This window comes from Myotis yumanensis, unplaced genomic scaffold (assembly GCF_028538775.1).
Source record: "Myotis yumanensis isolate MYYU_CA2020_CCGP unplaced genomic scaffold, mMyoYum1.0.hap1 SCAF_11, whole genome shotgun sequence".
NCBI classification, from domain to species: domain Eukaryota; kingdom Metazoa; phylum Chordata; class Mammalia; order Chiroptera; family Vespertilionidae; genus Myotis; species Myotis yumanensis.
In genome coordinates, this window is record NW_027223762.1 from 17739504 (window position 1) to 18295986 (window position 556483).

The 556483-nt window shown below is 39.1% G+C and overlaps 11 protein-coding genes, 2 non-coding genes and 3 pseudogenes across 25 annotated transcripts; 5 read left to right on the forward strand and 11 right to left on the reverse strand.

Annotated features, from left to right (window-relative positions):
- Positions 1 to 2637: 2637 nt before the first annotated feature.
- On the reverse strand, positions 2638 to 93500 carry STRN (striatin). 2 transcript variants are annotated; one of them, XM_070429009.1, is made up of 19 exons: positions 93194 to 93500; positions 66518 to 66621; positions 59767 to 59840; positions 54303 to 54381; positions 51731 to 51898; positions 49481 to 49616; positions 46366 to 46501; positions 41880 to 41990; positions 39755 to 39841; positions 39147 to 39290; positions 36968 to 37104; positions 29775 to 29950; positions 28119 to 28166; positions 26988 to 27109; positions 23569 to 23736; positions 21811 to 21951; positions 20913 to 21020; positions 17502 to 17588; positions 2638 to 17405 (listed from the first exon to the last, which is right to left on the reverse strand). In XM_070429009.1, exons 1-19 carry the CDS (start codon positions 93419 to 93421, stop codon positions 17236 to 17238), a joined length of 2424 nt encoding a protein of 807 aa, XP_070285110.1. In that variant the 5' UTR covers positions 93422 to 93500; the 3' UTR covers positions 2638 to 17235. The 2 variants fall into 2 exon arrangements, with proteins under 2 accessions (XP_070285110.1, XP_070285112.1); XM_070429011.1 differs by lacking the exon at positions 39755 to 39841.
- Positions 78787 to 79445, reverse strand: LOC139019389 (small ribosomal subunit protein eS1-like; annotated as a pseudogene).
- Positions 79682 to 80082, forward strand: LOC139019390 (dolichyl-diphosphooligosaccharide--protein glycosyltransferase subunit 4-like). The gene has a single exon (XM_070428408.1). It carries the CDS (start codon positions 79711 to 79713, stop codon positions 79822 to 79824), a length of 114 nt encoding a protein of 37 aa, XP_070284509.1. The 5' UTR covers positions 79682 to 79710; the 3' UTR covers positions 79825 to 80082.
- An 11337-nt stretch (positions 93501 to 104837) lies between the features above and the next one.
- HEATR5B (HEAT repeat containing 5B) lies at positions 104838 to 177473 on the reverse strand. 3 transcript variants are annotated; one of them, XM_070429012.1, is made up of 36 exons: positions 177394 to 177473; positions 176465 to 176612; positions 172704 to 172915; positions 169766 to 169874; positions 167853 to 168002; positions 167448 to 167619; positions 165145 to 165302; positions 163959 to 164208; positions 161207 to 161362; positions 160476 to 160726; positions 158858 to 158969; positions 158485 to 158637; positions 157773 to 157872; positions 157330 to 157439; positions 155836 to 155999; positions 154917 to 155092; positions 149534 to 149639; positions 147822 to 148012; positions 146682 to 146841; positions 141952 to 142141; positions 140232 to 140401; positions 135883 to 136027; positions 134296 to 134535; positions 133326 to 133577; positions 128237 to 128418; positions 124727 to 124795; positions 120409 to 120588; positions 117839 to 118076; positions 116611 to 116865; positions 114295 to 114422; positions 112418 to 112562; positions 111410 to 111676; positions 109679 to 109903; positions 107764 to 107915; positions 106063 to 106276; positions 104838 to 105586 (listed from the first exon to the last, which is right to left on the reverse strand). In XM_070429012.1, exons 2-36 carry the CDS (start codon positions 176588 to 176590, stop codon positions 105282 to 105284), a joined length of 6213 nt encoding a protein of 2070 aa, XP_070285113.1. In that variant the 5' UTR covers positions 176591 to 176612; positions 177394 to 177473; the 3' UTR covers positions 104838 to 105281. The 3 variants fall into 3 exon arrangements, with proteins under 3 accessions (XP_070285113.1, XP_070285114.1, XP_070285115.1); XM_070429013.1 differs by lacking the exons at positions 104838 to 105586; positions 107764 to 107915 and having other exon boundaries at positions 106091 to 106276; XM_070429014.1 differs by lacking the exons at positions 104838 to 105586; positions 106063 to 106276; positions 107764 to 107915; positions 109679 to 109903; positions 111410 to 111676 and adding an exon at positions 112189 to 112284.
- Positions 124533 to 124640, reverse strand: LOC139020187 (U6 spliceosomal RNA). Its single transcript, XR_011473208.1, has one exon. It is a non-coding gene; the product is annotated as a U6 spliceosomal RNA (small nuclear RNA).
- Positions 177474 to 177554: 81 nt separating the features above from the next.
- On the forward strand, positions 177555 to 186586 carry GPATCH11 (G-patch domain containing 11). Of its 3 annotated transcripts, XM_070429026.1 has the most exons (10): positions 177555 to 177688; positions 179149 to 179229; positions 180355 to 180426; positions 181508 to 181734; positions 182447 to 182488; positions 183495 to 183615; positions 183942 to 184032; positions 185079 to 185195; positions 186069 to 186150; positions 186357 to 186586. In XM_070429026.1, the coding sequence occupies exons 3-10, from the start codon at positions 180368 to 180370 to the stop codon at positions 186410 to 186412; spliced, it is 795 nt and encodes a 264-aa protein (XP_070285127.1). In that variant the 5' UTR covers positions 177555 to 177688; positions 179149 to 179229; positions 180355 to 180367; the 3' UTR covers positions 186413 to 186586. The 3 variants fall into 3 exon arrangements, with proteins under 3 accessions (XP_070285127.1, XP_070285128.1, XP_070285129.1); XM_070429027.1 differs by lacking the exon at positions 180355 to 180426 and having other exon boundaries at positions 177556 to 177688; XM_070429028.1 differs by lacking the exons at positions 177555 to 177688; positions 179149 to 179229 and having other exon boundaries at positions 180376 to 180426.
- Positions 186587 to 192311: 5725 nt separating this feature from the next.
- Positions 192312 to 233555, reverse strand: EIF2AK2 (eukaryotic translation initiation factor 2 alpha kinase 2). 3 transcript variants are annotated; one of them, XM_070429020.1, is made up of 16 exons: positions 233475 to 233555; positions 227653 to 227787; positions 227183 to 227300; positions 224283 to 224434; positions 221536 to 221662; positions 221177 to 221250; positions 220938 to 221004; positions 218769 to 218803; positions 217640 to 217693; positions 215790 to 215912; positions 203968 to 204063; positions 201928 to 202108; positions 198292 to 198420; positions 195310 to 195411; positions 193442 to 193495; positions 192312 to 193361 (listed from the first exon to the last, which is right to left on the reverse strand). In XM_070429020.1, the coding sequence occupies exons 2-16, from the start codon at positions 227769 to 227771 to the stop codon at positions 193239 to 193241; spliced, it is 1554 nt and encodes a 517-aa protein (XP_070285121.1). In that variant the 5' UTR covers positions 227772 to 227787; positions 233475 to 233555; the 3' UTR covers positions 192312 to 193238. The 3 variants fall into 3 exon arrangements, with proteins under 3 accessions (XP_070285121.1, XP_070285119.1, XP_070285122.1); XM_070429018.1 differs by having other exon boundaries at positions 220911 to 221004; XM_070429021.1 differs by lacking the exon at positions 203968 to 204063 and having other exon boundaries at positions 220911 to 221004.
- Positions 233556 to 237444: 3889 nt separating this feature from the next.
- On the reverse strand, positions 237445 to 251360 carry SULT6B1 (sulfotransferase family 6B member 1). Its single transcript, XM_070429025.1, has 7 exons — positions 251162 to 251360; positions 250050 to 250162; positions 248550 to 248639; positions 245126 to 245252; positions 242968 to 243062; positions 240634 to 240790; positions 237445 to 237870 (listed from the first exon to the last, which is right to left on the reverse strand). The coding sequence occupies exons 1-7, from the start codon at positions 251358 to 251360 to the stop codon at positions 237740 to 237742; spliced, it is 912 nt and encodes a 303-aa protein (XP_070285126.1). The 3' UTR covers positions 237445 to 237739.
- A 4343-nt stretch (positions 251361 to 255703) lies between these two features.
- On the forward strand, positions 255704 to 276771 carry CEBPZOS (CEBPZ opposite strand). 4 transcript variants are annotated; one of them, XR_011473151.1, is made up of 7 exons: positions 255762 to 256381; positions 257229 to 257344; positions 258995 to 259039; positions 260384 to 260468; positions 261466 to 261622; positions 262077 to 262176; positions 276679 to 276771. XR_011473151.1 is itself a non-coding variant. In XM_070429030.1 (6 exons), exons 3-5 carry the CDS (start codon positions 257230 to 257232, stop codon positions 260464 to 260466), a joined length of 243 nt encoding a protein of 80 aa, XP_070285131.1. In that variant the 5' UTR covers positions 255704 to 255718; positions 256121 to 256381; position 257229; the 3' UTR covers positions 260467 to 260468; positions 261466 to 261846. The 4 variants fall into 4 exon arrangements, 3 of the variants coding, with proteins under 3 accessions (XP_070285131.1, XP_070285132.1, XP_070285130.1); XM_070429030.1 differs by lacking the exons at positions 262077 to 262176; positions 276679 to 276771 and adding an exon at positions 255704 to 255718 and having other exon boundaries at positions 256121 to 256381; positions 261466 to 261846; XM_070429031.1 differs by lacking the exons at positions 261466 to 261622; positions 262077 to 262176; positions 276679 to 276771 and adding an exon at positions 260607 to 261459 and having other exon boundaries at positions 255757 to 256381.
- Positions 260373 to 281709, reverse strand: CEBPZ (CCAAT enhancer binding protein zeta). The gene is made up of 16 exons (XM_070429015.1): positions 281538 to 281709; positions 278028 to 279526; positions 273736 to 273967; positions 272970 to 273153; positions 271494 to 271582; positions 270011 to 270064; positions 269187 to 269289; positions 269010 to 269078; positions 267527 to 267593; positions 266402 to 266502; positions 265657 to 265714; positions 265192 to 265385; positions 264812 to 264898; positions 261175 to 261236; positions 260999 to 261080; positions 260373 to 260647 (listed from the first exon to the last, which is right to left on the reverse strand). The coding sequence occupies exons 1-16, from the start codon at positions 281688 to 281690 to the stop codon at positions 260508 to 260510; spliced, it is 3174 nt and encodes a 1057-aa protein (XP_070285116.1). The 5' UTR covers positions 281691 to 281709; the 3' UTR covers positions 260373 to 260507.
- A 77-nt stretch (positions 281710 to 281786) lies between these two features.
- On the forward strand, positions 281787 to 298865 carry NDUFAF7 (NADH:ubiquinone oxidoreductase complex assembly factor 7). Its single transcript, XM_070429022.1, has 11 exons — positions 281787 to 281885; positions 282271 to 282434; positions 284104 to 284184; positions 285117 to 285227; positions 287095 to 287308; positions 287458 to 287516; positions 288239 to 288349; positions 290680 to 290823; positions 291867 to 292040; positions 292544 to 292835; positions 297525 to 298865. Exons 1-10 carry the CDS (start codon positions 281831 to 281833, stop codon positions 292757 to 292759), a joined length of 1329 nt encoding a protein of 442 aa, XP_070285123.1. The 5' UTR covers positions 281787 to 281830; the 3' UTR covers positions 292760 to 292835; positions 297525 to 298865.
- On the reverse strand, positions 295202 to 358593 carry PRKD3 (protein kinase D3). Of its 2 annotated transcripts, none has more exons than XM_070429016.1 (19): positions 358478 to 358593; positions 349944 to 350819; positions 338050 to 338188; positions 336328 to 336459; positions 334998 to 335155; positions 330877 to 331069; positions 327078 to 327155; positions 325398 to 325581; positions 323625 to 323748; positions 320856 to 320933; positions 319206 to 319482; positions 314362 to 314414; positions 313094 to 313166; positions 312112 to 312218; positions 307185 to 307346; positions 306544 to 306642; positions 303297 to 303564; positions 298650 to 298735; positions 295202 to 297786 (listed from the first exon to the last, which is right to left on the reverse strand). In XM_070429016.1, the coding sequence occupies exons 2-19, from the start codon at positions 350229 to 350231 to the stop codon at positions 297613 to 297615; spliced, it is 2673 nt and encodes an 890-aa protein (XP_070285117.1). In that variant the 5' UTR covers positions 350232 to 350819; positions 358478 to 358593; the 3' UTR covers positions 295202 to 297612. The 2 variants fall into 2 exon arrangements, with proteins under 2 accessions (XP_070285117.1, XP_070285118.1); XM_070429017.1 differs by lacking the exon at positions 358478 to 358593 and adding an exon at positions 353266 to 353338.
- Positions 358594 to 358915: 322 nt separating this feature from the next.
- QPCT (glutaminyl-peptide cyclotransferase) lies at positions 358916 to 397212 on the forward strand. Of its 2 annotated transcripts, none has more exons than XM_070429024.1 (7): positions 358916 to 359293; positions 383138 to 383284; positions 386582 to 386860; positions 390645 to 390821; positions 392886 to 392985; positions 395094 to 395210; positions 396683 to 397204. In XM_070429024.1, the coding sequence occupies exons 2-7, from the start codon at positions 383210 to 383212 to the stop codon at positions 396826 to 396828; spliced, it is 894 nt and encodes a 297-aa protein (XP_070285125.1). In that variant the 5' UTR covers positions 358916 to 359293; positions 383138 to 383209; the 3' UTR covers positions 396829 to 397204. The 2 variants fall into 2 exon arrangements, with proteins under 2 accessions (XP_070285125.1, XP_070285124.1); XM_070429023.1 differs by lacking the exon at positions 358916 to 359293 and adding an exon at positions 375661 to 375890 and having other exon boundaries at positions 396683 to 397212.
- A 72241-nt stretch (positions 397213 to 469453) lies between these two features.
- LOC139019620 (interferon-induced, double-stranded RNA-activated protein kinase pseudogene) lies at positions 469454 to 471842 on the reverse strand (annotated as a pseudogene).
- LOC139020287 (U6 spliceosomal RNA) lies at positions 470666 to 470772 on the reverse strand. Its single transcript, XR_011473279.1, has one exon. It is a non-coding gene; the product is annotated as a U6 spliceosomal RNA (small nuclear RNA).
- Positions 471843 to 530634: 58792 nt separating the features above from the next.
- Positions 530635 to 532374, reverse strand: LOC139019621 (lysine--tRNA ligase-like; annotated as a pseudogene).
- Positions 532375 to 556483: the final 24109 nt, after the last annotated feature.

Consider the following 556483-nt stretch of genomic DNA (forward strand, 5'->3'; position numbering starts at 1 on the left):
CATGGGCCATGAAGTTTCAATCGCACTGTACATGCGCGCCCACACGTGGTATTTTGTGTAAGAGCCACACTCAAGGGGCCAAAGAACCACATGTGGCTCGCGAGCTGCAGTTTGCCGACCACTGGCCTAGCCAGTCAAACAAAATACTTTTTCCTTTCTCATTTTCTTTTGATTCCTGGTTATTTAGAAGTGTTGTTTGGTTTGCAAATACTTGGAAATTTTCCAGACATCTTTTATTGGCTTCTAATTTAATTTCACTAGTCAACGAACATACTTTGTGTGATTTGAATCCTTACAAATTTATTGAGACTTGTTTTATGGCCCATAATATGGTCTATCTTGGTAAATGTTCTTGGCACTTGAAAGAAAAAAAATATTCTGCTGTTGTTGGGTGGAATGTTCTATAAATGTGAATTAGGTCAAGTTGGTTGATAATGTTACCTAAGTCTTCTATATCCTGATTTTCTGTCTACTTGTTCTATCAGTTATTGACAAGGAGTGTTGAAATTCCAGCTATCATTGTAGAGTTGCCTATTTCTCCCTTCATTCGATCCATTTATTTAAAGGTCTGTTATTAGGTGCATAAACTTTTAGGATTATTTTCTCTTGATTAATTGACTTCCATTATGAAATGAACCTCTTTGTTCCTAGTAATCTTTTCTCTGAAATCTATTTTTTCTGATATTAATAGTCACTGAAGCTTACTTTTGGTATGGCATACCTTTTCTATCCTTTTACTTTTAACGTATTTGAGTCTGTTCAAAATGGTTATTTTGTATGCAGCATTTCGTGTAAATAAGGTCTCATTATTTGTACCCTGATCTGTCAAACTTGCATTTTAGTTATGGTATTTAGACAATTTACACTTAATGTCATTACTTATATGGTTGGCATTAAATATACCATGTTGATATTTGTTTTCTATTTGCCATATCTGTTGTCTCCTTTCCCTTTTTGTTTTCTTTTGGATTAATTGGCTATTTTATTATTGTTCTATTTTGTATTCTTTGTTGGCTTATTAGCTATACTTTTAAAGAAGTGGCTTGTTTAGGTTTAATAGTATACATCTATAACTTATCACAGTCTATCTTTAAGTAATATTATACTACTTCATATATAGTATAAAAACTTAACAGCATACTTCTATTTACCCTCTTCCAGTCTTTGTGTTATTGTTGTCATATATTTTACTTATACATTTGTTTTATAACTCTCTGTATAATATTGACAGGTTTAAACTGTCAATTATCATTTAAGGTGATTTTTAAAGTCATTCTTTCAGTTATTAGCTGACATTGATTCCATCTGGTATCAATTTCTTATGCCTGGAGGATGTGCTTTAATATATCTAGTAGTCATGAATACTTTTGACTCTTGTATGTCTTTGCCTTTGTTTTTGAAGGATATTTCTGCTGGGTATAGAACTGCAAGTTGATGGGAATTTTCTTTTCAGTAAAGATGTTATTTCATTGTCATCTGAGATATCAATCCTATATAATAAAAGCATAATATACAAATTGTCTCCTCGACTAGGAGTTCGACCAGGGGGCACGGCCAGCTGGCCAACCTCGGGAAGGGAGGCCCTGGCCGGCAGCCAGCAGCTGCTAGGGACCCTACCCATGCACGATTTTCATGCACTGGGCCTCTAGTATAGTTATAAAACACATAAATGTCATTGTTTACTAAGTCCATCATATGTGTTAATTTTGGGTCATTTTCAATTTATTACAATTTCTTTTTTTTTTTTTTATTGGAAGAGTTTTTAAATTGGTGGGAAACTGTCTATTGACTACATCAGGAATCAAGCTAATTTGAAAACTTTCCAAATGACATGAAAAAGAGGTAAGTTTGGGTAAAGCACTGAGATCTGAGGAAAGGGGAGAAAATAATTGGTATCCTGACTTTCCAAAGGTAAAGGAAATGGAGGGACTGAGCAATACACCACCTCCGTGACTGATCCAGGAACCTTTAGGTGGGATTCTGAGCAAATTCTTGATCCACCTTGATTTTCTCCTCATGCCATGGAATTATGTGTGAAAAATGAGTATTTCTTTTGTTTAAACTGTTCACATTTATGATCATAGAGCATAGATTAGAGTTATTAAAGATTAGTTTTACCTGTTTAATCCTTTATTTAAAGGAAAGCACACAGTACTCTTTTATATCTGGCTTTTTAAGGCTCAACATAATGTTTCTGAGATTCATTCATATGTTGCATGTACTTATAATAGTTCATTGTATGAATACACAAAAATGTATTTATCTATTCAATCGTTGAGGGATACTTAGGTAGTTTCTGGTTTGAGGCTATTACTAATAGTGTTGCTATACATATTCCAAGACATATCTTTTGATGAACATATGTATGCATTTCATTGGATATATGCTTAGAAGCACAGTGACTAGATTCCATGTTATAAATATTTCACTTTGGCAGATCTTGCCAAATGGTTTTCCAACATGTCTGAAAAAATTTACGTTCTCACCAGGGGTGAGTGAAACTTGACTACTTCCACATTTTGCTGATCATAATTTCTTATACTTAATAAAATAGTCCACTAAGGAAAGCTATACAGTAATCTCTTATGAATATGCATGTTAAAATTCTAAATAAATGATTAACAACTGAAATACTGATTATAAGAAAAGAATAACAAATTATGACCAAGTAGGCTTTATTCCAAGGACACACAAGAGTGATTTAACGTCAGCAACTCCACATACAATCCAGCTAGTCAACAGATTAAAGGAGAGTAACACATGACCATGCCAAGAGATGCTGAAAGTCATTTGATAAAATTCAGCAGCTATTCCTAATGAAATCTCTTGGTAAAACAGGAAATAACTTATTTAAATAAAATAAGAGTCTTCACCATAGAGCATACAAATATCCTAAATAACTACTCAAACTCTCTCAACTAAAATCAGTAACAGAATGCCTACTATCACCATTATCACTCAACGCTATAATAGTGTTTTAGACAACAAAGATTCTAGAAAAGAAAAGGATCTGTCAAACACTGGGGGAAAAGTTAAATTATTTTTGTGAGAGTCATCATTATATTTCTAGGGAAAATTGCTGGAATTAATGATAAAACTTAGTAAGTATATATAATAAATTTGTTGTATTAAAGGTAAGTACACATAAAATAGGCTTTTTATTTATAAGAAGCTTTTAGAAATGGAAATGGATTTTAAAAATCCATTCACAATAATAACCCAAAGGGTAAGAAACAAGAATACATCTAATAAAAATGTTGCAGGATTTAATGAGAAAAACTCTCAAAACTTACCGAAAATATAGACAAGATCTGAGCAAATGGAAAAATGATACGATTTTTCTTAGTTCTTAGAAGACAATGTCAAATTTCCAAAATTAACCTGTAAATTTCATGCAATTTTAACCCCTAATTGGATAAAATGATCACAAAGTTTAAATACTTGAGAATAGCAAAGAAAGGAAGTAAAAATTTTTTTTAATTAAAAATAAACAAAACAAAAAAACAGCAGGCAGGAGTGTAGGGGGGAAAAAGCTCTACCTGGCCATTTTATTAAGTCACTGTATACAAACATGTTATCAGTCACTGTAATTGAATCCATATGATATTGCCATATGTAAAGAGAACTATAAGTGAAACAGAATCGTACATTGAGAAATCTCATTGTATATGAAAATTTAATATATGACAAAGATGGCATTTTAATTCATTGGGAAAAGATAATTTATTTACTAAAGGGTGCTGAAACAACTGGCAAACCATTAGAAGAAAGTGGGATTCGTAGCTGGTATTCAATACAAAAACAAATTCCAAATGGAGTAAAGACAAATGTAAAACCACTAACAACAAAACCAACAGTAAAATGCAGACGCCATTCTAGACTTGCCATCCAGGAATGAAGACCTTAATCAATATAGAATACTTTGAAATTTTTATATATTCACAAATGTATACATTTTATAAAATAATATACTTGAATACAATAAAGTTTTGAATGGAAAAAGGAATTATAAATATGATTAACAGACAAATTACAGATTTTGGAGAAAATTTGCAAATATGAGTTTATATACAATATACAAAGAGCACTTACAATTTTTTAAAAAGTGCAAATATGGACAAAATATTAATAAAATGAAAAATAAAATGAATGGGAAAAATAAAAATTTTAATTGTGGCCCGGCTGGCGTGACTCAGTGGTTGAGCATAAATCTATGAACCAGGAGGTCACAGTTTGATTCCCGATCAGGGGACATGTCTGGGTTGCGGGCTCGATCCCCAGTGTGAGGCATACAGGAGGCAGCCGATCAATGATTCTCTCTCATAATTGATGTTTCTTTCTCTCTCTCTCTCTCTCTCTCCTCTCTCTTTCTCTCTCTCCCCCCTCTCTGAAATCAATAAAAATATATATATTTTTAAAAATTTAAGTGTGAATTAAAATATAAATATGTAATTCACCCTAAGAGTAAAATATAAATGGCTAAGTTTTCTAGGGAAAAAGTATTTATTAATGTGGTCTATAGGCAACTTATAATAGTTGGAAAAAATACTTGCAACCAAGAGTAGAAAGTCTTAATATATGTAATATACAAAAAACGCCTACAAACTAGTTAAATAAAAAGCCAAACACAATAGGAATATGGACAAAAAATATGAATAAAATAAATGTAAAGGAAGAAGTAAAAATATAAATCTTTGTGATCGGAGGAATTCAAAAGAATGACCCCCAAGGTTTTTTGCCCCTGGTGTTACTCCCATGATGGTTACATTTACAGAGTAAAAAGATTCTGCAGATGTAATTAAGGTTACTAACCAGGTAACCTTAACATACCAAAATTATCTGGGTGGGCCTAACTTAGTCACATGAGCCCTTTAAAAGGAAGCAGAGAATTTTCTCTGGCTGGTAGCATAAGAGATTACAGAGACTTAAGCACAAAAAGGGTCTAATGAATCCTTGATTGCTTTGAAGATGGAGGTGACCATGTGCAAGCACTGCAGAGCAACCTCTAGGAGCCGAGGACAATGCCTGGCGAACAGCCAGCAAGGAAACAGAGACCTCCATCCTACTACCACCCTGCATCCGATAACTGCAAGGAAATGAATAAGCTTGGAAGTGAATTCTTCCCCCAGCCTTCAGTTAAAAGCCCTGCTGGCACACACCTTCGTGGCAGACTTATTTGGACACCAGAGAGCCCAATCAAGTGTGGTTGAAGTTCTAACCCATAAAACTATGAGATAATACATGGGTCCTGTTTTTAGCTGCTAAGTTTATGGTAATTTGTTATGCAGCAATAGAACACTAATGCATTAGGTAATTTAATTATAGGTGAGATCCAAATGACCAAAGAACAAATGAAAAATTGTCCTGCTTTCTAGTTGTTAGGAAAATGCAAACAAAATAACACTGGGAAATACCCACTGCCAGGCGTTTTTATTGTTGTTACTGTTTTTAATGATGCAATAGCTATTGCGAGTGGGTATAAAGGGTAAGACTATTTTTATACATATATAAATTGTTCCAGCCATTTTGTGAACCAATCTGCCAATGTGTATTAAAAATGGTTTAATTTATGTATCTCTCAATCCAGCAATTCTACTCCAGGGAATCTGTTCCATAGGCGTAAAACCATCATGGTTGTGAATATGTGCTCAGGCAAAATTACCATAATCATAAAAATCTGGTAACAAAGTAAATACCCACTGATTATGGAAGAAGCTTAATACGTCATCATCATAAAATATTACATAGCATTAAAAAAGAATGAAATAAGAGCTAAAGGTAGACTTGGAGGGATTTTCATCATATATTGTTGGATGAGAAAAGATGCAAATCCCACTTATCTAAAGCAAACTGACCCACCAGAAAAACCTCATTTTATGCATAACATTGCATATGTATATTAAGAAATTTAAAAGCTATATATGTAGACTTGTAAAATGCTCACAATACACATAAAAATTATAAGTTGTAGAGTAATGGGTAGAAGACAAAACCCTATATGTAATATGTGTATACATATTTGTATGAACAAGAAAAATACATATATCAGGCCATTATTGAGAAGTGGGGGTGAACTGGTATGGTGGGGTATTAGCTTTGCATTATGCACCTTATTTCATTTATTGCTTTTTTGTTTCTTTTAATTGTATTATAGTTCTCTTAATTTGCATAATTCTTATAATCTGAGAAACATAAAATCATCTCCCTTCCCTGCTTTGTTTTTCCTCAGCACTTACCACTAATATTCTATTTATCTTACTTGTATTATTTATTGTTTACCCCACTGGAATGTAAACTGCATCAGGTAAAGAATTTTGTTCACTGCTGAACACCACCACCTAGAACTATCTGGCATATCACAGGCACTCAAATATTGGTGAAAACAGTGTTTTATGTGTAACTTCTTTTTTAGGGCTACTCTTGATGTTCATCTAAACCTTACTGAAGAACCTGAGATTCTAGAAGCTATCAAAAGTGTGACACAATCACATGCCAAGAATGTGAATTCAGGGAATGAATAATAATTATTGGATGCTTATTATTGCCTGACATTTTATCAGGTGCTTTATGTCTATTATCTCAAAGCAATATAACGAGGTGGCTCTGGAAGCCCCATTTTATAGATGAGAACCAACTTGGAAGAGTCAGCTTGTCTACGATCTCACAGACAATTAATGTCCTCTGTCCAGGCCCAAATCCTGTTCTTTCCTCTGTGCTGTGTTGATCTTTAAAGAATCATATTTTAACAATTAAAAAAGAGAAAATTTTACATACTATAAAGGTTTCATATTATTTTGAGATTTACTTAGTTGAATATTTCATACTCTTGGAATTCACTCCTCTATTGATGATTCTATTAAGAATTTAAGTCATTTGATTGTTAAATAGATATATCTACTCACCCTTGTTGATTATTTTATTCCTGAAGCAATTAAGCTGTTCAGCTCAAGGCCACAAGCCCCGTGGGCCCTGCTGGCCTGCAGCAGCAAACCAAGACAACACAGAACTATTCCTAAGAGGGCTCATAGACATTGAGATAATTACTATCAAAACTTCCAGACAAAAAGCAGCCCTGAGAATATCCTGAGGGATTTGGTCCCAGATTCTTCAACTCCAAAGCAAGTTCCCAAGAGGAATGCCTTTCTTAACAAGCTTCACTGGAGGAATTTTCTACCTCCTTGGAGAAAAAGAAGGAATAGGAGGGCCACCTGAGGGTCCCAGGGAAAGAGTGGTGGATCTGGTCTGGGCCAACAGTCAAGGTAGGCTGAAGTTCCAGGCTAGAGGAGCTCCTGTTAATTAAGGGGTTCAAGGCCAACAGGTTGGTGTTGGGAAGGTTAGAGAAAGAAGGGACACCGTAACAAGGCTTGGAGACACCTCCTGGTCCCCCCAGGCTTTGCTCTGTTCCAGTGCAGACAGAAAGAGGGTGCTGCCTGGGCACTGGTGCCACCCTCCAGGTGAGGGCCCAACCCCTCCTCACCTTAAAATATTCAGCCAGACCTCAATCTTAGAATCAGCTCCACAGACCTAAATACATTTGATATCACCTAAGGACTGGAAGGCATGATGTTTTTGACTTTGATGACCGGTATAGAGTTTTAGAAATGTGCTGATTACTCAACCAACCAATATTTGAGTACCTTCTATATAGTAAGGCATCAGGAGAGGTGCTAAAGGTAATATAAGAAAAACAAACATTGTCCCTGCCTCAAGGAGCTTCTAGAGACAGAAGCAAACAAATAATCGTTAACTGTTTTTGTTGTTGTTGTTAGGTCACCAACAGTACTTAATATGTAAAATCTGAGTTGAGGATAGGGTAGAATCAAGGCATTCAGAATAAAACTCATCACACTATGGGTTACCCATGCCTCAAAAAAACCCACAAGCTTTTAAATATGTAAAATAAACATATCTTTCTTGCCAACTTTGTACTCCCTAAATAATTTCTAAAATAAAACTTGTGTCTATTTGTAGAGGCAAGCTGTATGTAACTTACATCCAGGGCACAGATCTGCCTGGATCTATCATCTCCCAAATTCAAAAATAAAATTTTTTCTGCCTCCAGAAAGCAATGTTTCTAAAGAGAAAAAAGTCTGCTTGCAAGCTTCATTTAAAAAAAAATTGGAATTAGATATGTATTTCTAAGTATTCTACAGCAGTGAGAAATAGGAGCTTATTGCCTTGCTTGTTCAAAAGGCAGATGAAAGGATAAGTGGAAGTCTGAATGTTTTCGTTGGGAGAAAGCCTGATTTCTCTGACTCTGAGATAGACAAGGGAATTATTTCACTGAAAAGCAAAGCTTTCACTCAAGTGAATTGAATGATAAATAGTATTTTGGTTAAACCTGCATATTTTTAAGATTTATTAATGGCAAACTGATTTTAACCTACCAGTCATTAGCTCTGAGGGGGGCACTACTATTAACATTATTTACATCACATATATGCTGTATCTAAACATTCCACTCATTTTAACATGTAGCAAAAGCATAAGGCTCCATGTTTATCTGCAAGCTATGTACAGTACTATTGCTTTCCCTGTCAGCAAAATGCTGAGACATTTACCAAATATAAAAGCATTCCCACATAGCAGTTGCGTATTGGGGGCGGAGAGTGGAGGGCATCAGGAATGTTATTCATCAATGACTTAGACCATTGAGATCTGTTTCTAAAATATACCTTGAATGAAATTATGCCATTAAAAGGCTATTCTGAAATATCTAGGCTCAAAAGTCTGTAGAAAAAGATGTAAATATATATTTTAAATACTTTCAAAACAGTCAAAATCATTAAAAACAGAACTGATTCTCCTGTCTTTTCATGAGATTATCACTTGGCCACATGAGGACATTTCTCACATGTCTAGTCCTCATTCAGACATGCACATGACACAGCATACCTGGGCCTGTTAATATAGCTTCTTAAAATAGAATAAAAGCTATGTTTGTCTGACACTTTAGGGGCGGGGGGGGGGGGGGGGGGGAGTTGGGGGAGGGGGAGGGAGGGAGGGCTCCGAGGCATTTCTTAAAAACCTTTAGATTACAAGGACCAATGACAAGTCAGAATTGGATTCATTCACTTTTAGAGGTCAAAGGACCTCAGAGGTCAGCTTTCCAGGCCATGTAAAGAGAAAGGGAGACAGTGAGGGATGGACTCTTCCTTCTTGGTGTGGTACTTCTTTCCCCACACCCTCACCCAACTTATCCAGCGCCCAAGTAAACTGTTTCTATGATATTTCTTTTGCTCTATGGTAAACTCATCTTTTTAATGAAATATTTCTGCCTTGGTGCCCCTCCCATAAAGAATTGAACGTTAGCATACTTCAACATTGCAGTACCTCTACATAGATAAAAGCCTAAGTGACCAACAGGAACGGTCGACCAAACGACCAGTCGCTAGGATGACATGCTGACCACCATGGGGCAGATGCTTAATGCAGGCGCTGCCTCCTCATGGTCACTGTGCTCCCACAGCCAACCTCCCAGGGTCAGAGGCCCGACTGGCCATGCTCGGGGCCGGCCAACGCACCCGGCCCAATCAGCCCAAACAGGACTGTGCGAGATGAGGCCTGATAGCTGGCCAGGCTGAGGGACCCCACCTGAGCTCTAATTTGTGCACCAGTCCTCTAGTCCTATACAAACCACAAGTATTTTTACAGCTCATGCTTAGCATTACATTTTGCTTTCCGTGCAGTTTTTAATTAAAGGAAGTTTTTCAGTTTGGGAATTCTCATTTATGGGTGATGGGTTTCCTTACCATTACCCTTAATATGATGTTGCTATTATATGAGGTAATTAAAATTCTTTGGTTTGAGGTCATAGATTGGAAACCTGGTACATACATTGGATCTTACGAGGGCATGAAGAACTTCGGCACATGAATTAATAAATACTAACTCTAGTACTCCAAGCGCTATTTAACAGATGTTTTACTGTGGGCTCCCCTTCACATCACTGGATTAATTGTCTCTTTAAAGAGGCACACAGGAAAAGTAAATGTGGTGCTAGCATCTGGACAGTCTTCATGTAAGGTGAGGTGCTAAATTACCAAGGACAAGAGAATTTTCTATGAAACAGCCCCTTCTTATTAGTAAGAATATGGCAGATTTTGTTCACCCAAATAGTCAGATCCATCTTCAAGTCTGACCATTACCTTTAGTCTAATAACAACTAGGAATAAGATAGGGGTTAGGATTTTGCAGGATCTAAGTGAAATCCAAAGTAAGTCATTTTTTCATTTGATAGATTTTGGATTCTGTTTGATTTTGAAAGTATACAAAATATACTAAGTATTTTGCATTCCAGAAAATACTGATTCAAATTTTCAGAGTTGTATGTGAGTGCTCCTCCATAGAATTGGAGTGTCCCAATCAATGTAAACAAAGTGTAACTGAGGAATAACAAGTGGAGGGATGCTTCATGGTTATAGTGATGGTGGAAAGCTTGCTGCCAGGCTTCCAGGTGTTCCTAGGGAATACCCCAAGTGCCATGACAACTCTGGGGCCCTGCAAAACCTCAGTGCTGGTCTTGGAAAACCCAATGCAAGTCAGAATATTACTCTGAACCTGGGCTGATCCCAGGGGTCCATCAGTCGGTGAAAAACTTGACCTTCTGAACTAGATCACTCGAAAATAACTCTAAGCAAATCATGTTCATTAAAAGAAATGAAAGGGCCCTAACCGGTTTGGCTCAGTAGATAGAGCACTGGCCTGTGAACTGAAAGATCCCAGGTTCGATTCCGGTCAAGGGCATGTACCTTGGTTGCAGGCACATCCCCAGTAGGGGTTGTGCAGGAGCAGCTGATCAATGTTTCTCTCTCATCAATGTTTCTCTCTCATCAATGTTTCTAACTCTCTATCCCTCTCCCTTCCTCTCTGTAAAAAAAATCAATAAAATATATTTTTTAAAAAAAAGGAACGAAAGGAAAAAAAAGGGGGGACATTTCTGACACTACTGAAAAAATGTGTACATACAAAAGGATTTAATACTCATTACTACAACTGCATAGAAACATCAAAAAACAGTGGATAGTTTCAAGGACATCAGAAGGATACAGTATCTCTTCCATATAGTATTGTGACTCCAGATTGGAACAAAGAGATTGTGAGTTCTGGACAGGCAAAGCCCTTGAAAAATACTGTTGATATGAAGGCACAAGAGGAAGGACAAGGCTAATGCTTGTGTGATAAGTAGCCAAACAAGGAAAAAATAAAAACACATGAAATTTATATATATTTATATGTATAATTTTTTAAAATTATGTAACTAAACACTTGAAAAGTGCGGCCCTGAAAAGTACCAATGATCCAATCTTATGGGGTATTTTAATTTTACTGGTTTTCCTAAGGTCCAAACTCTCTATAATAATAAACTTCTCCACCGTACTCACAATTAATAATTAAGGTTGGTTCATTATTTTGGATTCATGTCTACTTTGTCTAATAATCTTTTATTTCTCTGTACCCCTCATCTACCACCCCAAAATAACAAAATCAGGTTGTATTAAAGTATTTTAACTGCAAATCCATTATATTTCAAATCTGACAATTATTTCAATTCATGACACCTATAGCACATTATCTATATTTGTACACTTTATTTAAAAACAATAATACACTTAGAGCCACCAGAAAAGGATATCTCAATTAGCTTATCTATACCCTGAATTTACAAAAGAAACTTCTTGCACCACAAAAATTAGCATTTGGATTAATTTACATTAATTGATATTATAACTAATTTTTAAAATACCTGAAGATCAAACAATTTGTCCCAGGGCTCACCAGTTGAGGGGTGTAGGGTGTGGAGAAAAGGAGTGACTTAGGAATCTGAACTGATGATGCCCCGAGGTCAGCTCTAGTAAACTGTAGTTGAGGAAACATAAAATAACCAATAAACTTCAAGATTACAAAGTGGTTCCTCCTAAAAACAGATATTAGATCATATAGTTGGGATGGATGTAGGGGATAACTCTTAATCTGGATTGGAAAAAAGTGTGTGGAAAAGGTGTGTGTGTGTGTGTGTGTGTGTGTTGCGGGGGGGGGGGGGGGGGGGGGGGTATTAGTTTTTCACAAGAGGCAAACTTCGCCAAACAATGAGAAGAAAGTCGGGAGGGAGGTATGTGATACACTGAAGACTTTCTGATCGCTGATAACACCAAATTTAGCAGCTCTCTACAAGTCAACTAAAATACCGTTCTCTGAGACATTTTCAGAGAGGAGCTAACAACCAGGGGGAAAAAAACCATTCTACATAAACAAGGCACTCACTGGTTCGCAGCCTGTTAAAAACCCAGGCAGACATTACAGTTAATAAAGTCAACTTTCTAATTTGCATTAGAGGGATGACAAGCATGTGGTCAAATTAAATCAAGTCAAAGCTTGATTAGCAAAGATCCAGAAAATGCTGGCCCCTAAGCACTACCTTCAGTAATACTGCTAGGATAAGTAAATGGGGACTAGGGTTCTATGTTTGGCCTAATATTTGCATTTTTAAGTATTAAAAAAAGCGATGTAATTTGTTAAATACTTTGTCAATCTTCTGTCCCTTACACTGACATGGAGACCCAGTTGGATAATGAATATGGCCAATTAAAAAGCCTTCAGTGACAGAAGTGAAAATTACTAAAGTCATTTACCAATGACCTGTCTTCTGGTTTTAAACACAGCTGTTAAGTCTTTGGGACCTTCCCCTAAAACCAACTTTGGAAATTGATATATTTCACAAAATATACATATAATTTATGTCAGCAACTACTTTTGTACAACCTGAATCCCAGTGTCAAACACTAAAGATCTGCAATGATATAAATAATTAAATGAGTAACATGGTAATGGAGGCAACTGCTAAGTAAATAAAATTAATGATCATGTACTTAATAGCTTTGAAATATCTTTCAAAGAACAAAGAAAGCTGAAGAAAATTATACTTAGATATCTCTCTTTCTTTCTCTCGCGCACTCTCTCTCTCTCTCTCTCTCTCTCTCTCTCTCCAGTTTGGCTCTTGGTTGAAAACATCACAAAGACATACACACTAACCAGAGATTAGCTATCTAGACTCACTATCAACATTGATGATACAATTTAAGCAGTTCTTTCAAAAGAAAACCAAAATTAAAACCAAGTCTTTCAATCTGATTTGTGACATCTTAGTTCAGTATAACTTAAATGACAAAGCCTGAGAAAAGCACCAACACAGCTTTTTCAGTTGTACCCAGCCATCATTTCATATGTCATAAGGATTTGCTTTAGTTAAAATGGCAGCAATGACAGAGGTAGATATGACAGATGCCATCTAAATACTATTCTTAGGTGGAATTTTAACTAGTTCAAAGTGTTTAATCTAAAAATAATTTTTACTAGTTGAATCTCTTCATTACGTAAGAATTTCATGACATGCTCTTGTGTAAGGGGAAATACATGAAGTACTAAAAAAGGTGACCTTTAAAAATTACATTTACTTAGCCAACATTAATGAGATCCCATAATTTTGGTGAACCAGTAACTTATCCTTTTACCTGAACTTGACTATAATTAAATAAGAGTTATTTTCTTCTCTTCTGAAATTTTTAAGAATTCACATTCCAAATTCTTGGAAGGATAAATGGTACTCAGAAGAGCACAAAGACAGCACATGAAATGTCCCCTGAAGTCCTAGAAGTTGAGCAGATACATTAAAAAGACATTGATGGTCACAAATCAGGACCTTCACAGATTGGCTCACGCATGTGAGCGCGCGTGCACACACACACACACACACACACACACACTTTCTCTCTCACTCTTCCCCTTTCCCCCCAAAACTCAATCCTCATCCTCACTGTAAGGCTGCATTTGTATTTTTTTTTAAAGGCACCTCTCATTCTCTAGCTATTGCCTTCTTGATGATATCTGTTTTGTTAAAAATCCTGAATGTTCAATGGAAATAGTTCAGTACTGAGAATGGAATATTTTTCAATTCACATTTAAATAGCCAAGTTTTCTTACATTCAGATTTTAATAAACTAGAACAACAATCTTTAAAACAAGCATGCTAGCCTATAATGAATATAGTATTTACAGTAATTTAAACGTTTAGAACTATATATTATACTGCAAAAGCAAACAGCACAACACTCATCATTCTCATCATTACCTGCTGTGTACAGCACCTCCAAAAATGAAAATACAAAACAGTAAAATGCACCTATGGTTTTATATATATATATGTATATATATATATATAGTCTATATATATATTATATATATTCCCACAATATATATAATATATTTATAAAATATACATACATTTTAGACATTTTCAAATAAATCATCTCCAAAAAATGTGTAGCAAGAATACTGAAGGAATGAAAGTCAAATAAACAAAATTTCTCACAAAGTTCATTATCAACGATGCAGCTCAATTTCTCCCCCTTTAGTCATAACTAAAATGATTACAAAAGCTAAATACTTTGCATAACTAATTATCTGTTTAATGGCAAAATTGATAAACTTGTTCAATAGAAAAATACTGAAGGTCATTATATCACTCATGTTAAATATCTATCTATGGTTTGAGTAGCAAATGAGCTCCAAATGACAGCTGAGTTTAGAGAAGGGTGCTGCAAGCTCCCACAGATGTACCCACAGCATAGGAAAATAAGGCAGGAACCCACATCTTCTGATGATTTTCATACTATTCCAATACATTTCATCCAAAATATTTACAAACTAAGCCCTATGAAAGCATGTCAATGACTGTTTGAATTTGATTTTTTTCATTTTGTTCACCTTTCTGATGGGCTGAGGGGAAAATCAGACACATGAATATGCTTCTATCTGGCTGGAAGACACTTTGACTCAATTCTAGGCTCAATTACAGCGCTAGTAGAGAGGAATCTGTTTCTGTGTACACTCTCCAGTGGCACAGCATTGGCTTCCTAAGGAACTTTCAACAGTTCCATCACTTACACTACTGTTTACATTATCTCGTGGTTATTTTCCACTCACTATGAGAAAAAATTCAGCTGTGAGTTATAAAATGCAGGTGAAGAGAAAAGTCTTGGTTTTGAGAATTTCAGTGGCATAAGTAAAGAAGGTACTGAAGACCATGGAAGGTAATTAAAGCAATAACTGGCAGAACAATAGCTTTGTAGTTGTCCATCATAAATACAAGAAGGGTGGGCATCTGGCTAGAATTTTCCAGTATCTTTCTACAAATGTCAGGTTAGCAACAGCATTACTTTACTTTGTGAAGAACCAAAAGAGGAATTCAACAAACACAATGTGAAATTCCATATCTGCATGGAAATATAAACATTCACCTGGTATATAGCTCAGCTATGATGTGGTAGCTCATGTCCAGCTCAATTCATTTGATTATACAAGAGTCCCTTGAGCCCACTGTTAACCAAAGCTCAGATGAAATGACAAGGTAGCTGTGTCAAAATATTAAAGCATATTGTATATCAACCAAGCATTTAGTACAGGCCCTTAACTTTAAAGAAAATTTGCCTGTATATTGCAGATTTCTAGAAGCAGATAAGCAGTAATTTTAAAGAAAAAACAGTTAGTTATCCACTTTAACACCAGGATACTTCTTCAAGGAGAAATATCATTAGAAGTGCAAATGTTATGACAATGGAATATGTGGGGACAGGAATGTAGGAATTGTATAAAAGGTTAAGATATTTATGGATATGGATTTTGTAAAGTCTGAGAGCCTACGACATATACATTTTACTGAAAAGGTGGACATTAGTAATTTATTTCTAATTTCTAGCTTGGTCTCTGACATTCTGAATGAACAAGAGTGTGTGAGGAGAGGCAAGAGTTGCAGGGATGAGGTCTGAATTCCAGGTTCAGAGAGTGGGTCATGGGACTCCCAAGAGCTGAACACATGTTGGTCAAAGGCAAGGAGCTCAGGGACCCCTGGTCCTTTAATATATGGTTTCCTCCAGAAACAATATTGATTTACTGGCCATTAAACATGTTGTCTTTTAAATTAAACAATGGAGGAAGGGTAGGGAGAGGAAAAGAGAGGGAGAACTATTTACCCAACATTATACACTGAACCCTTCCATCCAGATTTTCAAGAGGTTCTTATTGGAGATGCTAATGGAGGACTTCTAAGGTAAAAAACATTTGCTTTATTTAGCATGTCTGCAAAAGCAGCTGAGATTAACCATACCCTTTGGACTGTTAAAACATAATTATGAAGTATTTTTTCGGTAAGTATCAGATAATTTGAATATGAGAGACAAAGAAGAAAGAGCAGAGATCATCTGAAGTGTGGTTATGTGGGTTTTGATAAATGAGTACTTGCAAATAACCACCATCTTTTCAACCACTGAAAAGTTAAGATTTTATCTATATGAAGTAATCACTCTGATACTATAAATACCATGTGAATAAAGTGAGTTTTAAAATTAATAGAAATTATTATATGCCCTGCTTGCCCTTAAAAATAAACAGAATTAAGTTAAATCCTTTAGTAAAAGCAGACTCTATCAACTACTCTTCACAATGGTAAGTATTTTTGACAACTAAGTTTTAGAATGGTACCAAATCCACTTTCAAAAATGTAATACAATACAGAAATGTGCTTACAAACTGAATATCTGTTTAGCATTTCTGAATAATAATATATTTGACATATTATTGCATTTCTTTTTTCCCCCCTAATAGGTAAAATGCTTTGCCAGGTGCTGTATGTGAACAGCTGAAAGGAGAGCTAGATTAAAAACTCATTTTAACACTGCCTGGTCATTATGCTCATAGGGATTAGTACAGCAGATATGGTATAGATTACTGTTTTGACTACCTAATGTGTTTAACAAGACTTCTCAGGGGAGAACTAGGTCTAAATTTCCGCTCTTCCTCTACTCATTCCCAGCCATGGAGCTTTTTGTTATCCTTTATAACGTGCCCTATTTACTCAATAGGGGACAAGCTAAACCTATGTTCGCTCAGGCCTGCCTAGCGAATTAGAACTACTCCAGAAATAAAAGTTCCTATTTTGGGGAAAATCTGAAACAAACAGTTTTCAGGCTCCAGATTCAGCTGAGCTTGCAGCAACCTGAACAAACCTTAGTTTTAGAAAACAGTATATACGAATTGTAAAACTATACTTTACAAATGTTCTCTGTGCTCCTTCAGCAGAACAAAAGGGCAGAATGCGTTGATTCTTTCCCTGGTCTTCTGTATCTCTTTTGTGCAGTTGGTTATTTATAAAGAGATAGAAGGTGAAGAAGATGCATTCTATCATACAAAGACTTTAGCCAGTGCGTCAGCCCCAGCACTAGCTATATAGCATTTGGACGGGTGGAAAGCTACATCATGAATTGATTCTTCAAACTTTTTCCGATGAGCTGTGAACTCTTGGATACATGTCTTACTTTCTAGGTTCCATAAACGTATTGAACAGTCATGACCTATAAAAAAAATAATTAATTAATTGATTAAAAAAAAAACTACATTAACATGAAAATGATAAGAATAAATAAATTATCCGTAGCTGATGTACTTACTGCCAGACATCAAGTACAGGCCATTAGGATCAACCGCTAAACTTGTAACGGCTTCTAGGTGGGCTACCATTGAGTGGATAAGTTTGCCTTTGGAAAAAGAGATTGTTATTCTTTATTAATAGCTTTCCACGAATATATGCCAGTTACTACGTTATACTGGTTTCTTCAGTCACCCCTCTCTGTGTACTTACTGCATCAATAGCTTTTTTTCATCACTTAGAACAGATCGCCCTCCCTACTCTGGCCATGCTACTGATGAGAAACAAAAGCTCAAATTCCAGATTATATTTTTGTCTTTCAAATCACAATATAAAAGTCAGTAATTTGTAAACAGATATCCCTTTAAGCCATGTGCATCAACTAGAACTCAGACATTAACCACCTACTTTGCATCCTTTAGCTACAAGCAAATTATATGGATTGTGGGAACAGAAGAGACTGATACTAAGATAAAGGAACAGGAGAAAACTGGCCATAATTTTGGTGGAGACAATATATTCTAGAGTTTGAGAACATTAAATTACTCATCACTCACAGCTAAGCAAAGTCAGCAAAAGTCAACGTATTTACAAACCCAATAGTGGACACTCAGGTAAATATGGCTGATAACACAGTGTTTTCTCCCAGCAGAGCTCTTCATGAATTTCCTTTAGACTAGTGAAATGTAATTCAATAAAAAATGGAAAAGGCCCAATTCAAATCAATGAGGACCAAATAGTCAGTATTATAATGCAGAAAAGATTAGTCCAACAAAAACTAACACCATTTCCCCTAAGAACAGGAACAAGACAGGGATGCCCACTCTCACCACTCCTGTTCAACATAGTACTGGAAGTATTAGCCATTGCAATTAGGCAAGAAGAAGAAATAAAAGGCATCCAAATTGGAAAAGAGTAAGTAAAACTGTCCTTATTTGCAGATGACATGATATTATACATACAAAACCCTAGAGACTCCATCAAAAAGCTACTAGACTTAATACATGAATTTGGCAATGTAGCAGGATACAAAATTAACCCCAAGAAATCTGAGGCATTTCTATACACCAATAGTGAACTTTCAGAAAGAGAGATTAGAAAAACAATCCCATTTACCATTGCACCAAAAAAATTAAGATACCTAGGAATAAACTTAACTAAAGAGGTTAAAGACCTCTACTCAGAAAACTACAGGACGTTGAAAAAAGAGATAGAGGAAGACATAAACAGATGGAAGAACATACCATGTTCTTGGATTGGTAGAATCAACATCATTAAAATGTCCATACTACCCAAAGCAATCTATAAATTCAACGCACTTCCCATTAAAATACCAATGGCCTTCTTCAAAGATCTAGAACGAACTCTCCAAAAATTCATCTGGAATAAAAAAAGAACCCGAATAGCTGCAACGATCCTGAGAAAGAACAAAGTAGGTGGGATCTCAATGCCAGATATCAAGCTGTATTACAAAGCCACTGTTCTCAAAACTGCCTGGTACTGGCACAAGAACAGACATATAGATCAGTGGAATAGAATAGAGAGTCCAGAAATTAGCCCGAACCAATATGCTCAATTAATTTTTGACAAAGGAGGCATGAACATACAATGGAGCCAAGATAGTCTCTTCAATAAATGGTGTTGGGAAAATTGGACAGATATATGCAAGAAAATGAAACTAGACCACCAACTTACACCATACACAAGAATAAACTCAAAATGGATAAAGGACTTAAATGTACGACAGGAAACCATAAAAATTCTAGAAGAATACAAAGGCAACAAAATCTCAGACATATGCCAAAACAATTTCTTCACTGATACAGCTCCTAGGGCAGCTGAAACTAAAGAGAAACTGAACAAATGGGACTACATCAAAATAAAAAGCTTCTGCACAGCAAAAGAAACCATCAACAAAACAACAAGAAAACCCACCTCGTGGGAAAACATATTTGCCAACGTCATATCTGATAAGGGCTTAATCTCTAAAATTTATAGGGAACTCATACAATTTAACAAAAAGAAGATAAACAATCCAATCAAAAAATGGGCAAAGGATCTAAATAGACACCTTTCAAAAGAGGACATTCAGAAAGCCAAGAGACATATGAAAACATGCTCAAAGTCACTAATCATCCGAGAGATGCAAATCAAAACAACAATGAGGTACCATCTCACACCTGTCAGAATGGCCATCATCAACAAATCAACAAACGACAAGTGCTGGAGAGGACGTGGAGAAAAAGGAACACTTGTGCACTGCTGGTGGGAATGCAGACTGGTGCAGCCACTATGGAAGGCAGTATGGAGGTTCCTCAAAAAATTGGAAATGGAACTCCCATTTGACCCTGTGATCCCACTTCTAGGAATATATCCCAAGAAACCAGAAACACCGATCAGAAAGGATATATGTACCCAGATGTTCATAGCAGCACAATTCACCATAGCTAAGATCTGGAAACAGCCTAAGTGCCCATCAGTAGATGAATGGATTAGAAAACTGTGGTACATCTACACGATGGAATACTATGCTGCTGTTAAAAAGAAGGAACTCTTACCATTTGCAACAGCATGGATGGAACTGGAGAGCATTATGCTAAGTGAAACAAGCCAGTCAATGAAGGAAAAATACCACATGATCTCACTCTTTCATGGATAATTAAGACCATTACAAACCTTTGAACAATAATAAATACAGTGGCAGAGCTGCCTCAAACTGATTGTCGGACTGCAGTGGGAAGGCCAGGGAGGGTTGGGGGACTGGAGGGAGGGGAGTAAGAGATCAACCGAAGGACTTGTATGCACCCATATAACCATAACTAATGGACATAAGACACTGGGGGGTAAGGGAGGGCAGGGGCTTGTCAAGGGCGGGGGGGAAAAAAGGACACTTATGTAATACCCTTTGTAATACTTTAAGCGAAAAATAAAAAATAAAAATAAAAAAACAAAGGGGCAGAGAAAAAAAAAAAAAGATTAGTCCATGTGAAAAATGAATAAAATATAACCAATGACTCAGGGATTTTCCATCTGAACACTAAGGCTATTCAAAAATGAATAATTTCAAACAAAATATAGTGATCATAGATACCTCTACTTATACTTTCTCTCAGTATATTCACAGTAAGACATCATTTTTATTGGTATTTGAATAAAATTTTCATTATGTTCCTACTGATAACTTTGACTCCAGGGCAAAAATATAGCATGTACTTAATATTAAATAAACTAAGATAATTCTATATGCTATCACAATAAGTAGTTCTCAGCAGATCTTAATGAAATGATCAGGAGTTGAGCTGGGAGAGTACCCATATTTCAGTGCCTATTCCCTGATGAGAAAGTCATGGACAGATACCAAAATCAGCCTACACAGAGTAAAGACTTTCTTTTTTTGGCTTTAATATATAATCAATTTTTAATACATTCTTACCTGTATTGTTATCATAGAATTTGATGTGCCTGTCTTCATGAGCAGTGATGCTGATGGGAAGAGTGGGGTGACTAATGACTCTATTTATTTGGCAGGAAGAGTTGGCTGCTAAAAAGAAAAAATTAAAAACAACACAAATTAGTCAAAGCTACTATTTCTTCACACAAAAGAGAACTGAATACTCTCCTAAGAGACTGAAAAAGTAAATGATGTCACTTTAGTGTTTTAGTTAGTTTATTCTGAAATTGTGTTCATAATTTTAATGTTAGGAAATGAGAGCTGCCAGAGCAATACTATTCTGATAAATCTAGAGGTACTACCTGCTACCTATGTTTAGCAACTTCAGCCTAAACTGCGATTGTCTGGATTAAGAATAAAGATGGGAAGCAATGTTTAAAAAGCCCCAAACAAAATAATTCTGTAACATATTCTTCACAACCTGAGAAATTATCTCCTGGCTTCCTGTATCCAATAAGAAGCTTCAGATTTGGGATTTTGAGAGGCACAACTTAATCTATCTTCTAATCAGTAAGGAGCAGTGTCAAATTATATCATTAATATAAAGTTAAGTTGGTTGAAAAAATACTATGAGAAATGAAAAATATTTTATATTCCAAATAAGTATTTTCTTCAAACAAAATTGAAAACTAATCATTTGGCATAAAATCAACTTGACTCCTTTTTGGAATAAATAGGTCAAATGCTATTTCAAATAGTATAGTTATAAATGTGCATAACCTTAACCCAAATACTTAAAATCAATTGTAAGTCATTATATCCTTCTAATTAAGCAACTATGTTCTGTGATTTAGCATGCTGAAGACTTTAGAATGACAAGCTTTTTTCAGAGTCAACTCTTTCACTGTGATGAAGACTACTTAAAGACTATTATACATACTCGTATCTAGATTGGATTCTAAAGTGAGAATCCGTTGTTGTGTTTCCATGTTAAAGATGCTTGTATATCCTTTGCTGAATGATGCTACCATAAGGCTCGGGTCACTGCTTACTAGATCCACAGAGGCAGGGATTCCAAATTCTAAAAAAGTCAGAACATATTCATAGAGAATGCTAATTAGAGGGTCTTCTTAACAATGTGCTTAAAATATAGCAAAACAAATAATAGCATGATTTCCTTGAGGAAAAATAAGGCTCGACATTAGGATAAGAATTTGCTCACTGCCATTCAATGGAGATTATTTCTTTTTTTTTCTTTTAGCCCTAGCCTATTTCGTTACTCTTACCTGTTCAGCACATCTTCTACCTATTACTCACCTAATACATAAATGGAATGCAAGCCTTTATTCAAAAAATAAATGAAAAACATGTATGGACTACAAGTTTTGCTGCTTCTACCTCAACCTGGAGCTTAGAGTGGCATCATTGGAAATTCTTCATTTTAAAAGCCCATCTCTTAGTAGGAATTCTAACTTATCAAAAACATGGAATTTAAGAAGTAAAGCTCCAAATTGTTACTGGTAATCATGCAAATATTAAATGCAGGCAACTCATCAAAACCTAAACACACATTATCACAGCTCAAGAATAAAGAAGGTATTTTTATTTATCATCTATAATAGGTAAAACTTGGTTAAAACTTGAAGCTTATTTATAAACATAAAAAATAGAATATGCATATATGAATATAACCTGATTTTTCCATTTGGTTCAAAATCTAAAGCAAACAGTTTAAAAATGTGTATATTACAGAAGATATATTAATGGCCAATAAGCACACAAATAAAGTGCTCAAAAGAATTAGCCACCAAAGAAATGCAAATTAAATCACAATGAAATACTGCTACACCAAATGTTAGTAACTAAGGATGTAGAACAACTGGAATTCTCATACATTGCTGTCAGTGGTGTAACATGGCATAACCACTCTGGGAGAAAGTCTGGCAATTTCACATAAGGTCAAACACACAATTCTACTCCAAGTCTTTACCCACCTATAATAAAAACATATGCATGTTCACAGCAGCTTGTTCAAAACAGTCAAAAACTGAAAACAATCCAAATGTCCATTAAGAAGTAAATGAATAAACACACTGTGCTTTAATAAAATACTACTAAACAATATAAATAAATTATTGATACTTACTACAACATGGATGAATCACAAAAATATTATCATGAGAGTAAAAGGCCAGACACAAAAAGAGTACACATGTTATGATTTCATTTATATGAAGTTTTAGAATAGACAAAACTAATCTATGATGAAAGAAATCACAACAGTGGGTACCTGTGGGTGGGAATGGGGAGAGGGGATGGACTGGGAAGATCATAAAAAAAGTTTATGGAGGTAAAGGAAATGTTCTATATCTTGATGCAAGAGTTATGCATTTGTCAAACTCATTAAAATGTATTCTTATAATTTATATACAGTAAAAACCAGATTATATCTCAACTAAAAATTTTTTAAAGATGTGTTCTTTCACCAAATACTACGTTTTTAAAACTTATACATAATATTAGTAAGTTGAAAATTCAAATATATATATTTTTACAACTTCAAAAACCCTTCAAATTAAGTTTAAACAGTAAGAGTTTATGGAATCATTTATTTATTTGCATGTTTGTTTTTATAATAAGACATAGATAATTTAGAATTTTATAAAAGATTCAGTGAAATAATTTTAAAAGTATGTACCTTGATTATCATTAAACACACTTAAGGCTGGAGCAACCTCCGTTGTGTTCCATAGACGAAGAGTGCCATCTGCTGAGCAGGACAGCAAACGCTGGTGAGCTGCACTGTAAGCCAGACCCCAGACGGCGTCGGTGTGGCCGAGCAGAGGGCCCCTTAGAACAGAAGGGTCTACAGAGAACATCAAGAAGGCAAAGTCAGGAGAAAGACAACTTACAAAGGTACTTAGAGTCCAGAGAAAACAAAAGGACATGATAACAGTATAAAATATGCTTCCTACTGTCTATAATTTTTTCTGAAATGCTGTAATTAAAAATAGGCTTGGAAATATGCAAATGTAGGGTTTAAAATTTAGAAATTAAAATTACAAAGTACACATTTTTCTATTTTAAAAAATTAGGCATTTCATTCTCCCTCCCTTTTTTCTTCCATGACTAGATATTTTAAAGAGCATGTTAACACAAACAAATCACCTGAATTTAACTACTTTAGAGAAAACACACTCACATTCCCTGAGAACATGAAGAGAGATCCCTCCCTCCTCCACCTCCTTGAGCACTATGGATACACTCCTTCAGGCCACTTCTCCCACAGTACCACGGTTATTCCTGGGAGCAACGGGCCTCTCACATAAAGGACATGAACTGAGACCTACAGAAACCCCCAAATTCTCAAACAGCAGTAACTGACATATGAATGATGTGCAGGGGGGAGAGGGAGGGAGGGAGGAGGCAGGGAGAGGGTCACTTAGCACTATTTCATGATGAAAGTAAATTTCAAACTATTAATCCTCACCTTCAAGATGGCTCACAGAGGTTAAGTTTAAAATGTTACTGTTGTTATCTGTCCCATATCCTCTCTCAGTTATATCCTAAAGTACTTATTAAAGTCATACTGGTGTTAGGCACTATGCTATATGCCAGGCCACACAGATGATTAAGACACAATATCATCTTTGTCCTCAAGACAGTATGACAAGTACAGTAATAGTGACAGAAACCAGTTACATGGACAGTAACTGGGATGAGCGAAAGCTTCTTAGGGAGAATGACACCTAGAGTGTACAGATGTCGGCAGGCAAATAGAAGAGTCGTTCCTGGTAAAAGAGGCAGTGCCTACAAAAATCACAGAAGGAACAATAGTGTGATATGTGAGGAGATAAGCAACTAAGAATTACCGGAGTATGAAGTTTGAGGCAGGAAGTAGATGAGATGAAGAGTGGCTAGTTTATAGTGAGACTTCTATGACATATTAAGGTACTTAGTTATCCTAAAAGCAGTAGGGAAGGGTTTCCCAGGGACAGCAGGGTAAAGTGCCTACTTAATAAGGTAATTGCAAAGAAAATAGACTAAACAAAATCAAGATGAAGGCAAGGGGACTGTTTCATTAGACAGAGTGATGATGAAGACCCAAGCCAGGGCAGTGGCAAAAAGGACAGAGCAGGAGTAAATTTTAAAAAATATGTAGGAATGACATCAAAAGACTAAGTAATAAGTAAGGTGTGGATAGTAAAACAGGAATCAAGGATAATCTGTAGGTTTCTAATTTGGGTAATTCTGTAGAGCCACCAACTAATAAATAATATATGGGAGAAGAAATACAGCACTTGAGAGGATTTATGGACAATGAGACAGCCACTTTAACATCTTCTAAAGGCAGTCTGAAGCTTAAAGAGGAGACTTATGAGCCAACAGCATATAAAATTGTGGCAGCTGCCGAAACCGGTTTGGCTCAGTGGATAGAGCGTCGGCCTGCGGACTGAAGGGTCCCAGGTTCGATTCCGGTCAAGGGCATGTACCTGGGTTGCGGGCACATCCCCAGTAGGAGATGTGCAAGAGGCAGCTGATCGATGTTTCTCTCTCATCGATGTTTCTAACTCTCTATCTCTCTCCCTTCCTCTCTGTAAAAAATCAATAAAATATATTTAAAAAAAAAATTGTGGCAGCTGATTCAATCTGAAAAAGAATATGTGAACAATGCAAAGAATGAGTTAGGGCCTAGACCTTGATAAATGCCAATATTTAAGATAAGAAAAAGAAAAGGAGTTTATGAAGGATAGGGAACAGAAATTGTCACAGAGTTACATGTCAAAAATGCCAATAGTGAAAAAAAAAAAAAAAAAAGCCAATAGTGGACAAATTTAAAAGAGGATGGAATGGTCCACAGTTTCAGAGAGCCAATACATCTAGTAAAATAAGGACTGTAAAATACCCTTTGGATCAGGACTGAAAATCTTGTTATACTTCAGTGGTGTCACCAGGAATACAAAGGGAGATGGTGCCCAGGGAAAGGACATGGAATTATTAACAAGTGACAGTGTTTTCCACCATCAAGGAGACAGAGATGGTGAAGGAAAGAGAGTCTAAACAGAAGCCAGGGAGGGAAATAAAGCCAGAAAAGGCTTCCCCTTGCTCAGGATGGGGTGATACCTTAATTTATTTATATGCTCAGGGGATGAGAAGAGAACAAAGAGATTAAAGATGAGAGCCAGAGAGACCTGGGGTGGAGAGTGGGGGAGGGTACCACGCAGCCTCAAAGGAAACAAGAGACAATGGGGTCAAGAGCAAAAGCAGAAGGGTTGGCTTGGGACAGAATGAGGACAACTGATCGATCCTCTGTTAGATAAAGAAGTAAGGAAAAGCATAAAACACATAAATGAGCAAGAGAACTGGGAAGAGAGAGGAGGCTCACCTCTCACAAAAATATATGTTAAATGCTTATTAAATAAATGTTGGAAAATTTTTTATTTATTGAATTTCTTATATTTACTTTGGTTTGGTGATAAAATTAATCTAAAGTGATAATGAAAATAAAATATGGTTTAATGGTAAATATGACACTTTGTACCATTCTAGAATTTAAGAAAACACCAAACAGTCAATTCCTAAACCAGTTTTTACAAGGAATTTTATGTAATAGCTAGTGACAGATTATAATAAGGATTTGTGCCTCCTGGAGCTTCTGAATTTATAAGACCTTTCAAATATTTTGGTGCCATGAACTTGAAAAGTTATTAGCCTCTATGCCATCCAATAATTGATCAAAAAGATGATGCCAACATGCATTTTCCTTCAAAGTTGTTTATTAGAATAGTGATGAAATATGATTACAGATTAGTAATAATGTATCAAGTACTGCTCAGATGCCTAAAATGAGGAAAACAACTGTCAATCAAGCCAGCAGCTCCCATCAATAAGACTTTGGGTGTTGGGAACTGTTTTCTCAGGAAGAACACATTTTTTCTTTTACATTATATATCAAATTGGTTCTTAAATATAGGAGGAGTTCTTTTGAACAAAATAAAGATATAGTTCTCTTTTATCAATTTATTTTTAAAAATATCTCATTTTCTCCTTTAATGCTATGTAAAATGTATAAAAAGAAAACATTTTATTCTTTCATATCTTTGGAGACTCACATACCATAGGAGTCATAGGGGTCGATGTTGGGGTTGGTCGTGTTCCAGCCCTGGATCAGTCCATCGGTACCACCACTGTAACACTGCTCACCGTTGCTGCTCATCACCACACAGAGCACTGGACCTCTGGGAGATAACAATCAATTTCTAGTCTCAAAAAGAATCTGATGATAAGACTTACTAAAATTAAGAATACTTAATTATTCAAATGGCTTTCTATTTTTTAGTTTTGTACAACGAATGATACTATCAAAGCATTGTTCATTTTTCTTCCTCTACTAAACCCAAAGTTGGTAGACTATGGCCTATGGGTCCAAACCAGCCAATGGTCTGCTTTTGAACAATCCTCAAACTAAGAGTGCAGCTTACATTTTTAAAAGGGTTATAGGTCCAAACTAAACTAAAGTGTGTGTGTGTGTGTGTGTGTGTGTGTGTGTGTGTGTGTGTCTTGCAAAGCCTACAAATATTTACTATCTAAACCTTTATATAAAAAATATTGTGGCCCTAGCCAGTTTGGCTCAGTGGATAGAGCGTCTGCCTGCAGACTGAAGGGTCCTGGGTTTGATTCCAGTTAAGAGCACATGCCCAAGTTGCAGGCACGATCCCAGTGGGGAATGTTCAGGAGGCAATTGATCAACGATTCTCTCTGATTATTGATGTTTCTATCTGTCTTTCCCTCCCCCTTCCTCTCTGAAATCAATAAAAATATATATATTTTTTAAAAGTATTGTGATCTCTGTGTTACAAAGCAAGTGACCATGGATATTCCTTAAGCTTAAAAGGAAAAGCAATATGTGATCACAATAACAAATTCTTGAATATTTTTATGTAGGTTATCTTTAAGGTGAAAAAAGTCAGGATTTCTAATATTTCAACCTAATTGCCTCAACTTTCTTTTAAGAAAGATATAAACATTATTTAAACATCATGCAAATAAAATATAATTTCAGCAAGGATCCCTATTTGGTAGTGATAAACTTATTTTTAACATTATGTGCCTGTTTCTTTTACAATTACAAAAAAAAAGATACTAAATACAAAAATACATAACACAAATACATAAGTGAAAGAAAATAAAATATTCTAATCTGGCTGATTTATAGTGATGTTGATTTTTTAAAAAGCACATACTTACTTATGAGCCCTGAATGTATAGATAGGCTCCACATCAAGAGATGTACTCCTAAATCAGAGAGAAAAGACAGCTTTTACCTCTCTAAGTTTCAGCAGTAAACAATATTACTGAATTACATCATAAATTCTGGATTCAATTTCCAGTGCTGTTAGGCAAATTATTTAATCTTCTGGAATTTCAGATTCCTTTATGTTTAAAATAAAACAAACAAAAAATAGGATGACACCAAATACAAGATTAAATGAGATTCTACAAGAAAAACAGTTTAGGACAGGACCATACACTTTCTGTAATTTCCTGGTATTTCCATGTGGGTTAATATGTCTGTCCTTAACACTTACAGAAACTGTCCAAGTCATCAGTTCATTCATTACTCAGAATACTCTACAGTGCCTAAACTGGCCATGACTATCAATGGAAACTGGATTTAAAGTCCAATACTGACCATATCCTACATTGTATGCACATTTTTATAGGCATATGGTCTCTCTCCTCAAGTCATTTCCAAAGTTTCAAGTTCAAAGATGAACAGGACACTGTTATTTACAAGTGAAGGTATTATTACTAAGTTATCACCAACAAGAAACGTGTTTCAATATTTTTCTTAAAATTTAGTCAAGAACATATGCTGACACATTCACATTCTCTAGTCTAATATGATGCCCACTGTGACCAAAGAACCAGAAAGACAAAGAGCACAATTTATAACCAGAAGTAATTTTTTTATCTAATCCAAGTGAGGATTCACTTGGTTTTAGCAAGATCTGGTGCAGCTGACAAATACTGATAAATCAAGTATTTATCTAGTCTATATATGACTCACAGAAGGACTGTCACTGATCTCTTTTAAATGGGCAACAGATATCCTCTACCAATAATAAAAATTCTGTAATCTCCTCCATTTGAAATTCATTTCTACTCTTCTAATAACAGAAATGCCTGACACTATAGAAGGGTCTTTGCTGGCAGATGCTGGGTTCTGGACCATATGACCCAAGGAAGAAAGGGGCTCCAATAAGGACCCCAACAAGTGAGATTAGGGCTAGCTTGGTGACTGATAAAAGGGTTTGCACCAACTCATGTCTGTCCATGTCTACAGAAAAACCAAGGGGGCCAAGACTAGCAGTTTTACGATGGCAACAACACTGCCTTTCAGTCTAGACATCTTGGTACAAATGGAAAGTATGAAAAGTACCTAAAGGGTCAAGGCAAAAAGACAAGGCCAAAGAGGGTCCCCCCTTCCCTCCCAGTTAACCTTCCCTCCCTTCCACTCCAAAAGTCCAAAGCTTGGAAACAATGGAACAGATTGGGGTGGAGTGTGATGATCATACATGCCTATACCTATTTACAGCAATAGGAGAACTTTCAGTACATTTAAAGGGCTCCCCAAATGTGACAAACATTTAAAATACTGTATAAGGATTGTAATTAGGATTCCTGCGGAACCAGATCACACCATTCCTCCCTAAGTGTCAGTTTTCTAACCTAGTATTAGACTGTGAGTATAAAGGGGAAAACACTCTAAATTATATGACATGGTGAAGAAAGAGCAGAAGAGATATATGAGAATTCAATAGTAAATAATAAGGTCAGTATTTTCTGCTGAAAATCTGTTAATTAAAATATTCAAATAAAGTTAAAGTAGAATATTCTCACTTTTTGGCTGGTGCTGTTTTCTGTAAATTCCACATTTTTAATGTGTGATCTTCTGATGCTGTTATCAAAACAGGCTCAATGGGGTGGAAAGCAAGGGCTCGAATACCATCAAAGTGACTTCTTAACGTAAATTTAGGGTTCCATGTCTTCCTCAGTGCATCTTTATTATTTGCTATCTATTAAAGAAACAAAAGAAAAATACCTATACACTTAGATCAGGATAGAGAAAAAACTATATTTCAACATTAATTCTTGCTGATTTATCATTAAACCATCACATTTTGCAACTTTCAAAACAATATAATTTTTAAATGTAAATAACCAAATCAATAAGCAAAATTAGTAATAGGTCAACAGTGGTTTTCTTTGAAGAAATATAAGCACTATAATAAGAAAACACGTTACTATCCAATACAGAAAGAGGATGAAATAATTTAATAAGGTAAAATAAATCTTCAGTAGGATGATTAAAAACAACAAGTAATTTCAACCTAAATTATTCATCCTAGTACAGAAACTAATTTTGGGTAAAAGTTGAAAAACCAAGTTATCTTTAAACATGTTAACATTATAGAATATTATCATACTTTTGAGATTTTCAATACTCTCTAATAACTAAATTTTTTCATCAAATTGGTAACAAAGTTTATAAACTGGAAACATAAAATGTTAAAATTAGAAGAGATAATCAAATGTTACAAAAATAGATTTTATTGATAAAACACACACATCATTGTGTTGTTTTTCTCCACATAAACTCCATCTCAACACTGAAAAAAAAAGCACAATGTTTTCATTTCAAGTAACAGGAAAGCTAACGAGGTTGGTCTATGACAGTGATGGCGAACCTTTTGAGCTCGGCGTGTCACCATTTTGAAAAACCCTAACTTAACTCTGGTGCCATGTCACATATAGAAATTTTTTGATATTTGCAACCATAGTAAAACAAAGATTTATATTTTTGATATTTATTTTATATATTTAAATGCCATTTAACAAAGAAAAATCAACCAAAAAAATGAGTTTGCGTGTTACCTCTGACACGCATGTCATAGGTTCGCCATCACTGGTCTATGACTTTACACTCGCACCATGTATGAACTCTTCACACTCCAGGCGCAGATCCAGGGGAAGACAGAGTCTAAGAAGGAGAGTCTGATATTCGGAGTTTTTCCCCAGACAGCGTTTACTGACACCAGAGTGGAAGGCTGAGAGGTGGAGCTGTGCTTCTGACTCCTCTGCAGTACAGGGGGATGCAAACTGGTGTCCAAAAACTGGGGCTCGGTGAACTACCTTGCTTTGGGTTTTGATTTCAAAGGGCTGCATCCTAGACATAAGAGTAAACTGGAAGAACACAAGCCTTTGCAGGGACTGCAGATGAGCTATATATAGATCATGTCCACACCTGAAAATGGAGTGAGGTGATATAGATTTCTAGTGGCTGCAAATTTCTAGGCAGTTGATAGAAGCAAATTAAAATATACTCTCTGGGGGAAGATACCATCCTAGGCTCAAAGTTATTCTACAGACAATTTTTCAAATATAGTTGTTTGGACATAATAAAAGATAACGGTGCCCATATGAGATAATCCTATCTAATAAATAGGGAATATGCTAATTGACTGCCCCACCCTCAAAGATGGTGGCAGCCACAGCCAATAAGAAGGGAATATGCTGACTGTCCCACCGTCAAAGATGGCGGTACCCACAGCCAATAAGAAGGGAATATGCTAACTGACTGCCCCACCCTCAATGATGGCGGTACCCACAGCCAATAAGGAGGGAATATGCTAATTGACTGCCCCTCCCTCAAAGATGGCGGCACCCAGTCCGCTCAGCCCTGCTGGGGCGGCAGGCTCGAGCAGCCACTCCAAATGCCTGCCTCCGGAGACCCCCAGCCCCTCAGCCTCGGATGGCGGCTGCCCAGCTGCCCAGGGCCGCCCAAGGTTCAGGTAACCAGGGCCGGCCGAGGCTTGCGCTGCCGGCAGTGGCAGCAGCAGAGGTGTGATGGGGCATTGCCTTCCCCTGATCATCGGGTTGCCTCCCGCCCGAGGGCTCCCAGACTGTGAGAGGGGGCAGGACAGGCTGAGGGACCCCCTCCAGTGCATGAATTTTCATGCACCAGGCCTCTAGTAAAACATAAATGAAAACAAGCAGAAACAACACATAATAGTAACAGAACTAGAGTTTCTGATTCAAATTTTAAAATAATCATGCTCTCTATGTCTAAGAAGATAAAAAAGCAAAAGTTACAATTTTGGAGGAAATCTGTAAACAATGAGGAATTCTAGAAGCAAAAATATAAGACCTCAATCAATTAGTTTAATTACAAATTTCACATAACTGAAGAGAAAAGTAGTGAACTGGAAGATGGGGGCCATAAAATAATCTAGATTGAAGTATGAAAAATAAAAGATGAAAAATACAGAAAAAGGAAATAGGAGACAGAGGTTATAGAAAGAAGATCTAACAATATAACTAGAGTTATATTATGGGGGGGACAGTGATAAATAGAGTAGTGCAACAGCAGTATTTGAAGATAAATGGCTGAGAACTTTACAAAGCTAATGATCTAAGAAGTTTAATAAAAAGAAAACTAAACCTTGGTTGACAATCAGGACCTAGGGAAATATCAGTCAGAGGAAAAAAATAATCAGACTACCATTGTATGAACAATAGAAATGACAGTTGATTTTAGCAGACTACAACAAAAAAGGACAATGAAATAATATATCTAGAGTGCTTAAAAAAAAAAACAACCCTTGGTAATTAGAATTCAATACTAGAGATAAGTTAACCCATTTAGGTGAAATAAAGAAAATTTAAAAAAACCAGAAACAGATTACTGGCCACCAGTAGATAGATCTTCACTAGAGAGAGGATCTTTCACTTCTTAGAATAAAGGGAAAGTGATCCCAGATGGAAAGTCAGACACACAGGGAAAATGGAAAAAAGCAAAATGAATAATGTAAATCAGTGGTTCCCAAACTTATTTGGCCTACCGCCCCCTTTCCAGAAAAAAATATTACTCAGCCCCTGGAAATTAATTTTTTTTAAAAATTTTAATAGCAGTTACTCATCGCCCCCAAATGCACCTGTGGCCATCACTGCCCCCCTGGATCGCTGCAGCGCCCAGAGGGGGGCGGTAGAGCCCACTTTGGGAATCACTAGTGTAAATGGATAATCCTAACTTAATATTGAGTGTACAAAGCAGTACCTTGTTGGAGATAAATGTATAGAGAAATAAAATATATAACAAGAATGACATTAAGCATTTGAGAATCGAAGATGGCGGCATAGGTAAACACCGGAGACTGCCGCCGTGGACAACCACTTCAAAAATACAACTAAAAGTCGGAGCGGACATCAACCAGAACCACGGGAAGGCTGGCTGAGGAGAGTCTCTTCAACTAGAAGCAAAAACAACAGCATTCCGACGCTCAGCGGAGGCGCAGTGTGGAAAATTTAAAGGTACGGCGGTGCCGCGGTGAGGGTGCGCGCGCAAAGCGGGCTGGCGGCTGAGGGCGCGAGTGTCGTTTTCAATCAGGAGCGAGTCTCAGACTCTGGGCTACAGATCCAGGCGAGTCTCTAGGGACCCAGACTCAAACGGGAGAAGCGGGACTGTCTGGCTACGGCCCCTCCGAGGTTTGCAGCGATTGCTGGGACAGAGAGGCAGAGCCCCTGGGGACGGACTGAGAGCGGCCATAGCTGCTCCCTCCCCCCCGCCCTGTTGAGCCCGCCCCGCCCAAACCCTGCGCACAGCCATTTGCCGATCGCCTCAGGCTAGGGCTGGATTAGCGCCTCCCCTGAGGACTGAAGTTTTCCCACAGCTGATTTCCACCGCCAGTCGGCCTGGAGGTCAAATCCCTCTAGTGTTAACTACAACAATTAAGGCTTGGCTAGAACAAGACTGCGCACAGAGACCACAAGGGGGTGCACCAAGAAAGCATAAAAGATGAGGAGACAAAAAAACATGACAGAAATGGAGGATATGGAGCTAAGAATCGCAATTTTGAGGGCTTGCCATAAATTTGTGCAGAGCCTCACGAAAACTAATGAGACCCTCGATGCTACGATAAAGAAATTAGAAAGTAAGCATACACGGACTGAAATAAAGAATATTATACCCAATAGCAGACCAGAGGAGTGCAAGAATCAAACCAAAGATTCGACAAAAAACACCCAATTGGAAAAGCATAATGAAAAAAGAATCCGAAAGTGTGAAGATAGTGTAAGGAGCCTCTGGGACAGCTTTAAGCGGACTAATATCAGAGTCATTGGAGTCCCAGAAGATGAGAGACAGCAAGATATTAAAAACCTATTTCAAGAAATAATGGCAGAAAACTTCCCCTACCTGGAGAAAGAAATGGACTTACAGGTCCAAGAAGCGCAGAGAACCCCAAACAAAAGGAATCCAAAGAGGACCACACCAAGACACATCATCATTAAAATGCCAAGAGCAAAAGACAAAGAGAAAATCTTAAAAGCAGCAAGAGAAAGAGGCTCAATTACCTACAAGGGAATACCCATACGACTGTCAGCTGATTTCTCAACAGAAACTTTGCAGGCCAGAAGGGAATGGCAAGAAATTTTCAAAGTGCTGAATACCAAGAACCTACAACCAAGATTACTTTATCCAGCAAAGCTATCATTCAGAATTGAAGGTCAGATAAAGAGCTTCACAGATAAGGAAAAGCTAAAGGAGTTCATCACCGCCAAACCAGTATTATATGAAATGCTGAAAGGTATCCTTTAAGAAGAGGAAGAAGAAGAAAAAGGTAAAGATACAAATTATGAACAACAAATATGCATCTATCAACAAATGAATCTAAGAATCAAGTGAATAAATAACCTGATGTACAGAATGAACTGGTGACTATAATGAATCAGGGACATAGAAAGGGAATGGACTGACTATTCTTGGGGGGTAAAGGGGAATGGGAGATTCGGGAAGAGACTGGACAAAAATCATGCACCTATGGATGAACTCAGTGGGTGGGGAGTGAGGGTGGAGGGTGGGGTGGGAGCTGGAAGGAGGGGAGTTATGGGGGGAAAAAAGAGGAACAAATGTAATAATCTGAACAATAAAGATTTAAAAAAAAAAAAAAAAAGAATGACATTATACACAGGGCATGAGTTTTGTTGTTTTTGTTAATCCTCACCTGAGAATATTTTTTCCATTGATTTTTTTGGAGAGAGTGGAAGGGAGGGGAAAAGGGGGAGAGAGAAAGAAATATCAATGTCAGAGATATTTGCCTCCTGCATGTACCCTGACCAGAGCTGGTGATCGAACCTGCAACCATGTGCCCCCTTGACCAGAAACTGAATCCTCGACTGGAATTTGCAACCCTTCGGTGTGCAGGTCAATGCTCTAACCACTGAAAACACTAGTCAGGGACAGGGTAGGAGTTCTAAAAATAGAGTTAAAAATGTTCAAAAGGTATGTGCATATAATATTTTTTAAAAATATTTTTATTGATTTCAGAGAGGAAGGGAGAGGGAGGGAGAGAAGCATCAATGATGAGAGAGAATCATTGATTGGCTGCCTCTTGCACGCCCCCCACTGGGGATCAAGCTCACAACCTGGGCATGTGCCCTTGACTGGAATCGAACCCGGGACCCTTCCATCCACAGGCTGATGTTCTATCCACTGAACCAAACCAGCCAGGGGTGTAATATTTTAATTGTAACCTCTAGGGTAATAATTAAAGGAGTAATCTATATACATAAGATCCTAATATGCAAACTGTCCCCGTGGGAGTTCAAGGAGATTGATCCCTTGCTATGATGTGCACTGACCCCCATGGGGCAGCATGGAACAAAGGAAGGCCCCGGCTGGCAGCCAGAAGGCCCTGATTGGTCCTGATCGCCAACCAGGCCTAGGAACCTACCCGTGCACGAATTTCATGCACTGGGCCTCTAGTGAGTGTATAAACTCCAAGGAATGGGGGAAGAGGAGAATAATAAAAAATAATCAATCCCAATATAGGCAAAAATAAGAGAAAAAACAAACACAGAACAGTGGCACAAAGAGATGACATGCTTAAATCCAAAGATATCAGTCACTACTTTAAAAAGAAATGGACTAAAAGCTCCAATTTAAAAGTTTGACAAAGGTTAGATAAAAAAAAAATAAGTCAACTAAATGGTGTTTTTAAAAGACAGATACAGAACACAAGGATACAAAAAAACTGAAAAACAATCTGTATCACATATGGGAAAAATGGAATGCAAGGAGTCAGTTTATATTAGGTTATTATAATGTATAACAAGAATGACATAGACATAGGGTGTGAGTTTTGTTGTTATTTTTGTTAATCATCACCTGAGGATATTTTTCCAGGTGAAGAAAAATGGACTAGGATGGGAGGTATAAAGAAATATGGATTTTAGCTGTTTTTGGAGGTAGAAAGCAAAACACCTACTAATGGACTTAGCACAGAGATTGTGAGTTTTGGATTTACAGGAAGCGGAGTGAGTGGTGAGGGTTCCTCCCTGGAGTACTTTCTTATCATAGTCATGGTTTGCTTAAGCATCTGGCCTACATCTTCCACGCATCAGAAGCTACACTGTATTCTCCAACAAAGATGATGAAGTAGTAGTCAGAGGATTTTAATGAAGAGGTAAAGATAGGTTGTAAATAGTTTATGAAATAAGCAACTGTTTTTCTGACAATTTATTATGATGAACAATTACAAATGCATTTATAAAACAACTGTGTTTTGATTGCATCAAGGTATGATAATTTCAATTTTGGTCCAAATCACTATGAGTCAGCCTTAAAACCTTCAGAGCACCCTATACACATCCCTACCTAATAACAGCTAAAATCACTTCTCAGCAGAATACTGATGTACTAAAGAAGCAAGACAAATGATATCTTTAGCCAGGCATGAATTTCAATTAATTACTGATGCTCTAAAACATAAAACAAAACTCAAACCTAGTAATGGAAAAGGGAAATCCTTCCTTTATCTAAAACCAATAAACAAGCTATACTAACGTACAGATTTAGGTAAAGCACGTAATTTTAATCCCTATATGATGTGGAAAATATTTTTATCTTTATAATATATCATGAATAAAATTCTATACTTGTGAAGTTTTGCTCCTTTATTAACATCTTTTTCTATAACATTAACTTTTTACTTTCAAGTATGAGTAAAGGCAACAAAAATAAAATGACCACTCACATCATATGTTAGTGAATCTGCTTCATTAGCCACAGTGAGGCCTGCCAATTCTCCAAGTCCCAGTTCATTTTCAAGGGCTTCATCTGCTCCCATGATGAATGACTTCCCAGAGGAAGGAGGAAATGTCAGTGCTTCCACTGAAAGAAGACAAAAGAACACAGAAACACCTCTATAGAGTCAATAATTAATCTTATAAGGGTATGTCTACATTTGATTATTTTAAAATGCTTTTAAACATAAAATTCAGTGAGCAGAAAATCCTGAAGAATTATTTGCTCTTTTTCATATCATAATCATAGCTAAAGGTGTCATCTAATTAGAAAAATAAAACATGAAACAAACCCATCGTTATTGTCCTTTCTTTTACACTACACAGAAAAATAATGTGTCTAAAGGAGAGTCAGTTTTCCTCACATGATAGTTCTTGCTAATTACCCAAATTATTTCTAGCAATTATTAAACATATATAGCAAGTAATTCTGAACACTGTTGGTCTCATTCAAATAAAATTGTTAATTCTATAACCTGGAGGAATGCAGAAAATTTCAAATAAAAATGGTACGACTGCCACGTGCTGATATGAGGCAAAACTATTACATAGCAACAGAAATCAGGATACCCTCTAAAGAGGAGAGAAGGGATAGTGATTAGAAGGACTTCTAGGGTCCTGGTCATGTCCTGCTCCTTGGCCTAGAGGCAGTGGTGACATGTTTGGGTTCCCTTTGTAATAATTCACTGAGCTACACTTTGGTGACTTCAGCAGTTTTCTGTAGGTATGTTATATTTCATTTAAGAATGCTTATTTTAAACAAAAATTCTTAAAATGTCCATTTAAACACTTTTCTTTAGTTTCCAACTGTGCTTCAAGATGTCATATTTATTTTGTGATAAATATAAATACCCTTACTTTATAGCACTGTACATATACCAATCCAATCCCTTTAGTCAACATCACAGAAGAACCAGTTAAAAGTAAAATGCTAAATTTATTATATAAAATAAAGATTTTATTTAATTTGACCAATAATAAAATGTCACTTTTTATAAATGCAAACTGTCAGAGGTGGTCACTGTAGTTTTCTATAGGTGGTTACTTCACTGATGACAAGCATTTATGAGCTCATTAGATGAATTTAGTAGTTTAAACTTTGGCTGTTAAAGAAATAAATTTTTTCTTAAAAGTAACAAATAGATTTATTAATTAGTATATGTAGAAAACTGAATTTACAAGGTGTTTTTCAGCAATAGACTCATTCCTATAATTTTTTATTCAGTCATAAATATTTGTCAAAGAAATGAAAGAACAGCTTTGTGCTTTTAAAAATAGTAGTGGCAGAAACTCTACTGAAAAAACTTTTAAGAACAAAGTGGAGTACAAACTAAGTTATTTTCAAACCACCATGCTTTAGTTATTATTAAAGCAGCAATAATACAAATGGGTTTTACCAAAACATACCATATGTCCTCTGAGGAAATTCAAAGAACCCTGAACATTTACTAATGATGAGGGGATTATTTAAATTAGAAAAGCAATTTTCATGCCAAAATTTCAACCACAAGATTCACGCAAGACTGAGACTAGGTCTTCAGCCAGGTGTTTTGTTTTCTATCATTTTCATATAACTTTATGCAGATGTTAAACAAAAATTACTCCTACAAAAAAAGACAGATTTGTGGGATTTGACCATACATATTATTTGGGCTAATTTGGCTAGTGCTCAAGAAATGGCCAAGAAAAGCCTGAAAACATATACCAGTGGCTAAACTAGCAGCCTTGAGGGTTGAAGAGAAAAAGCAACAATAGGCATAACCTTATTTAATTGCTAAGATTTCTTAGAACTTAAGACTATAATGCATCTTAAGTATGGTACTGCCTCCTCAATTAATAAAATAAAAATAAAGAAATGTATATAGCACACAAAGGCCATGGAAACTTTATCTGAAATGGCAAAGATGTTCTAAGCTAGAATTTAGAGTTGGTTTTTAAGTTTGTGTACCCCTTTTTAGGTCTTAAAGATTGAAGTTGGAATCAAACCCCAGTGAATATAAGATAATCTAGATTTGGGGAACGACAAGTATTAGTAGAATACAATTCTTCTTATAGAGAACATTTTCTAATAGGAATTTAGATATGTATATCCAAGTTCTTTTTGTGCTCCAGAGTGTCTTAAATACTCGCCTTCATCTGCTCTATTTATTTCATGTTCAGGAAGCCTGGAGCTGCTGGGTCTGGAAGGTGAACCCACAGATGGCTGCAATGAAGGAAGTTCATCAACATCTCTCAAATTAGCAAGCATATCTTGTAGTTTTGACCTATTGGGCCCTGGCCCAAAAAAGGGAGGGAGAGAACAAAAGAGAGGATATAGAATTATTCAACTGCATTGAAATGGTGCCATAAACTTTATACACAACTGCCAACATTCACCTTTAAAGCTACCCTACTATATTAAAAAGTAATTATTTTCCAAATTTTCAAATTATTGTAAAAGTTTATTTCTTGAAAAGGCATTTTACATATATTTTTAAAATTAAGTTAATGAAATATCATCACTATTTGTATGAAAAAATGTTCATGTGCAATTTCAACCATTAAAAATAATATTCTATCATTATTGCATATTGGTCTAAATTCAGACAGACACCACAGACTGTGAAGCTATTGCTGTATACCAAATTAAACAATAACATCACTTTTTGTTTGTTTGCTTAAATTAAGTTGCATTCTTTGCCTGACATCCTGAAGCTATGGTACCCGAAGTGAAGTCTCATGCCCTGCTGATTACTTACCTGAAACTTGATTCTTCATTCTCCCACATCCCTGTTTTGACTGTTTTATATAGGATAGAGGCTGAAACAGATCTTCGGTAGTTTTTCCTGTTATAAGTTTAATTAAGAATGGGAAATCTTACCCATAGTCTGTTATGTTTTTTTCCTATACCAGCATAAGCAATTTTAACTAATACCTAGAAATATATTTCAAGACAACATGACTGGAGTACACAATTTGACTGGAAATATATCTACTAGACCATATTAAAAGAATTCAATCTTTCCCAATGAGTAAATGGTTCAATTAATAAAATATTTATAGATTATAAATTAATGCTTCATTTATCGATTCAAAGTTTTGTTTCAGTTCTTTTTATCGTCTTGACTTGTTCCCAGACTACCATTTATCCAGATAACATGAACTGACAATGAAAACAAAATGTGCTGAACCTGTCTATAGCCTCTCCAGCTTCAAGAAAAGACATTAAAATTTTTCCCCAGAGAGTCATTTTTCCTCATCATACTAAAAAACTTTCTGCTTTATGCCTAAATACTGATCATAATCCCTACATTCAGGAAATAACTTCTATTAATAGGAATACTGTTCCAGTCAAATGGTGCAGTTTTAGATCTTAAAGTGCTAAATTTCAACTACAGCAATGCCTTGATATTTGACAAGAACTGAACAATCAATATAATAGTACGTGGGTTCTATGTAAGTCCTGATACCATTCCAATTTAAAGATCTTTTACATTTCAAGACATTATTGTAGCATAATGACTTAAAGAGATATATCAACTTTAAGTCAATCTGAAAATTAAAATCTTCTTTTTTTCATATATGATATACAAATTTTCCTCAAAATTTCAGTTTAAAGGGGTTGGTCATCAATTTATTTGGATAAAAGCTACAAAATATTCTTATTTTAATATTTATATTGATTTAATTTAGATTGAGAAGACATCAAATGACATCATCTCTCAGTTATGTAATGGTTGGCACAATGATAACATCAAAAATGGTCACTGACTTTTATCCATTCAAACTTACTCGTAAATTCTAAAATATTTTAAATAAACACTTAGATGTTTTCCAATAACTACCAGGTTGTAAAAGAATGTCCTAACAGAAGTGACTGGTCTTTGATAAGCTTTAGCATCACTACAAAAAAAATATATATATATATATATCCTTCCAGTCTTTTACAACTTTTAAATACATGTTTTACTAAACTGGATTTTAATCTCACTTTACACTACTTTAATATCCCAAAGGATGAAATTTCTATTGCCAAAAAAGGAAGACCCACATTCATACTGTCAATAAGAGGAAGCACAAGGAGATAGTTTCACCTTGTTCTCCTAAAAAGATGTTTAATGTTTTCAGGGATGTTTGAAAGCTTTTGTATTTCCACTTTACAGGCTTAACTAGAGCTGTTGCTAAACTTTATTAATAGTTTGCATAGTGAATTATATATATGATTCACAGGGCTAGAAATTTAATTTTAGCTTCTATTTTTCATGTGGCACACATTTTATTGAAAACAAAAAGCTAATTGGTAATGTTATAAATGGAATTGGCCAAAAGTTTTAAATTAATAAATACTTTTAGAAATTGTGTACTTGTGCCCTGTATAGCATATAATGGTGAAAGCAAATGAACTGTGTGTTATGAACACATAGAATATTCAGGGGTAGAAATTAACTTTCTCTCTGTCTCTTAATTCTAAAATTGTAAGCAATAATTTTGGTGGATTGCCAGAGGGTCAAACTAGATGAGATTTAAAATTGTCTAAAACTGTCAACAGTGAAAAATCATTATTGTAATTTAAGTACAAATATTTTTAAAAATCAAATTATCACTATGTTTGAATACCCTAGTCCCACACTCTCATGAGGCTCTGGATTTATTACTGAAATACGTTATGATTCCACAATAATATGCATAGTTTTTCTTTTTTCTTTTAAAGTTCATAATTGAATAGCTAACCATTTAATTTCAACCCCTGAGAGCAAGTGAAAAGGAAAAGGTCAGGAGTAGAAAAGAAAAAGAGTAAGTAGTTTTAGGAAAACATTGAAAAAAAATTGGGGGATATGAAAGAGGCAAGATTTATGATTTACAGATACAATGTTTTCCACTTACTCTTCACCCCCTTTTTCCCCTTTCTCTCCTTTTTGTATTGTTCCTTGAGTTTGGTAATTACTCCCTGGTCCACATTCCAAGCTTCAGGCATGAGACACTGGTCTTCCTTTTCTAAACAAAGTAAAACAAATGAAACAGCCTTTTTCAATGAAATATTAAACACTGTAAGTCAATAGTTATGAATGACATAACTATTTTCTCCTTAGTATCATTAACTTAAAAAAGACATTAGCTATATGTCACACAAAACACAGTATCTAAGAAATGGTGACCAATTCAATTTCCTAGGTAATATTAAATTTCTCTTGAAAGAGACATAGAAAAAAAGCACACACACCTGGAAGATGTGACTTTTATTAAATTAGGCCCCAAAATGCTATAATCAGGAACCCCTCATTTTCATCCCATTTTCAGAATTAAATTAGGATTGAATCACAAATATTTTAATTAATTTACATAATGAGAGATTATTATTAAGAGATTATACAAATAGACTTCAATGATCTTTTCATTTGGAAAATTTTATATTTTGGCATGTGTTCATCAACAAATGACCATTTTTATTTTATAGGACTTATAAGGAATACTTGAAAACTTAACCTACATCCAAAATTTATACAATTTAATCAATCTAATAAATTCCTTAAATGGAAACAAAGCTTCTAGGAAGAAAAAAATTACAATCACTAATTTTCACCATTTTGGGAGAAGAAAATTTAAAGAATAAACGTTATATATATTATACTTACTATAAAATAATTTATATACTATATAATGTCATGTGTTAGCTCAGAACTCTCGCTTGAACTCAAGACTCATATATCCAACTGCTCATTCTACATTTCCATTTGGAAGTCTAAATAGTATCTCAAACTAAACAAACAAAATCAAATTCCCAATCTTCCCCATCCAATCTGTTCTATCCACAGGATTCCCCATTTAATTTGCTGCAATAGTTGTCCTCTCTCCCCACCAAGTCTATTATCAAGACTGGGTTGCCGCCGAGACCGGTTTGGCTCAGTGGATAGAGCGTCGGCCTGCGGACTGAGGGGTCCCAGGTTCGATTCCGGTCAAGGGCATGTACCTGGGTTGCGGGCACATCCCCAGTGGGGAGTGTGCAGGAGGCAGCTGGTCGATGTTTCTCTCTCATCGATGTTTCTAACTCTCTGTCTCTCTCCCTTCCTCTCTGTAAAAAATCAATAAAATATATTTTAAAAAAAAAAAAAAAAGACTGGGTTGCCCTGGGTTCTTTATACAGCATCCAGAGTAATGCTTTAACATAAAAGTCAGATCCGGCCATCCTTGTGTTCAAAACCCTACATGATTTGGTCACTTCCTACTATATTCCCCTTAGAAACACTCTGCTCCAGCCACTCTAGCTTCCTTGAATTCCTCAAGCATATTACGGCTGCTGCTATCTTAGGGCATTTGCCCTGGCTTTCTTTTTCCCAAACACTTTCTCCAGATACCATATCCCTAACTTCCCTCATCAAGTCTTTTGCTCAAATGTTATCCTCTCATGGCACTTACCATGTACACCTTATTTTAAATTGTAATGACCCCACACCCACCACTCTCTATTCGCCTTATTCTGTTCTACATTTTCTATTTTCCATTGCATTTATCATCTTCTGACATACTATTCATGTACTGTGCTTAGTGCCTATATCCTCCTACTAGACTGCAGGGACAACAGGGATAGAGATCCTCACCTAGAACACTTGCCACACAGAAGGCATTTGATCAAAATTTGTTGAATGATTGGACTAAACCAAAATATGCCAGAATAAAACAGTAATCTATTGGGTGGCTTCTGGATCCTCAAATGCCTTCAGTTGTGTGATTTTAAATTAGTCTTAATTTTTTAAAAATAAAAACATTATCCTTATCATAATCTTAACTAGACTTATAATAACAATAACAATGAAAGGTCATAGAAGTTGTGTGGTACAATCTATTTACTTGGCAGAAACTAACAAGATTCTTAACCTAAGCATATTCACCTTTTTAGGGGTGTGAGGAGGGATAAAGGAAGCACTTAAAATGGTTTAAATGTCCATTCAACTACACAGGATTTGCCATTTAGTTCTGTTAATTGCTTAAAAGTGGAATGCTTTGATTTAGAAGTATAAAACACATAAGATCAAAATCCTGGTAAAGAAACCTTCAGTTGACTGAAAGATTCCATTCGCTCATATTCATAAACAAAAATACCCAGTACACTACTAAAGAGTGAGACAGCTCAGATGTGGGAACAGTGCCTCAGATTTTCACCAGTAACTTTGTAGCAGGCTAGGTTAAAATGTACACATGGGTATCATATAATACTAGAGGCCCGGTGCACAAAAATTTGTGCACTGGCGGGGGAGGGGGGGTGGGGGGGGGTGTCCCTCAGCCCCACTTGTGCCCTCTCACAGTCTGGGACCCGTCGGGAGATAACCACCTGCTGGCTTAGGCCCGCTCCCCGGATGGTAGATGGCAGGCCCAATCCCTCGGTGCCTGCCCCGCCTCCCCGGGTCGTGCACACGGCAGGGCTGATCTGGGGGTTGGGGTGCCGCCCCGGGTTGGGTCGCACACAGGACGCCTGGGCGGGCTGGCTGATCGCTGCTGCATCTCCCAGCCACCCCGGGTCAGGTCGCACACAGACGCCCGCCGCCCTGGGGTCGCAGATAGCAGGCCCGGATGGAGGCAGGGCAGGCGGGATGGCACTGTCCCGCTCCACCGCCCCGGGTCGCAAATAGCAGGCCCATATGACGGCAGGGCAGGTGGAATGGCGCTGTCCCGCCCTGCCTATAGTATGCAAATTAGCCGCCATCTTTGTTGGCGGTTAATTTGCATATCACACTGATTAGCCCATGGGAGGCGTAGCGAAGGTTCGGTCAATTACCACATTTGTCTATTATTATATAGGATGTGGGACCATAACTCATGCCTTAAAGCTAAGGAAGTTACATATGGAACAGTGCAGCTGTCTTTGAAGGAAAATGAATCCTAATCAACACTGCAATAAGAATGGCAATGAAAAGGGCCAACTATTATTATTCAGATGTATGACTCCTTAAAGAAAGACCTTTGTGTAGCACAGTGGATCTAGCTATATTGGTAGAATTGTTGCCTGAAATATCTGAATAACTTGATATATAAGCAAATTAGGGAATAAGACAGAAGAGAGACTCATTTCACTTTAACTTCCTCTGATTTCCAAATTTTGTTCTGGGGAAGGGGGAAAAGGTCAGTCACTAAAATAGCCACTATATTCGCCATATTGTGATTTTAAGTGATTATCCCAAATAATTCTTCAAATATTTGCCATGTAAAAGAAGTGGTATTAACATTATCAGATCCCTGAAGGAAAAGGGACAAGAAAATATTAGGCGCCAAAACCGGTTTGGCTCAGTGGATAGAGCGTCGGCCTGGGGACTGAAAGGTCCCAGGTTCGATTCCAGTCAAGGGCATGTACCTGGGTTGCGGGCACATCCCCAGTAGGAGATGTGCAGGAGGCGGCTGATCGATGTTTCTCTCCCATCGATGTTTCTAACTCTCTATCTCTCTCCCTTCCTCTCTGTAAAAAATCAATAAAATATATTTAAAAAAAAAAAAAGAAAATATTAGGACAGTTATTCATTCTCTAACCTTATCAGTCTTTAAAGTGCATAGACTGTAAACTAAGGGTGTTCTAAAATTCTTTAACCTCAAGAAAATTTTCTCTCATTCCAAAACACTTGTTTTAACTCCTGTTAGACATTTAAAATAGTAAACACACTTAGAACAATTCACACACAAAATCTGATGCCTTGTGCAAACTGACAAAACCTGACTGGAATGATAACTACAATTTTTAAACTTTATTTCTTTTTGTACAGAAGATGCCAGAGATGAGCTCTCTAAATCCTCTAAAGCAGCAATTTTCAACCTTTTTCATCTCATGACACACACAAACTAATTACTAACATACTGCAGCACACCAAAATGTGTATTTTTGCCAATCTGACAAAAAAAATAGGTATAATTTTGATTCATTCACACTGACGGCTTTTGCTGTGTTGGCTGATATCATTTTTTCTTTTATTTGACAATCTAAGAGAAAAGAGATCAGTGCCCCTGACTAAACAGTCAGGTATCGTATATTTTAAAAATTCTTGCAGCACATCGCTGCTCTAATACATTATCATATTCAATTTCCACAAAATCTAGATTTACAAGTTTTACTATCTAGGCAGAAAATAGAAAACATTCTGTATGTGAATTCAAATTATTTTCATACTGTATTCATTTTTTAAAATGAAATAATTACTTATACAATCTTCTTTAAACACATACAATACACACACACACACAAAAGGAGATGGTAATAAAAAGTTCATTGCATCAACATTTCAACTTATAAGAGATTTAAAGTGTTCTTTAAGATGTTTCCCTCCTAGAAAAAATACTTGTTTCTTTTCTTTACATAATGTCTCTGGTTGGATCCAGTACCCTTCCTTACCCCAGTCTGTTCCGTCACCTGCACTTCTAGATTCACTGTCGCCTTCCTCTGATGTAACCAAGAAATCAAACTGCTTTAGAGCTTCTTCTGTATCTCGATCGTCATTGCTCTGAGGTAATGCTTTTTTCCTAACAATCTATTGAGAAAACATGCCAAATTAAAATGTATTATGGAAGTAATTTAAATAAAGGAGAAGGTACCCCTTTACCATTGAGTGACAAAACCCAATTAATTGTTTCCTTCAGAAAGTGTATCTTTGTAATACCTATTCAACAGTGGAAAACAGATGTCTCTTTAAAAAGTATATAGATTATAATATTATACATTTTAAAGTAGTAATTTAAATTTTGTTCAATGATTTCTTACTGTAAATAAACTAATGGAGTCATATATTGAAAACACTGGAATATAAGACACCTATTTAAATTAGATAGATAAAAATATGTACTCTATTATAAGAAACACAACCAAATCTTGTATTTCTTGGATACAGTTTGTCCAAAGAAAGAAACACTTCATAAAACATTGCAAGAGCTTTCAGAATATAACCATGATCAATTTTAAGTGTAATATATCAATCCCTTATAAAATTTACAATCACAAAAACTACAAACTCAGTAATGCATGCCTTAGACATAGAAACTATTCTGTTTGTGGCCTGGGGGGGGGAAGGGGGAATAGGAAAGGAATTCCCATTATTATTTCTACTGTCCCAGCCTTGCATCAATTTTCTCCAATAACTCTATAATATTCAAGTTTTTTCCTAAAATATGGATGTTTCAGAGTGAGACTTGACTTAGATTTAATAGCAAATCTAGTAAGGGCTGTAATATCTCATTTTTATATATTTAGGAATCTCTGGAACCACAAATCCAGTTGGAAGATTAAAACTTAGCCTTAATGCACGCAGAGATGATTTTTTAAAACAACACATTTTTATTGATTTCAGAGAGAAAAGGAGAGGGAGACAGAAATATCAATGATGAGAATCATTGATCAGCTGCCTCCTGCACGCCCCCTACTGGGGATAAACCTGGGCTGTGCCCTGACTGAAAATCAAACCATGATCTCCTGGTTCAGAGGTCCATGCTCAACCACTGAGTCATACCAGCTGAGCCAAAGATGACTTTTGAGATCTGTATGCCAATACTTTTTATGAATTATCTCCTTTTTGGTCACCTCCACAACCAGAAGCCCAAACAAATTAGGACAACTGATTTGCAGCTTCTTTTGAAAAAATGGACTCAGTATCTCCACTTCTCCAGACCTCAGCTTCTTCACTTCATGTAAAATAGAAATAGCATGATCTGATCAACTTCATCACTGGACTATTTTGAGTAGTTTAAACATATAATGGTTCAACATACAGATCAATGGGTCAGACTAAAGACTCTAGAAGTAGACTCGAAGAGATAACGATTACCTGACTTGGATGGCCCTGCTCTCATGCTCATGACTGATACCACTTCTCAATCACAGCACTTTTAATCTAAGGCCAGATACAGCCTCAGGAATCCTTCTCAATGCACACTCCAGGAAGCTACTATCAATAGAAGAAAGCTGGCACAGTGGGTGAAACCTACTCTGCCTTTCCTGGTATATAGGAAAACTGAATAGGAGAAATCAAGGATTCTTAAATGATGCTAGAATAATTGGTTTGACTATTTAGAATATTTCCCTAAAATCAAGAAATGCTATAAAAATATCTGGAACCGTAAATTCAGAGTCTAAATGTATTTTCAACACTAGTTATTACTAAGTATGGTATTAAGTCACTCAACTAACTCTTTGGGGGGAAAAAACTGTTTCTAGGTCTCATCTCCTCTATATAACCTAACAAAGAAGGAAGATAAATGGCAAGATGAAAACCACTGTCTGTCAAGTATCCCATTTAAACAAATAAACAAAAACTCCTGTATTTTAAACGGCGAGACATAGAAAAAAAGTGAACTGTGGTTACCAATGGAGAGTAGATTAGTAAATGGGAATGGATGGAGTTTATTGTAATAAGCATGTATTACTTTTCTTCCTTATATCTAAGGTTCCACCCCATTCCTGCCCAGAGAAACAATAATCTGGAAATAATAATTTGACAGTCTCTGATGGAAGCAGAGGGCATAAAGAACAAAGAAGTCACACTTAGAAAATACTTATAGTTAAATATATCATTTTCATATAGTGTCTCATATTCTTCACAAAATCCTCTGGGGAGATGGGTGTGTATTATAATCCTCATTTTACAAACTAAAAAGTTTAGCCTGAAGGATTAATAAGCACAGATAATTAGTAACAGAATTGGGACTTAAACCCAAGGCTTTTGACTTCAGGTTCAGTCTGCTTTCTATTACCTTACATTCCTCCTCCCTCTTCTTAAATAAAAGTGGAAGAGGAAATGTGAATATTTTCCTAGTCAAAGCAAAGCATGCTTTCATCTCTTACTTTAAAAATAGGAGAAAGAAAAGGAGGTAGAAGGAAGAAGAGAAAGAAGGGAGTTGAAGAGGAAAAAGGAAAAAGAAGAGGGGGAAGGAGAGGATAGAAGGGGACAGAATAGAGAAGGGAAGAGAAGTGAGAAAAAGCAATTTAGAGACACCTCTTATTGTAAGAAACTACCAAGGGAGAGTCAATAAACTTACAAAGATGTAAGCAAAATTACAGAAAAACCCTAAACTAGCTTGAAGAAACCTAATGGAAGAGTTCTGAAAGTCTGTAGAACTTGTCTACCAAAGCAACCCTGACAAGAAGAAAACTGCATCAATTATCAATTAGAGTCGATGCCAGTCGCCATTAGGCACCATAAATGGGTCTGTCAGTTCTACTGTCTTATAGCAGCGAATAACACTGCATTGTTATAACACACAATGTTTACCATATTCACCAGCTTTATGGAAATGTTGAAATGTTTAATGAATTAACAAAAAGTCAAAAAATGAGGCCCTTAACAGAAAGCTGCTATACTAAAAATACTCCTGAGTGTGCAATAAATACTAAAAACTTTTATACTGCTTCAAATTCATGAAAAAAATAAAGTTACGGGTTTAGGTTGAAAGATATGTATTATTTTTACAGTATGCATACGAGTCCCTGAAAATAATTATATCTGAGTTATCCAACTCACTGTTGAAGTATCAATGACGCTTTTCTCTCGTCCATCAATGTCATCATCTTCGTCTTCATCACTGAAATCTGCAGCTGCACTTTCAGGGAATTTGAAATTGTCCAGCACAGAGGCAGAATCTGTTAACTCAGATTTCCTGGTTTAAAACATGTACACCTTGCTCAGTTAATTTTTTAAACTCAACATGAGAATTAATCTGTAATATGATGCACTACCTTCTGTTTATATTGTAACTACATTTCCTCAAATAACATTATGAATGACATTGATTCTTATCCATGAAAGTATAATATAGGAAGTGATTACTTTTTAACGTACTTTGCAACCCTATCTATTTAGATTAATGGTAATCTAATGTAAAGAACCCCTCCTAATTCAGATGTATTTTGATCCTAGGTTAACTTTCATGTATTTCTTCTTTAAAATATTTTTTCTCTCTGCCACAACTTTATTCTATTCTTTTCCTCTATGCTACTCTTCCTATAACACATAAGTTTCCATAATATGCCCTAGCCAGTTTGGCTCGGTGGACAGAGCGTCAGCCTGCGGACTCAGGGGTCCCAGGTTCGATTCCAGTCAGGGGCGTGTGCCTTGGTTGCAGGCACATCCCCAGTGGGGAGTGTGCAGGAGGCAGCTGATCAATGTTTCTCTCTCATCGATGTTTCTAGCTCTCTATTCCTCTCCCTTCCTCTCTGTAAAAAATCAATAAAATATTTTTTAAAAAAGTTTCCGTAACTAGAAAATATGTCATTTTTCTCTGATGCTATCTTATATTTCTGAACAGCTGACGAGCTGAAAAAAAGCAAATGTGCACATCACGTTACTAAATACAATATATTATTCAAATCAACATTTTTACAAAACTTCATCCTATTGGTGAGCATTAAACTTTTGGAAGTGATTTCAAATGTGTAAGATTTTAATTTAGTTCCCTAAAAATAAATCTAGTAAACAATTTCCCAATGACCAGAAAGGATAATTTCTCTCTAGTTCATTAAAAAATATTTTAGAAACGAAGGTATGTCTATGAAAAAATATAGCCACACCTATAGACAAAATTTTCAAGACAAATAATAAATTTCAAATCTGCTGGAAGCTACGTTTGAGGTTTTTCCACCCTATTCTTCATCTCTACATAATTAGACATTCAGAATAATAACCTTGTCAGCTTCAAAAGACAGGTCAGACCAAAACACAAGACAACTAAAGTGGTCTTTTCTGAGACCTTTATACTGACTTGTTAACCCTTTTCAGTGGTTCTCAACCTTCTGGCCCTTTAAATACAGTTCCTCATGTTGTGACCCAACCATAAAATTATTTTCCTTGCTACTTTGTAACTGTAATGTTGCTACTGTTATGAATCGTAATGTAAATATCTGATATGCAGGATGGTCTTAGGCGACCACTGTGAAAGGGTCGTTCGACCGCCAAAGGGGTCGCGACCCAGAGGTTGAGAACCGCTGCTTAGGTAACACTATAAGCAAGAATGCCTACATTGTCTATGTCTACACAGAGAAACAATCTACATCTCACATTTATAAAAACAATTTAATGTAGTTTTAATTATTAATGAATATATTTAAGAAGACTCTAATGACATCTGTTTACAAAAGTCTTATCTTTGAACCTTTACCTAAATCTCATAATTTTAGTTTATGGTCCAGAGAACAAAAACCATGTTCTCACTAGAACAGCAATTTTCAACCTTTCTCATGTCATGGCACACATAAACTACTAAAATTCTGTGACACCAAAAAATATATTTTTTGCCGACCAGACAAAAAAAAAGGGTATAATTTTTATTCATTCACACCCATGGCTATTGTTGTGTTGGCTGTTACCATTTTTTCATTTGACAATCTAAGGGAAAAGCCATCAGTGCCCCTGACTAAATAAACAAAAGTGGCTAAGATAAGGTTTACTTCTTAAAAATTTTAACTGAATTTCCAAAATAAGATCTTTTATGAAGTTCTAATAGTAAGTGACTAAGTTTTAGGATATTAAAATCTGTATTAAATCCCAAAAATTTCAAGCAAATATCTTAAATAAAAATATTCTTAAAATATCATAAACTCTAATCACTACATGTTATGTTCTAATAAATGAATTTTAAATTCCTATTAAACCTTATTATAATTATTTCTGTAGCAGTATCTAAAAGTGCAAGTACCATAAATATCACCCATAAAGCAAATATATTTAATAAAAACTAAAGTTATAGCTAAAACACTTTCCAGACAAAATACTTACCCAATCATTGCTGTATCTTTAACTTCACCTTCTGTGCCATTTATAAGTGAGTCCTGATTTTTGTCATCTTCTCTGTCCGTGACATCACTTGAAAAGCCCAACAAAGCTCGCACTCGTTTAGACTTCACATCTAGAATAGTATCTGTGTATCCCACCTCCTGTAGATACCTGTGTATAAAGATGATCCTTACAATTCAGCCATACTGGATCAGCATTCTATAACTTAATACATAAATAAAAGTATTTCTTTAAATGCAATGCCTGCATAGGATTTAACAGAATAGTACCATGCTAGTATGACTTGCTAATAAATAATCTTCCAGCTGCAGATGGAGCTGTCTCTTGCAGTACCAGTCTCTACCGTCACTGAGAAAAATCAAAGAACTATACAATACACCATTCATTATATTTATCATAAAAAGAAACTGTTTCTTAATATACCTAATAGCACATTCTTTCTTCTAGGCAGGGTTGGAGCAATCTCACTCTCAGATAAATTACTATTTTATGATAGCAGTTGTTATAGTCAGTAGTCTTTTTACATTTCTGATGTAAAGTGTCACTGTTTAAGATCTAAAGAGAATGTTTCTGGCATACTTTCCTCTATGACATACAATAAGACAGTATAATCTAAAGAGTCACTTCTACAGAAGGAACTCTTCTATCCTGGGACAACTGTAAAATGAAAAATGCAAACCACAATTCAATTGTGGAATGTGGAATGCCTGGGTACACAGGAAGAGGGGCAGCAGCACAGAATAAAAGAGAATAAGCTTTGTATTAGCCTAAATGGGTGTAAAGCCCATTTCTGCCATTTTCATTCTGTTACTTTTATTCTGCTGAACCTCAGCTTTCTTTCCCTTAAAAGAGACACACTTAGTACAGTGCCTGGTATATAAGAGGCACTCAATTTCTATTAAAAAAAAAAGATGACCAAAAAAAAAAAAAAAAAACCAAAAAGCGTAGTGGCAGGAACATTAAAAAGGTAAGTGTCACTAAAAGCACCATTAATAAAAGTGACTGACAAATGTCAGGCATTAACTTATAAGTAAGCATAAGTCTATGGGATGAGAGAGAAAATAAAGGTGGACAAGATAGGCAGTCTAAGGTCAATTTATTTCAAGACCTGGTATTAATAGTTATTATAGCTCAAAGAGATATCTCACAAAGATATGTGACTAAAATGGAATAAGTGCATCCTATCAAATTAAGACATTCATTTTTCAATCCTATTCAATATTTATAGAAAGGGTTTGATTAAAATTTGGAGAATAAATTTCTAACTTCCCTAAACTTAATCAGTTGTTCTTACAAACTAATACAAAGGTATTATGTTTTTCTATTTTTAACAAATAATATTTGATACATACTTCACATTGGCAGCAAAATCACATTACAAATAACTGTTTCGAAAACTGCACTTTCCATAAGTTGGCTTTACTAAATGATTACTTCCTCATTCACTAATAAAATGTCACCTTTCCTTTTATTTTTTTAAAATATATTTTATTGACTTTCTCATCATTGATGTTTCTATTTCTCTCTCCCTCTTCCTTCCTCTCTGAAATCAATAAAAATATTTTTAAAAAATAGTTTAAATACTAGTGAAATCTCACTTTCTTTTAACTTCAAGTAGATAAAAAAAAATAGATATATAAAGACATTTTATTATTCTCTTCCCATCACCAAAAGGAATGGCTGGCAGGCATCCACTTTGGAAATTATAGATTTAGAGTATTCACAAGCGATCTGAAAAGTCCAAAACAAGCAGCAAATTTCATTTTACTGAGGCATAAACCTGAATACCAATTTTAAATGTGATATGCAAGGACCAGGTACTGAGCTGGTGAGTAGGTCTCGCCCACCACCTGACATCTGAACCTCAACCCAGCTTTGCTCCCTCCTTATACTCAACTACCCATTTCATAGGAGAAAGTACATGTTAGTGCGATATTTGCAAAGAGAGGGAAATCAAAAAGTTCTTCAATCAATTAAAAACACAAATTTAGGGGGCTGGAGGGGGGGCGGAGTAAGAGATCAACCGAAGGACTTGTATGCATGCATATAAGCATAACCAATGGACATAAGACACTGGGGGGTAGGGGAGGCCAGGGGACTGTCAAGGGCGGGGGAAAAAAGGAGACATATGTAATACTCTTTGTAATACTTTAAGCAATAAATAATTTTAAAAAAACACAAATTTACATATAAGTACTAATTAAACCTATATTAAAACTTGTATATTCATGTATAAAAGATGCAAAGTATAAAATTCTTTAAACTATAAATTTAAGTGTATGTAAAATCTAGAAGCCTAAAATTATACTCTTTTTGATGAATCTAAAATAATGAAAAGTATTTATGCCTTATAATTCTTATTAATATTTAATAATTTATAAATTCCACTACCAGGGGAAAAAGTGTTTAATATGAAAAAGGAAAAGTAATTCAATTAAACTTTTCACAGCAGCAGCATAAAAATGAGAAAAATTATTGAGTTGAAAATACAAAACAAAAATAATCTCATGAAAATACATGATGCTTCTCTTTAATTTGACCAGGAGTTACTTACTGTCTGAGTAGTTGACGACCTTGTTTCCACATTAACTGGCTATTTTGTTGTGGCTGTACCTCTGTTTCATTACCTTCATCTAGAAAACATTAAATCATAATAAAACTGACTTGTCATATACATTAGAGGGTATCTCTATTCATTAAAAATATTTTTAAGATTAAGAATATGTAATACTGCACTGTAAGGTATGTTTCACGACCATGTACATTCTGTTTTTAAGTCAAATTTCCATTAAAAAAAGTCTGAATTCATTACTGCTACTGGATTTCCCTCAGAGTTGTAGAACTGAAATAAAAACATTTTCCAATTCCTTAGGCAGCCTGAGAATTTCCCTTTAAGACAAAGACCTATCCACATCAAGTCACACAATAAGAGTCCAATAAAAATATCTGAAGTGCCAGGTCAAAATTAGAACAAAATACCCAGGAATGATGGCTTTTAAAAAGCCAGTTTGGTTAAAGAGGAGGTAGGAAATAATCTCATTCCAAATCTATGTCTTTTACTAGTTATTAAATGAAAACTTCAAGCATTCTTTTTAAGACATTCTTTGAATGAAAATCTCATAGGCCTTGTAAAGCTTTAAATTCATCACTTGGTAGAAGCTTAATCCTTTCAAGAAGGTGGTAAACTAAAAGAGCCTTCTCTGTGTTAAGTCTAAACTAAAGAATTTCTAAACTATAGCATGGCTCTACTTTAAAAATACAAATAAGTTCACACTTTCCATCAGTCCCTGATTAAACTATAAGAAACGATTATCTCTATAGGGTTTTATTCAAGTGAAGATACAAGAAAGACTGGGTATGTTTGTTTTATGATATTTGATATTACACATTTACTGTGCTCCAGATGCTGTGTTAAAATGTCTACAATATCTGTTTTAATCTTTACAACTCAAAAGATAGGTGTTACTACTAGCCTTGTTTTAAAGAAGAGTTTTACATGTTAATTGAAAGGTTTCTAAGTTAGAAGTAGAGCTGTAAGTATTGACATCATGACTAACCCCAAAGCTCATGTATTTTCCTTCATATGCTATCACTACAACAATAAGAAATTAGAGAAATACATAAATTTAAAAAATTAGATCTTGTACTTTCATTTTTCTCCTAAAATAATGAGGCAAAGCTCTGTAATACACCATCTAGAAATATCAGTAGAGTAGACGGAGGGTAAAGTACAGTCAGGGGATTAAGTTAACTAAAAAAGGAAAACTACTTTGGGATAACTTCAGAGGGTATATTTTCTTTTCTTTTTTTCTTTTTTTTTAAAAAGGCAAAAACAAAGGTCTCAATAATAAAGGAAAATGACACTAACTCACAAATTCAGAAACTGTGGATATAATACAGTATGTTCCAATACATCCCCTTATTAAGTCAAGTGAATAAATTGTACTTACCATGTAAAAACATTTACATTAACATTTCAAAAAACTAAAATTTCAGATGTGAAAGAACTTTTGAGGTCATCTAATTTCCCTTAAGAACAGGCCTAAATCCTTTCTATACCATCCTCAGATATAACCAACTGCCTGTGCCTATTCTGGCAGCCAGTGATGTTACCAAAGTGTGGTATATCCATTCAATGGAATACTACTCAATAGGAACAAGGGATGAACTAATGACATACACCCATATGAATTTCAAATGCATTATGCCAAGTGAGAGAAGCTAGAATTAAAAGGCTACATATTGCCTTTCAGGAAAAGGCAAAACTACAGAAACAGAAAACAGATTAGTGGTTGCCAGGAGATGAGAGTATTAAGCAGAGGTGGGAAACATCTGGCCAGTGGGCCTTATACGGCCCGTGAAATCATCTGGTCTGGCCCTGCCAAGGCATTAGGGGTGAGCTAATTAAATGTTTGACCAAATACAGCAGGCTAATTTTTAAGTTGATGATTTTGTATGACCCGAGAACGATATTATAAATATCCAAATTGCCCTTGGCAGAAAAAAGGCTCCCCACCCATGTTAAACAATTAAACTGTTCGTGATCTCAGAATCCTAAAACTTCTGGTGGGCAGGTGTAAAATAGAAGTAGGTGGGCTAAGTTACTTCTCAAAGGGCTGAGAAGAACCTTTTTTACTTGTCTAAATCAATCCTCAATCAAGACTGAAAAAATTGTACAAAGGAAAGAACGAACACAGGGAAAAGCCGAGGGAGTACAGAAACTACCTGCTGACAAATTATGAGCAAGCTCGCAGGGCTCTGGCGCACTTCTGAAGAGAGATGTCCATTTGAAAGAGTCAAACTGAATGCATATTTAATCACATGGGCCCAGTATGTGACTGTGGCTGAGTACTGCAAAGATGAAAGGAAGAATATTCACTGGAACCCCATTTGAGTTTTTCTCAGCCCATCCCCTCATGTGAGAGATAGGATGTCGTGGAAGTCCTAACCTCCAGTACCTCTCAGATTGTGACTGCTTTGTGGGTGGGTTGTCAAAGAGAGAATTAAGTTAAAATGAAGTCTTGAGGGTGGGCCCTAATCCAAAGTGACTGATGCCCTTATAAAAGGAGACTAAGACAGCAGCTGAGTAGCTGCAAGAGCAAACATATGGCCTACAAAGCCTAAATATTGCTATCTGGCCTCAGAAAAAAACCGCTGACCTGCTCTAGATCATAATCTATCTCCTTATTCTTACCCATTTAGGCTCCTTTTGTCTTCACTTCCTTCCCTCTGGAGTTTTAGTTCGAAGTCTATCCCTTCAACCATTCTTTGGCCAATGTACTCAATTTTCTTATCCCCTTGTTTTCCATGAATTCAAGTATTAACCATTTTCATTCTGTTTAGCAAGTGTTCTGACCAGTGCTTCTTACTAAACTCACGGTCACACATGTCAACCAGACCCTTAGCTTTTCTCAATCCTACCATTTCTTAGTTTGTCTTCCTGTTCATTTGTTATAAATCTTCTCTACTTTTTGTAAACCTCTCACACACTCTTAGCAGATAATTTTGTCTCAAACATATAGCTATCATATTAAATACTTACCACCAAACTGAAACCCTAACCTACAAACCCATCACCTAACTTCCTATATTCTCTCTTGGTAACAGTAAAAGACTTGCTCCCCCTGTCATTCTCTGGCTGTGTTCAGAATCCAATCCCTATCATGTTTTCAGGTACCTTCCTCTTTTGTATATCTCTACTTTCTCATTTTCATTTGCTCCTCCTCAAAAAAATACATCCCCCCACACACACTTCCTTCACCCTTTGTGTCCTGTCAGCTGTTACCCTCTAATCCCACTCCCTCACCTTCACAACCCAAGCTTCCTGAAAGTTGACTATACCTAGTTTTCATTTTCCACTCATGTCTATGTTTCTCTCCTCGCCTCTCTTCTGAAACTGCTTGCAATAAATTCTCAGTGATCTGTTTGTCACTAAATTCTTCAATTCTCTAGACATTAATCAGTAATGATGAAGGGTCCTTACTTCTGAAAACCATTTCTCCTCTTTGTTTCCACTGGCTTCTCTCCTACCATTAGGACAACTTTTCTGAGTTTCCTTTTCAGGAGTCTATTTTTCTACCAGTTTTTTTAAATGTTGCCATTCCTCAGAGTTCCATTTTAAATCCTTTTCTCACTCTGCATAAAGTCCCTGTATGAGCCTTCACTCAAAAGTCTTGAGTGCCATCAGTACTATATGGTGCTGCCTCTCAATCTATATATCAAACATATACCACCAGCCTAAGCTCCAAATCCACACACCTGTCTACTAGCCACCTTCACTTGACTGCCTAACAAATAAATCCAGAAGTGAACCCTCCATCTTCTAAAACTGCTTCTAGTCTCGTTTTTTAAACTAAAACTGTGGGAGTCATCTTTGATTCTCCCTTTTTTTCCATCCCTTACATCCAAACAAGAACCAACTCCTGCAGATTTTAGGTCCTAAATATTTCCTGAATACACCTACTTCTCTTAAACTCCATTGTTAGAACCCTTGTCTGGGTAACCTTCCTCATGTAGCCAGGTGGCTGTGACAGTCCTCTAACTAGTCTCCCCAATTCCAGTTTTGCTACTCTCTAACCCAGGGGTGGGCAAACTTTTTGACTCGAGGGCCACAATGGGTTCTTAAACTGGACCGGAGGGCCGGAACAAAAGCATGGATGGAGTGTTTGTGTGAACTAATATAAATTCAAAGTAAACATCATTACATAAAAGGGTACGGTCTTTTTTTTTTTTTAGTTTTATTCATTTCAAACGGGCCGGATCCGGCCCGCGGGCCGTAGTTTGCTCACGGCTGCTCTAACCCATCTTCTAAACTGAAGAACAAATTTGACCACAAGAGTCCTAATTAAGTCCTTCAAGTGCCTTCTCATAACTCCTAGGATAAAGTGTAAACTCCTTAACATATTTTACAAGACCTTGTAACAAATTTTACCGTCTCTTCCCCCCTGGCTAACTCTCTAGTTGTAATCTACAAACATTAATTTCCTCCCTCCAAATACTAGCCAGTTATTTCATTTCTCAAATGTGGCATATTCTTATCTCAGAAACTTTACATGCAAGAGACCAACCTCCCCCTTCCCGCCTCCCTTCCACTCTCACTTAAAAAAAAAAAAAAAAATGGGAAAAATATATCCTCAGGTAAGGATTAACAAAAAAATAAATAGAATGAGAATAATATTATCTTTATAAAATAACTATTTTAAAAATTACAGTTAACATACATAAAGCCCCTAGTACAAGGCAGGTATTTCAGTAAGTGATATAAACAATAGTTGTTATCTTCAGATATGTGATCCCAGGAATTTAATCTGAAATTACGTCAAAAACAAACTCACCTTAAAACATGGCAATAACTTTTGAACAACTTTTCTTTCTTTTCCTTTACATCTACTAATAAGGAATATCTGATAGTTTCCAGGTACTAGTTTTGTATTGTTTGGTGGGGTGAAGAGAAAGGTAGGAGAAGGATAAAGAAGACATAATGCAAAATAATAATATGTTTCAGCTGTTAAAAGATGATTTAGTTATAGAATCTGCTGTGATGACAAAGTCCAAAACAATTTTGCACCTGAAACTGAAGAATTAGGCTCTTTGGACAAGGAATTCCCCTGTACTTAAAGAAGAAATCTTTTATCTCTATAGTTCCTACTCCTTCTCTCAGGATTTCAAGGGCATTCTGTACTTTGTACTGCACATCTGAAAGTTCCCATTAATACTGGGAAGACCCAGCAAGAATCAGTTATGTTGATGCATGTTTCCCCATGAATTCTGATCCTTTCAGTAAGTGTAGAACACAAGCAGAAAATGGGAAACTAAAAGTAAAGGGAAGGGGATAAAAGAAGGAAGCTGGTGGAAAATAATCTAAATGCCACTACATGATTAGTGTCAAAAGATAAGTAGGTCAGAAAAAATAACATGCAAATAACTAGAAATCAACTTGCAGTTATAAATATTGTAGCTACAAATACTCAATATTGACTTCTTTTTAATCACTTGAACTTCCTTTAAAATTAGCTTACCAGAATCATAGCTTGGAGGCTTCATATCTCCCTGATTCAATTCTGTCCCATATTTCAACTTGTGGTATTTGGCTCTAACAAAGAAATGAGAAAATACAAATCATCTTAAAACATATTTAAGTAAACTTTTATATATGCAATAGGAGTAGTCATCAGTTTGCAGTAGACCTAGGTAACTTTCAAAGGCCCAGAGCCTTCCAAGATGTCAAAGTCATAATACAAAAGCATTTGCCATTACTATTTTGTTGTTAGCCCATGAAATGCTATTATAACAAATAAAGGACTAACACTGGGAACCATACATCTTCTTTCTGTACTTACTAATGAACCATATTAACATGCTAGCTTTTGTTGTATTCAAATTTTCTTGATAACTGCCAGAGCATTTTATTATCAAAAGCAGCAGAAAAGTTTGGATTGTAAAATAAACTTGTAAAAGACTTTTCAAAATCGAGTTTTTTAAAAAGAAAAATCATCTATAATACGTTATATCTTGTCAGGCAATTATGATTTTCTAAGTATGCATTATATTGAACAATCCAAAGGACGGAGGGGGAACCAGCCCAAATCATGAATATTGAATAAGATATTCCAGCAGAAATAAATAATTTTTTTAATAGTCAAAGTATCCTTTGCCTTTCTTTGCAGGAAGAACTCAGGAAAAACTGTGAACAGGAATTCTTGTCTTCTCTTCTTTTAAAAGCTATATGAATGTTACTATTTCTGGTTCATCTGACTTAACCATCTCAGATTTAACCATCTGAAACCAGAAAAATAAACTAGATAAAGTAAAAAATTTTAAGATTAACTAAAAATGGCCATACTTACTTAATTTATTTGTATATTTTAATTTGTTTGCTTCCCTGAAATATTGAGGCCTTTTACAATAAATATTCAATATAATGAGACTGGAATAATAACAATTTGAAAAGCTAAGTAATAAAGAAGTAATGAAAGAGTAACATAGCGAGCCCTAGACAGTTTGGCTCAGTGGATATAGCATTGGCCCTCGGACTGAAAAGTCACAAGTTTGATTCTGGTCAAGGTCATATGCCTTGGTTGCAGGCTCCCTGGGCGCGTTCAGGAAGCAACCAATCGATGTGTCTCTCTCACGTCGATGTTTCTCTCTCTCTCTCTGTCTTCCTCCCTTACACTCTCTCTAAAAAATCAATGGAAAAATATCTTTGGGTGAGAATTAACAGCAACAAAACAAAAAAAGAGAGAGAGAGAGAGAGAAAAGAATAATGTAGCCACTCTGAAAGCTTTTTTTGAAAGTTATTTTTATCCTTATAAAAAACTAATTGAGCACTTACTATAAGCTTTTTATATTTCAAGGAAAGTATAAAGAAAATGAAATTTATTTGCTCAACTATATGAAGTACTGGAATTCATATTATTTTACAATGATTATTTTGCAGTTACAACAGAAAAGTCAATGTTTTATATAGATGGGAATCTAAAGAAAACTATAAAAATTATAGACAGCTGATGTTCTATTTCTTAGAGTAGGTGGTGGGTACATCATTATTTTTTATATTAGTCTTTATGTTCTGCATAGATAACGTTTTGTAATAATATCTATCCATTAAAAAGAAAAAAAATATTTGTTTGCTAATATGGATTGATCTCTAAGCTTAAGTAAAAAAGCAAAGTACAAAATACTATGTATTTATGTGGTTTATATGTATGTTATATATATTTCATATGCACTGAATATTTCTGGATACATGATACATAAAACATCAGTTAAAATGATTTCCTTTGGGAAGGGAAATCAGTGAACTGATGCAGAAGGGAAACTACTTTGTGTTATTTGGAGAATTAACCATATGTATATATGTCTTTTTAAATATTTTTAGTAAATATTTTGTCCCAAATAATTTAGAACATTTTTTCTCTACTCCCAATGCTTCTCTTTTTTTATTTTTTTTAAAATATATTTTATTGATTTTTTACAGAGAGGAAGGGAGAGAGATAGAGAGTCAGAAACATCGACCAGCTGCCTCCTGCACATCTCCTACTGGGGATGTGCCCGCAACCCAGGTACATGCCCTTGACCGGAATCGAACCTGGGACCTTTCAGTCCGCAGGCCAACGCTCTATCCACTGAGCCAAACCAGTTTCGGCCTCCCAATGCTTCTCTTAATCAAAGATTTCCTCACCATACTAAACATTTCCTAGTCTACCTCAATGTCTTTGTATTAATGTTATTATAAGAGGGTAAGATTTAGAGCCATTAAATTGACTCAAAGTAACAATACCTCCTAGAAGTCACAACACGAATTGAAAATAACTGGCTGAGGACTCAAAGAGTAGAAGTAGCAATAAAATTTTATGGAATTAATTTATATATTTTTGTTATATGCATATAAAGAAAAACATTTTCAAACACAAAATACTGCATTATAGTATTCTTAAGGAAAAACTGCAACAGAGCTACAAAAAATGAAACAAAATATTCTATGCAATATATACAACAAAAATAATAAAACACTATGAACTAACACTTCATAAAAAATTAGACAAAGACAAAATAAGTAAAGAAATGCTGTGTTTACAAGCTGGGTTCCCTTAAAAATAATTTCATTATATCCAATAAACGTACTGAATTCTTATAACACGCCAGGCACTGTATTGGCTGCTGGGAACAACCTGCAACTTGTAATCAATTATAAGGGTGGAGGCAAGAAGATGCCTAAGAGACAGAAATGTAAATAAATAACTATAGCATACTGTGGGGTAAGAGCTCAGAATTATATCAACTGTCAGAGGAATTCAGATAAGGAATTAGCTAATTCTGTCAAAGGTGGTATCAAGGAGACCTACCAAAAAGGAGATAACACATGAGATTTTAGCTAAAGTTCAAAATACCGTCAGTTTCCCCACCAAATAAACTGATAGAGGGCATTTCTGTCAGAAGAAACATCTAAAAGTTCCTCAATATGTGTGTGTATGTATGTGTGTGTGTGTGTGTGTGAAGTGAGTCAAAAAACAGCTGTGTGTATATGTGTGTGTGTGAATGTGTGTGATGTGTGCATGTATATGTATAGGACTAGCAAGGGGCCTGAATGTAAAAGATTTTACTAAGCAGAATTTTGAAATTAGCCAGATACTTTCAAGCAGGGATATAATATCTGTGTTTTAAAAAACTAGTCCAGGGGTCCTCAAACTTTTTAAACAGGGGGCCAGTTCACTGTCCCTCAGACCGTTGGAGGGCCAGACTAGTTTAAAAAAAAAACTATGAACAAATTCCTATGCACACTGCACATATCTTATTTTAAAGTAAAAAAACAAAACAGGAACAAATACAATATTTGTATTTGCATGTGGCCCGCGGGCCGTAGTTTGAGGACCCCTGAACTAGTCCAATGAACATGAAAATATCTAAGAGGTCTAATTCACAAAGAAATAATTTATTACACTTCAATAGTGCCATTATATCAGGAATAATCTCAGATGATTCCATGAACTTCAAAAGATACAAAATCAGGGACTCTTTTCCAGGAAAATCCCATTCGTTAAAAAAACACACACACACACACAAAAACAAAACAAACAACTTCCCTGGACCAGGCCAGTCTTTCTCTCTCCTATTCTCCAAAGTCAAACTACTTGAAAAATATGCGACTGTATCTGTTTCCACTTTATCTTTCCTACTCACCCCTCAGTCCCCTATGATCTGGTTTATGTTCCTGCTACCTCACTGAAGCTGTTCTGGCAAGGATACCAACAAGCTCTTAACTGGCAAATCCAAATGACTATTTTCAGTATACAATGTACTTGGAGTGTTTGGCACTTAAAATTGTCAAACTCCCCTTTCCTTGCTTCCAATATACTACTTTCTCCTTCCTTCTCCAACCATTGTTTTGTTGGCTTTTCTTTCTCTGCCTTTTCTTCAAACATTTCCATTTCTGTGACTACTGTAGGTTCTATTCTCTTCCCAAAATATTTGTTCTTGTCTCAACTACTCCTATAACTTTACCCACAATATTGATGTGTACATTTCTAATCATAAGTCCCTCCCATATTTGCTTTTAAACCCTTAATTCTTATCCTTTTTAAAATTCTTAATTGTTATCCTTAAATTCAATTGATAAGTTCCAAAACTCACACTTGCCAGAACCCTAGGAATCTTTCTTAAGTTATCTTCCTCATCTACTATACCCAATCGTCTTCCAAATTATATAGATTCTCTATTTAAAATGTTTCACAGCTGATGCCTCCTCTCTTCTGCAGCTACTATGCTATCGTGTCTCATCCTCAACTATTACAATCTTCCTGCCTATATTAACAGATTTTTCCAGTCCATCCCCCAAAATGAAATCAGAATGATCTTTCTAAAATCTATTTCACACTATTCCATGCTTAAACCTTTCAATTGCATGACAACTAACTGCAATATGTATTTCTAGACCAGAAAAAAAAAAAAAAAAACACCTATAAAGATCATATTAGAATATTTGGTTAAAAAAAATGCTATGAAGATCATCACTGGAACATATGAATATGGACTTTGTCCTTGCTCTTAGAAAATATATAGGAAGGAATTTAGGAGAGAAGGGATTTAATGTCTTTTACTCAGTAGGAAATGATTCAGGAAAAACAATGGTATAGTGTGCATGATGACAGTTAATATACAGAAATGTGGTCAAATTGATGAATCTGGGTAAATGGTATACAGGTCCTGCAACTTCTATTAGTTTGAGATTATTTTAGAAAGTTTTTGAAAATTTTCAATATTCCCTATTATATGTAAGATAAAAGTTTCAATTCCTTAGTTAGGCTTTCCATGATCACTTATCAAATCACAATTAATGTCCTTCCTTCCAATACACAGTAATTATAAATTTCTGAACACACCAAACTGCTTTATTCTGTGTAAAACATATCCCTCTCTACTTCCTGAACCTTGTCTATTATTTTTTATAGTGTTCAAACACATTATTTTTTATGATGGCAAACACATTATTTTTTATGATGTTCAAGCCTCACCTCTTCTAATTACACCTTCCTTTCTACTTCCACCTTCCAGACAGAAATATCCACTCCCTTCTTTGTGACCCTCTGTATCCCATACAGATTTCTCCCATAGCACCGATCAGACTGCATCGCACTTTGTGGCTTCCAAGTGTGTTTCCAGTTACTGTAAGCCAGTAAGGACAAGGACTATGACCTATGTTTAGACTCAGGTCCAGCACAAGTGCTTAAACTGGATGCACAGATTAATATGTTTAATGAGAAGGGACACGGACACACACACAATATTCTTGGTTATGTAATATCTGTGTATTTCAATACTTTCATCTTACAAATACTGTAATGTTCTGGTAAAGAGTACAGGCTTCATAAACAGACAGACCTAAGCAATCTGAAGCACAGTTCTACCTGACTGTAACTCTATCTAGTCACTTGGTTTTTAAGCCTCAGGGCCTGCAATATAGTAGTTAATAAACAATGTCCATTTTATTATTTCTCACTTCACTTATGCCTATAATTTAGATAGCATAAAGTCTCAATTATTCCAAAATTACTACCTTTAAAAGTCTGGGTGTTTTTTTCCATCTCCCCAATCCAGTTTTCAATCAACTTCTCAAGGAAAAGAACTGCCTATTTTTCACTAAGAAGTCAACCTGTTGTCAATCTCTTGTGCCATTTAAAGATGCCACATGAAACTGAACACAAATTCCAATAAAGTTTTATTTCTTTTTTTTAAAAAATATATTTTATTGATTTTTTACAGAGAGGAAGGGAGAGAGATAGAGAGTTAGAAACATCGATGAGAGAGAAACATCGATCAGCTGCCTCCCGCACATCTCCCACTGGGGATGTGCCCGCAAGCCAGGTACATGCCCCTGACCGGAATCGAACCCGGGACCCTTCAGTCCGCAGGCCGACGCTCTATCCACTGAGCCAAACCGGCTTCGGCAAGTTTTATTTCTTGATATTCATAAATATTATCTGCTAAATGTTATTTTATGGTAGTTTTGCAAACAGCCCATACATCAACTTCAAAATAATGAGAAAAGAATGTGATCACCAAAAATAAAGCAAAATAGAGAATTTCAATATATCCATCAAGTACTCAAAACAAAGAATGGTTTCACACCACTGATGCATGAGTTTCACACACACATCCAAAGACGATCATCCACTAAAGCAAATAAAGCTAATTTATATGAAAATTTCCAAAACTCTTATTTATGACGTATTATCCTTGACTTATGACCCAAGTTTTGTTATTTGAGTATCTCAGACACTAGCAAACTAAAAAGGTAAGGTTTGCTTATGGATAAATATCAATAGCTGACAGCAAAGGAACAAAATATCAAAAAAGTCTATAAAAAGATTCCTCTGCCAGAGCAATTTTTTCCAAAGAAAATACATCAAATTGAGTAATATTAGATGATAAGAAAATAGTTATAAGCATTATAGAATTTCCTTTACAACTAAAAACTATTTCAATTCCATAAAGAAATGGGTATTAAAAGTTCAATAAGTACATGTTTCTTAAGAAAGAAGAGGGTATGGGAAAATTGTTGCTAAAAATTTTTTAATCATATAAATCAGTTTATTGGTCATTATTAAATGTTAACAACAAAATAAAATTAACATATTACAACCATTATAAATATTTATTACAAATAACATTTCCTGAATTCAGAAGCATCAAATATTAAAATTTAGACTTAAGAACGGCAGGAAAATTATTCCAAATTTTAAGAGAAGACTATCTTGCATTTTACTGAATTACCTTTCCTGTTTAAGAGCATACTCCAGCATTTTGATCCTCCTCACAAGATCCTTCTTCAAATTTTCTTGGCCTTTCCTTTCACCCTGAAGAAATGCAATCTGGGCCTGAGTAGGGAAAAGAAAGATAAAACTCAGTTTAGAGCAAATAATTTTTTTAAAAAACTCAGTTGAGGAAAGAACCTTTGGAAGATAGGACAGTTAGATGAAAAAAACATTTCCTTTACATATTTGTCACAAAGTATGCAAGTATATAGGAAGGCATTGACTCCCAGAAAAAAAGGGGGCTTAATATATGATTCTGGACTAGATTTGGCTATAAAAGGAAGTCACTGGGACAACTGGCAAAACATGAATGGGGTCGCAGGATTGGAGATAGTTAATATGTCAATGTTCGTTTCCTGACTTTGATAGCTATATGTGGTTACATAGAACAGTACTTGTTTATAGGAAATAAACCCTAAAGTATTTTGTGGGAGGCTATGGACCATCAGGCTGGCTAGCAACTTGCCCTCACATGGTTCAGGACAAAAATAATTCTTTGTTTTGTCCTTGCAACTTTTCTGTCAATATAAGATTTAAAATCTTTTATTTTGAAACAAATACTATGCCAACTTCCTTGCTATGATAAGATACAAACAATACAATTTAATACCAGCATCATGAATAATTAAGAAACCCTAGAAGTACAGATAATCAGAAACAAAACAAGGATGTTCATTTTTCACCACAAATATTTTACCTTGTTCTGGAGGTGGGAGCCAGTGTCATTAGTTCAGAAACAAATAAGTTTAAAAATAGAGAAGAGCAAATTAAATTACTATTATTGCAAATGATATGAGTGGATACCTGGAAAATCCAATAAAATTAATTATAAACAATTATAAAAATAGAGGAATTTTAGTAATGTAGGTACATGTAGAAAATAATCAATTGAAACCCATGGGCTGCTATAAAAACTACTAGTAAGACGATATAATGAAAGGAAACAATCCCACTTATAATAACAAAAATGGTAAGATGATTAGAATAAAATAAGAGCTATGCAGAGAGTATTTTAAATAGTACACTAAAAAGTGCCTGAAACAAATGAGAAGCAAAGCCATGTTCTTAAAAAGAATTACAATGATTTTATTTCTCCCTAAATAAATCTTTAAAGATTATGCAAGCCCAATTAAAATACCAACAGTGTGTTTTTTAAAAGCATCATAGTCCCAGCTGGTTTGGTTCAGTGGATAGAACGTCCGCCTTCAGTCTGACGGGTCCTGGATTCAATTCCGGTCAAGGACACATGCCTGAGTTGTGGGCTCGATCCTCAGTAGGGGGCGTGCAGGAGGCAGCTGATCAAAGATTCTCTCTAATCATTGATGTTTCTATCTCTCCCTCTCCCTTCCTTTCTGAAATCAATAAAAATATATTTAAAAACATCATACACAATGATTCTAAAGTACATATTGTTAGGACTATAGAGCAACACAATCATTAAAGGCCATTTGTAAGCTTCCCCCCACAGGAGAAAGGCCAGGAAAAACTTGTTGGACACCAGGAATCAGACCATATAAGGAATTAAAACTGTCCTAAAGACACATGATTGCACAATTGCATTCCATGAGCATTCCAAGCTCACCAGCCCCCAGACCCACTGACAACAAGAGGTGCCCGCCAGTGACTGCATACAACAGTGGTTCCCAAACTTATTTGGCCTACTGCCCCCTTTCCAGAAAAAATATTACTCAGCGCCCCCAGAAATTAATTTTTTTTAAATTTTAATAGCAATTAAACAAAAAGATATATGTATTAATGTTTCTACCTTTTTCGTAAAATATAGTAAAGAAAGGTGTAAATTAGAAACATTGAAGTTTGAAATTATGAAACTATTGAACTCAGAATAGAAAGGTAATACAAAAAAAGTTAAGACAGCCGAAACCGGTTTGGCTCAGTGGATAGAGCATCGGCCTGTGGACTGAAAGGTCCCAGATTCGATTCCGGTCAAGGGCATGTACCTGGGTTGCGGGCACATCCCCGGTGGCGAGTGTGCAGGAGGCAGCTGATCGATGTTTCTCTCTCATCGATGTTTCTAACTCTCTATCCCTCTCCCTTCCTCTCTGTAAAAAATCAATAAAATATATTTTTTAAAAAAAACAACAAAAAAAAGTTAAGACAAATGCACCTGTGGCCATCACCACCCCCCTGGATCGCTGCAGCGCCCACCAGGGGGTGGTAGCGCCCACTTTGGGAATCACTGGCATACAAGGATGAAACTCTAGGTCTTGAGTGCTGCCATCATCATCCCAATGTCCCCTGTGCAGCCCCTTCCCTTTGGTTATTCCATCCGTCATCCTTTTCCTTAAATAAATTCAATTTTTTAATTTTTCTTAAGTACCATCTGAGATGGCTATTTAGCCCGTCTGCACGCATCACCCATGTTAACCTTTCACATATGGAAAAATGAAAAAGCAACAATAAACAAATTATTTAAAAGCCTTAAAATATTTTAAAACTTAAACTTTTATAAGTCACTTAAAAAGTGTAGTGATTTATAAATGGAGACACACATGGTACAATCCCAAAACAAAGCCAAGTATATACAGGAATTTAGTAAAAGCTAAAGGTGACACTATATGCACCTGATTGGGGAAAATGTGGATTATTCAATAAATGTTGATGGGAAGCCATCTGAAAATTATTTCCCACATCAAATCAAATGCCAAATGGGTCAAAAAATTTTAAAGGAGCCCTAAAGTGAGAAGAAAAGTTAGAGTTCGTTTTTGTTTTAATAATCTCAGGGTTAGGGATGCCTTTCTGAAAATAAGACAAAACTCAAAGCCATAAAAGACTAATAAACTTAAACTCAAAAAAATAAAACAGTTACATATGGCAATAAAAAATTGTTGAACAACTATCATAAAAAGTAAGAATTATTTTTAAGCAAATGTGCAAAAAATAGGAAAGCAGTCATCACAAATCACAAAAGTTTACTTTTTTAAATATATTAACAGTACCTACAAATCAATAAGGAAAAGGTCAGGAACTCAATAGGAAAACAAAGGACATGTTGATTGAAAGGAAATACAAAAAGCTCAAACATATGAAAAAGCACATGCAAGAGAAATGCCAATTAAAATTGCAATCAGTTAATACTGTTAAATGAATAAATGTGAACATTTGAAATTTGCAACTCCAAGCCTCATGTAATAGGAGACTCCCAGGTCTCATCTTAGCTTTTTTGTATACGTATGTGTTCTGCTCTTATACCCAAACTAGACTGGAAGTGCACTGTGAGAAAGAATTTGGTTTTGTCCTTCCTTTATTCTTCCTTATAGCAATTTGGACTGTGGCAGGTATTAAATATTCCCTCAAACACTCTATTGAACTGGATGAAAATGGCGGACTTTATTTTCTTATCAGGATACAGCTAAAAACACAATTATAAACAAGGATTCTGGGAGAGAATCAAAAAAGCTACTGTGTACTAGTCAGTCGGCTTGAGGGCCTATATAAGATTCATACCTCTGTGGGGTAAAGAGCTATGTTCCTTGCTCTTAACAGACCCTTTTGCTTTATTTCTGGCCACCTAATGTGTCACAATGGTGTAAGTCAGTGGTTCTCCAAGTGTTGTCCCAGAGTAGCAGCATTAGCACCACCTGGGTACTTGGTGGGAATGCAAATTTTCAGACCCCACTCCAGGCCTGTTGAATCAGAAACTGAGGGTGGGGCTGACAGATGAAAGCTGTGTTTTAACAGGTCCTCTAGGTGATTCTGAGCTTAGGTTTGATATCAAGTTTGGTGATGTTGTCTTTAGAAGAAAGGGCTAGCTAGAGGCAATGATTGCATGCCAGAGAAAACCAACTAGTAGTAGCCTGGAACACTCTTTCCTCAGATTTCATCTTCTCAGGCCAAATGGCACCTTATCAGTAGAGCCTTTCTTCCCCATTCTACCCTCCCAAGCATTCCATATCCCACTTATCACACTTTATCACAGCTCTTATTACCATCTAACATTTTAAGAATGCATTTATTTATTACTGTTGAGTTGAGCTTCATGTGGGTAGGATCTGTTATAATCATTGTTGTTTCTCAGTGCCTAGAACAGGACCTGGCATGAAGTAGGCATTTGAAAAACATCTATTGAATGAAAATATGAATCACTAATGCCAAAATCTAAATTTATAAACACTCTAGTACCAGTCTCCACACCAATGCCCTAAGCTGTTCAATCATAACACCTTTTTCAAAGGTCCGGCATTTCCAGGTTAATAGCATAGCCTCCCCTACTATGCATACACACATCAAAATCTAGGGACATTAGGGCTAAAGTAGTGACAAACGAATAAAACAGAGTTCACAGTCCAGTGAATGAAACATGTATGCTGAATAAAATATATGTGGATTGGTAGCCTATGTTGTGTGCTACTAGAGCCAGAAATTATAGGCAAAAGCAATGAATATATAAATAAAATACAGTGGGATGCCTATTTAACTCTAGAGCCAAGTAAAGAACTGATGTTTAACTCAAAAACTATATCTTATTCCGGTACTAACTCTATAGTTAACTTTATCTTTTAACAAACTAGTGACTTTCCTGAAATTTCCTTATAAAGTTTGTGTCATTTTTATTTATCTAACATTTCTTTCAATCATAAATTTTACTTATTTATTCAATCATTTTTAGAACATAAATGTCCAAAACATACATTCCCATACATCATATATTCTTACTCAAGAGACAACAATGCCATTAAGAGGACAAATTAAAAAGAAGACATGGGATTTGGGAAACAAGAGTTCTAACAATGGAGGGCAGCAAAAGAAAGTTTTGAATTAAGAACTGGCTCATAGGCCAAAATAGCAGGTAGCCTACATTAGAGCAAGGCAGAAAACTCTAGAAATAAGATCAATAGTTAAAAAAAGGGGATAAGGGGCCTAAAAAATTATTTGGTAATTTTCACCACATATAAATTTGTATATAAAGTCTACTGAAGTTTATGGAAACAAAAGTAGAACAATGCTCAAAGAAAATTAAGCCATGAAAAAAAGGAGGTAATCATTAACTGCAAGAAAACCAAAAGTTGCATAGGAAAAGAAACAATCATAGTATACTATTTGGCTGGCTCCTCAATGGGTATTATTTATGTATGTTTACATAAATATAAACAATAATTTTAAATATCTATATATATAAAAGGCTAATATGCTAAGTATCCAACCATCCGACTGGTCGCTATGACGAACTGACCCATCAGGGGACAGATGCTCAATGCAGGAGTTGCCATGATGTGCACAGAGAAATGGCACTGCAGACCTGGCGCCCACAAAGCAACATTCGGCTTTCCCCAACTGGGACAAAGGCCCTGCCCACCACATTGGAGCCAACACTGCTGAGACCCCATGGCGCAAAATGCGGCCCACAGCCCAGCCCAGAAATGGTCGCTGTGGGCACCAGGTAATGACGACACATAGCAACACCTGGCTGCTTCTCCCTAGTAATGACTAGCCTCCTTGCAATTTCTTCAGCCCAGAAACACGACTTGCTTTATAGCCAGGTGCAAACATTTCACACTTTAACAAAATGTCTGTGAAGCGTTTTCCCATGCCTCATCTCATTTGATCCTCAAGAAGTCCTGGAGTAGGTAGACAGGAGACTCGGTGAAATCCTATTTTCTTTTCATTAGCCAGAAAATGGAGATTTAGAAAGTTTAGAAACTTGACCTGACTAAAAAGTAAGAAATGGTGGACCTTGAAAATGACTTTGGGTTTTCTCACTGTGCAGAATATAGTCAAACACTGCTGCAGTTAAATATTTTACCCTTTGTTCTCCCTGCATGATCTACAATAATAATCTGCTTCATATTGATATTTACTGCTGTGTTGCTGACAATTACCTGAAAGAGAAGTTGAGGTGCTCACTGAGCTGGAAAAAGTTTAGCTACATCAGAAAGCAGATCTAATTAAGCAAGTTTATTTATATATATATATATATATATATATATATATATATATATGGCTAAACTGACTCACGCATGCGCAATACATTTAAGTTCTCACTGGCACCAATCGCATGCATGTGTTTCAATCTGTCATTGTCAATGGTGAATTTGGTTGACACTTCTATTACAGAGAAAGGGTGAATAGCGATATTAAAATATTTCTAATTAATTTCCTTTCAATGTGCACGAATTTGTGCACCAGGCCACTAGTTTTTATATAACTGGGGGATAGGAAGTAGAGCCAAGAAGGGACAAAATAGTTAAATCCTCATCTACCACACATAGAGTTAGTAGATATTCTTTAAAATAATTTTTACAATCTAACCAATATACTGCAATAAAATCCACCCATTCATTTACTGAGAGCTTACCATGTAACCAAACTGTGCTAAACACTCTCTCTCCTTCTCTCTCTCTCTCTCTCTCCCCCCCCCACCCCTTCCTTTCTCTAAAAATAAAAATAAAACAAAATAAATATTAACAATTGAAGTTGGGTGAAGATTTTTTAATACTCTTCTTGGAACTTTCCTGTAAGTTGGAATTTTTTTTTCAAGTTTTTAAAAAGGCAGCTCTGATGCATCATGCATAGCATACCTGTTAAAAATATAAAACAATGTTCACAGACAGATAAATTACAGATATATCTTTATATGGCTGGCAGCAATGCAAAATTTTTTTTGGCAAAAGGGGCCTGACAATGCTACACACATACCTTATAACCTGGTATGAAAACACCAGCCCCTTCCTCCACATCATCCAAAAAAAAGTAATATGCACAGATTTTCAGATACACTCTACTTTTGCTTCTATTTTTATCCTTTGAATTCTTTCCTTCTGATTTCCCTTTCAATCCATTTCTCTACATAGATAGAATTATGGTATAGAATTTTATAGTTTACATTTTGTTATGCAGTTTTTGTGTTATTACTGTTTTTATGACCATCATTTTCATTGGGTTTATTATAGATCTCCAAATAAATTTACCATAACTCTTACTTAATCATTGTGGCAGATTCTGTGTACTAGCTATTCAAAATACATATTCCCATCCCCCTTCCACCTTGTAACTTCCCACTATAGAATCTGGAAAGCCAAATGCTTGCTGTCTTGGGTTGTGTGTGTCCACACATAGCTATGTAACCAGTGAAATATAAGGTGAAATGTCGGAAGCTAATTCCAGCATGTCAGCAGGGTGAATCATCTGGAGATGGCTGAGGGCATTTCATCAAACCTGAAAAGGATGCATTAAATGATTGCTTGCTGCCAGACACTAAGGGCATCTTAATCTACGTTATTGCCTCCTAGTGGCCAAACACCTAAAGCTGTAGGCAGTTTTTCCCCAATCTGACAATGGATTCTGTAAACTATCTACCTTGCCTTAGGACAAATTGTGTTAATAAAGAGCAAGGGGTCCTGAGACAAAGAAGAACTTGGTGTCTTTAGCCAAGCTCCTCTGGCCCTCAAAAGCCTTTCAAAATTATGTTTCCTCTCTGGACTCTCGATTAATTTACACATAGCGCTTCTCCAGATTCCTGAACCCTTCTAGATGCTATTTCAAGACCACCGGCATTAGTGAAAGATTTATACAGTCTGAAGAGAAACCAGAGTACTAGTGAGATATATATGAATGCTGCGGGTGGGGAGAAGGTTACTTCTGGGAAAGTTTATCACTCACTGATAAAGAAGGCTCATCTGCTTTTACTGAGGTCTTAATGTCTGTAACTACAATAGCCTCCCTTTCTCCATGGTTTCGCTTTCAACAGTTTCAGTTACCTGAAGTCAACTGTTGTCCAAAAATATTAAATGAAAAATTCCAGAAATAAACAATTCTTAAGTTTTAAATTGCACAGCATTCTCAGTAGCATGATGAAATCTCACACTGTCCCACCCGAGACATGAATCATCTCTTTGTCTAGTGTATCCATACTGTATAAGCTCCTGCATGTTAGTCATTTAGCAGCCAACTTGGTTATCAGATCAACTGTGGGGTATCACAGTGCTTGTGTTCAAATAACCCTTATTTTACTTAATAATGACCCCAAAGTACAAGAGTAGTGATCCTGGCAATTCGAATATGTCAAAAAGAGGCTGTGAAGTATATGTATATATGGGAAAATATATATTATATATGGGGTTCAGTACTATCCAGTTTCTGGCATACACTGGAGGGGAAGGTTCTTGGAACACAATACTGTTTAGCAATCTTGTAATCACAATGTAACAAGAAGGAAGACAATAAGCCGCTACATTGGGGGTAAAGGATGGCAGAAAAGAAGAGAAAAAGCCTAGATTCTTTGTCTTCACTGAGCAACTGCAACAGCTAATGTCAGAGAAAAGGACTACCCACAAACAGAATGTGAGAAAAATTCTTTATGTTTTTATGTCACTGTTAAAAGGATTTACTTGTAGCCAAAAGCATTCCCAGTAATACTCACTTCACTACAGTTTGACATTTAGATTATAATTTTTCACCATCTATATATATAAAAGCCTAATATGCAAAGTGTCCTCTCGGGAGTTTGACCAACCGGGAGTTCTGTCGCTCACTATGACGTGCGCTGACCACCAGGGGGTGGTGCAGAACAAAGAAAGGCCCTGGCCGGCAGCCGGCAGCCGCTAGGGACCCAACCAGTGCACGAATTTCGTGCACTGGGCCTTTAGTTACAATACAAATTGCCAATGATGTTCTTCATGTATATTAGACTTTTAAGGCAATTTTTGTTTATTTCTCTGGGATAGACTGCAACAAGTAGGATCACTATATCAAAGTATAACTATGTTTCTTGATAGATACTGACCAATTGCCAATACCACTAATAAAGCATGAGAGTAAAATTTAACACTTCTCCCCTACCATTAGGTGTTTTCGTTGGTTTTTAAATATTTATAAATAGAAAAGGGTACCTCATTGCTTTAATGTATATGTTTTTTATAATTATTGACTATTTTGCTACATGTTAACTATTGTCCTCCTCTGAGCCCTCTGCTAAACAAGAACCAATCTTTGAACTTCCAGGTTCATCGTTGCCTAATTTAAGCAAGAATTTCACTAAGCCAGTCTAGCAAGAATCCCCCATTTTCATAATCTCATCACCCTCAATCTCTGATGAAATTCCTCATCACCCACCATCCTCCAGGTGATGTCTGATCACCCTGGCTTGCCTTCAGAAAGAATTTCTGTCAAGTAACTTCCTCTTGGTAACTTTCACCCACCAAACCTCACCCTCCTCCTAGGTGACAAATTCCCATTTTCCTTGTTATATTCAGAATTGAGCCCAATTATATGCTGAGGTCTTTTCCCCCTTTTATAACAGCTCCTGATTAAAATCTGTTTTTACCACTCTAACCACTGGTTTTCTTTCATACTTCTAAATGTAAAATTTAGAGTTTCTAAAAATAAAATCTAAGTTTAACTCAATTCTAAATAAGGACTAAAACTGGTGTGTGTATGTGTGTTTTGTAGAAAAATTGGTGGTGTCTAGTCAGTGATTCAGTTCTAAATCTCTTCTCGTTTTTAAGTTATAGCTAACTTACAAAAACATTTTTTAAATCACTATAGATTCCTTAACCAGGGAAGTCCAGTTTTATTAAAATAAGCTTTTATTAATAATTACCTAACTTTCAACCATCATAACACACTCATTTCCTGATAAAATATTAGGGCATGATGTCAAAGTAAGAACTTTTATTCAAACAGTCTAAAAAGAAAATAAAATAGAACATAATGTAGGGAAAATAGGAAAGACTTATTAGATACATATTAAAAATACTTATATGTGTTTTAGGTATTGATAGATATATATTAAATATAAGCCTTGATATATATTAAATCTTAAAGATCAAGAAATTCCTATCTTCATTTTTTAAAAAGCTAACATAACTTAATTTTTCTTGATAACTCAGGATCACAACTACATACATATCAACTATTGAACTGTATTGTACAAAAATTCAATGTTCTTTGATTGAGGAGTTGGGAAATTCCTACTCCTGGTTCTCTCACTAATCCATGTGATCTTATTCAAGTTACCCAACTTTTCTGAACTTCAGTCTCCTCAACTATACAATGAGAGTTTAACATTCTGTGATTACATGGAACTAAAAGATCACAGTGTGGAAAACACCAAAGTACTGATCCCAAAACAATGAATTGGTTGATTTTTTAAAATAAGATTTATATTTGCCCAGCCAGTGTCGCTCAGTGGTTGAGTGTCAACCTATGAACCAGGAACTCACGGTTCAATTCCCAGTCAGGGCAAATGACCGGGTTGCGGGCTTGATCCCCAGTGTGGGGTGTGCAGGAGGCAACTGATCAATGATTCTCTCTCATTATTGATGTTTTTATCCCTCTCTCCCTCTCCCTTCCCCTCTAAAATCAATATATATATATGTATTTTTTAAAGATTTATATTTGTTTGCATTCTATTTGCATCCTTCTCATAGATTAATGGTATACAGTTGAATTAACATCTTCCAAGGCAGTATTGCTTTGGCTAATTTTTAAATTTTTATTACTGAATACACAACAACAGCCACCTTCTAAAAGACATCCCCATCCCTACAGAATAATCATCCTCTTCTCTATAGTGGGTTTTTGTGGGGCGGGGGTGGGGTGGGGTGGGGGTGGGGTTTTGGCATTATTAGTTCAGGGGCTTCTTCTTGCAAATTTGAACACAATTTTAACATCATCATTATTAACACATGCTGTGATAGGTGCTAGAAATAAAATTTTTAAAAGATACAGAGGAAGCTGCTAAAGCCCCAAGAGACAGGGACCACCAATGGCATTCTATAGATTCTATGCTATTTATTGCTATACTCCCAGAAAAATCACTTGCATGTAGCAGATGCCCAATAAATATTTGTTAAATTAATTAAACAGTTTCATAAAAAGCAAGTAAACAGTATTAGGTAGCATAGCCTAAGTGCCAAATGATAAAGCAAGCACTAAAAAAAGAACAATCAATAAAACTAAGGGTATCCAAAAACTCTTCATGTTGGAAATAGAACTTAAGCTAAATTTGAATAAAGAACCCATAAACCTGAAAAAGAAACACAAACCACAATGTGATGAAAGAATATTTAAGAATGTCTTTTTTGAACAATATTTTTTAAAAAGTAGACATGGCTCATGTGCAATGCAAGATTGCACTATTTTGGTTTCCTATCCTAACAGGTAGAAAATATAAATAACCTAATAATGGAGAAATGTGAAATCTGCTATAGGCCAAAATAAAAAAGAATGCCTGAACAAATCAGTATTTTTAGAAGCTTTAGAGGAAGTACTGTGTAGAATACCTTGGCCAAGGGAGAGACCAGAGGTAAAAACTTAAGAAGGCCCCTACTGCAGTCATCCAGATATGAGGTGATGAGGATCTGGACCAGGGTAACAATAGCATTAGGAATTAAACTATTACAACTGGATTTAAAACATTACACAGAGTTTATAAAATCAGATACATAGCTGGGAGAGAGAGAACCAAAGAATGAAATTTTCAGTGAAAGATGATCTGTTTCTAGAAAAGATAAGAGGAGCTGGGTATGAGAAGATCAACTTGGTTTGGGAGATGAATTTTAGAAAGGATGATTGAGTTTCAAGTGATAGGTTATCCAGGTAAAGACATTAGTAAGAAATACTACAAATAGAATTATCATGTGGAAAAGCTAAAGACTAGCTAGACCTGTAATTTTATGAGGTATCTAAACAAAGGATTCAAGTAGAGTGGAAGGACTTAAAGAGTAGCTATTGAAAAAAACAAAACAATATAATCTGGGACTGAAAGCGAGAGCACAAGAGACTGAGAAATGAGTAACTCAAAAAAGAGAAAGAGAACAAAGAAAAAAAAAAGAGAAAGATGAGACTAGTAAAAAACTGAAGGTAGCTCTAGTTGGTTTGGCTCAGTGGACAGAGTGTCAGCCTGCAGACTGAAGGGTTCCAGGTTCATCCGGGTCAAGGGCACATGCCTAGGTTGTGGACTCCATCCCCAGTAGGGGGCGTGCAGGAGGCAGCTGATCAATGATTCTCATCATTGATGTTTCTATCTATCTCTACCCTCTCCCTTCCTCTCTGCAATCAATAAAAATATGTTTTTTTTAAAAACCTGAAGGTAGTAAATGTGGTCTGCACAGAGAAATAAAAGAGAATAAGGGACAGGATGACAGTACCAATAGATAGGAGCTGAAAAAGGAGTTTCTTTTGTTGTTACTTAATATGTGGTGATATTTTGTTATTGTTGTTCTAATCATAAACTGGATTTTTTATTTGTCACCATTAAATGTTTGAATTTTAAACAGACTCTTGAACTAGGGACTCATATCCATCAGCTTGTCCAACTTTAGCCCCCGTCTCATCGCCAGAACTGCTAACTTCACCATGAAGCTCCATGAGTTTTCCTGATTCAAACTTGAGTTTCTTCAGCATTTTTATTTTTCTAACAAAAACATCATGGAGCAGATAAACAGATTGGCAAGCATTTTCTATGTCTTTTCCAATGCCAAATGGAATCAGTTTACTGACCACTTCTTTCAAGTCATTTGTCTGCACCTCTTGGATCATGACTTCCATCACCTTCTCCGGATTTGGCAGACCTGTTGATGCTGAGCATAAGATGTCTTCCAAATTTGAGTGTTGCATATTTCAGTAAAACCAACACAGGATCAATGAAGCAAATAGTCTTGACATCAACATGAGCTTCAATCATGATCTGCCATTTTTTGACCATGGTATGATCCATGCCATTGGAATTTAGTCAGGTAGTTTTTGCCCTGAACATCCTCAGTAATTAGCTTGAATTTTCTAAACGCACCTTCATCATTCTGGAAATCAGCTAGGCTCACTTCAAAAACACAACCCTTGAAACCATGAGATGCGATTTTGGTTGCTTGAGTTCTTGTGATTAGTGTTTTTCCAATATTTCCTATGTTGAACATAGCTGGTGCTTTCACATCATATCAATCTTTCTCAAAAAATGGATCAACCACTTTCTTCTTGGCTCCCTTTTTGCTGCCTTTCATAAGTCGCCGGTTCTTGCCCACCGCTATGGTGCTGCTCAGAGAGTCAAAAGGGATGGTTGGTTGGTTTTTAAATGGGGAAAACTAAAATGGCATTGCCAAAGTGGATATTACCATTGGCATGATGGACTCAGCTCTACCTGAAGTTAAGAATCATTGCTTGGGCAGACCGCTGCGGAGCCGAGTGCAGCTGGTCAGGATGATCACCGAAGTGCAGCTCGCCATCTTCGCCAACATGCTGGGCGTGTCGCTCTTCCTGCTTGTCGTTCTCTATCACTACGTGGCCGTCAACAATCCCAAGAAGCAGGAATGAAAGTGGCGCTTTCTCCGCCCCAGGGCTCCAGGACAGAGTCTGAGGCAAGATGGAGGGTGAGAGGGGCCTTCACACTTCACTTCATCCCTTCTACCCATCACAGCATATAAAGCAACTACACCTGGATTTTTCCAAACAACTTTTATTTCCTCAAAGTCTTCCTTAACCCTATGGAACAAGAAGCTGCCACTGAGTAGGGCCCAGTATAGGGCTGCTTTCTTTTCTACTCCCTCCCCCCGATATAAAAATATAGATATTTTTGTGGTCCCAAAAAAAAAAAAAAAAAAAAAGAATCATTGCTTGATTACAATCTACATGTGAGGTAAAACCACACCTGCCTGCTTTTCACTGTATCTCCAGTGCCTAAAAGAATTCCAGGTACTCAGTAAGCAGCTAATGTTGCAACTAAAAGCCTTGCAAACAAAAGCATAATTTTAAAAAAATTCTCAATGATAAAATTTCTACGAGATTTTGGCAACTTTAACATTTTTAGCGCTTTTGTGCTTCTCACTTAGTTTGCTAGCTATAAGGATCTAAAATGCTAAACTTTAATTTTTGATGAAAAGAAGCAAGCTTAGTGATAAGGAAATCAGAATTTTCATTCTAAATTCTGAATAACAGAGGCATTTCCATGTTATTAAAGAAGTGGAGTTTTAAAAAGCTTTACAATCATAATATATTGGTAATGCATCTATAAATAATCAGAAATATAGAATGTAAAATATTTTATTTAAAATAAGATTTATCTTCATAGAAAAATATTCCATTTGCTTTCCATTTAAAAGGAATAGGAAATGTGTATAAAATTTGAAGATAGGGGCTTTAGAAAAGAAAAAAAATGTTACACATCCCTGCTGATTATAAAGATTTTTAGGACATGATGCCAAAGACATTTCCTGGCAGTCCTTATTTAACACACAAAGACAAAAGATAACAAACCTACATTCGCAACTACCAAAACCCAAGCACAATTTGCTGCAACTAACATCAAGCTGCAATTATGAAACCAGTGGCATCCCTGAAATGAGCTGTCAGAATGACTTGGCAGGGCCCAGGTGATGCTCTACACAACAGAACACAGACATTATTTGCTCTAAAAGATTCTTTCCAATGGAAGTCATGCAGTAGAACTAGCTAGAAGCAAGAGATATAGACAGGCTGTTTGTTCTCCATATAGCAACATATATTGTACATTTACTACGTTTACAACAAACATTTTAAATATCAAAGATGTCTGGGACATAAGACCTGCCCCTAAGGACACAATTTAGCTGGGAGACAGAACATACATATACAGGGGTATATTTAATAGTCAGTAACAACATAACCTAATATATTATTCATTCAAGAACCATCTATTAAGTAGCTACAATATGCCAGTCACTCTGCTGGACTTTAGGAAAATAAAAACGCCCTTAAGTGACTCACAGTCTAGTGAGGAAATAGCCACACTAAGTATGTGATAGGTGGTATAATTGAGATACAGTAGAAGTTCTCACCACTCCTCTTTTAACCAACCTTATGGATTAACCAGTATTCTCTAGTCCAGTGATGGCGAACCTTTTGAGCTCGGCGTGTCAGCATTTGGAAAAACCCCAACTTAACTCTGGGGCCGTGTCACATATAGAAATTTTTTGATATCTGCAACCATAGTAAAACAAAGATTTATATTTTTGATATTTATTTTATATATTTAAATGCCATTTAACAAAGAAAAATCAACCAAAAAAATGAGTTTGCGTGTCACCTCTGACACGCGTGTCATAGGTTCGCCATCACTGCTCTAGTCCCTTTACAAAACACTGCTCAAAGACCAGGACACATTGAATATTCACGCCTAGAGTATACTATTCTTTATAATTCACCCATACACTTCGGTTCCCACAGAAGTGTAGCATAAAAACACTAAAAGTCAACTGGTTTCCTCCCATATCTATTTATGTCAGTTGCACTTATTACTGATTAGATAATTCAATTAAATATTACATAAACCAATAAAACATGGGTATAAAGAAAAAACTAGGTTGAATGCTTTGGAAAGACAAGACAATAAAGAAGTTGTACTAAAAATATCACTGTCAAATTAAATGTGAGTGAAATAACTGTAAAAGATTGGGAGAAACGTCATAAAAATCTAGGATTTTGCACTCAGTGTGCTTTACTCAAGGAAAACCAAAACCAGAAGTCATAAACAATTACATTATGTATTATTATATGTATTACAAATGCACCGCAATTGTGGCTAATCCATGAATGTCAACACAGAACTGCAATTGGCATTCTTAAAAAAAAAAAAAAGTAAAGGGTCAGTGGGCTTGATCTTAGACTGGCAAATGATTATGAATTTACTGGTATATACATATATTTAACTTAAATTTAAAGTAGCATCTTGACCATCTTTTCTAATTCACTGCCCTACCACCAGTCTAGAAAACATCCCAGCCCTGTACACTGACTCAGAGCATTAGAGAACAAGAAAAAAGTTAAAATATTTCCTTCTAGCCCTAGCTGGTTTGGCTCAGTGGATAGAATGGCGGCCCTTGAACTGAAGGGTCACAAGTTCAATTACCAGTCAAGGGCACGTACCTCCGTACCTCTGCTGCAGGCTTGATCCCCGTGAGGGAGGCAACTGATCATGTGTCTCTCTCACATTTATGTTTCTCTCTCTCTGTCTCTCCCTCCCTTCCAGTCTCTCTAAAAATCAATGGAAAAATATCCTCGGGATTAACAACAACAAAAATATTTCCTTCTACTTGCCATGCCCAGGCCTATCACTGCAACTTTTCTTATGGCAAATTATTTAATTTCTTATCTATAAATTAGGGAATGATTATTAATACCTATAATAACAGTTTTACAAAGATTAAAATAGATTATATATGTAAAGTGTTTAGCACTGTACCTGGCAAATGGTAAGTGCCAATAAGTGAAACGACTATTGTTTTATGGTCAATTACTGGGACCACGGTACCATCCTACGCGACTGATTCTACTTTTTCAAGTTCAATGAAGTATGCTGACCCAGATCCATTGGCTCCTCCTTAGTCCCTCCTTTTAGCTTTATATGAATCCACATTCCTCAGAGCAGGTATTAGTTGTGCCTATAATTTAAGATCCTTTGCTGACTACTTAACCTTCTCATTTAGGAAGTATAAACAAAAAACTGAGAACAAGTCTGGGCTGTAATTTTCCACCAGGTGAAGTTGGTATCGCCCTTCTGGAATCTGACATCGTGTTTATTTCTCCTAACTAGATATGCTAGTATTGGATCCAATTTCTGTCTCATGTAAATGAGTGCTAATGGAAGCTGTGTGTAGAGTAATGAAACACTCCCCCTGGCCCTTTCCTTGGATCTCTACAGCGCAGTAATGCCAAGAACCTATTCACCACACCCAAAATACCTATTCAACCCAACCTTATGCAATGCTTCCCAAAGATCGCCTTAATTCCAGGGCGCCAACTACCTTATTTTTCTCCCCATGTTGTCTCCACAACAAAATACCTACTCATTTTTCCTTGTGTCATACTGCTTCTAGCCAACTCTACAATATCAATATTTTCTAATATTCCATCATTCCATTCCATTTTCTAATATTCCATTGTTCAGATAAAGTACTTTTACAATAAAGGTTAACAGCATTTAGTCTGTCCCAAAAAAGTGACTTTATTTCCCCAAATAGCATACTGCATTAGAGCAAAGATATGGTTAACATATTATTTTGTTCAAATATAGCATATGTATTAAGAGATGGGCTAAGAATAACCTAATAACTAAAATACTACACAAACACTAACTATACACACACATACAGAACTTAATTGGCTACTCTCAAACAAGCTGAAAAAGATCCAAATTTGCAGACGTTTTTTAAAAAGAAATAGGCATTATATTTTAGTATTCCTTACACAAAAATAAATAAAATTAATAAAATAGAGTGATATTGTTAAACAACTTTGAGGAATACAAATCGTTAAAGACTTTCCTGAGCCCCTTAAAGAATTACTCTACTTGAAGAAAAGTATTCTACTTGAAAACTTGAAATAAGTGGTAAGAATTTACAGCTATACAAAACATACTTAATCATCTAAATGTTATAATTCATTTGTCTACTTGAGATCAGAAGCAGCTTCCCAAGACCAATTAAAGGAGATGATGTACTATGATGAACAATGCTCTGGCTGGGGCACTAAGACACCTGGGTTCTAAACTAAATCAATACCAACTCACACAGTGATCTAAGACAAATTATTTTATCTCGGTGGCCCTAAGTACTAAAACAAAGGATGAGATTATTCAAATTCTAAGGTCCCTCAGGAGGTAAAATATTCTTAGTTCAAAGTAGGGGATAGAAAATTGAGAGTAGAGATAGGGAGGGAGGGAGGGAGGAAGGGAGTGTGTGTGTGTGTGTGTGTTGCTATCCCAGTCAGTCCTACAAGTGCTATAATGAAGACTACAGATAATATACATCCTTTAGAAATTAAGAATGTTAATATGTGCAGTGCAGTTTCTCCCTGTCTCTGCTTCTCCCACCTCTCTGCTCCTCTGTCTCTTCTTTTCTTCTAACCCTTCCCCAACTTCTCTCTCTTGCCTCAGGATTCTCTCCCAAACTCCAAATTTTCCTCTATTACTACTTGTAGGCTTCAATGCTTACAAACTATTATCACCTCTGGCCTGCCTCTGACTCCCAATACAGTCAGTTTATTGTCCTTAAACTACTACTAATAGGGCAAAGAGAATGTAAATAGCTACTACATGAAATGGACCACTGAAACCAATTCTTCTAAAATTTGATTTAAATAAATAATACAATCAAATGCATTCTGTCCATAGGAATTTCAACCAACAAGAGCAAACAACTTGCTGGACACCTATTATGGGAAATAAACTTTACATATTTTATCTTTTTTAAAACCTTACAACTACTCTGCTTAGTGGGTATATTATCTTCCACAATTTACAAGTAAAAACAAATCCTAGAAAATTTTTAAATCAACAGTGATTAAGCTGAATGACTCTATTGCTATCATCATAACAGAAAAGGTGCAAAGGGAAGGCCAGACATTATAACCATGGACATCTGGAAGGCTTCGCCAAGAAGCTACAACTTAACACTCCCCAGGAAACCACAGTCCATCCCCTGCAAATCGCTGGGGGAAAGGGTCCAACAAAGGGGAAAATGGGTGCATGTGTAGTGAAGTAGGGAAGTAGGGAAGGTGCTTGCCTGTCAGTCTAGCCTGGGGAACCATGGATTGGCTAAGGGGGTTGGAACCATTGCAAGCACATGGAATCCTGAAGGATTCATTGGTTATGCTCCTAGTTAAAAAATCCCCAAACAAAGAAACTTTCTCTCTCTTGTTCCTCTTGCTTCACTCCTGCTTCCTTGCACTGGCTTGTTCCATGACCTGCACTGGCCTGCCATGTGACCCTGGGCCATGAGGACCCCACATGCAATGAACTGTGGCTGGAAACACAACCGAGCCAGATGCTGGACTGGTCTTTAATATGGAGCAAAGACTCTGGGCAGTGGCTTTAACTCTAGCTCTGTTGACAATGAAATAGTACTTTTTCCATGGCAGGACCAAGGGAGATGGGACCTTGGAAGGAAACCCCTTAATCTTTCATCATCGATAAAGCTTTCCACTATACCTCATCCTCTCATGGGGACCTCAGGAAATTCTTATTCCCAGGGCAGCCCAAGAAGCTCACTTTCACCAGTAACAAGTAGGGGACATGGAGAACACCCACACTTTCCACAGGCAAATTATATCAATAAGTTGTTTTGTCCAAATGGCCACCAAAGCAAGAAATTCCAAATATCCCAGAGGCAATTTTCTTTCTAATGGCCTAGAATTGAAACCAGAATAACAGTAGTAACATTCATAAATCAGAAAGTGTACCCGACATCAAGCAGATAGTAGGCTGAAAAAGGGAAACCAATCCAGATTATTTGGACTTAAAACACATTTCTAATCAAACATAGACTGATTAGTAAAGGGGTTTATGTTTGTTTTAAATTCCTCTTAAATTACCAAGATTTTGAAGAAAACTTGTAGGTCTGCCTCTCCCATTGAAATTCAAAGAGAAGTCGACTTAGGTACTACATAATGTTTACAGCTAAATAAGTATATCCCTTGATAAAGAATTTCTACTAGCAATATTTCTTCCCAGGTAATTACTAGGGCCATTCATATATGTCAGTTTTTGAAAGTAAGATAAGAGAAATCTGTTTCCAGTAATGGTGCCTTGAAATGACTCCCCTACTAAAAACAGATAAAAAAAATTCTGGATAAAATATTTTTACAATCATCTTAAAAAGAAAAGCTAATGAGACACTAAGGAATTATTTGGTTAAAACTAAAAAGAAATTGGAAACCCAGTCAGGTAAGGAAACAAAAGCCACTGTTACCCTTTGGGTGCTGGCCAATCAGAACAAACTTTAACTTTAGTTTGAATAGCCTTGTAGAACCCAAAAGGCAAAAATCAAAGACCAGTACCATAATAGGAGATATACCCAACATTTTTCTAAGACCCTAGAGGGCTTATACCCTCAAAGCAAAAGGGAAACAGACAATTGCCCCTCATATGTATTCACAACCAAAATATTCATCACCTGGGTGGTCCAAAACTTCAAGCAATAAATTTGCTTTAAAGTGCTTCAGTCCAGATACCTACCAGAAGCAAATGCAAAAACTTTCTGAAGTAAGCTAGCTGAAGAAGCTATCTTTCTTTGAGACCTCAAATTAAGCCTATACTTTTTCAAGGACAGTGAGCAGTACATAGTAACTATGCAGACCCCCCCCCAAAAAAGTCATCAAAGAAAGAATCAGAAGAAAACAATAGACCACAGAAAGAGACCTCCAAGACCTCACATATAAGAACAGAGACATCAACTATAAAATAACTATACTTACTAGGTTTAAAAAATAAAAGACAACTCTGAAAATATTTACAGGGAATAGGAAACTATTAAGAAAAGATAGAGCAGATTTTAAAAGGAACCAAACTGAACTTCAACAATAATCAAAATCACAGGATAGCTTTAAAAGATTAGATCCAACTGAAGAGAAAATTAATGGACTAGAAAATAAATCAGAATTACCCAGAATAAAGAATGTAGAAATTTTAAAAAATGCAAAATACAGCACAGATAAGGAAGGCCTAAGGTACATACAATCAGAGATCCAAAGAAAAAGAAAAGAGAACAAGATAGAAGAGAAATTCAAAGAGATGAGTGATTATTTTACAGAACTAATGAGATGCTAATCCACAGATTCAAGGAGCCTAACAAAGTCCCAAATTAAAAAAAAAAAGAAAAGACAAGAAAGAAATCTAAACTCTTACACATCATCGAAACTACAGGAGCACCAAAGTCAAAAGAAAATCTTAAATGTAGCTAATAAAATAAGCTAGAAAACAGTAGAACACTGTAAAATCTCCATGCCTACTGATTTAAATAAAAAGAAAAGTGAGCCCTGCCGGTGTGGCTCAGTTGGTTGGAACATTGTCCATTACACCAAAAGGTGATGGGTTAGATTCTCAGTCAGGTCAGGGCACATACCCAGGTTGCAGGTTCAATGCCAGGTCTGGGCAGAGGCAGGAGGCAGCTGATCATTGTTTCTCTCTCACATCGACTTATGCTTTTCTCTCTCTCTCTCTCTCTCTCTCTCCCCCTCCCTCCCTCCCTCCCTCTCCCCCTCCCTCTCCCTTGTTCTCTCCCCGTCACTTCCTCTCTCTGAAGTCAATCAATCAATAAATAATAGACAAACATGGTAATTGACCATACCTTCGCTACGCCTCCCATTGGCTAATCATCGAGATATGCAAATTAACCGCCAACAAAGATGGCGGTTAAGTTGCATACGTAGGCACGAAGCAGCAGAGTGAAGACTGAAGGCGGCTCCAGCCAGAGCGAAGGCCTGGGTCCTGGGTGCCGGAGGAAAACCGGTGCCGGCAGCCAGGGGGAGGGAAGGCCTATTGCACGAATCTTTTCGTGCAACAGGCCTCTAGTCAATCAATAAAAGTGATTAAATAAGCATTAGTGACTGGTTATCTCAGCAGGTTATAAGAATAGAGCAAGATAATGTACTTGAAAAGTTTTTTTAAAAACTGCAAAGGTATATGGAGATTTAAGTAACAGAGCTTTGACAAAATCTGTTTTCATTCTTGGTCATTTAATCTCTATTTGGGCCTCACTTTACTTGTAAAAAAAGGATTAATTCCAAAGTTCATTCCAGCTGAAAGATTAATATCTTTTTTATCTCTCAGTCTGAGGGAGGTGTATACATCTCATCTAATACTAATGCCAGGGGCCCTAATTGCTACATTTCTGATTTAAGTAGCCTGCTGCAGAGCTCAGGGAATTAATATATTTAAAAGTTTGCCCAAATTATTCTAAGATTACAGCTAAAGTTGAGAAACACTAAACTAAAGTAACATATATTAGGATATGTTTTTAAGAGTGAAACCTCTATAACCTTTCTAAAATATAATTATTATTTCTGAAATATAATTAAAAATTATCAAGGATGACTAGAATCCAAAAATAAACCTGTTTACAAAATTTCACCATACCACAATGGGGCTCACCAGTTCCAAGTTTAAAGGTCCAAATAAAACAAAAAATTACTTTTATAAAGTGGTTAGTAAATATATACAATTTGTTACCTAAGAAGTCATGCGTGGTTAAGATAGACACATTCTGAAATGTTTACAGAAAATTCAAAATAGAAGACACATAGTGAGTTATTAAGTAAATCAAGTACATGTGAAGTATATTATCAATGTTTGGGGGTGGAGGGGTTTAAGAGGATGAGCCAGCAGACCTGGCCTGGGAAAGGAGTCCTATTATCAAAATTTTGAGGCTGATTCCTATTTGAATGTCCCTTAGTGCCACTATCAGACCCAGAATATGAAACTGCATGGTTCCAGAATGGCACTTATACGCTCTCGCCTTAGAAGAGTTCATAACTGAAGATTGTGCTTTTCTGTGGGAACAAGGAGATATACAACTTTAACATCATGCACTTGATACTACTTATTTATTCGGCACTTACTTTGTGTTATGTACCAGGCCTCTGCTAGATATCTTAAAATATCTCATTTAATTCTCACAAGGTAGCCCTAGCTGGTTTGGCTCACTGGATAGAGTGTTGGCCTGTGGACCAAAGGGTCCCGGGTTCCATTCAGATCAAGGGCAATATGTCTGTTGTAGGCTCCTCCCCAAGCCAGGCCCTGGTCGGGAGTGTGCAGGAGGCAACCAATCAATGTGTTTCTCTCACATCAATATTTTTCTCTGCCTTTCTCCCCATCTTCCACTCCCCTTTGTCTCAAATCTCACATCCTGTCCTCTATCACATCTTGCTGATTCTACCTTCAAAAATGTATTCAAAATCCATTATATTTTGAACATGTTTCAAATTATATAATCCCAGATCTCATTACTGCCACTTTAGTTCATCTCTAGCCCGGATTATTCAAAGAGCCTCCTAACTAGACTCTGGTTCTTCTATCCTCATCGCCCCTCCAAGTCTATCCTGAATCCTTGGCAAAGGGTTCTGTTTAAAGATGCTGTCACTCTTTTGTTCAAAACATTTCAATAGTCCCCCACCTTGTTGAGGTAAAATCTAAAGTCTTACCATGGGCAAGACTCAATACTTCTGACATCATTTCTTCTAGTCTCCTCCTGTACTCCACCCACACTTGCCTCATTATTCCTCAAACATTCCAAGCGTGTTCCTTCCCTCTTCTGTTCCCTCTGTCTGGAATACTCTCCTTAGAATTCACCTTTTCAGGTCTCTGTTCAAAAGGCACCTTATCAGTAAAGCCTTTCTTCCCCATTCCATCCTCCTAAGCACTCCATATCCCACTTACACACTTTATCACAGCTCTTATTACCATCTAATGTTTTCAGGATGCATTTATTTAATACAGTCTGTCTTCCCACACAATTTAAGTTTCATGTGGGTAGGATCTGTTTTCATCATTGTTGTTTCTCAGTGCCTAGAACAGGACCTGGCAGGAAGTAGGCACTTGAAAAACATCTATTGAATGAAAATATGAATCATCAATGCCAAAATTTAAATTCATAAACACTCTAGTACCAGCAACCATATAACTAACGATAGCTTGACCTTTTTCTCAGTTCTAGCATTTCCAAGTAAACAGCACAGCCTCCCCAACTACACACACACAACTAAGGCAATAACTTTTATTTTTTTTATTTACATGTTTGTTTTCCCATAAGTCAGTAATTTTCGAAACTGAGCCTTAGGTTCTCATTACCTCATAAAGTTCTTTTTTCCTGCTATTCACTCCACTCACTGCTAAGCTCTTCTGTGCTATACTGAGAAAACTTAAATCCCTCAAGTGATAAACACTAATTTTTCTGCATTCTGATTGTTCTATCACTCCAACCAGACTGCAAGTTTCTTTGAGGTAATCAACCTGGTTCAATCTGTCTCACCCAGAAAATTGTTTCAAATGTTAGGTATCCCATTTTCAATTCCTTTCACAAATATTAAAGCTCAGTAATAATTTTGACCATTCTTTTCCCATGAATTACCTATTCTCATCTACATGGTGTGGTGAGGGGGATTACCAAAAGTAAAAGAGAATCATCTATTAACTAAAATGGGCAAGGGGGAGCAAAATGACAATACGTTTTTGGTACAATGTGGTTAGTCCCTTACTCTCAAGATCTGAAGGAGGGAGGAAGTGATGACGGCAGGCCAGGTAGATAGGTGGGAGCTTGGATTGCCTTTCACAATTCTGCCCTGGCAATTTGAAAGAGCAGGACTAACAGGTTCCTGAAGAGACACATTAGAGTTCATCTTAAAGGTATTTTTGTTGACTTTGGTGTTAAGGACTTGAGAAAAGATTTAAAAATTAAAAGGAAGACATCAAGTAATCCAAATTTCATCATCACTCAGTTCTTACTTCCTATTGTTTTTCTAGGAAAATTCCAACGGCAATAGAAAAATAAAGGGATATGCTCAAATTTAATGATTTGGCAAATGGGGGGGGGGGAAATCATTTGGCAAATTCAGGGGATGGGGAACATCTGTAATACTGTTAATAATAAAAATAAATGATTTTCAATAATGCTAATAAAGGGGCCAAAGACCACAGGTTCCTGCAAACTCTATCCCCCCAAAATACATAATACTTGCTCTGTTTGGAAAATATGACTTTTTTTAAGTTTCTCTGTGGATGCTTAATTTAATTTGAGAACAAACCAAAAGGTACTGTAAAAATGCAGTGCCCTTAATATAATGAGCACCAATGGGAAACCTACCTTAAGTTTAACATTTCCCATTAATAACCCAGGAAGTTGTGTGTGCAGATAAAACTGAAGAGTGGCTACAGTTTCAGGTAAAATTAAAAAGTTTAAACACAGTGAGGTGAGGGGAGACACAGGGAGTGAAGTGGGTTGAAAATTCCCAAAGTTCCGCAAGTAGTAAGAATTGTTTTCTTGTTTTTTTACCCAATTAGTGTGACTTATCTTACATTCCCTAAACTAGAAAAGATATTAAAATTTAAGTGGTTACATATAAAAATCACCCTCCACAACAGTACAACATGAAAGTTAAAGCCTTCCTTTAACACTTCCTTGGAGTCTGAAATCCACAAGCTCATTTATGGAATTCACTGTTAATCAAGGTGAATTACCAGTAAATTTGAGTGGAGCATCTAAGTCTGCTGTTTACTATACAGACATGGTCAGACGCATTACAAGAAAAATTAAAAATATCAAAAGACCAGATACTAAAGCAACAGAACAGTCAGAATGAAAAAGCCACCAAAGAATATAAACATAGAGACTCAGAAGGAATCAGAAACGATGGGTCACTTCCTCACTTCATTCAACTCCTCTGAGGCCTTCCCTAACCACTCCATCTAAAATAGCTGCCCCTATCACATTCTATTCCTGTACCCTGACTTATTCTTCTCAGAGCAGTTGCCTCTATGGGTCAGTACATTATAGAGATGCATTGACTCACTGCCTCCCACCTAAAACGTAAGCTCTATGAGGGTAGAGGCTGCGTCAGTTTTGTCAATCCCAGGACCTAGAGGCACACCGCTGGCACTCAATAAAGGTGCCAAATAAATATAAGTGACGAAACTGAAGTTCAGAGAGGTTAAAGGATTCCCTAAAGGTCACAGAGCCAGCAGCAAGCCCAGCCCCTACGTGTAACCGTCTGCTTGCTCTTCTCATTCCACGTGCACCACACCAAAGCAGGCTGTCCCAGCACAGACCCTGTTAAACAGACTTCTCCTTTTCTCTTTTTTTCTTTCAGGATCAAAGAAAATACATGTTACCAAAAACAGAGTGACACACTGGGTAGCATTTTAACTTCAAGTGTCTCAAACCAACCAAAACTACACTCCAATTTCACAAACATGCAGGAGCAGCCAGGAAAGCACAGCTCTTTAAGTTCCTTGTGAAATTGGTGTCTGGCTTGGAAGTTTTCAAGAAGAGCCACTTAACCGGCTCAGAATGGCCTGCAAAGTCTCAGCCTCACTTTCATTCTCCTAGGAGGCCACAACTGCTCCCCCCGGGATAGCCTCTATTTTGCAGATGATGCCGGAAATGTAACCAACTTTAAAGCCCCTTTCAGTCCCTTTGAGAGTCAAAGTCGATCCCACAAAACACTGAACATAACATTAATCCTCGGGGAAGTTTTAGATTCTGAGAACAGGAAACCATCTCTCAACGACCATCTGACTGCGATCCTCTCTACTAGCGGGTCCTGCCTTCACACAATCCGTGAATCTGAAATACCTAAAAGCAACGCGGGAGGGGGTGAGGGAGTGGGAGGAAGAGAAGACACATTTACATATGTAAGGAGTGGGCTGCCTATGCCTAGTAACACGCTCTCCCCCAACACCAGCTTCTCGCCGACAGCCCAGGCCGCACCGGTTCAACTTCTGTCGTCTCCTCCGCTCACCTTCCTCTCGGAGGAGCCTACTGCCCATCCCTACCGCGGGGACGTCTCTAGACCTAGGACAGAGGATGATTTGCCCGACGTCTTTCAAACTACTGTTGGCCCCGTTAGTGCACGAAAGGGAAGCCCTGCAACGAGCGACGGCCGGAGCGTGGAAAGGAGACAGAGTTCAGAGAAGGAAGGAGCAAACGCAGAGGAGCGGGAGGGTAAACAACGCATCCGGGCGGGAGTGGGAACCCGGGTCGAGGAAGTGGGGTCAGCCAGAGGCAAAGGTGAAGGGGGGAAGGGGACGGTGCCGGGTGGGAGGGTGGGAGCCGAGGGGAGGGGACCCGAGAGGGCCGGAGAGGGAGGGGGAAGGGTCCGGGGCGGGGCGAGAGGGAGCGAAGAGGCGGGATGAAGAGGGCCAGGCCGGGAGGGTCTTTACCTGCAGCTCCGCCCGCTCCACCTCCCACTGGGCTCTCTCCACCTCGAAGCGGGCCCACTCGTGCTGCAGGAAGTGCAGGATCCCCGGGAGGCTGTACTGGGCTCGGGCCGCCCCCGCCGCAGCCGCCCCGTCGCCGGCCGCCTCCGCCAGAGGCCCGAGACCCTTGGCACCGCTGGCGCCCGGGTGGTTGTTGCTGAAGAAGACGCCGGGACCCGCCTGCTCGTCCATGGCAGCCGCAGAAGCCCGGGGAGCTGCCAAGCGCCCAGCAGCGGAGGCAACGGCGGCGGCAGCAGCGCCTCCTCCTCCCTCCGCCGCTCCCCGCCCACACCCCAGTCAGCAGGGAGCAGCCGCCTCGGCGCGGGGGCCGGCCGAGCCCGGGACGGGCCGGGAAATGGGTCAACTACGGCGCGCGGGCGGCGCGCGGCATGCTGGGACATGTAGTCCAGGGGCGTGGCGACGGCGGGCTCGGCGGAGGCGGCCTGTGGGGCTGCGGCGCGCGCGCGCGGCCCCGCCCCTTTCCTGCCCCGGGCGGTGGGGCAGCTCCCCCGGGGTGCGCGGGTTTCCGAAGGGCGGGGCGGGCGCAGCCGTGAGGCGCGCCGGGCTCCCTCCCACGCGGAAGTGCGCGGGCGGCGCTCCCTGTTGCACACCCACACACACACACGGAAGTTCTCAAGCCAGTCTACCCGCCCGAGCTGCACTTCTCTTAGGGCTTCCTGGTAGTTCTGTTAGGAAACAAGCGCAGAGCGAGCTGCTCCGGCCCGGCTCCTGCACTGAGCCCTCTCCATCCGGCTCCGACTTGGGTGTTTCTCCGACCTGGACACTCGCTACTACCATCTGCCCCTCGCTGTCGCTTCTCCCCTGTTCACTCAGGGGTTCAAGCCTGTTGCGGGGTCTGTTTTCACTTCAAAGGAGCTCCGGTCGCCCCTCTCTCCTATGCTGCTTTGTTGACACCTCTTTGAAAAAGTGCTCCGCTGAAGTCGCTTGCCCTTTGTGGTTAATCTTGCAGTAAATCTTTAAAAGTTGCAGATATCCGAGGCTATGTTATGTCGGTCTCCTTTCCCCCACCTTATTCCCGCGCAGTTTTTACTCAATTCAACAACTGTTTGATTGCCAGTTATATCTGTCGCTGGGGCTATTGAGATAAATGACATTTCCTGTCTTCAAAGGGAAGTTGGCAAGTGTATCATCGACCTCCCGGAGCCTTCGAGCTACGCTGCCCGGGAAAACAGAGTCCCTTTCTGCTCCCTGGAACTGTCTCAGGTTCCCAGGCACGGCTCCCTTTTCACTTGTCCGGTCCCGTTTCTCCACGGTTCACCTGCAAACGGGCACCAGCACCAGCCTCCCAGAGGAGCCGGAGTTCCTGCAGCCGTTTCTGTGCAAATGTTACCCCTCCCCAAGCCCCTGAAATGTCACTGTACGTGCAGGCCACAACCATAATGAAAGGAACACATTTGGAAAAGTATATAACAATTGCAAATGAAATTAAGCACTTATTTGGTCTTCATCACAAGTTATTTGTAGTTTTTTTTTGTTCTGTGGGATGGACTTCTGAGATACAAGATCTGATGGCCATGAAAAAAATGTAAAGATATAGGCTGATGAGTGACATGTCAAGGAAGGACATCCTGTCCCTCTCCCCTGTCGCTTCCCTTCCCGTGGCTGCTTGTGGAAAGGGCAGGAAACACATGGTGTCTGCCAATAACAGTGGCAAGCTCTATTCTCCTGTAATATTGAATGTTTCTGTTTCATTAATTCACTCTTTATTATAATAAAAGTTTGATACCTGGGCGAATCCCCTGGGTCATAATTATTTTGGCGGTAAGTGTCCTTTGAGATACTGCCCAATCCTCTCATTTTACAGCTCAAGAAACTGAAGTTCAAAGAAGTTGAGACTTGTCCACAATGAGGTTTTTATTCGGTGGCACAGGCAAAACTAGAAACCAGTATTCCTGACTGCTAGTTCACTGGCCTTTTCACTAATGTTGCCTCCTCTCTTATCAGACCTACAACAGTTCCAAGGGGACAATAATGCAACAATAATCCTTTTTTTGAAGGATTTAAGTAATCTTAGAGATTTTTAATGTTAAAAGCTATTTTTTCTCTAATAAAAGACATCTGACAATTCATTTAAATAAATTCATAACACACTATTAAATATAATTAAACTAAATGGCAGCTTTTGAGGAACCCATAAATCATCTAGTTTCACACACAAAAAAAGAGAAAGTCAGAAATGAAAGAAGAGCTATTACAACTATTACCACAGAAATTCAAAAGATCATAAGAAACTACTATGAACAATTATCGGTCAAATTGGACAGCCTAGAAGAAATGGATAAACTTCTAGAATCATGCAACCTACCAAATCTGAATCATGAAGAAATAGAGAATCTGAGCAGAGTACTATAAGGAGATTGAATCAGTAATCAGAAAAGTCTAGAACCAGATGGCTTCACTGGTGAATTCGAACAAACATTCAACAAAAAATTAATACCAATCCTCAAACTCTTCCAAAACATAGGAAAGGAGGGAATGCTTCCAAACTCATTTTAGGAGGTCAGCATCACCCTGACACAACACTAGACAAGGACAACACAGGAAGAGAATATTAGAGGCCAATATCCCTGATGAAAATAGATGCCAAAACCCTCAACAAAATATTAAAGAAAATTAAACAATACATTAAAAAGATCAAACACTGATCAAGTGGGTTTTGTTCACAGATGCAAGGCAGTTCCACATCCACAAATCAGTCAATGTGATACACCACATTAAGAATCCTATTGATAAAAGCCTAACATGCAAATCGACCGAACAGCAGAACTACCGGTCGGCAGGAGGTGGGGCCAGCGAGCGGGTGGCACCAGGCCAGCCAAGGCAGGTGCCAATAGGCAGAGGGAGAGGGCGGCGGTGGAGGGGTGATGGGAGGCAGGGCTGACCACTCGTCCGGCGCTGTCCATCAATCAGCCCGCTGGTCGCAGAGGGAGGCCAGACTGTGGCTTAAGCCAACAGTCAGACATCCCCCGAGGGCTCCCAGACTGCCAGAGGGTGCAGGCCAGGCTGAGGGAACCCCCCGAGTGCATAAATTTTTGTGCACTGGGCCTCTAATGAAAGATAAAAATCATGATCATCTGAATAGATGCATAAGAAGCATTTGACAAAATTCAACATTTATTTATGATAGCAAAGCAGGTATAAGGGGACATACCTCAACATAATAAAGGCTATATATGACAAGCCCCAAAATAACATTCTACTTGATGGAGAAGAGCTGAAAGCTTTTCCTCTAAGCTCAGAAACAAGATAAGGGTGTCCATTGTTGCTATATTTATTCAATATGGTATTGGAAGTCCTAGCCAGAGCAATTAGGCAAGAAAAAGAAATAAAAGACTTCCAAATTGAAAAGAAAGAAGTAAAACTCACTATTTACAGATGACATAATAGTATACATATAAAACCCTGAATACTCCATCAAAAAACTTAGAACTAATAAATGAATTAAGGAATATTACTGGATACAAAATCAATAACAAAAATCTATTGCATTTCTGTACACTAATAATGCACTATCAAAAAGAGAAATTTAGAGAACTATCCCATTTACAATTGCATCAAAAAGAATAAAATATCCAGGGATAAATGTAACCAAGGAGAGACATATATATACTAAAAACTATAAGACATTAAGAAAAGAAATTGAAGAAGACACAAATAAATGGAAAAATATTCTGTGCTCATGGATTGGAAGAATTAATATTGTGAAAATGTCCACACTACCCAAAGCAATCTACAGATTCAATGCAATCTCTATCAAAACCCCAATGACATTTTTCACAGTAATAAAACCAACAATCCTAACATTTGTATGGGAACCACAAAAGACCCTTGAATTTATTTCCTCTTTGTACTTATCCATCTGTCACATTTGCTGTATTCAGCATGAATTACACTTCTTTAAGTAAACACTTTATAGCATATAACATATACAGAAAAGCACACAAGTGGTAAGTGAACACCTCACTGAAATATTCAATGTAACCACCACCCAGGTCATGAAGCAGAACGTTGCAGGTACCCCAGAAGACCCTTCTCAATGTATTCTCAGACACTACAGCAAAAATGTTTTTTATTTTGAAAAATATATTCTTAAAAAATTAATAACTACAAATGACATTTATAACAAGCTAAACCTACATTTTATTCCCCATTCTACAGTTTTCCAAATCTGGAAATTTTGGACAAGTGGTTTTACCTCTTTCTACAGCACTTCCTTCATTTTTAATATGGGAATAATATTTACCTTATAAAGTCACTGTGAAGATTAAATGAGAAGAAATGTGAATCCCGTAGCACAGTTTCTGACATACAGTATATACTGAATGATGGCTTTTATTGTAATAGTTTACTCATATGACTAGCTGAAATAACGTGTAAAATTTAAATCCTAGGGGCTCCATAGTTTTACTTTTTGCTTTCTCATTCCCTATTCAGAACTTTAATTCAGCTGAGCTAAAATAATCTTTTTAAAAATTAATGTCTATGCCCAACCATTAAACCTCAGACCTCAAGGTATTGCTGATTTCCTGATTGTTTCATTTTATAATTACTTAAGCCAGTGACACAAAAAAGTGTTTCTTTTCCAAGCGCAGAGAGCAGCTATCAAAATGTTGATTTATATATCAGTGTACCCAGTTTAAAGTGAAAAATTATGAAATACTAATATGTTATTTTGATAATTGGAGTGTTTGCTATTTTTTTTTATATGTGTGCTTTTTAGGGTGGGAACTATAGTTCTACAAAATGACAAATAATTTATCTGTGTTCTCTTTTTATTTTTTCATTAAAATGAGTGGCTATTTAAAAAAGAAAAAGAGCCCTGACGGGTTTGGCTCAGTGGATAGAGCGTTGGCCTGCGGACTAAAGGGTCCCAGGTTCCAGGTTCGATTCTGGTCAAGGGCATGTGCCTTGGTTGCAGGCACATCCCCGGTGGGGGGTGTGCAGGAGGCAGATGATCGATGTTTCTCTCTCATCGATGTTTCTGGCTCTCTATCCCTCTCCCTTCATCTCTGTAAAAAAAAAAAAAAAATCAATGGAATATGTTTTTAAAAAAAAAAGAAAATCTGCAAGTTGCATCTCTAAATTGTCAATTTGCATCCATTGGAAATCCTTTAAAAAAAAAGAAAAAGATTCCAGATGACCTATTATTTGGGTCTCTGACTCTTTAACTGCTCAAAGAAAAGGATTCAAATTGAATTGGATAGCTCTTTCAGAATTCTGCCAAGACAAAACTAAGAGTAGACAATTTGACTGGTGAGAAGCTAGGATGAATGGAACTTTGGGAAAGAGGAATGTTCAATAGCCCACTGTTTATCACCCTCCTTTACCATCTACCCACTTCCTAATTTCACCTCTCCTTTCTGCCTATGCTGCTTCATGGGGCCAGTCTTTGCTTCTCTGATTCCTCAACCTCCAAACTTACTCCCTAGATTTGAAGTCTGGTAATGACTGGGTTGGGGGAACAGCCAAACACAAGTTGGGAAGTGAAAGAATTGTATTTCTAAATTTTTTCTTGGAATTCAAGAATTAAATCTACATTACAGTCTTGTGAGAGGATGGGAAAATAGCCTCTATCATTTATTATTATTATTATTATTATTACTAATATTTCCTTTTGAAACGAGAGAGTTGCCTAGTTTTAATTTTAAAATTAAATTTTATTTTACTTAATGCTTTTTAATAAATTCAACTAAACAAAATTTTAATATTCTAGTGGCTAATATTTCAGGATAGCTTTAAAAACATTTAAAATGTTTTTATTGATTTTAAAGAGAGAGGAAAGGAAAGGGATAGAGAGATAGAAACATCAGTGAGAGAAACATCATGGATTGGCTGCTTCCTGCATCCCCCTACTGGGAATAGAGCCCGAAACCCGGGCATGTGCCCTAACTGGGAATGGAACCAGTCACCTCTTAGTTTGTGGGTTGACACTCAACCACTGAGCCACGCTGGCTGGGCAAAAAAATCAGGATAGCTTTAACAAATCTAAATCTCTAACACAGGGGGACACTAAAATGATAATAGAGCTCTGAAGCTTAGCGAGATTTCCCTTGGAATATTGATGGTGAGCAACTTAAGATTCTATTTCGTCTGTAAGCAAAGATAAACTGGTTTTGAACACAGTCCTTTCCTTTCTCCCTATCAACTCCACTCCTTGCTTCTTAACTTTCTCTTTCAAAATTTTAAGTGAATGAAAGCTCTACTCAACAGATTTTCTTATTCTTTTTTCTTAAAATAACCATGGTGCTCCCATTTCTGAGGCAGGAACTAAATTTCAAACAATTAATGTAATCTCCATTGCATAAAAATAACCGTGTGGTGGGGAGAAAGGGGAACATTTGTATAAGCTGGCTATTCCTGCCAACTATGCAACAGAGACACAGTCGTTTCCATGTGGAACCTTTTCTCAGCAGAAAACACCCAACCTTCTTTTAGGCTTGAACTGCCCAGAATAGCAACCCCCAACTCCTGTCTAATAGTTCTTTAACATAAATTCAGTTCTCAAAATAATTCAAATATGGTACTTTTTAAAATAAACATGGTGGTGGTGGTGGTGGGAAGGGGCGGGGTTGGAATCTGGGCTTTGTGCCAGAAAAGCAAGAAAAACGAATCAGGTTAAGGATGTCCAGCACATTTTTGTTTTAATTCTTGAAGACCTGTGTTTTCTTAACTTTTTCAAACAAGATTAACTTATTTTGCATGTACTACATTTCACTCCCTCTGCTCCGCAGGTCCTCAATATCCTACTCTTTGTTGTCCAATCCGTGTTAATTTTAGCACTTGCCGTTGTTCTCTGTAATGGAAAATTCTACCATTATCCATGTTATCTCCTTCCCCAGATTTCCCCCAGCTGCAGGACATGAAGTAACAAGAGAAGGAGTGGTTTGAACCAGCTCAGAGACACTTTCCCATGAACTCATAATGTGTAACATTATAACCAATGAGTATTTAAAGTTGAGCTAATACATACATTTTCATTTTAGGAGAAAACGATAATTTAAACAATATGGTTTTTAATATATGGCAATAATCAAATTAATGCTGCAACATTTTTATGAGAATGTAATCAGATTAACTGTGAAGCAAGAGTATAAATTAGCTGGAAGGTAGGATAGAGATTTTTAAGCAAAATTCAAACACCTTAGGAAGAAAAGTACACTGTGCATTTGATATCTTGAAAGAAGTCCAATACAGCTAACAATAAAGAACAAGAGGAAAGAACAATTATTTTAACAGCCCGTACTTTCTGAGCATTTACTCAATTAAAATAATGCATTTTAATAATGCATTTATGCCCTTACAACACCCCCACGAGATAAGTAGTAACATTACCTTCATTTGACATATAGGGACAGGACAAATGGCCATCGGTCCAAATGAAATAAAATGAGGAGGTAAATGAAATAGGCAGGTGCCAGATGATGCAGGGACTTGACGGTCACCTTAGGAATTAGTCTTTATGGTAAGGTACTTTACCAAAACTAAAGTTTTCAGTGAGGTATCAGATTTGAATTTATAAAGATCATTTCCATTTCTGTATGGGGAAATAGTTATAGTTAACACTTCTGAATTGTTTTCTAAAGGTCAGGCACCATGTTAAGGTCCTTTGCAAATATTAACTCATTTAATCCACAGCTACTCTGTAAGATAGGTATTATTATTGCTCCCATTTTACAGATGCAGAAACAGGCACAAAAGGACAAGTGACTTGCCCAAAGTTATGCAACTTGTAAGTGACAGAGCCAGATTCCAACCCAGGCAAACTGACCCTACCACCCAAACTGGCCACTTTGTTATACTGCAACCAAATGTGTTGATTTGGATTAGGATGGTTAAAATGGCTATAACGACACATGGAGGGATTTGATCAGGTATTTAGGAAACATGGTGATGCACTAGGATAGCGAAAGCATAAGTTGGAAAAGTCATAGATGAAGCTAGGGCTTACAGATGGCTACCCAAAATAAAGAGTTGCACTGTTTACTGGGAGATTATGAGTTTAGAAGGTGTTAGATAAGGAGGTGAAGAGTTCCATTGTAAATTAATTGAGTTTGTGGAGCTTCTGAGACAACTAATGGTGGGTAGTCACATATGCAAGTCTGAAGAGGAGAGAGGCCAGGACTCCAGACAACCCTAAGGAAGGAAGGAATGCCTGCTTATTACTTTCTATCATACCATATTTCATACTATTCCTTCATAGTTATGACAAAAAAATATGAAAGGATGAGATTTAAAGAGAGGATAATCAAAGTTAAAAGTTGGAAAACTTGCCGAACCGGTTTGGCTCAGTGGATAGAGCATCGGCCTGTGGACTCAGGGGTCCCGGGTTCGATTCCAGTCAAGGGCATGTGCCGTGGTTGTGGGCACATCCCCACTGGGGGGCGTGCAGGAGGCAGCTGATTGATCTCTCTCATCGATGTTTCTGGCTCTCTATCCCTCTCCCTTCTTCTCTGTAAAAAATCAATAAAATATATATTTTTTAAAAAGTTGGAAAACTTAGCCAGGTTGGTGTGGCTCAATGGCTGAGCATGGAGCTATGAACCAGGATGTCATGGTTCAATTCCCGGTCAGGGCACATGTGCAGGTTTCCAGTAGGGCTTGGTTCCTAGTAGGGAGCATGTAGGAGGCAGCCAGTCAATTATTCTCTCTCATCATTGATGTTTCTCTCTCTCCCCCTCTTCCTTCCTCTCTGAAATCAATTTAAAAATATATATTTTTCTAAAGTTGGAAAAGTTAAATAAGCTCACTTAAATTTTCATGGATTCTTTTGACTCACATTAAAAGTCGGGGGGAGGGGGAGGGGCAAACAGAAGTATATGTGTATGAGAAAAACAATGCCTGAAATGAAAACCCCCGAGTTCTAACAGCAAAAAGAGACAAATAACGTGGATAGGGAACCCAGGCTGTGAATATGGTCTCCTGGGGGAAAAGAAACAGTAGTTGGACTGGTCACTTGTGCATGCATGGGTCTCACCTTAGTTTACTGATAGCACCAAAAACTTAGCTCAGGATAATTTTTCTAAATTATGATTAAGAAATGCAGTTCCCATTTAGTTAAGTAAAATTTTGGGAACTCCATAAATAATAATTCCATAAGCCCTTAGAATTATAAGTGGGTTTGTAATGATTGGATTGGGTTTAAAAAAGAATCCATCTGATGGAAAGCATTAAGGCAAGATATTTATTTATAGCTGTACTCCAGCCATTTCTGGCTCCAACCTGAAAATTCCAATTAAGAATGAAGAAAATGTGAGGCATAGTAATCCATATGATTAAATGCGTTTTGAAAACTGGGCTAATTGTATCCATCTTTCCGCACTGTTTGAATGAAAAGAAACAAGGGATATCAACTTCAAGCACAGTGCCTGACACCCAACAGAAATGTCAGTTTTTCTTCAAAGTGATAATCTACAGTATTTTAACTTCTGTGAATTTATAGTGTCATAGCAATTTTATATACATGTAAAAACTATTTAGACTAAATAATATGGTGTGCTAATATTAAAGAATTGGCCACATTCTCATAACTTAAAAAAAAAAAAGGCAGGATACGTAGACGTATGTACTTTTCAGATGTACAAAAGATCATAAAATAACTAGGAAATGTTCCTCATTGTATAGATGGGGAAACTGAAGCCCCCAAAGGGTTAGGTTGTCCAAAGTTCTATCCCTGGCTGATGGCAGAACCTATGAGAACAGGAACACTTCATTTCCGAGATTCCTTCTTTCTAATTAAATTGAGAATTCAAATGTACTATATTGGTTAATAAGAATTTGGAAAGCAAATAGAGGGTACTTTATTTCTTATCATGTTAAAACTGCTCAGATTAATCTTCTGAAAGAATCTGTTGGCTAACATGATGCTTCTCCTCTTAGCTTCTTGATACTGGATATTCCTATTCAAGTAAATATGACTCAGGAAAATCTCACAGTTGAGTGATGAAACAAATTTTAAAATATAATTCTTCAAACAAATCTTTTCTGGAAATAATCTCAGGAAACCAGACGTTGTAAATGGTGCAGAAGAGTTTATAGAAAGTATAAAGATGTACTAGTACGGGAGAGGAGAGGAAGAGAAAGAATGAGGGGGGGAAAGAAAAATGAAACAATCATTGCTAATACATGATGCAGTCTACTGCAAAGCGGTAAATTATGGAAAAAGCCTGGGAAGTATAAAGAACAGCAGAAAATAGCCAAGGCAGAAACAAAAATACATTAAAGATAGGTGACTAAAAAGGGGTTATGTCTAGAAGAAACAATGAATGGGAAAACAGTCCAGCAGTTCCTTAAAATGTTGAACAATTACCATTCAGTAGGCAAATCCACTCCTAGGTATATACCTGAAAGAAATGAAAATATATGTCTATCCCAAAACTTTTAAACAATTGTTCACAGCAGCATTATTAATAAAAAGCAAATGGTGAAAACAACCCAAATGTTCATTAACTATTGAAAGGATAAAGAAACTGTGGCATTCACACAATGGAACATTATCCAGCCATAAAAAGGGATCAGGTACTGATGTAAGCTATCACATGGATGAACCTTAAAAATTAAGTTAAGTCAAAAAGCCAGTCACAATAGACCATATATTATATGATTCCATTTATATGAAATGTTCATAATAGGAGAATCAGTAGACAGATTAGTGTTAATGTAAGGTAAAGGAGAAATAGAAAGGTTGTGGGGCGATAGCTCAAGGAATGTAACACTGGTCAACTTGATGTTTAAAATTTTCTAAACTCTGTGGCAAACATTGATTTCCTCAATTATATGTTTGATATGGTAAAATCCCATTGCATTGGATACTAGCATAACTATAGTTATGACTAATTCATTTTTGTATGTTCTGCAGCACTATACACAATAGGCACTCGGTAAATATTTGATGAATGAAACTAGACATCATAGCCAGAACTTGAGGCTCTATAATTACGTAACATAACCGAAGCCAAATTTTAGCCATTAAAACAAAAGGCAGAATATTATTCCACATCTGAAATATTTTAATGGATCTTAAGTGAATGTTTTAATTTAGTTAACAACTAAAATATATACAAGCATAATTCCATAATCCTTTATAATAAAAGCCTAGGTGGCATCACACGCGATGCCTTCGTGTGACGTTGTCACAAGATGGCCGCCACAAGATGGCCACCGTAAGATGGCTGGCAGGGGAGGGCAGTTGGGGATGACCGGGCTGGTAGGGGAGGGAAGTTGGGGGCAACTGGGTCTGCAGGGGAGGGCAGTTGGGGGTGATCGGGCTGGCAAGGGAGGGAAGTTGGGGTGATCGGGCCAGCAGGGGAGCAGTTAGATGTCAATTAGGCCGGCAAGGGAGCGGTTGGGGCAATCAGGCAGGCAGGCAGACAAGTGGTTAGGAGCCAGCAGTCCCGGATTGTGAGAGGGATGTCTGACTGCTGGTTTAGGCTTGACAGTCGGACATCCCCCAAGGGGTTCCAGATTGGAGAGGGTGCAGGCTGGGCTGAGGGACACCCCCCTCCTGTGCACAAATTTCATGCACCGGGCCTCTAGTCTAATATGAAAATAAAGAGACATATCAGAAAGGTAAGGACATTTTGAGAAATGATAAGAAAATGCGACTTTATTCATAATATGTACACCACAAAACAGACATTTTACATTATTTTGCTAACTTCAAAATTTACATTCTGTTTTTCAATTAAATTTTTCATGACAGATGCTGAGTGCTTAACAATATTAATAGGTAGCCCAGCTACATGATACAATTGTTTTTAGCATTTAAATTTAAAAGACTGACTCAGTGTTTAAAAAATAAATTAAATAATAAAAGAGAAACACTATTAGGAGAAAAATGAAAGTACATTCACCACATTAAAAAAAAAAAAAAAAAAATCACTCCTTCAAAACCAGAAAACAACCTGAGCATTATTTCACTTAACTTACCTAGAAGCATGTAATACCAATGTACAAATAAAGTAAAACCTATAGCCTGGAATGATACAGTGGCTATCACTAATTAGCTCCTAGTTGAGATGAATGGAATAGAAAATTAAAAAAAACTTGTTTTTAGCTTAATTGTTGGTGCAGAATGTACGGCAGGGGCTGGCTGCCTGGTAGCTGCTTTAGCTTTGCTGGCTTGGCTTGCTCGAACAGCAGTTTCCAAACGTACTTTCAACTCAGGAGCCGCTCCCATTACTGTCTTGAAAGCATGTGGATACAGAGGTCCAATATGCATTAAATTCTGGAGTGCAAACTCATGCAGATCTTTGGAGGCTGTGTTTGCTGAAGCAAAAGCATTTTCATCCAGCAGGTAAGAAATCAAAGTGGGAACTAAAAGAGCAAGTAACTGGACTCCTGCAAATAATAAAGTTAGTCTTAAGATGATCACGAATCTGAAAATTACAGTAAACTTCATTTTTAAAACTAGGCACAGTAGTTTGAATTATAATAAAATATAAGTAAACATGCAAAACCTACTTTAGACCTCAATAATAACTCACACTTAATATTAATATTTACTAAATGCCCAAGTTATGCCAGGACTGGAAACCAGGCCTGTTAAGACTGTACATTTTACATATATAGTTACTTTTCACCTTTAGTTTATCTTTAGTAAACATTTACCATTTACCTTTGGGTTTTGCATAGCATTAGCCTTAGATTTAGTTTTACTGTTGCAATAATCTGTGTCTAATATCAAATAAGATTTATATATGTATATATATACATATATATACATATACATATATATACGTACACACACACACACACACACACACACACAGATGATCTTCATTTTAGACTAGTGGCTTTTATAAGAAAATACTTACTGTTCTGTTCTTCCCCAAGAGCAACCAATGTTTCAAGAACTTTGATTCCTTCTTGAACAGCTAAAAGTTCTGTGTTACTGGCTGGTCTGTTTCTTTCAACAGCTTTTAGCTTTTCAACTACTATTGGAGCTAATGAATGGATGTAGGGAGTTGAAAGGGCACGATTGGAATGTTGAAAGACTGAGAGGAGAAGCTGGTAACATTTGGCTTGAACCTATATAAGAAAATCATTGTATTACTTAACATGTGTGATAGTTCTTATTTACTGTACAATCACATTGCATCTTTTTTTTTTTTAATCCTCACCCGAGGACACTTTTTTTTTAGAGAAAGAGGGAAGAAGAGAGAAAGAGAGTGAAACATCAATGTGAGAGAGAAACATCGATTGGTTGCCTCTTGTACTTGCCCTGACCAGGGAATCAAACTCACAACCTTATGGTGTAGGGGATGATGCTCCAACCAACTGGGCCACCTGGCTAGGGCACGGCATCTTAATATATACTGAAAAGATGTGACAGTGCAGAATGAAAATAGAAATGCAGGACAAATTAATGCCATTTTTTACTTACAGAAATGAAGTAGAATAAAGAAACTTCTAATATGCTAACTAAATAAAAGTAACTGAAAATAAATTAATCAAATAAATATTACTTATAGTCTAATTGCCAAATTATCAAGCTTATATAATTTGTATATTTCCATAGTTTGGAAGAAGCTAGTAACCAGAAATTTTAATTTCTGCTTTTAATTCTTCTTTATTTTACAATTTTCCCTCCTACATTAACCTATTTAACAGGAAGGCTAATAACTGAATGACGTCAAACAAAGCTATAAAAATATATTGCTCAGACACCTCAAATCCATTTGAATTCCCTGGAAATGACTGCTTATGCCAATTTAAGTTTCTAGGCCTGGGAAGTAAGGTCTCAATGGCTCCATTTTAGATTAGAAAGACTTTAGATTAATTAAAAAAAAAAAAAAAGGAAGAAAGGAAGGTCCATTAACATCTGGGACAAACAGTAGAATCAAACTGTTTCAGCACTTTGCTAGAAGAGAAGTTGCCAAACCTTGCTGGAAATAAATACCCAGGGGATGTTTTAAAAATACAGATCTCTGATTCAGGAACATAGCAGTAAGTCTAGGATCATGTTACTAAACTGATTTTTTGGATGTGTAGCAGGTTTGAGAAACATTAGTTTAGACTTTAACATTGTGAAACAATAAAACTTATTTTCTGGAAAAACTAAAGTTTCCAATTGGTTCATTAAAACATGTAATAAAATAAATTTATCTTTTAATGCCCTTGGTATCATTAAGTAAACAGTGAAAAATATAATCATAGATTCATGTAGTTTTTACCAGTATAAGCCAGGGTTAACCAAATATTTTAAATATTGGAGAATTTTTGCATATGTAAATAAATATAAATATAAGTCCTCCTAGTGTCTGAACCTACTGATCTTTTTGAGTTTTTCTGTTTAAAAGCTATAGAGCAAATACTTAGGTTTTTCATTTGCTAGATCGTACATTTTCATGAATCAACCTGAACTTTTCCTGATGAAGTAGAAAATTTACCTCTATGCTTGTGTTTTTCTTAAATTTATTTTTATTGTTGAAAGTATTACAGATGTCCCCTTTTTTATTGTTTTTTATTCCCACTGACCCCTCCACCCCTCTGTGCTTGTTTTAAGTACAACTTACCCATGGGTCACATGAGTTTAACGCGTTTTTGAACCTGTTCATGCAGCCATTCTGTAATGACTGGACTCCTATTATTTCACTACTAGCAGACCACAGGAAGAGTGCTATTGCCGTGAGCATGCTTACTTCATCAGGCATAGGCATGGAATCCTCTGAAACAGATGAATAATGAAATATAGAAAAATATGAAAAGAAAGCAATGTGCTGTTTCTCAAATGTTTTGGAATTTCCATCTTGAACAATAACCTCTCTCCCCCCAACAACATTTATAGCAGTGTGTGCCTTAATTCTAATATAGTCCAGAAATAACTTTATGAGTACAACTCATCTATTATTGAGGAAATAGTGGATATTTTATTAGAAGTTCTATATTTAAGTCCTTTTTCCTTGTTTTTCTGGATGGTACAATAGTGATTGAAAAAAATTCAGGCATAAATCCTAAGAAGAACTCTAATAGGGAAAGCTTAGTTACATATGAAAGATAACATGAAAATATAAAATTATTTAAAAGTCATTTAACTTTTTTTGAGTTTAGATTAATCAAACATTTCCAAACCTCTCTCCTTCCGACAAAGTAAATGATTCTGATAAGATATTCTGAGTAATCTAAAAATCCAGAGTAGACTTTTCTTAGTGGTATCACCTTCCTATAAATTCTACACAACCATAAACAAAAAAATCTTGCACAATTTCCTAAAGACATTACTCTTAGAATTTTAAAGAATTTCTTACTATTTCAATAATTTATTCAGGAATAAATATAACTGAATAAAAATATAGTAAGTAATTAAAAATACAGGAAATATGTCTTGTTATTCTAAAGAACAACACTATTAAACATCCTATATAATAAAAGGGTAATATGCAATTTGACCCTAATGGTAGAATGACCCAAATGACTGCTGGACCAGTCACTAAGAGGCACACTGACCACCTCTTGGTTTCTTTCCCCGGCCGGCAGGCTTTGATTGCCTGATGGCCACCCATGGCGGGTGCAGGGCCGGCGAGCGGGCGGGAACAGCCAACCTCCTGGTCCCTTCTCCTGGCCGTCAGGCACTGATCACCTGATGGTGAACGGGGAACTGGGGGTGGATGGCGGCGGGCGGTGGATCTGGCTGCAGGCAGCTGGGGAAGATGGCCCTGATCACAGGCCAGGCCTAGGGACTGTACCTGTGCACGAATTTTGTGCGCTGGGCCTCTAGTATAAAATAAGAAGTGTAAACTATTTTGTTATCACCACTTCTTCCACAGCTGAACTTATCAACATTCTATATATGTGAATTTGGGTTAATTGGGCAACTGCTAATATGCAACCATAATTTTTGTCAGAATTATGAATGTATACATTTGACATGCTAACATTATTTCATAATGAGGGTACAATACAATAGTTGAGAAGTTCACTAACTTAATATAAAGAAAAAAAGGAATGTAAAATTCAAAGGATTCAGCCAATTTACAATAACCTTAGCAATAAATGTTAGGAACCTGAGAATTCTAGAGTTGGAATATTACTCTAGGTGAAATGAGAAAAATATATAACTCAGAGTTTGGAACACTGAAAGCAATTTTTTCTTTATCAGCAAAGTATCATTTTGTTTTTAAATTGTGACTAGAGTAACAGGGATAATACAAGATGAGCCTGCTATATTTTTGAGCCAGAAAGTAAGGAAATGCTTAGGAAATAATAAGGTCATGTCACACCTCCCAACATGGATTTAAGTTTTAAGACAAGGACATTTAGAGTCAATATCTAGAAAAGGGTACGAAAGTTCGTATCTGAAAGATGTGACTAAAACACCTCTCTGAGCTGATGCAGTGTTATACAGCACTTTTCTCACAAGCGCATTCAATTAATTAATTATAAGGAAACAGATAGGCTATAGATTAAAATTTTTAAGTCTGATTAGGTTACCTGGTTGCGAATATTCCAGAATGCATGCAAGAGTACTACGAATGAGGGCTGTCCACTGTTTTTGAGTATCCTCAGTTTTGGCCATTGAAAGTGTCACGATATTTTTAATCCCTTGAAGAGCTGCACTAACTGGTGGAGGAACCTGATTATCTGCAGACTTTATTGCTGTGTCTTTCAATATTCTTGCAATTAAAAACAGAATTGTGGGCAGGATTGTCATACATCCTGAAATGAAAATAATCAGGTTACTTTATCACTATTTCAGTTCCCATATTATAATTGTTTCAATTTTTTATACTTTTTACAATTGATTGTGGTTCAATATTACTTCTTTTCCTTGTTTTTATTCAAAATTTATTGCATTACTATTACTATAGTTCAATGTTTCAAACAAAAACAATAAAAGTAGGCGCTCTCCCTCCAAGGAGCACACCTGTGCCTTTCCCTGTCCCTTCCCCCTCCTACCCCCACCTCCCAGGCACCTTACCATTAGCTTTCTCACTCCCAAGCTCCAAGGGCCCTTCCTTTAACTCGGTATCTTGTTTCTTAAGCCCATTTCTTCTGGGAATTACTTCCTCTACCTCTGTAATTTACCCAATAAATGTTCTCTGATGTTATTAAAGAAAGGAAGGGAGGGAGGGAGGAAGGAGGGAGGAGGGAGGGAGGGAAGGAGGAAGGAAAGAGGCAAATTATTTCAAAGACAGAATTATATTTTCCTTCGTTTTCCAACTAGCCTTGTTTTTATTACTTCTAATATTGTATCTATATAGTATGCCATGCCCTTCATAATGAAAAGAGAAAGGAAGATAGGAAAACACTAACATATACATACTTTTAGAAATATTTGAGGAACTTGTTGAATCTTGTAGCAATTCTAAGATGTGTAATCAATTTTCAGTGTACTAAAGTCAGCCTAACCAAGCTAGGTAAATGATAAACAGACTATGTGGGTAAGCAAAGAAGAAATGACAGAATCCTGGAATTTGCAGCTGGAAGAGCTTCAAGGTCATGAATTCAACCTCCCACTTAGTGGAAGATTCTCGTCACCACTCTCCCATTCTGTCGTCTGCCTGCAAAGCCCTGCAAAGCTCTAATGATGGAGAAACCATTACTTTCACACCTGTGGGCTTTTGTTAAGCTGGAATTTACCTTTGTGCCTCCTGATACGATTTCTACTTTCTAAACACGGAAGTCTGCTTTTCCACTCAGCAGTTCTTTAGGTATCTGCAGATAGCTACTAACTTTTCAGCTACAGTTTCTTTAATTACTTCATAGACTTGATTGTCACTCTCCTCTTTTTCTCTTATATCGATGTTTTTCTCTTATATCGAAGTTTCTTTCTCTCTCTCTCTCTTCATTTCTAAAATCAATAACTGACATTCTTTAGTTTGTCAGTGTTGCTCAAGGGTGGCAACCAGATCAGAAACTAAAGGGGTCAGTAATTTCAATTTGCGTCTGTCTGCTAATATTCAATGTCTTCCCTCAAAGGGTGGTTCTATCTCTTTGTTGAAGTTTGTCTGAAATATATCTGAAAAGAGCATCTTGGGTTTTAGGTTTTTAAAAATCCTTATAGGCTCCTAAAGATAAACAAATCCTTAAAAAAAAAAACCCTTCTCCTTTTACACTTGAGATTTAAGAGGAAAATAAGTCATAATAGTGCTTAAAATCAAAAGCAAGCCATCTCTGTCTAGCGTAATTAGTGCATTTTTCAAATGGTGATCAATACTGTACCAGCAGGTGAACAAAGGGACGGTAAGTCAGAGAGTATGGTGACTATGGCTGCCACCAAACGCGCACTTTCTTCTGACAGTCGAGTCTTAGAGGCTATGTGACTTGGGGAGTCTGACATCTTGGTACTGAGATGTGGCATGTGCCGTACTAAAATGAACATCAGCAGCTCCATCGTTGCAAACACAAGAGATTTCCCAGGAATAAGACCACCGCTGTCACCTCCTTCTCCTAGCACAGGACAGGACTCTTTTTCCATGTCATCTTCATCTTGGGTGAAAGAAAATTTGGTGAAATTTCCAGCAAACACCCCACACAAAACAAATAGTAGCTGAAACAATGCAATAAATATATTTGAGAAATTCTTTCAAAAGAACTTATAACTGAATGTCTAACTGATATAACATGCTTTTCTCAGAATAATTCTTATTGGAATTCTGTTCATTGACATCTCCTTTTAAGTAAAGGACAATCCATTTTTTAGTTAGAAAAATTTTATTAGGTACTTTTATTAGAAATGTATTTCATAATACGAGTAACACATAATATAAATTCAACCCTATGAAGCTGACAATTTTGAAGGTGAAAAATAGTTAACAGAAATTTCATTTGGTTCTTTTTAATGAAAGCAAAGTCAATTGCAAAGCTCCTCAATGTCTGATTAACTTTTTTTATTAAAAAATCTTCCTGGCGCCCTGGTCGGGTGGCTCAGTTGGTTGGAGCACTGTCCCGTATACCAAAAGGTTGTGGGTTCGATTCCTGGTCAGGGCACATACCTAGGTTGTGGGTTCGATCCCCGGTCAGGGTGCATACATGAGGCAACTGAAGGATGTTTTTCTCTTATATCAAAGTTTCTTTCTCTCTCTCTCTCTTCATTTCTAAAATCAATAAAAATACACATCCTCGGGTGAGGATAAAAACAAAACAAAAACCCACAAAACTTCCTGGCATTAATGTTTTAAAAATTAAAGTGCAATCTACATCAAAGTTAGTGCAATTTCTAGTGCTTACTTAGACTGTTTCTTTTTTCTTGCAAGTAATCCTGAGCAGCTCTTACTATCTGTTGTACAACTCCAGTAACCAGCAGCTGGACTGATGGTGGATTGCAGGTCAGTAAGAGGCGGTGCAAAACACTCAGCAACTCAACACCAATCAGCTATTATAAATTAATACAGATACATTTAATTAATTTTAATTTCAAAGGATAAATTTATATTATTGAAATCTAAGAAAATATACATGTAAAAATAAAGAAATATGGTAGCTAAAATGAACATATAGGACGCTAATAAAAACACTATCACAATTTTGAGAAATGGTCACATTTTATGCCAACATATTTTCAGTCAATAAACTACTTTGTTATTTATATGTTTAAATAATTTTTATATTAAAAAATGATCACTCTCCCATTTCTTTCCTTGCTTGAACTAAGCAGTATTGCTTGAGTCCAGTGACTCTACAGTTTATGATTTTTAATCTAAACTGAGCCCCCAAGAGGTGTCTACCAGAGATTCCAGGCACTTCAGGTAGTTCCTCTCCATTTCATCTCAGCAGCTACAAATAATCACCACTCACTTTAAGCTCCTTACTCACACCTTCCACATCAAACCCATCCCATAACATGGATAAAGTCCTCTAAATGTTTCATAAACAAATTAGAAAAAGTCAATTATTGAACTGTTGAGATAAGTACTTGAACCAGTGCAAAAAATTTGCATTGAGAGATAAAACTTCCTCAAACATTTAAAAGTAGCATAATTCATTTAACAGTCTTATAAATTACTTCAGTCCTTTATCAGTAGAATCATAAACTGGGACTAAGGTCATTTCTTAAATTTCTAGTTTTATTTGTCTGTTGATGAACAAATCAAAGAAGGTATAGTGACTGTCTCTAGTCTAGTTGTGCCTGGTCCCCCCACATTCAGTATGAGATCTTAGATAAAGCCAAAGCCCAGAGTAATCTATATATATGTAAAAGGCTAAGTGACCGACCATCCATCCGTCCAGCCTGTACAGATGATGTGCATTGGCAATCCTATATAATAAAAGGCTAATATGTAAATTGTCCCCTTAGGAGTTTGACCAACTGGGAGTTCGACCACTAGCTATGATGTGTGCTGATCACCAGGGGGCGGCGTGGAATGAAGGAAGGCCTTGGCCAACAGCTGGCAGCCAGGGGAAGGAAAGGCCCGGCCGGCAGCCAGAAGCTGGGGGGGAAGAAAGGCCCCGTTCGACCCTGATCACTGGCCAGGCCTAGGGACCCTACCCGTGCATGAATTTCGTGCACTAGGCCTCTAGTTTAAAAATTAATGTGATACATATAAAGCTCTTGCTGGTGCCAATCTAGACAGAGTAGGAATATTCCTACCTGAACCCGTTTTCGGACATGGTCAGTTATATGTTGCTTTCTCTCCAGTTCAAAGAGCATGTGATGTTAAAGTTGTAAATACTTCATCACAAGGGAAATTAGTCAAGCACTCTGAAAGTGTTTTTACTCTTAATATAGTATACAGGGAGATATTAGAATAAGTTTAATCAATTTATCAGCCATTGTTTTTATCAATATTTTTTATATCATGTTTTTGTTTTTATATCATGTCTTTGTTATTGTTTTATCATGTATTGTTTATTTACTAATCAATTTATATATTATTTTCATATACATTTTACTAATTTTCTTTCATCTCTGACACTTCTATTATAGGGAAAGGGCAAATAGCGATATTAAAATATTTCTTCTAATTAATTTCCTTTCAATGTGCACAAATCCGTGCATGGAGACACTAGTTACTATATAATATTTCATATGTGAGAAAATTATCTTAAGATAAATATGGTGAAAACAAAGCATACAATTAATGATCTATTATAGAAATAGGCTGTACCTGATCTTCTGCAATATGGGTCCGGGCATAAGGAGAATCTAGCAAGGTATGTAAGGCCTGTAGACAAGCTGTAACATGTTCAGTAGGCTCCTCAGGTCTAGGGGAACAAAGGAACTGTATACTCACACCTGCAATGTACAAAATGAAAGCATTTGTCAATATAAAATACAATTACTTTGACACCAATTTTTTTTCTCTATATCTATTATTTTTACAAATTACTTTAAAATATATGTATTTTTTATTTAAGAGAGGAAGGGAGAGGGAGAGGGAGAGAGAGATAGAAACATTACTGATGATGCCCTAGCTGGTTTGGCTCAGTGGATACAGCATTTGCCTGTAAACTGAAGGGTCCTGGGCTTAATTCCAGTCAAGGGCACATGCCCAGGTTTGGGGCTCGATCCCTAGTAGGGGGCATGCAGGAGGCAGCCAATCAATGATTCTCTCTCATTACTAATGTTTCTAACTCTCTCTTCCTCTCTGAAATCAATTTAAAAAAACAAAAAACCTATATATAAAAAAAGAAAAACAATTAAAAAAAAGAGAAACGTTAATGATGAGTGAGAATCATTGATCGGCTGCCTCCTGCACACCCCACACTGGGGATCCAGCCTACAACCAAGGCATACGCCCTGACCAGGAATCAAACCATGACCTCCTTGTTCACAGGTTGATGCTCAACCACTGAGCCACACTGGTGGGCTTACAAATTACTTTTTAATATATATTTATTAATGCCTTAGAGTTCAAAATCATTTTCAAAATAAGCAACCAAACTAACAGATTGTAGCTTTGCCAAAATTAGGTTAATAATCAAATTGGAGGGGGGGAATTCGAACGTCATCAGATTGATTTAGAAAATATTCTCTTTTTTTTGTTTCTAGGGCATTTAAAAATAATACATTAAGAATAATTTTATGATAACTTATAAAATTACTTTTCATTAAATGGTTTCCAAAAATTTTTTTTAAATATATTTTATTGATTTTTTACAGAGAGGAAGGGAGAGAGATAGAGAGTTGAAACATCGATGAGAGAGAAACATCGATCAGCTGCCTCCTGTACATCTCCTACTGGGGATGTGCCCGCAACCCAGGTACATGCCCTTGACTGGAATCGAACCTGGGACCTTTCAGTCTGCAGGCCGACGCTCTATCCACTGAGCCAAACTTGTTTCGGCCAAAAATTTTTATACCTACCAAGTTTTTAAGAGGTACAATGGATATCATGGACAACTGCTCTTAATTTGATAAGGGCGAGGTCATTGTTTTGGAAGACTGTCATATTTTCATTTATAAGATCTACTGACAAATTCTATAATTTCACATTACCAACTGTGTTCCTTTTTCCCTCCTAGAAAAATATAAAATGGCTAAGAGCTTCAATAGAATGTATGACATCAATGAAACAATTCTAAATTAAGATTTATTCCAATTTACTTTAACTTTGCATTTTATTATTTCCTCAAGGAACAATTTGTTAAGTGCCAAGTGAAAAAAATATGTTATTGGAAAAAAAGTTTATTTTGCTTCTTGAAAATTATTCAATATTGCTCTGTTACTAAACAAGATGGCTAAAATTTTTAGAGTACTTTTTAACAATTAAATTTTTAGATTAAAAATTCAGCTAACAACTTAGAAAATGTGCTTAAAATCCTTCTTTCCTTCTCTGAACTGCTATGTAAAACTTTTCATAGCTTTAAAATGAAAGATATAAAGGATTCCAGAATATCCCTCACTAAAACAAGCCTCTTTGCCATATTAATTATTTTGAGCTGAAGGTACTTGAGAAATAGCAGGTGTAGAAAGAGCTCTCTGACCTCTTTGTACTCCAAAGCAGGTCATAGAAAGTCTACTGATAAAGGTGCCCTCCCTGTATCAGGAAAAGAACATTCTTATCAGCAGACAGTGGGAATCTATGTCAAAATAGACCCATGTAAGTAAACCTACTAAATCAACCCTTATATTCCATTAGTTTCTCCCATATGTCTCCTAGTCACTGTCCCACAGTTTACTGCCCCTGGCCCAAACCCCTTTAATTTGTCACAGCTCCACAATTTATTGCTCTTTGTGCAAAATGGTAGACAAGATTTTGGGCCTAACAGCTACTTCAGTTCTTCATTTTCATTCTAAAGACTTCTGTGTACATATAAAAATATTATATAACTTTGTATGCTTTCCTCCTGTTAACCTGTTTTATTGTGGGTTTAATTCTTGGACCAGCCACAGAACCTAAGAGGGTAGAAGGAAGTTTTTCCCCCTACAGATAAATTTTCAGAGTGATACATCTTGAAGTACATAAACATGATTCACCTACCTAAAATCAGATGCATCCTGTCTTTGTTAATTTCTGGTAAAGACTTAGCACTAGGCATTGCTCCTGATGCTTGGTTTAAATTGATGGACGCAGGACGTTTTTGTAAACCAGATACGGCAGCTGCTTCTGCTGACTCTGAACATGTAAATCCTGTGCTGTTTAACCAAAGGGCCACTGCATGGAGAATTGGGGCCCAGGAATTCCGGTAGTGAAGTCTAGCTGTATCAATGGTCTCGGGAGTATAAAATGCTCCACCTATGAAACAATCAAATCAATCAAAAACATTACTTGTATTCTAATTGTTCACTCACTTATGTACAACTAACTAAAAATACTCATTGCATACTGTCTTAGTCCATTCAGACGACTGTAACAAAATACCACAGATTGGGTGGTTTATATCAACAAAAGCTTATTTCTCATAGTTCTGGAGGCTCGAAGTCCGAGACCAGGGTGCCAGCATGGTTCACTGAGGGCCCTCTTCCTGATTCACCTTTTTGCTGGATTCTCACATGCTGGAAGGGGCTACGGAGCATTGGGGGGGGGGGGGCGGGGTCTCTTCCTTTGAGGGGGTCTCTTTATATGGACACTAATCCTATTGATGAGGGCTCCACTCTCACAACATAAGCACCACCTCCTAATACCCTTACAACGGAGGTAAGGTTTTAGCAAGGAATTCTGAGGAGACATAAACATTCAGACCACAGCACATACAAAAGAGCATCCCTACCCTGTGGCCACAGGCTTCCTCTTCATTGTTGCCAGAGACACATAAAACCCTTATCACCTTCTCTTTTTGTCATAGCCAGGGAACTATGTTGCTTCTTTCTTTTTTCCTTTCTTCTGCCATTCTTCCCTGTACCTGTTTTCAGTACCAAACTGAGGACTTCCTTGCCTGTCCTTGCACACGTACACTGACCAGCTCAGCAATATACTTCATCATGTTTTTGCATAATTACTTGTTATGCATAGTTATTTAGAATACCCTAACTCATAGTTAGCACTATGATAGTGAGAACATTTTTGCTTTGGCTAACAAGTAAGTTTAATGCTCTATATGAATTCACAAATTCAATATGGCGAACATGCTCTAAGTGAGAGAATGCCAAGCTGAAGTTCACAGAAATATAAGATGTTATTATAACTGTTGCTTAGCCTCCACCAATTCCATTTTGTTTAATTACTACTCAGAATTCCATAAAAGCATAACTCTGAATGCAGTACTTACCATCTGGGGGGAGCTGGCTGGCAAATTCAGCTGGTAAAGTCAGAAGTGCATAGTCTTTTAATGCTGCTAACCACAGGCGGCTGAGTGTGGGCAGTTCAGGTTGTACAAGTGTTATTAAACTATCTGGTGGTAGTTCATCTATGGTACCATAATCATCATCATCATCGTCAGTATTTTTAATTGCTCTTTTTGGTTTCGACTCTGCTTCCTTTTTAATATTCATAGCAACCACATATACCTAGTAAGATTGTATCAGGAGGAGAAACAAAGCATAATTTTTAAGAACTTTTGAAGTTGTTATGATTACATAGTTAAATCATAAAACATAATTGGATATAAATCCTACAGAGTATACAACCTGGTGATCTCCTGATAACCTCAAAAGAATAATTCTAGCTGCTTTGGATGCAATCTTTTTCATTGATCTGACTTCTTTCTAGTATTCCACTCACAGCATATTCCTTAGTAGAATCCTCTGAATTTTTTCTAGCTTCTCTTGTTCTACTTTACAAAGCCCCCTTTTATGTGTTTTTTTTCTTTTACCATACGGCACAATTTCCTGTTTACTGCCTCCACTTTCACAGACTTATTAGATACAATCCAGCATTCAAAGAAAATGGCTGAGGGGAGAAGAGGTCAGAGAAGGGATTTCCATAAATATCCTTCTAACCCCCTTCTTACATATCCTTAAGTGATATTTAGCAATCCAGTCTTTACAACAGATAGCTAAGCCAAGAATATAATTTACTAGTGACATATATTATCTGTATCCTTTCTCTCCACTTTTTAAAACCAAAAAGATGTATACTTGCAACTTCCTGAAACATAACTTTAAAGATTCCTCTTTGTTGAAGTTACTTTTGTTTTCTTTGTCTTTGTACATACATTTAGGCTTTGGCAACTGACACATAACAAAGCTGAATCACACATCAACGAAAAAAGAAAAAAGGGGGAGGGGAGCAAGAGTATAGAGTAAGAAAGAAAATTGTACCAGGTAAAAATCTTGAGAAAATTGATTTCCCCTACATGGTGATATCTTCGTTGTACTCAATGAGGAAGTCTATGTATGTGTGTATACACTGTAAGCTTCTTGATGGATGGCAGGGTCTTATCTCTATTCCTACAATGAACACAGAGCTACGGTGCAGTCATTCTAAGTTCTAGACAATAATTACAGGAAACAATGAATCTTCATTTTTGAGAAAAAGCATTCTTTAACACTGCAATGATCTGTAATAGTTACAGTCAGTCAGAAATACTAACCCTGAATATTTAGAATCAGAAGCCAATTAATTTTTGATGTAAGGACTTTGGATCTCAAGCTATAAATGTATCACATTCATATTTTCTAGTGGTTTTAAATTGCTTACCCCATATTTATTATTATATAGACATTTTACGAAAACCTCTCATAAGCACTGCAGTATATTTACTCATTCACTCATCAAATCCTTACCAGGTACTTATTTTTGCCTCGTATTTGCTATTGTGGTAGGACCTGAGGCAACAAAGACAAATAGTAGTACATGGTTTTAGCCTTCCATGAAGTCGCAGACTAATATAATGATAGGGGAGTGAAAAAAGGGCTAAAAGAAGGAATGTTTTTAAAACTTGTTTTTAATGATCTATCTTCCCCACTTTACTATACTCAGTGCCTAGGCACAGTACCTGGCAACTAACAAACACTAGATGATTTGTGTAATGAATGAATGAAACTCAGAGGTAGAATTGAGTCTGCTTTTTTATTTTACTTATACTTCTAATTTTTGTATTTTTCTTGTGTAATATCTAACTAGAAAAATAAGCCCCCCAAAATGTTTCTATTTACTTAATACCATCATCTCTGACCAGGTCACATGTTCCCAGAGACAACGAGCTATTAAAAAACAAAATGGAGGGGGGGGGAGCAATGAGGGTAAAAAGGGGACATATGTAATACTTTCAACAATAAAGAGTTATAAAAAAACAAAAGAAAAACACACAAATATCCCCTGCAACCTGCAGCCTGGGTACCAATGAGTGGTGGCAAGTCTCCTGAAATTTGATCAAACAAAAAACTCTTGGCCTAAATTATTTTCTATTATTTGTATTTGTATGTTTTCCCTGCCTAATGCCCCCATAGTAAGTACAGAGAGCCCTTCCTCAATATAAAAGTTTTTACAAAACTCATTAAAAATATAATACTCAAAAGATTTATGAGAGTTCTTTTGAGATATGAAAGAACAAATATATTTGATATAAAGGTCAGTTTTAAAAAATAAAAAAACCAGCCCATCCTGCATGGCTCAGTGGTTGAGCATCAATCTATGAACCAGGAAGTCACAGTTTGATTCCCGGTCAGGGAACATGTCCGGGTTGCAAGCTCGATCCCCAGTGTGGGGCGTGCAGGAGGCAGCTGATCAATGATTCTCTCTCATTGATGTTTCTATCTCTCTCCCACTCTTCCTTCCTCTCTGAAATCAATAAAAATATATTAAAAAAATGAAAATAGATTTTTTTTTTAACCTATAAGAAAAGAGACACGTTTTCTCATACATGGAGAAACAGTTCAAAACAACAGGCACAGTTACCTCTGCCCAAGCTTTAAGAACAGCCAGTTTCTCCATGGTCGTGGCACTCTCTCGGTACAGCTGGCTGGAAGATCCTTTTCCAGCCTGAACTTTGTCCAGAGAAGAAACCAGCAGATTGTGTACTCGACGAAGATCATTGAGGTCACTGACAACTCCACTTCCAATCCATGTACTACACACCTAGCCAAAGAAAATTTTAAAATTGTTGTATAAAAATATTGACATTTAATATAAAATATATTTTTTTCCTTGAGGGAAGAAACACAAAACAAAACCAATAAACAAAACAACAAAAAACCGCAAAGCTATGCTTTAATATTAGTTTTAATAACTAAACAGCAAGTATGGAATTTATTGTACAATGATGTGGAAAATAAAACAATATTTACTTGTCATGTGTCCATTGTCTAATTGGACAAAAATTTTACCAGAAAAGATTTTCCATCTAAATCAGGTCAGTTGTGAACAATTCTTCAATTCAACAACATTTCTGTTTACTATAAGCAAAGGGTTATTCTGGGTACTATGAGATTTTTTTTTTTAAGTAAAGGGGAAAAAATCTAGTCCCTGTCCTCAAGAAAGAAAACAGATTGAATGAACCCATGAGAACATTTACGACTACAATACTACAGTTAAAAAAGGAGGGAGAGATTAATTCTGGCAGGAAAAATGGGAATGTTTAGATATCAGGAAGGTTTGTGTGGATAGATATAGGGGAGTTATTACATGGGGGAAGAACTAAGAGTAGGAAAGTTAACTGAGATCAGATTGTAGCACAATTTAAATTCCATTAGAACTGAATGCAGACTTGTTCTGTAGGTAATCATGAGTTTCCAGGGCTTCTGAGCAGGGGGATATTATTAGAACTGTGCTCCAGTAGAAAGCCTGCTCCAGGACTGATGCATAGAATGAATGTGTATAGATAGTAAGCAATGTGTTCAGTTAAGTGACTATTACAATACTATGAAACAGAGATGACAGTGATCAAACTGGGAATGGAACAAAAAGGGAGAGGCATCAGGGAAAGACTTGGAAGTAGAAATCACAAGGTTTGGAAACCCATTAAATATTTTTAGGGGGTGGGGCACAAAGCTATGCAAAAAGGGCGAGGAATCAAAAATTGCCAAATTTTGATTGCCAAAGCTGTTAATGGAAGGAAGGTGATACTGCTTAAGAGAGATAACATAAGAAAATAGAAAAGTTTGGTGATGAGAAGTTAGCATGATCTTGGTGGTGAACATTTTGACATGCTGAGTTCAAAGTACCGGTTAGAGACCCGGGAAAGACATTCAGCAGGTGACTAGAAACTTGGGTCTGGATTTCAGGAGCAAGGACAAAGGTAACTCTGTAGACCTGGGAATGCTCCACACAAAGGTTATAACTAAAGCAATGTTACTAAGTGAATTTGTTCAAGAACTGATGTGCTTAAAAAAAGGCCTTGCCCTGGACGGGTAGCTCAGTTGATTGGAACGTCATCCCATATACCACAAGGTTGCAGGTTTGATTCCCGGCCAGCACTTACCTAGGTTTCAGGTTCAATTCCTAGTCAGAGCACATACGGGGGAGGCAACCAATCTATGTAACTCTCTCACACTGATGTTTCTTTCTCACTTTCTTTCTCTCTCTCTCTCTCTCTCTCTCAAAAATCAATCCTCAGGTGAGGATTTAAAAAAAGTCTTAAGGGCAGACACAGGGAAAATAGTTCTACTTAAGGGACAAATGGAGTAAGAATAAGCAATGAAAGAAATTAAAGACTAGAAATGCAGAAGGAAAACCAGGTAAGTGTGGTGATAACTGGAGCCAAGTGAAGAATGTCAAGAGGAAGGGTGGTCTGGTAGTGCCAGCTTTATTCAACAATTACAAGTCCTCACTTTCTTACCTGAAATCCTTGGGCCAAGACATGTTTTACAGTTCACAACATTTTGGTAAAAGGTAACAAGGGACATGGACCTCATTAAGAAAGACAACAAGCAAGATGTGTGGGAGCACCTCATAATTAACACGGATATTTCGCGAGTGAAAGATAGTACGAGTCACACTGAAAGAGATTAACCAATACTCCAGTCTCACTCAGCTTCATGTCAGGGCCAAATGAGTACAGTCAGCTCAGGTTTTGCTATAAAACAAATTATGCAAAAGCTTTTGGCTTTCAGAGCATTTGGATATTGAATCATGGTTAATGGACTGTGTGCCTATATTTAAAACTTTTTAAAAGTTGAGAATAAATATTTATGTAACTATTATATTCTTATAATCTTATTCTCAAAGGATTCAAACTAAATTGAATAAAAATTAATAAGGATATTTTAATATTATCAATCATAAACATACTGATGGCAAAATAAAATGCCAGTCAAAACAATGTTGAAAACATGACATTTAAAGTGAAAAAGATTAACTATAAATATGAGAATAAAGAGTTGTTATTCTAAGGAAACAAAACATACTGGAGAGAGCTGATAAATGTTTCTGCAAAATTTGGTAGAAATATAACTAAAAGTTGGGGAAAATTGTAAAGATTGAGACTTGGCACTAAGTTTACATTGCAAAAACCTAAGTACATTTTCCACTTTAAAGAACATGAAATTAGAAATTGCAGATACTGCAATAGGGCTTGGTTTACCCAGAAAGACAAAGCAGCACTGAATCAGCAAAATCATAACCAGAGAAAAGATCTTGGACTTGCAGCAAAAGAGTGGTGAATAAGTGCACATTTATAAGTTCTAAGTTGAAGTCAATATTTAAAGTATGTAATATGTTATGATTTCTACTCTGCTTGAAGTAATGTTTGATTAATCCACTGATTAGTCCCCAATTGCGTTACATTTGAAGGTCTTCCTATAATATCGAAGAATTACCCTGATTTCCAGGTTTAATGTTACATTTATCTAGTAAACAAGCTCGGATGCCATGTCTCATGATCTGCCTGAAGCCAAGTCCTTACTAGCCCTTAAGGAAACACCTCTTCAGGTGTTTCAAAACCAGGGTTTCTTCCAGAAACAGAAGGATAGGAGGTCAAAAATGTATGCCTGACACTAGAGAAAAAGAAACTGCTTATTGGAAAAGCAGCTAGAGCCACATAAGAAATAAGATGCTTAAGGCAAATTCACTAACAGGAAATTTTCATACTACTCACTCACAAAATAAAATTCTAATAGCCTTTGCTTTTCTAATGATCAGGAACTTTGTAGCAGGCTTTCTCTAATTAAATACTCTGCTCTGAAACAGCACTATGATATATTTATTTATACATGACTATGATTTCTGTATGCCATAGCAAATGACGTACTCTAACTCCAGGGTTTATACTATGATCCCCAGACCTCTTTCTTAAACAAGGCTCCCTCTTCTCTCTCTGGTCTGCTATTGGTGAGAGGAGTTCATTTCTCTGAAGGCCACCATTAAGACAGCTCGCTTCAGAAAAATAAGACTTACCAATGGAAGGAAGAGGTAAATCCATTCAGTCACTGAGAGAACAAAGTCAGAATTTCCAATCATCATTGCAAAGAGAACATTCTCTGAGGATATATGTAGCTTTTTTGTGGATTCTAAGCAATAATGACAGACCATAGTTTTGTACTCCTGAAAACTTGGAGAGAGTTGTTTCTATTCTATCCTTAAATAGATGAAGAATCTGATTTTCTGAAAGATTAGAGCTTAATGCATGAATCCTTTTTCAGGATGAGGCATAATAAAAAAGAGGAACTTACTAAAGGTATATCTCTTCAGATACAATAATGTAAGAAAATCCCCGGAGATTAATTTTGCAATGAAATATCCATACTGTGAAATTCTCTTTTGGATAATTTAATACCCAGAAATTTGTAGAATTATTGCAGCCTATAGTCAAAGAAATCTTTTGTTATCTAATTGTCATTATTATACATTCTTTAATTATTCTACATTTTGAGATCTTACATTTATTTTAGTCCCTCTTATGACTGTCATATTTCTGTTCACTTCTGGGTTATATAAAAGCTATGCATCCCAAAGTCATGTCCTCAGCTATGATAAAAAAAAAGGGGGGGGGGGATGTGATTAACAGTTTATATATCATCATTTGATACAAAATAAAAAAGGAAACTGTTACTGCTATATTACCAAGATAAAAATAAATGTTATTTAATTTTTCTATCTTTTTTTTTTTTTTTGCGTGTCATCCTTGCCCAAGTGCCATGCTAATCTTCTCTGTATCGTTCCAATTTTAGTATATGTGCTGCCGAAGCGAGCACTCTATCTTCTTTTTTGGAAGTGAAATTCTAAGATATCTATGAACTTATAGACCAAAGCCATACAAAAACCCTATTTTTCTTCTTACCTGGCAAGCTTTTGCTATTATGTCTGATGGGGTATCTTGTGAAAAAGCTGGTCTTAGAGCAGCTCCCACCTAGAAAAATAGAATTTATTTTTAAAGTTAAGTAGTAAACAGTAAGCCTCTTTTTTTTCTTTGGAGATGAATACACACAAAACACAATTTTGTTCCTTTCTTTTTATTATCTCTCTTTCTCTCTCTCTCTTTTTAATTCTCACCTGAGGATATGTTTTTATTGACTTGACAGAGAGAGGAAGGAAGAGAAAGAAACATTGGTGTGAGAGAGAAAAATCGATGGGTTGCCTCCCATATGTGCTCCGACTGGGGATTGAACTAGAAACTTAGGTATGTGCCCTGACCTAGACTGGAACCCACATCCTTTTGATGCATGGGACAACACTCCAAACAACTGAGCCACCCAGCCAGGGCTATTATATCTCTCTTTCTTTCCAGTTATGATAAACTCAACTATACCATTTTTTTTGCTTTCCAGGAGGTTATTATTATTAAGTCTATATGAATACTATACCAAATAGGCAATGAATTTTGTTTATTTTTCCTTTGTTTTTGTTTAAGTGTAAATAGGATTTTCTGACAAAGTCAGATGTTCCCAGAGATAACAAAAAATTGCTATCCTTTTTTTTGCTTATATTTTCCTAAACATATTTCTAACAATATTTACTTCATGGGTGAATTTTATATAACTGGATCAATTCCTTTAAATAATTACTAAACATTTGTAGTCACTAAAAAAAAACTTAAGAGATTATTTCACCTCAAAAAGAGATGCTTTGCAGCCTGACCAATGTTGCTCAATGGTTGAGCATTGACCTACGAACCAGGAGGTCACGGTTCGATTCCAGGTCAGAGCACATGCCCAGGTTGCAGGCTCAATCCCCAGTGGCTTGTAGGAGGCAGCCAATCAATGATTCTCTCTCATCATTGATGTTTCTATCTCTCTCTCCCTCTTCTTTCCTCTCTCTGAAATCAACACAAATTTTTTTTTTAAAAAAAGGAAGAAAGAGAGATGCTTTACCCTGGCTGGTGTGACTCAGTTGGGTGGGCATCCTCCCATGCATTGGGAGGTCACCAGTTCCATTCCTGGGAAAGAGCACATACCCCCGGTTGCAGGCTCAATCCCCAGGTGGGGGGCATGCAGGAGGCATGTTGCACTCTTGCACTGATGTTTCTCTCTCCCTTCCTCTCTCTAAAAATCAATAAACTATTTTTTTAAGAGGGATGCTTTAAAAAAAAGGTTGTTCAAGAAATATTATTTCATATACTCTTGTTATAGGAATAAGTGAAGGGATTTTAGCTTTAGTTTTAATAAGCCAACGTCAATCACAGATTCTTAGCTACATTAGATTTAATACGTATGAACTAAATAAAAAATTAAATGTAGTCAGCCCCTAGTTTGAGATTTCTTCCCTTTCACTAGAGATTCACTTGCTAAGGCATATCAACAGCACTTTGGAAATGAATAAAGAGCCCTCTCTGTGACTAAAGACACATGGCAATTAACTGCAGTATTTGCATTGCAATAATCAAATAATCGCAGAGCTGGTAAGTGGGTCCTGTACTGAAGGAGAATACTATAAAAGAGATTATTGGGCCAAAACCGGTTTGGCTCAGTGGATACAGCGTCGGCCTGCAGACTGAAGGGACCCAGGTTCGATTCCGGTCAAGGGCATGTACCTGGGTTGTGGGCACATCCCCAGTGGGAGGTGTGCAGGAGGCAGCTGATCGATGTTTCTCTCTCATCGATGTTTCAACTCTCTCTCTCTCTCCCTTCCTCTCTGTAAAAAAACAATAAAATATATTTAATAAAAAAAAGAGATTATTGGGTCAACTAATAAAAGTGGAATATGACAGATTATATAAAAGTAGTATAGCAATGTTAAATTTGCTGAAATTGATAACTGTTCTGTGATTATGTAAGATAATATTCTTACCCGCTGGAAATATAGACTGAAGTGTTTAAGGTAAAGGTACATGGTTTAAATCATTTACTTTTCAATGATTCAGAAATAAGAGAGAGAGAGAGAGAGAGAGAGAGAGTGTGTGTGTGTGTGTGTGTGTAGAGAGAGAGAGAGAGGAGAGACAGACACTATCAATGTTAAAGCAAATGAGGCAAAATTAACAATTGGCAGTTATAAGTAAAAGATATGACTTTTTTTTTACTATTCTTGCAACTTTTCTGTTTGAAATTATTTATAAACTAGAGGCCCGATGCACAAAATTCATGCAAGAGTAGGCCTTCCTTCCCTCGGCTACCGGCACCAGCTTCCCTCTGGCACCTGGGACCTGGGCTTCCCTCCAGCCACTGGCAGGCACCCGGGACCAGGCTTCCCTACCAGCCCCGGCTTCATCCAGAAAATCGTCTGGTCTAATTAGCATATTATGCTTTTATTATTATAGATAAAAAGTTTAAAAAACACACAAAAGGACTGTATTCTAATAGGCTGAGTATTTGAGAGTAAACAATTGTATAAAGATTTTTGGTAGCCAGCTGGGCTCAAGTCTATAACTTCCTCACCTATACTTATGATGGGAAAACAATGGATTATACATATTCCCACTTTGTTTAGGTTTGAGCATAGCTTTTAGATAAGGTGTGGTATAGACAGAACCAAGATTTTGGTATAACGCCGAAACCGGTTTGGCTCAGTGGATAGAGCGTCGGCTTGCGGACTGAAAGGTCCCAGGTTCGATTCCGGTTAAGGGCATGTACCTGGGTTGCGGGCACATCCCCAGTAGGAGATGTGCAGGAGGCAGCTGATCGATGTTTCTCTCTCATCGATGTTTCTGACTCTCTATCTCTCTCCCTTCCTCTCTGTAAAAAATCAATAAAATATATTTTAAAAAAAAAGATTTTGGTATAACCACATTAAAAAGAAAAAGTTTATTCTTTCCTTGCTAGCATAAGTTCTTTGCTTTTACATAACCTACTATTTTTTGGAATACATCTATTGTGCCTCATCTGAATAACTAATAAAGGGATAAATCTCATGAAAAAATGCATCCTTTTTAGAATTAAATAAAAAAATCTTTTGCAAGTATCTAATTCTTTCAGTAATATTTTAGCTAATGTTATTAAAAGTTAATTTATCCTTCAGCATACAGGGCACAATTGCTTTTCATTTTTAAAAATGCTTATAAAGTCTTGATATGTAAAAATAATGGCAAGAAATCCACAATACTCTTTGAATGTTCTTTTTATCTTTTAAGTGGTATGCTAAATATGTAAACACAAGACAGCAAAGCCAAGCTAGAATTTCTATTCTAGTTTTATCACTAACATGCTATCGTGACTTAAAAATAGTGACAAGTTTTATACTATTGTTTCTGCAACTGTGGGTTGATTCAAACTATGTAACAGACAATGGCAGTAGAAATATGCCTTCTACCTGAATAAATAGGGTGCAGTTCCAAATACATTTTTCCAGGGAATCTTCACTCCTTTAATGATCACTCAAAAGATCAATTTTAAAATTTTAAATAAATAGAGTATCTCACATTAGCTTGATACTGCTCCAGAATCACATGACCTGGAAATTCTGGCTCCGGTACAGATGCAAACTTCTTGATAATGTCTTCAAGTGCTTGGAGCCCAGCCATCCGCAGCTGGTTACTGTGATCAGTTGCAGCCATGAATGCCATACGGATCAGGTCAGAAAGATGAAGTACCAAGAGGTCATCTAAAAATAAAAATAGAAGGCAAAAGGAAAACTTTCCCAAGAATAAATATAATAACATAAAAACATGAAATGAGCCTTAACCGGTTTGGCTCAGTGGATAGAGCGTCAGCCTGTGGACTCAAGGGTTCCAGGTTCGATTCCGGTCAAGGGCATGTACCTTGGTGCGGGCACATCCCCAGTGGGGAGTGTACGGGAGGCAGCTGATCGATGTTTCTCTCTCATTGTTGTTTCTAACTCTCTATCCCTCTCCCTTCCACTCTGTAAAAAATCAATAAAATATATTTTTTTAAAAAGAGAGAGAAAGCAGTGATACCACTTCCATTTAAAAAAAAAATGAAATAAATTTGTTATAAAGCATTTGTGATTTACATATTTCAGCGTGTTTAAAAATAACAGAGGCACACTTTCAAGAAAGCTTCCATATCATAATAGCTCAACAACACTGGTAAATTAATTACCATTACTTTCCCCAAAGGAGTCTGTGATTCTCTGAGAATAGGATTGGCAAACATTTTCTGTAGAGAACCAGATAGTAAATATTTTGGCTTGGCCAACCATATAATTTCTATAGCAACTGCTCGACTCTGTTATTATAGTATGAAACTAACTACTCACAGTATGTATACAGATGGGTATGTGGTGCAACAACAAAACTATATTTACAAAAACAGACTGTGGGCTAGATTTGGACTGCAGCCAAATCTAGTAGTTTGCCAACCCCTTTCTGGAAGACTTTTATAAGAATGAGATGTAGAAAAAAGATATATATTTTCCTTTTAGCCTTAAAGTAAAGACTGCCCTAACTGTGCCCTAAAAAAAAAAACCCTTGAAATCAGGTCTCAAGAGAATTCAAAAGGTATCAAGTAACTTAACTACAACCCAGAATGAAGTCCAACACTATTTAAAGAAATACAACAAAATATGGTACTAATTGCAAAAAATTTGCAATGTATAGCACCTAATAAAAAATTACCAGGGGTGCAAATAAGCAGAAAAATATACCTCATAACAAGGAAAGGAAAGAAAAACACACACCAATGAATAGAAACAGGTCCAGAAATGAGAGAGATGACAAATTAGCAGACAAGAACCTCTATTATAAATATGTTGCCTATATTCAAGAAGGAAGAGAAAAACATAAATATAATAAAGAGAGAAATAAAAGACAGAGAAAACCACCAATGGGACTTCTAGAGATAAAGAAATATCTGAAATGAAAAATATGCTGGATAAGATTAATAGTGATTAGATACTGAAGAAGAAAATATCACTGAACTTAAAGACAGGCAACAGAAGTTATATGAAAAATTTATTGAGCTCGGGGACTTTATAAAATTCTTCAGGAGGCTACAAGAGTTGCACAGTCTTTTTGAAGCAGAGGCAAATCTGTGTGACTCAGCCTGATCCCCATTCAGCTACTATTTAAACAGGTTTTTCTTGTTAATGTTCTTGTGAAGGTTTTAAGACAAGCATCTTCCAGTTTTTTTCATGTGTCCACCCAAAATGCCAATTTTAGAATCTTAAATTAAAAAAAAAAAAAATCAATTGGTTTGGGGAAGGGAAGCAAAAAGAATTGAGGGGGGAAAAAACATTTGGCTACAAGACCCCAAATGCTTTCTCATCTAAAGGAGGCAAAAACACACCATCAATAAAAACTAGTTATAATAAACTATTTCCAGAACTTGAGAGAAAATTTCCACGACAGAAGAAACTGAATTAAAATGGGCATATTAATATTATGCCAGCCCAAAAGTAAATAAAAGGACCCATTATTCCTTCTGCACTCTGTCACTTAATTTATAAGTTCCAGAACTATATCAATCTACCAACCAAAATTGTTCCTAAAATTAAAGTGCTGTTGTTTCTCTACATAATCTCTACCTCCAACCTTTCTCAAATCAGTACCTTTATGTTTTTTCCAAATTCAAGGAAATGAACTCCTAAAGAGGCATAGTGGGAATAGGGACTGGGCAGAAACTCCAAAATGGGAAGAGAATTAGCAGGCTGTTAGAAGTTTATTACATCTGGAGTAGTAATTCCCTACAACTAAAACACAGTAGATCAAAAGGGAGATAGGGATAATACAGGAAGAGTCTAGATAGGACTCACATTGAGTCTATAGTTTCTCACACCCCATCCCATGACTGTTCAGAATGGCACAGTGGATGCTGGAAAGGATCCTGTTTCAATTTAAGCAGAACAAAGCATGTTAGATAGTGAAGTCTAGGTTGTGGAGCTGTTATACCAGCTTACTATCCAGCTACCAATGTGAAGTGCCCAGGAAGCAAAGAAAACATGGGCAATTTGGCCACCCACACCATCCACACTGTGAGCAATCCTATATAATAAAAGGGTAATATGCAAATTGACCCTAACAGCAGAATGATCCGTGGCTATGATGTGCACTGACCACCAGGGGATAGACGCTCAACACAGGAGCTGCCCCCTGGTGGTCAGTGTGCTTCCACAGGGGCAGCACTGCTCAGCCAGAAACTGGCTCATGACTGGCCAGTGCAGCGGTGGTGACAGGAGCCTCTTCCGCCTCCACAGCAGCGCTAAGGATGTCCCCCGAGGGTTCCCGGGATGCCAGAGTGATGTCTGACTGCTAACTTAGGCCCGATCTCCTGGGGAGCAGGCCTAAGCTGGCAGGTGGACATCCCCCGAGGGGTCCCAGACTGCAAGAGGGCACAGGCCAGGCTGAGGGACACACACACACACACACACACACACACCGCCCCAGTGCACGAATTTTTGTGCACCAGGCCTCTAATGATATATAAGCAAACAAACCTATGGAAAAAACACTCAGGGAAAAGGAAATTAGAAAAATTTTTGTCAAATTTTTAGAAAATCATTTGTCAGTTCAATAGGATGTAAAAAATACCCATGGCTGTTATTTTTCTGGAATAAGAAAGGAAAACCATAAAGAGTGAAAATAATTTGAAATAACTGCGGTGGAAAAAATATAGAAGAATTAAAGGAAAACTAAAAACACAAAAAAAAGGCTTCAGATCCACTATGGAAGGAGAAAAGAGTAAAACATGATCAATGATATAAAGGAAACACTTGTGAGGATCTCTGAGAATGCAGGCAAAAACACAACAAGTTATAATAGTGAGCCAAAACAATTAAGAAATACAAAGTAAGAAAGACTATTTAAGGATATTTGCCATTCCTTAAATATAGCATGAATACTTATCCTTCCATGCTTTTACAAATTCTAACCTCCTATGCTTATAATAAATCAGTGTAGTAGGCAGAATAATGGTGTCCAAATACTTACATGTCCTAATCCCTATAACGTGAATATGTTACCTTCCATGGCAAAAGGGACTTTGCAGAAGTGATTAAGGTTATGGATCCCCAAATGGGAACATTATCCTAAATTGTCCATGTGGGCCAACTTAATCACATGAGTCCTTAAAAGCAGAGTACCTTAACTAGCTGCAATCAGAGAGAAAAAGATGTGATGACTGAAGAAGGATCACAGAGATTCAATCTTGCTGGGAATGAAGACGGAAAGGGGCCACAAGCCAAGGAATGCAGGTGGCCTATAGAAACCAGGGGTTGGGGGTGAGGCAGGAGGGGAGAGGAGAGGAGAAAATGGCCTCCAGAAAAGAAAGCAGCCCTGCCAACACCTTGATTTTAGCCCAGTGAGTTTCATGCTGAACTTTCTGACCTAAGAACTATAAGTCAGTCAATAAATTTGTGTTGTTTTAAGCTACTAAGTTTGTGGACATTTGTTATATAGCAGCAAGAGACAACAAATACAACCAGCCTCTTCTACCTGGAAAACCCTTTCTCTGCCTCTAAAACCTAGTTTCAAAATTACAGAATCTGTGAGGTATTCCCTGGCTCTTCAGGATACGAATGCTACTCTTTTATGTTCACAAAGCACTCTATCATACCACATTTGGGACATATAATTATGTGACAAGTCTGTCTCTCTGTCTCTACACTAAAAGCTCTTCAAGGGTATGGCCTATGTTCTCTTTTCTTCTGTGTATCCCCAGTATGAAGCAAAGAACAGGATTCAGTAAATATTTGATGAATGATGACAAGAGAAAGACAGTGTTTATGACATTTCATGCTTTGCTGGTACCCTATATTCAGATTCACATTTTATACACGGGGCATGATGTTTTACTTTTTGTTTTTTAATCCATTTGTAAGCTCTGCTGATCCTTAAACACAACACAGTAAACTGAAAGGCATTATGTATAGACTTCAATATTGTTGATATATAAAATTTGTCTCCAGATATTTTAAAAATGACTGGGTGCTGAAGAGACAACAGGATAAGATATGGAGTTTGTTACTGCACAGCTCTCAGCTTGTCTGGGTCTCCAAATTTGTAAAATGAAGATATTAGACCTCATAATCTCTTTGTAAATTCCTCATTAATATCTAATCCAGGAGATATATGGTACAAAAAGCTTATAAAACATTAAAAACCCATGAGGGGTTTCAGTAATAAACAATTTTCACCTTTTCAAAAATACCTAATAGCATTTCTGAAATCTAAGAGTTTGAAATTCACCAACTCAGTCCAAAAGTCTGACATTCTCCATGCTGAGGACTACAGAACTCAGGTTATACATCTTAAAGATTTGTCATTTCTGTAAAATACAGTGCTAATCTGAAAATTTTAACATTGAAGTGTTAAAACTAGGACAATGTACTAAGGAAACATAAGTTACTGCCATCGTTATCCTTAGGACAAATGAGATCAATAGATGAGAGAGAGGGAGAGAGGGAGAGAGGGAGAGAGAGAGGTGGGAGAAAGAGAGAGAAAGGAAGGGAAAGAAAGGAAGAGAAAATAAAAAAGAAAGCTACAGCCTAAAGCAGTAAAATACTGTAAACCTATAAAAATACTTTGGGAAAAGAAGTACTGATTTTAAATTTACTTGTAGGGTTTCGTAGTTTAGCAGAACGTGCCATGGCAAGATCAAAGTGAGCCTGGTCTGCATTTTCACACAGATTGATGATTCGACACAGGCAATCAGCAGCAAACACCCGAGTGGCCCACCGAGGTGCCACAAAAGGCTTTGATTTATCTTCTTCGCCTAGTGTGGTAAACATGATATCATCGTCCATCTCATCTTTCTTTTCAGATTCTTCATCTTTTCCACTACCTAATGGAGTTGCAGTGCTCATATCTGTAACAAAAATAAAAGCATATTATAACAACCTTAGAGCAAAAATGATACTTTACAAAAAACATTGTTAGAAGATTTCTAATTCTTTAAAAAAGTTCTCAATCCTTTTAGAACAGTAGAATTGGCAAGCTTTCTTTTTTAAACAATTAAGCAAAAATCAAGAAAAAGATAACATAAAAGTATCTCACATATTTCACTAGCTTAACATACTGTGCTACCCACAGAATAACCTGGGATTTTTATATATGAAAATTTAGTTTGAACATAGTCATTTTTCAAGAAATAAAGAAGTTCATTAGTTTGTAATATAATCTTCAACATTTTTATAGATCAGCGGTTCTCAACCTGTGGGTCGCGACCCCTTTGGGGGTCGAACGACCCTTTCACAGGGGTCGTCTAAATACATCCTACGTATCAGATATTTACATTATGATTCAGAACAGTAGCAAAATCACAGTTATGAAGTAGCAACGAAAATAATTTTATGGTTGGGGGTCACCACAACATGAGGAACTGTATTAAAGGGTCGTGGCATTAGGAAGGTTGAGAACCACTGTTACAGATATTTAGATTAAAATTATAAGTATTTTAAAATGTAAGCTTAAGGTAAAACCCTAATCTTTTAAGACTGATATATTGAGGTATTTTAAAATGTATATATCAGAAGTAAAATAATTTTCATTATTTTGATAACATATTTTATATATTAAATACATACCACTAGAAGCTGCCAGGACATCTTTACAAAGCATTAGCCAGTGGGAAAGTTTTTCTACAGCCAGTGATGAAAGCATATGTCCCAAAGTATCATGAATATCAGAACACAATTTTCTATCTGTCTCCCGGTCTAGCATTCCAAAAAGAAGTCCCTCCAGACCCGTTTCTGTTATATTAACACCTTGGTGCCGGCAGTGAATATCACTCTGAGAACTTACTCCAGGTGCAAAAGAACTGACATCTGAAAAGCAAGTTTTACAGATGAACTTGTATAAGATTTTGCTGTATATTGTAGGTAATTATGATAAGAAGTAAGGCTTAAATGTAAATTCACAATAGCAACAAAACCAGCTATATATACAATTTATCTGTGGTCTCCTGTTTATATATCTTCAGGATCAGAATTTAATCTGACAATTCAAGGTAAAACCCTAATCTTTAGGACTGATATTCTGAGGTATTTTAAACAAATCTCACAAAATGCTCAATGAAAATATTTTATTCTAACAAGGGTGGGAAAGAGAGATTTTCTAAATAGATTTAATTTAATGGACTGAAAAAGTGTCCACTATATTTGTTGGAAAAACAAGTTGAAACTTACTTGGTCTTATTGTCCAGAATTTAAAAAGTCTATAAATCAGAACACAAATTATAAATGGATTACATCCTAAAAGTTCATTTAATATTTGGAAAATCCTTTCCAAGAAACATACAATGAAAAAAATAATACAGTTATAGAATAGTAATAAAGTTCTTGCTTTTTCTAAAAATACTTTTATTCTCATACACAGCAGAAATAATAAAACTGGTAGCCCTAAGAATGAATACATTATGCTTGTTAATGGAACTCTCATTATACTATGCTAAAATTGAAGTTATTCTGGTGTCTGATTAATCCCCAAGCAACTTCTATGCATTAGAAAGTCTTACAAGCAAAAATTTTCTCTCACAACAAGGGAAATATCTCTGTCAATTAAGGTCTGAAAAAGTTGCCAAGCCACTGATCCCTAGAGAGTGGAAGATGAGCTATGAATTCGAGCTATGAATTCGAGCTATGAATTCAAGCTATACTAAAACTAAACCCTCCCATAAAGCAGAAAGACCTGAAGAAGGCAAAGATTTACCTTTTACTATCAGAGCATCTACCAACAATTCATAGATTATTGGTTACTTTGGCCTTATCTCTCAAAGGAAAAGTTGGATCATAAAAAGTTAACTATTGTCAAAGACTGGAGTCTTTCAAAATAGGTAATTTCTCTTTTCAGAAGTCTATTAGTGACACCAAGCAATATCCCCAGAGTTAGGCACCCTTTATACAGTGAAATAATTTTCAAAGGATGGCAGTATTCAGATAGTAAATGGTATTTTTCTAAGCTACGAAATCTTTTAAAAGGTAAAAATGTAAAATTACCAAAAAAACTACATTGGAATTTTTAAAGGTGATAATGATTTTATTTTATTTAAAAGAATAAGAAAATTGATCATATTTTTTGATCAAATAACAAAAAAATGTTATTTAATAAGTAATACCCATTTGAAATGTTCGAATATTTAAAGGAAAAAAATACTGACTGGTAAAATTACTTACTAGCACCGCTGCTCTCTTTGTCCCCTGCACTTTTGGCTAGGCTCATGGCATATTCACAGACTTCAGCTGCTTCTCTTTGTGCAAGCTGCCGGAGACAAGCCACTGCTGCTCGTCGAAGTAACAAATGGGAACTACATAAGTGAACCTAGAAGCCATAATAATTGTAGACATTTTTTTTTAAAAGCTGTAATTGTACTTGCCTCATGAAGGTATATAAACACCTAACTTGTGAAGAGGCTCTCCATTTAACAGCCTCAGCTGTTTAAATAACATCTTTATATAATAAAGATGTAATATGCAAATGGTCATTAAGCCATGAAGCGTAATGTCTGACTGCGTAATGACCGGATCACGGATCAGCAGGAGGGTGGGGTAGTGAGCTACAAGCAGGCAGCTGAGAGCTACAGGATGGGGCAGGGCAGCAAGCTATGAAGGGGCAATGTGGTGGAGGGAGCTACAGGAGGGCGGGGCAGCGGGAGGAGAGCTACAGGAGGGCAGCAGCAAGCTACTGGTGCACGGATTTGTGCACAGGGCTACTAGTAGTCAAATAATGGACTTTTAGAAAAATAATAATACCAATAAAATATATAAAGAACATTTCAGTAGCTAAAGTAACTGTCCCAAGACCTGAGCACTAAATATCATACAAGTATACCTAATAAAATTCTAGAAGGATCTTTTGCATATCTTATTTTACACATGGCCCTACTAAACTTTGTCTTCTAAACTTTTTAAGTGTATAGAGATTAAATATAGTGAATGAAAATTTAGGGGGCAGAATGCACAGTAAAAACTGAAAGCAAAGGAGGGTATTAATTAAAATTCTAAAAAAAAAAAAAAAAAAAAAAAAATCAACCAAACAAACATCTGAAAAGAACTGGAAAATGTAGCCATTTGGTATGGAATTTTTTTTAACTTCAAAAGTTCCTGAAAGAATCAATATCGTATACTTAATACATAAAGTATGATTAAGAGCTCAGGCTCTGGTTGCCAGATTGGATTTGAATCCTGGCTCTGTCACTTATTCCTGAGTGACCTTAGATAAGTTACTTATCCTCTCTGTGCCTTGTTTGCCCATATATAATGTGGGGATAGTAATTCTTCACAGTGTGACATGAACATTCCTGTTCATGTCTTTTGGCATACATGTGCATGCATTTCTGTCAGGTATTTACTTAACAGTGGACCTGCTGGGTAATAGTGCAGCACATATTCAACTTCTATAGATTATGCCTAATTATTCTCCAATAAAGCTTCTTTTCCCCTCCTTACATTTCACAAAACTCAGGAACAGGAACATTGCTTGCTCCTACATCAGACCTCCACCTTCCAATAAAAATCCCTATTATTTTACACTTTATGTCATCTTGCTATCTCTTCTTGTATCTACCATCCTCAACAAGTGGACACCCTGCTCTGTCACTGACAACTTGGGCATTCAGCTCAAGTCTTTCACTGACATCTCCTTCAATTACTTATAGATATCAATGCCTATGTGCAGAATAGTCTGTCAGGACATGGTACAACGAGCAATTAATAATTCAATAGAAAGGAGCATGAAGTTTATAAAAATCTAAATTGATTCCACGAATACAGATGAACCTATGTGTAGATTATTTTTCAGAGAGTGTCAAAAGATCTGGTAATGGAAGGGACTTCTATCAATATGGAAATTGGACAGCCACTTGAATGGCCCTTTTTCTCATCTTATCCTACCACGCCATCTCCTTCCCACCAGCTGCCTGTAATCTCACTACTTACTTTTTAAAAGAGTTTCAGGAAAGAGTTCCAACATGCCTTGTAATAAAACCCTTGAGGTTCTACTAAGGAAATAGGTTTGGAGACATAATGCTGTGTTAACACAAAGGAAGTTCATTGCATTCCCTGTGGCTTACGGATAACTGCCACGGAGATAAAGAAAGTCATGTTATTACTTTCCCAGGTCCTCTTAAATGTGTTCTAGCACATAAGGTCAACCCCACAGTATAATTACCTTTAAGGAGAAAAAAAAAGGGGAGAGGAACCAGATAATTTGTGGAGTGTGTGTCTGCATCTCCATCATATTTGTCAGTTGCCTACCTAAGCTTCAATCCTGTAACCAGTTCACCTCACTCATGTGGTGCCATCTATGGCCTCAGAGCTTGGGCATTAGACCATGGCTTTTGCCAGGATGTTTCATATCATGTTGAAGAATTAAATTTAGTGCACAATCCAGTTAACTATTTTCTTTGCATATGCTCTTTGTAAACATTGTACATTAGGTTTCTGCTCTGTGGCACACTCAAACTCCTTGATAATCTGGAACTAATTCAGTTCCCAGGGGTGAAACAGGAGCAAACTTGGTGGAGTAAAGCTAAATATACCACATGAGATCTAATATCATGGCCTTCCAGTTCCTTCACCACATTGTGGATAACCTTCTCTTCCCTTTTCTCAGCAATATCTTCCCATGGTTGCATCTATTATACCTTTCCTTCTCCCTATATATCAGCCTCCTCCTGTCATTGTCTTTCTCCCTTATCCAAATGAAATTTCATAATCCATTGTTAACTTCCTCACTTCCTTCATCCTGCTGTCATTTAATGAATCAACTTGGCCAAAGCCCAGCTATGAATGTATCAAAGTATCTGGCTGCTCAAAGCCTGCACCCAAGTTGTTTACAGGTGCTGAACAAATTCTCACAACAAGGTGAACTGGTACCATCATAAATCACACAATGGAGCCAAAGAGGCCACACTGATCTTGTATTTCTCCATATACTCCCAACTCCCACGTCCCATTCTCCTCAAACTTCTGGCCCTCCTCCCAACCTATACCTACACTCATCCTCTCCTCCTTTCTTTACGTTGCACTGGAAGAGCTATCTACTTATGCCCTGGAAACTCTATCCCATTAGAAACCTTGAAAAAAAAAAAATATATATATTTCCATGCTGTCAGCAGGTGCGACTGGGTCTGGTGCCGTCAGTGCATAAGAGTAGCAGCGGTGGGAGCGAGGCTCCCAGCAGACAGGGGCCTGCGGGTGCAGCAGGAGGGGCCGGGAGGGGGCACAGCAGGAGGGGCCGGGAGGGGGCGCAGAGGATGGTCTGAGACTTGCTCCTGTGTCCACCACAGCCTCACAGCCCACAGTTCAAGGTGCACGAATTCATGCACTGGGCCCCTAGTATTAAATATTCCTTCTAGGCCTTATATCAGTGGTTCTCAACCTCCCTAATGCCGTGACCCTTTAATACAGTTCCTCATGTTGTGGTGACCCCCAACCATAAAATTATTTTCGTTACTACTTCATAACTGTAATTTTGCTATTGTTATGAATTGTAACGTAAATATCTGATATGCAGGATATATTTAGGCGACCCCTGTGAAAGGGTCATTCGACCCCCAAAGGGGTCGTGACCCACAGGTTGAGAACCGCTGCCTTATACCATTAATTCTCCCACTCTATAGCCTCCATCTCATCAGCATTTAAACATGCTCATTTCTCTCTACTGTAAGAGAAAAAGAATCTCTCCTGACTCCATCACCCCCTTGCCCTACTGTCCTCTCCTTACAGTCAAACTTCTAGAAAGAAGTTTCTGTTTACAGTCCATCTTTAACCCAAAGTATCTGGGCTTCTATTTGTGCTACTCTACCAGATGACTAAACAGTTCCTTACATGCATCACACTCTTTCCTGTCTTGGGGCATTTTACTTATTTTCTCTCTTCCTAAAAATAAATGCTGTCCATTCCAATAAAGTGCTCTTCCTCAAACTAACTCCTATTTATCCTGAAAATCACACCTTAAATAGCATTTTTTTCCACGGGAATCTTTTCTGAATGCCTGGATTATGATAGGTTTCCCTGTCAAATGCTCTCCTATAGTCTTTACTAGCACCTATTTCATTTGTAAATAATCACTGTTAAGCATGTTCCCTTGAAACCATAATTTTCATTATGACAGAGGCTTTATCTTATCTCATCCACAAATGTATCCCCATACTTTGTATGGTGTCTGGCATATAGCGGGCTCTCACTAAATATTTATTGAGTGAATAAACTAACGACTGTGAGGATAGGAACAGATTCTAAGAAGTTATCAAACTTCAAGAAATAAAATTCTGAGTGGGAAACTCTAAAAATATTAAGGACTATTAGCTAATAAATAGTTTACCAAAACACATCTTAAGATGGGGGGGAGGGGGGGATCGGTAAATAAAATAAATAGTCAGAAAGTGACTACTGAAGCCAAAACCCTAGAATCCATCATCTAGGAAACCTACTTTTTTGTTTATTTTGGTCTAGTTTGAGCTTTTGGGAAACAAATTTGGAGCTCTCTAAATAAATCAGTAAAAAAAGAGCTTTATACTCACACAAAGGCTAGGAACGAGACTAGATAGGTTGACATGTCGTGGTGCAAACATGTGAAGCTGCTGAAGGCAAGATATGGCAGCTGCCTGAACGAGAGAATCTGAATGGTCCTGGGTAATTGCACAGCCCACCAAACAAGAAGAACGAATTGTGGAAATAGTTGCTCCATTTCCTAGTAGTAAAAGAAAAATAAATGCACAAAACAACTACTTTATTATTATCACCAAAAAGACTCCTAGAAAACAATTATCTTCTAAAAACCCTCCTTCTGATTACTATTTAGGTTGTTTCTAAACAAAACGTCTGCAAAGTCCATGGAAATCATTTCAAAACACAATGGTATATATGACAATGATGCACCTCTGTTAGATTTAGCTAGGTTTGTATTTATTTCCTGAAAAATGATATTGTCTTTTAAACCTGTCAGTTTTATGTAAAAGGGCCAAAAGATTCATCATGTCTGGTTCTCTGTTCAACTAACATTATCACCTCTATCATACAGTAACTTGAAATCCCATTTTCCAAATAAGATTAAGAGTAACTTTTACAGTAATAGTTAGGAAAAATAAATTATAGTATTATATGCTGTGTATAAAAATGTCTTAATTGCCAAATATAAGTGATTTAAAAATTTTGCCAATGTAAAACAAAATAATTTTAGATACAAATAAAGACTAAGCAAGGAAATCAGAGTCACATAAGAGTCACATTCTAATTTGAAATATGCATCGCCTCATCGTCATCATATCCAAAAGCACTTGGTAAATACATAATCAAAGGCACATATTGATTCTCTCCATATCCTTCTGGTATTCACTGAAAATAGAATTATCAACTTTCTCAAAGAGGACACTGAGTCCAAAAAAGAGACATGTCTAAATTACACATTTTTTTTTCAATTCCTAGCATTTTTTCTTAAGATCTTATTTCTACTTCTTTCTTTTTAAAAATATCTGTCCATAGTAGTTAAAAATGCAAGCAGAGGAAATGGATCTGGGCTTCATCTCTGACTCCAACTACTCACTGTATACTTGGAAAAGCTTTTAATCTCTCTCAGCCTCAGTATTTCATCAGTAAAATAGAGAGATATATCTATGTCAGGATTATTGTCAGAATTAAGTGAAATAATGTTTAAGAAGCTTTACCCATTGAAAGGACTTAATAAATGCTGAAATATTCAGGATAAATGCTGATGTGTTTAATTTAGCCATTAGTTGAATTATTTCAGTGGAATTGAAAGGTAACAACATAGACCTTAGAGTCATAAATCTGCTACTCTGTTCAGTAATTCTAGGCAAGTTACTTATCATCTCTAGGCTTGCTTCCTCAGGGAAAAATTAGATAATATTATCTACTTTATGGCAGTGGTTTTTTCAAAACTATGCTCCTGATACTTAGAGTTCAAAAAAATAGTGAAACTAAAGTCCATGAAGAAAAGTGAATGGTTCTCCAGGCCAAAGGAATCCACTTTTATCTTTATCTTCATTTAGAAACGTCTTCTCTGTTTAAAACTTCAAAAAACACTGAGAGTCAGGTTTGTTGTAGAGAATTAATAAAATAATAAGTAAAAAGCAGAGTTCCAGGCCTTCCGTAAGTTGCAAGCATTTAATACACAGTAATGATTATTATTACAACATTTCTTTAAGCAACATCATGATGACATTCAGGAAACTGAAAGATAGCAATTATCTGCCTAGTTCCTCTAATTTAAGATGAACTTACCTTGTAGTTCAGGGCCAACAGTAGTGATTATAGCACCCAAGCATCTACCCAAACATTGATGAACTTCCATATGTGAGGGTGGAACTGTCAACAGCAAGGTAAGAACTAGAGACAATGTTGGTTCCACATACCCACGGTACATGGGGCCACTAGAATCCACTATCAAAGCCAGTGAATGAAGAGACCAAGTCTGGAATAAAATATATTAATTTTATATTAAATTTTAGTAAATACTATCATCTTAATTTTTAATCAACGATCTAGAAACACTTAAAAATATATTCCTTAAGAAATAAAACGTAGCACATAAGTTACCGATCACCAAGAACCAAAGCAACTGATATCTTTAAAGGTTCTCTGTAGCGTGGCTTTGAATGTCAGAAATAAAATGTCAATGGTCAACTAATTTTTCTTCTACTATAATGTATATATATTTTACCCTGTCAAAGATAATGACTTAGGTAATAAGTGTTCGATTCCGTGGATGCTTATGGACAGTATCTTTATTGTATGTACTACTGGAGTTTTGCTAAAAAACTCGCCTGAAATGAAACAATGATCGTGACAATGTTCTGTACTCAGACATATTTCTGGAGCCATCACACACACACAACAGCTCTTCAAGTGCCATGGAATCAGTTCAGGCTCCTGTTTATGTTTACTAAGTACAAAGTAATCTTACTGGCTAATAGCATTTACAAAACTAACTCCAGAACATTATATGGTTATCAGCACAGGCCTGAGTAAATATAAAGTGCTTCAAACTGCCCACACCAGCATAGAGCTCATCTTTTATTTCTACTGTTAGCAGCTCTAAAGGAGAGCTGGACCAGTTAGCTGAGGACAGAGGTTTCCCAACATGCCAGCTTAGCAGAAAAAAATCCATACCTTAACTTCTACTACCTGTCAGTCTACAATCTACACCAACCCTAGAGAACTTAGCAACCTGACTTGGACAGGTTGTGTACAGAAACGACACCTACGGACAGAGTTAGCAAAAGTAGTAAGAAAACAGTACTTTGATGGAGTAAGACCAGAGCACACGCACACATTTTAGAGAAACAAATTAATGGAAGTAACAAAACTATAATAAGGATTTCTAAAGACAATATAATTAAAGCACAAAGGAGTTTCTAGAAATGTTAAAAAAAAAACAAAAAACCAACAACCCAGAATTTATATTAAAAATTCAGGAGAAAAGATTTTCGAACAAGACCCAACGATTTTGCCTCGGTTGGCTCCGGCATGAGTGCAATTTCTTTTTGTTTCTAGCACCGCCCCCCCCCCCCCCCCGCCCCGCCCCAGGAAGGCTGGAACCAGATTGCAAGGATGGGGCAACCCCCACAATAAAGCAAGCCTCAACCAATGGCAACTCAGGTTTTAATTATCCATTTCCCCCAGAATGTGGCTTTTAGAAAAATATGCAAAACAGCGAAAAAGTGTGTGTGTGTGTGTGGGGGAGTGGTTAAAAAAAATTTTTTTTCAGTAGAAAACTGGGGGGGGGGGGAGAAGGGAGGAGTTCTTGCTGAAACCCAAAATCAGTATCTTGAAGATAAAATGGAGGAACTATCATATAACAGAGTAAAAATACAAAAAAAAAAAAAAAAAGAGGAAAAACACAATAGACTTAAATGAATTCTTTTATGAATAATAATAATTCTAATAAAATAAAAAGATACACTTATACAGAATTTGATGACATTTCTAAGCTTCAAGGACAGAAAGAAAAATTCTTACACACTGTCAAGCCAAAACATAAGGTTATAGACATAAAAAATATATTTCAGATATGTTTTTTGGCAAAAGCAATGAAAAAATGGAGGAAAAAAATAGTTATGCCCACAAGCAACCATTAATTTAGCATTTTATTAACATAGTAAGCCGTTGTTTTTTTTTGGAAGTGGGAAATATATGCATAGTATAAAAGAAGGTAAACCTGGATGCTCAAAGAAACACTGCAGAGAAACTTTAAATAGTATTTGCACATCAGTTTTTTAGTTTTGGGCTTCTGTTACTTTTAATTTTCTAAAGAACTTATTTGGAAGCTTTTATAGATCACTGACTAAAAACTGAGATGTTAATACTTACTAAAACCTAATGTTTTAAAAATCAAGCTACTATTAGCCTCCAATGTACCACATTAGAAGACAGAAGATACTGAGACATTTATGGATAATCAAAGAAAGGGACTGTGTGCCAGGAATGGTATAACCAACTAAAATCTCATCCACATGTGAAAGCAGAGGAAGTTACGTTTAAGATATGCATACCACTCAAGACCCTTCCTAAAATAACTATTGCTAGAGGAAGTTCTCCTAAGAATAAGGATATCAAGAAAGGAGTTGAGGCCCTAACCAGTTTGGCTCAGTGGATAGAGCGTCGGCCTGCGGACTCAAGGGTCCCGGGTTCGATTCCGGTCAAGGACATGTACCTTGGTTGCGGGCACATCCCCAGTGGGGAGTGTGCAGGAGGCAGCTGATCGATGTTTCTCATCGATGTTTCTAACTCTCTATCCCTCTCCCTTCCTCTCTGTAAAAAAATCCATAAAATATATAAAAAGAAAAAGAAAAGAAAGGAGTTGAGGATACAAAAAAGAAAACATTATTGAACAGTAAGTCTCCAGTAACTATAGTTAAATACATGTAGACAACTGTGAAACATGATTTTTGAGTTAGGATTCTCAAAACAGAAGAAACAGGGAAGAACACTTAAGACTAAGTTTTGTACTATTCTGTGAAGATATAACTAAAATATTAGCTTTGAGGGAATGTAATTGATCCAAAGTATAGTAAAACTAGAGGCCTGGTGCATGAAATTCTTGCACTCCATGGAGGGGGGAGGGGGGTTCCCCCAGCCTGGCCTGTACTCTCTCACAGTGCGGGAGCCCTGCAATCGATCACCCCAAAGAGATAGGCCCCACCCACCCATCCAGGGCTCCTCGATGGTTGCCCCAAAGAGATAGGCTGGAACGGCAGGAACCGCCTCCACGCCACGTGGAGCCGTGGGACCCCCAGCCTCACTGTGCGGAGCCGCGTGACCCTCCTCTGTGCCACACAGAGCCGCCGGGACCCGCCTCCATGCCGCATGAAGCCGCGGGACCTCCAACGTCAAGTCCCTACCCACCCACGTGTGTCCACTGTGCACGCAGCCTCCTGGTGATTGCTCGTTAAGGCGTGAGGGCGTCATGGCATGAGGGAATCACGGTGTGATGACCATTAGCATATTAGCTCTTTATTACATAGTATGTCTTGTCATAAAAAGCCATGAAGGGCAGTCATTTAGAGGAGTTTGGTTTCAAAAAATTAAAGCAAAAGAGGGCTGAGAAAATGGTGAAGATAAAAGAAGAAAGATAACTAGTACCTATTCTCTCTTTTTTTAAAAAAATTTTTTTTTAAATATATTTTATTGATTTTTTACACAGAAGGGAGAGGGATAGAGAGTTAGAAACATCGATCAGCTGCCTCCTGCACACCCCTACTGGGAATATGCCCGCAATCAAGGTACATGCCCTTGACCGGAATCGAACCTGGGACCCTTCAGTCCTCAGGCTAATGGTCCATCCACTGAGTGAAATCGGTTAGGCTATTCTCTCTTTTTTAAATCCTTAACCACAGATATGTTTTTATTGATTTTAGAGAGGAGGGGGAGAAAGAGAGAGAGAAAAAAACATCTCCATGTGAGAGAGAAACATCGACTGGTTGCCTTACAAATGTGCCTGCAATCTAGGTATGTGCCCTGACCAGGAATTAAACTCACAACCTTTTGGTATACTGGACGATGCTCCAACCAACTGAGCCACCCAGCCAGGGCAGTAGCACCTACTGTTTGACATAAATGAATCAAGCAGCAACCGCCTGGGTAAAATAATTTTTCTTCCAAACTAGTATAAAACAGCATTAAAAAAGTAGTGTGGCACCTCTTAAGGAACAAGATTACTTGATTTTTATTTTTAACATTTCTGGGAATTTTGTGCTTTACATAGCCAGAAACCTTTACCAAGAAGTCTAAGGCAAACTAAACCTATAGACTAGTTTAAATTTAATAACTCGTTTGGGAGGAGTGGATTTAGAGTCTTTTATCTAATCCTAAAGGAACTCATTCATCATCTCAACAAACTAATGGCAAGTAGTAATAAAAATTGAACTTGTGAGTCCCAATATGAAGCTGGCAAGTTGGATGATAATGCATTTATATATTATTAATATTTTCAGGTGCTTCAATGTGAAGTGGTAAATCAAGAATGCAGTACATCTTTGCATACAGAAGTTCTTGACTCTCAATGTAGTTAATTCTATTTGTATTTGTAAACAAACCAAAAATTTACAGTACACTTGAAAATTCAACCAATGACCCTGGGCCTGGGTTGGGGTATTAGAAAAGGGGAGAGAGAGAAGGCTGGATATTTAAAAAAAAAAAAAAAAAAAAAAATCTAATAAAGGTAAGAAAATGCAAAAAAGAGAAAACAAGTACAATGGATGATAAATAATAACAAGAAAATACGTTTAAAGGAATGTATGTGGAATGGGTTCAATTCCCAAAATAAGACAGTTTTAAGATTAGGTTAAAAAACAAACTCCTGTTATATGCTGTTACATAAAACAAAATGACAAAAAAAGATCCTAATACATTTTTTCTACCAACCTATTAGAATGATTACAATTTTATACAGCAAATAATTTTCCTAACACTATTATTCAAACATTTTATAATGAATAAAATCAATATTATACCTGGACTTCAGAGGATGTTCCATCTTGTGCTAGAGCCAATAAAATGCTAACACTGGTCTTCAGATGTTGTCCTGAGCCAATACCACCAACGTAACGATGCAAACAGCCCAGAGCCAATGAATGCCCAGTTCTGGATACAACATCTCGAGCCGATTTCAACCTGGGAAAAAAAGTATACTTCAGGGATTGGTTTTCTATTTCCCTGTGGCAATAACAAGCTTATAGCCACACAATAAAAAGGATTTATTATGGAAATCATGAAAGACTACAATCATGATTATTTCTCTCTCCACTCCCAAACAAGTTACTCAATTTAAAGTAGTTGGTTAAAGTGATATATTTCACTGAATAGAAAATGTGAAGAGGAACTACAGCTTTTCAGAACTATTGCTCACAACCACTGCTTCCACACCTCCCTCTCTCACTAATGATTATGACATAGTTTGGTATAATTAGTACTTAAAATACAGTAATAGCTAAGAATGATTAATTTATATAACTCAAATATTGATTCTTGACCACTACTGATTTTCAACTTCTCTACTTAAGTACTTGATTAACAACCAACAGTCAATAATAACTGCACGTTATCATTTTAATCATATTTATTTGGAACTCTGAGGTAAATGTTTTTAATTAATATTAAAAGAAATCCTTAAAACCTAATGGTAATTTTCTCCTCTGTTTCAGGGATAATTTCAGAGATACACTTAGCAGCAGTTAGAAAAAGAATGACTCATTTTTAAAAGTGGGTAATTAATAGAAAAAATAATAGCAGGGGGAGAGGAGAGCAGTGGCAAAGAGAAAAGGACTTCAGAGCACCTCCTCAGAGCAGAGTAGACATAACTCAGAGACATCCTATTAGCATTCTTCTTGATTCCATTACGTAACATTCAAGAGTTGAAACTGAAGTCCTCACCACACTGAAAGCACTTAGCATATTATAATCTAGCTGGATTCTAGACTTTAATCAATTATTGAAATAAAAATGAAGGCCATTATGAGAAAAATCACAAAATATTGTCACGTGCTATACCATTTGGAAAACATATAGCCCAGGTAATAATTACTTATTAGACATCTAAAAAGACATCTTTGCCTATGCAAGAAACTTACTTGTTGGTAAAGAGACTCACTTACTTGTCAAAGCTATATTGGGCCATTCTAGCAATAAAAGTTGCTTCTCCAACCACCTGAGCCATTCTTCCAAGAGCTTCCCCTGCTGCACATCGTAAGATGGGGTTGGGGTTGTCAAGAGCGCCCATAACCAGTGTCAGAGCGGATTTACGTACTTCCTCGGGTCCTAAAGTACTTTTATTCTCAGCCAGGCCCTATGGTTAATTTTTTTTTAAAGGCAAGTCATAATTCACATTAAATAAAATTTTTAAATGTGCATAATCTTTGAAAATATACATGTATCTTCAGACATTATTTTCTTCAGTCATCTTTCCAGTGCATATAACATATAGAGTCAATAGCTGTTAAATTAGTGGTAACCACTTTTCTAAACATGATTCAAAACATGATACAGATACACAACATAGTTACAGTTCATGGGCCCTAAAACCAACAATCCCTGGAAGTTGCTTTTATATATAAAAACACTGTATTATTAAATTAACTGTTATCCAACTGGTTGAAATTTATCATCATAACTTTAAGGAAGGCCTAATGAGTAGGAAACTTTGATTCATTTATATAAAAATTCCAGAGAAGATAATTATGTCACAAAGAGTACCTCCAATTATATATCTAAAGGATAAATGAGGTAATAACCAGTAACTGAATGTTGAGATAGCTTGTTCATCATTCCAAATGTTAATACTTCTGTTCTAGCTATACCTCCTGTCCTGGAACTTAATTTACTCATTGAGACCAAAAATCCAAGTTATGGTACCTGGGGAAAATGTTACTACAGCAAAGGCTTTAGCGAGCATATCTATATAGAAAAGAATACTGTACAGAAGTATTACAGTTGGTTCACTAGTTTTCCAACCACTGAGGAAGACCATGACCACCCCACTTGTGTTTTAAAAAACTCAGATGTTAGTATTAGTTGACGATCTTTAAGAATGGCATATACTAACAGTTATGTAAATGGCACAAACCTATATTTCTACCAATGCCTGTATCCCCTTTCCCTGATGTTTATGAAACATGATTTACTTCATGCCTATTTAAATAGTTGTACTTGTTGCTATTTTACTTTAAAATAGTAATACCTTATAGTTAACTCAGTGCTAAATAATATAATAAGTTTTCAAATAAGTAACTCAGTGCTAAATAATATAAGAAGTTTTCAATTACATCATGAGAGGCTGCAGGCTGCAAAATACAGTAACAAACTCTGAGAGACAAAGCAATAGTCATTTCACTTTATACGTGTAGAAATTGATGTTAAAAGAAGATGAAATAAATTACACAAAGACATAAACCAAGTATTATGCAAAACCAGAACACAACCTCTAAATGCAGAATTTTTTCAACTATATAACACAACCTCTCCTGATTTATGGTCTAAACCACAAATCAAATTTACGTTTCATCTTGTTAACTTTCAGCAGAATATTAGATTTCATTAGCCAGACATTTTTGAAAATTCTGACTGTCTGAACTACTGGCATTTGTAAAGTCTCAGGGGTCAAGCTGAAAGAGTAACATTACTAAAATATAGAATAGTCATTAATTACAATGAGCCTAATATAAAGTTTCTAGTACTTTAACTCAATTAATATAAAACATAGTTATGGGATATACTTTTAAACATCACAATAATCTAGATATGCCTGCCTTGTTAAAGGCATTAATTAAAATTGTAGTTCAGAATATTTATTATGTTTTAAAGTAAATACCTTTAGTGCACTAAGAACAGCAGTAAAAATATTAAGCTGCACAGCCTGCTGGCGGACACCTTTGGCTTGTTTAACACATTCAGCAAAGTGATCCAACATCTGCAGTCTATAATAGAATAAGAGCAAATTAACAACACTTTTTACTCAAATATGGCTCAAGAAATCAGAGATAAGAAGAGTATGAGCTAATTGTTTAACAAATGATGGCTCAAGATATCTCCTTTCTATCTCATTCCCACAGCTGGTCCAAATCAGATCTCTTCCCTCTGAATTAGTCTATGGACAGATGGCTATCAATTGAAACAAGAAAAGAGACTGAATATTAAGTATCAATCAGGAAAATAAGGTCATAATTTCAATGGCTTTTAACATGAACACCAGTATCCAAAAAAGTGTATGGCATATAGTAGGTGCTCAGGTTTTCTTGAATAGAATAACAATAATTGATTATGCATCTGTGTGGAAGATTTTTAAGCTGGAAATAAAAAATTGTGGCATAGTTTTAAAAAATATTCTAGAAGAAAATAGTACCTCATGCCCTATCCTTAGAAACTAATAGGGAGATTTTTTAACAAAGATTTAGCTTTGGTAAATTTTTTTAATGTAAAAAAACAGAAGTTAGATTTTTATTCTTTCCAACATTTTTAAATGAGACAGCTAACAAAAATAAATCAATCACAGTCATTTGAGACTATTCTGATAAAAGAGAATGAGATCATTTCAGATTCTTCTAAAAAGAAATTGGGTTGGGCAAAGGAATCTAGAGAAAATGGATTTAGTTCTAAGGTAACTATGACCTAAAGTAGGAAATCAAAATCTCCCTAAGGACACTATAAGGATTTAAGCTCAATTTACAATAGGACATGGATCTTGGGTCAAAGCACCCTTCAAAAATCACAGAATTCCTGCCTCCTATGGGAACTCCAGTGAGAACTACTGGGGACTAACACTGACTACTTCCACACTTGCTCTGACACAGATTCCCATTCTATCAATGAGTGAAAAGGCAGGGCATTACTCACATTGCTTTAAGGTCACACATAAGAAGACACACATGGTCTCCAACATTACTGTTAAGCATCATTTTCCTATACCTGACCTCAAATGCTTAACTTTTTTAAAAAGCGTATTTAAAAAATATCTTTCTTTATAAAATATTCATTTAATTTAATTTGAAAACTATTAACAAAAACTACCCAGAAATAACCAGTTACCCCTGGGTACATTCATTTTCTTTTAGGTCTTTTTCTTATGTAAATACACGTACATTTTTATGTATTTTAAAATGCCAAACTGAGATTACTTCTTGCCCTTTATTTTACTTTTTTTTCATTCACATTGCATAATATTTTCTGATATCTGTAAAAAGTATTCCAGTCTGTCATTATTTATTCCTCAATCACTGAATATTTGTTATTTATTATACTTTAAAAGAATTTATCTATTTATACAAAACCTTGTTCCACAAAAGTGACTGGCTATAATTAAAATATTTCTGGGTTCTAGCTCCCATAACTAGTTGGATTACTTTAGAGAAATCATAAAGTCTTAGAGCTGGATTTCCTTAGATTAAAACAAGGACACTAAAGTAGATACTTTATAAAATTCCTTTACATTTAAAGTTCTTTAACATTTTTATGGCAACCAATTGTTCTTAAAGATCATCTGGGTAAAGTAAAATTTCATATTTAAAAATTTCCACTCATTTTAAAAAGCAATTAACCAAGTAACCAACATTTTTTAAAAGATAACATCTGTGTTATCTTTTACATATACATATAATATTTTTTTAAATTATTTTTTAAAAATATATTTTGTTGGTTTTTTACAGAGAGGAAGGGGAGGGATAGAGAGTTAGAAACATCAATGAGAGAGAAACATCGATCAGCTGCCTCCTGCACAACCCCCACTGGGGATGTGCCCGCAACCAAGGTACATGCCTTTGACCAGAATCAAACCTGGGACCCTTCAGTCTGCAGGCTGACGCTCTATCCACTGAGCCAGACCAGTTAGGGCATATAATAATAATTTTTTTAAATTGAAATTTATTGGATCAGATCCTCATCAGATCCTCATCAGCTCCTAACCAGAACTCCGACCAGAACTTTGGCTGGAGATCCTGGCTAGAGGTCCTGACTAGGCTGCTGATCAACTGAAGGCTGTCTCCGTGTCATTCCTTCTTCGCCGACTCCGTCCACACCTTTGGGGACCCCTGGACCTGCTGGGGCAGGACCGCAGCAATATATGGCCTTTATCATGTTGAGATATGCTCCCTTTATTTACACTTTGCTGAGAGTTTTTATAAAAAACGTGTGCTGTGTTTTGTTGACTGCTTTTTCTGCATCTATTGATATGATCATGTGTTTTTTGTCTTTCAATTTGTTTACGTGATGTGTCACATATATTGATTTGCAAATATTGTACCAGCCTTGGATCCTTGGAATAAATCTCACTTTGTCATGGTGTAAAAAAAAAAAAAAAAAAAAAAATTGAAATTTATTGTTCAGATTATTACAGTTGTTCCTCTTTTTTCCCCCCATAGCTCCCCTCCACCTGGTTCCCACCCCACCCTCTGCCCTTACCCACCCCCACACTGTCCTCATCCATATGTGTATGATTTTTGTCCAGTCTCTTCCCGCACCCCCCCACCTCTTCCCCCCTGAGAATTGTCAGTCCACTCCCTTTCTATGCCCCTGATTCTATTATATTCACCAGTTTATTCTGTTCATCAAATTATTTATTCACTTGATTTTTAGATTCACCTGTTGATAGATATGTATTTGTTGTTCATAATTTTTATCTTTATCTTTTTCTTCTTCTTCCTCTTAAAGGATACCTTTCAGCATTTCATATAATACTGGTTTGGCAGTGATGAACTCCTTTAGATTTTTCTTATCTGTGAAGCTCTTTATCTGACCTTCAATTCTGAATAATAGCTTTGCTGGATAAAGTAATCTTGGTTGTAGGTTCTTGGCATTCATCACTTTGAATATTTCTTGCCACTCCCTTCTGGCCTGCAAAGTTTCTGTTGAGAAATCAGCTGACAGTCGTATGGGTACTCCCTTGTAGGTAACTAACTGTTTTACTCTTGCTGCTTTTAAGATTCTCTCTTTGTCTTTTGCTCTTAGCATTTTAATGATGATGTGTCTTGGTGTGGTCCTCTTTGGATTCCTTTTGTTTGGGGTTCTCTGCGCTTCCTGGACTTGTAAGTCTATTTCTTTCACCAGGTAGGGGAAGTTTTCTGTCATTATTTCTTCAAATAGGTTTTCAATATCTTGCTCTCTCTCTTCTGGCACCCCTATAATTCAGATGTTGGTACTTATGAAGTTGTCCCAGAGGCTCCTTACACTATCTTCATATTTTTGGATTCTTTTTTCTTTTTGTTTTTCCGGTTGGGCGTTTTTTGCTTCTTCGTATTTCAAATCTTTGACTTGATTCTTGCGATCCTCTGGTCTGCTGTTGGGAGTCTGTATAATATTTTTTATTTCAGTCAGTGTATGCTTAATTTCTAGTTGGTCCTTTTTCATATCCTCGAGGGTCTCACTAGATTTATGGAGGATCTCACTAAATTTATTGGCGGTTTCTAGAAAATTCTTGAAAAACCTTATAAGTGTGGTTTTGAACTCTATATCCAGTAGTTTGCTGTCCTCCATTTCTGTCATTTGTGACCTGTTTCTTTGTCTCCACATTTTGGCTGCTTCCCTGAATTGGTAGAGTGGCTTTGTGTGCTAGGTGTCCTATAGGGCCCAGTGGCTCAGCCTCCCCAATTACGTGAGGTGGATACTCTTGGTGCAGCCCTTTGTGGGCTGTGTGCACAGTCTTGTTGTAGTTAAGCCTTGACTGTAGATGGTATCACTGGGAGGAATTGACCTCCAGGCCAATTGGCTGTGAGAATCAGCTGTGTCTATGGTGGAAGAACTTCTATGCTGGAGACACCCTTATGGGGCAAGACTTGCTTCAGTGGGGCTTTGGTGCTCACTGAGTCTGCCCCCTGAGTGTGTCCCTTATGGATCTGAGGAGTTGTAATCTGGATGGTCCACTCTGACCACTGGGTACACTGGCTCTTGGATCTCTAAGGAGGTGCTAATTTAGACTCTGCCTGAGGCCACCCAGCAGGAGCTACGGAGAGATCTGCAGATTCCTCTTCTTTTTTTGGAGTTTGGAGGTGCCCAGATGAGGCCCAGCTGTGAAGCAATGCAAGCTGCTGTGGAACATTCTTTTGGATGTTCTGGGTCTCTCTGACCCAGCTGCAGTTAGTTAGGTAATTTTATATTGCAAAGGGCCAGGGCATTCATATGCAAAAGCCTCTGTGCACAGCATGGGTGGGGCAGGGTCTCAGGGAATCAACAGGGAGGAGCAAGCAGCTATGGCTGATCCTCAGCCCTGCCCTAAGAGGCCCAGGGTCTCACTGTTCTGCGGTAATCATTGCAAGCACCTCTGAGAGAAAGCCGCCCTCAAGTTCTGCCCAATGCCAGACAGTCCAGTTTCTCCCCGTATGAGTCTGGGTCCCCAGAGACTCGCCGGGAACTGGTGTTCAGAGCAGTCGGGAGCTTGTGTCTCCCTCCCGAATGAAAAAGACAGCCGTGTCCTCAGTTGCCAGCCTTTTCCGCATGCGCCTCATACCTCTGCACTTCATTTCCACACCTTCTCTGAGTCTCAGTGTGCTTTTCTCTTTCCTTCTAGTTGTAGAATTTCCACTAGGCCAGCCTTCCTGTGGTTCTGGATGATGTCCATTTTGTCTTTTAGTTGTATTTTTGAAGTGGTTGTGCGAGGCAGCAATTTCCAGTGTTTACCTATGCTGCCATCTTGGTTTCCACAATAATATTTTTAAGGCATATTTGTAAAGTAAATTATCTGTGAAAGTTTTGCATTAATTCATTTTCTGTCTTCCTTTTGGGAAAATGACCATAAATATATTTCGAATGCCTACTAAATTTAGGAATGGCGAATGAGGACATAGAATATAGCAAACCAAAAGGTCCTATTAGAAAAAGAACCACCTTAGTTTCCCAAGTTCTAGACTTGGATCATCAAACAGACAAATGTTATTGGGGACTATTTCTTCAGTAACAAAAACAAAAGACTTACCAAACTGATGTCCTTAATTAAAGATATAATCAAAACCTACTTATAAAATGGTGAACAAACTATTATAATGGATACCAGATGCTAGTACACAGAGCCAAATCTTAAAAACAGTTTCAAATTATGTGGAATATTTTTGCATGCAATTTTTAAAATCATGTATGCATTCCTTATGTTATTAAATGTGTAAGCTTAATGTTTTAACAGTATTACACCCTACTGCAGAGTTAACTGGGATAGGAAAATCTATAGTTTGGATATAATTTACATAAAATGACCTGATTGACTTTATACTAACCGGTGTTTATAAGAAACATGAGGAAACACTACACCAAAAAGAGCCACGGAAGCATCAATGACTGAAACTCCAAGAGGAAGAGGACCAGGCACAGCTTCTCCAGCAGGTATTCGTAAATAAATGGAGGATGGGTCATGCTCCAGAGCCCCACTTCCGGATGCACTGTTTGGCTGGAGCTGCAAAAGAATGACATGAAAATCATTCAAAAATCTACTTTAGGAAATTCACTTACTAAGAACTGGGCATGAAAAACAGAACAGGTGAGGAAGAAGAAAACATAATAAACAAAAAAGAACAGAATGATTGAGTTTGAAAAATTTTAAATAGGTAAAAATATAATTTGGCCTTTTAAAAAAGCCATCAGTAACACCTTTTATAAATTTAAGAAAAAGATTGTTCATTCTAAAACATGTTTATGCTACCCACCTTAAATTGTGCAAAGCAAAGCAAAGCAAAAGCACTTAAACCCACAAAAATTTCTTTAAAAGAGGCTTTAGTAACTCCTTTTAAAAGTACATACGAGGTAATGTATTCAATGAGCAAAACAGTTCTAAATGCTCAACCTACTAACTCCCATTCCTCTCCAACCTGTCAGAAAAGAAACTAAAACAAAACAAAACACCAATAATAAAAAATCCAGCTAAAACTGGTCTTGGCCATAGACACCACAGGGTATCTAAATATGAAGAATATTGAATAAAGAGAATTCACCAAATTCTAACTATTGCTGTTTACCTGTTTTCACTATTTGTTCACCACCAGGAAGCCATCTTTACATGTCTAAAAAAGCTCAATGAAAATTAAACCTTAGTCTACAATATTTTCTTTTTAAGTGACAATGTGTAATAATAAAATGGTGTAAGTGAAAACCACCATGTTCAATTAAGAAAGTGTTTTAGTTCCCTGTATGGTTTACTACCTGGTCTTCAATTGATTTATGATCAGTTTCTTGCAGCCAGGAGCCAAGAAGAACACTATCATCATAGTGACAGAGGGATCTGAGGAGTGAAGTAGTTGTGTTGGCTGAATTGTCAGTCAAAGTGAATTCTGCCACCAGTTCTCTAAGAAGTGCATTGAAAGACCCTAAAACACAGAACTTCAGATCAGATTAAGAAGAATTTTAAAGAAAATCACAATCATTGCCCACAAAGAACAGCAACATATTCAACAGAAATAAATAATAAAGTTCCTATTTCCTATTAAAAATATATGCATTAACTATTTCAATGCTGTTTTTAATATACAATAATGGTATTTCCTTTTTTACTATTGTATTGTGCCTTTTAGCCCTAATTATTTAAAGTAACCAAAAAAAACTCAAATAGAGAAAAGGCTGTTCATTTTAAGTATATTAAATATGATATGATTATTATTTTATTAATTACCCAATGATATACAAACACTAAACCAGAGCATGTAAAAATTCTTGGGCATGGTTGAACTAGAAACAAATCAATGACTTATTTTAGCATTAACGTTTTATATTATATTTAATTTCTGTCAAGTTCATTATTAGTTTACCTCCAGATTCCTACATTATTGGCAATTTTGTAATATATATAAGGTAGATTAGGATAGTTATTAAAAGCATAGACTTCGCCCTAACTGGTTTGGCTCAGTGGATAGAGTGTCGGCCTGCAGACTCAAGGGTCCCAGGTTCGATTCCAGTCAAGGGCATGTACCTTGGTTGCGGACACATCCCCAGTGGGGAGTGTGCAGGAGGCAGCTGATCGATGTTTCTCTCTCATCGATGTTTCTGACTCTCTATCCCTCTTCCTTCCTCTCTGTAAAAAATCAATAAAATATATTAAAAAAAAAAAAAAAAAAAGCATAGACTTCAAAGATGAACCAGCTGGGTTTGAATCCAACCTCTGCCACTTACTAGCTCTCAGATTTGGGCAAGTTATATTACCTATATGTACCTAAGATTCTTCATTTTATAAAATAGAGTTAATCACCTCATAAAGTTGAGGTTAGAGTCAAAGATGTTAATACCTGTAAAGGGCTCAGAAAGGGGCCAGAAGCACAGTAAATGCTGTGTTCATAGTCTATATGAAGAAAAAGAAAATGGTTGTCTGCCTCTGCAGAGTAAGTCAGTGGAAGAGCCGTGGTCAGAACTCTAAGAACCAGAAAGGGACATTAAAAAACTTTTATTAGCCCAGTCAGTGTGGCTAAGTGTTTGAGCATCGACCTATGAACCAGGAGGTCCGGGTTTGATCCCAGTCAGGGCACATGCCTGAGTTGCAGGCTTGGTCCCCAGTAGGGGACGTGCAGGAGTCAGCTGGTCAATCATTCTCTCTCCTCATTGATGTTTTTATCTATCCCTCTCCCTTCCTCTCTGAAGTAAAAAAAAAAGAAATATTTTTTAAAAAAGAAAGAAAAACTTTTATTAGCTACCGCAAATCGTATTTACCTTCATAAGTTTTTGGAGGTAATAAAGCCAAGATATCATACAGTCTTAAACGGACCATCGCAGCACTAGCTTTCAGATGAGCTCCATGAGCTTTAATTACAGATGGAATACTAAAATATCAAAAGTATGGTTAGTATCATCTTATTAGAATAAGTATTACTTATAACCATTTTTTTCAGCAATGTATCAGTGTACTGACAAATTTACAGTACTTCAGTAAGTATTAAGTTTTCATTCAGTTTATTTTGTCGCCTTTACTGTTAGTAACAGAAACATTATAAAGTACAATTTTATTTCAATATATATCATTACTGCAATTTTAAAAGTTATTTTATAAAAATAAAGTTTTATATGTTTCCTATATGATACTAGAGAGAAGTAAATACAAAACATGACTATGTATCAATATGTGAAATTGGAAATTGTCATGATTGTTTACTTACTGTGACATCATAGTCATGGCACATTCAATAGGGGTCATCAATTTTCTAATCACATCTTCAGTTAGGAGTTCAGGACAATGTGCAACAAAACTCCTCATTGCTAGATAAAATTTTCAAAAGGACAGATTTGGAGCAGTTTTTGTGAGGATAAATAAATTTATAAAATTATATAAAGGTACCTACAATTCTTATTATAAAATATAAAGTTCTAAAACCAGGTAAAATCAAAAGAAGAACCAATTGCAAAACTATAGAGAAAAATCATTAGAAAAGGCTAGAAGGGTGGGCAGCAGAAACGAAGTGAGGGAAGTTAACTTTTAGGGAGATTTCTGTGAGTAGGAATTCAGAAATCTATAACCCAACATGAATCTAGATGACTACAAAGAAAGAAGTTTCCAGACAGAACCAAGAGTGGACACGGTGTACTGACAAATTTACAGTACTTCAATACAGTTCCTTTCAAGGTGCATGAATTTATGCACTGGGCCGCTAGTTATTTCATAATTAGCAAACTGGTGTACATTATTTACAAAATTTCTTTCTAAATCTAAAGGTCTATAAACTTTAGATTATATAGTAAACTTACATATAAGTTTATATTACAAATTTACTACATATTAAAATAAAAATTTGAAGTAGTTCTTTTCCTTCACTTCACAAATATTTTAGTAATAAAAAAATATTCTGAAAGTGCATCCTTTTCAGTTCTTACCACATAAAGCTCCAGCACGGCCTTCCAATGTTACCTGCCAGGTAAAAGAATCGCCTCGGGCCTTCTCAGCCTCCAGTTCCTTTAAAGAACGAGGGAAAACATTTCGCCACAGTAACAACATCTTCGGTAGATGATAACGAACGACAGATGGTCCTAACCAAGAAAAGGAGAATCCAAAATCATACATATATATATACATATATGACATACTTTACAATAAAAAATTTTTAAAAAGAGCCCCACACAAGCTTTAATAATAGCTAGCATTTCACTCTATCTTTATCTTTAACATTAATACCTTAAATTAAATTTTCTTTATTGTTTACTGACAGTTATAGAATAAGACAAAAATCCTACTTCAATATCATTATACCTAAAGTCATAAGTGCTCCAAGTAAAAGCCATCCAGCTTGGGTGCGCTGTAAAGACAGCCTGCTGTTTTGGGTAGCAGTTCGTAAGAGATCTTCAGCAATACTAACTACCATCTGCAAAAAAAAGTTAAAGAAATCAAATAAGAAAATACATAGCTAATATACTTTATTAAGACAAAAGTTGTCCCCTTTTGTTGTTGCTGCTAACATGTTTTTAAAGAGGCAATTTTGAGACCTACTCAAACCCAACTGCACTGATGACTCTGGGGAGACCCAGAACAGCGTAGTGGTTAAGAGTGAGTTGTGGAGCCAGTCTGCCTGTTGTTTCTTGCTTCCTGACCTGGGACAAATTAACCTCCCTCTCTCAGGTCCCTCACTGGCAAAACAGGAGTAAGAGAAGTGCCTACTTCACTCTTTTGAGGATTAAATAAGTTCATACAGCAAAGCACTCAGAACAGTGCTGGTCCATGTAACCACATAACTACTATTATTGGTACCATTATCCTATATTCAAAGGTTTGTTGAAGTCCTATTATGTAAATACCATTAAGCTAACCTTACAGTGCTTAGAGTGTTAAAGAGAGAAGACAAAGGAAAAATGGGAAGTAACAAGTAGCACATAATTAAATGACAAATAGTACAAAGGTGGTAGTGGTCAGAAAAGCTACAAAAGACTGAATAGTTTTGAAGAGATTTCATGAAAGAGATGAACATGTTGGGTCTCTAAACAAATAGATAAGTTTGGTACAGGTGAATGAACAAGAAAGGGGAGAAATCCTATAGTAAGAGATTAGCATGAGCAAAGGCATGGAAACTGAAGAAAGCAAGATGACTAATCTGACTTAAGAGCAGTGAGAAATTAGAATGAATGGGTAGAGTTCGCCAGAGTCTGAGTACTAGGTAGACCCTAAGGGACTCTGAACAAATGTGAAATATGAAAGTGTGTGGAAGAGATAGGAGAAAAAGATACCAAGGATAATCAGCCACGACACAATTGTATGACAAAGGGAGGAGGAAGCCTAGATTCAAATAGTAACTATGAAACTCACAGGAATGAACTCACAGGTCATGGGCCTAATAACCCAGAAAGAAAAAAAAGAAGTTAAAATCTAGCCCAAATCTGCCTATATAAAGTTGCAAATATTTATAAAAATATTCCTGAGAAGAAAATCATGATGGTAGTAGGAGGTTAGTAGAAAGGAAAAGAAAGAAAAGTAACTGATTTAAAAAAAACCATTCAACTCTATTATTTAATGCTTAATAATGGCAATAGCATATTCTCCTGACATCTTTTAATACAGCAGTGTGAATTTTTATTTCTAAAAGCTGAAAGAAAAGCTCTGATTTCTAAATTATATTAATTACTTATGGTTTTTCTCTAAAATAAATTATAAAATGATACTATAACCAAACAAAAGCTACTTATTATTCCTGTGTCATAATTAAATATCAAATTTTATAGTCTGTCAATTCCATTTTAGCAGAACACTTATTTTATAATATCATAGTAAAACTGTTGTCTGTCTTTTGATCACCTCGTTCAACAGTAAACACAGAAGGTGTTCCAACAGGCTGAAGCCCAGATGACGAACACTTGCAAGTCTAGGATTTCTGTCCTACCTTTCCCTTGGCATGAGGAATGCCCAATGGACACTGATGAACTCCACCTAACAGGGCAGCCATTGCAAAACTGTATCCACTAACGGCTTCTGGTGATGTTTTCAGGTTGTTGAGCCGCTCTGCACACCTGTCTAGAAATGGTGTCAACTGGAAAGGTAATGCCACAGCCACACAGCGCAAGCACCAAGCAGCAGCGAGCCGAGCAGCCATACTTGGATGAAGAAGCACAGAAGTCACAGTCTCCAAAAGTCCTAACAAAGAAAATACTCAAAAAATTACTCTTTAATGAAGTCAAATAATTTCATGAACAAAAGACTATGTACAATAATTAAAATCATAATTATTATGGCTTCAAACATACTTTCCGAAGTTTGCCAAAAACACATACATTACCTAATAAATAGCAGAATACTTTAAAGGAACATTTTCTACGAAGAACATAGCATAATTACATTCAATAAAATATAAATGTGGATGTAAAATTAAAGTATTCAACAAATTTTAGTCAAAAACTACCATGACTTTTTTTATTTGTTACTCCAAACTTTATTTCACCATTTAATTCAATACTGACTATCACAGTGAATTTTAAGTTAAATAAAACTCTACTTTTACCAAGTGATCTAAACTGCTAATTTGATGACAAGCAACTAACCAGGAGCTAAATATCGATTATACTATGATTTTAAAAATGGTAAAAGAATATTTCTGCAGGTAAGTGGATATCATACCTATAGACGCTTCCTGAATTAGAGGGGAGGCAGTGGCGTTGAGGCTCTGCACCAGGCTCCCCAGCTCCTGGAGGGCGCAGACCATCACATGCTGGCTGGCTGCGATGTCTGCTGCTCCAGACTTGTTTTCACTGCTAGTGTCATTCACTACTGCTTCTGGAAACACAACAGCATGTCCTCAATGAGCGTGAATTAAATATCATTTTCTGGATCTACATAATTATATTCTTAAATCATCCTACTTGATGCCCGAGTGTTAGAATTCTGTATGCTGTTATTTCTCAGCAGAAAATTTGTGTAAATAATAGTGAAGTAACCTAAAAACATTATTTAATGGCTTCACGGCAATGCTTTAATACATATATACTGAGATATTTTGTCTGCTTCTAAGACCTTACTTTAGTAAGCAGCAGCAAACTACAGTGTACAAAAGCACAGGCTCTAGAGAAAGAAGACTTGGGTTCAAACCCCAGTTTCCCCAGTCATATTAGCTATCTGGCACTGGGCAAGATACTCAGCCTACCTAGGTCAAGTTCCTCTTCTGCTGAAAGGGTTAAGTGCCTATCTTGAAGAGTACTGTTACAATCAGTCAGTACATATAAAGAATTTAACACAGTGCTGCCCTCAATACATATTTAATAAATTTTAGTGGCTATTATTGTTACTTGCTATTATTACTGCTATTTTCAAGTGCTGCTATATATTGGTAGTATCATCAAATTACTGACCAGAAAGTGGATATGTAAGGAAAGAGGCTTTAGAACTTCTTAGTGGAATGTTCCTCAAAGTCCCCATTCACTTTGCTGCCCCCTCCCATCACCTTTTAATGTCCACTAGACTTGGAATGTATTTAACATAGAACAGCTGTAAATCCCTTGTGAATTTACTAATTGAGAATACATTCTGGCCCATAAATTCCAGATATATAGCATTATATTTAAGCTTCTAGGATTTTTAAATCAAATGACTACTATGGCCTTAAGATTAATAACTCCTAAATGACAGTAAAACTTTCTTACTCTTTTTGCATTCACTATGAATTACTAGACTATAAAATATAGAATATAGAATACAATAAATTAAAACATTATGGACTCTAATTAAATAGCTCTTTTCTTCTTAGCAATTTCTGGACTTAGAAATGCATGAATTCTTCCTTTGATTACTAAACTAGAAGCTGCCTGAACAGGTAGTTCTCTGTATCTGGTTCACTATTTTCCTCCCACGATTTGGTAGTATTTCTGGCACTCAAACATTTCTTCAATGAATCAATGTACAAAGATTTTTCAAGTTGTACACCTAGAATATATTGCTATTTTAACATATCTAAAGACCTACTAGTATACCTCATTAACTTAAGCACCCTTTAATTCATAATTTATAATTTTTCAGTTAGCCCTGTACATTTAAAAAATGGTTTGCAAAGATATAAACAACAAAAACTATAACTAAACTGTGTGTACTTGTAAAACTTATAAAATTATTTTCTCTAAATATAAATTACTGATTATTATCTTTCATTAAATTCTTATTTCTAAGGACCTCTATTAGGCAATATAATGTGCCTGATTAAAGTTAATGTATATTACCAAGAGTGATAAAACTAAACCGTCTTATAGAATTTACATTTACCTTGCTTTGATTTCCTAATCGAATTGTAAGCTCCATAAAGGCAGGAACTTTATCTCACTCACTAGAGGCCCAATGCACAAAATGTGCAAGGGGCTTGGCCGCTGCCGCAGTAGCGGCTGCCTCTGCCTCAGTGCAGCGGCCGGGGGCTGCCTCTGCCTTGGCCCCCACCACCACAGCTTCGTCCAGAAGGTTGCCTGGTCTAATTAGCATATTATGCTTTTATTATTATAGATTATTCAAACCTTAAAGTACTGCTTTGGAATTTCAGACTATTTATTAAACTAAAAAAATTATAAACTTGCTACTTCTTAGAAAAGGATTTCTTTTAATTATGAATTACTGGGGTTTCACAATATATCCTATAATGTGCTAAAGCCACCTGTAATTCTTCTCAAGTCTTCATATTAAGTCTAGTAAGGGAGGGGAAAAACCAACATGTGTATATAAAATAAAAGGCTCCAAACACAAAAATCACATTGATTATTCCTTAAAGAGAGCAAAGTAATACTGCTGTGTACCAGGAGAGCTATAAAATCAGTATAGGAACTTGAAATAAGACAAAAACCCTAATTTTATAAACATGCTACCAAAATCTTTAAAAACTATTTCACTAAAATTATGTGTTGCTTTAATATCAAGTAAGAGTACTCAATAAAATGACTGTTAAAACACAACCCAGAAAAATATATAAATTAATCAGATGTTGGTATCTATATATATAAAAGCCTAATATGCTAAGTGTCCAACCAACGTGCACTGACCACCAGGGGGCAGATGCTCCGACCGGTAGGTTAGCTTGCTGCTGGGGTCCACCCAATTGGGCCTGGGTAACACGGGCGGGACACACCCTGGAGCCCTCACGCAGTACCTCCGCAGCCAGCCAACCTCTCATAGTCCCTCCCCAGCCAGCCAGCCCCAATCAGCCCCGGTAGGGACTGGGCAAGATGGGCCCGACACACCCTGGAGCCAACCTACCGCATTCCCTCCCCAGCCTCTAAAATACTTCTTCTAATTAATTTCCTTTCAATGTGCACAAATTCATGCACCAGGCCTCTAATTTATTAATAATAAAAAAGAACTAAATGACTAAGGCAATCAATAATATTACATCAATCCTTACCTACTACTTTCATCTGTTTTCCAATAGCTTGGCATATTTCTTTGGCAGCTGCAATCTGGGCTTTTTCACCTAGCAAACTGCCCACGGTAGCTCTCAGGATAAAGGAGACACATCGTCTTGAGTACACAGCCTCTACATGTGTTTGCGTTGCCCGAGGATGAGAAACCAGATCAAGTACATGGGATAAGAATGTAGCAAAGCTACGCTCCAACCATTGACCACCCAATGTTGTTACAAAAACAACATATGCCTATAAACAGATTAAAACACAACTTCAAATACATGTTTATAAATGAACTGAAATTACAGATAAAGCAACCACAGAAATAACTGACAACAGCATGCAAATAAATTATATTTGAGATTAAAATACAGAGAATTTAAAACATGAGACGTTTTTAGTACTTCTAGTATAGGAATTCTCTTTGATTAACATAGTTAAGACAATAGCTTTGTGAAGAACACAGTGAGTGGTAAAGGATGAAAGGAAAGCTGAATTTATCCTGGTTATGAAGAAGGTAATAGGTTAAAGGAATAAGAAAACCCTAACACACTAAATAAATACAGATCTAGAGCTACAAATCACTTGCTTTTGACTTTAAGATAAAAAATGGTTACTTCTATTTACACTTGTTTCAGGAAAAAGAAATAGTTGAAGTGATTTTGACTAAAATCACAATGAAATATTTCATCTTATTAGGCATTATTATTAGATCATTAACCATAACATCTTACTTGGTGTTATTATTTTAAAATTATAATTCTAAGTCAGGTTTAATTTCAGAATTACGTTGGTTATTAACAATTTATGAAAATCCAAAGTATTAACCAATATTTTTAGCTACAGGGTCAGTGATCAAAATTAAAATCTAAATGTCTCAAGCTACCTAAATAACATTTAAATTACAACAGAATTATTTCACATCTGATTTTCTAAAAAGTAAAATTTTCTTAAATATTTATATAAATAGTAGACATAGGCTTATTTATACATCATTAAATATCTAACCTTGCCATATAAGCATGCAATTTGGAGTTTAAGTGTAATTCATTCATTTCGTAAAAGAAATGTTTTGAAAGAAACCAGACAATATTAAAAATCTGTGTGTGTACTATACTTAGTAAGAGTCTTCCATGAATTTTCACAATGATATGAACAGAACTCTTTTATACATGTATTACAAACCTGTGTGACTCCAACTCTCACTTCACGATTAACAGACCCTCCAACTTTTAACATTTCTCCACCACTCTTTAAGAAACCTGACCCTCCGCGCAGAAATCCTGTGGCCATGAGTTCTAAGACTTCATCAAATGTCGCTCGCTTCACATTCTGGCGCATTACTTTCAGGATGAAAAGTAAAATTATAAACAAAATATTTTGCAATAAGTTAAATAAAACTTTCTAATAATCTAGCTTGAAAATTCAAGTAATTATTTTTAAGCATACCTAAGTTACCACAAAGGAGATAAGGCCATTGAGTTTTCCTATTTTCTTAAAATTGACAATGTACTTGTAAAAATAAATTCAATTTGAAGCAAAAATGCTAAGAAGAATAGAAAGAACTAAAAATCAAAATCAATTCAATAAATCTATGACAGAATAGCCTAATAATGATGTAACCTCAATATGTGTAACACAACAAGGACAAAGCATATACCCACAGCAGATACTGCTAACTGATCACAGACAGCTTCCTTCCCAAAACTGAGATGGACACAAAGAAACTTCGTCAAACAGTTACCAATGCATTACAATGTCACTGGAGCCCCAGCCGGTTTTCTCAGGGGTTAGAGCAGTGGTCGGCAAACTCATTAGTCAACAGAGACAAATATCAACAATACAATTGAAATTTCTTTTGAGAGCCAAATTTTTAAACTTAAATTATATAGGTGGGTACATTGTTATTAACTTAATTAGGGTACTCCTAAGGCTTAGGAAGAGCCACACTCAAGGGGCCAAAGAGCCGCATGTGGCTGGTGAGCTGCAGTTTGCCGACCACGGGGTTAGAGCATTGGCCTGCGGACCAAAGGGTCTCTGGTTCGATTCCTGGTCAAGGCACGTACCTTGGTTGCAGATTCGATCCCAGAATCAGTCACGGCTCATGCGGGGGCAACCAATCAATGTGTCTCTCTCACACCAATGTTTCTCTCCCCACTCCCCTCCTCCTTACCTACCACTCTGTCTGAAAAATCAAAGGAAAAAATGTATCTCGGGTGAGGATTAAAAAAAAAGTCACTGGATTACAGTTGTCTTGCCATCTTTGGTATACAGGTTCATATTTTATGAAGTCCTTTCACATATAGTAGCGAATATAATCCTCACAAAAATTCTGAAGAGACATAGAGCTCATGATTAAGAATGTAGGCTTTAGAATGTAAATGCCTGAATTTTAAATTTCAGCTCTGACACTTAACACAACACTTAGTCGAACAGAAATTATGTGATCTCTCTAAACTTCAAATATCTTGTTTATAAAATGGTAATAACAACAGTACTTACAATTCACAGGTCTTTTGTGAAGATTAAATAAACAATTCTGTTGTATGCTTAATTCAATGCCTGGCACAGAGCACTTAAAAAAATGTTACCTGTCATCGTCATCATCTAATTCACAGACTGACATAATTATTATTATTATTTTTTAAAATATATATTTTATTGATTTTTTACAGAGAGGAAGAGAGAGGGACAGAGTTAGAAACATCAATGAGAGAGAAACATCGATCAGCTGCCTCCTGCACACCCCCTACTGGGGATGTGCCCGCAACCAAGGTACATGCCCTTGATCGGAATCGAACCCGGGATCCCTCAGTCCGCAGGCTGACACTCTATCCACTGAGCCAAACCGGTTAGGGCGACATAATTATTATTAAAGATGAAGAGAACAAAGCTCAAGGGGTTTCACAACTAATAAACATAGGAGCTAGGACTTGACTCTATAACATCTGACTCTCCTTCTCTATAGATACAGAGTAGGGGTGGGGACACAGCACAGCTGGCTCTGCTCAGCTCTACACACCACTGTCCCTAAAGCATCTCCATGAAATTGGGAGCCACAGGAGATGTCACATGAAAAGCCAATGCTGCCTCCGATTCTGTTCACAATGATGGCCAAGAAAAAATGAACAATAATACTATGTTACAAATGGGGATCTAGTCATCAAAGATTTAAAATAAAAAAGGGTATCAAGTGTCTGATTTAAAGCCCTTGAATATCATACAAAATCACTGCATAAATCTTACTTATGTGTTCAACATGCTTGCTGTAATATTACCTTGTACATTATCATCATAAAAAATTTCTTGATGATACCAAGAAAAAATGCCATGTGGGTACTTTAATGTTATGAAAAGTAGAGAAATACCTAATGATTGAAATCCTTTAAAGTGACTTGCCTATGAGTAATAACTCATTTAGAAGGAAGCATTCCATGTACCTTCAAGTGTCTGCTACAGTCTAGGTCAGGGGTTGGAAACAATGGTACCTGTTGCTTGCTTTGGCATTAGTGCTGTCGCCATGACTGTTCCTAAGAGTTTAGACACTGCCACTCGCACTCCATAATTTGAGTTTTCCAAAGCCTTAAAGCAGAGAGTGGCTATATTTTCCAGTTCAGCGGTCCACATGAACACAGCTTCATTCTGTAGTTCTAGTAGACACTGTCATTAAAAAACACAAAAAAAAACTAAATTACACCCTAAAACTTCCACTTCCAGAGATGACATAACAAGAACCAGATTTACTCTCCAGAAATAACCAAAATGTTGGGCAAAAAATATAAAACAACAGTTTTCAAGACACTGGACATCAGGAGATAAAGGACAGTGATCCTTAAGAAATGGAAAACAAGCCAGGTGAACCCTACGGCATTATAAATTGGTCTAGTACTAACCTTGGCAACTGCACATCGAACAGCCATGGACCTGTCAGTCAAGAGGGACCTGGCATTCTTGTAAATATCACGATGAGAAGAGGCTGCTGCACCACCCAACCCATTCAGAACTTTCTGTAGACTCATTAAGATTTCACTTCGCCCTTGAGACTACACTCAAACATAAAGAAAAGTTAAAACTAGATTGCAAAACAAATTCCACATTTAAACAAGAACATACCAAAACACAAAAATTCTGTAGCCTTAATGGCCTTACCTCTAAATTGTAAATAGTAATAAAAAATAAAATTAAATATTCTAGAAAGTACCTGAAAGGTAAAAACAATTACTAACTTTTTAAAAAAATATATTTTATTGATTTTTTACAGAGAAGAAGGGAGAGGGATAGAGTTAGAAACATCGATGAGAGAGATCGATCAGCTGCCTCCTGCACGCCCGCCAGTGGGGATGTGCCTGCAACCAAGGTACATGCCCTTGACCGGAATCGAACCTGGGACCCTTCAGTCGGCAGGCGGACTCTCTATCCACTGAGCCAAACCGGTTCGGCAACAATTACTAACTTCAATTAAATTGTATCTTTCTGAGAAATTAGGTTACAGCAAGTAAACACATTCCCATGTTTCCATGACCTGTTGAAGTGCAATATAATGAGACTATGAAGACAAACTCAAAAGCTTTAGTATCATATCTTAAGGACCCACACTTTCAGAAAGTGAAAGGTTGAGTAAAAAAGTAGCTAAAAAATAATATAAGCCATCTAAGAGAAAGAAGACATCCAACACATTTTAAAAACTTGTCAGTTATGCTAAATCCTCATTTTCTTGTGATGAATTCAAACTCTTGTTTTCATATACTTATAGTGCTTGATTCATGTTTCTAATAGCATATTTTATTCAAATACAGATATCGCTCACCAGACTATAAGCTTTTTGATGTCAGGCACCCTGTCTTATTCATCTTTATATGCTCAGTACCTGACATGTCCTCAATTCTTATTTAATAAATAAATAGACAAATAGTTCCCAGAAGACACTGTGCAAATCTTTAGCTTTCCTAAATAAGGAAATTAGACTATGAGAGTCCAGGGCTTAGGCTATTTTTAGTTAACTTCAAGTTGACAAGCATTATTAAATTGACATGACAAAACAGAACTATTTTTACTTGACAAGAGCTGCTGTGAATAGACTAATATCCCCCTACCCAAAAGATTAGTTCACATCGTAAGTGCTGTTACCTGTTGACATGACTTTATTTGGAAATAAGGTCTTTGCAGGTGAAATCAAGTAAAGAGGAGGTCATACTGGACTAGAAGGTGAGCCCTAATACCATGACTGGTGCCCTTACAAGAGAAGACTTTAGACACAGAACACAGATGAATAGGGCAAACACCATGTGACAAGGAGGCAAAGTTTGGAGAGAGGCATCTACAAACCAAGGAATACCAAGGAATGCCAAGAGTTGCCAGTAACCTACTAGACGCTAGAAGGCAAGGAAGGTTTCTTCCCAGGAGGCTTCAGAGGAAGCATGGTCCTGCTGCCACCTTGATGTCAGGCTTCTAGCCGCCAGAACAGTGACACAACACATTTCTGTTGTTTTAAGCTACCCAGTCTGTGCTAATTTATTCCATTTAGAACTTTCTGTAATGGCAAAAATATCCATAAGGCTAAATAAAAAATGAGACGTAAACCTATTCTTTCTCAAAGAAAAGCATTCGTTCCCTTCTCCCTGAAACATGAGGTAATTACATTTAAAAAAAGAGCAAGTAATTTTTTTGCAAGTCATAACTTTAAATTACCTTCCTGCTAAACAGTATGAATACCACAGTGACAGAAAAAAAACACACATATATTTTTAAATGACATTAACTCCTGCCACTAGCAAAACATTTAAATAATATTTGTTGTAAAACTTACCTCTGCACTTTTCAGAGATTTCAAAAGATTATTTACTGTTTCTGGAAATGTACTGCCTAGCATTCTCCCCATTTTTTCATAAAATGCTCCAACACAAGTCACTGCAGCCCTATGAGAGGTGGTATTTTCTTTAGTCATTGTTCAGGTTAATAACATAATTTTATCAAACTTTTCTCATTTTCAGAAAACAATTTATATTTGGGCAGGGCACTTTTGACTACAAATCTTTAATTTTCAACTTTAAAAAACACCTTGTTTATTCTTTATAATTACAAGAAATACTATGGTTTATCAACTTTCATTCTTGTTAGGAAAACAAGAGAATAAATATATATTTATGTAACAAATCATACCCATCCTTTGGAAAGAAACTCAAACTTTCCTTTCATGAAGACTTCTCAAATTATATCATTCCACAAAGATCCCTCTCTTCTCTCATATATAATACTGTCAACCACTCATTTTGACAAAATTATATTGTTAACTGTGTTGTGACTTGATCATTCTATTTGGTTATATCTTGTCCTTCCAAAGGAAATGTCAACTCTGGAAACAGGAAACCTCTTAGTATACAAATAATAGTAAACAATTACTTGCAAAATTTAATCTAAATGGCTTTAATAAAACACTTGGCTACAGAAATGTAACAGCAGCCTATTTCTTCAGGAGGGAGGAAACCACCCAACCATCACTCATATAAACAGTAAATAAGTGAATAGCTATGAGAGACCGGAGTAGGGCACAGAGATGAAGAACATATATGTGGGAGTCTGGCAGATGTGTGCCTAAATCCCAGAACCTGATACCTAATAGCTATGTGTCCTGAGCAAGTTACTCTGAGGCTGAGAAAGGGTACATAAATTTAGCTCACTATCATACATGTAGTAAATAGTACAATCAGGGAATCGACCTTCACCTCTTTGACTCCAAATCCCATGCTTTTTTCAATACTCTCTGGGCTGATAACAATGACTGAGGTCACCTACCAGAATATTTTAGGAAATCCCTAAACAGAAACCATGAATCCACTGGAATTACATATAAATAACATGCAATATGTAATAAATTCTACTTAAGCAGAACTATAAAATCATGTGTGGCGGAGAACTAAATCTTCAAATCATTAACATAGCTTCAAACTCCAAAATAAAGTGGAAAGCACTAACGCTCCCTAATCTCTTCTAAAGCTTTTGAGATCTGTATCTATCCCAAACACAAAATTTAATCACAACTTATCTATGCGGTTGAAAGCAGACCAAAGAATCAGTGTTCAGATTGATTTCCTCATTTTCTCTGTAAGCCATTACACTGGCTCTGGCATCCTGAATGTTGGTGTTCTAGAGTTGTATCCTTGGCACCTTCTCTCCTCACTCTTCCTAGGTGACTTTATCCCTACCAAAGGGTTCAGCCTACTCCCAAAACTCCGTTCTCTACTCACCAAAACTACATTCTCAACTCGGATCTCTAAAACCCAGACCAGGATTACCACCTGCCAATTACATACTGTCCATTGGCTATTCCTAAAATTAAACTCATCATCTTCCCCTCACAACTTGTTTTCTCTACTAGTTTGTATCTTTCGGTAAAAGCACTGTAAATAAGGTATAAATAAGCCATTTCTATTTCCAATTAGAAGTTTCCTTTGCCTAGAAAACAGGTTGGCAAACTACAGCCTGCAGGCCAAATCTTACCCATCATCTAGCTTGCCACCTGCTTTTTAAATCCTCCTATATAATAAAACCCTAATATGCAAATCAACTGATCAGCGGAATGACAGGCAGTATGACCCACAGGGGGAGCACCAATCAGCCAGAAGCTGGGCTCATGGCTGGTGAGTGCAGCAGGAGTGGTGGGAGCCTCTCCTGCCTCTGTGGCAGCGCTAAGGAGCAGCGAGCATTAGGGCAGTAAGGAGCGAGGGGTCCCGGACATCCCCTGAGGGGTGCTGGACTGCGAGAGGGTCCAGGCTGGGCTGAGAACACTCCGCCTCAGTGCACAAATTTTGTGCACCGGGCCTCTAGTAGTTTTATAAGAACACAGCCATACTATTTATTTATATATTGTCTGTGGCAGAGGTAAGTAGTTGTCCACAGAGCCAAAAATGTTTATTATCTGGCCCTTTTCATAGTTTGTCTATCCCCAGCTTATCACATCCATCTTTTCTTCCCATCTTAACCTCTTACTTGACTAATTTCCATGTTCCTTCCTTAGTGATTGCTCTTTAGCTGATGCTTCTTTGAGAAGCCTTCTTTGACACTGCTCTCCTGCACACCACAGCTAAGCTTATTTAGGTGTAATTTTCCCTCTCATAGCACTCCTCATGGTACCGTAACTGCTATGCTTTCACAGCATGGGTCCCTATACTCATTATCTGCAAGACCTGCTTCAAAAATGCCTGCCCTGGATCCACACCACAGAATGGGCTAGGAGTTGGGTTAAGGTCTTAAGCTTGGGGTCAGAAAGCTTGCAAGCAAAATGGTCTCTGTCACAGGTACTCAACTCTGTCATTACAACATGAAAGCAGCTACTCCTCAATGCATAGACATGTCTGCATCCCAACAAAACAGGCATCAGGCTGGATTTGGCCTATGGGCTACAGTTTGCCTATTCTTGCCTCAATCCCATCACCTAGAAATTCTTTATGTTTCTTTCCATCCCTGCCAAGAATATTATCTCCATCCAAACTTACTAAAAGACCCCTGTGCAAATTGCTGACATTATATCAATCCTCTGTAGTTTGCTGAAAGTCCTGGTGACAATGGGAAAATGTTGAAATAGAATCCCTTCCCCAGACCTACTGAGGGAGCTTTTATTGTCAGCAGCATGCCTCGAGCTCCATCTATCTGGAGGTCTTTATAATCAGCAGCCCCTTATTAAGACAAGTTACTCTTTAAAAAAAACCTAAAAAGATGCAAGGGTCGATCTCAAAGTAAGTACTTACAATTTTGTTGGTAAATAGGCTGCAGTGTCATCTTTACTTCTGATAATGTCATTACATTTTTCAAGTGTTTGAAAAACAGTGAAAGTGTCCCCAATGCTATAGAGGGCTGCGAGATTTTTAGCTAACAATTTTCGTGTCGGTGGTCCAGGTGAACTACTTATTAATCCGGTTAATTGTTCAACAAGTTTTTTCTGTTTTTCCTTAACATCAGTCTGTTATAAAAAAAATAAAGAACATCAACAGTTTTTTAAATATGTACTTTTATTGCCTTTGAGTAAAAATAAAAAATACTTAACAGTTAAGGCATTCTAATAATTAGGATATATATTACATCGGGCATAAAACAATAAATGAGAATTTTCAAGATGAGTTCAGTAGGAAATTCATCATTCTTTACTAAATAGCTCCCTTTGTTCCCCTCCAAAAGTTTCCATGCCAACTTACTAAGAAATAAACCAATAGTCCCAGGATGTATAACATTGGGCATATGGACAACTGATGTCTTTAGAACTCAGATAACTCCTTTTTAAAAGCAAACTCAGTAGTCCAAAAAGTTATAGGTCAGTGAAGGAAATCAAAAGAAATTTTGAAGGAGCCTTAAGCAACAGGAAAAACACTCAGATCTACCCATACTCAATACTAAAAATTCATTCATTCATTCATTCATTCAAGAAATATGTATTGTGCACTTATTATATGCTATGCACTATTTTAAGGCATGACTATTCTAGGCAACAGTGCTCTAGAATTTACATTCTAGAGGGGAGACACAGAATTTACCAAGTAAACAACTGAATAGTGTGAGTTATTACTATTTTACATAGATTAGTGAGGAAAGGCCTCCCTGAAAAGAAGTGAAGGTGTAAGATATGCAGATATCTGGGAAAGTAACATTCCAGGCAGAGAAAACTGTGTAAAGGCCTGGAGGAGGGTGTATGCTTAGCATGCTTGAGGACAGTGAGAAGGCCAGTATGGCTGGAGCAGAGTAAGAGACAGGAAATAGTAGGAGATGAAATCAGAAAGATAGAAGGGACCACGCTGTGTCGTGCCTTATACATCACTGTAAGAACTTTGTGTTTTATTCTGAGAGTGTGAAGCAGAGGAAGGACATGATCTAAACGTTTTAACAGGTTCATTCTGACGGCTGAGCTAAGAATACAAGGTACATGTTGGAAGCAGTGAGCACTTAGAAAGTTTTTTGCAATAATCCAGATGAGAGATGGGGCTGATAACAATTGAGAAGATGAAAAGCAATTTAATTCTGGATATATTTAGTGGATAGATCCAATTGGAGTTGCTGATGATTATGATGTGAAATTTGAAAAAAAAAAAAAAAAGTAAAAAATGCCTCTAAGGTTTATGACCTGACCAATTGGAAGAATGAAATATTCATTTCCTGAGATGAAGAGCACTGGAGAAAAGACAGGTTTGGAAAGGGGGAATCAAGAATTTGTTTTTGAATATGTTAATTTTGAATATTCTGTTTAGATAGCCAAGATAAAGAGGTAGAGTGTCTCATTGGCTATCTGGGAGTCATTACTGTATAGATCAGCGGTTCTCAACTTGTGGGTCGTGACCCCTTTGGGGGTCGAACGACTCTTTCACAGGGGTTGCCTAAGACCATCGGGAAACACATATATAATTACATATTGTTTTTGTGATTAATTACTATGCTTTAATTATGTTCAATTTGTAACAATGAAAATACATCCTGCATATCAGATATTTACATTACGATTCGTAACAGTAGCAAAATTATAGTTATGAAGTAGCAACAAAAATAACTTTATGGTTGGGGGTCACCACAACATAAGGAACTGTATTAAAGGGTCGAAGCATTAGGAAGGTTGAGAACCACTGGTATAGATAGTAGTAAAAATCTGAAAATAAATGGTATCACTGTAAGAATAAGTATAGACAGATTTTTTAAAAAAGAAGGCTACCCAGAACTGAGAAAGAACCAAGAGAAGGAAATGAGGAGTAACTAGTGCAGAAGAGAACTAAAAGCAAATGGTGTCTTGGCGGCTACGAATAGGAGGACTTCAGGCAGTGTGCATCCACAGTAACGACAACAATCTATTGTTTAACTTGAATGGAGGTTTACAGATGTCCATATTATTATGCTCCATTAGATAACTTCGTATACTCTTTCGTATTTTTCAATTTCAGAACTAAAAAATACTTAAGTCTTTCAGGTAGAAGTTCAGCTATGTCAATTAATACAGAATACTGATCCATTGATTTGGGCAATTTGAGATCACTAATGATTGAACAAGAGCTGTTTCAGTGGAGTAGAGGCAACAAATATTCAGCTGGAGGGGGTTTAAGAGAAAATAGAAACCTCTGTTAAAGAAACCTTACTAAAACTATACTAAAGGGCAACCCCCCCAAAACCACAAATCCACAAGGGTAAAGAAAACAGGAAATGAATCAATGCAAAAGATGGAAGCCAGGTATCTCCAGTAGGGAGAGCTGAGAAGAGACCCAACTTACAAGAAATCCCCTAAAGGCTCATGCTGTTTATTCGTGTTGTTTTGAGGCTCCAGGAGTTTATGGAGAAGTAAGGTTCTGTCTAGAAATGGAGGGAATGATTGAGAATCTACGACGCCCATATCCTTCTCCTCTATTCTGGACTTACGGGGCCCGTGCACAGCTGTGGGCTGAGAAAATGGCACTGAAAACTGGGTGGCTAAGTGAAAGTTTACATAATGAATGCTGAAGTTCCCGGCCTTCTCCCTCAATTCCTACAACCAGGCAAGTAGTCGTACACCCTACAACACGAGAGCAGAAAAGTCTCTTCTGGGGAACAACTAGCCAAGAGAAACCTATGATACTACCGGCAAGGGTGTCTCAAAGAACTGGACTAGTCAACGGGTGAAGTACAATGAACAAACTTCACCCTGCCCAGAAAAACGTTTCACGGCTCACGCTCAAATTTGAGCAGACATCCAAAGATCATCAGATTTTGAGCAAAGTGTCTAATTTTCAAGATAGAAAAGCAGCACACGGATAATGAGATAGACCAGTGATTCCCAAAGTGGGCGTTACCGCCCCCTGGTGGGCGCTGCAGCGATCTAGGGGGGGGGGCGGTGATGGCCACAGGTGCATTTGTTTTAACTTTTTTTGTATTACCTTTCTACTCTGAGTTCAATAAATAGTTTCATAATTTCAAACTTCAATATTTCTAATTTACACCTTTCTTTACTATATTTTACGAAAAAGGTAGAAACATTAATACATATATCTTTCTGTTTAATTGCTATTAAAATTTAAAAAAAATTAATTTCCAGGGGGCGCTGAGTAATATTTTTTCTGGAAAGGGGGTGGTAGGCCAAATAAGTTTGGGAACCACTGAGATAGACTATACGCAGGCCGAAAGAAATGGCAGGAAAGCCTATTAGTAACTCCTCAGAGGTACAAATGAAGATACTGGGGTGGCTAGGCAGCACGGAGGGACCACCTGCAGTGAGAGACGATGAATTCAAAGTGACACCGGTCATATAGCCGTGTTCTTCCCCTGTCACATGCAGCTATCCAGGTGGAGGCATGAAATGGGCAACAAGGGGGGGGGGGGGTTTAAAGGAGGTTTGGGGTCTGCCACACAACAGAAAAAGTACAGACAATACATCCCTATGACAGTGTAATTTTCTCAAGTGCCATGAGAGACCTACAACCTTTAAAAAATGTTTTCTCACAAATCATGAACACATAAGATTCTTGATTATGTTAACCCAACTGGGGGGGAAAAAGCAGTATCATACCTTGTTGGCAGCCACCAAGACTTTATCAAGAAATCGCAACCATTCAAAGATAAAAACTGGCCTCTTTGCTTCCGTGATTTGAGCCAAAGCTTCCTCATTTAGCAACAAACTGTGGGCTAACTCCATTACTGAAGCTTTCAATTGACACCTTAAAGTAACAAATTAAAAAAAAACACAACTTGTTAAAAGTCCAGCTTCGTGATTGTAACCACTAAGAAATGAAAAGTCAGGCTTTCCCTCTCGTTTCTTTTGAAAGAAACTTACCTAACTTCTTTGTGGCAAAACCTGAGAACTACATTTTAAAGGACAAGGGTACCAAAAAAAATCAAAGAAAGTAATCATTAGTTGGGGGGGGGGGGGGGGGAGAAATCGGGTAAAATAACTGAAATAGTTGCAAATGAGGCATTTTTCCAGAAAAAAAAAATGCCTACAAAAACCACAGGTCATTAACCCATTCCATGAACCGGAAGACGGAAAAGCGCCGAGACCAAACCCCTGCCGGGCCCGCCAGCCTGGCCTTTTCTCGTCCACCGCTGGCTGCACCGCACCCTCCCCTCCCGGCTGCACCGGGCCCAGCAGCCTATCCAATCGCCCCAACAAGAAGGCCCCGCACTGGACGTCCCCCTGCGTCTTCCTACAGGAACGGGGCGGGCGGCCAGGCCCCCCGAGGCTGCCGCTTCGGTGACATCCCCGGGCGGAGGCGGCGCGCTCAGAGGGGCGGGTCACCGCGGCGCCTCCGAGCCCCTTAGCGCAGCGCCGGGCTGGGGACATGGCAGAGGCCGCCGCAGGCCCAGGAAGCCACTCCGGCTGTCAACCCCAGGTGGCGCGGGCGTGACGACCTCGAACCCAGGCCTCTGAAAATGCGCGGGGGCCAGGGGCGTGTAGGCGCGCCCGTGTGCTGGCTTTGGCGACGGACGCGGCGGCCTCACCTCCTAGTCTAGCCGGGGCCGGTCCGCTAGGCTCCGCGGTTAGAGGCAGCTGCCGAGGGACCCGGATGCCCCGCCTCCCGCGGCCCAACCAGCAGGAAGCGAGGAGAACGCGCGTGCGCAGAAGGTTGGCCTTGCGCAAGCGCACTTCCCGCGCCCTCCCGGCCCCGCCCGCCCGCCCCAGGTTTCCCACGGATTCTGCACCCGGAAACTCAGGTGTGCGCGGAGGCCCCGAGTCCTCCGCAGGTTGGTGAGCGTGCGCTGTCGTGCGCTGGCCCCGGGCAAGTAGAACTGCCAGGTAAGAGGCTGAGGCCCCGGATGGAATGACAGAGGGCAGTGATCTGTGTGCTGGCTGTGACCAGCCCATCACACCGCCACCCGCGTTCCCACCCGTGTGGTCGCTGGTCGCAGCTGGGGGACGCTCGCAGCCGGGAGGGACCTGAGCGGGTGGGGATCGGTGGTCGCTGAAGGGAGAGTTTGAGACTGAGGCGTACTTTTGAGTTAATCCTTGACTTCGTTTCCAATCCCTCGGCAAATCTTGTTAGCTCTGCCTTCAAAATACACCCACTCCCACGGCGGGCACCATGGTCCAAGCCACCCCCATGTCTGTCTGGATGATCGCCTTGACACCTTTTGTTGTAAGTCCAACCCCTTATCCCATCTCTCCACCGGGATGTGTAGTGGGGCTCTCGGGGTGTCTGAAGCAGCACTCTTGCTGCCACCTCCCTGCCCCCTCTCTGCCAAAACGAAACAAAATAAAGTCTGCTACAGCCGAACCCCATTCCTCCCGGTATTCAGCCCAAAAGCCTTGAGGTAATCCTTGACATCGTTTCCAATCCTTTGGCAAATCTTGCTAGCTCTACCTTCAAAACACACCCACTCGCACTGCTGTCACTGTGGTCCAAGCCACCCCCATCCTGTCTGGATTGTCGCCTTGTGCGGTGTATGCTTATGCTTGATGGGAATGGAGGATGCTCACGTATACTGTGCCCTTTAGCAAGTGCCTGTAACCCATTCGGATCTGCCTAGCACTTGAGTGCTTAGCGGGTCCCTTAAAAATAGTCTAATCCCATGTGCAGTATCAAGAGCCCCGAGACCTGGTTTCCTTGTGGTGTTTACAAGACATTGAGCCATGCGGAGCCTTAATTTCTCCAACTAGTAAGCAGGACTAACTATAGTCTTAGCTTGTAGAGATTTAATGATGGTTAAATTGGCTAAAAAAAATGTGTGATACGCTGGGTAAGTGCTAATCATTATGTGTAAGAATGCTGTTATTACAAACGAAGAATCTGGTGGGTGGATTACAACAAATGCTGAATATAATCTTCCGCATTTTAAACTTATTATACTAAAAAGGAAAATAGGCAAATCTAAACTGTAATGTTTAAGGATGCACACGTGGATGATGCAACTATAAAGAAAAGGAGGTGCCTAGAAGGAGTGTGAGTGACTGGAGGACAAAGAGGGCTCCTGAGGTGGCCAGCGAGGTTCTAGCTTCTGATATGAGTGATGGTTTGCGTTATCTTTCACTGTATAAAATTATCCCGACATTTATCAGCTTGAATAACTATAATCATTTATTCTATCACAGTTTCTGTGGATCAGGAATTTCTTACTGGCTTAGCTTAGCATGGACTTCCTTAAGAAGTTATGGTGAAGATGCCAGCCCAGGCTGAGTCATTTGAAGGCTGGACTGGCACTGGAGGATCCATTTCCAAGGTAGCTCACTCATGTTGCTTTCAAATTTGTTGTCCACAGGAAGCCTCTGTTCCTCCCGTGTGGACCTCTCCATTGAGCTGCGTGAGTGTCCTCACTACATGACAGCTGACGTCCTTCAGAGTGAGTAATCTAACTTCTGAGTCAGAGTGATCTAACTAAGAGCTGTAGTGTCGTTTATGACCAAGCCGTCATACTCCTGCATTTCCACAATATCCTTGTGGTTATGCAGGTCAATCATTTTTACTGTGGAAAGAGACTACACAGGGATGTTGAAAACCGAGACGCAAGAATCATTGGGGGCCATCTTGGAGGCTACCACCTAGTTATAAGAGTGTTTGCCTCATGATAATTCATTAGGCTATACATTTGTTTTATGTGGCTTTCTGTATTGATGATATATTTACATCAAGTTTTTTAAAAAAATAAGACATGACACTGTAGGGAAAATGCATTTATTATCACAAAATTACAAATATCATTAAAGACCCTTTTTCTCATCATTGCTGAACATTAAGAATTTATGATGTTTGGGACACAATGGTGTAGGCATTGGCATACAGGAGATTTGTCTTTGTGGTTTACAACTCTGTTGGCAAGATAGACATTAAAAATATGTAAAACTAGTACAGTAATATTTTTTTTCATCCAATAATCAGACTCTTGGTTGCAGTTGACAGAATTCCTACTCCAGCAAGTTTAAGGAATGAGGACACTTATTAGCCTGTGTAGCTGGGAAGAATGCTAGGTCACAGAGTCAAAGAAAGAACTACAGAAATCATGGTCTTGGAAACTAGGGTTGGACACCCATTGCTTTTAGGCCTACCTTTGTCCGTTTTCTCTGTCTGGGTTCATTCTGCAGAACAGGATCTCTTCATATGGCCAAGAAGATGGCCATCTGCAGCCCAGCTTCACGTCCTTCCAGTTCAGAAACCCCAATGAAGAGTTTCTTTCCCCACAACCCACATATTCATACCATGTAAGGAAAGAGGGTCTTCTTTGCCCTGGTTAAGTCATCCCCTCCCCTGTTGCAGGGACATAAAGTACTACAGTTGGCCATCTTGTGCCTAAGAGAGTATAGGAATTGTCACCTTCCTCTAGAACCACGTGGAGGCCAAAGGGCTGGGCTCCCAAAGGAAAGCATGAACATCACCTGGGCACCTTTTAGAAATGCATAATCTCAAGCCCCAGCTCAGAATCAGACTCTTAAAAATTAATAACTGTTACCCTATCCTATTTGATTTGCAGATACTTCTGTTATATGAAGTTGAACATGGAGGAAGAAGAGGACTATATGTCTGATTCCTTCATTAATGTCCAGTAAGTCAATGTGTACACCTCATGGAATGTTGGGGTCCAGCCCCAGCAGGTCCAGGGGTCCCCAAAGGTGTGGACGGAGTCAGCAAAGAATGAAGGACACAGGGGCAGTGTTCAGGTGATCAGCAACCTAGCCAGGATCTCTAGCCAGGATCTCCAGCCAAGTTCTGTCTTTTATTGTCTTGTTACATCTGTATTTATACCAGTTGATTTTAATCCTGTCCATTTCTATTGGAAAGGTTAGGGAGTTTCTTATCTCCATTCCAGGGAGTAAAGATTATGTAGCTTAAGGGTGATTGTTCGTAGTTAAAGTGATTAACTACCCACCTGGCATTTAGTTAAGGGGTTTTATTCCCTCCCTAACTTCAGGGAAAAATCCCTACCTGGGGAAACAACCTTTCTTGGAGTGGTGACCTTGGTAAAAACACATAGCACCAAGAAGGTAAGCAAACATATTAAGAACAGTATGCCATATACGCCAGGTCCCTTGAAACATATGCTGTGCAGATGTTTCTTCCCTGCAGCGACTGTGTCAAGCAGCAAGGATGGACCGGCTTCCGGCAATGGAATGCTGTGTATAAGACATTAATGTAAACTCTTAAGCAATGACATTAACTTTAAATGTGAGGTTGGAAAGTTAGTTTTATTGCTTTATTGGAACACCATCTACATATCCATACAGTGCTACAAGGAGCCTCTGAGTGTTACGCATATTACTCTGCCTTTGATTCTTTTTATTCCCCTCTTCCTAGGAAATTTGCTCCTTTCCTTTATTTCATCTTTTTGTTTCTCCTAGCTACTATTCAGCTTGGCTCGTTATTGTTGCCAGCCACCTAGAAAAATTAATGAAAACTTACTTTTTAAACTGTAAACTTTCTTTAGTTTTCCATAATCTGGCAACAACCATCATCATTTTTATTAAAATAGCCATTCTCAGGTCACTGATTACATTCTAATATTTATGATAACAAAGATGGTCAGAGAGGTAGCACTGAAATATGAAGTAGTGTCTGGTGAGTAAGTTTCAAAGTCATGAGAAAACTTCATGTACTCATCTAAAACAGCCTTTTCCCTTATTCTTCAGAGAAGATATCAGACCAGGATTGCCAATGCTGAGGCAAGTTCGAGAAGCCCGTCGAAAAGAAGAAAAGCAACAAGAAGCTAATTTGAAAAATAGGCAGAAGAGTTTAAAAGAAGAAGAACAAGAAAGACGTGACATTGGGTTGAAGAATGCACTAGGCTGTGAAAACAAAGGGTTTGCTTTGCTCCAGAAGATGGGATATAAAAGTGGTCAGGCCCTTGGCAAGAGTGGTAAGTCACATGCAGAAATGAAAAAGTGTTTCTAACCACGAAATGGTGGTTCACCCATGGGTACCAGAGATGACTGTTTGATCTTATTCATCTACACAGAAATCCAAACAACTTAAGCGTCTTAGTCTCTTATGTGCTAACAAGTATTATGGAGAACTTTCATCTTCCCACATCCACTTTATAACCATGGGCCACCAAGAGCTGCTTATCAGCCCAGCTCAGCCTTGAAGTCACTAACAATGGGGATGGCAAAGCTTACAATGGAGACAACAGCCAACAATGGCCAAAGGAAAATGAAACCACATGAGGACTATGCCAGGACTCTACCCTGTTTGCTCTGTACCTGTAGCAGCTGCCTAAGTTGGAGAGGCTCCATTCTCACTTCTCTTTGTAGGAAGTGAAACCGTTTAATAAAATATAGAGGCCATATATTTAAAGTAGCTTCTGTCATCCTCTTGGATGTTTAATATAAGTCTTTCACTTCTTAAAACACTACCTTTAGGTGACCCAGGAGGCTGTGGGTCTGCCTTATTGAGGACTATGTATTCAAAATGAGGTAATTGATTTACAGTATTGATGTTCAGATTGCAGTTTGAATATCACTGAAACAGGAGAGGATTTCTGTGGAACGTTGTAAAGTTGCATACTCTGCTTGTCGATAGTTTGAGGAAGAATTTCTAAAGTAATTTGTGTTTTGTTCTCTTTTTTTTAGGAGATGGTATTGTTGAACCAATTCCTCTCAATGTCAAAACAGGTATGTAATTATTTTTAGGGACATTTACCAGTAATAATAACTTATGCTTATATCTAGCACATACCTTTGCTTAATAAGTACTTTTTTATGGTGGTACTGTTACAGTTTTTATCATATGAAGTCCTCAGGAAAATTTTTCTTAGTTAAATTTCTAAACCTTTTAAAATAAAAATAAGTTTTAGTGAGTATAAAATTTTAAATAATAAAAAATCTGGGGGGAAATTGTTGTAGCCTTTAAAAATGCAAAGGTATTTTTATCAATTGAAATGTTCTGAAAGTATTCTGAGACAGATTTATCCATTAAAAGTTTTCCTTAAATATCAGATCACTTCGTAAAGTATATGATTGTCTAACTAGTATGCTAGACACCTAAAACGAATACAAAATAATGTTGAATGTAAACTGCATTTGCAAAATAAAATTTAAAAATAAATGTTTTTCTTAATACTTTGAATGAATTATATTTGAAAAATATATGTTTTATTTGTTCATCATATTTATATGAAAGTGTAACTGTTGGAGTTGTTCTCCCAATTTAAAAAAATGGTATAGTATTACTGTCATATTAGGTCAAACTAATAATGGTCTTTGTAAAAACTCAAATGGTGTGTTTAGGGTTGTTGTTTTTTTTTTTTTAATATATTTTATTGATTTTCTTACAGAGAGGAAGGGAGAGAGATAGAGAGTTAGAAATATTGATGAGAGAGAAACATCGATCAGCTGCCTCCTGCACACCTCCCACTGGGAATGTGCCCGCAACCCAGGTACATGCCCTTGACCGGAATCGAACCTGGGACCTTTCAGTCCGCAGGCCGACGCTCCATCCACTGAGCCAAACCGGTTCTGGCAAGGGTTGTTGTTTTTTTAATCTGTTTTCTCCTGTCATTCTGATCAAATGATTTTGAGTGATTGTACTCAAGTTACAACTGCATTTAATTTGTAAATATGAAATTGTCATGTTTTGAAATGTAAATTTAATAAGCTTCTCACAGAGTTGTCTGAACAGGAAAAAGTGGCATTGGTCATGAGACTTTATTAAAACGGAAAGCAGAGGAAAAATTAGAAAGCTACAGAAGAAAGATTCACATGAAAAACAAAGCTGAAGAAAACGCTGCAGAGCAGTTCCGGTAAAAATTTGTATTTGAGCTGCTTTTCATCTTGTCTCAGTGTGTTTTTGTTTTTAATAGATTTCAGAGAGGAGGGGAGAGGGATAGAGGGATAGAAACATTAATGATGAGAGAATCATTGATCGGCTGCCTCCTTCATGCCACACACTGGGGTTAGAGCCCTCAATCTAGACAAGTATGACTGGGAATCGAACTGTGACCTCTTGGTTCATAGGTTGACCCTCAACCACTGAGCCCACTGACCAGGTAGTTTTTTAGTACTTGGGCATAGAAAATGGATAAAGCAAGTACAGACCTGTAATGTGCTATTTTTTTTCTTTAATTAGAATGCGACTTAAAAGTAAGCAAGATGAAATGAAGCTGGAAGGAGATCTTAGAAGAAGCCAGCGAGCCTGTCAACAATTGGATACTCAGAAGGCAAGCCTTTTACCTGCTTTCAGTTTGGTAGTGAAGTGTTTTGGCACCCAATGTGCTTTGCCATGAATTTACGTTTAAAAACAACAAACCAACAAAACATTCCAATTCTGGCATACCTCGTCTTCTGCGGAGTAAAGCAGCAATTTTCAACCTCTATCATCTAATGGCACATCTAATAAACTAATTACTAAAAATCTGTGACACACCAAAAAATGTATTTTTTGCCCATCTGACAAAAAAAATAGATATAATTTTTATTGATTTCTCTCTCTCAAAATCAGTTTTAAAAATATAGTTTTTAAAGTCTCAAAATGTAAAAATTTCTATTATCTTGAAATATATTGCTAGGAGCAACCTCATTTTTATATATTTCCCTAGCACTTTATTTTGAATGTATGTCTTGACTCTGAAGATTTTCTAGCTTTTATGTATTATTTTATATATTTTTCTTTATTGGTTAAAGCATTACATATGTGTCCTTATAGGTATTATTTTATATTCATTAAGCTATTTATGTCCATAGCTTATTTTCACTACTAGACTGACAGCAACTTGGAGACAATACAATATTCTAATTGGGCCGTAGCTAGGTAGCTCAGTTGGTTAGAGGTTTGTCTCATGCACAAAAGGTGGCAGGTTTGATTCCTGGTCAGGGTACATACCTAGGTTTCAGGTTCAATTCCCATTTGGGGTGTGTAGGCCCTGTACAGGAAGGCTACTGATTGATGCTTCTCTCTCACATTGATGTTTTCCCCTCTGTCTGTCTCTCCCACCATCTCCCTCTAAAATTCAATAAGCATGTCCTGGGATGAGGATTTAATATCTATCTATATATATATATATATATATATATATATATATATATATATATATTTTTTTTTTTTAAATTGGGTTTTGCATCCCCAGAGTTTACAGTGCAGTGCTTTACTCTTGAAGCAGCACTCAGTAAATATTTAATCAAAAGGATGAATTCATGTTGACATGAACATACTGGTGATAGACTCATGTTTAGCTATGTTTAATTGGGAACAATTCTACATTTTCAGAATATACAGGTTCCCAGGGAGGCCTGGTACTGGCTGAGGCTCGAAGAGGAGACTGAAGAAGAGGAAGAGGAAGAAAACGAACAAGATGAAGATGAATATGAGAGTGACGATTTAAGTGTATGTTTTGGGACCATTTCCTTGAGCAGGGTGTCTCAGCATTGGCACTATTGACATTTTGAGCCGGGTAGTGGTTTGTTCTGGGGTGCTGTTCTGTGTATTGTAAGATGCCTGTTGCACTTGTGACAACCGAAAATATCTCCAGACATTGTGAAATGTCCTCTGAGGGGAAATCACCCCTAGTTGAGAACTACTGCCTTATAGGTTTGTTAACCCCAGATCAAAACTTTATCATGTTTTCCTTTAGCTTCAGTTTACCCTCTCATCTCCGCTCTAGTGTGGTTGATGGATTAGCTGCAAATGTAAATTATTTTCATTTTTACCTTGTTTCCTGTTAAACTTGTGGAATTGATTCTCATAAGTACCCTTCTTCCCCACCCACAAACAAGACAAAGCAAACCTCAATTCAAAGGAAGAGGACATTATTCAAGAAATCACTACACATTTCTATGGTTACATGTGCATAAGACTTTGGTAGGAAACATTAAAAATTTGAAAACCCTATGTTCCACTTAAATGGGAAACCACTGATGAGAACTGTAATGGCACAGGGAGCAGTGTTCTCCCTCAACCCACTGGGGAAGGTAGATTCTCTGAAAGTAGAAGTGGTCTTTAAACAATCCTCATCCTAATAGAGCCAGCCAAATTCTATTTCTGAATGTTAACATGTAGTCTTTATTCTGTCTGGAAAACTTGTGAAAATAATCAGGGTAGCTGGTAGAATGGGCCACATGCTAAAACATTCTGCCTTTGACTGGTAGAGAGTGTAGCGGAAGATTTATGGCCTTGGGCTAGTTCAGCATGATCCCAGAGACCAGAAAACCAAGATCCCGGTCAATGTGAACCATTCATGTGCTTGTGTCCTATATCTAGGTACTGGACAAATTACAGATATTGACGAGTTATTTAAGAGAAGAACATCTGTATTGTATTTGGTGTGGAACAGCCTATGAAGGTAAGAAAAGGCTTTAAACTTTTAAAAAATATTGAATACAAATGCTCTTTGAACTTGAGAGAAGAATTTTTGGTTATTGTTGTTTTTACGAGTAACTTTTCCTGGTTTAACAATCAGGAGCAAACAAAGCTACAAAATGCATGTTATGTTGAAATAATTTTCTAGAATAGTTTACAAGTCTTCTATTTTCTTCATGTAAATTACAGATAAAGAAGACCTGTCTTCAAATTGCCCAGGACCAACTTCTGCAGATCATGACTAAGATTCTCAATAAAGTAGAAACTTGGAAAATGCTGTTGTTTCCTAGACAGTTAAGCCGTTAGAATTCCCAATAATTTGTATGGTTTTTTTTTTTCTACTTTAGAGGTACTTTGTACTTTAAAATATAAAAGTTCATAGACTCCAAAAATAAAATAATGGAATGCTTTTTAGAACACCAGATGGGCCATTACAAGTTATGGCTCTATTGTGATGCTTATGGAATTTAAGGACACCAACAGGTAACTCTCTTATTCCCCTCTTCACTTCGGAACAAGTTAAAAAATAAGATGTGGAAGTCAGATATCACAATATCAGCTTTATTGTCCGTGAAGCTGAAACAGAGAGCAAGGCTGACCTGTCTCCAGTCAGGCTCCCTAATAAATCTGCCTGATTGGCGACAACGGCAGGCCTCTCTCTGCCTTGCAGGGACAGAGCCCAACTTTGCATTTTGAGACCAGTTAGCTTTCTAGGTGAGAGGATCCACCAGACACTGAGCCTCACATGCTAAGTTCCGTCTCCCAAAATCACTCATCAGATAAGACATCGCTGCCCTGGCCAGTTTGGCTCAATGAATAGAGAGTCAGCATGCCCACTGAAGGGTCCTGGATTCAAATCCCGTCAAGGGTTCTCTCTCACATTGATGTTTCCTCCTTTCCACTCTCTCTAAAAATCAATGGAAAAATATCCTCAGGTGAGGATTAACAAACAAACCAAAAGACACCCCTCTATTGAGAGGGAATGAATGAGGGTTCACAGAGCTTGTTCCCACACTTCTCAGAGCTCACTGCCTTAAAACAAACCATTCCATTGCTGGGAAGGTCTAAGCAATTTCAAAGTTATTTTTCTGTCTTAAGCTGAAATCTGCTTCCCTATCATTTAACTGAATACAGCTGAAGACCTACTGTGGCACACCTCTGCAGAGCTCCATCCAAGGTTGGGCATCAAAACCGTGAACTTTTTTTTAAAGTGATTTTGATCAGCTCATCTAGGATAATTCCTTAAAGTCCTAAGAATGAGTCTCATAAGCCCCTGTGGGTGAAAACTAATGCTCTAGGTTAAATATAGGGCACTGCTGCTCTTGGGATAGCACTGTGACCACCCCTGTACAGCTTTACCTCTCATCTTTCAGTAGTGAAGAGCAAGAGGTCTTTAGCCTCCGACCTAACGTGACCTAGTTCGTAGGTCCTCAAGTTGAACATGGGGAGCTTTAAAAAAGAATATGAGGGTCCCACCCCCAGAGATTCTGATGTCATTGGTCACTGGGGCCTTGGCAGCACTGCCCTTGACTCTAAGATGCAGCAGAGCTTGAGAACCACTAACCTGGTTAACTTCTGGGCCTCAGTTCTTCATACAGAGCATGAATCATTTTTATGAATATAAGTACATATATAAAATATGTGGGACATCTGTAATACTGTCAACAATAAAAATAAAATACTCCCTCCCACAGCAAACTCCCTCCCGCTGCATATTCCCTAAAATAAATAAATAAATAAATACATAATAAAGTTAAAAATAAATTGTCATTGCCTTAACTGGTTTGGCTCAGTGGATAGAGCGCTGGCCTGCGGACTGTAGGGTCCCAGGTTTGATTCCAGTCAAGGGCATGTGCCTTGGTTGCAGGCACATCCCCAGTAGGGGGTGTGCAGGAGGCAGCTGATCAGTGATTTTCTCGCATCGATGTTTCTAACTCTCTATCCCTCTCCTTCCTCTCTGTAAAAAATCAATAAAATATATTTAAAAATATATATTATCCTTTATATAGTTAAATAATGCTGTTGAATATTTACTTACTTCATTTAAAAATAATAAAACTATGTTAATAACTAAAAGGAGTACATCTTTCCCTCAGATTTACAGTCAAATCCTTTCCTGTCATTTCAGCCACCATGCCTGTATTCTTTCAGTCAGTCCCAAAGCCTTGTGGATTGTTTCACATGGGAATCAGGAACTGGCTTCCTTGTCCCCTCTTAGTGACTGTGGGGACAGCCCACCACCTGCCCAGTGGCCTAGAATATTCTGAGTATGTTCATGAACAATTCTGCTGAGAATGGGAATGACCTTGGTGGACCCCATGACTCCACCAGAGGGTGATCTGCATTTCCAAGCCCAGGGGTCTACCTTGGAGAGTGGGAGACAGACATCCCGCCATTCTTATCCTTCAGTGGTTCCAAATGAAGGCTTTGGATGTGAGTAAAAGTGTTTTATTCATATAGGCCTTTTATGAGTTCATAACTAGACAATAATGAAGACCAAGGGAAGCAAAACATTGAATATAATTTTTCAATTACCTTTAGAACATCTATGTGACATTTGAAACATCAAGTAAATTTCAATGTTATTTACTTTTGTTTATATTGTGCTGTTTATTTTCAAAATCCTATCTATAATTTCTAAAATATTTCATTTTTCTAATTTCAAATCCTACATACTGGAGCTTCTGAAATTCAAAACAAGTTGATTTCAGTGTAGCAAACTGATTTACCTTACAGACCTTTAAGTGTTATTTGCCAAACATTTCATAGTTAACATTTTAAAGTGGACATTTAGTATTAGATATATTTTATAAGTTTGATCACGTAAAATTAACACTCTCCACCCATCAAAAGCACATAATAGAGTTCCTGCTGTATGCAGGGCAGTGTACTCGATGTCTTGGCTATACAAAAAGCAGCGTGCCTATCCCTGCTTTCCAGCAATTCACAGTATGAGCTGAACAGCCATGTGGGAATATCTGAGCTCTGAGGCCGACTGGAAAGCACAATATAGAGGGACTACACAATGGGAGTACTAGGGAGAAGTTTCATTCTGAGAGGGAGATGGTGGAACACTATGGAAGTAGCACTGGATATGGGTTCTGAACATAACTTTGATATGCAAAGTAATGAGGAAGGAGTTACAATGTGACCCAGCAGTTTCACTCTTAGGTACATGCCCAAGAGAACATGTCCACATAAAACCTGAACATGAACATTCATAGTAGCCTTCTTCATAATAGCAGGAAAATGGGAACAACCCAAATGTCCATCAATTAATGAGTAAATAAAATGAAGTATCCAATAAAAAGAACGGATCCATGCTACAACCTGAATAAACCTTAAAAAATTACACGAAGTGAATAAGACCACGTATTGTATGATTCCATTTAAATGAAATGTCCAGAATGGGGAAATCCAGAGATAGCAGATTCTAGTAGATCAGTGATTGCCTAGAATTAATCTGGGGGAAATGAGGAATGACTGCTAATGAGCATGGGATTTCTTTGGAGGCTGACAAAATAATCTCCACTAATAAAAGAGAAACATGCAAATTGATGTCACTCCGCTATGACCACCAGCCAATCAGATGAGAATGAAAATTAACCCAACAAAGATGGTGGTTAATTTGCATATGCAGGCACCAAGCGAAGACTGAAGACAACATAGAAGGAAGCCAAGAGCTGCAGAAGGGAGCGAAGCTGCAGAGAAGCAAGCCGGGTGGCGAAGGCGGGAGGGAAGCCGGCCTCGGCGGGTTTTGCTCCCTTTTCTGCTTCACTCCGGCCGCAAGAAGCCCTATTCTTGCAGGAATATTCCTGCAATGGGCCTCTAGTGTTAAATATTTATCCCATCTTTCCCATTCAGCCTTAGAGATCGTTCTTTATAGAAAAATCATAGATGATACATGCAAGAGGTTTGATAGAATCCAAAAATCACTATTTAGTAACCCCTAATGAATTAATGGATCCAGACAACATTCATCAATGGTTGCTAAAACCATTAGGTGGAAGATTGAAAGGAAGCCTTGTGATGGATGACAGCACCACGAGCCACCAATCAATCTGAAAATCACCCAAAGTGGAACCACCAGACATTGTAACCAGATAGGATACAATATCATCTCTGCAGTATTCTTGGGGGGGGGGGGGGGGGGGGGGGAGTATCGAATCAGAATCAAATCAAGTTTCTATAACTAACTAGACACCAGGGGGATACCATCAGCCAAATCCGGAATGGAGTAAATTCTATGATAAATATTCCAGTTCCTTCCTCAAATACATAGCAAGAAGAAAGAAACTGAAAACAAGGGTAAATGTTAGAGAGTAAAAGACACACCAACTAAATGCAATGTTGAATTCTGATTGAAACAACCTGTAGAAAAGATACTTTTGAGACAGGAAAACTAAATGCATGCTGAATTATGACATAGTAGTAATTAAAAACATCTTATTAATTTTGTTGAGTGATAACGATATTGCAGTTTTGTTAACATTAAAAAGATCTTATCTCTTAGCGATAAAGATAATTTTAAGTATTTACAAGTGAGATGACATAATTCCTTAAATTTGTTTTAAAATACTCCAGCAAAAGAAATTTTTTAAAAAGATGAATGCATTATCTATATATACCATATATAGATATATCTTTCAAAATTTCCATGTGTGCTTTATAATTTGCAAATAAGGTCTCTGGATTTTGCCCCTCTCCTCCTCTGATTAAGAGGAAACATTTTATTCATTATAATTTTGAGGCTGAGAAAATATATACTCACAAATAAAAACTTCCAAGAGATAACATAAATATTAAAATGAGAAAGTAAAAATAAGGCTGCCTTCTTTTTATTACAGCCTTACTCATTATATCTAGATAATACTGGTTTTTTAAAAAGATTTCTCCCTTCCCAGAACTATTTCAAACCTACAGAAAAGTTCAAAGAATATGACAAAAAACACTTCTATACCCTCAACCTAGATTTATCAATAGGTCAACTGTTAACATTTGCTTTCTTTCTCTCTCATCATATACACATTGATTTTTGCTAAACATTTGAAGTGGGAGGGAAACCCACTTCACCCCTATATACTCCTTCATGCATTGACTAAGAATAAGACATTTTCCTGCATGACCACAATATCATTATCACACCTAAGAAAATGAATACTGCCCGGCCAGCGTGGCTCAATGGTTGAGCATCGACCCATGAACCAGGAGGTCACGGTTGGATTCCTGGTTAGGGCACATGCCCAGGTTGCAGGCTCGATCCCCACTGTGGGGTGTGTAGGAGGCAGCTAATCAATGATTTTCTTTCATCACTGATGTTTCTATCTCTCTCACCCTCTCCTTTTCTCACTGAAATCAATAAAAATATTTTTAAAAGAAAATGCATAATTATTCTATGTCATCTAATATGCCAAGCCCCTTGCCCAGACTGCCATTGGGTCTCCTCTCTCCTCATCCAAATCTCCAGCTGGAGTATTACTTGTAAACCCTGTGCAGATAAACTATTTTCTATGCTTAGCTATTGCCTTACGGCAGACTTATCATCTCTTTAAAGCAGCAGTCGCCAACCATTAGGACCTCAAGGCCACCAGTGGTCCATGGACCACCGGTTGGAACCACTGCTTTAAAGTGTTTGTGAGAATAGATACAAAATGTATTTAAGGTAAATAATTGTAAACACTAGTGAACTCAACATCCAGTTTAAGAAAAAAAAGTTAGCAGTACCTTCGAAATCCGCTTCCCCAGTCACATCACTACCATCCTTCCCCAGAGATAACCATTATCAGAATTTAATATTTCTCAACATTTCCTTCCCTTTGTTATTATTTACATTTGTTTAGATTCCTACACAGATGTATCATTTAGCATGTTCTGGAATTTTATATAAATGGGATCAGTCCGTATACATTTTCTGTAACATGCCTTGTGGCTTACATTGTTCCTGAGGGTGAATCATGTTGTTACATTTAGCTGTCATGTGTCCATTTCCACTGCTCTGTAGTGTTCCAATGTGAAGATAATACAATGTATGTATCCACTTTTCTCTTGATGGACAGTAGTGTTGTTTTCTGTTCCTTTGACTTTTACAAACAAGGTTTCTATGAACATTCTTGTAGGCATGTATGTAGGAATGGAATTGATGGCTTTCTGGCATATAAACATTTATCTTTATTAGAGGATAAACTGTTTTCCAAAGTGATTGCATATAATTTACCTTTTTATGGTTACAATTTTTCTCCAACTGGCTTGTTAGCTATTTAAAATAGGGAACAAGCTTATTTCTTTTTGGCTAGAAACAAGCTTTTAAAAAAATTATTAATTCATTAATTTATATAAAAATTGAGAGATTTTTCCCCCAGTCTTCATAATAAGGAGCTGAGCTAGAGGAAAGTCAAATGCAAAAATGTTTTTGAAGTTAAAAAGCATAGCCCTGGCCAGTGTGGATCAGCTGGTTGGAGCACTGTCCCATACACCAAAAGGTGGCAGGTTCGATTCCCAGTCAGGGTACATACCCAGGATGAGGGTTCGACCCCTGGTCGGGGCACATGCGGGAGGCAACTGATCAATATTTCTCTCTCTCAATAATGTTTCTCTCTCTCTCTCTCTCTATCTCTCTCTCTCTTCTTTCTTCTAAAAATCATTTTTTTTTTAGAAATATGGAGGTTTCTGCTGAGCAGCATTTGCCTTCTTCTTTTTAAAATATATTTTTATTGGTTTCAGAGAGGAAGAGAGAGGGAGAGAGAGAAACATCAATGATGAGAGAGAATCATTAATTGGCTGCCTCCTGCACGCCCCGCACTGGGGATTGAGCCCACATCCTGGGCATGTGCCCTGACCTAGAAACGAACTGTGACCTCCTGGTTCATAGGTCAACGCTCAACCCCTGAGCGACACTGGCCGGGCTCTAAAAATCAATTTTTTAAATAAAAGTGTAAACCTTTCTGCTAATGTATTAAAAAAATTAAGGGAAAAATTAAAATAACAGGTAAATATCATCAATATTCCCTAGCAGATTTTAGACAATTACAGGAAAATCAAACATCAGAAGCAGACTACTTTTTTAGAAAGGCACTAACACGTGTTTCGCATTTTTTTCTCTGGAACATTATTCCACTCCTTCAAAGTCTTCAGTATTTCAGATGTTTTAGGTCGCATCTTGGGGTCAGTCGCAACTAATTTCTGTAGGAGAATTTTCTGTAATGATAGAAAGACTCATTATGAAAAAAAATAAAACATTGAAAAAAATAAAATTCTGATTACTTTCAAGTGCTTACTTCTTTGTCATCAAATATATCCGAGACATGGCCCTTCCTTAGATCTTCGAATATCTGAAAATAAGACATATGTATATATATATATATTCATTAGGAAATCTCTCACTTGGTAGGAAAAACAAACTTAGGAAGCACCGAAGCCTGGAGATGCCTTAAATCTGAGACATTTCCAGATCTTTGGCAAGTTTCTTCAGCCAAGAAGCAAGCAGGACTCCCCGCCCCTCTCAGCGCCCCCCCCCCCCCCCCCCCCCCCCCCCGCCCCACCGCCTCATCTAATAGGCACCTCTGACATCACAACATACTGCAGTGTTAAGAGCATCACATGCCTTATCTCCCTTCATCCTCCTGGAGCGCTGTGCGACAGCTAGTTGTTTCGTTACCGTTTTACAGAGGAGAAGGCTGTTGACTCCAGGTGCGTCCCTTTTCCTGAGCTACGGCCTAGGATGTCCAGTCGCCTGATGCATGTAGTGGTTCCCCATCGCCTTCTCAACAAGCCCACATTCCTGCCTTAATTTACCCCAACATGTCTTTCCAACCCCATCAACCGCCACTTCCTTGTGACTTATCTACCCCAATAAAAATATCAGACGCTGCCTAATAACCCCACACACACCCTGCACGTTCCTGTCTCCATGCTGGAATCACCTCCTTTCTATTCTGTACTATGAGAAGCCAACCCAATCCTTCAGAGCCCAGCTTCAATGCCTCCATAAATCTCAATCCCGACAGCTGGGAATGATCCCCTTCTAGCTGCTTCCCAAAGAGTCCCTGCCTTCTCCCAAAACATGTACAGCCCTCTCTCACAGTAGCTTCCCGAGAACAAGGCTTATTCATTTTTATAATCCTCGTAGCACGTAGCACAGTGTCTTATGCCAAGCAGGCATTCAAAATGTTACTGATTGATTCAAATAGGAATAAAGAGCGATGGTTTAATAAGATGCACACACCTTTCAAAAAAACCAAAGTTTTTGGTCTTTAACAAAAAGGGTGTGTTGTTTGTTTCTTTCTTTCTTTCTTTTAATTTTTCAATTACATATGACATTCAATATTCAGTCTCAGCACAGCTTTTCCTTTATATCTTTAGTTAGAGAAGTTCTGTTACGCTAGTCCTCAGGGGTGGCTGTTCTGTAATTTAGTTGTAATTTTGATGTAGTGGTGGCAGGAGGTGAGCACAACGTCTACCTACTCCACCATCTTGACCAGAACTTCTAACAAAAAGTTTTGGATGCCCAAACATGAAGGAAAGAAAAGCCATATTTCATTTGCAGCCAATGTTAATATGTTCAGGCCCATCATTACATGAGGCAATAAACTGTCTACAGCAGCACTTCGAAGATGATGGGCAATAATTTTTTTTTAATCCTCACCCCAGGATATTTTTTCCATTGTTTTTCAGAGATAGTGAAAAGGAGGGAGGGAGGGGAAGAGAGGTAGAGGAGAGAGAGACATCGATTGGTTGCCTCCTGCATGCGCCCTGACCAGGGCTCGGGATCAAACCTGCAACACAGGTTCATGCCCTGGACTGGGAATTGAACCCACGACTCTCCGGTGCACAGGATAATGCTCTAAATACTGAGGAACACTGGCCAGGGCCATGGCCAATAATTTTTGTTGCTAAAATTCTTTCTGTGAGCCCAGCTGGTGTGGCTCAGTGGATTGAGTGTCGACCTATGCACCAAGAGGCCATCAGTCCGATTCCAGGTCAGGACACATGCCTGGGTGCCGGGCTTGATCCCCAGTAAGGGGGTGTGCAGGAGGCAGTCGATCAATGTTCCTTTCACATTGATGTTTCTATCTCTCCCTTTCTCTCTCTCTAAAATCAATAAAAACATACCAAATAAATAAATAATTTCTGTGAGATTAATTACCTTAAATGTTTCCTGACGACTGAGAGGTATATAAAGAAGCTCTGAAAGAATTAGCCCTAAGGCAAAGATGTCCACTTCATTTCCGTATTCTACTGAAGCGAGCTAAAGAGATCAAAATATATTTACATTTGTTATTCACCTGATAGAAACACCTGTGCCTTCTGAAGCCAAAAAAATAATAATTTGACTAAAACATCCTGTATAATAAAGAGCTAATATGCTAATTAGACCAGACTGTGAAACAACCTTCTGGAACAACCTGCCGGAACAACCAGTGGCAGGGAGTGGGGCCGTGAGGCAGCCAGGACTGCGAGGGTCAACCCCTTCCATGCATTTCGTGCATCGGGCCTCTAGTATTATATAACAGTACTTTTTTGTTAGCAAGATCTGTGGAGTCTGACTGCCCAAGTTCAAATCTTTGTCACTAAGTAGCTGAATCACCTGTATAAATTAACCATCAACATGGGAACAATCTCAACCACAAAATGGAATAACAATAGTTTCAACCTCAGAGTTTGATTGTGGGGTTAAATGAGATGGGGCAGCTGAAACAGTTAAAATAGTTCCTAGCAAGCAACTTGCATGCAAATGTTCATAGAAGATTTATTCATAATATTCCATAACTGGAAGCAATCCAAATGCCCATCAACAGGAGGATGGATAAACAGATTATGGTATACAGGCATACCTTATTTTATTGTATTTCACTTTATCGCATTTTTAAAAACTAGATCAGAAATCCATTCAGAAACACTTTGTTGTGATGTGGGATAGCAAATGATATTGTTTTCCCAAAAGGCTAATAAATTCAAATTTATTTGCAAAATTCTGTCTTCTGATTTCTTTTCTCTTCCCTATTATTGCCTCACCAAGTACTAGAACATTACATGAACTTACTGAATAAAGCAGTGGCAGAATTTGAGAGAACTGACTCCAATTTTGAAAGTTGTTCTACTCTAAGTAAGATGCTATCAAACAGCATCACATGCTACAGAGAAATCATTCGTGAAAGGAAAAGTTAATCAATGCGGCAAATTCCACTGTTGTCTTATTTTAAGAAATTGTCACAGCCACTTCAACCTTCAGCAAACACCACACTGATCAGTCAGCAGCCATCAACATGAGGCAAGACCCTCCACTAGCAAAAATATTACAATTCACTGAGGGCTCAGATGATGGTTAGCAGTTGTAGCAACAAAGTATTCTTTAATTAAGGTGATATGTTGTTGTTGTTTAGACACAATGCTATTACACCCTGGACAAGCCACAAGATAGTGTAAATAACTTTTATAGGCACTGGGAAACCAAAAACTTCATGTGACTTGCTTTACTGCAATACTCCCTTTATCGCAGTGATTGGAACTGAACCTGCAATATTTCTGGGGCATGCCTGTATTCATACTAGGGGATAGTATTGCTAGTACAGCAACAATTAGAGGTTCTCCAATAGACATCACTTTGGGTGAAACAATCAAATGGAAAAGAATACATACTGTATGGTCCCATTCATATGAAGCTTAAGAACAGGGAGAACTAATCAATGGTGATAAAAATCAGAGCACTGGCTGCCTCTGGACGGTGAGGAGGACTGATGGGAAAAGAGCGTGAGGAAAATATTCTACTCCTTCACAAGCTTGTGGGCTTCACAGGTATATGCTTTTGTCAAAACTAAAGAAATGTATACTTAGGATCTGTGCATTTTGCCCTACCTGGTTTGGCTCTGTGGATAGAGCATAGGCCTGCGGACTGAAGGGTCCCAGGTTTGATTCTGGTCAAGGGCACATGCCAGTAGGGGATGTGCAGGAGGCAGCCAGTTAATGATTCTCTCTCCTCATTAATGTTTCTATCTCCCCCTTTCCCTCTCTGTAATCAATAATAATAATAAAAAAATCTGTGCATTTTATGCTATGTAAATTATTCCTCAATAAAATCTTTTTTAAATTTAAAAATCACTAAGAAAACCAAAAGCACAATAATGAGTGATTTAAAAAAATATTCTGAGGGTGACATTGTAGGATGCAGGAGATCTATACATATAAAAGCCAAGCAACTGTAAGGACAGAATGACCAGTCACTATGAGGCGCACTGCGGCAGCCAACCAGCCCGATCGGGGCCCCAATTATCCCCCAAGAACCTCCCACAGTGCCCCCGTTGGCCCCATCCCGAATCAGCCCTCCATCCTCCTGCATCTACCCCTCGCCACCCGTCCCAGCCCGGTCCGATTGGCCCCAAATTCATGCACCGGGCCTCTAATATTCCATAAACAGGGAGTTAAAAGGGAGCCATTAGCTTCTTAATTATCTTCTACTTTCATACTCCACAAAAAACTTAAATGACATTTTTATGTCATATGGAAAAATTATGATACATTATTGAGTGAAAAAAATCAAGTCACAAGAGAACATTGTAGTATTCCAGTAAAAGTGTAGGTATGTACATTTTCATGTAAAAAAGTCTGTGTAAATATACATTTGTGTTTATATATTTTTATAACTCCCAGAAAATGATCTAAAAGGATAGACAACAAACTGAGAGCGTTGGCCTGCAGACCAAAGGGTTCCGGTTTGATTCCGGTCAAGGGCACGTACCTGGGTTACAGGCTCCTCCCCGGCCCAAGCCCTGGTTGGGCTCGGGCATGAGGCAACCAATCAATTTGTTTCTCTCACATTAATATTTCTGTCTTTTCCTCTCTCTTCCACTCTCTCTAAAAATCAATGGGGGTAAAAAACCAATGGAAAAATAACCTCAGGTGAGGATTAAAAAATAATGATAATAAATAGATTTAAAAAAATAAAAGGATAGACAACAAACTGTTGTTAGCAAAGTAACAGTAAAAAGGAAGGTTCAGGGGAATTTCCCATTTTTATTCTATACAATTCTGTACTGTTTTAATTTTATCAGTGGTGTCTATTATTTTTATAATTTCTTTAAAATGAAAGAAATAATAAAAAAAATAGAGAAAGAAAGGAAAGGGATCAAACCTGTTCTGGGCTCATGTAGAGTGGAGTTCCCTGGTCTTCCGTCCGCTTTTTATCATGTTTCTGGAAGGTTACAAGTCCAAAGTCTCCAATCTTTATTTGTTTTGTATCTACTAAAAATATGTTACTTGGCTACAGTAAAAGAAAACACAATATTTAATTCATAAGTACCACTCTGACAGACTGGCATCACATATCCAAATCATATTTAGCAACGGCTATTGTTTAGAAGTACTTACAGGGGTGGGCAAAAGGAGGGTTACAGTTGTTCACATGGAAAATAATACAATAATTAGTAAGTAATAGTACAAGAATAAACAGTTTTGTGTACTCACAACTGTACACCTACTTGTGCCCGCCCGTGTGTAAAGGCATTTAAACTTACACAGGTAGCCCAAAATAGAAAAATTAATATCACAGGTCTTTAAAATGCCAGCTGAGGAAGCTGGGACTTCTCTGTCAGCAAAGAAAGCTTGGGCAGAGCTGCCTCCAAATATCTGAAGAGCTGTTAAGTGGAAGATGGATTCACCGTATGGCCCCATGAATAAATCCAGGGCTAGAGGGTGGAAACGGCCAAAAGATTTGCTTTAGTGTAACCTAAATATACTAATAGTGGGGTTCAAAGAATGCGAGTCCAAGAGTTCCCTATCCTAGGAAGTATTCAAGACAGAACTGGACATCCACTTGGTGGAAATGTTGCAAATATGAGACCAGGATTCTATGGGGATCGAAGTAGGTGCCCTTAAGATCCCTTCCAATGTTGAGATTCTCAGACTGGGTCTCTACCCAGTAATGCTGCAGGATATCCTGTGCACAACTTCTCATGGGGACTTGTTGGATGTCAATTTCTCTAGGCCTCTGTCACCTTCTTCAAAAACATTCCCCCTTGTCCTAGCTGGTTTGGCTCAATGGATAGAGGGTCGGCCTGAGGACTGAGGGGTCCCAGGTTCTATTCCAGTCAAGGGCATGTGCCTTGGTTGCGGCCACATCCCCAGTAGGGGTGTGCAAGAGGCAGCTGATCGATATTTCTCACTCATCCATGTTTCTAACTCTCTATCCCTCTCCCTTCCTCTCTGTAAAAAAATCAATAAAATATATTTTTAAAAAAACACACACATTCCCCCTCTATCCTTGAAGGCATACCAAGTTAACTGGAAGCTGATAACGAGCACTGAAGTATTTTTCCCATGTGACTCTGCACAGATAGGGGAGGGGTGTTCATCCTATTCCACAAATTTATAGAAGGTATTGATCAAATTTCTAAAGACCATGAAAAGAAATGGTTATTGAGGAGGAAATTAATATTTTTCTATTGTTGAAAAAGCCAGACTTTCAATACAATGATGGGCTGTATATTCACACACAGACCTCATGAGCTAACACGTATGAGAGGGCCTAGTAAAGGCACTGAGAGGGAAGAGACATCAGCCCAGGGCAGCTGAAAGAGGAGCTTCTAAGAAGCCTGCCAGAAAAGGTCCACATACAAATTAGCAGTTGGATTGGAACAAGCAACAGTGAGACTGGAACCTAGCACCAAGAATACAGATGGAAAGCTGTGCATGTGTGTGCGGTGGGTGTGGAGAAAAAAATGTGCCAATGCTAATTCAAGTTCCAGTGCAGGAATATGCTGGGTCTGCAAGCGCAGCTGCTAGTCCCACACAAGGCTCTCTATCACCTGATTCTGAGAAACCGGAGGTTACATTTACGGTGCTATATAAGCTGGCTAGGACTGTGTAGTAAAATATCAGATTGCTTATTTACTGTTCATTAAAAAGAAAAAGAAAAACAATAATGAACCATTGGTTTAATCAATAATAATAACTAAGCAAAATGTTGGGTTGTAGAACATAAAAAAGAGTGCCAATTCTATACAGGAGGTACAGGAATCAGGTCTGAGGCTCAGAGGATGACCAAAGAGCCTGGGCCTAAGGGGACTGAACCTCCAAGATCCATAAGCCCTCATTCCAGAAACGTCTATGTCCCTCCCTCAGTGCCTTTGATCTAGTTCTTAGGATTCCAACAGAAAGTGGTGAACACTGGCAGGTCTCACCTAAGAGGAGCTTTACTGGATAAAGACCATTCTCAGGCAAAGCCACCTGCAGCTGGTATTTTGCTAGATGTCACTAAGAAACTTGTATGCCTTCGTTTGCACCATATTTCGGATGAGAGACAGCAGACAGTGTAGCAGTGAAGCTAGAACAGTTGGAGAAGATGAAAGAAGGCTCAGTAGTATTAAAGCCTGATCTTCGAGCCACTGTAGTGATAGAGCAAACAATCTATAAACAGACACAAGAAAAGATCAGTCCACAACCTGGGACAGGGGCAGTGCGGGATACGGAGAGGTGCAGGAGAAGGCAGACTCCAGTCCACACCCATCAGAATTGCACTAATCCACCCTCAGGAGGGTATGGGAGTTAATACCCATACTTCTGTATATTCTTAAAAATTACTGCACAAATAGATCATTGTGCTTGGTTTCTAATGTAACACTATGAATTATTTATTCCAAAGTGAAGATACAGCTATTCTACATGTATCTTTTTGAAGATAGTCCTTATTATGTTCCAACTTCAAAGAACACCTTCAGATATTGTTAAAGAGAGATATTGGAACCAGGTGGACTCCAACATGAAGGCATCAGACATTCAGCCACTGGGAAGACCAAGGATGCATATCATTTAAGCGCCCAACAAACTGCTATCTACATAAGTGCTCATTTCACTCAAGGAAACGCTTGCTTCATTCCTCATTCCCGGGCGTTTCAGATAGGTGGGCTAGCAGATAGCACCATGCGTATGGACGAGGTGCTTCTGCCTGATGCGGAGTGATCTGGAAAGGCTTCACAAAGGAGCTGGGGTAAAGGGGACAGGCAGAAGAGAGCCCCATGCAAGAAGGTGAGCAGAGACGACGACAGGATTCCGCATGACTTGTCTGAGATGAGAGTGGGTACATCACAGGGCACAGAGTATGGGGGAGAGACTGAAAAGCTGTTCTGTCTCTCTTCCCTCATTGTGATGAGATGCAAAAATGGGAAAACTGCTCTTCTAGACCACGTAGGATGCTAGAAAGACAGAAAGAAATGAAAATACAAAAGTTTGCTACAGGTTCCAAGGTTTGGATTACTGCAATTTTCCAATCATGGGGCAGCGGTGTCCAAATGCCAAGGAAATTCTAGCGTCTAGACTCTGGACCTAGCAGCTGTGACTGCCCTCAGAGTAAAGGCTGAGAGAGAGAACCCAATTCCCAAAGTCACAGTCATCAGAGTCCTTCTGCCTCTCAGACAAGCCCGAGTAGCAGGAGGCGCAGAGACAGAGCAGCCAGCGGGCTGTGCCAGCCATAATCATTATGTGCACGGGACGTTCAGCACATTAAAGCTACGAGTGTTTGCAACTGGAGTGACTATCAGCCAGACAGCACCAGAAGTGAGTGGGCTTCTTCCTGCAGGGCTCGGGTTCTTGACAAGCTCACTCACCCTGGAGATCTTCTGAGTGGATCTGGGGAATGAAATGTGTGACAAGTTCTAGATACATTTGCACTTTAGAGGATCAGAGATATTTCTTCATGACTGTCAACCAATTCTAAAATTTGAAGAGATGGGTTTTTCAATTATTAAATTACGTTGATCAATTTTTCACTTACCTTAAGGTCTCTATGAATTAACCCTTCTGAATGTATATAATCCACTCCAGTTACTATTTGCTTAAATAATCCCAAAGACAAATCTTTGTTTGGATTCATCCTTCTTCTGCTCTCAATCCAGTCTTCCAATGTCCCTTTATCACAGAATTCCATTTGGATGAAAAGGCACTTCGTCAATGATCTGGAAATAAAATTCAAAGAGAAGTAACAATAAAAATGACTATAGAAAATACATTTCTTTCTCAAAATTATACCTTCTCTTCTTTTTTATCCTCACCCGAGGATGTATCCTTATTGATATCAGAGAGAGAAGAAGGGAGAGAGAGAAAAACATTGACCACATACACCAATGATTGAACCCACAACCTGCGTATGTGCCCTGACTTGAAATCGAACCAGCAATCTTTCGGTGTGTGGGATGACGCTCCAGCTAATTGAGCACAAAACATGTCTCAAAACAGAAATCTAAATAAATAAATTTGAATCACAATATAATAAACCATTTTTTATTTAAACCTAAGTTCCCAGATGTCCAGGGCGTTTATTGGTTTAGCTAATTCATAAAGTATAAGCCTGTCCATCCTTTAATGCTGAAGGTCCTTAATCACTTTTCTAAAAGGTAGGAAAGGGAACATTAATACAATGGAATTGCAGAAAACCAAATCTCATTATTATATAAAGTAATTTTTAAATATTGCAATTCACCCTCAATATAACGAGCATCATTTTGTGAATAGGCACCTAGAGATGAGGAAATGAGTTAGGCACTATCCTTACTGTCATGGGATGACAGCTGAATAGGAGAGAGGTAAAGGAAAAACAAACCTAAAACAATAGCACAAGGATAGTACTCTAAAAGAAGTGCCAGCAAATTGCTATGAGATATAACTGGGAGGACTGATTTTGCTGACCATGTTTTCTTTTTCAGCAATACGTGGGCCTCAATATTAACTTATATTCTTTGAACATATGCTGGCTAGAAGACAGAAACAGGTAGACAAGAATTTGCTAAAAGCTAAAGTCCCAAGTGCTGCCAGTCAAGAACTCCTGAAACTGATGATAAAGTTCTCAGTACACTGACTGGGCTGGTGGCAGGAGATGATGAATGAACAAGCCCACAATGGCCTCGGGATTGCAGCGAGAGGACCATCCACAAGAAACACTGGGTGACTTCCAAAGAGGGATGCCAGCCCTAGCTGGCTTGGCTCAGTGGATAGAGCGTTAGCCTGCGGACTGAGGAGTCCCAGGTTCGATTCCAGGCAAGGGCACATGCCTGGGTTGAGGGCTAGATCCCCAGTGGGGGGCGGGCAGGGGGGGGTAGATCCCCAGTGGCGGGTGTGCAGGAGGCAGCCAATCAGTGATTCTCATCATTGATGTTTCTATCTCATTCTCCCTTCCTCTTTCAAATCAATAAAGAATTTTTTTTTTTTTAAAAAAAAGAGGGATGCCCGCTCTTTTGAATCCTCCAGCCCTTTGGCACTGGTTTAGTTGAGACAAAACGTAAGTATACAAAGTGAGGTGTCCCTACAACCTTAAGCTCTGGGTCTTAAAATTATTTTCACTGCTCTCCACCCCAGCAGGAGTGATGTTGTGGCATTTGAAAGAGACTCCTTGATTGCATCTGGGGGGCCTGAGAGAGGGAAAGACAAGTGCTGGCAGCTGAGGAGGGACGCTCCAGTTGCAGCATCTACATGTTCAAACTTCCTTCTCAAGACTCTCTCTCCAGCCTCGACTGAAGTCGGGGCAGGTACACAACTCTATCTATGAAACAAAAAAGTCAGGAAAGCTAAACCCGAGATTCTGAAAGCAGCTGAGGACAGAAAAAATGGTTTGAAAACAAGTTGAGAGCAAGGAGAGGAGGAAGGGAAAGATTATTCTTTGACTCCTTACCTGCAGAATGGAGATAAACAGTGTCTCAAACAGTGTCTGCTTATCCTTTCTCATCCTTGTTGTGATTATTAAATGTATTAATGGCCCACATATAGCCAATGACAGTTTCCTCCATCTTATTATGTCTATGAGAATTTCTTTGTTAGTTACCTTTTGTTGTAATCATCTCCATCCCAACAATTATAGTAGCGAACAATATTTGGATGACTAAGCGTTGCCAAAACTTTTACTTCACGCTTTACCTTCCTAGTTAAAAGAAACAGGGAATAGAAGGGGTCAGTATACATCCCTGATAACAATAACAAAACACCTCCTTTATCTGAACAGTTGCCATGATTCCCACACCCAGAGTTTTAGAATGAAGGTCAGGAGCCCTGAAAAGGAAAAAGTGAACATACAGAAAAAACATAGCTGTTTTCACTCTCAACACAGAAGAAAAAGTGGTGACAAATCATTCCAAACATCAGACAACTTAAAAGTCATTGGCAGTACAGTAGGTCCTGGGGTTACGTCGGAGATCCGATCCTATGGCGGGACATAATGCGATTTTCGCCGTAAGTCGGAACCCCCCTACATAAGCCCCTATGTCAGTGGTCCGCAAACTGTGGCTCGGCGAGCCACATGCGGCTCTTTGGCCCCTTCAGTGTGGCTCTTCCACAAAATACCGACTTCTGCACATGGGCCACGAAGTTTCAATCGCACTGTACGTGCGTGCCCGCACGTGGTATTTTGTGGAACAGCCACACTGAAGGGGCCAAAGAGCCACATGTGGCTTGCGAGCCGCAGTTTGCCGACCACAGACCTATGTCAGTCACATGGAGCACATACACAGCAGTGATGAAACAGTAAAAAACATTTAAAAGAAAGATAAGGGCGGTTGGAAGATGGCGGCGATATAGGCAGACGCGTCCCAGGTCTTGTCCCGGAGCAAACGGAGTAAGCAGCTGAAACTAATAACACCCACCCCGAATTGGCAAATTTACTCAGCTGGTGAGACGGCTTGCAGCCTGGAAGGGCAGACCTCCCCTGGAAAGGTTAAAAACCAGGGATCTGGGCAGGAAAGTTTGCCAGACCTGAGCCCAGAGGGTCGGAGGGAGACCGCATGGCAGACAGCCGCGTCTCTTGGGACAGACACAGACCCTGACCAGGGTAAGGAGTTCCGCGGGTTTGCTGGCGCCAGGAGATTTGAGATTTGGATTTTGTGATTGCGGAGAACTGAGACTAAAGGGGGCATCCTGAGGAACTGATCAGACCATGCAGTGCCCATAAGAGAGGAGCGTTTCCCAGACCGGTAAGAGGGGAGCGTTTCCGCGGCCGGCTGGCGTTTGTCTGTTTCTTTGTTTTCACTGAACCCTGCTCATAGGACAGTTCGGATACAGACACTCACCTGTGCTGAAGAGAGGGTGAAGGTGCAGACGAGGGGAATCTGGGGAGAGGCTGAGGAAAGAGGGGGAGCCGGAGGAGGTGGCAGCGAATTGAGTGCTGAGACCCCCCCTGGGCCCAGGACTGGGGCAGCCATTCCTCCAGAGGGTGGAATTCCTCCCCCTAGCCCCCCAGGCAAGGAGCACAGCCACTCCCAGATTCCACCCTGTATGAGATAAAGGACTAAAACAAGCTGATTAGCCCCTGGGAGTTACCAGGGTCTGGCCTATAGAGGGATTTTCAGTCCCACCAACAACACAGAGCAGGGTAAGGATTAAAAAAGGATAGAGAAGCTGTATAGCCTCAGAGGCCAACCCAAAAACACTGCCACCCAGAGGCTGAGCCACAAACTGACTCTTAGGGGAATACAAATTAAGGCAGACTGGATCACAAATACGGCCTGCTTTAAAATCAGGACTGTGATTTACAACACGGAGGAAGAGTGTAATGCAGGCAAATTCAACACTCTCCTAAATACCTGGCAGGACTAAGGCGAACCAGGCTGAAGAGTAGAAGAACCGAAAGACCATCACTACTGCAAATTTTTTCTTTTTCTTTTTCTTTTTAATTTTTTCACCTTTTTACCAAGAAACCAAATTTTTTTTTTCTCTTTTTCTTCTTTTTCCATCACCTGATTTTACCCTTTCAATTACCACATTTTTATTTTTAATCAGTATTATTACTGCTACCATTTTACCATTTTTTAAAGTGCCATTTCATTTTCTCTTTATTTTCTTTTGGGATTAGTGTTCTCCATTCTATTTTCATCGTTCCTTTAGCATTAATTTTCCCTATCTCAATTCCACCTCTTTGCTAAAACCCTCTTCCTTACTTTTCCCCTTTTGGTGTCCTGTTTCTCTTACCCTATTCCTGCTCCAGACTTTCCCAATTCCCTCTTTTTACCCCCTGTCTAATTCCACCCTACTTATATATCCTATTTCCAATCTACTGCTCTAAATCCTTATACACCTATTCTTTATCCTTCTTCACTTTCCAAACATTTTTTTCTCTCTTATCTTTATTGTTTTCTTGATTGTTGAATTTATTGGGCTTTTTTTTTTTTTTTTAATTTGTTTGTTTGTTTTGTGTTGTGTTTTTTCTTCTTTTTTAGAACTGGTTGTGAGGTTGTTTTTCTTTTTCTTTTTCTTTTTTTTCTGCTGGTTTTTCCCTTCCCTCCTCCACCCCACCCCAGTTATTTTTGTGCTTCTGTTTTCCCTTACCCCTCTGGATATTATTGGTGGTTTGTAGTTTGCATTCATCTCCAGGGATCTGTTGCTGGAATTTGTTGAGATTAGTGGCAGTTCTATTGGAGTTTGCTCCTCATACGGGGAGTCTCTTCCACGCTTCTACTTCATTCTCTTTTTTCGCTCTCTTTTTTTCCCCCCTCTTTTTTCCCAATTCTATTTTTTCACTCCTTTTTTGTTTGTTTTTTTCTTATTTTTCTTTTCTGTTCTCTCTTTTATCTTCTTCTCTTCTTTCTCCCTTATCCCCTAATTCTCTCAATTCGGGTGGTCACCTTTATTTGGGGTTATTAATATTGTGAATATACTTGTGTTCAGTGCCTGGTACGTTGTGCCTTGCTCTGTTGTATTTTGTGCCTTTAAATCAACCCAGCAGATCCAAGCAACAGCAGCCCCCTGAGCACCGCAGCCTCCTGATCACCACAGCCTCCTGATCACCACACCCTCTGTCTGTGGAACAGCAACTGTACTTGAAGCCTCCCCCTACCAGCCAGAAGAGCCAACACAGCTGTGAACAACACCCACCAGAGGAGCTGCTGCCAACTGGAAAGCAGCTGCTACCGCAACCATCTGAGCAGCAACCACAACCCAAGGAGCCCCTGCCACCCAGGGAGCAGCCACTGAACATCTCAACATCTACATATGTCAGCGAGATCAAACATGGGTAGGCAAAGAAACCCCCAAAGGAAAGAAAAGGAGGACTCCCCAGAAAAGCAGCTAAGTGAGACAGAGATATGCAACATGACGGAAAAAGAATTCAGAATAAGGTTCCTAGAGTACATGCACCACATGTTCAAGAAGCAAGAAGAAACAGATGAAAAACTCAACTACTTATGCAAGAAGCTAGAAGAAACAGATGAAAAAATCAACAACTTAAGTAAGTCCCAAGAAGAAATGAAGAGTGACATAGCTTCAATAAAAAACTCCATTGAAAGTATCAACAGTAGACTGGGAGAAGCGGAGGACCGAATTAGTGAATTAGAAGACAAGGAAGCAAAACACACTCAAACTGTACGGCAAATGGAGAAAAAAATTAAAAGACAGGAGGAGAGCCTAAGGGAGCTTTGGGACAACATGAAACGAAACAACATACGAATAATAGGGGTGCCAGAGCAACAGAAAGACGAACATGGATTAGAAAACCTATTCGAAGAAATAATATCAGAAAACTTCCCTGAGGTGGGGAAGAAAAAAGTCACACAAGCCCAGAGAGTTCCAAACAAGGTGAACCCGAAAAGACCCACACCAAGACACATCATAATTACCATGGCAAATGTTCAGGATAAAGAGAGAATCTTACAGGCTGCAAGAGAGAGACGGAAAGTAACATACAAGGGATCTCCCATTAGATTATCAAATGATTTCTCAACAGAAACACATCAGGCCAGAAAAGAATGGACGGAAATCTACAAAGTGATGCAAAGCAAAGGACTGAATCCAAGAATACTCTATCCAGCAAGGCTATCATTCAAAATTGAAGGGGAAATAAGAAGCTTCACAGACAAAAAAGGGCTAAGGGAGTTTATCACCACCAAGCCAGCCATGCAAGAAATGCTAAAGGGACTGGTGTAAAAAGAAGAAATATCAAGCTCAGAAAGAAAACAGCCACATACACACACACAAAAAAGAAATGGCTACAAACAAATACCTTTCAATAATAACTTTAAATGTAAATGGACTAAATGCTCCAACCAAAAGACATCGAGTGGCTGAATGGATAAAAAAACATGACCCATACATCTGCTGTCTACAAGAGACCCACCTCATTAGAAGGGACTCACACAGACTGAAAGTGAAGGGATGGAAAAATATCTTTCACGCAAATGGAAAGGAAAAGAAAGCTGGGGTAGCAATACTTATATCTGACAAAATACATCTCAAAGTGAAGGCCATAACCAGAGATAAGGAAGGCCACTTCATAATACTAAAGGGATCAATACAACAAGAAGATATAACCCTGGTAAACATATATGCACCCAATGCAGGAGCACCCACATACATAAGAAAACTTCTGGAAGATATCAGGGGAGAGATCGACAACAATACAATCATAGTAGGGGACTTTAATACACCACTGACATCACTGGATAAATCCACTAGACAAAAACTCAGCAAAGAAACAGCAATCCTAAATGACTCACTAGATCAGATGGACTTAATTGACATCTTCAGAACACTTCACCCCACAGCTGCGGAATATACATTCCTCTCAGGTGCTCATGGGACATATTCAAAAATAGACCACATATTGGGTCACAAGCAAAGTCTCCACAAATTCAAGAAGATTGAAATCATAAAAAGCTTCTTCTCAGACCACGATGGCATAATGTTAGAAATAAACTACAATAAAACCAACCCAAAATACTCAAACACTTGGAAGCTGAATAGCATGTTATTAAATATTGATTGGGTTACCGATGACATCAAAGAAGAAATTAAAAACATCCTGGACACTAATGACAATGAAAACACAACAATCCAAAACCTCTGGGACACAATGAAAGCAGTCCTGAGAGGAAAGTTTATAGCTCTACAGGCCTATCTCAAAAAACAAGAAAAAATGGTAGTCAATCATCTAACTCTACAACTCAAAGAATTAGAAAGAGAGCAACAAGAAAACCCCAGAGTGAGCAGAAGGAAGGAGATAATAAAGATTAGAGCAGAAATCAATGAAATAGAGACCAAAAAAACAATACAGAAAATCAATGAAACCAAGAGCTGGTTCTTTGAAAGGATAAACAAGATTGACAAACCCCTAGCCAGGCTCACCAAGAAGCAAAGAGAGAGGTCCCAAATAAACCAAATCAGAAATGATAGAGGCGAAATAACAACAGACCCCACAGAAATACAAATGATTGTTAAACAATACTACGAGCAACTCTACTCCAACAAACTGGACAACCTGGAGGAAATGGACAAATTCCTAGAAAAATACAACATTCCAAAACTCAATCAGGAAGAATCTAAAAACCTCAATAGGCCAATAACTATGGAAGAAATTGAAGCAGTCATCAGAAAGCTTCCAGCAAACAAAAGCCCAGGGCCAGACGGCTTCACAGGGGAGTTCTACCAAACATTCAAGGAAGAACTAAAACCTACCCTCCTCAGACTACTACAAAAAATTCAAGAGGAAGGAACGCTTCCAAGCTCATTCTATGAAGCCAGCATCACCCTAATACCAAAACCAGGTAAAGACATCACAATGAAAGAGAATTACAGGCCAATATCCCTCATGAACATAGATGCCAAAATCCTCAACAAAATCTTAGCAAATCGGATCCAGCAGTACATCAGAAGGATCATACACCATGACCAAGTAGGATTCATCCCAGAGATGCAAGGATGGTACAACATCCGTAAATCAATAAATGTGATACATCACATAAACAAATTGAAAGAAAAAAACCACATGGTCATATCAATTGATGCAGAAAAAGCATTCGACAAAATCCAACACCCATTTTTGATAAAAACTCTCAGAAAGGTGGGAATAGAAGGATCATACCTCAACATAATAAAAGCCATATATGACAGGCCCACAGCCAACACCATACTCAATGGACAAAAACTAACACCATTTCCCCTAAGAACAGGAACAAGACAGGGATGCCCACTCTCACCACTCCTGTTCAACATAGTACTGGAAGTATTAGCCATTGCAATTCGGCAAGAAGAAGGAATAAAAGGCATCCAAATTGGAAAAGAGGAAGTAAAACTGTCCTTATTTGCAGATGACATGATATTATACATACAAAACCCTAGAGACTCCATCAAAAAGCTACTAGACTTAATACATGAATTTGGCAATGTAGCAGGATACAAAATTAACCCCAAGAAATCTGAGGCATTTCTATACACCAATAGTGAACTTTCAGAAAGGGAGATCAGAAAAACAATCCCATTTACCATCGCATCAAAAAAATTAAGATACCTAGGAATAAACTTAACTAAAGAGGTTAAAAACCTCTACTCAGAAAACTACAGGACGTTGAAAAAAGAGATAGAGGAAGACATAAACAGATGGAAGAACATACCATGTTCTTGGATTGGTAGAATCAACATCATTAAAATGTCCATACTACCCAAAGCAATCTATACATTCAACGCACTTCCCATTAAAATACCAATGGCCTTCTTCACAGATCTAGAACGAACTCTCCAAAAATTCATCTGGAATAAAAAAAGACCCAGAATAGCTGCAACGATCCTGAGAAAGAACAAAGTAGGTGGGATCTCAATGCCAGATATCAAGCTGTATTACAAAGCCACTGTTCTCAAAACTGCCTGGTACTGGCACAAGAACAGGCATATAGATCAGTGGAATAGAATAGAGAGTCCAGAAATTAGCCCGAACCAATATGCTCAATTAATTTTTGACAAAGGAGGCATGAACATACAATGGAGCCAAGATAGTCTCTTCAATAAATGGTGTTGGGAAAATTGGACAGACATATGCAAGAAAATGAAACTAGACCACCAACTTACACCATACACAAGAATAAACTCAAAATGGATAAAGGACTTAAATGTACGACAGGAAACCATAAAAATTCTAGAAGAATACAAAGGCAGCAAAATCTCAGACATATGCCAAAACAATTTCTTCACTGATACAGCTCCTAGGGCAGTTGAAACTAAAGAGAAACTGAACAAATGGGACTACATCAAAATAAAAAGCTTCTGCACAGCAAAAGAAACCATCAACAAAACAACAAGAAAACCCACCTCGTGGGAAAACATATTTGCCAACGTCATATCTGATAAGGGCTTAATCTCCAAAATTTATAGGGAACTCATACAACTTAACAAAAAGAAGATAAACAATCCAATCAAAAAATGGGCAAAGGATCTAAATAGACACCTTTCAAAAGAGGACATTCAGAAAGCCAAGAGACATATGAAAACATGCTCAAAGTCACTAATCATCCGAGAGATGCAAATCAAAACAACAATGAGGTACCATCTCACACCTGTCAGAATGGCCATCATCAACAAATCAACAAACGACAAGTGCTGGAGAGGATGTGGAGAAAAAGGAACACTTGTGCACTGCTGGTGGGAATGCAGACTGGTGCAGCCACTATGGAAGGCAGTATGGAGGTTCCTCAAAAAATTGGAAATGGAACTCCCATTTGACCCTGTGATCCCACTCCTAGGAATATATCCCAAGAAACCAGAAACACCAATCAGAAAGGATATATGCACCCAGATGTTCATAGCAGCACAATTCACCATAGCTAAGATCTGGAAACAGCCTAAGTGCCCATCAGTAGATGAATGGATTAGAAAGCTGTGGTACATCTACACGATGGAATACTATGCTGCTGTTAAAAAGAAGGAACTCCTACCATTTGCAACATCATGGATGGAACTGGAGAGCATTATGCTAAGTGAAACAAGCCAGTCAATGAAGGAAAAATACCACATGATCTCACTCATTCATGGATAATAAAGACCATTACAAACTTTTGAACAATAATAGATACAGAGGCAGAGCTGCCTCAAACTGATTGTCAAACTGCAGTGGGAAGGCCAGAGAGAGTTGGGGGACAGGAGGGAGGGGAGTAAGAGATCAACCGAAGGACTTGTATGCATGCATATAAGCATAACTAATGGACATAAGACACTGGGGGGTAAGGGAGGGTAGGGGTTTGTCAAGGGGGGGGGGGAAAGGATACTTATGTAATACCCTTTGTAATACTTTAAGCGAAAAATTAAAAAAAAAAAAAAAAAAAATAAAAAAAAAAAAAAAAAAAAAAAGAAAGATAACTCCTGACCTTTACTTGTGGTAAATGAATAATAGAAAACATATGTACATACATCGAAATGATGAAACCTTTTTTTTAAATAAATAAATGGGAGATGGCGACGTAACCACGAAATGACTTACGCCGAGTCTGAAGTCTTTGAAATGCCAATGATATAATTATGGTAGCTAATTCACACATTATGTCTTATTTAGACTTGTGCTAAAGTCACTTTGAGTTTCAAAACAAGCCCCATTTGGACAGCATGGGTAGATAACCCAGGCAGTAAGAAGGGTCTAATTCGGAATTTCCAGTGTGTGGCAAAGAAACGCAAAGGAGAGGATCCAGAAAGCAAAATGGAAACTTTGCTGTTCATGTGGGAGCTTTACAGGGGTGTGCAGTCAGAAGTGGAGACAATTCTATGCTCAATGGAATAAACGAATCTGAAATCTCAAGTATGAGAAAGGATAAGCAGACATTGTACAATTTCAGTCTTTATTTTGAAAAATTATTTATATGACATACAAGTTGTAAAAATAAAGAGAAGTTACTCATTATTGACAATCCTAACACAATCAGGTATTACTTGGAGTTATTTTTTATCATTTGTCTTTATATTTTTATATATTTGTAATTTTAGTGTACTAGAGGCCCGATGCATGAAATTGGTGCAAGAGTAGGCCTTCGCAGCCCAGCAGCTGCCTCGATCCCACAGCTGCAGCCCCAGCTTCATCCAGGTTTGTCCGGAAGGATGCCCTGAAGGATGTCTGGTCTAATTAGCATATTACGCTTCTATTATCCTATATAATAAAGATGTAATATGCAAATGGTCATTATGCCATGAAGCGTTAACCACCGAATGCATAACGACCAGATCACGGATCAGCAGGAGGGTGGGGTAGCAAGCTACAAGCGGGCTGTGGAGAGCTACAGGAGGGGGCAGGACAGCGAGCTATGAGGGAGGCCGGGTGGGAGAGGCGATGGGGGAGCTACAGGAGGGCCGGGCAGTGGGAGAGAGCTACTGGAGGGCAGCAGTGAGCTACTGGCGAGCTACTGGCACATGGATTCGTGCACAAGGCTACTAGTTATAGATAATATTTATTCTCATGTTATCTTTACAATTTTCCTTATTGTTTTACAGTCTGCATAACTAGCATGTATAAACTTTTTAATTTTTAGTTTTAGTTAATCCTCACCTGAAGATATTTTTCTATTGATTTTTAGAGGGAGTGGAAGGGATGGTGAGAGACAAGGAGAGAAACATGTGAGAGAGACACATCAAGTGGTTGCCTCCCACACGGCCCCAACCAGGACATAGGATTGAGCCTGCAACCAAGGTATAGGCCCTTGACCAGAATCGAACCCAGGACCCTTCAGTCTGAGGGCTGATACTCCATCCACTGAGCCAAACCAGCTAGGGCATAAAAACTTTTTAATGTAATATTTCAAAAGTATATTTTTAAAAAAGAGTAAATAGTGTAACAAACCCTTACCTAGCCATCCCCAGATGAAACAGTTGTTAATTTCATATGTACCCTTACCCACTTCCTCATCTTCCCCTGTATTATTCTGAAGCTACTTTCAGTATTGTATGATTTCATGTGTAAATATTTTCAGCATATAACCCTCATTTTTAATGACTGTAAAATAGCCACTGATCAGGGGAAAGAAAACAAAACATCCTTAATCATTCCTTTATTGTTAGATATTTTGTTTTTTCTAATTCTTCACTATTATAAACAACACTGTATTTATATCCCCTTACATAGTTATTTTTCCCTTAATTTGGGCACTATCCTCAGAATAGGTTCCCAGACAGAAAATCCTTAAGTCAACATGTACAAACATTATTATGGCTCTGGACTATTATTTCCAAGTATATTTTAACTGTGTCCTACCAATTTATGAAGCCACTACTAATGTCCCCTAATATTGCACCATGTTCATCGTTAAGTATTTCCACTAAAAAATTGCTACTGAATGGAAGGAACAACAATATTTCATTCTTGTTAAGCAAAACAGTGAAGAAGGAAAAAGCTTGTTTTGATGCCAAGAAGGCATAAAGGTGTTTCCAAAGCCAAGCAAGGTATTGTCCTTGGACAGGAAGTAGGTGTGATTGGGATGAAGAGCACCTAGGACTCTTTGACTGTTTCTCCTTTGCTCAGCCCACTCTCCCTATCTCTTTTCCACCTTTTCCGCCCTTCTCTAGTCTTTGAAGGATCAGTCTGGCCAACTTAGACGAAGTAACAATTGCTGGAAAACGAGTCAAGAGATGAAACTAGAAAATCTCAAAGGTCACCTTGAGCTAAATGACTCTATAACTTGCGTTTTCATCAAGACAGCCTTAACAGAATTGTGGTAGGAAGTTAGACCTGAGCAGAGCAAGGACTATGGGCCAGGTACAGAAGGTCACTAAAGGGAAAAGCCTTGGGTGCCTAGAAAAGGACAATTGTAGGGTGACACCTTGCCCCCAGGGTGACCTTTCCTCCTCCTAGCATATTGCTGGTCATGTAGTTTGGAATCCCTAACCTTTCCTCCCTAGAGATAACATCTAGGCCTCAGTTGTATTTCAGCTCCAGGCCCAGAAAAGCAGCAAAACCAAGTAAGTGATCTCATGGCTGACCTCAGGACCAGCGGCATTGGCACTGACGAATCAGTGTAGACCTTGACCTTGAAAGGACACACCTGGAAAGCTGCTGAATATTCTATTAAATCTTCCCCTGGGACCTTCCCTAAAATCTCCACCCTTAAACCCTTAGGACTGCCCTGACTGGTTTGGCTCAGTGGATAGAGCGTCAGCTTGTGGATTGAAGGGTCCCAGGTTCGATTCTGGTCAAGGGCATGTACTTTAAAAACAAACAAACAAAAAACAAACAAACAAACAAACAAAAAACCCTTAGGACTGAGGACTCCGTGAGCTCTCCCTCCCAGGAGCAGGCCTGCATCTTCCCCTCTCCCTCCCCATTCCCATTCCCCCAGAGTGTTACCATTACCTTCCTAATTTCCAAACTTCAAGGACCCTTCCTTTGCCTCTATCACTTGTTTCCTAATCCCATTTCTTCTACGCATTACTTCTTCCACCTCTGTGATTTTCTCTCATAAATGGAGTCTTGGCTTTTTTAGCCAGACTTCAAGTACCGAGGTTGCTGAACCCAGGTCCAGTCTGACCCCACTGGACTAACACCTCATGCTCTGAGTAAGACAAGCTCCTGATGATAGATTAACATTTTTAAAAAATATATTTTTTTTATTGATTTCAGAGAGGAAAGGAGAGGGAAAGAGACATAGAAACATCAATGACTGGCTGCCTCTGGCACACCCCCTACTGGGGATCTAGCCCGCAACCTGGGCATGTGCCCTGATCGGAAATCAAACTGTGACCTCCTGGTTCATAGGTGGACTCGCAACTGAGCCATGCCAGCTGGCCTAGAGTAACATTTTTAAGGAAGACTGGGAAAAAGTAAATAATATACTCATGAAGAAGACAGATGCATAAAAAAGAATAGTACAATTCAACATATCTTCTTATTTAAAATAATGAAACAAAACATTGGCTACTTACTCGTTATTGTATTTAACACGTTTAATAACGTAAGTTGTCCCATCAATTCTGTGTTTTGCTTTGAAAACACTGCCATATGCACCAGAGCCAATTGGTGCTATTTCTTCAAAATCCTTGATAAACCTTAAAGGATAAACGCCACTGTTATTCTAAGATTCAACGCTAGCTGGCCCCCACCCCTTCCACTCTCCCTTAAGGCCACTGATGAGATGGACTATATAACAAACTTGCCTCCCCACTTCTGAATAAGGGCCCACTCCACACACAAAGGATCGTTCCTCCCCCACCTCCTCTCAACACAACAGATCATCCCTGGGAGACACAGGCAACTCCTGGCTGTGCAACTGCCATGAGAAAGAATCTTCTCACAAGCATAAAATTTTAGAAAAAAGCACCATATTGTGTTCCACGGCTACCATCAAGCTATTATAAGAGAAATGAGCAGGTGCTCAGTGCCAGCCTGGCTCGAAGACTTCTAATTCCATCATGAGGACCTGCCAATTCTACTTCTAAAACGTATCACTGGTATCGGCCCACTTTTCCCGTCTGACATCTTCACCCCAGTAAAAGCTTCCACCAGGCTGCTGCAGGACCTTGCTAACCAGACTCTCCACTTTCCCTCCTCCTCCCATTCAATCATAATCCACGCAGCAACCAGTGCAATCATGCCTCTCTATTGCCTAACTGCCAATAGCCTAGCTTTGCATTCAGCAAAAAATGGAAAGTCGTTAAATGGCCTCCATGGGGCCTTGTGATGGGGCCTCTGCTCCCTCTCCAGCTTGTCCCCCGGCACAGTGCCCATTTTCACTGCATTCCAAGCACACAACCTTCTCTCTGCTCCTTGAACCCTCACGTCTCCTGTCCCATCTTCATTTCCCACCTCCCTGTGCCGCCTCATCTTTCAGGCCTCTGACCATAGTTTGTAATTACAGAGTTTTTCAGGTAATTTTCAACCCCACAAAACTCTATGAGGGCAAGAGCTGTTCTATTTGTTCCTACTATAAACCCACTGCCAATGCCCAGCACAGTGCCAGCTATATATTAGGCAGTTATTTGATAGATGTGGATTCTTTATTGGTTTTTTGTTTGTTTTAGTACTGAATTTACTTTTTAAATTTTTTAAAATCCTCACCGGAGGATTTTTTCCATTGATTTGTAGAGAGAGTGGAAGAGAGAGGGAAAGACAGAGAGAAATATTGATGTGGGAGAAACACATTGACTGGTTGCCTCCTGCACGCACCCTGACTAGGTCCGGGGCTGGGGAGGAGCCTGCAACCAAGGTATGTGCCCTTGACCAGAATCAACCCAGGGACTCTTCGTTCTGCAGGCTGATGCTATATCTGCTGAGCCAAACCAGCTAGGGCTCTTTATTGTTATTTTTAAACTTATTTTCAATGTTCTTTTGTTGCAAACAGGCCTCTTTTATTTGAACCCAAACAAATGATCTACTACAAGAGACATCCTTTTTCAAAGTGAAAACTGGAAAATGAAAAACAGATTCAAGTGGTACTATTCTGATTATGGCAAGAGTACTTTTTTTGGGGGGGGGGGGGGAGAATCACTGGTTTATAGGAATATTTGCTTTCAATATTAAAAACTTCCATAGATCTCAGAGAAACCCACATAAGCATCACATAGATCTACATCACCACATTCCATTTAGATTTGTCGAAACTTTACTTTGAGATACAATGATCTGCTGTGGGCCTGACTGTACCAAAATAATTTAACTGTTCAGGTGGAAATACTAGTATATACGGCCTGTCTGATGTACAACAGTTCCTTATGAAACTTTTGTGGAATAAACAAACATATCTCTAAGCAAATTCTGTTTTACAGTTCTTTCTTACCTCTCATCCACAGTATGCTCATTTACAGGAGAGTCAAACTTAGGCGCCAAATTTCTAAAAATTAGAGAAGAATGTAAAATTCAAATAAAATTGAAATCAAATGTAACTTGCTTAGAGTGGTTTTATGCCATGCACTATGCTTTTTTTTAACTTTGCTTCACTTAGCATAATAATCTCCAGGTCCATCCATGCTGCTGCAAAAGGTAAGAGCTCCTTCTTTTTCATAGCTGTGTAGTATTCCACTGCATAAATGCACCACCGCTTTTTCATCCACTCAGCTACTGATGGGCACTTGGCCTGTTTCCAGAGCTTATTACTAGATTTTTTATATTTTGAATCAATATTTGATAGCATTTGATCTTTTTATTTCTTACCTGAGTTTACACCATTTCTACTCTACCTGTTTATCTGCAGAATAATGCACTTCTCTTAAAAATCTCTCGCCAAGCCCACTTTCCTTAACCAATTGCTCTAGCAAGATCCCTGTAGGCCTTTATGTCTACCATGTACAGTGTGCGTACAACAATTTCTCTGCATATTTAAAATTATTTGTTTGTACATTCAAGCTTTTTGTGATCTTTAACCATGCTCTCTACTTTTTAAAAATATGTCTTTATCAATTTGAGAGTATGAGGAGGGAGGGGGAGAGAAACATTCATGTGAGAGAAAATCAATCAGCTGCCTCCTGCACCCACCAAGGACTGAATGAGCAACCTGGGAATGTGTCCTGAATGGGAATCTAACCAGTTACCTTTGAGTGCATGGGAAAACACTCAACCAGCTGAGCCATACTGGCCAGGGCAATGCTTTCTACTTTTAACCCTTTGCGCTCCAATTTTATTTTTGGAATTCAAACAGTCTGGTCCAAATTGGAAGTCCTTCCTCTCTTGGTTGCAGTAGTTCCCTGGCAGAAATTGCCAATTAGCTCAATCACCAACTCGACGTTGCACCTGCTACTAGCGCCTGGTCTGTCGAGTCAGCCTCGACGTTGGAGCGCAAAAGGTTAAAACCCTACTCAAATATGGATGTACAACACTCTACAAATACTCGAGTTAATAAATAAGGTTGACAGACTAAGTCTGAAAGAAAACTTCATTTCAAACTAAATTCAATGCATAATGATACTCACATTTTCACGTTCTTCAAACCTTTTCTGAGACTACTCTATAACAAAAGAAAACAAAAAGTTGTTTCAAATGATTAAATCAATTCTAATGCTTTTATCCTTTTTTTTTTTTAATTTTCACCTGAGGATATGTTTTTTTGTTTGGTTTGTTTTCTAAAGAGAGAGAAAGGAAGAGAAAGAGAGAGAGAGAGAGAGAGAGAGAGAGAGAGAGAGAAAAATCAGTGTGAGAGAGAAACATTGATTGGTTGTGCTCCAACTGGAGATCAAACCCACAACCTAGGTATGTGCCCTGACCAGGAATCAACCCTCCACCTTTTGGTGTATGGGATGACACTACAACCAACTGAGCCACCTGGCCAGGGCTCTATTGCTTTTTCTTGCTCTCTCTCCTCCTTTACTTCTAGCAGGTTTTGTAACCACAGTTCTTTGTCCATAAGCTCATCAATCTTTGTACTCTTATCAAACCCTGCTACCCAGTTTACTTGCTTATATCAATGTTCTCATCTATTATAGCAACCAGACAGTTATGGCCATTGTAGGGCATGTTCTGAAGAAGCACTGATTCTCCTGGTACAGAATATGGCTTCCCTGCTGATCCTCTGGCCAGCAGAGCTCAGCAAGAAGGCGGGCATCCCATCAGTCACAGCGCTAATCACGACACAGATGGAGCCCAGGGATCTAGTTTAAAACAGTTTCCCCAAGGGTTTCTGATCTGATCACCAGTTAAAAAGTGCAATGCTGATATTTCATTTTTAGTACAAATTAATTTCTATATTTAGCAAAAAGCTGGAATCTTCAATATATTTCTCAAAAATTAATGCCACATAACTACTTTCATTCATATTCACTATTATTCTGGTAGATTTTGTGGATTTCTTTTTCAACCTAAATATAGTGACACAGAGTGGGAAGCATCAGACTAAGTTTCTTGTGCTCATATCACCCGCCAGCCTCAGTATTGCATGATGACTACACTACAGAGTAATTTAGCCATTTTGTTCATGAGCAAGATTTTTTTCTAATTTCTTCCCATTACATCCAATGTTGCACAGAATATTCTTACACCTGTTTCTCTGTGCACACATGCATGTGTTTCTCTAGGAAATATCCCCAGGAAGGGAACTCCTTGGCATTATAGCATGTACACCCTCAACTTTACTACATGTTGACAAATTGTTCTCCAAAATGGTTGTACTCATTTCTACTTGCACCAGCAGCATATAATAGTTACTAGAGGCCCAGTGCACAACATTTGTGCACTGGAAGGAGTCCCTCAGCCCAGCCTGTGCCTCCTCGAAGTCCAGGACCCCTTGGGGGATGTATGACAGCCGGCTTAGGCCCGCGCCTCGGCTGCGCTCGCCAGCCGAGCCAGGCTTCTGACTGAGCAGCACTCCCCCTGTGGGAGCACACTGACCACCAGGGGGCAGCTCCTGCATTGAGCATCTGCCCCCTGGTGGTCAGTGAGAGTCGTAGCAACTGGTCATTCTGCCATTCAGTTGATTTGCATATTAGGGTTTTATTATATAGGATAAGGGAACATAGCTGTGTCAATACTTACTATTGCCAGACTCAAATTTTACCAACTTGATGAGTTTAAAATAGCATCTAACTGTTCTTTTGAATTGTATATCATTTCATATGTTATTTGACCATCTGGGTATCTCTTCTCTGAATTTTCTGTGCAGATTGTTTGCATATTTTTCTACTGAGTTGTCTTTTTCTTATTGATTTGTAGTTCCTTACAAATAGAATAACTTTTGTAACACTAATCATTACCGCAAAATTTATCTTATTTATTTAGTTTTTATTTAAGTTTAGTTCTGATTTTTTAAAAACAGAAGCAGAGCTATATGAATGAGTCTTTTAATTACTGCTCAGCTGGTATAAGATAAAAAGCAAGATCACAGGAATATTTGAAAATATGAAGGCCAGTAGGGAGAGAAAGATGGATGTGACAAGTGGGAGAATTCTACACGTGAGGGATGTGGGTTCATAAAGAAAGAAGAGAGTCTAAAGCCCCAAATATTATTAGGTAGTGAGAGCACAGGAGATAAAAATAGAAAAATTATGTTGAAGGTCATTTTTACGTGAGGAAGCACAAAGGGGATTCAGACTAACTAGGAAGTTTGGAGACGAATACTGTACCACAGAAGATGAAAGAGCATTACTAACTCTGTCACTGTTATAATTTCTCTCTGATCCATTTCCCGAAAAGCCACTTTCAGAGGATGATTCAGAACTGCAAAGAAGAAAAGAAAGGAACTATTAGTTTATGAATTCTGTCTATTTTTGTTGGTAAGTAACTTATTTCCCTAAATTCTTTTTAAACAATAAACATTTTTCATAAAAATGTGCTCTTTCAGGCAGCAATTTGAATTTCTTAAATATCACAGCTGTCTGTACACACTTACGGTGTCATCGAGAAGCTGCTCCCACAGTCACTGGACCCAGCCAGGGGAGTGTCAGCGGATCCCGAATCACCTTTCTGGAAGAAAGAGAGCCCCTCAGGGGGTGTAACTACAGCTAAATGCTTCTCCACAGTGGCTCGGTCTCCGTGTGCTAACTGCCACATCCATTTCTCCACATTTACCAAATCCACAGCCACACACAATTAGGAGATTAACGCATGGGACACAGGTGGGACACAGAATCAAGGAATCTTTTTGCTATGTGATTGGTTGTCTTGACATCATGCAAGCACAGTCAAGTCTCAAAGCAATTTCAGAGAAAATTATAAAGTAGAAGAAAGACATCCAAAGGCAGTACGTACCGTTGAGCTTTTTTCTAATTGTATCTGTTCATATGCAAGTTTAGCAGCCAACTGTTTTGCCTTCTGTTTAGTAGAACCTACAGCACCAGGATATTCTTTCTGTCCAATTTTGCATTTACAAAAAAAACTAGGAAAAATGATGGACATTATTTACTGAAATACCAAAAAATAGTAAATCTAACTTATGATTTGAAAACACACACACACACACACACATCAATAAAGGCCTTAAAGCACACTAAGGTAGCTTTGTATTTCATGTCTTTGTGTAATTTAAATCTTCAATAAGCTGACCAATTTGTCAGAATAACCAGGATTGGCTGACATTTCAGGTTGCATTTTCCAGGCAACTTCTAACTTTTTGTTGCTTCCTTCAAAGATCTGGCACAAAGGCACTAAGTGGTGATTTTTAAAAAATTCCTTAAAGGTCGCCCTAGCCGGCTTGGCTCAGTGGATAGAGCATCAGCCTGCGGACTGAAGGGTCCCAGGTTCGATTCCGGTCAAGGGCACACGCCTGGGTTGCGGGCTTGATTCCCCAGTAGGGGGTGTGCAGGAGGCAACCGATCAATGATTCTCTCTCATCATTGATGTTTCTCTCTCTCCCTCTCCCTTCCTCTCTGAAATCAATCAATAAATATTTTTTTTTTAAAAATTCCCTAAAGGTCAAAACATATGAAGGCAGAAATGGAAAGATGATCGGTGAATTTCTCAGAGATGTTCAAATAGGGAAGAAAAAGCCAGTAAAGGAAATGGGCTTCTACAGGAGAAACAATGAGGTTACGCTGTTTGTGGGGAATGAGCAAAGCAAGAATTCTGCTCTAACCCCAGCATTTCCTGCCCCCACTATCTGCACAAAATCCTAAGAAAAATCCCCAAAGTGCAAAACCCCCGGGGCTGAAGCCCACTCCTCCTCACATGAATGTAAGTACATTTGTGGTTAGGCCAGGACACTTGGACAATTATATAATAATTATTACTTTTTAAAATATAGTTTTATTGATTTCAGAGAGGGAGAGAGAGATAGAAACACCACTGATGAGCGAGAATCATTGATCGGCTGCCTCGTGCATGCCCCATATCGGGGTTCAAGCCCACAACCTGGGCATGTGCCCTGACCAAGAATCCAACCGTGGCCTCCTCCTTCATACATCGATGCTCAACCACTGAGTCATGCTGGCCGGGCATAAGAATTATTTTTAAGGTGGCAAAGCAATGCACATGGTCAGTACCATGGAGTTACTATAGATTACCACAAAATTGTTCCAATATTATTTACTAGAGAGAGAAATACAGCTACCCAGTGTGAGACTTCTCCTCTAGGTCCTAAAGGGAGAATGAATTGGGGGTTAAGCTAAGTGACTTCATCGCTTCTATAGTTCCTATTTTTCCCAGGCACCTCCTAAGAAGACTTCTGTCTTTTAGGAATCTAATGTTAGAGTACCTAATTCATAGCAAACAAACAGCTAAGCTAAGGAAAAGTAAAATAATTTATGAGCCTGACCCACAGAATTCACTTTTGACTATTTCATACCATCACATTTTTCTCTTCCTCGTCTGGCCTAAAAGCCATGGGAGTAAAAAGTCAAACATGAATAGCTCCATCAATTCAGAGAACAGTATCTTAAAGTGATTGTTTGGGCTATTTGCATTTAGATTTTTTTCTCTTATTTAATTGACTGGTTGTAGCTGAGAAACAATCTCCCTTATGCTCATTGGTTTGTTTTTCTCAGTTCCAGTCCATTTATATACATATTTAATTGATTTCAGAGAGGAAGGGAGAGGGAGAGAGAGATAGAGAACCATAGATTGGCTGCCTCTTGTATGCCCCCTACTGGGGATCGAGCCTGCAACCCAGCCGCGTGCTCTTCAGTGCCCTTGACTGGAATCAAACCTCGGACCCTTCAGTCCACAGGCTTACGCTCTATCCACTGAGCCAACCAGCTAGGGCCCAGTCCATTCTTTATCCTCACTTAAGTCTTAGCTTACTGGTGACATTTTCAGTACCTGAAACTCTTAATCTGTCCCCCTCATCATATTCCTCAAATCCTGGTCTCCTCATAGTCTAGCACAGCCGTGGGCAAACTATGGCCCGCGGGCCGGATCCGGCCCATTTGAAATGAATAAAACTAAAAAAAAAAAAGACCGTACCCTTTTATGTAATGGTGTTTACTTTGAATTTATATTAGTTCACACAAACACTCCATCCATGCTTTTGTTCCGGCCCTCCGGTCCAGTTTAAGAACCCATTGTGGCCCTCGAGTCAAAAAGTTTGCCCACCCCTGGTCTAGGACGAAATACTATTCCTCCTAATACATGGTATCAATCTTCAGAGGGACACCATTTAAACAAATATGAAAGATGAGCACTTGGACAGACAGAGCTCTCATCGTGTGGCAGGGCCGTCCTCAAGCAGCCACTCCCATTTATGATCTCAGGGCTGGAGAGATCTCTGCATCCTTCATACAGGACACTCCTAGGGGTCCTGCAGATTAAACCATCCAGATAGGCCTCAGAAATAAAGGATTGCCCAGATTTGATCAATTATGCTAGATGGGTTCCAAGCTTTCAGCATTCAAGTATTTTAACATTTTAATTACAAAGCTGTCCAATAGTTTATAAGTCCCGTAAAACCTTCCATGCAAAATGTACAAAAAGGACAAACATTTCCATAAAATTAGACATGGAAATAAGCTCATTCTATTGCTTAGATTCAATGAAACAGAAGGAAAAACCCGACTTCATCTCACCTTCCGGCCCCACTGGGGCTCAATTCACTTCTTTGTTCATAATTTACAGAGAGTCTTTCCTTTTGGGCAATCCTGTCAAGACGACCTATAAAATTCTCACTGGACAAATCATCTGAAGTATCTGTTGTCGGCAGGGATAAAGGATTAGATTCCTGCAAAGAATAAAAAAATCTTGTTTAATGCAGATGACAACAAAGATTTAACTCTGTATTTTCTTTTTCTTTTTTGTTGTTGTTAATTCTCTCCCGAGGGCATTTTTTCCATTGCTTTTCAGGGTGAGTGGAAAGGAGGGAGTTGGGACGGCGAGAAAGAGAGAACAAGAGAGGAGGAGAAAGAAAAATATCCTTATGAGAAGGGCACATCCACTGGGTTGCCTCCTGCACGTCTCCCCAAACCCAAATCCCAGGTATGTGCCCTTTACCTGGAATCAAACCCTAGACGCTTTAGTGCTCGGCTGACACTCTAACCACTAATAGCCAGGACTCTGTATTTTATTTTTCTAATAAAATTACTAAATGTGTCATTTGATAAACAACTTAGATTTTATATACTCCCCTACTATTCTATTACTTTGAGTCAAAGTAGAAACATATACTTTCCTCTACCAGAAAATTCCCACAAGAATTTTAACAATAGAAAAAGAATCACCCCATTTTCCTTTTATAGTTTCACTTAGAGGCCCGGTGCACAAAATTCATGAACTCAGGGTGGGCGGGGGGGGGGGGGGGGGGGGGGGGGTCCCTCAGCCCAGCCTGTGCCCTCTCACAGTCCAGGAGCCCTTAGGCCCAGGTCTAAGCGGTCAGTAGGATATCCTTAGCACTGACACGGAGACTCCCCTGTGGGAGTGCAATGACCACAGGGGGCAGCTCCTGCATTAAGCGTCTGCCCCTAGTGGTCAGTGCGCATCATAGCAACCAGTCACTCCACCATTTGGTTGATTTACATATTATCCTTCTATAATAAAAAGCTAATATGCAAATCGACTGAATGGCAGAACGACCAAAATGCCTACGGGCCCCTCACCCTGGCCAGCCCTGCCCATGGCCCCTCACCCCAGCCGCCCACCGCTAATGGCCCCCATCAGGGCAGGCTGGCTGGACCCCACCAGTGCACAAATCTGTGTACTGGGCCTCTAGTATAGGATAAGGAAAAACAAGAGTCAATTTTCTGTTTTTCCATGCAAAATCCTGTAACACTTTCTAGCTTACTGTACCCTCAAAAAACAAAATAACAAATATTGAACTAAAGTTATATCCTTGATGATAACTTAATGGAAAAGGTAAATATAACAGCATCAATCCTTCCATTGCTATCTGCATCTTCTTTTGATCCTAATCTAACAAAATTGTGTCTAAAGTTTTGCTACTTTATTAATCTTGTTTAAACAACTGACTTTGGGTTTTATTGATCTTCTTTGTTTTCTTTTAGATTACTTTCTGCCCTTTGTTATTTTCTTTCTTCTGCTTTTTTTGGGGAAAATAAAATAGTTAAATTTTTGTTCTTTTTCTAACTTCTTGACTTGGTTTTCTAGCTCATTAACAATTTAGGAGTGTGATTTTGCCAAATTTATTTTTTCAATTGAGGTTAGAAGGAAACATCTTCAAGTAAGATTTTGCAGGAAAGTATCTTGAAAGCTAAATTTTCCAAAAGTTTCAGTATCTGAGAATGACTATCTTTTGTGCCACCTATAAATGATTTCTTGTCTCATTTTAAAGCTGCTGCTCCCTTATATCCTGGTTTTTAATGTTGCTTTTTTTTTTCATTTTTACATTTTACGTAATTTCTTTCTTCTGCCTAGATGCTTGAGGATTCTTTCTTCATCACTAGAACTCAGTACTTTCACAATGACTGAAGTTGCAATTACTCACCTGTTTTTCTTTAAGTATTTCAAGAGTTAATTTGGTTCTGTATTTTCCTATATCTGTTATTTTAATCTTCACCCAGTTATTTCTCTCTTTCAGAAATATTTCCTAGCCCTAGCTGGTTAGGCTCAGTGGATAGAGCGTCAGACTGCAGACTGAAAGGTCCCAAGTTCAATTATGATCAAGGGCACATGCCTGGATTGCAGGCTTGGTCTCCAGTACGGGGCGTGCAGGAGGCAGCCGATCAATGATTCTCATCACTGATGTTTCTATCTCTTTCTCCCCTTCCTCTAAAAATGTATTTAAAAAAATATTTTTTTCTATTGAAATCTTTCCAGGTAGCGTTTTCTGTACTGGTCACTCTGTTCTCTTCTTCAGGGCTGCCAATTATGTGTATGTTGGTTCTCCATTACCTGCCCTCCACATACATCCCTCTCCACACAATCCCCTTCATCTCTTTGTCCTTTTCTACGGATTCCCTCAATTAAGTGGAGGGACTTCCACCAGCACCTGTCAGCTCATTTCTCCCTGTTTCCTTTCCACATCTGTTCAGCTTTAGAGGATGTCACTACTATGGGCACTCTAAACAGGTATTATCCAGCTTTGACCACTATTTCCTAGGTGTACCTTTCTTCCTTTTTTTAAAATATATTTTTATTGGTTTCAGATAGGAAGGGAGAGGGAGAGAGAGAGAGAAACATCAATGATGAGAGAGAATCATTGATAGGCTGCCTCCTGCACAACCCCTACTGGGGATCGAGCCCGCAACTGGGCATGTGCCCTTGACTGGAATCCATCCCGGGACCCTTCAGTCCACAGGCCAATGCTCTATCCACTGAGCCAAACCAGCTGGGGCCTAGGTGTACCTTTCTTTCAGGTTCTACAGAAATGGAGACAGGGAAAACACTAAACTGAACTTGTGAATGTAAGGGAACTTGCCAATGGGGTTTTTTTTTCATGTCGGTATTTTCTCACAGAGAAAAATATAAACTATATTGTGAGTCCCTTTTCACTAGAGGGAAAAAGGCAATTACTCACCCGTTCTTCTTTAAGTTTTTCAAGAGTTAATTTGGCTGCAGCATTTTTTGCTTCCTTCTTTGATCTGCCTTTAACTCCTGGAAATTCTCTCCCATCTAATATAACTTGAATTGTAAACCTGATTACAAAGAAAATATTCACAAAACATTATGAAACTCATGCATTATCGAGACACAAGTATTCCAACCACCAGTGCCTCTTATGTCTACCTTTGAAGGTTTTGACGTATGTTCAATATTTAAGCAGTGACCTCCAAAAGCATAATAGCATATCATCTTGAAGCATGGGAAAGCTTATACCCTCTTTTTTTCTCCAGAGTCCTCCAAAGTTACAATTTCATACCAAGAGGACTCTCTCACAGAAGTCTGTGGCAATTTTACTCTAAGTATCGACCTCAAAATTATGCCAGAGTTTCATTCCCCTAGTTTATATTTTATAGGTATATATCCTTTTTCTAAATAGAATCTTACCTTAAGTCATGTGGAGGTCCTGTCTTAGACACTTCACGATAATTAACATCTATGTAGTTCTTCTGACAGTATTTATTAAGTTCTCCTATGTAGAAACCTACTGAAAGATCATCGGCCATTTCTTCTTCCAGTGACCTACAATACAAGTAATGTTTGAAAGAAGTGATACCCACAGAACATATGTAATCGGATTTTCCCAATCCTGTTTAGAAAACAAAATGGAGTAAGAATTTACTATATATGATTCATCTCAGTTATACATAAATCCAGAGAAAACTTTCTTTAAAAATCTTTTATTCTCTCTCAGGGACTGCAAAATCAAGTGAATTTCTCCAAAATTTTCTACTTTCAAAACTCAACTGGCCAATAAAAGGAAGGGGCCTGTCTCTTTAACGCTGCTCTCTGCTTCCATTGAGTGTCAAGCACAAATTCACCTACCTGCTTGAGAAGGTAAAAAGGCTGTAGAAGTGCAATTAGAATTCTTAATGTTAGAAGAAAAAGGTTGAGGTGTCATATATACATACGTATATACATTGTTTGATTTGTTGTTGTTTTAGAGGTGTTATATATATAAAGTGATGTTTATTGCCCAGCTGGTGTGGCTCAGTGGTTGAGCATCAAACTGTGAACCAGGAGGTCACAGGTTCGATTCCAGTCGGGGCGCATGCCCGGTTTGCAGGCTCAATCCCCAGGGTGGGGCATGCAGGAGGCAGCCAAACAATGATTCGCTCTCATCATTGGTTTTATCTCTCTCTCCCTCTCCTCCCTCTCTGAAATCAATAAAAATGTATTTAAAAAATAAAGATAAAGTGATGTTTATTGAACCATAAAGGATTTAGCTATATGGAAATAGATGCTCCTATGATATCCCACAAATTCTCCCTTTGAAATTTGCAGAAATCAATGTGAGGGCAATTTACCTAGGTAAATTATGACCCCAGTTTATGGGCTACACTGAACTAATTCAGTAGCAATGATTTAAATAATGAACAAAATCAAAAGGATGTAGAACCTAAGTATAAGAGCCAAAACTATAAAATTCTTAGAAGAAAACATAGGGTAAATCTTCCTAACCTTGGATTTGTCAATGGAATCTTTGTGGTGATTAAAAAAAAAAAAAAAGCACAAGCAACAAAAGAAAACCAGGTAAATTAGGCTTCCTCAAAACTAAAAAAAAAAAATTGTGTCCTGAAGGATACTATAAAAAAAATAAAAAGACAATCTACAGAATGGGATATTTATAAATCATATATATGATATGGGTCTATTACCCAGAATATAAAGAACTCATAACTTAACAAAATGACAACCCAATCAAAAAGTAAGCACAGGACTGGAAGAGACATTTCTCTAAAGAAGATTTATAGATGCCAACAAGCACATAAAAAGATGCTCAACATCATTACTCATTGGAGAAATGCAAATCAAAACACAACTGGGTTCCACTTCATACTTACCAGAATGACAATACTAGTAATAATGATACAGAAAATAAAAGTGTTGATGAGGATGTAGAGAAATCAGAACCTTCCTATATTGCTGATGGGAGTGCAAAACCGTGCAGCTTCTATGGAAAAGAATTGCTATTTCCTCAAAAAGTTAAGCTTAGACCCAGCAATTTCACTCCTAGGCCTATACCCAAAGAACTGAAAAACAGGTTTTCAAACAAATACTCATACAGGAATGTTCACAGTAGCACTGCTCATGATAGCCAAAAAGTGGAAACAAACCAAATATCTACCAATGTGGCATATTCACACATGGAAACTTATTCAATCATAAAAAGAAACGAAGTGTGGAAACATGCTACAACATGGATAAACCTTGAAGACACGATAAATAAAAATACTTGACACAAAAGGCCACCTATTGTATGACTTCATTTATGTGAAACATCCAGAATAGGCAAATCGACAGAGACAGGAAGCTGACCTTGTGGATCTCTCATTTCTTGTTGGAAAGCTCTTTTGATTTTTCTTCTTCAATGGTCAAGCTTTCTTCCTAACACTTATTGATCTTCTCGGGCTCTATAGGCTGGCGTTCCCCCAAGGCTTGGTCCAAAGACCCTATTCTCTTTACTCTCTACTTTCTCCTCAAGGTGATTTCTTTCATGTCCATGATTTCCATGATAATCTGTTTGTCATTAACTCTAAAATTTACATATCACTTATAAACCTTTCTCCGAGTTTCATATCTCTCTAGCCAACATCTCCACTTGAATGAAAGAATTTTAAACGAAAAGATCCCAAACTGCACATATGATCTTCCCTTAAGCTGGTCTGGAATTTCCTGTCTCAAAAAATGACTCCACTATGTCTGAAAGCCATGAATCTGGGAGGCATCGCTGACATTTCGTTTCCCTACTTTCTTATCCATAACAAAGTCCTGACTCACAAATCCTACTTCTTGATGATATCATAGCCACTGTTCTGGTTCAAGCCACCATCTTACTCCTGGACTGCTGCCAGGACCTCAGAACCAGTTCCTCATAGCCACTGAAATTCCTTCTCTACCCTGCACGCCACTGTGCTTTTTTTTTTAACTTTTTCCCCTCATTGTGGTAAAATACACATAACAAGAAATTTACCCTTTTAACCATTTTTAAGTGTACTATTCTCGGGTATTAAGCACATTCCTGGTCAGGGCACATGCCTGGGGGACATGCAGGAGGCAGTTGGCCCATCTTTCTCTCACATTGATGTTTCTCCCTCTCCCTCTTCCTTTCTCTAACATCAATAAAAACATAAAAAATTTAAAAACTTCACTTTAATCCTCCTCATCTTCTTCCTTTTCTTCACCAGCTATTTCCTGGCATCCTTTCTTCATTCATTCAGTAAACACTTATCAAATGTCAAGCACTGTGCTGACACTGAGTGCACAGGCATGAAGAAGAGAGAGCAAGTCCCCACCTGCATTCCACTGAAGGAAATGACCACGTGCAGAAACAAATAACAGGAGTGGATATCATGATGACTAGATGGCCGGAAGTGCTGTGATAGAATTAATGAGGGCTACAGAATAGAGGGTGAATTGGTAGGTGGGGGAAGAAATGTGAGGGAGGTGGTTTTAGATACAGTAGTCAGGAAAGACAATAGTCAAATCAAGTCTGAATGATGAGAAAGATACCAAGATATGGGGGAGGAAACTCTGAGCATGAACCAGCACAAACTGGAGGGACAACAAAAAGGCCAAGAGGACTGCTGCACAGTGAACGAGGGAAGAAATGAGGGAGAGGTGGGCAGGCGCCACAGCACACAGCCCTTGTAGGCCAGGTCAGGCTGTGGGTGTTGTTGCGATGGTAATAGGAAGCTCTGGGAGGGTTCTAAGCAGAGAGGTGATGTGATTGGATTTGTGTTTTAAATGAGCACTTTGATGCTACGTAGAGAACAGAGTATGGGGGCTGGGTTTGGAAAGGGGAGAGGAGCATGAGTAGAAGTCGGGAGATCCAGTAGAGGCCGCTGTGTTGATACAGGTGAGCTATGGTGCCGGCTGGAAGCAGGGTGCTGGAAGTTCCTAGATCTGAGCAAAGGCAACGCCTTCACATTACTTAGTGCGGTGGAGTCAGGCTTCAGAGGCACCGAGATCTTGGCTAGACACCTCTGAACCTCTGCGTCATGGCCTGGAAACCCCGGATTTACAGATGCTCCGAAGAGTAATTCAGATGAAAAGCATCGGCAGAGTCCCCCACACCTGTGGTCCCCTATAGATGGTGCTTCTGGTCTGCAATTCCACCGCGCCCTCCTCCCCCAAAAATGAAATGAAAACTGAGAATTATTTTGTCTTCATTTGTTTTATTGTTGGTATATTTGTAGCCCTCGGTCTAGACCTAAACTGACACGAGCTATTTAGTCTTTATCACACTTTGTTGCCTATTTATCATTTGACTGCAGAAATATGCTGTATTATAAGTGCTAACCCCAAATCCTGCTGAGAGCATTACAAAACAGACAGGGTTTATGCGGCACCGCCTTTCTAAAACCTGCAATCTCTGAATACCATAAACACCTGGCCCAATGTTTCAGGATAAGAATCTGCAGATGTACCATTATTTTCAGGAACCCAAGTGTCATTTAGTTTAGTCACAACCATGAGACCACACCTCAAGTTGGAGGGGGTCAGAGGTCTCAGAACAGCAGTATGGAAGAGTCTTTATCAACTACTTAACCCAAAGTCCTTACAAATGCTTTAAATCCTCAGTACTTTTAACTCAAAGTAACTGCTCCTCATCAGAATGACAAGTCAGTTTGAATTTAAGTGAAATCTACGCACAAACTTATAGGCTGCTGAACTGACACGTTTGAAAAAGTACTTACAAGTTGGGGGGGGGGGGGGGTAGCCCCAGCAGGTTTCTTTTTAACTATTTTTAATGAATCTTGTTTTAATACTCTGTGACCATTTTCCTAAGAGATCGCTAACAAGTGTTACATGCCCATCTTCCTCATACCCAGAGCAGCTTTGGCTGTGCCTGGTCTTAGGGCAGACGGTGAGCGCCTGGGGGCCAGCCCCCTCCAGGGCCTGCACAATGGTTGCCTGCCGCACGCACCCAAGGAGTATGTGTGAATTAAATGAACACCCTACAGGCCGGGTGTTAGGGATCTCCAGGTTCACGTAAGCAAACTGGAGAAAGTAGCACAGTCAGCTCAAGATTTTAAGTTTCTCAGCGACAGAGAGTGTGTACCTTTTAGCTTCTATCTGGCAAGGCATTTTTAGTACTAAAGGAATCACAGGCAATAGGAAATCTCATTATTGTGGGATTCAAAAGACAATTTATAAATAACCATTCATTAAACAACTATTTTATGAGCACCTATTATGTAGTAAGTGCTGGGGTTATACCAGCGAACAAAACCCTGCTCCGGTGGGCTCACTAGTGGAGGAACACAGACAAATCCACAAAAAAGGTCGCAGGGTGGTAAGGCCTATGTTGAAAACTGAAGCAGAGTAACAGCAAAGGGAGGGTGGGGTCCCTTTTACACGCAGGTTGCTCAGGGAGGCTGCTCTGACACAGCAGCATTCAACAAATGGGGAAGGAGAGGCACTGGCCTGGGCTGGTATGGAGGGGGGCGGGATGGCGCTTTCCGGAAGACACAGAAGTGCAAAGACCAGCAGTGTGGTCATCCTGGAGGGGGCCAGGGCCCACATGCAGGGTTGAGAAGAGAGGGCAGAGGGGCTATAGGGTGGGAGGTGGGGATGCAGTTGGGGGTGGGGGGGCCTAAGGCCGGGCCATTGGGAACCAATTGTAACAGAGATTGTGGGCCAGGGATGACTGAACCACTGTATGGGCCCTGCAGCCCCGTACTGCCTGCCCATCGCTCAGTCAAATCTAAGACTTACCGGCTTCCACTAGCTGCCCCGCCTCCCCCACCCCCCCACCCCCGGCCTGGGCTGTGCCTCACTTGCTCTAATAAAAAGTTCACCAGCAGAAACTACTTCCGGTTTCCAGCACGCTGCACGGGTCCCGGATCCCGGAGGGGTCCCGCACCCCGACTGCGGGCCTGGGTCAGGGCCCAGGGCCTCCGGGAAAGGCGGGGTCAGGGCTGCAGGGCCGCTCACCTGCCTCACCACCGGGCTGGGGACGCGGGCTGCGCGCGCCTGGGCACCTCCCGCGCTCCGAGCCCTTCGCCGCCTGGGCGCCCCCTCCCCCCCGCATCTGCCGCCCGCGCTCTGAACCCTTCGCCGCCTGGGCGCCCCCGCATCTGCCGCCCCGCGCTCTGAGCCCTTCGCCTCCTGGGCGCCCCCTCCCCCCCGCATCTGCCGCCCCGCGCTCCGGACCCTCCGCCGCTCCTGGGCGCCCCCCGCCCCGCGCCGACCGCCCCGCTCACCAGGCGCCGCCGCTGTCCGCGAAGCCCGGCCGGGTCTGGGCTGCTTCCTCTCAGTTTCGTTTTCCCCGCGGACTCCGCCTCCCGCCCGCCCGCTCCCGCACAGGTCATCTGCGGCTCCGGGGCCGCGGGAAACGCGCCTGGGACGCGAGCCCGCGCGGAAGGCCCCGCGGAGCGGCCGGCGCTCAGCCGCCACTTTTGCGCCTGGGCGTGTCCGGTCCCGGCGGCCGCACCCCGGCCCCTGGGCGAGTCCAGGACCCCGTGCAGGTCAGAATCCGCGGGACGTGGGCAGCTCGCCGCCGTCTCCGGGCGCCCAGGCTTAAACCATCTCCGTTCCTCTTCCAGGGTGGGCTCGGGGTGGGGGTGGAAGTTATCGGCTCCATTTACAGGAGAAGAAACAGCGAATTGACTCGCCCAGAGTGTTGGGGCTGGTAAGTGGCCCCAGGCTGCACTCAGTCCTAGAACAGGCCCTACACCAAAGCACCCCTTCCCTTTCCACAGTTACAAGGCCATTTACGGGGGAGGCCGGGAGGACGAGGCCTGGGGGCGTCATCTTACGTTTGCACCCGTCCATCTATCCGTTCGTTCAACAGGTGCTTCACGCCAGCCACTGTGCCCAGCACCAGCCCGTTCAGCAGTTAGGAGAGCCACCGCTCCCCGCGGGACCTCGTGGAGTGTATCACCAAAGCCCTTACCGCTAATCCTCACTTTATAAGAACTCCTACTCACCTAATAGACTATGACACACTCCCAGAGGGATACTAAGGCCGGGCCATTGGGAACCAATTGGAACTGTCCATGGACACGTGGATTGAAGAATGCTGAGGACTTACCCCACAACAATAGGGCAAGGTAGGTGCCATTACTATCACCATTTAACAGATGAGAAAACTGAGGTTTGAGACAGAAGTTATGTCACCACAGCTGGTAGGCAAGGGAGCTAGAATTAGAATCAGGAGTCTGCCATCGACATCTCCGCCAGGGGAAAGGAGAGAAGTGGTCCCAAGATGGACCTCAAGTGCACGTTAAATATTGGGCATCGGCTCCAGGAGGCCTTTCCCACTTCTCTTCTACATCCCCCCTTATGACAGGGTATCAATGGCTATAAATTATATTTTCCCGGTAGCTCTGGGCACAGGGTTCAAACATACCGTGTTCCCTTGTGAATGTTCACCACAGGCGCCCACTCCTGAGGAGGCTTTTGAGAAGCAGGTGGGCGAGAAGACTTCTGTAGAAGTCAGCCAGCTCCCGCCAAGTGCTTGTTCAGAATGAATGAAGAGGATGTGCAGCAGGAATGGATGATTCTGTCAGCACCATCATTGTTGGACATTCTGAATACCTTGTTTACCATCGTGGTATCTCTCACTGAGGAACCCATTCTGCAGAATAAGAAGTGAGGCAGTACACTGACTACCATAGGATTCAATGGTTTTATTATGAACCTCGTTGCCCAAAAGCTGGCCTTATGGGACAGTGGGCTGGAGCAGTGAAGACTCAGTTACAGCCCCAGGTAGGAGACAACACTCAGCAAGCTGCGTGTACTGTCCTTCAAGTGCAGTAAATGCTCCAAACCAAGTTGCATGAAACCAGGAAACAGTAGAAGGGAAACTGAAAGTGTTGTCTCCCACGCGTAAGCCTTACCACACATTTTCGAAATCAGTGCTTCCTGCTCCTATGACATCATCGGCTCTGTTCCCACTGGAGGACATATCATTCCTCAAACAGGAACTTGAAACTGCATCTGGATATTGCAGGTACATGATGCCATCAAGTCATCAAGAAAATAAGGGAAGTCCTGACAGGTTTGGCTCAGTGGATAGAGTGGCGGCCTGAGGACTGAAGAATCCTGGGTTCTAATAGTTTGGGGGGTTTTTTTGGTGGAGTCTTTTGGAAAAAAATTTTTTAAAGATACTTTTTTTTTTTAAATTTCAGAAAGGAAGGGAGAGGGAGAGAGTGACAGAAACATCAATGATGAGAGAGAATCATTGACTGGCTGCCTCCAGCACGTCCCCCATTAGGGACCAAGCCCACAACCTGGACATGTGCCCTGATTGGGAATTGAACTGTGACTTCCTGATTTCATAGGGCGACATTCAACTATTGAGCTAAGCCGGCCAGGCTTTTGGTGGAGTCTTTAGGGTTTTCTATACATAAGATCATGTTATCTGCAAACTTCTTCCTTTCTGATTTGGATGCCTTTGATTTCTATTTCTTGCCTAATTGCTCTTGCTAGGACTTCCAGTACTATGTTGAGTAAAAGCATCAAGAGTAGGCACCCTTGTCTTTTTCCTGATGCTAGAGGAAAACCTCTTCCCTTTTATTAAGTATGATGTTAGATGTGGGCTTGACATATATGTCTTTTATTATGTTGAGGTACATTCCTTTATACATACTATTTGTTTAGAGATTTATCATGAATGTTGAATTTTGTCAAAGGCTCTTTTACATCTATTGAGATTATCATATGTTTCTTTTATCTTCACCTGAGGATATGTTTTTGTTTATTTTAAAAGGAGAGAGAGAGACAGAGAGAGAGAGAGAGAGAGAAAGAGGGAGACAGACAGACAGACAGACATTGATCAGTTGCCTCCCATACATGCCCCGACTGGGGATCAAACCCACAATCTTCTGGTGTACAGGACAACGCTCCAACCAACTGGGTCCCCAGCCAGGGCTCATATGGTTTTTATCCTTCATTTTGTTACCATGCTGTATCACACTTATTCATTTGCATATGTTGAGCCATCCTTGCATTCCTTAAATGAACCCCACTTGATTGTGGTGTATGATCCTTTCAATATATTGTTGAATTCGGTTTGCTAATATTTCATTGAGGATTTTGCATCTATGTTCAGTAGGGATCATTTTCTTTTCTTGTAGTGTCCTGTCTGGCTTTGGTATCAGGGTAATGTTGGCCTCGTAAAATTAGTTTGGAAGAGTTCTCTCCTCTTCTATCTTTGGAAAGATTTTGAGAAGGATTAGTGTTAATGTCTTAAGTGTTTGGCAGAATTCATGAGTAAAGCCACCTGGTCCTGGACTTTCTGTTGTTGGGAAGTTTTTGATTACTGATTCAATGTCTTTACTAGTAATTGGTCTGTTTAGATTTCCTTTTCCTTCATCATTCAGTATTGGTAGGTTGTATGTTTCTAGGAATTTTTTCATTTCTCCTAGGTTCTCTAATTTGTTGTATAATTGTTCTTAATTTCTTATGATGCTTAGTATTTCTTTGTTATCAGTTCTAATGTCTCCTCTTTGATTTGGATTTTGGTTTTTTTGTTTGGTTGTTTTTTTGCCTCTCAGTTTAGTCTGTAAATTTCTCCGTATGTGCAAACCATACCGCAATAAAGATTTTCCTTTTACAGTATATCTGTTTGCAAATGTGGGAGTTTCTCCAGAATTTATGCCTAGGTGTATAATTGCTGGATTGTAAGATATATGGCCATATAATTTACCAGATTGCTTTCCAAAATGTAAAAGGGTATACTTCTGTTCCTCCTCTCCCATCTTTTGTGCCATTGCTGTCATATATTTTCTTTTACATATATTATAAACTACAAAGTACATTTTTACTACTTTTGCTTTGAATAGATAATTATCTTTTAAAGAGCTTTTAAAGTGAGGAAAATAGCTCATATATATACTCACATATGTACCATTTCTGGTGCTCTTTATTCCTTGTGTAGATTGAAATTTCCAACTGGTATTGTGTTCCTTTTACCTATACCACTTTGTCGAATATTCCTTGTAGTGCACATGTTAGGGACTATTTTTCTCAGTTTTTAATATATAAAAGGTCTTTATTTTATCTTCATGTTAGATACATTTAAAAAAATGTTTTTATTGATTTCAGAGGGGAAGGGAGAAGGAGAGAGAGAGAGAGATAGAAACACCAATGAGAGAGACACATTGATTGGCTGTCTTCTGCACGTCAGAGGATCGAGCCTGCAACCCAGGCATGTGCCCTGGCCGGGAATCAAACCTCTTGGTCCACGGGACAATGCTCAATCTACTAAGCCACACCAGCCAGGCATATTAAATACATTTATTTAATATCCCTCTTTTAGCTAATTGGCCTTTTCTCAAAAAGTGAATAAACTTAAGTTTTTGCTGAAAAGCTTCAGCTGTTTTCATTATTGTTAACTTTGTGTTGTTTATCTCTACATGTTATTTGTAATTATTTGATTATTGGATCAATTTATTATGTAATTATTTAAATTCGGTTATTATTAAAGAAAATAAAACACTCAGGCTGGATGAACTGACCAGAATCAAGCTTGGCAATATGATTCATACTTCAACTTTGCTCCTAGGACAGTGCCTGCTAAGCACTCTTGGAATTTTTCATCCATTTCCTGGTTCTGAGTTGCATTGAACAGATTTTTCCAATCACCAACTTCACCTACAGCACACACAAAAAAAAGTAGACACAGACACCTGTTAGAATATTTTTTATTTTACCATTTTTCATTGTAGTGTTTCACTCTGAAATGTGAAAATGAACACATGAAAAAAATTAGACAGTCTTCAAAACAAATGTAGCCCTAGCTGGTTTGGCTCATTGGATAGAGTGTCAGCCTGTGGACTGGAAGGTCTCAGGTTCAATTCCAGTCAAGGGCACATGCTTGGGTTGTAGGCTCAATTCCCAGTGGGGGGTGTGCAGGAGGCAGCCAATCAATGACTCTCTCATTATTGATGTTTTTATCATTCTCCCTCTCCCTCTCCCTCCTTTCTCTCTGAAATCAATAAAATGTATATACTAGAGGCCCGGTGCACGAAATTCATGCACTGAGAGGAGGTCCCTCAGCCTGGCCTGCGCCCTCTCACAGTCTGGGACCCCTCGCTCCTTACCACTTGGCTCGCTGCTCCTTAGCGCTGCCGCAGAGGTGGGAGAGGCTCCAGCCACCACCACTGCACTTGCCACCTATGAGCCCAGCTTCAGGCTGAGCGGCTCTCCCCCTGTGGGAGTGCACTAACCACCAGGGGACAGCTCCTGTGTTGAGCATCTTCCCCCTGGTGGTCAATGCACATCATAGCAACCAGTTGTTTTGGTCGTTCCACCATAATGGTTGCATAGGCTTTCATTATATAGATTTTAAAAAACAAAACAAAATAAATGTAATTCCTTTTGTAAAATTAACAGTATACATTGGGACTTCTCCATCTGTGGTATAGTAGGTGACATACTCTTTTTTTAAAATCTTCACCTGAGGCTATTTTTTCCATTGCTTTTAGATAGAGTGAAAGAGTGGAAGTGGTGGGGAGGAGAGGGAAAGTTGAGGGGGTGGGAGAGAGAGAGAAACATCAATGTAAGAGAGACATCTCGATTGGTTGTCTCCTGCAGGCCCCCCAACTAGAGTCTGGAATGAACCTGCAACCCAGGTATGTGCCCTTGATTAGAAATCAAACCTGAAACCCTTCCCTGTATGGCCGACACTTTAACCACTGAGCAACACCAGCCAGGGCGGTGACTTGCTTTCTTGGCCTCAGTGATCTCCCATCTCCATCTCTCTCCCAACACTCGGAACCTAAAATTCTAGTTTCTTGAGAGCCAGTTTTTTCCTCTCTAAAGTATTTTAAATAGCTTAAATATCTTTGAGAAGTTAACATTTTACATCAAGTTTTGGTTAAGACCTCAGATACTGAAAATTTTGCAGAGAGTGATTATTTGCCTGGGATTAGGATATGTTTTTCTTATTTGCTTTTAAAAGTAAAGGAAGTTGCCCTGACCAGTTTGGTTCCATTGTTTGATCAGCAGCAGTTTGATCCCTGCAGGAGGCAGCCAATCATTGTTTCTCTCCCTCTCCCTTCCTTTCTCCCTAAACATCAATAAAAATAAGCAAAAAGTTTATATATATATATATATATATATATATATGAAGTTACTTCTTCCTTTAAAATCTTTTGATAATTTGGGTTGAAGTTAAAAGTTCCATGTTGCATAAGCCATTGAAATTTGTGCTCATAAAGAGGGTTTAAAGACGTAAGGGAATGCTTAGATATATGAAGGGAATAAAATAAAACACAAAACTGTTTACAAATGTCATCCACTATATAAACATCACAGAATAAAGTGGGAGAAATATGCCAAAATGTTAAACCTTCCTGGTGAGAGAAATAGGGATACTTTTTAATGCTTTTTCACATATTTCAGTGCTTTCTGAATTTTCTAAAAGAAATATTATTAAAAATCTTGGTATTGTGTTATTTGTTTTAGGATTTTTCTATTCTGAATGCTATTTGATTAACATGTATAGAAAGGTTGTATTTCCCCCCTCCTTAAAGCTAATAAGACTGAGCATAATAAAAATCAGGGCTATGGTCAGGAATGAAACTGAAATCAGTTTTACAATCAATGTTCCATTCACAGTGGATTTTAAAAATAGGCCTTCACTTGAAAAAGTGTAGTTGAGTTAAGCAGACCTAAGTTCAAATCCTGACTCCATCATGTATTAGTTTTTGTGACAATGACAAATTACTATCTCTGCACATGGTGCCCACATTGTAAAATTAAGGATGAATTTTTTTTTTTTTTTGCTATGAAATTTAGGCCCAGCAAGGTTCTAACGCATGATAGATGCCCAATAATTGATAGCTGTTGTGGTTATATGGGCTGCCTCTAAATCACATCACTCTCAATACATATGCAATAAAGTAAAACTGGCAATCCTTAAGCTATCCTATCATAAATTTCCACAAGCAATTAGAATACTATCATGAAATTCAGTAAAATCATCGGTGCCAGAGACAACGAGTTGCCTATCCAATACTCATTTTCTTCTTCTTCCTTATTAACAAGACCCTCATTTTAATTGGGTAATCGTGTGCCCACCTTAAAAATAAAATCACATTTCCCAGCCAACAAGTATAAGAAGTCACCGAGTGAGGCCTTTCCCTTTTCATTTTAATAAAATAATCCTTTAATTTTAATGTAATGGCGGAGCTCTCGTTGCTCCCTTGTCATCACACAAGGTGACGGGCAGAAAGGCGGAAGGAACTCAGTATCTAAGAGATACTGCGGTGCCGCCGGTCCCAGCTCTGAACTGCATCCAGCCTTCTTGTTGACGGGGAGGAAAAGAAAAACCTGTCTCATTTAAGATCAAGTCACAGGGATCCCCTGTTACGTACAAATGGACGGATGTCCTAGAAACCAATGCCACTTTACCTTTGCGGAACAGGAACGGGCCAACAGCCCCGTGCGTTTGCTGGGCCTTTGCTCGCATTGCCTGGAAGGTACTCTGAGCGGAGATAGTTTGAATCTGCTCCCCAGTGAGAGAGAATCCAAAGAACTCGGCAATTTGTTTTATTCCAGCGGCCAGATTCTAAAAAACAAAAATGTAAAAGATAACCTCCTTTCTATGGGAATCGTGCTGTGAGCAAAGACAGGTTTCTTAGACAGAATGGATTCATTAAGCCTGTTTAACTCAACTGTCTATCTCTCTACTTAGATTTGATACCTCTGTATAAATAGTCGAGATATCCTTAGAAGATATTCTGTATTGGTTTTACTTTATGGTTTTAATTTAGAATTCTTATTCCACTATTTAGGATATAAATAATGATAGTAAGTATTAATTAATATGTTAGAATTTTATCTATGATCATAGTCTTTTTTTTAATTTTGTTGTTAATCCTCACCCAAGGATATTTTTCCATTGATTTTTAGGGAGAATGGAAAAGAGAGGGAAATACAGAGAGAAACATCAGTGTGAGAGAAACACATCGATTGGCTGCCTCCTGCCAATCGTCCAACCAGGGCTTTGGTCAGGAAGGAGCCTGCAACCGAGGTACATGCCCTTGACCGGAATGGAACCTAGGACCCTTCAGTCTGCAAACTGATGCTCTATCCACTGAGCTATACCGGCCAGGGCTGATTCTTCTCTTCGTATAAACCTAGAAATAAACCGCTTCTCATCATCTCCACTGCTGCTTCTGGCCTGAGCCACCATCTTCCCGTGGCTGGACTCCTTCCTGCAGGAGCCGCCTCCTAGTTTTCCCTGTACTTTGCTCCTCTCCAGTCTGTTCTCACACACCAGCCAGAGTGATCCTATTAAAAACATGTCAACTTCGCCCTGACTGGTTTGGCTCAGTGGATAGAGTGTCGGCCTGCGGACGCAAGGGTCCCAGGTTCGATTCCGGTCAAGGGCATATACCTTGGTTGCGGGCACATCCCCAGTAAGGGGTGTGCAGGAGGCAGCTGATCCATGTTTCTCTCTCATCGATGTTTCTAACTCTCTATCCCTCTCCCTTCCTTTCTGTAAAAAATCAATAAAATAAATACAAAAAACAACAACAACATGTCAACTTCTACCACATATCTGCTGGATTCCTACAGTGGCTTTCTATTTCACGCAGAGTGAAAGCCGAAGTCATTTCAATGAACTGCCACGCCATTCCTCACACTCCACCCCACATGGGTGGTGTTCTCACTGGTTAGTGCCCCCTTGTTCACCTCTACTGACCCAGGCACATCTGCTTGCTTCCTGTCCCTTTATCAAACAGGAGCTCCTACCTCAGGGCCTTTGCTCCAGTCGATTCTCTCTGCCTGGGAAGCTCTGGCACCCAGTTACCCACATGGCTCACTCCTTCACTTTCTTCAGATCTTTGCTTAAATCCCATCCTTTCCATGAGGTTTCCCCCTGACCATCCTATTTTATCCTGGGATTTGTCTAGCGTCCCCATCTCCTATCCTCAGGCATTTCCAGTGTTTTCTTAGTCAGCTATGCCATTTCCTTTTTCTCACATATTTTACACATTTTTGTTTTTATTGTTTATTATTTATCACTCTGTCTTCTTGACTTCTCCAGGGAGAATGTCAGCTTCTCCAGGGCAGGGAAATTTGTCTGGTCTGCTCACTGATGTATCCCAAGGGCCTAGAACAGCCGTGGGCAAACTACGGCCCGCCGGCCGGATCCGGCCCGTTTGAAATGAATAAAACTAAAAAAAAAAAAAAAAAAGACTGTACCCTTTTACGTAATGATGTTTACTTTGAATTTATATTAGTTCACACAAACACTCCATCCATGCTTTTGTTCCGGCCCTCCGGTCCAGTTTAAGAACCCATTGTGGCCCTCGAGTCAAAAAGTTTGCCCACCCCTGGCCTAGAACCATGCTGAGCAATCACTCACTGTTTGTGAATAAACAATTAAAAATTACATGGAAAACATAAATCCAAAGTCGAATGCATGTACAATTAAATCTCAGTTAAGACCTACCTATTGTTTTTCTCATTCCTAATTTGAACCATCTATCATAAAAGGAAAATAAAGCAGCAACTGTTAGTTATAAATTGCTAAGCATTATTTTATTTATATTAAATAGTCAACCTAAGCACTTATGCGTTGTTTGTTTTCCCTAACAGTATACACATATCTGAAAATTCTTCTTTCTTTTTTATTGAATACAATATGTGTTCATACATCCAGACATTATATATAAGTGTTCCATGTTGTAGTTTATAATAAATCTTGCTTTAGAATATCAATAATCATAATCTCACCTCTTTCAGGTCCTCATATAATATGAACTTAACACTTTCATTATCAAGATGTTTGTTCCAATTAATTGCAAAGTCAAAATAGCTTCCCCAAGAAACTAAAAACACAAGAAAAAGAATATTTAAGGAATTTAAAATTATGGAGGTTAAAATATAAACTATCTATATTTGATTGAGCTCAAAGAAGATGTTTATAAGTTATATTAAATCCCTGTTCCAAAAGAACTGGCATAGCCAGTTCTTATTAGATATTTGTTCACTTTATCTTCATAAATAACAACACAATTAAGCAAGTTGTAAAATGGTTTGATAAAAACTGCAAGACATTCATGAATATTTAGGTGAATAAAATAATTCAGAAATAGTGATTGATACATGAAAACTGACAGAGATAATGCCAGAAAGAAATGATGCGACAGATATTATCTAGATCAGTATTGTCCAAAATTTAAATACACCTGTAATTTAAATTTTTCTAGTAGCCACATTAAAAAAAAAAGGAATAGGTGGAATTAATTTTAATATTTCATTTTATTTAACCCAGTATACGACAAAATAGTATTACTTCATCATGTAATGGACATAAACATTATTAATGAAACATTACATACTATTTTTGTATTTTAAGTCTTAGAAGCCAGAATACTAAGTTTTTATCAGAATCGCTTGATGTGTGTTTAGACTTCATAAAACATACAGTTGGAAAACTGAGCCACTACTAAAAGAAGCCATTAATTAATCTGCTACTTAATAGCTGTGTGACCTTTCTATGTCTCTATTTCTTTCTTCATTAAATGGTGATGATAATAGTATAATCCATAGAGGGGTCTTATGAGAATTAGAGTTAAATAACGTGTGTTAATGATAGCATGTAGTGCCTGGCAAGTAGTCACTGCTAAGTAAGTGGTAGCTATTTTATCTAATATTAATCACTAATATATAATAAGAGGTGGTGAATCCTAATCCAGGCCTTCTCATTACAAATCATACACATTTTCCAGTGTATTGAGCTGCCTCCATTAAGCTGAATTTTTAAGTTCACTAGGCAGAAACTCCCTCCAAGTTATTGCCACCATATCTCATCATAGTCCATCAAATAATTAGGCCAAAAGGATGGATAGGGCAACAAAAATCCCTAAAATAGAGTTCTCATGGTTGAATGCTCTCTTGTATTATTAATGGGGTAATGTTTCGGACTTGCCTTCACTACCTCCATCCAGTCTTAGTGAGTAGATACCAGACAAACCAAAGCTTTCTTAATGGTGCCTCATAAACATCTCCTGTGCACTTTCTGTTTCTGCAACATCCCAATCCCAATGTTTGATCTTTACTAAGGAGCCAGTGCTGTATCCAGTGTCCATGCATGTGGGATGGCATGGTATTGCTGGGCTGATCACCTTTAAAAGCAATCTTCTTAGAGGGACCTGGCAATGATTTCTCCTCAAGGCTCACCTGGCATTAGTTCTTCCTTCTACACTATGAAAACTCAACAGAGCCGCTACTAAAAGAAGACAGTAGTTAACCTGTGGAAGCAGAGTCACTGCCACTTACAAGCAGGAGGGCCAGTGGCAAGTGATTTAACTTTTTTGATTAGTTTCCTCATTCGTGCAATGGGACCAATACTGCCTTACTTATAGGTTGTTATGGTCTGAAATGAAATCCTGGATTTATAACATCTAGTTTAATACCTGGAGCATTAGTAGACACTTCTACAATTGTAGTTATCAATAACCAGAGTAAAACATCAACATGGTCTAACAAAAAATTCATTTCCTCTCTGGTAAACAAATACGTAAGTTGTGGTTACTCGGTGTCACGATTTTATCTATTTTTGCTTGTTATCATGTTAGACAGAAACTTAAGGGAAAGGAACTAGAAACACTTTTCTACATGACTCTGTTTTAAGCCTCTTTGTCCCATGTCTATATGGCCACTCAATACTCATAGTCAACATATAAATCGTCTACATTATTTTTAAGAACAGTAATGTACTGTTTGATACATAGAACTAGTGGGGCTATAAAATTTCATTTAAAAGTTATTTTTGGTTCCTGGATCCGCCTTAATCTCCTTTCTTTCTTTACCCTAAAACACATTTGAATTTTCGTATTTATGTGATCATCTGTCAAAGTAAGGAGAATTATTTTACCATCCGTCATACCTTGTCCTTTCATGAATTGTCTGAAGAATTCATCCCAAGAGCCATAGCTTGGAATATCAGGGACATCATTGTGGAAATGGAAAAAAGATACTGCAGTATCTTTAGGATTTCGAAATATCACCAGTATCTAGGGAGATAAAATTAAGTTAATTGGTTTAGGTCTATGTTTTGAACTTTGGAAAAGTGAAAGGGTGGGCAAAATCATGTGTCCTTTGTATGCTACATACTTTTGTTAATATGTAGAGAAAGAATAATAGTAAAAAATTGAGGACTTGGAGATGACAGATGGGGAAGTCTTGGGAGAGGGGAGAAAAGAAGAAAAAGAACATTGTTGTTGTAGGACAGTGATTCCCAAAGTGGGCGCTACCGCCCCCTGGTGGGCGCTGCAGCGATCCAGGGGGGCGGTGATGGCCACAGGTGCATTTGTTTTAACTTTTTTTGTATTACTTTCTATTCTGAGTTCAACAAATAGTTTCATAATTTCAAACTTCAATGTTTCTAATTTACACCTTTCTTTACTATATTTTACGGAAAAGGTAGAAACATTAATACATATATCTTTCTAATTGCTATTAAAATTTTAAAAAAATTAATTTCCAGGGGGCGCTGAGTAATATTTTTTCTGGAAAGGGGGCGGTAGGCCAAATAAGTTTGGGAACCACTGTTGTAGGAGAAGATTTTTGCTAATGAGTTAGACAGTAAAGAGGCATACACAGAAGATATAAAAAAGGAATAAAGAGCAAGCTCACAAGCACATGAGCTAAGAGGTTGAACCCTTAAGCAAAGTAAATATTAAGGAGAATGTTTAGAGTTTGGTGTCAGAAGATCAAAGAATGGCAGGCCCATTCTCCAGGGCCCAAGGTGTGATGAGTGATGTAGATGCAGCAGAACCTCTGACTTCCCATGTTATGCCTGTCTTCTCTGATGAGGAGTGAATTTGTTCTTTTGAATGAAAAGTGTGAAATGAACATTGTGAAGAGCACATTGAAACCCAAGAGAACCAAATGATTGCAGGAGAATATCTGGCTGCTCTGAGTGAATTTAGTTGGGCTTTCTGGCCTAACGAATTCCATTTCAAGAACTGAGGAAATTGAAGAATACAGCATTGAGCACTGTTAATGGCCACTGAGGAATCTGAGACAACACACAAAAGCTTCCGAGGACTAGAAATTGGAAGAAATCATTCCAGGTTCAGAAAGGAGGCAGGCATGGATTGGCAAACTGCAGATTTGTGAACCTGACTTCCGTCAGGAGGAATTTTTCCAGAATTGACTAAATAGATGATTTGAGATCACATACAAGAAGTAGACCACCAGGGGGCACCATGTGTTCTCACAAGTCCTTGTTGACGAACACCAAGCTTTCCTTAGACAGTTCTAAATTAGTAATTTGTTGCTAATTACTTCTTCTACAAAATGGAAGATTTTAAGCTGAAAGCAGAAGCCATTAAGTATATAGAACTCCTGTGAAAGGAGGCTAAATAATTAAGGTAAACATGCCTGGAGAGGTTTTGAGGCATTTCTCCTGTCCTGAACAGGCCATCATTTTAATGGTTGATTTAGGTAAAGATATAGAAGCTATACTTATCAGATTTGTAGATGACATGAAACTGAAGGGAATCAGGATCTCAAAACACCTTGTCAGTCTAAAGCAAGCATGTCAAATTCATGGCCTGTGGGCCACATGCCTCTTTTATTTGGCTCATGTTAGCTTTTGAGTTTGACATGCTTGGTCTAAAGAAATACAGGAGCCCTAACCGGTTTGGCTCAGTGGATAGAGCGTCAGCCTGCGGACTGAAGGGTCCCAGGTTCAATTCCGGTCAAGGGCATGTACCTTGGTTGCGGGCACATCCCCAGAAGGGAGCGTGTGGGAGGCAGCTGATTGATGTTTCTCTCTCATTGATGTTTCTAACTCTCTATCTCTCCCCCTTCCTCTGTGTAAAAAATCAATAAAATATATTTTAAAAAATAAAGAAATACAGGATACAATTGAATAGAGATAAATAAGCTGGGGTCTATATATTTCACCTACCCTTGCCCCCAATCCAAAGACAGCCAATTTTTGTCACTTGAGGGTGTTATATTTGGGGCTTTGGCTAACATTTATTAGTTTCCCTGGCTTGTAGCACTTTATAATTTTACAAAGCCATAAATTTGAACAGTGAAGGCCAGCTGGATGTGGACAAATCCCCAGCATCAACCACTTCCCTTGGCTCTTTCTTTTCTTTTCCCTTGGCCACTTCCCTTGTATTCCTGTGACAGTGAAGCTGTTTCTCTCCAAATCCAAATGTTTTATAAATCAGAATCCAGACAGCCACTTACTGGAATTCAAACACCTCGTGATGATTGGAGTAGATGACCTTTTTTGTGTGTTTGTTTTCTAAATATATTTTTATTGATTTCAGAGAGGAAGGGAGAAGAAGAGAGAGCTAGAAACATCAACAATGAGAGAGAATCATTGATCAGCTGCCTCCTGCATGCCCCCTACTGTGGATCGAGCCCACAACCCGGCCATGTGCCCTCAACCAGAATCGAACCTGAGACCCGTCAGTCCCCAAGCCAATGCTCTATCCACTGAGCAAAACTGGCTAGGGCGGAGTAGATGACCTTTAAGGTATTTTCCAATTCTAAGTTCCTAGGATCCTGTACCCTGGCTACAAGGCACTAATTTTAAGCCTGCACTTCCCTAGTGATTTCTTTCCTCCTCCATTATTTCCCCTCTTTCCTGTTACCATTGCAGTTATCTTAGCTGTTTCCCTCCTCCCACTTTCTTTGCTATTATTGCCCTATCCTCTCATTCCTATTTGTGGCATTCAAGAGTTTGAATCCTTATTTTGATTAATTCTCATCTTTGCTCCTGAGACAGAGAAAAGAGGCACCCAGAAATAAGGAATTGGGGAGAGTCAGGTGAAAACAAAAAAGGATTGGATAAAAACTAATAATTATGAGAATAGATCAATACTGTTTAATAAAACAAGTTTTTTTAAAAACAAAAAAGAGTAGCTAAAACACCTATAGTAATTTATGTATGACATGAAGTTTGCTATTCCACGTGAAATTCAGAAATAAAATCGTTTCAGACTTCAGGTAACTCACCAGATAGAACTAAAGGAACACTTTTTGCTTATTTTCTTAGGTTGTATTCTTTTGTTAAACACTAATTATCCTAGTGGGGTTCTGAAATCTCTTCACTATAAAACGGGTTTTAAAATATGTTTTATATCCTAGCAGAAAATTCCTTTGATTTATGCAACTACAACAGATATATCTGAGGAAAGAAACAACAAAAGAAATGCCCAAATCTTACATGTCATTTATTAAAAGTCTATGATGAGTAACAAATTCATCATATGGCTCAGAAAGCCAATAGCTATGCTATACATTAAAAACTTCACACTGAAATACCAGTCGGAAAGGACACTCACCTTGACTTTATTCTTGAAGATGGACCCAGGTAGTTTGTCATAATGGAGATGAGTTGCCAAAATCCTTGGCGATGGAAACTGTTTCATTCTCTTAAAAATATACACAACAAGGTGAAAGCGTGTGTGTGTGCATGTGTGTGTGTGTTTATGTGTATAGTGAATCACTCCTAAACTTAGTGAGTGTCTGATAGTAGTTTTAAGCATCACTATTGTGGTGTCTTCTCTTCCTCCTCTCTTTTTTTTTTTTTTTAACATGTCTATTTCCTTTGTGCGGATGAGGAGTGGAGAATCATAAATGAATAAATAGTTAAAATCCTCCTTTTGAACTTCCTTGTTGGATACTGCCTATCATTTTTTTAAACATTTACCTTTTCTCACAATCATACCAAATATTTTGTTCAAAAATGCTCATAATCCGCAATCCACTCTTTGCCTGAATTTGTATCTCTTCTACATTCAATGGTGCGGGTCCACGTGGTGACTGGGAGTCATAATACTTGATTTATAAAAATTGCACTTTTTAGTCTTAGATGTACTCTTAGGTTCATTTACAATAATCCTCTCAGGTAGATATTGTAACCCTCATTTTAGATATTAACCACAGGCTTTGAGGTTTTGAAGAATCACACAGGTGGTAATTTTCAGATTAAGTGAAAGAGTCCTTTTTCCACCATAAAGACATGTGAGAAATGGTAAAGTTCCTAAAAGGATTAGAAAAATATCCAAGGGGCAAATGGGAGGTAATTCTAACAAAACTAGATAAACATATAATAATATGTTCATGAAAATGTGATATAACCAAACAGTAAGCAATGTAAAAACTACATATAACTACGTCTCATTTCAGAAAATATATTTTAGAAAAGTTTTCTGTAAAGTGAATATCTTTTATGTGGAGTTCTATGCAAGTTGCAAAGAAAAATATTTTTGTTCTTACATATGATAAAATTACAAAAATACAAAAATGTTTTTAAAATTACCTGGAGGAAAAAAAAAACCACATTTCTGATAAGTTACAGATATTCAAAACCCAAATACCATACAGAGTTAAGACATTTTCCAGAAACCCTGGAGCTACAGCCATGTGTCTCACTCACCTTATAGAACATTTTTCATGTTAATTCAGATGCTCTGAAAAGACTCCCTTTTTACAGGGGAAGCTTTCCCTCTTTTTTTTTTTTTTTAATAAGCTGGCTATACTGTATAGACTAGGTTAACAACTCAAATCAGAAAACTTGGGTTCAAATCTTAGCCCTGCCATTTATTACCTCCTTGACCTTAAGCAAGTCTCTACAGTGTTCTCCTTTGTAATATGGTGATAAGGTTATTCTGTGATAAAATGAGATGATCCCTGAAAAGTGCTGGGGATATGGTAAGCACACAATAAGTTACAATAATTCTAAGTATTGTACATTCTGAACTCAAAACTAAAAGATCCCCCAACAGAAGAAATCTTTCTTTAATAATTTGCTATAAGTGTAAAGGCTGTTTTATACTAACCTGATATTTTTCTGGGTCCCCACATTCAAGAATTGGGAATTCTGGATATTCATACTTTTTTTTAGAATCAGCAAATATTAATTCACCAATGATGTGAAGAATCCAATTTGAACCTGAAAGAAAAATCAGACAATCAAAGTTCACTAAAGAGGCTTGATATAGTAAAGGCATGTTACGTCAGCATATCCATCATAAAAAGTAAGATCAACCACCATTCCCCGATGTGTACAGTTGGTTCTTCTGTGTTTAAAATAACCTGGGCTGTGGCAAGAAACAAAGGTTTGTGGAAAACAGTATTTACTTACATTAATATAAAATTCAACTTTTTTTCTCTACATTAATATCAAATTCAACCTATTACTCAGATTTCTCCTTTAACATGAGACAGTATTTCTTTTCTAATTATAACATGTTCATTATAGCAAAATTGTATGCTGTGGCAATGATTGCTTTTATAATCATATGTTATTTTATCTTACATTAATGAATATTTTCAATAGGAGTATATAACTTTGATTTTATAAAATCCCAGCATCAGTTAAGAGAAAGAAAAATGTTAAATGAGTGACGTTGGCTTTAATAAACAGAGATAAAATTATGGTTAAAAGAATCAAAAGTAGGTGGTGTAAAATAAGATAATTTGGATTCTTAATGTCTTATTGTCCACCGATGGACAACCATTATAAAGCTGGTTTGAGGAACTGGAGGATTGATGCTTGGTCCTGAAAAAGAACCATTACATGGAAATCATTACCTAAATTATGGACACGGCCATGGTTTTTCTTCAGTCAAAAATCAGGATGAAAATCTCTACTACAGTCAGTGCTCCATGGCAACCAGACTTTCCTGCGTTCGTGTTTCTGTTTCCGGCCCCTCTGTGCATCTCTCTCCTTCTACACCCACCAGCCATCACGTCCATTTCACACACACACCTCCCTCCTCAGATCCTGTGGTTTCCAAATCTAGCAGTTTTAGTTACTGACTTGGCAACCTGTGCTCTGACCCCTCTTGGTCCTCACTGATTTCTGGCTGGCTTCCTCCCCACCTTTGCCTTGCACCCTGCCCTACCCACGCACTATGTCATGACAAAGTGAACACGAGCTGCTATTTACCACACTTTGGATAAGATGCTAGCAGGATGTCATCCCTTCTGGCTTCAAAGGTGTCCAAGGCTTGGAAGGTTTCTGAGGTGCACATGGTGACGGGGTAAGGAATCCCCTGATGGGTGAAAAACAAGCGAGAAAGTGCAGTTTCTTTAGATTTTTCCAAAGCTTCATCAATGTAGTCAATAAATTTTGACTTATCGGCCATGCTGGGTCCCTATGAATGAACCTGCGCTATAGGGGCAGTGATAGCTTTTAATGGAGCTGCTCCGGAGGCGGAATAAACGGCTCCTCCCATTCACATGAGAAGGAAGTCATTTAATTCTCATCCAACACCCCTCCCCCAGCCTTTTGAATACCCACCTCTGACAAAAGGCAAACCCCAGGTGCAAAATAGCTGAGGATCAGAGAATATTAGACCAAGGGTTGATTATATTACCATTATAGGCAACTTCCACAATGAAGGTAAGAATGGAATCTGTTAATAGACAATAATATATATTAAATATCTAACAAGTAATTATTTAATTGAATCAGGTATACAGTTTTCTTATTAGCAAAAAGCAATTCGTGGAATGAAACCTGTCTTCCTCTCCCCATCCTCTTCCTCTCCTGAACCTGAGACCCATCAGTCTGCAGGCCAATGCTCTATTCACTGAGCCAAACCAATCAAGGCTCTTCTCCTCTCTTCTTTTCACAGGGGATAAGGCAGAGAGTTTTGAATCCGTACCAAAAGGAGGGATAAAGAACTCTACTTAGAAACAGAGCAGTCCAAGAAAGACCCCAGAGGCTTGAAATAGTGTACAAGTTGGGGAATTATGATGTGTTCCAACCATAAAGTCAGAGAAAGGATGGAAGGAGATGAAGTTGGAGAAAGGGCTCCCAGGCTGTCCTCAGATGGAAGTCATTACAAAGCCTCTCTTTCCCACACTCCCTCTTCACTCTTTCTCCCTTTCACCAGGTTCACCTATTTGCTTTAAAATAACCCATCAATTGAAAATTGAAAACAATTCAGGCCTTACTCAGGATTTTCACCTTTATCCTGAGAACAATAGGAAACCATTTGGCAGACTTAATTAAATGAGTGGTCAGAGCAGGTTTTCTTTTTAAGTTTATTCTCGTTGCTGCATTGAGAATGGTCTGAGAAGGAATGGACAAGCAAGATTTGGACAGAGCAGTCAGGTGGTGATAGGTAAGAGAGATCATGGTGAACTGAAGTGGTGGTAGCAATAAGATAGGAGTATTGGACAGGTGTGGAAAGTATTTCTAAGGTAGAATGGATAGGTCTTGCTGATGGGTTGAATGATCTTTTACCCTCTCTGCATCCACCCCCTTGGGCATTTAACTTTGAAGTGTCCTCTGCCTCTGTCTCTGGACTTGACCATGTGCCTGGCTTTGGGTAATAGAATGAAGCAGAAGTGCAAGTATGGTGGTGCTTCTAAGTCTACAACTCGAGAGGCCATGCTCTTTCTTGTGTTTCTGTCATCTCCATGAGGACACTCCTGATGTAGCCTACTGGCATGGAACAGATGCGTGGCAGAGACTTGAAGTGCCCAGTCAGCCCAGTTGAGACTCGTCTAGATCAGTGGTCGGCAAACTCATTAGTCAACAGAGCCAAATATCAACAGTACAACGATTAAAATTTCTTTTGAGAGCCAAATTTTTTAAAGTTAAACTATATAGGTAGGTACATTGTTATTAACTTAATTAGGGTGCTCCTAAGGCTTAGGAAGAGCCACACTCAAGGGGCCAAAGAGCTGCATGTGGTTCGTGAGCTGCAGTTTGCCGACCACGGCTCTAAACTAATGCTAAAACTTAAGTTAACACCTAGCTATGTATATGCAGCTGCTGCAGTCACTCATTTATCGGTTATTACAGTGGTTCTCAACCTTCCTAATGCCGCGACCCTTTAATACAGTTCCTCATGTTGTGGTGACCCCAAATTTCATTGTTAAAAATTGAACATAATTAAAGCATAGTGATTAATCACAAAAACAATATGTAATTATATGTGTGTTTTCTGATGGTCTTAGGCGACCCCTGTGAAAGGGTGGTTCGACCCCCAAAGGGGTCGCGACCCACAGGTTGAGAACCGCTGGGTTAAAATAATAGCTAGCATCATTTAATAATGGCTAACAAAAATTGATCATTTGTGTGTACCAGGCATGCTGCCAAGTAATAGATGATTTAATGTACCTTCATATTCATAACAGCCCTATGAAATCAGTGTTACTATTGTTACCATTTCCAAGGTAGGTTAATTGAAGTTTTATGGAGCTAAATAGAGTCAGGAGTTTGAGGAGCTGGAACTGGAATGCAGGCTGAGTTTCTTGGCAGAGAGGCAATTGCAGCGAGATCTTTCTTAGAGGCCCCAGGTTTAGTTAGCGCCACTGCATTCTTGGTGCTTCTTCATGTGCTACAAGACACAAGGCCATGGGACTTTTCACTGAAACAAACAAACAAACAAACCCCAAACTCTTACCGCCTGAGGAGAGATATTTTTATGACCACAAGGGTTCTAGAAGACTTCATTTAATAACAGCATTTTGGGAAATCACTGTGTCAAATGTACACAGCAATTGTGAGATGCCTCCAATTTCAGAAATGTAAGCCTGTAGGAACACATGCATCATAGAATGGTGGAAACTTTATGTCAACAGAAAGTATCTGACTGAGGCAGTGGTGGAGGTGGGAGGGCAACTTTTAATCTCCATTTCTTAAAAAAATTATTTTATTGTTGAGAGTATTATAAACATGCCCATTTCTCCCCTTTTGCTCCCCTCCACCCATCTCCCCATCCCACCCCAGGCCTTCACCGGTCTATTGTCTGTATCCAATGCATGTATGCTTATAAATTCTTTAGCTAACCTCTTTTAATCTCCATTTTGAGAGGACAGAACTGAACAAAGAGAGTGCCTAGTTAGGAATAGGTGTCTGGGTTTTGTTATAGTTGTGATTAATTTTTTTGAAGTTTGTAAAAAGGTAAAATTAGAATATGTGAATGTTTTGCTATGTTTTTAATTTCCAAACAGCACTCCCCCTTGAAGGTCTTATTACCTTACATAATAAGAGGATGCTATTCACTGAAGGTGGGAAGGTTGTGTGTTTCAGAACTTCCTCCCTGAAAGGAAAAGGGGTAAGACTGGACTCCCTGCCAAGCTGCTTATGGGATTGTCCCCTCCATTGTACAGAGCCTTGTTTCCCTGGGGAAGATAGACTTTAAGATATTAATTCAAACGTTGTTATTGCCCTTTGCTTGCATCTTAGTGAGTAAAACATTGAAAAAGACAATACGGCTGGATCCTGTTCTGACCTCAATGCCTGTAGTTATAGGAGGATTCAGGGCTGTTTTGATTTGGTAATAGGAGCTCTGATTCTTGTTAGTCTCCCTAGGCTCAGGGCAACCTGTCAACCTTACGATTCTCCACTCTAGTTGTACGGTATGCATGAGGGGAGGAAACAGTGGCAGGAACGATGGCAACATAACCTAGGCTACGTGATGCATTCGCACTGGCGTGCCTTTGAGTTCAGGGTGCCCGCAGGTCCTGTGAGATCCCAGCTTGCAGTTCGGCTCCCGGGTCCACTCAGGCCCAGGGTAAGTGGGGGTGGACTTCTCAGACAGTGCTTCCTGACTTGGTTCCTGGCCCTGGTGGCAGTAGCATAGGTTTATTTAAAGCTCCTTACTTGAGATTAAAGAGAACGTTCCTACTTACCTACTTTTCTTTTAATTAATTTGTGTGTTTTTTTAGTCAGAGAGAGAGAGAGAGAGAGAGAACAGGTGACAAAAAGTCGTTATCAGGTGTCCCTTCCCCACAATATTCCCTCCTCTCATTTTGATAATGTGATCACCCTGTGGGACAAAAAGATGAAAACTTTACTATTCTTACCTAAAAGAAACGAAACAGAGGAAGTTTAAAAAAACAAGAAGAAAGAGAAGAAATTATAACATCAGGCAGGTGAGTGGGTAGGGAGAGTTGTTTTGCTGTTCACTACAATACTGTACATTACTGATAGGAAAACAGTCCAGGCTTTGCGTTGCACCTGGTACCTCAGTAGACCTTTATATCCCATTTCTTTACCCATCCCCTCTCATCCTCCTACAGGGTATTATGGGCTATACTTCTCAAATTTTAATTTGCAATAGAATTGTCTAGGGATCTGGCTAAAAAGCAGATTTTGAGCCGGTGGATCTGCTTTTCTAACAAGCTCCCAGGGGAAAGCCAGTACTGCTGATTCTCGGAGACCATCACACTTTGGGCTGAAGGGTGCGGAAGAAGGAGCACAGGCTTTGGAGTTAGCGGCCTTGGTTCAAATCCGAGTCCTGTCTTTATAGGCTGTGTGCTTGTGGGCGGGGTAAGCCTTTCCCCTTCCCTGTAAAATGAGATCGTCACAGCATGGGGTTGTTTTGAGGATTACATAAACTGAGGTATGTAGGCCACAGTCCAGATAGGCTCCTAGCAAGAGGACAATAAATGCTAATTACGCCCTGGGGGCGGGGTCATCGCCGGGAGGGGCGGGGCTCTGTCAACTCTTGCGCACGCGCAGCCCCTAGTGCACGCGACTCAGGTAAGGCAGCGGGGCGGGCACTAATTCGGAGCTAGATTTGTGCTACCCAGAGCGGGAGTTCGGCCAGTCTGGGGGCGCCTTCGTTATGCTGAGGACACTGGGGTCATGCTGAGGACACTCGGGGCCCTGTCTCCCCGCTCACGCCGCCGGACTGACCGAGTGTTTCCGGGTTGCTCGGCGACCTTGGCCCCAGGGCCGGGGCGGTGCAGGCCGGGCTGGAGTGCCCTGGGATCCGGGGGGCAGCTGGGCAGACGGTGGGAGCAGGGGCTCCGGTGGTGCGAGGCGGCGAGGAGCTGAGGATCGTGGGTAGCCAGCCTGAGGTCGCGCGCAGGCTGCTCGGCTTTTGCGGGTGGGAACCTGGAGAGACGTAGCTGAGAAATCTTGTTCAATATCTTATTCTAGATTCTGAGTCCTTGCTGCGGGACAGGGTGTTGCCTGGAGATACCGAGCCTGCAGATCTCCCGCTGTGGTGCACAGATGACGGGTCTTCGGATGCCACGTTGAGCCTTGTCTTAAGCTTGTGTGCACTGAGCCCCGTGCGATGTTAACCCCATGATCACAGCGCTGCTTTTCTCTGAGCCCATTAGAGGACCGATTTATTTGAAACGTCCCCCAACTTCCAACCTTCTCAAAAGCTTGTCTGCTCTTGTTTCTCCCCTGCAGGTTAGTAGCCTAACTCTTGTGCACAGTATGCCTTCGGTGGTCATTATCTCACGGGCTTTATCGGTCGTTACAACCTGAAGCTGAGGGACTTGCAATGTAAAACGTGTGTGTTTGTACATATGTATACATTTTTAAGAAAGGTGCATGGTTTATTATACAGTGTTATTTGGACTTTATTGTTTGAACCCTTAACCTCTCTCCCTTCAACAAAACGAAATGGCATTTTACTGGGATTCCTTATACTGTACGTCTGGCTACAGGCGGCTGTTTTGTTCTTTTCACCCCTTGAACATTAAAAATAACCCCGAGAGCTCCCTGTACTGATGAGGGCTTATTTCCTGTCAGTAATGTACAGCATTGTAGTCAAGAGCAAAACAACTCTTCCCACCCACTCACCTGCCTGATGGTTATAAGTCCTTTTTTTTTTCTTTCACTTCCCCTGCTTCTTTTGGGTAAGAATAGTAAAGTTTTAATCTTTTAGTCCCCAGGGATCACATTATCAAAATGAGAGAAGGAAATATTTGGGGGGGGGGAGGAGACACCTGATAATGATTTTAGTAGGATACTACAAAGGTAGGGTATTTAATTACCTCCCCACCCTCAGGTGTTGTGAAAAGGAGTCAGGAGTGAATGGAGAAAAGGCGTGACAGTGAGCTGAGCTGGGACTGCAGAGTGTTAGAGAACATACCACCTGCACAAAGGGCAGAACAGTGTGACAGAGAGCATGCTCAGGACAGTACCAACATACTGAGATAATCAAACTGTGGGGATGGAGTTATTTTTATAGAAGTGACATTACGTTTTAATAGGCTCATTTAGGTTCACATATATTTGTTGTTAAACTTAGGATGGTCCGCACTTTGGAACCACTGGCAAAGAAGATCTTTAAAGGAGTTTTAGTAGCTGAATTTCTGGGCGTTGCTGGAGCATATGTTTTGTTTAATAAGATGGACACAAGCCAAGGTAATGATAATTCAGAAGTGAATGGTTTTATGGAGGGGTATACAGTTTGCTAATGCATTTTAGGTGCTAAATGGCATTATTAGAGAAACTGCTTCTTTAGACTCAGCGTCATTAGGCATTTTTACTATGGTACAAGGGGAAACTAGGTGTTAATTATTATAAATGATTCTTAGCTTCCTCCTAAAAAATTGTTTGCAGCCTAGCCGGTTTGGTTCAGTGGATAGAGCGTTGGTCTATGGACTGAAGGGTCCCAGGTTTGATTCTGGTCACGGGCACATGCCTGGGTTGCAGGCTCAATCCCCAGTAGGGGTGTGTAGGAGGCAGCCGATCAATGATTCTCTCCCATCATTGATGTTTCTCTCTCTCTCCCTCCTTCTCTAAAATCAATAAAAATATATTTAAAAAATTGTTTGCAGACTAGGGGATATGTTTCACACTTCCCTGGGTTTTCCTAGTGCAGGGGTGGGTAATAGCGCTAGTGTCCTTAGTCTGGCTTAGTTTGGGAGCACAGATGTAGCAAATGCACCTCACTATTTGGTAGACTGAGAGTAGCATAGCCAAACTGTCAAAGTAACCAGTTTCTTAGGCTTGCAGAGTTCTGCATCCATACTAGGCACTGAAACCCTTTCCCATGCCCTGGCTATTACTGAAAGTGCTTTGACCTATTGTGAGGTGAAATTTTATCTGAGAGCTAACAAACTTTTTTTCCCCCAAGTATGTTTTTATTTTTTCAAACCGTGACCTCCTGGTTCATGGGTCGACACTCAAACACTGAGCCACATCGGCCGGGCTGACAAACTTTCAAAGTAGGAAGTGCTGCTTTCTCTTTCACTAAAGCAGGGAATAGCAATCCCCAGTGGTGGCCATCTTTGAAACCTGTCATTTGTTTTCTTAAAAAGTACTTCACCGGGACAGTTCCACGATGCTACTGGATATTCAGTCTCTATGCTTTTGTTGTTGTTAATCCTTACTCGATATTTTTTCCATTAATTTTTAGAGAGTGGAAGGGAGAGGGAGGGGCAGAGAGAGAAACATCGATGTGAGAGAGACACATTGGTTGCCTTCCACACTGGCCCCCATTGGGGCCCAGGGATTGAGCCTACAGCCAAGGTATATGCCCTTGACCAGAATCAAACCAAGACTCTGCAGTCTCTGGGCCGATGCCCAAACCTGAGCAAAACTGGCTAGGGCAGCCTCTATGCTTTTAAACTATAAGTAAGGGTATATGAAAAAAAATCCAAATAGTACTTAAAAGCAAATTAAAGTTTAAGATCAACTTAAAAAACTGGGTATTGTAGTCTTATTTCTAATTCCAAAACAAGGTAAAATTGCATCCATAAAAATAATTTATAAAGTTACATAAGAGAATTACACATTAACATTGAAAATTTGCTTTTAAATACCACTTCTAAGTAAATTACATCATATATATAGGTCAAAAATGTTAAAACTCCAAAATAACTATGGAAGGCTATATGCAAGTGCAGTTTAGACCCAAAAGGATATAGTTTCTGGATTACCAGGACCTTAACAAAAATTTCTAATCTGTGGTATCCCTACTTTATACGCCCTAAGGTTAAAATATGGCTGCATATTTTAATATAATGAATCTCTAATCATGTCTAATTTTAAGATTTTTTTTCCCATCAGATTTTAGGCAAACAATGAGCAAGAAATTTCCCTTCATCTTGGAAGGTATGTTTCAGGTATCCTGTTCATCTTATAGGTATTTATCTATAACTTTTGTCTTAATTAAAAATAAAACTACAAAAAGATGTTTTCAGGTAACCTATATAAACTAAATAGTAATTTCTTTATGACCAATTAAGGGCAAAATAACTATTTTGTGACATTGATTAAAAAAAATATTATTCATCCCTATTTTGGCTCCTTCTGAGAATAGAGAAAATTCTCACCTAGAGTTATCTAGATGAGAGCAGTTAGTTCATGGGCTGGATTCTTAATTCTTCCAGTAGTTAAGAATGTAGATTATGGAATGAGACATACCCGAGGTGGTGATGGAATCAAACCCAGCTTACAATTTAAAACCAATTTCAGGTTTGTTAACATCTTGGAGCTATTTCTTTCTCTGTCAAGTAGAGATGATCATACCACTTCACAAATTGTTATAAGGATCAAATGAGGTAACATTATGTAATTAGCACAGTATTTGCCTAATAGTGCTCATTATAATTATTAGTACAGGTATTAGAGCTTCTACATGAAATACTAGCAAGAAGGGAAAGTTTATTTCTCAACTAGTAGCCCTGTGCACGAATCCATGTGCCACTAGGTCGCTGCTGCCCTCCTGTAGCTCCCCCCACCCCCCTTCCCCCTATAGCTTGCTGCCCTGCCCCCTCCTGTAGCTCTCCACAGTCCGCTTGTACCTCACTGGCCCACCCTCCTGCTGATCCGTGATGGAGTCTTGATGCACTTCGTTGTTACGCCTCAGGGCGTAATGGCTAATTAGCATGTTCCTCTTATTATATAGAACTGGAGGCCCAGTACACGATATTCGTGCGGGGGGTGGGGGGGGGTGGGGGTGGGGGTGGGGGTGGGCAGGTCCCCTCAGCCCAGCCTGCACCCTCTCCAATCTGGGACACCTTGGGGGATGTCCATCTGCCGGTTTAGGCCTGATCCTGAGGACATCCCTCAGGATTGGGACATCCCTCTCACAATCCAGGACCGCTGGCTCCTAACTGCTCACCTGCCTGCCTGCTTGATCGCCCCTAGTGGCCCCCCTGCCAGCCTGATCACCCCTAACCACCTCTGCCTGCCAGCTTGGTCGCCCCCAACTGCCCCCCCTGCTGGCCTGGTCACCCCCAACTGACCCCCATGCTGGCCTGGTTGCCCCACACAGCTTGCTGTTCGATCATTTGGTCGTCCCTCACTAACCCCCTGCCAGCCTGGTCACCCCACTCAGCCTGTTTGGTCATCCATTCGGTTGCAATGGCCCCTGGCTCTTTATATATATAGATAGCGTTTAATTTTAACATTTTTACATGATTTTATAAATGACAACTATTTTTTAATTTACAGTTTATTACAAATCCATTGAATGTTCTGGAATGTATGGAGTGAGACAGCAAGATCAAGAAAAATGGTTGAACAACAAAAGTTAGGAGTAAGTACAATCTGAATTTATAATTTATTTAGAAAACACTCATTTTCTTTGCTTTTTAATTTTTTGAGGTGTTTTTGGCCTCTTCTTTTTGAAATTTTTCTTTTTCCTGATGATACTTTTCACGTCTCTGTTGTGTAGCCAGTCATCACGTTCCGCCTCCCACCTAAGCTGTTTGAGACCTTTGGGGGAGAAGAAAGATGAGCATACCACACTGTAGACTTTTGGAGGCCCCACAGAACATCCTACTGAGTAACAGGAGCTTCTGGTCTGCCAGCGTCTACAGTTGTTTCCCAACCACAATGCAAATCCCCTGCTTATTTGTTACTTTCCTTCTATATTTAATGTCAAAGATTACCATTTTATTTATAAAAGACCAGTTCAGGGAAGGAATAAATGCTCTCAAGATTTTATTTCCCTGAACCCCTTTTACTGGCAAAAAACAGAAGCCAGTAACTATGAATATCAGAAAAAATTAAAACGTCTAAAAACCATTTATAAAGTCACTTAGCAGAAAAATTCAAGTTACTTACTTGCATTATCTTTGTTAGCCATGGCATTCATGCCAATGTTGTCAAACTTGGATCCCATATTTTCATCCAGTAGGTGGCCGAACTTAAAAAAAAGAAAGGGTAGGGGAATACATTTATCAGAAAACTTAAAACAATGTTGAATAGCTAACTTCTCAAAGTAGTACATTACCCTTTACCTCTTCAGCAGATACAAATAGGTTGGAGTCACTGAGATTTCTTTTCTTTTTTTTCCTGGGTCCTAAAAGAAGTATAAACCTAGATTATTAAATTGTAAATTCCAATGATTTTGGAAAAATAGAAATCTTTCAACACGACTTTGTTAAAAAAAATTTATATTGGGGATAAAGTACAAAATTTGCAATTATTTTCTAACACCATTAGGTAGCTGGTACTTAGACAGAAATGTATTTAAGAAAAAGTATCCTAATAGAATTGTTCAGATGATTTTATGTCTTCTTGCCTTTCAGATTTGGCCACTGATCACAGTTTATCCTATTTCATTGTATCAGGCACGATTAAATTTCCAAAGTTGACATGGATAGATTTTGGAATATTTAAGGCAAAATGTAAATTCTAATTAAGCCAGAGGTTTTATTCTTTGGACTGTGAAGAAATTTATGGAAGGTATGTTTATTATGTTATAAAGTTTTGTTTACACCACTCAAAATAAAGTGCTTCTCCTTTAAAAAAACAAACCTATAATTCTGGATATGTAAACTTTTCAAAATAGATAAAAAAGTAAAACATCTATTTTTAATACTACAATTTGCATCTCTGACAGCAATGTCTCTGGCACTACTAGAGTCACTTTTTAAAAAAAGCTGTACTAAGGAATAAAATTTGTCATAAAATTCAGCTGTTGTAAGTGTATTAATTCAATACTTTTCAATTAATTTACAGAGTTGTTCAGCTGTTATCACAATGCAATTTTAGAATATTCCCATCAACTCCAAAAGATCCCTAGTGTCCATTTGTAGTAACATGATCCCTCCCATGAAGGCTTTGCCTTTTCTGGATCTATTGATCTATCTATCTATCTATCTATCTATCTATCTATCCATCCCTAATATGGAAATAGACCGAATGGTGGAACAACCCATCGCTATGACGTGTGCTGACCACCAGGGGGCGCATGTGGACCATGGCAGGCATCCGCAGCAGGTGGGATGGTGGAGCAGGTGAGTGGGAGTGCCAGATCAAGGTGGGGCGCCGGTTGCTGTCATCAGGGCAAGCCTCTGGTGGTTACTGAAAATTCTTTGCTCCCATGCGCTGCGGTCCTGCCAGGCACTTGCACCCACTGCCAGTGCCGGAGCTGCTGCTCTCATACACTGCTAGTACGCACTCTGCTCTTACCTGCTGCTGGCCCTGATCATGCCTGAGGGCTTCTCCACTGTGCCTTGCTCCTGAGGGGTGATTGGGGCAGTAGCCGCCGCTCGTACCTGCTGCTGGCGCCGGCCCCAATCGCTCCGTGCTGTCAGCAGGTGTGAGTGCGGCGGGCACTGTCAGCACGTGGGAGTGGCAGGAATGGGGCTGCCGGCAGAGGGGCCGGGGGCTGAGGTGGGAGAGGCCAGGCGGGGGCATGGAGGATGGGCAGAGAACCAGCCCTGTGCCCACCACAGCCTCGTGGCCCACAACTGTGGCGCATGAGTTCATACATTGGGCCCCTAGTTTTATGTAAGTGGTTTTCTGTATCTGGCTTCTTTTAGCATAACAATTTTGAAGCTCATCCATATTACAGCATGTACCACCACTCCATTCCATTTTACTGCTGAATAATATTCCATTACATGGCTATACCATATTTTACTATCTAATCATTAGTCAACAGACATTGGGCTGTTTCCACTTTTTGGCTATTATGAATAATGCCACTATGAACAATTGTGTACAAGTCTTTATGTGAATATACCAGAGCCACTTTTGATAAAATAGTTTCTAGAGCATTTCATCTTAATTTTTATCAAAGTGAAATGTATGTTATATTATTTAAGAATTGTTCACAATACTATTATTGAATATTTTATCTTAGACTAAAATGCTCATTAGCATAGGATTAGGAAAGTTTTGTTTTTCATTCATCTTATAGGTACAGAGCTATAACTTCAATTATGCTGCAAGGTTTGATTATCCTTAAGAATATCCAACGTTTGTAAATTAAGGTAGAGCCCTCAGGATCAATTAATAAGTCTGAAATTTCTTTGCTTCTTGTTTTGTTTTAATCAATTCTACTAGGTACACTTTAATCGGCATCCAAAACCATTAAGATTTTAGACTGTCTCAGACTATTGTCTTCTGAAAACAGTACTGATCATTAAAAAAATAAGGTTAATGAGCTCTGATCAGTTTGGCTCAGTGGATAGAGCGTTGGCTTGCAGACTGAAGGGCCCCAGGTTCGATTCTGGTCAAGGGCATGTACCTTGGTTTCGGGCACATCCCCAGTAGGGGTTGTGCAGGAGGCAACTGATCGATGTTTCTCTCTCATCGATGTTTCTAACTCTAACCCTCTCCCTTCCTCTCTGTAAAAAATCAATAAAATATATTTAAAAAATATAAATAAGGTTACTGAGAGAGTATTTTTTTAATGACAGGCTCAGCAGGACTTGTTTTAAAGCAACATTTATTTCCTGTGAGATGATTTTGAGGAAAACTTTGCCTTATATTTGAGCATTTGCTACTATTAACATGTGACCTTACAGCACTCAGTTGAAAACAAAGTGTGGAAGATATTAAAATTTAAATATGTACCAGGTAAATCAAGCTAATTAACAGGACTGATTGTTAGCAGTATTTGAAAGAGCTGATAGAAATTTTGTAGGCATAAAAAATCTGAGACTACTACCAATATATAGTTTTTACTACTTTTTATATTTATTGTCAAAATATTTAATGTCAAAGTTTTAAGTATTTCTTAATTTTAATGAAATATTGTCAAGTGTTTTTAACTTTGCAAATCTATTTCTATTCATCAGTACTAGTAAGCAAAAGCTAGAGAGGCAAAGCATGAAAAAACGCACAAGTCTGTGTTTTCTTAAGATTTTTAGTTGACTTTTAGAGCGAGAGGAAGTGAAAGGGAGAGAAATATGGATGTGAGAGTAAAACATCAATCAGCTGCCTCCTGCATGCCTCCTACCAGGCATCGAGCCGGCCCTGACCAGAAATCAAGATGGCGACCTTTTGGTACAACCAACTGAGCCACACCAGCCAGGGCACTTGTGTACTTAGCCAAGAATTATGGGATAAAATATTTATTGTATGATTGCTGTCTATATTTTTAATCAAAAACTTAAGGCTGTCACCAGATAATAGTACTTTTTTCTTTTATTAGTACCTTATAAGTGCTACTTTAAAATAACATTATGATATACTTGAAAGAATTCCTCTGTTTTATATAAGATATTTGTGAGGTTAGAATTATTTTGACATGGCAGCAAGGTGGCAGATCTCAAAAAAGGAAAATAAAATTAATAAAGAGCATGGATTTTCAGAAGGGTCAAATGGCAAAGAATAAGATTTAGTTGAGAAAAAGCAAAAGGTATCTATGAAAAACCAGGGCTTACATATAATTGAATGGTTTAAACAGAAATGATCTAGAGATATTTAGATGTAAGAGGAAAGAATTCAGGAAGAAAAAAATAATTAAAGCTGTATGTGGGAAATAACAATTTTCACATAAAACTGTTATTATCCATTATAAAAACAAACTAATTGTACTAACTAGCAATTTAGAAAAGTTAATTTCCCAAAAGAATAATGAATAATAACTTTCATTTGCACACTGCTTAGGTTTCAAAGGGACTAAATGCATTTTCTTACCTTGAAATGATTCAGCAAAGTCAAAATCATTTGCACTTTTCCTCTTGCTTTTATTAGAATTGACTTTGGAGCTGACTTCATTAAGGTCTGTTACCAAAAAAGGTGCCATTAAGTAATTTAAAAGCAATAAGACTGCTATAGGGTTATGCTAAATGATAAATATTTGTTAACTTTTAGAAAACACTAATTACTAGGTATTTTAACATTAAAAAGAGCAACTGGTGATGGGGGGTGGGGAGGTGGAAGAGGGATAAATGTTGTTGGAAAAAATAAAATTTTAAAAAGGAAGCAACACAACAGCTCAACAGGTGTATCACAGATATGCTGAGGAAGAAAGGAAGATCTAGTTTGTTTCTGTCTTTAATTTTTAAAATGCTTACCTTGAATGCCCTCACTCTCATCATCCAACACATCCATGAATGTTCCTCCATCTTCATCAATTTCAGTAAATTCTTCATTCATACTTCCTAAAGAAACTTCATCATCATCTAAGTTATCAAAGTCATCATCACTATCTTCTGAATCTTCATCTTCTGGCTCACCCTTCGCTCCTTTTGTTTTCTTTTTCATGTTGCTGAAGAAAAACAACAACTTGTAATGTAAAAGAGGATGATTTTCTAAAACATGGCTTGGTGCCTACCAGAGGTATTAGGCTATTAACAGGCTTAAAGGAGAATTACAGAAGGCTCGGAGCCTTTATTTAATATATTAATATGCATTATAAAAGGTCCAGAATGAAAGCACTGGATCCATTTCCCAAATTTATTAATACCTCTACTGTTCTGAGGGACCACTGGGAAATGCTGAGAAAACAGTTAAAAAAATATTGAAGAAATGTATTTTACCCAGCAAAATCAAGATCATCCTTTCCAGAGGTGAAACAGTTATCATCTTCAAATGTATCTGCCAGATAACAACATATAAAGTGTGAGATATAACAAAGAACAACAAAGTTGACATGTCTTATTTCTGAATCAATTAACAGTCATGATTTTTCTGTTTATGACAAAAACCAAAATAAACCTGTGAATATTCTGGCCTTACTTAAATTCCTCAACTAAAATGGGTTCCAGTTAATTTCAGCTTCTTTCTACAGTTTTATAAGAAGGTAAATATCAAATAAATATTTAGTAACTACTGTCCTTTTTACTCTATTAGAACTATTTAAGTGAACTCAATGTAAACCCTTCTAATTTCCCATGTTTCCTGTTTCGGTCTAAATTTTAATTAAAATTTTCTAGCTCCCTGGAGTATAAAGATAAAATAGACTAAGTAGCAGACTGTTGCTACCAATAATGCAAGGAGGTTAACAACAGTAAAAATGGTTTCTCTTCTATGGATTTGGCCTTAAGAATGAATAGGCTCAGGTAAATATAATTTTTTTTCCTCCACAAATTGTCAAAGAACAATCACATATTTTTCTGCAGCAAATGTGGGTGAATTACCATATCTCCCCAAAATATGTTTTAATCCTCCATTGTGATTTGCATGGTATTCTTAGTTAAATAAAATTTTTAAACTAAGGTCACTTCTACAACTAATACTCTATGGTAATATAAGTAAATAGTAATAAATTATTTTACAAATTACCAATCATCTTTTCAAATTCCTCATCATCCACATCTTCTATACTTTCTTCATCTGCATCCCGTTTTTGTTTCTCTTTAACAACAGCAACTTTTTTATAATACCTAAAATAAAATTAATGTTACATCTTTAATAATTTTACTAAAGGGCCCACTTTATTATAATCAAAGCACCCATTGGCCAGTCACCAAAACAAGTGTAAAGGCTGTTAACTCAGTTGGATATAAATGACTAAAATTTGTATTTATTATAGAAGTTTTGAATTTTACAAAAACAATTGGAAACCTCCAAAATGTGAAGTATAAATTACAAATATTTAGATTAAGTTCTTCATAGAAACACCTCAACTCATCTTAATTGAATGGCATATGTAAAAAGTTGTTTCAGGGTCAACCCTAATGATAAAAGTATTAGAATATTATAATAAATGTGGCTGACCTCTATTCACAATATTTTATCAGTTAGACCTATTGTCATCATGAAGTGCAGCAAAACTTAGCATTTTGCAGATGGGGTCATATGCTCAAAATTCTTTACATAAAATGTTTTTAAAAAGCAAATCAAATCAAGCTGAATTAACCAACCAGATAATAGTTCCTTTACTACTGCAAGGCGCGCATGTATGTGTGTATGTAAAAGCCTAAGCAACTGTTAGGACCGGTTGCTATGATGCGAACTGACCACCAGGGGGCAAACACTCAACACAGGAGCTGCCCCTGGTGGTCAGTGCGCTCCCACAGTACTGCTCAGCCAGAAGCCGGGCTCAGGGCTGGCCAACACAGCTGCAGCAGTGGAAACCTCTCCAGCCTCTGCAGCAGTGCTACTGAGCAGTGGCAGTGGCAGGCGCAGTGGGGCCAGGATGAACAGCAGTGGTGCAGCACCCAGCCCTGGCTCGGGATCCTCCTTGACCGCCTGCCGCTTCGAGCACTGATACATCCCCCAAGGAGTCTCTGATTGCGAGAGGGCCCATGCCAGGCTGAGGGACCCCACAAATCCATGTGCCGGGCCTCTAGTATGCATATAATGACCTTCGATATTTCCAAGGTTGGCCTATGTTAACAAAGCATTTTACGAAATCTAAACATTTAAATTTAAGTTCCCCAAATGAAACTATATTAAGTATATTACCTATAAAAAAACACTTCATCCACTGGTATTTGGCTTTCTTCTTTTGCAAGGAACTCCTTACTGTTCACTAGAAAAATTCAGTTAAAAATTTTAATTTATTAAAGTAATCCTCTTTTTGTTATTTAAGCTCTTAAGACTAAATACAGCAGACCCACAATCATAATGTCTCAAAATGTTAAGGAAGGTGGGCAAAAGGGATCCTAGAGTGCAAAAAACAATCTCTGGAAAAGTCTGTGTGGAGGAGACCCAACATTTGAAACTGATGACCAGCTAGAATGAAAAGTTGGCAGTACTTAGCCCATAGTACATCACTGTGAAAGGACAGGGTCTCTCACTGTCCCCTAATTGCATCCCAGGTCTGAATTTCAAGAGACAAAAACTCAGAGTTCTTTTAATAATCTCTTTAAACTTGCCATTTTCATCTCAGAAAAATGACAATGCCTGCCATTCCAGGAATAGGAAGCAAAGACAAACATAGAATTCTCCATGATTTTACTTAACACTGAGGAAAACTGAAAAACAAGATTAAGGAACTACAGGATGTTAATTTTCCCTCTTCAGAATAAAAATTTATGACTCCTCTTGAATTAGAGGAAATTAGGCTTCTAATTCTAATCCTATGAAGTTTGGGCAAGTCTTTTCATACCTCTGGACCTCTGAGATAAGTCAGTTGGAAATGATTTATTACAGAGGTCCTCAAACTATTTAAACAGGGGGCCAGTTCACTATCCCTCAGACATTCCACACGTGCGCACTGCGGGCCCGGGACGAGTCGGCTGCTAAGCAGGACAGGCAGCGGCGGCAAAAACACCCGGCGGGCCGGATGAATGTTTTTGGTGGGCCGCATGTGGCCCGCGGGCCGCAGTTTGAGGACCCCTGATTTATTAGGTGTATTTTCACCTTAGCCTTTGGACAAAAAGGAGTTGTGATCTGGTATGCAAACAAATGACAACTCTGAATAGAAAAACAAAGAATCAGATCCTAAGATGGATCCACTAAGTTAACATGATGCTCTATGACAGAACTCTGTGGGGTTTTCTGCTAGCCCATATTAGAGACTTAAGGTGATCTGAACTATAAAAGATAATAATTACATATATATATATATATATATATATATATATATATATATATCACTGATAAAGGTACAGATGATACCAAAATGTAAAAATATTGATAACTGTTAAAGATGGATGATGGTCTTTGGGGGCTGGGGAGTTGATCATATTAATTTATTTACTTTGGATATGTTTGAAATTTTGTGTAATAAAGTTAAAAAATAAAAGGCCAAGACACAGTAGACTTAAGAATGCCTATACCTCCTTGGAACAGAAGATGGATAATGTCTCTGGTGCTTAGGTTTTATTCTGATAAAGTGGAGCAAAGAATAACACAATTTATTCGTTATTGACTTGTACTATCATACAAGTTTCAACTGTTCAGGCTTTTATAAATTATTAAAAAGTATTTTATAAATACTTACCAGCAAGACTACGAATATCCTTTATAAAATGTTTTCTTCTTGGTTGCATCACAACACTATCTGTGTTTTCTGAAATGTAAAATCAAGATGGTATAACGTAAAACCTAGGTAGTTATGTGCTCATATTTATTAAATATCAAAAGTAAAAACTGAATAATTCATCAAATAGAAGCATACCTTTGCCTTTATGTGGCTTTGGATTTCGGTATACAAATCGATCCAAGAATCTCATTAGTGTGAAATCCTGCAGTGGGTCCCCTGAATACTGAATATAATTTCCCTGAAAGGTGGGGGGAATTTCAGAACTTAATTTACATTTTATATTTATATATATACATATATACCCAGATAACAAAAAAGAGGAAAATATAAGCATCTATTACAATATGTAGAAGGCACAAATCTGCAATAAATGATTTCAAATGTTTCTCTCATGCACATTTTTTTTGTTTTCTTAATCCTCACCTGAGGATGTTTTCACTGATTTTGAGAGACGGAGAAACATCAATATGAGAAACATTTATCAGTTGCCTCCTGTACTTGCCCTGACTGGAATCGAACCCACAACCTTTCAGTGTATGAGACAATGTTCCAACCAACTGAACCACCTGGCCAGGGAACATGCAAATTAAACACAGACTTATACAATTTCTATGATGCATTGCTGATTATATGAATAGGTAAGTCATATTAATACTGCAGGTCATCTAACCATTAACCAGAAACCTAACCCTTAAGTGACAAATAGGAAAGGAGAGGGCAATCTTTCTCGTCTAGAATGTAATAAATGACTGTGGTTTTCTAAAATCCTGTATTTCCATTCATCTTAGAGTAGGAAGACTTAACTACTGTTCTGTATTAAGTCATTGCTCCTTTACAACAGCAGACAAATGTGTTTGAATTTATCTGGTGGAGAAAATATTGCATGGCCAACTTATTATCTAAAACTAGATTACTTATTTTTTTCCTTATATCATGTCTTTTGAATATTTTAGACTTACCTGAAGGATAGTTTTTGCAAATAGAGCCACAGAGGGATGAAAATGTTCAGATAACTAAAAAGAAAAATGTGAATGAGGTCAACTCTTACTACAATTATAGATTATTTAAGAAAACCCAAAGAAGTAAAAAACGTAATACATTAGAGGAGTGGTTCTCAAAATTTTGCTCTCAGGGCTGCTTAATATACTTAAAAATCAAATACCTCAAGAGCTTCCTTAATGTAAGTGGGATATACCTATTGTTATTTACCTTACTAGAAATTACAACAGAAACATTTTAAACATTTATTTATAGTTTAAAGTAAAAATAAACCTATTACATAATAATGTATCTTATGAAAATTATTTTTAAGAATAAATCTTAGTGAGAAGGGTAGCATTATTTTACAGTTTTACAAACTAGCTAATACAATGGATTCTCACATCTACTTCCATATTTCATGTTACTGTAGTTGAGGTATATGAAGAAAATCTCACCTCAGACAGATATATAGTTGGGAAAAGGAGGATTTATTAATAGGCTTTTACATAATTGTGGATTTTCTTGATGCTTAAGACAAAGTCTCCCAAATACCCAGACTCTTGTCCTTGGGAGATGAGACAAGTTTCATACTTAGGTATGAACACAGAACATTAAAAACAAATGAACTGTAGGGTCAAGATAATAAAATCAACATTTTTCCTTGCTTTGTCATTCTTACATGATACTGGCTTTTTAAAAACGTGCAGGTATGTGGCAGTAAAGAATATAATAGATGTGAGTGTAGCTTCATGCTACTGTCTTTATTGTGTTAAGTAACCAACAGTTTTAGCCATCATTTCTTTTACACCATCAGTGCCACTGTCAACATAGTGACAAAGGTAAAAATGTCCTGGTATCAGTATGAAAATAGTTGTGACCTTGCAGACTTGCTTGAAAAGGGATTAGGGACCCACCGGAGTCTGTGCCCACATTTTCAGAATCACTATACAGGAAGACACTTATTTGCTTTACACGAGAAATCACAGATTATTAAAAATATGAGGTACTCTTACACATTTAAAAAGTAACTTTATTTGCAAAAAGTACTTTCATCACAAAACTTTTCAGGGGTATCTAATGCAAAAAGCAAAATTTAACTATTTAGAGAGCTGTTACATGCAATAATCTACTTACAAAAAAGCAAAACTTATTTATAGCCAGGTACCACATCCTTATTTTGCATGCACATTATTTAAGATTTTCTATATGTGAATGCAGAGGGTGTAAATATGGAAAATTAATGTTTATCAGAGATAAAAGAACTATGTATTAAAAAGCATTACAGCTGTGTGACATACTTTAGATTGCTTTAGATTACTTCCTTATGACAATTAACTCATGTCTAAATAACAACTCCTATATTTATTATTTGCAAGAAAAATGGAAACTTCCAAGGTGTTAAATCCATGAGAACAAATATATAGCACAAGTGACTTGAAAGACAAATTGAAATTATTTTACCTTTTTGAGTTCCCAAAAACTTGTATTTTCAGCTCCACAGAACAAAGGGTTTCTACTGAATGGATCATATGTGTTTACTTGTTTGCCACCTGAGAACAAAAAAAGAGTATTTCTCAAATGCTTTATTCCTAGCCTAAGATATTTAAAGCCACCATCATTAATGTGTTCCAACATTCTTAATTAGCCAGGCATCCTACTTATATTAAAAACTCAAAGACCCTTCAAGAATCTATCTTGGTACTCAAGCTAGCATTTGCTATTGCATAAATCAGGCAGCATGTTTATCCCAACTACTAAAACGTGCCGTCCAAAACTTCTCCCTTTTTCAAATAAAAACAAAAGGTGCCTATTCTGGGTCAACTAGGTCATAAGTGTCAAGGTGGCAAGTACCTGAAGATGAAATAAGGTTAAAGTCTTTTTGAACTTTACAGTGGTCTAAATATTTGTAATTTAATTATGCCCAGAAATAATTCTTACTTGGAACAGGTTTTACATTTTCTTCATGTTTTCAGAAACTCAGGATTAAACAATTTAAAAAAGGATTTTCAGAACACACTATGAACTAACTGCCTACTTCACAATGTACATGCTCATCATCCTTCTAAAGAGTTATTCTCAGTTTAGCCCTAAGACAACTGATGGATTTCTTTTAAAAACTTTCCTGATGGCTACCAAACTTTTTATACTTCACAGGCAAACTGAAATTTGGAGAGAAAATAATTTGACCACAAGTTCTACAACAAGTTTGAAGAAATAGGTCTGGCACATTTCTTGATCCTCAAGGCTAGAATTCACAGCCTCAAATGAAGAGACTACATTTCTAAGATTTCTTTTGGCCCTAGTATTCTATTAATACACTTACTTTAGCTTGTGTATGTATATGGAAAACCTAAGTTTCTGTCTCACAGTTTTTATTCCTAAAAGACTACTTTAAGAAACTGAAGAGGGTGAATATGATGCTCAAACAAAAGAACCAAAACTGTCACATAATTCACAATATCTAACCAAACACTTGTTTATAAATCAAACTTTCATATACACATATTTGATATCTTCATAAATGTTCTATGTTTAAGGCTAAAAAACTTTACATATACAGATAAAGATTAAGAAACTAAAACTGGTTCAAAGGTATAAACTCTGACATTAACAGCTAAAGAAAATGAGATATACTGTGCACCTAACATGTCACAGTTTTCCCACTAAATCTTCATAGCTCCAAAAGGTACTTGCTTTAATTTCTACGATTTCAATTACTTTAAAATGTGTATGTACTATCTGTAGTATTATTAATAAATTATCCACTATATTAAAAATGTACTTCTAAGGTCTTATAAGGTTACAAGAGTTCCCATTTTTAAGAAAGCAATACTGAGGACTTCTAAAATTGTATATTAATTTCTAGTAAGATCAAAGGGGAAACCAATTTCCTCATTTAAAAATTCAAGGGAATAATTTAATATTTAAAAAACTCACCTTTCAAATTATCAAAGTGTACCCAAGATGCAGAATCTGATTTTTTGGTTTCCATATGATTTTTAGACACAGTTTCTTCTGTCTCAGCTTTTTTCACTGTACCTGTTTCTTTATCTGCATCAGTGAATGTTTCTATGTCTTCATCATCTTTTATGTCAATAAAATTTTCTTCATCATCAGATTCCTGAAAAAGTGGTTTAGTGAATCTGAGTCAATCAACTGGAAGTCTGCATTCAATTTTTTTGGTGCGATAGTTTTGAAGAAGAGTCGCTTATTGCAATTCTGGTGAAACATTAATGTTCCACCAGTGAAATTTAGATGCGGGGAGAACCTATCCTTATTTATTAATTTAACAGACTTAAGTTTTGAGCCAACAATCCCTGAGACTCTGGGACTTTATTACATAAAAACATTTGAGCCTTCAAACAAATTTCTGACATCTTTTAAATAACCCTATCAGGTATATGTTATGTTCATTTCACAACAGAGGAAACAGGTTAAAGAGATCTGCTAGCTCTATAACCATCTATAATTATATCCTATTAATGCAGTTTAGTGTAGTGTGGTTTATTAGGAGTAAAGGAGTCAAGCGATATGCCCACTTAATAAACTGTATACTTGAACTTGAGTTCAGGTCTGTCCCAACTGCTGCTCACACTCTGATATGCTCCAGACAACTAAGAAAGTTACTGTCATTGAAGCAAAGAAGAAAAACACCAATCTATCTCAGAACCCACTCAATTTAAAAAGCAGTTGTAAAATATACCAGATGATCAGTTAGTTGACTCCTTAAACCTGGTTTTGCTTTAAGGATCTCAGACACAAGATATAAAGCTCCACATATGAATGGTGGCATCTGTTCACAAGTAACTTGAAGTAACCTCTTCACAAAAGCCTTCACCCTACGCAACACGATGTCAGCTTTCAGAGATTTGTAGACAAGGTTAAGAAACATGGCTTGCTTTGAACATGTGATTAACCCTGGATCCAACATCTTCCTGTAAAACAAAAACAAGATTAACTGTTTATTCATAAAACATTTCTATAACCAGCAGCAACATATTAGAGGAAACTACTAACCTCATCATAGTTAGGGATAACTTTCCTACTTATTTTAGAACAAGAGATCACTTCTGCCAAGAGGTAAAATGTAAGTCAATGCCAGGACAGAAAGAACCAGGATGGTAGGGGTGAGAGGGATCCCAGGACAAGAGAGACATTTTTTCTCCTTTTCCAAGTGGTTCTCCATACTCTAGACTTAACAGTATAATTTTCCATAGATACAGAACCATCCATGAAAAGCCAATCCAAGACCAAACAATGAAAACTGACCTATGAAAGCAGTGGACTAAATCTGGGTTCTTATCCTTGTATCTATTAGCTGGGTGACCAAAAGCAGCCTCCTCCACATGGTTCTAGTGAAGACCATTACATGTATAGAAAATTAAATTGTGAGGACTTCAGAGAATCTTTCGTCCAATATACTAATTGTGTAACATCCTTCCATACATGCTATTCTCTTTGCCCAGAATGTTCTTCCCCAACTGTCTGCATGTCCATAATATCGAAATCAGGTTCCTCTATTATTTTCTTTATCGGTCCCATGTTTATCTTCTTCATAGCTTAACACAGTTACCATTTTCTCCTTTTCCCTCCAAAGTCCAATGGAACAGGAAGTGGGCCTTGTTATTCATTGTTGTAACCTCAGTGCCTGGCACTTACAATAAGCGCTTGATATTTATTGAATGAATAAATGGTTCATTCCATAGCAAATGGCTATGAAATATATCTAGTAATTGTGGATTATTTACTTTCTCACTAGGAACCCAATCTAATTTTGGACAAAATTTTACCAGAAAAATCTCTTCTTTACCTATAGCTGAAATCCACTCCTGTATAATTTCCAACCATTATTTTACTATTGCCATCTGAAGTAACACATAATAATCTAACCACAAGCAACAAAAGCAAAGTAAGTGGAACTAAAGGAAACAATCAACAAAATAAAAAGGCAACCTATGGAATGGGATAAAATATTTGTAAACCATTAACCTAATAAAGGGTTAATATAAAAAATACATAAGGAGCCTCATAGAATTCAATAGCAAAAAACCCCCAAAAAACACAACCAAAAAACCCCCACAAAAAACTTGATAGTGGGCAAAGGACCTGAATAAGCATTTTTCCAAAGACAAATGGCCAACATGTATGTGAAAAGTTGCTCAACATAACTAATCACTAGGGAAATACAAATCAAAACCACCTCACACCTGTTATGATGGCTATTATAAAAAAGAGAAGAGATAACACACCTTGGTGAGGACATGGAGAAAAGGGAACCTTCGTACACTGTTGGTAGGAATACAAATTGGGACAGTCATTATGGAAAATCCTCAAAAAATTAAAAATAGAGCTACCACATGACCCAGCAACCCCATTTCTGGGTATATAGCCTAAGAAAATGAAATCAGTATCTTGAAGAGATATCTGCGCTCCCATGTTCATGGCATTTTTCACAATAGCCAAAGTATGGAAGCAACCTAAATGTCTGTCAACAGATGAATGGATAAAGATGTGATATTACAATGGAATATTATTCAGCCATGAGAAAAAAAGAAATCTTGCTATTTGCATCATGGGTGAACCTGGAGGATATTAAGCTAAGTGAAGAAAAACAGAGAAAAACAGCTACTGTAGACTTCACTTACATGTGAAACCTAAAAAATAAAAATAAAAAATCGAACTTAGAAGCAGAGAACACTGGTGGTTCCCAGGGACAGAGGATGGGTAGAAATGGAGGAATGGTTGTCAAAGGGCATAAACGTTCAGTTATAAGTTCTGAAGATCTACTGTACAGCATGGTGACTATCTATAATAATAAAAGCATAATTGCTAATTAGATCGGATGTCCTTCCGGGGCTGCTGCTGTGAGGGCTACAGTGGCGGCTGGGACTGCCGCCTTGGCCCTCGAAGCCCCTTGCATGAATTTCGTGCATCAGGCCTCTAGTCTATATATATAAAAGCCAAAGTGACCAAATGACCAGTCACTATGATGTGCACCGACCACCAGGGGGCAGATGCTCACTGACCACAGCAGGAACTCTGCTCCATGAGCTTATCGAGCAGTGGTGGCAGGTGCAGTGGGGCCGGGATGAGTGGAGCATGGGCTCCTCCCTGGCCATCTGCTGCTTTGTGCACTACATCTCTCCGGGGATGTCGGACTCCACAGAGATGGGGCCAAAACCAGCAGTCCAACATTCCCCCTAGGGGTCCCAGACTGTGAGAGGCACAGGCCAGCCTGAGAGACCCCACCAGTGCACAAATTCGTGCACCGAGCCTTTAGTAGATAATAATACTGTATTATACACTTGAAACTTGCTGAGAGTAGGTCTTAAGCATTCTCATCTACTCTCATCAAGTTTCTATGTGAGGTGATGGATGTGTTAACTTGATTAATCATTACAATGTATATGAAATTATCACATTTTACACTTTATACATATATGTACAATTCTATTTGTTAATCAAACCTCTATCAAGTGGGCAAAAAAACCCTCCACAACAAAATAATCTAATTATACTTCAAATGACAGCCTTTCAAATACTTGACTCTGTAAAGCTATTACATGTCTTCTCTCCCCAAAGTCTCTCTTCTATAGGATTCTCAACTATCATCTCATATAAGTTTTAAATTCTCTCTTTATTCTAGTTGCTGAACCCTAGAGATGTTCCAACTGATCTAAACCTCCAGCCATAGGACCCAGAATTAACACAGTCCTCCAGATATGCTTGTGTGAAACCATTACTTCTTGTTCTAGTACTTCTGTTAACTTTCCCCTACTAGTAACAGAAATAAAAACTTACTAGATGTCTGGCTCTGTTAAGTGCTTAACATATACACATGAAGATTACATGGGATAACATACATTAACTCACTAATCTTACCAAACTCCCAGTTTTGTCATTTTCTAGCTGTGTAACCTTGGGAAAGGTTCATAATCTTCATAACAATGCTATGAGGTAGGTTTCTCGCAGCATTTTATAGACAAACTGTGGCACAGTAAAATGGGACCATTTGTACCGATCATGTTTATCAATAGGGTTATAATGAGGATAAAATAATCTGTCCAAAGCTACACAGCAAACTAATGACTGGAACTCAAATCCAGACAGTGTGGCTTATGTCCAAGAGTTAACCACTACATTTCATTTCTCACAAGATCTACGATTGTGAAATTATAAAAATGAATTAGAAGGAAATGCAAAACTTTCTGGTATACTCAAACAGTTGCAAAGTGTTTCCACACTGTTTAAAAGATCATCCCTTAATGGGTGCATTGCAGGTCAATTGCAAAGTCTGGTAAACAAAATCTTAATCCGACTATTAAAAAAAATTCCAAACTGTAACCACCAACCCTCCCCCTACTTAACAAATTTTCTTGTTTACCACCTGACTTCCCCAATATAAATGTAAGCATCTCTAGTGGTGGGAATTTTGTTCACTATGCTGTATCCTAAGCACCTGGAACAGTACCCAGCAAATAGTTGGCACTAAATTCTTGTTGAATGCTATATCCTAAGCACCTGGAACAGTACCCAGTAAATAGTTGGCACTAAATTCTTGTTGAATGAATTACTAAATGGCTGACAGATAAGGAAATACAGGACATAAGCCACACTGAAGGTCAGGTGGGGGACTCAGGGAGGGAAACTTGCATCTGTAGTTCTATCTCTTTAATATCCCAAAAGATTTAAAACAAATACAGCAAAATGTGAAATTTGAAATATTAGCTGGTATGTATTAGATGCTTTGTGTATTTTTCTGTATTTTAACAACTTTTCAAAATAAAAAATAATAAACAATGTTTTCAAGCATGTAACATAGTTGTCCAACAGGAAAACAAAGATGAACTTACTCCCAAGTTAGTGAGTAGAGAGTTGCTGAGGGGGCCCTAAAATCCAGTTCTGTAAGTCTTTCTCTTGCCCCAAGAGGGGCACTTCGTGTACTCTGAGATTACCTATTCCTCACATTCATAGATTTGCAGGGTATGTATTTACCTGTATAATGCTGCATAATATCGATTCGATATTGTCTGCTGAGAATTCATTACTTGGAAAAGCAACATTAAAGCTTGCACACTGGTATTAAAATTCACAACGTGTAACACTTTAAACAGCGTATCAACCTGCTCCCTCACTTTGTCATCACCAGTTTGGGCATAAGGGTAGGCCCTGTTCACTCCTGTTAAAAGGGCACTAAGCATTTTTGATTCAATATCTTTTTTCTTGATACAAGACCGAAAAAAACAAAAATAAAGAGTTATTAATTTGTTAGCCAGTTCACTTTCTTCATGGGAGAGGACCATTTGATTTAAAAAGCAAATTGCATAATATTGTGCTTTGGAGCTGATATTTGAGCGGAAGAGCAGCCTTTCAACTTCACCACACACAACGCCTTTCATATTGGGGTGTTTACAAAGCAATGTCTCTAACAGATGGGAGGCTTTTGTGGCTATTCTGTTCTGAGGATCTCCCAGTTTGTTTACCACTTGCACAAGAAGAGCTTTTTCTTCCTCAGGTTTGTTACAAAGAAGCTCATGAGCCACCGAAAGGGCTCGAGTTTTGGTGGCTACTAAGGAATCATGACTTAAAGTTTCTAAGACCTGCACAAATTCAGCCACTAAGTGTTTCAGCTGGTGTTCAAAATACCATAAGATCAGCCTTCGGTCTCTTGAGTCCTTGTTGCCACTGGACAACTGTTCCAGTTTGTTGAAAGGATGCTGGCTGAAAATCCGCAGTTTCCGACTGTCTGGCAAGAGGTCTGTAATGAGTAATTCTTTGAAAGTATCCAAAGCCATGAGGCACTGCTGTTTGCTGCCCTTCTTTTTCACAAGGTTTACCAGAGTTTCTACAAACTGGAGTGTGTGAACAGCATCATCCTGAATAAGAAGAATCATAGCTGCCATCCTGTCTCCTAGGGTCCCTGATGACACAATTGCCTTCATCCAGGTAGAAGAGGCACCCTTTTGATTATTTGTCTTATTTTTGAATAAATTAATTTCATGCTCATACAACTTCTGAGCCAAAGTTTTGTACTTAGACACAACATCCCGAGGCTGGGGTTCCAAAGAATATTCATTGCTATACTCCAGATCATACCATTTGCCTCCAGGCTTCAGTAACAATGCCGGTCTCTCAACAAATTCAAAGATGTCCTGTTGTTTATCTTTCTTTATTTTTGGTACAGGACTATTGTTCTCATCAGAATGTTGTTCTGGTCTCTTCTTATTTTTCACCTTACTGACTGATGTCCTTTCATTTTCTGCTGCATTTTGCTTTTTATTATCTAATTTAGACACGCTTGCTTTTTTGTTGGCATCTTCTTTGTTGGGTGGTTCATCTTCTGCAATTATGAAAGATTTTGCATACTTGGCCAAGCTCAGATTTTGAATAAATGCTTCCAATTCACCTTGCTGAAGGTCATCAATTGCTCCTTTTTTGCCTCCATCCACAATTTCCTCATTCTCATCCAAAGCAGCCAGCATAAGGTAATCTTGCTGCATAAAAACATAAAGTTAAAAATAAATTACAAATCCAACAGTTTAGTTAAAACTTCAAAAGTTAATGTGAACCTGTGTCTTTGAAATCAAAGTGTCATGGTATTGCCTGGGCTCTCAACCCACACCAAAGTAAATACTTGACAGATCAAAGATTTAAATGTAAAAAATAGAAACAAAAAATAATAGGAAAAAAACACAACATAATTTTAAAAAATTTCCAGAGTAGGGAAAACCTTTTCAAATTTGACATTAGGGCCCACAAAGAAACGAATGGGTAAATTTATCATTCTCTCATACACAAAAGACAAATAATAAACTGGATAAAACACTGGCAACTCGTATCACAGCAACTGGGCTTAATGATTAATATAAAAGTTGCTGCACATCAGTTATGAAAGTAACAAATAACCCAATAGAAATACGTGCAAAGGATATAAACAAACATTTCATGGGGGATGAGGAGAGTGGTTTTTTTAAAATGTAAAAAGATGCTCAACCTCACTAACATTTAGAGAAATTCAAAATTAAAACCACAATAATGCATCCACTTTTTAACCTGTCAGAGCAAAGATAAAATCATGGCAGGTGTTGTTAGGGAAAGGGGGGAGGGGTCACTTTCCTACAAGGCTGATGAGAGTGTAAACTGGCACAACCTCTAAGGGCAATTTGCCACCTTCAATCAAAATACATAGAAGCACACATCCTTTGCCCCAGCAGTTCTGTTTCCACAAATTTTGATTACACGTACACTTAGAAATATGGAAATAGGTATTCATGGTTACATACTGAAGCATTAAAATAGCAAAATATTGACAATGTAAGTATCCACAAAAACTGACAGAAAATTAAAACAGACACAATAATTTATGCAGGCATTAAAGCAATGACACAGAACTTTACATTCTGATATGGAAGGATCTCATAGGTAGTAAGAAAAAACGGATGCAACATGTTACATATAGATATAATACAGTGTCTCTTATGTAAAAAATAATGTACATGCATATCTATTTCCTTGGAAGATAGAAAAAAGAATTACAAAAATATTGCTTCCTGGAAGGTAAATTGCATGACTGGAGCTAGAAGTGGGAAAAGAGACTCCACCATGAATCCCTTCCTTAAAAAACAGAACAAACTAACCCTTTTGTAGCACGTGCATCTATTACACACTTAAAAACCAAATACAACTCGAGCACAGAGCAGAGCACAGAGCAAAGGGTGAGTCTGCTCCTGTAAGGTGCCTTTCTCCTCCTCTATTCCACCCCCTCACCCCAATTCTAGTCTCGAAACAACATTTAACAAAAAATAAGCCAAGCTGTCCAATGGTTTCGTCAAGCTCCCCACCCTCTTACCTCTCTGACCTCATTTCTTGCCCCTCTCCCCATTTCTTACTGCGCTCTGCCTCAGCCACACTGACATTTTCGTTATTCATGAAACGTGGCTCAGTTCTTTCTTCCTTTCAGGTTTTTGCTCGTGCATCGCAGTGATGGGTTGCCCGACGCCCTCTCTCACTGTGCATGTCCTCCTTCCCTGTCTTACTGTTCTCCGTAGCACTTTTCTCCATACTGTGTATTCAAAAGCTTGGGGACTGTCCCTTTCCCAGAGTCAGGATGTGAATTCCTAGAAGGCGCAGAGCTCCTGAGTGCGCAGTGAGCCTGTGCCCGGACTCGGTGAGGACCTGAAACTCCACCACCACGGGAGCTCACAACACGGAGGCCGCGAGGTCAGGACCAGAAAGTCCGCCTCCCGACCCGACGGAGCGCCGTTATATTTCGTCAATAAAGTGAGAGGATCGCCTGCTAGTACATTCTGAGGCGACGGCATAAAAACGCTCAATTCGCGTTTATCTTGTAAAGAGCAGCGGAAAAGAAGTGGTGCCGAGCGCACAGAGCACTTTCCGAAGCTGGGAACCGGGTCCGGGACGCCCTCCTGCCCCGCAGCTCCGGGGCCACGCGCGGGACCACTCCCCGCGCCCAGATCCCCTCCTCCGGGGGTTCCAGGCCATTACCTTGGTGCCTCCAAGCCGTAACACCTCCTCCATGGAGAACCCATTCTCGGCTTCATTATCCTCCTCGTCGTCCTCGTCCGAATCTTCTATCCTCCCGTCAGGAACCCAGGGCCGCTGGGCATGGAACTCCAAAGGTTTCTTGGCGGCCGCCATGGTGCGCAAAGCACGCGCGACCCGGGAGCAGGTTCCTTCCGGTTGGCCCGGTGACGCACTTCCGGCAGGGCCGAGTTCGCTCCCGGAAAGGACCGTGATCCCTACCCCGGGGCGGCTCGCGGCTGCTGGGCAGGTTCGGCATGATACTCCTCGCAAACGCCGGCGCCAGGCCGTTGCGCGCTGCGGCGCGAGCCGGTGAGTGTTCGCTCCGCGCGAGCCCCGGTTGCCTTGGGAACCGTGTGGGGTGCTCTGCTCAGTTGCGGACGCCGGGGGCGCTCCGGGCGGGACGGGGAGTCCAGCCTCCGACCGGGGGGTCGCGGGCAGTGTGTGTGCCTGCGCCTGGTGTGCGTGCAGCGGACAGGAGTCCTCTTTTCTCAGCTTCGGGCGAGGTTACGGGTTAACGAAGCCACTTTGAAAGCGTTCAGGCTGCCGTGCACGTGTAAATACTAAGATTTTTAATGGGGCTCAGGCTGCCGTGCACGTGTAAATACTAAGATTTTTAATGGGGCTCAGGCTGCCGTGCACGTGTAAATACTAAGATTTTTTTAATGGGTCCCGCTTAATGATGTGTTTTTCGCAGTCGGTCCCTGCCTTTGGGGAGGAAAATACTTCAGCTCCGGGAAAGAGCCGGTGGAAAACAGCCCGGCGACTCCGATGCTGCAGCATCTTGTGTACAAAATCAAGTCGACGGGCCCCATCACTGTGGCCGAGTACATGAAGGAGGTCTTGACCAACCCGGTTAAGGTATGCGGGTCGGGGAGCCCGAGGACCAGGCCCGCGCTGGCAGATTTGCGAGGTGTGAGTCGGGAGGGGCGCGCACAGACCGGAGCCCGAGCGTCTTCAGCCCCGACCGCCGGGGTTCCTTCCCGGGGAAGCGCCGCCCCACGGGACCCGAGGACCATCCAGGAATGCTAGTCGGTCAGGGCTGGATCGAGTCAGCGGCAGTGCCGTTGCACAGGTGACAGACCCAGAGGTGCAGGGGAGACAGTGTAAGCGATTGGATGGATGAGATGAGGGATGGATGACTCCTCTGTCTGCGCTGATGGTAGATGGTGGAGTCATTTCTCTGGGGAAAGGGAATGTAGAAGGGGAGGGAAAGATAAGAGTTCAGTCCGATGTGTGAAGTTTACAGGCGACTGGAAATAGAGCATATTCTGGATTTTTCTCTTTTTTATTAAATATATTTTATTGATTTTTTTACGGAGAGGAAGGGAGAGGGAGAGGGATAGTTAGAAACATCGATGAGAGAGAAACCAAGGTACATGCCCTTGACCAGAATCGAACCCGGGACTCTTTTAGTCCGCAGGCCGATGCTCTATCCACTGAGCCAGACCAGTTAGGGCTGGATTTTTTTTTCTTGAGAATGGAAGGTCTGGGGCTTTACTGTTCTAGGATGAAACATTGTCACAGCTTTCTGGCTGTATATTTCTTTGTTTGCTCCACTAAGCCAGTTGGTGAAAGCCAGTAGCCCTTTTATTTTAGAGTGATTCCACCTTCTGCTGAGTTGAAATACGAGATCTGTGGAATTCTGGGGTTGGTTTGGCCTGTTGTTGGATGTGGAGTGGCCCATTGTCCAGAGGTTTAGGCAAGGCAGTGATTTGAATTAACGTCTAACTGAAATTTAGCATTTTCTAACTATGAGCATAGGCAACATCCAGTAGCATCAGTAATGCCTGTGACTTTAATTAGCATCAGTGCAAATTACTGATACTGTCACATCACAACAGAGTGATCTCAAAATATTTGCTCACCTGTGCTTCAGAACTTCACTTATTAGCCCTTTGGCTCGATATTGTTTTTTTAATACATTTATCAAGAAGCACATGAAACATATATTACTGTATCACACATTTATTTTTAAATATGTGTTAAGTCTTTTTCATTTGCTTTCTTCGGTAACCCTATGTGTTTTATGTCCTGTGCATTAAAAAACATTCTCTGAAGGGGTCCACCAGCTTCTTTATACTACCTAGGGGTTCATAACACACGCAAAAATACACCTGCAGTGCTTACTTATGAAGGAAGGAATGATGAATGTTCCCAAAATGAACACTCCATGGAACCAGCACCCAGGTCAAGAAACACCATGGCCAACAGGCAGGGTTACTTTGAAGCAGAAAGTGTGAGAATTTGGGGGGCGGAGGGGAGGCTGGAGGGATAGGCAGGGTTTTAGGAGCAGGGAGAGAGAAGGAGGGTGGAGTGTCCTGCTTTTCTACCAGTTCTGCAAAATGACTGTCACTTTCTAAAATTTAGGTAAAGATACTGTGATTATCTTGATTACTTAGAAGAGAGAACTTTCTTACTATGTAATTGTTTATTTCATTGTATACATTATGTATGATTTTGGAGGGGTGTCTTAAAAATAGCCTTATTTGAAAATTAATTGTTTTTTCCATTTTCTCTTTTTATTTAGGGATATTATGTGCACCGTGACATGTTAGGAGAAAAAGGAGATTTCATTACTTCACCTGAAATAAGTCAGATCTTCGGAGAGGTAATATCAGTCTAAACTATAAAAGAAACTAATATCACAAACATTTGAAAGCAGATCAAGGTGCCTTATTTTATATAATAGTGTTTTACTGCTTTGTTTTTGTGATTCCTCAAAAGTTTTAGTTTTTTAGTAGTAAATATTGAGGGAATAGAAAGGTAACAGGAAAGGAAATGGCATAATGGGCAATAAAAAGTTTATACTTTACTATAGAAAAGGGAATGTAGAGATAAGGGGGACAAAAGTAAAGAGAAGGAAAAGAGATGGAGGAAAAGAAGTGAATCAGATGAAATATGAGAATGGGAGAAGGAAGAGAGACAAAAGCAAGGGTGAGGAAAGAGGTAGTCTGTACCCCAGAAAGAATTACTGGAATCAAAATGAGCTCTAAAGCCCCCAACTATAATTTAGCCATAGTTACAGTAGAAGTCTTCCTTTAAGAAACTTTGGATTCTTTTCAGGAACTCTATTTATTTCCATATAATAATCTTTCATCAATTTAGAACTAAGATATTGTACACAAGGGGATGTAGAATTCAGGTACTAAAAATTATATTGCTTATGTGTAAGAGCCATGTAATTATTGAAATGATATGAAGAACTGGCATAGTTACATACATAATTATATTTCATATGTCTATTTGCTTTCAAATACTAGTACCGTTCTATGATATTCTTATCTGTATCATGGGACTTTTTGTAGTGGAGGGTAACTTTTAACTATTTTCTGCAGTTATTAAAGCTTCCTAACTAGTATGTGTTGTAACATAGTCCCAGTGAATATTCCTGTGTGTGCAACTATGTGGACATATTAAACACATATGGTTGTTTGCAAACACTTTGCTTTCTGGCATAAAGTATGTATTTGCATGGAGTTTTATGTTGTGGTATACTTTGATACTTTATAATACTTTAATGTAAGTTTTTTCTTGTCACAGCTGCTAGGGATATGGTTTATTAGCGAATGGATGGCCAGTGGGAAAAGTGCAACTTTCCAGCTGGTGGAACTGGGTCCAGGTCGGGGTACCCTTGCAGGAGATATTTTGAGGGTAGGTATAAAAGCGTGTCTTAAAGTCTCATGTATGTAATTCTTATTACTTTTGACTGAGTTTGCAAACTTTGTTGATTTTCTTGGCTTTCAGTCCTCCTATTTCCTTAATCTCATATTTCTTAACTAAAATATGTCAGAATAATACAGTGAATGATTAGTTATTGTCTGTTTTATGGTTAAAATATGGGGGTAGAGGCGAAAGTGAAAGCTACAAGTATAAAACATTTAGAAGACATGGGAGATCATATTTGTCTTCTGAGTAGGGAAAAAGTTTTTAAATTATATATAAAGCAGAACCCATAAAGGAAAATGTTAATAATTTCCACTACATTAAACTTAAGAACTTTTTGTTCTTTAAAGAAACTAGAAAGTTTTTGTTCTTCAAAGACACCATAGAGTGGTGAGACAAACCATAAGTTAGAGAAGTTATTTGCAACACACATAACCAACAAAGAACTATTAGTCTTCTAAGCCAATAAGGTGAAAGATAACTCACTAGAAAAACCGGGCGGAATATGTGAATAGGCCCATCGTGAAACAAAACCCAAATGGCCAATACTAACAGAAAGGTGCTCAGACTCATTGGTAGTCAGGAAAACGAGTTTAAATTGATGAGACAGTCCTGGTTGGTGTGGCTCATTTGGTTGGAGCTTTGTTCCATACACCAAAAGGTCATGGGTTCGATTCCCAGTTAGGACACCTGCCTACGTTTCAGGTTCAATCCCAGTTGGGGTGTACAGGAGGCACCAATTGATGTTTCTCTCTCAAATCAATGTCTGTCTGTCTCTCTCCCTCTCCTCCCCTCGTCTCTCTAAAATCAATAAGCATATCCTTGGGTGAGGATAAAAAATATATGTATGATACCACTATATCCTCAGAAAAAGTAAGTCTGACAACACCAAGTGTTGGTGAAGATGGGGAAATCTTTTATTTTTATTTGTTAATCACAATTCTAAATTTTATCATTAGGGAACCAAATTCTATACCAGTGGTTCTCAACCTTCCTCATGCCTCGACCCTTTAATACAGTTCCTCATGTTGTGGTGACCCCCAACCATAAAATTATTTTCGTTACTACTTCATAACTGTAATTTTGCTACTGTTATGAATCGTAATGTAAATATCTGATATGCAGGATGTATTTTCATTGTTACAAATTGAACATAATTAAAGCATAGTGATTAATCACAAAAACAATATATAATTATATATGTGTTTTCCGATGGTCTTAGGCCACCCCTGTGAAAGGGTTATTCGACCCACAAGTTGGCCACCCACAGGTTGAGAACCGCTGTTCTATACTGTTCTTTTTTTTTTTAAATATATTTTTTATTGATTTTTTTACAGAGAGGCAGGGGGAGGGATAGAGAGTTAGAAACATCCATGAGAGAGAAACATCAATCAGCTACCTCCTGCACACTCTCTACTGAGGATGTGCCTGCAACCAAGGTACATGCCCTTGACCAGAATCAAACCTGGGACCCTTCAGTCCATAGGCCGATGGTCTATCCACTGAGCCAAACCAGTTCGGGCTGTTCCTTTTTTATATACGCTGTCTATAATAATAAAAGCATAATATCCTAATTAGACCGGACAGCCGAACAGCTTTCCGGATGTCCTTCCTGATGACCTTCCAGCGGAAGCTGGGGCTGTGAGGGCCAAGCCTGTTGCACAAATTTCATGCATCGGCCCTCTAGTGTTTAATAACTCTAATATGTTATGATTCTTAGAGACTGCTGGAGAGTGGCTGTGTAAGGAACAAATTTTTCTGGAACCAATTATTACTTATACTATGACGAGCAAATTATTGAGGTCAGTGGTTAGAAAAACGAAACTCAGCCAATTTTTCTTCTTTTTTTATTTAGGTGTTTAGTCAGCTTGGATCTGTGCTGAAAAAGTGTGACATTTCAATACATCTAGTAGAGGTGAGCCAAAAATTAAGTGAGATTCAAGCATTAACTCTGACCGAAGAGAAGGTCCCATTAGAGCGAGATGCTGGATCCCCAGTATACATGAAAGGTGTTACTAAGTCTGGGATTCCAATTTCCTGGTACCGAGATCTGCAGGATGTTCCAAAAGGTAATGATTTTCCATAGACTAATGAGAGAATTTGATCACAACCCCTCACAGTAGTGAAAGAATTAGGCATTTTTTGTTAATGTTCAGAAGAACCAACTTATTATCTTAAATATGCTTAAACATTTTTTTCTTCTTCCACTTTTAAATAGAGCACAGCTTTTATGTTGCACATGAATTTTTTGACGTCCTTCCTGTGCATAAGTTTCAGGTATGATGGAAAACAGGACATGTTTATAATTGAATAACAAAGGACCTTGTGTTGTAAGAATAAATATTTGCGGTAGTTATTCAGTATATAAACATTACTTGTTGAAGTTAGCAATATTTGGAATTTCTTATGAATATAAATAATTGAAAAGCAAAAATGAAATATTAAGTAGAATTCTTAATTCTCGTAGGATAATTATTAAAGAATTCTCAATTCTCCTGAGATAAAGATGCATGAGAGTATAAGATGCTAAATGGCTATAGTACAGTAAAAAATACTTTTTAGCAAATATTTTTAAATTTCAAAGATTAGAATTTATTTTTATTCTTCCTATGAGAAGATTTAAGATTTGGTAGTAATATATGTGTACTGATAACTTCTAAGGCTAAGAGTCTGTATTATATAGCAATTTATTAGCAAAAGCTTCTGATTGGTGTTCCTAAGTCTGTTTTCCATTTTGGGGCACTTTCCAGGGTGCTTATTTCATCTTCTACAGCTCTACCTCTTATCTAAACAACATTAATGGTTTGTGTCTATCAGTCTACTCATTATTTAGAAGAAATGAAGTAAAGCCTTGAAATAATTTTAAGTGGTAAAAGTGGTCTGTAAATATTATCTATGTTATACATGGTAAGAGGAGAAAACCAATAGTACTTTTTGCTGGTGACAGTTTTGAGAACAGACTTGCAAAAATTTGTCTTTATGCGTTATTTTGTGTTTAGAAAACCCCACAAGGATGGCGAGAAGTACTCATTGATATTGATCCACAAGTTTCTGATAAACTGAGGTTTGTTTTGGCGCCATGTGCCACCCCAGCAGAAGCCTTCATACAAGTAGGAATAAGTTTATTTTTCTTCTGAGTTTATTACCAATCAAGTCTTATTTTCTGAGTTTCTATTTTAGAGTTCCTTTTTAGGGGGAAGTAGTTGCTTGCAACACGTGAGGTGCTTTTTATTAACAGTGAACAGTGCAGAGGCTGTAGTCGGGAGAATGGGTTAAAATCATTTCTTAGCTATGTGACCTTTACTGTTATACAATTATAGATAAAGTTAATAAGCACTTGTCTCGTATCTTCTCCGTTTTACCTGTCAAATGTGGACAATATTGTCTCTTGATGGAAGGGTTCAATGCCTGTGTAAACAAATGTAATACAGTGTAAAGTAACAATGACAGTATTTATTGAGTACTTTGTATGTATTACTCTATATTATCTCACTTAACTCTCAAACAACTCCAATGCTAGGTAGAGAGTGCCTTTTTTCTCTGATTCTAGATCGCCAGAATGGTATTTTACTACTGTTTTCTCTTGACTCTAAGGCAGGGGTCCTCAAACTACGGCCCGTGGGGCCACATGCGGCCCGCCGAAAACATTCATCCGGCCCGCTGGGTGTTTTTGCCGCCACTGCCTGTCCTGCTTAGCAGCCGACTCGTCCTGAGCCCGCAGTGTGCCTGTGTGGAATGTCTGAGGGACAGTGAACTGGCCTCCTATTTAAAAAGTTTGAGGACCTCTGCTCTAAGGAATAACCACAGGAGTCCATCTTAGGGTTATGCTTGAAGGTTCAAAAAATCCTGTACTTCTCAGGAATGTTTGGGCTCTAGATAGCCTGTTTTAGTTTTTTTTTTCCCAGTTCAGAAAAAATATTTCTACTTTTTGGACCATAACTAAGACCTTCTAACTCAGAAGTTATCAGTTTTAAAAGCACAATATCTTTTAAACATGAATTTATGAATTAAGTTGTGTTTTTTTTTTGTTTGAAAAGCGTAAGTAAGTGAAAATATCAGCCTAAATGCTTGTAAATATTTCTATTTTTTCATTTTCTGGCTGCTTAATTTTACCTGACCGAGAAACATTCATAAAGCTCATAAGAGCCAAGCTCCTGGCACTGGGAGTTGTGATTCTTTTTAATTATTGACTTAAGTAGTATTCACTTATTGAAGAGAGTGATTTTCCTCTCATTTGAATGGGGCAAATGATAATAGTCTGTCATCTTGGAGAGCAGGCTGAGATAGTAAGAATGTCGTGGTACACTGAGATGTGTCAGCTTAGCCTGAGGTAACTAACCTCATGTTTTTATAATTAAATCACAATAATTTATTTAATAGCGCTGGGGCAAAACAAAAAATCTAAATACACAAGAAAAAAGAACAAAGCAAAAGAAAAAAGCAGGGGGTAAGTGGTTCATTGTTCCATGTAATCCTCACGAAAGATCTGGTACATAATGTGATGAGGAAGCGGACTCCAAGAGTAACTGATTTCTAGTAAGCAAGAGGAGGAGCTGAGACTCAGAAGCTAGTTTGTCTGACTTTGTACCTATTAGACCTGTGCTATTACAGGCAGAAACATCAGGGTCAATACTTCATTTCTAATAGGGTGTCAGGAGGGGCAAGAGTTAGTATATGTTTTACTAATGAAGAAAAAGAATTTTTTCATTATCTCAGAAATTAGTGAAATTTCATATATACTAGTCAAGCTAATGAGTATTAATTTTGTCATTTCACTTTTTAAGCTAATATGCACTTATTGAGGACCCTTTGTTAATACCTGAACATCTTGGGAAATTAAAGCCCCGGGTGCATTGGCACTACTTCATAAGCTGATGTTTCTAGATATAGAGCTTATCATTGGGATGCCTGTAGCCACAACAGAGGCATCATCATATACTTGTTTATAGAAATATCTTTGTAAGCTTAGTGGACGGCATCTAAGAACCAAAGAGTTTTGTATAACAAAGAGGATGACTTGTGAAAAGTTGAGTCTACAGAACATACTCATATTGAGAACAATTTTTTAAATTTTGTTTTATTGCTTTAAGTATTACAAAGAGTATTATATATGTCTCCTTTTATTTTTTTCTCTCCTTGACCATCCCCTGGCCTCCCATACCCCCCCCCCCCCCCCCCCCCCGTGTCTTGTGTCCATTGGTTATGCTTATATGCATGCATACAAGTCCTTCAGTTGATCTCTTGTCCCCCGCCCCTCTCCCCCCCCCCCCCCCCAACCCTCCCCGGCCTTCCCGCTGTAGTTTGACAGTTTGAGAACAAATTTATTTTTATTGTAAATAAGAAATGCTCATTGTAGAAAAACCTGCAAGTACAGAAAACCTGAAAAACAAAGGAATCAGTTCTTTTGAATGATGTGTTTTCTTTCAACTGTTCCTACTAGCATGATGAGACAAGGGATCATGTGGAAGTGTGTCCCGAGGCTGGTGTTGTTATTCAGGAACTTTCTCAACGCATTGCTCTTACTGGAGGTGCTGCCCTGATTGCTGATTATGGTCATGATGGGACTAAGACAGATACTTTCAGAGTATGTATAATTCAGTAAAATGACTTGTTAGAATTTAATTGGTATGATTTACTTAGTTATCAATTGTTAGTTTTGAAGTTCATTTAAGATCTTTACCTTTGGTTTCTATAGTGCTTCACACTGTTGTATTACATTAGTTTATAATTAATATTAATTCATATAATAATTACTTTTAACTCTAGATCTTATTCCTAAGCCTAACTCCACTGTCCAACTTTCCTTTGAACAGGGTCTGAATTGTCTACATTCTTCCTTAAGTTGCAGAACCTAGGTCTGCATAGATCCTACTAAGCATCTAAATATACAAATGGAAAATTTTGCCTGAAGTTTTTTTAATATTCTACCCCTCCTTCATTTAAAGAAATAATTTGGTACTTTGCAGATTTGATCTAGCTACTGTAATCATTCAAACTTTTCCTATAAGATTTGCACTATTTTTTTCTTCTCCAGGTGTATTTTTTTCTTCTCCCTAAACATCTGTTCTTAAATTCTTTGAATATGATCAGTTATGTTCAATTTACTTTAATTGAAATATATTTAACTAGATGCTATTAGTCATTTTCTAAATCTCTGGTTCTCATTTCTAACTTTATTGCATCTAAGGAAAGCCTGGATAGTGTATTAGAAATGCTGATTTCCTAGCCTTACCTCCAGGATTCTGATTCAGTAGTTCTGGATAGAGTCTAGTAACATATTCCCAGGTGGTTTTGAGGCACCTGGTTAGTGGTTAGACTTTGTAAAACAATATCTAGGTTCTGGCAACCTGGATTCATCTGGAGGATTAATGATATCTCCTCTATTCGTGGGCAGTCATGAAAACGTTAATTGTTAAGGATAGCAGCATCTTCAGGCACTCCAGCACTGTGCTTTATACTGGGTTTTCCACGTAGAAAATGGTGCTACTGCATTAACTGTGTAAACCACTGACTTAAGCTATATTTTCAACAGTTGTTATATAAAATGTACTAAAATCATAGCACTTCTTTAATCTTGATAATAGCATAAAAGGACAAAAACTTATTATTTTAAAAATTATGTTCAAGGGGTTTTGTGGCCACAAGCTTCATGATGTCTTAATTGCCCCAGGAACAGCCGACCTAACAGCTGACGTGGACTTCAGTTATTTGCGCAGAATGGCACAGGGAACAGTGGCTTCTCTGGGCCCAATCAAACAACAAACGTTCTTAAAAAATATGGGCATTGATGTCCGGCTAAAGGTAATGGTTTATTTCCATATTAATTATTTCAATTTCACAGTATTTCCAACAAATAGTTAAAAAGTTTACCTGGCCTAAATGTTCTTGTAGCCAGCCAGTCTTTTCAGCGGCATAGGATTTAGTTTAACCAGGTGGCCTGGGCGCGGAGCAGCCTTCTTTTCATGCATCTCCATAAGGGGTAGAATTAAGATTTTCAAGTAGTGTTCATGTTCACTAAGAAAACCGCAATTTGAGTATGAATGTTATAACTGTTCTGAGGACATTTTTACTCTTCAGTGTAGATCAGCCCATCTGGGAATATTTGTTAAACATACAGATTCATAGGTTTGTGTCATAGCAACCTATGTTTTCAATAAGTACCCCATGATTTTGAGGCAGGTAGTCAGAAATAACTTTTTAAACACTGCTTTATTGAATAGCTAATAGTCATTATTACTACGTATAACTGGAAACCCTTCTGTTTTTTTTTTTTTTTTTTTACTAAGAAATTATTTTCTTTTCAGGTTCTTCTAGATAAATCCACTGAGCCATCACTGAGGCAGCAGTTACTTCAGGGGTATGATATGTTAATGAATCCTAAGAAGATGGGAGAACGATTTAACTTTTTTGCCTTGCTGCCTCATCAGAGACTTCGTGGTAGAAGCCATGAGATAAATGCAAATCAGTCAAAACCTTCTCCATCACCTGTGGCTGGATTTACTGAACTTACTTGGCAGTGATATTTCAGTTTGGACTTTTAGTCCCCAAGTCTACCTAAGAAACTAAAATAAAGGAAACGAATTTCATATATCAAAGGTAAAAAAAAAGTATTTTATTTCTTCACAGCCAATAAAAACAGCCCATCTTATATATACAACTAATGCCCCAGTGCACAGATTCATGCACATGTTAATTAAAAGGTGGCTGGTGAGGTGGGACTGGGTGAGAGGGGCCGGACACGCCCTGGAGCCAACCTCCCGTGGTCCCTTTCCGGCCAGCTGTACCTGGAGCAGCACTGTGGCTAAAAGGGCACCTGGGGAGTGAGTGGGGTCCCTTGGCCTGGCCTGCAGGGATCGGGCCAAAAACTGGTTCTCCGACATCCCCCTGAGGGGTCCCAGGTTGTGAGAGGGTGGTTCTTGGGTGACGCACCCCTGAATCAGGCTCCTTCCTTTCTGGTTCTGGTGTGTCACTTGAGAATTGCTGCTGCCAAGTCACCGAAGCTCGGCAGCTCCTGTGTTGAGCATCTGCCCCCTGGGGGTCATTGCGTGTCATAGCTACCAGTCAGATGGTCGGACGGCCGCTTAGCCTTTTATATGTATAGATACTACTAAATGTTCATCTTTTTTTTTCTTTGTTAATCCTCACCCAAGGATATTTTTCCATTTATTTTTTTGAGAGAGTGGAAGGGAGGAGAGAGAAATATCAATGTGAGAGAGAGAGACTGATTGGTTGCCTCCTGCACGTGCCCCAACCAGGCCAGGGATTGAGCCTGCAACCAAGCTACGTGCCCTTGACAAGAATCAAACCTGGGACCCTTCAGTTCATGGGCCAAGGCTTATCCACTGAGCCAAACCATGTAGGGCTAAACGTTAATCATTTAAAGTTATTTTATTTATTTATTTATTTTTTAAATATATTTTATTGATTTTTTTACAGAGAGGAAGAGAGAGGGATAGAGAGCTAGAGACATCAATGAGAGAGAAACATCGACCAGCCGCCTCCTGCACATTCCCCACTGGGGATGTGCCTGCAACCAAGGTACATGCCCTTGACCGGAATCGAACCCGGGACCCTTCAGTCCGCAGGCCGACGCTCTATCCACTGAGCCAAACCGGTTTGGCGAAAGTTATTTTATTTAAAAAAATATATTTTTATTGATTTCAGAGAAGAAGGGAGAGATAGAAACATCAATGATGAGAATCATTGATTGGCTGCCTCCTGCACGCCCCCCCCCCCCCCCCACTGGGGATCAAGCCTGCAACCCAGGCATGTGCCCTTGACTGGAATCGAACCTGGGACCCTTCAGTCCGCAGGCTGACGCTCTATCCAGTGAGCCAAACCAGTCAGGGCAGAACTTTTATATTAACACATTGCGTACTGCATAGAAATCTCTAAGACATACGCCAGGGACCGCACATTTTTGGGCAAACTGCACATTATTTAAATCATAATGCACTTTAGGTGTTGTTTTTCAATAATTATAACATTTTATTTACAAAAACAATTAAACAATTAATTAAAGTTCCTAGTACTTTTTTAACGTATGGTACTGCGTAAAACATTTTCCTCTATGAAGAGGGACCAAACAAAACTTACGTAAGTATCTAGATTCGCTCCTTTTTCCATGGGCGTGAAAAACAAGAACACTCGTGAGCGGTCCTTAACAGATGGCGCGCGAAACACGAGAAAACTCCTGAGCGGTACGAAATGTGTTAATACCAGACATACGGACTTTCTGAAACATTGCTATTTTAGCAACACAAATTTACAAGTGAGATGAAAGGAAAAGGATATTAGCCATGTGTCTTGAACTATATTGGAGTTCACTGGCAGTGATGAACTGTTGCTTTTTATTGCTGCTTTGGCTGAACTGAGAATAGAATTAGCATTGTGTGTGTCACTCTAAAGTAAAGGAACATGGAGGCCTTATTTTTTCAGATACTGTCCAGCCTTGGGCCATTCTTAGCCACCCTTATTCTATTTCCATGATTTTTTTCCCTCAAAGTCTTAGTTGGGACAATTTTTGGAAGGTAAGAAAGCCTATGGAAAACTGGAAACAACCGAAATGGCCATTTAATAGGAGAGTCATGCAATGCCTTACATCTTAAAACCTAGGAAATTCACTTTGGTATTAGGTATACATTCAAGTCTTCTGGCAGTTGCAGTAGTGGATTATTTAATAGTAGTGCCTTAAAAATGTATTGTTACAATTATTCAGACTTTAATTCCAAGAAATGAGACCTCTAATTACCTCAAATTGCATATCAAATTATAATAATGAGTTATTTTTTTATTTTAGGCAGTTAAAAAAAATCATTGTTCTTAAATATAGCATTAGTTCCATTTACAAATACTATTTCCAAAATAGTTCTCTTACCAAAGCCTGGGAAAATAACACAACCAAATAAAATTTTCTTTGGATATCTCAACCAGAGATAGGCTCAGGTTTTCACATGGAAAAGTATGGTGATATGGAAATACATTTTATTATTAAGCTTTTTTGAGGATATTTACAAAAAGTGGGATGTAACAAAAAATATAAAAATGTACTGAACAGTGTCATTATAGACTATTTTGTACATTATCAAATGTTTCTCACAATTATTTTTTATACAAACAACTTGATTTCAAGACAAAAAAAAGGTTATGCAGGTTATACAGTATCTGGAGTAATTACTCAACTCCAAATTATCTGACAGTGCCTTTACAAATTTAGAAAACTTCTTAGGCATTCAACGACAAAAAGAGTGCAATAATTTCATGGCTTGTAACGTTTGATTATATAAGTATAGCAAACAAACACCATTCCAGTTAATTTTCACCTTATGTAGCAAAACCGTAATAGGATGCCTACTGACTCAGAATTATTCCTTTTTAGCACAGTGATATAAACAGACTTACTTTGGAGAAATTTAGGGAAGTCATCTATCCTAGGGAAAACACATTTCTAAAAGGTTTTGCAGAATTTGAGTTTTAAAACTCCTGTGAGAATGAAATACTGAGAGATGTGGACTGTCTCCTGGAGACCTTTATGGGGAAGCAGTATAACAAAATGATCAGAAGGGTAAGAGGGACTCCAGAGCCACACTGTCTGGGTTCAAACACTAACTGTGTGAACATCAGCAGCTAATCAATCTCCCTGTGCCTCAATTTCCTTGTTTGTGAGATGGGGTTCATTATGCACTTAGCTCATGACTGCTGTGAGTGTAAAAAGAGCTCAGAACATATCAACAATACACGCTTGCTACTACTCAAAGATTGTGAAAATTCTCCGAGTCTTTGTTAAAAGAGGAACAATCTTTTCCTTTGCTACCTCTAGTTCAGTGGGCAGTGACAATGAACACTTTTATAGTTTTTAGCTTATTGACTATGTTCATATATAACATCTTCAAAACAACACCGTGAGGAAGGTAGAGGAAAGAATTAGGAACTTCATTTTGTAGGTTGAGGAATTCGAGGCTCGGACAGATTGTCACCTGGCCAGGCCAACACAGCTAATACAGGGAGCCAAGACTTATAAAACTTAAACCCAGATCTACTAATTATACATCTTTTGCTCTTTCTGGAGGAAAAAAAGTTTACAATGATTACTGAAGAGTGGAGAAACAAAAAGCCATAGATTTTATAAGTCCCAGATATTAATTTTTTTTTTGGGGGGGAAAACTATTAGTAACTCTTAAAAAGCTATGAAAAAGTCTAACCTCTTAAATCACATATCTGAGTAGAAAAAATTTATTTAGCTGGCTGCTGGAGCTGAAATGTTTTAAAAATACTTATCCTTTCATTTGCTCTGCTGATCATAGAGTCCTACCCTTCTAAGGGTTTTATGCTCGACCCAAACAGTTTAAAATAACTGATTGAAAACATTCTAGACATCTGTACAGCCTTCCAGTAACCTAAGGGAAGAAAAAAAATGACACTGTTTGCTATTCTTTCCTATAGTTTTAACTGACCCTGCACTGGTGTTACTTTTAGTATATATTAATTTCCTCCCTCCAATTATTCAGCCCTGTGTTAAGATATATAATTATAGTTTAGGTCTATACCCATTGAATGCTGGAATCTAATTGTGGCATCATAGTGGTGTCAGTGAGAACATTATTTATTAGCAGCAGAGTTGAGCTATGAGAAGACATACATAGTAACTCATCACTCAGATCAGCAGTTCCTGGTTTTGTAACATCAGTTGTCCAAAATTATCTTAGAGGCTATTGCAACAAAAGGTGACAACTTAATTATGTTGTAGAGAGCATATTCAGAGTTTCAACTCCAAAACAGTTAGAGTTTGGAGTCCTGATTGACCTAAAAAAGAAAGGTAAAATAATCCAGCGTTCCTTTTTAAGGCAGATATGAAAAACCCCTCAATCCCTCTAGGGTCAGTTAAACAAATGTTTAAAGTCTTTATAGGAAATCATATGCCAGCAGCCTCTCTGATATCTCTTTAAATTTAATTGTTTAGTAATCAACCTTATAACTCTTATATGTTTTGGTCAAGCTATGTAATAACTGGATCCTAGCTTGCCTATCTGTCCCCTTTCTTGAAAATAATATAAGAACAGGAAAGGGAAGATAAATTAAGTGCCACTATTGTACTAAAATGAAGGATTAGGAAAAAAAATACAAAAACCAGTTATTTCTTATGCTATAAAAATTTATGAAAGCTTCATCTTGGTGTCATTATGTGTCTTTATCACTGTTTCCCCTCTTGTACCTACTCATTATGAACTACAGTATTGGTGTCACTGATTCCTTATCATATTTCCTCATGTCTTTGTATCCTTGCAGATGACAGCCTCCAAAGAACAACAGTTGTGCAGCAAAATATCTGTCCATAAAATGAAATCTTTCCTTACTGAAGTTAGCTCATTGATAATTAAGGATCTTCTTCCATGTCATCTGGATTGGGAGCCATGATGAAGTGCTTTGGGTATACAAGGTTGTGTGTGTATGCATGTATTTCCCAACGGGCATCATCACTTTCATGTGTAATGTAACGTTCGCCAATACGAGTTTCAAATTCTCTAAGGTCAAGCCAAGTCTGATAGTCCTAGAAGAAAATGAAGTGACTATGAACTATAAAAGAAACAAAATCCGTCAACTTTTTTGTTTTAGCACCATAATCATATAATTGACAAGCTCCTACTCATAAGTACTTGCTATAAAGTAAGTTCCATTTGTAATATTTTAAATTATCAGTGTTAAAGATACTTTTTCAAACTGAATATGAAGAAATTAACTAGTTTCTAAAGTTAAAAAATTGTCTCAGGCTTCTGAGGTGGCTAATAATCACTAAAACATTCTGTTCTATACTATGAGAGGTCCATGACTTACTCCTTAAAATAGGGGAAAGTGCTTAGCTAGAATCTATTATCAGGGTAATTTAATAAACCCTGAGAATAACTGATTGCATTTGTTTTTAAGTTAATTCTACCCCTCACTGCTCTTACAGTAGTTCTAAAGCTTCTCTCTTTATACTGAAGTTTGTGGGTACCTTTTTACAAATCTATAAAATAGCTTTTGGAGGAACTAAGGCAAATGTTTCAAATGGCATTTCCAGTCTCTTCAATGCAAATATGAACTTTTGAACAGATATTTATTTAAAAGTAAAGTATACTTGAAAATAATGTGTTATGCTCATTGTACAAAAAGGTGAAATGAACACATAAAGCCCCCTGAAAGGCAAATTCATTGCTTTCAGGTGATGGGCGTTTAACTGCCTATCAGTTCTGCACTTCAGTGGTGTTATTGCAAAAACTTCCAGAGATTCAGCCACAGTACAAATTATCACCTTAGGACACTTACATTATTCTAACATGTGTAGAGCCTGTTGATCTTACAGTCGTTTCATTAGGTAAGAGAAATAATGATCTGCTGAAATGAGGTTTGACAAAGAGAGACACATTTTTTTACCTGCAGCCAGGGATGACTAAGAGATTTGTCCACACTGTAACGTTTTCTCATCTTCACTTGAAGTAGGTTGTTTATCAAATCAATTGCTAAGGAAAATACAAAATTAGATACATGAATTTGGGAGTACAAAGCACCCCAAACCTGTGGCACTGCCTGGAAGGCAGTTCAAGCCATAGAAATATATAAAGGGTTGAGGATTTTTTTTCCCCTCAAGGACATGGCCTTTAAACTAAGATGTTAATGATCCATGAAACTGTTTACTGAATTTACAGTGTATCTGTTTTATTAAGGAGGCAATATAAAATACAGGTTAAAAGTATAGACTCTGCTAGGAAGAATTAATATTATTAAAATGTCCATACTACCCAAAGCAATCTATAGATTCAATGCAATTCCTATCAAAATACTAATGGTGTATTTCACAGAACTAGAACAAATATTCCAAAAATTTATATGGAACCACAAAAGACCCCAAATAGCCTAAGGAATCTTGAGAAAGATGAACAAAGTTAGAGGTAATTATTCTACCTGATATAAAACTATAGTATAAGGCCATAATAATCAAAACAACACGGTACTGGTATAAAAACAGACATACAGATCAATGGAACAAAACAAAGCCCAGAAATAAACCCATGCCTTTATGGTCAATATTCGAGGCAAGAACATACAATAGGGTAAAGGCAGTCTATTCAATAAATGGTGTTGGGAAAACTGGACAGATATGTGCAAAAACAGGAAACTAGACCACCTATTTACATCATACCTAAGAATAAACTCAAACTGAATTAAAGAGTTAAATGTAAGACTCAAAACCATAAAAACCCTAGAAGAAAAGATAGGCAGTAAAACCTTAGACATTTCTCACAATAGTATTTTTGTGGTATATATTTTCGGGCAAGAAGAATAAAAAAGTAAATGAGACTACATCAAACCAAAAAGTTTTTGCACAGCAAAGGAAACCACCAACAAAATAAAAAGACAATCCACTGAATGGGGAGAACATACTCACCAATGTTACATCTGATAAGGGGTGTTAATATCCAAAATTTATAAAGAACTGAACACCACAAAAAACACAATCCAATAAAAAAATGGGCAAAGGACTTGAATAGACACTTCTCTAAAGAGGATATACTAATACAGAGGCCAATAAACATGAAAAGATGCTCAATGCCACTAATCATCAGAGAAATGCAAATTAAAACCACAATGGGCTATCACCTCACGCTTGTCAAAATGGCTATCAATAAGTCCACAGATGACAAGTGAAGATGTGGAGAAAAGGGAACCGCATGCACTATTGGTGGGAATGCAGATTGGTGAAGCCACTATGGAAAACAGTATGGAGGTTCCTCAAAAAATTAAATATGGAACTGCTTTATGACCCAGCAATTCCACTTCTGGGAATATATCCAGAGACCTGAAACGCTGATTCAAAAGAATATATACACCCTATATTCATTGCAGTACTATTTACAATAGCCAAGATTTGGCAGCAACCCAAGTGCCATTAGTAGATGAGTAGGTAAAAAACCTGTGGTATATTTACACAATGGAATACTACTCAGCTGTAAAAAATAAGGATATATTACCTTTTACAACAGCATGGATGGACCTAGAGTAGTGGTTCTCAACCTTGGCTGCACATTAGAATCACCTGGGAATCTTTAAAATCCTGATTTCTGGGCCTCATCCTCTGGAAATTGTTTCTTTGTTATGGGGTGGGGCCACAACATTAGTAACCAAGAAACAGAATTTCTGGAGGATGAGGCCCAGAAATCAGGATTTTAAAAAGATTCCCAGGTGATTCTAATGTGCAGCCAAGGTTGAGAATCACTGACCTAGACTAGAGGGTATTATAAGTGAAACCAGACAGTCAGAAAGACAAATACCATGTGATTTCACTTATGTGTGGAATCTAATGAACAAAACAGAAAGAGACTCGGAAAGAACAAACTGACAAGGGAACAGGGCTGGGTGAAATAGGTGAAGGTATTAAGCAAAAACAACTCAGACACAAACAACAGTATGGTGATTACTAGAGGGAAAGGAGGGGTGGGGGCATGTATAAGAGGGTGAAGGAGGAATAAGTGGTGGAGAAAGGAGATTGGATGGTGAACACATAATAATACAGATGATGTATTATAGAATTACACACTTGAAACCTATATAATTTTATTAACCACTGTAATGCTAATAAATTCCATTAAAAAACAAACAAAACTTAGGGGGGAAAAAAAAGAGTGGAGCCTGCCAGGCTGGGCTGAAGTCATTCTGCCACCTATTCTGTGATACAACGTCAGTTACTAAATTCTACTCTGCCTTTGTTTCCTCATCTACACTAATAAAAGAGAAACATGGTAATTAGTGTACGACCGCTACCCTTCCCATTGGCTAATCAGCATATCCTTATGCAAATTAACTGTCAGCCAAGATGGCGGCCGGCAGCCAGGCAGCTGGAAGCGAACATGAGGCTTGCTTGCTCCCGTGACTGCAGACTCCAACGTTCCCCGCCTGACTTGCAGGCCTCTGAGCTGGCAGTTTGAAACATTCTAACAAATATAGGCCAGGATCTCAGAGCTGGAGTTATACATTGTTTCGATTATAGAACCGAAACAAACCAGATACCTGCTCTCAGAGCTAGAGCCAGAGCTAAAGCTGGCCCAGAATAAAATTAAAAAAAGGAGCGGTTGGGAGCTTCAGTCAACAACCACCAGCCTGAAAGCAGCCCTCAGCCCCTCACCCAGACTGGCCAGGCACCCCAGTGGGGACCCCCACCCTCAAGAGTGTGTGACCAGCTGCAAACAGCCATCATCCCCTCATCCAGGCTGGCCAGGTACCCCAGTGGGGACCCCCACCCTGATCCAGGACACCCTTCAGGGCAAACCAGCCAGCCCCCAGGCCTCTGTCCTATATAGTAAAAGGGTAATATGCCTCCCAGCACCGGGATCAGCGGAGCCGCAAGGCCTCCTGGCACCGGATCAGCGTGACGGGGCAGCGCCCAAACCCCCTGATCGCCCTGTGGCTCTGTGTGTGACAGGGTGCGGTCCCCCAACGCCCCTTCCCCCCCCCCCCCCCAGGCCCTGCTCTGTGTGTGACAGGGTAGAGCCATAACCTCCCCATCGGCCCTGCCCTGAGTGTGACAGTGGTGGTGCCCCAACCCCCTGATCAGCCCTGCTCTGTGTGTGACGGGGTGGCGCCGCAACCTCCCCATTGACCCTGCCTTGAGTGTGACAGGGGGCGGTGCCCCAACTCCCCAATCGGCCCTACCCTGAGCGTGACTGAGGGTGGCATCACAACCTCCCGATCCGCCCTGCTCTGTGCATGACGGGGCGGTGCCCCAACTCCCCAATCAGCCCTGCTCTGAGCCTGACCAGGGGCTTCACCTAGAAATTGGGCCTGCCCTCTGCCACCTGGGAACAGGCCTAAGCCAGCAGGTCGTTATCTCCCAAGGGGTCCCAGACTGCGAGAGGGCACAGGCCAGGCTGGGGGACCCCCTCCCCCCCAGTGCACAAATTTTTGTGCACCGGGCTTCTAGTCTGTAAAATAAGGTTGTTGAGAAGATGGCGTTATCTTAATACACGTGCTTAGCACACAATGCTAAGTATTCACATGTTATTTCAAGATGAATAAAACAGATGCTGATTACAAGATAATGCCCTCCCCCTTCCATCATATTGACATCACACTGCTTTCTAGTCCCTGGCTTGGTCTAGAAAAGTTGCCAAGGCCATTACCTTGCCTCTATGGTTAGATTGAGGTGATAAGTTACTACCAAAAGTTCATACTCAAGCCTGGCTGGTATGGCTCAGTGGTTGAGTGTTGACCAATGAACCAAGAGGTCACTGGTTTGATTCCCAGTTAAGGCATATACTAGGGTTGCAGGCTCAATCCCCAGTAGGGGGTGTGCAGGAGGCAGTCAATCAATGTATCTCTCTCATCGATGTTTCTACTTATCCCTCTCTCTAAAATCATATTTTTTTAAAAAGTTCATACTCAACAGTGGTTTTTTTGTTGTTAGGGTTATGGTTAAATTTAGCTTTAAGGTTAGTGTTTGGGTATCAATTAAAGGCTAACCAAGTCATCCTTGCTGGACACAACCAGGAATAGCAAACTCAAAACCCTTTACTAGGCAGGAAAAATAAATGTATAAAGCTTTCTAGTAGGGGTCCACAGGATAGCTGAAAACAAACTGGAGATTCTACTGACTATAAAGCTCATTCTAGATATAAAGAACCTGAGGAGGGACTGTAGGCAGAGACCTCATCAGAAAATAGTCCAGGGTTATATAGGGGAGTAGTGGGAGATGAAGTTGGAAGTAAGCTTGGGTCATATCACAGAAATAGCTGCAGCGTGGTTACAGGGAGACCAATGATATGAAAGTAAACGTGTTTCCTGAAGGTGCATTTGCCAGTGATGACTAGAAAGGACAGAGATTTTAGTAGTTCAAAATGAGCCAAGTGGGGCCAGGATTAGTGCTATGCCTGGGAATTATAAGGAAGAGCGCTCAAAAACAGGTAACTAATTGAATTTGGAAGATGAATAGAAGATGTATATATATAAAAGTAAAAAACGGCTGATGGGGTGGGGGCGGGTCACAAAGATTTTCAGACTAAAAGGCATAGAGCTAAACATTTTTTTTACCTTCACCAGAAATTTCTTTCCATGGATTTGGTGGATACATAAATGCAGCATTTTGGATTTGGTCATTTATATCTTCATCTTCATTAAAAGGAAATGTGCCACTGAGGCTCACATAGACAATAACTCCCACTGACCACATGTCTAGAGAACGGTTGTAACCTTTGCTTCTGAGAACTTCAGGGGCTAAGTATGCTGGAGTTCCTACCACAGACCTCCTGAATGACTTTTCACCAATGATGCGGGCAAAACCAAAGTCACACAGCTTCACCTGCAATTCAAAGGATGGTGTTAATTTTATATTCTTCTACATTATCTATCTATCTAACCTATCCCTAATTGATAGTGTATCACACTTGCCAACTGTGTTGATTATGCATGTCCAATGACTGTAGATAGGGAAATTGTAAAATACATTCATAACCTGTGATTCATTACTAACAGTGCTTCTTTTAAAAAACCACTTTTAGATTCTAGATTCCAGAATGCCAAATACCAGACTGGTGTTGTAAGTGTTCAAAGTTGTTTGATGAAATGGAGGGTGCTGATCTTTCTCATTTGGAGTTTAAGGAGATTACTTTTCTATCATCTGTGAGCAAGAATTATGTATTTCATTTTTTAAAAAAATATATTTTATTGATTTTTTACAGGGAGGAAGGGAGAGGGATAGAGAGTTAGAAATATCGATGAGAAAGAAACATCGTCCGGTTTGGCTCAGTGGATAGAGCATCGGCCTGCAGACTCAAGGGTCCCAGGTTCGATTCCGGTCAAGGGCATGTACCTTGGTTGTGGGCACATCCCCAGTAGGGAGTGTGCAGGAGGCAGCTGATCGATGTTTCTCTCTCATCGATGTTTCTAACTCTCTATCCCTCTCCCTTCCTCTCTGTAAAAAATCAATAAAATATATTTTAAAAAAAGGAAAAAAAAAAAAAAGAAACATCGATCAGCTGCCAAGGTATATGCCCTTGACCGGAATCGAACCTGGGACCCTTCAGTCCACAGGCTGACGCTCTATCCACTGAGCCAAAGCGGTCAGGGCTATGTATTTCACTTTTAATCCCCAGTGGATTCACAGTGCCTAGACATATAAAGGTACTTAATAAATGTTTGCTGAATGAAAAGAAGTTATGATATTTAAAAACTTTTTATTTTGCCTGACCAGCGTGACTCTGTAATTGAGTGTTAGCCTATGAACCAGGAGGTCACGGTTCCACTCCTGGTCAGGGCCTGTGCCCAGGTTGCAGGCTTGAATCCCCAGTTGGGAGCGTGCAGGAGGAAGCCAATCAATAATTCTCTCTCATCACTGATGTTTCTATCTCTGTCTCTCCCTCTCCCTTCCTCTTTGAAATCAATAAAAAAAAAAAAATTAAAAAAACACCCACTTTTTATTTTGCTTAATCCTAGAATCTGTCTTCCCAAGTATCGATACTATAAAGTGGCAAGTAAATGAAATTGAAGTGTATTAAAGATAACTATTAATATGGCCAGCAGAAGAGAAATGCTAAAGACTGCTTGAAAAATAACAGTGCTTTCTATGCCTGTGGCACAATTAGTGCTAATTAGATGTTTATGTAGATATGAAAAACGTTATATCTGCAGGTAGCCACATTCACTATCATGTCCACTTGGGAACAGAGTTCTGGAAGTTTGATAAGCTTGGCAGAGCTCAGAACACTCATCTAAAGGTTCAGGTTTTGGTGATGAATGATGCATCCATGCTGAATAAGCAAATAACAAGTACTTTCCAGAGGAAATGCCTCATTCACAAAATGTCACAAAAAGCATTAATATAAAATGAGAGAAAAGGAATTTGGCCTGTACAAATCAGTAGTACAAATATTGACAGGAGAGCACAGTTGAAGGTATATTTAAATGATGCTATTTTGGGAATATGGACCCTCATAGATGTTTTTATGATGATATTTGTTCTGTGTCATTACTGAAATTGGCTATTTCTCTATTTGAGTCTTTGAAGAGTAGGACTATATTGACCATGAAGAAACATAAACTCTTTCATTTTGTTGTTAAATGCCATATTTTAGCTAACATCTTGATAAAGTAAAATGACTTGGCAGTTTGGCAACAGAATAAAGAAGTGTGACCATGGCTAGCTAGCACTTGAGCAAAAAAGACTATCCAGTAAATTATGCTATTTTCCCTTTGTTCCTAGTGGAACAATGGAGATCACTAAAGTAGAGGTCAGAAAGCTGGAGTTTTAGTCTTAGCCGTGGGGGCATGTGTCCTTTGCCCATACTATTTTGAAGATCTGAGATAAGATATGGAAGTACTTTATTTAAAAAAATTGCACCAACGACTAGGGACCTTGCAATGATAAGGAATAACTTCTAACCACATAGGCATTATAAAAGAAAGAATATGATTACTTCTTTAAAAGTAAAAAGGTTAAATAATTTTTAACACATTTTTTTCTTTGAAAGACAATTTGAGTTGAATTTACCAAGTAAAATAGCCATCTGTTGTTTTTATTCTAGGCATTTGTCTAGTTGTACATGTTTTAAATGTATATAAACAATAGTTTGGCAACAGATATTCTAGCTGTTTGGAAGGTTCATCAATGACACAATCATGAAAACCATTCAAAGGTACTGCGAACATATTTCCTCAGGAAAACTTTTTCAAACTTTGGGTTATGATTCATTTTTAGGTGATGAAATAAATTTGGATCAAGATCAACATTTTTTAATTAAATGAAATTTAACTGAGTAAAAAACGAAACCAGTGCATCACACATAGGGCACACATGGTATTATATGTGCTTGAAAACTGGTGGTGATGGGAAATGAAATTCTTATATAGGTTTTGGTGAAAATGATTGAAATATAATATTCTAAAGAGCAAGAAGAATTGGCTTCCTGCCAACTAGATAATCAAAATCTAATATCTCCAAATTCAGGGTTACCCCTCAGTTTGTTTTGTGCTCAGCAACAAGCACCTACCAAGGTTGATTCTCCCACTTTATTCCCAATACCAACCCAAGGAGAGAGGTGAATTGCAAACAGTCTATGTGCAGAAGGTATTCCTTGAGATCTGGTTAAGTTTAGAAAGTCTTTCATAAAAATAAACAATATAATTAGTAAAATCTGAATTCAAACTCTTCAGGTATTCATCCTTACTGGCTGTAAAATGGTTATATACTTGAACCGACAGCATGGCTTTTTGTTATGTAGGTACTTCATCATGTTGAAAGATATTTAAAATGATACTTAAGAAGGTTTGGAGAATATCTCACCTGAGGAAACGGCTCTGCTGATGCGAGTAGCACATTTTCTGGCTTTAAATCACAGTGCACAATATTTTTAAAATGTAGATTCCTCAAAGCAACAAGTATCTGTTATTGAAAGAAACAGATTTTTTTCAATGCCTGGAAAAATAATAGCTAAACCCCAATCTAACCTGTTGAACGATACAGTAATTTGAAAAGCCAACTACAGTTCATCAAGATTTAACTGTGTTATTCCTATTCTTCAAGATTAACAATTCCCACATTAGGAATATGTAAAATACATATAATGCTATTTAATTATTTTGTGTAGTTTCTAATCACTCCAGTATATTTAACTAAAAGATAAAAAATAAAATAAAGCATAGGGAAGATAGTCAATAACATTGTAACAACTGTGTATGTTGTCACATGAGTACTAAACTTATCAGGGTGATCACTCTGTAAATGTTATGTCTAATCACTATGTTGTACACATGAAACTAATATAATACTGTGTCAAGTGTAATTTAAAAATTTTAAAAAGAAACAATGCTAACATAAAAGACAGCTGCTTCTAAAACAGGATAAGTGTAAAATTAAAATAAACTAAGCAGTTATCTTTCACTGTCAAAAAATTATTCTCTAGTTTAAAAAAATGGTTAAGATACCTGTGTCACCATGAATTTAGTAATTCGTTCTGGAAGTCTACTTTTCTCACTGGATAGAATCATTTCCAACATATCTCCATGCAGCTTTTCCATTACTACAAAAACTCGTTCTGGGGTTTCAAACATGCATTCCAGGTTTACAATCCCAGGATGGTGCAAATTCTGAAGAGTTGCAGGATTAATTGTATGCAATACATGGCAAAGGAAGAAAAACAGCTTAGGAAAATAAACAATAAAGCAAACAAAATAAAAAGTATCACACATTACGATTTTTCCAAATTATGGAGAGCTGATGCACTGAGGCCAAAGAATGTCTCCCCAAGTTGATTATATAATTGCCCTTGTTCATTACTACTTCTTTTCCGTTTCACCTTTTCAATCTTCTGACACTAACTTTATGCTGTCCATGAATAAGCACCAATTGCCAATCAAATTTTAGTTAATTACACAGAACTCTTTGGGGCAAGTATTTGTGAAGGTCTATGCTCAAGACATGGCTTTGTTTTTAAGGTAATTGTTTACCCAAGTCTTGATTCTCATTATATTATGCGCTGATTTGGTCTTCCCTCGTTTAGGCTCAGCATCTTTTTATCTCCATCAACCAATGTTAGTTGGGTACTACTATGTTACCAGGGTTGGACAATACAAAAATGAATGTGATACTGTTTCTGCTAATAAATAAAGCAACCTATCTTACTGGAAGGGGGGGGGGGGGGGTTCCTCTAAAGCAAACTTGAGAAGTCACCCATGCTCAAAAATGTTCAAATAGCACTTTATTTCTGGGCATAAATCTTAACTCCTCTGCTGGAATTTTAAGATCTTAAAAAATCTTAACTTCATTCTCCCAATTCATCTTAAATATGCTCTATTGACCCAAATAATTACACTTTTAATTTATTAATAGAAATAATATTTTTCTTATGCCTTTTGTCCTTATCATGGGTACCTAATTACACTAAGAGGGCAAACTTTTATTTTTTGTCTATGTGAAGTTGAGCTCCATCTCTAAAATGTTTTTAAATCCACCATCATCTCAATTCCCCCAATATTTATCCCATGGTACCATACTATGTATGTATCTTACTCTGTAGCCTCATTAGCTCCTTAGGGGCAGAGACTGTGTCTTAGTCATTTTAAATCAATGTCTAATTCATGGTTGTTCTTTTTAAAAATGTTTAAGAAAATGAGTAAGAAGCACAAAATATTCTTTGCTAATCAACTTAAAACTACTTAATGTTCCAATTTACTAATCAACTTAAAACACCATAAATCTTCCAAGCAACAAAATAAGAAGTGACAAAATCTTATAAACAGAAGTGAAATAGCCCACAGTGAATAATTAATGACAGTAAGCAATGAAAAATTCAGAATATCATAACTTTCTTTGGTCAACCTAGAATTGGAAGTATGGCTGGCTGTCCCCTATGCTGTAGTTGTCTATTAGGTTTTCCCCCGCACCCTCTTTTAAAAACATACACGCACATACAAAAATGGAACTGCGCTGTACCATTATTCTCTCTTAACTTCTGTTTATTTAAATGTCCTATTTTCTCTGAAGTCTGTTTTGGAAAACTATAATTTCATAGAAAATAAACCATTTTTCTCCAGGTTTTCTAATTTATCTGATAGAATTGTGCAAGGTAGTACCTTAAGATTTTTTCCCCCCCAGTATTTGTGGTTATCTCTTCAATGTGTTTTTATATTTTATTTTTTTTATTAGGTTGACTATTTTATTGTTAACCCCCCCCCCCCCCCCCAAGAACTTGCTTTTGGACATATTTTATTTTTTTTGGTATTAAATTTATTAATTTCATTTTTGTTAATCCCTTCTGCTTTCCTTAAATTCATTGTTTGTTCATTCCTTAACTTCCTGAGTTTGATTCTTAATTTATTTTTATTCTTTCTTGCATAATATTTCAAGTTAATAAGCTTTCTCTGAACGATAGTCCAAAACCTCTGATACAGTGTTTTAAATATTTTCTAAATAGTGTTCTGAAATTTTGATTTTGCTCTGATTCAAAAATTAAGATTTTAATATACCGTTTTCAGGTGGTGGGGGCTTTGTTTTTTGATTTTGAAATCTACTTCTAGATATATTGCATGAAAATCAAATAATACTATTCTTTGAATATTTACATTTGAATATGTATATATTCGGATGACTGGTTATTTGGTATAGTGTGATTTGTTCTCTTCCACTTTTAACTGCCCTTCAATTCATTTAATGTTTTCCCTTGAATTAAATAAATCTTATCAGATCATGATCCCTTGACTGTCTTCTGAGAAGGTGCCTGGATATCACAATTGTAGATCTCAAAAGAGCGAGCAAAAACCATTCTAGTGGTATCCCTTCCTGCATGCGCCCCTGCTCCATCTCCATTACTTTTGGAAAAATTTCTACCTATTTTGTAGGTCTGAACTCTCTTTTATTATGAAGGACAGAGTATGCTTTACTGTTTACCAGTTTTCTCGTAGCTTTTGGATGACTCCCAAGAAGGGGAAAATGCTGGCTTTATAACACAATATTCAAAATAGAAAGTTCCTGTTTAAGTTTGTGATAACGTTTTCTCAGCACCACCCCTTTTCTGCTCAGGCAATAAATAGCCAAAGAAACACTTAACATTACCATATCTCCATGAAATGAAAGTAAAAGTCCCCATGCTTCCCAGATGAGACAATGCTGACAGTGTATGCAAGTATGAATTCTTTTCTGCACATAACTGTATATAAACATATATAGTATGCACATTATATGAGAGCGACATTGATCGGCTGCCTCCTGCATATCCCCTATGAGAATTTATACAAATGGATCTTTCCATGCTTCCTTTTAAAAAATTTAATATGTTCTAAATAATTCCCCACATAAATACATTTATTCAACAAATAATAAGAGCACTTGCTATGTGCCTAGTACAGTGTAGGTAGTTTGAAATTATCAGTCAACAAAACTGATAACTCGTTTCATGGAGCATCTTCCTGCTAGGTGAGTTTGAGAAAAATTAAGTATAGTTTCTGGCACAAAATAAGCCATTTACTAAATATAAAAATGTAAATATTTTCTATGAATAATTTGAAGGGAATCTACCACATAGTATTGTATTAAATTTAAGATGACAATATTATATTTGGAAACATGTTACAATTACTTAATTCTATCCCCAACTGAGCAATTTCAAGGAAAATAACCAGAAGGATACACTAATAAAGTTTTTACATTGTACATTATCTGGAAATTCCTATTTGTTACCATGATCCAGAGTTGCTAACATAGGGGAAAAGAGGTTCAGTGTTTGTGATCAAAAATGACACCAAGAAATCAAGCTTTAGGAATATATCCTTAATATTTATTTTTTTGCATATTAATTGGACAATGAGAAAGATTCCAAAATAAGATATGAAAAAAGATCTCCTAATAATGTAGTCACACCCTAATACAGAGTGTGAAAGCTAATATTCCATTTAGGGTAACTTTCTTTGTAGGAGGCAGCCTTGAAGTGAACACAGGTAGCTTGTCTAGACCAATCTTTTGATTATCACTCCTCTGAAAAAGAAGTCAGGCAAATGTTATTACTAGTGACCAATAATATAATAAGTGTAAAATTAGTTATGTGTTTATAAATTTTTTACCTTCTTCAAGGAACCATAAGTTTAGTGAGTATGTCTTCTTGAACTTCACCCACAAGCAAATTGGGCGCTGACAGCTTTAACTATCACATCACCATGATTTCTAAAATATTGTGCAAAAGCTACACACCGAATTAATAGAAACTTGCATGTTATGTATTAAATGTTATATACTATTTTATATGATATTAAATATTAAAAAGATAAAATAAGCATTTATCAGAAAAATTAAATAGATAAAGCTAAATCTTATCCTCTGGGTGACTCCCAAAAGAAGTAAAAATGTTAAAAGAAAATAAAACACACAGTAGCCCGGCCGGTGTTGCTCAGTGGTTGAGTATCAACCCATGCACCAGGAGGCTGCATGTTCGATTCCCAGTCAGGGCACATGCCCTGGTTGCGGGCTGGATCGCCACAAGGGGATGTGCAGGAGGCAGTCAATCCATGTTTCTCTCTCATTGACGTTTCTATCTCTCTCTTCCTAAAATCAATAAAAACATATTTTTAAAAACATATAGTAATTTATTTTACGGGATTTTAAGTCACTGCCAATATATCTTTAAAAATATACCTGAATGGATTAAGCCATTAATAAGTTAAATCTTTAGACTTTTGAATTAATAAAATAACAACTACTACTGTTATTTAGTAAACAATTTTTTAAATATGTTTTTATTGATTTCAGAGAGAGGAAGGGGGAAGGATAGAGAGCTAGAAACGTCAATGATGTAAGAGAATCATTGATCAGCTGCCTCCTGCACACTCCCTACTGGGGACCGAGCTGGCAACCCAATCCCATGTCCCCTGACTGGGAATATAACCATGGCCTCCTGGTTCATAGGTCGACACTCAACCACTGAAGCCACACCAGCCAGGCTAAAGGTAAATAATTTTTAAGCAGTCTTTATTTTTATAACAATTGCTGTAATAGTCAAGCACCTCATCTGTGAGAATTGGTTGGTACAACAATGATCTAACAAAACGTGGTGATAGGTATTAAGAATAGTATTTTTTTTTAAAGATTTTATTTATGAAAATGTCTTCTAAATAAATTACTACCATAGAGCAAAATAATGGCAGTCTTTGTAACTCTTGGTTTACTGTAATTTTTCCTTTTTAAAAAAGAACTTAAGGAGTTAATTAAGATGCTCACCACCCTCTCACTAAGCCAAAAGGTCATGAGACCAAAACAAAACCAAACAAAATCCCAAATCTTATTCTTATCAGTACATTAAACAGTCTTCGATTAAAAATTAATAAATCAAAAATTAAAACCCCTCGAAAGCAACTTTTTTTTTACCTGTAAAATAGCCACTTCATTACGGAGTTGACTTTCCTGTTTTGTGGGAAATCTCATCTTATCAATTACTTTAATAGCCACATCCCTTCCAGTCTTCCTATGTTTTCCTATTTTAAAAAAAAGTATAGAAAAGAAAGAAGCAAATTGACAGCTCACATGCAATACAAAAGCTTTATCTGAAAGTTGTCCACAGACTGAAATTTATATGAATTTACTCTTATGTTTCTTTTCTTTGGCTCATTTTGTTCTTTCTCCTTCATTCACCTTAATTTTGAGAAATAAATTATTTGACCCCAATAAAGGGAGTTTTATTATTTGAAATGGTGGAAATTTGGATCAACTTGTTTGATGAAAAATAATCTGCCTTATTAAATAAATGATAGTTAACTGGCATTTAGAGACTCTGTAAAGATGGAAACATTGTACCAATGAATTAATTTTATTCTAGGTTCACTGAATCAGCGAGTGATTTAACCACATTTTAGGGCAAGCCTGGAGGCTGTAAGGCCAACTAGGAGACTACTGTAATAGTCTTAGCAAGGAATGACAAGGGTTTAACATATCTTTTGTTAAAGCTTATAAAGTACCCTTATGTATATTAAGTTAATATTAACAACCCTGTGAGCTTGCAGATCAGCTTTTATTAGCTCCATTAAACTGATGAAGATACTGAGGCACAGTGAGGTTAAATGACTTTGCCAATATCCTAAGTCACAGAGCAAAGAGTAGACAAATGGTCTCATTTGTGTTGGAAAACCAGTAGGACATATACTTCAATAAACAGGCATAACTTCAAACCATTTATTTTTCATACACAAATATGTGCGAGCTACAGAAAGAGATAGAGTAAGGCTACTGTGAAACTAATTTTCTTATTCTTTCTGTTACTTAATTGTGACAAGACGTAACAGCTGGCAGATGTTTTAAAATTTCACAATGTTTCTATAGTATGTTCTATATGTAAATGGCTATTGTCACTTACCTCCATAAACGATGCCAAACTGGCCTGAACCAAGCACCTCATCTGCAAAGATCTGGTAAACAGTACTGATGTCCTATTTAGGAAAAAGTAAGCAGTAAGTATAATTAACCCTTACAAAGCATTATCAACATCTCTGACTCTTCAAACACTTAAATACATTTTTGTTTTTATGACATAGGCAACTAATTTTCATAACAATATTTTATGAAACATTGGCTTTGTATATTCTAGAAAAGTAAGCCAAATTTTCATACTATCACCCTCAATGTGCAAGTATAATGTATTCTCTAAGATCACTGGGGGAAAAATGCTTTGAATTAAAAAAAAAAATCTTGCCCTGACTGGTTTGGCTCAGAGGATAGAGCGTCGGCCTGCGGACTGAAGGGTCCCACGTTTGATTCCGGTCAAGGGCATGTACCTTGGTTGCGGGCACAACCCCAGTGGGAGGTGTGCAGGAGGCAGCTGATTGATGTTTCTCTCTCATCGATGTTTCTAACTCTCTATCCCTCTCCCTTCCTCTCTGTAAAAAATCAATAAAATATATTTTTAAAAAATTAAGAACAAAGTTTTACCTATTTTACCATTAAAGAGATTTGCTATCTTTAATTTGAAAACACACACACACACACACACACACACACACACACACACTCTTAAAAGGTTCATATTATTAAGAGTAGGCTAATTTGGAAAGATTGATGAACTCTGCCCTCCCTCCCATTTCCTTCCTTTCTTTTTTTTTAAATAATGGTGGCTGTCAGAAAATTCTTGGGGGTGTGGCACTCTCTAATGCTACTGCTCTTCAGTCAAGGTCACCCTTCTGTTGGGTATGTATTGCAGTCTCCATGATGTTAGGGACTCCATCTTGTTTAGTGTTACATTCCTAGCTAGTGCCTCTCTCATGGTAGTTAGTCAAATAATTTAGTCTCCTAGGCCTCAATTTCTTCGTTGGTAAAGTGGGAATAATAAGATCTCACTAAACTTCTGAGTAAATTAAATGGGAAATATACAAAGTGTCAAGATTTCCATTGCCTGATACATAAAAACCTGTACAGCTGACCCTTGAACAATGTGGGGGTGAAGGGTGCCAACCCCCATGCAGTCAAAAATCAACATATTACCTTTGACTTCCCAAAACAACTATTCCTGGCCCTTTGCATATGAGGATTCAACCAACTACAGAACAAAAATACTGTTTTCACTCTGCAACTGGTTGAATCCATGGATGTGGAACCCGAGAATAAGAAAAACAGGTAATTTTTACTTACCACATTTTCCTGGATCTGACAATTAGATACGGAGATACTAGTAGACAAATCTTCTGTAAAATATAAGAATAATGCATGAGAAAAGAACAGAATTGTTAGTATATGACTTAAAAATATTAATATTTACTAATATGTGAATGCTCACAGTATATTAAATTTAAATCACTGGCTAACTTTCAGTTAATATAATGTAATTACATTTGTTAAAAAAATTTTACACATGCAACACTAATCCAGGAAGAGGAAACCGGTTCAGTCATATATGATACATTCATACAAAGGAATATTATCTAAACTTCTGATAGTGTAGAGCTGTAAGTACTAAATCAGAAAGCTATCCATGACATATCATTAAGTGAAAAAAAGGTAAGTTGTAGGATGGCAGCAATTAAATTAAAAACAAAAAATACGATTGCTTCCTGTGAATGAAAGAGCTGGGTTTGGGAAACAAAGATTTTATAGCCTTTATGCACTTCTATAACTGTTTGTATTTTTTAAAACATGAAAGGCATATGCATTACTTTAATATAAAAATTGAAAATTAGGTAAATCTATATACTGACATTGAAACACATCTGATATATATTAAATAATGGATAAAGTTGTAAAAAGAAAAGAGAGTATGACCACATTTTTGGTAAAAATAAAAATATGACAATACTAGTGACCCGGTGCACGGACTCGTGCACACTGAAAGGAAATTAATTAGAAGGTGGTCAGCAGGGCGGGACTGGGTGAGACAGATGGACATGCCCTGGAGCCAACCTCCCAGGCTCGAAGGGTGTCTGTGGAGTGAGTGGGGTCCCTTGGCCTGGCCTTGCGGGATTGGGCAGAAGCTGGGGAGTGGGCCGAAACTGGCTCTCCGACATCCCCTGTGGGGTCCTGGAGTGCAAGAGGGCACTCTGCAAAGTTGCTGTCGTACAGGGTGTGGAACGCAAACCCAAGTGTGCAGTAAACCAGATTCGGGGCGACAGTGCCCCAATAACAACATAACCCATAGCCGAAGGTGGAATCACGTGGCCCCACAAGGAATCAGGCTCCTTCCTTTCTGGTTTCGGGGTGTGTCACCTGAGAACCACCGCTGCCCAGTCACTGCAGCTCAGCAGCTCCTGTGTTGAGCATCTGCCCCCTGGTGGTCAGTGCACGTCATAGCTACTGGTTGGATCGGACACTTGGCATATCAGTGTTTTATACATGTACATATACATATACATATATATACACATATACATATATATATATACACACATATATATATAGTAACATAGGTGTCCCTCCCCCCAATCTCTTCTCAAACCAATAAATATACACCAAACTGTTAATAATAGTTTTCTGAGGGGGGGGAGGTATAGAATTGGGAATGGGGAGATGTTTTATGTATATAGGGAGTACTTTATCATTTTACATAGTTCTACAAAGTTTAAATGTTTGTATTACTTTGAGAATAAAAATAAGAAATTAACAAGAAAAAGAGAAAGGGAAACATGGAAAGTAAGCAAGGGACCAGATATGAAACATCTAAATCTTTGGAGATAACTTAAAGAAACAAGTTATAAAATTTCCTTAATAATCCCACATATAAAAATATAAAACTTCATTAACAAGGAAATGCAAATAAACTATACATCAAAAGTAAGTAAAGTGACTGTCAAAAACTCCACTTTAGTCAATTTAAAAATATTTCAGCTTGGCTGGCATGGTTCAGTGGTTGAGCGTCAACCTAGGAACGAAGAGGAGGTCAGGGTTCAATTACTGGTCAGGGCACATGCCCAGGTTGCGGGTTAGATCCCAGTAGGGGGCATGCAAGAGGCAACCAATCAATGATTCTCTCTCATCACTGATGTTTCTATCTCTCTTTTTCTCCCTCTCCTTTCCTCTCTGAAATCAATAAAAATATATTTTAAAAAATATTTCAAATGTTGAATATTAATGAAACAAAAAAAGTACAGCATCCACAAAATTCCCAGTTTAAATCAATATGTATTTTGTTTCAAAGGCCTCCACTATCTAACCCCATCCAGTTTTAATTTCTATTGCTTCCCAGGAGAACTCTGCTCCAGGTAGGTTGTTAAAGGAACAGCAACAGCAGCAGCAACACAGTAATATATCACTAATGTGTCAGAAACTGCTAAGTGCCTAAAGAGCATTTATTATTCCCACTTCAGAGAAATGTAGAGGCCAAGATCACATTGCTAGTAAATGACAGAACTGGAGTTTTGTTGTCACTTTTAACCTCTCCCCAATTCTGCTTTTAGGAACCCTTAACCCTAGGGGGCCTGTCCATGTTTGGGCTTGAGAAGGTCCCTAAGTCCAATTATAATAACATTTGTGTGCATGTACCTGTATTATATTGGGGGAAAGGTCCATGATTTTCATTCAAATATATTACAGTTCTATCAAATTCCCTCCAAACTTAAGGAGCACTGTGAATATACATCTATTCACCATCTAATAATCAATGTTAGACACCAAACATGTTCATGGACTTTACTCTTGTCCCTTTGATCACACTTGTCTCCTCAACTAGAGAATACTACCCCCTTCACCTCTTTCATTTAGCCCTGCCTACCCTAAGATCCAAGCTCAAGGTCCAAATCAGGTTTTTCTACCATGAAGTCTCTATTTACTCTTCCATTCCACATTTGAGTTCCTCAAGTAATGCATTACTCTTTTTGCACTCTACTGCTTTATGTACCATCTAACATTTGTGTACATGTCTTATCTCCTTAAATAGCTTTTAAAATTCCTGGTTTTCTTTTATATTCTAGCTCAGGGCCTAGCATAATGCCAAGAATAGCTATACAAAATACAGCTGATCTGAAAAAAACTTAATTTAGAAACAGGTTGATGTTTCAACTTAAATATACCATATTTCTCTAAATAAGTGAACTATGTTTCCCCATAAATAACATAATGCCAATGGAGGGAAAGTGCCATTATAATATGGCTTTCTGAGCCAAGAGACATATGAAAACATGCTCAAAGTCACTAATCATCCGAGAGATGCAAATCAAAACAACAATGAGGTACCATCTCACACCTGTCAGAATGGCCATCATCAACAAATCAACAAACAACAAGTGCTGGAGAGGTTGTGGAGAAAAAGGAACACTTGTGCACTGCTGGTGGGAATGCAGACTGGTGCAGCCACTATGGAAGGCAGTATGGAGGTTCCTCAAAAAATTGGAAATGGAACTCCCATTTGACCCTGTGATCCCACTTCTAAGAATATATCCCAAGAAACCAGAAACACCAATCAGAAAGGATATATGCACCCCGATGTTCATAGCAGCACAATTCACCATAGCTAAGATCTGGAAACAGCCTAAGTGCCCATCAGTAGATGAATGGATTAGAAAACTGTGGTACATCTACACGATGGAATACTATGCTGCTGTTAAAAAGAAGGAACTCTTACCATTTGCAACAGCATGGATGGAACTGGAGAGCATTATGCTAAGTGAAACAAGCCAGTCAATGAAGGAAAAATACCATATGATCTCACTCTTTCATGGATAATTAAGACCATTACAAACTTTTGAACAATAATAGATACAGAGGCAGAGCTGCCTCAAACTGATTGTCAGACTGCAGTGGGAAGACCAGGGAGGGTTGGGGGACTGGAGGGACGGGAGTAAGAGATCAACCGAAGGACTTGTATGCATCCATATAACCATAACTAATGGACATAAGACACTGGGGGGTAAGGGAGGGCAGGGGCTTGTTAAGGGCGGGGGGGAAAAAAGGACACTTATGTAATACCCTTTGTAATACTTTTAGCGAAAAATAAAAATTAAAAAAAAAAATAATATGGCTTTCTGATTAAGTGTTCACTCAAACTTTCATCAAATTTTGTCGGAGCAAAGGACATGTTTCAATAATTTTTTAATGCCCTGGCTGGTTTGGCTCACTGGATAGAGCGTCGGCCTGAGGACTGAAGAGTCCCGGGTTCGATTCCAGTCAAGGGCATGTACCTTGGTTGCAGGCACATCCCCAGTAGGGGGTGTGCAGGAGGCAGCTGATCGATGTTTCTCTCTCATCGATGTTTCTAACTCTCTATCCCTCTCCCTTCCTCTCTGTAAAAAATCATTAAAATATATATTTTTTTAAAAATAATTTTTAAATATTTCTGCATGTTTTAATGCAGTTAAAAGAAACACAACATTTCTGAATTCAGAGTTCATTGAGTGTGATGTGAACCATAACCCTTTTGCAGTGGTTCTCAACCTTCTGGCCCTTTAAATACAGTTCCTCATGTTGTGACCCAACCATAAAATTATTTTCGTTGCTACTTCATAACTGTAATGTTGCTACTGTTATGAATCGTAATGTAAATATCTGATATGCAGGATGGTATTAGGCAACCCCTGTGAAAGGGTCGTTCGACCGCCAAAGGTGTCGCGACCCACAGGTTGAGAACCGCTGCTTTAGAGCCTGTTATATCCCACCATGAAGCAAAATACTAATACCAGTAGTTAATCCAATGAGAATTCATGGATGCTAAACACTTCTGTATATCTTATAGGTTCTTCTTCATTTAATACTGACAACCCTAAAAAGAAGGTACTATTATAGAGAGGTGCAGTATTTGTCTAAGACCACATAGCAAGGTAGCCAAGCCAGGATTTAAACGTAGGGAGACTGACCCTAGAGCCTAGCTCTAGGGGACTGTATGTATACACTATAACCAGAGTAACTGTACAAAAGAGTTAACTAATGGAATTGGTTACACCAGACAAAGCTTAAAATGAACATTAAAATATATACAGAAAACATGATCACACGACGAAATACTTAAGAACCAAAAGGGGGAGGGGGAAGCCATCAACAAGCTTATTGCTTACTGTGATCTTTCCCTTGCCCGGGAGAAGTGCAAATACTGGCTTGAGGGGTAACAGGCATGAGAGCCTGGCGAATTGCTTTTTCCCAGCTCTGTGCTACATCAAGTCCAATTCCAGTGGCAGCAAGAACAGGATTGTGGGAGCTGTCTCCATTGTTCTCACCAACAAAGTATACCATAGTATCAGTGATGATTTCAAAACAGTGTGGGTTGCTGCCTTGTGAAATGTTTGTGAAATCTTGTGGCGAAGATATGCGTAGAATTTCTGAAAGTGGAATTTCCTGAAGTAAAAAATTAAGCATTAGAAAATACAAAACTTCTTTGTTTCTATTTTTAGTACACTAAATAATCAGATATGCATTTCTAATAAATGCTATTAAGATGAACACAAGTATGTGGGCCATGGAACACACAGTCAAGTCTTATGACAGTATCTTCCTTGAATGATCTGCATGTCCAGTGAGGCCAGAGGCAAAACATGGAGTGTAACTATCAGTGATTCAGGCCTATTGCAAGTCATTAGAATCTAAGGAAAGAGAGAAGTTAGGAAGCCAACAGCCGTTATATTCAATATTTTCCAACTGTCATTAAATCAACTCAACAACTACTTCTCTACCTGCTGTGGTCTGCAATACAGGGTGGGGCAAAATTAGATTTACAGTTGTTCATATGGAAAATAATACAGTAATTAATAATACAAGAATAAATTCTGTGTTTCACGTACTCACAACTGTACGTGAAACCTATTTTTTGCCCCACCTTTATGTCCTTAAAAGGAGTACCAAGCAGAAATAAGAGCAGCAAATTCGAATGTCAGTATAGGTTGTTTAAGCACTCCATTTGGTTCTGTCCATACTGTAATAATCACTTATATTTAGTCCACTTTATAAGGCAAAAAAAGTTATTAACTCCCCCCCCCCCCCCCCCCAACTAACTTTAAGTCAGGGGTCCTCAAGCTACAGCCCATGGGCCACATGTGGCCCGCCGGGTGTTTTTGCCGCCGCTGCCTGTCCTGCTTAGCAGCCGACTCGTCCCGGGCCCGCAGTGCGCATGTGTGGAATGTCTGAGGGACAGTGAACTGGCCCCCTGTTTAAAAAGTTTGAGGACCTCTGCTTTAAGTCAATTGTTTCCACTCTCTTTCTTACTGATACAACTGCCACACTTACAATCTTGTTATTGTCAGTCAGTGACATGGCAAAATGCAGAGCAAACCCAGCAAAGAATACTATACAAAATATATGAAGAGACAAAAGAAGCACCTGAGAATTGGGACCGCGGGTAAAATGGAAGGTGAGGGAAACACTGACTCAATACCATGTTGGCCTGTTCTGGACAGGCCACGATCATGTGAGCTTCTAAACAGTTTAATCCAAGTCTTAAGACCAGAAGTAAAGCAGCAGCAACCTGACAGGCAAACCAAAAACAGAAACCACAACAGAAAGACACCCTTTGGCAGCAGAACTGTTGTGGGGGGTGACATGGACAGGTGGGGGACAAGCCCTTCAACAAGGAACTGAACAGTGACTTCTATAAACTGTATCAGGCAGAGTCAGAATAGGTATATTCCAATATAACAATTAATGAGCATTATTTAGATATATTTGGAAAACATATAATCTTTTAATGTACATATTTTAAAATTTAAAACCTTTACCTTATAATACTTTGATCCAGACTCATTTTGAAATAATGTTAGACATTTGCTGTCAAGTCTCCAATAATGCCTCTTTCTCTATAAAATAAAAAATATAAAACTGTGAAGTTCAAAAATAATGATTCCTCCAAAGCATTTTTCCTTTTCCTTTCATTTCTATTTATACATTTGTACTATTTAATAGGTTTAAAATTCATGAGGTTCAAAATTCTGAAAACATATAAAAGATGTACAGTAAAGCCGAAGCCGGTTTGGCTCAGTGGATAGAGTGTCGGCCTTCGGAATGAAGGGCCCCGGGTTCGGTTCCGGTCAAGGGCATGTACCTGGGTTGCGGGCACATCCCCAGTAGGGAGTGTGCAGGAGGCAGCTGATCGATGTTTCTCTCTCATCCATGTTTCTAACTCTCTATCCCTCTCCCTTCCTCTCTGTAAAAAATCAATAAAATATGTTAAAAATAAAAAAGTAAAATAAAATTATAAAAAAAAGAAAGAAAGATGTACAGTAAAACCTCGATAAAACAGACTAATTCAGACAAGGGGTATCTGGTAAAGCCAAAAGTCCATTATATAATAAAGTAGGTTTTCCAAATGCGTATGTTAAAAAATTGACAAATTCGTTTACCTCTTTTTACTTAAGTAGACATGTTTGTGTAATTAAAATTAAGTATGTATGAAAAGTTTAATTTCACATAAAAGTTTTCTGTATGTATAACTGTAATTTAAAGTTTATACTGAATAGGTCTAGTAAATGCGTGCATTCATCAGTCACCTTGAGTAAACAAATGTACACAGCTAGGGCATGGCTTATTGCACATGGGAACATAGGCTGGCACATATTAAAACTGCTGCAGAAAGTCATGCTACAGGACAACAGAACCAATTACCACATGCTATGTGGAGTGATCACATGCTAATTATTTGCTAATTAAATATATCACTGTTTACGAGTGGCAACTCTTGGATTTAAATATGTAGACTATAGTTGTAGATATGTAATATTTATTTATGTTGGTAAATTGCTACAGTGTTTTTTCCAACATATGGCCTATTCAACTAAAATTTGTTTAAAATAACAGTGAATTAATAACAAAAATATATAACCTGTTAATTTAATTATATGCAAATCTTGGTCAAAAGTATTTTAAAATTAATAGGGAGTTATTTTCACAAATGACATAGGGACTGGAAATTATGTCCGTTAAATCCAAAGTCTGTTAAATTGAGGTCCACGAAATCAAGGTTTACTCTATAGTGAAAAGTATACTCCCACCACCGCTCATATACTGCTCCTACCCTTATGTATATGCAGCAATGTTACCAGGCTTTGGAAATCCTTTTAGAGAATTTTATGCATGCACATGCAAATACATGTGCATTACACACACAGATATGTAATTTACCTACAGGCTAAATTTCTAAAGACTGGCTTGCTGGGTCATAAGGTATGCGCACATGTAATTTTGCTTAACATTTGACCCAATTTAAAGGCTAATCAGCAACATGAGTACTTGTTTACTCACATCTTCACAAATGCAGTATGTTACCAAACTTTTTGATCTTTGCTATGCTGATAAAAACTGGCATTCGTTGAAATTTTAAATTGTATTTTTAGGTCAAGCTCTTATGTTTACGAGTTATTTGTATTTCCTTGTCTGTGAACCCTGTTCATTGGCTTTTCACTTAGGAATACGTATTTAGGGTTCCTCCATGTCTTTCCACGGCTTGGAAGCTCACTGCTTTTTCAGGCTGTGTAGTATTTCATTGTCTGGATGGACCAGTTTACTTATCATTCACCTACTGAAGGTCACTTGATTGCTTCCAAGTTTTGGCAATTATAAATAAAGGTACTATAAACATCCATATGCAGGTTTTTATATGGACATAAGTTTCCATCTTAAGGGGATGTAACATTTTGCATTCCCATCAACAATGAAAGTAGTAAGTGTCTGTTGCTCTTTATCAGGGGTGGGAACGTCCAGCCCGTGGACCATATAAAGCCCACCAAATCATTTGGTCTGGTCCTGTCAAGGCATTAGGAGGGGTTAATTAAATATTTCACCAAATATAGCAGGCTAATTTTTAAGTTGGTAATTTTGTATGGCCTACAAATGATGTTATAAATATACAAATGGCCCTTGGCAGAAAAATGGTTCCAAACCCCTGCTTTATATCCTCACCAGCATTTGGTGTTATCAGTGTTCTAGATTTTAACCATTCTACTAGGTATATAGTGGTACCTTGCTGTTTTAAGTTTTATTTTTCTGATGACATATAATGTAGAGAATCTTTTCATGTGCTTATTTGCATCTGTGTACCTTCGTTGGTGAGGTATATGTGAATGTCCTGGGCCCATTTTTTAATCGTGTTTTCTTTCTCTTGAGTTTTAAGAGTTTTTTGCATATTTTGGAGAATAGCTGTTTATCATGTATCTCTTTTGCAAATATTTTCTTCTAGTTTGTGGCTTGTCTTTCCATTCTCTTGACATTGTCTTTTATAGAGCAGAAGTTTTTAATTGAAATTAAGTTCAGCTTATCAATTATTTCTTGCATAGGTTATGCATTTGGTGTTTGTTGCAAAGAGTTATGCAAAGGATCTATCCTTAGACCCTTTCTGAATCTTTACTGCTCCACCAGTTTGTAAGATAGTACCTTAAGCATTCTGCCTTTTAAAAATTCTTTACAAGTATCTCATTCTCATTTTGATTTAAAAATGCACAAAATAAAGCACATAACAGATGCACTATCATATTTAAATGCCTGTGATTACTGACCAAGGTGTCCCTGCTGGTGTAATGGACCATCCATCCTTCCTTCACCATCGTGCTGCTCTTCCTCTTTGTGTGCTTGATGGATTGTACGACCCTCATTAGCGGAATATTATTGCTTGTTGATGGGCTAAAAAATATTTAATATTTATGATAAATATTGATAATTTCAATTTTTAAAAGTCATATACATAAGCAAGTCCTTTTTAAAGATAATAAGAAGAAAAACAATGGCTTAAGAAGAAAATAAATGTATCCTGTTAGGCTGATACACAGTTGATCTATAAAAGATTATGATAACACTAAAGTCCTCATTATTTGTCATAAATATTTTCCAGAGATCACAAAACATAAGAAAACAAGGAACAGAGCAGAAAGAATCCTCCTCAATTGGAATATCTGGAGCCTGGGAAATGGTCCCATTTGGGATTGGTGTTGAGAAAGCTTCCAGCCGTAGGTAACATGGTAAGTTAGTATATTCACAACCAGGCAAAAGACAAGTATACCTATACTCAAATTCTCACGGTTCAAAAGTCAAATTTCATTGTTCATGTTGTTAGTACTTCTAGTAGAAGAAACTGGAAAGAAAATTATTTAAAGATATTAAGAAAATAAATAATGTAATGAGTCAAATTGGTTAACACTGAAACATAGGCCAGTAACAGTGTGGCTAGAAAAAAAGAGCAATTTTGGGGGTGTGTATGAAAAAAACACTGTTTTTGAATTTGAGTCTCAAAGAGTTAAAAAATACTTTCTCTTAAAATTATGAAATATTCATGCTTAGGAAACTAAATTCTTTCAATAGTCTTTAAATTGGGTAAATAAGTTTTAGTTAATAATGATTATGATAAGACCTGTATTTAAGGATAAGCCAAACTGAATAAATGACAACTTTGCCACGTGAGATTGATAAATGACCCATTTCCTTTAAATATCTCTTTGTTGCCAATGAAAAATAAAACCTGCCAAAATGGTAATATTCTACTATGAAGTAGTACATCCTTATAGGGCTGTAATACAAAATACTGAATTCCTGTTAACAGAGGAGATATTTACGAGGTTTATAATCAAATAGCATTTTTACAAAGTGCTAAAAGTCAGATTAATGTGGTAGTATGAAAATTACCCCCAAATTCAGCACTAACATTTTTGTGTAACAGTCTCAGGCATATATTCTTACCATGTATCACATCGGGCAATCTACTTGCATGAAGGCTGTGAAACTGGTTGCTTTAACTCAGGGGTGGGGAACCTTTTTTCTGCCAATGGCCATTTGGATATTTATAACATCATTCGAGGGCCATACAAAATTATCAACATAAAAATTAGCCTGCTATATTTGGCCAAACATTTAATTAACTCACCCCTAACGCCTTGGCAGAGCCAAACCAAATGATTTTGCAGGCCTTATATGGCCCTCGGGCCAGATATTCCCCACCCCTGCTAAACTGGTGGTTTAATGCTGGCACTTTGTGAGCGCTGCTCCACAGCTAGATATCACATCTAGACTATATTTAAATAAAGCATTTTTGTCTTTAAGAAAACAGAATTCTCATATCTATCTATCTTGAGTGGATGGTAAGAGTAATATAATTTATTTCAGAAATACTGTAGTGCATGTAAAAGAATAAGCCACAATTTAATTAGATTTTAAATTACATTTTTATTCCACTTAAAGAGATTAAGTGGAACAAGTACAGCTCCGTTTTTCTTCATTAACGGGGCTCCTGGACCTACCTTGCTTTTGGAAAAGGCTTGCAATACCTAAACATGTATTACCTGATTGTTTTCACAGCTTCTTCATCTCTTTCCACATCAAGATCAGATGGATCAAGGAAGAACATTTTATCTTCTGGGGGAGATGGTTCTTCCATGTCATCCAAACCCCTACTACCATCACTGTTCATGTCACTATTGTCAATATCCATTGGTATATCTGACTCTGTTCCTAGACTGGAAGGTTCTGGCAAAATTTTAAATGAATTAGAGTTTTATACTAATAGGATATCAACACATCCAAACAGAAACAATATATTAAATGTGGAAAATAGTTTTAAAACTCTTTAAATAATCAGTAAAATTTGAAAGATGCTCAAATTAATTAGTATACAGATAATAAATATACATTAAAATAAATATAAATAGTATTTCATATCCATTTGACAACAGTTGTAAAAGTGAAAAAAATAAATGAAAAGATTTCAGTAATGTAGAAAAATTAGACAATCGATCATGCTCTGTCAATGATGTAAACAGCAAGCTTAGAAAACACGCCTTAAGAGAAAATGTTAAACTCTTAAGGAGCTGTAAAATTTCATCCCTTCTCTTTTCCTCCTACAAAACCACTTACATTCAATTTCTACCAGTCATGGAAATGTTAAAGAAAAGTTATGCTGAAAGTTTAGAGTCATTACTCCTTCCTTCCAAAAATGGTAATCACTTTATTAACAGTCTTGAAAAGAGAAAAAAAAAAAAAAAAAAAAGGCAAAAAAGGGGAAATGCCTAGCTAATGATTATTTGATGGAGAAAGAGACAGTGAGGCTGTACAATGTGTTCTAATAACTATGAACTAAAAAGCCAGACCATATGGATTCAAATCCAAACTCTACCACTTATTGGCTGTATTTCATGGGCAAATCATTTAATATCTTTGTGCCTAAGTTAACTCATCTGTAAATATTTAACATCAAGGGTTGTTCTTAAGTTTAAATTTCTATGTGTAAAGAGCTTAGAATAGTACCTGGCACATAGTAAGCAGTGAATAAATGTTAGAACTATGAAATAGTTCTAGGGATAACAACAGGGTTTTAAAGTAAATCTTTTTATATCTAAAGATGAAAGAAGATGAAGAGGAAGAAGAAGAAAAAGGTAAAGATACAAATTATGAACAACAAACATGCATCTATCAACAAGTGAATCTAAGAATCAAGTGAATAAATAATCTGATGTACAGAATGAACTGGTGATTATAATAGAATCAGGGACATAGAAAGGGAATGGACTGACTATTCTTGGGGGGGAAAGGGGTGTGGGAGATGTGGGAAGTGACTGGACAAAAATCGTGCACCTGTGGATGAGGACAGTGGGTGGGGAGTGAGGGCGGAGGGTGGGGTGGGAACTGAGAGGAGGGGAGTTATGGGGGGAAAAAAGAGGAACAAATGTATTAATCTGAACAATAAAGATTTAATTAAAAAAAAAAAAAGATGAAAGAAGATATGCAGCACTATTAGCTATATTAGACCCTAAAGTGGTAGGTGGTTAAAGGAAAGATGGAAGGTATAATTTCTAATAAAAGTACACCATTACTGATCTCTGAATCTTGCTTGATTATTAAATCAGAAAAAAAGTCATTTAAAAACACAGAATAAAATATGCGAATATAACCATATACAAAGATAATAAACAAAAGAATTGTGACCTTTTCTAATCTTTTATAAAAATTAAGAAAAAGAATTTTACCTCCATTGAAGGTAACCTCTCCAAGGCAGTCTCTTGGCACTTTTGATGCACAGCGTTTATGGCAGTTAAATTTGCAATCTAAAATAACAATATTCAGCTTATTAACTTATGTAAAAAGTTAGGCAATATCAGATATGACTCAAGACTTTCTTTAAATCACTCACAAATAGAGTATTAGAAATGACAATGATGATAAAATTAAGTTTTCCTCTACTAAGAACTCAGGTTTTGGACCAAAGGTCTAGTTTCAAATTCTGAGGCCAACTCTTAACAATTTAACTCCTCAGGGCTCAGTTTATCTGTAAAATAAAGTTAAAATGTTGCTGGCAAGTCCATGTTTCCTTCTCTTACCTCACATTCCTTTCCAATACATGTTAGGCCTTACTTCTTAATTAATTTCTAATTATTAGGTCCTAGTGCATATGCAGAAAAGAGACTAAGATTTGACAACCAGTTATTGGGAATCAGTGAGGGCCTTCCCATACAACTTTGTAAGGAAGAACTGAGCTTCTCATGTATGAGGTCTCCCACTTATACATAACTAGAGGCCTGGTGCACAAATTCGTGCGCAGGTATGGTCCCTAGGCCTGGCCTGTGATCAGGGCCATCTTCCCCTGCTGCCTGCAGCCGGCCCCGCCCCCCCCGCTGCCACCCACCCCCACTTGCCACCCACTCCTGGTTCCCCGTTCGCCATCAGGCAATCAGAGCCTGCTGGCTGCGGGGAGGGACCAAGAGGTCGGCCATTCCGCCTGCTCCCTGGCCCTGCCCCCTACCCCAGTTCCCCATTTGCCATTGGGCGATCGGAGCCTGCTGGCCGGGGAAAGAGACCAAGAGGTGGTCAGTGCGCCTCATAGTGACTGGCCATCCGAGGCTTGTCTGTGCCTCGGGCCGGCCCTGGCCAGCTGGGGGGCTGAGGGGACTGGGCGCCTCCATCTTGTGGCTGTGGGTGCTGCCATCTTTGAGGGCGTGACAATTAGCATATTCCCTCCTTATTGGTTGTGGGCGCTGCCATCTTTTGCAACGGCGTGAGGGTCAATTAGCATACTACCCTTTTATTATATAGGATGTTTCTTTCAGCCTATAAGAACTTCAGTTGATAGCACTGCAGATCACTGTTAGGTACAAGCGATTCGATACTACTCTGTAACTCAGTGGTTCTCTAACTGTGATCCCAGACCAACAACATAAGCATCATTTGAGAACTTGTTAGAAATGCAAACTCTTGGGTCCTACTCCAGACCTACTACATCAGCAGCTCTGGGAGTGGGGGCTGAGAAATGTGTGTTTTAATAACCTCTTTAGGTGACACTAAAATTGAAACCCACTGTTATAACTACGGTATAACACCACCTTAGAAATACATCTATCAGCAATAACTGGGTAAAAATAATTTCAAGTCCTGACTTAAAAAAGAAAAAGCCCCACAGAATTAATAATTTAGTGGATAATAACATTTCATCATATAACACTGTCCTTTTATAACACAGAGGCGCCCCCCCTGTGGGAGCACAATGACCACCAGGGGGCAGCTCCTGCATTGTTGACCCTCTGGCCCCTGGAGGTCAGTGCACATCATAGCGACCAGTTGTTCCGCCATTCGGTTGGTTTGCATATTAGCCTTTTATTATATAGGATATGCTCTAAAGTTGCCTTGCAGTTTTAATATAACAAAGTAAAAAATTAAAAGAAGTGAATAAATGAATAACTGTTCTTGGAATTGTATTTTTTCCTCAAATAACCCAGCATAAATGTTTTGTATTTTCTTAGCTTGAAAAGTGAATGAAAATGATAACTATTTTACTTTTTAAGCATCTTAATTCATATTATAAAAATACTAGGCTCTGGCCAGTGTGGCTCAGTTGGTTGAGTATTGTCAGTGCACCAAAAGGTCTTGGCTTCGATTCCTGGTCAGGGCACATACCCAGGTTTCGGGTTTGATCCCCGATTGGGGTGTGTATAGGAGGCAACCAATCAATGTTTCTCTCTCGAATCAATGTTTCTCTCTCTCTCTCTGGCTCCCTTCCTCTCTTTCTAGAATCAATGAAAAAAACATATCCTTGGGTAAGGATAAAAAATAAATAATAAAAAATATAGAATCACTGAAATTTTGGTGGTTTTTGATTGATAATCAAAATAACTAGAACTATAACCTACTACTTTCTGAAACAATATAATCACAAACATTATTCTTTTAGAGCTCTGAGAAGTTAAACTAATAATCCAGTGGCAGAGTTAACTGGTCATTTCAAAGTTCATGGATCTACATATTTATTTCAGTTCCTCTACAAAATATTGGTTTTAGAATGTATCTGTTCTGCTGAGCAGAGCAGCACTATTTTACTACCTTTTCTAAGATTATCTGCTGGCTAGAATTTGTACATCTGTTATTAATGTTCTTTCCCAAAACATTCCTTAGTGGCTGCTTGCCAATACACTTTAGTGTTGATATTTTAAAGTATTAACATATATTAAATCATATTCAAAACTAAGCTGTTGAAATAAAATTTCAACATGTAATTATGCCTGCCTGATGCTTATTAAATACTTGACAACAATTATACAACCTGTTTTCTATTTGATGCTCTCCTATGCTGTCATATTGTTACCAAGAAAATTTTCTTTTCTTACATACTTGTTAAATTTATATACAATTATTTGATTGTGTGCTATAAACAGGATTTATTATTGCAAAGACCTCAAACATAATGTTTATTTAGATAAAACTGATTTGTTCAATTCCACAAATACTTCTATTATATAAAAAAAGTATGGTACCAAGAACTGTTAAAATAATCACATGAAAAATAAGTACATAAGATTTTAGAAAGATTACTTGTCATATCCTGGCTTAATGACGAATAACACATTCCAACTCTGTTTTGGTTTTCACAGTATTGTACAGCATTGCTGAGAGACATGAGATTTTTAAAAAAGATAAAATCATTTTAGGCAACATAAAAACATTATATAATTATACAGGAAAAATTATTCCATTATTCTATTAAAACCCTGGTTCATTAACAGATGTTTTTGGAATACTATGATAGTGTTTTGGGTTAGTATCCAAATATGGTGGCTCCTATTATAAGTGGCTTCTACTATATTCCACCTATTTTCAGGAACAGCAGTTTTGTACCACTCTTCTAGCTACATAATTAATAATAAAAATAACTAAACTCTTGTAGTATGTGTGTATGAATATTTAATGAAAAAAGGAAATCATTACTTTACATCTCATCTGTTTTTGGAATTAGAAAGACTTAAGCTCAAATACCAGCTTACCTGCTTACTAACTGTTCTGTATTGGCAAGTGTTAAGCAGCCATATCTTAGAGATCCAAATTCTAGTTTTCCTGTTTATATTCTAATTTTTCTCTAGCACAGTTCCTGGTACATAAGACACATTTCAGATAGTAGTAGTAATTAATATGTGTATCTTCTTTCTTTCTTTCTTTTTTTAATATATTTTATTGATTTTTTACAGAGAGGAAGGGAGAGAGATAGAGTTAGAAACATGGATGAGAGAGAAACATCGATCAGCTGCCTCCTGCACATCTCCCACTGGGGATGTGCCCACAACCCAGGTACATGCCCTTGACCAGAATCGAACCTGGGACCTTTCAGTCCACAAGCCAACGCTCTATCCACTGAGCCAAACCGGTTTCGGCTTCTTTCTTTTTTAAGTTAACAATTATGAGACCAATTTCTCTGCTTAATGCTTCTAAATATAAATATTTTAAACCTATATTTGCTAATAAAGACAGATATAAATTTTACTTAAGAAAAACATCCAATCCTACCTTTACATTGCATTCCTTGGCGAAAGAGGCCTTTCAGTAACCGCTTGCAATACTGACATATTGTGGGACGGGTATAAGAGTGAACAGCAAATGTGTGCGGAACTTTTACTCTGCACATTACCATCTTTTCCATCCAGATTGGGCGACCACTCCAAGAAGGAATTCTCTTACTTGGTTCTTGGTGAACATGTGACTAAAACATAAGTAATTTCCATAAGCATAAGTCAATATTAAAAAAATATATTAAGAGCTGGGTTTGACCACAAAAGTCATTTTTTTTTTAACAATACAGCCCAAACTCTAAAAATGTGGATCTCAGCAGTTTGCTTTGGAAGCTTAACTGGCCAACTCTTGAAGGAAAAAAGAGCAAAATTTCTTTGCTATTTATGATTTTTAAAAAAAGGGTATTTTCATTCTCACATACACAGATTCACCGGTTAGTTATTTTTTGCCAGGCACACATGGCATTTTTCAAATAAAACATAAAAGCCTTAAAGTCGATTTATAACAGATGTTCAAATCCCTCCAAAAATCTTACCGAGGAATTAATCATGGGAAAAGCAAATAAATAAAATACAGAAAGTGTTATTGCTATTCATGTTAAATTACAGAACACAATGTCTGAAAATATTTCAAAACAAATATTTTTTCAAATTTATTTTAATACTAAAATATGTGTGTAAAAATTTAAGTTTAATTAATGATGATATACATAATGGCAGATGTAAAATTAATTAAAACGTTACCTCCAGTAATTACCCTTTACGAAGTTCCTTGATATTTAAAATGTTTTCCAGTTATTTACACTTTTTCTTTTTTTGAGCAAGAAAAATTAGAGGAGGAGCTGATTAAAAATTTTTGTGTAACCTGAGGAATAAGCGGATTTTTGCAACTATAGCTCTTTCTATATATTCTAAAGAAATAATCATATTAAATTATATGTCAGTTCAATGTGGCTCATTCCATTCATTCAATGTTCATTGATTACTATAGGCCAGGCCTGATACTATGTATGGGGATATAAAAATAAATATAGTCCATGTTTTCAAGCACAAAATCAAATACCTAACTACTTTCTAGATGTATTACATATTTTGTTGTTGCTGCTTGCATCTTCACAGCTAGAACTGAGGTCCTGAGATCTTTCACATGCTTTCTGTAACTAGTCATGTCTGTAATTTAGAAAAGTTGAGTCATTCTATACTGATATATTCAACCAACAGAGGGAAAATAAAGTAGAAGAACCAAAAGACAGAGAAGTGTAAGGGAGAAATAAAAGGAGGGAGAGAAAAAGATTTTTTTGAAGAAAGTAGGAAGAAGAAAAAAGAAAAGCACAGCTGAATAGAGGAGAGCACTCTAAAAAGAATACAAATATAGCCTCCGATGTATAGTTTTTCACTAATGTGTAGCCAGAAATTTTCTAAAATGAATTATGAAGTAGTTTAAGAAAGGTACAAAAAGAATATTAAAACCCAAACCAAACTTGTATGCTTTATTTGTCCAAGGTGTCCGGCTCTAGTCTGCCCTCTCCCCACTCCACCACCCTCCCCACACACCCTTCATCCATATTGCTATGTATGGAGCACCTTCAGCAAAAGGACCATCACAATGATTCTGCAAAGCTAACAAAGAAGCCAACAGGAACCAGAAACAGATGTTTAGGCCTTTGTTCATCCTTGGCTCCCTATTCTAGTGGTGACTCAACACTACTTCTTGCTCCTGCTTGTACCACTTTCAGTGTGTCTCAAGTTTAAAACACATAAGATGGAATAAGACTAATTTAGCCGGTCATCATCAAATGTATTAAGATATCCCTAAAAGGAAGAATTTTCCTAACACATCCCTTCATACGCCAATAGCCAGTTAGTGATTGCCTTTTGTCAGGTCCTGCTGGGATTGGGGTATTTGGGACATGGTACAGAACACGTGTGCAAGGACTATGCCACAGCATGGAGTCTGCACATGAGAACTTAGGAGGCTCTTACTGTGTAGCACTTGCGAGTTAATTCCTCTCTATCCTAGGTTCAGATTTGAGGTTGTTTCCCTCTCCTCACTGCCATCTCCTTTATTCCTAGAGTGTCCTCTTTTCCCACTCTTCCTTCCCTGATTTTCCTCCCTGAGTTCTTTTACTGTACCTCCTTCCTTTTTGAGATTGCATGCATGGACTGGCATTTCACTCTACAATTTCTACCTGTTCTAAAATACTCCACACAATCTAACCAATTCAAACATATACTCTACTTCTGATATGTCCCTATGGAATTTTCATCTTCAGGATAAAATATAAACTAATGAATTAAAACGTAATGCCTTATTCATCTGCTCTGTCCTGTTATTTCCTAATCTAGTAATTCCAACTAAGGGTAGCTGGCAGACCAGTATCATTTGTAGGACTCTTAAAAAGAACATATCTCTATCCTACAGTCCCCATTCCTAGCTAAGTTTCCTGTGCAGTTCATGTATAAAACGCACCAGCTTTGCTTTTACCAATCTTTCCCCAAGCTCTTGCATACCTTTATAACTCACTATTCTCAGTTCCTTATGCAACAGCAGTCTTCTACTTTAAAAATCTCAAATAGGACTAAGCAATATAGAAATATGTGATTTTCTGGTGAAAGAATTTCAGGAGCTTTTACTCTGGTGCCTCAGTTTACAAAATATAGTGATTAGGGCATCAAGAAAACAGCCCAAAGGCTTGATTTTAGCATTAATTTACAGAAGACCAAAGGGTTTATAGAAACAACTAAACTATGAATAAAAATCATTTTAAGTACTATCAAATGAACAAGAAAGTTATTTCTTTCTTCCCTGATCCTCTACCTTTATACTTGAAGGGTACAATATATAAGAAAAAGCTTGCCCTGACTGGTTTGGCTCAGTGGATAGAGTGTCAGCCTGTGGACTGAAGGGTCCAGGGTTCGATTCCGGTCAAGGGCATGTACCTTGGTTGTAGGCACATCCCCAGTAGGGGGTGTACAGGAGGCAGCTGATCAATGATTCTCTCATCATTGATGTTTCTTTCTCTCCCTTCCTCTCTGATATCAATAAAAATATATATTTTTAATTTTTAGAAAAAAAAAACAGTTCTGGATTTAGTTCTAATAGCACTTACTAAATTTGCTCTATGACTTCAGTGAAGTCACTTGACCATTCTGAGTCTCAACTGTCTCATGGTATACAGATGTACTGCTATATCTTACTGGAATACTGTGAGGATCAGTGGGGGCACTCATGCATTCATTCATCACTGAGTATAACTACTAAGTACCAGGTAATGTGCTGGTCATGGAAATGAGCATTGCTTTCTTTCTTTCTTTATTTTTTTTAAAATATATTTTTATTGATTTTTTACAGAGAGGTAGGGAGAGAAATAGAGAGTTAGAAACATCGATGAGAGAGAAACATCGATCAGCTGCCTCCTGCACAGCTCCCACTGGGGATGTGCCCGCAACCCAAGTACATGCCCTTGACCGGAATCGAACCCGGGACCCTTCAGTCCGCAGGCCGACGCTCTATCCACTGAGCCAAACCGGTTTTGGCAGAGCATTGCTTTCTTTAAATAGATCATAAACTCCTTGAGAACAGTCCAGTATACAAATATTACACACACCATTAGGAGGTCTGAAAAGTGCTATGGCATTCAGAAAATAAAATAACTTCTAGGTAGTAAGGGGAAAATCAGGAAAGGTAGCTGTTGAGCTAGGCCTAGAAAAAAAATATAGAGGAGCAAGGATGTGTTCAGGGAATGTTGAATAGTACAGACGTCAGACACATAGAATATATAAAAGTTTTCTAGTCAGGAGTTGTGTATTAAGCTGTAATGGGATAAGGTGGTCCATATGTAATATGTAACATGAAGCAAAGTATGGAGACCAGGTGTCAGGATACTGGTCAAGAGACTAATGCAGTGAGGTGCAAGTGATAATGTGATCCCAAAAGTATACAAAATGCAGTTCATTACTATTGGTAAGCCCTGTCTCCATAACACATTTTAAGCTTCTTAACTGTAAGAATCTTACTATTCTTTAGCATAAAACTTATGTTCTAAAATGATGTCGTATATCCTATACAACCTAAGGAATACCTAGTACAGTGCCGTTCTAATACCTTAGAATACGTACCTCTTCAGTGGGAAGGGCAACATACTCAGTTTGTAGAGGTCTTGGGACTGAGAGGCCAGGTCCTGGTAGAGACACATTTGACAGGCGCCTCTTTCTTACTCCACTACAGTTATTTGGAATCTTGAAGGCACAACGTTTATGATAATTTAATCCACAGCCTAAATATATTTTAAAAGGTTAAAAAAAGAAAATAAGAACCCAGACAACAGGCTAAATGGAAGCTAACAAATTCAAAAACAGGAAATGTGTAAGAAGGTTTATTTAGAATGATCAAGTTAGTAGAATGGTAGTTCTTGAACTGTGGTCTCCAAGTATGGCATCACCTGAGAATTTGTTAAAAATGTAAATTAGCAAGCTCTACCCTAGACCTATTGAATCAGAAGCTAGCAAATCAGTCCTTGAGGTGATTCTGATGCATGGTAAACTTTGAGAATTACCGGGCTTAAAGCACTTCAACAAATTGTGGCCTGTGTACCAAATCCTTTCTAGGACATTTGAAAATTATATGAAATTCAAGTTTCAGTGTTCATAAAGAATTTTATTAGAACACAGCAATATAACATGCTCAATTTTCTTTCACACTATAACAGCAGAGTTAAGTAGTTTCAAGAACATATGGCCAACAAACCTTAAAATATTTACTCTGGCCCTTTACAAAACAATTTCATTGATCCTTCACCTTAGAGCAGTGGTTCTCGACCTTGGCTGCACATTAGAATCACCTGGGAATCTTTTTAAAATCCTGATTTCTGGGCCTCATCCTCCGGAAATTTTGTTTCTTTGTTATGGGGTAAGGCCACAACATTAATAACAAAGAAACAGAATTTCTGGAGGATGAGGCCCAGAAATCAGGATTTAAAAAAGATTCCCAGATGATTCTAATGTGCAGCCAAAGTTGAGAACCACTGCCTTAGAGTTTTTTAAACAGAAATCTGCACCTCATCCTATTCCCTAGCAATTCTAATTTATAACAACTTTGTTGTTGCATGTAAAACATTAATGTTTTAAGAAGAGAATAAAGAAGTTAATATCATTTAGCCACTACTTAGTGCCAAGAATTTTACCCATATTCCCTCATTTAACTATTCACTCTTCATGAAAGCAGTGGAGAATACATTTTACAGACAGAGAAATGATCCTGAGAGGTTTATTAAGTTGCCCAAGAATATGACCCAGTAAGTGGCAAAGGAAAGACCAAAGTCTAGATCTCTCCAATTCTAAACCTGGGTTACTACCCAGTCACCAACTAATGATCTTATTTTTTCCTTGATGATTAGAGAATGCAAATGTGAAATCCTATTTCAAATGATACAACATTTAGAACACATACCTTCACATTTCAGACCCTGACGTACCAGTCCCCAGAGCATCTCACCACAATAATCACAAAAAGTAGGAGCTTTGTAAGAATGTACATAGAGAGTATGTGGACGAATCTGGAAGTCTTCTACTGTGGCCAAAGCTTTTAAAAAAAGAAAAATATTAAATAAACCTTATTATACTTATACTTGCTATGAGCTTAGGAATGTTGGTCATGTTCATTTATGATGAAGTACAGAATAATTTTTTCTCTGAAAGTTTCATCTGACCATAAAAATAAAGTATTTTTAGCATTTAATATTGTGGTTTTTTAAGCTCTATTTTAGGAAGTTCATCAGCTTCAATTAATTTCAACTCCAAAAGCAGGTCCTATAGGTAGATATTTTGACCGCCAAAAGCCTTTTCTCAAAGTGACAAGACTGGATTTCAAGCAGTTGTTCGGTCTATTTTAGCCAATTAAAAACAGTCTAACTTATAATACACCGAGAAATAGAATGCTAAAATAAAACCAACCAACCAAACAAATAAATAAATAAATTTGTGGAACCTGACCTCAATTTATAGCAATGTTCCTGTGAGAAATGTACTCAGTTCTAACTTAAGTTCTCAGGATATGCTCCTTGTCTGTTCTCCATAGTCCTAAGTGGTTAACAAAGAGTCTCCTTTCCCCTCTATAAGCAAATGAACAGTAGACACATCTGCCAGTAGACATCATCTCACCTACACCTGCAAGTCATTAGTATCCACAGTGGCCTGATGAAGAGTCTGTAACAAAGAAGGACTGGATGTGAACATGACCTCCAGGGAGGACAGGGAATAAAGCTCACCCAAAGTGAAGAGGAAGACAAGGGCTAAGAAGTACACAGATGACTGGGGCTGTGGTATAGCAGATGAACGATAAATGTAGGTACTAGATGAACTGGAAGGATCAGGGACTAATAAGGAAAGGTGATGCTCAGAGAGCATCTCAAAAACAGGCTGCAAAAATGAGCTTGAAAAGAGGAAAAACTGGTGGCAGGACTCTGGACTCTTGGCTGGCTTTCCTTTCTTTCCTTCCCTTCCTTCTCTATCTCTTCCTCTCATGCTTTTCCTCTCTCCCTCCTTCAGTCCCTGCCAAACAAGGAGTTTTGCAAGCCTACATATGCATTCTTTGTTCCTTTACACTCCTCACTAACAATCCTGCCCATCTGTTATTGGATGAGATCTGAAAACGCAGGAGCTAAGAAACAATGAATGGCAAGAATGGGTGAAAGAGGGAAAGGAGAGATGGATGAAAGAGGGAAAATGTCCACTGAGAACAAGGAAAGGAGCATTATTTAAATCATGGAAACACCCAGCATTGCAGTTGCCTCTTCCACATCTTCATTACTTCTCTTATTTTTCTTATTTTCTTTTCTGAACCCCAATTCTTTTCTTTTATACTCTTTACAAAAATGGGAAAAGGGGGACAGAATTTTAGTGTAATTACTTTGTTTCTTTGGCTCAAAGAAGAGTATATTTCTCTTCTAGTTCAATTGATAATCCCTTTAGCTTAGTAACACTCAAGTAATTCAGGGCTTATTTTCCTAGTTTCTCATCTGTGATACAATCTTTCTGAAAGTAAAAATTATGTGGTAATCATTACTGAAAGAAATAAGCAACTATAATACAAAGACAAAGTATAATGGAACATAGCATTTAGTTGGAGAAAAAAGGGGGAGGGAAAACAAAATAAAAGAAGCTATTTACTTACCTGAAAGAACAACTTCTACTAGGTCTCCTTCATGTATTTCATCTGCTGAGGTAATCAGCTGCAAAATATTTTCTGAGTTCAGGTCATGGCGAAAGAGAAGAATTTTGTCATACATGCCAAAGAATCCACACTCTGGAAACTGCAGGAAAATAGTCTTATATCAGTATACACATAGCTATCTGCTTTTATAAGGAAATGTCTCAATTTTATGAAAGAATTTTAACCCTTTTCGGTCTAACGTCGAGGCTGACTCGACAGACCAGGCGCTAGGAGCAGGTCCAATGTCGAGGCTGAGGTCGACACCGAAAACCGGTTCAACATTCAATCCCGTCAATTAATCTGGACCAGACTGTTTGAATTTCAAAAATAAAATTGGACTGCAAAGGGTTAAATGTAGTTTTTAGCCTAACACTATCTATTTGCTAACAATTCTACTAACATCTACAAGACTGATCATGTACTTAAGCATCCTGGTTAACTTTCAAGTTCAAAATAGAAAAGTAAACAAATATAATTACTGATTATCTTAAAACACACGTCTCTTAGAAATACAGGATTTCTTCATTCAGTTACTGATGGAGTATATAAGTTTGAACTTATTGCTATTCTATCTTAGATAGCCAGAAACATAAGCAGTCTTTCTTGCACTCTAGAAATGAACTTCCTCGATGGTTGGATACTAGCCACATGCAGTTACTTAAATTTAATTAAAATCAATAAAATTAGAAATTTAGTTCCTCAGTCACTCTAGCCACACTTCATGTGCCCAATAGCCACCTTAGCTACTGGCTACCATTTTGAACAGTGCAGATATAGAACACTTCCATCATCGTAGTAAATTGAATAGTGCTGGTAGGTCAACAATTCCCAAACACAGTCACAAAGTTCCAAAAATCCAGTATTTTTTCTATATGTATATATAGACTCTAGCATTTACCCAATATTTTCTTTCATCTATTCACTGTAATTACAAATACATGATTCATTATGGTATCTTTGAAAACAAAACAACTTTTGGTCATAGCAGGAGACTTACAGATCTGTTTATATTTGCCCTAAGCATATTATTTCAATACATCTACATTTTTTGACTACAGTGCTTTGATACTTTGGGGTTTAGTAAACCAAGGACTAAAATATAAAAGTATGTGTTCTAAAATGTTTTTGTAGTTAGTAAAATTATTTAGGAGAAGAGATGCAAATCAAAACGACAATGCGTTATCATCTCACACCTGTCAGAATGGCTATCATCAACAAATCAACAAGTGTTGGAGAGGATGTGGAGAAAAAGGAACCCTTCTGCACTGCTGGTGGGAATGCAGACTGGTGCAGCCACTGTGGAGAACAGTATGGAGCTACCTCAAAAAACTAAAAATGGAACTCCCATTTGACCCAGTGATCCCACTACTAGGAATATATCCCAAGAAACCAGAAACACCAATCAGAAAGGATATATGCATCCCTATGTTCATAGCAGCACAATTCACCATAGCTAAGATTTGGAAACAGCCTAAGTGACCATCAGCAGATGAGTGGATTAGAAAGCTGTGGTACATCTACACAATGGAATACTATGCTGCGGTAAAAAAAAAAAAAAAGGAACTCTTGCCTTTTGCAACAGCATGGATGGAACTGGAGAGCATTATGCTAAGCGAAATAAGCCAATCAGAGAAAGATAAATACCACATGATCTCACTCATTTGTGGATTATAGAGAAAAACATAGACTGATGAAAAGGGACAGATCCAAAGACTGAGAAACAGCGATCAGGCTATCAATCCCCTGAAGGAAAGTAGGGGAGGGCGGGGGTAAGGGGAAGAGATCAACCAAAGGACTTGTATACATGTATATAAGCCAAACCAATGGACATGGACAACAGGGGGATGGGAGCATGAGTGTGCGGGAGGGAGGTTGGGGGTTAATGGGGGGGATGAGGACACATTTGTAATACCTTAACTAATAAAAAAAAATAAAATTATTTAAGAGAAAATTTTAAGTGCTTATTTTACAAAATAACTGTGTTTAAATGTTAATTCAATTAAAAAAAAGAGACCATTTGCCTTGGGAAATGTTGCTCTAGATATTTCAAATTTCTTCAGTTAATCTTACAATTGTATGTTCTCATTTTGGCTCATAAAATATTCTTTAGTAAGCTACATAGTGTGCCACTGGCCTGCACTGAATGGCCTGAAATGTGTTCCACTATCACTGCACTCAGTGCAGGGATGTTGCTGAGAATATGGTTCATCTACTTGATATGACAGTTTTTCTTTGTGAGGACCAATAAAAGAAATTACTCTGGTTGGTTTTATAATATGAACAATTTGATCATGTAACTAATCATGTTTTGTTTACTTTGCCCATAGCAAAAGCAAAGCCAAGTCTGGGGCCCACTTCTAGCATCAAGCTAGGTTGGATTCGATGGTATGTGTTTTAGGTAGAGATACCAACCTAGCTTCATCTTAGTTTCTAACCTTTATTTTCCCATTAAAAATTCTTGTATATATTTCCAAAAAAGGTGTCAAATTTTTGAATAAGTTACATTTTAAAAATTTGAAAACAATGACTTAATTAGGAACTGAAGAGTTTATTTGTATTTTTTAAAACCTGGGTAAACAATGGAAAATACAGAATTACAATTTTTATAGCACTAATTATTCTTCCCATTATTTGTCTTACCATTAATATTTATAAAACTCCATAATTTGCTTTAAACATATATCTAACACTATAAAAATTTTCAATGGAAAAGAATGAAAAGAGAATAAAAAATTTTTTCATTAAATGATTTTAAAATTAAAATTTTATTACATTTTTATTATTAAGTTCTACACCATCTAATGGAGTATAAAACATCCCTGTAACTTGGTTGCGACAATTCTCAAGCATTAGTAAGAAAGGATTCCAGCCCAGCCGGTGTAGCTCAGTGGCTGAGCGTCGACCTATGAGCTTGGAGGTCACAGTTTGATTCCCGATCAGGGCACAATCCCCAATGTGGAGCATGCAGGAAGGAACCGATCAATGATGTTTCTATCTCTCCATCCATCTCCCTTCCTCTCTAACATCAATAAAAATGTATTTTCAAAAAAGAAAGGATTCCACATTCCATCATTATAAAAAATAAAATCTCTGAAAATATTTGTATGAATAAAACTCATTTTAAAAATTCTCATTTTGCACATGGACCTGTGGTTTATACAGACAAAATAGTCCTTGTCTTCCAGAAATTTACAATGTACTAATAGGAAGACTAAAATAAACACACACATACAACATGATAAGGGAAATGTGAAACATGAAAAATGAACAAAATTCTAAAAGACGGGGTAAAGAACTTTAATTGGGAAGGTGGAATACCACTTTAATAGTGATATTTAAAGTAGAATCATAACAAAAAGAGAAACAGGGTTTCCATGGAGAAAAAGTGAAAGTGCAAGTACAAGGTTAACTGGGAGAAGGTAAGTGGCTCAGTTGGTTGGAGTGCAGTCATGTGCACCAAAAGGCGTGCATAAAGGGTTATGGGTTCAATTCCCAGTCAGGGCATATACCTAGGTTGTGGGGTGGGGGTGGGGGGTCAATCCCTATGGAAGGCAACCGATTGATGTCTCTCTCTCACATCAATATTCCTCTCTCTCTCTCTCTCTCTCTCTTTCTCAAACAAAAATCTATAAAACATATCTCTGTAGACTTAATAAATGAATTTGGCAATGTAGCAGGATACAAAATTAACACCCAGAAATCTATGGCTTTTTAATACACCAATAATGAACTCACAGAAAGAGAAACAAAAAAAGCAATCCCATTTACTATTGCAACAAAAAAAGTAAGATACCTAGGAATAAACTCAACTAAGGAGGTAAAAGACCTATACTCGGAAAACTATAGGGCATTGAAAAAAGAGATAGAGGAAGACATGAACAAATGGAAGAATATCCCATGTTCATGGATTGGTAGAATCAACATCATTAAAATGTCCACCCTACCCAAAGCAATCTATAGATTCAATGCACGCCCCATTAAAATACCAATGGCATATTTCACAGACCTAGAACTCCAAAAATCCACCTGGAATATAAAAAGACCCTGAATAGCCGCAGCAACCTTGAGAAAGAAGAACAAAGTTGGAGGGATCACGATACCAGATATCAAGCTATATTACAAAACCATTGTTCTCACAACTGCCTGGTACTGGCACAAGAACAGACATATAGACCAATGGAACAAAAGAAGAAACCCAGAAACTGACCTAAACCATTATGCTCAATTAATATTTGGCAAGAGCATACAATGGAGTCAAGAAAGTCTCTTCAATAAATGGTGTTGGGGAAAATTGGACAGAGACATGCAAAAAAATGAAACTAGACTACCAACTTACACCATACACAAAAGTAAACTCAAAATGGATAAAGGACTTAAACGTAAGATGGGAAACTACAAAAATCTTAGAAGGATCCATAGGCAGCAAAATATCAGACATATGCCGTAGCAATTTCTTTACCAATACAGCTCCTAGGACAATGGAAACTATGGAGAAAGTAAACAAATGGGACTACATCATAATAAAAAGCTTCTGCACAGCAAAAGAAACCATCAACAAAACAACAAGAAAGCCCACTGCATGGGAGAACATATTTGCCAATGTTATTTCCGATAAGCATTTAATCTCCAAACTTTACAGGAAACTCATACAACTTAACAAAAGGAAGATAAACAATCCAATCAAAAAATGGGCAAAGGACCTAAATAGACACTTTTTGAAAGAGGACATACAGAGGCCAAGAGACATATGAAAACATGCTCTAAGTCACTAATATCTGAGAGATGCAAATCAAAACGACAATGAGGTACCATCTCACACCTGTCAGAATGGCTATCATCAACAAATCAACAAACGACAAGTGCTGGAGAGGATGTGGAGAAAAAGGAACCCTTGTGCACTGCTGGTGGGAATGCAGACTGGTGCAACCACTGTGGAAACAGTATGGAGATTCCTCAAAAAACTAAAAATGGAACTCCCATTTGACCCAGTGATCCCACTTCTAGGAATATATCCCAAGAAATCAGAAACACCAATCAGAAAGGATATATGCACCCCTATGTTCATAGCAGCAAAATTTACCAGAGCTAAGATTTGGAAACAGCCTAAGTGCCCATCAATAGGTGAGTGGATTAGAAAGCTGTGGTACATCTACACAATGGAATACTATGCTGTGGTAAAAAAGAAGGAATTCTTACCATTTGCAACAGCATGGATGGACCTGGAGAGCATCATGCTAAGCGAAATAAGCCAGTCGGAGAAAAATAAATATCACATGATCTCACTCATTTGTGGAATAACATGAACAACATAAACTGATGAACAAAAGTAGATCCAGAGACATATAAGCAACCAACAGACCATCTAACCTCAGAGAGAACTCGAGGGTGGGGAGGGTGTAAGAGATCAACCAAAAGACTTGTATGCATGCGTATAAGCATATCCCATGGACACAGACTGTAGGGGGGTGAGGGCATGTGCTGGGGGGTGGGAACGGCTGAGGAGAGGTCAATGGGGGAAAAGGAGACATATGTAATACTTTAAACAATAAAGAATTTAAATTAAAAAAATGCAAAACAAAACAAAACAAAAATTCCAAAACATATCCTCAGGTGAGAATTTAAAAAAAAAATAAAGTCACAGAACCTATCAACAACGTTAAGTGAGGATTGCTGTATTTAGTTTATTTCCCTAGGGCAGTTCTCAATTGGGGTAATATTACCCCTTCATACCCCCCCAGAAGATATGTGGCCATGTCTTGAGACACTTTTGGTTATTACAACCTGAGGTCTAGCAGCCAATGGATAAAGGCCAGAGATGCTGCTAAACAGCCTACAATGCACAAGACAGCCCACAAACAAAACTGACCCAAAATGTCCACAGTGCTAAAGTTAAGAAACACTACTGTAGGGAATAAGAGTATAGAGAGACTGGAAAATGTGGAAGGAAGTTGACAACCTTCTGAAAACTAGACATGCCCATATTTCCTTCCCTAGCTTACCTCAGCTTTGATTAAAAGAAAGAGGAAATGAAAGAAAACAGCAAAAGCCATCAGGGTAGAAGCAAAATAGGCCTTTAATTTAGCCTCTTTTTTTTTTTTTAAAAACATATTTTATTGATTTTTTACAGAGAGGAAGGGAGAGAGACAGAGAGCTAGAAACATCGATGAGAGAGAAACATCGATCAGCCGCCCCCTGCACATCTCCCACCGGGGATGTGCCCGCAACCCAGGCACATGCCCCCGATCGGAATCGAACCTGGGACCCTTCAGTCCGCAGGCCAACGTTCTATCCACAGAGCCAAACCGGCCTTGGCTAATTTAGCCTCTTTCCAAATTCCCCCAGGCTTTCCTAGATTTGCTTTCTACAGACTGTGCCAACAACTCCTCCTGACTGTGCAAAATGAAGTCTTTTCCTAGTCCATTTGGAAAATTAATAGAATTTCATAATGTTATCAAATTCCCACCTCTTATCAGCTCTCTTTGCCCACTTCAAACTCTTTCTTTGCTTTTACATTAAAGATGGCTTCAAGAATAAAAAACAGATCTTATCTTTTAATAACCATTTCAGAGAAGTTACTTTTTATGGTATGCATTTACATTTATTATAAAAGGTTCCAATACTTGCAAATAAAATTTATTCAAGCAACTGTATGTTGAGAGTTCTTTATGTGAACAGTTTAAAGTTCATGCCATGAAACTTTTGTCAGAAAAATGGTAATGAGGCAGGAAGTTTTCAAGTTTTTAATTCTATGTGGTCAAATACAATTTTTGCATGTTAACAAAGGAGCTTCAAAATTTAACATTTATCTGAACAAATAACTTACCACTATACACCTTTTAAAAAGGAACATGGGTTTTATTCTAAGTACAATGGGAAACCTTGAAGACTTTTAGTGTACATTTTAGTTTAAGTTTTTTTAAAAATTCTAACCGAAGTATAATGAGTAAGTGCACTAATCTTAATTAGAAGATAGACTACTATATACACATACGCACGTGCACACACACACACACCCATTACCACTACCTAGATCAAAATATAGAACATTCTCAGCACCACAGATTTCTTTACATTCATTTAATTTTAGAAGTTGAACACTAAAATCATTTTTAAATTTGATGTCAAATAAATCTTTACAGGACATCTTTCTAATAACTACATCATAGTAATAAGCTACACAAGGGCAAGGGCATTCTTTTTTCATGTTCCTTACTCAACTCCTAACACCTAGAACTTAAGTGTTTCACAGGCACTTACTGAAAAGGTTGTTGACTACTGAGCAAAGTTAACTAATTTAACACTACTATATTTCCCAGGGACAAATAATTTAACACCATTTTTAGGAAAGTATTAATTAAAGAATAATTTAAATGATTCTGTTTCTAAATACCGATAGAAGGCCCAGAGTCTAGATGAGTCAATGAGAAGATTACTCAACATAACTGAGTTTATTCTGAACTTTCATCATTAATCTCCAACCCAGAATTTTCTGGGTATGACATACCAGAGGAGCACTTCATTTAACATTTGCTATTTCTCTTTGACACAAACCAGAACAATCTTTTTTCATTTTCCTTCTTCCTTGTTTTTATTAGTTCTGATTACTTTAATTCAAACTATCTGGAACTTTTTATCCTAGCCAAGGTCTTAACCTGAATATCCAGCAAAATTTTTAAAAAAAACACCACACACTTCTTCCAGTTCGAGCCTCCAGATTAGTTATGGTTGCCTAACACTATTTGCTAAGACAAAAAGGACTAGGGTGAAGAGTAGGATGACGCCTAGCTTCTACAACCCAGCTGTCATAGAAAAAATGAGACAGGGAAACAACCCGTAATGACAACTGGTTTCCAGAAAACAAAAGATACAGCTGGGTTTTTTGCTCTACTTTGGCAGGACCTGAAAATTACAACCAACCAGTGCCTGCAGAGACAATGTATTCAGTCAAAGAACAGGCCAAAAACACTAGTTAATAAGGAAAGTCGTCAGGTCTAATGTCATGTAAATAGTCAAAACTAAAAAATGTTTAAAATAGTTAAAAACAGTCAGTCAACTTTAGTTAGAATTATTTCATTTTCAGTAAACACTGTTATAGCTTAAAGAATTTCCTTTCTCACCCCAATTACAATTACTATGCTCATTCAACAAATTAATGCAGTAGCAGTAGCATCTTAGAGGTACATCCCTTTGGCAATATGAAAGCAAGAAGTGGGAAACTAACATTCATTGAATATAGGTGTGTGTTTTTTTAATTGACTTTAGAGAGAGAAAAAAAAAAGAGAGAAAGAGAGAGAAACATCGATCACTTGCCTCCCGAACGCACGAGTCCTGACCGGGAATCAAACCTGCAAACCTAGGTGTGTGCCCTGACCAGGAATTGAACCCACCACCTTTGGTGTATGGGATGACGCTCCAACCAACTTGAGTTACACGGGCCAATGCTGAGCATAGTTATTATGCATTAGGTATTGTGCAAAGCACTTGTTATAGACAATTCCATTTAATTTCTTTGAAATTCCTAAAACAATCTCAGTTCTCTAATAAAATGAACACAAGCTCTGTTTTTTATAGTTTGTCATATGCTAAACACTAAAATCAAAAGGCAAGAGTAAAGCAATGCCAGCATGTTGGAGGAATGCTATACTCACTTTGGTATTTACTAGTATTTTAAGACCACCACAGGACCAATAATGTTTCCAGATTTAAAGAGACTTAAAAAAATCATGACTATTACTACTTGGGGGCACTAATTATGTGCCAGACACTGTATCAAGGGCTTTACATTTAATCACCATAATTTTTAAATGGAGGTAAATATTATGATCCTACAGATCAGGATCAAAAGTCAAGTGACTTGAAAAGGGTCTATATTCAAAAAACAAGAAAATGGCAGAATCAATATCATCACCTGAGTCTGTCTCAGCGTCTAAAACACTACTACTTCTTTTTTTGGATTATTCTAGGTTTTTGTGTGTGTGTTTGTTTGTTTTTAACACACACCAGTAACAAAAAATAATACAGATTTAAACGCTCATGTAATTTTGACATTGGGAATCCATGCATGAATAAACACTATAAAACAGGCAGGGCTTTTGGCCTATTCCCTCGATCCTGATTTGCTCATTTGTAATATGACTCTCTGGTATTAGCCCCCAGCAGAGATCTGATCAGCCAGTTTCTGCTTGGCTCAATCCCAGCTCTACTTGCTGCTCACACTGGCTTGCTTTCTTGGTTCTCCTGACTGCCAGGTCCACTAGTTCTTTGGCTTTTATCAGCATAAAAAGCACTTCTTTTAGCGTATAAACTCCTAGAAGGCAGAGATCCTGTTTGTTGTTAAATATGTTTTATAAACCAACATGAAAATATAGGAATCTAATATTTATTTATTTATTTATTTATACAATCCTTGTTTAACTGTATCCATCCATATTCATAATGGACCTAGTTTTAAGCTCAATATCTTTTTCATTTAAACAAGCAGCATTCTAGCACATGTCTAAAAGGAATGTGTAATATGTTTATGTCATATGTATGCTATATATTTTTTGCCAAACACATCCCCATATGACTATAATATTGGTTCAAATTCAAGTTCACTATAATATTCATATTATGCTGGCTATAACCATAACCAATTGTTCTATTTTAATATGTATAAAGTTTACCTTGAATTATCTTTTTGTGAGCTATATCCTGTTTATTTCCTTGGTATCACTCTAATTTTTCCTGGATTATGATTTTTAATCTAGTTTCCCATGAGTTTACTCCATCTGACCTACTTCTCACATCTATATTAATGATGAAGTAACATTAATTCTAAAATAATCCTGTATAAAATCAGTATACTTCTATACAAATATAAGAAATAAATGAAATTTCCAAAGATTTAAAACTGAATAATACAGACTCCACCAACGCATTGGTTATGAGTTTCTATGAGCTCAAATAAAATCAAAATATTCAAGTTAAAATCTTACCTTTAAAGTAAAAAGTACAACCTAGTTGCAAAAATATTTATGAACAAGCCCTGTAACATTTAATGAAAGGAAAACCAGCCGCCCCATCCTGATGGGGGCCCATCGGGCCGGGCCGGTGGGGGAAAGGGGCTGTGGCTGGCCGGGGGGAGGGGCTGCAGGCAGTTGGCCAGCCATCCCCACCCTTGATTGGAGTGTTGGGGGCTGATGGGGGTGGGGTCAGCCAGGGGGAGGAGAATGGGGGTCGACTGGCGCCCGGATCAGGCTGGTTGGCTGCCGCAGTGCGTGTCATAGCCAACTGGTCATTCTGGTTGTTCCGCCATTCTGGTCGCTGGGCTTTTATATATATAGAAGATAGAAAACATACCAGCCATCCATCAAATCAAAATAATTACAGCACTTAGCTACAGTTCCTTAAAACATGGCATGATATAGGGCAGGGGATCGGTGAATGAGAAACAAAACTACCCTCAACTTTCAAATTTTCATGTATTCTGTCACATATTCCAACTCATGTACTTTGTTTTTAAAAGACAAAAAGAATATGATCTCCCTAACCGGTTTGGCTCAGTGGATGGAGTGTCGGCCTGCAGACTGAAGGGTCCCAGGTTCGATTCCGGTCAAGGGCGTGTACCTGGGTTGCGGGCACATCTCCAGTGGGGGGTGTGCAGGAGGCAGCTGATCGATGTTTCTCTCTCATCGATGTTTCTAACTCTCTATCCCTCCCTTCCTCTCTGTAAAAAAATCAATAAATATATATATTTTTTAAAAAGAATATGATCTACTCATATTAAATGGCAGTTTAGGTGAAATCAGGATCTAAAGGGAAGAAAGAGTATAAAAAAGAGAGCACCTATTAAGACCAAGGGATGGACCTGGGACTCAGCTGCAGCTGTGTAAGACACCTTGATTCCTTGTGCTCTCTACCTATTGGTTTCTATGAAATCAAATGAGATTTCTTTTTTTTAAAATATATTTTATTGATTTTTTACAGAGAGGAAGGGAGAGAGAGAGAGAGAGAGTTAGAAACATCGATGAGAGAGAAATATCGATCAGCTGCCTCTTGCACATCTCCTACTGGGGATGTGCCCACAACCAAGGTACATGCCCTTGACCAGAATCGAACCTGGGACCTTTCAGTCCGCAGGCCGACGCTCTATCCACTGAGCCAAACCGGTTTCGGCCAAATGAGATTTCTTAAATTCTCTTGACTTTATGCTGATTTTCCTGCTCTTAAAAGGACAACTGAATAAGCAGTATTTTAAAGTTGGGATACAGGCTCCAGTTGTTAGACTCTGAAATTTCAGACTTTATAGACTCACTAGTGGCCCAGTGCACAGATTTGTGCACATTGAAACGAAATTAATCAGAAGGCGGCTGGTGGGATGGGACTTGGCAAGATGGGCTGGACATGCCCTGGAGCCAACTCCCACGGTCCCTCCCTTGCTGACCACACCTGCGGCTGGGCCTCGGCTCAAAGAGCATCTGTAGAATGAGCGGGGTCCCTCTGGCAGCTGGGGCCCCTTGGCCTGGCCTGTGGGGATTGGGCTGACATCCCCCAAGGGGTCCCGGAGTGTGAGAGGGCACTCTGCCAAGTTGCTACCGCTCAGCAGCTCCTGCGTTGAGCGTCTGCCCCTTGGTGATCAGTGCACGTCATACCTACCAGCCAATTAGACAGTCGGTCGGTTGGATGGACGGTTGCTTAGCCTTTTATATATATAGATAAGTTTATTCACACTCTTCCAACAATGCTCAGAATTAGGATATAAACAATTAATTCATCCATCTGTGTTAATTCATTGTTGCATATATAATTCACAAGAAAGCATTAGAAACAATATTACTTAGAAAAACTATTGACATAAAAAGCATGCACAGTACCTTTTGATAAACAATGGAGCACACAAGATCCTTGACAGCAGATAAAGATAGTTCCTGAGCTTCGATGGTAACACTCTCCCGTGTAAGGCCAATTTGCAGTAGAAATGAAATTGTATGCACTGAGCCTCTGGAGTTGGTGAGTGACGGTGCACTGAAGCTTCCATTAGAGAGCCGGGCAGAAAGTCCTGTCTTTGGACTTGAACATGAAGAAGGAGTTGGAAGCACAGCAGGAAGAGTTGCAGGTAACACAGACTTCTGGGCTGATGGAGGGGAATTGTTTGCAGACATCTGCCTTTCTTTAATCTTTTAAAACAGTTGTCAATTCTTTTTCAATGGTTATGAAGAAGCCTTTAAAATCTCAGCAGGAAAAAAAATGTCTGTACTTTTAGGTTTAGTTGAAAACTTCTCTATTTCCTCTTTTAAGCTACTCATAGTGATGGCTGCAAGTTCTACAACTGTGAGTTAAATGCACAGAAGGTCGCTACTTCCCTTAATATCCTCATCAGAAAAGAGTCGACTGCTTACCTTCTGAACATCTTCATTTATTTTCCTTTAAGTTTACTCTTGTCTCTCTAAATTTCAGAAAATACATTCTGAATAAAACTTATTTTTCTGTCAAGATAAAAACTTTCCTGTTTATACAAAGGTGTTTCAGATTGATTAATTCAGTACTTATCCTTTGGTTCACTGATTTGATGGGATACTTTCTCAAATGTTCACTCCTTAAATCACCTTCTCAAATGACCTCATTTTCATTTGTAGGGGGGGTAGATATTTCCATTATGAAGTACAAAGCTTTTTAAAATAGTTCAGGTATATTTCATTTGATGAATGGGTCCATCGAGAAAAGCTGATTCTTTCTGAGATGTAGACAGCCTGAAAGGAATTTTTAAAAAACTTTTAACATTTTATACTCATTTGACATTTTAAAAATGCAAGAATACCTATAATTTTTCAAATGAGAATTTTTGATTGTATGTTTATAATTCACCAATAACTCCTAATGGGTAGCCATTTTTTTCCTAGTTATCAGAGCCATTTTTTTCACTTCAGGGAAAGCCTCCTGCTTCAAATAATAATAATAATAACAACAACAACAACAACAACAATCCAGCACTCTTAATGAAATCCTGAGATTTGAAATCAAACACTTTTATTCCACAAATACACAACTGAGTTATGACAGAGGGAACAGAGAACAGCAGAAGGGACAAAAAAGAAAAGTAAAAGTCATATTGTCATAGAAATAAAATAATAAAATATGTTCTACTCAGCCATATAAAAGATATATAATTGTCCTGACACAGACAAATTGAGAGTATTCTTTCTTATATTAAAGTCTAATTCTGGCTCTAGCTGGGTTGGCTCAGTGGATAGAGCACTGGCCTGCAGGCTGAAGGGTCCTGGGTTCGATTCTGGTCAAGGGCATGAACCTAGATTGCAAGCTTAATCCCTAGCCCTGGTCAGGGTATGTGTGGGAGGCAACCAATCCATGTGTCTCTCTCACATCAATGTTTCTCTCTCTCTGTCTCTCCCCCTCCCTTCCACTCTCTCTAAAAAGCAATGGAAAAATATCCTCGGGTATGGATTAACAACAACAAAAGGCTAATTCTGACAAAATATAATTGTTGAGTTGCTTTGTTGACAGATTTCTTTCAGAAGTCTAAAAAAGCTGGTGGACATATACTATACAAGTTATATGGCCAACAAGTAATGTGAAAAACATACTTATGATGGGGAATTCAGCAGAAAGTGATCTCATCATAAAAGACTTCTAAAAGTAAAGAAAAGAACAACTAGGCACCATTACATATGTATCACACTTTTTTAAGAGGACAGTTCAAAACATAAAAAGAAGGTATAACCCCACACCAAACCAATGGCTAAGTGAAATAGCTCACAAGAGATGGATCTTTCTAAATTCCATTTAAATACCTGTAAACAATTCCAATAATAAAAAAGAGGGAAGTATCCAGTGGGTTTGCTGAATGACTCTCTGGAGAGAAGTTAATGGGGCTAAAAAAAAAAATAGGACGAACACAACAGAACAGCAAAACCATACAGATATAGTACCAGGAATGAGAAAACTAAAAAACATACACACGAAGGCTTCGGGAAAAAAATACCTAAAGATAACAAAAGGTTTTATAGCTACATTCAAATAAATGATTATTATCCCACCTTATACTGTACAGCACTTAATCCTACAAGTATTTCACATACTTTATCTCACAATATCTCTTTGGAATTTGTTAGGGCAAACATAATTTCTGCAGGTGAGAAAACTGAAGCACAAGCAGATAAAGCAATATGCCCACCATGGCTATTAAGAGGTGGGGGTGGGGGTGGGGTGGGGGGGCAGAATTCGGACCCAAGTTTGGTAAAACATACTATTTCTCAAAGAGAACAAGGAACTGAGAGAATCTCTGTTCAGAGAGGATGTTGTTAAGGTTGAGAGAGTACGTAGAGAAGGCAGAATTGCTCAACTTGTATTTTGTTTATCTTCTCTCAGTTTTCCAACTACGGTTGCAGAAGAACATTGAGAACTGAAACCTGAGCCTGGTGAATAATAGAGACTAAAACTACTTAATGTGAGTGTAAATCTTCAGGACCAGATGCAATCCATTCCATACTGCTAAAGCAATAAACAAGTGTAATCACAAAGCTGCTATAATCTTGGAGAAAGAGCTCAGAAAGAGAGAACTAATCATGGCCTGGAGATGGGTCAGAGTTGCATCAAGTCTTGTGGGCTGGCAGGAGTGGGAAGCAGATTTCAGAAATTACAGACAAATAAATTTAATATTAAGCCTTAGTCAAAGCTGAGAATAGGTTATATATGAAATGGTTTTTGAATACCTAAGAATGGTTTTGAATATAATGATCACTGGATATCAGCATGAATTCAAAGAGAACAAATAATGTCAAATCAACTGCACTTAGATCTTGGAAAAGAATGATTTCTAGATTTCTAATAATAACTCACAGGTATTGAGCTCTATCTGTCAGACACTTTTCTAAGCACTTTATATGTATTACCTCATATAATCCTTCCAACAACCCATTTTATTTTTAAAATATATTTTATTGATTTTTTACAGAGAGGAAGAGAGAGGGACAGAGAGTCAGAAACATCGATCAGCTGCCTCCTGTACACCCCCCACTGGGGATGTGCCCGCAACCACGGTACATGCCCTTGACAGGAATCGAACCTGGGACCTTTCAATTCGCAGGCCGACACTCTATCCACTGAGCCAAACCAGTTAGGGCCCAACAACCCATTTTATGGTTGAGAAAACAGAGGCTTAGAGATTAGAGTACTCACCCAAGATCACACAACTGGCAAAACCAGAAGAAAAAAAAAAAATAGTGTATTCTGGCCAAAACAGTACTCAAGATGGTTTTCCAAGTGACTTTTGTATATATGTTGCCTGAGTGTGACTTGGATAAGCTTGCTGCTCTATCAACTTAGATGAGAGAAGTCTTCAGGAAGGGCCTTGGAAATCTTTCCTTGGTCCTATATTTGGAATCTGACAGGGCAAACATCATTACTGCAGGTGAGAAAACTGAAGCACAAGCAGATAAAGCAACTTGCCCACCATGGCTATTAAGAGATGGGGAGGGCATTCGGACCTAAGTTTCGTAAAACATACTATTTCTCAAAGAGAACAAGGAACATGCTTCCAAAACTCTAAGATTCTACAATCTGGGAAAAATAAAGTAAAATTAAAGTGAAACGTAACAAGGATGTCTGTAAAGCTTTGCATTCAGTTTCAAAAAGTTAAATGTGCAGTATAGAAATAATGGGTGACTAAAAGAAATGCAAACTTAAACCCCCAGGACACTGAGAATACATCTGCATCAATCTGTATACTGGTTGCCAGTCAGCCTACTTTACTAGTGTATTCATTTCTACAGTCCACATTTTTGAGCTGTATTGATTTTTTAAAATAAGATAATGGTGAAAACAATGTCATGGGACAAAATATGCTTAACAAAACCAAACAGAATAATGGTCTTCAAATATTTGAAAAGGTGTTAAGAAAATAATAGGTTTTATTCAGCATCACTGCAGAGGATAGAAGTAAAATGAAAATAACAGCACTACTTATTTACCTCACAGGTTGTTGTGAAAACTTAGCTAAGTACCTACAATATTTAGATGAAGGAAACAACTAAGCTCCTACTTTATGCTAAATAATGCAATTGAGATACTTTATTAAACCTTTGCAATAACTCTGGGAGATTTATTTAATTCTATTTTATAGAAAAGGAATTAGAGCTTGAGTAGTTGCTTGTCCAAAACTACCCAGCTAATACGTGATGGGACTGGGTTTCAAACAAAAGTTTCCCTGACCCTAAAACCCTTGTTCCTTCTACTATTTCATCCCACCTCCAACACCACAAAAATGGAACAGGTTTTCTCATGAGGCAATGAGCTCCTTAAATATACCTGACTCAAGTGTGAATTTTAAAAAGCTGATCTGTCATTTAAAAAAGTAGTAGAAATATCTATGAATAATGTGCAGGTTAAATATTACAAAATACAAGATATTGCTATGTTCAATAATAATTTAATTTTAATAGATGTCTTCCACTAAATTTTCATTTTATTACACCTGTTAAAACTAGCCAAATAAAAGTAACTGTCTAGTAATACAATCTACTAATTTATCAGAATTATTGATAACTATTAATAAACTACATAAATGTTATACTTATAAACAAAAAAATATTTTTAAAACTTTCAGCATGAACACAAATAGAAGAAATTAAGTGAGCTGTCATATTAGCTTCTGCCCACTCATCCCATCTGTTTTTCCTCTCCCTGTTTTGTTTTATGGAACTCTGATTTGCTTTGTAAGATGCAACAAGATGTAGGGTACAAAATATTAAAACTAAATATACGAGAAATCTAAAAGCCCTAATTTATTTTGCCTTTATGCTTCAATGAGAAAACTGAGACAATAGTACACATAAATTTTCCATCAATTAGGTATATTGGTTTCTAACATCTATGAATTGGCAAGCATTTCTAATACGCTTATTTGAAACATCTGGAATATGCTTTTGGGGAGCTTTCTGTCACATATACCATTCAAATAAGGTCATATAATCTGTCAGCTTTGTTGAAGGGAATACAAAGATAAGATATCTTGAGCTCAACCTACCCTATTATTAGAGACAAGTAAAACAAAGGCCCTGGAGTTTAGGGGGTTTTAACTGAGGGTTACTTCGTGGTAACATTACAAGTTGATCTACCTTTCTCTCCCTCTTCCTCACCTCCCACCTATCTCTTAGCAATGCACCTAATTAGAAGAAGCTCTAACAGCAGCATTTTCACTCAACAAATATTTACTGAGTGCCCATTATTTGCCAGACCGTTATGAGACACTGAGGTGACCAAAGCAGACATGACTACTGATCTTTTTGAAGGTTACAGTATGGTGTGGGCAATACACATTACACAAACATTCACATGAATAGCAAGGTAACTACAAATTATAACAAGTGATACGACAGAGTATAATACTAAGAGGACCTAATTTCAACTGGGGTCTCAGGCAAGGTGTGCCTTTAAGGAAGTGGTATTAAAGTTGAGATCTAAGGAGAAGTAGGCGTCAGGGAAGCAGAGTGAAGCAAAGAGGATTCCAGGAAGACAAAACAAATACTTCAAAAGGAAGTTCATTATTTAGTTTAGCCAGTGTTCTTTTTGTACTCAGTAAAGGCTAAAGTGAAAAGGTAAAATGTTTTTTTTCTTTTCAGAATACCATAATATTTACCATGACTTTCTACGAGTAATGGGTTTTCCTGATTCAATTTAGTTTTGTGTGCCAGGAATGCTGATGAATAGGGGGTCTTTTATTCTCCTGTTGATATGTGTATTTTTTCAGCATGTAAAAAAGCATGCAGCCTTTTTCAAAGCAATACTGACCAATGTCCTGAAGTCAATGTCCATGTTTTGCGGTAATCCAGGCTTGACTTTGCTTAGTAATACTGATGTTGCTTTCAACTGCATATTGTATTATTAAAAAATTCAAATAACTTTGTGGTTGGGTTTTTTTTTTTTAAAGAATAGTTTGTAGCAATCCTTAAACCTATTTATGTATTTTAAAAATATAAAAATTACCTTAGATTAATATACTTTTTCTCCTAAGAGCTCACATTTGACTACATTGTTGCTGCTAAAAGTCTGCTTATCCAAAGCAGGGGTATTTCACTCTCAGTTTTTTCACTGTCAGAGACAACATAGAAAGAGAGCTCACCAGGTCTGCCCTCTGCTCAGGCACTGAAATGTTTATCCAGTAATAAGATTACAGACTGCCAGTCTGGCAATGTTGAATGAATCTATGTTGGGCTTCATCACCAATCCTTACATCAGTCGTATCTGAGAAATCGGATTGGCTGATAGCCAATGAACCATTTCTCACATCCTGCCACTATAAACTAAACATGTGAGTGGAGAAAACTTTTTTCTATACTGAAATTAAAATTCAAACATCTCCCAAGTACATTACCTCAAAAAATTTTTTTGCCCACTAATGATATAATTGCTCCAAAGAGGCACACACACAAGTTCAATTTGAATTACATAATGGGAGAGACTCAAAGTATTATCAGTACAGAAAATTGTGGATCATAAGTATGGCTATTATTAAACCAAATTAAAACTTGTATTAGCAAATAATTTCCCCATATTTCAAGTGCTGTAAAAGCAGTCTCTTTTTAAAAAGAGCAATAACTCCAACATGATGTTTACACCAACTTTAAATGTCCTTTTAAAAATAAGAATAAAGCCTCTCAAGAAAGTGCATTTAAATGACCACTATTCATTTAAATGAATATGTTTTTTTTCAATACTTTTATAATTTTTAAAATTTAATGCCCCAAAACTTGATTAAGCTTTTTTTTTTTTTTTTGAGCGCGGCAGTGTTTACATGAAAAACAATCCAGTGAGAGAGAAATTTCTATTTTAAAGAGGTCACCTGATGAAACTGAAAGCTAGTAAAATCTGCATATTTAAAAGACTCACTACCTGGGATGCCTAAAAAATTAGTTTCAAGATATAAACCGGTCAACATTCCTGAATTTGAATCACCTAAAAAGTTAAATGCTATCTATATACCAAATGATTGAGCCTCGGGTGGAAACTGGCTTGCCAAATATCCCAAGCTCATCTGATCAGACAGACTTACCACATCTCTATTACCTACTGAAGCAAAACCTAGCAACATGAAGGCTTCTGGGGCACGTTTTAAATACTTTTATCAAAACGGGTGTCACTTCTTTTTGTCTGAATTGCCATGCTTGCTCTCAATCCAGATCCTAACAGGGGAGTAGGAAAAGGTTCCGTTATAAAGGAAAACTGGCGAGACCTGGGTAGGGTACCTTATGGATGCCTTTAGCGGCAGATCCACAGATAATGGCCAGCCCTCACTGCATCAGAAGTCGGTAAGTTAGATCGAAGCAAAACCAGTCGCTAAAACTGTAAAAGGAAGGACGTCAGCATTCAGCACGTGTAAGAGTAACGCAGTAGTAACATTTTTCGAGGCACAAACGAAGGCACTGAAAAGTTTCTGTTTCATTTGCGACATCTTAGAGCTCATCCAGGCTGGCTCGTTCAACGTAGTGGTGCAGGGTGTAACTTATCCTTTCTAATCAAAGATGACACCGATAGCCCGATTTCCTGTGGGGATGGGTGTGGCCGAGAGACAGCTCCGTCCAAGCCGTCAATCTGTGCGTGGAAAAGTCTGCAAGTCGCACACACGCCTGCCGCTCGGTGTCTAGTCGTGCCTGCAGCCGGCGGGGCCCACGCTTCTGACTGCGATGACTTCAAACAGAATATCCAACAGGCAACCGAGTGGCGTGGGCTGTTTTTATTGCTCCAAGACACAGTTGCACTCCCCTGGGTTTCATCTTAAGAAAAACCTCCCCGGGGGGGTGAACAACTCGGAGCAACGCTGCAACTTGCACAAAAACTTATAAACAGCGTCAGGAAACTGGGGTGGGGGCTCTCGGTCTCTAGACACCATGTCCTCACCCCCTGGAGACGGGGACACGGCGAAGTGATGAAAAGAGAAGGAAAAGGCTCGTCCAAAATCCCGGAGCCCGGCCGCCGCCGCCGCTCTGGCGTCGGGAGCTGGTCTGGGGAACCCAGGACCGCCGGATCCTGACCGAGGGGCCGGACGCGGCGGTCGCCCACGGAGCGCGAGTCCCCGGTGGCCTCGGCGCCCACGCCGGAACTTGGCCCCATCTGGAGGCCGCGCCGGCGCCCCCATCGCCGCGGCGCCCCCCGCTCGCCCCCCGCCGCGCGCGCCGCCAACTTCCCGCCCAGCCCGCGGCCGCCGCCCAGCCCCGCGCGGGGTCCCAGTCCCGCCGCCGCCACCTCCGCCACCGCCGCCACTGCCGCCGCCGCCGCGTGCGGGGGTTTGGGGGAGGGGCCGCCCTCGCCCGACGGGCCCCGAGAACAAAGCGGCGGCCGCGGCGGCGCTAACTTTTTCGGTGTCCGCTCCGCGCTCCCCGGGGCGACTACTTACAGAGGAGGGCTCGGCCGTCCGTGAGAAACTCCGCGCCCGCCGGCCCGCGATCGGGTCTCGGACGAGGCGCCAGCGAGGCTTCACGCGCCTCGCAGGATCCCGCCCGCCGCAGGCGCCCCTTCCTCCCGCCTCCTCCCTCCTCCCTCCTCCCTCCTCCCTCCTCCCCGTCCCGTCCTGAGGCCCGAGGGCGGGGGGCCCGGGCGTGCGGGGCGGGGGGCGCGCGGCCGGCGCGGGGCCTGCCGGGAGCTGTAGTTTCCCGGCGAGCACGAGCGGGTGGTAGCCGCGCGTGGGCGGCACTCACGGTCCTCACCCCGCGCGCGGGGGCGGCGGGACCCTGGGTTCCTCCGGCTCGTGCCGCCCCCCACGAGGCCGCGGCGCGTCCTGGAGCGCGGGGAGCGCTGCGCGGGGTGCCCGGCGTGGCTGTCGAGCGGTCTCTTTCTCTCGTGGTCCGCTCCGGCGCAGGCGATGGAGTTGGGGGGGTTGAGAGGGGCCGGCTGGGACGGGCGCCGCGCAAGGGGTGCAGAGCAGAGCGCGGTTTCCACCTGAGATCCCTTCCCCCAGCTTCCCACCTTCCCCTCCACGGTGCTGCCCCGCGGGGGCGGCTGGCAGAGCCCCGGGGCACTTGGCACCCGGGCGGACGCATCCAGAGCCCCCGCCGACCGCAGAGGGAACTGAAGTGGCTCCTCGCCATGTGTTTCGGGGTTCCTACTTGGCCATTTATAAATTCGAGGGCGCACCCCTGCCACCCGAGGGAAGTGCGGTCAGGAGTCACGGACCCAGGCTTCTCCTGGCCGGGAATCCAGGTGGCAGTGCCAGGTGAGTGGGGCGGGGGTGGGAGTGCGGGTGAGCATCTAAGGCAGCGGTTCTCAACCTTCTGGCCCTTTAAATACAGTTCCTCCTGTGGTGACCCAACCATAAAATTATTTTCGTGGCTACTTCATAACTGTAATGTTGCTACTGTGATGAATCGTAATGTAAATACCTGATATGTAGGGTGGTCTTAGGCGACCCCTGTGAAAGGGTCGTTGGACCGCCAAAGGGGTCGCGACCCACAGGTTGAGAACCGCTGATCTAAAAGGAAAACACGCCGTATGTTCAATCACTGATGGTTTATGTGAGAAAAGCCCGAGCAGCTGTCCCAGAAACCACCTGATTCTCCTTCTGTCAAAATGTTACCCCCAAAGTAAATGGTGTGGAAACAAGCGAAGGGCTGCAGTCAGCAATCCTCCCACCCCCAAGCAGAGGTCAAGAGGGCAGTTTTTGAGAACAGAAAGAAAGTTAAGTGGGTCCCTACTTTTTATACCAAGTCATCCATCTTAATGACTGTCTCAGGTTTGAAAGTTAATAAGTGCGAATTTTGCTCTGGCCGGTGTGGTCAGTGGTTAGAGCGTTACCTGAGGACCGAAGGGTCGCGGGTTCGATTCCCGGTCAAGGGCATGTACCTGGGTTGCGGACTCCATCCCCGGGTGGGAGGCAATCAGTCGACTATCTTTCTCACATAGATGTTTCTCGCGCTGGCTGGTCCTCCCCCCACTCCCCTTCGTCCCTCTCTCTAAAAGCAATCAATAGAAAAATATCCTTGGGTGAAGATTAAAAAAAAAGGAAGAAGAAATGAGGGTTTTAAAATAATTTATATCAAAGATGGGACAAGTAAAATCGTATAAATCCTAGTCCTACTCTAAAGCTATGTTTTTCAAAAAACATTCTCAGGAATGGGAGGCTGCTAAATGTCTCACATCCAGTAGTAGCTCTCATTCCATCTAATTATACCTTATTCTTCAGAGGGTCCTGCCATTCTTTCACTGTAAAATTGAAAGTAAATTCAGTTGTTTACCTCCTTTTTTTTTTTTTTTAAGAATGCTCTTACCTAACTTTGCCTTTTTCTTCCTTCCACTTCCCAGCAGACGTTTTAGTCCAGCCCCAAATATCCTCTCTCGCAGGATTCCCAGGACCTCATTGGAGCTGTTTACAGCCAGTCCCGTCTCACTAGTGACTTCCATTTTCTCTCCTGGTCCTTAAAGAGACAGATGTTACTCTTCCTAGAAGCAACTTTTCTAAACGAATCAAGCTGCTATTAGAGACTTAAGGATTTGTGTATGTGTGTGTGAGAAAGAATTCCACATAACACCTCTCTTTTCTTTATTTGCATTTATATGTGGCTTTATATAATTTACCATTTGATTATATTTTATTTATTTTATTTTTTTAATCCTCACCCAAGGATATGTTTTTATTGATTTTTAGAGAAAGAGGAAAGGGAGGGGAGAGAGAGAAAGAGAGAGACAGACAGACAGACAGACATTGATCGGCTGCCTGCCACATGAGACCACTGGGGATCAAACCTGCAACCTAGGTGAGTGCCCTGACCGAGAATGGAACCAGCAACCTTTTCATGTACAGGATGACACTTCAACCAACTGAGCCACCTGGCCAGGGCATGTTGATTTTATTTGTAATATAGTTAGACTAGAATGACCTGAGCATTTTACTATAATTTGTACTCTGATCATACACTTCAAAATCTCAAGTATCTTTAGAAAGAATTCTGACTTCATAGGCTTTAAGTTGTCTCATAGTTCCTTAAATCATGATGAAGCGTTTAGCTGAAGGCTAATTGATGTTAATTTAGTTTGTCCTTTTTCCTAGATTCCTTTTGAGACTTTCCAGTCCTTGATGTATTAATTCAATAATTGTTTTTTGAGAGGCTACTATGTGCAAGGCACTTACTTAATAGATCTACAGGTAAAACAGTTGTTCTCAGGAACCTAAAGTGCATTAAACAAGATATGTGAAAATCTCTAATACTGAGAAGAGAGTAAAAAAAAAAAAAAAAAAAAAAAAAGCAGGAAGCAAAATAAATAGCTAGCAGATGTTAGAGAAGCACAAGACATTCCCCTGACCTGGGGAAGGGTAAGTGCATGGGAAAAGAGAATTTAACTAGGTTTTGAAGAAAGAGTAGGATTTGGAAATATGGGGAGAGGGGTGGGGGGAAAAAAAGAAAATTCTAGTTGGAAGCAACAGTGAGCAAAGGCACATAGATGTGAAAACATGGGCACATTTGTGAACTAAGCAGTTCAGTTAGGCTGAGCCATTGGGTTTTTTTCTTCACAATTTAAAAAAATTGAGATGTAATTTATAAACCATAAAATCCACTCTTTAAATGTGTGCAATTTACTGGGTTTTAGTACATTTATAAAGTTACGCAATATCACACCATCTAATTTGAGAATATTTTTATTACCCCCAAAAGCAATCCCAGGCCCTACAGCAGTCACTCCTCATTACCCCCTGAGTTGGCCAGCCCACCCAGTGGGCTCCCAACAGAGTCACACGGGTGTTTGTAGTTAGAAGCCTCACCTGAATGGTGCATGTAGAGGGGATACTGGCAGGGCATCTGCTGCATCTGCTCCATATAGCTGCAACTTCCGTCTTACAAACCTGTATCTCTAGCCCCCACCTCCTGCCCATCTCTCTAAAAAAAAAAAAAAAAAAAAAAAAAAAAAAAAAAAAAAAAATCAATGGAAAAATATCCTTTGATCTCTTTCTGTAACCACCTGAATGTCCCAGAGAAAGATCACAAATTCAACGTGTCCCTAACTGAACTCATCTTTTCTTCTTCCTCTACGTGTTTCCAATCTGAGCTCATAGTACCACCGTCTGTTTAGTCATCCAAGACAGAAACTTCTTAGTTAGCCTAAATTCCTTTTCTCTTTTCTCCAAATCTAATCGGTGGCTAAACCCCACCAATTTCATACAATCATGTTCCCTGTGTTGTATGTCCTTTCTTCTTTTCCACTATTACCATCTTAGTTCAGGCCTTTCATTAACTCTCACCTGATCTACCGAAAGGATCGAAGAGATTTCCCTGCCTCGAATCTTCTCTTCTTTAACCCACTCTCCACTCTGCCACCAGAGCAATAGTTGTAAAATGCGGAATCGATCCTATGATTCCCTGAGCCTCAAATCCTTCAGTTGCTAACCAGTGTCTTTCTTGTGCTAACTTTAGAGCACGGCATGCCCCCTTCCATGGGCCCCTTGCTGCTTTCTCATATTGCTACCCCCCATTCTTCATATATCTAGGACCTCAGGCAGTGGTGGACTTTTGTTCATGCAACACCTGTCTCCCCCTTTTCCACCTGGTAAACATTTCAAAGACTCATTCGGTTCCAGTAGTCTTCTGGGATGCCTTTCCTGTCTACTTCAGGCCTGATGGGAATAACCATTCCTTTCTTCCATAGCACCTGTGACACATCTTTACCCTAATCTCTCTCTTACTAAACTGTAAGAGAGCAGGAGTCATATCTAATTCATCCTTACATCCCTTGCAAAGTGCCTTTCCCAGACTTAGTCTTCCGCTGACATAGTTGAATACTAGAAATTTGGGGGTCATTGCAGAGGGTGGAGAATGAAACTATGGAAAAGGATGACATTACCCTGCAGGAAGGCCAGGGGCAGGAATTACATTCCTTGGTGGTGTGTTATGCTGAAGGATGCAGGATTCTATGTTTGACTCCAGAGCCTCTGTGCTTTTCACTAATCATGTAAATACTAAAGAAGGTCCATTCTTTTTGGCAATGATAAGTTAATGATTTGTTGACTCTGGTGAAAGAGGTGTCAGGAGAAGACTGAGGGCCAAAGGCAAACAAGTGAATTGAAGACGTAAATGGAAGATGAGAGGAAGATACAGAGAATACACTGGTAGTTCTCAGATTTTCAGATTTCAATGATGAATACATTTACAAAAAATTGGAGACTGAGTTGTCAACTTCTTGTTTTGTTGATTAAGAACATTAAAATAAAGCCAGAGCTCAAAACCACTAATCATTAGGGAAATGCAAATAAAAACTACAGTGAGATACTACCTCCTACCCATCAAGTGTTGGCAGGAATTTGGAAAAGTTGGAATCCTTATGCACTGTTGTTGATAGGAATGTAAAATGGTGCAGCTGCTGTGGAAAAACAGTATAGCTGTTCCTCAAAAATTAAAAATAGGATTATCATATGATTCATCAATTATACTTTTGGGTATATATCCAAATGAATTGAAAGCAAGGTCTTGAAAAGATATTTGTACACCTATGTTCATAGCAGCATAAGCCAATCAGATGTCCATTAGAAGAGTGAATAAGCAAAATGTAGTGTATACATATAATGAAATACTATTCAGTTTTAAAAAGGAAGGATGTTCTTATACAACATGAAAGCATCTTGAGGACATCATGCTAAATGAAATAAGCCAGTCACAAAAAGACAAATACTGTATGATTCCATTTATGTGAGGTACCTAGATAGTCAAATATGGAGAGACAGAACGTAGAATGGCAGTTGCCAAAGGCTGGAAGGAGGAGGGAATGGGGAGTCATTATTTAATGGGTAAAGAGTTCTCGATATGGATGGTGGTGATGGTTGTGCAACAATGTGAATATATTAAATGCCACTGAACTGTACTCGTAAAATGGTTAAGATGATAAATTTTATGTTATGTGTATTTTACCATAATTGAACAACAGCTGAGCAAGACAATAAAAAACAAACTCAAGATTTATTAAGTTAATTTAGAAATTATTATATATAATTTTTAAAATGTAACATCAAGTATGAAGGAAAAATATAAGAATGAAGATTAGCTTTTTTATTAAATACAATTACCTTATTAATAATAAAACACATTTTTTCTTAATTTTCTCATTTTGTAACAGACTGAGAAAACATAGTCCTGAACAGGCATTAATATGGAACTGGCACTTGAGAACTAATAGTGTTAGCTACATTAAAATGGAAGCAAAGGGCAAGAGAACAATAATGAAAGAAGGTAGCAGGGTTCATGGAAGATCATTGTGTACCTGTTTTTATTGGTTAGGCTGTACTATTACATACTATGATGCATCAGATACTCTTTATATTTCTGTCAGGCACTCCTTTAAGTAATCATAATGTATTTGTTTTCAGACATTCAGTATTTTATTGAAAATGTAGTATACTGCCAGTTCCCTACTCTTGTAAAGATTATACTTTCAGAGTCTATTACAAATTAAAGTATATGCTAAAGATATGTGTGTGCGCACTGTAAAATCATCATTATGTAACGAGCTGCATAATTTGATAAACATATGAAATACTAACACACAGAGATGTGCATAATTAGGCTGTTATCTAACCACTACGCCATGTTTCTCTCACAGTTTTGGTCTCTAAAAGACCTGAGTAATAATTTATACTGTATCCTGTATGGTCCTGAATGTCATAAGCCATTAGCTTGTTTTCTGATTGGTGTTCATTTTCTGTAATCTAAGAGTAGAATTTAAAGAAGGGGACCAGTTTGCCTCAATGTGAAATGAAGATGCATAGTTTAGCCTGGCCAGCATGGCTCAGTGGTTGAGCGTTGACCTATGAACCAGGAGGTCACAGTTCGATTCCCCGTCGGGGCACATGTCCAGGTTGTGGGCTTTATCCCCTGTGTAGGGCATGCAGGAAGCAGTCGATCAATGATTCTCTCTCATCATTGATTTTTCTGTCTCCCCCTCTCCCTTCCTCTCTGAAAGCAATAAAAATATATCTTACTAAAAAAAGAAAAATTTAAAAAAAAGATGCACAGTTTATCTATGGGCACTTCATTTGTTTATGAAATTTCCTCCCAGCCCACTTTTCTAAAATTACAATTTTGTTTCTTCTTAATTTGAAGTATATATTTACTCTTAAACTGTTAGAAGGATTTTCTTGGAGAACTAAACAGATACATCACGAAAGTAAATTAATATCATTTGCTTTCTTACAGGTCTCTAAATTCAAACTTTAGTGTTCCCCATAATAGGTGTGTGATTTACTGAGTAAAACCCACAGAAGATCATGGTTTGGCCAGTGACAGAAGGGGATTAGTCTTACTAAAATTGTATGCTGAGTAATTTAGCTTCTTCTTAAGGGAAATTTAGGTACATTCTTGGCCTGGTGCTGATGCTCAGCTCTGTTGAAATGCTTTTTCAAACATTAAAATTGAAGGTGGATAAGTCCATTTAATTTATTATAGTCTGGATAATGATGTAAATACAGACCATTGGGCAGAAAGGATTTTTTATGACCACAGTCTGTATTGTTTTAGAAGTCCTAAAACGCTTGAAATACTATGCTAATGTTTTCAGATATATAAATAAAACAAACAGCATAAATTCATTCTAATTTTAACCAAAAATAAAGAAATATATATGAACATATGTGGTTTAAGGCAGAATTTGGGTTATGATAGTGTGTTGCAACTTTCTATTATTAATAGCTATGTGTGGCATAGTCAAATTGTTTTTTAAATGACTGCTGCTATTTTCTGTGAATTTATGTCATTTTTATTTGCTTTTTTAACATTCTATTTTTGAATCCTGTGGAAAGAGATTTTAGAGTCCTTCTTCCTCTTTTATTTGAGGCTGCTGTGCCTCACCTGAATCTTAAAAACAAGCTTTATTTTTTTGGTATGACTTGAAAATTATTCTTGGAACAATTGTCCTTTCATGAAGAGTCAGAAAGGGCCTAATTAACCATCACAATTAATACTGTATCAAGATGACAAAATTGAGAAAAAGAGCACTTTTATAGTTAAATCTGATTACAGTCTGTGTAGCCTGATCAGTAGAAAAAATCTCACAATTTTATATCATTAAAACATAGATAAATAGAATAGAATATCTTGGAAAATCCATAAGTGACTCCCAAAACAAAAGACAACAAAGTGTCTCAGCCGTGACTTAAATCATATTAACTTACAGTTTAGTATTGACTCTTTTTGAAAAGTTCACCTTTTCCCCTTCCAATAAATATGGCATTAGATATCTGATTAAAGGAGAGAAAGCAACACCAAATGCTTATTCTGCTTGTAACTTGGAAATAAAATAATTTCACAGGTGTCTGGCTTTACATTCAGCAAAAGCTCACCTTGGCACAGTAAACGTTGGATTTTACTGACTACTGAAATGTTCTCCTTTGAAACTGGAAAAACCTGTAGGTTAGAGTAAAAGTGCACTGGCTGCCGTGGAGCTGGCTTTGCGTGCCCCTGGGCAGGTTATTTAACTTCCCTGTGCTTTAATTTTCTCATTAATAATGAAGATAATAATATCTCTCATCATCCTAATTTATAGAATTAGAGGTTCTTTAAAAACTTATTATTGACACACCTAACATCCTTGATCATATTTTTAACTTAACACCATAAAAATGTAGCCAGTAACTTTGAATGGAAACACGTTCTTGAGCTAACAGCTTTTTGTCTTTCACATACTATCATTAATATAGTCCAGAAATTGGTGCCTTGTCACCTACTTGATCCTGTAAGATGTAAAATAAGTTTATTATAGACAATTTTTTGAATAAAAAGTTGAAATGTATCTATAAATATAGATACATACACTATGTTTATCTACGCTTGCTAACAGTCAATTGACAAACTTCACATTGCAGTCAGTTTTGGTATTGTATCGATCAAGTCTCTTCATTGAGTTGTAAGGAGATGAAATTTCTCTTTGCTTCTCCTTTTTTGATTCTCTCTAGTCTCCTCTCTTTGAGTGAAGTAAAATTCATTTTTTTTTTTTTTTTGGATTTTGAAGCCTTTTCTTTTTCAGAGCCCACAGAGAAAAATCAATTTTAAAAAACCAGGACACAGGAAAAGAATGAAAGGAATTTTGCTTGGGGGCAGGATTAGTGTTGGGAAAAGGAATCCGGGTTTACGAAGCGTGTTCTCCCTGCTTTCAGAGAAGCATGAACTGCTATCCTAAAGGGCTGGGGAGGGAGAGGGCCAGAAAACCAGGGGAAAGAGGTTTTCTTCCCTAAGTTTTATTGCCACCTTGACCTCTGATCTGTGGTGAAAGGAGTTGGGAAGATTTACAGGAAATCTGGATTCCTGAGATTTCTAGGGAACAGCAAAAGTCTGACTCTGTATTGCAGAAGCAAACTTGTTTTTTTGGCAAACATTTTCATTCCATTATTGAAAGCAGTGGTGGATGGATTTGGGCAGGGATATAATGTGGGCCCCTTTATATTCTCCATGGCTATTAAAGGCACAAAAGGCAGTGTTGCTTGATGGTTAGAGCATCGGCCTGAGCACTGAAGGGTCACAAGTTCTATTCCAAGCTTAGGGCATGTGCTTGGGTTGTGGGTCCGCTCCCTGCTCCTTGTCCGGCATACCTGGGAGGCAGCCAGTTGATGTGTCTCTCTTAACATTAATGCTCCTCTCTCTCTCTCTCTCTCTCCCTCTCTCTGTCTCTCTCTCTTCCCCTCTCATTCCCTCCCGCCTCCCTCCCTTCACTGTCTTTGAATTCTTCACTATCTTTGAAAAGCAATGGAAAAAATATCCTCAGGTGAGGATTAACAAAGAAACAAAAATGGCAAGGTGTTTCTGCAGAGGCAAAAAGCGAGGGGAAAGTTGGGAGGGTTGAATCTAAATTGCCTGCTCCATAATTAGTCTAGGGTTAGCCCACTTTACCAATCTTTTTTTACCATTGCCCTCAGGGCCTGACAAAATAGCTACTACACAACATGATTATTAATGTCATCATTAATCTATTATGTGGTTTTTGCTAATGTATTTCTCAGAGAATGTGATTAATGCAGTGGTTCTCAGTCCTGCTAGAATCACCTGGGGAATTTTAAAGAAACCTGATGTCCAGACCACACACGAGCCTAATTTTATCAGAACCTGTAGGGGTGGTACCTAGCCATTTTTTAAAAACAAAAACAAAAATCTTTCTAGATGGTTCCATTGGCTTCATGTATTATCTCTCCTAGGTAAAATAGTTTAACACAGCAGTTCTCACATGTTTTGGTCTCTCAGGACCACAAATATCTTTTGCTTATGTGCATTGTGTCTATTAATATTTATTGTATTGAAAATGAAACCAGATATTATATATATGTTTGATTATGGATATAAAAATAACAAAAGCTGTATATCAGTATATTTTAAATAACATTTTCTTATGAAACCACTACGTTTTCTAAAACAAAGAATTTTGTGAGAGGATTGGCATTTTTGAACATTTAAAAAAATTTAATGTGTGAGTTATTAGAAAACAATTGGATTTATTTATGTATTCAATCTGCTGTAGTATGTTATTTTGGTTGAAGTATATGAAGAAAATTTGGCCGCACTCTAACATGTAATAGAAAAAAGAAAGAATATTTTAAAGTCTCTTCAGATAATTCTGGATAATTTTTTTGTTATTAAACCAAAGCATGACAAATGGCAATGTCATAAAAAATTGCTGCAATGTGGAATCTGAAACCATACAAATAATAATTTTTACTCCATGACATTAAAATGCATTGGTCTCTCTTATACTTTGAATGGATCTTTTCTCTATGATTGGGCATAGAGCATTTGGAAAATGTTGGTTCACTGAGTTTTGCAGATATTCCAAATGTCAAACATTTCATTATATAGTATTTTTAAAATTACGTTTGTTAAAATTGACTTTGTCAGAAAAGTTGTTACTATCAGGAAACTGTCAAGCTTATGGTAGCAGATACAAGTTTTCTAAAATTCCCATTTTTACTTGAAAGATCCAAGTTCTGTCATTGGCTATAAATACTGTCAGTTATTATTCTTGAAGGCATAGGCAAACTTTATTCATTTTCTTTCTTTTTTTAAAAAAAATCTTTATTGTTTAAAGTATTACTTTATTCATTTTCAAACAAATACCTGCCAAATATACAAGTCTGAATAACAACAGCTTACTAGTAAATTATTCTTCCAAGCAGAGTAGAATTTTATGATAAAAGCAGATGGCTCTTCATGCATCTCAAACAATTGAGGTGCTTTTCCTCGAGACAGCTGTCCAGTATGTAGCAGAAGTACTTTATTTGTACCTCCCAGGTTGTCATGAAGAATAGTAAGAGGTACTCTCAACTTCTGCTTCCAGTCAAGATGGAGTAACAGGCTGGATTCGTCATCCCATCTTAAAAAAAATAAACAATAATATTCAAATATTGGAAAACAGGCATTCCAGGAGAGCAATGAAAGAAGGAAAAAGAAAGTCATGAGCTGGACTTTCCCCATATGGCTGTATAGAGAGAATTTCCAGGATGCTGTGGAGGCAGGAATTCAAACAAAGCCAGGGGGTCTCTGTGAGATGAAATGACAGACTTGAGAATATGGGAAGGCCAAGTGGCTATAATTTGCAGGACAGAATGTGGGAGGAGAGAAGACAAGCTTCATGTAGAGAGCGCTTCAGAGAGCAGTCAAGATTTCTTCATAAGACTTCAGCTGAGGATGGATCTGCCTATGCATATGAAGAAACTATGCAAGTTGGAAGAATAAACTGCCAAAAAGGAGCAGACATAACAAGCCCGAGAGCTCAGACAGGGTCAAGAGTATTTTGTGTTTCCACCAGAATGGAAAAATTTCAAAATACAAGGGGCAAAAAGTAGAATACCCAGAGTATTGTTTCATTGGGGTCAAATTACACCCAGATTGCAGGCTGCTCTGTTCCAGCCTAAGAAAATTTAGAAACAAGCCTCCACAGGATCGAACTCTTTCCCACTCAACTGTGTCTCAGAACAAAGATCAAGAATATTTAAGGAAATAACACATATGTCCAGCACCCAAAAAAGTAAAATTCATAACATCTGGTCTCTAATAAAAAAAATTACCAAGCATGCAAAGAAGTGGGAACATACAACCCATAATCAAGAGAAAAATTAAAGAAACACACATATGAAAACAAAAAGAAACAAAAAAATGGCACAGATGATAAATTAGATAAGAATAGTAAAACAGCTGTCATAATTATATTCCATATATTCAAAGGTAGAGAAAAGGTTGAGGATGTTAAGAGATACAGATGGTATGAAGAAAATCCAAATTAAACATCTAGAGAAGGCAAAAAAGCAATGTCTGGGCCAAAAAGAACACTGAATGGAATTAACAACAGATTAGACACTGCCAATGAAAGACTAGTGAACTTGAAGACGTAGAAGTATAAACTAGACAAATAAAATAGACAAAAAGTAGAAAAAAATAGAGTGCTAGTGACCTGTAGGAAAACTTCAAAGAACTTTATATATATAAAAGCCTAAGCAACTGTTTGACTGTTCAACCAGTAGCTATGATGCACACTGACCACCAGGGGGCAGACGCTCAATGCATGGGCATGGAAACATGGAACAGACTGATGAATCTCAGAGGGAAGTGGGGAGAGGGGAGGGTGGGAAGAGATCAACCAAAGATCTTATATGCATATTAGAGGCCTGGTACACAGATTTGTGCACCGGTGGGGTCCCTTGGCCTGGCCTGTGGGGATTGGGCTGAATCCGTGCACCAGGTCTCCAACATCCCCCAAGGGGTCCTGGTTTGCAAGAGGGCACAGGCCAGGCCCCACTGGTGCACAAATCCATGCACCGGGCCTCTAGTCCTATATAATAAAAGGCTAATATGCAAATAGACCGAACAGCGGAACGACTGGTCACTATGACACGCACTGACGACCAGGGGGCAGATGCTCAACGCACAAGCTGCCCCCTGGTGGTCAGTGCACTCTCATAGGGGGAGCGCCGCTCAGCTAGAAGCTGGGCTCACCGCTGGGGAGCACAGCGGTGATAGTGGGAGCTTCTCCCGCCTCCGTGGCAGTGCTAAGAACCCCTCGAGGGATGTCTGCCTGCCAGCTTAGGCCCGTGGTGAGTCAGACATCCCCGAGGGGCCCCAGACTGCAAGAGGGTGCAGGCCGGGCTGAGGGACCCCACCCCCACCCCCAGTGCACAAATGTTGTGCACCGGTCCTCTAGTTTATATATAATTGGAAACCCTCAAGGAGGGGGAATAAAAATTTGAGAAATAATGGCAAAATTTTTCCAAATTTGATGAAAACTTAAAACCCACTGATCCAAGAAACTTTATGAACCCCAAGCAAAAGAACGTAAAAAAACAAAGAAAAAACCCCACCAAGGCATATCGTAGTCAAATTGCTTAAAAACTGTGATAAAGAGAAAAATCTTAAGACAGACTGAGACACATTGCATGCAGAGGAACAAAGATTAGGATGACAGTCAATTTCTTATCAGAAAAAAAGTAAGCAACAAGATATTTGAGCAACATCTTTATTTTTTAAAAGTATATTTTTATTGATTTCAGAGAGGAAGGGAGAGAGAAACATCAGTGATGAGAGAGAATCATTGATCATCTATTGGCTGCCTCTTGCATGCCCCACACTGGGGATGGAGCCCGCAACCCCGGGCATGTACCCTGACCCGAAATTGAATATTGACCTTCTCGATCATAGGTCTATGCTGAACCACTGAGCTACACTGGCCAGGCAAAAAACCTACTTTGTATGTATTATAAGAAAACAGTTTAAAAGTAAAAAGGATGGAAAAAATATACCTTGCTAAGGCTAATTTTAAAAAAGTTAAGTGGCTATATTAAGAATAGAAAAAAAGTAAATTTCAGAGCAAAAAATATTACCAAGTATAAAGAAGTTTACTTCATAATGATAGAGGTCAAATTGTCAAAAAGAAATATAATCATAAACATTTATGCACTTAATAAGAAGGCTTAGACACATTATGTAAAAATTAATAGAACCAAAAGAAATAGGCAAATCCACAATTATAGTCAGAGATTTTAACACAACTCTCATAGTAATCAATAGGACAGGTAGACAGAAAATCCGTTATTATATGGTGAATTTGGGGAACATTACCAAATACCTAGATCTAAATGACATTTATAAAGCATTCTATCCAATAACAGAAGAATACACACATTTTTCATGTACAGAAGGAATATTTACCAAGATGGGTCATATTCTGGGCTATAAAACAGTTCTCAAAAAAATTTTAAGGATTCATTCATACCAAGTCTGTTCCCTGACCATGACAGAATTAAATTTGAAATCAATAACAAAAATATATCAGGGCAATCCTTAACTACTTGGAAACTAACTAACACAATTTAAATAACCCATGGGTAAGAAATGGATATGTTCAATCTCTTGATTGCGCTGACGGTTTTATGTTGTAAACATGTTAAAACCCATCAGGTTGTATATTTTAAATATGTTCAGTTTAATGAAGTTTAATTATATCCCAAAAAAGCTGTTAAAAAGACATGTAATGTACTCAAAAGTTGAAATTTAATAACTACAATTTTTATTGTTTCATCAATAATAGATATTCTTAAGTGAGACTAGCTCTTTTTCTTTTCTTTTATCACACTGTCCTCCTCTGTCTCTCTCTCTCTCTCTCTCTCTCTCTCTCTTTGCCATGCAGGGCAGTGAAGAATACAATGACTACAAGTACAGTTTTGTTTTTTGTAATAGTCCAGCTTTTTGTGTCCTGTCTTGGTAAGTGCCAAGATGCGAGAGTTTTACCTGCCATTGCTTTTGCAATATTAGTGCAAACTTAATACAGTGAGAAAAAGGAAATCTTGCTTTGGCATTATGATGAAAATTGAGTTGACCTCGCAGACATCCAAAAGGGTCTTGGAGAATCCCCGGGGGCCCATGGATCACATTTTGAGAACTTGTTTTAGCAGAAGTTTCTGGTCATGAATGCTTTAGTCCATTGGTGTCACTTTACAGGTGGGACCAGGTGTGTGAAAATCCTGCCAAGGCAACTGCATGGGGAAGATCTTTTTTAGCAGTTGGGTTCTCAATGTGCTTCAAACCAACAGGATAGAGTTTGTACTATAATAAAAACGATAATGACTCCACCTGTGACCAGGGCTATCCTTGCATAAACAAAAATTTTTGCAATGATGAAAAACAGCCTCAAATTGTTTAATTAAATGTAATAGTCATGGGTTATCTTCTACAGGAAGAGTCTAATGAGTGGAAAAGTTGCAGTAATGAAAAAATAGCAGATATTAAAAAAAATAGTAGATACCAGGAGTTTCTGACAGTTTCCAGAGTAGGGGGGGTGGGAAGAATGAGTGAAGGAAAGGGGAGAAGGACATTTAGTATATAAGGCGCAAGAAAAGATATGAATAAAGAAGGTAGGGATACATAAATAGAGAGCTGTGTTGGGTTTGTAGATTTACAGCAAGTTGTCAGGAAAGCCCACATGTGTAAAACACCATTTACTAACATCAGCTTCTTATGCAAAATGTTTTAGATCTGTTCAAGATACATTATACAAATGCATTAGTGGTGGAGACAGGAATGCACCGCTCAGATCCCCCTTCAGGAAGGGACTGTTCCTGCCGTTAGTGTTCTTGGCAGACAGCCTCTAGCTGTCAAGTCCTTTGGCTGCCGAGAGCTGCTTGCAGGAAGTACCCCATTGAAGTGGGGGTATGAAGCTCCAGCAATTCTGACTCACTGTGGGGCAACTCTGCCAGGCGATTTCAGCTCCTGGGCTCCCTATGGGGCGAGGTGAGGCTGTGGAGAGGGGCCCCCTTCCCCACTACATTTACTCTCAGCTCAGTCGAGGTCCTCCCGCCCCCTCCCTCGGGTTTGTCCCAAGGGCACTCCCTAATACACATCCTGAATGCTAAACGCTGTCTCAGAGTCCGCTTCCTGTAGATCCAAACTGCAACCGCATCTTATTGACTTAAATACAACCTAACTTGGAGAACCCTCAGGAATGGAAAATCAAGTTATGTGTTAACATTTTAACTCAAGCTTTTCCTTATTTCTTATTTTGAATTGCTTATATTTAGCATGATATTATCTTTAACCTCTTGTTTCATATAGCTTTGCTATTTCTGCCTCTCATTTTAAAAAAATAGGAACCATATTGTAGAAAGATAAAAAGGTAATAGGGTAAGAAAAACGATTAGGCTGATGACACTCAGTAAACGCACTATTTCAAGGTTGGTCTAGGCCAGTGGTCGGCAAACTGCGGCTTGTGAGCCACATGCGGCTCTTTGGCCCCTTGAGTGTGGCTCTTCCACAAAATAACCACGTGCGGGTGCGCATGTACAGTGGGACTGAAACTTCGTGGCCCATGCGCAGAAGTCGGTATTTTGTGGAAGAGCCACACTCAAGGGGCCAAAGAGCCACATATGGCTCGGGAGCCGCAGTTTGCCCACCACTGGTCTAGGCAACAAGACAGGAAATGTATTGAGACATGTGATAGTGATTTTGTTCTGAATATTGTACTGTCCGTGAATGTAATAAAGAAGCTATTTAATTTTGCGTAAGCCTGAAGGGGTCCAATTGTCCTCAAAACTCTCGGACAAGAATAGGGTTAGTAATTCGGAACATCAGGAAAATAGGTACTTAAATCCTGTCTTCCCCTGTAGCTCCAGAGGAGGGCAGAGCAGTGTCTTCTCAGGTCAGCCCTCTCTATCAAACTCATTCTAACAGCCAAGCCTAGAAAATAGTCCAAGTCAGCCAGAAGGCTGGCTCCATTACCTTCAGACATTTGCTCTCGGGGAAACAGGTGAGTTTCAACGTGTCCTGTTGTGATATTTTTTTGGATCTATATGTTCCTAGGAGATGACTCAGGAGAGGCCACACCCTCATTCTCACTGTGGAAGAAAAAGAGGATGGTGCAGTCATTGTCCCGACAACTTAGACCAGACACCCACAAAGTAGAGATACTGTTTTATTTTTTCCAGGATTATCTTGATCAGTGATCTTTGATGCTACAAAGTAAGTTCAGTTGTGTTTAGCTCTACCTTTTGAGGGGCTGCATTGGGGAAGAAGACTGTCTAAAGAACCACTGGGAACATTCTAGATCTTACTTATGTCAGGTAATCCCTTTAACCAGACTTACCCAGTTTGGCAAGGTAAGTGTTAGTGAGAAAAAAGAGGAAAGGTAAGATGGGTTCAGGGTTCAGGCTTTGTATGGAGGATGGGGAGTCTCAGTTTGCACATCTGTAAATCGGTATGATGTTTATGAAGACTAAATGAGGGGACATGGGACAAGCACCCAGGACAGTGCCCGGTACAGAACTGTGGGAAAAGAGCTGTGGGAAGACACTTCATAACCGCACCGGGTCTGATGAAACCTCGCTCCCCTTGCTCTTCCCAGCAATGGCCCTGGAGATCATAAAAATGCCTCTCCCCGTCTCTTCCTTCCTTCTCCTCGTCCTCCCCAAGACAAGGAAGCAGCCGTCTCCGTTCGCCGGGATTCGGAAGCTCCAGCCTTCCAGAACAGCCCAGCCCGGGGGTTGCTAAGGTCGGGATGGGGGAGGTGGGGGTGGGGAGAGGAGAGCTGCGGCTTCTGCCTGCGCAGCGCAGCGGGGAGGCGACGGGGAGGAGATGGGGGGGCGGGCGCAGTCCACCCCAGGGTGGAGAAGAGGGAAGGCGAAGGACGCGCGCTCCCAGGCTCGTGACCGTGACCGCAGGCAGCGCAGGGACCCGGGCGCAGATAGCCTTGGAGAGATGGCAGGCGGCGGGCACCGGCGCGTCCTGGGCGCCCTCCACCTGCTGCTGCTGGCCGCCCTGCCCCTGGCAACCGAGGGGATCAGTCGGGACGCCGCAGCCTGGACCCAGGAGAAGGTGAGGGACTGCTGTTGCGCGATGGTACCTGGGCGGCTCTTGCCGGGTGCGGGGATCTGGGGCCGGGCGAACCCACCTAGGCAGCGAGGGAGGCGGGGCGGAGCGGCGGTCCCCGGCCCCAGCAGCCATACCGCTTCGGGCTCCCAGGGTAGTGGGGGCTCTGCGTCCTCGCCAGGGGGCCTCGCTAGCCTCGGGGACGCCGCGGGAGCTGGATGAGGTCACCGGCCTCCCCTCGGCTGGGTCCGACGCGACTGCTGACAGGCGCAGGAAGTGTGTCTGGCCGGTGGCCCCCCGCAGGAAGGTGGGAGCTCATGGCCACGCCGCCGCCCACTCGGGACCCATGAGGCCCACGCTCTCCCACCGCTGCATCCCAGGACACCCTGGAGACGCTGATGTTTCCATGTAGCCTCTGGACAGACGTGTGTGATTGTCAGTCCGTTTTAGATTTTCAAGCGGAGCATCTCCGAACCAAGGACCTTAACTGGATGCCCACTTTCCTTAAACATTTTTTTTTTTTGTTTTAAAAGAGTAAAATGCAATGGTCAGAGCAATGTATCTAGGTATAGGTGCAAATTTCATATAAGGAACTTAGAATGCAAGTGCGTTGCAAGTGCGCTCGGTGTGAACTAAGAAGGTTCACAGCTATTTCCCTTTCCTGTGTAACAATTTTGAAATCATGACATTGCTAGAGGCTTGTGCTAATGTTAATGGTATTGGAGTAAAATGGTATGGCCTTCAAGATACAATGAAAAAAGCCCTAAACGGTTTGGCTCAGTGATTAGAGCGTCGGCCTGCGGACTGAAGAGTCCCAGGTTCTATTCCGGTCAAGGGCGCTACCTTGGTTGCGGGCACATCCCCAGTAGGGAGTGTGCAGTCTCTAATCGGTGTCTCTAACTCTCTATCCCTCTCCCTTCCTCTCTGTAAAAAATCAATAAAATATATTTTTTTAAAAAAGATACAATGGAAAGCAGCGAAGTAAAGGGATTTCAATGCTGACAGTGTTGTTGAACACATCTTTTAAATGCTTACAATTTACGTGCCTGTGTTTACTCACACGTGTGAGATACAGGGCACACGGGAGAATGCACAGGCCCTTGCTGGCACTCCAGTCTGCTCCTCCCAGCCACCTGCATAGGGGTAGGAACAGCCCAGGTCAGTTCTCTTAATGAGCCTCACCATCCAGGGGCACACACGCTCCCACTGCACAGGGAGAGACCATCGGCCACAGGAAGACCATCAACCACAGGGAGCCTGGTGGGGATGCAGGAAGCCAACTCAAGAATAACTTCATTATAAGAAAAATAACTTCGTCAGAAGGTGTCACATTGAGGTACCAACTCAAACCCTCTCCTTCGCTTCACTGTGAGGACCTTCCTGGTCAGAAATTGGGCACAAAGAACCAGAATGGGGAGCTACACCAAACCTGCCTTTATGATCCATCAAAATGGTTGGGAGTAAGTGAGATGGGAACTGTTTGAACGAGCTGCTCCGAAGGGATCGTTGGTAGGCAGGTTGTACTTGTAGATGGCAGAAGGTGCTGCATTCTTAAATTGTTTAAAGCCATGAGAACTGAACTTTTGGGAATGTCTTTTAAAGTACAAGTCCCTTTTATATTTATTCCAAGAAGCTTCTAGTCACTGTAGTTTTTGGAAACTGGATGCTCTCTGGGAAAGTGGTGCAAGCAAATGAACAAATGACAAAATCAGCTGTGACCATGCCTGAGAAGCCCCCTCCCTCTTCTTTCGGTAGGCCTCCGTGAAGGCCTCCAGGCAGCCAGTACAGTGTGCGGCCTGGGAAAAGAATTAGTCACCACTAAAACACATGCCTTCCTGCTCTCTGTGGCATGGATATTTTAACCATGTGAGGTGTGCTCTTGGTACACTGGTCTGCCCAAAGGTGAGGCGTGGCAAAGCACTGATTTTGAAATCCTTTTTCTTGGCTGTGAAATAAAGGTGTGTCTCTTCCAGCAGCATCTAATATGTAAAAACAGTTCAACCCTAGCTTAAGGTTGTGTTCACAAGATAACGATTTGGTTATTTGAAACCTGCAAGCAATTTCTCCGTAGAAGCAATATTAGGAAGCTCATAGTGCCCCCGTGAAGAGGGTACATTTATCTCCAATTTACAGATGAGGAAACTCGACCACGATTACATCTCTTCCACTTTCTTCTCCAAAGTAGACGAGGCCTGGCTGATGGTTCAGGGACCGTGTCCAGCTAGTGAAGGAGTGTGAGAAGATTGGAGGGCCAGAGGAAGAGCTTACTTACTCCTCTCTGGGTCAGTGTGGACCCTAAATGGAATTCCAAAATCAGCCATTTTGTTTTTGGAACCCTCTCTCCTCTCACTCCTTAGTTCTCCCTTCCCCTCACCTCCCTTATGGAGCTTAAAGGCCATTATTCTGGGGGTTGATCCATATTCCAAAATTACTTCTGAATCCTGCCTTTCCCAATCGCCAAACAGTTTGGCCCAAACCTATCCCTTTAGTACAACCTTGTCAACCAGCTGTTAAAAGGAATCTAATTAAATCAATCCTCCCTTAGGTGTGAATGACTGGTGACTGTGTTTTTAAAACAGAAGCTTTTAGCTCCAACACATTAAGGAGTATGGCTTGTCTTGAAGTCTCCCAATTATAAAGTTAACTCGTGCTGGTTTTGGGAAACTAGGAGAATACAGAAAAGGACACTAAAAAGGAAACTATCATCACCCATAAGCCCACATTCAGAGATGATTGCTGTTAACCATTTTGGTGTTCTTATTTGTTTTCTCTCTATATCTATAATATAAACATATACATACAGGGTGGGGTGAAAGTAGGTTTACAGTTGTTCATATGGAAAATAATACAATAATTGATAAATAACAATACAAGAATAAAATCTGTTTTGTGCACTCACAACTGCAAGCCTACCTTTACCCAACCCTGTAATTATATATATATATATATATATATATATATATATATATATATATAAATGTGTGTATTTATGTTTATAGAGATGATAAAATTTAGTGATCTCATGAGTTTTATGAGAACTGAATGAGCTATTCACATAAAGCATTTAGCACAGTGGATGCATATAGCAAATGTTCAATAAGGTTACTTGTTTATTTTATTATTATTTATTGTCTAACTTTTTACATATGTCTCCTTTTTCCCCAAATGAGCCCCCCCGCCCCAGCCATTCCCTCCCCGGGCAAACCCCCACCGCCCCAGTGTCTGTGTCCATTGTATATGCTAATATGCATGCATACAAGTCCTTTGGTTGCTCTCTAACCGTCCCCCCTACCTGCCATTTGTCTCTGGATCTATTCTTGTTCATCAAATTAAGTTGATTATGAGTGAGATCATGTGATATTTATCTTTCTCTGACTGGCTTATTTCGCTTAGCATAATGCTCTCCAGTTCCATCCATGCTGTTGCAAATGGTAAAAGTTCCTTCTTTTTTATAGCGGCAGAGTATTCTATTGTGTAGATGTACCATAGTTTTTTAATCTACTCTTCTGCTGATGGGCACTTAGGTTATTTCCAAATCTTAGCTATTGTAAATTGTGCTGCTATGAACATAGGGGTGCATATATCCTTTCTGATTGGTGTTTTTGGTTTCTTGTTTTTGGGATATTGTCCTAGAAGTCGGATTACTGGGTCAAGTGGAAGTTTCATTTTTAACGTTTTGAGGAATTGTTTATTTTTAAAAATAAATACACATGACTTTCATACTAGAGATTATGCTGCATATACAGTTTTATATCTTACTGTGTTGCTTAATTGTATGAGTATTTCCTTGAGCTCATAATTTATTGAAAGCATCAGTTGATATTTACAAAATAATCATCATTCCACAATTTAATTATCCCTTTATTGCCGAATATTTAGATTGTTTCCAAACTTCCTCTATTGTTAAGCTGGGACCCAATGTATTTTAATGGTAGAAATTTATTGTAACAAAGGTGAAGTTCAACGATAAAGTTGAAATTATACCAGGTATAGAGGGACAGATTCTTTGAACAGAGCAACCATATACAGGAGAGTTGGCCTCACCTAGGAGTCCTCCCTCAGGGTCAGCTCTAGCGAGTTGCTACTGCTCCCCCCAGAGAATTTCACATTCCTCTCCTTCTAGAATCTAGAGCCACATGTATTCTGAAAGTCCTTAGTCATCCATCCACCCATCTCACAGCCATTGATTCTTAGGGAAACATCAACAGAGACTTTAAGGCAGGGACAGGGAACTCAATGGTAGGATGGGTGTTGGTAGCAGAAAAAGACAAAATGTCCCATTTTGAACTTTACTAAGATAAGTACTATGACATCAATTTTACCAATAAGGAAACTTGTCCTAGTCACAGCTAGTAAGTCAGGGAGCTGGGATTTCACCCTGAATTGATCACAGCCTGCACTGCTTTGCTTTTCGATAGATGCCTACTTGCTTTGACAGAAGAGACATACCATTATCTCATTCAGTTCCCTACTCTTCCACGACTGCATTTGTAATGTCAGTGGCATCCCACACACAGAAGGAGTTCAGTTGAATGCTGCCTGGGTTCAATTTGCAGGTAGACACAGTGTTATCCCGAGTGCTGTTGGGAGACCCTCACATGGGATGGAAACTCAAATTGAATTGGCCGAGCTTCTGTAACACTCTCCTTTTAGTGCAACGATTTGGGACCGCATAGCCCTCTGAAAGGAACCACGTGATTAGCCTAGAGGAGTTGCCTCAGGGTATCTGGTTCACACTTTTTGAGCTGAAAGATTTTTGTCACGGAAAGCAGACTTATTGTCCTTTCGGCCTGGGTGAAAAGAGGCAGGGGCTGTAACAGAGACTCATTCCTCCGAGAAGCCCTGTACCAATAGAAAATTGCCGATGTGTCTCTGAACTGAACTGAACCTAGAATAATTTGGGTCTTGCACTTAACATGGGCTCAACACTATTTCTGCCTCATTTACTTTCCTTGCACCCAGCCCACGCTTTCTCTCCAGGTTTTCCCTCTTTTCCTTCCTCTCATCTGCATATAGATTTTTCTGTTTATTGAGTTCAGAGAGTGAGTCTCCATAAAAATTGAATGAGTGCCATTTAGGTTGGAGAAGTCAAATGCTTTCCCCTCGGAGTTTTATGAATAGAAAGGCTTAAGCAACTTACCGAGTGTGGTGGGTTCCCATGTCTATCCTTCACTGACTGGGGAGCTTTTCATAGCGGGGCAGAGGTGGGAAGGACTCTTTACTGAAGTACATTAATTACATGGTTGAGTTCAGGAGCCTGAAGCAACTCATGCAAGTCTCTGTATTTCAGGAGCATCCACGGCCTGTTTGGGGAACTTACCCTTTATTCATCCATTAAGCAGTTTTTGGATGATTCTTGTGGACTGTTTCACCCACATTATCTGTTACACTAGAGATGCTCCAGCGTTATTTGTTTTGTTCCTCTTTTTTCTGAAACCCCTTAAGAATTCTTTCAAGCCTCCATAAATCCCCGTTAAAACATAAGCTTCATTTCCTTTTGCTGAGGACATGACCGCATCCACAGCGACCAGGTAGGCTCTGGGATGGCATGTTGTAAATCATTGGAAAAGGAGTCACTGTCCAAACAGCTTTCTTCCTTCCTTCCTTTCTTTCTTTTTTTTTTTAAATCCTCAGCTGAGGATATTTTTCCATTGATTTTTAGGGAGAGTGGGAGAAAGAAAGAAATAGAGAAACACATTGATTGGTTGCCTCCTGTACGACCCGGGAGGAGCCTGCAATCCAGGTACATGCCCTTGACTGAAATCGAACCCGGGATCCTTCTGTCCTCAGGCGACGCTCTATCCACTGAGCCAAACTGGCTAGGGTTCAAACAGCGTTTGAAACAATAACTGCCCTGGGCCAACCCAACTCTAAGTCATCACAAGCATGGACTATCAGAAACTCAAAAAGAACAGAGCTCACCCATATGGAACTACAGCATTTCCTGGCCCTGTGCAGTAGGTAGCCACCTGTCTCTTCTGTCTTTATAATTGCTTGTGCATTCAACTGATTTAATATTTATGATAGCAAAAGGCCCAATTTACTTTATTATTATGTAAGCCCAATCTCAGTGAAGATAGCTTTAGAAAGATAGTCACCTGTCACTTCCTTATTTGATGAATTCACCCACTATTTATGGAGTGCTCAATATGAGCTAGGAAGAGAGCAGAAAAAAGGAGAGAGTTTTGCTCTCACATGAAATCAGGCATTAAACAAGTATAAACCCAAGGAAGAGTCCTCTAAGCTACCACCTGAAATGAGCAGGAGTTGGCCAGGTGAAGAGGAAGGGACAAGCTTTCAAGGTAGAAGGCACCGCAGATGCAAAGCCCCAATGGGGCACAGCCTTACACTGCTTTGGGGCCTGGAAGGATGCCAGGGTGACTGAGCCTGGTGAGCTGAGGCGAGTGACCCTTCCTAGGGCTTGTGAGCCAGCAGGAGAGACCATACAAGCTCTTGTTGGTCAGGTTAAGTAATAATTAACCACATAAAGTCTTCTGACTTCCTGCCTCCATTTTCTTATTTCTCCTTTCCCCATTTCCGGTGTTTTGTCACTTAGCTTTTGTTTTCTTCTCAAATTGCTGTTTGAGAGGTAATGTAGATGCACTTTGATTGTGAAGTACCAAGGAATGTAAAGGCTGTACTGACAAATTTATTAAGGGAAGATATTTTAAAATGTATTAGCAGTAAACAAACACAAACTTAAGAACAGGAGATAGATAATTGATATTTTAAAATCTTAGTTTTACAAAGCAGTTATACCAAAAGTCATTACACTTTACACAGGAAATGTATCAAATATTCATTTTCAGGTTCAAAGCATTATATTAATTTTGTTTTTAAGACAAGCTGTCAAAAGAATTAGTTTAGCCCAGCTGCCGTGGCTCAGTGGTTGATCGTCGACCTATGAACCAGGTCACAGTTCGATTCCCGGTTAGGGCACATGTCGGAGTTGCGGGCTCAATCCCCAGTGTGGAGCATGCAGGAGGCAGCCCGTCATTCTCATCATTAATGTTTCTATCTCTTCCTCTCTCTTCCTCTTTGAAATCAATAAAAATATATTTTAAAAAAGAATTAGTTTAGCTTCCTAGGGGCCAGTATTTAATCTGACTATCTTAATGCGCCTTGTATAACATAAGAACCATCCCTTTATTCTGAGATTCAAAGCCAGTGTTTTTCAAACGCAGATGTCTCAAGGTAAGTCTTAAACATATTATGAAACAGTAGTTGGTTAAATAACATTGTTTAATCCTCAGAATGATCACCAACCAGCCATTCTGAATTCATCGTCTCTCCGGCAAGTTGCAGAAGGCACCAGTATTTCTGAAATGTGGCAACATGACTTACGGCCATTGCTGATAGAGCGGTATCCAGGCTCCCCTGGAAGCTATGCTGCTCGCCAGGTGAGAATGCAGCACTCAAATCTAAGGGCTGTTGAATACTTGCTTTCACGTGAGAGGTTATCTATCTCCAGTTCTGAGTTATCTAACATTCAGATCTGCATTCTAATCTTATTATTCGCCAAAATAGGCAACCAAGAAAACCAAACTGAGAGTAAATGTCTGTTTTGTTAAGCATTGCATGTTTGCCTAAAACAATTTATGTGTGAAATCTCTGTGTGGGGTATGGTATCAGACAGGGTGGTAAGTGCTCAACTCTTGGTCATTTCTATAACAACCCCTTGGGCCCTAAACACCCAACAGTGACAGCCTTAGACAGCCCGTGCTCGCCAGTTCTGGGCCGAGAGTGAGTTACTGTCCTATCAGGCTTCCCTTTGGGAAGTTGTATTCTCCCTGGTGGGAGAGTCAAGATCAGTGACAAGCTACTTTCTCCAGGGCAGTGCTTCTCAAGCTTCTGACTCTGGCCCATGGTAAAAATAAGTGTGTATATGCAGAAGTCAAGCAGTCTAATTTCAATCCAGATTCTGGAAGGGTTTAACCTTGACCTTTCCATCGATCACTGGAGAGTGGATGCTGGGGGGAACCGGCTCTGTGGTGTGTGCTCACAGATGTCTCTAGCTCTGGATCTTCTCATTTCAATGATACTCCTTGGACTCATCTCTCTTCCCTATTTAAAAGAAATGGGCGTATAATAATAAAAATATAGCCTACATTCTACATAGCATTTTAGCATGGCTGGTGGGCCCAGGCGTTTGCTATCTGGAGTGAGGGAAGCACAGCAGCTTTAGACTTCTCTCCCACAGCCAAGCGCCCCCTGCCTCGGACATTCTTGTGAGAAGAGCAGTCGTTTTTGCAGCCTGCTCTACAGAATTGTAGTGGGAACTTGCAGATCAAGTCTGAAAGCCAAAAGCACAACAACGAGATATATTGGTGATGTAATGAGGTTATGCGGCCAATATGATTGTTTAGAAAGAAATTAGTTGCTAAGACAAATAAAAATATTTACCCGGAATAAAAAAAGATTACTTTAGGCAGAATTCTTTCTGGGCCACTTGCTGGTGCTTTTGAGGATTTTAGTGTCAACATCGATATCAGGAATTATCGCAACTGGTTTAGTAGTTGAGAAATGAGTTTGTGTGTGAGACTTCAGTTGAGCAAAGCTAACAGATATATATTTTAAGTCCCAATTCATTTTGTAAGCACGTAGGCCGCTGAAGACAGTTTATGGAGCAGCTCAACATCTGGCTGCCAGATGTTCTGGAGTACATGCCTTTTGAAAAAATTTTTTGCATGACCCCTTTTATGGGAAATAATTTTTCCCTTAAATCTGAAGATAACTTATTTTCATATTCTGTGTAAAGCTTGTCTTAGATGCACAATGCTTTCTCTCTATTCAAACTACTAATATTCTATATCATATAATTTTGTATATTCTCATTGAGAATACTTATAATTAAAAAATTAAAAATTTTTTAGCTTGACTGGTGTGGGTCAGTGGTTAAGCACTGATATATGAACCAGGAGGTCACGGTTCGATTCCTGGTCAGGGCACATGCCCGGGTTGCAGGCTCGATCCTCAGTGTGGGGCGTGCAGGAGGCAGCTGATCAATGATTCTCTCTCATCATTGATGTTTCTATCTCTCTCTCCCTCTCTTTTCCTCTCTGAAATAAGTAAAAATATATATTTTTTAAAAATTTAAAAATTTTTTAAAAGAAGGAAAAAATAGTGTATTAATTACAATTTAGGCATATTTACCAATAGCCAACTGTGAACAAAGCCCAATACTGAGAATTGTGGAGAATAACAAAAATGAGATATAAATGATGATTTCAACAAGGTTACTAGTATAAACATTTCTTCTTTTTTTTTTTTTTTTAATATGAAAAGACAACTTCTCAACCTATAATAGAAAAAGGCAAGGTACTGTGTATTTGTGCTATTTAGGCCGAAGTCCACCTCACTATAGAAAGCAGAAAGTGGACAGCTGGAGAATTATGTTTCTATTTGGCGTTTGCAGGGTTGGCTGTAGAGACACTGTGCTTCCCCCTGGTTCAGTTCTCTTCCCGGAAGCTTCCTGCCACAGTTTTTCCAAGGTCCTTGCCCACGTGCCATGTCACATTCGTTAGGGCAGGAGGCCACACAAGACTTGGCGAGGCTAGAAAATTGTGTTTCCCTGGGAGGAAAAAAATCTCCCCTTCTTTTCCAGTTATTATGTTATTTGTTTATCACCTCAGAGTCCATCCCCACTGATGGTCATTGTGGAACAGATTGCTGGTTATGTGGATGGTTGCTTTGTCACTTGACTTCAAAAAAATCCTTTAAAGCAACTTACAAAGACGTGTATTTTTCAAAATAAAATAAATGGAACCCAGTGAGAAAAATGAGGCCAAGGGAAAATAAAGGCAGGAAAGGGCAAATGGAACAGTGATGAACTCACCCACAGATGCTTAAAGAAGACCCTTCTAGTGCCTGAGGTGGAGTTTCTTTTGTATCTGATACTTTTTCCTGTCATTTACCGTGTTGCTCAGAAGGTCTAAGATGACCAGGAGAAACGGGCTTATTTTTACCAGAACGTACAGTGGGTCTGGACCTTCCTTGAATGCAGAAGGAAAGCTACTCGATAGTCACTGTGGTTCAGAGTCGCTTATTGATTCTTAGAGTGGGCAGGACCTCAAATATCCCTACCCATCCCCTTGTTGTGGGACTCCCTTTATAGTACCCTGAGCGGGTGAGCATCAGTATCTTTTGTTAGTGTTCATTATATTGCGAAGTATCTGTTGGACTTGAGGAACCTGCTATACACTGGGGACCTAAAGAGCTATCATGTGCCGTGCTTGCCTCAGAGAGCTTAGAGTGGAAGTTGAGACCCTGGTATATCTGTTTTCTCAAACATGCCTTCTTAGCCTCCTAGAGAAATGGAAATGGGCTTTAATACATATTGAACTGGATCTCTATCTCCAGACATGTAGAAATGTTCATGTTAGATTGTTAAGTGAGAAGAGTAGGATTCTATTCCTATAAAAACACATCCAGTCTATGAGTTTGTGCTACTATATGTTTGTGTTAAAAAAAAAAGAGAGAGAAGATGTACATCAGACTATTAACAATACTATTAACAATTTGCAGGGAGAATATTGGGGGAGAGGGAGAAGATGAGCCTTCCTTCTATACATCCTTGCTATTCATTCAATAAGCATGTACTGCATTGTTAACTTGAAAGGCCTATAAGCAATTTAAAACATACTGAGCAAATGAAACCTGTCTTGATCTGAAATTTTGTTATTTTTTGTTTTGAACAGCATATCATGCAGAGAATTCAGAGACTTCAAGCTGACTGGGTCTTGGAAGTAGACACCTTCTTGAGTCAGACACCTTATGGATATCGGTCTTTCTCAAATATCATCAGCACCCTTAATCCCACTGCTAAACGGCACTTGGTACTTGCTTGTCACTACGACTCCAAGTATTTCCCCCATTGGGACAACAGGGTGTTTGTGGGAGCCACCGACTCAGCCGTGCCCTGTGCGATGATGTTGGAACTAGCTCGTGCCTTAGACAAGCAACTCCTTTCCTTGAAGGTATCTGTTTCCCTCTTGTAGATTCTTGGCATAAAACACAGGAGCAGTAACTCAGAGTGAATTCGAGAATCCTTGCGGGGAGTGAGAAGGCCATTTAGAAATGTAGACTTTCAGGACATTTTGTATCAATTGTTTGCAAAATGGTATGAGTTCGAGTGAATATTAATTGGAAGATTACATTATTTAAAATGTCAACCATGGGCAATAAACCTAAGATACGCGACAGTGAATTCATTAATTGGCACCTGATTTCTTAGTTTTGAATACACATTAAATTAAGGGCAACATTTCTTTGTGAAAAATTAAGAAGGCGGAAGACGGATACAGGTATATGTCTGAGAACTCTGTTTATTTCTTCTTGTTTATGGAGCCACGGACATCACAACCTTCTGATCTGAGAGCCGGTGGCCCTCAAGAGTGAGTAATTCAGACATATCAAGATGAAAAGCATGAAGCAGAAATGCATTATTGTTATTATCTGTGAATCTCAGCTCAATTTTATGTAGCATAGTAGAGCTTTTGTTATGTTCTCAGCTCAGAATACTTCTGGGACTCTCAGATGTTATTTCAGTCTCTGTGTTCTTAAGGGTATATTGGGGAAAAGTGCTAAACTAGATGAAGACATTTTGTTCAGATATCACTCATAACCAAGTAAACACAACAAAGCAAAAACAAAAAACTTTGTTCGCAGGCAACGGATGCCTCTTTCTCCCCTCAGAGCTTTATGAAGGGGCCGGCCTTGGGTACAATGGGGTAAAGAAGTAAAATGTTTATCTTGTAATGGAAGTAATAGAGATATTTGGTTCTATTTTTGCTGGATATGCTGCACTTGAAGAAAGCAAGAATTGTTTATAACCTCTCGGTATCCTTTTCACTGTGTTTTGTTTTGTTTTCTGAACTTTCTATGATGTCTTTGTCCCATGCTCTACCCTGCTTTTAACTAGCACTCTTCCCCAGCTATTGAGTGAGGGAGTTCTGAAGCTGATGGAACAGTTTGATTTCTCATATTTGCATTCTAGTGTCAGGACATGAAATGAAATGGATGTGACGTAAAGGCACAGGTTGTGTAGTGCCTGTGCTTTCTCTGGGGGAGCTCCTGTACCTTTTGCATGTACCTCATACCTGCTTTTGGTAGAAAGAGCTGAATGAGTTGTTGGGTAGGGATCCCCATGAAAAGCTACACGTACATTTTTTTCATTATCCTTACTAATAGAGGTAGTGATGTGGACGGTTTTTAAAAAGGGCTAGTTTTGGGTACAAGCATTGAGAGTATCAGATTTATTCTCACAGTTGGATTTAAATTTGAACTGTAGGAAGGAGTTATTTAAGTTCTTCAGCTGTCATGAATTGGGTAGGCGGTGATGGAATGTGACCTGGGAGAGGTCTCGATTATTGTCCCAACTCTTTGCAGCCCTCTCCCCTCTAGTAATAAGATTATAATTATGTATTCACATCTTTTGCCTTATAACTTTGCTGTGTTCCTCCCTCCTCCCCCAATGGCAGGTTGTACCTTGTCATTCCTTACCTCTGGACTTGGTTATTTGACTTGTCTTGGCCAATAGAATGCCTGTAGATGTGACACAAGCAGAGGCTAGAAGTGTGCTTGTGCAATTGGGCTTGCTCCCTCGTGCCTTTGCCATCACCAGGAAAAGGGTGTGCCCTGGCTAGCCTGCCAGCCCCTGGAGGAGGATAAGAGACATGTGGAACAAAGCCAACCTCGATGACTTTGGTGAAGCAAGGCTCCTGATCCAGCCCACACCGGCCTCGATCAGTTGTCCCCAGCTGACCTACAGACCCAGGAGGATTCATGAGTCTTGTTTTAAGCCACTGAGTTTAGGGTGGTTTTTCACACCTGACTATTGAGATAGCCTTGGGTGGGGAAAGAGTGCAGGTAATTCTTTCCCCAACTATGTTGACACTGGTAATTAGGCATCTATCATGTTGCCACCAAGAAGGATTGGAGGAGCTTTACAAATCAGGCTACACAGATAGTGAGGAAGTGGGGGTGGAGGGAGCTGGGAAGGAGAGTATTGTTAAATCTAAGGAGCACTTAGATATGTAGGTTCCCACCCCACACCTGGAAGATAGGTGAGTACCCCATCTGTATTCTTGCAGGAGATGACAGAATGTTTTTCTAGAGAAACTGAACCAGGGAGGTTCTGGACATGCTATGAGACACCAGATGTAAAGGAGGGCAGTAGTGAGGTGCCTCATAGAAAGCAAGGAGGTGAGGTGGAAGTCTCACATTGAACACTGAGGTCCGCAGCCTTTCCCCCACTTCCAGCATGAGTAAGCCAGCAGCCAGCTTGTACCCAGAGACAGGAACCTGGAGGTTCCTTCTCTGGAGCATATGAACCATCTCAGTGAAAACTCCAGCTGGGCACCAAGTCACCCTGCAGGGAAGCCAACCTCCTCAGTGTTATAGGCCTTATTCTTTATATGAACGGACACAAAGGATGACCAGACATTTGAGACAGTCTCTGACATGAAAGCAAGCCAGCAAAACAAATAATACAAATTGAAAAGTGAACTGGGAGGAAATCAAGCACAAGGAGCAGAAGAGGACTTAAAGGACACAGTTTCTAATGTCCTCAGATAAGAGGGGAAGGGATACCTCTAACAGATTAAGGAAATATCAGAATCGGTTTGGTCCCCTGGGGAGCACGTCCCCAGCACGTTAGTGAGGGGGAGAGCGCAAACGGCTGTGTATGTCCCCCTGCCACATCCAGCTGCATGGGTGCAGGCACGGCGGGAGCAGAGAGTGGACTTGAGGGCATGTGTTTGCCATGTGAGTTTGACCAAGGCAGAGAGAGACAAGGGAGTGGAACGTGTTTTCAAGGGAGTGATTAGCATGATTGACTCTGGAATTTAAGCTGAACATAGAGTGAAGTGAGGACATCCTGGGGGTGAAGGACTCGGAAAAGGGAAACGATTCAATAGATTAGGGATTGCAGTTGGGTTGCAGATTCTGGGAGTTGGGGGACTAATCTAAAAAGTGAGAGTCGTCAGACAGTGGAAAGTAAAACATTCATCAGAACCCTGCTTACACTTCTGAAAAGTTCTCCTGAAAACCATCTCTTGCGTGAAGTCTTCCTTGACTCCCCAAGGATTCAACCCCTCATTCTATCCATTCCCAGATGAGTTTTACTTTACATGTGTAACCCTTGGCACCTTTTGCCATGTTCATGTATTTGGTTGATCTTTCCTACCCCAACTAAAGTGTACGCTCCTGCAGGGGGAGAGGCTGTAATGATTACTCTTTGTGTCCCCCCTGTTGCATTCCTAGGGCAGGTCCTCAAACCTAGACTCACAAGAAAAAAAAAAAAAAAAAAAGGCAAGCACATCATGGATGAGTAGCCAAATAGATTTGCAGTTGTTCAGGTTGGGTTTCCTGGGATGCACACTCTGACTTGGAGGTTAGCATTTAGGTCATTTCTTAGGGAGTGGCCCTGACTCAACACCTGTGGCAGGGAGGGGAGAGCAATGGGATCAGGCAGAGGGAGAAGTCAGGCTGTCTTGCAGGTTCAATAGCGTCAGCCCATCTCTGGGCATCTCTGGAGGTGGCAGGGCCTTTCAAAGTTCTCTGAAGAGTCAGAGAAAATGCATAACCTCTCTTTTCATGGGGAGTGGGAGACGGTGAAATTTACATGGGGGTGTGATGATTTTCAGGGAAGAAGTGTTGCCAAATCAAAGGTGGCGTATTTTCACTCACTGTGTTATCGTCCCTTTTGTTGCGGCTCAGCTGTCCTCTCTCCAGTTACCTTTTCACTGTTCTTTTTGCCAGAACGTTTCAGACTCCAAGCTGGATCTGTCACTCCAGCTGATTTTCTTTGACGGCGAAGAGGCTTTTCTTCACTGGTCCCCTCAAGACTCTCTGTATGGGTCTCGGCACTTAGCTGCAAAGATGGCATCGACCCCACACCCACCTGGAGCGAGAAACACCAACCAGCTGCACAGCATGGTTAGTCTGGGAAGTACCCGTGGTGCTGCGGCTGCAGGTGCTGCCTCAAAGGCAGCCAAAGCTAAAGCCAATTAAAGACCGAAAAATGCCCCGGCATCCTTGGAGCAGTGTTTATAACAGAACATTCCTTGGCAGGCCTTTGGGTTTTTGAGGAATCCCAGAGCTAAAAAGAAGGATTCTGGGTTAGCAGTTGCGTCTGAGCTTCATTAAAATATTTCCCTGAAATGATAGGAACATTTACATAGTAAGTTTTGAAAGTTGAATGTTATTGATTTAAAGTTTTCAAAAATGTAAAAACATTTTAATTAAAAGGCTGTAAAACATCCGATTAAGGAGACATCACAGTCAGTTTGGTCCAATGGGATTGCATGCCCCTGGTACTGCATAGAGGTGGAGAGAGCACCCCTTCTTGGAGCCCTGAGGCCTGAGGAGGTGGGGGTCTTAGGAAATGGAGTTAGAGTGGGACGGTGTATGAGGATGAGAGTGAAGAATTTCCTCAGTGGATTCAAAGCGTTATAATGACTCTGTGCATATGACATTTTGATGGGCTGGTTTTGATGTGGTATTTTTGACGTGGGGGTAGAGACATTTTGATGCTGCCTTAAAACCCCGCTCTTACTACCAAGTAATGGGTGCAGCACATGACTCCATTTTCATCCCCAATCCTGGGCCCCCTCCGCCCCCCTGTCCCTCACCCTGCCCTTGAATTCTTTCCCTATTCTAATTCTCTTCCTGTATTTGACCGTCACTCAGTCTTGAGTCTTCACTAACCCCAGCTTGGGACCTCATGCCTCTCCTGAGTCTTCATTCTTCCCGTGCCTTCGTGCATCCCTGACCTTCACCCTATCTGTGCACTGAAAGCCTATTTCTAACCACTCCACTTGTCCCAGTCCTTTGCCCGGTCACTTACCTTCTCCCTCTGAGTCCACATGGCCAGGTTAAATGTCCTCTATGATTCTGACACATCCCATGTGGGCATTCTCTCCATCCTGAGGTACATTGGCAGCTCACAGTGGATCAGGGGAATGTGGTCAGCACCTCATTCGGTCACTTGAAGCCAAATGGCTAAAAAGGATTCAGAGGAGGAGGAGAGACCTGGCTGATCAGTAGGAAGAACAAAGTTATTTATCATTCCAAATATATGAATCCATAATATTATTAAGACCATTCCTCCTCCCCTCCCCCCTAAAACACTCTTATTAGCTTATCTAACCATGTAAATACATTCTGATTTCAAACAAGCCCATTTCCCCCAATGAATATATTTAATCATCATTCATGAGTTAATAGATACTATATCTTTAGAATGGTAGACTCTGCAAATATTGACCTACCATGTGTAGGATCTACACTAGATATTTACCCACACATGATCTCACTCATATAAATCAGTTTTTAAACCAAGGTTAGGCAGGGGGAGGGGTGTGTAAGGACTCTCGTCAGGGAGTCCTTAATACTGCTGATGTTTTATGGCTCAAACAAGTTAAGGAACACTGGTTTAATTGTAGAGCATATAACCAGAAGGCACCTTTAAAGATCAGCAAGTTTGAGCTTCTGGTTTATAGAAAAGGACACGGACAGCCAGAGACATCAGGTCCTGTAGCTCCTGGTCAAGGAATTTTTCTTATATGCTACTTTGGGGAATAAATAGTTACTAAGTGTTCTCTTATAGGTGGTTATGTCATTACAGACAAAGAATAAAATGGCAAATTAGAATGGAATAGAAGATCAGGGGCTTGGACTCCCATCTGAAAATCAAGTTAAATGTATTCTTTTTAAATCTATGAAATACTTATCCAGATGTCCTCTTTCTAATTTATTTCAGTGAAATCCTTCTGGGATTCCAGACACAAAGAATCTACATATTGCCATTTAATGGCAAAGCAAGATTTAATAAATTCGCCAAAGTATTAGCTTACAGTGCTATTAAATCTTTTGTTCATAAAGCTCCCTAGATTATTCTCAATTGTTAATATGCCTATAGTTTTGATTCATTTTTTTACATTGATGAATATGGAACGCGTTTTTAGTGACAATGACTAAACAATATTTTTTCTCCCTTAGGATTTATTGGTCTTATTAGATTTAATTGGAGCTCCAAATCCAACATTTCCCAATTTTTTCCCAAACTCTGCCCGATGGTTTGATAGACTTCAAGCAATTGGTAAGCACCAATGTTATTAAAACTAGGTTTATTCCTCCTGACAAACACTACATTTTAAAATTCAAAATTTATGATTTAAGTGTATGATTTGAATATATACTATCCTTTACTGACTTTCCCCCTTGCTTTATGGATTAATTAATTGTTCCTATTCATCTCTTTTAGTAGGCCCACTTTATTTTTCTGTATGAAACTGCATTTTGATATCCTATATAATAAAAGGCTAATATGCAAATCAACTGAACGGTGGAACGACCGATTGCTATGACATGCACTGACCACCAGGGGGCAGATGCTCAACACAGGAGCTGCTCTCTGGTGGTCAGTGCTCCCACAGGGGTAGCACTGCTCAGCCAGAAGTCCTGAGCCAGGCTCATGGTATAAAGGATAAAAGTTATTCTCCTTTTCCTTCTCTAAGCCCCAAAGCCTCTCTCTTGAGCCATAGATACCTTTGTTTCTTTGCCTGGCCTGACCTGGTCTATAGTTTTGATTAATTTTTAAAAAAAATATATTTTATTGATTTTTTACGGAGAGGAAGAGAGAGGGATAGAGAGTTAGAAACATCAATGAGAGAGAAACATCGATCAGTTGCCTCCTGCACACCCCCTACTGGGGATGTGCCCGCAACCAAGGTACATGCCCTTGTCTGGAATCGAACCTTGGACCCTTCAGTCCGCAGGCCGACGCTCTATCCACTGAGCCAAACTGGTCAGGGCAGTTTTGATTAATTTTAAGCAGTGGGAAAAGCATTTCAATCTCAACTCACACTTTTGCCATGAGTTCAGAATTTGCCAATATGCAGATTTAGAATATTACAAGAGAAACTTTTGCCTGAACCCTAGATACTTTTCTTTGGCAAATTTCAATTTCTAGTTTGAAAGAATTGCTTTTGTGGTATTATTAATATAAGCATTTGGGGCCTCTCTTAGCATGTTTTCTTTACTTTGATGGTAGCCTCAAAAAATTGGGTTTGGCCATTTTTCAAGGATTTTCTGCACTTTTCTTATTTCCTCTACCAGAATGAATTTATAGCATTAACTTGCACCTTACTGGTTTTTAACCCATTGTGCTGCCCCCTCCTAGTGGTACTGACTGTACTTCAAACCCTATCTAATTGCATAAGGAAAAGTTATATCCTAAGATGAAAGAATTGTAAGTGTCAATTAATGGATTGCGAATATTGTTTGGTGGTGGTTCCTAAAATATTCAATATGTTCCTAAATATCTCCATATTCCTAAAATATCACATAAGCATGCTTACCACTTGGTCTAGTTTTACACTTTAAATTTAGCAATTGAAAACACACAGCCAGCTATCCTGATGAGTTTCATTTAATTGTCTTATAGTTTTCTTGTGATCTCTTATCATTTTGTAATATAGAACTCATGTTATATGTAACCAGGTAACATAACACGTGAGTTCTATGTTACAAGATGATGAGTGATGGAATGCAGGGCAATGAGTGATGGAATGCAGGCCAATGGTTCTCAGACTAGAGTGTGCATTACCTAGAGGGCTTGTTACAACACACAGTGCTGGGCTCCGTCCCTAGAGTTTCTGATTCTGTGAGTCTGAAGTGGGTCCAGATAATTTACATTTCTAACAAGTTGCCAGGTGATTCTGATACCCCTGGTCAGAGACCACACTTTGAGAACCACTGATGCAGGTTGTAGCAGTTAACCCCTTTCCATAAAGTGGCCACTCAGTAAACTTCATCCTTATTCTGTTTGAGTATTACCCTCCCAAGCCCCACATCTCCTCTTAAGGTATTCTTCATACAGGATCTCAGATCTATGAGTATCTATGTTGTTTTCTCCCCATTTTCCCCCCTGTTTTTCTCATTCTTCATTTCTCCATTCTTTTACTGAGTTTCACCTCTAAGAAGGTTCTCACCTGTAAATCTACAGCCACATGTGACCCCTCTCATCCCCAAACTACTCCAAAATGTACACACCCATGTAGAGCCCAGATGGTTATTGACATATGTTCACGGCCCCATGTTTTAAAAGCAATGGCCACACGTGCTAAGATTTCACACTCCTTGTGCATTCTGTGTATTCATCAGATAAAAACAGATATTCATCTACTGTCTAATTGTCATCTGCAGAACATGAACTCCATGCATTAGGTTTGCTCAAGGCTCATTCTTTGGAGAGGCGGTATTTCCAGAATCATGGTTTTGGAGGAATGATTCAGGATGACCATCTCCCATTTTTAAGAAGAGGTAATAATGTGTGTGTATATGTATGTGTGCATACACATGTGCATTTTTAAGCTATTGTATTCATTGTATTTTATGTGCTTTTGCAACAATCTAGAAGGGTAAGGAATTATTAGATTTAATGAATTGAATAATTAAGTCATTCACCAATCATCTTATGGCTTCTATTTTTTTCATGAAAGTCATTCAAAATCCTTGACACCTTTATATTTTTTTCCTGCAGCTAGGATATTTATGAAAGCTCATGTTCCATTGACTGTGCCTTCACTTTTATAGAGTTAGACTGTATTCTTACACTTTGTTAACTCTGATGTTTACTAATTAATAAGGAAGCCGTATCCTTGATGTCAATGGTGGGAGTTTAAACAAACCCAAAGACACTTTTTTTCAAAAGAAAAAATATTTTTTATTGATTTCAGAGAAGAAGGGAGAGGGAAAGAGAGAAACATCACCGGTGAGAGAGAATCATTGATCAGCTGCCTCCTGCACGTCCCCTTCTGGGGATTGAGCCCACAATCCCAGGCATGTGCCCTTGACTAGAATCAAGCCCAGGACCCTTCAGTCCGCAGGCTGACGCTCTGTGCACTGAGCCAAACCTGCGAGCTAGGGCAAACCCAAGGACTCTTGCAGGAGCTTCCCAATTGGTCTCTAGCATTTGCTCTTGCTTCCCTATTCTTTACACAGGAATGAGAGTTATCTTTTAAAAATGTAAATAAAATTATGTTCCTTTTCTGCTTTAAAGCCCTAGTGGCTTGCTATCACATAGAATAAGACCAAAAGTCTTTACCATTACCTGTAAGGGCCTCCATTTTCTCCCTCTCTAACATCACCTCCTACGTCTGTCTCCAGTCAGTATTACTTCAGTCCAGCCACACTGGCTCCTCGCTGTTCCTCAAGCAGGCCAAGCTCACTCCCCACCCCAGGGCCTTTGCACTTACTACTACTGCTGCCTAGAATACTTCTCCCTAGACTTTTGCACAGCATGCTTTTCCTTTGTTGCATGTCTCTATTTATTTGTTAGCTTCTCACAGAGGCCTTCCCTGACTTTAAATACCTTCTTCTTGGCTCCACTGTCTGCCTCTTATTCTCTATTTCCTCACTTTATTTTATTGTTCTTTATAAGCCATATCACTTTCTAAAATTATTTTTTGTATTTGTTTATTTGCTTCTTTCTCTCCTGGAATGGAGATGCCATATGACCAGACTTTGCCTTTTAACTGATGAAACCTTAACTTCTAGAATAGGGGCTGGTATATAGTCGGTGCTTTCTAATTACTTACTGAATTAATTAACATTTGTTTAACTAATGAATGACTTTGGAGTACAAGGGTAAGATATAAGGGAGTACACAGAAGATGATGAATAACCTACTGTCTTTATATGGAAGGGACAGAACCTACTCAGACTTCTGCTTGCCAAATTATACTTTCTAGTTTAAATATGCACTTAATTACAAGTTGGTTCTTTCTTATTAGGTGTTCCAATTTTGCATCTGATAGCATCTCCTTTCCCTGAAGTATGGCATACGATGGATGACAATGAAGAAAATTTGGATGAAGCAACCATTGACAATCTAAACAAAATTATACAAGTCTTTGTGTTAGAATATTTGCATTTGTAATGTTCTCATTTAGTTCGTGAGAATTGTACCTAGTATTGAATTTGAAAGTCAAGGTACAATCCTATCTAATAAAAGAGTAATATGCAAATTAACCGTCACACCCCACTCCCTCACTCTGTCATTCCGTCACAAAGATAGCGGTGGTCATGGAGCTGGAGTGAGCAGGAAGCTTGGTTGCCCCCGGTGATGGAGGAAGCCAAGCTTCCCGCCTACCCGGGCCAGTCCTGAGCTCCGCTCAAGGCTGCAAAGTTTCAATTATAGAAGATACATAAATCCCAGATACCTGCTTCCAGCCCGTGGCTGTGGCCAGCCTGAAAATGGCCCTCAGCCCCTCATCCAGGCTGGCCAGGCACCCCAGTAGGGCCCCCACCCTGAAGGGGCTGTGGCCAGCCTAAAAACAGCCCTCAGCTCCTCACCCAGGCTGGCCATAAACCCATAGGGTGAGGGTTCCCACTGTGGGGCTTGACCAGCCTGCAAACAGCCATCAGCCTCTCACCCAGGCTGGCCAGGCACCCCAGTGGGGACCCCCTACCCTAAAGGGAGTGTGGCCAGCCTGAAAACAGCTCTCAGCCCATCGCCCAGGCTGGCCAGACACCCTAGCGGGACCCCCACCCTGATCCGGGACACCCTTCAGGGCAAACCAGCCGGCCCCCACCCGTGCACCAGGCCTCTATCCTATATAATAAAAAGGTAATGTGCAAATTGACCCTAACAGCAGAATGACTGGGAATGACTGGTCACTATGACACACACTGACCACCAGGGGGCAGACGCTCAATGCAGGAGCTGCCCCCTGGTGGTCAGTGCGCTCCAACAGGGGGAGCTCTGCTCAGCCACAAGCCAGGCTGAAGGCTGCCAGCACAGCAGTGGTGGCAGGAGCCTCTCCCGCCTCCTCAGCAGCACTAAGGATGTCCGACTGCAGCTTAGGCCTGCTCCCCGCTGGCAAGTGGACATCCCCCGAGGGCTCCTGGGCTGCCAGAGGGATTTCTGACGCCAGCTCAGGCCTGATCCCCCAGGGAGCAGGCCTAAGTCAGCAGCTGGACATCCCCCAAGGGGTCCCAGACTGCGAGAGGGCACAGGCCGGGCTGAGGGACCCCCCGAGTGCACACATTTTTGTGCACCAGGCCGCTAATAATTATATAAAAGAATAGTCAGAATTATATAATCATATATAAACATGTATAACATTATCTGTAATTTCACGTTTATAAATTTTACAGAATTAGATTTTCTAGGATTTCTTTTTATTTTACACATTGGCCTCTGAAATTATGTAAAAGATGTCATGCCTTTGTGAGTTAAATAATAGTATGAGCTAACATTGAGTACTGTCTATGTCAGACAGTGTCATACATCCTTTATATGTTTGTACCAACTTAATCCTCACAACAATCCTAAGAGGTAGGTGGTATTATTAACCCTATTTTACGATGCTCAGGGTAGCTAAATGTTCTTCTTCAAGATCACGCAGCGAGTAAGTGGCAACGGTGGGATTTGAACCCAAGGAGTCTGGCTCTAACGCTCATGCTTTGAACCACTGTAGAGTGCTTCCTTTTTACATGGAAACAGCTTTGCAGAATATTCTCAATGCCAAGTGCAAAACAACAGTTGTACCTTGACGTTGTACTATAGGTCACTCAGTCTGGGAGAGCATTCACAAAGCACTGTTGCCATGATTCAGCTGACAACATTAGGCTTCAGAGGCATTGGGGACTATTTTTCTGCCACAGCAAAGGTTGTTTTGACATCAGCATGGGTAAAACAGAAATCAGCATGAGTGCTTCCAGAGCTAAAGAATCTAAGCCACAAAGCAGGATTAAGGGAGGCTGACTTTTCTGGATTAACTTTGGATAAGATAAAACATTTGAAAGGGGTTCAGAGAAACACTTTTTTTTTTTAAACACCAGAAAAGAAATGATTTAACTGATGATATTGAAACAGAATAAAAAGTTTTTTTGTTTTTTGTTTTTTAGCATAAATCCTCAAAGTCAGGGACTCTTTTAAAAAAAAAAAAAAAATATATATATATATATATATATATATATATATATATATATTTGCAGAGAGGAAGGGAGAAGGATAGAGAGGTAGAAACATCGATGAGAGAGAAACATCCATCAGCTGCCTCCTGCACACCTCCTACTGGGGATGTGCCCACAACCAACGTACATGCCCTTGACCAGAATCGAACCTGGGATCTTTCAGTCCACAGGCCGATGCTCTATCCACTGAGCCAAACTGGTTAGGGCCGAAAAGAAGTTTTAGTAAGGAACCTAAACATCAGTTAACATTAATGCACACACACATATGTATACATATATAATTATAAGCCTAAATAATAAGTTCCTTTTGAAGCAGAATGAAATTAATAGGAGATCTACTATAATCTGTTGAGCTGGCATTAGTTGAATTATTTTTAGAGGAGGAAGTTGGAGGATATGTTGAAATGAGATAAAGGGAAAAATAAAAACATAAGCAGCTTACTCCAGTGCAGGTTTCCTTCCTTCCAAATGGCACATCCTAAAATTCTGTTCACTAAGAGTTTGCAATAATATGAGGAAGGCGATCATGATGCCACAAGGGGAAACATTTTAAGATATGAATCTTGATATTAGTCTCTGAAATATATTCTGTATAATACATGCCAGCCAGAAATATTATTTTAAAAAATTATAGCTGTGAAGACAGAATTCCATAAATATTATGTTGTATTTGGAATTTTTCTATGTGAATTTTGGAGCATTGCATTACCCCTAAGAGAACAATTGGTATGTTTTTGTCTATTACTACCCACTCTGCAATACATAGGGCTATTTTTTTCTTTCCCAAGAGAAATGACTTCAAAGGAGAATATTCATAAAAGAGTATTCATAACCTTGGCATTAAAAAACAGATCACAAGCCTGTTGTTGTAGCTTGAGGCTGGAAGAGAAAAGACAGATCCTTTAAAATGGAGACATGTTTTAGATGGGGAAGCAGTTGTCCTAAGAACAAAGCAACCCATGTTTCCAGCTCCAACTCCAAACCCTTAAACTGTTTATTCCATGGACCTTCTTTCTTCCATCAAAGAGGTACATTCATTGTGGCACTGCAGCAAAATCACATGAACACCCAACATTCGCTCAGTCAACTTGGCCCAGCTGGACACGATTACTTATTATAAAGGGTAGGGGGTGAGGGGGCTTGGGGAGCAGGCAAAACACAAGACACTTCCATTTCTCTGATGTAAAGACAGCCCCACATGAGGCTTGGCCACAGTATCTTCTGCTGAAAATGAAATCTCATATCTTTGCAAGCCCTAAATCTGAGGAATGATGGTGTGGGAACAAAGGACACAAAGAGAAGATGAGGGAGATGATTTGTGGCAGCCAGAGTCATGCAAAGCTCAGCTCACACGGATAAATTGAGGAAATTACTTACATTTGCTTTTCATGAAGGTCTGGGGCTGTGCTTTCACAGCCAGCCTTCTCACCAATTTCTGGCTTCTAAGATGAATGTACGAAAGAGTGAGGTTTCACTCTGAGTTTGGGGGTCACTACGTTCTCTGTAGTCTGAAGTCCTACAAGTAGTTTTGAAGTGGTTTAACTGCATCCCCTTACTTCTCCCTGCTGTCTCACTTCTCTGACTTGCCTGGTACATCTTCAAATAGTCAAAGTACTGCTTTGTTGCGAGGGGCACCCGAGTGTGCAGCTACCTCCATGTTTTGCAGAAGGGCTGAGGTGGAGAGGAGAGGCTGGTAGCTGGGTGAGCCAGTAGGGTGGTGTAAGATACCCCTCACATCCTCCTAAACGTGGAAATTGGCCCCAGGATCTTGGCACTAGATCCAACACAGTAATTCATGGCAGTTTTGACGAGAGCTGAGATGAAAGAACTGTCTGTGTCGTGGCTGTAGCCTTCTGCCTGAGTTTGGTTGGTGTGCTCACGCAATGTGAAGTCATCTCGCTGTGCTCATATTTCAAAGGCAACACATGGAATGTAGCCCACTCTCTGACATCTCCAAATTTGCCAGTGGATAGTTTAGACCATTTGTTGGAGTATTAATATTAAGAGCACACAATTGGCAAGAAGAGAAACAAACAAACAAAAAACACACCATGGTTTAAAACAAAACAAAACCCAGAAAACTCACAAAGATTACAAAGGTAATGTGAAAAATAGACTGTACAGCCAATACATTATGATCAGCACTGAAACCTTTATTCTCTTTCATTGACAGAGCACCTTGGGGTCCTTGGCATTCGAGGATTTAACATTTGTGGTTTCGGATAACAAAGAATGACATGTAATAAATTATTCAAGCTGAGTTTGGCTGGAGAAGTAAGTGAGTTTAGCTGACTACCAGCCATCAGTTTCACTGTTCTCTAGTCATCCACGCAGTTAACACTTGGTAAGCAATAAAAGCCACTTGTTTGTAAAAAAACTGACTCCCCAGCACTCCCCACACCTTCTAAGCCAATCTCTCTGGCTGGAGATGTAATTGAAGAGGTCTAGAAAAAAACAGAGTAGCTTTATAAGTATTTTGATTCTTTATTGATAGGTGAATTAAGAGTATGAAAAGATCCTTTTAAAACTTCTGGGCTTTTAAAAAATGTTTTCTGAGGGGATAAATTATAAGCTGTAATGTTACTCAAAAGTGTTTAGGATATTTCCCTTGGGAATGTGAAGAATCCATCTGAGGTTATGCTAGAGTTATTGAAATGAGTAATTCATCACAACTGGTCCTTTGATAGGTTTACCCATCCATATAGCTATATATTAGTGCCCTCATTTTAAAAATAAGTAAACATAGAGCCTAACTTATTCTCAGTTGATGTAACACTAGACCCTAGGGAACTTGATTTCTGGTATATTATATGGCTAATTTCACTTTCGTTAAAAGAGGCCTCAGATTTTCTAGTTGATTTGTTCTCAAATGGGGGGAGTACATGCCGCTAGGGGGCATTGAGGTGTGTGTGTGTGTGTGTGTGTGGTGTATGTGTCTAGTGGGATGGGTGGTGGATTTTGGGTTGTCATAATTACTGAAGGGTGCTCTGACATTTTGTGGGCAGGAGCAAAAAGGAATGTTCAGAACAGTGTGCACAATAAAGAATTGTCTCACCAAATGCCATTAGTGCCTCCGTTGAGAAACATCCTCATTCTAAAGGTGCAGATATCCAGATTCAGAGAGGATGCATCATTTAAGATTCTTTTGGCTAAAGTGACAGAATTCCTAATTCACATTTACACAAGTACAAAAGGAAATTTATCTCATGTCTCTGGTTCAGCCACAGAACCCTATCTTCCTATACTTCTGCTCTGCCCTCCTATTTGCCAGCCCCAAATTTAGGTAAGCTTTTCATCCTGGGCAAGATGAATGCTGGTAGCCCCAGGCTCATATCCCCACAGCTCTGATTTTAATGAAAGGAGAGTAGCCATCTCCTGTCCACACAGTTCCACAAATTCCTAGGCCTGATTGCCAGTGGCCCATGTGGGGTGCTAGGTCCACCCCTGACCCAGTTTCTAGGCTGGGGAATGAAATGCACTGATTGACCTTGGCCTGTGGCTCATGCTTACCCCAGCAGATGGGGATGTGGGGACGGTTAGCTTCACCAGACCACAGGATGAAGATCAGGCAGGGGGATCCCCAAAGGAAGGGCTGGAGAAAGGATGTTGTATAGGCAAGAGACACAAAAGTTCACCACAGCAAGCGAGTTAGGTGACTTTTATACAAACCTGAGGCATGGTACCATGCCGCCTTTATTCTTACCTTACACCAGAGGTCTGGTGCATGAAATTCGTGCATGGTTATGGTCCCTAGGCCTGGCCTGCGATCAGGGCCATCTTCCCCAGCTGCCCTGCAGCTGGCCCTGCTCACTGCCACCACCCACCCCCAGTTCCCCATTTGCCATCGGGTGATCAGAGCCTGCCTGCCGTGGGGGAGGAACCAAAAGGTTGGCCATTCCACCTGCTCGCTGGTCCTGCCCCCGCCACAGGTTGCTCTCTGTGTGTGGGGCAACTGGTGGGGTGGGGGCCTTGGCCTGGCACCACCTGCATCCCCCGCCACCCACCCCCGGTTCCCCATTTGCCATTGGGCGATCGGAGCCTCCGGCTGGGGAAAGGGACCAAGAGGTGGTCAGTGCGCCTCATAGTGACTGGTCGAGCAGTCGTTCTGGTCGTTCCAATGTTAGGGTCAATTTGCATATTATCCTTTTATTATATAGGATAGGATGTAGCATTATCATGTTCTCTTCACTCCATCAAAGTTCTTAAACTATAGGGTCAAAATCTTGGAAGAGAAGCACATGAGTTATAAAAGTAGATTATGCCTCAGGCTCTAAAAAATCCTTTCTGGAAGATTCCTAAATCCAACTGCTCATGCTTCCTTTTCCCTTCCTCCCTTTCTTCCTTTCTTTTTTTTTTTTTTTTCCTTTTTCTGTATCAATCCTTACGAGAGGATCATTGGAGAATATTTTTCCATTGATTTTTTGAGAGAGTAGAGGGGAGAGGGAGAGACAGAGGACAGAGACAGAGAAATATCAATGTGAGAGGGACACATTGATTGGTTGCCTCCTGTATGCGCCCTGACAACGGCTGGGGATCGAGCCTGCAACAGAGGTACTTGCCCTTGACCAGAATCAAACCTGGGACCCTTTAGTCTGAGGGCCGATGCTCTATCTATTAAGCCAAACTGGTTAGGGCTCATGCTTCCTTTTCTTGTAGTGGGATCCTGGTGTTGGAAATTAGTTTCTCAAAAGAAAACAAAGTTGCTTCCCCATGCTCAGATTTTTTTCAGGATCATGATGTTTCTTCCCCAGACCTATATTGCAAGTGTATAGAGCTTAGAAAACTACATCCTAAGGAAGGGCATCTTTGGATGCCTAAACTTGTTAGCATTTTATCTCGGTAGGAAGACAGAGCGATTACAGTGTCTGAATAACCAAGAAATTGAGGGCACTTAGATATTGACCAGGAAAGGTAAATTCTTTGCTACAGGAGGCTGGTAGTCATGGATGAGACCTCAGAACATGCCTGAGGACAGACAGACTATGAAACTGATGAAGCTCAGGGGTGGCAGGAGAAGGAAGAGTTTGCTGACTCACCGTGAACTTTCAGTCCAGAAGGTCTGCTAAAAAAGCGTTCAGGGAAGCACTTGATCAACTAGACCAGTGGTCGGCAAACTGCGGCTTGAGAGCCACATGCGGCTCTTTGGCCCCTTGAGTGTGGCCACGAAGTTTCAATTGCACTGTATGTGCGCGCCCGCACATGGTATTTTGTGCAAGAGCCACACTCAAGGGGCCGCAGTTTGCCAACCACTGAACTAGATGTTTCTTATACCACTTCTCAAAGGCCCATCATGTTATCAAGTTCATGCCTGGGGGCCAGCCAGATCATTATCAGACCAGAGCAATGGAAGATTCTGCACTGAGATTGTTGTTCAGGGGCTGGGATCAAGGAAGTGGAATCCAAGTTGAAAGAGGCATTAGAAATGATCATCCTTGGCTTCAGGTCTTTCCCTGGGGCCAGTGCTTCAGAGAGAGTCCCCCTCCACATTCTAGTTTCTTTCCCAGAGGTAGAATGTGCTCCAACAATTTTCAGCATTTTTTGTTGTTGTTGTAAGTCATAGAACCTTTTCTTCAGAGGAAATCTCACATGGAACCCCGAAGTTAAAAGAGGAGCAGGCCTGGTTGAAGCATGGAAAGAGGCCTGGAACCCTGTTGGCTAAGCCTCATTCAACCCCACCCCACCACCCTGCTTACCCCCACCACCCCTACCCACCCTCACGGGGGCTCCATGAAACCTAGGGCTCTGCAGAACATAGCTTGGGACTCTGATGGAATTCTCAGTCTCCTTTCACTCACTCGGTTCTCAGAGAAAAGGACTTGGTTGATTGCTCACTCACTGGCCTCTAGCTCACTACTTTCTCCTGGTTCGCCCACCTCACCAATCTCTCATCCTGTCTCCTTAGCTACATCATTCTTATTTCTGACTCCTAAAAGTGGTAATATTCTGGAGCTTAGTTTATAGACCTCTTTTCCAGCTGTGCTCACTCCCCAGGTGATCTCATCTAGCCCCATGGCTCTAAAATTATGTGCAGATGATTTTTAAATTTATATTGCCAGTCCTAACCTCTCCTGGAACTCCAGACATCTCCATGAGGATGTCCCAAAGGCACCTCAAATGAAGTATATGAAAAGACAAACTCACGGTTCTACGCATTCCCCCACATCTTCTTTCAACATCTCAGTTAATGAAGAATTTTGACCCGACCTGGTTGCTGATTCTTCTTTCTCAGTTCAGGACATCAGCAGATCTGGTTATACACTTCGTACTATGTCCCTAATCTGTCTACTTTGGAGCACTGCTCCCACTCTGGGTCAAGCCACTATCATGTCCCCCCTGGCCTCCCTGCTCCATCCTTGCTTCCTTAGTCTCCTCTCCACCCAGGAGCCAGAGCTGTCCTTTTACATGAAAACCAGATGGTATTATTGCTTGATCAATGTGGGAGGCCCCCTGCCAGGGAAGGCCCCATGGCTTTCTTTTAAGTTATGTTGACTGAACCCAAGGTTTGGGCATAACTCTTCCTTGGGGGCATTTCTGGCCAAAAGGTGAGAATGCCTTCAGCTCAACTCTTCAAAGCCCAGATTTGCGGGGGGGTGGGGGGGTGGGGGGGGGGTGGGGGGGGTGTTTAATATGTAAATCCAGTCAAGCACCAGAAATACCTCCCTTATCTTGCTTGAGTTTTGGTGAAACTTCCTGATATTTTGGGGAATTGGGACTATAAAATAAACACGCTGCTTTGGGACTGGGTCTCTCTACCTCTCCGCCAGAAGAGGACAGAAGCCCACCCAGGCCCAGCTTTCCTTTCTATTTCTGTGTCTGTCTTTCATTTCTCAATCCCAAAGCTCCTCTACTTGAAGGAACCGGTTCAAGCTCTCTTTCCCGTGCGGGACTCGGAAAAGGGAGCCCCACCCCCCGACACAGATCAAAACCCTCCAGTGGCTTCTCATTTCACTTGAAATGAAATCCAGTGCCTTCGCCATGGCTGGCTAGACCCTACATGATCTGGCCTCTGTAACTTTCTGATCTCACCTCCTGTCACTCTCTTCTTCACTCACGTCACTCTGATCACATTGCCCTCCTGACTTTTCCCAAACAAACTGAGCATGTTCTGGAATCACCGGGGGAGTTGAAGCAGCAGGAGATCAAAGCTCAGGAGCCAGGAGCCTGAAGTTGGGTTGTGAGCTGTCTGTGCCTGGCCTCCTTTCCCAGGGCCAGCCAAAGGGAGGCCATCCATTTCTAGCAGGTTCTGAGGGTGCTGACCTCAGAGAAGTGGCTAACTCAGCAACAGAGCAGCAACAAGATTCAGTGGGTCCAGAGAACTCCCTCGGTCTGTCTCTTGCCTCCTCTCACCTCTCTCCTTCAAAAAAAAAAAAAAAAAAAAGGTATTTTAAGAAATGCTGAGGAAGAGAGATGAGAAATATGGGGATATAAAATAAAGTGAAATGAAGAATCCCAGTCGTGAGCATTTTCCAGCATTGGGTAACATTTGAGGGTGAGATGTAGACATGGGCAAAGAGCAAAAGGGCAGAGAAAAATGTGATAGAGGAGGGAGTAGAGGGAGAGAGTGAGACTCCTTCAGGTTTGAGTGAGAAAGTTGCTCTTAGAACCTCAGAATTGTCACACCCCATCTCTTCTAGACGCCCAGGTGCCAGCAAGGCCTTTGGGTTTAAGTTGTTTCCTCTGTTGTAGCAAAGAAGCCCTCTCTGCCCACCCCTGAAAATTTGCATAGGCAGCTCTAAAGCATCAACCAAAGAGTTTCTGACTCACCCCCAGGACCCCCTCCCACATCTGTCAGCAGGGGAAACTCCAAGTGGCGAGGTTCCGTTTCCTGCTTCCCTGTTCTGGACCATTTTCCACCCTGGGAGGTGGGTGGAAGTTGGGGGGAAGGCGGGTTCTCCACCCTCATGGTCCCACACCCTCTCCCTTCTTCCTGTTTCTCTCTACCCAACTCAGTGTTTTCATTTTGAGCTGAAAGTGATGGATAGCAGGGTTTATTAAAAACATTTTTTAAATCAAGAGATTAAACATGAGTCAGTGTGTAAATCAGATGGTAGAGTTGACGCTTGAGGATATTTCTGTATTCTCAAAACCACAAAAATTAATTCCTAAACATTGTTTCCTCCTCCAGGCAACTTCTGCGTATTGCCCACAAGGAGATAGAGTAGGGCCCTTGTAGGGGGAAGAGATTACAAGAATCAAGTTGTAGGGTGCTCTGGGTCCCTACATTTATCTGTCTTCCCCAGGTTCAGTACACGTCTTTTGCACTGCTGAGCTCCCGCAAGCTGAGTGACACCCTGACAGTTTGCCCCAGGCAGCTGGTTTGAGCATGCTCTCATTCTGCATGTTGAAAGCATTGGTTTGCCACAATCTGCGGGATCTGTTTGGACTGGCAGTTGTCCCTCTGGTTATAGGGTGTATCAAAGCAGCAGACAGGCTGCCTGTCCGAGCCATTTTCCTGACGTCAGGGCTACTGATCTGGCTGCTACCAGACATACACAATCATCACGGGGAGAGAGCTTGAAAAGGCTGGGCATTACGTGCAAAGGAAAAAGCACTCAGAATGGTGAAATTTATTTGCATTGATTGAGAGAACCAAAGGAAAAAGTTAGGTGGAGAATAGAATATTCCATGTGCCCATTGAACTTAGAAACTATCATAGTGCATTTTCTTAGTTCTCTAACTCACTGGTGGTTCTTTTCCAGTCCCTTTTGCTGATTCCTCCTTGTCTCCAGACTGGTTAATGCTGAAGACCCCCAAGTCTCAGTCCTTGGCCTCTTCTCTCCTCTGTCTCACTTAGTCCATTGTTGATCTCATCTAGCTTCTAGCCTTTAAATGCCACCTATATGTTGATGACTCCCAGAGTTCTCCACTGCCCTCCAGGCTTATGTATCTAACTGACTACTGAACAACTCTGCTTAGAGGTCACACTCAACTTACCCCCACTGACATCCTGATCTTCTCCCCACACATGCGGTCCACTGACGGTCTTCTTCATCTCAGTTGACAGTAGCTCGCTCAAAGGTCCTAGTTAAGATGATAAATTTGGGGGACACCCTACATTAGGGCTTGGGGTGGCAGGTATCCTTGTAGCTGTCTTACTGGTGACCTCTCTGCTCCACCCGTGCTCTCTCCCATTGGCTTTGGCTGTGGTGGAAACTTGATTGTGTAGAAGTTCACTTTCCCCAGAAGTTCAAAGTTTCACTCAGTTCTGACTTCCCCAGAAGTTCAAAATTTCACTCAGTTCTGACTATGTAATCTGGCCATTGAATAAGGGGGTGGACCCAAAAGTTTCTGATTACTAGCAATAGAGAAGTAGAACTAGCAGAACAGAAACCCCTTGGGGTTGAGTAACCAGGAACCACATTGGCTGCCTGATCATGCAGAGGATCTTAGTGTCCTGTGAAGTGAAGTGTGTGGCTTTTTTGATGGTTATATGGGTAAGTCATGTCCCCTCTGTGGGCCTTGGTGACCTCATCTGCAAACGACAGGGATTCAACCGTTAGAGTCTGAATCTGTTGGGTCCCCTTCAAGTGCTAAGAGTCTATGCAGTAGTGTAGCATTGTGTTTAAGAGTGTGGCTTTTGGTTGTAGAACTGAGTTCAAATCCTGGCTCTGAAATGTAAAAGGTGTTCAATTTTGAGCAGGTTATAAACTCAGTTTTCTCATGGGGAAAATGGAGATTATACTCACTCATAGTTTTTTTTTCAATATGATGATTAAATAATATAATATGTAAGAAAACTTCTTGCGAAGTGAAGTCTGGCACATAATCACTCCATGAAGGATGTTGGGCCCATCCATGGTGGCTCAGTGGTTGAGTGCTGACCTATGAACCAGGAGGTCGCAGTTTGATTCCCAGTTAGGGCATATGCCCAGGTTGCAGGCTTGATCCCCCCATCGTGCAAGAGGCAGACAATCAATGATTCTCTTGCATCATTGATGTTTCTCTCTCTCTCTCTTCCTTTCTGAAATAAAAAAGAGATATATTTAAAAAAATAAAGGATGTTGGCTGCTATGACCGTGCATATCTGCATGGGATTGCTTCCAAAACACATTATCTTGTGCAAAGCTCACAACTGTGGGGGTCAGCTGAGTGGCTGTTGTCATCTTTCTTCTTTCAATGAGAAGAATAAAGCTCAGAGAAGTCAGATGATTTCACAGAGCTGGTGTGTGATAGCGCCAGGGCCTTGCCAGATGTGGTGGGGGGAAGCAAGGCAGTGGGGGTAGGGTGTGGGGGAGAGTAGGTGGGGAGGCAATCAGACATTCATTGAGGAGATAGAGCTTTGCTCATCTACCCAGCAGGGCAGACCTTTAATCACAGTTATTTATCTAAGAAAATTCTCTAGATAATACCAAAAGAGATACAGGGAGAACAAAATACTGTCTGCTTCTTAGACAATGAAATAGCCTCATTTTCTTTCTTTTTTTTTGTGGGGGGGGGGGGGGGATAAGTTTGACATGCTACAATTTGTAAATTTAAGGTGTATGGCATGTTACTTTGATACATTTATATAGTGTGAGATGATTGTCATTAAAGCGGTATTTGTCACATTACCCCATTGCTTCAATATTCGATATTATTGGCTACACTCATTACACGGTGCATTAGATCTCTATGGGTAGCATCGTTCTTTTGTCCTGTTGTCCTACTGTCCTGCGACATTGCAGGATCAGATGCTGCTAATGTCATCATCGGGATCACACTGTTTGTCGTCAGTCTCTCTGATCGCAGTTCCTAAGATCCGAGTCTCAACTTTTCGCCTCTGAGCTTCACCACTACCCCATTAGTGTCTGTCCTGCGGCTCCTGTTCTCTCTTAAAATGGCATTGTGATACTTTTTATTTTATAAAAATACTTAAAGAGAATACATCTTAAATGCGCTCACCACACACACACACACTGTAAGTGTATGAAGTGATGGAAATGTTAACTAACCTTATTGTGGTAATCATTTTCCAGTATTTATATATATATATATAAAATCATCAAGTTGTACACCTTAAACTTAGACAATGTTTTATGTTAACACATCTCAATAAATCTAGATAAAACAAAGTAAACATTTTATCTCTTTTCTTCCTATCCAGTACAGTAATACATGCTTACTATAGAAGAGTTGAAAAATGCAGGAATGTATAAAAAAGAAAACACTGATCTCCCAAATGACCACAATGAACACTTTCTACATTTCATTCAGGATTTCTTTCTATGGCATAAACATACATCAATTTTACATAATCATTATCCTTTATTTGTTTCATACTTAAAATCTTGATGTGAGAATTTCTTCATGTTATTAAAATGACTTGAAAACATAGCTTTGAATGGTTGGTCCATTATAAGCATGTACCAAAATTTATTTAACCCATTTCCCATTGTGGGACACTAAGGTTTTCCAGCATTTCACTTTTATCAATAATACCTGATGGAAACTTTTGCCTGTAAACCTTTGTTCACATTTCTGATGTTTCCTTGACAACAGGGCAGAGGATGAATCACAAGGATTAATCCATTTTGAAAGCAGCTGAGCGACAGAAATGCCCTTTGCAGGGGCCTCGTCTGGCCAGTAGGTGTCACCTTCGTCTCACGGTTTCTCCTCTGACCTATTTCCTCAGGATGGTTATTGAAAGCCAGTTACAGAAAAAACTGGTGAGTCAATGGAGTTCAACTCCCAATATTAAAGTCTCCCCCAAGGGACACAAATCAACGGCGCCTGAGGGCTGCAGGCCTGGTTATGTTGCTTTCGCTGTGGGTTGATTTCATCCAACCCAGACGCATGTTGACTGCTGACCTGATTCTGAGAAAAAGGGTTCAATCTGGATCGCTGGCAAAACTCCATTCTTTCAGATGCTCTAGGAAAAACTTCTAGAGTCCTGGACATTTTGTTTGCAGGTGGGTGAGTGGGTGAGTGAGGTTTGCTGCTCCCTGGTGCCCCCCCCCCCCCCCCCCCCCCCCCCCAGAGCCACACTGGCTCTGCTTGGCTGCTGCCTGGTCTGCGTGGTGCCTGCTGCATTCTGATGGATGTCATTTCAATGGTTAAATCTTTAAATACCACCCTTGGGAATGGCTACTTAAATAAATCACTACTTAAAGTACCGAGGAAGACGAATCAGCATAGACACATTTTTGAAAAATTGATGGCCAAAGGAAGGTTATAATACCTTAATGGGAGGGCAAGGTTAATTTATTTATTTTTAGTAATATTTTTTGTTTTACTTTTTAAATTTTGTTATTTGAATGTATTTAATTGTCCAAAAGGAGGGCTTGAGGCCATGCTGTGTGCAGGAAATTTGGGGATGAGGCACAGCTGGGCCAGGTTAACACTGGAAGGGAGCTAAGTGTTCCTATTTGGGAAATTATTTTACTCCAGGCCTGACATTTCTCCGAGTGTCCTCCTGGCTCTTAGTCAGGGTGGCTGGGATGAGTGCCCTCATGCACTCACGGATGCTTTCTTAGCGTGGAATCCATCCTGGCCATCTGGCAGGCAAGGATATGGCTGTTCTCTCCTCATGGGGCCGATGACACTTGGACACACACCAATGCCAGAGGCAAGCAACTTGGGAGAGGCCAGACCATGCTTCATTTCCTTCTGTCCTTTAGTGGCCAACTGACCTAGTTTCCAACGGGAATAAAGACCCACTGACTTGATTCAACAATATTTTACTTGTATAAGAGTTTTATGCTTCTGGGCTAATATAATTTATTTTAAATTCCATTTACTTCCTTCTAGTAACTTCAGGTTTAGTTTATTCTCCCCTCCCACCCCCCCGTACTTTTGGGAGTAAAGTTAGGTTGTTTGATATTTTTTTCCCCCTTAATGTAGGCACTTATCACTGTAAACTTCTATCTTTGAGTTGCGTTTGCTGCATCCTGTAAGTTGGTGTTTTCTCTTCTTCACTTGAATCAAGATATTGTTTGATTTTCCTGTTGATTTCTTCTTTGACTCATTGATTGTTCAGGACCATGTTGTTTAATCTCCACATATTTGTGAATTTTCTAGTTTTCTTGTTAGAATTGGTTTCTAGTTTCATACCATTGCTAGTTTCTGGACTTCTCTCAGAGGGAATTGCTCTGTGTAGCTGTACATTTGGTGAGTTCATGGGAGGAGGGGAGTTTAGGAGCTTCCTATGTTGTCATCTTGATTCCTGTTAACTTCTGAATCTATCTTATTCTTTTTCTATAATGAAATGAACACATTGCCATTAGAGGAAATTATGAAGACTAAAAAATAGAGGAAAGATTACTCTAAGTATTACCATCTAGAGAAAACTGCAGCTAATAGTTTGGTATGGTCCTTGCCAGACCCTTTATTTGCATTGTTAGTATAGTTGTGATTATACTGCATACACAAAATTTCTTCCTGCCTTATAAACATTATTATAGCACAAACACTTTTCATGTTATAGCAAGTTCTTCATAAACACTTTAATGGCTGCACAGTATTTCCATCGTGTGAATATGTGGCATTTATATAACCACACACTATTTTTGCCATCAAACAAAGTTGTGAACACTGCCAAGCATATCTTTATGCAGGAGGGTGGGATAGTTAGAGAATGTGATCTATAATAATAAAAGTGTAATATGCTAATTAGACTGGGAGGACGACCTTCAGGATGAAGCAGGGGCTGCAAGGGAAGCCCGGGTCCCAGGTGCCAGAGGGAAGCTGGTGCCGGCAGCCCGGGGAAGGAAGGCCTACTCTTGCACGAATTTCGTGCATTGGACCTCTAATATATATATATCTGTGTTGAGAGACAATATTCTCTCAGGGATATACCAACTTAGGAGTGGAGTCCATAGTAGAAGGCTAGTTCCTGAGCTCTTTCAGAGTTAATGTTGCATAGGCTCTGATTATGCCTGGAAGGGGATTTAGGAATGGGTTAGGGTGGGAAACAGCAAAGGGGCAGTGGAGACTATTCACTAATTAACCACATGTTCTTACAGATTTGCTTGGGGCCACACAAAACAACCGTGTGTCTTACGGGTCTTGTGCTCAGAAGGCTGGAGGGGAAATTTCACTGGCCCTCAATTTCCTTGATGCCTTTTCAGAGAGACACTAGGCTTAATATTTGTCCCTTTAACAGTGAGTTATCTTGGATTGAAAGAAATTGAAGACACAAATAAATGGAAGGATACCCCATGTTCATAGATCAGAAGAGTTAATATTGTTGAAATGTTTATATTACCTAAAGCCATCTATAGATTCAATGCAATCCCTACCAAAATTTCTTTTTTTTAATTTTTTTTAATTTTTTTTTATTTTTCGCTTAAAGTATTACAAAGGGTATTACATAAGTGTCCTTTTTTCCCCCCCGCCCTTGACAAACCCTTACCCTCCCTTACCCCCCAGTGTCTTATGTCCATTAGTTATGCTTATATGCATGCATACAAGTCCTTCGGTTGATCTCTTACTCCCCTCCCTCCTGCCCCCCAACTCTCTCTGGCCTTCCCACTGCAGTTTGACAATCAGTTTGAGGCAGCTCTGCCTCTGTATCTATTATTGTTCAAAAGTTTGTAATGGTCTTTATTATCCATGAATGAGTGAGATCATGTGGTATTTTTCCTTCATTGACTGGCTTGTTTCACTTAGCATAATGCTCTCCAGTTCCATCCATGATGTTGCAAATCCTACCAAAATTTCAATGGCATTTTTTTTTACAGAAATAGAAAAAACAATTCTAAAAATTGTATGGAACTACAAAAGATCACAAATAGCCAAAGCAATCTTGAGAAAGAAGAACAAAGTTGGAAGCATCACACTTCCTAATTTCAAACTGCTACAAAGCTATAGAAAGTGAAACAGTGTGGTACTGGCATAAAAACAGACAGACCAATGCAACAGAACACGCATATATATCAACTAATACTTGACAAGGGAGTCAAGAATACTCAATGAGAAAAGGAAAGTCTCTTCCATAAATGGTATTGGGAAAACTGGATATTCTAATGCAAGAGAACGGAATTAGGCCCCTATATTGAACCACTCACAAAAATTAACTTGAAATAGATTAAGGATTTAAAGGTAAGACCTGAACTGTAAAACTCCGAAAGCAAAACGTAGGGAAGAAGCTCCTAACATTGCAGCATTATTCACAATAGCCAAGACTTGAAAACAACCCAACTATCCATTGAAGACAGATAAAGAAGATGTGAGAGTTTATATATGTTTCATCCATAAAAAGAAGGCAATCCATTTGTGATGACGTGTTGGACCTTGAGGGCATCAAGTGAAATCACAAAGACAGAGAAAGGCAAATACTGTGTGATCTCACTTATATGTGGAATCTAAAAACTTTGAACTCATAGAAACAGAGAGTAGAATGGTGGTTGCCAGGGGCTGAGGGGTCGGGGAAATGGAGAGCTGTCGGTCAAAGGTACAAACTTTCAATTATAGGATGAATAAATTCTGGGGATTTGATGTACACTATAGTGAACAATACTGTGTTGTATACCTGTAAGTTGTTATGAAAGTGGAGCTTTAATGTTCTCACCATAACAACAGCAACAACAAAATGGTAATTATGTGAGATGAAGGATGTGTTAACTCACCTCATTGTGGTAATCATTTTGCAATATATATGTGTATCAAATCATTACATTGCAGACTCTAAGCTTACACAATGCTATATGCCAATTATATCTCAACAAATCTGGAAAAACAAAGCACTAGGCCAAAAAAAATTATAAAGAAAAACAACAACCCAGTGAATTGCATTGGTGTGTTGTCCAGGTTACCCTGGAATCTGAATGACTGCTGCAGTTCCTCCCTCCCTCAGTCTAAAGCAGCACTTTTCAACCGGTGTGCTGCAAGAATTTTTAAAACAGGCAATACCTGACTATTTAATGAGGGGCACTGACCTCTTTTCCTTTAGATTTTTATCGTGTCCAATAAAAAAATGTTGCCTGGCTGGTGTGGCTCAGTGGTTGAGCATCGACCTATGAACCAGGAGGTTGTGGGTTCGATTCCCAGTCAGGGCACATGTCCAAGTTGCGGGCTCGATCCCCAGTGTGGGGTGTGCAGGAGGCAGCCAATCAATGATTCTCTCTTATCATTGATGTGTCTATCTCTCTCTCTCTCTCCCTTCCTCTCTGAAATCAATAAAAATACATTTTTAAAAAATGACAGCAGCCAGCACAACAATAGCTGTTTGGTGTGAATGAATCAACATTATACCTATTTTTTTTTGTCCAATTGGAAATATATATAATATACTTTTTGGTGTGCTTCAGAATTTCAGTAGTTTATGTGTGCCATGAGGTGAAAAAGGTAGTCTAAATGATGAACTTTTAAGAATTATTTCTGAGAAATCACCACTAGGAGATGCTCAAGATTCAAGTAAGTTGGTGGTTTTTGTTCTCCGTTTATCTGAGCTTTGCAGGTTTCTTTTGTTCTAAAGCCATTGAGAATTGAGATCAAATGTCCACTTCTCAGATCCCATTAGCTCCCCAAAGTGAAATAAGGATGGTTCTGCCTGTTTCACCTAGTGAAATCAACTACGGAAATGGCACTCCAGACACCCTGTGATAAGGCTGATTGTATGTGTTGCACTTGATTCTTTTCAGGGGGACATGAACATTTCACCTTCCTCTCTTTCACCAGAGGATGGTGATAATGGCCATGTGACTGGTGAACATTTATTGAGTTTTTACTTCCCACTAGGCACCGAGCTAATGACTTTATACTCTTTATCACATTTAATTGTCTCAGTTCATTCACACAATGTTATTATCCCCATTCTGCAATTTCAGAGGAAATGGAAGCATAGAGAGGTTACCCACCTAGCAGGAGGCTGAGCCGAGATTGAAACTCAATGTCTCTGACCCCCATGCTTCACATTTAACCCCTTAACTATAAAGAGGCTAAACTATGAACTATGCTTCCTGGTTATTATCCCAGCTTGACAGATGACAGAGGTCAGACCAGTTAAGGGACTTGTCCCTGATCCCAGCTGTCATGGGAAGAAGCCTAGACTAGGTGTTCCTTCTCTGAGTCCAGAATGTTTCTCTTCTTTATCATGCAAGCTTAGCATTTGCAAAAGGCCATGAGTGAGAAAGAGGAAGTGGGGCTCATTGGTGGAGACACATGGAAGGGATCTTAACACAAAGAAAACCGTAGAAGGCTACCAGACGGCAGACCCTCCTACCACCAGGCTCTTCTGGGCTGTGGCCACTTTGACTCTGGCTTGGGTTGTGGGGCTGATTGGAGACTGTCTAGGTCAGTGATGGCGAACCTATGACATGCGTGTCAGAGGTGACATGCGAACTCATTTTTTTTTGTTGATTTTTCTTTGTTAAATGGCATTTACAGATATAAAATAAATATCAAAAATATAAGTCTTTGTTTTACTATGGTTGCAAATATCAAAAAATTTCTATATGTGACACGGCACCAGAGTTAAGTTAGGGTTTTTCAAAATGCTGACACGCCGAGGTCAAAAGGTTCGCCATCACTGGTCTAGGTTTTGGATGCTGGGTAGAGCAAGCTGGGGTGGATGGGGCAGTTTGAAAAAAAAAAAAGAACAAGAACAAAACCCATGGTGTCATCCTGGCTTCAGACCTGCTTGGCCGGTGCTGTCAACAGGAGGTGGCAGCAGTTCCTTCCGGGAGGAGACAGATGTTTGGGTTCACTTCTGCCAATCTAGCTTTGTCCATGGCAATGTCCAAATACAAAGCTAAATGATCTTACAATCTTATTCCCTGTGCTTGTATAGATTTAATTTTCCTCTGTCCAGTTTTCTATCCCTTAGCCACCCACTTCTCTTCAAGAGAGAGGCTCACAGCTGTCACTCACACAACCTTCACACCAGCCCGTCCCTGTCTTCATGGGCAGCTGCCTTTGCATGGAAACTTCACCCTCACAGTGGTCCAGGACTTCAAAGCCTAGCAGGGCTGTGGAGGCCTCCTCCTGCTGTGGGTTAAGACACTGTCCCTAGGTGTCTTTTTCTGCAATAGGCAGTGCTGAATTGTAGGGACAGATGGCACATTGACCTCTCCGGGGGAAAATGAGGGGCCAGACCAGTTAGTTGAAGTCCTCAGGAATTGTGGATGAATGAGTGTTCTCTGAGAGAGGGGAGAGGATTTGGGGGTGGAGGGAAGACAAGGGAGACCCCAGTATTTCTATCCAAAAGACATGCTATAAAGAATGAATGTGAAAGCCTTCCTTCCTTCCCTCCTTCTCTCTCTCCCTTCTTCCTTCCTTTCTACCCTTTTCCCCCTAATAGCCTTGTAGGCACACATATACATGTTTCATTTGCAGTCAACAATTTTGGTGATCCCTTGTAATAACCCAGGCTAAAAAAGACATTGGACTTTGAAATGGTCGTAAAGCAAGAATTAGAATAGAGCTGGCTCAACCAGTGTGTGAACACTTCTGGCCACCAGCCCCCTTTTCTGAAAATTAGAGATTTGGATAAGAACTTTGGGAAGTTGTAAGAGTCATTAACTCTAACATTTAATTTTTTGGGGAAAATTGGGAATTTCAAACTGACATTTTGGGGAAGACACTGATACAAATCGTTTCAAACACAATGTGGGCCAGGGTGTTGGGTCCTTAATCTCTTGGCTTAACATGGATGCAAAGAGTGAGACTCTTGTCAAGACCACCTACATGGTGTGACCCACCACAGGGATTCTAAATGGACTCCACATAGAATTCTCTTCAGACTTGTGTAGTAATTGCACAAAGCTGACCATTTATAACCTGCTGGGGCTTGCTGTGTGTCTTAAACACTTTTAAGACAAATAAATTGTCCAGTGGTCTATATTTGGTGCCCCCCTTTTTTCATCCTTCTAAACAGAGCTGAACTGAGCTGGCTACTTGCTCTTGGTGCACATATAATGGCCCAATTGTCCCCTCATGCCAAGGGGCAGGCTCTGGAGCACACCCACAGCCCTGTGGGAACCCACAGAAGGGAGGTGGCTGTTTGGACATTCAGTCTGTAGTGGAGACAAGTTAACGACCCTGCCTGGGGCATTCCAGAGTTTATTTAATGATGAAATTGGCCCCAAATTCTCCACTGGGACTTGTAAGTTTTGTGTACTGCAAGATAGGGTGAGAATGCAGTTAAACACACATCCTTAAGGCATTTTAGGTTGTAAGGAAATGGCAAATCCCTCTGTAATTTGAAAATACCATTCAAAAAGTGTGCCCAAAGATTTTTTTCCTAACCCAGATCCTATAAAGCAGAAAAACAAAATGGTAGCTTAATCTCTGACTATATTTGTCAAAACAACCAATTAAAGAGTGAAAAATTCATCACTGGTGTCATGTGGATAAAGATAATGCAGCTATCTGATCGAGTTATATGCACACATACTTTACTGAATTCAGTCAAATTGATTCGTGTTGATGTGGCCTAAGTGTGCCATTGGCCTGAAACTCAGTCAGTAAATTGGATGTGAAAGTCTTTAATAAAACAATATGCATTCCCCAAATATCAGCTTCCTAGCATTATGACTCTGGCGGTATTGAGTTTCTAGTTTTGTTGGAGTTGGTGACAAACTCCCGCCAAGGTGTTGCCAAGGGGATGGGGCTGTTGCTAGGAGGACATCTCTGAACCTGAGGACAGATTCCTGGGGTGTTAATAAGCATGAATGACAGGGAAATGGAGAAGAATGGGAATGTCGCCTTCTGATGACAGCACCACCACCAGCACCTTATATTGATGGGCCTTTGCAGATGTTCTGCAGATGTTCTCTCATTAACTAATTAGTTAAGCTAATGAAGGAGGCTCTGGGAAGAAAGGAAGGTGCAGGCCAGAGGCTCTTTGTATCCATTTCATTTTTTGGTCCTTCTGGTCTGATGAGGACAGGAGTGATGGCGAATAAGTGGTCTGGGAGAGTGATCTCAGGGCAGGGAGAAAAGCAGAGTCTTTTGCCCTCCCTTGAAGATTCTGCCCTCAGTTAGACTTTTGAAAAAGCAGGTGTAGGCTGGCTGACTCGGGAATCCCAGGGAGCTCTGCAAAGGAAAGATTCACTGTGAGAGGGGAGATAGTATAGGTTGGGCCAGCGAAGTCTTGTGTTAAATGTGCCTGTGGGGAACCCACTCTTTTTGTTGGTGTTGTTAATCCTCTCCTGAGGATATTTTTTCCATTGAGTTTTAGAGAGAGTGGAAGGAGGGTAGGGGAGAGAGAGAAAGAAACATTGATGTGAGAGACACATTGATTGGTTGCCTTCTGCACATGCCCCAGTAGGTACCAGGGATCTAACCCACAACCAAGGTATGTGCCCTTGACTGGGAATTGAACCCATGACCCTCTGGCATGTGGGTCTATGCTCTAACCACTGACAAATCCTGGCCAAGGCCAGACTCTTAAAATGTGGGAAGAGATTTCTTTGAAAACATAGATTGTACTGTGAAGTCAGAAGGGATTAGGCAAAGGCATTGGCAACTTAGATGTAGTTTGGGCAAAGGATGAAGTAGGGCAGGGCCTTCAAAAGAAAGGGGGATTAGGTCAGGAAGTAGGGAATGAGTATACTACCAAGAGTGAACCTTACTGTAAACTAAGGGCTTTAGTTAACAGCCAAGTATCAATATTGGCTTATCGACAGTAACAAATGTATGCAAAACATTAATAGGGAAAACTGGGGAGGCAGGTATATGGGAACTCTGCAGTTTCCATTTAATTATTCCCCACCCAAAAAAATTCTGTGTGTGAGAGAGAGAATGTTGTAGGAAAACTGAGCAAAGTACCCTGTGCTAGAGCTAATCAGTGAAGTCTCTAATTGAGTTGAAAGTAGAAAGAAGGAGATAAGTTTCAGAATGCATTGAAGAGGGAGAATAGGGCCTATATTAAAGTCAGGAGAAAACATGCAGCAGTCAGAATCTCCTCTGGATCAAGGGAGGTGGGAGTGCAGCAATGTCGGTGCACAGAGAGAGGAGACATTGGACTGGCATCGAAAAGGCCTGTGATCCTCCGAGGCTGGATAGGAACTAGACGAAAGGAGAAGAGTAAGGGGTAGGTGTGGGAAGGCCCAATTAATAACAATAGTGACACTGATAACCATCACTTATCAAACACATACTCTATAGAAACATTGTCCTAAGTAAGCACTTTACAGACATTATTTTATTAACTTTTCATAGCAACTCACTATAGTGGGCACCTTTTAATGTCTACTTCTAGGATGAAGAAGCTAAGGCCCAGGGAAGGTGAGTAACTTATCCAGGACCACACAGCTTGCAAGTGTTAGGACCAGGATTAGGAACCAGGCTGGCTAATGCTATTATGTTTTTTCCCCCTCAAGAGTGGCTCTCTGAAGTTTCTTGCTTCAGCAGCAGCACTTTAAAAACTATCTGAAATTATACTTGTAATATTTCCCCCTGTAATTAGTTTCTAACACACCACACACTCCCTCACTCTACAAAAACCTCAGTTGTCTGATGATATATTTTGCTGTGCTGGAGAGAAACACAGAGGCTGAGCTTTGTCTGCTGTTAGAGAAAAAGGCAAGGACAGTGACTTTCTACAAAATCAATTCCTGTTTGTAACTAATTTAGAAATAATAAGCACAGAGAATACTCTTCCTAATTTCAAAGGGGTGGGGGCAGGAATCCTTCTGAGAGCTATGTGCAGCTGAGTGCAATGCAACAGATTTACTGAGCATGCCATGGCCCAGGCACAAGGCCAGGTGCCCAGGAAGAAAAATTAAACCAGACCCAGTCTCTGGTCTAAAAGAGGTCATGATCATGACAGATATGTGAAAACAAAGAGCTCCACTTTGTGTGATAAATAAACTTGAAACTGTTTAATACCCATATTCCATCCAGTTCACACCACTTCTGCCTCCAGAGAGCTCACAGGGCCGGAGGCACCACAGCTTCTAGAAGACAATGTGATACCGATTCCCAGCTGCTGAGTCTTTATTCTGAGCCAGTATCCTGTTGGTTTTTGTACACTGTGTGAAAATGGCCCAAATGAGGAAATCAAAGCTGTATGCAAAACCAAACCCACACACGCTCCCAGCATCACGCAAAGCTCACACCACATTCTTGGCTGTCTTTGGTCTTCGAGAGACACAGAGAAGGAAGTTACTCAAGCAACCCTGGATTCAGAGTCCTTATTCTGTGCCAGTTATGATGGTGACATGCTGGGTCGTTGGGGAGCTAACAGGTGGGAGTGCAACACCCAACTATGGAGTTCCCAGCTGATCTGGGCTTAGTTTATCCACCATGCCTGCTATAGAGGCCCAAGTGAATTATCCCAGACCCATGCTGACTCAACGAGTGGTGTACTTCAGAGATGTTGTGGTGTGAATGTAAGCTTTCCTCCAGAGTTCATAGGGACACTGACTGGATAGGTCAGCTCTATGCAATTAGAACATCCAGCTGCCAGTCTCACTGCTGTGCAAGCAAGAAGACCTGTAAGTACACACTGGACACATATTGTTATCAGACTTGGGTGGTTACTAACTCCTCCCAACTCATTACCCACAACTTGGAAGGATACTGCTCATCTTCAATAATTTACTTAGTAATATTATGTGTCTGCTGTGTGTCAGGAATAGTTCTAGGCAATGGAGACATAGCAGTGAGCAAAAATGTAAACCATTGTACATGTCAATTATGCTTGAATAAAGTGTGTTTTTTTTACGAAAATGTAAGCCATTGTAGAGCTCACTTGTGTGTGTGTGTATGTGTGTGCATGTGTGTGAGAAAGAGAGAGAGATAGGGAGAGAGAGGGGAGAGAGAGAGAGAGAGAGAGAGAGAGAGAGAGAGAGAGAGAAAATCTAGCAGTCAATCAACTGAATGTGTAGTATGTCTGATGAAAGTGATAGGGGAAGATGACTGCTGTGGGTAGAGGTGAGGTTGCAATTTTCAATATGAAGACACCTAGTGGAGTCATGTGACCTTGGGGAAGAGCATTCTAGGCAGAGGGAAGACTAATGTGCAAATGGAGAAACACCAAGAAGTCACTGCACAGAGGAGAGTGAGGCAGGGGCAAAGGGAAGAAAATAAGATCAGAGAGGCCATGCAAGGCCAGACTGGCCCTGGCTCTTTCTATGAGGGTGAAAGGAAGCAATTGCAAAGTTTGGTCAGGGACATTACATGATCTGACTTTTGTTTTAGAAGGATAATTTTGGATCCTTTGCTGAGAAAAAACCCTAGGGGGAGCCAGGTAGAAGTAAAGTGATCAATTAGAGGCTATTGCAATGCCCCAAATGACAGATGACGATGACTTGGACTAAGATGGTAGCAGTGGAGGGATGACAAATAGCATCTGAACTGCAGAGAGAGTGAAATGGCCATTAACTGAGATTGGAAAGAATGGGGAGGAGCAGACTTGAGGGTAAACATCAGAAGCCTGGTTCAGGACAGGTAAGTTTGAGATGTTTATTAGACATCCAAGTGGAGATGGCTGTTTTGTATAAGTCTGGAGTTCAGGGGACAGGTCTGGGCTAGAGAGAAATTATGCTTTGGCAGAGACTGAGTGGGATATTTACAAGCCTGGATGAGATCAGCATGGTGGTGAGTGTAAACAGTGAGGAGAAGCCAGAGCACAGTTCTTCACTCCAACCGATGGAGACGTGATGGGGGACAGGTTGTCCTACCGATGGGTAGTAGAGACACAGGAATAAGAATATACATAGCTTTTATCATCTGCTTGCAAGAATGGTTATTTTAGCATAGAATGTCAGACTTGACTGGGACACTAGAGATCATTTCTAGCAGAACCACCTTATTTTGGGGATGAAGAAACTGAGGTCTAAAGAAGAGAAGTGAATTGTTCCCTGTAGATGAACTCTTTTGTGACTCCTAGCTGTAGAGGTGGTGTGTGTGTGTGTGTGTGTGTGTGTGCGCGCGCGCGAGCGCTGTGGTAGGGATGGAAGTGCTCCTCACGTGTTGGGTGACTTCTCCTATTTGCTGAGCCAGTAAGTGACCTTGCCTTTTTTCAGAGGTGGGCCCTCTAGAGTCCTAGGCTCTGAGAATGGAGGTTAGGCTGCGGAGCTTAGATAAGATAAAACTTTAAAGTTTGCTTGCAACCGCTCTCTTCCTTCTTTTGAGGTGCTAGTGCTGTTAGATTCTATAACAAGTTACCTCTAAGATATGATCAGGTCATACATATATCTTAAATACTTACGTGGGAGTATTGTATATTCTGTGCTGATTCTTCCAAAGATATTTGCACTGGAGGCCTTATATCTCCCATGGTGGAATGGAAGGCTTTGCAATGTTGGGGTGGTTGGTAGAGTTAGATACCATGAAGATTAAGAGCATGGGCTTTGGAAACAAAACAATTGGTTTTGAATCTGGACTCTGCCATTTACTAGCATGTGAGATCTTTGGCAAGTTATGTAGCCTCAACCCTTGGTTTCCTGTGAAGTGTTACTAGGAAGATTAAATGAGAGAATACTTGTTTATTCTCTCATTATGGTACCTGGCACATGATGCATGATGAATTACTGGTGGGAATAATTGAGGTTCTACCTGCCAGAAGGCTGAGCTGAAGCCTGATCTTCAGCTAGCATGCACACGGATGATTGCGTGCTGGCACATGTAAGGACTGATTGTCCCTCATGGTCTGGGGGGTTCAGGAAAGACACAAATCTTAATTAGGGCCTTTAAAGATGGGTAGAATTATTTTTTCATTGGGAATCAGAAACCTACCAAAACAAATCTTATTTAAGTCATTCTTTTTTTTTTTTTTTTTTTTTTACAATCAATTCATTTTGTAAAATGCATATTAGCAAGAAATTGGACATTTCTTGTTTAAACTAACTAACTAGCCATTTTGAAATATCTTAAAATAGAAAATATTTGGATCACATTTTAAACAGAAGCTCTAAAAGTGTAAGCCATTAATTTACTTCTGACTTTCACTGCCCGAGAGCTTCAGGAAAAGAAAGGAACTTGGCTTGATGTATTGTTTTATATATTTTAGTCAGGGCTGAAAATGGGCTTTTGATATGATTACTGGTCTCTTTAGAATTTCTAGTGCAGATGATTTCCATGAGGAATTTATTTCCTCAGTTTTATCCATCAGTTTTAAAGCAAAAATATTTAAATAGTGAGTGGGTTTCTGAACTCGGTAAACCCCTTAAGCTGTTAGGGCTGTAACAATGACACTGGAGTGAAATATATAATAACTGTTGCAACACAAAGTGGATTTTGTCCTCTGGGGAGCTCACAGCTGGTTTATCTCGAGTTTACTGAGGTTTCAAACATTCTGTTGAAGTCAATTTAAATTGCCCTATTCATTTTCCTAAGTGTACATGTTTGCATGTTTGTCCTTGTGGTCATTGTCAGTGTTAAAATTCAGAGTCAATCCCTTTGCTGGCATTAGGGAAGGCCTTTGAGGTCGTCATAGTAACTGAGCTCACAGTTGGGATGTTCAAAGACTAAACACTCCAATTAAAAGGCAGACATTGTCAGGATGGATGAAAAGACAAGACCCAACTCTGTATGATCAGGAAAAATGCACTTGAAATATAAAGCTGCAGGTAACTTGAAAATAATTTGATGCTACAAGGTGTGGCATAGAAACATCATTTGCAGGCTGAGGTGGCTGCAATAGTACCAGATAAAATAGACTTTGAGAAAAAGAATACAGTATTGCCAGAGGTAAAAAGAAATGATAAAGGGGACAAAACAAACATAAGTGTGTATGTGCCTAACAACAGCCTAAAAATGTATGAAGCAAAAATTGACAAATTATAGGAAAATAATTACAAAATTTTAGTAGGACTGCTGTAAAATAAGCATTCATTTTAGTGTATAATACATATGTGTTTTATTGTACCTGGTGTATTCATCAATATATATCATTTTGGGGCCATACAACAATCCTTAATAAACTTACAAGGACTGAAATAGTATAGATATATTCTCTGACTATAGTGAAATTCATTAGAAACAAATAACATTAAGATATCTGGGTGAATCCCAGTATTTTGCAATTAAAAAGCACATATTAAACATTAATGGGAAAATAAACTCATAAAAACATTAATAGATTAAAGATGAAATCATAAAACAAATTAGAAGATATTTTGCTTTATTTATTTATTTAATATATCTTTTTATTTAGCTCAGAGAAGAAGGGAGAGGGAAAGAGCTAGAAACATCAATGATGAGAAAGAATCATTGATTGGCTGCCTCCTGCACACCCCACACTGGGGATCGAGCCCGCAACCTGGGCATGTGCCCTGGCTGGAATCGAACAGTGACCTCTTAGTACATAGGTCGACGCTTAACCACTGAGCCACGCTGGCCGGGTTAAATTATATATTTTAAACTCAGTGAAATGAAAGTACAATATATCAAAATGTGTGAGATGTAGCTAAAGAAGTACTTAGAGGAAAATGTGTGGCTTTAAATGCTTATAGTAGATAAGAAAAAAGAACAATGATGTAGGTATCTCCTCACAAAACTAGGAAAAGAAGAGCAAAGTAAATCCAAAGTAAAAGAAAGAAAAATAATGAAGACAAGAGCAATGAAACGGAAACAAATGATCCAAAAGCGGGATCTTTGAAAAGATCAACAGAAGAACTTCTAGTTAAACTGGTGAAGAAAAAGAACCTAAATCAGCAATATGGGGAAGAAAAGAGGAGTTATCACTACAGATCTCACAGCTATTAAAAGGATAATAAGAGAATTTTGTGAACAAATGTAAACAAAAAATGAGATAATTTAGATGAAATAGACAAATTCCTTGAAAAATTGATAGAAGATGAAACAGAAAATCTGAATAGCCTCATTTTCAAATAATGAATTGAATTCATTATAAAAAACCTTCATACAATGAAAACTTCAGGCTCAGATGATTCCGTTGGTGAGTTCTATGGAAAATTCAAAGGAATAACTCCTTTGGAGGATAGTGGAGAAAATACCTTCCAGCTCAGTTTTGAGGCCAGCATAACCCTGATATCAAAGCATGACAAAGAGAATTAAACAGAAATTCCAGACCATGGTCCTTCAGAAACCTAGTTTTAAATATCCTTGAAAAGACTTAGTAAATTGAATTCAATACTACAGGGGTGGGCAAAAGTGGGTTTACAGTTGTTCGTGTGGAGGGAAACATGCAGGTCACAGCTGTTATAATAGTTTTATTGACTCAAAAGAATGTCACAATGCAACTGTAAATCTACTTTTGCCCACCCTATATATTAAAAAGAATTCTATAAAACAGTTATTTTTGCAGAAATGCTGATTCTAAAATTTAGAAATGCAAATGACCTAAAACAGCCTAAGGAAATTTGAAAAAGAACCAAGTTTAAGGATTTATGCTACCTGATTTTAAGACTTACTATAAAGTTAGAGTTTAACACTATGTTATTTTTGTGAAAAGATAGTCATATATATATAGATCAGCAGCAGTAAAGTAGGTCAAGAGAAGAGACTAAAATCCAGAGATAGTCCCAGCTATGTATGTTCATTTTTCACAAATGCTGCTTGAGTAACTGATCTCCATATGAAAAGAGAAAACATCAGCCTTTATCTTACTCCACACACAAAATTAACTCAAAATTAATCACAGACCTAATTGTACAAGCCAATAGTGCATAAAAACTTAAAAGAAAACATGAGAATAAGTTTTGTGACTTTGGGTAGGCAAGAATTCTTTAGATACAACACATGAAGCACAAACCACAAAAGAAAAAAAATATGATAAATTGGATTTCATTAAAATGAGAAACTTCTGTTCACCCAGAGACACCATTAGCAACATAAACATTCAGGCAATGGAAGGGGAGAAAATATTTGCATGCATATATATGACAAAGAATTCAATTCCAGAATATATACAGAATTCTTCTTACAACTAAATAAGACACATAACTTCGTTTTAAAATGAGCAAAACATCTGCACATATAAATATAAGTTAGTTCAACTGTTTTGGAAGAGTATGGCAGTTTTTAAAAAAAGTTAAACATATACTTACTATACAAACCAGAATACCTTCCTTAGGAACTTACCCAAGAGAAATAAAAACTTATGTGCACAGAAAAGATTTGTACACAAATATTCATAGCATTATTATTCAGGAGAGTCCAAAGCTGATAACAACTCAAGTGTCCATCAATATTTGCTAATTGGACAGGCAAAAAATGATATACCAATGTGATGAAAAAGTGCTCAGAAATTGAAAATAATGAACTATTGATAAAAGAGTAGCAAATGAATTTCAAGTCATGCTGAGTGAAAGAAGCCAGACAAAAGAGTCCATACTATTAGATTCCATATGTATAAAATTCTAGAAAATGCAAACAAATCTACAGTGACAAAAAGTACATCAGTGGAGTCAGGGTTGAGAAAAGGAAGAATCTTCTGAGGATGATGGAAATGTTTTATATTTTTATTATAATGGTGGTTTCATGTGTGTATGTATACAGTTGTTAAAAGTTATCAATTCTAAACTTCAAATAGATGCAGTTTATAGTACTTTAATTATGCTACAGTAGGTTGATTTAAAACAAAGAAATTCTTCAGAGCCAAGAAAAAGAAGGTATTAACAAAGAATGTAATTAATTTATAAAAGAGTAAATGGATAAGTCTGTACTTTAGTCCTTCAAATAGTAATTCATTTTCATTTTCTACCATTGATACTATGGAGTGTCATGTTAGGATAGTCAAACTAATGAATTAAACTAATGAGTCACCATCTCTGTCAACATTATAAAAGAAACCCAGTGTTAATTTTAAAAACTCCACAGTAAAAAAACAGAAAATATATTGGTGATTAAAACCAATTGACTTTTCATATATTAAAAATTAGGGTTAAATACCCTGTAATGGATTATTTGCATAAATTTTCACTATCAAACCCTTTTTACCATTTTCATGTGATAATAATGAGTATATTATCTCAGGGACTACCCTCAGGAATTTTCAAAAAACATCATGTGATTTTTATATTCATATGAAAGATTTAAAGTTAAAATATTCACATCAATGTTCCAAACCATAAAATCCGAGAACACAGTTCTCCAGAAAGACTGCTTCACTTAAAAGACACCAACCATAAGTTTTGGGGTTTCCAAGGCCACTCTCATCTCAGACCAGTTGCCTACAAATTTGTGGTCCCCACAGACTCCCTCAGGTTGATAATCTATTAGAATGGCTCACAGGACTCAGAAAAGCATTATATTGTAACAAAGGATAGAAATTAGAACCAGCCAAAGAAAGAGATGCATAGGGGTAGGTCTGGGAGGGTTCAGAAGTGATGCTTTTGTCATCCTCCAGGATGGGTTTCCCATCTAGCTTTGAAGTGGGACAATACTCAAGGGATAGTGCCCACCTGAGTCCAGTGTAACCACCGGGCAGGGAAGAGCAGATTCTCACCTCCGTAGCACCAATGTGCTGCTGCTTCCTCTCCGATGGCTTTTTTGGGGGTCGATCTTCATGCTAGTTCACGAGTGTGGTGGTCATGTGCTATATTAGCTTATTGTCCCCTTTGTTTTTTTGTAATAAACTCCGATTTCTGTTCAGAATCCACCTTCTCAGTCCCCCATCCCTTACAGAACTCTGTTTCTGGGACAGATGACCCCAACCAACTTCAGATGTGGAATGTGCCCTTTTAGGTTTAAACCAGATCAGCACATTCCTTTCCCCAGATCGCAATGATCGACTCATGTGACCCATTTTGGTCCAATAAACTGTGGGGAGGCATTGTCCAGGGGCCTCTGAGGAAGAAATTTCTTGAAATTTCAAAAGGCCTGTATGACAAGACTCTCTCTCTCTTTCTGTTGGATGTTAACAAGAAAGTAAGTAGCCCCAGAAGCGATTTTCAACTACAGGATGAAACCTTAGGATGAAGAAGACACTGAAGAAGGCAGTCTTTGGAATCAATGTTTCACTGCTAGATCAAGCCTCCCCTGAAGTTCACACGACCCCTGAAATTCTGTTAGGTGAAGCCATATAAAAAGAGAAAATATTAAGGACTAAAGAAAATGACACTTGTCAAAGAAAAAAAATACAAAGTAGTGCAGAGCTTGGATCTGACTGTATTAACTGTTTCTAATTATATATATAGTTCCCTACTACTAGTGTTCTTTTTAATATTAGGGGTTGGTATTCTGTATCCCTGAATTAGAAGTTGAGAAGCTTAGAATCCAGTCTGTTTTACCCCCATCTGGCTGGAGTGACCATGAACCTGTTTCCTCATTGGGTATTTGGGTTATAGTCCTGAAAATTCTTTCGACCTGTTGGGAAGAAATAAAAAAAAAAAAGTTTGGACTTCTAGCTGGGAAGTAGGTGTGTGTGGATGCACGGTGGTGGTGGTGCTTTGGTGTTGAACATTGAGATTTGGATCTTATTTGTAACCTCTCTGTACTCATTGGTTGGTCTAATTTGGAATGTACTGCTTATCCCCCAAATTTGGAATAATATCTTCCTGCTGTTACCTTATTCAGGATGGTGCCAAAGTAGGTTTATAGTTGTTCATATGGAAAATAATACCATAATTAATAAATAATGATGCCAGAATAAACTCTGTGTTTCACATACTCACAACTGTAAGCCTACATTTGTCCCACCCTATAGTTTAGCTTGTCTTTGACAAATGCTGATTGCCTGGTCTCATGCTCCTTCCTCCTCAGGAGGGAAACTACTTCCTTCATCCTTAGATATTTCTCCATAGATAACCTGAGTGCAGACTAGAACATTTCTAAAATATTATTTTTATTGTTAAATACTAATTTTATTCGATAAAAGTTAGAATAAATAAGTAAGCTCCCCAAAGAGAGAGGAAATAAGAAAATTCCTCCACTTAGAGTTAAAAACTGTCAATTCAGCATCAACTCTTAATAGTTTCCTTCTTATGTGTATTTATTCTTTCAACAAACATTGACTCTACTGCTGTTACAAAAATGAATCACTCTGTATTCGCAGTTTTGTAATTTGCTTTTCCACATAACCAGACATTGTGAACAATTTTCCACAGAGAACGTAAAATGGTTCCTCAGTTGGGTCTTGCAAATTGCCTGGCACTTTTGCTCGGGGATGCGCACTTTAATTAAAAGTTAAGTTCCATATACAGATCTTTTCTTTCCATCTCTAAACTTGCTTATTCCAGGAAGCCCATTTGTTAAAAATTATGAACAGAAGGATAGAAAGAAGAGAAATCTTTCTTTCCATTTAAGAACCACAGAAAAATGCTCTGAATGTATATTTGACATTATCATCTGCTCCGCAGATTTCTTTGGCTGGTATCCATTTTAACTGTGTTGCTCTCTGCCACGTGGACTAAGACTCGACGAAACCATCAGCTTGCCTTCACTGGGGAGATGTGGTAGAAGAGAGGTGAGAGGAGGTGGAAGGTGGGAGTAGGGGGCAAGGAGAAGAGTTGAGAGTAACCACACTGGTTCCTGATCTGAGGACTGGGGGTCAAGTGAATAAACGTCAGCATTACTCTAACAAATCAGACATTGGGAAGATTTACTGTGGAGGCAAATTGGCCTTTCTCTTCAATCTAATTGGCCAAATGCAGGCTGTTTTTGGGGGAGGGGGGGTGGGGAGCAATGTTTTTTTTTTTTGCAGAATATTAATAGGTGGTTCTGCATTCATAACAAAAAAGTTTTTGCGATCAAGCAAACTTGGGAAATGCTGTGTTTTAGATACAGTTCTATAATGCAGGACTTCTCAGGGCATTTAGCATGCTATTATGCACTGTGACTTTCCAAGAGAGGGAAATGCTCAGCTTTTCCTAAACTCACAGACTCTCTCTCTTTGAATTTGGGTGTCCATATATTACAACTCTGGAAAATGCTAGTCTTCGAAGTACAGTTCTCTACTGATATTGAATCAGGAAAAAAACAAAAACACCCAAAAGTGGTTCCATTGCTTTACTTAGGGTTGAGGTATCATCTTGTAATTTGCCTTTCTAGGGGGTACTTCAGTCACAAACTGCCTTCTCATTGGGAGGTGGGGTGTGACAGAAGTCATTCTGGGGGATTTTAAGTGAGCGACTCTAAGCCCAGATGCTCCCCTGAGCAATCTGTGATTAAAGTTGGTTCTCTCCTTACCTTGCTTGCTGGAGAAGTTTGCAAAACAACAGGTGCTGGCTGAGACTTGAAACGTGTGTTGATAGGTCTCAGTTCCTCCCCACTTGTATTCCTCAAACTCTCTGTTATGGAGGCTGTCGGCCTGGAATGAGACGCAGGCAGCTTTCCTTGCTAGAGCCAGCGAAAGGGCTCCAGTCGCCTCCTGACCAGCCCACTCTTCCTGGGGCCAGGGATTTACTGCCCTGGGCTGAGTTGGGGAAAGTCCTTAATGAGCCTTAGGGCCTGGGGCTGTGCTTGGAGCTGCCTCTAACCACAACTATTCTTATCAAAAAAATTTACCAGAACACTAAGACCCCAGAAGAGGACCTCAGATGGAGGAGTGGTAGGTGTTTTAAAAAGGAGGCAGGGCAGCATTCCTAGTCATCCATAAATTCAAACAAACAAAAGAAAATCACATCCAACTGTAGTCAATTGCTCCTGTAAGAGAAGGAGTGCAATTCAAAGAGGTTTATGTATTTTGGCGGAGGAAGGGGTGTGGGGGGGAGTCTGAAAGCATAGAATAACATGACCAGGAATCAGCTCCAGCCGCTGGCCACCTCGTGCTTTCTCACTCCATCCAGCTCATGTGCCTTGAGCCAATATTTTTTTCTTCCTTCTTTATCCCTATTTGATCTCTCCCATGTCTGAGATGCCAGGGGGTGTTAAAAGAAGGGTTGCATGTGTCCACAATAATATCTTTCATCTCATAATTAGGAACCATTTCAAAGCACAGTTGTATATTTTATTCTGTCTTATTCTTACACCTAGCCTGTGAATGAGCATAGGATTAACCCCCATTTCATAGATGAGGAACTGAAACGCAGAGACGGAAATCATCACACAAGTTAATGGCAGAGCCAGGCGGGAACCCTGGGTTCCCAGCCAGGGGTCTAGGCTCATGGATCGAGGGCCCTCTGGGTTGCTCCACAGGCTCTCTGAGCTTTGACATCTCAAATGAAAAAGAACTAACCTTTGGTCACAATAGTCTACCCCACTGCAGGTTGAATCAAGATTATGAAGTGTGTTTATTACAAAACCTTTCTGAGTCACCTCTCCGCGCCAGGGCTTGAGTTGGAATTGTGGAGATAAATGAAGACACCTGAATGGGAACCAGAAGGGGCTATTTATTCAGACCTTGCTATCCTAAGGGAGTCCACTACCATTTGCACTTGGCAGAAACTTGATTAATGACTCGTAATCAAGTCATTAAGAGGTGTGCCCTCATTGGAGTGGCTGACTTGAAGTGGGATTTGTTATGTGATCAGTTAGCAGCCCATAGTTGACTTTCACCAGCTGGTCCTAGGTTGGAAGTGGGAGCAAAAATGAGAGAAACTGTCAGTTACTAATCAAGTCTTGGCCATTTTGGACCAATACCTATTTGGGTTATTTTATTTTGGCTTCCCAGTTGGTTGCTGTAGATGTCAGGTTGACTTCCTAGATGGGTTGTTGCCAGTTGTGGGTCACAGTTCTATTTTTATATATACTCTGGCCCTTGGACGTTTGTATATTCAGTTTCTCAGAATTGAGAGGGGCAAAGGAACAAGGAGGGGGCCTGGGAAGTGCATGGCAGTGAGGGCTCTGGCACCACCTGAGAATTACTAAAGCTCTGCTCCTACTTTTTGGGCCAGACACTATTGGGGGTTGTTAGGAGGCAGAAGTAAAGAAGTGAGAATTAATCTTTTAGTCTTAATATCTTCTCTCTGGTGCAACTTTATTTCACTTGATATTTTTTAAATTTATTTATTATTTTTTATATACATTTCTATTGATTTCAGAGAGGAAGGGAGAGGGAGAGATAAAAGAAACATCAATGATGAGAGAGAATCATTTATCGGCTGCCTCCTGCATGCCCCCTACTGGGGATCGAGCCCACAACCCAGGATATGTGCCCTTGGCCAGAATCAAACCCAGGACCCTTCAGTCCACAGGCTGATGCTCTATCCACTGATTAGGGCACACTTGATATTTTTAGTTTCTGCTCTTTGAGAAGGGCCCAAGGTAGCGGGATACTGCTTATTATTTCCAAGATAATGAACATTCAGATGTTATTAGCAAGTGTGCATTCAGCTCTCTGCCACCCGGTCCTGGATACTTGGGGTTTTTCTTGATTCTGATTCCCTAGAGAGCTCCTATTTTGCCTGGAGGAAATGGGAATGATTTCTTAAAGGCGTGACATAAGAAAGAAACTTTGAAGAATAGATAGATTTTGGGGCAACTTAAAAATGTACTTAAAAGTGGAAAGAACAGGACAATAGGAGCAGTGCAGGCAAATATATGGAGCAGAATGAGATTGTATTCACTGAATGGCAAATAGCCTAGTAGAGGAATAAGATTGGTTTGGGGTTAAGATTAAAGGGACTTTGAATCATTCTTAGGAGCTTGGCTTTTATTGGTGTGGGAAGCCTTAATGTTTTTGAATGGGATCTGAAATGATCAGAGTGATTATTCTGCCAGAAGAATGTGCGGCGACTTTGAAAAACAAGTCAAGTTTGAAGCTGAGGAAACTAGTCTTTTTTTTTTTTTTAAGTGTTTTCAACAAAGAATAAAGAAGTTTGAACAGAAGTCAACATGTCTTTTGGAAGGCAACTGTCAAAAACACTCCAAATTAAATGTTTTTAGGACATCTATCTTTTATATGCACATGAGTCACAAACCTGTTTTAGATCTAACATGGTGTTTCTGAAGCTATTCCTCAGGCTCCGCTGTGAGGCCAGGTAGAGCCATCAACAGTCAAATTTATAATGAACAACATAAACTGATGAACAAAAATAGATCCAGAGACATAGAAGCATCGAACAGTCAGTCCGTCAATCCTCAGAGGGAAGGCAGGGGAGGGAGGGGGGAAGGGGTAAGAGATCAACCGAAGGACTTGTATGCATGCATATAAGCATAACCAATGGACACAGACACTGGGGTGGGGGCATGCCCTGGGGGTTGAGGGTGGCCAATGGGAAAAAAGGAGACATATGTAATACTATATGTAATACTTTAAACAATACAGAATTTAAAAAATAAAAATAAAATGTAGCTGCTGGTAACAACAGGTAAGAAAGATCAAGACGGGGAGCTATAAGAGTGAAGGCAGAAGTACCAACTTAGGGAGCAAAGAAAGGCAGCTTGGTTTGTTTGGTAAGGGGCAGCAGTGCATAGAGTGGGTCCGTGTTCAGCAAAACAAGGGGGAGAAATTTAAAATAAATTTATTATAATGTGTCCTTGAAACCTTGGATAACCAAGATTTGACTGCATTTGCATTGATCTAAAATCATGGTTTTTGGAATAAATGTCTACTATTGAGTTATTTGCTTGTAAATGTTCTAGAATCCTTAAAATATGTGCATGGTTTCTGATTCAATTCATGAATTAATCTTACTGAAATAATCAGATGAATTTTCAAAGATGTATGCATGAGGATGTTTTTCACAATTTTTTTTATTGATTTCAGAGAGAAATGGAGAGGGAGAAAGAGATAGAAACATCAATGATGAGAGACAATCAGTGATTAGCTGCTTCCTGCATGCCCCACACTGGGGATTGAGCCTGCAAACCGGGCATGTGCCCTGACCAGGAATTGAACTGTGATCTCCTGGTTCATAGGTCGATGCTTAACCACTGAGCAACACCATCCAGGCTTTCACAGTATTTTTTATAACAGTAAAAAATAGACACAATAGGAAAATAAATACATTGTGACATATTTAATCTATGGCATTGTGCAGTCTTAAAAATGATATAATTATATGTTGACCTGGAAAGACGTTTATGATATGGTATGAAGTTTAAGGAAAGGAGATATCCAAACTATGTATATAATATGTTTCTATTCTAGTAATAATATATTCTAACTAAATACACACACACATATATGTATATATATTTACCAGGTGTCTATATATAAGAACATTAAGAATATTGTATATATGTGTATGTATATATGTATGTAGAAGCATCTGGAAACCACATAGCAAAAAGTAACAGAGGTTTTATCTAGGCTATTTGATATGGCTTCTTTATTTTCTTTTTTAAATACTTCTGTATTTTCAAAAATTTTTTTCCATGAGAAATTAGCAATTCATTTAAAGAGATTACTTCTGTAAAATGAAATAGGGTGATTTGACCATTCTAGAACTTTTTTTGACATAAAAATAAATTGTACTCTCTTTTTAATGTACATATACACATATTTATAAATATACAACTGTTTGTAAATCATATAACTTTATATATAGCGTGTATTTGGGTTCCAGTAGTTAAATATATACATCTATCTATAAAAAGGCCATACATGCATATTTAGGAAACCTAGAAAGTACACTTTGTGATGTAGTTAAATTTCCTTTTGTAAGTAGATTAAGTGACTCTGTATAATGGTGTGTTTTTCCTTAGAAATGATAGTCCTGTCCAGGTGGGAAAAATCACTACTCAACCCTGGATCTTTCAACCCGAGCTTTGGAGGGTGGTTGCATAGCAACTGCTGTTGGTGTAAATGACTAGTCTTGGTTCTCTGGGGATGCTATTGATTTGTACAATAAAACTGTGCATTCAGATCCTTTACTGGTTATATTAGTATAAAAAAGCTGCATGAGCTAGGACCTTTTAGGAGCCTTTTGAAAAGAGACTGATCGGGGTGAAGGACATTTAATTTGTTCCACTGAGATAGTGCATTGAATACAAGGTGGCAGTGAACACTGAGATTCAAGGAACAAATTATTTCACTTTTTCCATCAACTTTTACTGAGTTCCTACTAGGTACCAGGCATCATGCTGGTCACTAGGGATACAGAAATGATAAGATGTTGTCTCTGCTATCTGAGAGCTTCTACTCCAGTGGGCAAGAAAAATGTAAAAATTAATAACTAATACCTGATGCTAAGTGACAGAAGTATGTACAGAGGTATTCGGGGACACGGAGAAACGGTATCTAATGACACCTGGATTGTTCCATAATCATTTCTTTGGCACTGGGGAGACACAGATGAGTGAGACTTGGCTCCTGGCCATAAGGGTTTTATAGTCTTATAGGGGAGACAGAAAAAAACAATTCAATCTCAGACAATGTGGTAAATGCTCAGCTAGCACAGGGATTAAAACATGAGAGCGCAGAGGTGGAGATTAATGAATGATTAATGCCTATTTAATGCTCTACTGTTTACAGAGCCCTTAAAACATACATTACCTCATTTGATGTTTATGAACAGGTAGGATTTACCTCCTTTCATTGATGAGGAAACTGAGGCTTTGAGACGTTGTGACTTGTTTAAGGTTGGCGTATTAGTAACAAAATACCATAGACTGGGTGGCTTAACCACAGACATTTATCTTCTCACAGTTCTGGAGACTAGGTCCAGCAGGGAGGGTTCCTGATGAAAACCCTCTTCCCGGCTTGCAGAGCACAGCCTTCTTGCTGTGTCCTCACATGGCAGAGAGAAAGAAAATGAGAAAGTTTCCCAGGGTCTCTTCTAATGAGGACACTAATCCTATGAGACCAGGGCCCCACCCTTATGACATGACCTCATTTCAACTTAATTATTTCTTAGAGGACCTATCTCCAAATATAGTCACACTGGGGCTTAGAGCTTCAACACATACATCTTGGGGACATAAGCATTTAGTCCATAACAGTTGGGCTGTGAACTTAGGGTTTCAGCTTTCAAATGGTACGTATATTTGAGTGCGTATATTTCGTACACCACCCTGGATCTCAGAGGCATTTTTTTTTTTTTTACCAATGTGATGAATCAGTGACTGTCATAAGGAGCTCTGACATTTGGGATCTCTGGCTATGCTCCCTCATCCAGCTGGTCTTCAGGACTTCCTTTCCACAGTGCCCTGGGTTTATGCAAGATCCATCAATACTCATTTTGAGCTTGTCACTTGGAACTTCCAGTTTTAAGGAGGGGAGATGGCAGGAACGGAGATAAAACTGGGCTTTCAAGAACTGGGGCTGAGACGGTGGGTTGAGATCAGAAGCTGGAGGCTGGTTCTGTCTTAAAAGAGGAGGATGCCTGGAAGGTTCCCATTGCCCCATCCAAGATGAGATGGCAGCCTGCTGCAGGAGCATTTGGAGGAGGTGGAGGTGGAGGTGGAGGTGGAGAGCTAAGAGCAGTAGTGAGGGCCACAGGGCTGGGAAAGAGCAGTTAGCTGCTGCCCCATATTGCATGCCCCTTCTTCTTACCCCCCGTTAAGGACAGCAAGCTGCTTCTTCCTGCTTGTATGGGGTTAATATTCTCCCTTCTTGGTCTCCTTCAGCCTCACGATCTTCAATCTTGACTGCACCTTCAGATGACGAGGGGAACATTTATAATGTTAGTGCTCAGGCCCCATCCTCAGAGATTCTGACTTAACTGGAGGATTACTTGGAGTTTCTATTTTCCAAATAATTCCACAGGAACCCAAGGAAGAAAATCAGACACATTCCCTCTGTCCCCCCTTTTTAGGGTGTGGGGCATACACTGTGACGCCTTCATTTCTGACAGTGTCATCTATTTTGATCCTCTCAAAATAGATAGATCTCATCGATAGAGAGGTATCATGACCTTGAAGGTGAAAACTTGGGACTGCACTTGGCCTGTGAGTTGTGAGGTCTCCATTGATAGGCATGAGGCACAGGTAGAAAGAAACGCCAACCTTAGTATGAGGAAATCAGGAAGGAATGACTTCAAATCACTTTGCTGGTTTGGGCAGACAGAGTTTCATTTCATTTATTCCTTGAACATCTGGACATCTACTATGCACCAGGTGCTGGGCTAAGAGCTAGCCCTTTGGCATGTGGCAGGGCTGGTGAGAGTGGCACAGCCTTGGGCAGGGGCTCTTTGGGCATTGTCGGAGCATGGTGGAACAAAACAGAGGTTCTACCAGGCACCGTTCCCTTTGTCTACACGACTCATCTACTGAAAGAATGAAACTAATTTTTTTCATGTAAAATTAAGCCTAGTAATCCCATTGGGATGAAGGTTTACACACTGCAAAAAAGGGTCATTATGACAGGTTTAAACTACAGCTTGGTGACCAGGAAAAGAGAACACATAGCTTTAGACCCACGTGTCCCCTCTGGTGAAGCTGACTGCTCTGACACCCACAGATGTCCATTCATCTCTGCGCAGGAACATTCCACTAAACAAAGCCAGTTGATTAGCTCACATTCTGAAGATTTTTAAAATATTATTCCTAAGGCATTTTCCATTGTTTTGTTTTAATTCAAGAGGGTTTTTATTTAAGACATAGAGGTCGTAAGTTTTATATCCTCAGGCTTGATTTAAAACCTAGCTATGATGGATAGTAAACAGTGGTCTTATTTTCTTGTAACAATAGCTCGCGACATTGCAGTAAGAAACTGAACTTGGCAGCTGAACATAACAGAAAGTGTGTGGTTTTCTGGAGTTAAACAGACCCAAATATGAATCCTGATTCTGTCAGTTACCTTGTTGGGATCTGGGACGAGTTACTCAACCATTTAGGCTCTGTTTTTTCAACTTTAAAATGAGGATAGTAACATGATAAAGTGTGTACATACCTTGAATGGTGCCTACTGTGTAATTGGTTTTTGCTGAGTTTTCCTTTCTCTTTTTGTAATGTCATGACACATCCGTCTGCAACCTCCAGGCCCACGTTTGATGAAGCATAGAGCACACAAGGTGGCCTTTGTTGAAATTCTACTTTGGAAAAAGAGAACACATAATTCCTCCCATGAATTATGAATATCAAAGGAAGATAAAATAGCATGTTTTTTAAATGTGTAAATGACACCTGATTTGTATGTTTGTGAATGGTTGAATGGTAGGCAGCCACAATGACTTTATGCTGATGTGACAAGAAAAACAATAATACCTGTTCATAGAGCCTTATCTATGTGCCAAACACTTTGCACATGCTGCCTTATTTTATCCTCACGACTCTCAAAAAGAGGTGTTATCATTTCTTGTTATAAATAAGGAATTTAAAGACAAGACCATTTGTCTTTCCGAAAGCCACACGACCAGTGGCAGAATTGGGATTCCAAGCCGAGGGTTGTCAGTCAGTCATTGAAGATGGTGGCTGTTATATCAGTAACTAACCGTTAATAGATAACCAATATTATTTCTTGACAAATCTCAATCATGAGGCTAGTATTCCAGTACCAGTATGTTGGAACTTGCTAAGTGAATGGAATCAGTGTCTGTATGTCCTATCCAACAGGATAATTTCCTTAAATGGGGGCATAAACTGGGTGAATGGAATAATGTTCCCTAAAGAACCCAGGGCTCTTTGGGACAATGGCATCTACAATGCAGTGAGTACTCACCAATAATGTTAATGTTTGCTTTATAGTTTATTGAATGAATGAACAATTACTTACTTCACTGTTTTGTCTTTGTTGGAAATTTTGGTTGAGTACAATTTTTCCATGTCACCATAGAGCTCTTTTGACTACCTTCTTGACTACTCACTTATTTTGGTTTATTAAGTCTTTGCAAGTATATCTTTTGGGAGACATATTTAGTGTTTTGACATTTATGTTGTAATGACATGAAAAGGCTTTATAGCAAGGTCAGAATTCACCCAGTGAATACATTGAACAGCAACAGGATATGCACTTTGCAATGATGAAAAGGTCTTAATAATTTTTTTGTAGTCAGTCTAATGATTTCAACTAATCTTTAATGTACACGAGTTTAATTCCTATTAGGAGCAGAAAACTTGGAATCCTTTCAGGTCTCACTTCATACTTGTCTTTAAGAATTTAATCTTTTTCTGAGTATCAGTCTGTAGTTGGCTATGTTTTCTCCATTTATATGCATTTATCCGGGTCAAAATGTGGTTAGAGCGATGACATACAAAGGAAACTCAGGACTCCTGACACAGTGCCAGGGGCCTGAATAAACATTCCTGTGTCTGAGATTTTGGGGTTGGGGAAGGTCTCTGGACCTGTCCCCTCAAAATGTCAGGAGCTTACTGCATTTCCTAGAGAATGTGCCTTTGGTGATAAAAAAACAAAAATACATAGCGATCAGTACATGGATATATCTGGCTCTTTTAAAATTAGGCAGATGATGTTAAAAGGTTGTTGGTGGTGTTGATGAAGAAGAGAGTGGTTGGTGAGTAAGATCTTAATAACAGTCCTTTATTGAGGCAAACAAAACCCAAAGACAACATTTGGGCAAGCACTATTGAGAGCACAGCCACACAGAAGCCACGGGGCTCCATAAGAATACAACCAAAACCAGACTCCAGCCCCCATGGCTTACCTCAGTCCAGAAAAGATTCATGTCGGGGATTAATGGGCTGCATAAGGTGTCCATGGCCAAGAGGAACTGACAGGGTCAAACTCTAGGAGTCCTCACATTTCTGGTTTCCCATTAGATTTTATCTGCTGTTTCAAGCAGTAGGGTCTGGCAAGAGGGATACAAAAGACTCTGTGATTTAATTTTCCCAAGAGCGGGGGAAGCAGCAAGGCCAGGCCTCTCTGTTAATACTCCTCTGTGCTTTCAGACCACAGTGTGAGAATCTGGAGATCAGCGGGCAGGAGGAGGCTGCAGTGGGAATCTTGGCCTTGTATCAGTTTTAGGGAGTTTTGCATAAAGGTATTTACTTTTGGAAGATATTAGCTCACTTATTTCCTATGGAAACTGTAAAATAAACACTTCCTTTAGAATAAACACATGCACCTACTTAATTCCTATTTGTACCCTTTCTCTGACTAGGGAGAAAGAAGTGTGTGCATGTGCGTGTGTGTGTGTGTGTGTCTTTGTGGCTACATTTTTGGTTTGCTTTGACTTATTTCATGCTGGCTGCCAAGCAGACATGGATGGGTGGATTTTGATCAGGGTAAAAGCAGTTTGCCCATTATCTGCCATGGTGGGACATTCGCTTACCCGTGGGTAGGTCTCCCTGAAGTTCAGCCTATCTGTCAACATGCCTATGCAGCAAGATTGATGTATTTTGAGGTGGAATTCTTTTTCAAAGTCTGCGTGGGCCAGCTCCTGGTCTAGTGCCATGTCTTACATAGTCATGCATATCACGAGCCTTCACGGAGAAAGAAAAAACAGGCCCGTGTTTTCGAAGTGCCCTTTGGCTTCAGGCAGTCCTGGTTGCCCATATCGTTTTGGTAAAATTCTTTTTGCAGTAGCCTCGGAGTGAGTCCAGGGTGCAGAAAAGAAGAACGTATTGTGCTTGTGGTTTAGCAGTTTATCTGTCACCGCTCCTGTGAAAGAGCCAGGCTGTCTCACGGGTGATTAATTCAATGCCACTGTGCTAGGGTAACAGCGAGTCACTCAGTGCATGCTTTAGTCAGTCTCTGAACTGAAAGAAGGTGTGCTGATTTCTACACTGGAGCAGTGGGCCTGAAAAAAGGGGAATTGTTTTAGGCTTATTAAAAAGAATAATGGTATTGCACCCTCCTCCCCCCTTCCATTGATTTTAAGCACTGTATCAAGTATAGCATTGCTGCATATCAAATCACCTCACAATTTCTATGGGTCAGAAATTTTGAATGGAGTAGCCTTGACTCTATAGATTGATTCAGGGAAAACTAATCTATAATGTTGAATCTTTTTTTAAAAAAGTATATTTTTATTGATTTCATAGAGGAAGGGAGAGGGAGAGAGAGATAGACACATCAATGATGAGAGAGAATCGTTGATTGGCTGCCTCCTGCATGCCCCACACTGGGGATTGAGCCTACAACCTGGGCATGTGCCCTGACCGGGAATCAAACAGTGACTTCCTGGTTCATAGGTCGACTCTCAATCACTGGGCCACGCCAGCTGGGCTAATGTTGAATTTTTTGACTCATAAATATGGTATTTGCCATTTATTTAGGGCTTTAAAATCTTCTCTCAGAATGGTTAAGCAGTTTTTAGCGTAGAAGTCTTACACATTAAAAAAAATTTATGTCTAAATATTTTGTTTTGTTTTTTTGATACTATTGTAAATGGTAGTATTTTGGGGAGTAGCTTAGTGGGGGTTTTGACTCAGGCTCTATTAGGAGGTTGCTGTGAAGATATTGGCTGGGGCTGCAGTCATCTGAAGGCTTGCCTGTTGCTGGAGGATCTGCTTCCAAACTGAGTCAATGTAGGCTTTTATTCCTCACCACATAGCTTCTTCTTAACAGTGTGACAGCTAAATTCTCTTCAGGGAGAGAGAAAGAGAGAGAGAGAGAAACTTCTCTATTGCTTTTTTGTTTTCTAGTTTATTGATTTCTGTTCTTTATTATTTCCTTCCTTATTCACTTAAGGTTTAACTTAGGTCTCTTTAAGCTTCTTGAGTAGGAAGCTTAGAGTATTGAATTTAAAACATGTTCTTTCTCATGTGAGCATTTAAAGCTATATAATTCCCTTTAAGCACTGCTGTAGCTGCATCCTACATAGTTTGATATGTTGTGTATCTGTTATCATGCAGTTAAAACTATTTACAAATTTTCCTTGTGATTTTTTCTTTGACCCATGGCTTATTTGGAATTATTTTATATAATTTCAAAAAATGCGGAGATCCTCCAGTTATATTTTGGTTATTCATTTCTTATTTACATCCATGGTGATCAGAGATATACTTGATATGATTTCAATTCTTTTTATTTTTTGGCCAAAGTATGGTTCTCTCTTTTTTTTTTAAATTAAATCTTTATTGTTCAGATTACATTTGTTCCTCTTTTTTTCCCCCCCATAACTCCCCTCCTCCCAGTTCCCGCCCCACCCTCCGCCCTCACTCCCCACCCACTGTCCTCATCCATAGGTGCACGATTTTTGTCCAGTCTCTTCCCGCATCTCCCATTCCCCTTTCCCCCCCCAAGAATAGTCAGTCCATTCCCTTTCTTTGTCCCTGATTCATTATAATCACCAGTTCATTCTGTACATCAGGTTATTTATTCACTTGATTCTTAGATTCACTTGTTGATAGATGCATGTTTGTTGTTCACAATTTGTATCTTTACCTTTTTCTTCTTCCTCTTCTTAAAGGATACCTTTCAGCATTTCGTATAATACTGGTTTAGTGGTGATTAACACCTTTAGCTTTTCCTTATCTGTGAAGCTCTTTATCTGACCTTCAATTCTGAATGATAGCTTTGCTGGATAAAGTAATCTTGGTTGTAGGTTCTTGGTATTCATCACTTTGAATATTTCTTGCCATTCCCTTCTGGCCTGCAAAGTTTCTGTTGAGAAATCAGCTGACAGTCGTATGGGTATTCCCTTGTAGGTAATTGAGTCTCTTTCTCTTGCTGCTTTTAAGATTCTCTCTTTGTCTTTTGCTCTTGGCATTTTAATTATGATGTGTCTTGGTGTGGTCCTCTTTGGATTCCTTTTGTTTGGGGTTCTCTGCACTTCTTGGACCTGTAAGTCCATTTCTTTCACCAGGTGGGGGAAGTTTTCTGCCATTATTTCTTCAAATAGGTTTTCAATATCTTGCTGTCTCTCATCTTCTGGCACCCCAATAATTCTGATATTAGTGCGCTTGAAGCTGTCCCAGAGACTCCTTACACTATCTTCATATTTTCGGATTCTTTTTTCATTTTGCTTTTCCGGTTGGGTGTTTTTTGCTTCTTCGAATTTCAAATCTTTGGCTTGATTCTTGCGCCCCTCTGGTCTGCTATTGGGTATAATATTCTTTATTTCAGTCCGTGTATGCTTAATTTCTAGTTTCTTTATCGTAGCATCGATGGTCTCATTAGTTTTCGTGAGGCTCTCCTCAAGTTTATTGCAAGCCCTCAAAATTGCGGTTTTTAGCTCCATATCCTCCATTTCTGTCATGTTTTTTTGTCTCCGCATTTTTTATGCTTTCTTGATGCACCCCCTTGTGGTCTTTGTGCGCAGTCTTGTTCTAGTTAAGCCTTGATTGTTGTAGTTAATACTAGAGGCATTTGACCACCAGGCTGACTGGCTGAGAGAATCAGCTGTGTGGAAAACTTCTGTCCTCTGGGGAGGTGCTAATCTAGCCTTTGCCTGAGGCGATCCAGCAAATGGCTCTGTGCAGGGCTTGGGTGGGGTGGGCTCAACAGGGTGGGCGGAGGGAGCAGTTATGGCTGCTCTCAGTCCCGTTCCCAGAGGCTCTTCTTCTCAGAACCCCAGCAGCCGCTGCAAACCTCGGAGAGAAAGCTGCCCTCAGGTTCCAACTGATGCCGGACAATCCTGCTTCTCCGGTCTGAGACTGAGTCCCTAGAGACTTGCCTGGATCTGGAGCCCAGAGTCTGAGACTCCCTCCCGACTGAAAACGACAACTGCGCCCGTAGCCACCAGCCCGCTTTGCGCGCGCACCTCGATACCTTTGTATTTTCCACACTGCGCCTCCTCTGAGCCTCGGTTTGCTGTTCTCTTTCCTTCTAGTTGAAGAGTCTCTCCTCAGCCAGCTTTCCTGTGGTTCTGGGTGATGTCTGTTCCGTCTTTTAGTTGTATTTTTGAAGTGGTTGTTTGTGGCAGCAGTCTCCGGTGTTTACCTATGCCGCCATCTTGGTTCTCCTCCATGATTTCAATTCTTTAAAATGTATTGAGACTTCTGTTATAACCCACCAGAGGTCTGCCTTGGTGAATGTGCCATTTGCACTCGAAAAGAATATATGCTTGACCATATTACATGTAGTGTTTAAAAAATATCAACTAGGTCATTGTTTGATTGAGTTTTCAGATCTCACTCAGAGAAAAATGTTGAAATCTTTGTCTCCATGTAGGTTTGTTAATTTTTCCCTTCTGCTCTATTAGTTTTGCTCCATGTATTTTGAGGCTCTGCAATTAGATGCATACACATTTAGAAGTGCTATGCCTTCATGAAGATTCACATGCTTATCATGAGAAAATGTATCTCTTTCTATCTGTGAATCTTGTCATGATGTCTACTCTGAAATGAATATATTTCCCCAGCTTTTCTTATAATTAGTGTTTTCTTGGCATATATTCTTTTAAAAAATGTTTTTATTGATTTTAGAGAGAGGGGGAGGGAGAGAGAGAGAAATAGAAACATTGATGAGAGATTGATCGGCTGCCTCCTGCACACCCCCTACTGGAGATTGAGCCCACAACCTGGACATGTGCCCTGACAGGGGATCCATCCAGTGACCTCTTGGTTCATGGGTCGACGCTCAACCACTGATTGGGTGGCGTATATTCTTTTATTCTTTTATTATTAATGTCTCTATTTCAATGTGTTTGAAATGTTTGTCTCATATACAGTGTATAATTGGGTCTTTCTTTTTAAAAATCTTATCTGGCAATTGGTTTTGTAATTATAGCGTTTAGACATTTATTTTTAATGTATTATTAAAATACTTGCATTTAAATTTATAATCTTGCTATTTGTTTTTTATTTGTCTCATATTTTCTTTTCTCCATTTCCTCTTTTTCTGAGTTTTTTTTTGGAGATTAATTTAGCATTTTGTTTTATTTCTAATATTAGCTAATTTCTATACTTTTTTTTTCTTGGTGGTCATTCTAGTGTCTACAATATGCATCTTTAAGTCCTCATAGTCTGCTTTCCAGTAATATTCTACTACTTTACATATAATATAAAAACATTAACTTATATACTTCTATTTCTCCCTCCTATCCTTTCTGCAATATATAAGACCTTTTACTAATAAATGTATTATCAAAATACATAGTTATCATTTTTGTTTTAAACTGTGTTTTATTATAAAGGAATTTAAAAATGAAACAAATCTCTTTTTTATTTGCTTGTACACTTACAATTTCCAGAGTTCTTTGTTCCTTTTGTGTATCTGAGTTTCCACCTGTTATCATTTTCCTTCAGCCTGAAGAACTTCCTTTTACATTTATTGTAGTGTAGGTCTGCTGATTAAAGTTCTCTCATCCTGTTTTTGTCTGAAAATGTCTTCATTTTGCTTTTATTTTTAACACTATTTTGGATGGATATAAAATTCTAGGTTTGTTTTTCTTCTTTCTTTCAGTAATTTTAAGAATGTTATTCAATTGTCTTTTGGTTTACTTTATTTCTGATATAAAGTCAGTGGTTTTTCTTGTCTTTGTTCTTCTGCATCAGTTGTGTGTTTTTTCTCTCTGGCTACTTTAAGTACCTACAGTTTTTCAGTACTTCAGTATTTCAAGTTTTCAGCTATTCTAATAACGGTGTACCTTAATGTGTTTTTCTTTATGTTTATACAGTATGGGCTGTATTGACACTCTTGGACCTCTAGGTATGTATACAGGGTGTCTCCAAAAACTGTATAGAGACACTTTGAATAATTATAAAGAAGGTGTTTATTATAATATATTTCATTTCCATAATATATATAATAATAAAAGTTTAATATGCTAATTAGGCCGGACATCCTTCCAGATGAAGGCGGGGCTGCGAGGGAGGAATCCAGGCAGCCACCGTGGCTGCGAAGGCCTACTCTTGCATGAATTTCGTGCATTGGGTCACTAGTACATATATAATTTTGAAAAGTTTTGGCCATTATTATATACTAGAGGCCCGATGCATGAAATTCATGGAAAAGTAGGCCTTCCTTCCCCAGCTGCTGGCACCAGCTTCCCCTCTGGCACCCAGGACCTGGGCTTTGCTCGGGCCACCAGCAGGCATCTGGGACCCTGGCTTCCCTCCAGTCCCAGCTTCGTCCAGAAGGATGCCTGGAAGGATGTCCAGAATGATGTCTGGTCTAATTAGCTTATTACCCTTTCATTATTATAGATAATTTCTATGTCCTCATGTTCACTAATACTTTCTTTTCTAGTGCACACTCTGCTATTACTCTTATTCAGTAACATTTTCATTTTGGATAATGTATTTTTCAGTCATAGAAGTTCTATTTGGTTTTCTTTTACATCTTCTTTTGTTTATATTTTCCTTTAAATCTTTGAACATAGAAAAAGGTAATTTTAAACATCTTTGTGAATTCTGTCATCTCTGGAATGTCTATATATGTTTCCTTGAGTAATTTTTTCTTTTTTCTGGTTACAGGTCCCATTTTCTTGCTTCTTAGAAGGGTTATGTTTTGAGAGGATCCTGGACATTGTGAACCTCACATTGGTAAGTGGATTTTGGTATCTTCTTTTAAAGGTTGTTGGACTTTATTTTGGCAGGCAGCTCTAAGTTGCTTGTAGATCAGCTTGATCCTTTTGAGGTTTGTTTTTTAGTACAGGTCTGTAGTGGTTTCACTCTAGTAAGGTTTAGCCCCAATACTCCAGGAGTCTCTTCTAAATGCACTGCTTATTCAATGAGATTTATCCACACAATGGTTAGAACTTGGATGACTTCCAGCACTGTATGAGTTCTGGGAATTGTTTAGCTTACAGCTCCTTGTTAATTGTTCTTTCACTCATAGCTGTTTTTTTGCCTGGTTTTGTGGTGTCTTACCACACATATAAAGAACTGGCCAAAGACTCAAGGGCCACCTATGCAGATTTCTGGAGCTCTTTCTCTTTGTAACTCTCTTCTTTCTGGTACTTTGCCTTGCAAATTCAAGCTGTCCTAGACTCTCCAAAGTCTAATATTATTTATTCAATTCAATAAGATCTTGTGTTCTACTTGGCTTCCACTTTTATACATTTTAGTCTCCAGGTAGAAAGCTGGGGAATTTTTAGTGCCAATCTAATTTTTTCTTTCTTTCAGGGACCAAGTCCGGTGCAGTGTGCAGTCCATGTTTGAAAAGAGTTGTTTCATATATTTTGATCTTTAAAAAAAGTTGTTTGTAGTGGCAAGTCTAGTTCCAGTTACTACATCATATATTGTGAGTAGAAGTTATGAAACTGATTTTTAAGGCAAAATGTAGTAATCTTTTCCATCACTTTTTATATAGTTTTATCTGATGACTGGTTAACTGAAAAAAAAAAAAAAAAAACACCACCTCTTAGCTCAATTTTTAGAAATTAACAATTTCCAATAAAAGCACTAGATCCTTAGAGTTGAATTGATCCGATGTGTCCTTTACACACTGGGCAGAATTCCAAAATGATTTGGAAGGAAACTTGGCTTCAATCTCTTTTAACAAATATCAAAATATCCTCCTTTTTTTCTCACTCATTCTGTTGCTGACTTTAAAAAAAATGAATTCAAAACAGCTGGACGAGAGACACATCAAATCATAAAGAATTGTGCTGCTCTGGATTGCCAGTTACAGTGCACCAAAGTTTGTTGCATACCTTTATACAGAGCCGTTAGTGTGGTACACAAAGAAAGGCCTCTGATTGCTATCTTGGCTGACATTGTGGTTTTATGTTCCCATAGTTTGGAAGCTATGACTTAGGAAAACCATGGTACCTGGCTGACAAATCAGTTGACATAAATGTGCTAACCAAATCCTGGCAGGTGGCCTCGTCTGCTGGCTGGCTTCTGGGAAATGATAAACCCAGAGGCCTGAAAGACAGATCACCACTATCTCCAGACTGTGAAAGTTCTGGAATCAGAATCTGGAGCAAGTTCATTGCTCACTATTTTCACTGGAAATGAACCAAAGAAACTGCCAAAGGCTCCTTCTATGTCTGACACCCGTCACACAATGCAACATTGTTTGTCAAGTTCTTTTTTTTAATCTTGGTGGTTTTAGGAAGTTAAATACACATACATAATTATCTATCTATCTAAATATATGTATGCTATAGAATGTACATGTTATCTTCATAGTTTATATGTTTTAATATACAGATGAAGCTATTGGAAGATAGTTTCTCAGTTACCTCACCTGTAATATATGGATAATGTTAATTCATACTGCAAAAGGTAGATTGATTAATACACTTAAATAACTCAGTGCCTCGTTATATTATTATATAGGTATAACATATAATAAAAAGCTAGTGCTTCTTCGTTACCCCAAGACTTATTTTATAAAGAGTGCTATGAGCTTGGCTGTACTCTGCCCTTGTTTTAGCTTTTTTTGTGGGTGTGGAATGTGTCTATAAAACTCTATTTTGCATATATTTTATTTGTTTATTAATTTGGCATATCTTTAGAAACACATTTTGATGGTTGAGGTAACAGATCTACCTGAGTGTTCAGATCTATCTGCCAACACCAAGTAAAGAACTGAGGTAAGAAAATGCAAGTTAAGTTGTGGTCATTCACAGGTGTTGGGTGGAGAAGCAGAAATTCTCACTTTGTAGGTGTTGTTCTCTTGTCTGAAATTTGGATATAGATATGATAGGCAAGAGTGAAATTATAAAATGTTGAATGGGAAAGGCAAAACAAGTTAAAAGGTATCATAGAAACACTAGGTCTATTTTATTTTTTAAAAATATGTTTTTATTGATTTTAGAGAGAGAGGAAGGGAGAAGGATAGATAGAAAATCAATAATTGATTCATCAATTGGCTGCCTCCTGCACGCCCCCTACTGGTGATCGAGCCTGCAACATGGGCGTGTGTCCTGACCAGGAATCGAACTGGTGACCTCTTGGTTTATGGGTGAACAGTCAACCACTGAGCCACAGGCTAGGCCACCAGGTATATTTGAAAGAGAAGGAACTTAGAAACATATCACTATCGTGCCGATCATTTACCTATTGACTGAGCCCCAGTCCCACAATGCTATACTCAGCTCTGTGATGCTTAGAGTTCTATCAAACACATATCCCAGCTGATAATTTTGCCAGCTGACTTCCTATTGGGTTCTGTTAATTTCTATCTCTAGAGGGAGACTGGAAGGTAGGAGCTGTGGAATAAAGGCTTCCTATCTTATTTCTATTGGGTCTTGTCAGTGTTGCCTTGATGTCAGAAGTTTACTCTTGTCTTTGGCTTCTTTTAGCTTTGTCAGACTAGGTATATCTTACTTGCTCAGAAATATCATTGGTAGCCAGGTGTTTCCCTTTCCTCAAAGCCATGGGACTCTGCTAAGATTTTGAAATGCTATCAGCAGCTAGAGATACCAGTTCCTCAGAGGACTAAGCTCCAACTTAGTGGGTATTCCTTTTCTGAGTTTCTAGGTTTTGATAACCTCGACCTCTTTCTTTTCTCCCTAGTCTTAAGTGTTGTATAGTCTTCCTTTTGTTATCATCTCTAGCTTCTCTAAATTCTCTCTTTTGTTCTTTCATTTCTCCAATACCTGTGAAACCAATTCTCAAATTAAACCCTCCTCTCTGTTTAAACATCTGGTATAATTTTTTTTCTTCCTTTTCTCCTCCCTTCTTTCCTTCCAGGGATAGACTGATTCTAATAGGAATACCAGTAGTCCTAGTAAACATAACATAAATAATAGAATTCTTGGACTGGTTTGATTATGACCTTGGCCTTGAAGGTAGCACTGAACTTTTCAAAGGAAAATGGGACACTCTTACTTAGTCCATGCCTTGAAGTGGCATAATCATTAAATTATCAACTACGTGACTTGGAATAAAGTTCCTGTTAAAGGAAGTTCCTGGGGAACAAAGTGGCTTGCTGCACTTGAGTATTATGTAGTAACTAGAGGCCTGATGAACGAAGATTCATGCAAGAATGGGCCTTCCTTCCCCTGGTTGCCGGCATTGCCTTCGCTCTGGCCGGAACCACCTTTCCGCCTTCCCATGCTGCCAGAGGCCCGGAGTGGCCGGGAGGGGGATGGTGCAGAACAGCTGCGTCTTCACCATGGCGATGATGCAAGCATCCCACCCTGCCCCCAGCCACTCGGCGCCTGCATATGCAAATTAACCCGCCATCTTTGTTGGGTTAATTTGCATATTCACTGCTGATTGGTTGGTGGGCGTCATGAAGGTATGGTCAATTTGCATCTTTCTATTTTATTAGTGTAGATAATAACTGCAAGGATTGTAGCATGAGATAGCTTTTTCAGCCTGCACTGAAGGAACCGCAAAAAGAAAATGACAAGCTCAGTATTTAAAACTCTCACCCTATGTCAGAGAACCAGAGAATTTCTATGGCTGCCTTATAAAAGACCCTTATATTTCTCAGAGTATTGAAACAGTATTATTAAAAACCAAATTCACAATTTAATTGTGTGGATTGCAGAACTACAGTGTAAATTGAAACCACAGACTTGCCACATTTCTAATGTGAAAGTTAGGGACTTGATTGGGAAGGAGTGGGACCTGAGATTTGGAATGAGGATATTCTGGGTGGACTCAGAAAAAGCTGAAATATTCAAACCTTTCTTAAGTGTCCCTGAACCTTCTTTGTGAGCAAGGTAAGCTCTTCCTTCTAAGTTTGAGATGACCTCTCTCTTTACTCAAAAACACTGTTTAATCTCACCTAACCTTGTTTTCTTATGAGAGACAACCTCATCAAGACCACTTTTCATTGGCTCTAGACTTATAGCTAGATCTGACTCTCATCATGGATAGGCGTACAAGTGTAAACCTGACCTGTGAAGTAACAGCATATACTTCATGAGAATGACATGATTTAGTTAATTTATATGACCTAAAACCTGTTGAGTAAGGAGTATGTGTGGAAATAAATTCTAACTGTATTAGACCAAGGAGAATACAATATAGTATGAAGTTAGTCTGAATTTATTGACATGGGTGCATTTATCAGAGGATCTGAGTTTAATGTGTTAGCTTAGCTAACTTAAAGTGGCTCTGGCAGGGTGCTTGATTGGTTGACCAAAACTTGGACTAAACAGTGGCCTACATTTTGTTAGGCTGAAACATCAGAACTTGCAGAGCAAGGGTTGACAATGATGGTTTACGGGTCAAATCTGCGAGCTACCTCTTGTGCCTCTTCTCTACCTCTTCCAAGTGTGTTGAGACCCATGGCCTGTGTGGTCACAGGCAGAACATAAATGGGAACAAGTGGACTCCTCTCACTCCTCAGTGTTTGCATTGAAGAGAGAATACCCTTTGGGAGATGGAAACATGGGATATGAAACAGCAGTGAACCTTTGCCTAAGGACCAGTTATCTGTTGGGACTTTTCTTGCTTTAGTAGACATGGCTTCCTGAAGGAAGAGAAGACATGGGTTGCTGGGACCCATGCTTCCAATCACCTTATTCAGGCTGAGGTAAAGTTTTCTAAGATAAAGTTGTCTTGCATATCTCCACGCACCTCCTTAATCAGTACTGGAGCTGATAAAGTGATCGCTGATTGGGTGACTGGTTTCCATGGTTACCACAAAATTCTTTTGGGGGAAGAAATGCCATTCCTTTTCCAGTTTACCTTTTCCGACTCACACACTTTTAAAAAGCAGTGTTTGTAGTTCCTGCCTCTCCTGTGTCAATGAGAGAATTTATTTTATAATGTGTATAAACTGGCAACTTCTCTGGAGGTAACAAAGCATTGTTGTCGGAATGAAGTCATCTGTTTGGAGAGCAAAGCCTCAAGTATCATTCAAGGGACGGGAACCCAGTGCCCTCTGCAAGCTCAGCCCTTTGGCACACAGAACCATTGTCAAAACCTGTTTCCAGAGCAACTGATTTCTTCCCTGAAATTACTTGGCAGCTCGCTCCCTAAGGGTCTGGAGAAAGTTCTTTAAAGGACCTTATGTTAAGGCAGCTTGTCCCTGGTGGAAATCAAGATCATTGCCAGCAAAAGAATTTAGTAATACTCTTAAGTGGCTCATCTAATAAACGTTTATAGTTTCATGCCAAGGTGTGTGTTTGGGGGTTGAGCTCTATTTGATGTCCCCATGATCTCTGAAACATGCAGATAGATGGTCAAGACAATGTCTGGCTTTTGGGGTTATTTTCTGAATAGTGTTGTATCTGAATACATAATACAGAGAAAACAGCTATTATTTATGCATTTACCCCAAATCAGATGGAGTAAGCAGCAATTCATTACAGTCTTTTTTCTGACTCTGGTACAGTGGGGCGTGGGGAAGAGAAGACTAGTCTCTCTTTTGACTTTTTAAGTCTTTACTTTTAAAAAAGTATCTTAAAATACCTACAAAGTTTAATTTGAAAACGAATGTCCAAGACTGAATTGCTGAGTCAAAACTAACAAAAGTGGAATTTAATATAAGTGTAAAATCTGTGATTAGGTTAAAAAATCAGTTTCCTAAATAACTACCAGGTGGGGAAACTCTCTATTTTACCGTCAGAGGGAATCTTTTCCTATTAAGGGAGACCACTTCTTCTACTCTCCCAACTCCACCAAACCCTCTCTTGGGCCATGTGCAAACAAAGGATAATTTAAATCTCATTTAAAAAAAGATTACACAGAATACTTCATTGTTGAATGATATTAATCAATTAAGAGCTAAAGAATAAGAGCATTTTAACTACACAGCTGAACTAACAAAATTTGATATTTAGGCTATTAAAACCTGAAATCCAGGTCAATCATTGAAAATAAAATTGAACACATACAGAAAGTGAAAACATAACTGAGAAAATGCAAATGGCTATGCAGAGACAAGAAGGCATTGGGGTCCCATGGGTAATCTTCTATGAGCGAAGTATGTTGGATACACTTAACCTTAGGTCTCTTGATTAAACCCAGGATGGTTTTCACATTTGTGGGTGATGAAAGGACATGGATTCCATTAGGTCACACGAGGAGGGCTGCAGCCAATCGAAAGAAAGCCCCAGCTCAAGGCCATGCACGGCTGGTCTAGAGCAGTGGTCGGCAAACTGCGGCCCCTTGAGTGTGGCTCTTCCACAAAATACCACGTGTGGGCGCGCACGTACAGTGCGATTGAAACTTCGTGGCCACACTCAAGGGGCCAAAGAACCGAATGTGGCTCACGAGCCGCAGTTTGCCAACCACTGGCCTAGAGTAGATCTTTCACCTGCCATGGCGCGTTAGTTTCAAAGCATCTGCACCTTCATTATCTCTCTTGCTCCTCCTGCCTTACAGCTGTGGTCATTGAAGTTCTGAGAGAAGAAATTGCTTCAAGTTCCCTGAGCCAATTAGCAGCAGTGCTAGAGACTGCTCTCCCAGGCCCTTGCTTTTTCGTATGTGAACACCCCCCCTCCCCCAAGAAGGCTGTATCCTTCAAAAGGTTGTTATGTTATCTGAGAAATGTTAACCCCAATTTCTACCTTGAATTAAAATTGGGTGGAGGTGGAGCACCTCCCTATCCAGTCTCTCCGTCTCCTGGGGATAGTCTATGAGCTGCTTCTTAAGTCACCTGGGCCCTGATTCTGCTTTCCTTTCAGTGGGGTCTCCAGGTAGAGGGAGTTGGCAGCAGCACCTAGGGCTTTGGGGTTGCTGAGGCTTTGCGGCCCCTCCTTGAATGGACAGAGCCTGGAATAGTCGTTCCAGGAAGCAGTGGGATCCACACAAGCTGTCACTCCTAAACTAGAGGCAAATTGCCCTGGTCTTCCCAGAGAGCAGAACTTCTATGGGTACTGAATTGGGGGAATCTCTGCCTTTTTAACTCCCCCTTCCTATTCTTCCTTCTCATGCTCATCACTCACCCCCCCCACCCCCCTTTCCCTGTCATTGATCACATTTCCAATCCAGAATATTCTCTTGTCTTTGTATACGTGGTCGTGCTGCTTCACTAATGAACACTCACACTCTGGCTTTTTAGATGGGATTGGGGTTCTCAGCCACGTAACCGCATGGATGGTCTTGCTCTGTATTCCCATGATGTCATCTCTGGCCCCCGTAGGAGCAAATCTCAACCTGTCAAACCAGTCCTGCTGGGCCGCAGACTCATTTATTTAATTACTCACTTCAACACCACTCTTCGCTCCCACCTCTCCCCATTCTGGCCACATGTCCTTCCATATCGCTGTGCTTCAGACACTTAATTGCCAGACTGACATGGCATGGCTTCGGTTTACTCAATCATCACAATACTAACAAGTATTTATCGAGTGCCTAATTATGCAGGGTGCTATATAAAAAGGGCTGGTGACGATGTGAAAAGAATAATAATCCCTTACATTTTATGACAAGTAATGCTATCTTACCCATGATCTCCTTTCATACATCAACTCCAGCTATTTATGTCTTACACCTCTGTCGAAAGAGATGTGGGATACTCTTGGCAGACCCGAGACGCTGCTCACAGGAAAGACTCCTAAGTCTTACATAAAAGTTCTCAAGGACCAATTTATTGAAAGCCCTTGACATTTCTCTGCCTCTGATTCTGAGTTGAAACACCGTTGTAGGGAAACAGGGGATAGGGAGGGGGCAAGAGCCATTCCTCCAGTTTAGGAATGTGAGAAGGTGATTTGGAGGAAGCGGAACAAGTGAGGTACATTTAATGTTTCCAGGGTTGGTCCTATGTCAAGTAGACAAATAGTTAGACTCTTGCTAATCCCCCAAAAGATTTCACTTCCTACAACTTTTTAGTGAGATGTTAATAAGTATGGCACAACAAGAGGCATCCATCATCAAAGAAATTAGGAAATAAGATATCCTTGACACACATTAGCATAGTAAAGGCTCTGAGAAACTCTGCAGCAAAAGAAACAGTTAAACCTTGTTTGACCCAGAGTTTCCCCAAAGTATTGGATCACGGAACCATTTGGGGAGGAGTACCTGTGAGCCTCTGTTTCCTTCATAGGGTTCTCTCAAGATCATTTTGAGAAGTTCTGGATTTGACTAAGTTTTGTAACAGAGGGAGATATAATAAAAGAAACAGTCTTGAGAATAAGGAGGAAACAGAAGAGTGCCTATAATGAGAGGCAGAAGGACTGGGGTAGAGGTGGTGGTGTGCCTTTGCTATTATTGGCCATGGTGAGGGACTTCATGCCGTGAGGTCTCACCTTCGTTGTCTCACTGTGAGTTTTCCTCTGGGAGAAAGAAGATTCTAGGGTTGAGTTTTTTCCCCTTCAGTTTAGGGAGAAAGTCAGAAGATTCTAGGGTTGGGTCCTGGTAGAGTTTTAATTTAGTATCAATGGATTCAAACCTACACTCTTGATTTCTTGGCTGTGTGTGTGTGGTCAGGAAACAGGTACTCATTAGAAACTACATTGTTGACCCTTCACCTACTTTTAGAAATCCTTTTACAGTTTTTGCATGATTTTCCCCGGAGGAGGTTTGGGATCAGGCTGCTGCCAACCTACCAGATGACACGCACTATTTCTGGAAACTCTTGACCATATAAAAATACCTAAACTGTTTTTTCCCTTGTCAAAATATAAGACCTGGCCTTGGTGAGATTTTAATCATAAATTAATTTTGCTTGGAAAGGCCCCAATATTTGGTCTGTTTTTTAGGACGACCTTTGAAGTTCAGTTCCAGGGTTTTAGCACGTGTTCTTCAACAAATAACCTGATGTATTTGAATGGTGCTGCTAAATTTCTGAAACAGCATTAAAGGATGTTATTTTTTGGTGTGGCTGGGAATAAAAATACCTTGTTAAACTTTTGAACCATGCCCCTGTGCCTAGCTAGCTGGGCAGATGGGGAGAGAGAATGCCTGTTTTTTTTTTGTGTGTGTGTGTGTATTTTTTTTTTTTTGGAAGGGGGTGGTACCATGTGAAGTTTTTCCCAGCATAGTTTCGCTTTATTTGAAGAAGTTTATTAGACAAGACTAGTCTTTAGGCAATAATAGAGATTATTTGAGATTCAAATATTTACACTTTGAACTAGCTGTAGAAATATTTACTGATTTCTGTGATTTTAGCTTAGACTCTGTTATTCACTGTATTCAATTCCTGCTTTTGTTCTTGGGAATGCAGTTTAGGTAATATATGAAATGTATAAATAATTAATATGATGGTAACTGCAGAATACTTTTTCCATTGGGAAAGGTTTACGAATAATTTCAAAGAAATCTGAGGCTGGTTTTAAACTTTAGAATAAATTTTGGAGGTAGGAAAGACAGTTGTTTTTTTAAAATAAATATGCTTTCATTGAATTACCTCTGTGACTCTTTCTATGGAGGTTAAGACTTTCAGGAAGAGGGCTGACACTTTACAGCTAAGGTCCATTTTGATTAGCTTTGATTTGAATTCATTGCTTTTAATTTGCCATTCTTATGCTATGATTTTCACACGGGTAAATGAAGGGTATTCTGACTGTCAATGTTTTGACATTTTTATTAGAGAAATTTTAAAATCACTTATTCATGCCAATTTCATGATCCTCTGGCGCTTCAAAGGAAAGAGTCTGCAGTATCCTAGCCATGCAACATCTCAAGAAGGACTTACATTTATCCTCAAAAATGAAGTTTCTCTTGGTATATGTTTGGCGAACATATTGCAGTGCTAAAAACTTGTGCAGAGGAGCATTTTGAAAAGATTATTCCAATTTAAAAGTGATTCTGTAACATCTGTGAACTCAGTGTACATTTCAAGAAAAATGTTGTTGGCTTTGTCTTCATGCTCAAGTCATACCTTAAGCAATAGAACCCAGAGATGTCCTTCTGAGCTGTCATGATTCATTCTTCAACTGTCCTGCTTCTCTTTCATGTTTCAGGGTAATGACTGCATGTAAATGAAGTTAGAATTTCATGTAGTATAGATTTTGATGAAAAAAAGATAATAGCATTCTTCCAACCTCTCTCCTTTTGTTCAGGGATCAATTTCGTTTGCTGTGGTCTTTCAAAACCAGAACTCCCAGATCTTCAGTACAAATGGCAGATATATATATACTGATTTTTTTAAAGTGAAAGCAAAGTTTTATTACAGAAAAGCCCCCCTGCTACAGGGAAGGGACCCAAATGGGTTGCCCAAAGCAAGCTGATTTTAGATTCCTCCAAATTCATCCCAAGGATGGGCCTACTTGGGACAATTTTGTGAACACCCGCACACTGTTATTTCCATAGAGGATGACTTCCTTCCTTCCTTCCTTCCTTTTTTTTTGCTGCAAAAACCTTTATTGTTTCCATTTAGTCCAATACATGGGAGTGGGCTTCAGGGTGGTTAAAAGAATGGCTAGAGGTTTCTGGGAGAGGCTCAAAGCAAAAGCCAGACACCTGGGAAATGCAGAGGGGCCCCTCACAGGCCTCTGGGCTCCAAAGGCTCCTAGTGGTGCTTGAGGATTAGCTTGTAGAAGAGATACTCGCCCAGCCCAGCCTCGGGGCCAGCCAGCCTGCGGAGGTGAGTCAGGTGTAGCCCATCTTCTTGATGAGTTTCACCCCCTCACTCAGGAAGTGGTTCTGCATAAAGAGCTGAGGGTCTGTGGGTAGAACCAGGGCCTGCAGCTCCAGGAGGGCCTGGTTCAGGTTCCTCTCCAAGGCCAGGGCGGCTTCCATGCGCCCTGAGTTTTGCCCACTCATCTTGGGGAGGCTTCAGCACGTCCTGGAAGAGAATGCGGCCACCGCGCTGGTTTTGCAACTTTAAGTGATGCTCAGCGCCCTCGCGCTTCTTCTCCGCCAACTCCCAGAAGAAATGGCCCGCGCCCTCCATGGCCACATCATCCTGGGTGAAATAGAAGCCCCGAGAGAGGTAGGTGTGGGAGGCCGGCAGGTGCAGGTTGGCCAGGCGGTTGGCCGTAGCCTCCACCTCGGTGGAATAATTCTGATGAATTTAGGAGCTCATGGTTGTTGGGCAGTAAGGAGTTAAGGTAGAAAAAAACCCCGGTGTGTTGGCTGGACCCGGAGGTGGTTCTGAAGGTGGTGACTGGATGAGACGTAGGTGGGTGGTCGGAGGCTGGAAGAAGGGGTGTCCCTGTGTCTGTTCCGTCCAAACACTGTTGAAGTAAGAGACAGATCAGGGAGTGCCGAGGGCACTGCCTTGATTTTCTGGTAGAGCAGTAATTTGGTAGAATTTCAGGGCTCATAGACCACTGCTGCTCCCTATGTCATTGAAACAACAGCAACAACAAAGCAGGTTGTTCTGTAGGTAATTGGAAACATTCCTTGATTGGTTTTGGGGTAAGCACATGTTCCAGTGGTTCTCAACCTTCCTAATGCCGCCACCCTTTAATACAGTTCCTCATGTTGTGGTGACCCCCAATTTCATTGTTACAAATTGAACATGATTAAAGCATAGTTATTAATCACAAAAACAATATGTAATTATATATGTGTTTTCCGATGGTTTTAGGCGACCCCTGTGAAAGGGTCACGACCCACAGGTTGAGAACCGCTGTCAGAAGCATAGTTTTGCGCCCCCTTTTTGTTGAAAGAACAAATGAGTGGACAGCAAGGCAATTAAAAGCTTTCTTCTTTCAGAGCCTAGCTGTAGAGAAGCTGACTTAGTGGGTCTGCTGATAATAATTATGTCAAGAACCAGTATTGTTGTTTTGTCATAAACAGCACATTGCTGTGTCTCAGATGTCCTCAGCCCTCACCTTATTCCAGACCCCATCACCTTATTCCAAAGCTACTGTAGCTACTTCCTAGCTGGTCTCCTGCCTCCAGCCTCTTGTATCTTCCAGTCCCCAGTGGGTCTAGTTGGCTGAAATGTCATCTTCCTTCCTAAAATGTCAAGTCCAACTTGTTAATTCTTTCACAAAAACCTGTAGTGGCTCCCCGCTGTTGACCTCCTCAAGCTGAAACACCTTATTCTATCCGGCAACATGCAAACACCTGCTCTGCTTTGGCCCAACTGAGCACAGCCCGGGTTTTATATTCATGCCCACCCATATTTTTTTTTTTTTTTTTTATGGTGGGGAGATCAAATTTTTACCCATCAGGCAATCTGATCATATGTACTGGGTCTTAAAATTTTCCCACTCTTGAGGAAAGAATTCTTCATAGAGGAAAAATTTAATGTACAAACATGGCCATTGCAGTTTTTTATATAATTAGAAGTTATAACCTAAATGTTCAGCAAAGGAGAATTAAGTATGGCACATTTATAAAACATGGACAATGAAAACGGTGTATACTAACTTGTAACATAAAAAAAATACTTACATTCCAATAAAAGAGAAAAAATACCAAACTCTCTATGCAGTATAAGCTCAAATATATACAGTGGGGCCTTGACTTATGAGTGTCCCGACTAACGAGTTTTTTGAGATACCAGCTGTCTCTCTGCAGATTTTTTGCATTGAGTTGATGGAGTAATTTGAGTTAACGAGCTCCCTAACGAGCGTGGTCTCGAAACGAATTAAACTTGTAAGTCAAGGCCCCACTGTATATCCTGCTCTCCAAAGTCCAAAGTCTACAACTGTCAAGGGAGGGTATCTGTGGGTGTGGGATTATGGGCTACTTTCATTTATTTATTTATAACACTTTTTAGTGTTGTTGATATTTTAATCAGAAAAACTTCACTTATTTTTTCTTTTTATACATTTAATGCTTTTTCTGATAACAAGGGTAATCTGTACCCATTGTTAGAATTTCAGGCAATACAGAAATATATCCATTTTGTAAAAAATAAAAATCACCTTAATTTCAACTAAAAAATTCATCTAGTGATAATCAGCGTTCTTTCTCCAGTTTGTTCTGGTAACAAATGACACACAATAGCTGTGGCTTAAACAGTACACATTTATTTTCCCCTCGTGTTGAGGGTTGAGGCTGGCTGTGGATCTGCTCTGGGTTCTGGGACGTGCTCCATGTGTCCTCTCATTCTCCATCTCAGGCTAAAGGAGCAGCCCTGCTCGGGGAGGTCCTGTCTTCACAGCAGAGAAGACTAGATCCAGAACCACACTGTCACATGGACAAGCCCCATGTTACTGTGGCAGGGAGGTATATCCTATCCATGGCAGGAGCGGAGAGTTAGCTACCATAACCACCAGCAACGTTTTGGTTTATACATCCTTTCAGACTTTTCCATATACAAGGGCATGTGCTGGTCTGTCACTGTCACCTTCCCTCCATCAGCTCTAGTTACATGGCCTTCTTGCCTTTCCCATGACCTTGCATTTGTTGTCCTTTTGCCCCAAATTCTCTTTCTTCAGCTATCAGACCTTCTAGTGAGACCTGCCCTGACTCCCATATTTATAATTGGAGTAACCCACTGCACAAACCCATTTATCTCCCTTCCTTGACTGATCCCCCCCCTCCCCCAACATTTACCAATTCCTAAACACTGTGCATTTTACTTATTTATTTTATTAATTGCCTGGTTCCCTCAACTAAAATGTGAGCTCCCTGCGGGAGGATGGTTGCTGTTGTTTCTTCTTCATCCCCAATGCCCACGTTGTGTTAAAGAAATATTTGTCAAATGCACGAACACATGGATAAATCTCAGAGGACAGTGTACCGGAATTGATAAGTGGGTTACAGGGAAAAGGTGTGTGTGTTTGTTCCATGCTCACTTATTGGGAACCTGCTATGTGTTTGGCAGTGTGGTCATGACTGGGGAAACAGGAGAACATAAGACTGTCCCTGCTCCATTCCAAGTGCATGTGGCGATGGCTCTGCTTGTTTAGACTGGCTTACCTGAGCAGTATTCCTTAGGGAGCTGTGGGACACGTTTTTCCATTTTTTCCTTTTGAAAATCTAAGGAGCTGTATCAAGTGCTTCTGGAAACTCTTCAGAAATTAGATTGCATAACATTTTACTAACTGCCTATTGGAGCTAGAGGGGATCAGGGATGAGAAAAAGACCAACTTTTAATAAACCAGTTTTACTGTTAGAATATCAGCAATGGCTTTGATGGAGAGGGGGAGAGGGGGGAAGAGATCAATCAGAGAACTTGTATGCATATTTGCATAACCCATGGACATAGACAATAGGGTGGTGAAGGCCTGGGGGGGGGGGGGCAGGAGGGGGCGGGTTAGAAGGGGTCAATGGGGAATAAAAGGGAACATATACTTTCAATAATAAAGATTTATTTTAAAAAAAGAAACAGCAAAAAAAAAAAAAAGAAAAAGAAAATGAAGTTTGTGCATTACCTTTGTTCTTAAATGTATCTTTATGAGCTCATTTTCCTGTTCCTGGGATAATTGAGATGTAGCTGAATTGCATTCTTTGCAAAGAGCAGGCCGGGGGTATATTCAAATTTGAATTTTAAAAGGAGCCTCTTACCATCACTATAGCTCTGGGTCAAATGCTGGGTTGAGTAAGAGTAGAATGGTTGATTCAGAATTATTTTATGTTGAAATATGTTTTTCGAATGTTATTTTAAAGAAACCTAGGAAAAGCCCACAATTTGACAGGGGAAGCAGATTGCTCGTCACACATCCATGTGGGACTCCAAAATGTGAAGTCAAGGTTCTTCGTCAGATAGAGCTTGTGAATATGGAAGGCCCACAATCATCATAAAAGTGACTTAGCGTCCTAAACACCTCTCTAGAACATTGAGAAGGTCATGCCATAAACTGCAGGGTAAGGCACGGACTACCATGGTGGGGGGAGCTATAGGGGCCTTATGCACATTTTCCATGCTGGGGCAACTCTAGTAATTAGGGTTTTATTTTTATTTTTTAAATAGATTTTATTGATTTCAGAGAGGAAGGGAGAGGGAGAGAGAAATAGAAACCCAATGATGAGAATCATTGATCGGCTGCCTCCTGCATGCCCCCTACTGGAGATTGAGCCTGCAACCTGGGCATGTGCCCTTGACCAGAATCAAACCCAGGACCCTTCAGTCTGCAGGCCCACGCTCTCGCCACTGAGCCAAACCGGTTAGGGCCAGTAATAAGGGTTTTTTCACAAACATAAACAAACCAGAGACTACACATCTCTCTCTGCAAAGCCCCTGGCACTGGCCTTTTGCCCATTCTCTCCCATGATTATATATAAAAGATTCGCTGGCATTTAATAAGAAAATACAAAACCTCTGAAGACCCAGGTAGAGTTTTGGTGGAAAAAACTAACAAAAGCTCTAATCTCAGACCCTGGGAGGTGTCTCGCCTCTGTAAGTAGAAGCAGATTTGATATCATTCCTTGAATTAGAACCATCTGATGCACAAAGCCCCTTCTCAGCTGCCCTGCATCACTTATTTTCCAACTCCCTCTTCAAACAGTTTGTCTTCCAATAAAGCATGCTATCGTTTGTTCAGAAGACTGATAACCCAAGAGTCGTGAATAATGGAAAAATGACAAAATGTGCTCTACATAATCAGTTGGCAGAGGAAGGAGAAATAGCAGCTGCTTGACTGTTGTAACATATATTTTTAAACTGTATTTTTAAGTCAGTTGGATGCCAAGTCACAGATTTTCTCCAACAATCTCAGGATGGCTTAAGGCCATGCAGATAGGAGTTTCTTGGTGGTGTTCTTCTAACCCCGAGCCTTTGGTTTTGGGGGCGTCGGGGGTTAGAGGAAGGCACTTTTAGAGCCACCGTTGTTCAGGGGCCCAGAACCTCCAATGTAGATGCCAACTGGAACCAGATAGTGATATTATGTACACACACATTTTTGTCACCTGGAACATGTCAACCTCCATAAATGATGAATGCAGGTAGGCAGTGATTTACCAGGAAAAAAAAAAAATCAATGTTGTTTGTGTGTGTGTGGGGGAGGGAAATTAAAATCAATTTATGGGAAAAATCAAAGTTGATTGCCAAATTTTTGTAAATCAAAATGAATATTCAAGAATAGAACTTGATATTTACAGGGGTCTGAATGATCATTTTGGAAGATAAATTTTTGGAGGACTATATTGGTTCAGGTGACAAGTTAAAACCCCAGCTCTTCCCCTTATTGGTTCTGTGATGGTTGGTAAGGGATTTAACCTTGAAGAACCTGTCTTCTTAACTATAAAATGAACACCATAACATCTTATTTATGAGGTTCTATTAAAATGAGTTGATGGATATATAAGTGACTTGATTTTGTTTATTAATGTTTAAAACTTATGGAATTGAAATATACAGAGAATAATCTAACATATACCCATGTACTAATCACTAGGTTTAAAAACTAGTAATACTTGCCTTATTTTCCTTTTTTAAAAAAAACCCAAACCAAAATATTAGCAATACAGTTGATTATTCCTTATTCCATCCTTGGCTTCTTTTATAGAATTAACTATTATTCTAAAATTGGTTTATATCTTTTCTGTCCATATTTTTGTGTTTATTATGTATGTATATATCCCTAAACAATAGATAGTATTGTTTTGCAAATGTTACATATTTATAATTATACTAGAGGCCCTCATGCACGGGGGCTTGTGGGGGGGGGGGGGCGGGGAGGGAAGGGATCCCTCAGCCTGGCCTGCACCCTCTCGCAATTTGGGACATCCCTCTCACAATATGGGACCGCTGGCTCCTAACCACTCGCCTACCTGCCTGCCTGCTCACCCCTAACCACTCGCCTGCCTGCCTGATAGCCCCTAATTACTCACCTGTCTGCCTGATTGCCCCTAACCCCTCTGCCTGCCTACCTGATCACCCCTAACTGCTTGCCTGCCTGCCTGACTGCCCCTAACTGCCTCTGCCTCAGCCCCCAATGCTGTAGCTTTGTCCGGAAGGCCATCTGGAATGACGTCTGGAAGGTCATTCAGCTGTCCGGTCTAATTAGCATATTATGCTTTTATTATTATAGATTATAAATAAAATTGTTTAAAATCTTTTTGCAATTACCTTTTATGCAATATTAATTTTAAAATTTAGCCATGTTAATACAATTACAAATATTGCATTTATTTAAGTTGCTATCTAGTATCCCATTATATATAATTATTCATTTCCTCAGTGAGCCTGCTTCTAAAGTTTTGCTATTTAAGCAAGGCCTCAATGAACATTCTTGTACATCTCTTCTTGGGCATATGGGAGATGGTTCTCTGGGTTTAGTGTCTAGAAGTAAAATTCTGGGACAGAGGTTATATGCCTCTTTAAAAGCTAAAAATATTGCCAAATTGCTCATCAGTCTTAGTGTGTGCCCCATAGGTGAGTTCTAGTTTCTCCATTTCCTCCTCAACAATTAGTTTTTTTTTTAGATATCTTGTTTTTCTGAAGTGATATCTCACATCAACTTGCATTTCTTTTCTAGCGACTGAGGCTGAGAAATTTTAGGTATTCCAGTTTTCTGTGAATTTCTGTTGAGACACTTTATCCACTTTATAATTGCATTCTTTGTATTTTCTTACCATTTAATAAGAATTATACTTACCTTTTAATTTATGTGTGACAAACAGTTTTTCCCAAGTATGTGATTTGTGTTTTAGCTTAGTTTATGGTACCTTATATTGTAAAAATTTTAATTTTCAATATAATAAATTTCAATATAATCAGAAAAAAAAATCAACCTTTTCCTTTATGATCTGTGCCTTTGAGATTTTTTTGGGGGGAAACAATTCATTTCTCTATGTTCACAAAAATTGTCTCCCTATTTTTTTTTTCTTTCAAAGTTCTAATACTCACATTTAGGTTTTTAATCTGTCTACGAAGTTAGGTTAAAATAAGTTCTTTTTTTAATATATATATGGACAACAGTAGTTACAGCAACATACATTGTACGGCTCATCCTTTTCCACTGACTTTTAATGACACCTCATATACATGTGTTTTTCACCACCCTGCGAAAGTTAATGTAACTTTACTTGTCTTCATACTTGCACATTTTCTTAGTCATTAAAGTGGTCTGACTATTCTTGGCCCTTTTCTTGTCCATATGACTTTCATCAACTTGTAAAATTCTGCAAAACTCCCTGTGGCAATTTGATAGAAATTGCATTAAAATTCATAGATCAGGATGCATTGAAATGATATCTTAGATATTGAGCCCCCCTCTGTTACCATTATTTCTTTTTCCATGTGTTTAGTTTTGTTATCGGAGAAATGCACGGATGGTCTTTCCCTGTTGCCAGTGGCAGTAGGGTCTTTCGGGTGCTGCTGGAATAAGCATTTCTGGAGGCCCCCACGGGAGGATAAGATGTGGTAGAATGCTTTATTTGTGTGGAAGGACATGCTTGGGTTTCCAAAGTCCCATTTCCCTTTATCCAGTCCTAGAAGAGGGGCAGCTGGGCATTCAGCAGAGCTAGAAGCAAAGCCAGTGTCCAGAGTTTCCGTTCCGTGGTGGAGCTGGGTCTAGGACAGGCTCGTTACAGTCCATCAGTCCACTGGGTGGGGTCCACATGGCTCAAAGCAGGGGAGCCAGGAGAGCATGCCACCTGCAACAAGAGTCCCAGGAGTGCAAGCAAACAAGAGCGCAGGAGAGCAAGGGCGAGAACTGTGTTTAGGACATTAAATATCTCAAGTCTTTCTGCTCCTACAGTGGCCACGCCTGCTATGGCCAATGGCCTGTTCCCAGGTATGACTGACACACAAGTACCTTCCCTATGTCACCCAGACTCTGTGGGGCATACATCTAACCTTTGGCCTTCCCTTTGCTTATTTCCAGTTATTCATAACTGGCTTAAATTACAAAAGTATCAGTTTTTTGATTATTCAGTGCTGTATTCATATTTTCTCAAAAAATGTTGAGCATCTTTTTTTAAAAAAAATTTTTTTAAATTGATTTCAGAGAGGAAGGGAAAGGGAGAGATAGAAACATCAATGAGAGAGAAGCATTGATTGGCTGCCTCCTGCATGCCCCTTATTGGGGTCTGAGCCAGCAACTCAGGCATGTGCCCTTGATCAGAATCGAACCAGGGACCCTTCAGTCCACAGGCCACTGCTCTATCCACTGAGCCAAACCAGCTAGGGCACACTGAGCATCTTATGTTACATGTATTACCTATTACTTAATGTTTTGTTGTTGTTGCTTTGACCCTGCTTGCCATGTCTGTTGGAAGCCTCATAGTTTCAATGGTCCAGGATCTGTTTTTATGTTGATTTTTCAGCTTGGTATTCCTTTAGGCACAGGTAGTGTAAATTTAACCCCCATACCCACCTATGTCACAGGTTAGAGACTTTTCCTTCTTCTCACATGAACTTTCTCCCCTTCCTAAAACCCCCACAGATGAAGGACCGTCTCACTACTGTCCTGGACTGTGAGAGGCTGCCCTTCTGGAGGCCTTGCTTGACAGGAGACTCAGTTCTAGCCTCTGCCCTATCATGGGATTTTAAAAAAGCCATAAGCTTCTGGGTGGACATTGAAACTCCAGTCCCAGCCAGGACCCTCCTGGGCCACCGAGACTGTCAACTTGTATGCTTACCACTCTAGTATTGTCACTTCATTTCTGCAGTTCCCTTTTGAGACCAGCTATATATTAAAAACAATTTTGGTTATATTTTAGAATTTCTAAGAGTAGGAGGGGATGCATTGTCAGAACAGGTAAACTTATTAAAACCTGTGTAGAATTTTACAAATATAAGCTAGAGATACTTTTTTTTAATCTTGTACTGCAAACCATCATTCCTAAAGTAATTTGTGTTTATAAATAATTGTTTTCATGTATTAGCTTTGCTGAAAGCAGGGTACACACGACAATTTTACGTTAAACTTACTTGGGAGAAATCGAAGTACGAATTGCAATTTCATTTCTAAGGTTGTTGTAAAGCCTTGGAAAAAAGGATGATTCCTGGCTGCAGGGGGAAGACATAATTCTATCTACTGCTGATTTATAGGAATCTTTACATTTACATCATTGTTAATTCTCTGGACCAGGATCAATCAGACCCTGCTGGGTAATGGAAAGCCAAGAAGCTCAAAGGGACGTGTCCTGTTTTGTATGTCCAAAGCAAGGGATTTTGGCATTTTGATAGGTTGACAAGCTTTGCACTCATCTATTTTTTTTTTTTTTTTACTGAGTTCATAGAAATGGGCTTCTTTCCCAAATGGAGGATACTAAGAATTTATTTCCTAAAGAACAGTTTTATCATCATTCTAGGCCTGATTCTCTCCGACAGAATGAAGTTTTTGTAGGCAATAGAGATTTTTGTTGGTTGGCCAGAGTACCTGTCTATTGAAATAGTGAAATATTAGCTGATACCTTCGACTTAATATGGTTCCTCTCTCCTGTTTAAATGTTTGTTACTCCTAGATTTTTATTTTGCATTGTCATAGAAACTCATTTCAAAAAAACAGAGGAGTAGTTAGCAAACTCAAATTATTTCACACCAGAATTGTTTATTGTTTTGTTGTAAAGGTAGGTTGACAGTTTAGGAAAAATCAGTAACTTGATTATATGAGTTGATGCTTGAAGGTGTTACCAGATTTTAGGTACCTTCTATGATCAGGAATCTACTAACAAATTTGAAAAGTCACATGTTAGTGCATTTAAAAGGTAGATATCCTTTAAATAATTGGTAAAAGAAATATGAATAGTATCCTAACGAATACAAATCTAATTGTTCTTCCCAACTTTTGCCACTGATGAATATTTAGTAATAAAAAAAGTGTGCCTGGTTGGGCCCTATCCTCTGTTAAAGCTTTTTGTCTCATTGAATCAAAGGACTTTAGAGGAGATCAGGGTGAAGGTGGAGAGAAGGCTAGTCAACCATTGCTGTGACAAGACGTGCTCACATTTCCTTACGTGGTCAGCCCTAAAGCATCATCAGATGATTTAAAAATAAACATGTGAACAATGACTTCACTCAAAAGATGAACAATCTAACAATTGGTCACATCTTCTTGACACTTCTTACTTATTTCAACTTTAGAGTAACCACTGAATTTATAGTGCACAGCTAGTCAAACCTTTTTTTTTTAGTGTCTACTTGTTGGTTGGTGTAGCTAGTTTCTATTCCTGAAATAACATGTTCATTAGCATTGGATAGGAGCTATTTTAAATCACTCTCTCAAAGACACCTATCTATCACAATGATGAAGGAGAGAATGAGACTGTGTGGGTTCAAAGCTGAGCTCTGCCCCTGCCTCGTGATTACCCTTGGCAAAGCTGCTTTAGTGCTTCATTTCTTAAAATGCACATAATAACAGCACCACCCTCACTGGGTAGTTGGGAGGATATGAGAATATACACACAGAAAGCATGCGTGTCCCAAATAGTGAACATGCAGTATCAGCCACTGTAATTAGATGTGCATATATTCTGCATGGAAGCACACTCAGAGCACTTCACTCTTAACAACACACCAATAATCAAAATAGCATCCACCATCCCTTTGGGAAATAAAATGTGATTTTTCAGCTGAGAAAGCAAGTGATCTATCTAGGTTGATGATTCTGTAGGGGAAAGTAATGCCTCTCTTTTCTGATATTTCAACCTCTTTAGGAGTGAACCCTAGGCAACTAAATTTGAATGTTAGCTCTAGTGTGCTTTGTTGATTACTCATCTTTCTAATCCAAAATTTATTTATTTTAAAAGGGACCCCAAGTAAAATTCCCTTTATTAACCTTCGGTTGAGAATAGGTTTGCATATTTTCAGAAAACAACTCCAAGACCATGTGAATTCCTGCAACAGAGAGGAATTCTCAGGAATGCTCCAGCCATGAAGACAAGAGGAAAAACAATCCAGGGATTGGAAGACGCTGAAGACGCTTTGCCATGCTAGCAGTCAGCAGCTGTGCGTCACTGCAGGTTGCCCAGGATCAAACCAGAGAAGTTCGGACCTGCATTGTGATCATCTGTCCACCACCCAGAACTGAAATATCACTGCTGACATGTAAGGAACTGTCGGACATTGAAACTTGGACTCAGAACTGTTGGACATTGAAATTGGGATTTAAACATTCTTTGTTCTTAAAATGTTAGGTTTAAGTTTTAAAATGTTTTGGGTTACGGATTGGCATTGTTTTGTTATTGTTTTAATAGCCAGACTTTTGTTCTTGATGTTTAAGTTTTATTTCTGGCCGGTGTGGATCAGTTGGTTGGAGCACTGTCCCATACACCAAAAGGTGGCAGGTTCGATTCCCAGTCAGGGTACATACCCAGGATGAGGGTTTAACCCCTGGTCGGGACACCTGAGGGAGGCAACGATCAATATTTCTCTCTCTCAATAATATTTCTCTCTCTCTCCTTTCTTCTAAAAAATCATTTTTTTTTTTAGAAAGATGGAGGTTTCTGCTGAGCAGAATTTGCCTTTTTTAAAAAATTTATTTTTATTGGTTTCAGAGAGGAAGAGAGAAACATTAATTGGCTGCCTCCTGCATGCCCCCCACTGGGGATTGAGCCCACATGCCCTGACAACAGGAAAATAGAACATCAGAAGCAGGCTACTTTTTAGAAAGGCACTAAAACGTGTTTCGCATTTTTTTCTCTGGAACATTATTCCACTCCTTCAAAGTCTTCAGTATTTCAGATGTTTTAGGTCGCATCTTGGGGTCAGTTGCAACTAATTTCTGTAGGAGAATTTTTTCTTTGTCATCAAATATAGCCGAGACATGGCCCTTCCTTAGATCTTTGAAAATCTTAAATGTTTCCTGACGACTGAGAGGTATATAAAGAAGCTCTGAAAGAATTAGCCCTAAGGGAAAGATGTCCACTTCATTTCCATATTCTACTGAAGCGAGCTGTTCTGGGCTCATGTAGAATGGAGTTCCCGGTCTTCCGTCCGCTGTTTATCATGTTTCTGAAAGGTTACAAGTCCAAAGTCTCTAATCTTTATTTGTTTTGTATCTACTAAAAATATGATACTTGGCTTAAGGTCTCTATGAATTAACCCTTGTGAATGTATATAATCCACTCTTGTGACTATTTGCTTAAGTAATCCCAAAGACAAATCTTTGTTTGGATTCTTCCTTTTTCTGCTCTCAATCCAGTCTTCCAATGTCCCTTTATCACAGAATTCCATTTGGATGAAAAGGCACTTCGTCAATGATCTTTTGTTGTAATCTTCTCCATCCCAACAATTATAGTAGCAAACAATATTTGGATGACCAAGTGTTGCCAAAACTTTTACTTCTCGCTTTCCCTTCTCGTTATTGTACTTAACACGTTTAATAACGTAAGTCGTCCCATTTCTATTGGTGCTATTTCTTCAAAATCCTTGATAAACCTCTCCTCCACAGTATGCTCATTTACAGGAGAGTCAAATTTAGGTGCCAAATTTATTTTCACGTTCTTCAAACCTTTTCTGAGACTACTTCTGTCACGGTTATAATTCCTCTCTGATCCATTTCCTGAAAAGCCACTTTCAGAGGATGATTCAGAATTGGGTGCCATCGAGAAGCTGCTCCCACAGTCACTGGACCAACCAGGGGAGCGTCAGCGGATCCTGAATCACCTTTCGTTGAGCTTTTTTCTAATTGTATCTGTTCATACGCAAGTTTAGCAGCCAAAGGTTTTGCCTTCTGTTTAGTAGAACCTACAGCACAAGGATATTCTTTCTGTCAAATTTTGCATTTACAAAAAAAAACGAGACTCAGAGGAGGCGCAGTGCGGAGGTGCATGCGGAGCGGGCTGGAGGCTGAGGGTGTGGTTGTCCTTTTTTTTTTTTTTTAAATATGGAATGCTTCACGAATTTGCGTGTCATCCTTGCGCAGGGGCCATGCTAATCTTCTCTGTATCGTTCCAATTTTAGTATATGTGCTGCCGAAGCAAGCACGTGGTTGTCCTTTTCAATCGGGAGGGAGTCTCAGGCTCTGAGCTCCAGTTCCGGGCGAGTCTTTGGGGACCCAGACTCATATGGGAGAAGCGGGACTGTCTGGCATCGGTCCTCTAATCCGAAATTTAATAAAAGAAATCTGATTTTCACATCTGGGCAAATAACTTAAATATCAATTGTGTTTTATTCATGCTGCCTTGTCCAATTCCCTTAATTGTCCTTGCAATGTCATTTTGCTGCCCCCTCTCTTTCTTTTGCTGTTCAGAACCAAAGCTTTCCCAACTGGAACGATCCACTCTGGCTTTTGAAATGCTAGCTCTCCAGCTGGTGATGGAGTGTGTGTAAACTGCAGAAAGCCTGCGCTAGTGAATTTCTGGTTTGCATTAGACCATCATGGTTTATTGTTTTGAGGGCTCTTGAAGGAAAGTTCCAACCCACGGTGTCATGCCACATCTCCAGGTGACCCATTCCTTTAATATGACCTTCTTGTGCTTAGCAATCACTTGGGTAAATCTTTAGATACAGTTCATCACCGTCATGTCTCAAATGAGGCTAATCTGAATCCCTTGAAAGCACGCATAAAATATGTAATTGCCCTTGAACATAAGCACAAATGATTTACTGGTAAATATTTGTTTTACTAGACCACATCCCACTTCCCCAGACTGCAATCTGTATTTCACAGATGCTGGTAAGACCCACCTATTCTTGTTGGTTCATGATGGTTCTAAGTCAGTGGCTACTTAAAGGTTCTCCCTACCCCCCGAGTAAAAAAAGTAATAAGAGACAGAGTAAAGGACCTTTTATTGATTCTACTGTTGACTTCCCTGACAGTGGTTTCCATTACTCTCTGGACTGATTTGCTGTTCATTAGACCTTCTCTTAGCCCTTGGCAATCAAGACCCTCTACATCTGAGCTTTTTACACTTACCTCTCTGATCCTCCTAGCAACATTTCTTTTTCTCTGCAGCCAGGTGTGTAAAGACCAGCCTTTGTGTCAGTTGTCCTTATCTGTGACCACATACTTTGTCCGAGGCTCTCCTTCCCTCCTTCCAGCTCTGGATTGTCATCGCTAGTTCCCTCCTGACCTCTTGGTCTTAGACTTCATGGGTCCTGCCCCCTTCCCAACCCCCTGAGAAGCTTGTCATGTCCAGTTCCACTGACCTAGACATTCCTGAGTATAGAAATCAATCCATGTACACAGTGAAGAATATTCTCATATATAGCTTTGGATTTCCAGCATTTCTAGTGTGGTCACTGGTGCCCCTGCTCTTTCTCTGGTCCATCTTAGTCAGGTTGTAAAGATAAAGATAGTCTTTTATTTCTTTGGCATCTCATGTTTTCAACACTCCACCATCCATGTACATATATATTGTTCATTGCCTTCTCTATGTCTGGTGTATCTTTTTTTTCAAATGACTGTTACAGTGCATTTTAAGCATTTTATTGAAGGCAGTGAATTCAGATGTGGTAGTTCAAATATAGCATAAAAACAACATATTGTCTAGACTTCTTGCTTTCTCATTATATACAAAACTAGAGGGAAAATGGAGAGCCTGGAAAAGCTTGTCTTGAGAATGTCAAGGATGAGCTGCGGGGATATGAGGATACCAATGTGTAGACACCAACAGGAATAAATGGCTTTCCAACTATAGGACGTGTCCACATTTGCTTATTCATTTCTTTTTCGTAGTGTTGTTTGCCTCATCAACATAAACGATCATGAGAAAAAGAGAGCTGTTGGTATTTTGCTTAGGGGGGCACCTTAGTAAGTTTTTTGATTTACATTAATAGAGATCCCAATCCACTTTTCCTGGGTCTCATCCTATAAGATCAGAGTTCTGAAAAGAGTTAACGAAATAATTTGACTGCAGCATGCCTGCTTAATCTGCTAATGTATAGTAATTTATGAATATTGCAATTATTCATAGCTATTTAGAGTGGAGAATATCCCAAGCATGCTTGGCAAATCCATTATCCGTGAAAAACTGTATGTATTTAGATGATTCCCAGGGTAATAGCATTCTCTATCCTACATGTTCGAAGATGCTTTCTTGAGCCTTCACTCAGTCACAGAATCTCTGCCTGCCAACCCCAGTGATAACTGCTCACCCCTGGATGGGGTTTCTTTGTACCCAAATGGTCCTTCTTAACTTCGCTATCCTTGAGATTAGGAAGAAAAGGAAAGAGAAAGCTGGACCATATTTACTTGTCAGGGAGGGCACAGTCCCATGAGGCACTTGGTATTAAACTTCTGGAAAAACATTTTATATGATGCTCCTTGTAGGAATTTGGAATCAAGTTAGGGAGCAAGCAAAGGCCTCTGAGGATGTCTGTGGTTGTTTCAACTTTTGAAAGTCTGCACATGTGCTATATCGCAAACCTCAACACCATTTTTTGGAATTCCCTCATCAATGCATTTAATAAAAATGTACTGAGTGCCTGTGATATGCAGGCAGGTGCTTGGTGTAAGGGGATAGTGAGAAGTAAAACAGTCTAACCTTCTGGGGCTTACCTTACAGTGGAGGGGACAGGTAGTACAACAGTTACACAGTTTCATACACTCACATGTTAACCACTAGCGGTGGGACATGCCAAGAAGGAAAGTTCCAGAGTACTCGAAGAAAAGTGCCCATGTAAGACAGGGTTGGAGATATCTTCCTTGAGGGACTGAGATTTGAGATGAGACATGAGATGAGACATGGCATTAATCAGTCTGGAGGAGGTGTGGGTGGGTACGGGGATAGGACATTTCTGTGTCAACTTGACTAGGCTACAGGGCCCCGTTGTTTGGTCAAACACTGATACCATGAAGTTTTTGTTTGTTTTTAGATGGGATGGACTTTTAAATCAATAGACTTTGATTCAAGCAACTTACCCTCCATAATGGGGGGGGGGGGGGGGGGGGGGGCCATCTATTCAGTTGAAGGCCTTAAAAGCAAAGAGGTCTCCCAAAGAGGAAGGACTTAGAATTCTGCCTCCAGACTGCAACAGAGAAATTCTGCCCGAGTTTACAGTCTTTGGGCTCAAGACTGCAACATCAACTCCTGCTAGAGTTTCCAGCCTGCAGGCTTGCCCTGGGGGCTTGGCAGCCTCCACAATCATGTGAGCCAAGATAGATAGATAGATAGATAGATAGATAGATAGATGTAGATATAGGTCTCCTATTGGGTCTATTGTTCTGGGAAACCCTAACTAAAACAGAAGACGAAGAAGACTTTGACAAAAGGAACCATGTGTTCAAAGGCTCTGAGGTGGAAGGGAGCTGGCGTTTGAGAGAATAAATCATGGGCAGTATTACCTAAATATGGAGAGGAGAGCTAGTGGCGGAGGAGTAGCCAGGCCAGAACCTTGTCTTGTGAAGCCCTTTATGAAAAGCTGGGACTTTAAACACAGCTGCAAATATTAATTCCTTGGTTTTGTATGACTCTATTCTTTTAAATTCACTCACTCGCCGAAGTTTTTAACAATTGTTTACATATTATTCATTCTTATACTTTTCTTACCACCATGTAAGATTTCCATAAGTCATTTTTAGCTACATACTAAAAATGTCATTCTTTCCCCTTTGCTCCCTTTTCCCATCTGTACAGGGTGTTACCTCCCTAGATGTTTCTTCTTTTGATCTTCATATTAGTTGTGCAGTTGAGCATTTCTGCTGGCTGAGGCTTCAGGTCTAACTTTATACTTTGGTTCCCCAGTTTGTCCACTCTCAGCTTTGCTCCCCACATCCTTCATGACTTTCTTTTTACAAATGATCCATCTCTCAGTCTGAACTGTCTTGAGGGTTCACCAGTAAAGCTGAAGCGGGTAGGAGGGGCGTGTAGGCGTTTGAATCTTGGGCAGGCTTGGAAGCTGCTGGAACTGAGCATCCTCATGGTGATGATGAAGAGATGGCCCAGCTGTTCCTGCTATCTAGGTCCTCAGCTCTGCCCAGCTTTTTTTTCTTTAAATGTACTTTTATTGATTTCAGAGAGGAAGGGAGAGGAGAGAGAGATCAATGTTGAGAGAGAATCATTGATCAGCTGCCTCCTGCATGCCCCCTACTGGGGATCGAGCCCACAACCCAGGCATGTGCCCTTGACCGGAATTGAACCTGGGACCCTTCAGTCCACAGGTGATACTCTATCCACTGAGCCAAACCAGCTAGGGCCCAGCTTTTTTTTTTAACCTCACCTAAGAGCATGTTTTTATTGATTTGAGAGAGAGAGAGGAAGGGGGAGAGAAACATTGATGTGAGAGAGAAAAACATCAATCATCTGCCTCCTGTATACATCCTGACCAGGGCTAGGGATCAAACCTGCAACCCAGGTATGTGCCCTGACTGGGAATCGAACCCAAAACCTTTTGATGTTCCAACCAACTGAGCCACCCAGACAGGGCTCTGCCCTAGTTCGCATACTTTCTGAAACCTAGCTATTCAGTTTTTCCTTCAATGATGTAAGCTACCACATTTATTCTTGGCGAAGCCCTTCTCTCCTTATATTTGTCATAAACAGTTTCTGTGACTTGTGGCCCAGGGAGCATATAGCCCCAGCAGGAAAGAAGAAGGGTGAAGAATTTGGGTGTGGCTGGAGAGAATGTGTGGGAGTAGTTGTAGATGAGGCAGTTTGGGCCAGGTTTTAGAAGAGGGTGACAGAGACCTCAAAGAACTTAAGAATAAAGCTGTCTTCTGAGAGAACATTGTGGAATGTGTTCAGTTATTGAGAAAGTGAAGCAAGAACCAGTTGGTCCCGTCAGTGAGTTTATTTTATTTTATTTATTTTTAATAATTCTTTATTGTTGAAAGTATTACATATGTCCCCCTTCCCCCGCCCCTCCCCATTGACCCTCCCCAGTCCATCCCCACCCCTGCCCCAGGCCCTCACCACCCCATTATCTGTGGCCATGGGCCATGCATATATGCATACAAGGTCCTTGGTTGATTACTCCCTCCCCTGCTCCCCTTCTCTCTGAGATTCCACACTCTTCCATTCTTCTGTGTCTCTGGACCCACTCTGTTTATCAGTTTATTTTGTTACTTAGATTCTACATATGAGTGAGATCATGTGATACTTGTCTTTCTCTGACTGACTTATTTCACTTAGCATGCTGTCTCAAAGGGTAAGAGATTCTTCTTTTTTACTGCTGCATAGTATTCCATTGTATAAATCAGTGGTCAGCAAATTGTGGCTCACGAGCCACATGCGGCTCTTTGGCCCCTTCAGTGTGGCCACAAAGTTTCGATCACACTGTATGTGTATGCCCGCACGTGGTATTTTGTGGAAGAGCCACACTCAAGGGTCCGCAGTTTGCTGACCACTGGTATAAATGTACCACAGCTTTTTTTATCCACTCATCTACTGATGGGCACTTGGGCTGTTTCCAGATATTAGTTATTATAAATTGTGCTGCTATGAACATAGGGCTATATACATTATGATTGGTGTTTCAGGTTTCTTAGGATATATTCCTAGAAATGGGATTGCCCATGAGTGAGTTTATTACTGAAGAGTTCCAGAATCTGTCCCAGAATTCCATGGGAGAGGCAAGCTCAGGGAAATGGTGTGAATTCTATGCAGGATGTGGGAATCTAATCCTCCGTTTTGTGTCAACAGAAAATGGCTGGTCAGCCTGGATTGTAGAAAATAGAAGCCCGATAAAGTGACATTATGGGAGAGAGCTCCCTGTATGCAGTACAGGGACCGGCAGTGACATGGACCAGCCTGGTAGTCACAGCCAGAACTGTCATCCTCTTAAGGCCTCAAACGGCCAAACCATTCACTCTCCTGAGCGAACTCCATGGTCATAAAAAAAACCTTATTATAATATGGCTATTCATATAACTATGCTTCTTGGGGAGGAATCTGCAGCTCAGGCCAAAATGAGGATTAGGGCTTGTCTAGCAGATATGCTTCAATGAAAATTAATATGCTGACAATTTGGGTTCCTACGTGAATCTTGCGGGATTAGTTAATGTGGGTCCATTGCCGAGATACTGATCAAATTTCTGACTTTATGAATCTGAGGATAGGGTTGTGGACTGTGGTGAATTCATTAGTTCAAATGACATTATGAAGCCAGAACTTCTTTGTACTTCCATAAAACCACATTTAAAAAAATTCTATATTATATGCAAAGGTTTATTATATGCTACCCAAGAAGGGAGTGACATGATCAGAAAGACTCCTGGTATCAGGGCAGAGAGACTTTGGCAGAAGGGAGACCAGGTAGGAGGTTGCTATGAAGGCCCTGGGAAGCCAAGAGATCTGAACTAAGGCAATAGCAATGGGGATCGGGGTAGATGCCACTGCTGGGCTGAACTAGGGTCTTTAGATCTTCATGACCTGTTGACCTGTTGGATATAAAGGGCAAGGGACTGGTTGGAATCCAGAATAGCTAACGGATGTTTTATTTGTCTCCCCCCTCCCCCTTCATTAAATAACCATATCTGAATTCCCACAAACAGTGCTATAACAGTTAAATTGTGACAGTATGAAAAACAGAATCTGAGTTAAATTAGTGCAAGGTCAGCCCAGCGCACCAATCCACCAAGTCCCTAAGAGGTTTAGCAGCATATTGGATAAAGTGAAATTAATCCTTTAGAGCCACAAGTTGACATATGCAGACACTAGGAACCCGTAAACTATACTGTGAGCATTAGAAAAGGAAGCCAGGAAATGCAGGGAACACATCTGCATTCTGTCCTGCAAATAAGGCCTGGTTCACTGTGCCATTTGCTTTTGTAGCGGTGGACCAGAAGGAGGAGGCTCTGAAACCGTCACATCATTGACCTTTACAACCCAACACGCTGTCGATTGGGCCTCTGCACAAACTCGAGGCTGTGCAGTCAGGTCACTGTTTAATATGATTCACTGTCCTAAATTTAGAAAAGGCTGTGATTCTAACAGCAAGTGACAAAAACCAGAGAATTTCAAGTTCTTGTTGGCGGCCCTGGGTTACATTCCCTTCTAGGCGAAGTCAGAGCTGCCAGCTGCCTTAATGAAAATGACCAGCCTGTTAGGAGAAGAATAACCGGGAGGTGCTGCAGATAAGAAGTTACAGAGGATTAAAAACTCCCCTCCACTTTTGACTTCATAGTTAAAATATTTTCTTTGTCTTAAATTGCTTGAAAAGCAAGACCCATAAGTGCCTTTGGTGAGCCTTCACTAGCTTGCATGAAATAACGGGTTGTGCGGTTATGTGATGGATTCAGGATCATTGCTGCAACTAATCAATGTTGGAGAGCAGACTTCAGTCTGCATGAAATAGTTGCAGGTTTGCCAATAAGTCATAGAATACAGTAGTTCATGTGTGACTCTGGAGCCCCCGCCACAGCTGTTTTGAAAACCGGACCACACTGATGCCTGAAAGAACCAGAAACCTGTCTCATCTGATTCCGTTGGGCTTATCAATATTTTCCTCTCAGGGGGACAAAGAAGGCTTTGTGCTGCCGAGCTGATAGGCTCCACTGGAGGGAATGTGCATGGCAGGGAATGTGCCAACAAGCTTAGAAAAGAAAACAGAAAAGCAGTGCAGACGCTGTCAAAACCAAGTGCCATGTTTTTTGTTCCTTCTATGGGGCCACATGTTTATGCTGAACAGATCCAGGGTCATCGAAGTGCTGGCTTTGCTTTTTAAGCAAATGCCCCCTCTTCCTTTTATATTCTCTTCTGATATTCTCTTCTGTGTTTAACATGCTTCAAATGCCATAAGCTTCATTTTATTAGGAAACAGCACACACTGCTCAGTCTGGGATTATAGAAGGTATATCTCTTCTATTTTAACATATGGGTGTAGACAAAAAGCGTGGTGGGGGTCCCAATCTGGGGGGATCCAATGCCCAGTTCAGGGGTCTCAACTTTTTTGCATTTAGTGCTAGCTTTTGAATGCTAGAAATTTTGATGGGGTATCTCCAGACATGAAAGAAATAGTAAAAACATCAATGTAGCTACTCTTATGGTAAAACCATGTTTTGCAGCATCTCTAAAACCATCTACAGTTATTGCAATAGTCATCATCACCCTTCAGTTTGGTGTTGCGGTATCAGTAGATTTACTGTCCTGCTCTTATTCTCTTACATACTCATGAGGCGAGTATCTCACATTTCCAGTAAACACACTTTCCTTCTTTGACTACTCTGCTTCTTAACACTTGTTTTAAACTTATTACATCCTGCTCTGTACCCAACTATGCAAACCCACGGATCTTAACATTCCATCTGGCACACATTGCCGGAACTGTAAGTTTTATGCTATTGTAGCAAAAATAAATTTTATATGGAGATGAAAACTTGGCAGCATATTTATGTGGCTCTGGAACATGCCTTGGCATACTGCCCTCACACAATATTGGCACGATGGATAATCTCAAACAAGTCACAGAAAATTTGTGCCTTGACTTTACCTTCTGCAAAATCTGAGTAAATTTGTATTCTATAGACCAGTGATGGTGCACCTTTTGAGGTCGGCATGTCAGCATTTTGAAAAACCGTAACTTAACTCTGGTGCTGTGTCCAATATAGAAATTTTTTGATATTTGCAACCATAGTAAAACAAAGACTTATATTTTTGATGTTTATTTTATATATTTAAATGCCATTTAACAAAGAAAAATTAACGAAAAAAAATGAGTTCACGTGTCACCTCTGACACGCGTGTCATAGGTTCGCCATCACTGCTATAGACATACAATGAAAGCACTGTGAGCTCTCTAGAGGTGATCAGCTGTGTAACCTTTCTGCAGGTTGGATTCTCCAGGAAACTGACCCTGAGATGGAGATAAGCACACAGGAAGGATCCTGAGGAGTATTCTCAGGATGAAGAAGTGTGGAAAGGATGGAACCAGGAGGACATGGCAGGAGAGCTTGGCTGTGGTTCCACCCAATAAGGGCTTAGCCAACCCCAAGAGAAGCTCTGGGGCTGGCATGGTCCTTTAGATTTGTGCCAAGTTGGAGCAAGGGAGTAATCTCTTTATCTAGGTTGACCAGTCATTGAATATAGCCTGCCTTAGGAAGGGGCTGTGACTTTGGGTGAGATAAGTCTCTTCTGTTGAGGCACATCCCAGAGAGGGCTCTTGGCAGAGAGCTGTCATCCCACAATATTCCCAGGAGGTGGGGAATCAATTCTTTATTGCACAGTACATACAACAAAAACCAAGCTATAAGAGGCATAGGTGCACAATTCTGCTTTCCTTTCTGGTGGTGGGTGGTTTCCAGTGGAGACCGAATTGTGGCATGATTGGTTACAGTGAGAATTCCTTTTCTTTACCTCCAGCACCGTCACACAAAGTTCCAGGGCAGCCTGATGCTGTAGATCTGACTTCAAGGTTCTAGCAGGGGAATTGCCCAAGGATTCTTCCTTGGATTGGGTTGATCTTCTTGCTTTCAACAAGTCTTGTCTTCTTTACGCACCCAGTATGATGTAATTTGGCTATTTTCTAATAGTCAAAGTGGAACATGTGTCACATCATGTCTCTCAAGTCTTGGTTATTTGTGCAAAAATAATCAGGTGTTTAGAGAGCACTGCATTTAGTTGATTTGTCTACTAAATCAACTAAATTAAGAGTAACATAGTACTCCTAATCTCTCCCTTTTTGTGACCTTAACATGTTAGAGAACAGGTCAATTATCTTGTAAATTGTCTCTTATTCTGGACATGCCTGATTGTTTTCTCATAATGTTGTTTAACTTGTTCCTCTTCAAGGTAGGAAATTAGTGAATTTAAGTGCTTGATAAGATTTAGGTTAAATAGTTTGGTAAGAATACTTGATTATATTCATTTTGGAAAAGAAAAGTTGTAAAATGCATTTTGGAGCTTCAGAATCCATGAAGAAAAATTGACAGAACTAAGGGGAAATAGATGATTTTAAAATTATAGTTGGACAATAAAAAGTCTTCTCTCAGCAATTGATAGGAAAACAAGGCAAAAAATAATCAGTAAAGATATAGGGCCATGGTCGGCAACTGTGGCTCGTGAGCCACATGTGGCTCGTTGGCCTCTTGAGTGTGGCTCTTCCACAAAATAACACGTGCGGGTGCACGTACAGTGCAATTGAAACTTCGTGGCCCATGCGCAGAAGTCGGTTTTTGGCCTGGGCGAGTCTATTTTGAAGAAGTACTGTTGATATTTGGCTCTGTTGACTAATAAGTTTGCCGACCACTGATAGGGAACCTAAACAAGGCTGTTAACCACCTTGACCTAATTAATATTTATAAAAGATTAATACCTTGTGGGTGGAGGTGGAAGAGGATATATGGGGATAAATTTTGATGAAAAAAAATAAAATAAAGGGAAAAATATAATATTAATATCTCAATGCTTAAAAATAAACATTATCTTCAAGCATATGCAGCATACTCATCAAGATAGACCATATATCAAATCATAAAACAAGCTTTTATAATTCAAAAAAGATTGAAATTGTATGTATTATAGTCTCTGATCACAGAGTCATTATATAAGTCAATAATAATAAGATATCTAGGAAACCCCTAATATTTTGGAGATTTATCTGTAATACTGTCAACAATAAATTAAAAAAACACTTTTAAATAATTTATGAATTAAAGTAAATAAGAAAACATTTTAAACTAAAAGAAAACAGCCCTGGCCAGTTTGGCTCAGTGGATGTAGCATCGGCCTGCGGACTGAAGGGTCCCAGGTTCGATTCCGGTCGGGGGCATGTACCTTGGTTGCGGGCACATCCCCAGTGGGGAGTGTGATCAATGTCTCTCTCTCATCGATGTTTCTAACTCTCTGTCCCTCTCCCTTCCTCTCTGTAAAAAATCAATAAAATACAAAAAAAAAAAAGAAAACAAAAGTACAACTTATAAAAATTTGCAGAAAGCAACTAAAGCAAGGCTTAGAGGGAAATTTGTAGGATTATTATTTATTTATTTTTAATCCTCACCTGAGGATATTTTTCCATTGAAGCATTATTATTTATTTATTTTTAATCCTCACCTGAGGATATTTTTTCATTGATGTTTAGAGAGAGTAGGAGAGAGAGGAAAAGACAGAGAGAAATATCCATGTGAGAGAAATACTTCGATTGGTTGCCTCTTGCACATGCCCTAACCAGGACCCAGGCCAGGGAGGAGCATGACCCGGGCACATGTCCTTGACTGGAATCAGACCCGGGACCCTTCGGTCCACAGGCCAATGCTCTATCCACTGAGTCAAACCAGCTAGGATGGGAAATTTGTAGCTTTAAATGCTTATATTAGAATAGAAAAGTCAAATAATAATAGAGGATCCAATTTAAAAAGCATAGAAAAAAGAAGAATGAACTAAACATAAAGTAGGTAGAAGGAAAGAATTTAAAAAGAAAAGAGCACCTATATATATAAAAGCCTAAGCGACCATTCGACCATCAGACTGTTCAATTGTCTGACCATTCGACTGTTCAACCGGTAGCTATGATGTCTGACCATCAAGGGGCAGATGCTCAACGCAGGAGCTGCCGAGCTGCCGTGACTTGGCCGTTGCGGTTCTCAGAACTAGAGAGGAGGGAGCCTGATTCCGGGGCGTGTCACCCGAGAACCACCCTCTCGCAATCCGGGATCTCTTGCGGGATGTCGGAGAGCTTGTTTTGGCCTGATCCCTGCAGGCCAGGCCGAGGGACCCCACTGGTGCATGAATCTGTGCACTGGGCCTCTAATAAGTAAATAAAAAGCACACAGCAACTGCAAATCTCATATTTTGTTGTTTGGAGTGTAAGATGGTATATTTACTTTGGAAATAGGTCTGGAAGTTTCTTATAAAACTAAATATATACATACTCTTGGACCCAGCAATTCCTTTTCTAGGTATTTATTCAAGAGAAAGAAAACATGTTCACAAAAAGCATTTGTACAAGAATTTTTATACAAGTTTTATTTATAATAGCCAAATGAACTACTAATATATCCAATAATATGGATGATTCTCAAAATCGTTCTTTTGTGTGGTAGAAGCTAACTCCAAAAAAGTATATGCTGTATAATTCTATTTATGGGGAGTCCTGGAATGGGCAAAAGTAATCTATGGTATAAAACTTCAGAACTGTGTTTGTCTCTGAGGGTGGAGAGTTGGGGAGGGGATTGACTAGGAATGGTCATGAAAGAAATTTCTGATAATGATATGGACTTGGGCTACACAGAGGTATCTATTGGTTAAAACTGAGCAAATATAATTTATTATTTGTGCATTTCATTGCATGTAAATTTTCCATCAAAAGAAAATATTGTAAATAAATATTGAACTCTACTTAATGATTTGCATACAGAATATTTAAGGGTAAAAACAACAAGAAAACCCACTGCGTGGGAAAACATATTTGCCAATGTCATATCTGATAAGGGCCTAATCTCCAAAATTTATAGGGAACTCATACAACTTAACAAAAGGAAGATAAACAATCCAATCAAAAAATGGGCAAAGGACCTAAATAGACACCTTTCAAAAGAGGACATTCAGAAAGCCAAGAGACATATGAAAACATGCTCAAAGTCACTAATCATCCGAGAGATGCAAATCAAAACAACAATGAGGTACCATCTCACACCTGTCAGGCTGGCTATCATCAACAAATCAACAAACGACAAGTGCTGGAGAGGATGTGGAGAAAAAGGAACACTCGTGCACTGCTGGTGGGAATGCAGAATGGTGCAGCCACTATGGAAGACAGTATGGAGTTTCCTCAAAAAACTAAAAATGGAACTCACATTTGACCCTGTGATCCCACTTCTAGGAATATATCCCAAGAAATCAGAAACACCAATCAGAAAGGATATATGCATCCATATGTTCATAGCAGCACAATTCACCATAGCTAAGATCTGGAAACAGCCTAAGTGCCCATCAGTAGATGAATGGATTAGAAAACTGTGGTACATCTACACGATGGAATACTATGCTCCTGTAAAAAAGAAGGAACTCTTACCATTTGCAACGGCATGGATGGAACTAGAGAGCATTATGCTAAGTGAAATAAGCCAGTCAATGAAGGAAAAATACCACATGATCTCACTCATTCATGGATAATAGAGACCATTATAAACTTTTGAACAATAATAGATACAGAGGCAGAGCTGCCTCAAACAGATTGTCAAACTGCAGCGGGAAGGCAGGGGAGGGTTGGGGGGCAGGAAGGAGGGGGGTAAGAGATCAACCGAAGGACTTGTATGCATGCATATAAGCATAACCAATGGACATAAGACACTGGGGGGGTAGGGGAGGCCAGGGGATTGTCAAGGGCGGGGAAAAAAAAGGACACATATGTAATACCCTTTGTAATACTTTAAGCAATAAAAATAAAATAAAAAAAGAAAAAAACAAAAAAAGAAAACAAAACAAACAAAAAAAGAATATTTAAGGGTAAACAGTACTGATGAACTTCACTTTGAAATATGTCAAAAATTAAGATGAATTGATGGGTAAAGAATGCATGCAAGATGTAAAGATGTGATAAAATAAGTATAGTAACAAATAAATGGTACCATTGGTGTGGTGCGTGTATAAGTGCACTGTAAAATTCTTTCAACTTTTCTCTTAGAAAACTGTCAAAATAAAATATTGGGGTAAAGGTATTTTGGGGACAATTAGAGAAAGTTCAATAAGGACTGGATATTAGGTGACAGAGAAATTTTTCTAGTTTTCTTTGGTGTTTTAGTGGCATTGCAGTTATGTATGAGAACTTATTCTTAGGAGCAGTAAGCTAAAATATTTTGTAGTTATGTGTCATGTCAGCAACTCATTTGAAAATGGTTCAACAAAAATTTAGATAATATGAAAAATAAAGCAAAATGTTAACAATTATTTAATCTAGAGCATGATTACCGGGCTGTTCATTGTCCTTTCCTTTCATTATAAAATATTGAAAAAGTAAACAGAAGTAGGGAGATAATATATCAAAGGACAGTGAGTAAAAAGAATGGAAACTCTACACTTGAGAGATTTACAATTTCCAATATTCCTTCAAAAGGAAAAGGGGACATCTGTAATACTTTCAACAATAAAGATAAATAAATAAAAAAGGATCAACTTTAGGTGGGTAGCTATAGGGACTTATTGCTGGACCTGGTTGAGAAGTCCAAGTCATTGACACTCTCTTCCTGCCTTATGTCTTATTTTATTTTTGGACCATTCTTACTTCAAAGTTTGAATGTGAACATCTGTGTCCATGACTTTGACTTTTTGTCCTGATTCTAGACTACATTGTTTATGCGTTTGATGCTATATCTTTTTCACCTCCCATTAAGATCTGGGTTTTTTAGATTCAACCTAGTCATTGAACCTTAATGCCTAAACTTTGCTTTACTAGAGATCCATTAGACACTTAACAAAAAATTTACTGTTGAAAAGAAATGTAGGAAGAAGAGTAGGTATAACACAGCAAGGTGTCCGTATTTGTTTTGGCTTAGCTTCTGTTGGGTGACCATACCCCAAGAAATGACAGAGAAACATAGCCTATGCACACAACTCTGGGCCTGGGAGGAGGCTGGGGGACAGATGTTCTCACAAAGACCACCAAGTCATCATGCTTGGGAATGTACTGGGAAGCAGCATTTGGCTATCTTCTTGGTCTCATTTTATGTTTGTGTCTGTGTCTGGGTACATTTATGGCTATTTGGGTTTGCTTCAGGAGCTGGAAGGCTTTCTTTGGAAAAATTATGCTTTGCTTCATTTCACTGAAAATTCCTCAGCTAACATATTTTCCTATTATGGAATCTAGCTCTCAAAGGATTTTTTGGCTGAAAATAGATAAATTTCTTGATAAAAAATGTAAATAGAGCGAATCTCAGAGTATCTCAAACTGCCTCCATTTTAACTCCCTGTATGATTCTGATGGAAATTTGGGTGCCCTTTACATTGGATACACTAGATTAGTGGGCCCTGAACCTAACTGTCCCCAAGGATTTCATGGAGAGCGCTTCTAAATTTAGATTCTTGGATCCACCTAAAAAACATCCACAGAATCAGGATCTCTAGGTGATGGGCCCTTGAAATTCTTTTTTTTAAGCTACCCAATTACTCAAATGGTAAGCAAGTTTGTAGATATATAGACCAGTGCCTCTCAAATTTTAATGTGTATTTGAATCACCAGGATATCTTGTTAAAATGCAGATTCTGATTCAGTAGGTCTGAGGTGGGGCTCAAGGTTCTGTATTTTTAACAGAGCTCCCTGTGCTGCTGGTCTGCAGACCACCCTGTGAGTAGGGAGGAACTAGATTATATCCCAAAGTCTTCCTATTCCAGGGAGCCTATTTGGCCAGCATTCAGCATGTGACAAACTTTCTTCTCACCTCGTTGCTTGATATCTCTTTGCTTTGAAATATTGCTTGAACAGTTGATAACTCAGATTAGGTTAACCACCCACTTCGGTTTACCCAGCAGGGTCCTAGTGTATGTCTCCTGTCCTGGTATAATTACTAAAATTTATTCACTGCACTCTGGAATAATAAAAATTGAGTGCTACTGTCAGGTTAAGGGCAGAAGCAGCTGTAACGTTAAAATGATGCATCGGCTGCACTTGTATTTCAGTGCAACACTCATGAGCCTCCACTAGAACCTCTCTCTGAACCCAGGTGCTTGCTGTGCTATCATGTGTACTTCAGTGCTATGTTGATAAACCTAAATGCTAAACTAGGGAAATAAAGGCATTAACATTTATTGAGTTCCAACTATGAACCAGATAGAGGGAATTCCAAATTGGAAGAGATCACTAACATCATTGAAGGACAAGGTATAGAAAAGTTTAATTCACCTAGATTTCCTGGGCAAACCTCTACATCTAGTATTATAGACCTAAAAACCTCATAAAAAGAGTTTGATATGACTATGAAAACAGGTAGAGGAGGTGGATAGGAACAGAGAAAACTTGGTGCTTTGGCTACTCTTACTGCAGTAAAATACCCATAAAAATGCACCCAGCGATTAAGGAAAATTGAACAGAGGATGATTGGCTCCTGGAACTCCCATCAATGAGCTATGCAGGTTTACCGGGATCATTTCATTAATCTTGCAGTGACATGACTATTTTAAAGACTTAGAAATTTTGGAATAAATTTGAGTGTGTGGCAGGGTTTTCGATTATAAAAATTTATCTGGGCCAGTCTCATGTTGCACGTGCATTATCTTATTGAGTATCCAAAATAACTTCACGGGGTCGATGGTATTATTATCATCTCCATTTTACAGGTGAGGAAAACTGAGACAGAAAATTTAGTTTCATGCAAGGTCACATCTCAAGTGAGAGATAGAAGTGAGATCCAAACTTGGGTATGTGTAACTCTGAGGTCCTTATTCTTAACCACCCCATATGGTTTCTGTGCATTAATTAATGTCCCCATTCTTTCCAATCTCAAAAACAACATGTTATTACCCTACAGTCTAATGTGACTTGGGAATTGGGCTCAGGATCAGGGACTATGTGAGATACACTAAATATGGAGCAAAGACAGAAATCCATTTTGTTGACTTGGGGTTGGGGCAATTAGACAAAATGTATGAATTTGTTTTACAACTTCATGAGGTAAAATTGAAGGACAGTGACTTGCACATATTTAGAGTGTACACTTTTGTACAGCTTGACAAATGTATACACCCATGAAACCATTCATGTAATCAAGTTAACAATTATTACTATCTCCCTAAAATTTCCTCCAATTTTTTTGTGATCCATTCCTACCTCTGTCAAGATCCAGCAGCAACTACTGATCTGCTTTCTATCACTACAGATTAGTTTACATTTTTAAAGAATTTTATATAAATAGAATCATACAGTATAGACTTCTTTTTGCCATGCTTCTTTCACTCGGCATAATGATTTTGAGATTCATCTGAAATTTCAATTTGTTGAGCATGTCGCTAGTTTTGTTTTGTTTTTGTTTTTTATTTTTTTAATTGCTGAGTCGTTTTGTACTATCTGGACATACCACAAGTTGTTTATCCATTTACCTGATGGTAGGCATTTAAACTGTTCCTATTTTGACTATTACAAATAAGGTCACTATGAACATTTGTGTAGAACTCTTACTATGGACATGTTTTCATTTCTCTTGGGTAAAAACCTAGATGTGGGCTAGGTGGTATGGTGGGTATATGTTGAACTTTTTTAAAGAAACTGTCAAATTGTTTTCTAAAATGTTTGTAGTATTTTACATTCTCGACAGCAGTGCTTCACATCCTTGATCTGGCAATGAGAACTTGCTGAGATAATAGAAACTCATTGAGGAGGAATATGCTTGTGGAATTATGAAACATCGGGTTGTGTTGCTACTGGAAGTGGGGAAGGCTGTCTTCTTTGGAGATTTTACATAGGCCGAGACTATTTTTTAGACTCTTACATAATCTAATCAGAGCTAAAGAGATTGGCTAGAGAACCTTGTGTGCCTATTTCTAACTGATGAAAGAGTCTGAAGCAATGTGACCTTTTCAGTTAAGCTGCCAAAGAAGACTCAGTTGAGGAAGTCAGAAAGTGTGGGTGTAAATGCATGGGTTTCAAATTAGATAAATATGTGTATGATTATTGACTTTATAGCTGACAGGCCATGATTGTGTTCTGGACACTTCTACTTTATAAGCCTCAGTTTCCCTTATGAATAATATATGTAAATCTCTTGACATACAGTAACAAATAAATATATATTTCTTTATTTTTCATAGATTAGTACTTAAAATATTAGAACAGTATATTCATCATTTTTTGAGAATTATCTTTTAAAACTCCAGACTTCTTTGACAGACCATTTTTCTTGTATTTGTGTAATTAGTGAAGCCATGCTTCTGGTCTCTCCTTCTCTTGGCTATAAACTCCGTGAAGACAGCAGACTTGTCTACCTGGCCCCTGGTTGTATTCCCAGATATTAGCATAGAAATTGGTACACAGTAAGCAATAATATTTATTTCTTAAATAAGTGAATAAATGCTGCTTGAAAGTCATTGCTATACAACTGTTGGGTCTCTGGCAAGCTTCTTAGTTGCCTGTTTTTCCTCAGGAGAGGCTAAGATACCAGAACGCATTCCAATCAGCAAAGGCTACGAAAGGGAAAAAAACATACACAGATGGCCAGAGGCAGCTCCACTCATTCTTCTTCATTCCAGAAAATAACTCCCCAAATAGAGTCTTTTTTTTTCTTGATAGGGATATCTTGCCTTGTGAGATAGCTATTAGTTCAATCAAAAAAATCTTGGTTAGCCCTAACCGGTTTGGCTCAGTGGATAGAGCATCGGCCTGTGGACTGAAGGGTCCCAGGTTTGATTCCGGTCAAGGGCATGTACCTTGGTTGCGGGCACATCCCCAGTGGGGGGTGTGCAGGAGGCAGCTAATTGATGTAAAATATATTTTTAAAAAATCTTGGTTATAAATGTTGTAACTATCAGCTTTTACAAGTTTATTTTGAATGGTCGGGGAATTTCTTTTTCTGCTGTACATTTCTTCAAGTTTAGTGGCTCTTCAATGTTGTGAAAGTACCTGATATATAATACAACCAAAGCTGAAGCCCTGTCTACAAAGTTGAGAGCTGTTGGGATTCTGGCTTTTTAACACATTCAAAAGGAACTTTGAATGACTGCGTGCAAATCGGGGCTGTACGGGACGACACAGAATCAGAACTGCTTATACACAGTGATTGGAATCCAGAGGAGTCCTTCTGAGAGGCACCCAGGGACGAGGATGGGAGGTTAATGTCACTAGCTGGCCTCTGGGCTGGCATGTTAAGCCAATTAATGACAAGGTGCACCTGGCAGCTGAATTTTCCTTTCCATTTTCTCTTTCAAGAAAATGTATATTTAAAAGAGAAAGCTAGGCAGAAAGAAAGGCCAGAAATACAAAAAGGGGAACAACAAGAAAGGCAGCCCACTTTATTGACGTCCCTGCTCCTGGCAATTTGGTCTTTTTTTCTTTTCTTTCTTTCTTTCTTTCTTTCTTTTTTTAAGAAGAAATGCAAGAATGTGCTTTTTGAATGATCTGAAAAAAAAAACTGTGTTTCTATCTCCAGTAGAACTTAAACCACATTTGAGATTATGTTAGCTTTCGTTGACAGCTCTTCAGCAGACAGGCTAAAAATGCAAATCCTCAGTTCTTACTACATGTGGAGTTTTTCTTTAAGATTGTCAAGTCAATATGTTTGGGGAAGATGGTAATTAGGAGTGAACAGATGGCCATTTTTAGCTGAGATATTAAATCTAGATATTTAATAGAATCATTTGCTTGTTGGAGTCAGTGGGTGTGATGTAGTATACTGGTTGGCAAGACGTCAAGTTTGTCAAAGCTATTTAAGAACTATGATAGAGATTCAAGTTCCTTATATGGTTTTTCGGAATGGGGCAGTGTTACTGTGGGGGGAAGATTTCGATACCATGCTACACTATGCCAGAACCTTACGCCGAGGCTCTGTAGACTCAAGAATGCAAAAACAGAAACATATTAGTTCCAACCAACAGCATGGTGGTAGAGTCAAAAGGGCACTGGAGACGCTTCTACTACTGCTCTGCTCTTCAATGACCGTGATCTGGGGCAAGTCCCTGAATCCCGCTGGGCCCCAGGGCCCTCATTTTTCAAATGGAGGAGGGCTGCGATTAAAATGCAGTTCAGTTATTTTCCAAAGCCTTGCTCAGCTAGGAAGGTCTTACTAGATCAAAGGAACTTCTATGTCTTTGTGTCATGTGGGCACTTTTCTGTGTTCTTGTTAGTTGAGTGCAAAATAGTACTCAAACTTTCCAAACATCAAGGTTTCAGTCTGCATCCTTCTCCTTCGTGCACTTGATATTTTAAGGATTTGAAAGGCTATGGGTGTGTGCACTACAGATTTCAGAAAAATCCAGCTGAGCTCAAAGCTAAGAACATGTCAGTGGTAGCTAAGCACCTCTGAGATTTATAAGAAAGGCTACTAGGCAGCAATCAGAACACCCCTCCAGGCCATGTGGGTGAGCTGAAAGATAGAAGATGAAGATCTGGGTAGCATTGGGATTTTCCAGCTTTTATATAGTATCTACTCATGCTATCTTTACATAAATTTAAATAAAAATGTTCTCAGAAAAACATGTAGTCAGAGTGTGGCTAAAGACCAAGGGATGGGAGCTGTTGTGAGGGAAATTTCATAGCAAAGATACTATTTAATGAAACTAATTACCTGTGGAACTCCTAGAAGGAAGGACTCACGGCCTAGCTGCAATTCAAGAGAAAACTTTACTATTCGGAAGCAATCATAGGTATAATTTCACTAAAGGAGAGGCAGTTCATGTCTTCACAAGTCCAGTGTTTGCCAAGTACGTAAGTCACCTCCGAAAAAGGTATTTATGATCAGGATTATCCCCAACGTTTCAGACTCATCATCGTGACGTACACGTTCCTGCAACCATTGTAAGGAGTGAGGTCTGTTTTGTAACCAGTGGACACTCTTGGACTTAGAGGCAGATGACAGCTTTCCTGAGAGGGAGCATGAGCCTTGCGAGGTGACAGCACCCCTGACACCCGGCCCAGGTAGAGGAAGTCAGGACTCATGGGGCAGTGTTCCTACCTAGCAGCGGCTGAATCAGGTTGGGTACTGGGTCCCCTCACCCAGAATTTCTGGGTGCTTCTGTCTGAGTCTGAACAATTGGCCAGGTGGATTAGAGGCCTGCCTTGGTGGTAAATCTTATGGTTTTAATTAGACCTGAGTTTATCAAATGCATGGCTAGTGCCCAGGATTAGGCAAGGATGAGATGCCTTTCTAGCAAGCATTTTCTTCCCTCATACTCAATGTGGACACACTTCGCTTTGTATACAGGTCTGACTGATGAATGAGTCTAAAACTTAGAAACTCCTCTCAATTTACTTTGAACAAGATTTCCTCATTCCATGATTTCTTAGCCTCTCCATGGAGCTGCCCAGTAGCTTAGGTTGTAGAAGGGTTGGCAAACAGTGTGGATATTTTATTTCATTTATTTTATTTTTTAAAAATATATATTTTATTGACTTTTTACAGAGAGGAAGGGAGAAGGATAGAGAGTTAGAAACATCGATCAGCTCCCTCCTGCACACCCCCCACCGGGGATATGCCTGCAACCAAGGTACATGCCCTTGACCGGAATCGAACCCAGGACCCTTCAGTCCACAGGCTAACGCTCTATCCACTGAGCCAAACCGGCTAGGCACGGTGTGGATATTTTAATTGCTGTTTGGAAATTCAAGATGATTTGAAAAACAAATGGAATTATCAAACTTCCAGAATTTAATATAAACAATTTTCTGTGTAAATTCTTCACTGTGACTATGTGTCGATGTGCCAACATCAACTAAATATCGAATGTAAACAGGATTGTGAATCTCAACAAAAAAAATTATATATGTGTGTGTGTGTGTGTGTGTGTGTGTGTGTGTATGGAGAGAGATAGGCTTTATTAGTAAACTTATCTTAAATAATCACCTATTACAATTAAAAATAACTAAATATGAGTTAAAAATTCAGTGTGAAAATGTATATGTCCATTGTCATCTTAACTCATGATTGCTGATTTTTTAACTCCCACATTTGTTACATGGCTGCCTCCTTCTAGTCTTTTGGGACTCATATCTTCCCTGACTACTTTATCTGAGAAAAACTTCCATTAAAAAAAGCCCCTATCTGTCTAGTCCAGGGTACAAAAGGACAATTACAGCAGAGACCACAACATGTGCCTTTTATTCCTTTACCAGAGGCCCGCTGCATGAAATTCGTGCAAGAGTAGGCCTCCTCCCCACCCCCCCCCCACCCCTCCCCCTCGCTGCCGGCACTGGCTTCCCTCTAAAACCCGGGACCTTGGCTTCCCTCCGGCCCCAGCTTCATCTGGAAGGACGTCCAGAATGATGTCTGGCCTAATTAGCATATTACCCTTTTATTATTATGGATATTAACCTCCCTCCTCCAAATTTTAGGTAGGCACCTAATTATCCAAATAGATGCATCATTTTCCAGATGTCCTTGTAATTAGCTGTGGTGTGTGACTAGGTTTGTGTCATCAGAAAGGGAGAGGAATGAAAATATAACACATGTGGGTCGTCTCCTTAGTGATGAGTCACTTGCCCTGGACATTCTGTATTTATTCCCCACAGGATGAAATGCAGACATGGGGCTGGTGAGCTACTCCAACCATGTGCATAAGGATGCCTCCCTAGGGTGTGGACAGGGCAATCCAAGGAACCTTGGTTCTTGGAAGCCTTTACAGATGGAGCCACCTTCCACTCCTGGACAGGTTACTGCTGGGAGCAATATATATGCTTCTATTTACTTTGAGCATATGTATTTCTGATCTCTTTGTTACTGAGATTTAGCTGTACCCTAAGCAATACACTCTCTACCCCATCTTTCTATTTCATTTTCTTCATAACAGTTACCACTATCTTTATCTTATTTGTTTATTATCTTTCTCCTCTTGCTGGAATGGAATTTCCATGAGAACAAAAATCTTGTGTTAACTCTATATCCCTAAGACTAAAAGTGCCTGGCACATAGTAGGTGCTCAATAAATATTTGTGGGAGGGGAGACCAAGATGGCGGCGTAGGTAAACACCGGAGACCACTGCCGCAAACAACCATTTCAAAAATACAACTAAAAGACTGAACGGACATCACCCAGAACCACAGGAAGGCTGGCTGAAGAGAGACTCTACAACTAGAAGGAAAGAGAACAGCAAATCGAGGCTCAGAGGCGGCGCAGTGTGGAAAATACAAAGGTACCGAGGTGCGAGCACAAAGCGGGCTGGTGGCTGAGGGCGCGGTTGTCGTTTTCGGTCGGGAGTGAGTCTCAGACTCTGGGCTCCAGATCCGGGCGAGTCTCTAGGGACCCAGACTCAAACGGGAGAAGCGGGATTATCCGGCATCAGTTGGAACCTGAGGGCAGCTTTCTCTCCGAGGTTTGCAGCGGCTGCCGGGGTTCTGAGAAGCAGAGCCTCTGGGAACGGGACTGAGCGTGGCCATAACTGCTCCCTCCTCCCGCCCTGTTGATCCCGCCCCGCCCAAACTCTGCGCACAGCCATTTGCCGATCGCCTCAGGCAAAGGCTGGATTAGCGCCTCCCCAGAAGGCAGACGTTTTCCACACAGCTGATTTCCACAGCCAGTCGACCTGGGGGTCAAATCCCTCTAGTGTTAACTACAACAATTAAGGCTTGGCTAGAACAAGACTGCGCACAGAGACCACAAGGGGGTGCACCAAGAAAGCATAAAAGATGCGGAGACAAAAAAACATGACAGAAATGGAGGATATGGAGCTAAGAATCGCAATTTTGAGGGCTTGCCATAAATTTGTGCAGAGCCTCACGAAAACTAATGAGACCCTCGATGCTACGATAAAGAAATTAGAAAGTAAGCATACACGGACTGAAATAAAGAATATTATACCCAATAGCAGACCAGAGGAGTACAATAATCAAACCAAAGATTCGACAAAAAACACCCAATTGGAAAAGCAAAATGAAAAAAGAATCCGAAAGTGTGAAGATAGTGTAAGGAGCCTCAGGGACAGTTTTAAGCGGTCTAATATCAGAGTCATTGGAGTCCCAGAAGATGAGAGACAGCAAGATATTGAAAACCTATTTCAAGAAATAATGGCAGAAAACTTCCCCCACCTGGTGAAAGAAATGGACTTACAGGTCCAAGAAGCGCAGAGAACCCCAAACAAAAGGAATCCAAAGAGGACCACACCAAGACACATCATCATTAAAATGCCAAGAGCAAAAGACAAAGAGAAAATCTTAAAAGCAGCAAGAGAAAGAGGCTCAATTACCTACAAGGGAATACCCATACGACTGTCAGCTGATTTCTCAACAGAAACTTTGCAGGCCAGAAGGGAATGGCAAGAAATATTCAAAGTGCTGAATACCAAGAACCTACAACCAAGATTACTTTATCCAGCAAAGCTATTATTCAGAATTGAAGGTCAGATAAAGAGCTTCACAGATAAGGAAAAGCTAAAGGAGTTCATCACCGCCAAACCAGTATTATATGAAATGCTGAAAGGTATCCTTTAAGAAGAGGAAGAAGAAGAAAAAGGTAAAGATACAAATTATGAACAACAAACATGCATCTATCAACAAATGAATCTAAGAATCAAGTGAATAAATAACCTGATGTACAGAATGAACTGGTGATTATAATAGAATCAGGGACATAGAAAGGGAATAGACTGACTATTCTTGGGGGAAAAAGGGGTGTGGGAGATGCGGGAAGTGACTGGACAAAAATCATGCACCTATGGATGAACACAGTGGGTGGGGAGTGAGGGTGGAGGGTGGGGTGGGAGCTGGAAGGAGGGGAGTTATGGGGGGAAAAAAGAGGAACAAATGTAATAATCTGAACAATAAAGATTTAATTTAAAAAAAAAAATAAAAAAAAAATAAATATTTGTGAATTAATTAACAATTAATTAATTAGTTGTCATTAGGTCAGTAGTAACTAGTAACTAGTTACTAGTAAGTAGTAACTAGTGCATTCGTTATAAGAGTACTTTTGAATGGACTGTTCCAAGGCTACTGAGAAGGTGATAACTACCTGTAAGAATGTGGCTCTGATTTGAGTCACATCATCTTTCACTGGGAAAGTCAAATTGTTCTATCTTATGCCACATCTCAGCTTCATCAAGAAGAGGCCAAGGGCACATCCCCAGTGGGAGATGTGCAGGAGGCAGCTGATCGGTGTTTCTCTCTCATCGATGTTTCTGGCTCTCTGTCTCTCTCCCTTCCTCTCTGTGAGGAATCAGTGGAATGTGTTTAAAAAAAAAAAAAAAAAAAAAAAAGAAGAGGCCAAGGTCTAGGGCTCATTTGAAGATGGCAATTATTTAATTCTTCTGTTGTTTCAAAGGGGATAGTTTGGTGGGGTAGAATGAGGTAAGAAAAGGGGAAAGTGTGAGCAAAAATAGCTGGATGGAAAGGTGAAAGGATTAAGAAGTACAAATTGGTAGTTATAGAATAGTCACAGAAATGTAAATTACAGCATAGGGAATATAGTCAATAATATTGTGATAACTATGTATGGGGCCAGGTGGGTACTAGAAGCACCGGGGAGGGAGGACCACTCTGTGAAGTACATGATTGTCTAGCCACTATGCTATACATCTGAAACTAATACAGAATAATATTGAATGTAAATTGTAATAAAAAAATTAAAAAATTACCTTAAAAATTGTATTTATTTTTCTATCAAAAACTTTAGGGTCATGAGTAGGGCAACTAAAACAATTCAGTGGCCAAACTACACACTTTGGGGGTGCTGTGAATAATTCAACGGGGACAATACATACAAATAGGGCCTGTTTCAGGCTACCCTAACCACAACCTAATTAAGTATCAATTCACATGCTTTCTTTAAAAGATAGGCACCACGTTTGAGAAATGGCACTCCAAATATTTAATGAGTGACAAGCTCACCAGGAAACACAGAAGTGCTCCCAAGTTTTCTCCTGTGACTGCATGCCACTCAATCTATCAGCTCCCAAGATATTTAAACTCCAGGATAATTCCACTTTGATTCATTTATGAACGGGAGTAATTGACCAGTAGGCTACAATAGAAAATTATTTAAAAATTATTGATTAAGCTTTTAAGGTAAGTAGGACTTTAGTAAACCAATTAAAAAAAAAATTTTAAATTAAAATATAATCTTGAGGCCAAAAGAACACATTTTAGGACATCTGCTGCCCATTTTTGGTAGAAATAAACATTTTGAATGGAAAGTCATGGAAATGGGCAAGATATGAACACAAAAAAAGAGATATGATAGACAGGAAGCTACCGAAACAATTTGTAAAAGGAAAGATGTATCTATAATGAGAAATTTAGTAAGGCCTCAAAACCTTAGTGATTAGTTATGGGTTACGTTAGAACCCAGGGGACTTTTTGAGTAGAACCTCAGCAGGTTTATGATGTATGTGGTGAGATAATAGGGCAGTGGGATGCATTTGGTCATTCATCCCACACATATTTATTGAGGGCTTACAGTCTACTTGGTGATGAACTGGTGGGAAGGGGGGTTATCCTTTATCCAGTATCAAGATCAATATCAGTACATTTCATGTACTCAAAGAGTGGTCACATATTTACACCTGGTACATCACAAAAGAGTTGTACAAATGAGGTATTTAGCCCAGAATTGCCGGGGTGTTTCTCGGCATCTAGAAGGATTCAGGAATCTGGAAAAGGGGCTGCGTGTAAATTAATAAAGAGACTAGAAATATAAATTTATAAGGCATTTTGGGGAGCCAGAGGAGATCTAGCTTCAGTAACCAAGTTCTTCAAAACTCTGGATCCCTAGCTTTTTATTAACACAAATTTCCCTAAAGCAAAGCAGATATACATATCAAAGGTAAGGTTTGGTATATAGTAGGCATTGTCAGGTTGGGGGAACTGCCTTCGCCATCAGGCAGCAGGCAATAATATATGCAAATTTTTAGGTTTGGGGAAATGCTTTCAGCTATTCCAGCAGGCAATAATATGTATCTTCAGCTCTGCTGAATATAGAAGCCCATCAACCTTTTGAGGACTTCTTGCATTTATTATGACATACTGGAATTAGCTTCCAGCACAGAATGATGTTTACAACTAAGTCAGTAAAGAGAGGGAAGCCACAGAGGAGTATGATGCTATAGTAACACTTATTTACTCAGCATGCCTGTTCTGGGACCTTTATGTATTACAAGGAGAGATGCATTCTCTCTCACGATGAATCAGGACACAGCTGACTCCTATATGGGCATATTCATAATGTAGTGAGATATTTTACATCTGGACTTGACCAACTAGTGAAAGTCAGTAAAATCCTTTATCCTGAGTTTCACTATAATTGGCAGGGAGAACAATAAAGTAGATGCGAGTTTGCTCGACCTTGAATAAGGAAGTATTGTTGAGAGAAAATGAGGAAGGACAGACTGAAGTTTCCAGTTGAGTAAAATCCTACTTGGTTTCAGTGGAAATGATTGCTTTTCGAGTAGGCTCGAGATTACAGTGGTTCTCAAACTTTATCACACGCAGGAAAACGCGAAAATGAAGATTTCTGGGTCCATCCCCAGAGATTCAGACTCAGTGAGTCCAGGACTAGATGTTGAAAACTGCATTTTCCAAAAGCTTCCCAGGTGATTTTTGAACATGTTCTTGAGCCACACCTTGAAGGAGGACCACTGTCTAGAAACCACCAGGATTACCTGGAAGCTTCTGATGGGATGGCAGAGACCCGAGGCAGGGTTTTGGAAGCAATCTGGCACAAGCTTCCACAGGACAAGATGCTGTTCAGTTTTCCATCCCTAATTAATAGTATCTGGAGCCTACAGTAGCTGGCACGCGATTGAGAGCTATTTTAAACAAGACAAAACAAATGATGTGCAGCTGCAAACTGCTACCTTGAAATATAAACTCAGCTGCAGTTTGTATCCAATTTCTTGCAGATGTGGCAAAGCCACGCAGTAGCAGTCTCTGGAGCCCATAACGCTGCAGTGGTGGCTGCACGAATCGGACAAGGGCAGCCTGCATGTGTGACCATTATTATTTCTCAAAGTTGCGACTGTGTAAATATGCAACATGACCAAAGATTAAGTGCCTCAGCATTGCATTTCAACCGTGCTTATATTTCCCTGACTGTGACACAAATCCCCCATGAATATACTGTCTATGCATTTTTATTTCTCTTTTGGGGCAACTTGATAGCCACTATATTGCATTAAAATTACATCACAGCAATCTTAAATTTCTGATACTTGTTTGCTATTTAGTAAAATATGCTAGGGGAAATATTTTTGCAGAGAATGACTGGCTGATTTGAAATTCCCCTGGGGCTCACCTAGGGGAGATGCTGAAAGTACCTGTAGTCATGTTGATGGGGTGTATTCTCAAACTCTGGACCAGCGGTTCTCAACCTTCTGGCCCTTTAAATACAGTTCCTCATGTTGTGACCCAACCATAAAATTATTTTCGTTGCTACTTCATAACTGTAATGTTGCTACTGTTATGAATCATAATATAAATATCTGAAATGCAGGATGGTCTTAGGCGACCCCCGTGAAAGGGTCATTCGACCGCCAAAGGGGTCATGACCCACAGGTTGAGAACCACTGCTCTAGACTAGATCACAATTCCTTGGGTGGTGTTTGTGTAAAATACAGCTTCCTAGGTCTCACAGGCAGACATGCTGATTCAGGCCTGCAGTGGAGTTGAAGAAGGAGCATTTTAAACAAGATCCATGGATGATTCCGAGGCAGGTGGTCTACAGCTTCCCCTTTGGTGAGCGCAATAGGGAGATGCAAAGCCATGGAAATTGTGGCCTCTGCGATCGATGCACATAAATAGAAGAAAGACGATAAAGACATTCATTACAAGCAAGTGATGAACAAAACCCTAATAATGGCCAACGTTTACTGAGCACTTGCTATGTTCCAGGCACATATCATAACTCATTTATGTCTCAGAATTAGGTTCTGTTACTATCTTTATTTACCACTAAGTTGAGGCAGAGAGGCTTATCATCTGGCCTAGAATGCCTTCATAATAGCTATTAAGTAACATTGTTGGGTTTAAGCAGGCAGTTCTGCTCCCAAAACACTTATTCTAACTCCAACACTGCAGCCCCCAGCCAGTATGCTTTGCTTTCAGAATTCAAACTTGCCAAGTATATAGGCCAGTGTTTGTTTATCTCATGTGTATGAAAAATTGTATGACAAAAGCATTTTCTCAGAGTTTTCCTTTAACAAAGAAATTCTTGTTTTTTAACAAAAAGAATCAATTTGGTAGCATTTGTACTTTTAAAAAAATCACACACTGTAATCACTCTAGCAGGTACTACACCTAACACTGGGGATATAGAAATAAAGGTCTTCTGGGGAGAAGACAGGGTAAGGAGAAAAGGAGGTGGTCAGAGTCCAGGACAATATACTGCAATTGCTTTTCTAACTGAGATCAATAGAGCTTTTACTTTTCAAGTTGGTGATACCACTGGGTGAAAATGACTTACTGCCAACATGAGAGGGGGTTCAGCATTAATTTTATACCTAGATTTCATTTTTATACATGTCTGTGTAAGACATCTTGTTCTTATAAACAGTGTGAATAGACTAAGTTTCGTTATAGTCATGTCACTCACTTCTTTTGACTACTTTTGTCTTCTATACCAAAAATCACATGGAGAACTACCATAAAAATTTTTAAATGATCTATAGCTGATAATTAGGTTCTATTTCAATTTTGTTTGAAATAAAGAATTCAAAATAGTTTTGCCCTTTATAGGGACATGCTATGTAGTCACTAGAGTTATTCATTTCTCAGCTTGTAGAAAACAACAACACGAAAAAACCTTACCTTTATCCTTGAAATATCTTCACCAACCTTAATAAATGACTGTTAATTTTATCTGGTACTCTTACACTTAGAGGCACCCTTTTACCCCTTTTAATGTGACATGTTTAGAAAGGGTTAAGAAATAAAAAATATTATTAATTGCAATGCAATTTTACCAATACAGTATTTTCTTTCAAGTTCTTTTAACTTCTAATATGCTTTGGAGATACACACTAAAAACTTTTAGCTATTCAACTTATGAAAAATGCCCACCATCTGACCTGATCGTCAAAGCCAGTTCCCTTTGTCAAAGAAATCAGCCAAAATCTAAGTATCATCCGTTACACATTTGAAAGTTAACACTAAAAAATTGTATAAGTTAAATTTTAAGAATGTGATTTCTGCTGTTTTATAAATGTTGATATTTCAAAGAAAATAATTACATTTCTCTTTTAATTTCATTCAATGGAATCCTTTATGTTAGAAAAAGTCTAATTTCACTTATTAAATGATGGCATGGAACACAATGGAAAATTTCATTCATATAATTTTATAAAATCCATTAAATATAAATTATAGATAATATAGATCACAACAATCATGTCAAGATTAAACCATTATAGGTAATGTAATTAATTGTGTTATATTTAAACAGATTTAGGCACCCATGGGCATTAAACCTGAGGTCATTTTAAATTCAGCATTAGAACACCGTCCATCTTAAATTATGTCTCTATTTGTAGTTTTTAGAACCATACAAACAGTAGAGATCCAGTTCCAAAATGTCTATGAAGGCCATTTATACTTGGGGAATCTTAAAAAAAAAAAAAAAAGACTTTCCCCAACCCTAGGTCCCAGGCAGATGATGGGGTTTTCATTTTGTTCACCCTTTCCCTGTAGGTATATTCCTTCCTGGGTCCTATCTTTTGTAGAGTAATTTTACCTCTCACTCCTTTTTTTTTGCCCTGTACTTGGGCTGTTTCTTCAGCACCCCCTACAGATCATAGTCCTGAGCCACCTGGATTTACAAAGGCACCCAAATCTAGCAACTATTAGTCATGCTACTTCACTCAATTGTTCTCAGTAATTCTCCCTTCCCATATTTGTTAGGTGTTTTTATCTACAAATAGTAAGATATCTCCATTTATTAAAAACAATTCTTCAGCACTAATTAGGTGCTTTGATCCCACTAGATGACAGAGTTACAAAGAGGAGATAAAAAACGGCTCCTATTTTTGTGGAACTCACTTTATAAATACAAAGAGATATGCAATGGTGGGTTAAGAGCTAACATGAAAGCATTGGAAATGGCCTATATAAACAACTACCCAGAGGAGAGAGTGGGGCAAGGGTACAAGAGAAATCTCACTTGAAAGAAGGTGAGGATGAAAGCTTTTTAAGCGGAAGGAACAGTTGGGGCCGAAGGTATAAAATGCCATGGTATATAAAAGTTAGCATTGGTGGGGCATGGACTATTTAGATTAGCTAAACAGAACTTTCCACAGTAAACAAATGCTACTAGGAGAACCCAAAGTTGTTTTGAAATAGAAAAAGAGTTTTTTTTCCTTCTTGCTTCGAGTTGATGAAAGGGAGAGATTTTGGCAGCAAAGCAACTATGTGGAGCTGGCTCAGGAAACTTTATAGAGGTCATTTTAAACTGTAGGTGTTTGGGGCTTTGTTGAACAGTATCTTGGAACACAACAGAAATTAGTTAATTTCAAGATTGCATAGCGGAAACTGAACATCTTGTTATCTCTTGAAACTGGTCCTAATCGGCCTTACTATTTTGCTATATGGACCTCAAAATATCAAAACAGGAAGATCTAGCTTCATAACTGGTTTGTTGGGAAATTGCCCCTCCAAAGTAGAAGTGGACTATAAATAGAGAACAATTTTACTTTGTTCTATTATTTACTTCATCCATGACCCATTGAATCTCTTTCCTTATCACTTGATGATGTCTTAGGCAGATTCTATAACTTTCCAGTTATCTTTTGCAATTAAAAGCTGTCGTCCGTTCTGTCTATATGTCTCTCTCTCACCGCCTTCCAGGGTGGCATTTTCCTATAGTTCCAAGGACTCCTCTAGAACTCTAGAACTGGATTGGAGGGTGAGAGGGGGCGTTGTCGGTGTCTGGAACACCTCTTCTGTCTCCCTCTTCTAGGCAATAATAGTTCAGCTATCAGGTGAAGAGAGAAGAGTTAAAAAAAAAAAAAGAGGAAAATATAATTTTTCCTTACCAGTGAGGATGCCATCCTCTCTCTAATGGTTCTGCCAGGTATAATGGAAGGTGTTCACAAGCTGGTTTTCTGGGGTGGGAGGGATCATGTAGATTCCTCAGAGGGGACTATGGAGCCCCCACAATCACAGTTTCATAATGAGGGAGACCCAGCTCTTGCTTGAGCTTTTAACCCTTCCTCAGCCACTTGACCGTATTCCCCAAAGTGCCTTTAGTGTCCTTTGCCTCTCTCAAGTCCGGAGAGGGGTGAGGGAGGCTTGGTGTCTGACATTTGTTTGGGATAACTCTGGAATGTGAGGCAATTGAAGCCTTTTGTTTTCAATCATCAGCTTCAGGACAATAAAAAAAAAGAGAGTCCAACCTGACACCTTTTCACAGTTTCATTTTAGAACTATTTTCTTTGTTAAATGGAAGGGCCTCTCCAATTCGGCTGGGTTCTTGTGGTCAGCTCTGGTGCTGTATTTGAAGGAAGATACTGGAAATCTCCCCTCAACCCTTTTACCCCTTCAAATTAGAGAAACTAGTTAGGGTTGCCAGATAAACTGATAGTAAGGTCATCAGAAGCCTCTTACTTGATGAGACATTTAGTGGAGTATTGAATATGTTTGGCCTGGAGAAGAGATGATTTGGGGATTATATGATAACTAGAGGCCCAGTGCACGAAACTCGTGCACGGGTAGGGTCTTTAGGCCTGGCCGGCGATCAGGGCTGATTGGGGCCTTCTGGATGCTGGCCGGGGCCAGGGCCTTTCTTTATTCCGTGCTGCCCCCTGGTGGTCAGTGCATGTCATAGTGTGCGATTGAACTGGTCTCCCAGTCGAACTCCAGAGGGGACATTTTGCATATTAGCCTTTTATATATATAGTTTCTAAACAGATGATGAATCTATCAGATAGCATAGGGATTAGGACTTCTGCACCTGGGAAGTTACAGGAAGATTAATGTTATTCTGTGTAATGTCATTCTACTTAAGAATTTCTAAAACCCAAAGTTCTCTAAAGGTAAAATTGACTATCTCAGGAGGCAGTGAACTCCGTATTATTGAAAATATTTAAGCTTAATTTGACTACTACTTGGTAGGAATGCTGCCAAGAGATTCAACAATAGTAATTCATATGTTGACTTTTAATATTCCTTTCAATTTTGGGGGTTATTTTACTCAAGAGAAAGACACAAAATAGCTAACCACATTAGTTAAAACTTATAAAGATTCAAAATACTGGTGGGCTCAACACTGATCTAGGTTCTGATTCTCAGCTTTTTAGCTTTTCACTTAAAAAGCACAGTATTTATGCCCCAGCTGGTTTGGCTTAGTGGTTAGGGCATCAGCCTGCAGACTAAAGAGTCCCAGGTTTGATTCTGGTCAAGGGCACATGCCCGGGTTGCGGGTTGGATCCCCTATGTGGGGCATACAGGAGGCAGCCAATCAATGATTCTCTCTCATCATTGGTGTTTCTATCTCTCTCTCCCTTTCCCTTCCTCTTTGAAATCAATAAAAAATTATTTTTAAAAAAGCACAATATTTGTGATTCTTTTTTGTTATTTTATAAAAAGACAATATTTTGATGCATTAGCTAGAGTGTTTATGTATTTATATTAATAGGCAACATGTGTTTTTAGGTAGAACACATGTCTATTTTTTAGGGCATCATCTTACCAACATCAAGACATTTTACAAAACTTGTAATCAAAAGATTTATTGGGCAAAGACTCAAAACCAAGGTAATTTGATGATTTCAGGAAAAACAGTGAGTACTATTGCTTTTTCAATATGTACTATTCCTGGAATATTGATGTTTCGATGCTGACTCTTATGAAACAGATTCCAGTTAAACTTCCATTGGGCTTTTTTGAATCTGAAAAAGCTATTTTAAAGATTAATCAGAAGAACAAACTGGAGAAAATAGGCAAAACTTTTGAAGATGAAGAGCTTATAGCCCCACTTATATTTTATTAAAATTTTATATTAAAACTGAAGTACTAATATAAAATAGATTGATGAAAAATAATAGGTAGCCCCAAAATAGACAATGTTGTATAAAAGAATTTAATCTTTTTTAAAGGAAGCATCATAAATCAGAATGGTGAGAGGGATTTATTCAGTGAATTTTAGTTGCACATATCTGATTAGCAATACAGGAAGCGGAAAAAATAGATTCAGATCCACATTTCATACTATGTTTCAAACTATAGCCTAAATTGACGAATAAAGTATTATTAATAGACCATAACAAAACCTAGATTAATATAGAAGAATATTTAAAATCTAAGGATTAGGAAGACCTTAAATTAAAAAGAGAGAGAAGAAATAATAGAAAAATATTTTCATTATGCAGAAATGTAAAACATCAAGAAACAACACATGCAATAAAAGGAAAAACTGGTAAAAATAATTGGCACTATATATGATAAAGAAATGCTTAATTTCTTTACCAAATAGAGCTCATTCAAATTCATCCGAAAAATTGCTAAAACTAGAGACAGAGGGCATGAGCATGTAAGTCACAAAAGAGAAACTTCAAAAGGCAAATAAACATATGGAAAAATGTCCAGCCTCATTCAGAAATGTGAATTAAAATGAGATGTAATTTCACCTTCTAAATTATCAAAGATTTAATTTGTTTAAAGACCAATCATACTGATGAGAGAACAGAGAAAAGCAATCTAGTAATATGTGTAAAAAGTTTAAAATGTCAATATTCTTTGACCCTGTCATTCTATTTCCAGAATCTCCCCTGAGGAAATAAGGCAAAGCAGAGCAAAAGTTTCACATTTTTGCAGAATCTTGAAAATCATAGTTAAAAAAAGAAAAGAGATAAGGCAATAGTTAAGTAAATTATGGTACCTCCTTATTAAGGAATACTGCAATGCCATTAAGATTGTGTTTGATAATATGAAAAGATGTATTTTATAATGCTAGGCAAAATGATGAAAGTATGTAATTTCTTACATATGCTTTACAAAAGAGACTAGAGGGAGGGTCATCAAAATATTAACAAAAGTTGCCATCAGTGCCAGGGATAATATTACTATATTTTGGACCGTGTTGGATAAACCCAGCCAAATTCTTATTTGGCTCTGTTTTCTCTCCATGCCATGTGGCTTACCACCCGACTGTTAACTCCTCATTTCCTCAGTCAGATGGTAATAAATTTAATTTGATTACCTCTTCCTTTCCATTAGTGATATCAGCAGGTGACCTTGATTGTGCCTGAGACGTTTTTGGCCTCTTAAGCAGTTTTGGGAATCTCCTTTGATTTTTGAGAAACACATTTGCAGCCATTTAAATGGAGTTCTTCCGCAGTTGGCTGCTGTCACTTATTTTTCAGTTGATTCTATTAGCTCTAGTTTTACAGAATATCACCCTTTCAGGTGACCTACAATTTCTGGGACTGTATTTATCTGGAGCCTGGAGCCTGACATGTGCTGACTACAGCACCTATCCTCTTTTGTTCCCCTACTCATCCAACTCATCCACTGAGCCTTGACTTTTCCTTTTGTTGACTGCCATTCCAAGTTTGGCTATTTGGAGGGTTGCATGTGTGGGAGGAAAATTCCAAGCAACCTGAGCCAGTTTAGAAATCCCGGTCTAGGAATCCCATCACGAATGCAGATGGGTAAATCCCTGTGCTGTCTGCTGATGGCACACCACAGAACACATCACGTTTCGTCCCCCCCCCCCCCCCCCCCCGCCCGCCCCCCAGCCATTTCCTATCCTATCAAGAGACACAGTTAGGGATCACAGATGCACAAGACCGGCTACTTGTTTGCCAGATTCTAACAGGAAGCAATGAGGTTAGTTTGCCATGTCTTTTTCTTAGTAAACTCATGCTGACTTCCGGCAATCACTGCGCGCTTTGCAAGTGCTCCTAAACTCTGCTTACTAATCCCTCCTAACATTTGCCAGGGATACATGCAATAATACTTTTTCCTGGTTTTTGAAAATCAGGAGACCTGCTCATGACCAGTTTTATTCTTCAGATCTTGCTCTTCATCATTTCTCAAATGTTATCGTAATCATACCTGCATTTTATTTCAGCTCGCTGAAATGTAATGAATTTGGGTAGTAAGACCTAAACTCGTTTAGCATGATTCGGTGATTTCTTTCAAACTTACCTTACATCTAGGTCTTTAATTCCCTACTAACGATGCTTGTTCTGTCCTTTTCAGATGGAAGACCATTCTTGATGGAAAAGATCAAGCCACCACTAGAATGAGGTAATTGTTTTTCCATGTAATCTGTTTGAACTAAACCATCTTCTCCATTAGATTTAAAATCCGTTGATTCTTTTTACTCAAAATACAGTTTGTTGACTTAAACATTTTTTATAACTCTCAGCTACTTCATATTTCTTGGAGATTTATGGCTGCCTTTTGCTGTGAACTTATGCAAATTATTTAACCTCGATTTTCTCATTTGTAAAAAGGAAATAATGGTATTTTATATTGCCAAGTTATTATGAAGATTGAGTGAATCAATATTTGTGAAGGGCCCAGAGAGTCAGCACTACCTATGTGTTAATTAAATATATATTTTAAAAAATCTGCGCTCCCTAGAGAACCCTGACCCCCATTTTGTATATGCCACCTGTCTTGTTTGTTCATTGGGATTATCATAATTGAATGGCCAGAATTTATTTCTTCATGAATGAATGCTGTAGAGTAGCCTCAGCTATTTTGAAGCACACTAAATGTATTTGATCATTTGGTGCCTTACTTATTAGTAAACTCTTTAGATTTCTCAATCATTTTGATTGTGGCTCACCAAACCTTTACTAGTATTTATAAATGATAACTTTTGGAAATGTTTTTATGAGCTCTGACTTTTGAATACATTATCTTTTTCAATTAAAAAAAACCACAGATAATGGATACCATTTCTCATTCTTACAGAGAATAATAGTTTAGTTTAAGGCTGTTTTTTTCTTTTTCATTGGTATATGTTTGAATGATGACAAAATGATTTAAATCTTATTAACTAAGATATATATGATTTATAGCCCTTATCTACAAAGCAATTATCAGAACTATATGCTAAAAAGTTCTGATATTTTTCTGATTATTTACTATGAATCAATTTCTTCAACTTTTATGTGGAGCCTATTTCTAGTTCAGCTTCGAAAACCCACATATTTAGGTAGATTTCTCCATCCCAAACTTGCATGGCTTCCATCTAGATTTTACAACTCTGATTAAATAATTTTATTTCATAGCCTGCTTTGACCTCTTGTTTATCAGTTTAGGGGAAAAAAACGGAAATGTATATATTTAACACAAATTTATGATGCAACCCCTTCATGTTTCAATGCATAGAAATATATCTTGTCTCTTTTTCCTTTGAAGGATGTCTGAAACTCAGTGTTGAAGTTTCTCAAGCCCTCCCCTCCCCCCTCCTTTAAGAAGTAGTAGAGAAGCTCTGTAGGAGAATGTATATAATTTTTAGTGATTTAGAAAAGTATGGCTCCCTGAAATCCCTTTGGCCGGATTTGGCCAAGTGAAGAGCAGAATACCACGCCAGTACTTAGGGAACGAATCGCTCAGCTCTGTGAAAGTAGGTCAGCACCTTTCAACTTCCAGTCAGGATGACAGGGCAGGGCAAAGTGTGCCTGTCTTCTGCTGGCATTTCCAATCCATCCAAAGGAGCAGCAAAGGGAGGAGCTAACAGTGCTTCATGCTTAATGCCTACTGTGCACTCATTCCTTTTGTGGAGAACTTGTACAAAAGTGACCCAGAATAACACCTCGAGGTCTCTTGCTCTCTAGCCTGCTCTGTGGCCTTAGCTATATTCCTCCGGCCAGCTGGACAGCAGTTGGGTGCTGGGGGAGTTCTGAGCAGAGTTGCACATCTATTTTGCTCTCTTTGCATTACCAGTGGAGTCTTTCATGCCTTCCCATTTCACACAGTGACCCTGGCTCCTTTCCCTTCCACAGTCCCCTCACCCTGCCTGACTTGAATTCCTGGCAGCCTCTGCGATTTCCTGTTGGGGAGCCCAGCAAGTCTGAGTTTTCTCACCTCTGTGTACTTCTGTTCCTTTTCTGGACCACAGGAATGTTTATCCTGTTTTTGAGCACAGCTATGTCTTTTTAGTGCATTAGAAATATTTATTAATGCTATGTGGAGTTGGTAGCTTACAGAGATATTTTTGGCCAGAAATTTAACATAATCTTTTAAGATTTTGGAGTCTGTCTTTTTTTGTCCATATATTTATGCATACATGCTTATATACAACACACACAAAAGTGTGTGTTATATATCTATATCTATATCTATATCTATATCTATATATCATCTTAAGATAAATAGAATAATGTTATACATTTTCTTAAATAATTTATTGCAATAATATCATAAGAATATATTCATTCAATGCATCTTCCTTTCTCCCTTCTTCATTTCTTACATAGTATTCCTTGATATTTACACAATACAATTTTTTAACCATTGCTTTATTTTTTGAGATGTAGGTTGTTTCTAGTATTTCACATTCTAAAACTAATCTATAATGAACATACACTTTAAAAACATATATGTTGTTTATTCATTTCAGAGAGGAAGGGAGAGGGAGAGAAAAATTTCTCATTGATCGGCTGCCTCCTGCACACACCCCCACTGGGGATCGAGCCATCATCCTGGGCATGTGCCCTAATCAGGAATCGTACTGTGACCTCCTGGTTCATAGGTCGATGCTCAACCACTGAGCCACACCCGCCGGGATGAACATACATTTTTATATCTTTATTTTTTCCTCTGAACATGTGTAAGTATTTCTGCAGTGTAGATTCCCAAAGTGAAACGTCTGATACAAAGGTCATGACCATTTAAAATTTTAGAGACTCTACTAAATTGTTCTTCAAGGAAACTGCACCAACTGTGTCTTATTTTCTCAAACCCTAAACCAGTCCCACCTAGACTTTATCACAAGGTAACATGCATATGAAGTGACATTTGTACCACATCCTGATGTAAACAAGATGCTTTTTCATTGGGATGCAACTGTCTGGGAGCTCCATGGGCCTCAGAGAGAAGTATCGCAGCACCTGCACTCTGTTCCTAGCACAACCATGGGTGAGAAGCTCTGGTCCAGACAACATCATAATATCAACCTTTTAACTTTTGTCTATTTAATGAGTGATAATATGTCATCATTATTTTAAAATCCTATATAATAAAAGGGTAATATGCAAATTGACCCTAACAGCAGAATGACTGGGAATGACTGGTCACTATGACACACACTGACCACCAGGGGACAGACACTCGATGCAGGAACTGCCCTCTGGTGGTCAGTGCGCTCCCACAAGGGGAGCTCTGCTCAGCCACAAGCCAGGCTGAAGGCTGCCAGCACAGCGGTGGTGGCGGGAGCCTCTCCCGCCTCCTCAGCAGCACTAAGGATGTCCAACTGCAGCTTAGGCCTGCTCCCCTCTGGCAAGTGGACATCCCCTGAGGGCTCCCAGGCTGCCAGAGGGATGTCTGTCTGCCAGCTTAGGCCCGATCCCCCGGGGAGCAGGCCTAAGCCAGCAGGTGGACATCCCCCGAGGGGTCCCAGACTGCGAGAGGGCACAGGCCGGGCTGAGGGACCCCCCCGAGTGCACAAATTTTTGTGCACCGGGCCTCTAGTAGATTATAAAACTTGTGGTCTTGTTATGGAAATAGGTGGTGGGTGATGAAAGAGAATAGGGGTCCAAAACAGACTTTCGTATTATGAGGATTTAGCATAATAGAGGTGTAACTAAAATGAGAAGATAAATGACCTTGGGATGGCCATTTCAAAATTCTTTAATTTATTTAGGCAGCATATTCTTTTTTATGTATGCACAAGACTGATATTTGATAAAACTATTCTAAATAAGTCCAGAAGTGCTCTAAGTGATATGAAAACATTGCGACTGTCAAAAATATTACCCATAACTTGGAAACAGGCAAAAGAGATTACCAGGTGTCCTTTCAATGCTGTGCTGGGTTTGATTTTCTGTTGCTTTGCTGTTTTACAACTCTGTAGGGGCAGAGGGTAGCTTGTGGATTTTTGTCCAGTAGAAATGCAAATAATTTCATAGAACAGAGAAACCCAGTGATTGTGCCTATAACCTGTGTGACATTAACTAGTTGTTTTTTTTTTTTTCTGAAAGAATCTAACCCAGCAAACTAGTAAGTTGCTTCTAGATAACTAGCGTTTCAAATTCTCTTTGGATTAGTTGTAACGTCTTACTGGTTTCCTCAATAATTATGAGTTAAACAACATCTTTAACGTGTTTATTTTAAATTTGCATGAGAGTGTTGTTCTTTAAGCTTTTGAAAACTGTGCTTTAACAAGGCATAGGTTACTTGGCAGCCTTTCCCTAGTGGTACATAAGATAATGGCATGACTCACTACTGACAGCATGTTAGATTTGATGAGTTACGGTATCAGTGGAGTATCACCTTGTATCTTGTCAGTGAGCCAGTGAGAAATTAGTGAGATCAAATCACAGTGTTGTGGGCATGCCCATCTCAAAATATTTTGATGAAGCTTTAATCTGGAAACACTTTGCAGTAGGCATTAGTCATTATTGTCTTCCTGCTCAGCATCTGAAACCTGATTCCTATAATTGAGGAATTTCCTATCTATGCTATCTTCTAGCTGTTTTCCCACTATAGCAGCTGAACATGGCAGTTACTCCTTTCCCCAATTTCCTTTGAAGCTGGGACACAGGTATGTGACACACAGCTCTAGACTTTCCACTGGAGACTGGTGTCTCAAGGCAGCGAGATCTGCAGGAATCCTGTCTGGTGATGGGCACTGGTTGTTGTACGATGGAATCCTCATGGTGGCCATGGCTCGGGTAGGAGTGTCCTGGGTAAGCACCTAGGGGTAGAACAGTGGTGACAGAGTTAGTTTTGTGACCTGATTCGACAGCCTTGGGACCCTGAGGTTATGCAGTCTCGGAATCTGCCTCTCCAGCTATCTTGGAAATTCTACGAGTCACTTAATACTCTTTTAACAACTTCTCAATCTTCTTCAGTCAATGAGAGTCTGTTTCCGTGGCTTGAAACAGTGGACACTGGCTGGAACCAACATTGAGATGAGAGTTGTCTGTAGGCTGCAGTCCATCCGGGAATAAATTTGGCTTTCTACCTGCCCAGGTGTATTAGTGACCAAACTAATTGTATTTGAGAAGACAAAAAAAATGTTTTGTTGAATGCAGATGAAGAGACCAAGAAACTCAGAGACTAGAGAGTAAGGAGATTACAGGCCACAGCAACTTGTTCTGCACCCCCACCCCATCCCTGGCCCTAGCAATGGTTGTAGAGGTAGCCTGCAAGACCCGCCCTTTGTCAAAGTGCTGAGGGCAGTCCCAGCACCTCTGAAAGCAGTAGGGGTGTGTGTGTGTGTGTGGCGGTGGAGGGGGTGGGGGGTTAACGGTAGCTAATGTGGCCTGGTTGGGGCTAAAGGCAGTGAAAGAAGACCAGTGTCCTGGAGTTTTCTCCTGGCTTTCTGACTATTCCTTCTTAATCCCCGTGATGGTTGCTCTCTATAGGCTGCTGACACAGATGAAAGACATTGCATCTGAAATGGTTCCTTGGTTTCAGTGTTGATATCAGGATCCCCAAGATTCTGGCCCTGGGTTAACTGGTGATTCTTAGGGACCTAGAATGCCATTGTAGCCTCCTAATCAAGGGGTAGCGATTTATTTTGGCCATGTAATAACTATTTAGTCATGTCCACGCCATAGCAGGCCCAGGGGAGGGAGGCAGTGTGTGCTCCAGTTTGACAGGGTATAATTGAAATAGATGCATCAGCATCTGGAAGGATTCCCCCATCAGAACCCCAACCTTTGGGTAAGAGCCGTTGTGGTAGGAAGGGCCAGTGAAACACCTCTAGAACTCCTCCTCCACACAAAAACTGTAAATCAAAAGGAATACTGCACCCATGAGAAATGATGCAAATTTACTCCGTCCTCCAAACTTCCTGATCAATTTTAAGCTGCCCAGTATCCTTAAAAAATTTGTTCTGCTTAAATTAGCTGGAGCCATTTCCATTTGAAGTGATACAACCATATATGATTGTCTTCCCGATGAATTATATAGTGAAACCTAAAATAAGAAAAAAGGAGGTATACTCTTGGCAGTTTGGTGTATGTATCAGAGGTAAATAATGCAATTCAAAAGGAGAAACGTAACTCCTGTGATAAAATAGATGTGCGCTTCTGCAGGCACTTTGAAGTTTACCAACCAGCCAGGAGGCCAGGGTTGGACACTACTAGCATATTTTACTGATTTAAACAATGTGTGCACACCCATTTATTGGACCACAGGCAAAAGTCCGAGTTTGGTGGAAATCAGAATGCTGCATTATCGTGGAACAGAGATCTTGGGAAACATAAATAAATGCAAAATCTCCAGGATCACTCTACTACAAACAAACAATGGAGCCTCATGCTGCCATTCCTGGAAAAATAATAATTGGCTTCTAATAGACAAATAGTTCTAGGAAGAAGAGAAAATACAATTTGCAGAGAGAACAACAAGCATACATTTAAGGGACCATAAAGCCCTCTGTATAATAAATGCAGTTTAATAAAACAAGAGACAAAATTAAATTGTGCTAAAAGAATTAAGGTAGTCTCTTGTTGCAGGAACGACAGAAACCATATTTATGAAGACACTGTTGCTCTTTGTTTGCATAATATTAATTTATATGATCCTGGGCAAAAGCCAAACAGTAAACTGCAGAGTTTTTTGTTTGTTTTTAAATCAGAATCACCAGCAACTATTGCTGTCTTTCATATTCAAGCATTTGTTTATCCAATACAGTTTTTACAGAACCTCTCTTTTCCAGACTTGGCAGGGGCTGGAACACGAAAAAACAACAACAACATGATACATTTGAGCAACTGAAAGCAGTTGTTGGAACACAGAGAGCATGAAGAGCTGCAGATAATCAAGGACCAGGTGACTGGGTCCTTTTAGATAGCATTAGAGAAATTAGACATTATACAATGTGCAATGGGGAGGCATTGAAATGCTGTAAGTAAGACACAAACACAATTTGATTTGTGTTATGGAAAGATCACAGCTGCCACATGGAGAACGGATTGGAGAGGCCAAGAGTGGGCGTGTTGGTGAAGTAGGTGGGGGTGCAGGAACTCAGGGGAGGGAATGACAGTTGGAAGGATTCAAGATAAATATAGGCAGTGAAATTAGCAAGAATTGTGTGTATGGAGAAGGTGGGGGGTAGGGGGGATCCCAGATTCTGATTTGATCAATAAGGTGGCTGGTGGTACCAATCTTAATTATAAATTACACAAGAAGAACAAGAATTGGGATGGTGTACCAGTAAATGATGAGTTTGATGCTAGGTATATTGAGTTCCAAGTGCCTGAGACAGGCAAGTTAAGATGCTAAAAAGGCTACAGAATACGGGAATTACAGAGCAGAGATCTAAGCGGAAGACACGAGCTTTGAAATCATCACCTTCTTCTCACAGTTGGTTGAAGCCAAGGCTAAATGAGGGAGAGAACCTGGAGGAGTAAGCATAAGGCCTATGGACTCCACCAAGAAGAGAGAATCTGGAGGCAGGTCAGGACAGGAGATGTCATAGAAACAGAGGAACGAGATATTCAGGAGTGGGGTGGGGGGATCAAGTAGACTTTGGACTGAGAGGTGGCCAATGAATTGTGCCATTAGGCCTTTTTCTGTGAGTTGTTGCTAGGGAAGAGTCATGCTACCTATTGTAATAAGGCAATGTTTTCCCTCCTTCTCCTTTTTTCCTTCTTCCCCACTTCCTCTTTCAGAACTCACCTTTTTTTTTTTTCTTTTTTCTATTCCTCTTCGTTTTCCTCCTTCTCCTACCCCTCCCCTCCTCCTTGGTCTTCTTTACAGACCTCTCTCACACTCTATGACCAATAGCATACTTAAAAATTCTGCCACGTATGTCACATCTTTTAAGTTCACAATAAAATTGAGAAGAAGACACAGAGATTTCCCATATACCCCTGACCCCACACATGCACAGCCTTCCAGGCTAGCAAAACCCTGCACCCCAGCGGTGCATTTATCGCCGATAAGCCTGCAGCAACACATCATGATCACGCAGCGTCCACCGTTTACACGAGGGTTCACTCTTGGTGGTGTGCATTCTGGGGGCTTACAGAAATGTATAATGATATGTGTCAGTCATTATTGTATCAGAGTATTTTTCCTGCTCAAAATATCCTCAGTGCTCCACTTAAGTCTGTGCCAATACTTGGCAACCACTGATTTCATTACTGTCTCCATGGTTTTGCTTATTCTTGGTGACTTTCTAAACACTAGTTGATAAAGACTTTGCTCCCATAGCCTCCCTGAGTCAGTTCCTAGTTCCAGCATTAGTGACCTCTCAGAAAGTTACTAGTAACTCAAGAGTAGCCAAGAGGGAGAACGTAGTGTTTTTCCATGAAGTGCTGGGCTTAACTTTCTATGGTTGCCTATTTTAAACCTTTGTAAGGACAAAGGTTAACTTGTGGATCTTTCCCCCCAACTTTTTCTAGCTAATGGAAGAGAGAACCCCAAAAGTTTAAACTTCTGTATGATATCAACCAGTTTTTAATATATACCCAGCTTCTCAAATGTGTTTTGATCCAGTTCTAAAATCTTACTGTTTACCTCAGTGATTAATGAGTTAAATAAAATATTTGACAACTGTTTTTTGTATTTGCCTGAAAGTCATGAATTTATCTTTTTGAAAATTATATTTTAACAGGCATAGAGAGGCAGAGCACTGATGGTGCCCCGTGAATGGAATGGTAGACTTTGCATGGACACTCGACTCTTCTATCTTATTCTTCTGGCAGGACCCTGCATTGCTGTGTTATGAAAGCAGACATCTCTCTTTTAAAAAAAAGGAATATATATATTATTGATTTCAGAGAGGAAGGAAGAGAGAGAAAGATAGAAACATCAATGATGAGAGCAAATCATTGATCAGCTGCCTCCTGCACGCCCCCCACATTGGGGATCTAGTCTGCAACCCAGGCATGTGCCATGACTGGGAATTGAACCGCGACCTCCTGGTTCATAGGTCAATGCTCAACCGCTAAGCCATGCTGGCTGAGTGCAGGCATCTCTCTTTAAAGTGGGCAGCTGTAATTGAAAATGACTGGCTTTGGAAAGATACTGACCATTGGATATGGATTTTCTAATCAGAGCAACAGTTACTGTCAGCATCCTGCTCAGCCCAGCTCCTGTGGCCGTGTTAGACAGCAGTAGCTCTGTAAGTGACCGAACCTAGGCAGAAGAAGGGGACCGAAGCTCTGCACATCTGCTCTGTGTCCCTCCCCCACTGTAGTGGACACATGTGCATGTTATGCATGTCATATATGTTTATGTCTCTGTAGCAACTTCACAAAGGCTCCTTGGTCTACCCAAAGGAATCAATGGCTTTAGGTCCCTGAGAAGATAAGTCAAAGGGAGTCAACTGTGAGGTAGAAAAAAGGCAGAAGACAAACCTAAAAGTTCTACAAAACCTGGAGGTGCAAGGACCTGCAGCTCAGAGTCCGAAGTCAGTGGAGATGGGAGACCACGGGGCTCTGAGCATCTGAATAAGGGGCGGGAGACATATTTCTCTGCATCTGCCTGGAACCGTGTTTGGTACTTAGCAGAAGCTAACCAACTTTTATGAATGAATGGTTGGCTCCGGGACTAAGTGAAAGAGAAGGCTTGAAATGACAAATAGCAGAAGGGTTTGAACGATAGAGAGACTGTGGCTGAGGAAGACTGAACAGAGAGGGCAGAGACGTGCTGGAAGGTCAGGGTGCTCAGGAAGCCGTGTCTCCTGCCCCATGCTAAGCCCTGAGTGAGAATGCACAGGTGTGCACTCTGCTGTCGACAACTCCACCACCGTGAGTGCGTGTCCCCCGATGAAAACTAGCAATGACACCATCTGCTCTGCCTCCATCCGGGGAGGCTGGGGCTGAAAGGCAATCTGTGTGAAAGGGCTCACAAAGTCCCAGCACCACTCGAGTCTGTGTTTCTAGGATCAGGTGTGGCAGCAAAGGTAGGAAAACCCTGCATCACCCATCTTACCGTTGAACCATGGCAGAAACTTAACGCCCAAATCCTAGAGTCTCTGAAGACTGGAAGCAGTTTTCAAATGATCAAAAAAACTCTGTAGTCACAGGAAGACAAAGTTCCTCGAGAGCCGTTCGGCTGCCCCAGGCCTGCAGCCGCGGCCCTAGGTTTCAGACAGTCTTGGATTAAGAAAGGTGTCTGTGAAGGGAATGTCAGCAGGGCTCCCCTCGCACCCGGAGGCTGAATCCAACCACGGGGTCTGTTGTGTTTGGACTGGGTTTGCTGATGTTCTGTGACAACTAGTTCCGGATGTTTTATAAACAATTAGCCTGACAGTGATGAACGAGGGTAACATTTGGGTATCATCTGCACTGCAATGAAAGACAGATGATTATTTTCGACAGAAACAGTCGCTGGCCATGTGTGAATGGGAGAGCCAGAGCCCCGAGGCTCCCACTGTCTTCAGATGTGGGAACGGATCAGAACCCTCTTGAGATGAGGCCCAACAGCCTGGGTGACCATCCTGATCTGGACATTGGGTAGGGCTTCAGGACATGCAACATACTTTAGGAAAGCCTATGTTTGCAGCACCGAATTTCAGTGATACAAAAAGAAAGGGAGACAGTTCAACCGTGGCAACAGTAAAATCAACAGGCCAGTCAGTCTGGAATCTGGGATTCATTTGGACTCACAATTAAAAAAAAAAAGTATGTCCTAGCTTATTCCTTAATCAGAACTTTACATTGATACATAATTTACATACCATAAACTTCATCCATTAAAACTGTACAATTCAGCCCTAGCTGGTTTGGCTCAGTGGATAGAGCGTCAGCGTGCAGACTGAAGGGTCCCAGGTTTGATTCTGGTCAAGGGTGCATGCCTGGATTGCAGGTTCAATCCCCAGTAGGGGGTGTGCAAGAGTCAGCCAATCAAAGATTATCTCTCATCATTGATGTTTCTATCTCTCCCTCTCCCTTCTTCTCTGAAATATTTTAAAACAACAACAACAAAGACTGTACAATTCAGCGGGTTTTTTTTAGTGTATTCACAGATATGTGTAACCATCACTACTCTCTGGTTGCAGAATATTTTCATCACCCCGAAAGGAAATGTACTTATTAACACTCACTCCCTATTCCCCTTTCTGCCCAGCTTCTGGCATCCACTAGTCTAGTCTTTGCCGCTGTGGAATTGCCTATTTTGGACATTTCTTATAGATGGAATCATATCAGATGTGCTCTTTTTTACCTGGGCCCTTTTACTTAGTATAATATATTTTAGGTCTGTCCATGTTGTAGCATGTATCAATACTTCATTCTTTTTATAGCCAAATAATATTCCATTTTATGACCATACTACATTCTTTGGTTGATGGACATTTGGACTGTTTCTACCCTTCGACTTATAAATAATGCTACTATGAATATCCATGTACAAGTGTTTTGTGTAGACATGTTTTCAATTCTCTGGGGTATATAACTGGGACAGAAATTGCTGTGTGTATGGTATCTCTGTGTGTCACTTTTGGAGGAACCGTTCCTTAGAGTTTTAAGTTAACCAGGTGAGCATCAGTGCATCTCCTCATCTTGCAAAACTCCCCAAATCTTTTGCAAGATGCCAGTAGAGGAATGTGCAGCTGAGGTGGCTTGAGGAATGGCTTGAGTGGGAGCTGCCCCTTCAGGTGTCAGAGTCCCTGACAGCCACAGAAATGCTGGCCTCTCTTTAGAAGGGAATTAACCCTTGCTGTGCCCGAAGATCCGGCTATTAGCCAGGACTGCTGGTGGCGATGGAGCCAATGATTTGACAGCTGCCATGACTGCTTTCCCTATTTTCTTTTTTATATCAGGTCACCAGAGAAATAAATTCACACCTACTGTATACCCAGCACACTGGGAGGTTGCTCTGAAGGGCACACATGAACTTGGCTGTTGACAGTCAGCCCAACGAACCAGGCACCCGTGTTGAGCAAAAAATTTTGACCAAATACCAAATTGTATGGTATAGATTGTAGGCTTTCCAGGGAGCAGAGCATTTGGCACGGGCTGTGAATATATGTAGGGACCCCACATTCACAGGCTCTCCAGGGAGAGTGATGTGAGGCTAAGTTGGCTCTAGTTGTACTTACGTAATTCATTCTGGGATGGAAGAGGCATCTACTTTCTTCCCCGAGGCATTATCTGGCACAGAAGTCATAAGAATGCTGCGAAGGCAAATCTAGGGTTTGTTTTGGTCACATGGTAATCTTGAGCCAAAGGGCCTGGGAGACATATGGGCCTCCTTCTAATGGTCTATGAAGAACAATGAGTCACCTGGGCAAGTCACCCAACCTTGTAGACTCTGGCCATAGAAGAGAGTAGGTCTTTCTGGACACCAGATGCCTCTGTGATTTGATTTCTTTCTGGTATATGACTCACGTGGAATGATTTTTTAAAATTACTGTCAACTGAACAGTCTTTCTGTTCTTTTCTGCAGCTGAATCTGGGTACATGGAGATGAAGCTGAATCGGTATTTTTTTCCACATTTAATTCAATTCAGCACAGCAGGGTCTGAATGAGGCAAGAAATCAGGAAGCAAAGGAACCCCGGGTGAATGTGAGAAAGTAAAGTTCTGGTTCAGCTTAAAGTTAAACCAACACCAGGGGTAGACAAGGCGTTATGTTCATCAAAATGTTGTTTCTGAATCAGAAGCATGGACATTTTGGGTAACAAAAATAGGAGGCATTTGGGGAAGTTTTGTTCTAAGGGCCATATTTGAATTTCCTAGAAATCACTCTTCCTATCATTTTCCTAAAGAACACAAAGAGTGAAGGGTTGGCTTTTAGTTACCACTGATTAGTTTAATACTATGTTAACACCGGTACAGGAGTTTTGTGGGGGGAAAAAAGGGGGGCGGGGATAAAAACTCGGAGTTCTTTGGATTTAATAACACACGATAATTTAGAGCAGATACACTCAATACCAGTCAAGGCCAGCTACATATGGCATAGAAAATATTTTTTTTTAGGTCAGTCAAATCCTACACATTTGAAAATAAATGAATTTGGTATAAATCTTTAAGAAGGGCAGACTCAGTGATGGACTCCCAGCATGTTGGAGGTTTCACATGGGGTGGCCACCAAATCAATAGAATCTGAAGTCCCTGTGGAAAATCTGCCTTTGAAAATCAAGCAGGAGTGCTAGCTAATCTTTTATGAGCTTATGATGAGTGCCAAGCACTATCTTGAGTATTTTGAATATATTAATTCCTTTAATCCCCCAAACGATCCTTAGGAGCTTAATGGCTGCTTGTTACTCTCAAAAACTTCAGAAAGACAATAATAGAACTGGAAAGAGAGAAAATGACAAACCAAATGGAGACACTATTAAAAAGGAGTAATCTGAATAAATAATCTGAGTGATCTGAATAAATAATCTGTACAATTCTAGCAATTGTCCTGTAGGTTTGAAATTGCATCAAAATAAACATTTGCCAAAAACACCCCTATGAAGAAAATCTTATTATTATTCTCATTTTAGAGATGAGAAAAACTGAGACACAGAGAGGTTAAGCTACTGTGAGGCAGAGGACAAGCATTTAGAAACTGTTTTAGCCACCTGACACTAAATGGTGGAGCCAGGATTCCAGATCACTGTTCAGGGAAATAAGGAAGGTGAGGGGGAGATAGAGAAATAGTATTAATTGTTCAAGTGGTTCTTTTGGTCTTTGTTGCTCCAGAAGCATAGTTTTGATCTTGTCACCAAGCTCAGCATGTGGGTTCTTGGGCAACTTAAGCAGAGATGTGGGGCAGGAGCTGGGAGGGACCTAGACTGTCATTCAGTCCAGTGCCTCTCAGAGTGTGGCTGTGGACTGCCACTGGTCCATACACTGCTCCCTGTTCACAAGGAGATGAACATGGCAGAGGACAAGCATTTAGAAACTGTTATAGCAACTTGACATTGCAGCTACATCCAAACATCAGCATCTTTCTGGTAATTCTCCCCCCCCCCACCCCACCCATGCTCATTAATTAAGTGCCTACTGCATGTTTAATATTGCATGAGACTTAAGCCTGCTAAAGACAAAGTTAGATCAGTAATTACATCACGTCACATCTCAAATATGATAGCCGTTTCAAATATATCAAGTCCCTTTTAAAATTTCTAACGTCTATTTTTGAATTGAGATATAATTAACAAATAACATCATATTCGTTTCAAGTGTGCAAAGTAATGACTTAATATATGTATAAATTGTGAAATGATCACCACAATGTCTAGTTAACATACATCGCCACACAGGTACAATTTTTTTGTGTGAGAACTTTTCTTGATCATAATTTCTTGTGACGAGAACTTTAAAAATCTACTCTTTTAGCAACTTTCAAATCTATAACACAGTATTATTAGCCACGGTATTCATTTTTGCATTCCACAAAAGATCAGTTCCCAACAGATTGGAAGGAGAAGAAAGGAAAAATCTTGCTTCCTCACCATAGATCGTTTGAAAAGCCCTGCGCTAGTCATACTCTCTCTCTTCACCGCTGAGAAAACCAAGGCTAAGACAATTAAAGAGCTTGGAAAGTCTCATAATTAGCCCTAACTGGTTTGGCTCAGTGGATAGAGCGTTGGCTTGCAGACTTAAAGGTCCCAGGTTTGATTCCGGTCAAGGACATGTACCTTGGTTGCTGGCACATCCCCAGTGGGGGTTGTGCAGGAGGCAGCTGATTGATGTTTCTCTCTCATCGATGTTTCTAACTCTCTATCCCTCTCCCTTCCTCTCTGTAAAAAAATCAATAAAATATATATTTTTTTTAAAAAAAAGGAAGTCTCATAATTGGTCAGTGGGAAGGGCAGGAGCTAGGACTGAGCCTTCTGTTTCCAGCTCTATGCCTTGCACTTCTCTTCCAGACACTATTCCCCTTGTGCCTTCACACAACCTAGGCAGCCATGAGAATAGCCAAGGGCCTCTCTCTCCTCTATCTTCAAGCTGCCCTTGGACTCCAAGGCTAAAGTCTGCCCGTGTCAGTCTTTGTTGAGTTCAGACTCCGGGCTTAGGGAGAGAGAACTCTCTGAAAACAACAAAGCCCATTGTTTCCTGCCTCTCCTGCTCACTTGCTTGTTACTGCTTAGAAAAGATTGATCATTGGTGAGAATAAATAGGAAACCAAGTTACTAGGAATATTTTCCCAGGATATGGCACCTTTTTAATCCCAAAGAAGTTCATAAATCATCCAGCTGTGTCAGAGGCTCGTGGTAGCAAGGGGTGGAAGCCAACTGGCGTCCTAAGTGGAATAAATGGAAAACTTTGGTTGTGGAAGCAAAGGGAATTCTCCATCTTAATTAAGAAAGAATTCTGCAATATTGAAAGTCTAGGTAGAGAAGGCAAGACCTGGTTTCTGACTTCATTAAAATGAACCCTGTTTCATTAGAACTTAGTTAACACAAATTGGAAAGAATCAAGGCTAAAGCCTATTGAACTTGGCCTAGTTGAGAAATTAAAACACACGAATTCAACTCCTGCTCTTGGAAATAGTCCACCTTCTTAGATTATAGGGGACAAACCTGACCTCCTTCTAAGAAGCATGAGTACATTATATGCTTCTCCATGGGAAATGGACTTCGGTGTTTCTGAAATAATACATTTAAAGGGAAATTTTTATTTAAAATTCTCTAATTCAATAAGTATGGAGCTTCACATCAACCAAGAGCTTGTTTAGGATCATTTTTACTGTCTGGCTGCTTGCAAAAGTCAAATCAGTAAACTATGCAGGACAAAATGTTATTAATGCAATGCAAATAAAGACAGGGAAAGGGAAATTTTAGAAATCCAAATAAACACCCTTCATGTGATTTGTTTTCCAAACAGTTCCCGAGATTCTCTTTCCGCTTTGGTCATGCCTCCAGTGCCTTCTAGCGATAACCCTGGATACTCCACATTTCAGCAAGATACAAATATTTCTCTCTTGTGTTCTTGTTTGCTGTTTCTGTTAGAAACATGAAAGCCACATTGGCTGGATGGAAATCTTAGAGGGATGCAGGAAGAAAAGATCAATTGTTTGACAATAAATATGGCAAATCCCATGAGATTCAACAAATGCTTAAAAACGAAAGCAAGAATATTGTGCTTTGATTTATTAACTATACAGTGAGCTCTAGAAATTATTGGGCAGGTGACCTGTGTGTGTGTGTTGTGGGGGAGGGAGGTGGATTTCAACACAAAATTTTAAGTCTTCAATGACAATGCAGAGATCAAGAGATGTGGGAGAGCTGAATTTTCCTGTGACTGGGATGGTTTTGTTCTTGGCTTAGCAAAATGGACCTGGGATCGTCTAGTTTTATAAACTCCTGATAATGAAGTGGCTCCGGTTATTTGCCATTGTTGAAAGGAAATGAACCTTTTCTGTAATCTTGATGTTCAGTGTGAATTTGGGAATAGCAACTGAAATTTGTCTCTCATTGCTGACTGCCTAGAGGCACCACAAGCCAGGCCCATGTGTCTGTCAGGAAAGTCAGTTCTTTTCCTGGTAAAGCCCTCTCTGTCTCGGGATCATGTGAGATTCCCCACACAACGCTCAGAAAGCATGAGATCATCCTGAAATAATGAGAGTGAGAGCTGGGACCTGACTTCATCCCCGCCCCCCCCCCCCCCCCCCCCAAACACACACACAGATTTTGCTTTCTACTCTTGTCCGTCATATCTGAAAGGCTGACAGTTACTAGGGGCTGTGGCCAGGCACGAGGGAGAATATGTCACTGCTGGCCGTGTTGGCCATAGCAACATGTCTGCCTCGGGGCAGATGCAGTATGGATGGGCAAACAGAAAAATGTGTCAGAAGGCGCGGAACTGAAAGAGATCAAAGGTGAGTGCTGAGGCCGTCCATCAGACACTTTCAGAGACTAGTAACAGGGTGTTCACACAGTCATGTTACTTTTCAGTAAGTTCTCAAGCTGACCAAGAAAATAATTGATGTTGTTTTGTCACCCGTTGGCAACTTCTCAAAAAGCGTATGGTAGAGAAGAACCCTCATTTCTTACAACCTCAATCAGGGCTGAATTACATCAATCAACAAATAGATCAAGCACCAAGAGCATTGAGTTAGTAGCTGTTGAAGCATCAAATACATATAAGACATATTACTTATTCACAAGAGAAGTTCAAAGTCAGTGGGAAAGATGTGTAAACAGGTTTTTCAATGCAGTAAGACAGGAGCTATAATAAAAGTACAGAGAAGGTGCTACAGGAACACAGATGGAGGGTCAATTGCTTCTGCTTGGGAAAGTCTGAGAAAGTATCAGAGTGCAGGAGAATTTAGATTCCTGGAAGGAGAAATAGACTTTACCAAAGAGAAGGATTAAAATAAAGAAGCACATCAGCTATGAAGGTGGAAGTCAGGGATGTAGTTGGTCTTTTCAGTGAGTAAGCATAGGACAGCTTCATTGCCAATATCTCTGTGTGTCAAGAGGTATAGTCTCTCAGAAAAACAATTTCCAAGACTCTTGTCTCACTTTGGACTCAAAAATCCCATTGGACGCAATGATCTCTTTGTTCTAGTTGTGTCAGACTGTCCCTCAGAAACAATGAATGCACTGGTCCCAGAGGTGGGATTACTGCTGGGGAGATGGTGAGCCTCACGGAGAAGCTCCCCAGAGCACTGCACCCAGCCTTGAATAGGAGCCGAGAGAAGCAACTGCTCCCGTGTGGCATCATACACGGGGAAGGCCAGAGAGCAGTGGAGTGCTAGGTCAGCCGGGTTACAGTAACTGGACAGCACAAGGAGGTGGGGTCTGGCAGAGTGGAGGCTGAAGCAGGAACCACGGTCATGTGCTGCAGGGGCAGCATGGAAGACCAGGGGGGCAGCATGGAAGACCAGGGGGACTTCACTCCGGTAGACACCAGAAGGAGATGACCTCTACGGCCTCAGATTCCTCTTTTGTACAATGATCTAGTTTACCTAAATCAGTCATTGGCAAACTTTGCTTCCTAGAGCCTGAGATTCCATAAAGGTGCCTCTGTGGCAGGAGATGAGAAAGAGGCCAAGTTGGAAAGGCTAACCCTCCCCAAACTCAACCCAACCAGAGTATTTTGATTTCATTTGTTTTCATATTGGCAACCTATGTGAGATATAATTAGAAAAAAAGTATAATTTACTGTTCAAAAAAATTCAGTATCTTGGACTAGAGAATTAAGTCTTGACTGTGATTCTAAGCCTCCCTTATTTCCTCTACAATCTCATAATACTTGTTTTATGCTTCTCTAAAATACGTCCAATTTCACCTTGTGTTACTTTTCATGTTTCAAAGATGTGTACTTTTTCTCTTATGAAACTTTTCACTCCATAAAGACAAGTTTATGGCTGCTAAACTCTCCCTAGTGAAACTGGCCTCCTTCCTGTTCCTCAGCTTCCCCAAGTTTAGACCTTAGGGCCTTTGCACTTACGGTTTTCTCTATCTGGAATTGTTTTTTCCAGATTTCCATAAAATTTGCTCTTTCACTACCTTTGCTCAAATGTGACCATCAGACTTATCTGATGGCTTTTTCTGAGCACCTAATATTTAGAACAGAACCACATCCCCCCCTGCATGAACACACATACACACATGTTCCAGAGGCTCCTTGTTCTGTTTTATTTCCTCCACAGCACTTACCGTCACTTGCATATCTTATATTCATTGTTTGCCTCACATCTGCTCATCCCACTAGAATGTACATTTCAGGGGGTAGGGCCTTTCTGCGTTTTGGTCACTGCTCTGTCCCTGGAACAGAGCCTGGCATGGAGAAACCCCCACTCACTGGACGCATTTGAGACTCAGCTCCTGCCTAGCCAAGACCTCCTGTTCTGTAAAGATAAGATTCCACATCAGTCACTTACACTTTAGCCAGGTTTGCTTTTTGCCTGTAACATCTAAACCAGTGACCCAATAAAACTTACCTCCTCTAGTACCAACAGTAACTGGACAGAGTGGTAAAAAAAAAAAAAAAAAGGAGGGGTTGGAGTTGAGGATTTGGGTCTGAACTGTGACACAGCTAGTGAGGTGCTTTTAGGCAAGTTACTTAACTTCTCCAAGCTTCACTTTCCCCATTTGTAAAATGAGGAAGTAATTTACCTTGGCTTGAATTGCCTCCCTCAAGAAGCTATTGCGTATTTATTACCATTGATATAAAGTGCTTGATCACTCATAAGGCAATGTGTTAAGAGGTATTAAACACTGAAGAGAGTTAGGGATTTGAGTTCTTGTCCCGGTTGTCTTACTGACTAGTTAAGTGACCTTGGGCAGGTTGCCATTTCTCTGGGCCTCAGTGTGTGTGTGTGTGTGTGTGTGTGTGTGTGTGTGTGTGTGTGTGTAATAGGGAAGAAAAAAATCGCATGAAGTGCCGAATGCAGACGCTCAGGGAGAGAACCACCTCAGCTTAAGAACACACCTTATATGGGTATGTTTGGTTGTGAAAATGAGGCCCACTGGGCACAGCTTCACTGGACTATGAGTGAAACAAAAGGAATTATGTTTCTCTCCATTATAGAAAAAAGATATTAGTGAGGTGACCGAGGCAGAGAGAAGTGCTGGAAGAGGAGCAGTGAACCAGAGGAGGCAGGGGTGGGAGAGAGGGCCCACAGAATGGCTAGGGGCTGGGACCCAACTGGATAAATGGCCTCTGAGAAGCTGTGAGTGATGGGAAAGGCCAGAGGATTCTTAGGACAGACACAACTAAGGTCCAGTGAGGAGATGTTCTCCAGAAGGACCCGGATGCAGGTCCACTGCTCTTACAGACACATTTGGTCTGGGCACTCTCCTCTCAACACATGGACAGTCTCCCTTTTCCTGGGCCAGCTCTCTGCTAGCTCCTTCTTTCCTTAGCGTTCCCATGGTTGTGCTTGGGACACCAAGGCCCTGGCCCTCTGGTTAGAACTGTCCTTTTTAAGAATACTGCCTTTCAGGAGTAATGAGCAATGGCAGTGCTCCTATTCAGGTCTCCTAAGATTTTTGTTTTTTTCCCTTGACCATTTCTGTGCACACTTCCTCACTCCTCTGTTGTGCATTTGATTCTGATTGACAGCATTTAGGGCTTTTTGGAAATTTGCTTTTAGTCCTATCAGAGCCTGTGCAGAGAGCTCTTAGTCAAAGGGCATGGGATTTTATTCTCCACAGCCCTGCCCATGGCCCGGCGCGCTTGCCTCAGTTGGTCCTACACAGAAGTGCACCTTACACCGTGCCTGAGACTGCAGCCTTGCTTGGCTTCCTCCCGTTTCCTCTCTGCTTCCCCCACCCTCTTTCCAGTCTCCTCTAGAAGTAAATCACTTTTTTAATAAACCACTTGCTCACAATCTCAAACCCTCATCTCAGGGAGCTCAACCTAAAAATACTCCCAATCTCCAAAAGCTTAGGTTCCTTTAAGAATCAGATGAAAGTTCTGGGCACCTTTGCTAAAAGAAATTACATGTACATCCCCATGTAATTGGCTCGCCTCTGCTCCATGATCTTGGAAGTGTAAGAAATAACCTCATCCATAATTTCCCCAAATGAATCTGACTCAGCCTTCTACCCACCAGGTAGTTGAGAAACCCAAGTTCAGTTATTTGTGACAGCCTTTCTCAGTCTTTCTCACTATTCACTTGAGATGGTACAGGAAACCTGGACCGGAAGTGTCGGGGAGAGCACAGGAGTTCAGTCCAATACACTCGGGTTCGTGTCCTGCTCTCAGGGGTGCGGGAGATGATACGTGGCTAAGCTCCGGGATCTGTGCTGAGCTCCCCACTGCTGGCTGGTGTTCAAACGCTCTCAGTGTGCAGGAAACACACCCAGCCATTCTCATGTGAGTCCCAGAAGAATTTATATGGACGGCACCTCTTCCCTCATTCCCTACCCCCAGTTCTATTCTCACCACCCCCCCCTTTTCCTCTTGTCTTCACTTCCTTCCCCCTTCCAGGGTAACTCCTATCTCTGTCCTCTGCTCTCAACAAAGAAGTGGATGGAGGTGAGGTTCAGGGCAGAACCAGGTCCAGGAGCACTGAAAAGAGAAACTTGTCTATCTCTGTAGCAGGGGGAAGGGAGGAATTGCCCTTTTATTCATTTCCTACAAACAAAAACTGATTAAGGGAGGCATTAATTACCCAGTAAAATATCCCTGCTTAGATACAATATTGGATACAACTTTAGGAAGTTCCTAGTTCCCAGGACTCTCGGTTACCAACTCCTGACCTGGAGGAAGTATGAAAGCCAGTTATCACACAGGCTATCTCTACCAGCCAGTGATGAGGACACTTGACTCTTGAATGTAAAGGTCTCTCCTTAATTTAGAATCTCTATCTTATGCCTCTGGCTTCTCACTCATTAATAACAAAACTGCTTCAGTTGAAAGATAAAGTGAGGCAAGAATGCCAGGAAACAGAACCTTTGTTTTTACCACAGTGCCCAATTAATAAGCAAGCGCTGGGACTTTAAAAGCAGGGCGCAGGATCGGGATTGGAGAGGTTTGAGAGACAATGCTCCCTCAAATCCCTGGGTTTAGGGCCAGGATTGGGATGTTGGTGCCATTTTTTTACCATTGTCGACATCATTTCGCTATGATGGCAATACTTGTTGAATCTGTGTCAAAAGCAATCTCATTTGGTGTTTTGGCTCATGAGATGGTGACAGGTCTTGGGCAAAATACTTTGGCCAGGTGATGGCAAAGGTAAATATTCCCAGTGGTCAGATAGAGGTACAGGGACTGTGGGAGGCAGTTAGACAGACATGAGCAGAGGAAGGACAATGGGCCAGGTACAGAAGGTCACCAGAGTGGAAAGCGGGCAACCCCCACAGCCACCCCCACCCTCCCCAGCGAAGGACAAATATAGGGTGGGACCCCAGGGTGACCTTTCCTCTCCTAGCATATTGCTGGTCCTGTGGTTTGGACCCTCTGATGGTTCCTCCCTAGAAATAACATCTAGGCCTCAGTTGTATTTCAGCTCCAGGCCCAGAAAATCTCAGGACCAGTTGCGTTGAATAATGATCCCTTCCCTGGCACTGACCAATCAATCACTGAAGACCACAACCCTGAAAGGACTCACCTGGAAAGCTGCTGAGTAGTCTATTGAGATCTTCCCTTGGGACCTCCCCTAAAATCTCCACCCTAAAAACCCTTAGGATGGAGGACCCATGTGCCCTCCCTCCTGGGAACTGGCCCTTGCCATTTCCTTCCCCTTACAGCCCCCACCAGGCGAGTCACCTTTACCTTCCTCGCTCCCAAGTTCCTAGGGCCCTTCTATAACTTGTTTCCTAAGCCCATTTATTCTACAAATTACTTCTTCTACCTCTATAATTTAAAAATAAATCTTTTAAAATATGTTTTTATGATTTTTAGATAGAGAAGAAAAGAGTGGGAGAGAGAGACACATCAGTCAGCTGCCTCATGTATGCCCCCTACTGAGGATCAAGCCAGCAACCCAGGCATGTGCCCTGACCAGGAATCAAACCCAGGACCTCTTGGTCCATGGGACAATGCTCAGTCACTGAGCCACACCAGTCATGGCTCAAATTACCTCTGTAATTTTATAAATAAATGTCCTCTTATAGTTTGAGTCTTGGCTCAGAATTCTTTCTTAGCCAGAACTCGAGTACTGAGGTTGCTGAATCCAGGTCCAGTCTGACCCCACTGTCTAACAGCCAGTGTTGTTCCTGCTGCCTACAATAGGACTCTCACCTTCTTATGGATAGTGAACATGCATCTTTCATCTTTATGTACCTAGCAAACAGCACAATGGCTGGCACTTACTTTACTAATAAATAAATGTTAAATTGATCTAACTCGTCTCATATAAACTCTGTTACAGTAGTTGGTTAGCATGAAGCGTTGGTTATATTGATCAAATTTATAAATATCTCCCCTTGGAAAAGGGGTATGTCTTTACATTTGCACTTGATATGTACTATGCCATCTGGAGAGCAACAAAGAAGGTCAGATCTGCTTAAATATTCAAATTAAAATTTGAGTCCCACCCTAGCTGATCCCACCCTAGCTGGTTTGGCTCAGTGGATAGAGTGTCAGCCTGTGGACTAAAGGGTCTCAGGTTCGATTCCTGGTCAGGGCACATGCCCAGGTTGTGGGCTTGATCCCCAGTAGGGGGTGTGCAGGAAGCAGCCAATCAATGATTCTCTCTTATCATTGATGTTTATCTCGATCTCTCCCTTTCTCTCAGAAATCAATAAAAATATATTTTTTAAAAAATGACTCTAAGCCCTAACCGGTTTGGCTCAGTGGATAGAGCTTCGGGCTGCGGACTGAAGGGTCCCAGGTTCGATTCCGGCCAAGGGCATGTACCTTGGTTGCTGGCATATCCCCAGTAGGGGGTGTGCAGGAGGCAGCTGATCGATGTTTCTCTCTCATCGATGTTTCTAACTCTCTATCCCTCTCCCTTCCTCTCTGTAAAAAATCAATAAAATATATATTTTAAAAATGACTCTAAGTCCCTATTACATTATTATACATTACTCCTACCTCTTCTATCCAGAAGGTTACTCTTGTTCTTGACTCCTTCCTAGAATAAGAACTCAGATGCAGCCCCTTGGAGCTGAAGTATGTTATAACCACTGCTTCATATTTACAACTAAAACTCAACCTTGGCATTAGAGGAGGAAAGGAAGTATATCTATATTTGGGAGTATATAGTTATGATTTCTTTCATAGTGTAAAAATAACCCATACCAAGTAGGTGAATCAAGCTTGCACCCATTCTTTGTTGCCCTTCTTATTTTTGTGAGGCTGAGGTTTTATTGGAAGCCACTCTTCAAGTGAAAGCAGAATCACCTACAAGACGGCTTTCATTCATTTGCTCACCAGAAAGGAAAAATGATATATTAATATTCCATGTATAAAATCATAACAGTGATTGCTACAAAGAAAAGTCTTGTTGGTCTTGGCATCATGTTAATAATTATGGGATATTCTTATTTGTACTAAAGTCTGTTTTTAAAATCTGATTACAGCTTTAATGAAAGAAATTTGCCACTCATGCTCTTCATATATCTGGGGCATGTAAGAAAGTGGTCACAATATGGTCAACTTGTCTGCCATCAATGGAGGTACAGCCAAAGGTCAATGCCGGAGTTCCTTCACTGGAATAAGTTCTGCATAAATCATGATGTGGTACAAAGCATCGCCATTTAATTGTGATGTAACTTCCACTGAAACAGACACAGTGGTGAAATGTTGCTTTTATTTTTTAGAGAAAAACAGATTATTTAGTAACAAGGAATTTAAAAAAGGAATTCTTAATTCCTTTTCTCTCTTCTGGTGACTGAACTGTGATAGTCAAATGGATAGCAACATACAAGAATTCCCTTGTAGCCCTTGATCTTTTGCAGAAATGCTAAGATGCCTGAGCTATGTGGCTTGTAATTATTATTTTCTAGACAGAAGTGCCAGCTGTTGTGCTTTCCAGTGTATCGGTGGTTGCTACATTTTCCTTCTTGTCTTTGGGTTTTATGACAGGAAACAGAAGTACTTCTTTGATGTTATCGGTGTCTGTGAGAAACATAATGGCTTGGTGGATGCCCATGCCCCAGCCAGCTGGGGGGCACGGAAGGGGGGGCCGGGCAGTCCATAGTTCATGGCAGTGCAGAAGTCTTCATCTATGAACATGACCTCATCATCTCCAGCCGTCTTGGCCTTGGCCTGCTCTTCAAAAAGCTGCCACTGCCTCATGGAGTCAGTCACTCAGCTGGGTGTAGACATTACATATTTCCTTCTTCATGACAAACAGCTCAAAGCCTCAGTCAGACCCTCTAGAGCCCAAGGGCTCATTCTCTGCAAGTGGTCACAGTTGAATGTAGGATTGATGCATGTCATTTACAGGAAGTCCCCAACAAGTTCATCAAGGAGCCTGGCTGTAGTCCAAGGTGTAAGCATTTAACAGCTTTTGTCACCTATGTATCAGGAAGAATTTTCTTCTATTTTGAAGAGGTTAGTTCTATTTTGAAGAGGATGGTAGGTAACCTTGTAACTGCCCGTAATGTTCTTCACCATCCCTGAGATCATCTCCATGATTTCCAGGATATCTCGATAGTCTGTGTAAGCCATGTAGAACTCACAGGTGGCGAACTCATGATTATGAGTCAAATTGATTCCTTCATTCTGGAAGTGGTGTCCAAATTTGTGAACTTGTCCATGCCATCAACCACCAGCATCTTATGGTAGAGCTCTGGAGCAATTCTCACGTATACTAATTTATGTCCTATTCATTGTGGTAGGTGATTAAAGGTTTGGCTACAGCTTCCCCTGGGATGAAAGAAATGCATATGTTTTTCACCCATAATCTATTGGCCAGAACTCAGTCACATGCTCCTAATTTATTTGCAAAGGCAGCTGGAATATGTGGTATTCCTCTGTTCCCAGGAGGAAGAAATGGAATGGATGAGCATCTGGCCGATTTCTGCCAAATCTCATATTCATTTTAGGTCTTTTCTTTCTCTTGTCTTTAAATCTGTTTTGAAACACTTTAGTCCCTGGGATTTCTGGGGACAAGAACGTTCACCAGTTATACAAATATAAAGTAAAATTATTATATTAATATAATTTTTCATGAAAAAATGCTGAATGTTGAGGTACTTTTAAATCATGTTTCTGTAAATAATGACATTTTTATACACTCAAAATAAGTATATCCATTAATAGAATCATTCAGTGAGGTGACTGTATCCTCCTCACCCAGAGCAGCTCTGATTTTAATTGTTTATGTATTGGGGTTCCAAGTAAGATTTTTTCCATATGAGAATTTCCCTTCTGGAAAAAAGATTTGAGAGGTACTGAATCTGGACAGGCTGCTCCCTGGACTCTGGTCACATAAGGATCAGAATCTTTCTCCATTCAGATCCAGGAGCCAAAAAAGGATCTTTTCACAAATGCAAAGAAGGGGGGATCAGAGACCTGTCAGACAGAAGAGACAGTTTTCAAAACATTCATATTCTTCCTGCTTTTGAGTTCTGAGTCAGCAAAGTGCGAGCTTCAGCAGCTCTGAAACACTGTCCTCCATGGAGTTTTGGAAAACGAATCACCTTCCATTCGTGGACACTTGCATTTCCACACTTGCATTTTACGAAGCTTCACACCCAGACCTTTTGGCTTCGAGGTTTGCTTCATTTAGACCCATACTGCAAAGGCCTGGACTCTGATCACAGCCAGGAATTTCTTCAGCTCCAGGGATTTGTTTGGTTTTGTGTCATTTTATTCCATTTTATCCCTTCCGTATGATTCAGATGTTTCAATACCAACTCATGGTTGTTTTAAGAAGAAGAAATAAAAAAGCAGCAAAACAGCACCTCTCTTTAAAACAGGAAAACATGCTGGTTTGAATTTCCGGTCAGATTTTGGGCAGGTTAGCTGGCAGTTGGTGATTTGGACACATTTCAGGATTCAGACTAAATTTCACAGAGCTTTATTGCCTCCCTCTGGACCCCTGTTACAGAACAGGAAGATGCCAGGCTTACCTTAGTAACCACACTTTTCATAGCTGCCCTTCTGAGGCACATCACAAATGCTTTTCTCTTCATTGTCTCGTGGCTTTTTACTCCATCTGTGCTTTTGGAAAGGGACTCTGAGTCATCAGCAGCATTTTACAATGGGGGGGAAATGGGACTTAGCAAGAAAGAGCCTGATGTCACTTGAGTCTCTTGGCAAGGCAGCCACGCCTTTTTGCAGTTATTGTTACCTTAATGAGTTTTTCATTGTGGAATACTTCCCAATATACAGAAAAATTACAATGGTGGTGCAGAGTTCCTGTGTGCCCCTCCCCCTCCCTCCTCATTGTCAGCCTCTCACATTACTGTGGTACATTTCTCACCCTCATACACCAATATTGATATATTATTATTATCTCAAGTTCATACTTTATTTCACTTTTCTTAGTGGCAACCTGATACCCTTTTTCTGTTCTAAGATATGTCATCCTGGGTCCTACATTACATTTACTTGTCATGTCCCTTCCACTATCATTGTGTGTGTGTGTGTGTGTGTGAGTGAGTGTGTATGTGAGTGCGTGTGCATGTGTGTGTGTGTGTATACCAGGCTGGGATGTAATATGTAGGTCATAGCCACCCACAGTGAAAGCCACTGGTACAGAGCAAATTACAGTTAACCACTCCTTTAAATTCCTGGCAATCATTGAAAAGAGAATGTTAAGGAACATTCCAAATATTAGAAGTATTTGTGATGCTAGTTTGTTACAGTAAAAAAAAAATGGAGAGAACAGAGTTAGATTTATGGGAAATTGAACAGCAAATAGAATGTATCCTGGAAATGGAGAAGATTCAGGCTCCAATACCATTCAGGTCTATAGGGACCCATAGAGTTTTCAAAGCAAGCGCTAATGTGCTCCTGCTCGTGAAGTTCGCTTCTTTCAGGCATGCTGGTTGTCCTCCGTGACTCAGAGCAGGCACTTTTACTGATTTTTTGTGAAATGTCAGATGTGGTGAGTTGCCTGGGCGTAGGAAGAGTTGGTACGTAGGTTTGGCCTTCATTGGCTGTTTCCCACGGGAAAAGTCAGTTGATTAGATGAAAGATGAAAGGCTGTCCCTGTCAGCTGTTTCAGGCCATGCACAGATGGAAGGAAGCAGGGAAGGTGGGGTGTGTACATTTGTCACAATCCTCAGTCCAGATCACTTAATATGGAATTCCTGCCTTATTGGTGACGGAGGATAGGCAGTATGGTAAGGTCAAAGGTGATGAGAAAACTTCAAAATATTTTTTAGGGCTGATAGTATGACCCCCCTAATCCAACAAATTCTTGTACTTAGGGTGTCCTTGTAGGCTTTGGAAAGGTGGCAGGACAGAGATAGATAGATAGATAGATAGATAAATGGATTCAGTTTTATGGCTACCTGAGAATGAAATCTCCATGGTCTCTTTGGGATAGACAGGATTTGACTGGGGTAACTCACCTTGTATGTTTCAAGCCAAAGTGAACAGATTCTGTACACTTAGTGGTTGTAAATAAATAGGACTTAGGAGTGTTTTAATTTTTTAAAATAAATTTCCTGCCCTTAGAATACATTGTTGGAAGCAATTTTCAGAATATTTTAATCTTTCTCCTTACCCCTAGGTAGGTAACTTGGTCACAATCTCCAGCTGGGGTCAGCTTTGCATGAACTTCTCAGCCCCTCCTTGGCTTTTCATATTTACTTTCAATTCGCTAAAGCTCCTTCACTGTTTCCAATCTGCTTCGGCCTGGTGTTTCCATTGGGGAAGTAAATGGCAAAAGACCACATGGCACTCAAGAGCAAACACTGCTGAAGGCCACAGCTGCTGCTTAAGGGGGAAGCACAGGCTGGTTGGAGGGCCAAGGCAGTGTGTGGAGGCGCAGTCAGAAACGTGGTAAAGGAAAAAAAGCTCTGCTTCCTCCGTATTGCCTCTGTTTAGGTCCTTTAGGAAGCAGACACCAAAATGGAATTAGAAATGCAAGACATTTGTTGGGAGATAAGAAAAAGAAAAGAGAGAAGGAGCAGGAAGCAGAGAGGAGACCCTCAATCAGGATGCAAGTCTAACTCCGTGAAGGGAGAGCAGGAAGGAAGAAGAATTAGGTAGGTAGAGCTTCAGACCACAGGGCAACCCTAAAAACATCTTGGCTAGACTGATGGGGATCCCCAAAGCACCAAGTCCTACTAGACTAGAAATTCCTCCACTGGGCAGGAATGCCTGCTCTAGTCAGTCCCCCACCCCATGGTTGGTCATTGGCTAGAAGCTGCTGAGAAGAGCATAGCCTTGGTGTGAATGTTGCCATGGATCCCAAAGCTTCAGAAGCTACAGACGGGCAGATAAGTGCACTGCTCACTATGGATTCTCTCAAAGGGAGATCTGAGCAGTGCCTTTCCTTGGCGGCCACACCCATGAATCACATTAGCATCAGAGCTCAAAAAAGGCAAGAATGGGTGAATTCCATCTCAGATATCTGGTCACCCAGCTATTCTCCTCCCCCCACCCCCATACCATAGACGATTATAAGAGCCACAGAATGGAGTTAAAGTGCTGAGAATTTTTCTTTATGTTCTAAAATCCGAAGGCACCTGGCAAAATTTACCTTGACCCAGTTCAGTTTCTTTCGGCTGCCATATGTGGTCCAAAAAGCCGCTCCGACAATTTACAGTGTGCTGACTCAACTTGGCAGAGCCGGAAGCCTCTTGGCAGAAATGAGAGCTATCTCACCTCTCAGATCTGTGCGGAAAGGGAAATTAATTCACTGGGTTTTATTCCTTTTTCTTTGTATGGTGTTGCCTTTAAATGTTACAGGGTGTTGGCTTTTCTGTGACTCAGAAGCATAAATCCTTTTCTAAGGTGCAGAATTAAATTTCAGAATGAAGAAAGTCTCTTCTTGTTTTTTATTTTAAGTGCAATAACTGATTATACAGAAGCAGTTGATTCAAATATGAAAAAAGGGGAAGAAGGGCGGGAGCATAAGTGACCCGTAAGCCAAAGGTAGTTTCTGAACACGACTCTGTAGGTAAATTCAACTTCACTAGGAGTTTTTCAAAATTAGGCCACTTATTTCAGTTGAGCCTGTGATTGAAAGCATCTGCTCATTTACTTTGACCAACACATTCACAACTCCTTCTCATATTTTGTATCTCTGGGCCCAGACATTACAGTTATCTTCATGTGAGAGTTAAATTGGAGCCTGACAAATTAAAGGCTCAAAGGGACACAAAATTCCACCTTCAGAACAAAAAGTGCCTCTCCCATGGATAAAGAAGTGGTGGTACAAATATACAATGAAATACTAATTACAAAAAAGTATGAAATCTTACCATTTATGACAGCATGGGTGGACCTAGAGGGTATTATGCTAAGTGAAATATATCAGATGGAGAAAGACAAATACCATATAATTTCACTTATATATGGCTTCTAAAGAACAAAATAAACAAACAGAAACAGACTCATAGATGCAGACAATAACTGAGGTTGACAGTTGGGAGGGGGGTGGGGCTGTGTTAAAAAGGTGAAGAAATTAAAAAGTACAAATTGGTAGTTACCAAATAAGTCACAGGGATGTAAAGTACAGCATAGGGAATATAGTCAATAATATTATAATAACTATGTATGGTGCCAGGTACTTGAATTATTGGGGGAATCACTTTATAAATTATATATATAATTATCTAACCACTATGCTGCACACCTGAAACTAATATAAAATAAATTGAATGCCAATTGTAATTGAAAAATAAAATTTAAATAAAAAGGAAAGAGCCTGGCCTCAGTGGCTCAGTGATTGAGTGTTGACCTATGAACCAGAAGGTCATGGTTCAATTCCCAGTCAGAGCACATGCCCGGGTTGCTGGCTCAATGCCAGATCATGCAGAAGGCAGCCAATTAATGATTCTCTCTCATTATTGATATCTCTATCTCTCTCTTCCTCTCTTAAATCAATAAAAATATATTTTAAAAAATATTTAAAAATTTTTAAAAAGGAAAGAAAATTTGGCATGTTCCTAATAGCAATACCTAATTCTTCCATTTGGATACCTTTAGCACTTTGATCTATAAATAAACTAACTAGCTCATTAAGAAAAACCATTGGACTCTCCCAGAGGTCCAATTTTTCCAGATGCAAATTCCAAAGATATTCCACAGTCCACCTCTTGGGCCTACAGTAGGCACCCACGGAATGTATGTGATGAACTTGATTCAAGAAAGCTGGCCAAACATAAGTGGAGAAAGGGTAGTGGAAGTGGGCGGGTGAATCTATTCTATGTTTGGACTCCAGCTACCCCTCTAAGCTTAGCTTCCTGGGAAACTCATATCAATGCAAAAGAAAGGAGAGACAGGATTTGCTTAACTTATCTCATACCCACGGCTTCACTTCTCATAAACTGCTTTCATTTCTTTAAGATCACGGTATATAGTCCTGTTCTTTGCTTGCTACTGATTTCATTTTTAGTCATAGCATGATAATAATCAATGGTTTGTAATGGCTTTCAAAACTATTTTTGGTTGTGGAGTTCTCTTCAAAAGCAACATAAAACAAAAGTCAGGATGGAAAATCTAGAGCTCTGTGTGCCCCGCTTCTTCTTTAGGCTCTTCCCCAAATCTCAAAACTCTATGAGATATCGTTGGAAAGTCACTGTTAAAGTGGAAAGAGGTTTTGAGTCCAGTTACTATTTCACTTTTGTAACCTTGAGTAAATAGCAAGAACAACAATAGCAACAATGGTAGTAAGGCAGTGTCCTATAAGTGCTTATTATTATATGTAATAGAAAGGTTTGTTATTATAATTAGGGATAATAATCATAAAGATCGCTTATAGGGCATGCTCAATGTGCCAAGCACCGAGCTAAATTCCATCACATGCATTATTTCCTAGTTAAGGCATTTGTCTAAAGCCATGTGGCAAGTAATGGGCAGAGAGGGGACACCAACCCCGATATGTCTGACTCCAGAGCTGGGACTCCAAGGCCCATGTGTGTGCAGCTTTACAGCCTCAGGGCCCTAACCTTTAAGATATAGAGATTGATGAAGTGACCACTAAGATTTTTTGTTAACTCTCTTTCCATGACAGTTGTGTGCTGAGCTCTAAAAAGACACGAATTGCAGCCTCTACCTAGTATTATGGTCATCTACTAGAACCCCACCTACTGCTCATCCCGCCGGAAGAACGATGACATGCTTTACCCCTGTTATAAAGCCCCCTGGTAAGTCATTAAACCCACTCTATTCTGCCCAGTTTACAGATTTTAACTGGCATCACCAATGACTTTACTCTCTCCTCAACATTCTTTTTTTCTTTATCTCCTTTGGCAGAGAATTTGGCATTTTCAGGACCTAACCTAAAGTCAGATCATTATTCACATCATACTAGCTCAGTGCGAAGGGAGTGTGGTGGTGTGGTTATTTTCCTAGCTTTGTTAGTTGAAAGTCCCAAAAAGCAATGACATCCTTGTAGCAATGAATGGAACCCATGGCTAAATCTTGGTTTCTATATACCGTTCTCCCCCAAGATGAGCACATGGCTGTATTTATGACTTTGACATGTGCTGTCTACTTACTCTTGAGTGTGTGGGAAAGGCCCTGTGAGGGGACAGCGGGCACTGGGCATGGAGTTGACAGACTGCTCTCCTGACTCGCCAGCTCAGTGAACCAGAGCAAGTCAGATTATTTAGGAGGGGTCAGCACTCTTGATGTGAAATAAGAGGGTTACACTTGTTTCTTGCAATTCCTTCTCAGCTCTGCAGCCAGAGCGATCTTCATGAAAAGTGAATTTGATCCATATCACTTCTTTGCTTCCACCTGTTCCCTGGCTCCACAGTCTCCCAGGGGAAAGCCTACCCTCTGTAACATGAGAGAAAACAGTCTTGCTCACTTTTTTCTAGTAGCATTTCTCCCCCCTTATATACATTATGCTCTACGATGCACTTACTAACTTGAAGTTCCTTTATGTGTTGTACTCTCTTACCTTTACATCTTATTTTTTAATCATTAAGGGTGGTTATGGCAGCATTCATTATCAAAACAAAAAGACAGGAGCTACCATAGGTATGGTAGAGCCCTCTTTAGTCATTGAAAAATTATGCCATTAAAATAATATCTCAAGAAATGGAAAAGTGTTCAGAATATCCTAAGCCAAAATAGCAAGCTATAAATCAGATTGTAAAATAATGTGTATATATATATATATATTCAGAAAAAAATCGTGAAAGGATACATACTGAAAAAATTATGATGATAGTTTCTGGATGGTTGCTTATGGACAGTTTTGGTTTCTTCTCTATGATTCTGTCTTATATCCCCACCCCCTTTGGGTTATGCCGTGATTATCCATTACTTTTGTAAATAGAACCTCTACACCTTTGCTCATGCTGTTACTTAGATCTGGTACAATTTTTCCTCCTTCCTCTTCTTTTCACTCACCTCTTCCTCATCTGATGTGGGTGTCATTTCCTTCAGAATGCTTTCCTTGGGCCCCCAGGCTGAATTAAATGCTTCCTATATGTGTCTCTGGCCTATACCTGGTGTTGTAATGACCTGTACTGAACTAGTCCGTCCCATGCGTTTCTATGCAGTTAGAAACTATGCGTTAGTCACTGCCATATCCCTAGGGCCTAACACAAGCCCAGCACCTCGCAATAGAGTCAAATATTTGTTAAATGAATTAATGATTTTTTTTCTGAACCTCAGCTCCCTCATCCATTGTGTGAAATTAATAATATGCATCTCACAGATTGCAATGAGGCTTACCTGAGGCAGGGCATGAGGAATACCTGTGAGAGACGGGATGAGAAGATGGCTTCTTTCTGGTACACAGTTTCCTCTAAGCCGGTTGGCCAGTTGTGACTCACAGACTGAATCCTACCTCATGCTTTTGCATTACCCACAAGTTAAGGATGATTTTTAAATGTTTAAGTGGTTAGAAAAAAAAAATCAAAAGAATACAAATATGTCATAACACGTGGAAATTGTATGAAATGGAAATTTCAGGGTCCATGAATAGTTTCTTTGAGATACAGCCATGCACATGTGCTATGTACTATGGCTGTGTTTGGGACACAACCGCAGAGCTGAGTAGCTGTGACCCAGGCCTTATGGCCCACAAAGCCTAAAATATTTACCCTGGGCCTTTAATAGAAAATGTTTGCTGACATCTACTCTACACTCAAAACTTCTTCTGTCCGTCGCTGCCCCAGCCCCTGCTTTGGCCTTGGGTTCTGCTTTGATGTCTTAGCCTTAGAGACATTTGATATTTCCTCACGGATCTAGAGAGAAGGAGTTATTTCTCATTTATCCCGACACGGCCATATGACTCTCCGTGCAGAACACAACGGGGCGTTTCCCCTAAGACATTTCATCCTTGGGCATGTCTCATGTGGCGAATTCAGGAACAAAATTACTGGGTTCCCCTGCAGACGATCTCCTTACTCGGGTTATTTGTTCAAGGAAGGGCTTCTTCTGGTTTTCGTAGATGAATGTCTGAGTTTGAAATTTGTTCAGATGTGTATGGTTTTTTATCTCTGCATGGGGCTTCCTTTTTATTTCATTTTAAAAAAGAAAGTAATTTAAAACTGAGGGGCTTGTGGGTATTAAAATTAGAGTGGAGTCAGGTACATGGTTGGAAAGTGACGGGAGGGAAGGAGACAGAGAGACAGAGAGAGAGAGGAACTAAGAGGTGCAATGGGCATCTAGTGAGAAGACAGGGGGGCTAGAAATCCTGCTTGGGAAACAGGAGCCAGGGAGGTGGAAGGAGAACACCTCAGGAGTCGGCCTGGTGCTCTGAGGACATTTTTGTGGTAGGTGAATGGCTCCCTGCAGAATGTTCCTAACTATCTGGCATCTGAGTCCCTCCTGTTCTGTCTCCCCTGTCTGTGCGGTACAGCCGTGGTTGTACGTGAAAGAGAAAATTTCAAACACTCTGTTTCATGGGGGAACATAGTGTACCTCCTTCCAGAAAGAATGCAGCGATGCCTGGACCCCGAGCTGCATTCCTGAGCTCCTCGGAGGATGTAGTAAACAAGTCTTTGGGATCCAAAGATTCATGAAGAGAGGCTCCACACTGTGAAATACTTTTGATTTCTTGGTTGCTCCATTTGGCACCATACCACGCGTTGTGAAAAACAATCATTTTTACAATGCTATAGACTGGTCTAACCACAAAACCCGCCAACTCCTCCCCTCCCTGCCTCCTAAAATTGCTCTGACAAAATAAAAAACCCCAACTAACACCATATTCCAGGAAGATGGAAAAACCAAATACTAAGGGTTAGAAGGGATGATATAAAGTACATGTGTGAGCTTTCTTTCTGACCCAGTTTATAACCCACGCTGTGTGTGTAAATTCACAATTGGAGCCTGTAAACTGAGATATGACACTCTGAGTTGGTTTGGGAGAAATTGCATAGACTTGCACTAGCCAATGCCTGCTACCAAGTATTGTTTTTTCCTTAACTCTTTAATTTGAGGGGTTTTACTTGATTTTGAGGATTAGCTTAACCGACCTTGGATAAATCTCTTCTCCTCCTACCCCCCACCTTTTGCAATGCTTTGAAAGAGAAGCTTAAGTTACATCAACTAGAAACATGTGCTTCAATTTGATTTGTGGTTGGTATTTCTCTTTACACAGACCTGGCCAACTTTTGGTGCCTATAAACATTTTCCTTTTAAGGGGAGGGAGTGGGTTTATGGTGTAGAATTCCCCTAACCTACTAGTACATGGGGACACCGTTCCTGGGAGATGTTTACCACACAGTGCACCTGTGCACGGAAGAACTCCTTTTCTGTGTTTCTGTGTCCGATTACCATGTCGTTTATAGTAAAACAGTCTTCTCCAGAACCCATTTTCCCTTCCTGTTAATGTCAGCAAAGCAGCATGGACTTGGCTCATTATTAATCAGCAACTTGTAGATGTTTCTTTTTCCTCCTAAACCAGGGATGGGCAATAATTCCATCAAGAATCACAATATTCAATAAGACCTCAACATTTAAAAAAGTAAATACATAAAGAAAACCCAGAAAGCAGTTTATCAGTATACTTTTTAAATTAAAAAAATTATATATAATAAAATGTTTATATGCAAATTGTCCCCTCAGGAGTTCAATGGACCAGGAGTTCGACCACTTGCTATGATGTGTGCTGACCACCAGGGGGCAGCATGGAATGGAGGAAGGCCCCGGCTGGCAGCAGGAAGGCTCCAATCGGCCCTGATTTGCCCTGATCGCTGGCCAGGCCTAGGGATCCTACCTGTGCACAAATTTCGTGCACTGAGCCTCTAGTACTATATAATAAAAGGCTAATATGCAAATTGATCAAATGGCTGAATGACCGGTTGCTATGACACGCACTGACCACAGGGAGAATGCCGCTCAGCCAGAAGCCAGGCTCATGGCTGGCGAGCGCAGCAGCAGCAGTGGCAGGAGCCTCTCCTGCTTCTGGGCAGCACTAAGGATGTCCAACTGACAGCTCCCAGACTGCGAGAGGGCGCAGGCTGGGCTGAGGCCCTCTCCACACACACACCCCCACCCCAGTGCACGAATCTCAATGAATCTCATGCACCAGGCCTCTAGTTTATATATATAAATGTACAAAACCCAATCATCTATCAACCAACCCTATATAAAAATGTACAAAACCTAATCATATTTCCTTATCAGTAGGCTCGTGCTGCCAGCAAAGGTAAACACTGTGCTTTCCTCTAAAGATGTGCAGGGTTATGGGCCGTGGAACAGATGTTTGAGCTTAATGACTACCCATGCTCCATCCTGATTTCTTTTAAAATACGTAACATCTTTTAGGCATCTTCTAATACACACTGACTGCATTTCTTAGAAGCCCCTCTTTCTCCTTTAACACAGACTTTCAACTCCCCTTCCTGTTGGCTAGGTGGTTCCAGGAATGCTTGGATATTTTTAAAACTCTGGCCTTTGCTTAGGCCTAAAACTGGGCAGACTGCCCTCATGGTGCGCGGGAGTTAGACCCCCCGTGAAGCTGGTCTTGATGTGTTTGCTCTGATGAGCTCTTCTCATTTTTGGTAAAAAGGCGATGCATGTTCTCTCTCTCCTGGGCTGGATTCCTGGAACTCAATCAGGTTTGCTGGGGTTAGCGTTGCCTCTTTCCCCACCTCGATGTAGAAGAAAAACAAAGACAGGTGGTTGCACAAAGGCCCTGGTGAGTAAATCTAAAGCACCTGTGAAAACTCAAAGTCAATATTTTCTTTAAAGTAAAGGAAAAGATAGTGTACACAATTGTGGGTCATTTAACGCAGCTGCCATAGCAGAAATCACCTGCATATCAATGACTGGCTTCTTTAGCGGCTCCATGTGTCTTGAGGGTCGCTAGGTTGGGCAGTGCCCTCTGCCAACTTATTAACAAGAAAGCCCAGTATTTTGAACAAAATTGCTATGTTTCTATTTCCACCTGAAGGAAACCAGTGGTAATATTGCTTACAAGTCTTAAATGCTAGCTGTGCTCCTGGCACCAAACTAAGTGTTTTATATGGATTATCTTGTTTAATCCTCACAACAACCCCATGAAGTAACTACTATTATTTTCATGCATAGATCATAAAACTGTGGCTTAGAGAGGAGAATTAATTTGCCCACAGTCATAGCGTTTATAATTGATTCAACCCATAGCTATTCTGACTTCAAAGGCCACACTATATTGTCTTTAGCAGTTGAGTAACTCATCTAAGTGTCTTCTTCTTCCTTCCCAGGTTTCAATTATTCATCAAACAATGATTTATCATTTCTTAAAATCTACTGGGCAGTTATTCTGCTCTAAGTGGTGTTGGCCTTATTCAATGGCATCTTAGTTCTCCCCCCCAATGGCCTCTCTCCGCATATGGTGTCTTGTCCTCCAGGGTGTCTCCACTTGGTCTCTCTCCAGCAGGATAGCCTAGACTGTCTCACAACATGGCAGCTTTCACATAAAAACTCCAAGAAGAGCCCTGCCGGTGTGGCTTAGTGGTTGAGCATGGACCTATGAACCAGGAGGTGAACCAGGAGGTCACAGTTCGATTCCGGTGAGGGCATATGCGGGCTCCATCCCAGTAGGTGGCAAGCAGGAGGCAGCCAATCAATGATTCCCTCTCATCATTGATGTTTCTATTTCTCTCTCCCTCTCCTTCCTCTCTGAAATCAATAAAAATATATTTTAAAAAGAAACTTCAAAAAGAAGCTTTCCAAAAAATCAAACCTCACTGTATAAGTGCTTATCAAACCTCTGCTTGTATCACATTTGCTAAAGCTTCATTGACCAAATCAAATCACATGGTTAAGATCAGCTTTCATGTGGTAAGAGGCTTTACAAGGGAATGGATACCAGGAGGTATTGTTCATTTGGGAAGCCACCACACTAGGAATTATAGTAGTGGTAACAATATCTGTTACTTATTGAATGCTTACCATGTACCAGTCTCTTTAATCATCATAGTAACACAACCTATCAGCTTGGTGCCTTTATTCTCATTTTATAGGATAAGTAACTAAAGCTCAGAAATTCTAAATAACCTGCTAAGATGACCAGAGTGAATTCAAACACTGGTCATTCTTTCTCTAAGGTTCAAATACAAGGGATTGAAGTGTGACTTGTAGGGGAATAAAAGGAAAGAATGTACTGTTAATGTAATAATAGGCCTTGGAATTTGCAAGGAAAAAAGAAAGGTGTTAGACAGTGGCCTTCCATTGATGGGCGCTATAGTGTGTTTGGGGCCTTCCTGTCTCAAAACTGGCTTTCTTACACCAGCAGTCATCCTTTCCACTCTGGCATTTTACATGGAGAACACAGGCAGTAAACAAGATTGGGTATAATTAGGCTCATCAAAATGTGAAAGAATGTAATGCAACTTTTCTTTTAATCAGCCTATTGTTTTAATCCTTGGCAAAAAAAAAAAAAAAAAAAAAAGAAAGGGAAAAAAAAGCCAGCCTTTCCTCTGGCTGTGTTTTCCACAAGTTCTTCCCTCAAATCATTTGGGAAGCAGAGAACTGGATAAAGAATGAGAGTGAAGGGAGTTATAATACCCTACAATGCAGATTTCAAAACATAGCTCAGATTTTTGGAAAATCCCTTCATGAGCATGAAAAGTGCAACGACTAATACTCAGATGCTTTTGCCAGCTGACAACCACCATGACACTTGAGCGTGGTTTGCAAATGTTCTCTCTCTCCCACCAGCACCCAGGCTGTGTTCCAGGCGATGAACACAGTGTTTGGCCTGTCTCGGGGCTGGGAGTGTTATGAAGCGTGGGCATTGTTGGGTGAGCCTGGTTGGAAGGGCAGTACTTAAAAGCAAGGGAATCATGTGGAAAGATTAACGGAAACATATTAAAATATGATACCTCCAAAAATAATTTCTTACAAGCAGTAGAATTAATGCATTGTGAAACAAACAGAGCTTTCACTATGAACCTCAGGGAAGAAAAAAAACTGGGGGTGGCTGGCTCAGTGGAAAATATCAGCTGTGATTTATTTGATTTTTTTTGGCCTTTTTTGTGCTACATGGCACTAATTGATCGAAGGGCTTGGTTGTGGGGTGCGGGATGCAGAGTGGAAGGGATCCATTAAATCATGTGGTATTTTTTGGTGCATTATTTGTGAGGGTGTATTTTTTTTTCACCCCTGTATCTGACTGGTTACTTCACTATTGTTTTGGTGTTAGAGGTAATTTTTAATTTTACTTGGTTTTGCTGAATGTAGACACTTGGAGGAAAAGCTGACTAATGGGCCTGCAAAATCCCGGGGGTGGGTGTTGACAGATCTGACTGACATTTGCATGGCATTTCCCAGTATCCTTTTCCCCAACCCCGCACCCTAGTGGCAGTAGCTTAATGGTACAAAGGTCCTGGAAAATAGCATTTCTTAACCAATTTCTTTCAAAGGGAAACCCACAGAGAAAGGAGTCATTTTATCTGAGCAAATAACAAATTCTTACAGGAGCTTGTAATCGCTGTCAACTCTTCCCCTTCTATCCCCCAAAGTAGACTTTGTGGTGTGAAATGAGGACAGCAAATGATTCATATGTAAGTGAGTTTATAATTCATTTTAGAAATAAAGCTGAACTCATAAAGTAGAATCCAGGAAAAATAAGAAAGAATGAATAGGCTTAAGGGCACATCAGGCTACTTAGGACCAAAATAAAAATATTTGGTATAACTTAAAATAAGTCTCTATTTATTTTGTGAAAAGGTTAGGTGCAGTTAAAGTTTCCTCTGTCTATTGAACAGTCACTTGAAAGCAGTTTTGTAACATTCATGTAGTGACTTCCAACTTATGGAGGGACTGTGCACCTTGGACTCGTCAATGGTTCTGTGGCAGTGGTTCTCAGCCTTCCTAATGCCGCGACCCTTGAATACAGTTCTTCATGTTGTGGTGACCCCCAACCATAAAATTATTTTCGTTGCTACTGCATAACTGTAATTTTGCTACTGTTATAAATCGTAATGTAAATATCTGATATGCTATATGTGTTTTCCGATGGTCGTGACCCACAGGTTGAGAACCGCTGTGTGAAGGTTTCTCATGTAACGTTGTTGACAGATAACAAAACAGGCTGAGTGGTTTTATCACTTTCCTAAGGTCACATGGATCATAAGTGACAGAACCAGGAGTTGAACTTGGGTATTCTTGGCTACTCTAGCTCTAAAGCTCATTCTCATTCCATTAAATTGTTCTGAATCTCACTGTCCAGGGCTTTGTAACTATGGTAGCCATGAGCCTGCTCACCAATACTCTGGGTGATGGAAAGAGGTTTGGATTTAGAATTAGGAGAGCTAGCTAAATTAGAATCTTACCTGATATTACTTAGCTGAGTGACTTGAAACACATCATTAAAACTCTCCATGCCTCAATGTTATCATCTGTAAATTGGGGGGAGATATTTCTCTACAAGGTTGTGAATGCAAAAATTCTTCAAAGATGGTGAAGTGCTCTACAAAGGCACACTCTTGTTATTTATTAAGCACCGACTATATATCTAGCAATAGGCCAGGAGCTATGAGAAATTCAGAAGGCTTTTTATAGTCTGTTCTAACAACCTGTCCTTCCTTCTTTCCCATCCATTCTAGAGGCTCCATGCTCTAGTCACAGTGAACTTTTTAGTTTTTCCATATATAACATGCCTTTCCTATCTCTGTGCCTTTACATATTTTAGTCTTCCTGAATGGCATGCCCTTTGCCTAAGAACTCTTATGCATGCCACAGAGGCCTTTTCCAACTCTCTTGGGTAGAGTTAATTTTTCCTCTTTTGGGCTCCCATACACTGTGTTCACACCTCTATTAGGGTACTATAATTCATCTGTTTATATATCTACTTCTGCCCCTTCCTAAGCCATGAGCTCCCTGAGAGCAGCTGCTGCCATCTCTATTAACCGTGCATGCCTGGCACATGAGAAACACCCAAAGGCTTGATTGCTGGATAATTAGACGTGTAAGAATTACTGTCCTGACTGGCAGATACATCATAACCTAATTTAGGAGCAAGACAAAGACTTGGAACACTAGAAAGGTATGAGCAGCACATAAATTCAGATGATAGCAAGATCACTGAAAGCTAAAGTAACTAGACAAGTAAGTGTGTGGAATTAGTTAATAATAAGAAATGAGTAGGGAAAACATTAAATCCACCAGAATTTCTCTAGGAGGGAATCCTATTGGTTTGGAAGCCCTCCTGTGATAGAACCTAAAGACTGGTAAGTACTCGAGGGATCTGCTTAGGGACAGAACTGTTGGGTAAGAGGAAGGGGGTTTATCTAATGTCCCAAGGAGATAAGGAATGAGGAAGAGGATTAAGGGTGGTTGAAGACCACATGCCCAACCAATCCTAATGAAGTTGCCTAAATCCTGAAGATATTAAACTGAATAGATGTTCCTTGGTGGCTTGTTTTTTAATGGAAGCAATGAGTAGACTTACACCGGAGACATTCTATGTGAATAGTGGAGCAGGGAGGCAAAGAGATAAGCTAGGCGCAGGCACTCCTAGAGAGAATGAAAAGAACCCTTCTGTGGGTCCAAAGGGCTAGATTAGGGTTTGGGCCAATTTTAACCAAATCTCTAAGGCAAGCATGTCAAACTCGAGGCCTGTGGGCCGCGTGTGGCCCACAACGAATATTTTTGCGGCCCAGCCAATACGGTATATAAAAAATGTTTTAATAAAAATTTCGTAACTTAATTTTTACAACATCCTGTTATACATAATTATTAATAATAAACTACAATGTTTGCCAATGACTGATTACTATAATCGTGTTGCATTCATTTCCCTTATGTGCAGGCACACCATTTCTCTCCAGTAATACTAGCAGCGAATATTTTAGCAGCTGATTGCCATGTCATTAGTCTTGAACTGACTTATTTGGTGTGTGCAACAGGAAATATTTCGCTTTTGGAGAACAGGAAAAGTAGGTTTATTTGCATTATGCTTATTAATTTGTGCAGTTAGTCAGTGTTTGGTAAGTTAATGTTCAAGAAAAAATATTAATTTTTATTAAAATGTTCTATTATTTTATGTTAACAATTACTCATTTATTTCAATCCTTTGTATTCAGCATGTCTCTATTGAAATAAACCTATGTTTCTATGAGAATTGAAGCTTTTGTTTTTTTTTGCAGCCTGCATAAACTTAAACCTTGTTTATTTGGCCCGTGTTAGCCTTTGAGTTTGACATGCTTGCTTGAAGGAATAGAGCTGGAGGGCAAAGGGATCGGGAAGCTGACATCTAGATGACAATATCAAAAAGAACTGTTTCTCTAGAGCAGCGGTTCTCAACCTGTGGGTCGAGACCCCTTGGGGGGTCGAAGAACCTTTCACAGGGGTCGCCTAAGACCATCGGAAAACACATATATATATAATTACATATTGTTTTTGTGATTAATCACCATGCTTTAATTATGTTCAATTTGTAACAATGAAAATACATCCTGCATATCAGATATTTACATTATGATTCATAACAGTAGCAAAATTATAGTTATGAAGTAGCAACGAAAATAATTTTATGGTTGGGGGTCACCACAACATGAGGAACTGTATTAAAGGGTTGCGGCATTAGGAAGGCTGAGAACCACTGCTCTAGAGCAAAGAACATCCATGAAGCTTAAGGAATCAATATTAGAGCTAAATGACACTTCAATCAATCCTCTTTATAGACATTCCTGTAGCCACTGACCCTTAGACCCATAGTCCACAACTGTCAGTTCACGGACCATGTTAATAGAGGACAGTTCTCACCTTTTCTGGAAAAACAGCATTGGTGTGAGATCTTCATAATGCTAAATTCATTAAAGAACTGTCTTTGTTTTGAAATCATATTTTTGCACATCATTTTGTCATAAATGTCCTTTCTTTTATGAATTGATGGTTTCTTTTTGACATCCTTACCTGGCAAAATTAAAATGTGTCAATTTTGAATATTCCAATAACTATGTATGCTGTCAGATGGGGGTGAGATTTATTGGGATGATCATTTAGTAAGTTAGTAAGTTATGTCATGTCTAATCACCAGGGTATACACCTGAAACCAATACATTTATGTATGTCAACTGTAATTGAAAATTTTAAAAATTTAAATGTGTCAATTTTATGTCCATCTCCTACATTTCTTGGGATTTTCACCGGTTTATAAAATCCAAAAGTCTAGGAACCGCCTCCTAATGTGACCACAGTATAATTTCAATTAGCTGGTTTTTCTTGGGTGAAACGGAAGGAAGAAGACTTAGTTTCAGTTGCTAAATCCACTGTTTCTGGTCTTGGTGGGTGTTGTTTATGGCAATGCCTTTTTGATTCACATCATCCATTGCCTCTTCAAATTAAAATTTGTGAGTGGAAGAATTGCCCCGGGGCCCCACTGAAGACCGTTTGCATATGGATAGGGTTTGGTTCTGTAATCAATGTGCTATTCAGCAAAGTAAATCCTGCAGCTAGTATAAACAATACCTTGCATTGTGTTATTACAAAGCAGTGTTTATGTCGTGATTACATATTTTCACTTACATAATTATGAAATGCACAATTATTATGCTGTACAGTAATTGACCACAAATGGCACGCATTTCACATACATGGCTGCAATTCCTGTGACTGTCTGTAGCAGGGCCAGCTTCCTGCTCATGCAACCTGTGTAGTCCCCCAGGACCCCACGCTCAGGAGGGCCTACACTTGGTTTAATGCTCTGCAGTTGCTGTCTTGAAATTACTTATAGTTTTTGAACAAGGGGCCCCACATTTTCCCTTTACACTGAACCCTTCAAATTATGTTGCTGGTCCTTTTCTTATATCCAACTGCTCTTGTGAGGATTCCAGTCAGGCTGGGAGACAGAAATAGAGAGAAGAGGCAGAGAGAGAAGGAGTGAGATTTGTTCTCCACAGCTCCCTGGATTTTCCTGCCTGCACTGGAGCTCTGCCTCCAATCTAGCCCCTGAGCCCCTGGACACAAAGTATAAGGAGGCCTGGGGAAGGAAGTGCCCCAAAGAAAATCCTTCTCCACACTTATCTCTCTCTGGCACAGGCCTCTGCCTTATTCTAAAGGCTGGGCTCAGTTGGCTTTAAGTTCTTTTGAGGATAACTAGCGGGGAGAGGGGCAGAAGAGTCTAGGCCAGGGGTGGGCAAACTTTTTGACTCGAGGGCCACAATGGGTTCTTAAACTGGACCGGAGGGCCGGGACACAAGCACGGATGGAGTGTTTGTGTGAACTAATATAAATTCAAAGTAAACATCATTACATAAAAGGGTACGGTCTTTCTTTTTTTTTTTAGTTTTATTCATTTCAAACGGTCCGGATCCGGCCCGCGGGCCGTAGTTTGCCCACGGCTGGTCTAGGCTGTCTGATGATTTTTTGCGGAAAGATTAAGGCCCTAAATATCTCCTCATGGCCTAACATTTCATCTGACAGAGAGCATTTAGGTTAATGCAGACCGATCACCTTGGAAGGTCAGGGGGTCGGGCAGGGGACGCCTCTTCAATTCCTTCTTTGGTGTAGCCCTTGCACTGTAGGTGTCTGCAGCAGGAAGTGAGCTCTGCTGGAAGAAGAGCAGAGAGAATAATTTGCACTGGTCAGGTAGCAAAGAAAGAGCCTTCAGGAGAATAGAAGTACTTAATGGGGTAAATTGCTGCTGTAAGATATGCAGCATAACCTGCCTCGCTCTCCCCCACTAGTTTAGAACACATTCAGTAGACATGATGTTTCTCCTTATGTGTTGTTTTTTTAAAATCAGGTTTTACTTTCTTTTTTTTAAAAAAAAATATATTTTTATTGATTTCAGAAAGGGAGGGAGAGGAAGAGATAGATAGAAACATCAATGATGAGAATCATTGATAGGTTGCCTCCTGCACGTCCCCTACTGGGAATTGAGCCCGCAACCCGAACATGTGCCCTTGACTGGAATTGAATCCAGGACCCTTCAGTCTGCAGGCTGACGTTCTATCTACTGAGCCAAACCAGCTAGGGCTGCTCCGTATGGTTTTGTGTTAGTGGATTTCTTTGGGGAACTCAAAAAGGTGCCAAGTTCTAAATTCAAGTTGATTCAACATGAAAATAAGGATTGTACATATGGGCTCAGGAACCAAAGACTAGAGGAACAGTGAGCAACTGCCCTCTGGGTGGTGTGGCCTCCCTGTGAGAATTTCAGTTCTGCCATGATATTTCTGGTGAGGTCCTGAGAATGTGGGTATGTGGCCCTGAACTGTGGTGGGGATGGTGGGCATTCTTGTGAGCAGAGTGTAGCCTGTGCAAGTTGTGAACTTGTCAGTTTCGGGGATCAGTCATCCTTGCCCAAATTCTTTGTAAAATTGTTGCACTTGTTAGGTTGAGGTTTTGTTTAACTCATATAGTAGACTTCAGATATTATTGAAAATAGTACTTTTGTTACCAGAGAGCTGCCCATGTCTGAGGGGGCTTGGCTTTCCCCTCCTCAGATCATGTCACATTCAAGAGAAAGAATTCAGACAAATGACAGAAAGCAGTGTTGAAGCAAAGCAAGCAGATTTATTAAGGAAGCAAAACAAGTGAATTTATTAAGAATACCCTTGGCATAAAGCACAAGGGGCAACTCAGCTAGTCTGAGTGTACAGCCTGGTGGGGTTCAAGGGTTTTATACCCATCCAATAGGTTTCAAGGTTCCCCTTATACATTATTTCTACTTTTCCCAGAATTTATGAGAACATCTGGTGATTTTATTTTGGCTAGTCTCCAGACAGCTGACCTCTTTGTTCAGTGCATGAGATAAACTACCCCTTTCCCCACCTTCCCCTCTTCCTGCCCTAGCAGCTATTTAATCTGCCACATTCCCCCCTCAAGTGATACCATCCAAATGCTTTTGGGTTTTTGTTATTTGTCCCCCAGACTTCATCTGTCCTTGGTTTTGGCTGGCACAAATGGCATTAATTGGATCTTTGTGCTTTATTTTCCCAAGTGAGGGTGATATACTAGTAAGCTATGTATTCTGTGGTTAGGAAGGAGAGGTATCAACGATTTTCTCTCAAATGTCCTTGGTTGGGGAAGATAAGGTCTTGTGATTCACAAGCTGGCTGCAAGCTGCCAAAACTGTTTGGCTTGTTTAATTTTCTTGTCTCAGTTTCCCCATTCCACTTGCCCAGGAATTTTCCTAGCTTCTTACTATCCTGCCACACTTTTGTCATTAGTTATGTTGCCTTTTAAGTTTTTCCAAGTTTCTTATATTTTCTTTCCTTTTCTCTCTCTCCTTTTCTCCTTTTATTTTTTCCTTTTTATTTCTGTACACTTAAAGGTTTACTGATGCCGTAAGGTTTATTTAGGACAGTGTATGTTGCCAGCCACAGGTCAGGTCAGAACACTGGGTAGGCTGCAGGAAAGAGATATTTTGGTTGCAATAGAGCTTAGGAAATATATATATATAAAATCTCCATAAATTACAGTAAATATTGACAAATTCAGTTTCATGTGGGTATTCAGATTTTGAGTGAAAGCAATCTCATGCACAGATATTTACTTTGAATATGTTCTCCAGTTTTCAGTAACCATGACTAATTCCCCTTTTCACAGAGAGTAGAGAGAAAGTTGGCTCTCATTCTAGCAACATACACACACACAGAAACACTCAAACACAGAAAATAATTTACTGTGCACATGCTGGTAGTTAGGCATGTATTTAGAATGCAGAAGTAAGAAAACAAATGCAAACCCTAAAATCATAGTGCCAATTGAAAATGAACTAAGTCTCGTTGCTAAAGGGGCTGAATCACCATTCCACCAATTCTTAACTCTGGCTTTTGCTAGGAAGGCAAAGAATTGATAAACTCGGAGTTTGAAATAGCTAAAGAGCCACATCAAATAAAGACATTTATTGAGTGCTGTTATCGATACCCTGAGAGATGTGAGGAGAATATGACAAGACCCTTGCCTTCAAGGAACTTATATTTGTAAAGAAAATATATCAACCAAGTTAAGTAACCATATAAGATGTGAATGGCACTTGAAGGTAACAATAGAAGGGAGGCAGAGATGATCAATTTATAAATGGAATGTATGGAATTGTCTCAAAGAGGTAAATGACTCTGAGGCTGGCAGGAAAGGAAAATCTCCCTGGAAGAGGTAGATTTGAATATTTAAAAGGGGGCATTCCAGGCAGGAGAAGGCATGAACGGAATCACAGAGGTGGTGAGAGATCCGTGTGCACGGGAGTGAGATGAGTAAGCCAATCTGGCTGAAATGAAGTTTCGGGATGATGAATAATTGGAGATAGTACTGGAAATAGCTAGTGTATTGGATTAGACAGGGCCTTGACCCTTGGGGACAGGAGGGTCACCATGCACCATGAGAGACTTGTTCTGACAAGGTAACCATCTCTGAATTTGCCTTTCCCTCAGAGCCATCTCGGCCTGCTTTCCCTTTCTGCTTTCCCCTGGAAGCCAAGTGTCCATTCCCACTGGGTAGACCTGCCCTTCCTGGCTCCATTGATCCAAGTTTGACACAAGTGTAGGCCTGGCAGGTAGGTGTGCAAGACCATGCGAAGACTTCCTAAAGCTCATTACTCTTCCAACTTGGACAGTTTTGAAAATGGGGCGCTGAAGTCTGCTTGCCTCCGAATGTGTGGAAACACCGTCTGCATGCACAATGGAAGCACAGATGGCTTCCCCTACTCACTACTCCCAGAACCCACTCATCTGGCCTCCAACCCAAGAACCTGAGAAGTAGGTGTAAAATTGGGCATTTGCTCAAAGGGCAAGCATTGCATAAAGTTTCATCTCCAACCTGAGCAAGCCTTTGTGACTACAGACCTGATCAGGCATTATTGTGAGAAAATGAAAAGCCCAGACTTTGTGGTGTGCCTTCCGAGCTGAGAAATTCTGGGGAGTAATTATGAAGCGGGAGAATGATTATACAAACTGCAGACTAAACATTGAAACCCTGTGTGGGGGGCCGGCTGACAAGCAGAGGTAATTAATAGGCAGTTACCACGTGGAAGATTCTGGAAAATAGGGTTTTGTCGTCTGAAATTCACAGTCTCTGACAGAAGAATATTAGTAAGATGAATGTAGTTGGCTCAAGTAAAATGGAGAGGAAAGGCATTCTCAAGTCACTTTTGGGAAAACTCCCTGGTGGTGTAGGGTTCCCTCTGTCCCCTTATGAAAAAGCGTTCTCCTTGAGTGTTACAGTTGGCGAGCGTCCGGGTAAAGGATGTCACAAGCAAGCGCTACAGCTGTACAAGCAAGCCACTGGGAAGATTAGACACTTGTTAGTTTTTATAAAGTTAGGTGTCTGGTCTCTGTTTCTTTGCCTTCCAAAGGCACTTCCTGGCAGAGAGTTACAACAGTGCCTCACAGAAAACCCAGGTCGGCAGCATCTGCTCCATAGCTTGGCAGACTACAGCTGGCCCTGAGCATGGCCGGCTAATTTTCTGGATCGGGTGGGCTTCAGCCAAATAGGACCCTCTAATCCTGGGCCCCTTCTCCTGTCCCAGAGGCACTGAGTATTAGAAGGTGTGACAGGGATTCCTGCCTTCCTTTGTGTCAGGGAAAAGGGAGGGAGCGTCATGGGCTTTTTGGAGAGCAAGGAGCCCAATCTCCAGAGCGTGTTTTTCCGAACACTTTGAAGCTTCACTTTTATGATCTCCAACTTTTTTCCTCCCATATTCTTTTTGGGGTCCTTTCCTCAGCACCACCGTATCCTCACTACTGACAGATCCCCTTGTTCTAGTCCAGGGGTGGGCAAACTTTTTGACTCGAGGGCCACAATGGGTTCTTAAACTGGACCGGAGGGCCGGAACAAAAGCATGGATGGAGTGTTTGTGTGAACTAATATAAATTCAAAGTAAACATCATTACATAAAAGGGTACGGTCTTTTTTTTTTTTTTTTTTTAGTTTTATTCATTTCAAACAGTCCAGATTCGGCCCGCAGGCCGTAGTTTGCCCACGGCTGTTCTAGTCCCTAAATGCCTAATTTAATCTTCCTTTGGAATGCCACCTATGTCTTCTTTCATTACTGTATGTATCCCACGTTCCAAAATGATCTGAACCCCCACCTTTTCAGAGTGTCCATTTCCTTGGGGTGACTCCCAGAACAAGTAAATAGATTGATTAATTCCGACTAAGATGTGAATGACTGGTGCCCTTGGGGAATTAGAAAATTAAGGTAGTTATTCTGTATAGAAGGTTGTTTAAAGCCAACTGGTTAAGAATATTTTATATCTATCCTTTCACATATATTATCTTGTATATTCCTGTGAAGCAGATAATCTTACTATTTCAATGTTACAGAAGTGGAAATTGAGGTTCAAAAAATGTAAGTAACCTATTTAAATAAATAGTCTAGGCAGGGCTTGAACCCAGATCTCTGGTTCCAAGAGGCCTTGCTCATTGCCTCACACTCCACTGCATGAACAACAGGTGAAAATGTATTTGGATAGTTGATTGTTTTAAACTTTTAGAACAACTAATAGGTTAATCTCTAAAAACCAACAATCTACTTAAGGCAATGCACTGGACTAAATCTCCACCAAATCCAAGGTGAAGCCCTAACCAATGTGATGGTATTTGGAGGTGGGGCTTTTGGGAGATAGTTTTAGATGAGGTAACAAGATGGGGACCGAATGATGGGATTAGTGCCCTTATAATAACAGACACTAGGTAGCTTACTCTCTTTCTCCTTCCTGACCAAAGCAAGCAGGAAGAGTTCTCACCAGAATCTAATAATGATGGCACCCTGATCTCAGATTTCCAGCCCACAAAACTATGAGAAAATAAATTTCTGTTGTTTAAACTATGCAATCTATGGTATTTTTTTTTATGGTAACCCAAGCTGTCTAATATAGGATAATACAGAGAAAGCTGGGACCATTGTGCCAATGTGTAGCCATATCTGTTTACTTACCAGATGCCCCAATGATGACTCCCAAGAAACCAGGGAAGAACTAGGAAAACACCGAAAAGCAAAAACTGAACCAGAGAAGTCTGCTGCTCCTTTTTAACAAGGTTTCCTAAAATTATGTTTTGCTGCAAAACCTTGAATACAGGCCTATAAGATAGTCCATCATTTCTCTCAGCCCAGTAACAGAAGCTTGAAGTTTTCCTCCAGTCCCCACCCACCCAAATTGGGCACAATGTTCCCAATTGTATTAGTTATAAAAAATAAATGCAGTCCTGGCTGGTGGCTCAGTTGGTTGTGGGTTCAATTCCTGGTCAGGGCACATACCTAGGCATCCAATTGGTGTTTCACTCTCACATGAATATTTCTATCTCCCTTTTCCTCTCTCTCTCTCTCAAATCAAGTAAAAGAACACACAAATATATCCTCGGGTGAGGATCAAAAAAAAAAG

Coding starts and splice junctions, on each gene's coding strand:
- LOC139019390 (XM_070428408.1), top strand. CDS start 79,711: ATGATCACCGAAGTGCAGCTCGCCATCTTCGCCAACATGCTGGGCGTG.
- STRN (XM_070429009.1), bottom strand. CDS start 93,421: ATGGACGAGCAGGCGGGTCCCGGCGTCTTCTTCAGCAACAACCACCCG. Junction 28,167..29,774: donor AAAACAGCACCAGCCAAAAA/GTGAGAATATTC, acceptor TCTCTGATTTAG/GAGTACATCTCTTGATGTGG. Junction 17,589..20,912: donor ATTCTATGATAACAATACAG/GTAAGAATGTAT, acceptor CTTTTTCCAAAG/GCAAACTTATCCACTCAATG.
- HEATR5B (XM_070429012.1), bottom strand. CDS start 176,590: ATGGAGTTAGCCCACAGTTTGTTGCTAAATGAGGAAGCTTTGGCTCAA. Junction 128,419..133,325: donor TAAACTACGAAACCCTACAA/GTAAATTTAAAA, acceptor TTTTATTTTTAG/ATGACCTCTTGGTACTTCAT. Junction 105,587..106,062: donor TCTTGGGGAAGAACAGAACA/GTAAGTATTTTC, acceptor TATTATTTGCAG/GAGTCCAGTTACTTGCTCTT.
- GPATCH11 (XM_070429026.1), top strand. CDS start 180,368: ATGAAGTTGAACATGGAGGAAGAAGAGGACTATATGTCTGATTCCTTC. Junction 180,427..181,507: donor GATTCCTTCATTAATGTCCA/GTAAGTCAATGT, acceptor CTTATTCTTCAG/AGAAGATATCAGACCAGGAT. Junction 184,033..185,078: donor AACAATTGGATACTCAGAAG/GCAAGCCTTTTA, acceptor CTACATTTTCAG/AATATACAGGTTCCCAGGGA.
- EIF2AK2 (XM_070429018.1), bottom strand. CDS start 227,771: ATGGCCGATGATCTTTCAGTAGGTTTCTACATAGGAGAACTTAATAAA. Junction 221,663..224,282: donor AGCCCCAGTGGGGCCGGAAG/GTGAGATGAAGT, acceptor CATTTTTCCTAG/TTTTTTTTGTAAATGCAAAA. Junction 198,421..201,927: donor TAATTCATAGAGACCTTAAG/GTAAGTGAAAAA, acceptor CTTTTACTGTAG/CCAAGTAACATATTTTTAGT.
- SULT6B1 (XM_070429025.1), bottom strand. CDS start 251,360: ATGGCCGATAAGTCAAAATTTATTGACTACATTGATGAAGCTTTGGAA. Junction 248,640..250,049: donor GGGACCCAGAAAAATATCAG/GTTAGTATAAAA, acceptor TATATTTTTAAG/AGAATGAAACAGTTTCCATC. Junction 245,253..248,549: donor TCTTCAAGAATAAAGTCAAG/GTGAGTGTCCTT, acceptor TTATCTCCCTAG/ATACTGGTGATATTTCGAAA.
- CEBPZOS (XM_070429030.1), top strand. CDS start 257,230: ATGGTCCGCACTTTGGAACCACTGGCAAAGAAGATCTTTAAAGGAGTT. Junction 257,345..258,994: donor TAAGATGGACACAAGCCAAG/GTAATGATAATT, acceptor TTTTCCCATCAG/ATTTTAGGCAAACAATGAGC. Junction 259,040..260,383: donor ATTTCCCTTCATCTTGGAAG/GTATGTTTCAGG, acceptor TTTAATTTACAG/TTTATTACAAATCCATTGAA.
- CEBPZ (XM_070429015.1), bottom strand. CDS start 281,690: ATGGCGGCCGCCAAGAAACCTTTGGAGTTCCATGCCCAGCGGCCCTGG. Junction 266,503..267,526: donor GATGAAGTGTTTTTTTATAG/GTAATATACTTA, acceptor ATTTTATTTTAG/GTATTATAAAAAAGTTGCTG. Junction 261,081..261,174: donor TATTTGTATCTGCTGAAGAG/GTAAAGGGTAAT, acceptor CTTTTTTTTAAG/TTCGGCCACCTACTGGATGA.
- NDUFAF7 (XM_070429022.1), top strand. CDS start 281,831: ATGATACTCCTCGCAAACGCCGGCGCCAGGCCGTTGCGCGCTGCGGCG. Junction 281,886..282,270: donor GCGCGCTGCGGCGCGAGCCG/GTGAGTGTTCGC, acceptor TGTTTTTCGCAG/TCGGTCCCTGCCTTTGGGGA. Junction 282,435..284,103: donor TCTTGACCAACCCGGTTAAG/GTATGCGGGTCG, acceptor CTTTTTATTTAG/GGATATTATGTGCACCGTGA.
- PRKD3 (XM_070429016.1), bottom strand. CDS start 350,231: ATGTCTGCAAACAATTCCCCTCCATCAGCCCAGAAGTCTGTGTTACCT. Junction 320,934..323,624: donor ACACCAGCAGGGACACCTTG/GTCAGTAATCAC, acceptor TTTATTTTATAG/AGAAAGAGGCATTATTGGAG. Junction 314,415..319,205: donor CGGGCAAGGGAAAGATCACA/GTAAGCAATAAG, acceptor TATATTTTACAG/AAGATTTGTCTACTAGTATC.
- QPCT (XM_070429023.1), top strand. CDS start 375,774: ATGGCAGGCGGCGGGCACCGGCGCGTCCTGGGCGCCCTCCACCTGCTG. Junction 375,891..383,137: donor CAGCCTGGACCCAGGAGAAG/GTGAGGGACTGC, acceptor TTTAATCCTCAG/AATGATCACCAACCAGCCAT. Junction 386,861..390,644: donor AGCAACTCCTTTCCTTGAAG/GTATCTGTTTCC, acceptor TCTTTTTGCCAG/AACGTTTCAGACTCCAAGCT.